Source organism: Carcharodon carcharias, chromosome 9, assembly GCF_017639515.1.
Source record: "Carcharodon carcharias isolate sCarCar2 chromosome 9, sCarCar2.pri, whole genome shotgun sequence".
In the NCBI taxonomy this organism is placed as follows: domain Eukaryota; kingdom Metazoa; phylum Chordata; class Chondrichthyes; order Lamniformes; family Lamnidae; genus Carcharodon; species Carcharodon carcharias.
This window is the reverse complement of record NC_054475.1, coordinates 77,612,305-78,189,020: the sequence shown is the minus strand read 5'-3', so window position 1 is coordinate 78,189,020 and position 576,716 is coordinate 77,612,305. Positions and strand designations below refer to the sequence as shown.

General features: G+C 47.5%; 6 protein-coding genes and 1 long non-coding RNA gene across 8 annotated transcripts; 4 read left to right on the top strand and 3 right to left on the bottom strand.

Annotated features, from left to right (window-relative positions):
* Window positions 1-71,121: 71,121 nt before the first annotated feature.
* On the top strand, window positions 71,122-87,707 carry gla (galactosidase, alpha). Its single transcript, XM_041196082.1, has 7 exons — window positions 71,122-71,379; window positions 78,860-79,034; window positions 79,188-79,365; window positions 81,259-81,350; window positions 84,237-84,398; window positions 84,732-84,929; window positions 85,953-87,707. Exons 1-7 carry the CDS (start codon window positions 71,204-71,206, stop codon window positions 86,277-86,279), a joined length of 1,308 nt encoding a protein of 435 aa, XP_041052016.1. The 5' UTR covers window positions 71,122-71,203; the 3' UTR covers window positions 86,280-87,707.
* Window positions 87,708-93,359: 5,652 nt separating this feature from the next.
* On the bottom strand, window positions 93,360-99,588 carry rpl36a (ribosomal protein L36A). Its single transcript, XM_041196311.1, has 5 exons — window positions 99,481-99,588; window positions 97,073-97,178; window positions 96,768-96,835; window positions 94,080-94,202; window positions 93,360-93,441 (listed from the first exon to the last, which is right to left on the bottom strand). Exons 1-5 carry the CDS (start codon window positions 99,481-99,483, stop codon window positions 93,421-93,423), a joined length of 321 nt encoding a protein of 106 aa, XP_041052245.1. The 5' UTR covers window positions 99,484-99,588; the 3' UTR covers window positions 93,360-93,420.
* A 4-nt stretch (window positions 99,589-99,592) lies between these two features.
* On the top strand, window positions 99,593-524,022 carry btk (Bruton agammaglobulinemia tyrosine kinase). 2 transcript variants are annotated; one of them, XM_041196306.1, is made up of 18 exons: window positions 99,593-99,680; window positions 144,100-144,263; window positions 158,131-158,235; window positions 179,917-179,998; window positions 182,515-182,643; window positions 187,296-187,369; window positions 190,669-190,838; window positions 195,356-195,418; window positions 196,951-197,005; window positions 199,090-199,169; window positions 208,935-209,062; window positions 221,649-221,723; window positions 238,886-239,057; window positions 239,581-239,797; window positions 430,087-430,151; window positions 504,298-504,416; window positions 505,909-506,066; window positions 523,676-524,022. In XM_041196306.1, exons 1-18 carry the CDS (start codon window positions 99,668-99,670, stop codon window positions 523,751-523,753), a joined length of 1,947 nt encoding a protein of 648 aa, XP_041052240.1. In that variant the 5' UTR covers window positions 99,593-99,667; the 3' UTR covers window positions 523,754-524,022. The 2 variants fall into 2 exon arrangements, with proteins under 2 accessions (XP_041052240.1, XP_041052241.1); XM_041196307.1 differs by lacking the exon at window positions 99,593-99,680 and adding an exon at window positions 112,248-112,319.
* Window positions 213,368-214,730, bottom strand: LOC121282565. Its single transcript, XR_005944077.1, has 3 exons — window positions 214,649-214,730; window positions 213,481-213,531; window positions 213,368-213,399 (listed from the first exon to the last, which is right to left on the bottom strand). It is a non-coding gene; the product is annotated as an uncharacterized LOC121282565 (long non-coding RNA).
* A 1,181-nt stretch (window positions 524,023-525,203) lies between the features above and the next one.
* On the top strand, window positions 525,204-531,654 carry timm8a (translocase of inner mitochondrial membrane 8 homolog A (yeast)). Its single transcript, XM_041196312.1, has 2 exons — window positions 525,204-525,467; window positions 531,236-531,654. Exons 1-2 carry the CDS (start codon window positions 525,357-525,359, stop codon window positions 531,392-531,394), a joined length of 270 nt encoding a protein of 89 aa, XP_041052246.1. The 5' UTR covers window positions 525,204-525,356; the 3' UTR covers window positions 531,395-531,654.
* A 1,083-nt stretch (window positions 531,655-532,737) lies between these two features.
* zgc:101583 (uncharacterized protein LOC494104 homolog) lies at window positions 532,738-545,425 on the bottom strand. The gene is made up of 6 exons (XM_041196310.1): window positions 545,174-545,425; window positions 540,944-541,091; window positions 539,171-539,227; window positions 536,876-536,966; window positions 535,174-535,334; window positions 532,738-534,627 (listed from the first exon to the last, which is right to left on the bottom strand). The coding sequence occupies exons 1-6, from the start codon at window positions 545,207-545,209 to the stop codon at window positions 534,008-534,010; spliced, it is 1,113 nt and encodes a 370-aa protein (XP_041052244.1). The 5' UTR covers window positions 545,210-545,425; the 3' UTR covers window positions 532,738-534,007.
* A 111-nt stretch (window positions 545,426-545,536) lies between these two features.
* Window positions 545,537-575,145, top strand: taf7 (TAF7 RNA polymerase II, TATA box binding protein (TBP)-associated factor). Its single transcript, XM_041196309.1, has 13 exons — window positions 545,537-545,652; window positions 545,897-545,981; window positions 548,242-548,324; window positions 550,067-550,145; window positions 551,619-551,752; window positions 553,169-553,289; window positions 554,770-554,828; window positions 556,297-556,369; window positions 564,303-564,419; window positions 564,832-565,026; window positions 565,655-565,767; window positions 567,485-567,544; window positions 574,946-575,145. Exons 2-13 carry the CDS (start codon window positions 545,942-545,944, stop codon window positions 574,988-574,990), a joined length of 1,119 nt encoding a protein of 372 aa, XP_041052243.1. The 5' UTR covers window positions 545,537-545,652; window positions 545,897-545,941; the 3' UTR covers window positions 574,991-575,145.
* Window positions 575,146-576,716: the final 1,571 nt, after the last annotated feature.

Genomic DNA, 576,716 nt, shown 5'->3' with positions numbered 1-576,716 from the left:
TGGGTACAATTTTTGGGTGGTTTATGGGACAATCACTGGGTCGGGTACGGGGACACTTATTTGGTGGGGTACAGGACAATCACTGGGTGGGGCATGGGGATGAACACTGAGTGGAGTAGGGGGACAGTCACTCGGTGGGGTAAGGGACAATTAATGGGTGGGATACGGGGACAATCATTGGGTGGGATATGGGGACAATCACTGGTTGGGATATGGGGACAATCACAGGGTGTGGAATGGCGACACTCACTGGGTGGGGCATCAGTCATTCACTGGGTGGAGAATGTAAACAATCACTTGGTGGGCTATGGGGCAATCACTGGATGGGTTATGGGGAACTCACTGAATGGGGAATGGGGAATGTCTATAGGTGGGGTATGGAACAATCACTGGGTAGGATATTGGCACAATCACTGGGTGGGGTATGGGACAATCACTGTGTGGGTTATTGGGGCAATCACTGGGTAGGTTTGGGGACACTCACTGGATGGTGATTGGGGACAATCACTGGGTGGTTTATGGGAACACTCACTGAGGGGGTTATGGGGACAATCAATGGATGGTGTATGTGGATAATCACTGGGTGGGATATGGGGACAATCACTGGGTAGGGTATGGTGACAATCACTTGGTGGTGTATGGGGACACTCACTGGGTGGGATATGGGGACAATTACTAGGTGGGGTATAGGGACAAACACTGTGTCGGGTACGGGGACACTTATTGGGTGGGGTACAGGACAATCACTGGTTGGGGCATGGGGACCACCAATGGGTGGGGTAGGGGGACAGTCACTCGGTGTGTTAGGGGACAATTATTGGGTGGGATATGGGTACACTCACTGGGTCAGGTATGGGTACACTCACTGGGTGGGTATGGGGACAATCACTGTGTGTGGTATGGCGACACTCACTGGGTGGTGTATGGGTCACTCACTTGTTGGGGCTTGGGGACCATCAATGGCTGGGGTAGGGGGACAGTCACTGGATGGGGAATGGGGACAGTCACTGGGTGGTGTAGGGTAAGTTTACTGGGTGGGGTATGCGGACAATCACTGGATGGCGAATGGGGACAGTCACGTTATGGGATAGGGGCCAATGACTGGGTGGTGTAGGAGACAATTAATGGGTGGGATATGGGTACAATCACTGGGTGGGGTATGAGGACAATCACTGGGTGGGATATGGGGACAATCACTGGGTGTGTTATGGCGACACTCACTGGGTGGGGTATGGGTCACTCACTGGGTGGGCTATGTGGACAATCACTGGGTGGGCTATGGGGTAATCATTGAATGGGTTATGGGGACACTCACTGGATGGGTAATTGGGAATGTCACTGGGTGCGGTATGGGGACAGTCACTGATTGGGGTATGGGGAAAATCACTGGGTGGAGTATGAGGACAGACATTGGGTGGGATTTGGGGACAATCACTGGGTGTGTTATTGGGGCAATGACTGGGTGGTTTTGGGGACAATCACTGGATGGTGATGGGGACAATCACTGGGTGGGGTAGGGACAATCACTGAGAGGAGCAAGGGGACAGTCACTGGGTGGGGTATGCGGGCACTCACTGGATGGGGAATTGGGACAGTCACTGGTTGGGGTAGTGGAAAATCACTGAGTGGGTTATGGGTACAATTACTGGGTGGAGTATTGGACAATCACTGGGTAGGGTATGGGGACATTCACTGGGTGGTGTATGGGAACACTCACTGAGTGGGGTATGGGGACAATCAATGGATGGACTATGGGGATAATCACTGGGTGGGGTATGGGAATAATCACTGGGTGGTGTATGGGGACAATCACTGGGTGGGATATGGGGACAATCACTGGGCATGGTATGGCGACACTCACTGGGTGGTGTATAAGTAATTCATTGGGTGTGCTATGTGGACAATCACTGGGTGAGCTATGGGGCAATCACTGGATGGGTTATGGGGACATTCACTGGATGGGGAATGGGGAATGTCACTGGGTGGGGTATGGGGACAATCACTGTGTGGGGTTTTGGCACCGTCACTGGATGGGATATGTAGGCAATCACTGGGTGGGGTTTCGGGACACTCATTGGATGTGGAATTGGAACAGTCACTGAGTGGTGTAGGGGACAATTACTGGGTGGGGTATGCGCACAATCACTAGATGGGGAATGGGGACAGTCACTCGATGGGCTAGGGGCCAATCACTGGGTGGAGTAGGGGGACAGTCATTGGGTGGTGTATGGCGACAGTCGCTGTTTGGGGAAGGGGAAAAACACTGGGTAGGGTAGAGGGACAATTACTGGATGGCGTATGTGACAATCACTGGGTGCGGTATGGGGACTTTCACTGGATGGGGAATGGGGATAGTAAATGGAGGGGTTAGGGGACAATCACTGGGTGGAGTAGAGGGACAATTACTGGGTGGGGTATGGAGACAATCACATGGGTGGGTTAGGGGAAAATCACGGATTGGGTTACGGGTACAATTACTGGGTGGAATATGGGTCAATCACTGGGTAGGGTCTGGGGACAATCACTGCGTGGTGTATTGGAACACTCACTGAGTGGGGTATGGGGACAATCAATGGATGGGGTATGGGAATAATCTGTGGGTGGGATATGGGGACAATCGCTGGGTGGGGTATGGGGACAATCACTGGGTTGGGTATGGGGTCAATCACTGGGTGTGGTATGGCAACACTCACTGGGTGGTGTATGGGTCACTCACTGGGTGGGCTATGTGGACAATCACTGGGTGGGCTATGGGGCAATCACTGGATGGGTTTTGGGGACACTCACTGGATGGGGAATGGGGAATGTCACTGGGTGGTGTATGGGGACAGTCACTGGGTGGGGTATGCGGGCACTCACTGGATGGGGAATTGGGACAGTCACTGGGTGGGGTAGTGGAAAATCACTGAGTTGGTTATGGGTACAATTACTGGGTGGAGTATGGGACAATCACTGGGTGGGCTATGGGGCAATCACTGGATGGGTTTTCGGGACACTCACTGGATGGGTAATGGGGAATGTCACTGGGTGGTGTATGGGGACAGTCACTGGGTGGGGTATGCGGGCACTCACTGGATGGGGAATTGGGACAGTCACTGGGTGGGGTAGTGGAAAATCACTGAGTTGGTTATAGGTACAATTATTGGATGGAGTATGGGACAATCACTGGGTAGGGTATGGGGACAATCACTGGGTGGTGTTTGGGAACACTCACTGAGTGGCGTATGTGGACAATCAATGGATGGGTTATAGGGATAATCACAGGGTGGGATATGGGGACAATCACTGGGTGGCGTATGGTGACAATAACTGGGTGGCGTATGGGGACACTCACTGGGTGGGATATGGGGACAATCACTGTGTGGGGTATTGGGACATTCACTGGGTGGGGTTTGGGGACAATCACTGGGTGGGATATGGGGACAATCACTGGGTGTGGTTTGGCGACAATCATTGGTTGGTGTATGGGTCACTCACTGGGTGGGCTATGTTCGCAATCACTGGGTGGGCTTTGGGGCAATCACTGGATGGGTTGTGGGGAATGTCACTGGGTGGTGTAGGGGACAATCACCGGGTGGGGTATGGGGACAATCACTGGGTGGAATATGGGAACAATCACTGGAAGGGGAATGGGGAATGTCACTGGGTGGGGTATGAAGACAATCACTGGGTGGGATATGGGGACAATCACTGGGTGTGGTTTGGCGACACTCACTGGGTGGTGTATGGGTCACTCACTGGGTGGGCTATGGGGCAATCACTGGATGGGTTATGGGGACACTCACTGGATGGGGAATGGGGAATGTCACTGGGTGGGGTAGGGGGACTGTCACTGGGTGGGGTATGGGAACAGTCACTGGGTGGGGCATGGGGACGATCACTGGGTGGGGTAAGAGGACAGTCACTCGGTGGGGTGGGGGAAAAATATTGGGTGGGATATGGGGACAATCACTGGGTGGGATATGGGTACAATCACTGGGTGTGGTATGGGGAAACTCACTGGGTGGGGAATGGGGAATGTCACTGGGTGGGGTATGGGACAATCACTGGGTGGTATGGGGAAAATTACTGGGTGGGGTATGCCGACAATCATTGGGTGAGATTTGGGAACAATCACTGGGTGGGGTATATGGACACTCACTGGATGGGGAATGGGGACAGACACTGGGTGGAGTAGGGGAACAATCACTGGGTGGTGTATGGGGACAGTTACTGAGTGGGGTAGGGGAAAATCACTGGGTAGGGAATGGGTACAATTACTGGGTGGAGTATGGAACAATCACTGGGTGGCTACGGGGACACTTATTGGGTGGGGTACAGGACAATCACTGGGTGGGGCATGTATACGATCACTGGGTGGGGTAGGGAGACAGTCACTTGGTGGGGTAAGGGACAATTATTGGATGGGAGATGGGGACAATCATTGGGTGGGGTATGGGACAATCACTGGGTAGGTTATTGGGGCAATGACTGGGTGGGTTTGGGGACACTCATTGGTTGGTGATTGGGGACAATCTCTAGGTGGGGTGGGGTCAATCACTGGGTGGAGCAGGGGGACAGTCACTGGGTGGGGTATGCGGGCACTCACTGGACAGGGAATTGGGACAGTCACTGGGTGGGGTAATGGAAAATCACTGAGTGGGTTATGGGTACAATTACTGGGTGGAGTATGGGACATTCACTGGGTAAGGTATGGGGACAATGACTGGGTGGTGTATGGAAACACTCACTGAGTGGGGTATGGGGACAATCAATGGATGGGGTATGGGGATAATCATTAGGTATGATATGGGGCAATCACTGGGTGGGGTATGGTGACAATAACTGGGTGGGGTATGGGGACACTCACTGGGTGGGATATGGGGACAATCACTGTGTGGGGTATGGATACAATCACTGGATGGGGTATGGGGACAATCACTGGGTGGGATATGGGGACAATCACTGGGTGTGGTTTGGCGAAACTCACTGGTTGGTGTATGGGTCATTCACTGGGTGGTTTTGGGGACACTAACTGGATGGGGAATGGGGACAGTCACTGGGTGGTGTAGTTGGCAATTACTGGGTGGGTTATGCGGAGAATCACCGGGTGGGGTATGGGGACAATCACTGGGTGAGATATGGGGACAATTACTGGGTGTGGTATGGCGACACTCACTTGGTGGGGTATGGGTCACTCACAGGATGGGGAATGGGGAATGTCACTGGGTGGGGTATGGGACAATCACTGGGTAGGGTATGGGGGCAATCACTGGGTGGGGTATGGGGATAGTAATTGGGTGGGTTATGGGGACAATCACTGGGTGTGGTTTGGCGAAACTCATTGGTTGGTGTATGGGTCATTCACTGGGTGGTTTTGGGGACACTAACTGGATGGGGAATGGGGACAGTCACTGGGTGGTGTAGTTGGCAATTACTGGGTGGGTTATGCGGAGAATCACCGGGTGGGGTATGGGGACAATCACTGGGTGAGATATGGGGACAATTACTGGGTGTGGTATGGCGACACTCACTTGGTGGGGTATGGGTCACTCACAGGATGGGGAATGGGGAATGTCACTGGGTGGGGTATGGGACAATCACTGGGTAGGGTATGGGGGCAATCACTGGGTGGGGTATGGGGATAGTAATTGGGTGGGTTATGGGGACAATCACTGGGTGGGTTATTGGGGCAATGACTGGGTGGGTTTGTGGACACTCACTGGATGGTGAATGGGGACAATCACTGGGTGGGGTGGGTACAAGCACTGGGTGGAGCTGGGGGACTGTCACTGGGTGAGGTATGCGGGCACTCACTGGATGGGGAATTGACACAGTCAAGGGGTGGGGTAGTTGAAAATCACTGAGTGGGTTATGGGTACAATTACTGGGTGGAGTATGGGGCAATCACAGGGTAGGGTATGGGGACAATGACTGGGTGGTGTATGGGAACACTCAATGAGTGGGGTATGGGGACAATCAATGGATGGGCTATGTGGATAATCACTGGGTGGGATATGGGGACAATCACTGGATGGGGCATGGTGACAATCACTGGGTGGGGTATGGGGACACTCACTGGGTGGGATATGGGGACAATCACTGGGTGTGGTATGGCGACACTCACTGGGTAGGGTATGGGTCACTCACTAGTTGGGGCATGGGGACCATCAATGGGTGGGGTAGGGGACAGTCACTCGGTGTGGTAGGGGACAATTATTGGGTGGGATATGGGTGCAATCACTGGGTGGGGTATGGGCAATCACTGGGTGGGTTATGTGTACACGAACTGGATGGGGAATAGGGACTGCCACTGGGTGCAGTATGGGACAATTACTGGGTAGGGTATGGGGACAATCACTGGGTGGGGTATGGGGACACTCACAGGGTGGGGTATGGGCACAATCTCTAGGTGGGGTATTGGGGCAATCACTGGGTGGGGTTTGGGGACACTCACTGGATGGGGAATGGTGACAGTCACTGGGTGGTGTAGGGGACAATTACTGGGTGGGGTATGCCAACAATCGTTGGGTGAGATTTGGGAACAATCACTGGGTGAGGTATATGGACACTCACTGGATGGGGAATGGGGACAGTCATGGGGTGGAGTAGGAGGACAATCACTGGGTGGTTTATGGGTCAGTTAATGGGTGGGATAGGGGAAAATCACTGGGTAGGGAATGGGTACAATTTTTGGGTGGTTTATGGGACAATCACTGGGTCGGGTACGGGGACACTTATTTGGTGGGGTACAGGACAATCACTGGGTGGGGCATGGGGATGAACACTGAGTGGAGTAGGGGGACAGTCACTCGGTGGGGTAAGGGACAATTAATGGGTGGGATACGGGGACAATCATTGGGTGGGATATGGGGACAATCACTGGTTGGGATATGGGGACAATCACAGGGTGTGGAATGGCGACACTCACTGGGTGGGGCATCAGTCATTCACTGGGTGGAGAATGTAAACAATCACTTGGTGGGCTATGGGGCAATCACTGGATGGGTTATGGGGAACTCACTGAATGGGGAATGGGGAATGTCTATAGGTGGGGTATGGAACAATCACTGGGTAGGATATTGGCACAATCACTGGGTGGGGTATGGGACAATCACTGTGTGGGTTATTGGGGCAATCACTGGGTAGGTTTGGGGACACTCACTGGATGGTGATTGGGGACAATCACTGGGTGGTTTATGGGAACACTCACTGAGGGGGTTATGGGGACAATCAATGGATGGTGTATGTGGATAATCACTGGGTGGGATATGGGGACAATCACTGGGTAGGGTATGGTGACAATCACTTGGTGGTGTATGGGGACACTCACTGGGTGGGATATGGGGACAATTACTAGGTGGGGTATAGGGACAAACACTGTGTCGGGTACGGGGACACTTATTGGGTGGGGTACAGGACAATCACTGGTTGGGGCATGGGGACCACCAATGGGTGGGGTAGGGGGACAGTCACTCGGTGTGTTAGGGGACAATTATTGGGTGGGATATGGGTACACTCACTGGGTCAGGTATGGGTACACTCACTGGGTGGGTATGGGGACAATCACTGTGTGTGGTATGGCGACACTCACTGGGTGGTGTATGGGTCACTCACTTGTTGGGGCTTGGGGACCATCAATGGCTGGGGTAGGGGGACAGTCACTGGATGGGGAATGGGGACAGTCACTGGGTGGTGTAGGGTAAGTTTACTGGGTGGGGTATGCGGACAATCACTGGATGGCGAATGGGGACAGTCACGTTATGGGATAGGGGCCAATGACTGGGTGGTGTAGGAGACAATTAATGGGTGGGATATGGGTACAATCACTGGGTGGGGTATGAGGACAATCACTGGGTGGGATATGGGGACAATCACTGGGTGTGTTATGGCGACACTCACTGGGTGGGGTATGGGTCACTCACTGGGTGGGCTATGTGGACAATCACTGGGTGGGCTATGGGGTAATCATTGAATGGGTTATGGGGACACTCACTGGATGGGTAATTGGGAATGTCACTGGGTGCGGTATGGGGACAGTCACTGATTGGGGTATGGGGAAAATCACTGGGTGGAGTATGAGGACAGACATTGGGTGGGATTTGGGGACAATCACTGGGTGTGTTATTGGGGCAATGACTGGGTGGTTTTGGGGACAATCACTGGATGGTGATGGGGACAATCACTGGGTGGGGTAGGGACAATCACTGAGAGGAGCAAGGGGACAGTCACTGGGTGGGGTATGCGGGCACTCACTGGATGGGGAATTGGGACAGTCACTGGTTGGGGTAGTGGAAAATCACTGAGTGGGTTATGGGTACAATTACTGGGTGGAGTATTGGACAATCACTGGGTAGGGTATGGGGACATTCACTGGGTGGTGTATGGGAACACTCACTGAGTGGGGTATGGGGACAATCAATGGATGGACTATGGGGATAATCACTGGGTGGGGTATGGGAATAATCACTGGGTGGTGTATGGGGACAATCACTGGGTGGGATATGGGGACAATCACTGGGCATGGTATGGCGACACTCACTGGGTGGTGTATAAGTAATTCATTGGGTGTGCTATGTGGACAATCACTGGGTGAGCTATGGGGCAATCACTGGATGGGTTATGGGGACATTCACTGGATGGGGAATGGGGAATGTCACTGGGTGGGGTATGGGGACAATCACTGTGTGGGGTTTTGGCACCGTCACTGGATGGGATATGTAGGCAATCACTGGGTGGGGTTTCGGGACACTCATTGGATGTGGAATTGGAACAGTCACTGAGTGGTGTAGGGGACAATTACTGGGTGGGGTATGCGCACAATCACTAGATGGGGAATGGGGACAGTCACTCGATGGGCTAGGGGCCAATCACTGGGTGGAGTAGGGGGACAGTCATTGGGTGGTGTATGGCGACAGTCGCTGTTTGGGGAAGGGGAAAAACACTGGGTAGGGTAGAGGGACAATTACTGGATGGCGTATGTGACAATCACTGGGTGCGGTATGGGGACTTTCACTGGATGGGGAATGGGGATAGTAAATGGAGGGGTTAGGGGACAATCACTGGGTGGAGTAGAGGGACAATTACTGGGTGGGGTATGGAGACAATCACATGGGTGGGTTAGGGGAAAATCACGGATTGGGTTACGGGTACAATTACTGGGTGGAATATGGGTCAATCACTGGGTAGGGTCTGGGGACAATCACTGCGTGGTGTATTGGAACACTCACTGAGTGGGGTATGGGGACAATCAATGGATGGGGTATGGGAATAATCTGTGGGTGGGATATGGGGACAATCGCTGGGTGGGGTATGGGGACAATCACTGGGTTGGGTATGGGGTCAATCACTGGGTGTGGTATGGCAACACTCACTGGGTGGTGTATGGGTCACTCACTGGGTGGGCTATGTGGACAATCACTGGGTGGGCTATGGGGCAATCACTGGATGGGTTTTGGGGACACTCACTGGATGGGGAATGGGGAATGTCACTGGGTGGTGTATGGGGACAGTCACTGGGTGGGGTTTGCGGGCACTCACTGGATGGGGAATTGGGACAGTCACTGGGTGGGGTAGTGGAAAATCACTGAGTTGGTTATGGGTACAATTACTGGGTGGAGTATGGGACAATCACTGGGTGGGCTATGGGGCAATCACTGGATGGGTTTTCGGGACACTCACTGGATGGGTAATGGGGAATGTCACTGGGTGGTGTATGGGGACAGTCACTGGGTGGGGTATGCGGGCACTCACTGGATGGGGAATTGGGACAGTCACTGGGTGGGGTAGTGGAAAATCACTGAGTTGGTTATAGGTACAATTATTGGATGGAGTATGGGACAATCACTGGGTAGGGTATGGGGACAATCACTGGGTGGTGTTTGGGAACACTCACTGAGTGGCGTATGTGGACAATCAATGGATGGGTTATAGGGATAATCACAGGGTGGGATATGGGGACAATCACTGGGTGGCGTATGGTGACAATAACTGGGTGGCGTATGGGGACACTCACTGGGTGGGATATGGGGACAATCACTGTGTGGGGTATTGGGACATTCACTGGGTGGGGTTTGGGGACAATCACTGGGTGGGATATGGGGACAATCACTGGGTGTGGTTTGGCGACAATCATTGGTTGGTGTATGGGTCACTCACTGGGTGGGCTATGTTCGCAATCACTGGGTGGGCTATGGGGCAATCACTGGATGGGTTGTGGGGAATGTCACTGGGTGGTGTAGGGGACAATCACCGGGTGGGGTATGGGGACAATCACTGGGTGGAATATGGGAACAATCACTGGAAGGGGAATGGGGAATGTCACTGGGTGGGGTATGAAGACAATCACTGGGTGGGATATGGGGACAATCACTGGGTGTGGTTTGGCGACACTCACTGGGTGGTGTATGGGTCACTCACTGGGTGGGCTATGGGGCAATCACTGGATGGGTTATGGGGACACTCACTGGATGGGGAATGGGGAATGTCACTGGGTGGGGTAGGGGGACTGTCACTGGGTGGGGTATGGGAACAGTCACTGGGTGGGGCATGGGGACGATCACTGGGTGGGGTAAGAGGACAGTCACTCGGTGGGGTGGGGGAAAAATATTGGGTGGGATATGGGGACAATCACTGGGTGGGATATGGGTACAATCACTGGGTGTGGTATGGGGAAACTCACTGGGTGGGGAATGGGGAATGTCACTGGGTGGGGTATGGGACAATCACTGGGTGGTATGGGGAAAATTACTGGGTGGGGTATGCCGACAATCATTGGGTGAGATTTGGGAACAATCACTGGGTGGGGTATATGGACACTCACTGGATGGGGAATGGGGACAGACACTGGGTGGAGTAGGGGAACAATCACTGGGTGGTGTATGGGGACAGTTACTGAGTGGGGTAGGGGAAAATCACTGGGTAGGGAATGGGTACAATTACTGGGTGGAGTATGGAACAATCACTGGGTGGCTACGGGGACACTTATTGGGTGGGGTACAGGACAATCACTGGGTGGGGCATGTATACGATCACTGGGTGGGGTAGGGAGACAGTCACTTGGTGGGGTAAGGGACAATTATTGGATGGGAGATGGGGACAATCATTGGGTGGGGTATGGGACAATCACTGGGTAGGTTATTGGGGCAATGACTGGGTGGGTTTGGGGACACTCATTGGTTGGTGATTGGGGACAATCTCTAGGTGGGGTGGGGTCAATCACTGGGTGGAGCAGGGGGACAGTCACTGGGTGGGGTATGCGGGCACTCACTGGACAGGGAATTGGGACAGTCACTGGGTGGGGTAATGGAAAATCACTGAGTGGGTTATGGGTACAATTACTGGGTGGAGTATGGGACATTCACTGGGTAAGGTATGGGGACAATGACTGGGTGGTGTATGGAAACACTCACTGAGTGGGGTATGGGGACAATCAATGGATGGGGTATGGGGATAATCATTAGGTATGATATGGGGCAATCACTGGGTGGGGTATGGTGACAATAACTGGGTGGGGTATGGGGACACTCACTGGGTGGGATATGGGGACAATCACTGTGTGGGGTATGGATACAATCACTGGATGGGGTATGGGGACAATCACTGGGTGGGATATGGGGACAATCACTGGGTGTGGTTTGGCGAAACTCACTGGTTGGTGTATGGGTCATTCACTGGGTGGTTTTGGGGACACTAACTGGATGGGGAATGGGGACAGTCACTGGGTGGTGTAGTTGGCAATTACTGGGTGGGTTATGCGGAGAATCACCGGGTGGGGTATGGGGACAATCACTGGGTGAGATATGGGGACAATTACTGGGTGTGGTATGGCGACACTCACTTGGTGGGGTATGGGTCACTCACAGGATGGGGAATGGGGAATGTCACTGGGTGGGGTATGGGACAATCACTGGGTAGGGTATGGGGGCAATCACTGGGTGGGGTATGGGGATAGTAATTGGGTGGGTTATGGGGACAATCACTGGGTGTGGTTTGGCGAAACTCATTGGTTGGTGTATGGGTCATTCACTGGGTGGTTTTGGGGACACTAACTGGATGGGGAATGGGGACAGTCACTGGGTGGTGTAGTTGGCAATTACTGGGTGGGTTATGCGGAGAATCACCGGGTGGGGTATGGGGACAATCACTGGGTGAGATATGGGGACAATTACTGGGTGTGGTATGGCGACACTCACTTGGTGGGGTATGGGTCACTCACAGGATGGGGAATGGGGAATGTCACTGGGTGGGGTATGGGACAATCACTGGGTAGGGTATGGGGGCAATCACTGGGTGGGGTATGGGGATAGTAATTGGGTGGGTTATGGGGACAATCACTGGGTGGGTTATTGGGGCAATGACTGGGTGGGTTTGTGGACACTCACTGGATGGTGAATGGGGACAATCACTGGGTGGGGTGGGTACAAGCACTGGGTGGAGCTGGGGGACTGTCACTGGGTGAGGTATGCGGGCACTCACTGGATGGGGAATTGACACAGTCAAGGGGTGGGGTAGTTGAAAATCACTGAGTGGGTTATGGGTACAATTACTGGGTGGAGTATGGGGCAATCACAGGGTAGGGTATGGGGACAATGACTGGGTGGTGTATGGGAACACTCAATGAGTGGGGTATGGGGACAATCAATGGATGGGCTATGTGGATAATCACTGGGTGGGATATGGGGACAATCACTGGATGGGGCATGGTGACAATCACTGGGTGGGGTATGGGGACACTCACTGGGTGGGATATGGGGACAATCACTGGGTGTGGTATGGCGACACTCACTGGGTAGGGTATGGGTCACTCACTAGTTGGGGCATGGGGACCATCAATGGGTGGGGTAGGGGACAGTCACTCGGTGTGGTAGGGGACAATTATTGGGTGGGATATGGGTGCAATCACTGGGTGGGGTATGGGCAATCACTGGGTGGGTTATGTGTACACGAACTGGATGGGGAATAGGGACTGCCACTGGGTGCAGTATGGGACAATTACTGGGTAGGGTATGGGGACAATCACTGGGTGGGGTATGGGGACACTCACAGGGTGGGGTATGGGCACAATCTCTAGGTGGGGTATTGGGGCAATCACTGGGTGGGGTTTGGGGACACTCACTGGATGGGGAATGGTGACAGTCACTGGGTGGTGTAGGGGACAATTACTGGGTGGGGTATGCCAACAATCGTTGGGTGAGATTTGGGAACAATCACTGGGTGAGGTATATGGACACTCACTGGATGGGGAATGGGGACAGTCATGGGGTGGAGTAGGAGGACAATCACTGGGTGGTTTATGGGTCAGTTAATGGGTGGGATAGGGGAAAATCACTGGGTAGGGAATGGGTACAATTTTTGGGTGGTTTATGGGACAATCACTGGGTCGGGTACGGGGACACTTATTTGGTGGGGTACAGGACAATCACTGGGTGGGGCATGGGGATGAACACTGAGTGGAGTAGGGGGACAGTCACTCGGTGGGGTAAGGGACAATTAATGGGTGGGATACGGGGACAATCATTGGGTGGGATATGGGGACAATCACTGGTTGGGATATGGGGACAATCACAGGGTGTGGAATGGCGACACTCACTGGGTGGGGCATCAGTCATTCACTGGGTGGAGAATGTAAACAATCACTTGGTGGGCTATGGGGCAATCACTGGATGGGTTATGGGGAACTCACTGAATGGGGAATGGGGAATGTCTATAGGTGGGGTATGGAACAATCACTGGGTAGGATATTGGCACAATCACTGGGTGGGGTATGGGACAATCACTGTGTGGGTTATTGGGGCAATCACTGGGTAGGTTTGGGGACACTCACTGGATGGTGATTGGGGACAATCACTGGGTGGTTTATGGGAACACTCACTGAGGGGGTTATGGGGACAATCAATGGATGGTGTATGTGGATAATCACTGGGTGGGATATGGGGACAATCACTGGGTAGGGTATGGTGACAATCACTTGGTGGTGTATGGGGACACTCACTGGGTGGGATATGGGGACAATTACTAGGTGGGGTATAGGGACAAACACTGTGTCGGGTACGGGGACACTTATTGGGTGGGGTACAGGACAATCACTGGTTGGGGCATGGGGACCACCAATGGGTGGGGTAGGGGGACAGTCACTCGGTGTGTTAGGGGACAATTATTGGGTGGGATATGGGTACACTCACTGGGTCAGGTATGGGTACACTCACTGGGTGGGTATGGGGACAATCACTGTGTGTGGTATGGCGACACTCACTGGGTGGTGTATGGGTCACTCACTTGTTGGGGCTTGGGGACCATCAATGGCTGGGGTAGGGGGACAGTCACTGGATGGGGAATGGGGACAGTCACTGGGTGGTGTAGGGTAAGTTTACTGGGTGGGGTATGCGGACAATCACTGGATGGCGAATGGGGACAGTCACGTTATGGGATAGGGGCCAATGACTGGGTGGTGTAGGAGACAATTAATGGGTGGGATATGGGTACAATCACTGGGTGGGGTATGAGGACAATCACTGGGTGGGATATGGGGACAATCACTGGGTGTGTTATGGCGACACTCACTGGGTGGGGTATGGGTCACTCACTGGGTGGGCTATGTGGACAATCACTGGGTGGGCTATGGGGTAATCATTGAATGGGTTATGGGGACACTCACTGGATGGGTAATTGGGAATGTCACTGGGTGCGGTATGGGGACAGTCACTGATTGGGGTATGGGGAAAATCACTGGGTGGAGTATGAGGACAGACATTGGGTGGGATTTGGGGACAATCACTGGGTGTGTTATTGGGGCAATGACTGGGTGGTTTTGGGGACAATCACTGGATGGTGATGGGGACAATCACTGGGTGGGGTAGGGACAATCACTGAGAGGAGCAAGGGGACAGTCACTGGGTGGGGTATGCGGGCACTCACTGGATGGGGAATTGGGACAGTCACTGGTTGGGGTAGTGGAAAATCACTGAGTGGGTTATGGGTACAATTACTGGGTGGAGTATTGGACAATCACTGGGTAGGGTATGGGGACATTCACTGGGTGGTGTATGGGAACACTCACTGAGTGGGGTATGGGGACAATCAATGGATGGACTATGGGGATAATCACTGGGTGGGGTATGGGAATAATCACTGGGTGGTGTATGGGGACAATCACTGGGTGGGATATGGGGACAATCACTGGGCATGGTATGGCGACACTCACTGGGTGGTGTATAAGTAATTCATTGGGTGTGCTATGTGGACAATCACTGGGTGAGCTATGGGGCAATCACTGGATGGGTTATGGGGACATTCACTGGATGGGGAATGGGGAATGTCACTGGGTGGGGTATGGGGACAATCACTGTGTGGGGTTTTGGCACCGTCACTGGATGGGATATGTAGGCAATCACTGGGTGGGGTTTCGGGACACTCATTGGATGTGGAATTGGAACAGTCACTGAGTGGTGTAGGGGACAATTACTGGGTGGGGTATGCGCACAATCACTAGATGGGGAATGGGGACAGTCACTCGATGGGCTAGGGGCCAATCACTGGGTGGAGTAGGGGGACAGTCATTGGGTGGTGTATGGCGACAGTCGCTGTTTGGGGAAGGGGAAAAACACTGGGTAGGGTAGAGGGACAATTACTGGATGGCGTATGTGACAATCACTGGGTGCGGTATGGGGACTTTCACTGGATGGGGAATGGGGATAGTAAATGGAGGGGTTAGGGGACAATCACTGGGTGGAGTAGAGGGACAATTACTGGGTGGGGTATGGAGACAATCACATGGGTGGGTTAGGGGAAAATCACGGATTGGGTTACGGGTACAATTACTGGGTGGAATATGGGTCAATCACTGGGTAGGGTCTGGGGACAATCACTGCGTGGTGTATTGGAACACTCACTGAGTGGGGTATGGGGACAATCAATGGATGGGGTATGGGAATAATCTGTGGGTGGGATATGGGGACAATCGCTGGGTGGGGTATGGGGACAATCACTGGGTTGGGTATGGGGTCAATCACTGGGTGTGGTATGGCAACACTCACTGGGTGGTGTATGGGTCACTCACTGGGTGGGCTATGTGGACAATCACTGGGTGGGCTATGGGGCAATCACTGGATGGGTTTTGGGGACACTCACTGGATGGGGAATGGGGAATGTCACTGGGTGGTGTATGGGGACAGTCACTGGGTGGGGTTTGCGGGCACTCACTGGATGGGGAATTGGGACAGTCACTGGGTGGGGTAGTGGAAAATCACTGAGTTGGTTATGGGTACAATTACTGGGTGGAGTATGGGACAATCACTGGGTGGGCTATGGGGCAATCACTGGATGGGTTTTCGGGACACTCACTGGATGGGTAATGGGGAATGTCACTGGGTGGTGTATGGGGACAGTCACTGGGTGGGGTATGCGGGCACTCACTGGATGGGGAATTGGGACAGTCACTGGGTGGGGTAGTGGAAAATCACTGAGTTGGTTATAGGTACAATTATTGGATGGAGTATGGGACAATCACTGGGTAGGGTATGGGGACAATCACTGGGTGGTGTTTGGGAACACTCACTGAGTGGCGTATGTGGACAATCAATGGATGGGTTATAGGGATAATCACAGGGTGGGATATGGGGACAATCACTGGGTGGCGTATGGTGACAATAACTGGGTGGCGTATGGGGACACTCACTGGGTGGGATATGGGGACAATCACTGTGTGGGGTATTGGGACATTCACTGGGTGGGGTTTGGGGACAATCACTGGGTGGGATATGGGGACAATCACTGGGTGTGGTTTGGCGACAATCATTGGTTGGTGTATGGGTCACTCACTGGGTGGGCTATGTTCGCAATCACTGGGTGGGCTATGGGGCAATCACTGGATGGGTTGTGGGGAATGTCACTGGGTGGTGTAGGGGACAATCACCGGGTGGGGTATGGGGACAATCACTGGGTGGAATATGGGAACAATCACTGGAAGGGGAATGGGGAATGTCACTGGGTGGGGTATGAAGACAATCACTGGGTGGGATATGGGGACAATCACTGGGTGTGGTTTGGCGACACTCACTGGGTGGTGTATGGGTCACTCACTGGGTGGGCTATGGGGCAATCACTGGATGGGTTATGGGGACACTCACTGGATGGGGAATGGGGAATGTCACTGGGTGGGGTAGGGGGACTGTCACTGGGTGGGGTATGGGAACAGTCACTGGGTGGGGCATGGGGACGATCACTGGGTGGGGTAAGAGGACAGTCACTCGGTGGGGTGGGGGAAAAATATTGGGTGGGATATGGGGACAATCACTGGGTGGGATATGGGTACAATCACTGGGTGTGGTATGGGGAAACTCACTGGGTGGGGAATGGGGAATGTCACTGGGTGGGGTATGGGACAATCACTGGGTGGTATGGGGAAAATTACTGGGTGGGGTATGCCGACAATCATTGGGTGAGATTTGGGAACAATCACTGGGTGGGGTATATGGACACTCACTGGATGGGGAATGGGGACAGACACTGGGTGGAGTAGGGGAACAATCACTGGGTGGTGTATGGGGACAGTTACTGAGTGGGGTAGGGGAAAATCACTGGGTAGGGAATGGGTACAATTACTGGGTGGAGTATGGAACAATCACTGGGTGGCTACGGGGACACTTATTGGGTGGGGTACAGGACAATCACTGGGTGGGGCATGTATACGATCACTGGGTGGGGTAGGGAGACAGTCACTTGGTGGGGTAAGGGACAATTATTGGATGGGAGATGGGGACAATCATTGGGTGGGGTATGGGACAATCACTGGGTAGGTTATTGGGGCAATGACTGGGTGGGTTTGGGGACACTCATTGGTTGGTGATTGGGGACAATCTCTAGGTGGGGTGGGGTCAATCACTGGGTGGAGCAGGGGGACAGTCACTGGGTGGGGTATGCGGGCACTCACTGGACAGGGAATTGGGACAGTCACTGGGTGGGGTAATGGAAAATCACTGAGTGGGTTATGGGTACAATTACTGGGTGGAGTATGGGACATTCACTGGGTAAGGTATGGGGACAATGACTGGGTGGTGTATGGAAACACTCACTGAGTGGGGTATGGGGACAATCAATGGATGGGGTATGGGGATAATCATTAGGTATGATATGGGGCAATCACTGGGTGGGGTATGGTGACAATAACTGGGTGGGGTATGGGGACACTCACTGGGTGGGATATGGGGACAATCACTGTGTGGGGTATGGATACAATCACTGGATGGGGTATGGGGACAATCACTGGGTGGGATATGGGGACAATCACTGGGTGTGGTTTGGCGAAACTCACTGGTTGGTGTATGGGTCATTCACTGGGTGGTTTTGGGGACACTAACTGGATGGGGAATGGGGACAGTCACTGGGTGGTGTAGTTGGCAATTACTGGGTGGGTTATGCGGAGAATCACCGGGTGGGGTATGGGGACAATCACTGGGTGAGATATGGGGACAATTACTGGGTGTGGTATGGCGACACTCACTTGGTGGGGTATGGGTCACTCACAGGATGGGGAATGGGGAATGTCACTGGGTGGGGTATGGGACAATCACTGGGTAGGGTATGGGGGCAATCACTGGGTGGGGTATGGGGATAGTAATTGGGTGGGTTATGGGGACAATCACTGGGTGTGGTTTGGCGAAACTCATTGGTTGGTGTATGGGTCATTCACTGGGTGGTTTTGGGGACACTAACTGGATGGGGAATGGGGACAGTCACTGGGTGGTGTAGTTGGCAATTACTGGGTGGGTTATGCGGAGAATCACCGGGTGGGGTATGGGGACAATCACTGGGTGAGATATGGGGACAATTACTGGGTGTGGTATGGCGACACTCACTTGGTGGGGTATGGGTCACTCACAGGATGGGGAATGGGGAATGTCACTGGGTGGGGTATGGGACAATCACTGGGTAGGGTATGGGGGCAATCACTGGGTGGGGTATGGGGATAGTAATTGGGTGGGTTATGGGGACAATCACTGGGTGGGTTATTGGGGCAATGACTGGGTGGGTTTGTGGACACTCACTGGATGGTGAATGGGGACAATCACTGGGTGGGGTGGGTACAAGCACTGGGTGGAGCTGGGGGACTGTCACTGGGTGAGGTATGCGGGCACTCACTGGATGGGGAATTGACACAGTCAAGGGGTGGGGTAGTTGAAAATCACTGAGTGGGTTATGGGTACAATTACTGGGTGGAGTATGGGGCAATCACAGGGTAGGGTATGGGGACAATGACTGGGTGGTGTATGGGAACACTCAATGAGTGGGGTATGGGGACAATCAATGGATGGGCTATGTGGATAATCACTGGGTGGGATATGGGGACAATCACTGGATGGGGCATGGTGACAATCACTGGGTGGGGTATGGGGACACTCACTGGGTGGGATATGGGGACAATCACTGGGTGTGGTATGGCGACACTCACTGGGTAGGGTATGGGTCACTCACTAGTTGGGGCATGGGGACCATCAATGGGTGGGGTAGGGGACAGTCACTCGGTGTGGTAGGGGACAATTATTGGGTGGGATATGGGTGCAATCACTGGGTGGGGTATGGGCAATCACTGGGTGGGTTATGTGTACACGAACTGGATGGGGAATAGGGACTGCCACTGGGTGCAGTATGGGACAATTACTGGGTAGGGTATGGGGACAATCACTGGGTGGGGTATGGGGACACTCACAGGGTGGGGTATGGGCACAATCTCTAGGTGGGGTATTGGGGCAATCACTGGGTGGGGTTTGGGGACACTCACTGGATGGGGAATGGTGACAGTCACTGGGTGGTGTAGGGGACAATTACTGGGTGGGGTATGCCAACAATCGTTGGGTGAGATTTGGGAACAATCACTGGGTGAGGTATATGGACACTCACTGGATGGGGAATGGGGACAGTCATGGGGTGGAGTAGGAGGACAATCACTGGGTGGTTTATGGGTCAGTTAATGGGTGGGATAGGGGAAAATCACTGGGTAGGGAATGGGTACAATTTTTGGGTGGTTTATGGGACAATCACTGGGTCGGGTACGGGGACACTTATTTGGTGGGGTACAGGACAATCACTGGGTGGGGCATGGGGATGAACACTGAGTGGAGTAGGGGGACAGTCACTCGGTGGGGTAAGGGACAATTAATGGGTGGGATACGGGGACAATCATTGGGTGGGATATGGGGACAATCACTGGTTGGGATATGGGGACAATCACAGGGTGTGGAATGGCGACACTCACTGGGTGGGGCATCAGTCATTCACTGGGTGGAGAATGTAAACAATCACTTGGTGGGCTATGGGGCAATCACTGGATGGGTTATGGGGAACTCACTGAATGGGGAATGGGGAATGTCTATAGGTGGGGTATGGAACAATCACTGGGTAGGATATTGGCACAATCACTGGGTGGGGTATGGGACAATCACTGTGTGGGTTATTGGGGCAATCACTGGGTAGGTTTGGGGACACTCACTGGATGGTGATTGGGGACAATCACTGGGTGGTTTATGGGAACACTCACTGAGGGGGTTATGGGGACAATCAATGGATGGTGTATGTGGATAATCACTGGGTGGGATATGGGGACAATCACTGGGTAGGGTATGGTGACAATCACTTGGTGGTGTATGGGGACACTCACTGGGTGGGATATGGGGACAATTACTAGGTGGGGTATAGGGACAAACACTGTGTCGGGTACGGGGACACTTATTGGGTGGGGTACAGGACAATCACTGGTTGGGGCATGGGGACCACCAATGGGTGGGGTAGGGGGACAGTCACTCGGTGTGTTAGGGGACAATTATTGGGTGGGATATGGGTACACTCACTGGGTCAGGTATGGGTACACTCACTGGGTGGGTATGGGGACAATCACTGTGTGTGGTATGGCGACACTCACTGGGTGGTGTATGGGTCACTCACTTGTTGGGGCTTGGGGACCATCAATGGCTGGGGTAGGGGGACAGTCACTGGATGGGGAATGGGGACAGTCACTGGGTGGTGTAGGGTAAGTTTACTGGGTGGGGTATGCGGACAATCACTGGATGGCGAATGGGGACAGTCACGTTATGGGATAGGGGCCAATGACTGGGTGGTGTAGGAGACAATTAATGGGTGGGATATGGGTACAATCACTGGGTGGGGTATGAGGACAATCACTGGGTGGGATATGTGGACAATCACTGGGTGTGTTATGGCGACACTCACTGGGTGGGGTATGGGTCACTCACTGGGTGGGCTATGTGGACAATCACTGGGTGGGCTATGGGGTAATCATTGAATGGGTTATGGGGACACTCACTGGATGGGTAATTGGGAATGTCACTGGGTGCGGTATGGGGACAGTCACTGATTGGGGTATGGGGAAAATCACTGGGTGGAGTATGAGGACAGACATTGGGTGGGATTTGGGGACAATCACTGGGTGTGTTATTGGGGCAATGACTGGGTGGTTTTGGGGACAATCACTGGATGGTGATGGGGACAATCACTGGGTGGGGTAGGGACAATCACTGAGAGGAGCAAGGGGACAGTCACTGGGTGGGGTATGCGGGCACTCACTGGATGGGGAATTGGGACAGTCACTGGTTGGGGTAGTGGAAAATCACTGAGTGGGTTATGGGTACAATTACTGGGTGGAGTATTGGACAATCACTGGGTAGGGTATGGGGACATTCACTGGGTGGTGTATGGGAACACTCACTGAGTGGGGTATGGGGACAATCAATGGATGGACTATGGGGATAATCACTGGGTGGGGTATGGGAATAATCACTGGGTGGTGTATGGGGACAATCACTGGGTGGGATATGGGGACAATCACTGGGCGTGGTATGGCGACACTCACTGGGTGGTGTATAAGTCACTCACTGGCTGGGCTATGTGGACAATCACTGGGTGGGCTATGGGGCAATCACTGGATGGGTTATGGGGACACTCACTGGATGGGGAATGTAGAATGTCAATGGGTGGGGTATGGGGACAATCATTGTCTGGGGTTTTGGCACAGTCACTGGATGGGATATGTAGGCAATCACTGGGTGGGGTTTGGGGACACTCATTGGATGGGGAATTGGGATAGTGACTGGGTGGGGTAGGGGACAATCACTGGGTGGAGTATGGGTACAATCACTGGGTGGATTTTGGGGACAGTCACTGTGTGGAGTACGGGGAGACTCATTGGGTGGGGTAAAGGACAATCACTGGGTGGGATACGGGGACAATCATTGGGTGGGGTATGGGGGCACTCACTGGATGGGGAATGTGGACAGTCACTGGGTGGGATAGGAGACAATTACTGGGTGAGGTATGGGGACCCTCACTGGGTGAGGAATGGGGACAATCACAGGGTAGGGTATGGGGATAATCATTGGGTGGGGTATTGGCACAGTCACTGGCTGGGGTATGGGGGCATGCACTGGATTGGGTATGTGGGCAATCACTGGGTGGGGTTTGGGGACACTCACTGGAAGAGGAATGGGGAATGTCACTGGGTGGGTTATGACACAATTACTGGGTAGGGTATGGGGACAATCACTGGATGGGGTATGGGGACACTCATAGGATGGTGTATGGGGACAATCACTAGGTGTGGTATTTGGGCAATCGCTGGATGGGAAATGTGGACACTCACTGGATGGGGAATGGGGACAGTCACTGGGTGGAGTAGGGGGACAATCATTGGTTGGATAATGCGGAGAGTCACTGGGTGGGGTAGGGGAAAATCACTACGTAGCGAATGGGTACAATTACCGGGTGGAGTATGGGACAATCACAGGGTGGGGTACGGGGACACATATTTGGTGGGGTACAGGACAATCACTGGGTGGGGCATGGGGATGATCACTGGGTGGGGTAGGGGGACAGTCAATCGGTGTGGTAGGGGACAATGATTGGGTGGGATAGGGGGACAATCATTGGGTGGGGTATGATGACACTCACTGGGTGGTATATGGGGACAATCACTGGGTGTGGTATGGCGACACTCACTGGGTGGGGTATGGGTCATTCACTGGGTGGGGTATGTGGATAATCACTTGGTGTGCTATGGGCCAATCACTGGATGGGTTATGGGGACACTCACAGGATGGGGAATGGGGAATGTCACTGGCTAGGGTATGGGACAATCACCGGGTAGGGTATGGGGAGAATCACTGAGTGGGGCATGGGGACAGTCACTGGCTGGGGTATGAGGACAATCACTGGGTGGGTTATTGGGGCAATGACTGGGTGGTTTATGTGTACACTCACAGGATGACGAATGGGGACATTCACTGGGTGGGGTGCGGACAGTCACTGGGTGGGGTATGCGGGCACTCACTGGATGGGGAATTGGGACAGTCACTGGGTGGGGTAGTGGAAAATCACTGAGTGGGTTATGTGTACAATTACTGGGTGGAGTATGGGACAATCACTGGGTAGTTTATGGGGACAATCACTTGGTGATGTATGGGAACACTCACTGGGTGGGATATGGGGACAATCACTGGGTGGGGTATGGGGACAATCAATGGATGGGGTATGGGGATAATCACTGGGTGGGATATAAGGACAATCACTGGGTGGGGTATGATGACAATCACTGTGTCGGGTATGGGGACAATCACTGGGTGGGGTATGGGGACAATCAATGGGTGGGATATGGGGCTATCACTGGATGGGTTATGGGGACACTCACTGGATGGGGAATGGGGAATGTCACTGGTGGGGTATGGGGACAATCACTGTGTGGGGTTTTGGCACCGTCACTGGATTGGATATGTAGGCAATCACTGGGTGGGGTTTGGGGACACTCATTGGATGGGGAATTGGGACAGTCACTGGGTGGGGTAGGGGACAATCACTGGATGAGGTATGGGGACACTTACTGGGTGGGGTATGGGACAATCACTGGGTGGGGTAAGGGGACAATCACTGGGTGAGGAATGGGGACAATCACTGGGTAGGGTATGGGAAAATCATTGAGTGGGGTATTGGCACAGACACTGGCTGGGGTATGGGGGCACGCACTAGATAGGGTATGTGCGCAATCACTGGGTGGGGTTTGGGGACACTCATTGGATAGGGAATGGGGACAGTCACTGGGTGGGGTAGTTGACAATCACGGGGTGGGGTACGGGGCCACTCACTGGGTGGGGTACGGGACAGTCACTGGGTGGGGTACGGGGACAATCACAGGGTGGTGTATGGCGACAGTCACTGGCTGGGGTATGGGGACACTCACTGGGTGGGCTATGTGGACAATTACTGGTGGGGATGGGGACAATCACTGGGTGGGTTATGGGGGCGCTCACTGGATGGGGAATGGGGACAGCAACTGGGTGGGATAGGAGACAATTATTAGGTGGGGTATGGGGACACACACTGTGTGAGGAATGGGGACAGTGACTGGATGGGGTATGGGGACACTCATTGTGTGGGGTATGGGAACAATCACTGGGTAGGCTATGTGGACAATCACTAGGTGGGGAATGGGGCATTCAATGGGTGGGGTATGTGGACAATCACTGGGTGGGCTATGGGGCAATCACTGGATGTGTAATGGGGATACTCACTGGATGGGGAATGGGGAATGTCACTGGGTTGGGTATGGGACAATCACTGGGTAGGTTATGGGGACAATCACTGGGTGGGGTATGGGGACAGTCACAGGGTGGGGTATGGGGACAATCACTGGTTGGGTTATTGGGGCAATGACTGGGTGGGGTTGTGGACACTCACTGGATGGTGAATGGGGACAATCACTGGGTGGAGCAGAGGACAGTCACTGGGTGGGGTATGCGGGCACTCACTGGATGGGGAATTGGGACAGTCACTGGGTGGGGTAGTGTAAAATCACTGAGTGGGTTATGGATACAATTACTGGGTGGAGTATGGGACAATCACTGGGTAGGTTATGGGGACAAAAACATGGGTAATGTATGGGAACACTCACTGGGTGGGATATGGGGACAATCACTGGGTGGGGTATGATGACAATCACTGGGTGGCGTATGGGGACAATCAATGGATGGGGTATGGGGATAATCACTGGGTGGGATATAGGAACCATCACTGGGTGGGGTATGATGACAATCACTGTGTCGGGTATGGGGTCAATTACTGGGTGGGGTATGGGGACAATCTTGGGTGGGATATGGGGACAATCACTGGGCGTGATATGGCGACACTCACTGGGTGGTGTATAAGTAATTCATTGGGTGTGCTATGTGGACAATCACTGGGTGAGCTATGGGGCAATCACTGGATGGGTTATGGGGACATTCACTGGATGGGGAATGGGGAATGTCACTGGGTGGGGTATGGGGACAATCACTGTGTGGGGTTTTGGCACCGTCACTGGATGGGATATGTAGGCAATCACTGGGTGGGGTTTCGGGACACTCATTGGATGTGGAATTGGAACAGTCACTGGGTGGGGTAGGGGACAATCACTGGGTGGGTATGGGGACACTTACTGGGTGGGGTATGGGACAATCACTTGGTAAGGTACAGGGACAATCACTGGGTGGATTTTGGGGTCAGTCACTGTTTGGGGTACGGGGACACTCACTGGGTGTGGTACAGGACAATCACTGGGTGGGGTACGGGGACAATCACTGGGTGGGGTATGGGGGCACTCACTGGATGGGGAATGTGGCGAGTCACTGGGTGGGATAGGAGACAATTACTGGGTGGGGTATGGGGACACTCACTGGGTGAGGAATGGGGACAATCACTGGGTAGGGTATGGGAAATTCACTGGGTGGGGTATTGGCACAGACTGGCTGGGGTATGGGGGCATGCACTGGATAGGGTATCTGGGCAATCACTGGGTGGGGTTTGGGGACACTCATTGGATAGGGAATGGGGACAGTCACTGGGTGGAGTAGGTGACAATCACTGGGTGGGGTACGGGGACAATCACAGGGTGGGGTATGGCGACAGTCACTGGCTGGGTACAGGGACACTCACTGGGTGGGTTATGGGGGCGCTCACTGGATGGGGAATGGGGACAGCCACTGGGTGGGGTAGGAGACAATTATTAGGTGGGGTATGGGGACACTAACTGAGGAATGAGGACAGTGACTGGATGGGGTATGGGGACATTCACTGTGTGGGGTACGGGAACAATCACTGGGTAGGCTATGTGGACAATCACTGGGTGGGGAATGGGGCATTCACTGGGCGGGGTATGTGGACAATCTGGGTGGGCTATGGGGCAATCACTGGATGGGTTATGGGGACACTCACTGGATGGGGAATGGAGAATGTCAATGGGTGGGGTATGGGACAATCACTGGGTAGTGTATGGGGACAATCACTTGGTGGGGTATGGGGACAGTCACGGGGGGGGTATGGGGACAATCACTAGTTGGGTTATTGGGTCAATGACTGGGTGGTTTTGTGGACACGCACTGGATGGTGAATGGGGACAATCACTGGGTTTGGTAGGGACAATCACTGGGTGGAGCAGAGTGACAGTCACTGGGTGGGGTATGCAGGCACTCACTGGATGGGGAATTGGGACAGTCTCTGGGTGGGGTAGTGGAAAATCACTGAGTGGGTTATGGGTACAATTACTGGGTGGAGTATGGTACATTCACTGGGTAGGGTATGGGGACAATCACTGGGTGGTGTATGGGAACATTCACTGAGTGGGGTATGGGGACAATCAATGGATGGGCTATGGGGATAATCACTGGGTGGGATACGGGGACAATTACTGGGTGGGGTATGGTGACAATCACTGGGTGGGTATGGGGACACTCACTGTGTGGGATATGGGGACAATCACTGGGTGGGGTATGCGGACAATCACTGGGTGGTGTATGGGGACAATCACTGGGTGGCATATGGGGACAATCACTGGGTGTGGTATGGCGGCACTCACTGGGTGGGTTATGTGGACAATCACTGGGTAGACTATGAGGCAATCAATGGATGGGTTATGGGGATACTTACTGGATAGGAAATCGGGAATGTCACTTGGTGGGGTATGGGGTCAGTCACTGGGTGGGGTATGGGGACAATCACTGGGTGGGTTATTGGGGCAATCACTGGGTGGGTTTTGCGACACTCACTGAATGGGGAATGGGGACAGTCACGGGGTGGTGTAGGGAACAATTACTGGGTGGGGTATGCGGACAATCACTGGATGGGGAATGGGGACAGTCACTCGATGGGCTAGGGGCCAATCGTTGGGTGGGGTATGGGGACAATCACTGGGTGGGATATGGGGACAATCACTGGGTGTGGTATGGCGACACTCACTGGATGGGGAATGGGGAATGTCACTGGGTGGGTTATGGGACAATCACTGGGTAGGGTATGGGGACAATCACTGGTTGGGACGCGGGGCAATCACAGGGTGGGCTATGGGGACAATCACTAGGTGTGGTATTGGGGCAATCACTGGGTGGGGTTTGGGGACACTCACTGGATGGGGAATGGGGACAGTCACTGGGTGGGTTATTGGGGCAATGACTGGGTGGTTTATGTGTACACTCACTGGGTGGTGAATGGGGATAATCACTGGGTGGGGTGGGTCAATCACTGGGTGGGCTATGCGGACACTCACTCGATGGGGAATTGGGACAGTCACTGGGTGGTGTAGTGGAAAATTACTGAGTGGTTTATGGGTACAATTACTGGGTGGACTATGGGACAATCACTGGGTAGGGTATGGGGACAATCATTGGGTGGTGTATGGTAACACTCACTGGGTGGGATATGGGGACAATCACTGGGTGGGGTATGATGACAATCATGGGTGCAGTATGGGGACAATCAACGGATGCGGTATGGGGACAATCACTAGGTGTGGTATGGCGACAATCACCGGGTGGGGTATGGGGACACTCACTGGGTGGGATATGGGGACAATCACTGGGTGGGGCCTGGGGCAATCACTGCGTGGTGTATGGGTCACTCACTGGGTGGGCTATGTGGACAATCACTGGGTGGGCTATGGGGCAATCACTGGATGGGTTATGGGGACACTCACTGGATGGGCTATGTGGACAATTACTGGGTGGGGTATAGAGACAATCACTGGGTGGGTTATGGGAGCACTCACTGGATGGGGAATGGGGATTGTCACTGGGTGGGATATGGGGATAATCACTGGGTGTAGTATGGGGACAATCAATGGATGGAGTATGGGGATAATCACTGGGTGTAGTATGGCGACAATCACTGGGTGGTGTATGATGACAATCACTGGGTGGGGTATGGGAAATGTCGCTGGGTGGGATATGGGGACAATCACTGGGTGGGATATGGGGACAATCAGTGGGTGGGGTTTTGGCACTGTCACTGGGTGGGGTATGGGGGCATTCACTGGATGGGATATGTGCGCAATCACTGGGTGGGGTTTGGGGACACTCATTGGATAGGGAATGGGGACAGTCACTGGGTGGGGTAGTTGACAATCACGGGGTGGGGTACGGGGCCACTCACTGGGTGGGGTACGGGACAGTCACTGGGTGGGGTACGGGGACAATCACAGGGTGGTGTATGGCGACAGTCACTGGCTGGGGTATGGGGACACTCACTGGGTGGGCTATGTGGACAATTACTGGTGGGGATGGGGACAATCACTGGGTGGGTTATGGGGGCGCTCACTGGATGGGGAATGGGGACAGCAACTGGGTGGGATAGGAGACAATTATTAGGTGGGGTATGGGGACACACACTGTGTGAGGAATGGGGACAGTGACTGGATGGGGTATGGGGACACTCATTGTGTGGGGTATGGGAACAATCACTGGGTAGGCTATGTGGACAATCACTAGGTGGGGAATGGGGCATTCAATGGGTGGGGTATGTGGACAATCACTGGGTGGGCTATGGGGCAATCACTGGATGTGTAATGGGGATACTCACTGGATGGGGAATGGGGAATGTCACTGGGTTGGGTATGGGACAATCACTGGGTAGGTTATGGGGACAATCACTGGGTGGGGTATGGGGACAGTCACAGGGTGGGGTATGGGGACAATCACTGGTTGGGTTATTGGGGCAATGACTGGGTGGGGTGGTGGACACTCACTGGATGGTGAATGGGGACAATCACTGGGTGGAGCAGAGGACAGTCACTGGGTGGGGTATGCGGGCACTCACTGGATGGGGAATTGGGACAGTCACTGGGTGGGGTAGTGTAAAATCACTGAGTGGGTTATGGATACAATTACTGGGTGGAGTATGGGACAATCACTGGGTAGGTTATGGGGACAAAAACATGGGTAATGTATGGGAACACTCACTGGGTGGGATATGGGGACAATCACTGGGTGGGGTATGATGACAATCACTGGGTGGCGTATGGGGACAATCAATGGATGGGGTATGGGGATAATCACTGGGTGGGATATAGGAACCATCACTGGGTGGGGTATGATGACAATCACTGTGTCGGGTATGGGGTCAATTACTGGGTGGGGTATGGGGACAATCTTGGGTGGGATATGGGGGCAATCACTGGGCGTGATATGGCGACACTCACTGGGTGGTGTATAAGTAATTCATTGGGTGTGCTATGTGGACAATCACTGGGTGAGCTATGGGGCAATCACTGGATGGGTTATGGGGACATTCACTGGATGGGGAATGGGGAATGTCACTGGGTGGGGTATGGGGACAATCACGGTGTGGGGTTTTGGCACCGTCACTGGATGGGATATGTAGGCAATCACTGGGTGGGGTTTCGGGACACTCATTGGATGTGGAATTGGAACAGTCACTGGGTGGGGTAGGGGACAATCACTGGGTGGGTATGGGGACACTTACTGGGTGGGGTATGGGACAATCACTTGGTAAGGTACAGGGACAATCACTGGGTGGATTTTGGGGTCAGTCACTGTTTGGGGTACGGGGACACTCACTGGGTGTGGTACAGGACAATCACTGGGTGGGGTACGGGGACAATCACTGGGTGGGGTATGGGGGCACTCACTGGATGGGGAATGTGGCGAGTCACTGGGTGGGATAGGAGACAATTACTGGGTGGGGTATGGGGACACTCACTGGGTGAGGAATGGGGACAATCACTGGGTAGGGTATGGGAAATTCACTGGGTGGGGTATTGGCACAGACTGGCTGGGGTATGGGGGCATGCACTGGATAGGGTATCTGGGCAATCACTGGGTGGGGTTTGGGGACACTCATTGGATAGGGAATGGGGACAGTCACTGGGTGGAGTAGGTGACAATCACTGGGTGGGGTACGGGGACAATCACAGGGTGGGGTATGGCGACAGTCACTGGCTGGGTACAGGGACACTCACTGGGTGGGTTATGGGGGCGCTCACTGGATGGGGAATGGGGACAGCCACTGGGTGGGGTAGGAGACAATTATTAGGTGGGGTATGGGGACACTAACTGAGGAATGAGGACAGTGACTGGATGGGGTATGGGGACATTCACTGTGTGGGGTACGGGAACAATCACTGGGTAGGCTATGTGGACAATCACTGGGTGGGGAATGGGGCATTCACTGGGTGGGGTATGTGGACAATCTGGGTGGGCTAGGGGGCAATCACTGGATGGGTTATGGGGACACTCACTGGATGGGGAATGGAGAATGTCAATGGGTGGGGTATGGGACAATCACTGGGTAGTGTATGGGGACAATCACTTGGTGGGGTATGGGGACAGTCACGGGGGGGGTATGGGGACAATCACTAGTTGGGTTATTGGGTCAATGACTGGGTGGTTTTGTGGACACGCACTGGATGGTGAATGGGGACAATCACTGGGTTTGGTAGGGACAATCACTGGGTGGAGCAGAGTGACAGTCACTGGGTGGGGTATGCAGGCACTCACTGGATGGGGAATTGGGACAGTCACTGGGTGGGGTAGTGGAAAATCACTGAGTGGGTTATGGGTACAATTACTGGGTGGAGTATGGTACATTCACTGGGTAGGGTATGGGGACAATCACTGGGTGGTGTATGGGAACATTCACTGAGTGGGGTATGGGGACAATCAATGGATGGGCTATGGGGATAATCACTGGGTGGGATACGGGGACAATTACTGGGTGGGGTATGGTGACAATCACTGGGTGGGTTTGGGGACACTCACTGTGTGGGTTATGGGGACAATCACTGGGTGGGGTATGCGGACAATCACTGGGTGGTGTATGGGGACAATCACTGGGTGGCATATGGGGACAATCACTGGGTGTGGTATGGCGGCACTCACTGGGTGGGTTATGTGGACAATCACTGGGTAGACTATGAGGCAATCAATGGATGGGTTATGGGGATACTTACTGGATAGGAAATCGGGAATGTCACTTGGTGGGGTATGGGGTCAGTCACTGGGTGGGGTATGGGGACAATCACTGGGTGGGTTATTGGGGCAATCACTGGGTGGGTTTTGCGACACTCACTGAATGGGGAATGGGGACAGTCACGGGGTGGTGTAGGGAACAATTACTGGGTGGGGTATGCGGACAATCACTGGATGGGGAATGGGGACAGTCACTCGATGGGCTAGGGGCCAATCGTTGGGTGGGGTATGGGGACAATCACTGGGTGGGATATGGGGACAATCACTGGGTGTGGTATGGCGACACTCACTGGATGGGGAATGGGGAATGTCACTGGGTGGGTTATGGGACAATCACTGGGTAGGGTATGGGGACAATCACTGGTTGGGACGCGGGGCAATCACAGGGTGGGCTATGGGGACAATCACTAGGTGTGGTATTGGGGCAATCACTGGGTGGGGTTTGGGGACACTCACTGGATGGGGAATGGGGACAGTCACTGGGTGGGTTATTGGGGCAATGACTGGGTGGTTTATGTGTACACTCACTGGGTGGTGAATGGGGATAATCACTGGGTGGGGTGGGTCAATCACTGGGTGGGCTATGCGGACACTCACTCGATGGGGAATTGGGACAGTCACTGGGTGGTGTAGTGGAAAATTACTGAGTGGTTTATGGGTACAATTACTGGGTGGACTATGGGACAATCACTGGGTAGGGTATGGGGACAATCATTGGGTGGTGTATGGTAACACTCACTGGGTGGGATATGGGGACAATCACTGGGTGGGGTATGATGACAATCATGGGTGCAGTATGGGGACAATCAACGGATGCGGTATGGGGACAATCACTAGGTGTGGTATGGCGACAATCACCGGGTGGGGTATGGGGACACTCACTGGGTGGGATATGGGGACAATCACTGGGTGGGGCCTGGGGCAATCACTGCGTGGTGTATGGGTCACTCACTGGGTGGGCTATGTGGACAATCACTGGGTGGGCTATGGGGCAATCACTGGATGGGTTATGGGGACACTCACTGGATGGGCTATGTGGACAATTACTGGGTGGGGTATAGAGACAATCACTGGGTGGGTTATGGGAGCACTCACTGGATGGGGAATGGGGATTGTCACTGGGTGGGATATGGGGATAATCACTGGGTGTAGTATGGGGACAATCAATGGATGGAGTATGGGGATAATCACTGGGTGTAGTATGGCGACAATCACTGGGTGGTGTATGATGACAATCACTGGGTGGGGTATGGGAAATGTCGCTGGGTGGGATATGGGGACAATCACTGGGTGGGATATGGGGACAATCAGTGGGTGGGGTTTTGGCACTGTCACTGGGTGGGGTATGGGGGCATTCACTGGATGGGATATGTGGGCAATCACTGGGTGGGGTTTGGGTCACTCACTGGATGGGGAATAGGGCCAGTCACTGGGTACGGTATGGGGGCACTCAATGGATGGGGAATTGGGACAGTCACTGGGTGGTGTAGTGGATAATCACTGAGTGGGGTATGGGGACGATTACTGTGTGGAGTATGGGGACAATTACTGGGTGGGATATTGGGGCAATAATTGGGTGCAGTATGGGGACACTCACTGGATGGGGAATGGGTACAGTCACTGGGTGGTGTATGGAATAATTACTGGGTGGGGTATGGGGACAACCACTGGGTGAGATATGTGAACAACCACTGGGTGGGTTATGGGTACAGTCACTGTGTGGGGTATGTGGGCACTCACAGAATGGAATATGTGGTCAATCACTGGGTGGGGTTTAGGGACACTCACTGCATGGGGAATGGGGACAGTCACTGGGTGGGGTAGGGGACAATCACTGGGAGGGGTATGGGGACACTTACTGGTTGGGGTACAGGACAATCACTGGGTGGGGTAGGGGACAATCACTGGGTGGGGTATGGGGACACTTACTGGGTGGGGTACGGGACAATCACTGGGTGGGGTATGTGAATCATCACTGGGTGGGGTATGGGGGCACTCACTGGGTGAGGAATGGGGACAATGAATGGATGTGGTATGGGGACACACTGCATGGGGTATGGTGACAATCACTGGGTGGGATATGGGGACAATCACTGGGTGGGGTATGGGGACAATCACTGGGTGGGATATGGGGACAATCAATGCGTGAGGTATGGCGACACTCACTGGGTGGTGAATGGGTCAATCACTGGGTGGGCTATGTGGACAATCACTGGGTGGGCTATGGGCAATCACTGGGTGGGTTATGGGGACACTCACTGGATGGGGATGGGGATTGTCACTGGGTGGTGTAGGGGACAATTACTGAGTGGGGTATGCGGACAATCACTGGATGGGGAATGGGAACAGTCACTGGGTGGGGTATGGGAACTATCGCTGGGTGAGTTATGGGGACAATCACTGGGTGCGGTATGGGGACACTCACTGGATGGGGAATGGGGATAGTAAATGGATGGGGTAAGGGACAATCACTGGGTGGAGTAGGGGGACAATCACTGGGTGGGGTATGGGGACAGTCACTGGGTGGGGTAGGGGAAAATCACTGGGTAGGGAATGGGTACAATTACTGGGTGGAGTATGGGACAATCATTGGGTGGGGTACGGGGTCACTTATTGGGTGGAGTACAGGACAGTCACTGGGTGGGGCATAGGGACGATCACTGGGTAGGGTAGGGAGACAGTCACTCGGTCGGGTATGGGGACAATCACTGGGTGGGATATGGTGACAATCACTGGGTGCAGTATGGCGAGACTCACTGGGTGGGTTATGTGTACACTCACTGTAGATGGGGAATGTCACTGGGTGGGGTATGGGACAATCACTGGGTAGGGTATGGGGAAAATCATTGGGTGGGGTATGGGGCAATCACTAGGTGGGTTATGTGTACACTCACTGGATGGGGAATGGGGAAAGTCACTGGTTGGGGTATGGGGCAATTACTGGGTAGGGTATGGGGACAATCACTGGGTAGGGTATGGGGACACTCACAGGGTGGGGTATGGGGCGATCACTAGATGGTGTATTGGGGCAATCACTGGGTGGGGTTTGGGGACACTCACTGGATGGGGAATGGGGACAGTCACTGGATGGTCTAGGGGACAATTACTGGGTGGAGTAAGAGGACAATCACTGCGTGGTGTATGGGGACAGTCACTGGGTGGGGTAGGGGAAAATTATTGGGTAGGGTATGGCGACAATCATTGGTTGGTTTTTGGCACAGTCACTGGATGGGATATGTAGGCAATCACTGGGTGGGGTTTGGGGACACTCATTGGATGGGGAATTGGGACAGTCACTGGGTGGGGTAGGGGACAATCACTGGGTGGGGTATGGAGACACTTACTGTGTGGGGTATGGGACAATCACTGGGTGGGGTATGGGGACAATCATTGGGTGGATTTTGGGGTCAGTCACTGTGTGGGGTACGGGGACACTCACTTGCTGGGGTACAGGACAATCCCTGGGGGGGTACGGGGACAATCACTGGGTGGGGTATGGGGGCACTCACTGGATGGGGAATGTGGACAGTCACTGGGTGGGATAGGAGACAATTACTGGGTGGGGTATGGGAACACTCACTGGGTGCGGAATGGGGACAATCTTTGGGTAGGGTATGGGGATAATCACTGGGTGGGGTATTGGCACAGTCACTGGCTGGGGTATGGGGGCACGCACTGGATGGGGTATGTCGGCAATCACTAGGTGGGGTTTGGGGACACTCACTGGATTGGGAATGGGGACACTCACTGGGTGGGGTAGGGGACAATCACTAGGTGGGTTATGGGGCCACTCACTGGGTTGGGTACGGGACAATCACTGGGTGGGGTACGGGGACAATCACTGGGTGGGGTATGGGGACTGTCACTGGCTGGGGTACGGGGACACTCACTGGATGGGCTTTGTGGACAATTACTGAGTGGGGTATGGGGACAATCACTGGATGGGGAATGGGGACATTCACTGGGTGGGGTAGGAAACAATTATTAGGTGGCGTATGGAGACACTCACTGTGTGAGGAATGGGGACAATGACTGGATGTGGTATGGGGACAATCACTGTGTGGGGTATGGGGACAATCACTGGGTAGGCTATGTGGAGAATCACTGGGTGGGGAATGGGGACAGTCACTGGGTGGGGTCGAGGACAATTCCTGGGTGGGATATGGGCACAATCACTGGGTGACTTATGGGCACAATCACTGGGTGAGGTATGTGGATAATCACTGGGTATGGTATGGGGACACTCACTGGATGGGGAATGGGGACAGTCACTGTGTGTGGTGGGGGCACTCACTGGATGGGGAATTGAGACAGTCACTGGGTGGGGTAATGAAATATCACTGAATGGGCTATGGGGACAATTACTGGGTGGAGTATGGGCCAATCACTGGGTAGGGTATGGGGACAATCACTGGATGTGGTATGGGACACTCACTGTGTGGGGTATGGGGACAACTACTGGGTGGTGTATGGATAATCATTGGGTTGGATATGGGGACAATCACTGGGTGGGCTATGCGGACAATCACTGGGTGGGGTATGGGGACACTCACTGGGTGGGATATGGGGACAATCACTGGGTGTGGTATGGGGACAATCACTGTGCGGGGTACAGGACAATCACTGGGTGGGGTATTGGGACAATCAACGGGTGGGGTATGGGCACAATCACTGGATTGGGTATGGGGACAATCACTGGGTGGGATATGGGGACAGTGACTGGGTGGGATATGGGGACACTCACTGGGTGGGATATGGGGACAATCATTGGGTGGGGTATGGGGATAATCACTGGGTGGGATATGTGGCGTTTCTTTTCTTTATTCATTCACGTGATGTGGGCTTCGCTGGCTGGACCACCATTTATTACACATCCCTAATTGCCCTTGAGAAGGTGGTGGTGAGCTGCCTTCTTGAACTGCTGCAGCCCATGTGCTGTAGGTACACCCACAGTGCTGTTAGGAAGGGAGTTCCAGGATTTTGACCCAGCAACTGTGAAGGAACGGTGATATATTTCCAAGTCAGGATGGTGAGTGACTCGGGGGGGAACTTCCAGGTTGTGGTGTTCCTATATGTCCGTTGCCCTAGTCCTTCTAGATGGTAGCGGTCCTGGGTTTGGAAGGTGCTGTCGAAGGAGCCTTGGTGAATTCCTGCAGTTTTGCTTGTAGATGGTACACGCTGCTGTTACTATACATCAGTGGTGGAGGAAGTGAATGTTTGTGTAATGGGTACCAATCAAGCGGGCTGCTTTGAACTGGATGGTGTCAAGCTTCTTGAGTGTTGTGGGAGCTGCACTCATCCAGGCAAGCAGAGAGTATTCCATCACACTCCTGTCTTGTGCCTTGTAGATGGTGGACAGGCCTTGGAGAGTCAGGAGATGAGTTACTCATCGCTCGATTCCCAGGCTCTGACCTGCTCTAGTAGCCACAGTATTTATATGGCTAGTCCAGTTCAGTTTCTGTTCAATGGTAACCCCCAGGATGTTGATAGTGGGGGATTCAGTGATGGTAATGCCATTGAACGTCAAGGGACGATGGTTGGATTCTTTCTTATTGGAGATTGTCATTGCCTGATACTTGTGTAGCGTGAATATTGCTTGCCACTTGTCAACCCAAGCCTTGATATTGTCCAGGTCTTGCTGCATTTGGACTTGGGCTGCTTCAGTATCTGAGGAGTCACGAATGGTGCTGAAAGTTGTGCAATTATCAGCAAACATCCCCACTTCTGACCTTATGATGGAAGGAAGGTCATTGATGAAGCAGCTGAAGATGGTTGGACTGAGGACACTACCCTGAGGAACTCCTGCAGTGAGGTCCTGGAGCTGAGATAACTGACATCCATCAGCCACAACAATCTTTCTTTCTCCCCAGTATGACTTCAACCAGCGAAGAGTTTTCCGTCTGATTCCCGTTGACTCCAGTTTTGCTAGGGCTCCTTGATGCCATACTCCATCAAATGCTGCCTTGATATCAAGGGAGTCACTCTCACCTCACCTTGGGAGTTCAGCTCTTCTCCCCATGTTTGAACCAAGGCTGTAATGAAGTCAGGAGCTGAGTGGCATTGGCAGAACCCAAACTGGGCATCAGTGAGCAGGTTAGCTCTGTCAATGGCCCTTTCCATCAATTTATTGATGTTGGAGAATAGACTGATGGGACAGTAATTCACCGGTTTGAGTTTGTCCCACTTTTTGCATACAGGACATACCTGGGTAATTTCCACATAGCCGGGTAGATGCCAGTGTTGTAGCTATACTGAAACAGCTTGGCTAGGGGCATGGCAAGTTCTGGAGCACAAGTCTTCAGTACTATTATCGGAATATTGTCAGGGCCTTTGCAGTATCCAGTGCCTTCAGCCCTTTCTTGATATCACATGGAGTGAATTGAATTGGCTGAAGACTGGCATCTGTGATGCTGGGGACCTCTGGAGGAGATCATCCACTCAGAACTTCTGGCTAAAGATTGCAGCAAATGCTTCAGTCTTATCTTTTGCATTGATGTGCTGGGCTCCTCCATCATTGAGGTTGGGGATATTTGTGGAGCCTCCTCCTCCAGTGAGTTGTTTAATTGTCTGCCACCATTCACGACTGGATGTGGCAGGACTACAGAGCTTAGATCTGATCAGTTGATTGTGGGATTGCTTAGCTCTGTCTATCACTTACTGCTTATGCTGTCTGACATGCAAGTAGTCTTGTTTTGTAGCTCCACCAGGTTGACAGCTCATTTTTAGGTATGCCTGGTGCTGCTCCTGGCATGCCCTCCTGCACTGTCCAGTGAACAAGGGTTGATCCCCTGGCTTGATGGTAACGGTAGAGTTGGGTATATGCCGGGCCATGAGGTTACAGATTGTGTTTGAGTGAAATTCTGCTGCTGCTGATGGCTCATAGCACCTCATGGATGCCCAGTCTTGAGCTGCTAGATCTGTTTGAAACCTATCCCATTTAGCACAGTGGTAGTGCCACACAAGACGATGGAGGGTATCCTCAATGTGAAGACGGGACTTCGTCCCACAATGACTGTGCGGTGGTGACTCCTACCGATACTGTCATGGACAGATGAATCTGCAGCAGGAAGGTTGGTGAGGATGAAGTCAAGTATGTTTTTTCCTCTTCTTGGTTCCCTCACCACCTACCGCAGACCCAGTTTAGCAGCGATATCCTTTAGGGCTCAGCCAGCTCAGTCAGTAGTGGTGCTACTGAGCCACTCTTGGCAATAGACATTGAAGTCCCCCACCCAGAGTACATTCTGGGCCCTTGACACCCTGAGTGCTTCCTCCAAGTGGCATTCAACATGGAGGAGCGCTGAGTCATCAGCTGAGGGATGGCGGTATGTGGTAATCAGCAGGAGATTTCCTTGCCCATGTTTGACCTGATGCCATGAAACTTCATGGGGTCCAGAGTCGATGTTGAGGACTCCCAAGACAACTCCCTCCCAACTGTATAGCACTGTGCCACCACCTCTGCTGGTTCAGTCCTGCTGCTAAGACAGGACATACCTAGGGGTGGTGATGGCAGGTATGGGGACAGTCGCTGCGTGAGGTAGGGGGCGGTTCACTGGGTGGGGTATGGGGACAGTTGCTGGGTGAAGTAGGGGGCAGTTCAGTGGATGAGGTATGGGGACAATCGCTGGGTGCGGTAGGGGTTGTTCAGTGGATGGGGTATGGGGACAGTCGCTGGGTGCGGTAGGGGGCGGTTCAGTGGATGGGGTATGGAGACAGCCGCTGGGTGAGGTAGGGGGCAGTTCAGTGGGTGGAGTATGGGGACAGTCGCTAGGTGAGGTAGGGGGCGGCTCACTGGGTGGGGTATGGGGACAGTTGCTGGGTGAAGTAGGGGGCAGTTCAGTGGATGAGGTATGGGGACAATCGCTGGGTGTGGTAGGGGTTGTTCAGTGGATGGGGTATGGGGACAGTCGCTGGGTGCGGTAGGGGGCGGTTCAGTGGATGGGGTATGGAGACAGCCGCTGGGTGAGGTAGGGGGCAGTTCAGTGGGTGGAGTATGGGGACAGTCGCTGGGTGAGGTAGGGGGCGGTTCAGTGGGTGGAGTATGGGGACAGTCACTGGGTGCGGTAGGGGGCGGTTCAGTGGGTGGAGTATGGGGACAGTCGCTGGGTGAGATAGGGGACGGTTCAGTGGGTGGAGTATGGGGACAGTCGCTGGGTGAGGTAGGGGGCGGTTCAGTGAGTGGAGTATGGGGACAGTCGCTGGGTGAGGTAGGGGTCGGTTCAGTGGGTGGAGTATGGGGACAGTCGCTGGGTGAGGTAGGGGGCGATTCAGTGGGTGGAGTATGGGGACAGCCGCTGGGTGAGGTAGGGGGCGGTTCAGTGGGTGGAGTATGGGGACAGTCGCTGGGTGAGGTAGGGGGCGGTTCAGTGGGTGGAGTATGGGGACAGCCGCTGGGTGAGGTAGGGGGCGGTTCAGTGGATGGGGTATGGGGACAGCCGCTGGGTGAGGTAGGGGGTGGTTCAGTGGATGGGGTATGGGGACAGTTGCTGGGTGAGGTAGGGGGCGATTCAGTGGGTGGAGTATGGGGACAGTTGCTGGGTGAGGTAGGGGGCGGTCCAGTGGGTGGAGTATGGGGACAGTCGCTGGGCGAGGTAGGGGGCGGTTCAGTGGGTGGAGTATGGGGACAGTTGCTGGGTGAGGTAGGGGGCGGTCCAGTGGGTGGAGTATGGGGACAGCCGCTGGGTGAGGTAGGGGGCGGTTCAGTGGATGGGGTATGGGGTCAGTCGCTGGGTGAGGTAGGGGGCGGTTCAGTGGGTGGGATATGGGGACACTCACTCAGTGGGATTTGGGGAGACTCACTGGGTGGGGTAGGGGCAGGCTCCTGTGGATAAACACAACCCGGGTACAGGTAAGTCCCGACTCCATTTGCTGACAAAACAATGTCTAATATCTCAGTCAATCAGTGAGAAGTCATTGAGAGGCTTCTGTCCTAGAAAACAATGTCAGTGAAATTGTCCAGCCTTTCAGAATAGATCTGCCCATGGCAGAGTGGATGGGGTACGGTTGGTCTCAGTGGGTGAGTATTGCAAGACTCAGTGGGTGGGGAATGGCTTCTAGTTATGCTCCTTACTGCAAGAGGAAACATCCTCACTTTGCAGCCTATTGGGAAAGTACTCCCCATCCCCCAACACCCCCACCCCTCCATACAGTTCGCATGTTGGGAATACAGTCCGGTCCTGATGGTGTCACTGGAGCCAGCAACACCTTCAACAGCACGACCAAACTCATGACCACCATCAGGAAAAACAAGGCCAGCAGATACATGGGAACACCATCACCTGGAAGTTCCCCTCCAAACCACTCCCCATCCTGACTTGGAAATATATCGCCATTCCTTCACTGTCACTGGGCTAAAATCCTGGAACTCCCTCCCCAACAGCACTGTGGGTGCACCTACACCACATGGACTGCAGCGGTTCAAGAAGGCAGCTCATGATCACCTTCTCGAGGGCAATTAGGGAAGGGTAATAAATGATGGCTTAACCAGCGAAGCCCACATCCCATGAATGAATAAAAAAGTGTGTGGACAGAAAATAGAGAGTAGGCATTGCTTGGGTATATCCTGTCCACATAAAGCAGGACAAATCCAACCTGGCCACCTCCTACTCTTGATCATTAGCAAAGTGATGGAAGGTGCCATTGTCAGTGCTCTCAAGCGGCATTTAGCAATAACCTGCTCACTGATGCCCAGTTTGGATTCTGCCAGGGCCATTCAGCTCCTGACCGCATTACAGCCTTGGTTCAAACATGGACAAGAGAGCTGAATTCAAGAGGTGAGGTGAGAGTGACTGCCCTTGACATCAAGGCAGTGTTTGACCGAGTGTGGCATCAAGGAGCCCTAGCAAAACTGGAGTCAATGGGAATCAGGGGCAAATCTCTCCACTGGTTGGAGTCATACCTAGCACAAAGGAACATGGTTGTGGTTGTTGGAGGTCAATCATCTCAGTTCCAGGACATCACTACAGGAGTTCCTCAGGGTAATGTCCTAGGCCCAACCACCTTCAACTGCTTCATTAATGACCTTCCCTCCATCATAAGTCAAAAGTGGGGATGTTCACTGATGATTGCACAATGTTCAGCACCAGTCACGACTCCTCAGAAGCTGAAGCAGTCTGTGTCCAAATACAGCAAGAATGGACAATATTCAGGCTTGGGCTGACAAGTGGCAAGTAACATTTGCACCACACAAGTGCCAGTCAATAATCACCTCCAACAAGAGAGAATCCAACCATCTCCAGTTGACATTCAATGGTATTACGATCACTGAATCCCCCACTATCAGCATCCTGGGGCTTACCATTGACCAGAAACTGAACTGGACTAGCCATGTAAATACTGTAACTGCAAGAGCAGGTCTGAGGCTTGGAATCGTGTGACAAGTAACTCATCTCCTGACTCCCTAAAGCCTGTCCACCATCTACATGGCACAAGTCAGGACTGTGATGGAATACTCTCCACTTGCCTAGATGAGTGCAGCTCCAACACTCAAGAAGCTCGACACCATCCAGAAGAAAGCAGCCCACTTGACTGACATCCCATCCACCAACTTTGACATCCATCCCTCCACCACCGACACACAATAGCAGCACTGTGTACCATCCACAAAATACACTGCAGAAACTCATGAAGGCTCCTTCAACAGCGCCTTCCAGCCCGTGACCACTACCATCTAGAAGGACAAGGGCAGCAGATGCTCCCCTCCAAATCACTCACCATCCTGACTTGGAAATATATCTCTGTTCGTTCACTGTCACTGGGTCAAAATCCTGGAACTCCCTCCCCAGCAGCACTGTGGGTGTACCTACACCACATGGACTGCAGCAGTTCAAGAAGGCAGCTCACTACCATCTTCTCAAGGGCAATTAGGAATGGGCAATAAATGCTGGCCTAGCCAGCGATGTTCCCCTCCCATGAATGAATTTAAAAAACTGCTGTGATTAATGGGGTACCGCTAGTATGAACGCTTGGGCCCCAGCTGTTTACAATATATATCAATGATTTGGATGTGGGGGCCACATGTAATATTATCAAGTTTGCTGATGACACAAATGAGGTGGGAATGTGAGTTGTGAGTAGGATGCAAAAGGGCTTCAAGGAGATTTAGACATGTGCAGGACCTAGAAGAGGGGCAGCGGTGTAGTGTTGCCAAAGCAGTGCTCCGGCACCTCCTCTCAGCATCCCAAGGTGGCCACAACTCCCCCTCAAAGAGCCCTGCAAATCGTGACCCCTGGCTGGAACTGAACTGTCCGCAACTGAGTTCTCTAGAAGCCCTGGCTCCTAGTCCCCACGACCATCCACCACCTCCTACACACCACCTCCCCCCCAACAACGCAGACTTCCCGACTACCCACCAACCTGCCCTGACACCATCCAAACCAGTTGAAGTTGTCACCGCTGCCGCTGCTGTGGAACTACAGCTCCAGGCAGGCTGCAGCCTTTCTGAGGTTGCTTGTGCATGTGCTGGCTGGGAACTGGGTTAGCACATGCAGATTATCCTCTAGTGTTTCTTCAGCTGGAGAACATCCCTGCACACATATGCAGAGGAAAATTGCCTTAAAAGGTACAAACCCCGGTTAAATGGTGCAAAACCATATGTCAGGTGACCTGAGCAGGAGCGCCATTACAAAGGAGGTGGCCAACACAGCAAGGGGGGGCAGGAGAAAAGGTCCTAGAACTTCAAGTAAAATTAAAGCAAGCTCAAAGTGAAGGAAAGAGCTGCAAATGGAGCAGATTTAAAGCAACATGGGCTTGAAAGAAGCCATGAAGATCTGAGGAGACAGCCGAAGGTTGGTGACTCCTTACTGCAGACCTTTGGAACAGTGGTGTTCCGCCTGATGATCGAGTGTCTGAAAGTGTACTTGGAAGATGAAGCATGAGTGGAAATATTTAAAGTATTTAAAGAGGAGTTAGATAGACTTTTGAAATATCAGGGAATTGAGGGCTATGAGGAGCTGGCATGAAAGAGGAGTTGAGGCCTAGGGCAGAGCAGCCAATGGCAGGGAAGGCTTGTGGGGCCAAATGGCCTATTTCTTATGTTCTAATGTTCCTATGAGTGTGTTGCAGAAGATGGGGCTGAACAACATGTTAAAGCTATGTAACCAGCTCTTAAGAAGCGTTATACAGGCTCAAAATGTTCTGTCGAAGGGTCATGAGGACTCGAAACGTCAACTCTTTTCTTCTCCGCCGATGCTGCCAGACCTGCTGAGTTTTTCCAGGTAATTCTGTTTTTGTTTCAAAATGTTAACTCTGTTTCTCTCTCTCCACAGATATCTGCTGAGTTTTTCCAGCATTTTCTGTTTTTATTCCAGGATCCTTGACCTTATTAATGGAGGAATAGAGAAGAACTGCAAGGAAATAACAGTAAACCTTTATAAAACACCAGATGATGATCACTCCTAGGAACTACATTTTAGGAGAGATGTGAAGATCTTACAGAGGATACAGAAGAGATTTAATAGAGTGGACAAGGAAATTATAGTGAGGTCCTGCTATTCAATTAATAAACACATGCTTACTGTCCCCAATACCAGGCTCTTTATTCTGAAATAATTGAGAATACAGTCTGGAATCCCCGAGTTTCCCAGCTACTGGGTTAGACCAGACACCTCACTCAGTCCTCAACTAGCACCTCACTGCCACCTGGTGGCAGAGCAAGGGATTTCTAATCAATGAGACGATCACAGAGTTCAGCCTTCTGTTCTCTAACGCAAGGGTTGGGGGGTGGGGTGGTGTTGTGTGGGGGCGGCAACAGCCACGTACAGGGAGGAGAAAGGGGAGGGAATCCCCAGGGGCAGGTGAGGGTATACTAAGGCAACCCCGGATGGGGAAACAGTGAGAATTATCCTGAGGCAGGGGTAAGGGTGTGAAGTTTGGGATGCAATTGCTTGTGCGGGAGGAGGTGAATTAGCTGAGGGCATGGGAATGGGGAAGGAGTTGTTGGGAGGTGATCATAGATGGGGTAAGGGGAGAAGTGCGTTAACCCTTAATTGGGGAGGGGCAGGGATGTGGTTGGTGAAGCAATAGTGGGCCAAGGAGGGGAAAAAGAGGTCCAAGACTTTCCAGAGGGGCTCAGGGACCCTTCACCCACAAGGAAACCATCTGAGGTTTACAAACTCAGACCACACAGGGTCTCTAGGCCCTGGACCTTCCTAAGGCCAGCCTTTGCCTCCAGCGCTGTAGTTCTGTACACAACCTGCCAGGTCAGCGAGTCAGACATTCTGGTAACTCCCTTCAATAGTCACAATATTCAATACTGATGCAGCCAGAACTAGAACCACAGGATGGTACAGAGAAGGAGGAGGCCATTCAGCCCATCAGGATGTGCCAGCTCTTTGATAGAGCTATGCAATTATTCCCACCCCCATAACCCTGCAAATATTTCCTTTTCCAATCTTTATCCAATTCCCTTTTTGGAAGTTATTTTTGAATCTGATTCCACCACCATGTCCCTGCTAAAATACTAAACCTGAACTAAAATATTCAGTGAAAATACTGAGGGGTAGGAAATGATCTCAGGAGCTGGTACTGAACGGGTGATATTGGAGTGACTGGCTCATTATACTCAGCATTTGGTATTCAATTCCACTGCAGTCAATTCAGTAAATATCAAACACTGAGTACAACAGCCACCAGATCCGTTATCAATTCTTTACAACACAGCCTGAAACGGCTTTCTAACCTTAATGTGTTATTAGGGATTAAAATTGGGGGGGGAAATGACCACTGGGAATGGACTGGAGAATGGGTTCACAGTTTGCTGAGGTTTTGGTAATAAGTGGTTATATTACTGGAAGTGTAATCCAGAAGCTTGCACCAATGTTTTTGAGACATGAGTTTAAACACTGCCATGGTCACTGGGGAATTTAAATTCAGTTCATTAATAAATCTAGAATTGAAAACTAGTCTCAGTAACAGTCCCCAGGAAACTACCAGGTTGCCATAAAGCCCACCTGGTTCACTAATGTCCTTTAGGGAAGGTAATCTGCCATCCTTACCTGGTCTGGCCTACTGGTGACTCTTAACTGCCCTCTGAAATGGCCAAGCAAGATTCTCAGTTGTATCAAACTGCTATGGATAGGTTGAAAAAGAATAAAACTGGACAGGCCTCCCGGCATCGCCCTAGGCACCAAGAACATCAAAGGCTCACACAGCTCAGTCAACTCTGCAATGTCCTCCTATCTCTAATATATCTCCAATAAATCTCCAATATATCTCCAATAAACCTCTGATATATCTCAAATATATTTCTAATACGAGTTGTTACGGCACAGTGGGAGGCTTTTCAGCCCACCAGATCAGGTCTCTATAGAGCAATACAGTCAGAAGGGAGTTTAACCTGGGAACATTCAACATTGACTCCGGACTGCACGACATCTTATGGCATCAGGTCAAACATGGGCAATTAAACCTCCTGTTGATTACCACCTACCACACCCCTTAGCTGATGAATCAATAATGTTCCATATTAAACACCATTTGAAAGATCACTGAGGGTGGCACAGGGACAGAATGTAATCTAGGTGGGGGACTTGAATGTCCATCGCCAAGAGTGTCTCAGTAGCAACACTACTGACTGAGCTGGCCAAGTCCAAAAGGTTGGAGCTACTAGATTAGGTCCATGGCAGGTGGTGAGGGAACCAGCAGGACCGAAAACCTACTTGACCTCATCCTCACCAATCTAACTGTCGCAGATGCATCTGTCCATGACAGTATCGGTAAGAGTGACCACCGCACAGTCATTGTGGAGACGAAGTCCCGTCTTCACATTGAGGATGCCCTCCATCGTGTTGTGTGGCACTGCCACATGGAACAGATTCAGGACAGATCTAACAACTCAAAGCTTTGCAACCAGGAGGTGCTGTGGACCATCAATAACAGCACAATTCGAATCAACCACAACCTGCAACCTCATGGCCTGGCATATTCCCCACTCTACCATTACCATCAAGTCAGAGGATCACTCTTTGTTCAATGAAGAATGCAGGAAGGCATGCCAGGAGCAGCACCAGGCATACCTAAAAATGAAGTGTCAACCTGGTGAAGCTATAAAACAGGACTACTTGTGTGCCAAACAGCATAAGCAGCAAGTGATAGACAGAGCTAAGCAATCCCACAACCAACGGATCAGATCTAAGCTCTGCAGTCCTGCCACATCCAGTCGTGAATGGTGGTGGACAATTAAACAACTCACTGGAGGAGGAGGCTCCACAAATATCCCATCCTCAATGATGGGGGAACCGAGCACAAGGCTGAAGCATTTGCAACAATCTTCAGCCAGAAGTGCCAAGTAGGTAATTCATCTCAGCCTCCTCTGGAGGTACCCAGCATCAAAGGTGCCAGTCTTCAGCTAATCCGATCCTTACAATGGTGCCATAGCCAAAGTGACTCAGGATGAATTCAATGAACTTTTTGCATTGGAAGATGATGAATTTGGTGGTTTTTAAAATGTTTTGGTCATGGTAGAACTATCTGATTAAATTAAACATGACACATTGACTTAAATTGAAATACTAGTGTTATATATTTTTTTCATTTTTCAAAACAGTGACAGCCTATACCAACACTGGCTGTTTACAATTTTAACTCAATGTATAGGTCAACTCCTGTTTTTGGAAGGATTTTTCAAAGCTTCAAGAGTTGACCTATAACCCACAATCCAAGATATATCGCCGTTCCTTCACTGTCGCTGAGTCAAAATCCTGGAACTCCCTCCTTAACAGCACTGTGGGTATACCTACAGCACATGGACTGCAGCGGTTCAAGAAGGCAGCTCACCACCACCTTCTCAAGGGTATCTAGGGTTGGGCAATAAACACTGGTCTAGCCAGTGAAGCCCACAGCCCTTGAATTGAATGCAAAAAAATTGCTTTCTTCAGTGAATTACTGAATGAAATGATTAGTGTAATATCATGAGGTGTTAAAGTGAGTTAAATGTCAGTATTGATTGACTGGTTTATACAAACAGGTTTATTTCAGTGTCACCCAGAGTTGGTGCCTTTTACTGGGTTATAAATATGTGATAAACTGAGAGGATCATGTCTCCTGCTTCAGGCCTGCTCTGCAGTGAGGACAGGCCTTTCCAGGGCAGCTACTTGATAGGGCCATGGGGCAATTCTACTGACAGGATCAGATTGGTTAACTCACACTCTGACCTCAAATCAGGAGGGTGGAGTTGGGGAAAGGGGTGCAACACAAGTCACTGATTCAGTGTGGGTAATTTTGTTATCAGCACTCACTTTCCCAACAATGAGCTGCAGTTTCAAACTCAGATGGGTGCCAGCAAGTTAATGGCCACTCTGTGAGGGACTTTACCCAACAGCACCCACTTTGAGCTGTAGGCCCAAGACCATTGCCATTGAATTTTCACCAAGGGCACTGATAGCAGGCTCAGTGTCAACTTGATTTGGAATCTATCTCATAGAGGTGAGAATATAGGAACAGGAGGAGGCATTCAGCCTCCTGAATATGTTCTATAATTCAATCACATTGTGATTAATCTACACCTTAATTTTGGTCATCCAACTTTGTGCAAAATGGCTGATGTTATCCAACAAAAATCTATCATACTCAGTCTTAAAGGGTGCAGGCAGTGAGGGGGCCTGTCATATACATTGAAATCTGGTAGCCTCGACAGAATAGAGTTCCTTATTGGCAGCAGGAACACTGCCACCAAGGCTCCCAGTTCCACTGAGGACATTTAATCGCTGCACTGCTGTGTCTGGGGCTGATATCCTGCCACTGAAAGCTGCTGGCCAATCAGAGGCCGGCTACTGTCCAGTACTGGCAGCACCACCGGGAGCAGTGGCCACTGCCGGTATTGCACAGGGGCCTATGTAGAGGATCAGCAACGGACCTCCAGGGTCATGTAAGTGGGGTGGGATTGAGGGTTCCAGGGATGGGGCAGTGTGGGCAAGTTGGGGGGGGGGGAAGCAAAGGCTTCCCTGGGTGGCTTACCTGGGACCCCCATACCCTTTCCTAATGCTGGTCCCTTGATCGGGAACAGAGTGGCTGAGAGTGAGGGATCCCTGGGCACCCTTGAAAGCCACAGGCAAACCTGGTAGGATTTGCAGGGCAGCCATCTTCAGATGCAGAGTTCCCACCCCCATTGATAGGGTTCCAGAAGCAGAGGGGTAAAGTCCTTTAGTATTCACTGAAGGGCCTGAATTGTCCTCCTGATGGAAAGGCCATGCTTGAGCCTTTCCGCCTCAGACTTAATCGGAAAGAGGCAGGAAGGTGGCAGAATATCCACACCGTGCCTCACACTCAATCATATGCCCCCACCACTCCCGCCTCTGAACCCGTCTCTGATGACTGAGGGGGCAAAGGCCCCAATTGTCCCCAGTATTGATAGTCTCTTTTGGGAAGGGAATTCCAGATTTCCACTCCTCTTTGTGTGAAGGAGTGCTTCCTGACATCACATCACTGGTTCATTTCAAATGTCTGCTCCTTGTGCTGAATTCCCCCCACCAGAGGAAATAGTTTATCTTAAATACCATATCAAATCCTTTAATCAACTTAAAAACCTCAACTGTAACACCCTTCAATTCTACAGTCAAGGCAATAAAAGCCCAGTCTATTAGACTAGGTATGGATGTAGAATGCTAACTCACCATACTAACCTTCCCTCATCTAGTTATAGAGTCACATAATCACTGCACTCTAACACAGTCTGTCAGTTCTGTTGCTTCATTTGGTAATCTTGTGGATAAGATAACATTTTATGTTAAAATAAACCTTGACGTAGGACAGAAAGAGCACTGTTCAGCCTGGAGCGACACAGCTCTGCAGAAGCACTGTGAAAAAAAGTAGGGCCTGTTTTGCAAGAGTAATTCTGAGGTGAGGGTGTTAACAGGTGTCAGTACCTGAGAGTAAATTAAACAAGAGAGATCACTGATCATTTCTATGGTTTTTCTCCAGAAATGTGTTTCTAATGTGTTTGACAAGGGCATTGTAAGTCATTCCAACTAATTTAACCTGTTGTCACAAACTACTCAAGAGACGCAGAGGGCAGATCAAAACTGAATGGGCAAATTGAGTCTGCAATCACCAAGTCCAAGGTGTACGAAAGCAAATGGCCAACTGAAGCATGACCAACCCCAGTGAGAGAATGAGAGCAAGACAGATAGCCATCAGATAATCGGAACACAGTAAACAAACACTGCCTGTAAACCTGCCTACCTTCACCCAGAGGATAGCGAGGGTGGGGCTGGGGTGGGTGGGGATCCCTACCAGAAAATTTTGACATCATTTTTGCATTCCAATGTGCTCAAAAACGATCAGCAATCATTTGATGTCAAATGTTTTAATTTGGAATTAGTTTTTCATGCAGTGAGCAGCATTTTGCCCTCTTTAACATTAAATGCAATCAGCTGCTTTGAAAAACACAAGGAAATTAATTACTTAAATAATATCTGAATTTATTAATTTTTTTCATTTAGTCCAAAAATCTTTCCACTATACATGCTTGAGGGCACCACCAGATCCACATCAGTTCTTCATTTACTCATTAACTGCTGTGAAGAGAGGGGGAAAGAGTGGGGGGAAAGAGGGGCAGATGAACTGACAGTGTAGATAGAAATAAATAATTACGATCTGATAGCCATTACTGAGACATGGCTACAGGATGACATAGATTGAGACCTGAATATTGAAGGCTACGTGACATTTAGGAAGGACAGGAAGTTAGGAAAAGGTGGAAAGGTGGGTCTGTTCATTAATGATAGTTTTAGCACATTAGAGAGGGATGGCCTAAGTTCAGGAAACCAGGATATAAAAGCAGTTTGGGTTGAGATAAAGAATGACAAAGGCAAGAAGTCACTTGTGGGAGTGGTGTACAGACCACTAACAGTACCCAGATGGTGGTAGGGCAGAGTATAAAAGAAGAAATAATGGGAGCTGGCCAGGAAGGTACAGCAATAATCATGGGGGATTTTAATCTCCATCGAGATGGAAAAATCAGATGGGCAAAGGTAACGTAGATGAGGAATTCATAGAATGTTTTTGGGATAGTTTCTTAGAACAGCACATTCTGGAGCCAACTGGAGAGCGGGCTATACTAGTCCTGGTATTGAGTAACAAGTTAGGATTAATTGATAACCTCATAGTGAAGGTACCCCTAGGTAGCAGCGATCATAATATGATTGAATTTTACATTCATTTTGAGGGGGAAACGAGTGCATCCAAAACTAGTATTTTGAATTTAAATAAGAGCAATTATGAGGGCATGAAAGCAGAGCTAACTAAAGTGAACTGGTGAATGAGGTTAAGGGATAGGTCCATAGATGTTCAGTGGCAGACATTTAAAGGAATATATACATTCCAATGAGAAAGAAAAATTCCAAGGGGAGGGCCCACCATCCGTGATTAACTAAAAAAGTTAAAGACAGTATCAAACTTAAAGAAAAAGCATATAATTAAGCAAAGACAGGTGGCAGGTCAGAGGATTGGAAAGGATATAAAAAACAGCAAAGAATGATTAAAAGATTAATAAGGAGGGAAAAATTAGAGTCTGAAAGAAAGCTAGCTAGAAATATAAAGACAGATAGTAAGAGTTTCTATAGATATTTAAATAAGGAAAGAGTTAACAAAGTGAGCATTGGTTCTATAGAGACTGCGTCTAGGAAATTGATAACGGAAAGTAGGGAGATGGCGGATGAATTAATCAGGTATTTTGCTTCGGTCTTCACTATAGAGGATACAAGTAACATCCCGGAAATCACTGTAAATCAGGAAATGGAAGGGAGGGAGGAATTCGAGAAAACTACAATCACCAGAAAAATGGTATTGAGCTAATTGTTGGGGCTGCGGGTTGACAAATCCCCAAGTCCAGATGGACTTCACCACGGTCTTGAAAGAAGTGGCTAGTGACATAGTTGATACATTGGTTTTAATCTTCCAAAATTCCCTAGATTTGGGGAAGGTTCCATTAGATTGGAAAATAGCAAATCTAACTCCTTTATTCAAAAAGGGAGGGACACAGAAAGCAGGAAACTATAGGCAAGTTAGCCCAGCATCTGTCATAGTGAAAATGTTAGAAGCTGTTATTAAAGATGTTATAGCAAGGCACTTAGAAAATTTCAAGGCAATCAGGCAGAGTCAACGTGTTTTGTAAAAGGGAAATCATACTGAACCAATTTATTGGAGTCTTTTGAAGGATGTACTGTACTTAGATTTCCAGAAGACATTTGAAAAAGTGCCACCTCAAAGGTTATTGCAGAACATAAACGCTCATGGTGTAGAGCGTAACATAATTACATGGATAAAAGATTAGCTAGTTAACAGGAAGCAGAGAGCTGGTATAAATAGGTCTTTTTCTGGTTGGCAGGATGTGATGAGCGGTGTGCCACAGGGATCGGTGCTAGGGCCTCAACCTTTTACAATTAATATAAATGACTTGGATGAAGGAACCGAAGGAATGGTTGCTAAATTTGCTGACGACACAAAGGTAGGTAGGAAAGTAAATTGTGAAGAGGACATAAGGAGGCTACATAAATAGATTAAGTGAGCAGGCAATCATCTGGCAAAAGCAATATAATGTGGGCAAATGTGAAATCATTCATTTTGGCAGGGAGAATAAAAAAGAAGCTTATTATCTCAATGGTGAGAGTTTGCAGAGCTCTGAGATTCAGAGGGATCTGGGTGTCCTCATGCATGAAGCACAAAAAGTTAGTATGTGGATACAGCAAGTAACTAGGAAAGTTAATAGAATGTTATCATTTATTGTGAGGGGAATTGAATACAAAAGTAGAGAGGTTATGCTTCAGTTATATAGGGCATTGGTGAAACCACATCTGGAATATTGTGTACAGTGCTGGTCTCCTTATTTAAAGAAAGACGTAAATGTGTTATTCCAATAAATTATAAAGATTTTCCTTTTCCCACCTATTTCCATTATATAAAAAAAACCCCACTAGAGCTATACCTTGAGTGCCCTACCATCCATTCTTAATTAGCACATTCGTTTAGATAATATCACCAACTTTAACACCTATGTGTTCTATTGTACTATTGTCGTTGACATCTTTTGATGATCTGCTTCTATCACTGCTTGTTTGTCCCTACAACCACACCCCCCCCCCACCTCTCTGTCTCTCTATCTCTCCGCCCCCCACACACACACCTTAAACCAGCTTATATTTCAGCTCTTTCTTGGACTCGAACTCAAGTTCTGTTGAAGGGTCATGAGAACTCGAAACGTCAACTCTTTTCTTCTCCGTCGATGCTGCCAGACCTGCTGAGTTTTTCCAGGTAATTCTGTTTTTGTTTTGGATTTCCAGCATCCGCAGTTTTTTTGTTTTTATCTCTGTGTTAGAAGCAGTTCAGAGAAGGTTTACGAGACTAATACCAGGAACAGGCGGGTTGTCGTATGAGGAAAGGCTGGACAGGTTAGGCTGGAATTTAGAAGTGTAAGAGGCAACTTAATTGAAAACTTTAAGATCCTGAGGGGTCTTGACAGGGTAGATGTGGAGTGGATAACTCCTCTTCTGGGAGAATCTAGAACATTTAAAAATAAGCGGTCACTCATTTAAGACAGGGATGAGGAGAATTTTTTTTTCTCAAAGGGCTGTGAGTCTTTGGAACTCTCTTCCTCAAAAGGCAGTGGAAGCAGAGTCTGAATATTTTTAAGGCACAGGTAGATAGATTCTTGATTAACAAGAGGGTGAAAGGTTATCGTGGGTAGGCAGGAATGTGGGGTTGAGGCTACATTCAGATCAGCCATAATCTTATTGAATAGCAGTGGCCTACTCCTGCTCCTAATTTGTATGTTCATATAGAGAAAAGGAAGAAGAGGTGGGGAAGAAAGAGGAGAGATGGGGAGAAAAAGTATAGAGAGGGAAAGTGGAGAGGAGGGAAGATGGATGAGAGGGGAGGGGCAGTGAGGAGTAGGGAGGAGATTAGAGAAGGGGGAAGGGGGAGATGGGGGAAGAGAACTGGTGCAATCCAGGGTGAGGGGTGCAGTGGGTTGGGGGGTGTAGTGGGGTGGGGGGGTGCAGTGGAGGATGCATTGAGGGTGGAGGTGGGGGTGCAGTGGGGGTAGGGTTGCAGTGTGGTGGGGGTTGCAGTCAGGTGGGGGGTGCACTGGGTGGGGATGCAGTCGGGTGGGGGTTGTAGTGGGAGTGGGTTGCAGTGGGGGTGGGGGGTGCAGTGGAAGTGGGGAGTTGCAGTGGGAGTGGGGGGCTACAGTGGAAGTGGGGGTGCAGTGGGAGTGGGAGGGTGCAGTGGGGGTGGGGAGGTGCAGTGGGAGTGGGAGTGGGAGCGTGCAATGGGGGTGAGGGGGTGCAGTGGGGGTGAGGGGGTGCAATGGGGGTGGGGGGTGCAGTGGGAGTGGGGGCTGCAGTAGGGGTGGGGGGTGCAGTAGGAGTGGGGGGTGCAGTGGGCGTAGGGGGGTGCAGTGGAAGTGCAGGGGTGCAATGGGAATTGGGGGTGCAGTGGGAGTGGGGGGGTGCAGTGGGAGTGGGAGTGTGCAATGTGGGTGAGGGGGTGCAGTGGGGGTGAGGGGGTGCAGTGGGAGTGGGGGGGTGCAGTGGGAGTGGGGGGGTGCAGTGGGTGTGGGGGGTGCAGTGGGGGTGGGGGGTGCAGTGGGAGTGGGGAAGCAGTAGGAGTGGGGGGGTGCAGTAGGAGTGGGGGGTGCAATGGGAGTGGGGGTTGCAGTGGGAATGAGGGGGGGAGCAGTTGGAGTGGGGGGTGCAGTGGGAGTGCGGGGTGCAGTGGGAGTCGGGGGGTGCAGTAGGAGTGGGGGGCTACAGTGGAAGTGGGGGTGCAGTGGGAGTGGGAGGGTGCGGTGGGGGTGGGGAGGTGCAGTGGGAGTGGGAGTGGGAGCGTGCAATGGGGGTGAGGGGGTGCAGTGGGGGTGGGGGGTGCAGTGGGAGTGGGGGGGTGCAGAGGGCGTGGGGGGTGCAGTGGGCGTGGGGGGTGCAGTGGAGGTGAGGGGTGCAGTAGGAGTGGGGTGTGCAGTGGGAGTGAGGGATGCAGTAGGAGTGGGGGGGTGCAGTGGGAGTGGGGGGGAGCAGTGGGAGTGGGGGGGTGCAGTGGGAGTGGGGGGGGTAATGGGAGTGGGGGGGGGTGGTGCAATGGGAGTGGGGGAGTGCAGTAGGAGTGGTGGGGTGCAGTGGGGGTGGGGGCTGCAGTGGGAGTGGGGGGTGCAGTGGGAGTGGGGGGTGCAGTGGGAGTGGGGGGGTGCAGTGGGAGTGGGGGTGGGTGCAGTGGGCGTGGGGGGTGCAGTGGGGGTGGGGGCGTGGGGGGTGCAGTAGGAGTGGGGGGGTGCAGTGGGAGTGGGGGATGCAGTAGGAGTGGGGGTTGCAGTGGGAGTGGGGGTGAGCAGTGGGAGTGGGGGGTTGCAGTGGGAGTGGGGGGATGCAGTAGGAGTGGGGGGTGCAGTAGGAGTAGGGGGGGTGCAGTGGGAGTGGGGTATGCAGTAGACGTGGGGGTTGCAGTGGGAGTGGGGGTGAGCAGTGGGAGTGGGGGGTTGCAGTGGGAGTGGGGTTGCAGTAGGAGTGGGGGGGTTGCAGTAGGAGGAGTGGGGGGGGTGCAGTGGGAGTGGGAGATGCAGTAGGAGTGGGCGATGCCATGGGAGTGGGGGGCTGCAGTGGGAGTGGGGGGGTACAGTGGGAGTGGGGGGGGAGCAGTGGGAGTGGGGGGTGCAGTGGAAGTGGGGGGGAGCAGTGGGAGTGGGGGGGTAGCAGTGGGAGTGGGGGGGTGCAGTGGGAGTGGGGGGCTACATTGGAAGTGGGGGCTGCAGTGGGAGTGGGAGGGTGCAGTGGGAGTGGGAGGGTGCAGTGGGAGTGGGGGGCGTGCAGTGGGAATGGGGGGGGTGCAGTGGGCGTGGAGGGTGCAGTGCGGGTGGGGGGGTGCAGTGGGAGTGGGGGGGTGCAGTGGGCGTGGAGGGTGCAGTGCGGGTGGGGGGGTGCAGTGGGAGTGGGGGGGTGCAGTGGGAGTGGGGGGGTGCAGTGGGAGTGGGGGGGCTGCAGTGGGCGTGCGGGGTGCAGTGGGCGTGGGGGGTGCAGTGGAGGTGGGGGGGTGCAGTGGAAGTGGGGGATGCAGTAGGAGTGGGGGGGGTGCAGTAGGAGTGGGGGTTGCAGTGGGAGTGGGGGATGCAGTAGGAGTGGGGGGGGTGCAGTGGGAGTGGGGGGGGACCACTGGGAGTGGGGGTTGCAGTGGGAGTGCGGGGGGGGGTAATGGGAGTGGGGGGGCTGCAATGGGAGTGGGGGGGTGCAGTAGGAGTGGGTTGGGTGCAGTGGGGGTGGGGGCTGCAGTGGGAGTGGGGGGTGCAGTGGAAGTTGGGGGGTGCAGTGGGAGTGGGGGGGTGCAGTGGGCGTGGGGGTTGCAGTGGGGGTGGGGGGTGCAGTGGGAGTGGGGTTGCAGTAGGAGTGGGGGGTGCCATGGGAGTGGGGGGGATGCAGTAGGAGGAGTGGGGGGTGCAGTGGGAGTGGGGGATGCAGTAGGAGTGGGGGGATGCAGTGGGAGTGGGGGGGTGCAGTGGGAGTGGGGGGGTGCAGTGGGAGTGGGGGGTGTGCAGTGGGAGTGGGGGGGATGCAGTGGGAGTGGGGGGGTGCAGTGGGGTTGTGCTGCAGTAGTTACAGGTTATGAAGAAAAACATTAAATTGGTTTAACATGTAAAAAGAGATTTAGCTCAGCCTTAGGATGTTTGAAGCTAAAGTTATTCAGAATAATGGGGCACAAGCACACCATTTTTGGTGTCAGAAAGCTGAAGGTAAGTAATATTGCTAATCACAAATGTTTAGGCGCTGCAGTTTCACGGCAATTGATAACAATTATGTCAGTTATGCAGCTTGCAATGTCAAATGAGAGCTAAGTGATTGCTTTTGAGCGCAAATGATGTCAACTGAGTGCAAATGAATGCTGCTGAATACAAATAATGTCAAAATATTCCAGTAGGGGGATTGTTTTGGGAGGACAAAGGATGCAATTAGCCCCCAAGATTGTGCGCTGGACTTAGTGATGACAACTGGTCACATTTCATTACCTTTTGTTTCTGCAAGAGGAGAACCTCAGGAGAGCTGTGGATCAACAAATCAACAGATGGGGGGTAGTGGGGGGGGCAAGAGTCAGTACCTTCGGGGGAGGGGAGAGAGAGTCAGTACCTTCAGGAGAGGGAGGAGAGAGACCCAACACCTTCAGGGGAGGGGGAGTGAGAGTCAGCACCTTCAGGGGAGGGGAGAGAGAGTCAGTACCTTCAGGGGAGGGGGAAGAGAGACTCAACACCTTCAGGGGAGAGGGAGAGAGAGTCAGCACCTTCAGGGGAGGGTGAGAGAGTCAGCACCTTCAGGGGAGAGGGAGAGAATATCAGCACTTTCAGGGGAGGGGGAGAGAGAGGCAGCACATTCAGGGGAAGGGGAGAGAGAGAGTCAGCATCTTCAGGGGAGGGGGAGAGAGAGTCAGCCCTTCAGGGGAGGGGGAGAAAGAGTCAGCACCTTCAGGGGAGGGAGGGGAAGTCAGCAGGTTCAGGGGAGGGGGAGAGAGTCAGCATTAGACCGATGGACTTTGATAGATAGCCAGGTTACTTTTTTCATTCTTTTATGGGATGTGGGCATCACTAGTTAGGCCAGCATTTATTGTCCATCCCAAATTGCCCTTGAGAAGGTGGTGCTGAGTCAATTTCTTGACCTACTGCAGTCCATGCGGTATAGGTACACGCACAGGACTGTTAGGTTGGGAGTTCAAGGATTTTGACCCAGTGACAGTGAAGAAACGGCAATATATTTCCAACTTAGGGTGATGAGCTACTTGGAGGGGAACTTCCAGGTGGTGGTGTTCCCATGTGTCTGCTGCCCTTGTCCTTCTAGATGGTAGTGGTTGTGGATTGGGAAGGTGCTGCCTAAGGAGACTTGGTTAATTCCTGCAGTGCATTTTGTAAATGGTACACACTGCTGCTACTGTGCGTCGGTGGTGGAGGGAGTAAAGGTTTGTGGATGGGGTGCCAATCAAGTGGGCTGCTTTGTCCTGGATGGTGTTGAGCTTCTTGAGTGTTGTTGGAGCTGCACTCATCCAGGCAAGTGGATAGTATTCCAACATACTCCTGACTTGTGCCTTGTAGATGGTGGACAGGCTTTGGGGAGTTAGGAGGTGAATTACTCGTCGAACAATTCCCAGCCTCTGATCTGCTCTTATAGCCACAGTACTTATATGGCTAGTAGTTCAGTTTCTGGTTAATGGTAACCCCCAGAAGTTGATTGTGGCTTATTCAGTAATGGTAATGCCATTGAATATCAAGGGGCGATGGTTAGATTCCCTTTTGTTGGAGATGGCCACTATCTGGCACTTATGTGGCACGAATGTTACTTGCCACTCGTCAGCCCAAGCCTGGATATTGTCCGGGTCTTGCTGCATTTGGACATGGACTGCTTCAGTATCTGAGGAGTCACAAATGGTGCTGAACATTGTGCAGTCATCAGCGAACATCTCCACTTTTAACCTTATGATGGAATTATGGGGTTCGACAAAGCATTGTGGTCCTGGATCGATGGGCTTTGGTGTGAAATTCAGGGTAAGAGAGTGATGGGCGTCGATGAGAATGCCGAATGACTTGCTCTCATCCTGAGCTTTTGTGTTTCAATCACTCTCTGGTATAATTTCGGATTGAGGTCCAGGATGGGCTTCTATTTATAATTGCTGTGGGTGTTCTTTGATAAATGCAAGCACTTGCATTTATGTAGTACCTTTAACACAGCAAAAAGATGTTCAGGCAGATGACAAAAGCTTGGTTAAAGTGGTAGGTTTGCAAATAAGCATTTTCAGGATGAGGGAGAGATAAAGTGGTTTAGGGATGAGTTTCAGAGCTTGGGGCCTGACCACAGTCATTGATGGTGGATTAAAGGAAGTGGATGATGTACAAGACATCAGAATTGGAGAAGCATAGAGGTCTGGTAGGTTTTTAGGAGGTAGGCTGAAGGAAGTTACAGAGATTGGAAGGTGAGGCAACCCTTTGGCAGCTAGTGCTTGGGGAACTGCACTATCCAGGTGTTTTATTCATTCCTGGAATGTGGAGAAGACTAATACTTTTTGCGCCTGCCTTAATGCTCTTTGGAAGGTGGTGATGTATCACCTTCTGGGATAATCTGTAACTCCTGACACTGAGTGAAAGTGCAAAGAAGGTGGTGACTTCATCAAAAGCAGAACCAACAAAACCAATGCCCACAAACACACTATTATATAACTATTAATGGAGGGGGGTGGGGAAGTGGCAGAGTGGTTAGTTCAGTTGGTGAGATGTCTAGCGAGTGGTTCAGAATAATACCAACACTGCTGATTCATTCTGACTGAGGTAGACTTGGGACCTGTCTCCTCCTTCTGCCTCTGAGAGTGGAAGGCAATGGCAAACAACCGCTGGAGTCTCAGCCTCACCAGTAACTTTTTACTGGCCTCCAGGTTTTCAGGATTGGGTCCTGTACACGTGCACTTTGTCCTATCAACAGTCAGGGATCTGGCATGTTTGTTGAAGTGTTGACTTCCTTCGACCTGTACATCAGTGAGTGAGTTATTGTCTCACTTCCTCCTGGTTACTTGGAGGAGATATCTTGTTTGGCAGAATTGTCTTGTACTTTCTACCATTGAGTAGCTCTGCAGTTGATTTCATGTCAGCCTAGAGAGATGTGGGTCAGAGTGACAACTAAGGCAAGATTTGGAAATTCCTTTGTCCTTTGGCATTTCTTGAGGGTTCTCTTGACTGCGTGGGTGTATTTTTCTATAAACTGTTTCCCCATGGGTAAGGTGGTGATGAGGTGATGATGTTGAACCCATTCTGTTCAGCAAATCCCTGAACACTCTAGAAGTGAATTCAGTTCCATTATCGCATATTACTCTTTCAGGAATCCCTTGTTCAGCAAACAGAACTTGTACAGCTGAGGTGATTGTTGTTGCTCTGAGTTCTTTCTGATCAAAGGAAACTTTGAGTAGTAGGCTGCTCCCATGGGATCCCATTCTTGATAGAATGAGAATAAATCGGCTCCCACAGTAGGCCATGGTGATGCTTCAATAGCTAACATCACCTCTTTCTGAGCGTCCTTCTGTACTTCAGGCATATATTGCATGTAAACACCATGGGCAGAATTTTCCCCCTGTCGCGGGGGGGGGGGGGAAAGTTCAGGAGTGGGCATGTGCAGGCGTGCCTCCGATCAGAGACGTGCTGCCATTTTACGTGGACTGGCCAATTAAGGCCCGTCCAGTGTGACGTCCGCCAGGAAGCACTATGTGCTCCCTATGCGAGTGGGGTGGAATTCCCCAAGCCGACAGCTAGCTGCTGCCTCAGAGAGATCGGTGCCAAATTCAAAAATATTAAAAATAGAAAAATAAAATTTCCCTGACATGTCCCCTCATGTGACACTGTCACATGAATTGGGACTTGTCCATAACTTTTAATTAAACTTTTATTGAATTTTTAAAAAAGCTATATGAAATCTCATCCCACCGGTGGATGAGGTCTCATGCTTTTTCTGAAGCGTGCCAGGGCTCCCAGCCTGCCCGCCAACCCTAAGGTTGGACGAGCAGGTCCTTTAACTAGTGCAATTACTTTTTAAATGGCCTCAATTGACCATTGACCGGTTGGAGGGTGCACAGCTGATTCGGCTGTGCCCCCACCGACCTGAAAATTGAAACGACATGGGGTGACATTGAGAATCATCCTGCATCATTTTACGTGTCGGCGAGCAGGTCCCGCCACCCGCTCGCCGATCGGAAAGTCCTGCCCCTTGTTTTTGTTGTCTCTGTAGATGTCTATCCAGGACACAGCTGATCTGGCTCTGAGCTCACACTTCTCCATTCTCATGTGGCCTTCATGTATCTTCTGGAGAAGTTCTTCCTGCATCATTTGGGGTACGTTAATTCTGAATCCGGCTAGCAGGACACCATCTTTCAGTGACGTGTCATCTCTGATAAGCCAGTTCTGCCGTATTGCTGGCTGTGTTTGCTGTACCTTCTCAGGCCACCCCTGGATCATTTGCTGAGAGAGCATCTGTAACTCCTCATCCTTGCTGGTCTCATCTGTAATTTGACACCGTTTTGGTGTTACATTCACTAGGTGATGAATCTTTGTACCTAGATCTTTTATTTCAGTTTCTTCTGTGGTGAAAACCGAGATAGGGTATCTGCCAGCACCACTTCTCTTCCTGGTTTATGTTTCAGAGTGAAATCATAACTCTGAAACCTCAAGCATAACCTTTGTAGTCTTGCTGGTGTTCTACACAGATTTCTTTTGTAGATCTGCTCCAATGGATGGTGATCACAGAGAGGGATGCCTGGAACTTCTCACATCCATTCACGACTGCCAACAGCTCTCTCTCCATTGGTATATCTGGTCTCAGCTGATGTTCGAGCTTTGGATGCTAATGCTAACAGTTTTCCATTTTGTACCAGGGCTGCTTCCTGTCCATCTACCTGCAGGGTGACAGCTCTCATTCTGTTGTAGTATAACAGACTTGTCTCCTTGAATACTACTTCTTTGAGTTTGTTGAAACTCCTCTCATGTGACTCTGACCACTGGTACTTCACATCTTCTCTCATGCATTCTTATTGGTTACTGTGTGTGACATGAGGTATGAAAAAACCCATGTACTGAATCAAGCCAAGGAAACTTCTCAACTTTTCTTGTCCCTTGGAACTTCCATTTCAAAGATAACTGTGAGTTTTTCAGGACTCAGCTTCTCTCCGTCAGGTGTGTACATTATTCCGAAGAACTGACATTCTGTCACTTTCACAATGCATTTGTCTGCATTCAGTTTGATCCCAGCTTTCTTGGTTCTCTCCATGGCTTCATGTAGATGGTGGTCATGACATTTTTCATCTACGCCATAGATCTGGATATTATCAGCCATGCTGACTACTTCCTTACATCCTCTGTATGCCTCACCTCCTTTCTGCTGGAGCACACTCTGGCTCACTTTAAGGCCAAGAGGTAGATGCAGGGATTTGTACTGTCCAAAGGGTGTTGAATGTTGTCAATAGCGAAGATTCTGCGTCTAGTTTCACATTCCAGTCGCCATTTCTAGTGTCAAACTTGATGAAAACCTTTTCCACTACCAGTGCTGACGTGAATTCTTCCAGTGTTAGAATGGGGTAGTGATCCCTTTGTATTTCCTGATTAAGATCTTTGGAATCCAGACAAATTCTTAGTTGTCCATTTGGCTTCTCTCTCACCATGATGGAATTTACCCAATCTGTTGAGTCTATGACTCTGGTGATCACTTTCTTTTCTTCCATCTCTTGGAGCTCTCTTTCAAGCTTCCCTTTTAGTTCTGTTGGTACTCTAGTGGGTGATGGATCACGGGTTTCATCTCTGGATCAATAGTGATGTGATACTCAATATCTTCAAAACATCAAAACCATCTCATCAAAACATTCTGGGTACATTTGTACCAGATCTTTCTTGCTTCTGATTGGAGAGTTTTTTTCAGTGGGCATATTCTCCTCAACCCTCAGTGAGACCACCTTCACCTCCTGGTTTATTGAGATCAGCTGCAGCTCTTCACAACTGCCCAACCCCAAGGTAGCAGGACCAATCTGGAATCTTTCTTCACACAAAGAGTAGTGAAAAGCTGAAATTTTTCTCCCTGAAAGGTTGTGGGTGCTGGGGGGGGGGGGGGGGGGGGGGGGGGGGGGGGCGGCAAATGAATCTTCCATCGATTATATAAAGATATGAAAGATATGTAACAAAGTGAAACAGATTAGCCAGAGTGTAACTGAAGGACAGAACAGGCCCAAGGAGTTGAATGGCCTCCTCCTGTTCCTCTGCAACAAGCTTGAGGGGTTTAATGGCCTTCTCTTGTTGCTATGTGGCAAAGCCGAAGGGGCTGATTGACCTCCTCTTGTTCCTCTCTGACAGGCTCAAAGAGACTGAATGATCTCCTACTGTTCCTGCGTAACAGGTCCTAGTGCTGAATGGCCTCCTCCTGTTCCCCTGTGACAGGCTCAATGGGTTTAATGGTCCCCTCCTGTTGCTCTGTAGTAAGCCTGAGGAGGCTGAATGAACTCATCCTGTTCCTGTGTAACAGGCTCGATGGGTTGAATGGCATCCACCAGTTTCTGTGTAACAGGCTCAAGGGGCTGAATAGCCTCCACCTATTCCTGCATAACAGGCTCAATGGGCTGAATGGCCTCTTCAGATTCACAGAATCACAGAGTGCAGAAGAGGCCCTTTGGCCCATCAAGTCTGCACCGACACGTGAGAAACACTGGGCCTACCTACCTAATCCCATGTTAGGGGGAAATAAAGGGATACAGTGATTATTAGGGGGAAAATATAGGGGTACAGTAAGAACTTATTGAAGGGAATGGATACTTAAAATATCCAAGCGTGCAAAGCCTGTAATTATGTAAACAGTTAACAGTTAAAGTCTAGGTGTGACAGTGAGGAATCTGAACCTTGCACATTCTCAGTTCTTGTGGTTATCAGCAAGGCCATACTGGACAAAGAAGAATGCAAATATGATAGATTGGCCCTCACCTTGAACTTATGTCCCCTCGTGACTGACCCTTCAGCTATTCTTTGTGAAAAACCCAAGGAGCTGAATGGCCTCAGCCTGTTCCTCTGTAACAGGCTTAATGGGCTGAATGGCCTCCTCCTGTTCTTTGTGAAAGGCCCAAGGGGCTGAATGAACTCATCCTGTTCCTGTGTAACAGGCTCAAGGGGGCTGAATGGCCTCCTCCCATGCCATTGTAACAGGCAGGAGGGGATGAATGGCTTCCTGCTATTCCTTTGAGTCAGGCCTGAAGGGTTGAATGGCTTCCTCATGTTTTGGTGCAACAAGGTTGAGGGGCTGAATGGCCTCCTCCTCTTCCTATGTGACAGTCCTGAGGGATTTAATGACCTGCTGCTGTTCCTATGTGACAGACCTGAGGGGTTGAATGGCCTCCTGCTTTTTATTTATTCATTCGTGGTAGTAGCTGCCTCCTTGAACTGCCTCAGTCCACCTGGTGCAGGTACACCCACAGTGATGTTAAGAAGGGAGTTCCAGAAATTTGACCCAGCGACAGTGAAGGAACGGCGATATATTTCCAAGTCAAGATGGCGAGTAACTTGCGGGGGGAGCTTGCAGGTGGTGGTGTTCCCATGTATCTGCTGCCCTTGTCCTTCTAGATGGTAGCAGTCGTGGGTTTTGAAGGTGCTGTCCCCTGGGTGAATTCCTGCAGTACATTGTGTAGTTGGTACACACTGCTGCTACTGTGGGTCGCTGGTCGAGGGAATGAATTTTTGTGGATGTGGTGCCAATCAAGTGGGCTGCTTTGTCCTGGATGGTATGAAGCTTCTTGAGTGTTGTTGGAGGTGCACTCATCTAGGCAAGTGGGGAGTATTCCATCACACTCCTGACTTGTGCCTTGTAGATGGTTGACAGGCTTTGGGAAGTCTGGAGGTAAGTTACTGCAGGGTTCCTGGCCTCTGATCTGCTCTTGTAGCCACAGTATTTATATGGCTAGTCCAGTTTCATTTCTGGTCAATGGTAACCCCTAGGATGTTGAGAATGAGGGATTCAGTGATGGTAATGCTATTGAATGTCAATGGGTGATGGTTAAGTTCTCTCTTGTTGGAGATGGTCATTGCCTGGCCTTTGTGTGGTGTGAATGTCACTTGTCATTTGTCAGCCCAAGTCTGGATATTGTCCAGGTCTTGCTGCATTTGGACATGGACTGTATCTTTGTGACAGGCCTGAGGGGCTGAATGGCCTCCTCCTATTCTTGTGTAACAGACTCGAGGGGCTAAATGGCCTCTTCCTGTGCATCAGGCTTGAGGGGCTGATTGGCTTTATCCTGGTTCTACCTTTCTTGGAAAGTAGTGAATTCAGTCTATGGTCATTTGAAAGTACAGAGGGGTGCGGGGCCTCGGCAGTAGCTGTTGTTCTATTCCTACGTACTCAGGTGAAGGAGTTTGCTCATTACAGTCAGCTCAATGGAGAAATGGAGAGAGAAAGAGTAGATTTGTTAGTGAGCACATGAGGAGACAGAATCTGACTGCTGACACAGACCAGGTGACCCAGGTCATGAGTATGTAATTACTCATGGTTTATAATAATAGATTAAGTGCCAATGTGTTAAGATTTATCTGAAGAACATAGTGCTTAACTAGGTTTGATGAGCTTCGGAACAATACATCAAGCTAAAATATCCTGTGAACCTCTTGAGAGATCTGAGCTGGTAACTGGTTCACAGAATGCAATCCTGGTTTCAGTGAGAGTGAATAAAAAGAAAGATTTGAATTTCAATGGCATCTTTTACATCATTCCAAGCATGTGATAGCCAATTAAATACTTCTATTACCTCCTTATGTAGGAAATGTGGTAAACTAAATTGTGCATAGCATGATCCCATAACTGGCAAGGAGCAAATGGCAACCTGTTTAAAGGTCTTAGTTGAAGGGACAACTTCCCTGCTGTCTTTTGAAATAGTGGTGTGGAATCTTTTCCAGCCATCTGCGAGGGCAGACAGGGCCTTCATTTAACATCTCATCCAAAATACAGCATGTCCGACAGTGTCGCACACCCTTGGTATTACCCTGGGTGTGCCAACCTAGATTGCATACTTATCTCTCTAGAGTGGGACCTGAATCCACAACATTTTGACTCTGAGGTAAGGATGGTGCTGACTGAGCCACAGCTGACACACACAGATAAGTCAGGAGATGCCTTACCGTATCTCAAAGTGAACAAGGAGCAGGATTTTTTGGATGGTGGGGTCTTTTTCTTTCATGACATTTGGGCATCACTGGCAAGGCCAGCATTTGATGCTCATTCCTAATTGCCCTTGAACTGAGTGGTTTGCGAAGCCATATTTCAAGGACATGCCATGGTGGAATTTGAACCCATATCGCCAGAACATTACAGCGACATTACCATTACACCACCACCGGAAGAGTCAGTGGGGAACATATTCCCACTGAAACCAGCTGTCCTGCAGCCATTTAGCGGTCGACAGGGTGTTAATTGGCTCAGGGAGTGACTCCTTCTCCCATGTGGGGAAAAAGCCCCGCCTTAGAGAGCCGTTGGCCAATCTGATTGGTTGGCAGCTTTGCAGTCCCAACAGCACCAGGTTCGAGCTGCAGCCACTGCTGGGACTACAGGCTGTCCCTGAAGAATAGGAGCTAGGAGGCCGGACTGAAGGTAAATCAGTGATGCCTGGCTGCCAGGCCACAAGGAGGGATGGTAAGGGGTTTGGGAACCGTGTTCAAGAGGCCGATGGGGAGGCTTAAAGAAGGGCGCAGTGCCTCTGATGAGCACAGGGGACTTGCAAATGAGGTACTCCCACCTTGCCCGGCAACAGTCTGCACATCTAAAGCTGCCAGGCAATCCACCTGGTGTAAGTCTGTCCCTACCACAGGTAAAATAGAGACTGAGGCAGGATGAGGCACTTATAAGTGTCCATTGATTGGTCACTTATAGGCCCAATGGTGGATGGATTGGCCAACCCATCCACCACCCCCCCATAACATGGGAGACAGGTCAAGGGCAGCGGGTAGGTCATGGGCAGGCCATGTCCTGCACCCCCAAACCCCCATGCCCTTCAAACTTGCCAGTGGGGTACTGTAAATTTCCACCTAAGATCTGTATGGGATCAGTTAGTGATAGTGAACCAAAGGGAATATTCAGTGTAACAGCCCCAAAATGTGAGTTCCCCGATCACCCAACCCTTTACTGAATTAGCCCAAGACTTCTATATCACACATTAATGAGGTGTATTGACCACGTGGGTTGAATGGCCTGTTTCTGTATCGTAGCCAACCTGCTGCATTGCTGAGATACCACATTACGTTTCATTCTGTCTCAATTTAAGAGAAGTCTTGCCCTGTCAGCCTCTGTTCACCATGAATTGAACTGAGACTTCTCCAAGATCATCTCACTTTCAGAGTGTTGGAGCCTAGTCCCGAACTGGAAAGCTCGTTGTGATGTTGTTTAACCAATGTTAGGTAAGAGCCCTTGACATTGCAGCACTTTCATCAACAACAACAACTTGTATTTATATAGCACCTCGAACATGGTAATAATGTCCCATGGCACCTAACAGGAGCAATACAAAGCAAAATCTGACACTGAGTCAGATAAGGAGGTATCATGGAAGTTGACCAAAAGCTTGATGAGGTAGGTTAAAAGCAGTGGCTCAGCGGAGGAAAACAAGGTATAGAGGCAGAGAGGCTCAAAGAATGAACTCCAAAGCTTAGTATCCAAGCAGAAAACTTGATCAGGCATTAACAGTGGACTGATTAAAATCGGGATGCTCAAGAGGCCAGAATTAGAAAGTGCAGGGTTGTGGGGCTGGAGGTGATTGCAGAGGTGGGGAGGATAAGGATGAAAATTTTAAAATTACGATGTTGTTAGATGAGCAGCCACTGAAGGTCAGCGAACACAGGGCTGGTGGGTGAATGAGATTTCTAACAATTTAACAGGATCTTTTTGAAATACTCTTACAATGTTGCTGAACACAGGAGTCTACAACCCAAATCTAATTTCAATAATTCAAATCCAACAGCATCCAAAAACCCTCATTCTTGTCTTTAAATCCTTCCCTAAGCATGCTCTGAAATTTCCGCACCTCCAGAAATCTTTGTTTGATGTCCCAGTTTGATGGTCTATCATATCAGAGTTAGATTGTCTCATGTCAAAGGCCAAAAAACCTTTGAGCTGCTTAAACTCACGATTCTCAACTTCCAGATAAAAGCCCATTATTCTAATCTGTATCCTCATTTTGTGATTTAATCCCCACGTGCAGTAAAATCCACAAATACAATGCTGCAATGCAGTGAAGATTAACAAAAGACAGTTGCGAGATAAACTGAGTATGGGCGTGTTTAATGGTGAAGCGGCCTTGCAATGGGTGTGATTCATGGCTTCTGTCATTGTAATTGCTGCTGAGTCATCCACATGTGATTTCACTCAGGCTTTTCTGTTGTATTGCACTCTCAACTAAATGAAATTTTGAAAGTATTTTAAAATTTTGGTCTATTCCCTACCTGGCTCATTGCAAGAATCTGACTTCTGCCAACACTTTGTCCATGACAGCTTAAACAGATCGACCAGGGAGAAAGCCACAGGATGTCCTGTCCTCCCCCTCCTTCATCGCAACCTCCAGATCCCAGCTGCTTTTGTACAACAACAACAAGGAACACAGCATTAAGGACGTATTAATTTGCAATTCTGGAGCACCATTCATAACCTCCCAAAGTGCATCACAGCTGATGGAGAACTTCTGAAGTGCAGTCACTGTTGTAATGTAGGAAATGCAATAGCCAAGTTGCACACAGCAAGATCCCACAAACAGCAATGATGAGACACTGGTGGAACAGTCCAGACTGACACCCCCAACACAGTACTGAGGGAGGCGGGCACTGTCAACAGAGCCATCTTTCAGACTGAGTCACCATCAGGTGGATAGAGCAGATCCCACAGCACTCTATCGGATGTACCTCACTGGGGCACAATTCCATGGGAATCAGCTAGTGTTCCTGACCTGGGCCATGAGGCCGTTTTACACATTCTTTTGGTTCTTGTCAACCTGTTTATCAGTAGCCTGTGGTGCTTCAACATTCATACCATACACATACAGTCCACAGTTTAGGATTCAAAATAATTTATGACACTAAAACATTGATGTTTTTTCACCCCCAGACCTGACTATTCCATTTCTCTCCAGTCAGCCTCTCGCCATGTATCCTCTGTAAATCTCAGCTCATCCAAAACCTAACAGGCACCAGGTCCTGATCACCGATCATGCCTGTGCTCACTGACCAACCTTGGTTCCCGGTCTACAAATGGCTCCAATTGCCATCCTTACCCAATCTGGCCTACATGTGACTCCAGACCCACACTCTTAACCGCCCTCTGAAATGTCTGAGCGAACCATTCAGTTCAATGGGACAGAGTTAATGGACTCGAAACGTTAACTCTGTTTCTGCCTCCACAGATGTTGTCAGAACTGCTGAGTTTTTCCAATATTTTTTGTTTTTATTTAAGTTCAAGGGGCGATTAAGGATGAGCAACAAACGCCCGTGAAAAAATTTAAAAACATTATTTACCAATCTATTGGTCACCCTCCTAATATCTCCGTCATTAGCTCAGCACTTGTACTTCTGTAAAATGTCTTGGGACATGTTTACTGCATTAAAGACACTAAATAAACACATAGTTGTTGTTGAATTATCTGATAAATTGAACAATAGGAATAACATAGCAAAGTGGAAGTTCAAAGCTGAAAAGAATTGGAATTTGCCGCAAATTTGAATTAAATAAAATTAAGAGTAAAGTTGCTGAGTTTTACTTCACAAGACAGGGGGAAAGAGAACAAAATTCTGGTGGGGGAGGGGTGTGGTAGGCAGCAGCTCCCTTTCGCACTTCACTGACTTCACTTAACTTCCTTACTACCCTAACTTGTCAAACCGCATCATGGCAGTGAGAAGTTCAGTTCAGTTTAAAAATTAAAGATGAGATTCCTGGGTGTTTCTTGTTCAAAACTTAAATCGTGCAGGTGAATGAGCGGCTAAGATCTTACCCACAGCCAGAATGAGTCAAGGCAAGAACCCTCGCCTTGTGAGCCAATGTGAACGATAGACTCAAATAGCATTGAAGAAAGATAAAGAGAGTCGTTATTTACATTCACTCTCAGGATTGTGATATAGTAATTCGTGGAGGCCTGCCTCCTCACCTTGCCTCAAGGTTGCGGAGTGCTGCCCCTCAAGCGATGTCTCTTTCGAATCAAGAGAGATGCCTGCGGTCCCTCGTAGACAATGGGTAAATACCTAGATGTGGGCATTACTGACAAAGCTGGCATTTATTGCCTATTGTTGTGGTCACTTTGACAAATGGACCACAGGAGTCTCAGGTACAGGTCACGATCGTTTATTCGAGCAATTGCAAGGAGAGGACCATCTCAATACAACGTGAGACAGTACTCTGGTAAACTACAAGTGTTCACCATATTTATACATTATTAATCACATACAAGAACAGTTTCCAGATTCTGATCTCGTCAACATATAGGTTTACATTAAACAGACATTTCTCTAGTAACAAAGGCACCAAGGTATAGGCATCATCTGTCCCTACTTTCACCCCAGGAGGAGGCCTTCCCTCATATCTCAACTAGGACCGTCTGTTCTTTCCCTATCTGCTATAATTAGACCCAATCTTGGTCGTTTTTCAACCTAAGGCTCCGGTCTGACTCCAAAGACACCCAATCTATCATATTTGCATTTCTCTCTGTTTGGCCTGGCCTTGCTGATAGTCACAGTCTCTGAGGGTGTGCAAGGTTCAGATTCCTCTCTGTCCAGCCTGGCCTTTAACTATACTTGCAGGCACTGGCTGCTTGGATATTTTAAGTAGTCCATTCCCTTTCAATAAGTTCTTAATGTACCCCAATATTCCCCCCTAACACCTATCACTGGTTGCCCTGAGAAGGTGGTGCTGAATGGCTTGCTAGATCATTTCAGAGGACAGGTAAGAGTCGTGTAGGGCTGGAATCGCATATAGGCTGACTCTCTGTCCCTCCCCTGAAGGTGCTGACTCTCTCTCACCCCCTCCCCTGAAGATGCTGACTCTCTCTCACACCTTCTCCTGAAGGTACTACCTCTCTCTCTCCTACTCCCCCAAAGGTGTTGAATCTCTCTCTCTCTCCCCCACCTCCCCTGAAGGTGCTGACTCTCTCTCACCCCCCTCCCCTGAAGATGCTGTCTGTCTGTCGATCTCCTTCTCTCCCTTGAAAGTGCAGATTCTACTTACACAACTTGTGCATGGCATTATCACAGGATAGGGTTATTATAGAGTAATATGGATAAGCTTAATAGGGATAGGATGATGGGTATTGGATAATGGGGATAGGATAATTATAGGATAATGGGGATAGGATAATTATAGGATAATGGGGATAGGATAATTATAGGGTAATGGGGATAGGGTAAATTATAGGATTATGGTGATAGAATTATAGGGTGATGGGTATAGCCAAATAGGGATAGAGTAAATATAGCGTAATTGGGATAGGGTAATTATGAGGTAATGGGGATAGTGTAATGGAGATGGGGTAATTACAGGATAATTATAGGATAATGGGGATAGAGTAAGGGTAGTTGGGATTGGGTAATTTTGGGTAATGGGAATAAGGTAATTATAGGCTAATGGGGATAGGGTAATTCTTATGCAGTATCACTATCAGTTTTCATGTAATGAAAAGATTTGCCAATTTTAAAGTTAGGGTGATGAGTGGTCATTGTTCTGAAATATTAACTCCTGTCCCTTTCCCTCTCTGCTGCCTGACTTGCTGTTCCAGCCTTTTCATTTCTATTTCTAAGTTTAAATATATTTGGCAATAGGAAATGCTGCTCTCTACATATTATTATGATGGTTGGGAAGGTTTGGTTGCTGCAGTGATATTGAAATAAGTGAAAACTCTGTCCAGCACCATCTATAACCCAGAGTTGCTGCATTCAACACCCCACCTCACCTCACCTCAGTTACTTACACTTCCCCTCCTGAAAGGAACAAACTTCCTCATTCCATGTCAAGAGAATCTGGGCTGCATTAAACAAGAGGTAATTTTGTATTTCTATCTCTTGTCAAAGAGGTAGTTGTGTGCTGAGGAAATGCCCCTCTCCCTCCCAGGCACTGAATTGCCCTCTCACCCGCCACTCTCTGTTAATTGCCCCTCTCTCCCGCCACTCTCTGCTAATTGCCCCTCACTACTAATTGCCCTCTCTCCCCCCCACTCTCTCCTAATAGCTCCTCTCCCCCCACTCTCTGCTAATTGCTCCTCTCTCCTCCCACTCTCTGCTAATTGCCCCTCTCTCTCCTGTCCCCAGGAAATCACGAGAATCCAGCCACAAGCCGAAACTGCTGCCAGCTCACCCCCAGCCTGTGCTGATTGGTTAAAGGGCGGGGGCGTTCGCTGGTTGGTTGCTTTACGAGTCAGTCAGCACGGCTGGTTTCAGGCTCGGATATACGCAAGTGATTTGGTAGATGGAGTCGCGGCTGAGCGGTTCCCTGGTAGCGCTGTTTATCAGCCTCCTCTGGCTGGGACAGGGAGGCTGGAGTCTGGATAATGGCCTGGCCAGGACCCCCATCATGGGCTGGCTGCACTGGGAGAGGTTCCTGTGTAATGTCAATTGCCAGGAGGATCCACACAACTGCATCAGGTGAGCTGGGGCAGAAAGGGGCGGGGAGAAGTGAGCTGGGGCGGAGGGGGACGGGGAGAGGGGAGCTGGGGCAGGCGAGGGGGCAGAGGGGGAGGGGTGAGCTGGGGAAGAAAGGGACAGGGAGAGGTGAGAAATGAGGTTATAGGGGATAAGGTTTGATGGCATCATAGAGCATATGGAGGCCATTGAGCCCCTTATGCCTGTTTTTCTTTAGTCTATCAAAAGCGTTCAGGATTCTGGACACAAGGTGGTGGCAGTAGTGGTATTGTCTCTGGACTAGAACTATAGAGACCCAGGATAATTCTCTGGGGACTTGGGTTCGAATCCCACTGTGGTAGGTGGTGGGATTTGCATTCAATCAATAAAAATCTGGAATTAAAAGTCTGATGACCATGAAAGCATTGTCGATTGTTGTAAAAACCCATCTAGTTCACTAATGTCCTTTTAGGGAAGGAAATCTGCCCTTCTTACCTGGTCTGGCCTACATATGACTCCAGGTGTGGCTGCCTCTTAACTACTCTCTGAAAGGGTCTACAAGCCACTGTTGTATCAAACCACTAGAAAGCCCATAAGGAATGAAACCAGATGGCCCTCCCAACATTGACTTAGGCACCAACCCTGCAAAGTCATCCTTATGAACATCAGGGTGCTTGTGCCAAAATTGGGAGCTCTGTCTCAGACTCGTCAAGCAACAGCCTGACATAATCATCTCCTCCAACAGCACCTTCCAAACCCACGATTGCTACAAGGACAGCAGATAACATGGGAACATGGAAGTTCCCCTCCAAGTCACTCACCATCCTGACTTGGAAATATATCACTGTTCCTCTTCACTGTTGTTGGGTCAAAATCCCAAATCCTGGAACTCCCTCCCTTGCAGCACTGAGTGTGTACCTACTACTGCAGTTGTTCAAGAAGGCAGCTTACCACCACCTTCTCAAGGGCAATTAGGAATGGGCAACATAGCCAGTGATGCCCACATCTTATGAATGCATCAAAAAAAAAATTCCTTTTAACTGACCAAACTTCTCGAGTCTCTCCATACCTGAAGCTGGACAGTTTTGAAGAAGAGTAGGATAGTTCACCTTTGTGTCCTATCCTGTGTTTATTCCTCAACCAGTGCCAGAAACCAATGATCTGATAGTTTTCTCCTTGCTGTTTGTTGGAGCTTGTTATGTGTACATTGGCTGTTGTGTTTCCTACATGCACCAGATTAAAGGTCAGATCAAGGTGAAAGTAATGTAAATGGTCAGGCAATAAATACAGTTATTGAACATAAGCATAAAATAACTTGATAATTCTTCTCACTTGATTTTTAAGAGCAAATTCAATTACCTGTACAGAAATGTGTATAGCATCTGAAACCAAATGGTGGGCTGAAGCAATATTTCACTGTGAGGGACCCGATGTATTCAACATGACTGAAAACTGGGTACAAAAAGCATTGGACAGGCAATTAAGTATTGAGGGATATAATGTATTAAGAAAGGATAGGGTAGGTAGCGGTGGTAGGGGTAGCTGTGCTAATCAGACATGTTAATCTGAAATAATATGATAATAGAAAAGGGACATAATTAACAAGATTGATAGAGAATCCATTTGATTGAGACAGGATAAGAAGGGATCAATCACATTTTAACAGGAAAATACTTAAGACCAGAAGAGGTGGAAGAAATAAGCAGCCCAATCCATTGAACGAGTGAGTAAAAATGTTCACTAATAATTAACTACCTGAAATAAACTGGGCTAGCAAGGGATCAGGAAATGTATGTTCAGTATTTCTTACCTATAAAGTAAGAAACCCAACAAGGAAGCTTAGGAGGAAGATCTAAGCACTAGTGATCATAATAAAGTTCAAAATAATGATTGAGATGCATAATAACAAAAGGCATAGTAATAAACTGGGGAAATAAACTAATTTTGCAAGGATGAGAATGGAGCCAGTGTAAATAAATGGAGAGAAATTGAGATGGATTAGTAGGGAAACGTTTAAAATGGTGATCAGTAGAGTTTGGGAGAAATATCTTTCCCCCAACAATCAAACCCATGGATGAATAAAGAGATATGAGTAAAACTGAAACTAGAGAAAAAGGCATATCTAAGTACATAAGCAATAAAAGAGAGGATGGCAAAAGGTTAGAAAAAAAGTTAAATATTAAGGATTTAAAGTGGAGTTACAAAATTAAATTTGTGTCAGAGTGGTTGTTTGGCGGTAGTAATGACTTTCCACATCATTGAAGATTCACTTACACCTGAAGGTTCCAGCCAGAGCTGTTTTGGGTGTGCTTCCTGGGTAAATACTGCAACTTTGCACTCTTACATGGATGTCAATGCCATGTCTATCTGTCAGGTAATTTAGTAGTGCAGCCTGTGGAAAGGCAGGGTAACTCGGACAGCTGTGTACCAGATTTCCATGTTCAGCTGCACATGTGCAGACTCTGGAAGTCACTATCTGATTTATTCCATGCTGGAAGTGAGTGCTGATAGCCTACCCTTTATCTTAATTCAAAATCCAGGCCACTATGTCAGGGGAACTTCTGCCCTCTCTGGTGGTGATTGGAGGTGGTCAGCATATTTAAACAGGTGAGCACACTCTCATCTTCTGATCTCCAGCCCCATTAAGTACAGTGTGGGAAGGCCCGTGGTCGGCCTTCTTGTCCGCTGCCAATTGAGGCCTTTATGTGGATGATTAATAATTAAGGGCCTCATCGCACTGCCACTAATATTAACCCAGTCGTGGGCAAGCCTATTGCTACATAGGGAGCACAACATGTAAACCAGTGAGGGCTGCTTGTCGTCTCCTGGGTGGACGGGTGTCCCCTCCTTCAAAAGCACTCAGTGCCTGAATTAGAGACCTGACATTGAGAGAAGGAGAGGCCTCTGGCCAGCGTCTCATGGTAAGTGGACCCCTCCCCCTGGGGTCCTGATCCTGGGGCAAGGTCTACACTGCTCTGTCAACTGCCAGATTGGCTTGTGGTTTAGCAGACCTTCCCCAAAGGAGATGACACAGGCATCCAGCTGGCAAGCGAGACTCCTGCTGTGTCTACAAGATTCTACCCTGCAGACTGGTTAGCTTAATGGGGATGCTAGGAAAACTAATGGAACTCAAAAAAAAATTGTAAAACATCTAGAAACTAAAAATGTAATAAAGAATAAAGAGCATGAGTTTTGAAAGAGAAGAGCCTACTGGATTAAACTTACTGGAATCTTTGAAGAAATAGCAAGAAGTAGACAAGGGTCATGTAGTAGATGTAATATGTTTGGATTTTCAAAAGGCCTTTGGTTAAGGCACAGCATAACAAACTTACAACTAAGGTCAGAACATGTCGAATCGGGTCAGGTAGAAGAATGGATAGCAAGCTGGCTACAAAAGAAAACTGAGGTTAAGGTTAATTCCTCGGATAGGCAAAAGATGGGAAGCGGTGCTCCACAGAGAAGATCACTGTTTACAATTTACGTCAGGTGGTTGGATTCTGAAATTGGAAGTGCAATATCTAAATTTGCAGATGACATCAAATTGAAGAGTGTAGCAAATACAGAGGAAGACTGTGAAAATACAAGATTATTAAACTTTGAGAATGAACAAGTGAATGGCAAATGAATTTCAATATCGATAAGTGCATGGTGGTGTTTAAGGTGGCAACATAGTGCTTGGATAATAAATGTCTAAATGGCGTAAAGGAGCAAAGGGATATAGATAGGGATATAGTACAGCTCATTGATGTGGGGCCCTGCAGTTACTAAGGCTGTTTTTTTAAAAGACAAATCAAGCATTTCTTAAGGCATAAAATTGTAAAGTAAGTCAGTCATGTTAAACTTGTATCGAACCTTAGATTATGAAAGATAGACTTGGAGAAAATGTTTCCATTGTGGGGAAATCAAAAGCAGAGGCTTTAACTATAAGATAGTCACTGGTAAGTCCAAAAGGGAATTTGGGACAAGCTTCTTCACTCAGGCGTGTTGAAAATGTGGCACTCGCTGCCATAGGGAATTATTGGGGTGAATAGGACAGATGCTGTTAAAGGGGAACTGGCAAAGTTGCACTATAGGAAATGTGGCAGTCAGTTTATATAAAGCAAGGTCCCACAAACATGTGAAGAGAAGCAGATTATCTGTTTTAGGGACATTGATTGAGGGATAACAATAATAATGGTGATAACACTCCTGTTCTTCAAAATAGTGGGATCTTCTGCATCCACCTAGTTTAATGTCAAAAGTTGGCACCTCTGACAGTGCAGTACTCCTTCAGTACACTGAATTATCTGCCTAGATGTTTGGTCCCTGGAGTGGGACTAGAATCTATAACTGAGGCAAGAGTGCCACCAACTGAGCCACGCCTGCTACCAGTCGAGACACAAGGGAACCCCTGGTGGAGGAGAGCTTTGGTAACTATTGGTCCAAAATCACTTGTTTCTCCAAAGCCACATTCACCACACATCACATTTCAAATGTACAATATCCCAGAATGTTATTTTCTGAAAGAAGTCTCAGATTTGAATTTGAGTGAATCCATACCACCTGCTTGCTCCAGATGACACAAAACCTGGATGTATTGTGAACTGTGAGGATGATTTTGATATACTTCAAGAGGACACAGACAGGCTGGTGGACAAATGGCAGATAAAATTTAATGCAGAGAAGTTGAAGTGATAGATTTTTGGAAGGAAGAATGGGGAGAAGCGATAGAAACAAAAGGATACAATTCTAAAGGGAGTGTAGGAGCTGAGAAACAAATGTTTGAAGGTGGCAGGACAGGCTCAGAAAGTGGTTAATGAGACATACTGGGTTTTATAAATAAAGGCATGAGAATACAAAAGCAAGGAAGTGATGATAAACCTTTATAAAGTGCTGGTTCAGCTTCAGCTGGTATATTGTGTCCAGGCAAGCCAAGGGCAGCAGATGGAGGGAACTTCCAGGTGCTGATGTTCCCATTTAAGTCACTCACCCTCCTGACTTAGAAATATACTGCTGTTCCTTCACTGTCATTGGGTCAAAATCCTGGAACTCCCTCCCTAACAACTGGGTGTACCTACACCACATAAACTGCAGTGGTTCAAGAAGGTGGCTCACCACTACCTTCTCTAGGGCATTATGGGATGGGCTGGCCAGGAATGCTCACATCATGTAAATGAATTTTTAAAAAAAAGTTCTGGGCACTGCACTTTGGGGAGGATGTGAAGGCATCATAGAGGGTGCAGAAAAGATTCATGAGAACGGTTCCAGGGATGAGGAACTTTGTTTATGTGGATAGATTGGAGAAGCTGGAGCTGTTCTCCTTGGAGAAAGTTGAGGAGATTTGATAGTGCTCAAAATCATGAGGGGTCAGAGCAGAGTAGATAGTGAGAAGGATTGAGAAGTAGAGGACGGATTTAAATTGTTTGAACTAAGAACCAAAGGCAACCTGAGGAAAAACCTTTTATATAGTGAGTGGTTAAGATCTAGAATGCATCCTGTGGGTGTGGTGGAGGCAGATTCAATCACTGTTTTCAAAAGGAAGTTGGATAGTTACCTGAACAGTGGGGAAAGGGTAGGGGAGTGGGACTAGCTGAATGAGGGCTAGTGTGGACAGGGTGGATCAAATGGCCTCCTTCAGTGCTGTAACCAGCTTGTGATTCTGAGGGAGAAAAGAATAGAGAGCTATGCCAATGGGGTGAGATGAAATAAGTTGAGGTGAGATGAAATAAGTTGGGGTGAGGTTCATATGAAGCAGAAAGCTGTTACGTTGAACACTTTCTGTGCTACAGACACAATTTAGTGATATAACTTGATACATTACATCAGTTGAGTGCACTTCAAAAGTACCTCATTGCCTGTAAAGTCTTGTAATGGTGAAAGGTGCTACACAAGTGCAAGGCTTTTGTTTTATTTTAATTCCCTTTGTACCCTAAATTGTGGGGTGGGGAAGGGGTAAGAAATCAAAGAAGATCTGCAACAGGGAGGGTTGAAATGAAGAACCAGCACTGTTTTATCAGTTAAAGGCAAAAGTGGCTGGTGATAGGACAAGTAAAGAAACTGAAGATGGGTCCAGCAGAGGTGTAAATGTCAACTGTGGAGGAGGAAGGAAGCATGGACATTGTGGAAAGGCCGGAGAATTCTGTGGGCCTGAGAGGTGAGACAATGATCCCGGCAGGTTTACCCTGTCATCTAATATAATAACTGAGCAGGTAACCTATGTTAGTAATGTTGTTTAAGAGAGAACTAATAAGACTATAAGATGTAGGAGCAGACGTAGGTTATTCGGCCCATCGAGCCTGCTCCACCATTCGATGAGGTCAAGGCTGATCTAATCATCCTCAACTCCAATTTCCAGCCTTTTCCTCCTAACCCTTGATTGATTAAAAATCTGTCTATCTCAGCCTTGAATATACTTAACGACTCAGCCTCTACAGCAAAGAATTCCACAGATTTACTACCCTCTGAGAGAAGAAATTCCTCCTCATCTCTGTATTAAATGGGCATTACCTTATTCTGAGATTATGCCCTGTGATCCTGGACTCTCCCACAAGGGGAAACAAACTCTCAGCATCTACCCTGTCAAGGTCCCTAACAATCTTGTATGTTTCAATAAGGTCGCCTCTCATTCTTCTAAACTCCAGTGAGTACAGGCCCAACCTACTCAACCTCTCCTCATAAGAAAATCCCTCCATACCTGGGATCAACCTAGTGAACCTTCTCTGGACTGACTCCAATGCTAGTATATCTTTCCTTTGAAAAGGGAACCAAAACTGCTCCTAGTATTCAAGGTGCGGTCTAACTAGTTCCTTGTATAGTTTTAGCAAGACTTCCCTATTTTTATACTCCATTCCCTTTGAAATAAAGGCCAACATTCCATTTGCCTTCCTTATTACTGCTGAACTTGTTAGCTTTTTGGGATTCATGCACAAGGACTCCCAAATCCCTCTGTTCTGTAACTTTCTGCTGTCTTTCTCCATGTAAATAATATTCAGCTCCTCTATTCTTCCTGCCAAAATGCATAACTTCACATTTTCCCACATTATATTCCATCTGCCGAGTTTTTGCTCACTCACTTAACCTGTCTAGATCCCTCTGTAGACTCCTTGTCATCCTCAACACTTGCCTTCCCACCTATTTTCATGTCATCTGCAAACTTGTCGATAGTGTATTCACTTCCCTCATCTAAGTAATTAATATACAAGGTAAATAATTGTGGCCCCAGCACTGATCCTTGTGGCATTCCACTAGTTACAGGTTGTGGAGTGCCACAGTAATCAGAGTTGGAGTCTCAATTATTTACAATAATGGCCCGGACAACTCCCCTTTGTTCATCAAATAGTGCCATAAAATCTCTTACATCCACCTGAGAGCATGTAACATTTAGTATTTCATTTGAGAGTGCAGCACTGAGGGATTGCTGGGCTACAGTGTCAGCCTAGATTACATGAAACATTTGAAAGGAGTCTTGGCATTTTATCTGGTGAGCCCTGTAAGGAAAACACCGTTCCCCTCTGGTTCTATGTAGTGAGCAACTCTACATGCAGATGGCCGATGTCATGGCAGCCGAGGGTTGGAAGGACGTTGGCTACAATTATGTTTGTATCGATGACTGTTGGCTCGCTCACACGCGGGATGCAGACCACCGCCTGCAGCCTGACCCCAAGCGGTTCCCTAGTGGAATAAAGTGGCTTGCGGACTATGTGAGTATAATGTGTGTGTGTGTGGTGTGTGTGTAAACCCTGGCATTGACCAGTTGGGCTGAAAGGCCTGTTTGTGCTATAAATTCTCTCTAATTCTCTATGGCTTTTACTTGATCATTATGTTGATTTTTGCCTCTTTCTACCCTGGTACAGGTCCATTCTAAAGGCCTGAAATTGGGCATCTATCAGGATGTGGGGACCCATACCTGTGCCGGATATCCGGGCAGTTATGGCTACTATGAGTTGGATGCTCAGACCTTTGCTGACTGGGGAGTGGACCTCCTGAAGTTTGATGGTTGCAATTTCATCAATTTGGACTTGCTGATTGAGGGTGAGTCAAGGTGGTGAAGAGGCCCAAATTTTCTTGGTTCCTCAATCTGCTCCTATTAACCGGTTTCACTCTGTTTCATTATCCATTACAAGAGGAACTGTAGAGTTAATATTTTTTTAAAAACTTGTGCTGATCCTGACCACATGCAAGTGCTACTGACTGCCGTAGTAAATGTAACCAGGTTTCTCACTTCTTGCATTGGGTGGGCTTTGGTTTAGTTGAGTGTCCAAGATTATAGGACCAAGTTAGCTCGGTAAACATGCAATGAGTTCACAGGTTAACCTGTGGCATTGAGGTGACGCAAAGTAAGAAGACACTGCAGTGGTAATGTCAGTGGGCTAGTAATTCTGAGACCCAGGCTAATATCCTGGGAACATGAGTTCAAGTCCTACTAGGGCAGTTGGTGGAATTTATCCACAATGGTGGTGTAGTGGTCTTGTCACTGGACTCGTAATCCAGAAACCCAGGGTGAGGCTATGGGGACCTGGGTTCAAATCCCACCATGGTAAATGAGTTTGAAATTGATCAATAAAAATATGTAAATTCAAAGACTAATGTTGACCATGAAACCATTGTTTTAAAAAAAAAAAGCCCCACCTGGTTTTGGTTTGCTCAAACCAAGGGGCAGCCCCTGTCCTTGGGTACATCCAGCCTTGGCCCTGCCTCCATGTCTGCTTCCACTAGGTATTCTGTGCCTTCTGTCTGTCTCTGGGCGCTTTGGCTTCAAATTAGAGACCAATGTACATTCTCAATCTTTTAATTGAATACATTTAAAAAAAAAACTGTGTGGGCATCACTGGCAAGGTTGGCATTTATTGTTTACCCCTAATTGCTGTTGAAAAGGTGGTGAGCTACCTTCTTGACCCCTGCAAACCTGCGTGGTAAAGATACTGGGCTGTTAGGCAGGGAGGTCCAGGATGAAGTGTTGTGACATCCTGTATGAACCTTCTAACTTCTCTTTTAAACCTGCTGAATAAATAGAAGTCTCTGGTTTTTAACGTGTCTTTCAAAAATCTCACGGATAAGCTATTTTGCCCTCCTAATTCTCCCAGGAACGGGAAGAGACCCTTTAGCTAGTTCTGCCACTCAATTAGATCAAGGCTAATCTATATTTTAACTCCATTTAACATTTGTTTATATTGCCTCTCCTCATTCTTCCTCCCAAACTGTATCACTTCATACTTCTCTGCTTGTTATTTCATCTGCCATGTGCCTGCCCATTTCATCAGCCCATCTCCAGCTGAAGTTTGCTACCATCCTCCTCATTCTTTACTACTTTTGTGCTGTTTGAAGACTTTGAAATTCTGTTGTATATACCCAAGTCCAGGTCATTAATATAGATCAAAAAAGTACAGTGGTTCCAACATTGACCCCTGCATAACCTCATTGTATAATTTCCTCCAGTATGATAAACATCACTACTTTCTGTCTCTTGGCTAATTTTGTACCCATGTTGCCACTGCCCTCTACACCCGGGTACTTTCATTTTGTTAACAAGCTTATTAAATACTTCATCAAAGTCCATACATGTATATATGATATATATGGAAACATGAACCCCCTCCATTACACCATTCAATCAATTTAATCAGATACAATTGGCCTTCCTATCCATTGATTATGCTCCAGTGGAACTGACACCATGCCAGATTGTGGGTTCACTGCATCAGGATAAGAGGTCAGTCATTTAGGACTGAAATGAGGAGAAACTTTTTCATTCAGGTTGTGAATCTTTGGAATTCATTGAATGTATCTAAGACTGTGATTGATTAAATATTTTGGACCGAGAGAGTCAATGATTTATGGATATTGGGTGGGAAAGTGGAAGATCTGGAAGATGAGCTATGTTCTAATGAAAGGTTTGACCCTATGTCTTGTCCTCTGAGTTTTCAGGTTACATGAACATGTCACTGGCCTTGAATCAGACGGGGCGAGATATTGCGTACTCCTGCGAGTGGCCTTTCTACCTGTGGCCTTTCACAAAGGTATTGCCCATCTGCCAGGCTTCGTGTACTCCTTGCTCTCTTTCACTGCACCAAGAGCAATTAATGGACAAGAGGTTCCAAATCATACTGGGCCATGGAGACACACCCAAGATGTTGAAATGCGTCCAGACATGTGGAGGAGCTCCGGCCACTCAAGACTATTACATAGTAACATTTGGCCCCTTGAGCCTGCAATTTACAATGTATCTATTCATTACTGGAATATGGGCACTGCTGGCCAGGCCAACATTTATGCGCATCCCTAATTGCCCTTGAGAAGGTGGTGGTGAGCTGCTGCCTTGAACCACTCCATGTGGTGTACCAACACCCATAGTGCTGTTAGGGAGGGAGTTCCAGGATTTTGGCCCAGCGACAGTGAAGGAATAGTGATATATTTCCAAGTCAGGATGGTGAGTGGTTTGGAGGGGAACTTCCAGGTGGTGGTGTTCCCATATATCTGCTGCTCTTGTCCTTCTAGATGATTGTGATCATGGGTTTGGAGGGTGCTGCCTAAGGAGACTTGGAATCTTGTAAACGGTACACGCTGCTGTCGCTGTGTCTCAATGGAGGATGGAGTGAATGTTTAAGCTGGTGGGGGGAGTGAATGTTAGTTTACAGCTGATCCTTACCTCCACTTGTTCATTTTTTTTTTTGTTCCATAGTCCTTGATGTCGCATTGAATAAAAATCATTCTGCCTAGGTTGTGAAAGTTCCAATTGTCTCCCAGCAGTCATAGCATACCAGGGGAGAGAGTTCCAGAATTCCACTCGCCTTTGTGTGTAAACGTGCTTTTTATTTTCTCTCCTGAATGGCCTAACTATAATTTTAAGGTTATGCCCCTTGTTCAGGTCATTCCACCAAAGTTTCTCTGTCTACTTCTTTGAATCATTTTAACATTTGAAGGGGTGATTTAATTGGAGTGTTTACAATCCTCTCTAAGGAACTTAAGCCAGGTTTATGCAACTTATAAGTTATTTGAAGGTGTTTATGGTGAGATCAATAACATTGAGTATGATGATTTTATAGTTATAGCAGGTAAAAATTGCTCTGAAAAGAGCAGTTGTTCCCTCAAGTTTCTTAGAACTGGTGGGCCTTGACGTTTTTGGTTGCATACCCTGTCCATTGTCTGGAACAGGTGAAAGAAGAAACATAGTAAGGGGTGGGAATATGGGAAGGGTCTTGCTATTGATTGGTCATGTTATTATGTTCTCAATACCATGTGATTGCAGACTCATCTACAATGAGGAAACAGACCCAGTCTACATGCTAGACTCGAGGAACATTATACTTGCTTCAAATGCAGTGAATGGGACAAGTCAGCTATTGTTAAACCATCCAGCACCTTCAACATTTACTCCCTCCACCACCAATGCGCAGCAGCAGTGTGTACTATCTACACGATGCACTACAGAAATTCACCAAGACTCCTTAGCCATACCTTAAAGACCAATTAGCTCTACCACCTAGAAGGATGAGGGCAGCAGATACATGGGAACACCACAACCTGCAAGTTCCTCTCCAAGCCACTTGCCATCCTAACTTGGAACTATATTACTGTTCCTTCACTGTCACTGGGTCAAAATTCTGGAATTCCCTCCCAAAGAGAACTGTGTGGGTGGACCTACAACACATGGACTGCAGTGGTTCATGAAGGTGGCTCATCACCACTTAAGGGTCATTGGGGAAGGGCAATAGATATTGGCCTAGCCAGCGATGCCCACATCCCATGAATGAATATTTTTTAAAAACATGTGCAACTTAACTACCTGATCCAACGGTCCAACTCTAGACTTGTCCATCACACACTGGCATACAAGATGTCAGAGGCCATGGAGAACCACTAACACCACACTGTTTCCCCCAAGATAACATCTTTCTCATCAGTGACATTTAGCTCTCCTTAGTTAAGTAACACACTAACATTCTGTACAGTTGACCAATCCACAGCAAGAATGTTAATAAGAATGTTAGTGATCCATTACAAACACAATAGCCTGACCAATCAACAGTGAGATCCTGCCCATGTTTCCATCCTCCACTATATATTGCCTTTCACCTGTTCCATTTATTCCGCTAGATGCTGGGTAGTGTTCTCTATTGCATTAAAACGAACACATGCTTAAATGCAGCCAGCCATAATTGAACAAATTTACTGACACCTCCCCAGCAGAGAGGGCAGTATAACAAAATGCTCGGCCACCACAATATGAGTGTGTTGCTGAAAATATTGAGGCCTGCCAGTTCATCTGAGGAACTCTTTCACATGGTGTAGCTGTAATAGGTTTATGCAACTTGTCCTCACAATTGAACTCTTTGAACTTTTAATTATTCTGCAAACTGCACAGAGATGAATGATTTTCAATTCAACTTCACAATGAGGGATTTGAGTACAGACTTCAAGACCGCAAGTCATTGAGCTTGGTTGTAATTTTCAGTTGAATTACAACCATTCTGCATTGTTAACATTCTCTTTTATGATAAAAACCTGGTGCCTTTTTGCTGCCAGTCTCCCAAGCAATACCTCGTATTCTTAGTGATAATCCACCTCCTTCACATTCTTGAAATGTTGAGCTCAGTATTGGCCCTTTCTCTACAATTTGGTGGGAGGTCAGGCTGGTGTTTGAGGCAGTGTAGAGGGATAATTCCTCTGTGCAGCCTCTCTTAATATGGGTGCTGATTAGTGATAAGAACTCTAACCCTGCTACCAGCCTGGATGAGTTGAGCTAACTAGGCAATGAAGGTCCTACTCTGCAAGAGTCAATAGGATATTGAATGAGGCAGTTAGGCAGAGACATTGGAAGGAATGATCAGCTTGCATTGTGAGACTTGAGTGTGACCCTGAACTCTGATTTGGGGTTTGCCAGTGATTCCCGCTTGTTTTTCCAGCCTAATTATACAGAGATCAGGAAATACTGCAACCACTGGAGAAACCATGGAGACATCGATGACTCATGGGGGTCCGTGAAAAACATCATTGACTGGACAGCCCTCCACCAGGGTCTGATCGCTCCAATAGCGGGTCCTGGAGGCTGGAATGATCCTGATATGGTAGGTGTGTGCCTCAAGTATGAAGTTACTTGTTAAAAATCTGAGACTCCAATAGACTCTGACCTCATACTCTTGTCCCTGATCGGAGTGGGAGCCAGATCCTTCTCATCAGATCAAGATGCAGTCCCCCTCACCCACCCCCAATCCTGAAACAGGGTGGGATCTGGACTCTTTTTTTCCACCGCCCCATCTACTCATCCCTGGATCAGGATAGAACCCCACCCCTCCCAGGATGGGGGTGGGACACATGACTTCTGCCCTTTGTCTGAATGGGGATGGGATGGGGGCTTTCCCTGTGTTTCGGGGTGTGATGCCCTATGTTTGTTTTTGCAGCTGGTTATCGGGAACTTTGGGCTGAGCAAGGACCAGCAGGTCACCCAGATGGCACTGTGGGCCATAATGGCGGCGCCACTCCTGATGTCGAATGACCTGCGGAACATCGACCCGGATGCCAAGGCTTTGCTGCAGAACAGATACATCATTGCCATTAATCAGGATCCTCTGGGTATTCAAGGCCGGCGAGTCAGTCAAGTGAGTAACACCCCCCTCCCACCCCCATTACTTTTAGCCTTTATTGCAAGAGGAATTCAGTACAGGTCTTGCCTCAATTGTACAGAAGCTTGGTTAGACTGCACCCTGGAGTACTGTGTGCAGTTTTGGTCCCCTTACCTCAGAAAGGATATTATTGCCATAAGAGAGAATGCAACAAAGGTTCGATAGACTTGTTCCGGGGATGGTGAGACTGTCCTATGAAGATAGATTGGGAAACTGGGCCTGTTTTCTCTGGAGTTTTGAAGAATGAGAGGTGATCTCATTGAAACCTACAAAATACAAGAATGGACAGGGTAGATGCAGGTAAGATGTTTCCCCTGGTTGGGGAGTCTAGAACCAGGGGACACAATTTCAAAATAAGGGGGAAGCCACTTAGGTCTTAAACAGGAGAAATTTCTTTACTCAGAGGGTTGTGAATCTTTGGAATTCTCTACTCCCGAGGGCTCTGGAAGCTCAGTCATTGAGTATGTTTAAGGTAGCGATTGAAAGATTTCTGATTAACAACGTAAAGGGTTCTGAAGATCGTGTAGGTAAAGGGCATTGAAGTGTTCGATCAGCCACGATTGTATTGAATGGTGGAGTGGGCTCAATGGGCTGAATGGCCTTCTGTTCCTACGTTCCCTTAGGCTGGGTCCAACGTGGGGTTTGGCAGCAGCCTCTGGCGATGAAGGATCCAAATGTGTCTCAGGTTCCATTTGGTGAGTCTGAGTGTGGCCGAATTCACCCGTCCCACATTCTGCTGAGAAGTTTGGGCATTGATTTGAGAGACAGCATCAGTTGATCAGTCACTTATTGTTCAATACCTCCCCCGCACTGTCTGGTGTCGTAATAAAACACCACTGCCCCAGATGAGGGAAGTGAGTGCTGCTTGACGTGAAAAGGAAAATATTGTGGATGCTGCAAATCTGAAATGACAAACAGAAAATGTTGGAACTCAGCAGTTCTAACGTGTGTGTGTCTGTGTGTGTGGCCTTTAGACTAATTGTCTCCTTGCCTCCTCAGCTATTCAATTTTGAACTATGGTCACGGCCCCTGACAGGTGGAGGATTCGCTTATGCTGTACTCAACCGGGCAGAGATAGGAGGCCCACAGAAGTTTTCCATCATCATTTTTGGCCTGGATGATGGCAAAGCCTGTCAGGAGGAGTGCCTCGTCACACAGATTCTTCCAGCTTTCCAATTCCGAGGAATCCATGTCCTGACCTCCCTGCTGGACTTCTGGGTGAATCCCACTGGGACTGTCCTCTTCACCGTTTTCCCTCACAGCACGGACTCCTCACTCAAGGTGGGAACACTGAAGGGGAACAAAGAGCAGAGATCCAGGCTGTGAACTTGTGACTGCTGTTTGGATCAGTCTGGTTAGTGGAGCCTAACTCATCACCTAGTGATGCTGATCTTTTGGAACAATTTCACTCTTAAGGATGTTAACATAAATTTAAATTTAATTCCACTAGTTCAGTGAGTTCTCCCTTTGCCCCCTCATGATCCTTAATTTCAAGGAGTCTTCCCTGATTCCCTTGTGATACTGAACTTCTGTCAAACAGGGCATGTACCTTCTCATCAATGCTCTTCTGCCTTACTGCATGCTAGGGTGTCTCATTGTGGTCATGTGGGACAGGGTTATCCCAGTATCTTGTATTCACCCCAGAAGAGTACTAAAACCTTTGCTATTTTCAGCTGCCCCCCTCCCCCACTCAGGGAAGGAGAAGGGTGGGGATGTTTCTGAGTTGAGGTAGCTCTGCCTGAATGTGCCTTTGATGCTATAATGATGCGCTCAGCCCACGGGTGAAACACTTAGCAGATAACCATTCAATGCTCAGGATTGGAAGCCGAACACTTGTATCCTCAGCACACATCTCATTGTGTTCACTAAGATGGAAATTGTTTTGTCTTGGATAATTGCTGCTGTCCTGGGAGTTGGTTAAACATCCAGAGGATCAGGAAACATCATCCCATTTGAAGCCAATTCCTGAGCTCTCAGCCTCCTTAGCCAGTTCCCCTCTGATCCTCCTGTTTTGGTATTTACTCCCATGTCAGTCATTCCACATTGTTCCTGTCCTGTGAAAGAGAACTTCTACCTCAGCTGAGTCCTTAGTTTGAACCTTGGGCTGGATCTTATGCTGAAACTTGACATCGTTCTGGGATCCAGTTTATTGGTTCCCACTGGGATCATGTATGCCTCATGTTGGGTCATCCTTTCCCCATCAGACACAGAGCATACCCAGTAATTTTTCATGGCCCAATCCCAACTCATTTGTTTGACTATTGAATATTTGACTTAGATCAGACAGCTCTCCCTGCAGTTAGACTTGATGCCCTCAGGCACTTGCACAAACTGATGTCTGGGTCTCGTGCCTACAATCCGCTCCTTCATATGCCATAGATAGGCAACCTATGATACTTTTTTGTTTTGCTGCTGTGCATAGGGCTCCATCCTGTGTTATCTGTACACTATTCCTATTTCATACAATCACAGCACAAAAGGAGAATGTCTGCCCCTTGGCATCTACTCTTACTGCACCCACATATATCCATTAGTGGGTCACAGCTGACTCAGAATCACCTTCAGCTACTCAGGACTGCACTGCTTCCTCACTATTTGCAGGTCGCTATTTATTGAATAGGATGATTTTAGACAATCGAATTTTACTGGAATTGATTCATTTTCTCTAAAAATTTGTCATTTGGTGATGAATTTATAAATGGCTGGTTCCTAACATAGGAATTCTTAATCTGTTTAATTAAATTGTGCAATCTCTGCTGTTGTATGAATTTATTTTCTGAATACTGTTTCACCTTTCATGGGGGTGGGTGGGGCCAGTAGTCAAACTGAAATGTCTTGTGTGACCCTGTCTCAGGACATGGGTCAAGAAAGACTACACAATATAGCTTTTATCTCTGTTACTAAAAGTCCAAGCCACAAAAATTTGTCTTTCTGTAGCTCCTTAATCATTTCCGAGTGACTCATTGGTTGTGGGTTCAAATCCCACACAAGACTGAATGCACACTCTAAACTGCTAGCCCAATACAGAACTCGGGGAGAGTGAGCTGCACAACTGGAGTCGGTGTCTTTCAGATGAGATGTTAAACTGAAGTCCTATCTACCTTCAGTTCTTATAGCATTAGCGAAAAGGAATTCAGGTGTTCTAGTTAATATTTATTTCAACCAATGTGTCATTAAAACAAATCATCTAGTCATTATCACATAGCTGGTGTGAGAGTTGTGTGAAAATTATCTGCCATGTTTCCTACAGGCTGCATTTATTTGTTCAACACTTAAGGATAAGAGCTTTCTGCGCTCATGCAGAGGCAGTGTCAGTCTCTGAGCCAGTGACTGGTTAAACTTTTTTAAAGTGCACCTCAGCTTTCTATCACTGAGTTATGCATTTTCTCTTTGCAAGCTCAGTTAATGGAAAAAAGTTGCAACTACTCAGCAGTCCGTTCAAGTAGTGAATACGAGATGTCTTGACGAGTATATATTCTTTCCTCAGCAACCAGTGTCAACTGTGGAGATTTCACCTTCGGTAAAAAAATCAATAAGTATTTAAGGAAAAAATTATTACCCATTTTGGGGCTTGAAACCATGATCCTGGAATTAAGAATTCGATTATCAACCGGACTGCGTAGTGGCTCCCTACAAAACCTTTCCAACTTTATCACCTATTCAAGACCAAGACAAGGTGAAGTTTTTTCGAAGGATCATTAAACTGTGAAACTCCTTCCCAGCGAGCAGTGGAGGCAGGGTTATTGAATATTTTTAAGGCAGAGATTCTTGACTAACGAGGGAGTGAAAGGTTTCTGGTGGGTAGGCAGGAATGTGGAGTTGAGGCCACAATCAGATCAGCTGTGATCTTATTGAATGGCAGAACAAGCCTGAGGAACCACATGGCCAACTCCTGAATTTGTTAGGAGTTAGTATTTCTTACAGCATAGCAGTGACTACATTTAAAGCAGTTGATCGGCTTTGCAACAGCAGCATTGTGAAAAGTACTATTAAAAAATGCAAGCTCTTTATTCAAAGGCAAATGAAGTAACCCAAAGAATGGGAGTAGACAGGGGTCAGGGCTTCTATGGACAAAACCCTCAAGTGCAGACTTGAATAACCTGAGTCCTGGAAACATCTAAGTCACCTGTAAGCAAAACTCTTGTTTACAGTGCATTTCTTAATAATGTGGTTGCTGCCTCCTTGTGGCCTTTCACATATTGCACCATCTCAGACATGAGTATCACGAAGACAGGTCAGTTTAGAATTGACACACAATTAATCAACTTTCCCCTGGGATGACTGTCCACCAATATCCATTACAAACCTACCCACTCCCACAGCTACTCGACTACAGCTCCTCACACCCCGCTTCCTGTAAGGACTCCATCCCATTCTCTCAGTTCCTTTGCCTCCGTCGCATCTGTTCCGATGATGCTACCTTCAAAAACAGTTCCTCTGACATGTCCTCCTTCTTCCTTAACCGAGGTTTTCCACCCACGGTCGTTGACAGGGCCCTCAACTGTGTCTGGCCCATCTCCCGTGCATCCGCCCTCACGCCTTCTCCTCCCTCCCAGAAACATGATAGGGTCCCCCTTGTCCTCACTTATCACCCCACCAGCCTCCGCATTCAAAGGATCATCCTCTGCCATTTCCACCAACTCCAGCATGATGCCACCACCAAACACATCTTCCCTTCACCCCCGTTATCGGCATTCCGTAGGGATCGTTCCCTCCGGGACACCCTGGTCCATTCCTCCATCACCCCCTACTCCTCAACCCCCTCCTATGGCACCACCCCATGCCCACGCAAAAGATGCAACACCTGCCCCTTCACTTCCTCTCTCCTCACTGTCCAAGGGCCCAAACACTCCTTTCAAGTGAAGCAGCGTTTCACTTGCATTTCCCCCAACTTAGTCTACAGCATTCGTTGTTCCCAATGTGGTCTCCTCTACATTGGAGAGACCAAATGTAAACTGGGCGACCGCTTTGCAGAACACCTGCGGTCTGTCTGCAAGAATGATCCAAACCTCCATGTCGCTTGCCATTTTAACACTCCACCCTGCTCTCTTGCCCACATGTCTGTCCTTGGCTTGCTGCATTGTTCCAGTGAAGCCCAACGCAAACTGGAGGAACGGCACCTCATCTTCCGACTAGGCACTTTACAGCCTTCCTGACTGAATATTGAATTCAACAACTTTAGGTCGTGAACTCCCTCCTCCATCCCCACCCCCTTTCTGTTTCTTCCCCCTTTTGTTTTTTCCAATAAATTATAAGATTTTTCTTTTCCCACCTATTTCCATTATTTTTAAATATTTTTAAATCTTTTATGCTCCCCCCACCCCCACTGGAGCTATACCTTGAGTGCCCTACCATCCATTCTTAATTAGCACATTCGTTTAGATAATATCACCAACTTTAACACCTATGTGTTCTTTTGTTTTGTTGTCTGTGACATCTTTTGATGATCTGCTTCTATCACTGCTTGTTTGTCCCTACAACACCCCCCCCCTCCACTTCTCTCCCCCCGCCCCCCCCCCCCCCCCCCCCCCTCCCTCTTAAACCAGCTTATATTTCACCCCTTCCTTGGATTCACTTAGTTCTGTTGAAGGGTCATGAGGACTCGAAACGTCAACTCTTCTTCTCCACCGATGCTGCCAGACCTGCTGAGTTTTTCCAGGTAATTCTGTTTTTATCCTGAATTTGCTCCATTGAGATTATCTGGTTAGTTCTGTTTTACACTGATGATCCTCTCTTCCTGGCCAGGTCAGTGTATGTCTGAAGGGCATGAATCCCACTTTGGCTGTATTTCTGCTCCAGTCTCCTACAACCAGAGATGCCCCTTGAATAAAAAATCTTGCATTAAGCAAGCGGCTGATAAATCAATGCCCTTCTCTTCAAATGAAATTGCTACATGTGGGTATGTTCATGAGCACCTGATTACCAGAGGGGCCCTACATGCCCCCTACTGTTGCCAGGGATCCTCCCCTCACTGCCAGCCATCTCAACACCATGACCCCTTCCAGGAACAGGCAAATTCCGTCCCCAGATGATGAAAAACAGGATTCACACTCCAAACAGGAGTACATCTCCAACCTGCCTCCGCCATTTCCAGTATGATGCCACCACCAAACACATCTTCCCTTCACACCCACCCCCCCCACCGGCAGCATTCCGTAGGGATCGTTCCCTCCAGGACACCCTGGTCCACTCCTCCATCACCCCCTACTCCTCAACCCCCGCCTCCGGCACCTCCCCACGCATACGCAAAAGATGCAACACCTGCCCCTTTACTTCCCCTCTCCTCACTGTCCAAGGGCCCAAACACTCCTTTCAAGTGAAGCAGCATTTCCCCCCAATTTAGTCTACTGTATTCGTTGCTCCCAATGCGGTCTCCTCTACATTGGAGACCAAACATAAACTGGGCGCCCGCTTTGCAGAACACCTGCAGTCTGTCCGCAAGAACGACCCAAACCTCCCTGTCGCTTGCCATGTTAACACTCCACCCTGCTCTCTTGCCCAATTGTCTGTCCTTGGCTTGCTGCATTGTTCCAGTGAAGCTCAACGCAAACTGGAGGAACAGCACCTCATCTTTCGACTAGGCACTTTACAGCCTTCCGGACTGAATATTGAATTCAATTTTAGATCTTGAACTCCCTCCTCCATCCCCACCCCCTTTCCGTTTCTTCCCCCTTCCTTTTGTTTTTTTTCCCATAATTTTATATATTTTTCTTTTCCCACCTATTTCCATTATTTTGAAATCTACACCTTTTATGCCATTAATTTTATTTCACCCCACCCCTACTACAGCTGTACCTTGTGTCCTGCCATCCATTCTGAATTAGCACATTCTTTTAGATATCACCTTCATTCTTTTGTCTGTGACATCTTTTGGTTATCCGCTCCTATCACTGATGCTTGTCCCTACAACCACCCCCACCACCTTATATTTCACCCCTCTCCTAATTTTACTCAGTTCTGTTGAAGGGTCATGAGGACTCAAAACGTCAACTTTGTTCTTCTCCACCGATGCTGCCAGACTGCTGAGTTCTTCCAGGTAATCCTGTTTTTGTTTTGGATTTCCAGCATCTGCAGTTTTTTTTTTATATCTGCATAACATCATGACTGATATGCAACCAAACTCCCATATGCCAGAATACCTTTAAAATTAACAACTTGCCCACCATCAATTGATGAGTTCCAAACCTCTACCACATTGTGCATTTAGTACCTCATCCCCCATGTCTGACTCCCCAACCAGCTGGCAGTTTTTATGTATCCCCTCTGATCCCTTTAATACTGTATCATGAAAACATCATTCAAATCATCACTCAGCCTTCTGAATTACAGGGAATACAACCCTACCTTGTGGAATCTTTACTTGTAATTTAACCCTTGGAATCCAGATATCATTCTACACTGTAACCCCCTCCAAGCTCAGTCTGTGTGTGTGGTGTCTAGGATTCCTTTGTGTGCCAGTTGTGGTCTGACCAGGGCTGCATGTGGCTGAAGCATGATTTCTACCCTGTTGTATTCTAGTCCTCTAGGCATAAAGACCAGAGTTCCATGAGTGTTTTGGATTATTTTCTGTACCTGTTCATAATAATGATCTGTATACCTGGACCCTTCAAGTCTCTTTGAACCTTCACTGTTCTAGCTTTTCACCATTTAGGAAGTCCCCTGATTTATCCATTTATCACAGTTTTGCCCATTCACTCAATCTGTGTCTCTGTAATTTTATACTTGCATCTACACTGATTACAGGTCCCAATACAGATCCTTGTGGGGCAGCACTAGTCACATCCTGCCAATTAAGAGTACCTGCCCTTTACCCCATACTGTGTACTGCCGCTCAGCGAATTTCCAGACATCCTGCTGTACACTGAATTTTTTGAACAGGTTAAAAGTAATCAGCTTTGTCAGACATGATCTACTTTTAGAAATCCAAGCTAACTCTCTGACCAGCTGAACATCTTTCAGGGTGCTCAGTTACTCCTTTTAGTTTCCCAACAGATGTTTGGCAAACTGGTCTGTCACGTTTTAGGATTGCAGTTAATTCAAGATAATGGAGTCCATTTCACTGCATGTTCTGCCAAAGCGATCTATAAATACTGTCACCCTCCCTGGGATCCCCTGTCGGTACTGGCACGCTCCCGGGGACCTGTGGAAAATACTAGCAAGCTCCTGACTATCCCAGCAAATACTGACTCACTTCCAAGGAGATGATTACACTCTCCAACACTCTGCACCAAGCCGTTTCTTGATGTTATGGAAGTCTCTAATTGCTGGGACTATGAGTAAATCTCTTCTATGCCCTCTCTAAGGCCTTGACATCCTTCATAAGTGTGGTACTCAGAATTGAACATAATACTCTAGCTGAGGCCTAAACTGGTAGGTTGAGTGTGGGGACGAGAAAGCAATCAACAATAACTTTAATTAATTTTATTGTGAATGTGTACTCCAAAAAAAAATCATCAAAGGATGCAGCTTAGAACTGGATGACTTGGCCCTGTAAAGCAAGCAGAGAGCAAAGGTTAGCAAGCATCTTAATCATCTAGTCACACACCAGCAATATTGACAAAGGTTACTGTCACCATTCAAACTAGTGAACATCCTCAAGGTGCCACATCTTCACCCAGGGGCATCACCCTTTTGTGACGCTGCTACAAAGCCGGAGCATCACACTTAATCTCCTACCTGTAAAGCACTTGTTCATGTGCCTGCTGCCAGCACTCCCAGGGAAGCTCCCTCTACACTGTCCCCAACAAACGCTGCCTCTGCACTACCCTATCAAAGACTCCCACAACAATCAGCGTCCTCTCACTTCACAATTACAGGACTTTCAGGATCCAGCCTGACTTGTGACTGGATTTAACCCCAGCTCTCAGCGGTGAAGTGGCAGCTTACAGTACCACACCAAGTCTCTAACCAGAATTATCATGGACAATGTTGTCATTGAGCACAGTGTCTTTGGAAATTGTAGATTATCAGGCAAAGGGTGAAAGTAGCACAGAGCCAGAATACATGTTAATATTCTCCTCCTAGTCCTGGCAGCAGGTAACAGGCCAACTGCAGCCTCAGCATGATGCTGCAAATTGTCCAATGCCCGCACCCACAGCTCCAACAGAAGGCCTCAGGCATGCTTACCTTCCTCTTCTTGTCTCCACCCAGCTCAAAGTGCTTGCACCTCTTGATGGCCAACATTCTCTTTGATCGACAGTTGGGCTCCACACACTCCAGTCTCAGCACAATCTTCTTTGTGGTCTTAGCCTAAAAAGACAAGTTCCACAAACTGCCATGAAAACCTTGGTTGCTCCCAATGCCCCCAGTTAATGAATCCACACCATCCAACTTGCCCCCATATTGTGAAACCTCAACACCATTAACCCAATCAAAACAGTGGAGAGTGAATACTCCTCTGCCAGCAAAACATCCCCAAGTCACCCATACAGAAACTCTCAGTGGGTTAATGATGCCATTTTGGACAACACCTGGTCTCTATTAACTGGGCCCAGTACAGGGTGAGAACAGGATTTGGTGAGCTGTGAGACCCTCACTGCTAAATAATCACAATGTGACAGGCAGCAAAGAAAAAAAAACATCAGGAGGCAGCAGCTTCAGCTGGGAAGAACTGAGAAAGAAACCAAGAAATAAATCTTGTATAAATGTCACATGCCCACAGCTGGGGTCTGAGGTACTTTGGGACATCCCAAATCCATGAAAGGTGGCACAGAAATGAATGACCGTCATTCTTTAATACACTCCAGGGTACCTTCTGGTATGAGTACAATGGGCCTTGAATCGGTCAAACCAAGAACCCAATCAAGCCACAGCATCTTTACTGTTAATGGAGGACTGTCTCACACTGCATCCAGCTCCCTACTGTACCCATCTTGTCAATTGCTTCGCACTGTACCTGGTCCACCCCTCTCCTCCCCACACCGTCCCTGGTCCACCCACCCTCCTCCCACACACTGTACCTGGTCCGGCCCCCCTCTCCTCCCACACACTGTCCTCTCTCATCAGTCCCCCAATATTAAAGTACCAGTCTTCCCTAGTATATTTCAACACCACCCAATACCTCCACAACTGGCCATATACATCACACATACATACAATAGCCCCCACTCCTGACCATATAAAGCATGTATACAGACACATTCCCATCAGCTCATTAAAGACATTACACTGCCTGGCACAGAATATTCAGAGATCAAACAATGGGCATGTATAAGTAGCATGAGGAAACAACTCAAGAACGCAGAGCAGAGATTGGAAAAACCAAACACTTTCACCAAGCCACTCTAAAATCAAGAGATAGTGAGAATATTTGAAATAGGAGGCCACTTCTGCTTTAGCTCTGAAGAAGCCATACAGATTCGAAACATTAACTCTCTCTACAGATGCTGCTAGACCTGAATTTTTCCAGCATTTTGTGATTCTACTTCAGATTTCTGGTATCTGCAGTATCTTGCTTTTATCTGTTTTGGTGATGTTGGTTAAAGTAATCTCTTTCACCATTGTGGGTTGAGGAATGAATATTGGCCGGGACAAAGCGAGAACTCCCTGCTCTTTGACTAGTGGCATGGGATCTTTTACATGCAGCTGAGAGGACAGACAAGGCTCCAAAGTCTCACCTGACAGTGTACCACTAAAGTGAACACCCCGAACTACTTCTTAACCAAGGTTTCCCAACCAGTGATTTGACAGGGCCGACTCATCTCCCACGCCTCTACCCTCACACTTTCCCCTCCCTCCCAGAACCATGATAGGGTCCCCCTTGTCCTCACTTTTCACCCAACCAGCCTCCACATTCAAAGGATCATCATCTGCCAACTCCAGCATGATACCACCACTAAACACATCTTCCCTTCACCACCCCCACCCCCCCCACTCCTCCAGCATTCAGTAGGGACCGTTTCCTCTGGGACACCCTGGTCCACTCCTCCATCACCCCCAATACCTCATCATCTTCCCATGCAATTGCAGGTGCAACACCTACCCCTTTACATCCTCACTGTCCAAGGGCCCAAGCACTCCTTTCTGGTGAAGCAGCACTTCACTTGCATCTCCTTCAATTTGGTCTACTGCATTTGTTGCTCCCAATGTGGTCTCCTCTACTTCGGGGAGACCAAATGTAGACTGGGTGACCACTTTCTGGAACTACTCCATCTGTCTGTAAGCATAACCCAGACCTTCCTGCTGCTTGCCAATTCAACACACCAACCTGTTCTCATGCCCTACATGTCTGCAATGTTCCAATGAAGCCCAACACAAACTGGAGGAACAGCACATCATCTTCCAATTAGGCACTTTACAGCATTCTGGACTTAACAGAGTTCAACAACTTCAGATCATGAACTCTCTCCTCCATCTTTACCCCTTTTATCAAAATTCATTTCTATTTTCTATCCACTTATTTTTATTCATTGTTTCACCCCCCCACCCCCCCTTATCCCATTTTCAATCCTTTTTCCCCCCATCACTACCACCACCCACCCCGACAAGGGCCATCTTTTACTTGTTCCATGTTGTTCTTTTCAGTGCTTACCCGTTCTATTATCACATCCTGCTTTCTTACCTTTGCCACTTTTTGCCACTCAGCACCTTTTTAAGTCCTTACCACTACCTTTTGTTCATGACATCTTTGTCAATCTCTCCTATGCCAATTACTGGCCTATCCAGATTCACCTGCTCTACCCCCCTTAAACAGTATAAATTTCATCACATTTCTACTTCTCTTTAGCTCTGAAGAAGGGCCAGACAAAAACATTTTATTTCAGATTTCCAGCATCTGCAGTATTTTGCTTTTACCCCAAAATGCCCTTCCCTTACCTTTTTCCGAAATATAGGCTTTGTCTGTCCACCATAACCACTCTGCTTTCTGTCATAACGCCTCTTACCTGTAGGAAAAGATGTAGTTAGTTATAATCTGAACACTATTCAGCAACTAACCCCGCATCCCTTAAAATAGCAGGACACTGAACCACTGTCTTGGTGTGAGGGTATTCCAACAAATCCCACCTCCATATGATGAAAAGGTCCAACACAATCAACCTCCATTCAGAGTCTTTTGATTCAGTACAGGAGTCCTGGCTTTACACCCAGCACTAATCCCCACCGTGTGATTGCTAACTTACCCTGTGCGTATAAGGAATCCTTTCCCTTCTTATATTGGGTAACCTTATGGGGCTGGTGCCTACGACATTTCTTGCAGTATGTCCTCCGGGTCTTTGGTACGTTAACCTGCACAGCAAGGAGGGAAGAAAACTACAACATGAGCTGCTGTCCAACATCCAACTAAATTGCTTTCAATTTTATGGCAATGACATCAAGCTCTGAAGCTAAGTGTCTCAAGTTGACACCACGAATTTGTGGTGCTCTTTGGCAGAATACCCAAGGCCCCACTGAAAAGGAACTTTTCATGAAAGCTTAACCCCATCTTCCTCCATGAAGGTGCTTTCCATCGCAAGCCAGGCCCAAAAGCCCTACACCCTGCAGACTATATGACCATGGGGGCATCACAATGGTGCACCCTTTTATATGTCAACAGGTATGCTAGCCCGGACATGGTCAGCTGCCACCAATTTATTGACATACAAAGCTTGCAGACTTGAATGGATATGGCACACAACTACTTTAAGCCATTGCCCTGCTCTCCTCTATCAAAGCTGCACAATCTGGAATACAAAGGTAACTGGCTTTTCTCTACCACACTGTTCCCTCCACTCTCACCTCCAGCACGCATCAAGATCTCTTGTCACCAAGAATGGGATCATCCCATCAGCTGCCTCTGCTGTTTTCCCTCTGTTCCACTAGCCCACAGGGTTAAAGTACCTCTAAGGCTCCTCTGCTCAGCCCCAACCTGAATCTTTCTGTAGTTTCTCTCCCATCTCCACTCATTCCCTCCCTGATCTCATCTTGTGCATGAAACTCACCTCCTGCTCTCTCAACCCTATTTCCGCTAAACTGCTGACCACCTAATTTCCCTCCCTGGTGCCCATAATGGTTGTATTAAGATTCTCATTCAAATCTGTCATTATCACCTTTTTTGTCAAAAAAACCTTTGGTTCTAAACTATTCCAGCCTCTCTTTCCTCTTTAAAGTTTGGGAATGCCTCCCAAAACCATGTCTGTCTTTCCTGTAATGCCATGTTTAAATCCTTCCAATCTGGTTTCTGCCCCTACGTGACAGTGACAAAGGTAAACTTTCCCTCCTTGATCTTTGAAACGGCTGACCACACCATCCTCCCCCAACACCTCTCTACTATCGTCAGGACTGCTCTCACCTGGTTTCAATATGATCAGTCCAGTCATAGGCACAGAACCACCTGCAAGAGCTTTTCTCAAACACTGGTCTGTTACCCTCCTTGGCTCCCCCTTTTTCTCATCTAACCACTGCACCTCAGCAACACCTTTGGAAAGCTGTTAGTTCCCAGGTGATGACACCCAACTCGACTGTCTCTAGATTGTCAAACTGCTTTTCCCACATCCAGTACTAAACAAACTTTCCTCCAAATATAGGGAAGACCAAAGCTACTATCTTCAAAGCCCACCACAAGCTGTTCCCTAGATACTGACTCCATCCCTTTCTGTAATAATTGTCTAAAGCTGAACCAGACCCTTTGCAATCTTGGCATATTTGATTTGGAGATGAGCTTCTGACCATATATCAGTGCCACGACAAAACCACGTAACCTCTGTGACATGACCCAACTTCGCCTCTATCTCTACTCAATCTGCTGCTTAAACTGTCATCCGTGCTTTTGTTACCTAGACTTTGACTATTCCAACGTCCTCCTGGCTGGTCTTCCACATTCTACCCTCCATCAACCTGAGGTCGTTCAAAACTGCTGCCTGTGTCTTAACTCACAGCAAGTGTAATTCCCTGTGCTTGTTCATCTACATTTGCTCCCGGTCTTGATTTTAAAATTATTCTTGTTTTCAAATGACTTCATGGGCTTGCCCCTCATTATCTCTATGATCTCTAACCTCACAACCATCCAAGATCTCTGTGCTCTTCGAATTTTTGACTCAGCATTTGCTCCAACATTAGCGGCTGTGCTTTCAACTGCCTCAGCCCCAAGCTCTTGAATACCCTCCCGACACCTCTTTTGCCTCCTTAAAACCCACCTGTTTGACCAAGCTTTTTGTTCCTCTCCCACCCCCCGCCCGCCTGCCTGCCTTCCTCTATATGGCTCAGTGTCATACAGGGTTTGACAGTCATTCCTGAAGCAGCTTGGGGAGCTTGACTATGTTAAAGGTTCTATATAAATGTAAGTTGTTGTTATAGCCTCTCCTATACCTGCCCTGCCTGCTGACTCCAGCTAGGGCCCCCTCAGCATCGGGGCGGCCTCCAGCGGCAGGCCGGGCTCTGGCACCCGAGGCCGCCGCCGACTCCATCGATCCCTCCGCCAGCCCAATTCCTCCGGTGGCCGGTCTGTCAGACACGGCAAGCGGGCTCTTGGGGTGGCCGGTGCCCAGCGCCGCTGGTGCAGGGAGCGGATGGCGGCGGATTGTCCAAGGGCCGCAGCCTCAGCCTCACTCACCATTTTCCCAACCCCGGCAATGAACTGAGAGAGAGAGAGAGAGAGAGAGCGTGCTGACGTCACTGCGCTCCCCTTATAGAGCGCCAGGGATGTTGGGATACTGGAGGAGCCGCGGCAAGAGCGGCACTGGGAGGACCAGAGTGCTGAATAGAGCCAATGGACGGAGCAGGGAGGGAGAGCGCCAAATATGTGGGAATGGGGTAAGAAAATAAAGGGATAGAGAGAAATATAGATAAAGAGTGAACAGAATAATAGATTGTAGGAGGATGATATGGGCAGAGACTGGTAACTGATAACAGACAGCAATGCAAACCCCCTCATGAATCAGGAAATAAATTCTTATAAATCAAGACATTTGCTCTTAAAGGCGAGTTGCAACTTTTCTTCCCCCTCCGAAATTAACCAGTCTGGAATGTTGCTGGAAAAGGAGACACCTCATTTACAGAAATACTCAAGTTTTATGTAACTAATCCAGAAAGATAGTTTGCAAGCCTCAGTAGCGGCTTATTTCACTCCTAAGGTCACAATCTTACCAAAAATAAAATCACTGCCCCCTTTGGGGAGGGGGGGGGTAATGAGGCCTAATTTCAGGAACAAATGACCACATCCCAAATCACACCTGAAGAATGTTCAGCCCAAGATTGAGACAGGGTGGCTGTCATGGTCCTTGTATAAACTATTGAGGGGCATAGGATGTGATTTAGGATACGAATTGGGAACAGGTTAGACCATTTGGCCCCTCGAGCCTGCTCTGGCATTCAATAAGATCATGGCTGATATGAATATAACCTCAACCCCACATTTCTGCCTAGCCCTGATTAACCTTTCATCCTCCTGTTAATCAAGAATCTGTCTAGCTCTGTCTTAAACATATTCAGACTTTGCTTCCACTGCTTTTTGAGGAACAGAGTTCCAAAGACTCACAACCCTCTGAGAAAATATTTCTACTCCTCTCTGTTTTAAATGAGTGACCCCTTATGCTCAAACAGAGACCCCTAGTTCTAGATTCTCTCACAAGAGGAAACATCCTCGTCACATCCATTCTGTCAAGACCCCTCGGGATCTTAAAGGTTTCAACTAAGTCTCTTACTCTTCTAAACTCCAGTGGATACAAGCCTAACCTGTTCAGCCTTTCCTCATAAGACAACCCGCCCATTCCTGGTATTTGTCTAGTAAACCTTCTCTGAACTGCTTCTGACACATTTACATCTTTCTTTAAATAAGGAGACCAGTACTGTACACAATATTCCAGATGTGGTTTCACCAAAGCCCTATACAGCTGAAGCATAACCTCCCTACTTTTGTATTCAATTCCCCTCACAATAAATGCTAACATTCTATTAGCTTTCCTAATTACTTGCTGTTTCTGTATACTAACCTTCTGTAATTTATGCCCAGATCCCTCTGAATCTCAGAGCTCTGCAATCTCTCACCATTGAGATAATAAGCTTCTTTTTCATTCTTCCTGCCAAAATAAACAATTTCACATTTGTCCAAATTACACTGCATTTGCCACTTTGTAGCCTCCTTATGTCCTCTTCGCAATTTACTTTCTCAGTTATTTTTGTGTCATCAGCAAAGTTAGCACCATTCCTTCATCCAAGTCATTTATATTAATTGTAAAAAGTTGAGGCCCCAGCACTGATCCCTGTGGCACACCTTTCGTCACATCCTGCCAACCAGAAAAAGACTCATTTAAGCCAACTCTATGCTTCCTGTTAGCTAGCCAATCTTCTATCCATGCCAATATGTTTCCCCTACACCATGAGCTTTTATTTTCTTCAATAACCTTTGATGTGACACTTTATCAAATGCCTTCTGGAAATCTAAGTACAATACATCAACTGATGTCCCTTTATCAACAGCACATGTGACTCCTTCGAAGAACTCCAATAAATTGTTTCAACATGATTTCCTTTTTACAAAACCATGTTGACTCTGCCTGATTGCCTTGAATTTTTCTAAGTGCCCTGCTTTACCATTTTTAATAATGATTTGCAACATTTTCCCTATGACAGATGCAAGGCTAACTGGCTTGTAGTTTCCTGCTTTCTGTCTCCCTCCCTTTTTGAAGAAAGGAGTTACATTTTCTATTTTCCAATATAATGGAACCTTCCCCGAATCAAGGAAATTTTGGAAAATTAAAACCAATGCATCAACTATGTCATTAGCCACTTCTTTCAAGACTTTAGAGTGAAGTCTATCCGGACTTGGGGATTTGTCAGCCCACAGTCCCAACAAGTTGCTTAATACCACTTCCATGGTGATAGTAATTTTCCCGAGTTCCTACGTCCCTTCCATTTCCTGAATCACAGCGATTTCTGAGATGTTGCTTGTGTCCTCTATAGTGAAGACCAAAGCAAATCCCTGTTAGTTCATCAACCATCTTCCTACTTTTCATTATCAATTCCCCAGACAGACTCTCTATTGGATCAATGCTCACTTTGTTAACTTTTCTTATTTAAATATCTAGAAATTCTTACTATCTGTCTTTGTATTGCTAGCTAGCTTTCTCTCATACTGTAATTTTTCCCACTCATAAATCTTTTTGTCATTCTTTGCTGTTCTTTACACTTTTTCCAATGTTCTGACCTGCCACCTGTCTTTGCGTAATTATACGCTTTTTCTTTATGTTTGATAATTTCTATAACTTTTTTAGTTAACCACGGATGGTGGGCCGTCTCATTGGCATTTTTCTTTCTCATTGGAATGTATATATTCTGTGTATTCTGAAATATCCCTTTAAATGTCTGTCACTGAACTTCTATTGACATATCCCTTACCTCATTTGCCAGCTCACTTTAGCTAGCTCTGCTTTCATGCTCTCAGAATTGCCCTTTTTTGCCTGTCATCTAAAAGGGGTGGATCTAAGAGTATTTCTGAAAAAAAGAGACATTTTGTTGAAGCTTTTCGTCTTGCATTGATCATGACAATTTTCAAGAATACACTTTAAGGGAAGACAGCATTTTCAGAATTTCAGGGCGTGTGTGATGCTTGGTACGTAGGCCGTAAGTCCCCAAACAGTGGCGGATCGTATCAAACAGCATGTTCCTTCCATTTTTCACAATGGTCAAGATACCCAACCAGCCCGTGCTTGCAAAACGCAGTGTCCAACGTTAGATGTGATTCTGCGATTGGACAATATTTGCTAAATAATCCTCAGTGTGAAAAGAATTATGCTGACAACAAATTTAAGATTGTCAGTCGGGTTCGCAGTGTGGAGCATTTGCGGTAATGGGAATCTACATACATTAATACACAGGGTCCTGTTCTTTGCAGACAGAAAGGACATGTGCACACATTACACCTGTTTCAGCTAAACTAAGTAAGCGACATCCATTCATTGGTTCCTTCCTCAAGGTAATGCCTTGAACAATCAGAGTCAAGGTGCCTGGTCTAAATGTCAAACGTTGCTCGGATGTCATTCACCATCTGAATACTGGTGCATTCTCCATGGCAATGCATCTACCAGAGTCCACTCAGTCAGCACTCTTTTCCCATACAGTATAAATTTGTTGTTTTCCCTTACGTTGTATTCTTGTGAATTATCCTGATGAATGCGAGACAAAAAGCTTCGACAAAATGTCTCTTTTTTTCGGCAATACTTAAGTTCTGTACTACCAAATGACCAGGTGGATCTATCTTGGGGTGCCCATGAGAGGGGGATATTTGAGCAGGGCATCTTTCTGTTTGGGGCCTGTTTGGGAGTTAATGAGTGGTGGACCTATGTGTGGGGGTCTCTGAGCCTCAGTCTCTGCTCACCCCAATCCCTGGCCTCTGGGAATGGGACCTGGCTGCTTGGCATACGGGGTTCTCCAGGCTATATGTATGAAGAACTATAGAACTCCCAGTTCCTCCTCCTCCATGGAACCTCTTAAGGTTCTCTGAAGGTACTGACTCTCCCTCCCCTGAAGGTGCCAAGAACTCCAAGAAGTATGACTAATGGGAAACAAAGCAGCAGGTTAGCGTGTGGGGGGATGGATTCAACTTCATGGAAAATTATGAAAAAACTGAAAAGAAGGGAGAGCCAAGGAGAGGCTATTAAAGTCTCCAGAACACAAAATAGGACAGAGTGTTTGGAAAGGGCTAGGAATCTAACTTCAAGCACATTTGATAAAAGGACGACAATGAGAAAGGGGACGGGAAATACAGGACTGAAGGTAAAAACAAAAAACTGCGGATGCTGGAAATCCAAAACAAAAAATAAAAAATACCTGGAAAAACTCAGCAGGTCTGGCAGCATCAGTTCTGTTGAAGGGTCATGAGGACTCGAAACGTCAACTATACTCTTCTCCGCCGATGCTGCCAGACCTGCTGAGTTTTTACAGGACTAAAGGTGTTGTATCTGAATGCACGCAGTATACAAAATAAGGTAAATGAACTTGTGGTACAGATTGAAATTGGCAGGTATGATGTGGTGGGCATCACGGAGACATGGCTGCAAGGGGATCAGGACTGAGAGCTAAATATACAAGGATATACATCCTATCGAAATGATAGGCAGGTTGACAGAGGGGGTGGGGTTGCTTTGTTAGTAAGAAATGAAATTAAATTGATAGCAAGAAATGACATAGGGTCAGATGATGTAGAATCTGTGTGGGTAGAGTTGAGGAACTGCAAAAGTAAAAAAAACCTTAATGGGAGTTATGTACACGCCACCGAACAGTAGTCAGGATGTGGGGCACAAGAGACACCAGGAGATAGAAAAGGCGTGTAAGAAAGGCAAGGTTACAGTGATCATGGGGGATTTCAATATGCAGGTAGACTGGGAAAATCAGGTTGGTAGTGGATCCCAAGAAAAGGAATTTGTGGAATGTCTACGAGATGGCTTTTTGGAGCAGCTTGTGGTGGAGCCCACTAGGGAAGAGGCAATTCTAGATTTAGAGATGAGGCAGATTTAATAAGGGAGCTTAAGCTAAAGGAACCCTTAGGAGGAAGTGACCATTATATGATAGAATTTACCTTGCAATTTGAGAGGAAAAAGCTGGAATCAGATGTAACGGTATTACAGTTGAATAAAGGCAACTACAGAGGCATGAGGGAGGAGCTGGTCAGAATTGACCGGAAGATGAGCCTAGCAGGAAAGACAGTGGAACAGCAATGGCAGGAGTTTCTGGGAGTAATTTGGGAGACACAGCAAAAATTCATCCCGAGGAAGAAGAAGCATATTAAAGGGAGGACGAGGCAACCATGGCTGACAAGGGAAGTCAGGGACAGCATAAAAGCTAAAGAGAAAGCATACAATGCGGCAAAGAGCAGTGGGAAACCAGGGGATTGGGAAGCCTACAAAGACCAACAGAGGACGACTAAAAAAGAAATAAGGAGAGAGAAGATTAAATATGAGGGTAAACTAGCTAGTAATATAAAAGAAGATTGCAAGAGTTTTTTTAGAATAATAACGGGTAAGGGAGAGGCAAAAGTGGATATTGGGCTGTTGGAAAATGACGCTGGAGAAGTAGTAGTGGGGAACAAAGAAATGGCGGAGGAACTGCATAGGTACTTAGCGTCAGTCTTCACGGTGGAAGATATGAGTAACATCCCCGAAGTTCAAGAGAGTCGGGGGGCAGAGGTGACTATGGTGGCCATTACCAAGGAGAAGGTACTAGGAAAACTGAAAGGTCCGAAGGTGCATAAATCATCTGGACCAGATGGATTACACCCCAGTGTTCTGAAGGAGCTAGCTGAAGAGATAGTGGAGGCGTTAGTGGTGATCTTTCAGGAATCACTCGAGTCAGAGAGGGTTCTAGAGGACTGGAAAATCGCTAATGTAACCCCCCCGTTTAAGAAGGGAGTAAGGCAAAAGACGGGAAATTACAGGCCGATTAGCCTGACCTCGGTCGTTGGTTAGATTTTAGAATCCATTATTAAGGATGAGATTTCCGAATACTTGGAAGTGCATGGTAAAATAAGACAAAGGCAGCATGGTTTCATCAAGGGGAGGTCATGCTTGACAAATCTGTTAGAATTCTTTGAGGAGGTAACGAGTAGGCTAGACAAAGAAGAGCCAATGGATGTTATCTACTTGGACTTCCAGAAGGCCTTTGACAAGGTGCCGCACAGGAGGCTGCTCAGTAAGATAAGAGCCCATGGTGTTAGAGGCAAGGTACTAGCACGGATAGAAGATTGGCTGTCTGGCAGGAGGCAGAGAGTGGGGATAAGGGGGTCCTTCTCAGGATGGGGGCCAGTGACTGGTGGAGTTCCGCAGGGGTCAGTGTTGGGACCACAACTTTTCACTTTATACATTAATGATCTAGATGAAGGAACTGAGGGCATCCTGGCTAAGTTTGCAGATGATACAAAGATAGGTGGAGGGACAGGTAGTATTGAGGAGGCGGAAAGGCTGCAGAAGGATTTGGACAGGTTAGGAGAATGGGCAAAGAAGTGGCAGATGGAATACAACGTGGGGAAGTGTGAGGTCATGCACTTTGGTAGGAAGAATAGAGGCATAGACTATTTTCTAAATGGGGAGAGAATTCAGAAATCTGGAGTGCAAAGGGACTTGGGAGTCCTAGTCCAGGATTCTCTTAAGGTTAACTTGCCGGTTGAGTCAGTAGTTAGGAAGGCAAATGCAATGTTGGCATTTATTTCAAGAGGCCTAGAATATAAAAGCAGGGATGTGCTGCTGAGGCTTTATAAGGCTCTGGTCAGACCACATTTAGAATATTGTGAGCAATTTTGGGCCCCGTATCTCAGGAAGGATTTTCTGGCCCTAGAAACGGTCCAGAGGAGGTTCACGAGGTGATTTATCCACCTTCAGACCCTTCAGTTTTCCTAGTACCTTCTCCTTGGTAATGGCCACCATACTCATCTCTTCCCCCCCCGTTCAGGAATGAAAGGCTTAACATATGAGGAACGTTTGAAGACTCTGCGTCTATACTCGATGGAGTTTAGAAGGATGAGGGGGGATCTGATTGAAACTTACAGAAAACTGAAAGGCCTGGATAGAGTGGACGTGGGGAAGATGTTTCCATTAGTAGGAGACACTAGGACCTGAGGGCACAGCCTCAGAGTAAAGGAAAGACCTTTTAGAACAGAGACGAGGAGAAACTTCTTTAGCCAAAGAGTGCTGAATCTATGGAATTCATTGCCACAGAAGGCTGTAGAGGCCAGGTCATTGAGTGTATTTAAGACCGAGATAGAATGGTTCTTGATTGGTTAGGGGATCAAAGGTTACGGGGAGAAGGCGGGCGAATGGGGTTGAGAAACTTATCAGCCATGATTGAATGGCAGAGCAGACCCGATGGGCCAAATGGCCTAATCTCTGCTCCTATGTCTTATGGTCTTATGATGCCGACTCTCTCCCCCTCCCCTGAAGGTGCTGCCTCACTCTCCCCCTCCCCTGAAGGTGCTGCCTCTCTCTCCCCCTCCCCTGAGGGTGCTGCCTCTCTGCCCCTCCCCTGAAGGTGCTGACTCTCTCTCTCTCACTGCCCCCTCACATGAAGGCACTGACTTTCACTGCTACAATAATATGTTGATGAGATCCTCCTGTGTCCACTGTTAAGTGTTTATTCCTGTTGTAACTCTTTTGAGTACAAACACATTTCCATCTGTTTATTCAGATGAAGTTACATTGTTTCATAATTTGCCATTGTAAGATTTGAATTTATTCCTGTTGTAGTTGGAGAGTCAGTGAACTTGTGATGAATCTTCATGGTTAATCAATTAAAGCGATGCTGAATCCTGGTTAGCGTACCAGCCCTTAGGAGAAGGAATCAATGTATTGCCATTTAACCCAGGAGGCTTTACGAGTGTTTCTCATCCTACCCTTTGGGTACTTTGCATTGTACCCATCCCCAACTAGTGCCTTCAGTGGGAACTATGAACTTTGCATTCATAGAATCATAGGATGGTTAAAGCACAGGAGGCCATTCTGCCCTTTGTGTATGTGCTGGCTCTCTGCAAGAGCTAGTCCTACTTTGCCGTCCTTTTCCCATCACCCCGAAAACCTTTTCTCTTTGGATAGTCACTCAATTCCCTCTTGAAAGTCGAATGATTTCAGATTTTCAGTATCTGCAGTAATTTGCTTTGGTATGGATTGGGGATCTACCCATGTTGATATTATATATATATATTTATACAATAGGAGCTGACTAAAAGAGGGTTGGTGTAAAATATTTATTCAGTGAATGTATTTGTAAATAAAATTGACTTGGAATGTATCTGGAAATTTGAGTAATGGACTGTATACATGCGGATAAAAGAAATAAAGAACAGCATTTACATAGCACCTTTCAGAACTGCAGGACATCCCAAAAGAATTTATAACCAATGAAGTATTTTTGACGTGTAGCCACTGTTGTGTCGAAGGAAACACAATAACGAATTTGCACAAAGCAAGATCCCACAAACAGCAATGTGATAATAAGAGATAATTTTAGCGATGTTGGTTGAGGGATAAATTTTGGCCAGAATACTGGGGAGAACTCCTCTGCTCTCTTTAAAATATGGAATCCTCCAGGGTAAGGTCAAGCAGAAGAAGAAAGCTTATGACAGTCACATAGAGCTTGATACTGTAGAAAGTCTAGAGGAGTATAGAAAGTACAGGGGTGAAGTAAAAAGGGAAATTAGCAGATCAAAGAGAGGACGCAGAAAAATATTGCCAGATAAAATCAAATAAAACCCAAAGCTGTTTTACCAGTGCTTTAAGAGCAAGAGAAAAACTAAGGCAAGGGTAGGGCTTATCAGAGATGTACATGGTGACTTGTGTGCTGATGCAGAAGATGTGGGCAGGATTCTCAATGAGTACTTTGTCTTTGCCTTCACTAAGGAGAGGGATGATGCAGATATTCTAGTTAAAGAGGAGGAGCGTGAAATATTAGATATAATAAGCATAATGAGAGAGGAACTACTGGAGTTACTGAAGGTGGATAAATCATCAGGGCCAGATGGATTGTATCCCAGGTTGTTAAAGGAAGCCAGGAAGGAAATGCTGGATCATTTTCCAATCCTCACTAGTTACAGGCGAGATCCCAGAGGAGTGGAGGTCTGCAAACATTGTACCAGTATTTAAAAAGGGTGCGAGAGATAGGCCAGAAAATTATAGACCTGTCAGACTGACTTCAGTAGTGGGCAAATTATTTGAATCAATTCTGAGAGACAGGATAAACTGTCACTTAGAAAGGCAGGGATTGATCAGGGATAGCCTGGTTTTGTTAGGGGAAGGTCATGTCTTACTAATTTAATAGAATTTTTTGAGGAAATAGCAAGGATTGATGAGAGTAATGCAGTGGATGTTGTCTACATGGATTTCAGTAAGGCATTTGACAAGGTCCCACATGGCAGACTAGTCAGGAAAGTGAGATCTCATGGGATATCAGGGAAGGTGGCAAGTTGGATCTAAAATTCCTAGTGACAGGAAACAAAGGGTAATATTTGATGGATGTTTTTCTGTACTTTTCTTTGTTCTTTGTTTTAGTTGACGGGCAATATGATCGGCGCAGGCTTGGAGGACCAAAGGGCCTGTTCCTGTGCTGTACTTTTCTTTCTTAGTTCTTTTGTGAATGGAAAGCGATTTCCAGTGGCATTTAACAGGGCTCAGCATTGGGGCCCTTGCTGCTTGTTTTATATATTAATGATTTGGACCTAAATGTGGGTGACAGAATTGGGAAATTTGTAAATCACACAAAAAGTGGCCATGTAGTTGATATGAACAGGATAGCTGTCGACTCCAGGATGATATCAATGGTTTGGTTGAGTGAGTAGAAAAGTGGCAAATGGAATTCAATCCAGAAAAGAGTGAGGTAATGCATTTGGGGAGGGCTAACAAAGCTAGGGAATACACAATAAATGGGAGGATATTAAGAGAAGTTGAGGAAGTGAGAGACCTTGGAGTGTATGTCCACAGGTTCCTGAATATGGCAGGACAGGTGGATAAGGTGGTAAAGAAAGCATATGGAATGCTTTCTTTTACTGGGTGAGGTATTGAATACAAAAGCAAGGATGTAATGATGGAACTGTATAAAATGTTGGTTAGGCCACAGATGGAAATTTGTGTACAATTCTGGTCGTCACATTATAGGAAGGACATAATTGCTCTGGGGAGAGTGCACAGGAGGTTTAGAAGAATATTGCCAGGGCTTGAAAATTGCAACTATGAGGAAAGATTGGATAGGCTGGCATTGTTTTCCTTAGAACAGAGGGATGATCTAATTGAGGTGTAAAAGATTGAGTGACCTACAGGAAAGACTGGTTTCCCCTAGCTGAGGGGTCAATTACCAGAGAGCAAAGATTTAAGGTGATTGGTAGAAGGATTAGAGGAGCATGAGGAAAAACTTTTTCATCCAGTGTGTGGTGGGTGTCAGGAATTCACTTCCCGAATTGGTGGTTGAGGCTGAAACATTCAACTCATTCAAAAGGTACCAGGATTTGCATCCGAAGTGCTGTAACCTACAAGGCTACGGACCAGGTGCTGGAAAATGGGATTAAAATTGAGCGGCTAGTTTCTTTTTTTCTCTTTTTTTGGCTGGCGCAGACATCATGGGCAGAATAGCTCCTTTCTGCACCATAACTTTTCTATGGTTCTGTGGTTCTACCTGTAGAGGGCAAGTGAGGCCTCAGTTGAACATGACATCCAAAAGCAGACAGGCACCTCTGACAGTGTTGCAACCCCTCAGTAAGAAAAACAGAATGTGAATGCAATTTGCGATGGAAAGAGGTTTCCAGTGGCGTTCCACAGGGCTCAACAATGGGGCCCTTGCTGCTTGTTGTATATATTAATGATTTGGACCTAAATATGGGTGGCAGGGTTGGGAAATTTGCAGATCACACATATCACGCATATCATCCTGGAGACGACAGCTTTCCTGTTCACTATCAACTACACAATTTCAGAATGCTGGAAATAGTCAGCAGATCAGGCAGCATTCTGTGGAGAAAGAAACAGAGTTAATGTTCCAGGTCGATGACCTTTCATCAGAACTGGGAAAGGTTAGAGATGGTTTAACCACATACAGAGACAGAGAGAGGGAGGAAAGAAAACAAGAGAAGGTTTGAGTTAGGGTCGAAGGCAGGAGTGAGTAAATTATAGTCAAAAGGGGGTGGTTGTGAGATAAGTAAAAAAAAATACAAAAGATGGATCTTGAGGGGGAGGTAAATATAACAGCAGAATTAGAACTAAGTGCTTCTGAGTGAAAAACTGTGTGTAGAATCTGAAATTGCTGAACTCAGTGTTGAACCTGTAAGGCAATAAAAGTGTTTAATTGAGAAATGAAGTGCCGTTCCTCGATCTTAAATGGAGTTTCACTGATACAATACAGGAAACTGAGGACTGAGATGTCAGAGCAGGAGGAACATTAAAACGACAAGTGGTGGGAGGATTGGTGTTTGGAGCATTAGGTTCATGCTTGAGAAATGAATGGAGGTGTTCCAATCACCCATTCTGCATTTGGCCTCCCTGCTGTTAAAGCCCTCTCTCTGGACTTCACTGCCTGTGTCAAACTGGAGCTTGTGCACACCTCCCTGGATTGGTTCTTGCCACTATGACCCTGAAGCAGTCCATGTCCAAATGCAGCAAGACCTGGACAATATTCAGGACTGGGCTGACAAGTGGCAAGTAACATTTGTGCCACACAAGTGCCAGGCAATGACCATCTCCAACAAGGGAGAATCTAACCATTCCCCTTGACATTCAATGGCATTACCATTTATGAATCCCCCTCTATCAACAACCTGGGGGGGTTACCATTGACCAGGAGCTGAACTGGACTAGCCATAAAAATACTCTGCAGTCAGAGGCTAGGAATCCTGCGGCAAGTAACTTGCCTCCTGACTCCCCAAAGCCTTTCCACCATATACAAGGCACAAGCCAGGAGTGTGGTGGAAAACTCTCCACTTGCCTGGATGAGTGCAGCTCCAACAACACTCAAGAAGCTCGACACCATTCAGGACAAAGCAGCCCCGCTTGATTGGAACTCCATCCACAAACATCCACTCCGTCCACCACTGACGCACAATCGCAGCAGTGTGTACCATATGCAAGATGCAATGCAATAACTCACCAAAGCTCCTTCGATCGCACCTTCCAACCTGCGACCTCTACCATCTAGAAGGACAAGGACAGCAGTTAGGTAGGAACACCACCACCTCGAAGTTCCCCTCCAGGTAACTCACCATCCTGACTTGGAAATATATCACCATTCCTTCACTGTGGCTGGGTCAAAACCCTGGAACTCTCTTCCTAACTGCACAGTGGGTGTACCTACACCACATGGACTGCAGCTGTTTAGGAAGCCAGCTCGCCACCACCTTCTCAAGGGCAACTAGGGATGGGCCATAAATGCTGACCCAGCCTGCGAAGCCCACATCCAATGAATGAATAAAAGAAAACTCAAAGGTAAGAGTGAGCAGTGATTGGAACAATAGCTGCTGTTGCAACTCTAGATGCTCACCAATAGCTAGTGTTACAAGAGACTCAATGAACTGAAGAGATGTCAAGTATGACCCTTCATTCTAAACCCAGACTGGATATTTCTTATTAATTTTTGTGTTGTAAAGCTGCTTCTTAGAAAAGCTTCCACCATTTTGCCTGTTGTGATAACTTTCTGACTGAAAGGCGAGAGTGCTGTCTCTGAACTACAGCTTACACCTGCACAAAGATCATCTGTAGTGAATCCAAGCAGTCAGCTTGGAGATACTAGGTACAGAGTGACTGCAAACAGAAGGGGGCAGCAAGGGGATGTGTAATTACAAATTAATTTAAATAAAAACTGCCCTCTAATGGAAATGAGGAACTTATTTGGTAGTTACTGGCACAGGGTGGAGCTAACACTGTCTCAGATAAATTAAAGTGACAGAGAGAACAGATAAACCGATCCTGGAGGCTATACATGGGCAGTTTGTAGGTAAGTAATAAGAAACAAGGATTCTTTCTGTATTTGAGTTCTGTGTAACAATCTGGGGATTGCATTTCAATCCAACTTGCATTTTCACAGTGTTGCAGGTAGGTGGTATTTTTGTGGGTTGGTTCCTTTTCCTGTTTAGCTTGGATTTGGGGAACTGCAGCATTGTAAATGTATTTGATAGGTATTTCTGCAAGCCAGATCTGCTGAGTGAATGATGGCAAGAGGAGTCTCTGTGTTTCTTCTGATCCCCTTGGTTCGCAATTTGCCCGTGTGAATATAGTGGGTCAAGTCTGCTACACTCTTCCCCCGTACTCTCCAGCCTCAACTCCCCTCACTATCTCACTATTAAGCTGCCTCTGTCTGCAATGCAACAAGGCTGTGTCTAACTTTATTGAAGGTGTGATTCTTTCAAAACCAACAGTAAATGTGCAAAAAAACCCAGAGGAGTATTTCAGCTTTTGCCACAGGCAAACACAGTTATTTACTCAGGAGAATGTGCCTTTAAAGCTGTAATTTCTCACTCATTTAAGTTACATTTCCACTGGAGTTTACCAGCATCTTTCAGATCGTAATTTAAAGCTTGTTTTAAATACTGATATAAAACTTGTTGCAGTGATCACACCAACAGTAAGAAATCTCTAAGTTCAAATACTGAGGAAACACTTCAGTGCAGAGGTGCTATCTTTCGGACCTGAGACTTTAAACTGAGGCCCTGTCTGCCCTCAGACATAAAAGATCCCAATGGTACTATTTCAGAAGAGCACTAAACAGGTTGCAGTAATAGGCCCAATAGCCTTTCAAGATTCCGCTGTTAGGCAGAAAGATGACAGTTGAATTTATCCATCAACTCCAATTTCTTGCACTATCGCCATTTCCCTTGATTCTCTTAAATTCTAAAGTCTATCGATCTCGGTCTTGAATATACTCATCGATTGAGCATTCAGGGCTCACTAGAGAATTTCAAGGATTCTGAATGAAAATATTGAATGATATTTGACCTGGCATTCTCCCAGGTCTCCTTACTGATATTTATCCTTCAATCAACATCAGTAGAAAACTGACATGGTCATTATGACATTGCTGTTTGTGAGATCTTACTGTCTGCTGTGCATTTTAAAATACTTAATTAGTTATGAAGCACTTTGGGACATCCTACGATTGTGAAAGGTCATGATTTTCTTTTTCTAAATAATAGCAAATGAAGGCAGAAAGCCAGCTTACATTCTAGGCTGTGCTGGCTGGCCTGGGTCAGCCAGGAACATGAGCTATAGAGTTACACGATGAATTATAGAGCAGAGAAATCAGACGGATTGCTGTGAAGTGACACCAGCTGGAAATTGTAATCTTGTGAACATGGTTCAAGCACAGGAGCTGTGAGGGGGCTCCATTAAAGGTCAAAGATTGTCAGGAAATTAATTGCCTGGCTCACAGGAAAAATGGCCATCTGATATTAGAGGGAACTTGACATCCCGAGAACCCACACCCCATCAATAGACAGCACACGAGAACACACACCCCATCAATAAACAACACCATGAACCCACACCCCATCAATAGACAGCACCCGAGAACCCACACCCCATCAATAGACAACACCATGAACCCACACCCCATCAACAGACAGCACCCGAGAACATACACCCCATCAATAGACAGCACCTGAGAACCCAAACCCCATTAATAGACAGCGCCCAAGAACCCACAACCCATCAATAGACAGCACCATGAACCCATATCCCATCAATAGACAGCATCCGAGAACACACACTCCATCAATAGACAGCACCCGAGAACCCACACCCCATCAATATAGAGCACCCGAGAACCCACACCCCATTAATAGACAACACCATGAACCCACACCCCATCAATAGACAGAACCCAAGGACACACACCCCATCAATGGACAGCATGCGAGAAAACACAGCCCATCAATAGACTGCACCATGAACCCACACCCCATCAATAGACAGAACCCAAGGACACACACCCCATCAATAGACAGCACGCGAGAAAACACAGCCCATCAATAGACTGCACCATGAACCCACACCCCATCAATAGACAGAAGCCAAGGACACACACCCCATCAATAGACAGCACGCGAGAAAACACAGCCCATCAATAGACAGCACCATGAACCCATGTCCCATCAATAGACAGCACCTGAGAACACACACCCCATCAATAGACAGCACCTGAGAACCCAAACCCCATCAATAGACAGCGCCCGAGAACCCACACACCATCAATAGACAGCACCATGAATGCATATCCCATCAATAGACAGCACCCGAGAACTCAGACCCCATCAATAGACAGCACCCGAGAACGCACACCCCATCAATAGACAGCACCCGAGAACCCACACCCCATTAATAGACAACACCACGAACCCACACCCCATCAATAGACAGAACCCAAGGACACACACCCCATCAATAGACAGCACGCGAGAAAACACAGCCCATCAATAGACGGCACCATGAACCCACACCCTATCAATAGACAGCACCATGAACCCCACACCCCATCAATAGAGAGCACCCGAAAACACACACCCCATCAATAGACAGCACCCGAGAACATACAGTCCATCAATAGACAGCACTATAAACCCACGCCCCATCAATAGCACCCAAGAACTCACACCCCATCAACAGACAGCACCCAAGAACACACGCTCCATCAATAGACAGCACTATGAACCCACACCGTATCAATAGACAGCACCCGAGAACACACACCCCATTAATAGACAGCACCATGAACGCACACCCCATCAACAGACAGCACACGAGAACACACACGCCATCAATAGACAACACCCGAAAACACACAGCCCATCAAAAGACAGCACCCGAGAACACACCCCCCATCAATAGACAGCACCCGAGAACACACACCACATCAATAGACAGCACCTGAGAACACATACCCCATCAGTAGACAGCAGCATGAACCCACACCCCATCAACAGACAGCACCCGAGAACATACTCCCCATCAATAGACAGCACCCGAGAACGCATCCCCCATCAATAGACAGCACCCGAGAACACACACACCCATCAATAGACAGCGCCATGAACTTACACCCTATCAATAGAGAGCACCGGAGAACACACACCCCATCAACAGACAGCACCCGAGAAATCACACCCCATCAATAGACGGCACCATGAACACACACCCCATCAACAGATAGCACCAGCACCCGAGAACCCACACCCCATCAACCGACAGCACCCGAGAACACACACCACATCAATAGACAGCACCTGAGAACACACACCCCATCAGTAGACAGCAGCATGAACCCACACCCCATCAACAGACAGCACCCGAGAACATACTCCCCATCAATAGACAGCACCCGAGAACGCATCCCCCATCAATAGACAGCACCCGAGAACACACACACCCATGAACAGACAGCGCCATGAACTTACACCCTATCAATAGAGAGCACCGGAGAACCCACACCCCATCAATAGACAGCACCATGAACCCATATCCCATCAATAGACAGCATCCGAGAACACACACCCCATCAATAGACAGCACCCGAGAACCCATACCCCATCAATGTACAGCACCCGAGAACACACACCCCATTAATAGACAACACCATGAACACACACCCCATCAATAGACAGCACGCGGGAAAACACAGCCCATCAATAGACAGCACCATGAACCCATATCCCATCAATAGACAGCACCCGAGAACACACACCCCATCACTAGACAGCACCCGAGAACCCACACCCCATTAATAAACAACACCACGAACCCACACCCCATCAATAGACAGAACCCAAGGACACACACCCCATCAATAGACAGCACGCAAGAAAACACAGCCCATCAATAGACGGCACCATGAACCCACACCCTATCAATAGACAGCACCATGAACCCCACACCCCATCAACAGACAGCACCCGAGAAATCACACCCCATCAATAGACGGCACCATGAACACACACCCCATCAACAGATAGCACCAGCACCCGAGAACCCACACCCCATCAACCGACAGCACCTGAGAACAGACTCTCCATTAATAGACAGCACCCGAGAACACACACCCCATCAATAGACAGCGCCCGAGAACCCACACCCCATCAATAGACAGCACCATGAACCCATATCCCATCAATAGACAGCATCCGAGAACACACACCCCATCAATAGACAGCACCCGAGAACCCACACCCCATCAATATACAGCACCCGAGAACACACACCCCATTAATAGACAACACCATGAACCCACACCCCATCAATAGACAGAACCCAAGGACACACACCCCACCAATAGACAGCACGCGGGAAAACACAGCCCATCAATAGACAGCACCATGAACACACACCCCATCAACCGACAGCACCCGAGAACACACACCACATCAATAGACAGCACCTGAGAACACACACCCCATCAGTAGACAGCAGCATGAACCCACACCCCATCAACAGACAGCACCCGAGAACATACTCCCCATCAATAGACAGCACCCGAGAACACATCCCCCATCAATAGACAGCATCCGAAAACACACACACCCATCAATAGACAGCGCCATGAACTTACACCCTATCAATAGAGAGCACCAGAGAACACACACCCCATCAACAGACAGCACCCGAGAAATCACACCCCATCAATAGACGGCACCATGAACACACACCCCATCAACAGATAGCACCAGCACCCGAGAACCCACACCCCATCAACCGACAGCACCTGAGAACACACTCTCCATTAATAGACAGCACCCGAGAACACACACTCCATCAATAGACAGCGCCCGAGAACCCACACCCCATCAATAGACAGCACCATGAACCCATATCCCATCAATAGACAGCATCCGAGAACACACACCCCATCAATAGACAGCACCTGAGAACCCACACCCCATCAATATACAGCACCCGAGAACACACACCCCATTAATAGACTACACCACGAACCCACACCCCATCAATAGACAGAACCCAAGGACACACACCCCATCAATAGACAGCACGCGAGAAATCACAGCCCATCAATAGACTGCACCATGAACCCACACCCTATCAATAGACAGCACCATGAACCCCACACCCCATCAATAGACAGCACCCGAGAACACACAGTCCATCAATAGACAGCACTATAAACCCACACCCCATCAATAGCACCCGAGAACTCACACCCCATCAACAGACAGCACCCAAGAACACACGCTCCATCAATAGACAGCACTATGAACCGACACCCTATCAATAGACAGCACCCGAGAACACACACCCCATTAATAGACAGCACCATGAACGCACACCCCATCAACAGACAGCACCCGAGAACACACACTCCATCAATAGACAGTACCCGAGAACACACACCCCATCAATAGACAGCACCCGAGAACACACACCCCATCAGTAGACAGCACCATGAACCCACACCCCATCAATGGACAACAGCATGAACCCACACCCCATCACAGACAGCACCAGAGAACATAGTCCCCATCAATAGACAGCACCTGAGAACGCATCCCCCATCAATAGACAGCACGCGAGAACACACACACCCATCAATAGAGAGCACCGGAGAACACACACCCCATCAACAGACAGCACCCGAGAACTCACACCCCATCAATAGACGGCACCATGAACACACAGCCTATCAACAGACAGCACCCGAGAACCCACACCCCATGAACCGACAGCACCTGAGAACACACTCCTCATTAATAGACAGCACCCGAGAACACACACCCCATCAATAGACAGCACCCGAGAACACACACCCCATCAATAGACAGCACCCGAGAACACAAACCCCATCAATAGACAGCACCATGAACGCACACCCCATCAACAGACAGCACCTGAGAACACACTCCTCATTAATAGACAGCACCCGAGAACACACCCCCCATCAATAGACAGCACCCGAGAACACACACCCCATCAACAGACAGCACCCGAGAACTCACACCCCATCAACAGACAGCACCCAAGAACACATGCTCCATCAATAGACAGCACTATGAACCCACACCCTATCAATAGACAGCACCCGAGAACACACACCCCATCAGTAGAGAGCGCCATGAACCCACACCCCATCAATGGACAGCAGCATGAACCCACACCCCATCAACAGACAGCACCCGAGAACATACTCCCCATCAATAGACAGCACCCGAGAACACACACATCCATCAATAGACAGTGCCATGAACTTACACCCCATCAATAGAGAGCACCGGAGAACGCACACCCCATCAATAGACAGCACCCGAGAACACAAACCCCATCAATAGACAGCACCATGAACGCACACCCCATCAACAGACAGCACCTGAGAACACACTCCTCATTAATAGACAGCACCCGAGAACACACCCCCCATCAATAGACAGCACCCGAGAACACACACCCCATCAACAGACAGCACCCGAGAACTCACACCCCATCAACAGACAGCACCCAAGAACACATGCTCCATCAATAGACAGCACTATGAACCCACAACCTATCAATAGACAGCACCCGAGAACACACACCCCATCAGTAGAGAGCGCCATGAACCCACACCCCATCAATGGACAGCAGCATGAACCCACACCCCATCAACAGACAGCACCCGAGAACATACTCCCCATCAATAGACAGCACCCGAGAACACACACATCCATCAATAGACAGTGCCATGAACTTACACCCCATCAATAGAGAGCACCGGAGAACGCACACCCCATCAATAGACAGCACCCGAGAACTCACACCCCATCAATAGACGGCACCATGAACACACACCCCATCAACAGATAGCACCTGAGAACACAATCCCCATTAATAGACAGCACCCGAGAACACACGCCCCATCAATAGACAGCACCCAAGAACACACACCCCATTAATAGACAGCACCATGAATGCACACCCCATCAATAGACAGCACCCGAGAACACACACCCCATCAATAGACAGCACCCGAGAACACACGGTCCATCAATAGACAGCACCCGAGAACACACCCCCAACAATAGACAGCACCCGAGAACACACCCCCCATCAATAGACAGCACCCGAGAACACACCCCATCTATAGAAAGCACCATGAACACACACCCCATCAACAGACAGCGCCATGAACTTACACCCCATCAATAGGGAGCACCGGAGAACACACACCCCATCAATAGACAGCACCCGAGAACTCACACCCATCAATAGACGGCACCATGAACACACACCCCATCAACAGACAGCACCCAAGAACACACCCCCCATTAATAGCCAGCACCTGAGAACACATACCCCATCAATAGACAGCACCATGGACCCAACGCCTCAGAACACACTCTTTCCTTCATGCCTGATCGCGAATTTAATGGATAATTTCACTATGCAAGGCACTGCAGACAAGCCTAAATGTTTGCTCATCTTGTACCCATTGTTGAGCATTTTCCACCAGGAGTCACACAATGTTCACCTTTATGGCAAAGGAGATGGAGTCAGTCGGGATGTCTTGCTACAGCTGCATTGCTGAGACCACACCTGTAAATTGGGTACAGTTTTGTCTCCTTACATAAGGAGCTGTACTTGCATTGGAAGCTGTTCAGAGAAGATTCACTCAGATGATTCCTGGGATAAAGGGGCTGTATTGTGAGGAAGGGTTGATCACGTTGGGCCTATACTCAGTTGTGTTTCGAGAAATGACAGGTAAAAAGATTCTGAGGGTGCTTGTCAGAGTAGATGCTGAAGTGATGTTTCTTCCTGTGGGAGAATCTGGAACTAGGGGGCATAGTTTAAAAATGTGGTGCCTCTCATTTAAGAAGAACGTTCGAAAAAATTTCATCTTTCAGAGGGTCGTTAATCTTTGGAACTGTCTTCCACAGAGAGCAGTGGAGGCTGGGTCATTGAATATATTCAAGGCTGAGTTAGGTTTGTGATTGGCAAGGGAGTCAAGGATTATAGGTGTTAACGTGATCCCAAGCCAGTTGGTGAAGTCTGAAACCAGACAGGAGATTTTTTTTTTGATAATAGTTTTATTCATAGACTGCAGCATTACATTTGTCTGATTCCTACCTCCTACTCCAGTGTGCCAGCAGTCTCTCTTTATAAGTATTCTAGGTACTTAGTGAAACAATGCCCTTCACTTGTGCATCTTAACAGTATAATTAACATAACATTAACAATGTGAAACAGAGTTAAGGCCACAATTAGATCAGCCATGACATTATTAAATTGTGGAATAGTATTGATGGACTGAATGGCCTCTCCCTGATCCTATTTCTTAGGTTTTTATCTACTAAGCCTGGAAAACCAGAAAGGCTGATGTTGTTTCTCAAAATCAGCTGTTATAGTTATGAGGTTTATACGATGATTATGTCTCAGGGCTGTATCTGTTATTTTATAAGATTACTATGTATGGTAGGTGAAAGTGGTAATGTGACCTGTGATGGCATCTGCCTAACAGTAAGCCTAGGTGGTTTAATTGTTAGAGATCAAAAGTTACTCAAATTGTTTTATTGAGAATGAGGTGCGAAGTATTTACACATGGGGACAATGACAGCAGTTCCCAAACCTACAATGGGTAGAGTCTGTATCTCCCAAAGTCACAGATGGGTGGTATTGATATTAAGTTATAAACAGTTTCTGGAACCTACTCCTTCACCTCTAAGATGAAAGGCAGTTGTGATCAAGGATAACGGATTAACATTCCTACTTATATATAAAGTTATCATGTTTCTCATGGAATGTTTCTCATTTCCATGGAGAAATGGATGGGGAAGCCATTTTGAGATCAGGTTACAGGCTTCCCTATAAATGCATAAATATCACAGACAAGAAGGGATTGCAACCAACTAAGAAGTAGAGAGCAAGCATAGACACAATTAACCAGGCCTGCACCTGTAAGCAGAGAAAATTAAGATTCTTATTGTTCACCACCTAGAACATGGGTGAGAGCTTGCACTCAATTTGAAGATTGATTTATCAGGAGTTAAAAGAGGCTGGAAGATTTATCTGGAGCTAGAGGATGAAACCTACAGTGTAATGATCACAATGAGAGACAGTTCTGGGATTAGAAATTACCTGGCTGGCAAAGCAAAAAGGAAGCAACCTACTGGAAGCTATGAGCAACTGTGAACTGTTTGCTATGGAGCTTGCTATTCTGGTGAGAGAGTGCTAACAAGGAACTGTTTATTTCTATAGTTTAAAGTCGCCTACTGAAGAAAACGATGTTTAGTCAATAGTGTTTTTAGTCATTTGATACAGTAAAGCTTTTAAAAACGTGAAACCCTGACATGACATAATTTCAGCGATAAACTGAAAGTTTGAACTTCTGTTTGGAAGTTATTGGTTACTATAGAGATTTTAACACAGCTCACACTTTCCAAACCTGAAAACATAAGAAAAGAAGTAAAATGATTTTTCAGGGATTTTTTTTGAGGATTTTGCTAGAAAATGAATCAGCCAATTTGGGCATACAATCACCCATAAATAGCAATGCAATTAAGACCAGATAATCTGTTTTTTGTAATGTTGATTGAGGGACAAATATTGGTCAGGACATTGGGGATTAGTCTCCTGCTGTCCTTTGAAATAGTGCCATGGAATCTTTTACATCCACTTGGGCAGGAAAATGGATCCATGATTTAACTCCGAAAGGCAACATCTTGGACAGTGTAGCACTCCCTTGGTTGTTGGACTGGAGTGTCAGCCTGGATTTGTGTACTCAAGCCTCTGGAGTCAGACTTGAACAGCAGCCTTGTGACTCGACTCTGAGATAAGAATGGTCTTCCTCCTCCCAAGCCCAGCCCACCTCCTCCCTTCATTGGCTCTGCTGATTCACAGTTGTATATGTTACTTTTCGTATGTTCATATGTTCTTATCCTGCAGCAGCAGCATCTAGCTCTGCCAGTGGGATTATTGTCCTTTCAAGGCTGCGGGCTCTCCAAATGGGCCTGCATCCTCAAGAACCCACCCGCCCTTCTTAAATGGATCATGCACCCGGAGGAGCCTGCCCAGAAAATCACACTGCCAGGCACATTGCTGTCAGATTCAGTGTAGGGATGCGAAAATGATCCTGCTCCATGAACCCTTTTTAAATGGGATAATATTCCATCCTTAGGTAATTAAGAGCAAGCACGGCTGTGGCTAAATTTCTAGGCTGAAAATTTGAAGAGAGGTAATCACACTGAAAGAGCAATTGCATATGAGCTTGTAACTTAAGCTGCACCTGGTGATTACCTCATCAGCCAGCACTGACAACCTCTCAGTTTGGTTAGCAGAAAACAGAAAAGTATTAATAATGTTTCAGGGCCTGTGAACGTTTATAGAATTCCCCACTGTGACGTTTTTGTTTTAGTTTTGTCATGACCAAAAAAAGACTTGCATATATATAGAACTTTTCAAGCCTCAATGTCCCAGCATCCTTTATAGCCAATGAAGTATTTCTGAATATATACATTCAAAATGTTGAAATGTTTTGATAGATTAAATAAGGAGAAGATGTTTCCACTGACAGCAGGATCAGTGACCAAAGGACTCAGAGAGCTGAATATTCTGGGGTGGGAGGGTACGGGCAGCTCATCTTCCCTGAAGCAAAGTAGCATGGAGCCTACCCGCTCCAACCAGCACGCCCCACAGCCACAAAGTGCTGCGGACGGACTTAACAGGGCCAGTATGGGACCTCTGCCCATCATTGGTGAGGAAGTCCAGCCCTCGAGAGCTGCCAGCCAATTGGATTGGCTAGCAGCTCCATCAGTCCTGGCAGCACCAAGAACGCATTGGTGGGCACTGCTGAAGCTGCAACGGGGAACAAGAAGAAGCAATAGATCCCGAAAACAGGTAAGTCCGGGGTCTTGGACAGGGAGGGTCTTAGGCAGGTTAAGGAGTGGTAGAGTGGTGGGTTTAAGGCAGCAGGTGGGTAGGAAGAAAGTGGAGCGGGGGGCGGTGGGGGGGGGGGGGGGGTGCTGCTGTTACCATGATCTGCAAAAGGCACCCCCTTTCCTCCTCACCCTTTGAAGAAGTTATTTTAAGAATCAGACTTCCCACTCTCACCCGACTGCCCACACCAAACATTTAATGGCATGGGCAGCGTAATATTAGGTCAATTGGCTTGATGACAAGTCTAATTGAACCTTATTATCTATTTAAATATGGCTGTTGATTTTGACACCTGCCCACAACACCCTCCCCACCATATTATGGGGGTGAGCTCAGAGATATGTAGGAAGGTGCTGGGATAGACATCTGCCCTATTTTATGTGCCCCACCTGCTGAAAACGCACCCAGCAGGGGCATGTAAAATGCAGCCAGGAGTTAAAGTCATTGACAAAAAAAACCAAAAGGGAATTAAGGAGAATTTCTTTTATAGAGCAAGTTGTTGTGATCTGGAATGAACTGCATGAAAAGATGGAAACAGACTCAATAATAACTTTCAAAAGAGAATTGGATAAATAATTGAAAGGGAAAAAGAAATTGCAGGGCTGTGGGGAAAGAGCAGAAGAGTGGGATTATTTGGCAGAATGGGCCAAATGGCCTCGTTCTATGCTGTAAGATTTTATAACGTGTAGTCTCTGTTGTAATATCGGAAATGCAGCTGACAATTTGCATACAGCACGCACCCACAAACAGCAATGTGGTAAATAACCAGATCATCTGTTTTTGGTGAAGGTGGTTGAGGAATAAGTATTGTCCAAGGATCCCAGGGATAACTCCCCTGTTCTTTGAATGCAGAAGTTTTAGACAGAGGCTTGCTTTACTGTCTCATCTGACAGACAGTACTTCTGACAGTGCAGCACTGCACTGAAGTTTTGAGTGGGTCTTGAGCCATGGCTTTTAGGGTAGAGAGATAAGAACACAACAACGGAACCATGAAATGGAGCAATTCTTCACTTTCTGCAAATGGCTGTAATCAGGGAGCAGGAGAGGCTAAGGGGGAAGTTACTCAAATCCTCTGAAGATTGCAGTCGTGCCCTGCACCAAAATAAAAGTGCAGATGTTACAATGTCCTCTAACTTTTACGGGCGGGGAGGCCTGGGAAAGCTTGCGCTGTTAATGTTGCTGCCGGAGGGAAGAGCGTGGTCAGGAACTCATACACAGTCAAGGAAATCCACACTTTCCCGACCATAACCCTGCCCCATGCGCCTAAACCCTACCCACCCAGAATAAAATACTAGAACTGTGCATGCACGACGTTGGTAACAAATGCAGCCCAATAGTTATCCCCCAGTCAACATTACAAAAACATCAGATTATGTGGTGATTATCATCTTGCTGTTTGCTGCATACAAATTACTACCGCATTTCCTACATAATAATGCTAACCCGTGCTGGAGTTAAAAAGTTTGTCCTTTATCAGCTAATCAACGAAGTCCGATGAGCCTTGAAACTTTCAGTTGAAGCTGAACTCCTAAAGGAATCGGACAGAGTTTACAAATTCACATTGGAGGATCTACCCACTCACTGCGCCCCCAACACCCCCCCCCCCTTCCATTTTATAATTCCGTACTACAAAATCAGGTGATTGTGAAAAGAAAGACTTACATTTGTATAGCACCTTTCACAACACCGGACATTTCAACGCACTTTACAGCCAATGAAGTATATAGTCACTGTTGTAATGTAAGAAGGATGTTATTGGATGGCTGCCTTGTTATATACATTGTACACAATTTAACTTTAAGTTGACTTCTTTGGAAAGGGAAATCAGTGTGGCATATAGCAGCACAGGAACAGGAGGAGGCCATTCAGCTGCAAACATGTTCCTCCATTCAGGCAGATCATAGCTGATCAGTATCTCAACCCCATTAACTCCAGTATGCTTCATATCCCTTGATACCCTAAACCCAACAAAACATCTCTCTATCTCAGTTGTGAAAGATTTGGGTGTGGGGTGGGAGATGTAGTATAAAGGGTTAATAGCTATTATGCTAATAGGTAATGTACATCATCAGTGATGTCAGATCACATGTCACTGGAGCTCAGAGAGAAATGCTTCTGGAAGGAGCATCATGCTTATCTATCACAGAGCATAGGTGTAAAGAGTTAATAAATGTTTGGAAGCTCCTGGAGGCCTTTTTCCCAGTGGTCTCTGTCAAACACACACTGAATGCATTTCTGATGTTACTTAACCAATTTTACCCCCAGCTCATAGCCTTTTGGGGGAGAGAGTTCCAGATTTCCACTCCCCCTTTGTGTGAAAGAGTGTTTCCTGGTTTCACTCCTGAATGGTCTTGCTCTAATTTTAGGATGATGCCCCCTTGTTTTGGATTCTCCCACCAGAGGAAGTAGTTTCTCTCTAACAGTCCCTGGAAGATGACAGGATAGATAAAGCTAAGAAGGCATCTGGGATATTTGGCACTACGAGTAGAAGCACTGAATACGAAAACAAGAAGGCCATGTCAAACATTGTTAAATCACTGGTTAGGCTTTAGATGGAGCACTGTGTCCAATTCTGGGCAGCAGTTTCGGAAGGTTGCCAAGTCCTTGGAGACGGTACAGATGAGGTTTACCTAGGAATAAGGAGATGAGTTATATGGGGAATTTGCATTGTTCTCCTTGAGGCAGGAAAATGGAGAAGTAACTGAGGCAATCAATCTATGCTGGGTTTCATAGAGCAGTTAGGGAGAAACTATCTCCTTTGGCCAGAATGCCGGGGTCCAGAAGCCACTGATTTAAAATAATTTGGCAAAAGAAATAGAGGGGGGATGGGGGGGAAATTCTTCACATACAGGGGTTGTTAAGATTTGGTACATGTTACTCGAAACTATGGAATTAGATTCCACAAGGGTAGTTGAAAAGACAAATAGACACATACTTGAGAAGAACTAATTTGCAGGGTTGTGGGAAAAACATTGGGGTGCTGGAGTAAATTGGATAGCTCTCTCGAAGAACTAGCAAAGGAATAATGAGGCAAATGGCATTCTTCTGTACTGTAAGATTCTGTTAGTCCACAGGATCTATTTCTTTAATCATTTTGAATATCTCCATCAGATCACCCCTTAATCTTATAAACTCAGTGGAATACAAGCCAAATTTATGCAACCTGGCCTCATAATTTAACCTTCTAAGCCCTGATATTATTCTGGTGAATCTGCATTGCACACTCTTCAAGGCCAATATATCCCTCCTGAGGTGCACAGAGCCCAAAACTAAACACGGTTACTCCAGACGGGGTCTGACTAAGGACACTGACCTATTAATGCCCACGTACATTGCCATGCCAAATTTGAAAGGCTTGCCCAATATATGTCTTGACCACTTAGCTGAGTATGAGTGAAGGGATAGGAAATGTGGCTGAATGGTATTCTTGAGCAAGAGAACTTTGCTGCTGGGTCTACCATGGGAAAAATTGCAAACAGTCTATCATCCAATCAGGAAATAAAGAGTCAATTTGCTTTCCAATTAGTTTGGAAAGGCCATGCGCCATGACGATAGTCTTGTTAGGTAACAAATGACAGGCATGCGGGGAGGGACAGATGGAGGCAGGATGTGAGGTTAGCTCAGGAAAATGTGCACTGGAGTTATAAAGCTTGCAAGTGATAAATTGGTAAAAGGTGAGGTGAGCATGTGCAGCTCCTCCTATTCTCTGTAGCCTTGGCATTGACCTGAATTATGACAGGATCATGTCTGAAAGGACAATCGCTATTGCCAACTGTTTGGCCAATCACAACAATTGCCTGAACTCTACACATGGCCTACACTCAGGGATGCCCAACCTACAGCCAGAGGGGGCTACATGTGACTGCTGGAAATTGAACTCCAGAAACTTCTGTCCTTTTTGGTGTTTGCATCTCGTATTTTTCACCAAATTGCCCTGGGACCTCTGGAAAGGCTCGTTTTCAGTCTCATTATTGAATGGATCCTCAATTAGTATCAGGAATTTCAGAATTGCCAAGGAAGCCACCATCAATATCTAATGAGGAGGCACCGAAGGAAATTGGATTGTAACGCTGAGAATTAGAAGTGACGTTTTGGTGCCACCTTGGAAATAAGCGGTCTAAGAAGGAAAAGGAAAAAGTGACTGGAAACCACCTTAAAAACCCTTCAAAAGAAGGAACTTACATTTTATAACACTGCCCACAATCTCAGAACACCCCAAAGTGCTTAGCAGGTCTGGCAGCATCTGTGGAGAGAGAAACAGAGTTAATAAAGCTCTGAAGAAGCGTTATATGGACTTGAAATCTTAACTCTGTTTCTCTCGCCGCAGAAGCCTCCAGACCTACTGAGATTTTCCAGCATTTTTTGTTTTTATTTCAGGTTTCCTGCATCCACAGTATTTTGCTTTCATCCCAAAATGCTTTACAGCCAATGAAGTCTTTTTCTGAATTTACTGTTCTAATTTAGGAAACAGCAAGATCCCACACACAGCACTGTGATAATGCCCAGGTAATCTGTTTTGAGTGATGCTGGTCGTGGGGATAAATATTGGTCAAGACACTGGGGAGAACCCCTCTGGCTTTTCTTCAGACAGTATCATGGGATCTTTATATGCACTTTACATGAAGCATCATCCGAAAGACGATACATCTGACAATGCAGCACTCCCTTGGTACTGCACTGGGAGTATCAGCCTAGACTATGTGCAAAAGTCTCTGGAGTGGGACTTGAACCCTGGACCTTCAGATTCAGACTGGGGAGTGTTAGAGCCACAATGAACAACGTTCTCAGCCTTTCTGGAATTTTTCCACACCTCGTTTCTCACTGGCGGGAGATTCATTATCACCTCTGGCCAATGTTGCTCCTTCCCCATCAAGCAGTCAGAGCAGGGAATGCTTCTCGCCCTCCACCCCTGCAGACAATGGCCTGGTGCTCTCCCTGTGGCCTTTCCCAATGGCACAGATTTCTGTTCAGCCTTTTGAAGGAGCTGGAACAGACCACTCTAGGGACCATTGTGTCCGAGAGTTCAGCCTGAAAACCAAACAGTGCCCAGGGTTTTTTTTCTAGAATGAAACCCACAGTTTATCAGAAATCCAACAGTTAATGTGTTAAACTGTGGGGAAAGGAAGCTGTGCATTTTTTGATGCAGTTATTTCCTCTTCAGCTGTTTCTGCTCTGTGCAAATTCAGCCTGGTTGCTGTTTACAATTAAAGGATCACAGACTACAAAATTTTACAGCTAATGAGTATAGGGTACAAACTATAGAAGTCTTGTGGCACAGTGGGTAGTGTCCCTACCACCACTTCAGGATTTGATGGCCATGGAAAGTGGGTTCATAACGTGGCCAAACAAGCTAGTTATCAGCCTGTAAACCCTTCCAATATGCCTGATATTGGTGGTAAGAGTGGGAGAGTTTCCTGGTCAGCCATACTGCAGAAGGCAAAGGGAAACCACTGCAGTACTTTGCCAATCATAAACATGGACCAATCCAATGGAAGTCCGTGGTCACCAATGCCCTCTTCAGGTGTGGTATCTGAAGGAGGTAGAGAGTACAAACTATGCACTAACAGGTATTGACTGTAGCCCTGTATGTTTAAGTGATCATTCACTAAAGGTGCACCTTGGGCTTTTCATAAGAGTGAAAGTTGCCGTTTGTACTGCAGCATTGTTTTGAGAGTAAAACCAGATAGAACAACATAGGAGCAGGAGTAGGCCATATGGCCCTTTGAGCCTGCTCCACCATTCAATAAGATCATGGCTGACCTGGTCGTGGTCTCAGCTCTACACTCCTGCCTGACCCCCGTAACCCTAGACTCTCTTGCCTAACAAAAATCTGTCTAATTCTGCCTTGAATCAAAGATCAAGACTCCACTACTTTCTCGGGAAGAGAATTCCACACACCAATGACCATTTGGGAGCATTAATCTTCAGAAAGATGAGGGTCAGGTGGGAATTGAGATCTACTACCTGAGGAGAGTGTAAGGACTGAGTCAACATTAATGTAGAATGGGTAGGGGAGGCAGATCTGCTGAGACGAGAAAGATTTAAGGGGATTGGGGGGTGGGTGAGGGAAGGCAATATGAAACGAGCCTCTTATTGAGCATGGCAGGCTGATTCTTCTGATCATTGACACTTTACATATTAATTGAATTAATTTGGGGCAGAAATTTGACAATGGTTACTAATCATCAATGATTCCCCAGAGACCTTTCCTTTCATTTTGCAATCACAGATTATTGTGATGGCCTCAAGAGATTCCCTCCATTGTTTAACCAGAGATAGAGTAGAGAAAGGTGGGACCAGTTGGGCTAAAGCTTCACTTCCTCTTTCTTTAAGGAGAATAAGCACTGAGAAAGATTACGTGGGACATGTGAATATAGCATTAGAGAAAATAAATAAATGATGCACTTAACATGACTTTCCTGTCCGTCACACTTCAGTTGTCATGCCTGCATCTGCAGCAAACAGATAAAGCTCCCCAGCAATCTGAAGTAACAACGGAACCAGAATGTCTAAATAGGTTGAAGCCACAGATTCTCAGGATGACTGTGAGCGATGAAATGATGGAAGACACAAAAATGGATGAGACCAAGCTGCTTCTCCGAGCTTGTGCTGTTGGTGCTGACCTTCCCCCACTGGAAATGAATACTTCTCTGACCATCATTTACAACAGGAAAGGGGCAATTATATAGACTCCGAGGGGACAGCTCTTGGTCGGTGGGTGGGGGGGGGGGGGGGGGGGGGGGGGGGGGGGGGGGGGGGGGGGGGGGGGGTGGGGTGGCGGTGGGCAGGGGTTGTATGGACCACCCACCCCTAGAGTACAGCTCTGGGAGGGGTGATTGCATAGGCCACCCTGTCCCTATGGGACAGCTCCTATAGGGGTGTTTGTATAGGTCACCCATCCATAGGGGACAGGTCCTATAGAGATGATGGTATAGACCACCCGCCCCCGGGGGATAGCTCTGGGAGGGGTGATTGTCTAGACCACACCACCCCCCACCCCCACCCCCACCCCACCCCGACAGGGGACAGTCTGGAGGGCTGGGGGGTAGAAAGTCAGCTAAAGGTTGGGCTGGTAGCCATTGGAGTTGAGAAGAATGAGAGGTAATCTTATTGAAACATATAAACATATAAGATCCTGGGAGGACTTCACCAAGTGGATGCTAAGAGGATGATTCCCCTAGTGGGAGAAACTTGAACCAGATGACACTATTTAAAAATAAGGGTTCTCCCATTTAATATGGAGATGAGATGAATTTTTTTCTCTCAAAAGGGTCATTCATCTTCCCCAGGAGGCTGGGTCATTGAATATTTTTAAGGCAGAGTTAGATAAACACTTGACTAACAAGGGAGTCAAAGGGTATAGGGCGTAGACAGGAAAGTAGAGTTGAGACCACAATCAGATCAGCCATGATCTTATCAAATAGCAGAGCAGGCTCAAGGGGCCGATTGGCCTACTCCTGTTCCTATTCGTGTGTACATACTCATATGTATGTATGCACTGTTATAGGCCCGCGAAGCCTGTCTCTATGGCAATGTTTGCAGCCTGTGGGGCCTTCTGACTACTGTCTAGAAACAGCCAGAAGAGCTTCAGCTCCACCCCCCCTTCTGCAAAAGGAAGAACTTGCCCCCTGTGTCGCACTGACAGGTGGCACCCACATGTGCAATGGACACTCGAGCAAATGGCATTGGAACACAAAGCAGAAAGATGTGTTGTGCCCCTTTCACCTGGAATGACCCTATTTGGGCCTGGCATGTGCAATGACAGCAGTGGGATCTGTCAGCAATATATCACAAACAATATACAATCAAAAAAAGTTTAAATTTAAATTTAATTAATCTCATCTGATTTGTTTCCCTTGATTGACTATTATGGTTGAGGCGTCCCAAGAAATCCCAGACAATGGGAAACAGCAGAGAGTATCTAATTTACACAGCAAGGTAGTTTGCCCTGACTGTGAAATGAAATGATGAATTATATTGAAGTTTTATAGGAAGAAGGAAAGGTTTACATTTCTATAGCACCTTTCACAACTTCAAGATGTCCCAAAATTCTTCACAGCCAAGGAAGAAGTTTTGAAGAGTAGTCACTGTTGTAATATAGGAAATGTGGCAGCCAATTTATGCACAGCAAGATCCCACACAGCAATCTGATAATGACCAGATAATACGTTTTAATGATGTTGTTCAGGGTATAAATATTGACCAGGAAACTGGGGTGAACTCCTATGTTCTACTCCAATAATGCCAAGGGATTTTTTTACATCCAGCCAAGAGGGTGGAAGTGGCCTCTGTTTAATGCCCCATCCAAATGACAACACTGCTTCAGTACTCAGATCTCAGTTTAGATTATCTACTTAAGACCAGGAGTGGAACTTGAACACATAACCTTCTGAGTGAGAAGAAGTAAATCAGTAAAGTACTAGTTACAGGAGGTTATAATAGAAGTGGCCAGCCGACTTGTTGAATCTGGTATCCACTCTATCACCCAGGTGCAAGGTCACTGAGATTCGAAGTGGAAGTGGTCCTGAGAAGAAGCACAGGTTGGTCCATCTAGTCAGGTGGATAGTACTTTCTGAGAGCAGGCAGAGGATAATGAGCCGAATGGCCTCCTCCTGTCTGTAAGATTTAATTCATTGAATTACCGGGCCACAAATTTGAATTCACTCTCTATCTGCATTGTTTATAATGTAGAGATTAGTTTTCCTCAGTGGCTGTCACTGTCACTGCTGCTTTGCTGACTGTGAATTTTTATAAATATGTTAGAAAGACTAGCAGAAAATTTAGGTGTCTCCTAAATGTCTAAACATCGCTGTCAGAAGGTCAGTACAGGCACAGTACATAGCACACTCAGAGGATCAGTACTGAGAGAGCGCTCCACACTTAAAGGGGCATAACGAGCAAGCATTGCATAGTCAGATGTGCAGCACTGAGGGAGCACTGAATAGTCAGAAGTGCAGTGCCGAAAGACTGCTGCACTGTCAGAGGTGCAGTACTTAAAGAATGCTGCACTGTCGGAGGTGCAGTTCTGAAAGAATGTGCCACTGTGTGAGGTGCAGTACTGAAAGAATGTGGCGCAGTCAGAGGTGCAGTACTGAAAGAAACCTTCACTGTCAGAGGCGCAGTACTGAAAGAATGCAGCACTGTCAGAGGTGCCGTGCTGAAAGAAACCTTCACTGTCAGAGGTGCAGTACTGAAAGATTGCGGCACTGTATGAGGCGCAACACTGAAAGAATGCGGCACTATCAGAGGTGTAGTAATGAAAAATGCAGTTCTGAAAGAATGTGGCACTGTCTGAGGTGCAGTACTGAAAGAATGTGGTACTATCAGAGTTGCAGTAATGAAAGAATGCGGCCCTGTCAGAGGTGCAACACTGAGAGAATGCTGCATTCTAAGAGATGCAGTAATGGAAGAATGCTGCACTGTCAGAGGTGCAGTACTGAAAGAATGCTGCTCTATCAGAGGTGCAGTACAGAAAGAGGGCTGCACTTTTAGAGATGCAATACTGAAAGAGTGATGCAATGTCAGAGGCAGAATACTGAAAGAGTGATGCACTGTCAGAGGCACAATACTGAAAGGGGTCTGCACTGTCAGAGATGCAGTACTGAAAGAGGGCTGCACTGTTAAAGAGATTAGAATCAACACCCAAGAAAACCACAGCAACACAGATAGCAGATAAATGGTGTGATTATTTTCACATCACAAGGAACTGAAGAGAACCCATCTTGTCAGCAATAAACATGCATGGTGATGTGCTGGAAAACAGTTTAAAGGAACCAAATCAATCTGAACTTGGATTAATTTCACATTTGGGTGACCCTTCAAACACAGCAATTGTTCATCTGTCTATCTTTCTCTCTCTCACACACATACACATGCCCTCTTTCTCTCCTTCTTTCTTACCTCCTCTCTTTCCCTATATCTCCTCGCCATGTGTTTGCCTTTTCTATCTTCCTTTTTAACTTTTCCTCTTTGTCTCATTCTTTTTTCTCTCTTTTGTTTTTCTGCTTTCTTTCCGTCTTTCTGTCTTTCTATTTTTGTTCTCTCTTCCTTTCTCCCAATTGTTTTTCAAGCTTGTTTGATTGGAATGGATCAGTTGCAGTGATCAGGGTTAAGGTGAATTTTCTGCAGCAATGTAGACTGGTAAGTGGGAAGTTTCAAGCCTGTCCCTACGCTCTGGTGAGTCAGACTGCAGGTGCACTTGTAAACAGCTGAGAGGCAGTTAGTGTCCTTTGTGAGGTCAAGAGGAAGTAAATCAGGATGGTCTGCAGCAGAACTCTAGATGATTTTACAGAGATGAATAAAAAGAGGAAGCAGCTCTTGCACATGAGAAAGGGTGGAATCACAATGTCTATGACTTTGAAAGTTCACTAGGGTATTGGAAATCGGCTCCAGTGAGATGAGCAGCATTGTAAAGCCAGCAGGATGCACTTGGGTTCTGAATGCAATTGCGACCCTATCGTATTCTGCAAAGAAAGAGACAGCCCTGCATTTTTATAGCACCCTTCATTACCTCCCAAAGCACTTTACAACCAGTCAGCACTTTTAAAGAGTTCTCACTCATGTAATGGAGGAAGTGTAGCAGCCAATTTTTGCAAAGCATGATCCTACAAATGCAATGTGATAACGACCAGATAACTGATTTAGTGATATTGGCTGAGGGATAAGTATTGGCTAGGTTGCTTCTGGCAGCCTTCTGTCTCAGATGATGATGGTTTGCGCTGTGATGGTCAACTCTGTGTTAAACATTGCCTGGAGCCCCACTCTGACATGGCAGTCTGCCACATTTGTTGCCGGGGAAGACAATGGGCTGAGAAGATGCCCACTTCTAGGCCAGCTGAGCTTTTTGTTTCTGCTCACCTCCTCCAATGCCTTTCCAAACAGTCAGCCTTCAGCTACTGCTCCCTAGTTGTCAGCGTCAATGCCCACCATCTTCATATCTCAACTACAGGCATCCTTGTACCAGAGGTATGGGCACCCAGGAGGTCATAACCCAGTGTCACTGTTTAAGAATAAGGGATTGCCCATTTAAAATGGAGATGAGGTGAAATTTTTTCACTCAGAGGGTTGTGAGTCTTTGCAACTCTCTTCCTGAAAAGGCGGTGGAAGCAGAGTCTTTGAATATTTTTAAGACTGAGGTGGATAGATTCTTGGTAAGCAAAGGAGTGATAGGTTATAGGGGGTATGTGGGATGCAGATTTGAGGTTACATCATATCAGCCATGGTCTTATTAAATGGTGGAGCAGGCTCGAGGGGCCGAATGGCCTATTCCTGCTCCTTGTTTGTATGTTCGTATGTTGTTGGGTATCTAGCCATCATCCATCTGATGAGCATGGCCAGCCAGTGCAGACATCATTGACTTAGCAATGAGTGTATGCTGATGGAATTAGCATGCTCCAGGACCTCTGTGTTGGTGACCTTGTCCTGCCAAGGGATGGCAAGGATACGTCTGAGACAGTGATGGTGGAAAGTATTCAGCCTTTCTCCTGCCTAGCAGATGTTGCCCAGGTCTCACCACTGGAGAGGAGCTCACTGAGGATGCTAACTTGGTGGACTCACAGTTTGCCCAGGATACCAGGGATAACTCCCTGCTCTTTTTAAAATCGTGCCATGGGATATTTTACATCCACCTGAAAAGGCAGAACAGGCCTTGACTTAATGTCTCATCTGAAAGGCGGCACCTATGACATTGCAGCACTCCCTTATTACTGTACTTGCATGTTAATATAGATCAGATGCTAACGTTTCTAGAGTGGGACTTGAACCCATAACACCCTGACCAGTGGGGAGACAGAGTGCCCCCACTGAGCCAGTGCTTACATCTGTTGGTATTTCATGGGACTGTTGGGTGGGTCAGACATTTAAATTCCTTTGCCGGTGGCTTTGTAGACTGGTGGCTGTCTTTGGATAGTTTTCCCACTGGGCTCTCACCTGTCCCAACCTCTCCACAATTTTACGCTGGGACTGGCGAGGTCCCCACCCTTGCCCCAATTGACGCGTTTAATTGACTAGTTCATAAGCATTTAAGGGCTGTTTCTCACCCAGCCTCAATTTTTAGACTGGTGGGAGGAATTCAGGGAAGCCCAAAAAGTGACCCTGCTCAGGCCTCTGGTTGGAAAGAGGGGAGTGCTTCCATCAACGACCTCATCCCAATATCGGGTGCCCCCCCAAAAGGTCTGGCCACCGGGGGTGCTTCCTCTCTCTCCCACCCTCTCACTGGCCCCACCACCAACACCCTACCCCACTCTGCTCAATCCCCCAGGCCTTCCCTCTCAACCCTGAGACTGCCAAAACCTAACTGGTGCTAGACTCCCTGGACTTAGGCTCCGGGGACTGCTTGCTTCTGGTGCTGCTGGGATTAAAGAGCTGCCACCAGATTGTGAAGGGTGGAAGTCTTGCCTCCAGCCAACTAACACTCATTGGAGTATGAAATGGCTGCAAGGCAGGCAGTGTTGTCGGGGATGTGTTTACTGCTGTCTCCTCGGATGGCGGGAAGGGAAGCTCCACCATTTGAAATATCGTGGCATTTGTAGTGATACAGATGATTTAAAAAGGTCTGGGTTTGAGTCAGCTCCATGCTGTTAGCTGATCTTAGCTGGGCTGAGCCATTCTGCAGCAGGAAGGAAAGGCAACATGACAACCAAGCACCAACCACTACTAGAAAGTGTACATGAGGGACAGCATTAGGCTCGATGGTGATGCCCCTCATGGTCAAGGCTGGTGGTGAGAAGGGCCCTCCCCATCAAATCCTTTCTACATGTCTGGAGTCTCACCCCCTCTGCACATGGCCCCCATGGTGGCTGTGGTGGGGAAGAGACCGTTGTTCACCTACTTCTGGAAATTGTCTTTGCAAAGAAGGCCTAGAGCAAGATGCATTGGTTTTTACCGAGGTTCATCCTGAGCAGCTCCGTGATGCAGGACACTATGTTCCATGGGCTGTTCTCAGGGACATACTCTGAAAGGAACACAGGCTGCAGCTGGAGGATCATTAACTCAGTGAAAGTCGCTCTTGTGTCTGCCAGAAACTTGCTGGTCTTCCAGTGCAAAGAGTTGTCCCCGGCTGAGTGTTGCAGACTGGCACATTCCAAGGTCCAGGATTACATGCTGAGGATTACATACTAACGCTTGGGACTGCTGCTCAGGCTCAGTGGGGAAAGGTCATTGTCTAAGGCCTTTCAGCTGTAGTGCACCGAGGGGTTGGTCATTGGGTAAAAGCCCTCAGACTGTATGCCTGGCAAGGAATGTATATTATAAATATAAAGAGTATTGCAATTTTATTGAGGCACATCAGAGTGGAATATGCTGAAAAGAGACAAGTTGTGTTTTATTGCATTTTTGTAATTTTCAAGTTGAAATGTTTTGTACGTTACCTTCAGGGAAGGGAGAGAGTCGGCACCTTCAGGGGAGGGAGAGAGAGAGTCAGCATCTTCAGGGGAGGGAGAGAGTCAGCACCTTCAGGGAATGGGGAGTGAGAGTCCGCACCTTCAGGGGAGGGGGAGAGAGAGTCAGCACCTTCAGGGAAGGGGGAGTGAGAGTCAGCACCTTCAGTGGAGGGGGGGGAGAGAGTCAGCACCTTCAGGGGAGGGGGAGAGAGAGTCAGCACCTTCAGTGAAGGGGGAGTGAGAATCAGCAGCTTCAGGGGAAGAGGAAAGAGAGTCAGCACTTTCAAGGGAGGAGGAGAGAGAGGCAGCACCTTCAGAGGTGGAGGAGAGAGAGTCAGCACCTTCAGAGGTGGAGGAGAGAGAGTCAGCACCTTCAGGGGAGGGGGAGTGAGAGTCAGAACCTTCAGGGGAGGGGTAGAGAGTGTCAGCACCTTCAGGGGAGAGGGAGAGAGTGTCAGCATCTTCAGGGGAGGGAGAAGGCGAGTCAGCACCTTCAGGGAAGGGGTAGAGAGAGACAGTACCTTCCCAGCTCATCAGTCTTGACCTAAAAAACCCATCCTTGACCCACCTGTCCATGAAAAATACTGCCTATTTCCAAACACTCATAAACAATTCTTTGAATCTGTTGTCATGCTTTAAGTCCATCCCTGTCACCCCACCTCCTTCCTCACCCCGCCCCCCCACCAACCCTAAATTCTCTTTTTGAACCTTTCTGTCCTCACCACTGTACTTCAATGGTTGTAAGTAAATCAGTCATAAATAATGTCCTCCATGACTGCCACCATGTTGCATATTCTCTTCTCATCCTTCCTGACCTCTCTGAACAACCAACCAAACCTCCTCCTACATCATTCCCCCATTGTGCGCTTAAATGGGCATTTAGAAACTGGAGGAGGCCATTCAGCCCCTTGACGTTGTTACACCAGTGAATTATGTCATGGCTATTCTGTATCTCAATGCCATTTTCTAGTCCTCCATGTCCCTTTTACCAATTACCTAACAAAACCTAGCAAACTGCAACTTTAAGATCCGGTGGAGCAGTTGCATTCCCAGCCTTTTGGGGAAGAGGGTCAAGATTTATCTTTGTGTGTAGAATTACTTCTGGATTTCACTTCTAAATATTTGGCTCTAATTTTAAGATTATGGGCTGAATCTCTAATCCCATTGGTAGTGGGCATCATGGCAGGTGTGAGTGGACAATACGGTGAGAAGGCCAAAATTGGTTTTATGGTGTTGTGAAGCCAGTTTGTGATCATCCACTCCACCCATCAGTGACGGGCCATGTTTCCTGCCACTACACGTCAAGAACCTAATTTCAATACTTAAGCATCTCATTATAAGCCCTGCTCGCGAATTATCCCCCCACGTCAAATTTACCACCCACATTAGCGTGACTTCAGAATGGCGCGATTCATGACTGCCTTCAAAAGATGTGCACCTGGAGAGCTGAACTTCGGGGGGAACTCAGACGTGCACACAACCTCGTGCAGCGCTCGCGAGCATTGCCTGCAGGACGTCAAGGATGAGGCACTGCACATTCAGTAGGGGGAACAGGCAAGTCTCTTTTTCCTGGCAGGCTTTCAGTGCGATGCTGGGGCAAAGGTTCCCGTGTGGGTGGGCCTGGGGTGGTTTGGGGGTGGGGGTGGCAAAAGGCAGCACAGACTAAAGGAAGTATGCAAGTACATGCTGGGGGTGTGGGGGAAGTTTGGGGGGGTGGGGTAGCGAGGGAAGTGGCCACGCACTTGGAAAAGCTTGTCAAAAGTGAGCATCCTTCCACAGCTGAGATGGTTCAGCAGCAGCTTTATCGACACGCTTGGAATTGGGCCTCTGAAGCTTTGCTGCCCACTCAAGCAATGCAAAAGTGTGAAAGTACCACCAAATGCTCCAGAACTTTTCACCCCCGGTGAGCAGACTGCAAATTAATGTGCATTTTAGGGGCAGCAGAACAATTAGCCGACTGGGCAAGTTGTGAAATCCCCTTATGAAAAGTGGCCAGGGTGCAGTCACTGGTGGAGATGCTCAGAGCCCCTTGCAATGTCTTTACTAAGGTTTGGACCAGTGTCCCTCATGGTTCAAGCTAACAGCTCAGCCTTGCAGTGCAGGCTAGGAGATTGCCTGAGCTGAGAGCCCAGCATGCAGTCCACTGGCTGAAGCTGCTGCCAATCGGTCAGGTGGAGTGGGGCACTACACACTGGCCATCCAAGTGGTGGCCAGCACTGTCTGGCATGGGAGCGTGGGCCCTGAGACTAAACAAAGAGAGGTTCTTAGGACACCCATGCTAACCCATGTGACTCTCTCTTCAATCCTGCAGGAGGAGAACATCAGGATCATGGAGCCTGATGATTTAGTGATATGCCTCATGGCTTATAGGGAGCAGAGAAGAAGGAGAAGAGCACAGCGGAGGTGCCTGGCTCAGCGAAAGGAGGAGCACCTCCCTCAAGATGAAGGGGCAGCAGGGCCTGCTGTGCACACAACTGAAGATCCACAGAAAGCTATCACTCCTTGATGCCTCACTAGACCCAGGGTCTATAGACGATGCTTGTCACTCCTGCAGATGACTGAGAACCAATGTTGCCAAAGACTGCACATGTCTAAGGGACTGGACGGTTACATATGCCACCTGCTGCAGGATTTGATGCCATGGAGATTTGGAGGGCACCCACTGCCAGTAGCTGTGACAGTGACTGCGGTGCTCAATTTTTATGCCAGTGGCTCCTTCCAGGTCTCCACAGGTGACCTGTTTGGGATCTCGCAAACCTCCATGCACTAGTGTATCCAGGAGGTCACAGACACCATCTTTGCGAAGGCACAGAAATTTGTGCATTTCGACCGGGATCAGGAAAGACAGGAAGCAAGACCCCTGGGATTTTCAGGATCTCAGGTTTTCCACAGGGTGCCATCGACTGTGCCCACATGGTGCTTAGATCTCCGTGGCAACAAGTGGTCAACTATGTCAACCACAAGGGCTTCCATTCACTGAATGTGCAGCTGGTGCTCGACCACTACAAAAGCACCCTGCAGGTCTGCACACGATTCCCAGGGACCGTCCATGATTCCTGCATCCTCAGCAGTTCTCAGATCCCTGATATCTTCCAGGGTCCAGAGAAGCTGCAGAGATGGCTCCTCAGGGACAAGGGCTACCTGATCAAGGTGTCCCGCCCCCATCTCACTTTGACGCTGATGGATGCCAGCACGTGCCTCAGCCATGGAGTGCAGATCCTGCAGCAGTGCAGGACCAATGCCCTGGACTAGGGTCTCCATGGTGGTTGCCATCCTACCAGTGTTGACCTCAGTGCATTGCAATGCCAGCGCAATCACCTCAGCATAAAGGCAGACAGACTCCTCCATCGTGCCTTGCAACCTGAGGATTGCAGCAGACATCCCTTCCTGATGTTCCCGAGCTTGCCTTTGCAGCTCCAGCAACTGTGCCATGATTGAGTCCAGAAGCTCATCATCTGACTTGGACTCAGCAATGTTCTGGTCTCCAGCAGTCTTTCGAGTGCCGGCGTCCTGGGAAGACCCTGCTGTGGATCAGACAGTGTGATGTGCTCACCAGATTTTGATCCCGAGGCTACTCTAACTCTAGGTCCCACAAGGTGTTTCTCTGCGCTGGTGGAGGGTGTGGGTGCGTGCTGTGACGGGACTTCAAGGAGCGTGCCTTCAGATTTTTCTTCAAAGGTTTCTTCGGAGTTTGATTGGAGGCCCTTGGTCGTGGACTCCATTGGTTGTTTCCCAGATGTGCCTGTAAAAGCAAGGAGAGATAATTAGTGCATGGCAGTAGCCTGGAAACAGGACACATCACTCACAACATAGTTGTCTGGTGGATGCAGCACTGCTGGATCCTCATTTGGATGAGCACCGCCAACCTCACCATCAGCCCAGGACTGGTCTAGATCATCGCTGGCCAGCTGGATGGTTCTATTTTCAAAGTCAGTGAGGACCTTGATGCCAGGAATTCCTCCACCGGTCCGCGACCTCTCCGTTTTGTGTGTGCCAGCTTGTCCTGCATGAATGCAGAAAAAGAGAACATGAGCAGGATGCCTACCAGGCCAGATGAGGATGCCTGGTATGTTTGGATGGTGATTGGTGCCATGGACAGGATGAGGACACGATCTGCAGGACAGATGAAGGTGTGTGTGAGACAGTGAGTGATGATGTCCCTTGAACTGGCAGTTAGTGAGATCCTTGTGGACGTGCACGGCATGTGTGAGTTGAGAGTGATGAGAAGAGTGACTTACCCTGGTGGGATGGAGAAGATCATTCATCCTCTTTCAGCACTGGATGCCTGTCCTCTTTTGCAGGGCGTTGGCCCTGACCACTGCTGCCACTGCCTCCTGTGCTGGATTTTTCACTTTGCTTTCTGGTCTTTGCCCAGAGCGGGGTTAGAGGACTTCATGGTGGGCCTCTACTCTGTCCAGTAGGCACTTGAGCGAGGTGTCACTAAATCTGGGGGCACATTGTTTCCTCCCATGGAAGCCATAACTTCCCAGCAGCTTCCGATCCCTTAGAGAGTTCTCACTCTGCGCAGGGCATCCTTTAAATATGGCACCTAGATTTCCGAAGGTGATGGCGGGGCGGGCGAATCAGAGGCCGACCCGCCAGTGATTGGGCGTGTTTCCCACGAATGCATTATTAATGAGACAGGACGAGCTGGTAGGGGAAGATGTGGCGCTAAAACCCGCCATTGCGGCCGGCAGGTAAAATAACTTTTTTCACCCCTACTATTGCACTTAGTGCAAATGTGGGCTGATTCTGCCCAATGCCTCCTTGTATTTTTCCACCATTCCTCCTACCTGACCTATGAAAGTCTTTTTTACCATGTCCCATTCCACTTTTATCTTCCAGATTGTAGTGAGACAATGGCCTCTCTTTCCATCCTCCAACATTACATCCAGACTGTCACATGGGTCTGTTTTGGTCTCCTTCTGCTGCTTATCCACAGCTGCCCTTTGGCACTAGAACCTACAGACGTGAAGTCAGCTTCCATATATATACTGTTGTTGTACAATTCTCTCTCTCTATCAATTCTCTACCCCTCTACTGGGATATTGATTCTTGGATGAGCCACATCTTGCTCAACTAAACACTGGGCCTATCAAAACCATTGACTTAAGCACTGGTTTCAAATCCGTATCCTGTCCATCCATTCCATACCTTTCCCTGACCACTGCATCAGGCAGAACTAGATAGTTTGCAATCCTGGTATCATATCTGAACCTGAGATCAGCTTCCAATCTAACATCCTCTCTATCATTGATAGACTACCCACTTCCAGATCTGTAATATCACCAGTGTCCACCACTGCCTCAGCTCATCTGCTGCTGAAACCCTCACCCACACTGCAGACTCAATTATTCCAATGCTATCTGGGATAGTCTCCCACTCTCTACCATCTGTAAGCTTTAGTACATGCAAAACCCTGCTGCTAACATCCTAACACATACCAAGTCCTGTTCATGCATGATCCCAATCCCTGCTGACTTACATTGCTTAACTTTCCTTCTTTAAGTTGCTCACTTCATGTTTAAATCCCTCCATGGTCTTGCCCCTCCCCTCTGTTGCCTCATCCATCCCTACAATACCTCACAACTCTCATGTCTCCAGATCTTCCTTGTTATGCATTCTCCCCTAGCTTCACCCCACCACTGATGGTCATGCTTTCAGCCATCTAGATATCACCTTCTGGAATTCCTTCCCTAAACCTCTTCACTTCCCCCTTCACCTTTCAGATGCTCCTTAAGGCTTAGGTTTCAGACCTAGCTTGTGGTCTCTGAATTTTTGGTCTTCTTTAACTTGGTGTCCATTTTTCTTTATAAAAGGTCCCACATAAAAAATGAGTTGTTCTTTTGCTTCATGAGGTAGGCCAGGCAAAATGTGTGGAGAGAGAAGCAGAGATAATGTTTCAAGTCAAATATGACTCTTCTTCAGGACTGTCATATTGGACTTGAAATGTTAACTCTGTTTCTCTTTCCATAGATGCTGCCAATCCTGCTGAATTTTTCTAGCACTTTCTGCTTTTATTTCAGATTTCCACATCTGCAGTATTTTTCTTCTATTGTTATTTTGGGTGTTTTTTCCCTTGGCTGCCATTCTATCTGATATCCTCAATAGTTCTTTTCCTAAGACAGTCTCTCTTACCTTCAGGGCCACCCATAACTCCCCTTCCTCAAAAAACACATCCGTGGCTTTTCCAGCCTCACTATTTACTGCCAACCTCACTTTCCTCTCCAAGTTCCTTACAATCTCAAAGTTCCATGGCATCTTTCGCAAAGTCCCTTCCTTCAATCCCTCCAGCTGAGCTCCTGTACTTCTTAAAAAAGGAAAACAATCTTCACCATGACATTCGTTGTGACTGGGACCATGATGTGTGTTCTCCTTGTCCTCTCAGCAACTGTTTACTTGGTTGCCACACCATTCTTCTCCAGCTCCTATCCTCTATTATCTAGCTCTGTTAATCACCCTCACTTGGCTCCACTCTTGCCTATTTAATCGTGGCCAGAGTATCTCCAGCAGTGGAGCTCCTGCCACCCTGACTGCATCATATAGGCAATCCCTCAAGAATCTATCCCTGGCAACTGCTGTTCTTTATCTACATGTTTCTCCTTCTTTATGATGCCACTGTCAGATGTGGGGCCAAGCTCTGAACGTGCTCCACTGACACCCAGGTCCATCTCTCCATCACCTTTCGCTAGTGCTCCACTGCCTTTGTGCTGTCAGCTTGTTTGGATGAGTGTTCACCTCCATCAACTTTGACCCATGCCACAAACTCTGCTCCATCCTCCTGCCCAGCTTCTCTCCCAAGCTGCACAATCACAGCATCCCAGTTGACCCCATGTCCCCAACTTCAGCCCCCATATCTTTATTAGCACAACAAAATCCAGGGAAAACCCATCCTTATTGGGCTGAAGATCCTGTATTTCCAATATGTGCCATGATTTCCCCAGATGCAGTAGAACTGAGGCCAATTTGAAATCCTGTCCCCATCAATTACAATGGAGCCATTCTAAGTCACAACATGACCCTACCCAGTGATTAAGCAAGGCTTTAATTGGGGAATTTTTGAGGTCAACTTGAAAAGACAGCCCTGACATCTGGAGTGGAGCCTCTTTAAGACTCTGCCCCTAATGGCTTTGCAGAACTAGCCTCAAACATGGGGACACTCTATTCAAGAGTGAGCATACTACTGGAATGTTGAGGCATTGGTAATTTATGGACTGTGGGAGGAAATTAAATGAGTGGGTAATGTTCATGACAGGGGTGACTGTAACTGGATTGTGGAAGGTGATTAAATGGGTAGGTGGAGTCTATGATAGGGCAGAGTGTACATGGACTGTTGTGGGGGGGCGGATTAAATTTGTGGGTAGGGTCTATGGTAGGGATGCGTGTACATGGGTTGAGTGATGATAGACATTGATGGACTAGTTGTCCTGTGTCTACCTGGTTGCCAGTGTCCTTTGATTGCTGAGTGAAGACATGTTGTCTGTTTCCCTCTGACAGGATTTCTCAGCGGTTATCTGCCCCCATCAGACGGACTCATGGAGGAGGTGTTCATTAAAAGATCACAGCAGAAGAAAAAGACCTCACCACTCAACTATAAGGAGAGATTATTTATCCTGACTGACTCCAAAATCTCCTACTATGAATATGACAGCGAGCGAACGGTAAGTGTGTGTTTTTAAAAGTTTCTCACCTGGCCCAACGGCAGGTATTAAACCACAACAATGCTCCTAACCAGAGGAATGTGACATTAAACAGTTGTCTTGACCCATATTTTCAGCTCAGCCTCTCTTAGAGGATAACAGCAATTAATTTCCCTTTGCTGTCTTCCCAGTTTCCTCTCCCCCTCCCCAGTAGATACTAAGGGGCCAGATTTTCACCATTGAGTCGGGTAATCTCCCAATTCAGCAGACCCGTCTCAAGGAAACAACTCCCGCACGTACGATTTTTGCTGGAGGGGTTGGGGTCGGGAAGGTGGGGAATCAAGTTGGGGCCAATGCTTCAGGAGGCAGTTCATAGGCAGCCACAGAGGTAGGCAAGTGCCGAACCGTCTGTTTAGAAAGCCAGTCTCAGTTCTCTGGGACTTATGTCCAGTTATATGAAAGGTTGTTAGGCTCTCTAGCCCTCACCCCTCACACCCTTACCCACTCTCCATGTCACCCATATCCCTCACCATGCTGCTTCACTGATGCTCCCTTAAAACCCCCATGCCAATATCCATGTCTCCTCACAAGCTCCCTCCACCACCACCAGCAGTCACACTCCCTCATCCCCATGTTGCCTCCATGCCTCCCATGCACCCCATGCCACTTCCATAGCCATACACCCAGTATCCATCACAGAAACATAGAAAATAGGAACAGGAATAGGCTATCCGGCCCTTCGAGCCTGCTCCACCATTCATTATGATCATGACTGATCAACCAACTCAATAGCCTGCTCCTGCTTTCTCCGCATATCCTTTGATCCTTTCGCCCAAGAGCTATATCTAACTCCTTCTTGAAAATATACAATGTTTTGGCCTCAACTACTTTCTGTGGTAGTGAATTCCACAGGCTCACCACTCTCTGGGTGAAGAAATTTCTCCTCATCAGGGTCCTAAATGGTCTACCCTGTATCCCCACACTGTGACCCCTGGTTCTTGACTCCCCCACCATCAGGAACATCCTCCCTGTGTCTACCCTATCTAGTCATGTTAGAATTTTATAGATTTCTATGAGATCCCCCCCCTCATTTTTCTGAACTCCAGCGAATATAATCCTAACCGACTCAATCTCTCCTCATATGTCAGTCCCGCCATCCCAGAAATCAGTCTGGTAAACCTTCGCTGCACTCCTTCTATAGCAAGAGCATCCTTCCTCAGATAAGGAGACCAAAACTGCACACAATATTCCAGGTGTGGTCTCACCAAGGACTAGATATCCCTGCTCCTGTACTTGAATCCTCTGGCTATGAAGGCTCACATACCATTTGCTTTCTTTACCGCCTGCTGCACCCACATGCTTACCTTCAGCAATGGTGTACAAGGACACCATCATGGGCTACCTCATGTAGAGATGAAAAAAATGAACTGCTAATCATCTAATCGAGCTCTCACTCATATACACTTGGTACGGAAAACAACGCTTATTCATGAACTCCAATCAAAACTTAATCCCCTTTTGGTTAATTTGTTGTAAATCAAACGATTCAGTAACCTCAACAAAGACAGCGTATCCAAAGACAGCTGCAGCCTTTTTTTTTCATCTTTAAAGGGCTGGGGATTTAAACCACTTCAGATCAGGAAACTTGAACAGATCTTATCCCCCCCAATCAAGTGCATTTATGCTTCCTCCATAAATTCGTGACTCTCACACTGTGGGTAAAAGCCCTTCGAACAGTGAAAATGGCATCTGTTTGAATGCAGCACTGAGTTCGAATGACCCTGTTGAGTATGGGTTTCCCATTTCGTGATTCTGAGGCAAGGGAAGGGTCATTGAATATTTTTAAGGCAAAGGTGGGTAGACTCTTGACTAACAAGTGATTCAAAGGTTATCGGGGGTAGGCAGAATGTGGAGTTGAAGCCACAATCAGATTAACCATGATCTTATTGAATGGCGGGGCAGGCTCGAGGGGCTGAATGGACTACTGCTCCTAATTGGTATGTTCCTGTTCACGCCTCGCCCCTTTCCCCACCAGCAAAAATGGCATCTGCCAGAAATAGCTGTGGGATTCTACATCCAGGTCCCGCCTGCCATTTTTAAAGCTTCCAAGGTTGGCCCAACTCCCACTGGGGCATCAGCTGTGTGGCTCCATCCTATGTTCTCTCCTGTACTCCCGCAGTGGACATCTTTTGTTGGGTGATTTTTGAACAATGATGGCAGGGCAGGTGATGTGTTTCAACTGTAGCATGTGGGAGCTTGTGGACATCAGTGTGATCCACGACAACCACATCTGTAGTAAGTGCCTGTGGCTTGGGGAACTTTGGCTCTGAGCTGATAAGCTGTAGTCCGAGCCACAGCATTCTGATGCATCATGGAGGGGGAAAGTTACCTGGACACTTTGTTCCAGGAGGCAGTTAGGTGATTTTGATTTAGTCTGTGGTCAGGGACACAAGGGTGTGATTGTGAGTGAGGCTGGGTAGAGGATCAAAAAGGTAGCATTGGAAGAGCATTGCAATTGTCCAAAAGGATCAAGGTCCTTGCAGCTTGTGTGGGTGCGAACAGGAACTGCAGGGAGGATGAGCAAACTGACCATAGCATCATAGTATGGGGCCATTCAAGTGGGGGAAAGTAAAAAAGTTGTAGTGGGGACAGTGTAGTTAGGGAGGTACATCCACTGATCTGCAACCAAGAGTGGGAGTCCCAAAAGCTTTGCTGTCTGCCCAGTGCCAGGATTCACCTCATCTATTCATGGCTGGAGAGAAAATTGGAGTAGGAGGAGTAGGATCCAGTTTTTGTGGCCCACTTGGGTACCAAAGTCATAAGTAGGAATAAGAAAGATGTTCTGCTAAGGAAGTATGAACAGCTAGGGCCTAAATTAAGAAGCAGAACCTCAAAGGTAATAATCTCTGGATCACTACTGGAGCCATGAGCAAATTGGCATAGGATAAATCAGATTAGAGAGTTAAATGCGTGGCTCAAAGACTGATGTAGGAAAAATCAATTTCAATTCATGGGACATTGGCACCAGTACTAGGGAAAGTTGGATGGTCTTCACCTGAACTGTGTTGGGACCAGTGTTCTGGTGAGCTGTATAACTGAGGCAGTTATTTACTTACTTAGAATTAATTCCTCCGGCCCTGTGCAGGTCAATGGGCAGCAAGACTCCATAAATGGCCCTGATCCATCACAATCTCTTTCACTGCAGCCCAGGTGATGTTCCACTCTTGAAAGTCCCCCTTTAATGTACTTTGCCAGGTCTTCTTCCTCTGTCTGGTGGTGTCCATTCTACTACCACTCTGGTGGGGCATACATCTAGGAGGTGAAACATGTATCCTGCCAGCCTCAGTCACCTCTCTGCCACAATGTCCCACAGGCACCTCTGACCAATTCTCAATAGTCCAACTTCATTAATGATGCTGTCTCTCCATATCATGCCCAGAGGGCTTTAAACTAAATAATGGAGTGGAGGGAAGCGGGGCAGGGTTGGTGGGGGATTGTGTGAGGAAGATTCACTTGAGAGAAATTTGGAAAGCTAAAGAGAAAGGGCACAGCAATAATGCAGGGTAATGATAATGTTAACCAGAGTGTGACAGGAAAAGACAGAATGTAGAAATATAAGACTGCACCAGAAAATCAGGTCAGAGCAGGGAAAAATTATAAAAAGACAGAATTAAAGGCTCTTTACCTGAATGACAGATGAATTGATGATACAAATAAAAATAAATGAGTATGATATGATAGCCATTACAGATGTATGGTTGCAAAGTGACCACAGCTGGGAATATGAATATTCAAGGGTCATTTTAGAAGGACAAGAAGAAATAAAAGGGGGTGGGGTAGCTCTGTTATTAAAGGATAAGAGCAGTACAGTAGTGAGGAATGATGTTGGTTTGGAGGATCAAAATGTAGAATAATAGTTTTTAGAGAAAGTTTGGGTGGAGATAAGAAATAGCAAAGGAAAGAAGTCACTAGTGGAGTGGTTAATAAGCCACCCTGATAATAACTACACTGTAGGACAGAATATAAATCAAAAAATAATGGGGGCCAAGGTAGAAGCGTTCATGTCGCGGCCCTGTTTCAACCAATTCTAGCACCACCACGCACAGCAAGTAGTGTATACAACATTTTCGTACTGCTGATTTGATCAAGCACCAACATCATGCCTGAATATGGAAGCCGTCGATGTCAGAAACACGGGTCTTTTTCAAGACCGACATTGACTGTTATATCTGCTAACATTAAAGTGTTCTCTGTAGCTAAACAAAACATCCTCGCTACATTATGCAATGAGTTGCAGTGTGATGTCCTCTGCCTGCAGGAGACACACAGAGGAAATGAGAACAACTGCCCAAAAATACAAGGAATGTTCCTGGTTATTGAAAGACCTCATTGACAATATGGCGGTGCTGTATTTGTTAGAGGTAGTTCAGTTGTAGAAGCCACTTCTAAAACAGAGGAGGAGAACATCGAAATTCTAACTGTAGAGCTGAGCAAAGTAGTAGTGACCTCAGTGTACAAGCCACCCCTGGCACAGATTTCAGCTTCTCTAACCCTGTACCCAACCTGCACAGTAAACCACAGATCCTCATTGGAAACTTTAATAGCCACAGTATCCAATGGGAGTACAAGGAGTCTAACAACGATGGAGAAGCAGTCAAAGAATGAATGGATGCTAACCAGCTTAGTCTCATACACGATCCTAAATTGCCAGCCTCCTTCCACAGGGCCTGCTGGAAGTGTAGTTATAACCCAGATCTTGCCATTGTCAGCAACTACATCACTGGCTTCTGCAAGAAGCTTGTCACAGACCCAACACCACAGACACAACATCATCCTATTGGTATCCAGGTAAATGCAGCAGTGTTACCAACCGTCGTACCATTCAAAAGGCGCTTCAACTTCAAGAAGGCTGATTGGAAAGGGTTCACATGAGCACTTGACCACAAGGTTAAACACATTAAACCACTACCTGAGCACTATAATCTGTTTGCAAAAGCTGTCAGAAAACAGTCAGAAGGAAGATCCCCCGAGTTTGTAGAGCACACTACATCTCTGGTCTCACCAAGGAGAATGCTGAACTCTACTGGGAGTATGTCTCAATGTTTGAATCTGACCCCTTCTCAGAGGAAACAATATCTACCGGTGAGAGGGTGATGTTAAGTATCTCTCAAGAGCGTCAAAACACCTGGGACACCTTGATAGAGACAACAGATCTTACAAAAAACCGCAAGAAGTCATCTCTCATACGCAAACTTGGAGGCGACCCCAAGAAAGCTGCTCAACATCCAAATGTGTCTAATAACCAAGTTGCACACCAGTTGCTCCTAAATGGAAAAATCAACAAGAAACAACCAAAAGCACAACTAGATAGGAAGAGGTACAGCGATGACCCTGGCTTCACTGGACCATTCACCATGGAAGAGCTGGAAACTGGTATATTTAGTCTAAAACACGGGAAAGCAATTGGTCTTGACAACATAGCAACGGAGCAGATAAAGCATTTTGGACAGCAAGCAAAGTAATGGCTCCTGCAATTGTTCAACCACTGCCTGGCAACACACAAGCAACTAATATTTGGCAGAAGGCACATGCAATAGCACTATCAAAGCCCAGAAAAGATCCCTTAGATCCTAAGAGTTTTCGGCCAACTTCACTGCTTTGACACACCAATAAGCTGTTTGAACGCCTGATACTCAACTGTAGTTGAGAAGATTATTCCAGAGCAAACAGGTTTCTGCCCCGGCAAATCAACAACAAGCCAACTGCTCAACCTCACACAACATATCGAAGATGGTTTTGAGCAAGGAATGGTAACAGGTGCTGTTTTTGTAGACCTGTCAGCAGAATACGATACAGTGAACCATAGATGTCTCCTCTGCAAGATCCTAGAGATGACAAAAGATATTCACTTAACAGAGCTGTTAGAAAGCATGCTTCAGAATCGCCGGTTCTATGTTGAACTAGGTGGGAAGCGCAGCAGGTGGCATATTCAGAAGAATGGTCTTCCTTAGGGAAGCATGCTGTACAACATCTGCACAAATGACCAACCTATAGACAGTGTCACATGCCGTTTTATATATACTGATGACTTATGTGTCACTGCCCAAAGCACTGATTTTAACACTGGGGAGAAAACGCTTTCTGAGGCCTTGGAGGGACTAACATCCTACTATTCAGAAAACCACCTTCGTGCAAACCCATCAAAGACGCAAGTTTGTGCATTCCACCTCAGAAACCGTGAAGCCAAATGCCAGCTTAATGTAACCTGTTGTGGAGCAACACTGATGCATTGCGAGCACCCTATCTACTTAGGAGTCACCCTTGACAGATGCCTCACCTTCAAGAACCACATCGAAAAGACAAAGGCAAAAGTGAGCGCACGAAATAACATCCTGAATAAGCTCACTAACACAAAATGGGGAGCAAGCTCGAAAACATTGCAAACCAGTGAACTTGCTCTTTGCTATTCCACTGCTGAATACGGCTGCCCTGCATGGAAAAGATCTACTCATGCTAAGAAGATGGATGCTGATCTGAATGCAAGCTGCCAACTTATCACAGGTTGTTTAAAACCAACAAACACCAACAGCCCATATATCCTGGCGGGTATCGCTCCCCCTGATATAAGAACGGTAGCCAGCAAGAAAGAGTGACTCTGTTAAACATCAGATGAGAGGCACCCTCTACACGGTCATACACCTACACCCAGCTGCCTAAAATCAAGGAAGAGCTTCATGAACAGTGTTGTTCCATTACAATCAACCCCATCTGAAGCCCGCATCGCCTTGTGGAAAGGCTGGCTCGCCAGTCTCAAACAACGCCCAGCGATGGAAATTCTACTGATGAAAGCCTTCCCCCAGGAGCTAATTGCAACTGGGCAACCTGGAAGTGCCTTAACAGACTTAGGACTGGTGTAAGTCGTTCAAAGGTGTCACTAAACAAATGGGGATATACAACCAGCCCGACAACTTGTGAATATGGAACTGAGCCACAGACTATGCAACATCTCTTGCAATGCCTATCACGAGAGGAACCCTGCCCGGTTGCAGATCTTGCCGAATTCAACAACAAGACACAAAAATATGTCCAGTTCTGGCTGGGCCATGTATAGATTGTCCGTGGACATGATAAAAAAAAAAATGGGGGCTTGTAAGAAAGGTACTGCAATGATTGTGGGAGAGTTTAATCTTCATATAGATTGGACAAATCAAATTGGCAAAGGTAGCCTGGAGGATGAGTTCATAGAGTGTATTTAGGATGGCTTCTTAGAACAAGATGTTATGGAACCAACCAGAGAATAGGCTATTTTAGAGCTGGTAACCTGTAATAAGACACGATTAATTAATGATCTTATAGTGAAAGATCCTCTTGGTAAGACTGATCATAGCACGATGGAATTTCACATTCAGTTTAAGGGTGAGAAATGTGGGTCTGAAACTAAGGTCTTAAACTTAAATAAAGGCAATTATAAAGGTATGAAGACAGAATTTGCTAACATAGAATGGGAAAAAAGGTTAAAAGGGAAGGCAAAAGAGAAGGAGTGACAGACATTTAAGGAGATGTCTCATAATTTTTACAGCCAGAGTGCTTGAGAAAAGCAATGGGGCCATTTACAGAGAGAGCACTTGTGAAAAGCAGTGGGGCCGTTTACAGAGAGAGCACTTGTGAAAAGCAGCGGGGCCGTTTACAGAGAGAGCACTTGTGAAAAGCAGCGGGGCCATTTACAGAGAGAGCACTTGTGAAAAGCAGCGGGACCATTTACAGAGAGAGCACTTGAGAAAAGCAATGGGGCCATTTACAGAGAGAACACTTGAGAAAAGCAGCGAGGCCATTTACAGAGAGAGCACTTGAGAAAAGCAGTGGGGCCATTTACAGAGAGAGCACTTGAGAAAAGCAGCGGGACCACTTACAGAGAGAGCACTTGAGAAAAGCAGTGGGGCCATTTACAGAGAGAGCACTTGAGAAAAGCAGCGGGGCCATTTACAGAGAGAGCACTTGAGAAAAGCAGTGGGGCCATTTACAGAGAGAGCACTTGAGAAAAGCAATGGGGCCATTTACAGAGAGAGCAATTGTGAAAAGCTGTGGGGCCATTTACAGAGAGATCACTTGAGAAAAGCAGCGGGGCCATTTACAGAGAGAGCACTTGAGAAAAGCAGTGGGGCCATTTACAGAGAGAGCACTTGTAAAAAGCAGTGGGGCCATTTACAGAGAGAGAGTATGAGAGGAGCAGCGGGACCATTAACAGTGAGAGAGTAAGAGGATTATTTCCTTTAACAATGAAAAAGTGCGAGGAGAGAGAGAGACCATTGAATACCATGAGAGGGAAAAGAGTGCAGAAAGCAGCTGATTGGTGAGTAGGATTGCTGAGTATTTCTAGTCTTCAAAGTAAAACTAAGGTCTTTAATTTGTGTTTAGGATTCTAGTCTTTTTTTCTCTTCTTATAGATAGCTTGTTAAATATATGATCGATACTGGTGTGTATAAAAAATAATTAGAATAAAGTGTAAAGAACAGGGATATTAGAGTAATTAGGTAATAATTTGAATAAATACAATAGCTATGGCAGGTAGGGTGATGTGTTGCTGCTGCAGCATGTGAAAGCTGCTGGACATCAAGGTGATCCAGAACGAACACATCTGTACCAAGTGTTTGCAGCTGAAGAACTTTGGATCCAAGTTTAGGAGCTGGAATATGAGCTGCAGACATCGCACCACATCAGGGAGGGGGAAAGTTACCTGGACAATTTGCACCAGGAGGCGGTCATACCCCCTAGATTAGGTCATTCAAATTTGGTCTGTGATCAGGGACAGGAGGGTGCATCTGCAGGCAAAGCAGGTATGGAGGGGCCCAGGGGGTAGCATTTGAGGAGCCTCAGCCCCTGCAACTGTCCAACAGTTACAAGATTCTTGCAAGCTGTGTGGGCGAGAGCGGGGACTGCAGGGAGGATGAATGAACTGACCACAGCACTGTGGTACAGGGAGCCATTCAAGTGGGGGGAGGAAACAAGAAAGTAGTAATGGTAGTGGACAGTATAATTATGGGAATAGATACTGTTCTCTGCAGCTGTGAGTGTGAGTCCCGAAGGATGTGTTGCCTGCCCAATGCCAGGCTTAAGGACATCTCTTCAGGGCTAGAGAGGAACTTGGAGTAGGAGGGAAGGGATCCAGTTGTCGGTCGTCCACATTGATACCAATGACATTGATAGGATTAGAAAAGAGGTTCTTCTGAAAGAATTTGAAGAGTTAGGAGCTAAATTAGAAAGCAGAACCTCAAAGGTAATAATCTTGGGATTACTTCCTGAGCACATGGCAAACTGGCATATGAAAGGAATGGGTTTCAGTTCATGCAACACTGGCATCAGTACTGGGGTCGAAGGGAGCTATTCCGGTGGGATGGGCTTCACTTGAACCGCGCTGGGACCAGCTTCCTGGTGAACCAAATAACTGGGGCCATAGAGAGGGGCAGAGTTCTGGAAAGGGGATATGTGGGCTTACAAAGCAAAAAGATTTGGTAGCCTTGCAGGGCAGCTATTTAGGTAATGATACCCAGAGTGTGACAGGAAGGAACAAAGTGTGCAAACATAAAGAAACAGCAGCAAATATGTCAAAGGGGGGAAAAATGGTAAAAATGCAAAATTAATGGCTCTTTAATTAAATGCACATAGTATTCGGAACAAAATAAATGAATTAAGGGCACGAACAGAGGTTGATGGGTGTGATGTTATAGCCATTATGCTGCTGTGTTTACAAGGAGATCAAAGCTGGGAACTAAATATTCGGGGTATGAGATTTGTCGAAAGGACAGGCAGGAAGGAAAGGGTGGTGGGGTAGCTTTGTTAGCACGAGATGTAATAAGTATGATAGCAAGAAAGGATCTTGGATCGGAAGATGTAGAATCCATATGGGTGGAGGTAAGAAATAACAAGGGGAATAAGACACTGGTGAGAGTAGTCTATAGGCCCCTGAACAGTAGCTGTACTATAGGACAGAGAATAAATCAGGAGATAATGAGGGCATATAAAAAAGGCAGTAGATTAATCATGGGTGACTTTAATCTTCATGTAGATAGGGAAAATCTAATTGGCAGTTGTAGCCATGAGCAAGAATTCATAGAGTGTATTTGGGACAGTTTCCTAGAACAATATGTTGTGGATCCAACCAGGGATCAGGCTATTTTGGATCTGGTAATGTGTAATGAGGCAGGTTTAATCAATGGTTTCAGAGTAAAAGAGCCCAAGGAAGCAGTCACCATAACATGGTAGAATTTAGCATTCAGTTTGAGAATGAGAAACTTGGGTCAGAGACAACTGTGCTAAACTTAAGTAAGGATAATTACAAAGGAATGAGGGCAGAGTTGGTTAGAGTGGACTGGGATAGGATCTTAGCAGGAAAAACGGTTGATGAACAATGGCAGACGTTTAAGAAAAGATTAGTGGTAAGCTAGAGAATTGGGAAAGTTTTGAAAACCAACAAAAGATGACCAAAAAAATAATGAGGGAGAAAATAAACTTTGAGGGTAAACTAGCAAGTAGTATAAAAATGGACAGTAAGAACTTCTTTAAATATATAAAAAGGAAGAGAGGGACCAAAGTGAAAATAGGCCCCTTACAGAATGAGACTGGGGAAATAATAATGGGGAACCAGGAAATGGCAGAGGAGTTGAGTAAATACTTTGCTTCAGTCTTCACTGTAGAAGACCCTAATAACATTCCAATATTAAATAATCAAGGGGCAAAAGAGGGGGAGGAAATAAATACAATAACTGTCAGTAGAGAAAAAGTACCATGGAAACTAATGGAGCTAAAGGCTGATAAGTCCCCTGGACCTGATGGGTTGCATCCTAGGATATTAAAGGAAGTAACTACAGAGATAGTAGATGCACTGGCAGTAATGTTCCAAGAATCCTTAGATTCTGGAAAAGTCCCAGAAGATTGGAAAACTGCCAATGTAACACCCTTATTCAAAAAGGGAAGGAGACATAAAACAGGTAGCTTTAGGTCAGTTAGCTTACATCTGTTATTGGGAAAATGTTAGAGACTATTATAAAGGATGTAATAGCAGAGAATATAGAATTACATAATCTAATCAAGCAGAGTCAGCATGGCTTCATTAAAAGAGAAATCATGCCTGACAAATTTATTAGAATTCTTTGAGGAGGTAACAAGCAGGATTGATAAAGGGGAACCAGTAGATGTAATATATTTAGATTTCCAAAGGGCGTTTGATTAGGTACCACATGTAAGGCTACTTAATAAGGTAAGAGCCTATGGTGTTGGGGGTAGTATATTAGCATGGATAGATGATTGGCTAACTAATAGAAGACATAAAGTTGGGATAAGGGGGGCATTTTCAGGATGGCAATCTGTAACTAGTGGAGTGCCACAGGGATCAGTGCTGGGGCCTCAATTTATTTACAACATATTAATGACTTAGATGAGGGAAATTAATGTACTGTCACCAAATTTGCGGATGATACAAAAATAGATGGGAAGGCAAGTGGTGAGGATGACACAAAGAGTCTACAGAGTGATAGACAGGTTAAGTGAGTGGGCGAAAACTTGGCAGATGGAAGATAATGTGAGAAAATGTGAGGTTATGCACTTTGGCAGGAAGATAGAGGAGTTGAATATTATTCAGATGGAGAAACACTGCAGAAGGCTGCAACACAGAGGGATTTGGGACTCCTTGTTCATGAATCCCAAAAAGCTAACATACAGGTTCAATGGATAATAGGGAAGACAAATTGAATGTTGGCCTTTATTTCAAAGGAAATAGAGTATAAAATTGGGAATTCTTGCTAAAACTATACAAGGCATTTGTTAGACCACATCTAGAATACAATGAACAGTCCTGGTTCCCTTTTCTAAAGAAAGATATACTCGCCTTGGGGGCAGTTCAGAGAAGGTTCATAAAGTTGATTCTAGGTATGGAGGGATTTTCTTATGAGGAGAGATTGAGCAGGTTGAGCCTGTACTCATTGGAGTTTAGAAGGATGAGAGGCGACCTTATTGAAATCTTAAGATTCTTAGGGGGCTTGACTGGGTAGATGCTGAGAGGTTGTTTCCCTTTGTGGGAGAGCCTAGGACCAGACGGCATAATCCCAGAGTAAGGGGTCACCCATTTAAAACAGAGATGAGAAGGAATTTCTTTTCTCAGAGTGTAGTTAATCTGTGGAATTCTTTACCACAGAGGGCTAGGTCGTTAAGTATATTCAAGGCAGAGATGGTGAGTTTTTTAATCAGTAAGGGAATCAAGGGTTATGGGGACAAGGCAGGAAAGTGGAGTTGAGGATTATCAGATCAGCCATGATCTCATTGAATGACGGAGCAGATTCAGTGGGCTGAATGGCCTACTTCTGCTCCTTCACCTTATGGTCTTATGGTCTTAAAAATATATTCCATCGAAAGGAAGACTGTAAGAGAAAGACTCAGCACCCGTGGCTAACTAAGGACATTAAAGATGGTATTAAATTGCTAAAGAAAAAATATGTACGATGGTATGCAGGTGTACTAATAGAAATATGTCAGCTTCATGCCATGGTTTTCCTTTTCTATTAATGCCTGTTACTCTCTCTCTCCCTTTCTCTCTGTCTCTCCCTCTCTCTCTCTCTCTCTCTCTCTCTCTTTCTCTCTCTTTGCTTCTGTCTCTCACTCTGTCTCTCTGTTTCTATCTCCCTCTCTGCCTCTCTCTCTGTCTGTCTTTCTCTCTCTCTGTCTCGGTCTCTCTCTCTGTCTGTCTCGGTCTGTCTGTCTCTCCCTGTCTCACTTTCTCTCTCTATGTCTTGCTCACTCTCTCTCTCTCTATCTCTCTCTCTCTCTGTCTCGCTCACTCTCTCTGTCTCACTCTGTCTCTCTCTCTCTCTCTGTCTGTTTGTCTCTTTCTCTTTCTCGCTCTTTAGCACTTTTTCTGTCTTTTTTCCCCTTATTTCTCCCATGGGAGCCATGCTTATGGAATATTTTTTCTTGATTTTCTTGGGAGTGACATTCTTTATGAATTCTGATAAGGGTAATGAGGCAGGTTGTGTCATGATTTATGGAAAGGGGGCTTCAATTCGGGGGACCTTTGGGAATTTTAAGGAACATTGGTTCAATTTATGTGACTTTTCTAGTGTTATTGTCTCATTATCTTAAATGCACTGAGATGATTTTTAGTCCAAGTCAGATTTTTGTGATGGTGTAATTTTTCATTTCATTGCTAATTATTAGCTTTAATGAATAAGTAATATACCCGCAATGAATTTCTGAAAAGACAAGAAAGTTGAACTGAATTGAAATTTAAGGAAAAGAGGTACAATGATGCAAAGATTGGTGATAGGCCACAGGACTGAGAAAGATTTAAAAACGAGCAAAGGATTACTAAAAGAATAATAAAGCTAGAGAAACTGGAGTATGAGAGAAAACTAGCAAACAATATAAAAATAGACAGTAAAACCTTCTACAAATATATCAAAAGGAAGAGAGTAGTTAAGCAAAGTGTTGGCCCCTCAGAGGGTGAGATTGGGGAATTAATAGTGGGAAACAAAGAAATGACAGAGACTTTGAACGAGTATTTTGTAAATGCCTGTCCAGAAGACACAAAGTGAATAGTAGAAAATCAAGAGACAAAAATGAGAGAGGAGCTTAAATCAATCCTAATCACTTGAGAAAGTGCACTATTCAAGAAAGGAATGATCCGTTAAAGCAGGAAACTATACTCAGCACCTTCAAGGGAAGGGGAAAGAAAGTTAGCGCCTTCAGGGAAGTGAGGGGAGAGAGAGTCAGCATCTTCAGGGGAGGGGGGAGAGAGAGTCAGCACCTTCAGGGGAGGGGGAGAGAGAGTCAGCACCTTCAGGGGATTGTGGGAAATCACTTATATATTGAAGAATTTAATGTCATTCTGTTTTCTGTCCAGAAACGAGGGGGCAAGAAAGGGTCAATCGAGATGGAAAAAATCAAGTGTGTGGAAACAGTAGTTACCGAAGATAACTGTCCTCTGGATAGGCAGTACCCATTCCAGGTTAGTGTGTGAATGTTAACACTGTGACAGGATCAGCCTGTTGGCAAATAGAGTACAGGAATCCTGGAACACAAGGAGGCCAATCCACCATCAAACCTGTAACACCATTAAATTAAATCAGTGCTCATGTGCACGTCGCTTCATTTACTCACATTTGTTCCATAGCGTTCATACCCAAACAAACATCAATCAATCTCAGTCTTTAAATCACCAATTGACCCCCAGCCTTTTCGGGAGAGGGTTTCTGATTTTCACTCCCCTTTGTCTGAAGAAGTGCTTCCTGGCATCACCCCTGAATGGAAGAGCTCTATATCTAAAACCACATCAGCTTGTCCTAGATCATCCGACCAGAGGAAATAGTTTCTATCTTTCTAACCGTCAAATACCTGTAACATTTTAAATACTACAGTCTGAACACATCACAACCTTCTGTACTCAAAGGAAATAAACCAAGGGTGAAATTTTATTGTTACCTGCAACCTCCCCCCCCCACACCCACTGGTTTGAAAGTTAGGGAGAGTTCGTAAAATGCAGCACGTGGGCTGTACACTGCATACCAGCCCTCTCTGACCTGTCTCCCATTTTATTGGGGGTGATGGAGGTGTTGGGCGGTCTGTCCTTGTGCCTACTAAGGCCCTTAAGTGGCCAATTAATGGCCACATAAGTGCCTCATCCCACCCCTGCCACTTTTTTACCTGCGGCAGGGGGAGGCCCACACTAGGAGGGTAGCCCAATAGCTTTTGCTGCGTGGACTGGCGTTGGGAAAGAAAGTATCTCCTCTGGGGGTCCCTTTTGCCCATCGGAGGCACCCCCCCAATAGATCACATCCTCGGCCTCTCACATCCAGCACCCCACTTCCCTCACCTGCCCTCTGTGCAGCCTGCAAGCCAGGGCCTGTCAATACCTGCGCTTACCCGAATTCTGGCATCCAAAGCCAACCATAATGAAGATGTTTTCCGGCGAGTGCCTGTAGGCCCAGCAGTAGCCACCGCTTGAACCTGACACTGTTGGGACTACAGAGCTGACAGGCCAATTGGACTGGCCAACAGCTGTCCAATGTGGAACTTCCTTCCCAAACGGGGGCGGATGTCTTGACCTTAGGTTATTAATGCCCCACTGAGTGTTAAATAGCTGTGGGGCAGGTCATATTGGCCAGGATGCTTGAGGTGACAGGCATAGAAACCCCACCATCCCAAAAATCCTGCCACAAGTTTACCTGACCTGTCCTCATAATTTAACCCCCTAAATCCTGATATTATTCCTTCAGCACAATCTCAAAAGTTATTTTTATCGGAATCTTCAGTCAACCAATTTTTTAAAATTTAATCACTGGGTGTGGTCTTCGCTGACTGGACCAGCATTTATTCCCCATCCCTAGTTGCCCTTGAGAAGGTGGTGGTGATCTGTCTTCTTGAACTGCTGCAGTTCATGTGGTGTAGGTACACCCACAGTGCTGTTAGGAAGGGAGTTCCAGGATTTTGACCCAGTGACAGTGAAGGAACGGCGATATTTTTCCAAGTCAGGATGGTGAATGGCTTGGAAGGGAACTTGTAAGTGGTGGTGTTCTCATCTATCTGCTGCCCTTGTCCTTCTAGACGGTAGTGGCCATGGGTTTGGAATGTGCTGTCTAAGGAGCCTTGGTGAGTTTTTGCAGTGCATCTTGTAGATGGTACACACTGCTGCTACTGTGGGTCGGTGGTGGAGGGAGTGAATGTTTGTGGATATGGTGCCAGTCAAGCGGGCTGCTTTGTCCTGAATGGTGTCAAGCTTCTTGAGTGTTGTGTGAGCTGCATTCATCCAGGCAAGTGGGGAGTATTATATCACACTCCTGACTTGAGCCTGTAGAAGGTGGACAGGCTTTGGGGAGTCAGGATGTGAGTTACTCATCGCAGGATGGGTAGTCTCTGAACTGCTCTTGTAGCCACAGTATTTATATGGCAAGTCCAGTTCAGGTTCTGATCAGTGGTAACCCCTAAAATGTTGAGAGTGAGGGATTCAGCGATGGTAATGCCATTGAATGTTAAGGGGTGATAGTTAGATTATTTCTTGTTGAGGTGGTCATTGCCTGGTACTTGTGTGGTACGAATATTACTTGCCACTTGTCAGCCCAAGCCTGGATATTGTCCAGGTCTTGCTGCTTCAGTATCCGAGGAGTCGCAATTGGTGCTGAACATTATGCAATCACTAGCGAACACCCCGACTTCTGACCTCATGATGGAAGGTCATTAAAGAAGCAGCTGAAGATGGCTGGGCCTAGGACACTATACTGAGGGACGCCTGCAGTGATGTCCTGGAGCTGAGATGATTGACCTCCAACAACCACAATCATCTTCCTTTGTGTGCTATTATGACTCTAACCAACGGAGAGTTTTACCCTCTAATTCCCATTGATTCCAGTTTTGCTTGGGCCCCTTGATGCCACATTCAGTCAAATGTTGCCTTGAAGCCAAGGGCAGTCACTCTCACCTCATCTCTGCAGTTCAGCTCTTTTGTCCATGTTTGAACCAAGGCTGTAATGAAGCCAGGAGCTGAGTGGCCCTGGCGGAACCCAAACTGGGCATCAGTGAGCAGGTTATTGCTGAGCAAGTGCTGCTTGATAGCACTGTTGATGACCCATTCCATTACCTTACTGATGATCGAGAGTAGACTGATGGGGCAGGTTGGATTTGTTCTGTTTTTTGTGTACAAGACATACCTGGGCAATTTTCTACATTGCCAGGTAGATGCCAATGTTGTAGCTGTACTGGAACAGCTTGGCTAGGGGAGCAGCAAGTTCTGGAGCACAAATCTTCAGTACTATTGTCAGAATGTTATCAGGGCCCATAGCCTTTGCACTATCCAGTACCTTCAGCTGTTTCTTGGTATCACGTGGAGTGAATAGAATTGGCTGAAGACTGGCATCTGTGATGCTGGGAACCCCTAGAGGAGGCTGAGATGGACCATCCACTCAGCTCTTCTGGTTGAAGATTGTAGCAAATGCTTCAGCCTTATCTTTTGCACTGATGTGCTGGTCTCCCCCATCATTGAGGATGAGGATATTTCTGGAGCCTCCCTTCTCCAGTGATTTGTTTAATTGTCTACCACTATTCACGACTGGATGTGGCAGGACTGCAGAACGTGAAGTAGCAATGCCAAACAGCTTTAGAGTTCTTAATTAAAATGGAAAATGCAGGAACTATCGACAGGTCATCTATGGAGAGAAACAGGTTTTCAGCACAATGGCATTTCATCTGTAACTCTCCCCACAGAACTGCTGAGTATTTTATTTAATATTTCCAGCATTTGCAGTATTCCGTTTTTGGTTTAGAGTTCTACATTGACATTTCAGATGTGGTCAAGTGGAACACCTTGAAAGGTATAAGGCTGAGCATGGAAAATGGCTTCATGCCAAAAATTATCTCGAAGCCTCACACCCCCTACCTTGTGAGTGCAGTGTCCCCTCAATACTGCACTGGAATGTCAGCCAGGATAATGGGCTCAAGCCTTTGGAGCAGGATCTGAACCCTATTTGGTGAGTCTACCTGAGGTCGTGCAGAAGAATTGAAAGGAAGGTGGCTGCTCATAGCACAAGACACCAGAAGTTCAAATATGTAGGAGAAAATGAAGTAAATCAGAAGATAGCCCCTGAGTAACGCCAAGCTTGATCTTTATACATCAGATGTGGCAAGAAAGGGAGACTCAGAGCTAATGAGTTCCTCAATAATCAGCTTCAGGAACAGAATGAATTAGGGAGTTGGAGGTGCTGTGATGAGTCGGAATTTCAACACAGTGAAGAGATAAGGAGTAGGAAGAGTGAGTAGGATGGGGGAATTGAAGCTGAGGAAGAACAAGAGAAAAAGCAATGATCACAGCAGTATCAGTATAAAGCCAGAGGCTACAGGTGAGGGAGGAATTGTCAATACTGTGAACAAAATCAGACATGTTGACCAAACATTTATAAGTTCCTTTCTGCAGCGAAGCTAGAGTCTGTTCTCTGTTTTAGTTGGGTTTTAGGTTTACAAGTCAACTGACATTCTGAACAGTAAGCGAAAGGGGAAATGAAAATCTCTGTTATTATTTTGACTGCCTCCTCTTTCAAAACAGTCACTGAACGATAGGAAGACTCATTATCACAATGAAGAAACATCTCAACCTGAGACTGTGAAATTAGTCTTCTCAATGAGAGTCTATTTAAAAGTACAATGCCTTTTTAATCTTCACCAATGTCCAACCCAGCACAAGACAGAAACCCTTCGAGCAGTGAGCCACCCATCCATCCCCACCCCACTGATTGTGCTGCAATCATTAGCCCATCTGTTACCTCCCTCCACCAGCTGCCACCTGACTGAAAGCAAGACTATCATTAGCTCATAGGAGCAAGGTAGCCTTTTTAAACATGGAACCCATGAATAAGGTGGCAGCAGCAATCTCACTTCAAAAGCTGATGTCATTCAGAATAACCCAATTTTGAGTTACTTCATTTATGCCAAATTGATAACTAAGTAATCAAGATTCTGTTGGAGGGAACAGTATCAAAGATGTGTGCCTGAGGAGATTGAATCTGTTAGTTGCTCAGACTGAAGTGGCACTCCCTGACCTTGGCTTCACTGAGGGGTCACCAGCTGTGTTTGAATCCTGAATATAAGGGCAGAGTTTTGGGAGGCAATGGCCAGAAACAGTCCCCCCGCATGGGTGGGTTAAGTTACAATTGTACAGGGCTTTGGTGAAACAATAATGTGTGCAGTTTTAGTCTCATATCTAAGGAAGTATATACTTGCATTGGGAGCAGTACAGCAAAGGTTCACTAGATTGCTCCCTGGGATGAGAGGGTTGTCCTACGATGAGATCTGAGTAAATTGGGTCTGTATTCTCTGGTGATGTTATGAAGCTTTAGCCAAAGCATTCTACAAACCCATCTTGCAGACTACCTTTGCCAATTTAATTGGTCCAGTTTATATGAAGATTAAAGTCCCTCACAATTATTATGTTGTCTTTGTTACATGCTTCAATAACTTCTTGCTTAATTTTCTGTCTAACAATGTAACTACTGTTCAAAAACAGAATTACCTGGAAAAACTCAGCAGGTCTGGCAGCATCGGCGGAGAAGAAAAGAGTTGACGTTTCGAGTCCTCATGACCCTTCGACAGAACTTGAGTAAATCCAAGAAAGGGGTGAAATATAAGCTGGTTTAAGGTGTGTGTTGGGGGGGGAGCGGTTTGGGTGGGGGGAGAGAAGTGGAGGGGGTTGGTGTGGTTGTAGGGACAAACAAGTTGTCTATGACATCTTTTGATGATCTGCTTCTATCACTGCTTGTTTGTCCCTACAACCACACCACCCCCCTCCACTTCTCTCTCTCTCTCTCTCTCTCTCCCCCCCTCCCACACACCTTAAACCAGCTTATATTTCAACTCTTTCTTGGACTCGAACTCAAGTTCTGTCGAAGGGTCATGAGGACTCGAAACGTCAACTCTTTTCTTCTCCACTGATGCTGCCAGACCTGCTGAGGTTTTCCAGGTAATTCTGTTTTTGTTTTGGATTTCCAGCATCCGCAGTTTTTTTGTTTTTATCTCTATGTAACTACTGTTAATGTGTCTATAAACTACACAGTTTCTGTCTTCTAAAATGCATGCAGTTATCTCTTGAACTTATTAATGATGTAAAATTCAACAGTCTTCCCTGCGAACTTACTGCATGAGTATTTCCCATCTCATATTCTTCCCTGATAGCTCTCTTTACTCTTAAATTCATTATTTTCAACTCAGGGATTTGAACTCTTCACCACAGGAAATAATTTGCCTCAATCTTTCGTGTAAATGGAATCATGTCATTTAGACAGATTTACACTTACATTGCAATTTTCATGACCTCAGGACATTCGTAAACACTTTGCAACCAGTTAGTATTTTTGAAGTGTGGACACTGGTGCAATGTTGAAAACACAATAGCCAAGACCTCAGTTTAACCCATCACCCAAAAGATGGCATCTCTGACAGTGCAGCATTCCCTCTGTATTGTACTGGGAGAACTAGTATGTTCAAGTGCCTGGACTGTCTTAAACCCATGACTTTCTGACTCAGAGATGAGAATGCTATTACTGAACCAAGGCAAGCATAACCCTGGGTGTCCTATTTGTAACTTTTACTAACCTAAGAAGTCCCCATTAATGGTTAACCACAGTTTTCAAATCTGTCTGTACTTCCTGCTCTATAACTGCCTTTTACAGCCATTAATCAAGGCCAGAAACGCTGGAAAAAAATATATGAAGGGTAACGTGTCCTCTACAATCTAGTGATTAAAGTAACATGGCAAGAGTGCCAGCTGTGGCTCACTGATAATACTGACACCTCTGTCACTTGGTTGTGGGTTTGCATCATACTCCAGAGACTGGAGCATATATTCTAGGCTAACATTCTAGTGCAGTTCTAAGAAACTGCAGCGCTGTCAGAGGGTCAGATTAGAACGAGTGCTGCACTGACGAGGATCAGTACTGAGGGAGTGCTCTACTGTTGGAAGGTCAGTACTGACGGAGTGCTGCATTGTCGGAGTTCAATACTGAGGGAGCGCTGCACTGTTGGAGGATCAGTACTGAGGGAGCACTGCACCGTTGGAGAGTTAGTAATGAGTGGGTGCTGCACTAACGAGGATCAGTACTGAGGGAGTGCTCTTCTGTTGGAAGGTCAGCACTAAGGGAGTGCTGCACTGTCAGAGGGTCAGTACTGAGGGAGCGCCGCACTGTCGGAGAGTCAGTACTAAGGGAGCACTGCATTGTTGGAGGGTCACTACTGAGGGACTGTCAGAGGGTCAGTATTGAGGGAGTGCTGTATTGTTGGAGAGTTAGTAATCAGTGGGTGCTGCACTGTCGGAGATTCAGTACTAAGGGAGAGCTGCGCTGTCTGAGGGTCAATACTGCCGGAGTGCCGCGCTGTCGGAGGATCAGTACTGAGGGAGCACTGCACTGTTGGAGAGTAAACACTGAGGGAGTGCTACATTGTTGGATGATCAGTACTGCGGGAGTGCTGCACTCTTGGAAAGTCAGTACTAAGGGAGTGCTGCACTGTCAGAGGGTCAGTACTGAGGGAGCGCCACACTTCGGAGAGTCAGTACTAAGGGAGTGCTGCACTGTCACAGTGTCGGTACTGATGGAGTGCTGCACTGCCAGAGGGTCAGTACTGAGGGAGTTCTGCATTGTTGGAGGGTTAATGCGGAGGGAGCACTGCACCATCAGAGGATCAGTAGTGAGAAAGTGCTGCACTGACAGAGGGTTAGTACTGAGTGAGTGCTACACTGTCGGAGATTCAGTCCTAAGGGAGTGCTGCACTGCTGGAGGGTTTGTACTGAATGAACGCTGCACTGTCAGAGGCTCAATACTTAGGGAGCACTCACTGTCAGAGGATCAGGACTGAGGGAGTGCCACACTGTTGGAGGATCAGTACTGAGGGAGTGCTGCACTGTCAAAGGGTCAATGTTGAGGGAGTGCTGCACTATCAGAGGGTCAGTACTGAGGAAGCGCCGTACAGTCAGAGAATCAGTGCTGAGGGAGTGCTGAAGTGCCGGATAGTGAGTACTGAGAGAGTGTTGCACTGTTGGAGGATCAGTGCTGAGAGAGTGCTGCGCTGTCGGAAAGTCAGTATTGAGGGAATGCTCCACTGTTGGAAGGTCAGTAATGAGGGAGTGCTGCATTGTCAGAGGATCCATACTGAAGGAGCGTTGCACTGTCGGAGGATCAGTCCTAAGGGAGTGCTGCACTGCTGGCGGGTTCGTACTGAATGAACGCTGCACTGTCAGAGGATCAATTTTGAGGGAGCGCTCACTGTTGGAGGATCAGGACTGAGGGAGCACTATACTGTCGGAGGATCAGTACTGAGGGAGTGCTGCATTGTTAGAGGGTCAGTACTGAGTGAGTGCTGCATTGTCGGAGGAACTGTACTGCAGGAGCGCTGCACTGTTGGAGGATCAGTACTGAGGGAGTGTTGCACTGCCAGAGGGTCAGTACTGAGGGAGTGCTGCATTGTCAAAGGGTCAATACTGAGGGAGCACTGCACTGTCGGAGGATCAGTAGTGAGGGAATGCCGCACTGATGGAGCGTTAGTACTGAATGTGTGCTGCACTGTCAGAGGGTCAATACTGAGGGAGCGCTGCATTGTTGGATGATCAGTACTGCGGGAGTGCTGCACTCTCGGAGAGTCTGAACTAAGGGAGCGCCGCACTGTTGGAGGATCAGTGCTGAGGTAGTGCTGAACTGCCGGAGAGTGTACTGAGAGAGTGTTGCATTGTCGGAGGATCTGTACTGCAGGAGTGCTGCACTGTTGGAGGATCAGTACTTAGGGAGTATTGCACTGCCAGAGGGTCAGTACTGAGGGAGTGTTGCATTGTTGCTGAGGGAGCACTGCACTGTCGGAGGATCAGTAGTGAGGGAGTGCCACACTGACGGAGCGTTAGTACTGAATGAGCGCTGCACTGTCAGAGGGTCAATACTGGGGGAGAGATGCATTGTTGGATGATCAGTACTGCGGGAGTGCTGCACTCTCGGAGAGTCAAAACTAAGGGAGTGCTGCATTGTTAGAGGGTCAGTACTGAGTGAGTGCTGCATTTTAGAGGATCAGTACTGCAGGAGCGCTGCACTGTCGGAGGATCAGTACTGAGGGAGTGTTGCATTGCCAGAGGGTCAGTACTGAGGGAGTGCTGCATTGTCGGAGGGTAAATATTGAGGGAGCACTGCACTGTTGAAGGATCAGTACTGAGGGAGTGCCGCACTGACGGAGTGTTAGTACTGAGTGAGTGCTACACTGTCAGAGATTCAGTTCTAATGAAGTGCTGCACTGCTGGAGGGTTAGTACTGAATGAGCGCTGCACTGTCAGAGGGTCAGTACTGAGGGAGTGCTGCATTGTCGGAGGGTCAATACTGAGGGAGCACTGCACTGTCGGAGGATCAGTAGTGAGGGAGTGCTGCATCGTTAGAGGGTCAGTACTGAGGGAGTGTCGCACTGTCAGAGAGTCAATACTGAGTGAAGGCTACATCGTTGGAGAGTCATACTGCAGGAGTGTTGCACTGTCGGAGGATCAGTACTGAGGGAGTGTCACACTGTCAGAGAGCCAATACTGAGTGAAGGCTGCATCGTTGGAGAGTCATACTGCAGGAGTGTTGCACTGTCGGAGGATCAGTACTGAGGGAGTGTCACACTGTCAGAGAGTCAATACTGAGTGAAGGCTGCATCGTTGGAGAGTCATACTGCAGGAGTGTTGCACTGTTGGAGGGTCAGTACTGAGGGAGAACTGCTCTGTTGGAGAGTCAGTACTGAGTGAGTGCTGCACTAGTGCAGCATCAGTATTGAGGGAATGCTGCACTGTCAGAGGGTCAATGCTGAAGGAATGCTGCAGGACCAGAGAGTCAATACTGAGAAAGCGCCGCACTGTCAGAGAGTCAGTACTGAGGGAGCACTGCACTGTCACAGTGTCAGTACTGAGGGAGTGCTGCACTGCCAGAGGGTCAGTACTGAGGGAGATCTGCATTGTCGGAGGGTTAATGCTGAGGGAGCATTGCACTGTTGGAGGATCAGTAGTGAGGAAGTGCCACATTGATGGAGCGTTAGTGCTGAGTGAGTGCTATACTGTCGGAGATTCAGTCCTAAGGGAGTGCTGCACTGCTGGAGGGTTAGTACTGAATGAGCGCTGCACTCTCAGAGGATCAATACTGAGGGAGCTCTCACTGTCGGATGATCAGGACTGAGGGAGTGCTGCATTGTTAGAGGGTCAGTACTGAGTGAGTGCTGCATTTTAGCCGATCAGTACTGCAGGAACGCTGCACTGTCGGAGGATCAGTACTGAGGGAGTGTTGCACTGCCAGAGGGTCAGTACTGAGGGAGTGCTGCATTGTCGGAGGGTAAATATTGAGGGAGCACTGCACTTTCGGAGGATCAGTACTGAGGGAGTGCCGCACTGACGGAGTGTTAGTACTGAGTGAGTGCTACACTGTCAGAGATTCAGTTCTAATGAAGTGCTGCACTGCTGGAGGGTTAGTACTGAATGAGCACTGCACTGTCAGAGGGTCAATACTGAGGGAGTGTTGCACTGCCAGAGGGTCAGTATTGAGGGAGTGCTGCATTGTCGGAGGGTCAATACTGAGGGAGAACTGCACTGTCGGAGGATCAGTAGTGAGGGAGTGCTGCATTGTTAGAGGGTCAGTACTGAGTGAGTGCTGCATTGTTGGAGGATAAGTACTGCAGGAGTGCTGCACTGTCGGAGGATCAGTACTGAGGGAGTGTCACACTGTCAGAGAGTCAATACTGAGTGAAGGCTGCATCGTTGGAGAGTCATACTGCAGGAGTGTTGCACTGTTGGAGGGTCAATACTGAGGGAGAACTGCTCTGTTGGAGAGTCAGTACTGAGTGAGTGCTGCACTAGTGCAGCATCAGTATTGAGGGAATGCTGCACTGTCAGAGGGTCAATGCTGAAGGAATGCTGCAGGACCAGAGAGTCAATACTGAGAAAGCGCCGCACTGTCAGAGAGTCAGTACTGAGGGAGCACTGCACTGTCACAGTGTTAGTACTGAGGGAGTGCTGCACTGCCAGAGGGTCAGTACTGAGGGAGTTCTGCATTGTCGGAGGGTTAATGCTGAGGGAGCATTGCACTGTCGGAGGATCAGGACTGAGGGAGTGCTTCATTGTTAGAGGGTCAGTACTGAGTGAGTGCTGCATTTTAGAGGATCAGTACTGCAGGAGCGCTGCACTGTCGGAGGATCAGTACTGAGGGAGTGTTGCACTGCCAGAGGGTCAGTACTGAGGGAGTGCTGCATTGTCGGAGGGTAAATATTGAGGGAGCACTGCACTGTCGGAGGATCAGTACTGAGGGAGTGCCGCACTGACGGAGTGTTAGTACTGAGTGAGTGCTACACTGTCAGAGATTCAGTTCTAATGAAGTGCTGCATTGCTGGAGGGTTAGTACTGAATGAGCGCTGCACCGTCAGAGGGTCAATACTGAGGGAGTGTTGCACTGCCAGAGGGTCAGTACTGAGGGAGTGCTGCATTGTCGGAGGCTCAGTACTGCAGGAGCGCTGCACTGTCGGAGGATCAGTATTGAGGGAGTGTTGCACTGTCAGTGAGTGAATACTGAGTGAAGGCTACATTGTTGGAGAGTCAGTACTGCAGGAGTGCTGCACTTTTGGAGGGTCAGTACTGAGGGAGTGCTGCACTGTCAGATGGTCAGTACTGAGGGAGCGCCGCACTGTCAGAGGATCAGTACTGAGGGAGAACTACTTTGTTGGATAGTCAGTACTGAGTGAGTGCTGCAGGACCAGAGAGTAAGTACTGAGGAAGTGCCGCACTGTTGGAGTATCAGTGCTGAGGGAGTGCTGCACTGTTGGAGAGTCAGTACTGAGGGAGTGCTGCACTGTCGGAGAGATGGTACTAACTGAGTGCTGCACTGTCACAGAGTCGGTACTGAGGGAGTGCTGCACTGTCAGGGCGTCAGTACTGAGACAGTGTGGCACTGTTGGAAAGTCAGTACTGAGTGGGTGCTCCACTGTTGGAACATCAGCACTGAAGGAGTGCTGAATTTCGGCGGTTCAATACTAAGGGAGCACTGCATTGTAGGAGGATCAGTACTGAGGGAATGCTGCACTGTCGGAGTGTTAGTACTGAGTGAGTGCTACATTGTTGGAGATTCAGTACTAAGGGAGTGCTGCACTGTTGGAGGTTTACTACTGAAGGAGCGCTGCACTGTCAGAGGATCAATGGTGTGGGAGTTCTGCACTGTTGGAAAGTCAGTACTGAGGGAGTGCTGCATTGTAGGGGAGTCATTACTGAGGGAGTGCTGCACTGTCGGTAAGTCAGTACTAAGGGAGTGCTGCATTGTAGGGGAGTTATTACTGAGGGAGTGCTGCATTGTCGGCGATTCAATACTAAGGGAGCACTGCACTGTAGGAGGATCAGTACTGAGGGAGTGCTACACTGTCGGAGTGTTAGTACCGAGTGAGTGCTACATTGTTGGAGATTCAGTACTAAGGGAGTGCTGCACTGTTGGAGGTTTAGTACTGAAAGAGCGCTGCACTGTCAGAGGATCAATGGTGAGGGAGTGCTGCACTGTCGGAAAGTCAGTACTGAGGGAGTGCTGCATTGTAGGGGAGTCATTACTGAGGGAGTGCTGCACTGGCGGATGGTCAGTACTGAGAGAGTGCTGCATTGTTGAAGGCACCACCTTTTGGATGATCATGAAACCAGAGTCCTGCCTGCTTTCCCAGGTTTCTGTTAAAGATCCCACAACACCATTTGAAAGAAGAGCAGGGGAGTTCTCCCCTGTTCCCTGGTGAATATATATCCCTCAATTAACATCACTGATACAGATACCAAGACCAACACCAAACTCCAGCAATGCAGCTTATTGCACTTCAACCAGGCATCACCTTATCTTTTTCTCCATTTACAATGTCCACTGTGCCAATGTCGGGAGTTGAAGGGTCAGTAGGAGGCTCCTTACTGACATGAGTAAATATCTGTAAGCACCACTTCAGAAATCTGTCTGGTACCTTCCCACCTGTTTCTTGTTGCCAGAACATCGAGCCTTGTTATGCTTTTGTTGGCATATTACTCAGGCAGTTCCCATCATCCTGGCAGCCGACTGGTTGCTAAGCAAGGATTCTGGGTGGGACTGCAGTCGCCTGGTTCCATTTGTATCTATTCAGCTGCAAACGGAGAATTGGCTGCAGTGTCTTTTCTTCCTACTTCCATATTGTTATCTTTTGTGTCTCCCAAGGACCTATCCTTTTCCCCTTCCTATTTCTCAACCACAGGGGATCATCTAAAAACTGAGTCAGGATCCATGTGCATGCTCATGACAGCCAACTCCACCTCACCACCGCCTACCTCAGCACCTACCTCATCTCACCACCACCTACCTCACCTTCACCTCATGACAGCCAGCTCCACCTCACCACCACCTCACCACCACCTACCTCACCTTCACCTTATGACTGCCAGCTCCACCTCACCACCACCTACCTCACCTTCACCTCAAGACTGCCAGCTCCACCTCACCACCACCTACCTCACCTTCACCTCATGACAGCCAGCTCCACCTCACCACCACCTACCTCAGCACCTACCTCATCTCACCACCACCTACCTCACCTCCACTCATGACAGCCAGCTCCACCTCACCACCGCCTCTCTGGACCTCTTTATTGACCCTGATTGAAGAACATAAGAAACAGGAGCAAGTGTGTCCTGCACGGCCCCTCATGCCTGCCTTGCCATTCAGTAAAATCATGGCTGATCTTCAACAGCAACTTCACTTTCCCGCCATTTTCCTGTCTCCTTTGATTCTCTTAGTTTCCAAAAATCTACCAATCTCAGTCGTGAATATTCTCAGCAACTGAGCATCCACAACCCTCTGGGATAGAGAATTCCAAAGATTCACAACCCTCTGAGTGAAGAAATTTCTCATCATCTCAATCCTAACTGATCACTTATCCAGAGGCTGTGTTCTGTGTTCTAGATTTCCCAGCCAGGGGGAAAAACCTCAGTGACGACTCTTTCAAGCCTGCAAAGATTTTTCTACATTTCAATGGGATTATCTCGCGTAGCAACCTCCTACTAAATATCTTCTCACATGACAGCTCAATCATTTCAGGAATCAAGCTGGTGAACTTTCATTGCTTCCCTTCTAAGGCAAGCATAAAGAGGCCAAAACAGCATACAGTGCTCTAGGTGTGGTCTCACCAAAGCACTATACAATTCTAGTAAGACTTCCTTCTTCTTGTACTCCAATCCCCTTGCAATAAAAGCCAACATGTCATTTTCCCTTCTAATTGCTTGCTGTATCTGCAGGTGAACTTTTTTTGATGCATAGTGTACTAAACCTAAATCCCTCTTAATACCAACAGCCTCTCATCATTTTAAACATATTCTGCTTTTTCACAATGTGGACAATTTTAGACTTTCCCGTATCATATTCTATCTTCTTGCCCATTGCTTTAACTTGTCCATATCCTTTTGCAGCCTCTTTGTGCCCTCTTCATTGCTTACTTTCCTACCTAGCTTCATATCATCAGCAAACATAGATACATTAAACTTATCTAAGTTATTGATATAGATTGGAAATAGCTGAGGCTCAGGCACTGATCATTGAAGTACCCCACCATCCCTAAAATGACCTGTTTAATCTGACTGTTTCTGTCCATTAACCAATGTTTAATCCATGTTAATATATGACCTCCAATTCCATGGGCAGTAAATATGTGTAACAATCTCTTTTGTGACACTTTACTGAATGCCCTCTGAAAATCCAAAATCCAATCACTTTATCCTCATTATCTACCCTTATGGTTACACCATCAAAAACTAACAGATTAGTCAAACACAATTGCCCTTTCAGAAAACCGTTTTGCCTCTGCCCAATCATATTGTGATTTACAAGTGCCCTTATCATTCCCTTAATAATAGATTCAAGCAATTTCCCTACTACTAGTCAGGCTAACTGATCTATAGTTCCCTGTTTTCCCTCTCCTTCCTTTCTTGAAAAAGGAAAAGTTAGGGTAAACAAATCCAGAACTCCCTGGATGAAAAAGGAGATAGAAATTAAGAAAAAGTGTGCTTATGACTGGTGTCAGGTAGAAAATACATTTGAGAACCAAGCTGAATACAGAAGGTTCAGAGGAGAGGTGAAGAAACAAATAAGAGAAGATAAGAGAAATTATGAGAAAAGACTGGCTGCCAACATCTTTACTTTGGAATCCCAAAGTAAAGGGTGGTAAAAGGAGGAGTAGGGTGATTAGGGACCAAAACGTGGATTTACACATGGAGGCAGGGGACATGGCTGAGGTGTTAAGTGAATACTTTGCATCTATCTTTATCAAGGAAGCAGATGCTACCCAGGCCATGGTGACAGAGGACGAAACTTTAGAATGGTTCAAAATTGATAAGGAGGACGTGTTGGATAAACTGTTGGTATTTAAAGTTGACAAGGCACCGGGACCAGATGAGATGCATCCAAGGATATTGAAGGAAGTGAGAGTGGAAATTGCAGGGGCACTGGCCATAACTTTTCAGTCTTCCCTAGACTCAGGGGAGGTGCCAGAGAACCGGAGAATTGCAAACATTACGCCCTTGTTCAAAAATAAGTTGTAATGATAAGCCCAGCAATTACAGACCAGTCAGTTTAACTATGATGGTGGGGAAACTTCTAGAAGCAATTATTCAGTGTAGAATTAATAATCACATGGAAAAATGTGGGTTGATTAGAAGAGCCAGCATGGATTTCTTAAGGGAAAATTGTGTTTAACTAATTTGCTCAAGTTTTTTGAAGAGGTCGATGAGGGTAATGCTGTTGATGTGGTGTACATAGACTTTCAAAAGGCATTCGATACTGTGCCACACAACAAACTTGAGAGAAAACTTATTGCTCATGGAATAAAAGGGACGTAAGGAATGTGGATACAAAATTGGCTGAAAAATAGGAAGCAGAGAGTAATGACCAATGGATATTTTTTGGGCTGGAGGTTTGTAGTGGAGTCCTCCAGGGGTTGGTATTGGGACCCTTGCTTTTCCTGATATGTATTAATGATCTAGATCTTGGTGTGCAGGGGACAATTTAAAAGTTTGCGGATGATACTTGGAAGCATTGCAAACTGTGAGAACAGTGTAGAGTTTCAAAACGACATAGACAAGTTGGAGTGGGCAGATAGGTGGCAGATGAAGTTCAGTGTGGAGAAGTGTGAGGTGATTCATTTTGGTAGGAAGAACATGGAGAGACAATATAAAACAAGGGGTACAACTCTAAAGCGTGTGCAGGAGCAGAAGAATCTGGGTGTATATGTGCATAAGTCATTAAAGGTGGCAGGACAGGTGGAGGGAGCAGTTAATAAAGCATACAGTATCCTGGGCTATATTAATAGGAGCATAGAATACAAGAGCAAGGAGGCTATGCTGAACTTGTATAGGACACTAGTTAGACTTCAGCTGGAGTGTTGTGTACAGTTCTAGGTGTACACTAAGGAAGGATGTGACTGCATTGGAGAGAGTGCAGAAGAGGTTTACAAAAATGGTTCCAGGGATGAGAAACTTCAGTTACGAAGATAGATTGGAGATGTTGGGACTGTTCTCCTTGGAGAGAAGAAGGCTGAGAGGAGGTTTGATAGGGGTGTTCAAAATCATGAGGGGACTGGACAGATTGGATGGGAGGAAACTGTTCCTGCTCGAAAAAGAATCAAAAACGAGAGAGCACATATTTAAAGTGATTTGCAAAAGAAGCAAATGTGATGTGAGAAAAAAACTTTTTCACACAACTAGTGGTTCGAGCCTGGAATGCACTACCTGGAAGTATGGTGGAGTCAGATTCAATTGAGGCATTCAAGAGGGCATTAGATGATTACTTAAATAGAAACAATGTGCAGGGGTATGGGGAAAAGGCAGGAGAATGGCACCCTAGTCATGATTTGTTGGATTTGTGAACTACGTAGCAAGTTCTTGCCCAATTTGTCATTGGAGTGTGAGCCTTTACACAAGCTCACTGCAAAGGATGTTCAGTGGTATTGGGACACAGAACAAGAAGCAGCTTCTACTCACATCAAACAACTAGTGACGACAACGCCAGTCCTGAGGTACTATGATGCCAACCAGGAAGTCACTGTGCAGTGTGCTGCCACTGAAACAGGACTTGGAACATCCCTCAGGCACCACGGACAACCAGTTGCATTTGCATCCAGAGCATTAATGCAGACTGAATGACACTATGCACAGACTGAGAAAGAGTGCCTGGCTATTGCCTGTTTGTGAGCATTTTAATCAATACCTGTTTGGGAGAGAAAAAGTGAAAATAGAATCTATACACAAGCCACTTCAAAGCATCTTTCTCAAACCATTTCTGTCTGCCCCGAAGTGTCTGCAAAGGAATTTGCTTTGTTTGCAGAGATACCATTTGGAAGTGAAGTACAAGCAAGGGAAGCAGGTGTACATTGCTGACACGCTGTTGAGAGATGCACTCCCTTTGAAGGAAGTTGCTGATGCTTGTGCAGAGTGTGAAATCTTCCAGATTCAATGAGAATGGGAGTGGAGCAAAGAGGACCCAGAGGCAGTAACCACCACCTAGAAGAGCTATCCAATCCAGTCCACAGAGAAGGGGTTGTATTCTAAGAGAAGTCAAAGTGTGACATCACAGAAAAACAGAGAAGTGATTGGTTGGTGAATATTTTGCCCGTTTATCTCAAAACGCATGTAACTTATGAGAAATTGTAAGGTTTTATTAGTTGTAGTAAGGTTTACCAGCAGTAGTAAAGGTTATTGGGTTTGGAAGGTGCAGTTGCAACACATCGCCTAACCTACTATCTTGTGTTAATTCATTTATTTTTAATTAATTTATGATTAATAAACAGTTTATTAGTTCCATGATCACTACCATCTAGAAGGACAAGGGCAGCAGACACATGGGAACACCACCATCTGGAAGTTCCCCTCCAAGTCACTCACCATCCTGGCTTGGAAATTTATCATCAGTCCTTCACTGTCACTGAGTCAAAATCCTGGAACTCCCTCCTTAATTGCACTGTAGGTGTATCTACACCACATGGAATGCAGCAGTTCAAGAAGGCAGCTCACCACCACCTTCTCGAGGGTAATTAGGCAGGGGCAATAAATGCTGGCCTAGCCCACATCTCATGAATGAAAAAAAATTAAAATTTAGAAATTCAGCATGACTCAGCTCCTCCACAGTATTCCCAGTCAAATCGAAAGACCCAGGCAGAAGAGCAAATTGCCAAAGGTATCATCAAAAATTCAACCAGGTTCTGCACAGATGTGTACAAGGCAATCTTAGAGTGGAGAAACACACCCACTGAGGCAATGGAAAGTAGTCCATCCAAGTGACTGGTGTCACACCGCACACAGACTACTTCGTCCAATAGCTAAAAAAACACTGAAGCCAAAAGTAGTAACAGGAATGAGTAACAAAATCAAAGTGAAATGACAGAAAATCACATCCCACTTTGATAAAGCTGCCAGATTACTGCCAGAGTTGAGAGTTAAAGCAATGGTCAGAGTGCAAACATTCAACTCACTCAACAAAATTCAGCCCACTTGGGAACTTGGAACCTAAGTAAAGCGGTTGTCACTTCAGTCGTACACGGTGAAAGTGAACAACCAGATATATCACCACAAACGTAGACACTACATGGAATCAGGAAGCTGTCCCTTCACAGAAATCCGCTGATGAGGAAGAATTGATTTCGCCAACTGAACAAGGAACAGAGCAACCATCAGTCCCAGAGGTCAACTGCTCCCCAACAGATGCAACAGATCAGCAGCCACACTCGTCACGGCAATAACATTCCAGAGAGGCAACCCAGGAACCAGCAGACATTAGACAAACAACCAACAAGAACCCACACATGTACCATTAAATGACCTGATTTAAAGATTCTGTGTGCAATGCGTGTGTAGAGACAGACAAAAGTGAGACAGACTGGAATGAACAGTTTCTATTCACTGTGATGACTTTCTTTATGGATTGTGTATGAGTAAATTGCAACTGCAAATGATAGTGGATGCAGTGTGTTTTTTCCTCTTTTTTTGCAAAGGGGGATGTTTGGAGAACTGCCTTTGTGAACTGCTGCCTCATGTGTACTGTGGCTTACCATAGTCATGGACTGCTGATGTCCTGTTGGGTGAAACACCACCTGAAACACCCTATACCTTTCCGTCTCTCTACCTCACTTACATCCTTTAAGATGCTCCTTGAAATCTACCCCTCTGACCAGGATTTTGGTCATTTTCCCTAATATCTCTTTAAGTGCATTTGGGGTCAAGTTTTGTTTGATAATATTTCTGTAAAACACCTTGGGACATTTTAGTATCTCGAAAGTGCTATTTAAATGCACGTTGTTTCTCCTGTTAATAATTGATTCCTAAGCAATGCAGCCGATTGGATGCATTTTGATATTAAACAGTATCTAATTAATTATTTGCCCAATCTGGACCTCTTTCTCTGGGAACATTCCCTTCATTTTGTCAGATTTTCCGTGCTTCCCTCCTCCTCTGCTGCTCTGCTGTAATCATTCATACGTCCTCCAGACACACCTTTTGATTGTTTACTTGTCCAATTACTACCCAGTTTGCCTTAATTGAACTATTATCACCAAGATTAAATCAATCCCACAGTCTTGCTTACTCCCCATTGCTCAGCATCAACCCCAAACTAATCTTAATGCCTCACTCTCTCCCCATAGCCCAGTATCAATTTTGAACAAACTCCTCTGTTCTACTCAGTCCATATCCTTGTATCAATCCCAAACTAATCTGCTTGCCCCACTCTCTTCTCTTGGTTACGATCCCCATGAGGGAGCTATAAACCAAAATAACCACATTTACTGAATGACACCCAAATGAAGAAATTACCAACAAGGTTCCACATTTTATAGCTTTTAACCCAAATCAGAATCCACGTAAATTAAACATGCATGAACAGGTAAATTATAGTCACTACCACAAATTACACATGGAATAGCAAAGACAATAAAGACAATCTCTTGAGAATACAAGTATTTGTATCAAAGCCACACAAATGTGGAACCATTTGCAATCTCACAGTATTTTCAATTCAGGCACTGGAACACAGGATCTCTTTCTTTTCTAACTCAATGGATTTGGTTCTCGGATCACCAGCAATGGTAGCTCCACTCTATCCGAGTCCCCCAGAGACAGTCGGCTCTCAAATGGCACACTCCTGTAGAACTTCCTTAGCTAGGTTCATGACAGTCTTGATGACATAGATTCCCCCGAGACTCCTTTATCTATATCCTTTCTATAAACCTTATTAAATGGTCTGGTCAGTTCTAGCAAAGTTAAGCATAGCTGTGGAATTGTCCAATTCATAGTTTCTGCTCTCAACCAATCTTCAGCTTTCTGTCCTTTTTATTTGTATTACATACACACAGATCATTGTAAATGTGCTTTCTCTGTTCTCCCCCCTGCTGCAGCTCTCCTTTTTGTCTGCCAACATAGTTTCTTAACTTAACTTTCTGTCGGCACTGTTTCCAGATCAAGGGGCACCAGGTAACTGGATCAGTGTTTCTTATCATCCAAGAAAATTATAATTGATGCAAACTCTTAACTGTCTTTTTCAGTCACTTTTCCAGAACACATCATCTAATTCAGGTTCACAGGGAGTCAGAGCCAATCCCAACAAGCAGTGGGCACTAGGTAGGGTACACCCAGAACAGGGTGACAGTCCATCATAGGGCACACACTCACACACTGGGGGATAATTTAGTCAATCGAGCACAACTTTGGTCAGTCGGAGGAAACTGGAGCACCCAGCAGAAACCCACACGACACGGGGAGAACATGCAAGCTCCATACAGACAGACACCTGAGGTCAGGATCGAAGCCAGGTCCCTGGAGCTGTGAGGCAGCAGTGCTACCTTGTCGCCATATGTCTTTTCCAAACATTCTGTAAAGCAATTGCAGATTCCACAGACATTTAAAAGAAATTACTAGCTTTCCTTATAGTACTGCTTCTGGGTCATAGGTCGATACCCCATAGACCTGTATCAACTTCAAACTTATTCTTTTGTTTCACTCACGCCCTATAGACCTGCATCAATCTCAGACAAATCCCACTGCACCTATTCTCTCCTCATAACTTTGTATCAATCTAAAGCTAATTCAAACTGTCCATCTCTCTTTCCTTAGAACCATATAATCCCAAACAAATCACATTGTTCCACTGTCTCCCTATACCTCTGTATCAACCCAAAACTAATTCCACAGCTCTGTGCTCACCCATGACGCTGTCTTAATTTAAAACTATTCCTGGATGGAAATGTTTTTTTTAGTTACTTTCATCCTTTTTTGTATACTTGTAAAAGCCCTTACAATCTGTTTAAATATTCTTGGCTCGTTAACTCTTTAAATGCATTTTTCGCAAATTTTTGGCCAGCCTTTGCTAGTTTCTGAAACACTCCCAACCCTCAGGTTTACCAATATTCTTCACAACATTATAAACCTCTTCTTTTAATCTAATACTATCTTTAACTTCCCCAATAAAGCACGAATGGATCTTCGTTGTTGAATTTTTATTTTTTAATGGAACTTATTTTCGATAAACATTTTGAAGCATTTCAAAAGGTTTCCCACTATTTATTTACTACCAGATTTTAGATTTTATAACCTATTTACTCTATCAGCCATATCTCCCCTCATACCTATGAAATTTCCTTTACTTGGGTTTAAGGTTCTTGTTTTGGATTCAAGTATGTCGCTCTCATATTATGATCTCTTTCTCACAGGGAATCTTTAATATAAGATTGCTAATTAAACCTGCCTTATTACACAATACTAAATTGAATTATTGAATACTTATTCTTAGTTGATTCCACAACATGTTGTTTCAGGAAACTGTTGCGAAAGCATTTGACAAACGTAGCCTGTTTTAAGTGGAGTTCTGAGAATGTTGTTGTTTTTGAAACCTTGTGACCTGAGATATTCTGCTCAGGCTGCAGGTCTTTCGATCCCCAGTATTGCAGTTAGTCCGGTCACAGAGAAAAATCTCAAGCCCAGGCTTGAGTCAAAGCTCCCTGTGAGAGAGAGATGTGTGGCTTGAGCTTAAACTCTTTGCAGCTCTTAGCAACTTTGAGCTGCGGAATCTTTGACTGTGCTGGTGCTTTAGATAGTTTTTGATGCCAGGTTTTAATCATGCTGTGACCTTCTCTTCCATAGATCGTGTATGATGAGGGCCCTCTGTATGTGTTTGCCAAGAATGAAGACGTGCGGAAGCAGTGGATCAAAGAGTTGAATAGCAGTTACGTGCCGCCATTTACTAAGCTGTCCTTTTTTTAGGTTGATCAACATCAGAAAGGAAGAGTTACTTGTGAGATTACAGGGCAAACCTGTCATTAACTGAGTTGGGAAAGGGTGAATTCTATTCCACCATCTCCTTGCGCTGTGGTTAAAAAACAAAACCAGACACCCATTCAAAGTGGCAGGTGCACATGAATCTTGATGACCTAGAGTTCCTGTCAGAAACAGGCAGGTCATTTAGACCCAGAAGCCACTTTTGTCTCTGGCTGCCTGGCAACAAGAATAACTTGTATTATTTTTCATGTCTTTAACTTCGTAAAACCTCCCAAAAGTACTTTACAGGAGCCTTATCACGCAAAATCTGACCCAGAGCCACTTAAGGCAATTTGAAGACAGGTGACCCAAAAACATGGGCAAAGAGTTCTAAGGAGCATCTTCAAAGAGGAAAATGAGGTAGAGAGGTTTATGGAGGGAATTCCAGAGCCTGGGGCCTAGGCAACTGAATCTACGGCTATCAATGGTGGAGTGATTAAAATTGAGGGTGCATAAGAGGACAGAATGGTAGCAGTGTAGATATCTCAGAGGGTGGTGAGTCTGAAAGGGATTACAGAGATAGGGAGGAGTGAGATCATGGAGAGATTTGAAAATATTGTTAACATTGCTTAGCTGGGAGTCACTTAGGTCAGTGAGCACAGGTTTAAATAGGGCTCCAAGATTGCAAACAATCTGACAACCCATGATTGTGGGAGCTATTTATTAGGCCATTGCACACAAATTTTAAACTGTTCTCATGTGAACCCCTCCAGGGTAGGGCTCTGGAAAAGGAAAAGGTCAGAAAACATACTTTCATAAAGCAGGCTACAGTCTGAGCAGCCTACCGCCCTGTGAACGATTGCCAGAGCTCTCTGACACTTTAAACTTTCAATCCGACTCTATGGCCAGAATTTTTCCATTGGCGAGTTGGGGGCAGGGCCCACTCGCCAACGGGGAAATGACGCGGGATGACGTCAGCAGGAACCCCCGACATCATCCCGCCCCATTTAAATATTTAGGAAGGCAGGTGGACAGCGAAATCAGCTGTCCGCCCACCGACCTGTCAATGGCCAATTGAGGCCATTGACAGGATAATTAACTCAGTTAAAGGACCTGCCCATCCAACCTTAAGGCTGGCGGGCAGGCCAGGAGCCCCAGCGGGCTTCTGAAAAAACATGGAACTTCATCCGCTGGCGGGACAAGGTTTCATGTCTGTTTTTAAAAACTTTAGTAAACTTTATGTAATATTTATTAACATGTCCCATCTCGTGTGACATTGTCACATGAGGGGGACATGTTAATAATTTTTTTTATTTTGCTATTTTTTAGGTTTATTAAACTTTCAGTGCTCTCCCTAAGATATCACTTAGTCTCAGGGAGCTGTGTGCCCTTTTGCGCACATGCGTGAAAGAGCGCACTTTGACAGTTGGGGAATCCCTCCCCCCTGTACAGGAAGCGCATAGCGCTTCCCAATGGACAGCCCGCTGGGCGGGCCTTAATTAGCCCACCCACTCAAAATGGCAGCGGGGCCCATTTCGGCGGCGGAGTTTGGCTGCCCACCCGCCGCCGAGCCGGTGGGGCCTGCTTGCTCATTGAGGGCTAAATGCTGCCCTATGTCACAGAGACACTCTGGATCAACATTTCTTGAACCCAGAATTAGCCAGGAACAAATAATAAGAAAATTTACCATATTGAAAATCAGCGTTTTAGTTTGTATGATAATTGGAGGGAAGTTGGAGGTTAATCTATGTGATAATTGAGTGGGGGTGGGGGTTAATCTGTGTGATAATTGGAGGGGGAAGGTGGAGGTTAGCCTGTGTGATAATCGGAGAGGATGGGGTTTAATCTGTGAGATAATTGGAGGGGGATTGTGGTTAATCTGTGTGATAATTGGAGGGGGGGGTGAGGATTTAATCTGTAATAATTGGAGTGGGGTGGGGGTTAATCTGTGTGATAATTGGAGGGGGAAGGTGGAGGTTAGCCTGTGTGATAATCGGAGAGGATGGGGTTTAATCTGTGAGATAATTGGAGGGGGATTGTGGTTAATCTGTGTGATAATTGGAGGGGGGGGGTGAGGATTTAATCTGTAATAATTGGAGTGGGGTGGGGGTTAATCTGTGTGATAATTGGAGGAGGGTTGGGTTTAATCTGTGTGATAATTGGGTGTGGGGTAGGGGTTAATCAGCGTGATAATTGGAGTGGGGGTAGGGGTTAATCTGTGTGATAATTGGGTGTGGGGGAGGGTTAATCTGTGTGATAGTTGGAGAGAGGCACAGTTAACAGAATCATAGAATGATTACAGCCCAGGAGGCCCTTCATGTCCCCTGCCAGCTCTCTGCAAGAAGAATCCACCTAGTGGAGTGTGGGGTGGTGGGGGGCTGGGGGACTGGGAGGCGGCATGTTAATCTCTCTGATGACCTGGCAGTAGGGATGGTCTCCTGATTTCCCAACTCTTGTACTGATTTTATTTGATCCTGTTTTCAGGAATCCGGTTCAATCAGGAGCTGATGCAGAAATACCACCCACGTTTCTGGATGGAGGGAGAATGGTCCTGCTGCCAACAGTCAGCTAAAAATGCACCAGGTTGTTCCATCATCAAGACCATGAATTCTTGTGAGTGTCTTTATCTTTTAAAAATTGTGGGAGATATTTGCCTTTTTTCTCTTTGCTGATTCTTACTAGGGTACAGTTCAATAAACCACACCAACCCATTCCAACAGAGCCCAATGCGTGCCCCTAGACAGAAGGCTAATTGAATACATGGGGCATCACAGATCGGCCTGCCCCTGTCGTCAAGAATGTTCAGGATTGGGAGCTCCTGCTAATTTTCTCCATCCCTTTGAGGTACTGAGGCCAGATGTTGTATCCTAGGTACTGCCTGACCTTCAGACAAGCTCAGGGTCATAGCCATTGGTAGAACTTGATCTGATTCACATCAGGATATTGTGAGGTGGGGTTTTTTAAAATTCATTCTAGGGATGTGGACACTGCTGGCTAAGCCAGCATTCATTGCCTACCTCAAATTGCCCTTGAAAAGATGGTGATGAGCTACCTTCTTGAACCACTGCAATCCATGTGGTGTTAGGAAGAGAGTTCCAAGATATTGACCCAGCGACAGTAAAGGAACTGGTTAGATAAGGGTCCTTGTTAGATAATTGTAGATGGCACTTGGCCCTGTAGGAACGTGAAGGGCAGTGGATTGCACCTTGGCATAGGGGTAAGGGCAGCTCACAGCATTGCACTTGTCGGCTTTAGCTCTGTTGCAGTGTTTTCACTGCTGAGTTGGAACGTGACGGGTTCAAATCCCACTCCAGAGATTTGAGCACGAGGCCTAGGCAGACTCTCCAGGGCAGTCCCAAGGGAGTGTTGCATTGTTGGAGGTGCTGTCTTTCAGATGAATTGAAGTCCTGTCTGTCCTCTCAGGTGGATGTGAAGGATCCTATGGTACTATTTGAATAAGAACAGGGAGTTCTCCACCAGCGTCCTTGACACTGGCCAAGAAAGAACTTGCTTTTTTTAAAGTGCCTTTCAAGATTTCAGCACACCTCACAGCGCTTCACAGCCAATGAAGTACTTCTGAAGTGTCATCACTGTTGTAACATAAGAAACATGGCAGTCAGTTTGCAGACAGCAAGATCCCATAAAGAGCAATGTGATAATGACCAGATAATCTGTTTTTTATGCTGATTAAGGAATAAATATTGGCCAGAACACCAGGAGAATGCCTCTTGCTCTTCTCCGAAACATTGCAGTGGGATCTTTTACATCCAACTGCTCGGGCACCTCTGATGGTGGGAACTCAATGATCATTGTACCAGGATAGTAGAATTGAATTCGATCGACCATGGACTTTTTCTGTCTATACGTTCCTGAGCAAAAGAGGGAGTTGGGTTCTTGGTTTTACTGTTTGTCTGACATGTGCAGTACACCCTCAGTAATACACAGATAGGCGGTCAGCTGTTGGAGGACAGCCTGTTCTCACAACCTTTGCATTGAAAGAGGAGAATCCTCCCATTGGAACCAATCTAACACCTATACTGTACAGGATGCAGTATACGGTATGGGATACTACTGTACAAGGTGCAGATACTGTACATGATAAACCTGTACTGGACAGGTTGCAGCAGACTGTACAGGATATATCTGTACTGTACATGATTCAGTATACTATACACAATACACCTGTACTGTACGGGATGTAGTATACTGTACAGGATACACCTATCCTGTACAGGATGCAGTATTCTGTACATGATGCACCCGTATGGTACGGGATGCAGTTTACTGTGCAGAATACATCTGTACTGTACAGGATACACCTGCACTGTACAGGATGCAGTATACTGTACAGGATAAACCTGTACTGTACATGATCCAGTATACTTTACACAATACCTGTACTGCATGGGATGCAGTATACTGTACAGGATGCACCTATACTGTACAGGATGCAGTATACTGTATACAATGCACCTGTACTGTACGGGATGCAGTGTACTGTACAGGATGCAGTATAGTATACATGATACATCTGTACTAATACAGGATGCAGTTTACTGTACAGGGTACACCTGTATGGTACAGGATGCAGTATACTGTACACGATGTACTTGTACTGTACAGGATGCAGTATACTGTACAGGATTCAGTAGACTGTACAGGATATAACTGCACTGTACACAATCCAGTATATTTTACACAATACACCTGTAACTGCATAGGATGCAGTATACTGTACAGGATACACCTGTACTGTACAGGATGCACCTATACTGTACAGGATGCAGTATACTGTATACAATGCACCTGTACTGTACAGGATGCAGTATACTATACACGTTACATCTGTACTAGTACAGGATGCAGTTTACTGTACAGGGTACACCTGTATGGGACAGGATGCAGTATACTGTACACAATGTACCTGTACTGTACAGGATGCAGTAGACTGTACAGGATATAACTGTACTGTACACAATCCAGTATATTGTAAACAATACACCTGTGACTGCTTGGGATGCAGTATACTATACAGGATACACCTGTACTGTACAAGATGTAACTATACTGTACAGGACGCAGTATAATGTGCACGATGCACCTGTACTGTATGGGATGCAGTATACTGTACAGGATGCAGTATACTGTACAGGATACACTAGTGCTGTACAGAATGCAGTACACTGTGCAAGATACACCAGTACTGTACATGATGTGCCTATACTGTACAGGATGCAGTATACTGTGCACGATGCACCTGTACTGTATGGGATGCAGTATATTGTACAGGATGCAGTATACTATACGTGATACATCTGTACTAGTACAGGATGCAGTTTACTGTACAGGATACATCTGTATTGTACAGGATGCAGTATACTGTACAGGATACACCAGAACTGTACAGGATGCAGTATACTGTAGAGGATACACCAGTACTGTACAAGATGCCGTATACTGTACAGGATGCAGTATACTGTACAGGATACAGCAGTACAGTACAGGATGCAGTATAATGTACAGGATACACCAGTACTGTACAGGATGCCGTTTAATGTACAGGATACACCAGTACTGTACAGGATGCAGTATAATGCACAGGATACACCAGTACTGTACAGGGTGCAGTATACTGTACTGGATACACCAGTACTGTACAAGATGCTGTATACTGTACAGGATACACTACTGTACAGGATGCAGTATACTGTACTGGATACACCAGTACTGTACAAGATGCCGTATGCTGTACAGGATGCAGTATACTGTATAGGATACACCAGAACTGTACAGGATGCAGTATAATGTACAGGATAGATCAGTACTGTACAGGATGCAGAATACTGTACTGGATACACCAGTACTGTACAAGATGCCGTATACTGTACAGGATACACGCATATTGTACAGGATACACGCATATTGTACAGGATGCAGTATACTGTACAGGATACACTAGTACTGTACAGGATGCAATATACTATACATGATGCAGTATACTGTACACAATACACCAGTACTGTACAAGATGCAGTATACCGTACTTGATACACCAGTACTGGACAAGATGCCGTATACTGTACAGGATGCAGTATACTATACTGGGTATACCTGTACTGTACAGGATGCATTATACTATATAGGATACACCAGTACTGTACAAGATGTAGTATAATGTACAGGATACACCAATACTGTACAGGATGCAGGATACTGTACACGATACACCAGTACTGTACAAGATGCAGTATACTGTACAGGATACACCAGTACTGTACAGGATGCAGTATAATGTACAGGATACACCAGTACTGTACAGGATGCAGTATACTGTACTTGATACACCAGCACCGAACAAGATGCTGTATACTGTACAGGATGCAGTATACTGTACAGGGTACACTAGTACTGTACAGGATGTAGTATGCTGTAGAGGATACATCAGTTTTGTACAGGATGCAGTATACTGTACTGGGTACACCTGTACTGTACAGGATGCATTATACTATATAGGATACACCAGTACTGTACAGGATGCAGTATAATGTACAGGATACACCAGTACTCTACAGGATGCAGTATAATGTACAGGATACACCGGTACTGTACAGGATGCAGGATACTGTACAGGATACACCAGTACTGTACAGGATGCATTATACTGTACATGATGCACCTATACTGTACAGGTTGTAGTATACTCTACACGATACACCAGTACTGTACAGGATGCAGTATACTGTACAGTATATACCAGTACTGTACAGGATGCAGTTTACTATACAGGATACACCGTACTGTGGAGGATGCAGTATACTGTACAGGATACATTAGTACTGTACAAGATGCCATATATTGTACAGGATGCAGTATACTGTACAGGATACACCAGTTCTGTACAGGATACAGTGTACTGTATAGGATACATCAGTACTGTACAGGATACAGGATACTTTACATGATGCACCTATACAGTACAGAATGCAGTATACTGTACACAATACACCAGTACTGTACAGGATGCAGTATACTGTACAGTATATACCAGTACTGTACAGGATGCAATTTACTGTACAGGATACACCAGTACTGTGGAGGATGCAGTATACTGTACAGGATACACTAGTACTGTACAGGAAGCAGTACACTATACAGGATACACCAGTGCTGTACAGGATGCAGTATACTGTACCCTTGTTGGAACTGAAGAAGAATTTCAGGAAAGGAAATGTGTGAAAAATAATTCTAACATATTTTGATTGCAGTTCCTTCAGCAGGGAATTCTCGGCGTAAATCCAGGAAACCCCTTCCTCCAACTCCAGTGGAAGAACAGCAACAGGCAAGTGACTGGGTTCCACCACATGGTGCAACTCCCTCATTATTATCTTTCTTGCCACTCGCTCACTCTCTCTCTCTCATTCTGTCTCTCAGAATTTCTCTCTCTCTCTCTCACACTCTGTCTCTGTCAGTCTTTCTCTGTCAGTCTCTCTCTCTCTCTCTCACTCTGTCTTTCAGTTACTCTCTCACTCATTCTTTCTCTCTTACTGACTATTTCTCTCTCTGTCTCATTCTCTCCCTGACTCTCCCACACTTTCTCTTTGCCTTCATCTTTCTCACTGGGTCTCTCTATTTCTCTTTCTCTCTGACTACCTATCTCACTCTGTGACTGTTTCTCTCTTACCGTCTATCTCTGTATCACACAGAATCATAGAACGGTTACAGTACAGAAGGAAGCCATTTGGCCCTTCATGCCTACACAAACTCTCTGCAAGAGCAACTCATCTAGTGCCACGCCCCTGCCTTCTTCCTATAGCCCTGCACATTCCTCCTTTTCAGATAATAATCCAATTCCCTCTTCAATGCCTCGATTGAAATGGCCCTCGCCACATTCTCAGGCAGCACATTCCACATCTTAACCACTCATTGCACGAAAATGTTTTTCCTCATGTCATCATTACTTCTTTTGCCAATTGCTCTAAATCTGTGTCTTCTGGTTCTCCACCTTTCCACCAATGGGGACAATTTCTCCCCATCTACTCTGTCCAGACCCGTGATGATGACTCTCTCAAATCTACTCTCAACCTTCACTTCTCCAAGGTAATCAGTTCCAACTTCCCTAATCTATCTACATAACTGAAATTCTACATCAGTGGGACCATTATTGCGAATTATTTCTGCACGCTCTATAATGCCTTCACATCTTTCCTAAAATGTGGCACCCAGAACTGGAAGCAAAGCTCTAGTTGAGGCCAAACCAGTGTTCTATACAAGTTTAACATAACTTGCTTGTTTTTATACACCATGCCCTATTAATACAGCCTAGGATGCTGTATGCTTTAATGACCGCTGTCTCAACCTGTCCTGCCGCCTTCAAAGATTTACGCACCTATACACCCAGGTCCCCCTGCTTCTGTACCCGCTTTAGAATTGTACCCTTTATTGAACATAGTCTCCCCACATTCTTCCCACCAAAATGAATCCTTGGCATTTCTCTGCATTAAATTTCATCTGCTATGTGCCCGCCCATTCCACCAACTTATGTATGTCCTTCTGAAGTTCTTCTTCTTCCTCACAGTTTACAATCCCTCTAAGTTTTGTATCATCTGCAAATTTTGAAATTGTGCCCTGTAAACCAAGGTCCAGGTTATTAATATATATCAGGAAAAGCAAGTGTCTCAACACCAGACAAGGGGGAGCTCCACTACAAACCTTCCTTCAGCCCAAAAACCATCCATTAACTACTCTCTGTTTCCTGTTTCTCAGCCAATTCCCTATCCATGTAGTTACTGTCTCTTTTGTTCCATGGGCCATAACTTAGCTCACAAGACTCTTAAGCAGAATTTTTAACCAAATGGTGTGCTCGTTCTCTCTCTCTCTCTCTCTGCCTGCCCCTTCTCCCTGACTATCATTCTTTCTGTCTACACTCACTGTCTGTCTGTCTGCCTGAGGTCTCTATCACTGTCTCTCTTTCTCATTTGCTCTCTCTGCCTCTCACTCACTCGTTCTCGCTTTCTCATTTGTGCTCTCTGACTATCACTCTCTCTACCACTCACTCTCTGTCTCTCTCTCTCTCTCACTGTCTCCCTGTCTGTCTCTCGCTCTCTGTTTCTATCTCTAGGGTGCAGGAAGTGGTGGTTGGTGGGGTAGGGTACAATCTCTGTACCTGAACCCTCATGCTTCAGGTTGGCCTGATATTGGGTCCTGGCTCGTATTTCTGCTAAGCCAGCGAGGCAGAAAGAGTGAATGAAAATCAGACTGCTGCTAGCCTTACAGATGTCCTCAGCTAAGTGAGGGCCCGAAGATGAGAATGTTTGGTTGGTGTTGGGTAGGGAGTTGGGCTGTTGGAGGGAGCCAGGCTGAAATGGTACTCTTATAAAGTGGCTGTGAAGCAACCAACTTGTTCCCTGGGGCTGGTAATGAATGACACCCCACCAGGCTTTCCATCTCCCACCACTGCTTCCAGATCTTAGGTGGGTGACACCTCCACACTGTACAAGGAACATAGAACCGTAGAAATTTCGAAAAGTTACAGCACAGAAAGAGACCATTCAAACCATCGTGCCTGTGCTAGCTGAAAAATAAAAAAATAAAAAACTAGCTGTCCATTTTAATCCCACCTTCCAGCACCTGATCTGTAGCCTTGCAGGTTACAGCACTTCAGATGCAGATCCTGGTATGTTTTCAATGAGTTGGGGGTTTCTGCTTCCACCACCAAACCAGACAGTAAATTCCAAACACCCACTGCTGTCTGTGTGAAGAGGTTTTTCCTCATGTCCCCTTTAATCCATCTATCAATCACCTTAAATCTGTGCCCCCTGGTAATTGACTCTCCACTAGGGGAAATAGGACATCCCTGTCTACTCTATCTAGGCCCCACATAATCTTGTACACTTCAATCAGGTCACCTCTCAATCTCCTCAGTTCCAAGGAAAACAACTCTAGCCTATCCAATCTTTCCTCATAGCTGCAATTTTCAAGCCCTGGCAACATTCTTGTAAATCTCCTCTGCACTCTCTCCAGAGCAATGATGTCCTTCTGGTAATGTGGCGACCGGAACTGTACACAAAATTCTAGCTGTGGCCTAACCAGCATTTTATACCATTCCATCATTCCATCTCTGTGTTTGTATTCAATACCTTGCACAATAAAGGAAAGCATTCCATATGTTTTCTTGACCACCTTGTCCACCTGTCCTTCCAACTTCAGGGACCTGTGGACATGCACTCCAAGGTCTCTCACTTCCTCAACCCCTCTTAATATTCTCCTGTTTATTGTGCTGGCATAAACCTTGCCCCTATGAACAGAGGTGTTTATTAATAACTAATATAAATGATACATTGGATTGGTTAGCGCACCTCATATCCTCATACCTTGCTCTCTCTTCCAACACTTCCAGTAATGACCTGATGTAGCCACACATTCTCTAAATATCCCACCCCTCCTCCTGGATTGGGTTGAGCTACAATCCTGTACAGCAGTGGTATCACACAAACTGCAAGCTGTACGGTAATTAGTCAATGGTTGTTAACCAACTAGTCAATGGTTCTTTACTATCTATTTAATGGTAATTAGTTAATGGTTCTTAAGTAACTAGTTAATGCTGACTTGGTAATAGTTATTCTCTTTCTCTTCAAGCAGATGAAACGGGCTCCACCTCCCCAACCTAGCTCAGTACCCATGAAAGTGGTCGTTGCTCTGTACGATTACCACAAGATAAATCCCGATGATCTGTCTCTCCGGAAAGATGAAGAATACATTGTGTTAGATGACCAAGATCAGCACTGGTGGAAGGCTAGAGACAAGCACGGGTAAATCTGGGATTCTGGGGTTAGTGTCGACAAGCACTGTGCTTGGATGGAGCCACGATTCTCAGAATGTGCAGCAAGAAACAGGCACGGGGTGACTGGAAGATCTGGCTAAGGCCCACATGGACAGGGGACACAACTTTACTGAGCACCTAAAGCAATGTGGAGCAGGGTGACTGACTATCTGTATAGGTTAGGACTGTACTGGGAGCAACATTCTCCAACCTGGACAGAGGTTAAAGATGGAGATCTGAACCAGGATCTATAGCCTTGCTCTGTTCTCCTTTTTTTTACATCTTTGGTGCTGACTTCTGGTCCATCTCAAACTCTTAGTTTTCTCTGCTTCTCTCCTGAAGCAGCACTAACAGCACTCCCCACTGGCAGTAGTTGAGAGCATGCTAGGGTTCGAATCATTTTCCCATGGGAAAGGTGGGCCAACCATGGCTGAGAAAAGAAGTTAAAGATAGTATTAGATTAAACGAAGGAGTTTAGGATATTGCCAAAATATTGCCAAAAAGGAGCAGCAAGCATGAGCATTGGAAGGAATTTAGAATTTAGCAATGGATAACCAAGAAACTGATAAAGAGAGAACATAAAAAGGAAGAAAACCAGCTAAAGTAAACATAGGCCCCTTATAGGCAGAGACAGGAGAAATTACAATGGGGAATAAAGCAATGGCAGAGACATTAAACAAATACTTGTATCTGTATTCACTGCAGAATACAGAAAGCACATTCCAGAATTGGTGGGAAATCAATTGGAAGTGAGGAACTTAGGGCTATAATCATTATAAAGAAATAATACTGGAGAAATTAATGGGACTAAATAGTGAAAAATCCCCAGGACCTGATGACCTACACCCTATACTTTTAAAAGAGATAGCTGCAGAGATAATGGATGGATTGGATTGAATTTTCCAGAATTGTCTAAACTCTCGTACAGTCTCCATTGATTGGCAGGTAACCTGACATCAGGAGAAGAATTGACATATAGGGATGTGGTAACAGGATACTTAGACAATCAAAATATGATTAAGCAGAGTCAGCATGGATTTTTGAAAGGCAAATTGTGTGTTCAAAATCTGTTAAGAGTTTTTTGAAATTGTAACTAGCAGGGTGGATGAGGGCGAAGCAATGGATGTGGTGTATTTTGATTTTCAAAAAGTATTCAATAAGAGATTATTAAACAAGATTAGGATTCATGGGTTTGGGGGTGATATATTAGCATAGATTGGGGATTAGTTAATGAGCAGAAAACTGAGAGTAGGAATAAACAAGTCATTTTCTTGTTACTGGGGTGCTGCAAAGACCTACTGAGCCTCAACTATTTACAATCCATTTGAATGACTTAGCAAAGAGACCAAGTGTAATTTATCTAAGTTTGCTGACAATACAAAACTATGTGGAAAATTGACAGTGGTAGTCGTGGCGGCGGTGGTGGTGGTGGTTTTGGGGGGGGGGTGCGGGGTGGGTGGGGGAGTTGGGGGGTGGTGGGGGGATGGTTGTAAAGAGGCTGTAGAGGGACATAAGTAGTTAAGCAAATGGGAGAGGATCTGGTAGATAATGGATGATGTGTTAAGTTATTCACTTTGGTGAAAAATATAGAAAAGCAGAATATTTTTAAATGGTGAGAGACTGGGACCTGGGTGTCATCATACATGAATGACAGAAAGTTAACTTGCTGGTTTGTTAGTCTTAATGACAAGGGGATTGGAATATAAGAGTGAAGAAGTCTCATTGCAATAATATGAGGTGAGTCTTTGGAATTTAGAAGAATGAGAGGTGACCTCATTGAAACATATCAAATTCTTAAGGGTTTGACAGGGTAAATGCTGAGAGGATGTTTCACCTGGCTGGGGCACATTGTCAGAATAAGGGATCCGTTCATTTGGACTGACGTAAGGAGAAATTTCTTTACTCAAAATGTTGTGCATCTTTTGAATTCTCTATGTAAGAAAGCTACCAATGCTCAATTGTTGGGTATATCCATTTGTGGATTATTAGGAAAATTAAGGATAGTATTAGATTAAAACAAGCTTATTCCTCTTCTTCAGATGCCATCTTTTACAATGTGCTGATCATGGCTCTCCAACTTTCACAGTCTTTGATGACAGCCAACATCTTGTGTTGTTCTCAAACCTTATACCTGTTTTGCTTCCTAAACTGTTGCTTTATTAGACATTCTAGTTTCTCTTTCCTAAGTATGTGCCCAAGGAATTGTAGTTGCCTCTTTGTGATCATTTGTAAAAGTCCTCCTTCCTCAAATCTTCCTCATTAGTTATGTGTGTTTTCCAATTAATCTTCACCATAGGTCCCAGAACCTTCATCCCTTTTGCCTTTAATTTATCTTCCGTGTCTTATGTGTATTTAAACTTTCACATCCATATAGTAATTTTGATCAGATGTAGCATTTTAGCAATTTCGTTCTCTTTCCATAGAGATGTTCTTATTTCTGATGTGCTCTGACATTTTTGTGAAGGTTTGTTTTGCAAGTGATATCTTGATCACTTTTCCCATCAGGTGTTATTAGGTTATCTAGGTAAGAAAATTATTTGATTTGTTTTATTTCTTTTGATTCTAAATTTATTTTGCATCTAGGTGTAATTCTTCCCTTTGCTAGTACCATGCGTACTGTTTTGCTGCAGTTTAATGATAATCCACATGTTATTGTTTCTTGCAGTCGTGTCTAGGATTTTTCATTGGTTTTCCTCTGTGTTTGCCGTAATTACTGAAGAGGTTTATCATGTTGAAAATATAATAGTAAGCCTGAAGATTGGGAATGTTTTAGAAACCAGCAAAGGGCCACCAAAACTCTGATAAAAGTGCAAAAAATAGAGTAGCTAACTAGCCAGGAATATTAAAAGAGTTTGCATGAGCTTTTATAAGTACATAAAAAGGAGGAGAGTAGCTAAAATAAACACTGGTCTCTTGGAGACAGAGACAAGAGAAATTATCTTGGGGAATGAGGAAATGGCAGAGGCATTGAACAAATATTTTGTGTCTGCATTCACAGTCAAATACACAGATTGCAAACCAGAACTAGGGTCTTGTTAGAGTGAAGAAATTGAGGTAATTAATATCAGAGAAAAAATATTGGAGAAAATTAAGGGGCTGAAACCTGACGAATCCCTGGGACCTGATGGCCTACTTCCTAGGATTCTAAAAGAGATAGCTGAAGAGATAATAGATGCTCTGCTTATGAATTTCCAAATTCCCTAGCTTCGAGAACAATCCCGGTGAATTGGAAGTTAGCAAATGTAACACCGCTGTTCCGGAAATGTAGGAGAAGAAAACAGGGAAGTACAGGCCAACTGGCCTGATATCAATCATCAGGAAAATGCTGGAATCTCTTAATGAGGATGTCCTAACAATGCACTTAGAAATCATGGCTTTACAAAAGAGAGTTCATGTTTGACAAAGTTATTCATTTTTTTTTGAGGATGTAACTGGTAAGGTAGGGGAACCTGGAAACCAGTAGCTGTAGTATACCTGGATTTCCAAAAGACATTTGATAAGGTGCCACAAAAAGGCTAAAGCACAGATAAGGGCTCGTGGAGTTGGGGATAATATATTAGCATTGATAGAGGATTGGGTAATGAACAGGAAGCAGAGAGTAGAGCTGTGAAACTGTGTATTTTCAAGTTGGCAGGCTGTAAGCAGTGGGGTGCCACAAGGATCAGTGCAGAGGCCTCAGCTTTTTACACTCTATATTAATGATTTAGATGGAGAGACAGAGAGTAATGTATCGAAGTTTGCTGATAGTACAACGTTAGGTTGGAATATAAGCTGTGAGGAGGACACAGGCTGCAAAGAGATATGGACAGATTTAGTAAATGGCTAATAAGGTTGTAGATGGCATATAATTTGGGGAAGTGCGAGATTATTCACTTTGGTGGTGAGAATTGAAAGAACAGAATATTTTTTAAAAGATGTGAAATATTGATGTTCAGAGGGACCTGAGTGTGCACATACAAGGAATACGGGAAGCTAGCATGTAAGTACAGCAAGCAGTCAGGAAGGCCAATGGCACATTGCCTTTTTTATAAAGGAATTGAAATACAAGAATAAAAAAGCCTTGCTACGATTGTACAGCATTTTGGAGAGACCACACCTGGAGGATAGTGTGCAGTTTTGGTCTCCATATTTAAGAGAGGATATACTTGCATTGGAGGTGGTACAACGAAGGTTCATTAGATTGATCCCTGCGATGAGAGGGTTGTTCTTTGATGAGAGGCTGACTAAAATGAGTTGTTAATCTTTGGAACTGTGTACCCCAGAGGGTCCTGAATGTTCCATTGTTGAATACATTTAAGGCTGAGATGGACAGTTTTTTGTCTTTCAGGGCATCAAGAGATATGGAGATTGGGCAGGAAAGTGGAGTTGAGGTAGAAGATCAGCCACAAATATATTGAATGGTCTGGCAGGCTTGAAGGGGCAAAAGGGCCATTCAACAAATATGTGTATGTGTGTGTATGGTGGTAAACAGTTCAACATAGCTGACTGCTCTCATTCCTTTTGCAGACAAGAAGGATTCATCCCCAGTAACTACGTGGTGGAATCCGGTAACCAGCTTGAAACATACGAGTAAGTAGCGCAGCAAAGAGAGTCACCATCCCAGCGCACAAGGGGATACTTGGGTGGGACTTGTTTTCATGGAATTAAGTGCTTCAATTTATCACCTTAAAGTACAGGACATTTTAAAAGGGAAATAAAACAATGCGAAAATGATGGAGAAATGTGTACTTAAGTTGCCGTCCTTACGCAAGGAAGCTGAATCTGTTTTTTTATAGAGATGCTTCATATGCTGAACTTCCTGATGAACATTCTAGTGCAGCTTGTTTCATAATGTTTCTCATGGATGAAAATTGGAAATGTTATCCCTTAGCTTGGGAAACTAAGAAAATAGTAAGGGTTGTTTAAAATGCTCTGGCTGCTGAAACACTGGTTTTTGTGGAAGCAGTGGATGTGAAATTCAGTTTGAAAATATATTGTGAAAATCTGTATAATGAGCACACTGAAGACAGTACACGCATTGAATATTAAATCAATAATCATTTGTTCTTGTATAATATATGAAATGGGTTGATACATAAACATTACCGAGTGATTGATTGCCAACTTGAAGCAAATGCTGGAGATAATGGACATTTCTAAAGTTAAATGAGTAGATTCAAATCATCAGCTGTCAGATTATTTTGCTAAGAGAAACAAAGCAGCACTCCCTAAGGACATACGCTCCGACAGTGCAATGCTCCCTCAGTACTGACACTCCAACAATGCAACACTCCCTCAGTACTGACACTATGAAAGTGCGGCACTTCCTCAGTACTGACACTCCGAAAGTGCAGCAGCACTCCCTCAGTACTGACACTCCGACAATGCAACACTCCCTCAGTACTGACACTCTGACAGTGCAACACTCCCTCAGTGCTGACACTCCGAAAGTGCAGCACTCCCTCAGTACTGACACTCCGAAAGTGCAGCACTCTCTCAGTATTGCCCTCCTGACAGTTCAGTGCTCTCTCAGTGCTGTCCATTTGACAGTGCAGTGCTCCTTCAGTACTGCCCCTCTGATAATGCAGCACCCCTTGGTATTGACCTATTGACAGTGCTGCCCTCCCTCAGAACTGACACTCTGACAGTGCAGCACTCCCTCAGTACTGTCCATTTGACAGTGCAGCATTCCCTCAGTACTGTCCCTCTGACAGTGTGGCATGCCCTCAGTATTGTCCCTTTGATAGTATAGCACTCCCTCAGTACTGACCCTCTGACAGTGCAATGCGTCCTCAGTACTGACCCTCCGACAGTGCAGTGCTCTCTCAGTACTGACCCTTCGAGAGTGCAGTGTTCCCTCAGTACTGGAATGGGGGTTACTTTTATTCATTTGTTTGATGTGGGCATTGCTGACAAGGCTGGTATTTATTGCCCATTCCTAATTTCCTTTTAGCAGGCTGTGGTGAGCTGCCAGCTGGTGCTGTATTCCTTTTTCAATACAATTGATACTTCTAGAGAAACGATGCATACAAATAAATAAGAAGAAATTGTAATAAGCACAAGTATAGCAAATTTCAATATAAACAGAAATATTCAGTGCCCTTTTTCTTGTCTTCACGCAGATGGTACAATAAAGAAATCACAAGAAGTAAAGCAGAGCAGCTCCTGAAACAGGAGGTAATGATTGTTATTCACTTTCCACCTTCAAATACAAAAATTCAAAATGCAGCATATTGTGCAAGAGAGAGAGAGATCTCAATAGTTCAGATATCTTCTGTGTTCCCCTAGCCTGCGAAGCAAGGCACCAACCTGAAAGCTCTTGTGCACAAGTCAGTCGATTGAAGTTACTTCATGTGCACAGCGACACAAAAAAAAAGTTAAATAAATGAGCTATGCATGACAACAACATCCACTGTCCTATCAAACACTCCCAGGACAGGTACAGCACAGGGATAGATACAGAGTAAAGCTCCATCTACACTGTCCCCATCAAACACTCCCAGGGCAGGTACAGCACGGGGTTAGATACAGGGCAAATCTCCCTCTACTCTGTCTCCATCAAACACTCCCAGGGCAGGGGCAGCACAGGTTCAGATACAGAGTAAAGCTCCCTCTACACTGTCCCCATCAAACACACCCAGGACAGGTGCATTACAGGTTAAATATAAGATGTATCTCCCTCCACATTGCTCATAAAAAGATCCCTTGATTCTAAGTGTTGCAGAGCCCTCTACTCTATGTGTGATCATGTGACCTATACATGTGATTAACAGCCAATATGCAATCCAGTCAGTTGAATTCTATCCTGGAATGTGATGTTCCTTGTTTGGAATTTGTTGCATGAGATCCCAGACTGGAAGAGTTTGGGATGGTGGGACTACTCCTCAGGTGTGGAATGGAGATGGCTGCTCTGGTTGCTCCTCTGAGCCTTAAGTCACGCTTAACGTCTGTGCCTGGGCTGCATTAGATTATCCAGCTCTTGAACGCTCTTTGAAAGTCTTACTGTGGAAGGCAGTAACTAGTGGAGTGCCGCAAGGGTCAATGCTGGGACCTCAGCTATTTATATTAATGACTTAGACAAAGAGTGCAAGAGTAATGTATCAAAGCTTGCTAATGATACAGAGCTCGATGGGAACATAAGCTGTGAAGAGGACACAGAGAAGCTGCAAATAGCTATAGCCAAGTTATGTGCATGGGCACCAAGGTAGCAGATGGAGTATAATGTGAGGAAATGTGAGTTTATTCACTTTGATAGTAAGAATAGAAAAGCAGAATATTTTTTAAAAGGTGTGAAACTTGTTGATATTGAGAGAAACTTGGGTGTACTCGTATAAGGAACACAGAAAGTTAGCATGCAGGTGCAGCAGTTAGGAAGACAATTGACATGTTGGCCTTTATTACAAGGGGATTGGAATAGAAGAATAAGAAAGTCTTGCTACCGTTGTTTCAGGTTTTGGTGAGATCATATCCGGAATACTGTGTGCAGTTTTGTTAAGGATGGATATATTTGCATTGGAGGAGGAACAACGAAGGTTACCTAGATTGGTCCCTGGGATGAGAGGGTTGTTCTATGATGAGAGGCTGAGTAAATTGGGTCATATTCTCTGGAGTTTAGAAGAATAAGAGGTGGTTTCATTGAAACCTACAAGATTCTGAAGGGATCCGACGGACAGCTTAGAAATAGGGTGCGTCGGTGCTGCTGGAGGAAGAGGTTAAGTGTGTTCATATGGCGGCACATGGCACTGAGTGTGGATCTCAGGATGCAACGAAGGGGTTTGATAGGGTGGATGCTGAGAGATTGTTACCACTGGTTGGGGAATCTAGAACTCTGTCCCATCAAACATGGGGCACAGTCTCAGGGGCTGAGCATTTAGGATTGAGATGAGGAGAAACTTCTTCACTCAAAGGGATGTGAGGCTTTGGAATTTTCTACCTCAGAGGGTTGTGTTTGCTCCATCGTTGAATACATTTAAGACTAGGATAGACAGATCTTTGGTCCCTCAGGGAATCAAGGGATATGGGGAGCAGGCAAGAAGACGGAGTTGGAAATAAAGATCAGCAATGGTGGTATTGACTAATGCAGCAAGCTTGATGGGTCAAATGGTCTACTGTTCCTGTTTCTCATATTCTTATTAAAAGTATTTTCTGCTTTTATCTCTTTTTTGTTTTTTTAAAGCTGTGAATCTCTGAGATTTGGAGATATTTGGTTTTCTCTGCGATTAGCTCACCTCTTAGTGCAGTAATCTGTGTTTCTTTTCTAGGGTAAGGAAGGTGCATTCCTGCTCAGGAATTCGAGCCAGGCTGGGAAATACACAATGTCTGTGTTCAGCAAAGCAACAGGGTAGGTCAAACTCTGCCATTCAATTGCTTAACAACATACCAAACTTCTGACAGGAGATTGGCCAACAAGCCCCACCCTCAACTAACCCATTTACAATGAGACAAAAGAATTGTTGAATGAAAATAGACCACAGTCCATCTAACTCACATTCTAGCACCTGACAGTCCCATGATCCAATGACAATGGAGGTATTGACTAATCACAGTGATCAATCTCTATCAATGAATCTACAACTGACCCAGACACGAGATGAGGAAAACCCCCAAGGTGGGGAGTGGGGAGAGCTTTAGGAACCATAGGTCCAAACTCATCTGTTCCTCCCGAGTTTGTTACAATCACCACATGTCATGTCCCAAATTACTCAAAATGTAGACCAAATGTTATTTTCTAAAAGAAATCTAATTCATATTTGAATGAATCATTTCTAGCTGCTACCATCATCTCCCTAAGGAGTCGGTTACATGGATTGACCACTCACTCAGTGAAATATCCACAGATTCATGTTGAATTTTACCCCCTTCAAGCCCCAACTGTGTCCTCTAGTTCTGCTTTGATTCTACTTAAGGCAGTGGAGGGTATGGCCGCCATCGAAGGAAATCGGGAATGCACATGCACAGAGGGGATGAATTCATTGCAGTATTTCAAAACAAGGATCAGAAGGAGCTGTTCCATTGGTATGGGCTCCGCTTAAAATGAAGAAGAGCGCTCTGAAGAAGAGTTATATGGACGTGAAGCATTAACTCTGTTTCTCTCTCCACAGATATTGCCAGACCTGTTGAGTTTTCCAGCACTTCCTGTTTTTATTCCACTTAAACTGGGCTGGGACCAGTGTCCTGGTGAATCGAATTACCAAGGCAGTAGAGCACCTTTCTGCTTGCTTATACTGTGTGCTTAGTGAGACCGCCTGTATTTACATTAGCTGAGATGAGTCAGCACTGCTGGCTAGAGAAACCAGTTCAAACTGGCTACCAAACTAACCAATTGCAGCTGCCTCATCTGTAGGGAGTTTATCCTTGACTAAGACCGAAAGAAACTTAACTTTAACAGTAAATTGCAGTTAAATGTGGAGTAGACAATTTTAGAATGAGATTAACCCTTAAAATTCCCTCAATCACCAAATTCCTAAGCTCACATTCTGGTTTGGATGGCCCCCGTCCACTGCCAAGAGATGCTGTGGGTGGGCTTAACAAGGGCAATTTGGGCATTCTGCCCCTCACTCGGGAGGAAGCCCCCGCCATCAGGAGCTGCCAGCCAATCCGATTGGCTGGTAGCTCTATCAGTCCCAGCACGCCAAGAGCACATTAGTGGCCACTGCTGGGACCACAAGAAGAAGAAGGAAGAAGGCCCAGGGCTCTCCTTACTGAAGCCTGTAAGTCTGTGGTCTTAGGAAGGGAGGGTTTTGGCTGGTCAGGGAAAAGGGTGGGGAGCTGGAATGGGTGTTTAGGAAGAAAGAGGAGGTTCAGTCTTAGGGAGCTGCCCACTGTTCTGCAAAGGGCGGCCCCCACAGACTGAACTTCCTTCCCACCCTTTGAAGGATTCACTTAAAAAAATCAGGCTGTCCACTCCCACCTGGCTGCCCGTGCCAAACAATTTGTGACATAGGTAGAGTATTATCAGAGTCAAATGGCTTGGTAACAAGCCTAATTGATCCTTGATTACCTATTTGAATATGGCAGGTGGGCTGCCGATTTTGGCACCGGCCTACCCTCCCCCCCCCCACCCTTGCCCGTACTATGGGGGTGAGTTCTGGGAATGGGTGGGAGGGTTCCCACCCTATTTTTTGTGCCATCCCACCAGAAACATGCCCAGCAGGGACATGTAAAATGCAGCCCCCTGCCTTTAGCTGCACTCAGTGACAAGCTGCAATTTTCATGCTATCTTCTCTCAGAGGCTCGTTAGCGTTTGGAATTCTCTTCCTCAGTGAGTAGTGGAGGCTGAATCATTGAATACATTGAAGGCTGATTTGGACAAATTTTTGGCTGAAGTCAAGGGATAGGCAGGAAAGTGGAGTTAAGGCCGCAATCAGATTTGCCATGATTTTATTGAATGCCAGAGCAGGCTTGATGGGCTGAATGGCCTACTCCTGCTGTTATTTCTTATGTTCTGATGTACTTGTGATCATAGGCATAGTTTGAACTAATAAAGAGGGGATCGAAAGATTCAAGAAGTATTGAATTCAGAAGCAGCAAGATAGATATCAAGGCTCTAGATTAGAGTAGTCTTTTGGGTAAAAATAAGCAGAATGGGTTAGGAAGGGACAATGAGAGTAACAAAGTTAATAGGACAGTAGTGACTAAGGTGACATCAGGGAAAATTAGAAAAAAATTGCAAAAAATAGCAAATCTAAAGGCATTATATCTGAATGTGTGAAGAATTTGTATATAGAAATTAATAGTTCTGATCTAATATATTTTATTCATTCATGGGATGCAGGCATCACTGGCAAGGCTAATATTTGTTGCCCATCCCTAATTGCCCTTGAACTGAGTGGTTTGCTCAGCCATTTCAGAGGGCAGTTAAGAGTCAACCACGTTGCTGTGGGTTTGGAGTCACAGGTCAGCAAGTTTCCTTCCTTAAGAAGCAAATGGGTTTTTACGACAATCAATGATAGTTTTATGGTCACCATCACTGGCATTAGCTTTATATTCCAGATTTTATATTTTTATTAATTGAATTTAAATTCCACCAACTGCCATGGTAAGATCTGAACCTGTGTCCCCAGAGAATGAGCCTCTAGATTACTAGTCTAATGACATTACCACCATACCACCAACTCCCCATTGTCGCTGTGGAGGCGTGGTTGAAAATTGACTAAGGTTAGAAAGTAAATATTCCAAGATATTTAACTTTTAGAAGAAATAGATACAATGGAAAAGGAGAATGGGGAGTCCTGGTAATAAAGGATGGAATGGAGCCAGAGAGGACCTTAACTCAGTATATCTAGAAACAGCAAGAGGTAGAAAACATTGATGGGAGTTGTTTATAGGCCCCCACTAACAGAGTGTAGTGTAGACTAGAGAATAAATTGTGAAATTAAAAGCAAATGTAGAAAGGGCAACACAGAAATCATGGGGGACTTTAACCTTCGTATAGACTAGGCAGTACTAGTGTGGCAGATGAGTTCATGGAATGTATTCAAGATCAGCAGGTTGAGGAACCAATGGGAAAAACAAGCTATTTTAGCTAAGATGCAACACCTTCGCCACATAGGCTGCAGCAGTTCAAGAAGGTGGCTCACTTTTCAAGGGCAATTAGGGATGGATAATAAATGCTGGCTTGGCCAGTGACACTCACATTCTAACAATGAACAAATGACAACATTTCTAAAGAACCCTTAGTTTCTACCCCTCCATCTCCAATCCTTCTGTGTCTTTTTTTCCATTTCTAATTCCACTGTGCCACACGAGTCTCTCTGTGTTTGTCCCCCACCTCTGATTCCTCTGTGTCTCTTCCCCTCCTCCTCCAATCCATCAGCATGTATTCCTCCATCTCCATCTTTGATTCCTGTGTGTTTATATATTTCTCTCTGAACTTCCTGGATATGTGGAATCGATGTGGTTGAGTTTCCAACTACGTGCAATCATGAAAGGTCAATTTGCATGGAATGAAGGAGTCACTGTCTGACATGCATCAACATTTCCCTATGGAGAGATTTCCCACAATGGAAACAATGGCCTTATGTCAGGAGGTGGCTGAGGAGTTTTAATTGTGATGAAAGGGGTCACAATTTGACCTCTTCTGCTTTGAATTTTGGAGAGCATTAAAAGAGGTTTTGACAATGGATGTGGGAGGTTCTGTTTCAACAAGGGACAGAATTCACCAACAACATAGCAAACTTTCAAATACAAGTATTGTCCTTTTAAGTTTGGACGAGGGTGCAATAAGTGTGCTGTTGAATTGTTCTTTCAATCTCCACCCTGCCTGAAATTTCCTTCCAAAAACTTCATTTTAAAGTGTGTACGACATGCGGTTAACTTGCTAGCACTTGTTTTACAGCACCACCCAGTTAAAATTACCCATAATGTGTGAGAGCTATAAACCTAATTGTAGCAAACACAAAAACTTTCACACTGATTAAAAGAAAACCTGCAAAAGATTATTGAGGCAAGGTGTGAGTACTAATCACTGCCAATTGTTTGTGGAATGTGAGAAACCTCTGGATCTTGACTCCTCAAAAAAAAAATCTTTCATTAAATGTGATATAGGGATCTGAGAGGTGGTCAAAGATTAATGGCAGAGACTGCTTCTAAATGAAAACCTGTTTGTTATAGTTTGGGCCCCTGACAGTCTGAATCAAATTCCAAGAAATTGAATTTTTCACTGTTTCAGAGTTAGCGAAGAAATGGGAAATAGGAAATGAAGTAATTAAATGGTAAACAAAAACAGAGTTACCTGGGAAAACTTCAGTTTTGTTGAAGGGTCATGAGGACTCGAAACGTCAACTCTTTTCTTCTCCGCCGATGCTGCCAGACCTGCTGAGTTTTTCCAGGTAATTCTGTTTTTGTTTTGGATTTCCAGCATCCGCAGTTTTTTTGTTTTTATAATTAAATGGTAACATATTCCCACAACACTGAAGAAGCTTGACACTGTCCAGGGCAAAGCAGTCCGCTTGATTGGCACCACATCCACAAACATTCACTCCCTCCACCACCGACACACAGTAGCAGCAGTGTGTATCATCGACAAGATGCACTGCAGGAGTTCACTAAGGCTTCTTAGACAGCACCTTCCAAACCCACTACCACCTAGAAGGACAAGGGCAGCTGATAGATAGGAGCACCACCACCTAGAAGTTCCCCTCCAAGTCATTCACCATCCTCACTTGGAAATATATCGTTCCTTTACTGTCGCTGGGTCAAAATCTTGGAACTCCCTTCCTGACAGCACTGTGGGTGTACCTATACCACATGGACTGCAGCGGTTCAAGAAGGCAACTCACCACCACCTTCTCAAGGGCAATTAGGGATGGGCAATAAATGCTGGCCCAGCCAGCGAAGCCCATATCCCAAGAATGAGTTTAAAAAAAAAGATTCCCAATAAAACAGCAAAATAGAGAAATCTAGGGACATTAACTCTTAAGCTGGAAGCATTCTCAGGTTTCTGGGTGAGAATGAAAAGTGAGATAGAGTAGGGAATGCTGTACCTGCCCTGGGAGTGTTTGATGGGGATAGCATAGAGAGAGCTTTACTCTGTATCTAACCCCATGTTGTGCCTGCCCTGGGAATGAGGGTTGGGGACAGTTTAGAGGGAGCTTTACTCTGTATCCAACCCCGAGCTGTACCTGCCCTGGGAGTGTTTGATGGGGACAGTGTAGAGGGAGCTTTACTCGCTTTCTAACTCTGTGCTGTATCTACCCTGGGAGTATTTGATGGAGATAGTAAATAGGGAGCTTTACTCTGTATCTAACCCCGTGCTGTACCTGTCCTGGGAGTGTTTGATGGGGACAGTGTAGAGGGAGCTTTACTCTGTATCTAATGCTGTGCTGTACCTGTCCTGGGAGTGTTTAATGGGGACAGTGTTCTACATCACTGACAATTCTCACCTTGATAAGCACCAAAAATAAATCTCAAATTGAAGTGGGTGTTTTGAACAGCTAATATTGGACATCCAGATGTGAGTTTGAGGTTGTGTTTATCTTCGTTAGTTGCAGCTTGCTAGTTATCTCCTGTAACTGGAAGGCATAAGCTGGTAGTGTGAAAAGAGAAGTGAAATACTCATTCTGGTGCCAAGCTTCAGCGAGAGTCAGTGCCCAGCAGCATTGCAGGATGCATTTACTGATTAAAATGACAACTCGCCTGTGACAGGATTTAAATGGGGGATATCCCTGTTGGAGCCAGCAGTGGACTTTGAGCTGGGAGGATCCTCTCTGATTTTATCATTACTGGCTAATTCTTCATGCTGTTGTTGTAATCGAGGGAACATTGCCTGTCAGCAGCACGATTTGGGCATTCTGCCACAATTCCATTATTTAATGGCAGGAGACTAGTGGGCTGTGTGCTAGTCAATCTGTTCTGAGTACCATGTATCTCCTCCCATCCATTGGTCCAACTCTTATAAATCAACAGCCTTACCAACCTTAGAATTGGCATTTCCTGATTGCCACGTCCTCACCCACCCTGCCTGCTCTCTGACTCTCATTGACATAGCTGCACTGGATGGGGCTTTAGACCATACCACCTGGATTCCCAGTAAAGGGATGATGTTCACCAGCTTGTACAAAAAGCCGCATGGCATTGGAACTGCTCTTCAACTGGTTGCAACCAGTCTGCTTTCCCCGACCATTAATAACCAGCTGCTTTGCATCAAGCAAATGTTGACTGGTTTTATATAGCCTGGAAATTCCCCCATCATTTCTAACACTGCCAAAGTTAAGGCAAAAAAAAAGATGTTTCACTTTTCAGGACCTCAGACATCCCAACTTACAGCCAGTGCAATACTTTTGAAGTGTAGTCCCTGATGTAATGTAGGAAGTGCAGCAGCCAATTTGTGCACAGCAAGATCCCACAAACAGTAAGGTGATAATGATCAGACAATCTGTTTTAGTGATGTTGGTTGATGGATGACTACCCCAGTGCATAATCCCACCCCACCCCACCCACAGCCCTCCCTCACATCAATCCTATTTTTTTTTTACCTTTGCGTTCCCATTGGTTTAACTATTTGCACCTCCACCCCCAACCCACCCATCTCACTAATTGTGCAATATTGGAGACTGGGGCCAGGAAAAGGGGGAGAACAGAAAGCTCTGACTCCCTTCGCCACTAAAATCCAGTGCCCAGCATCTCGCCGAGCCATACCAGCAGGCACCAAGGAGAGGAAAGAGATGTTCCCTTGTGAGGCACATTTTCGCTTTCTGATCTGAAGTGGCAATCCTGAGTATGGATGTTTGGGAATGATATTGATATTGATGTCTAGCATCACCTTGTGGTGGAGTTTATAATTGCTGAGGGAAGAGAGGAAACAGCCGATAAAGTGAATGGTTCCCTCAATCACATAATGGGCTGAATTACACAAGGCACTGGATTCTCCACAACACATCCCCAGCTAAAACATCAGCGGGTGTAGGGGAGCCCATTGTTGGGAACACAAACTGCTTCGCTGCCATTTAGCAGCTTCTGGATCAGCAAGTGCCCCCTCAGAGAGTTACCAGCCAATTAGAGGCCAGTAACTCTCCAGAATTTTGGGTGTGTGGCACTGGATCATTTGAGTAGGTCTCGCTGGTGCCAAGATGACTGACCCTGGCACGGTGGGTTGGGGTTGGGAGAGGCCATGGAGGGAGGGCAACTGGGGAAGGGGGATGAGCATAAAACCTGGGGTGGGGGGGGGGGGGGTGCATCTGATGAGCTCAGTGGGCTCATTAAGGAGAGTTTCCCCTGAAACCTGCCAACTGGGGGCCTCCCCCACCGCCCGTTAAAACCTGGTGGGATGAGGCCCTTAAGTGGGCATTGATTTCTTATTGAGGACCTCAGTTGGCCCACTGGTGGGTGAGCTGCCCTTGCTGCTGGTATCATTGTGTCGGGGACATGCGGAGAGTAGGGGATGGGCAGTCCACCCACTGGATTTAATGTGCCATGATAACTTTTGTCAGTTAATCTTTCCCACTCTCCACCTTATCACATACCTTGCCTTTTGCTCTTCCTCCCCCCCTCCCTCTTTCCCCCTTTTACTTGCTCAAAGCCAATTATATTTCTATCTTCCTTCGGTTCTCAAGGTCCTTTGACCTGAAACGTTGATTCTGTTTCTCTCTCCACAGATGCTGCCAGACTTGCTGAGTATTTCTAGCATTTATCTGAAGTTATGTTAAATCTTAATGAAACACTGGCTTGGCCTCAAGTGGGAGTATTGTGTCCAAATCTGATATGCTTTGGAAAGGATGCAAGGCCTTGGAGAGGATGTAGAAGTGATTTGCTAGTTTGGCACCAACGATGAAAGACTTCAGTTGTGTGGAAAGCCTGGGGTTGGACTCCTTTGAACAGAGGGAGCTGAGGAGAGATTTGTTTAAGGTGTTCACAATCTTGAAATATTTTGATAAAATAAATAAATAGAAAGTGTTTCTGGTGGAAGAAGGGCCTGTAACTAGATGACACAGACTTGAGGTAAAAGATAGGCTTGATCTGGCAAGAGCTGACATGAGGAAAGTAATTTTCACATAGCAAATTATGATCTGGAATGCATTGTCTGGAAGTGTGGTGGAAGCAGTTTAAATAATAACTTTCAAAAGGAAATTGGATAAATACTTTATAAAGAAAAGATTTGCAGGGCTGTGGGGAAACTGGGGGGATTAAGGGGGTGGATTGGAAAGCTCAGAGCTAGCACAGACATGATGGCCTGAATGGCCTTCTCCCGTGCTACAAGATTCTATGATCCTGTATCTATCAGAGTTCACATCTTATCTACTTTTCATTTTCTGCTGTTTCTCTATATTTATCTTTTTTCTTCACAATCTACCTGACTGTGGGATTTGCAAATATTTCCTCACAGCTATTGATAGCCGCCAATTCGCAAATGGCTTGAAACTCCCCCACAGCCCCCCACCCCTCCTCAGTTAAAAGCAAAGTTCCTACAGTTTTGATAGAGAGTGTTCACAGGCTCTATGAACCCTGGGAAAGCCAACCCTCCATTATACCTTTTCTACTTCACCCTTCAGGGAATGATTGGCACTGTCCTTCTGCACAGGATTCTGGAGGAACAGTCCCTTTTGTAAAGGTTTTGCCAAATGGAGGGGAGTTGGTAATCTTACTGCGAACCTGTTTGTCACCCAAAACCTATTGTTTGTTGAACAATAATTTTGTAGAGGGTCAAATGGATCCTTCGCCTCTATATGAGTGCCCTCATCCTGGAAGCTCCATTTACTTCAACACTACAGTAAGTCACAGCCTCAGAGGAGTGTTCCCATTGCAACAGCGTGACCGATCATTCTAAGTCTCCTGCATTAGGTTTCCTGTGTCCCCGGCAATGAGATTATCGGTACAGTATCCCATAGAGGGCAGTACTGAAGGCCCACAACCAATTCAAACCGCCCAAACTTCATTATACATGGGACAACCCGAAGGAAGTGGAGAATGTTTTATCACTGCAATTTAACCTCAATGCAAGTACAAGTCCACTGAAGGTCAAACCCACTACACCACACCTCACTTTCCTTTCAAGAAACATTAATTCTGGGGATTGGACACTGCCGGCTAGGCCAGCATTTATTGCCCACCCTAAATTGCCCTTGAGAAGATGGGGGTGAGCTGCCTTCTTGAACTGCTGCAGTCTGTGTGATATAGGGACACCCACAGTGTTGCTTGTGAGGGAGATCCAGGATTTTGACCCAGCGACAGTGAGGGAATGGTCAGAGTGGTGAGTGGCTTGGAGGGGAACTTGTAGGTGGTGGTGTTCCCATCTATCTGCTGCCCTTGTCCTTCTAGGTGGTAGAGGTTGTGGGTTTGGAAGGTACTGTCGAAGGAGCCTTGCTGAGTTCCTGCAGTGCATCTTTTAGATGGTGTATGCTGCTGCTACTATGCATCGGTGGTGGAGGCAGTGAATGTTTGTGAATGGGGTACCAGTGAAGTGGGCTGCTTTGTCTTGGATAGTATCGAGCTTTTTTGAGTATTGTTGGAGCTGCACTCATCCAGGCAATTGGAGAGTATTCCATCACATTCCTGACTCCTTGTTTTATGAGTGATGTACCTAGGTTAAATATTATCTGGTGTCCGAGAGACTGAACTGAAACTAAAATACTGCTTCTATATTCACTCTGTACTGTTTGCCACATTTCAGGGATCAGTGTGGAAAAGTCAAACACTACACTGTGTGTACGACGCCATCCAACCAGTACTACCTTGCAGAGAAACACACCTTCAATTCGATCCCAGAACTGATCAACTATCACCAGCACAATGCAGCAGGTATGTCCAGCCAAACCTCAGGGAGGGGGAGGAGGAGAGAAGGGCAAGTGGAGGGATCTCTCTCATATCACCGGGCCAGGGTCTGTAAGGTCAACAGATTCCAGGGATTGAGTCTGGCTCCTTGCTGCTCTGTTTGTTCAGAACTGGGCAGTGTGATTACCCAGTGAAGCACTCAGCACCATCTGGATGTTGCCTCAAATGTTAGTTACTGTGGCAGACGGGTGCTGATTCTGTGAACCTGAGCCAGTTTGCATTGTCTGGAAGATGTTGAGCAAGAAATTAGCTTCATTAGATTTTGGGCATCATGAGTGCCCACAGAGCTCCAAAATGGCATTGGTGGTATGCACACACATTATGGGGTGGGAGTGTGTGAATTGTGCTGACCTCCTGTGTGGTGTGCATGTGCATACTGAATTTCTGCTGGATGGATGCAGAGCTATTAGATCATGACCACAATGAGTGTTAATGTTGATTTGATGATAGCGGTGACACTTGGAGCTCAACGCTTCAGCCATCTTCCTCTCTTAACTTCACACAGCTCAACTTATGCTCAGCAGCAGGAAGACCCCACCCCCAGAATTCAATGGAACCATCACCTATTCACAGGCAACTCTTTGCCTCTCTCACATGGCTGCTCTGCTCCCATTGTGTCAGTCATTGATAAGATCAGCTCTGATTAGTTCCTCATGGTACTCTCCAGCCATATCCCCCTCCCGCCATCCGACCCTACTTCTTTGTGTGTCCAGATCTGGAAAAAAAACTCTCCCATTTCACTTACATCTGCACTTTCAAACACCTAACTCCTGACCTTTATCCTTCCAATTACCACAATATTTCTGCATCTGCTCAACAACACCCTCACTCTAGCTTTGAATCTTTAGTCTTGAATAAAACTCTCTCTCCCGGGTACGGCCGTCATTTCCACTCCTTTATGTACAAGGGGCACAGACTTGGAAGGACTTAGCAGATAACTGCTTTAGCCATTCAGTGCCACATCTGGTTGAACCACTTAAAGTGCTATTGGATCCTGCTCTCAGCTGTTACAGCTAGTCATTATTCCAGGATCATCCGGAATGCAAAGATAACCCCTGACTGCTTTTCTCTCCTGTAAACTGTCTTCTTAAACCCGTTTTTTTCTGTCCCCTCCACCCTCACCTCCAAGCGTGAAGAGCTCATGGAATCTTTTGTCACTAAGATTGAGACAATTCGATCAGCTGCCTCAGCCATGTTTCCCCTCTTCCACTAACCCATCGGGCCATTAAACCTTCTTTAATGTTCCCCCTTGTCCTAGCCCTGAACTCACATCTTTCTCTAGTTCCTCTCCTATCTCCCCTCATGAGCTCTCCAAGCTCATCTTGTCCATAAAATCCAACTCCTGCTCTCTCTATCCTATTCCCACTGTGCCCTTCTGGCTTCCATGTTAGGTGATGGTATTAATGGTTAACTCTTAGGTTCTGTCCACCACTCCTTCAAGTCTGCCTCTCCTCTGTTTAAAAACCTAACCTTTGAGCAACCATCCTTGCAACTACTGTCCTATCTCCAACTTCCCTTTCCTCTCCAAATTCCTTGAACGTGTTGTCATCTCCCAAATCTGTTCCCATCTTTCCTGGAACTCCATGTTATAATCCCTCCAATCAAGTTTACCTCTGTTACAGTAGCAAAACTGCTCTTATCAAAGTCACAAATGACACTGACAAAGGTAAACTTTCCCTCCATCTTCTTCTCAACCTGTCTGCAGTCTTTCACGGTCGACCACACCATCCTTCTCCACCGCCTCTCCATTGTTATCCAGCTGGGTGGGACTGCTCTCTTTGTTCCATTCTTATCTATCTAAGCATAGCCAGAGAATCACTTGCAATAGCTTCTCTTCGCTCTCCTACACGCTTCATTACCTCTGGTGTTCCCCTATGCAGACTGTAATCCACAGTCCTAATGCTTGTAGTCTGAACTTGTATAACAACAATCTGAACTTTCACTGCAGCATTGGGCAGCTACTGCCTGTGCTGCAATGGAAGCTGAGACATCAACCATCAGTTGCTGTTTTATGGTTTTGTCTGCAAGTGCTGTCATGTAGTTGGCCATCACTTCCATAGAGGAAAAGGATGGACTTCAAGCTGGGCACAAGCCCTGTGTCAAGTGATTCCTGGACTCCTTCATGTTTTTGGCATTGGCTGTAAGCTTTCTGGAAGTTTCCCAATTCACCGAGCATTGCATTGTGCATATCCCTTGGCATTCTAGGCTGCCCCATCAAAGAGCCCATCTGAGGTCTCTGCAGGAGAATCCGTGTTTGACCTCACCCTCTGCTGAGCTGGTATCTGCATTATCCTTGTGCCCTGCCCTGGAGATGAGCATTTCAATGAGTCAGGCTCCAGATGAAGGCTAAAATAAAAGCAAAATATTGCAGTTGCTGGAGATCTGAAATAAAAGCAGAAAATGCTGGGACAGCTCAGCCGGCTTGGCAGCATCTGTGGAGAGAGAAACAGAGTTAGCATTTCAAATCCAATATAACTCAAAGAAGATGCTGCCAGAACTGCTGAGTTTTTCTAGATGAAGGCTCATGGGTGGACACACCCAAATGCTTGCTGCACTGCACTATCTGTGTAAAATGGCAAGGAGCATGGAGAAGTCCAGCACCAACTTGGCCACAGGGCTTTGCACAGAGTTTGCAGCCAGTCCTTTCCAGCATGAAAGTAGTGACCAAAACTCCATCCACACAGTTGTAGACCCAACCATGATGCCATTTCTGATGACCGATATCAGAGCTTCCATTGCAACACAAGTAGAAGCCACCCAAAGTCTGAGTGCTACAGTGGATTGCTGACATGCAAGGTTGCCTTGCTGCCATGCAGACTCAGACTGCTGCCATCATGACTGTGGATTACAGTATGCAAATGATCCTGCAGCGTACAGCAGTCCAGGGATATGTCCTCCAAATTATTACTGCCCCAGAGGAGTAGCAGTGGCTCCATGCAGCACAAACCTGTTGTCCTATCTCAGGATGAGAACATTTGTTTTCCCATCACTGCCGGTGTGTCAATGCCTTTGCTGCAGCTCACTTGTACCCAGAGGCTCACCACATGTATATTCCACTCTTATTTACCCTATAAGATGCATACAGTGTTAGGGCTGGATTTTCAGCATGGAAGGGGGGAAACTGGTCTCAGCATATCTGTTTCCATGGAAATGACTGCCACACATATGATTTTTGCTCAGGGGGATGGGAAGGTGGGGGTGGAAGTAGCCGTGTGACCAAGTTGGATCTTCTGCCTTCTGGGGCAGCTGCGGATTGGGCAGTGTGACTAGAAGGTACTCCTTGGATCTATGAACCTTTGACCCAATTTTATAAAAGGCTGTTAGGCCCTCCATCCCTCACCCCACCCCACCCATCCCTTATGCCCCCTCATTTCACTTGCCCAATCCCCATGCTCTCTCATATACCCAATGCCACTTCATGGCCACTCACACCCCGATGCCACCTCGTGCCCCCCCCCGACCCCATGCACCCTCAATAGCTCTTCACACAGTATCCAATAAGGGCAGACCTCAGGAGCCATGTGGAGACAAAAATAAAACTTCTGACAATCTAAGAGAGCTCTCACACTTACACACTTGATACAGAAAAAAAGTTCTTATTCATGAATCCCAGTCAATGATTTTACATCCCCTAAAGTGGTCAATGTATTATAAAAACAATCAAACTTCTAAGCAGCAACCACATCAAAGACAGCTAATTCTTTAATAGCCTCTTAAAACTGTCAGTCAAATGTGAACTCGGCACACCCCTACCCCCAGCTGAGAATAGTGGTTTTTGAGTTTTTGAGACTCAGCCAAGCATTGGTAATGCGCTCAGCTGTACTAACGGCCGTTGGGAATTAACGACAGTGAAATCCATTGAAACTGCAGGTACAGATGATTTTTTTTCTAAACTACACCAGATGGCCTATCTATAAATGTACTCTGGCAGTGCATGTTTGTTTTTTCACTCTAACAGCTGTAGCTTGTTTTTTGTACATTTAATGGTTGGGGGATTTAAATAACTTCAGATCATGACACTTAAATAGAGTTTATCTGCCCTTAAAGAGCATTTATGCATCCTCCATCAATTCATGACTCCCACATTGCCGGCAAAGATCCTTGGAGCCGCCAAAATAGGGTCTATTTGAACTCAATATTAATTTCAAATGGCTCCGCCGAGTCCAGATTTCCTGTCTGTGTGATTCCACAGCCCACCTCTCATTTCTGCTTCGGCAAAAATGGGATCTGCTGGATATGGGGACAGGACTTCCACATTCAGGTCATGTCCATCATCTTTAAAGGCCTTCGGAGTCAGCTCGCCTCTGCAAAAATACAGCCCTTAGTGTCTAAGTTGATGACTGTGAGCATGAAATCAAATAACGGTGTTGTTTCATCATAATCACCCTCTTCTTTCTGCTCCTCCAGTTCCTGACCAGTTTAAACTTCTTGGGTATCTGTAAAAGAAAAAGGTACAAGGATAAAGTCAGGTTGTAGTGGGGGGGGAGGTGAAAGCGATGTAAGAGGCATATGCTTACACCATCTACAGCTTGAAAATCAAAAGAGAATGTGGGATGAGGGGGGAGGTGGGATATGAGGAGGAGGATTAGGTCTGAGGCTACTGTCATCTTCAATATTTTCAGTCACACCACTGACCACTGCCTCAGCAATGGGTATCCGATGGTTCTCACTATCCCTTCCATAGGTGTTAAAAGGTGTAGGTGTGTCGGTTGCCCTACCTGTAGCCTCTCCTGCCTTCGGTTGTGGGGTCACCTTATCCCGCAAGAGAGAGGGAAGTGTGTCAGTGAGTGTGGTGCATTCTGTGTGATGTGGCTATCATGGTTGAATAGCTGGCATTGTGCACAAAGTACAAGATGTGGGTGTGAGGCTTGCAGCAGTGTGAAGTGTGTGAGGGTGTTGTGGAGCACATGAGCCCTGATTGGTAGAGATTATGGGTAGGTGGGTGATGGTGTTTTGGTGAATTGAACAGTGTGTTGCTAGGAGATGGTATTTGAGGATGCATTCACTGACCTTGACCACTCATGCGAGGTTGTTGAATGTCTTGAGGCACTGTATCTAGGTCCTCAGACTTGACTCCTGGCATTGACCTCCACAGCCATCTGCTCGCACTGCCTTTTGACTGTGGGCGGAATTTTCCATTTTGGAGACTAAGCGCAGTGGCGGGCAGGATAGTAGGCATGATTCCCGTTGGGCGGTAGGGCGGGTGAACATACACAATTCTCAGCTTTTGAGCTCATTCATTATGCATCCATGAGGAACTTGGCAAATTTCATAGTGGGGCAGGCAGGAAGTTGCCCGGCCCACCATTACCTCAAGGGGTCAAAGACCCTGGTACCATATTTAAATGACATCCGGAAACACATTCACTCAGTGCAGGCCAGGAGCTCCGCATTTCTCCTCCAGAGTCCTTGGGGACACAGATCATACTGGAGAAGCACGCAGATGTGAGTAACCTCATCCAGAGACATATAAAGGCACCTCTGGCACTGCCTTTCGTTCATGTCTAGATAGGAGTACCACCTGCGATACACCCATGGTCGAGCCAATGCTTACCATTGCAGTGTTCCATGCTTGCCAGCCTCTTGATCTTCTAAAGGCCCTGCTGCCTCTTGCTGCTCAGGCCTTTGGCTCTGCCTGGCCCTGTGCCAACTGGTGATGGGCCTTCCCTCTCACCTGGATGAGAGCCATCACCCAGGTAGGGTTGCCTGCAGTCTGCATCATCATTGCCTCTGTGGATGTGTGAACAATTTGAAGTAATACATTTAGTGAGCATGTCGTTTACAGGTTTCCCACCATCTCAAAGCAAGCAGGCCAGTGCTAAGCCCTTCACCTGGCTTCCATTTAGACATGGTATCCCCACCCCATCCCTTCCAGATAAAATACATCCTGGAGGACCAGAGATGGGTGCTCCTCCCGTTCATACATGAATGTGTATGGAGACATTGCTCTTTGATCAGGATGATGAAAACCAAATGCAAGAAGCCTCACACAGATACTTTTCTACTTGTCTCCACTACCTCAAAACTCTGGATAGATCTTGGCAGCATACGAAGACTAACCACATGATCCCTTGTCAGCCTTGACCATTCACCCTGGAGGATGGAGGTTTGGAGTCGTGAGTTGTCTGCCCCCCCACCAGCATCCACCTCCCTCCCTCCCTTCATCTCTGTTTCTGACTGCAGCCAATTGCAAATAGCACAGAATGAATGGCAACTCCACGCCTTGCAGTGATCTCGATGTTATGAGACCAATGAGTCAAGAACAAACCTGCTGCAATGCGGCCTTCATCATAGACAGGAGAACACAACTGAGCATCTTTGAAATCCAGTTGCTTCATAATAATGAGGATGTCCTTGGGTCAGCCACTTGTGCTGACCTTGAACTCCAACTAGAATCTCATTGACTGACTAACTGCGTGGTCAAGATCAGTTTGGAAAAATGATGCATATCATCCTTCAAACTCACTCCACCACCTTCTATCCTCCTCCTGTCACCCATCAATTTCCACCCCCCCTCCCCCCATCACTATAGACTCACCCAATATCACCATTCCTCTCCTCTCTGTACCTTGTAACCTCCCTGTGTCACTCTGGATCCTATCACGATCCACCACATGCCTTTTCTCCCCTCAGAGCTGAGCCCCATTACTCTCCCCATACCCACCCTGACCCTGCCCTCTCCCATTATCCATTCTACCGTCTTGACCCTCTTTGCGATCCACCCGAAGAGACCTTTATCTACCAGACTCTCACCCTGGTCTTCCACCCTTCCACATCCCACTTCTCCTTTTGACTGTGACTGTTCCCTTCTATCACCAGCACCCTGAGTTCTCCCTCAAGGACCCCACTGTCAATGCCATCAACCTCTCTATGTAAGGCACCCCACCCCCCCACCCCAGCACACCTTCCATGGACACTCCACTTCCCCAGCTTCCATGGAGACCCGCACCCCCTCCCCCACTTTCCTGGACACTCTCCGCACCTTTGCTGCATCCTTACACCCACAGCACACACACACCCCCCCCCCGCCCCGGCCCCTGGTACCAGCCTTCGCCTGCCTCCCGTGTCCAGCCTTGTTCCAGTGTTTGCTAATAGCACTTGAGTGAAGTTATGCAAGGTCCCTGAGAAGGCGAAAACAAAATCTACAGGCCTCAAAGTCATGCAAGAGGTGAAGCTCGCCAGGTGCGCGCCACTTATGAACAGTCGTAAAACTGAACATTCTAAATTTTCGCTGGTGGGAAACTTAATTTGGAGGACAAACTTAATTCCAGTGAGGTGGACTGAATGAGTATGCACTAGATGCTAATAAATGCAAAAGGGATCCCAATATTGTTCGAGCCTTTAATTTGCCTTGAAAGGCGAGAGAACAGAATTCACGCAGTTTATCCCACTGTAGGGAAACAGGTTTTTTTGCCTTACACCAAATTAAGTGCACCCACCCACCACAATACCCGCCACTGGCGGGAATGGAATGTTCCACCCTATGTTACTGGAGGGCCTCCTTTCCCCTTTGGATACAGAATACCTCTCTGCACTTCTACTTTCTCCACCAGGACCTCCAGTTTCAGCGTTCAAAAACCTTGACATCTGCTCTCTCTCTTGTTGTGCTTTTCCTCACTCCTTCCCAGGTCAGATTTTCTTTGACCACGACTTCCACCAGCTGCTCCAGCCACACTGCACCTCTTGTTTAAGAGGAGCAGGCTTGCTTTAAGCAGTGTGGGCTGGCTTTAACTGGCCACTCATAACGTTGACCGCCCACTGATGTGTCTGGTCAATGAACAGTATTGTTAGCACTGGTCACACACACAGATCATCAATTTTAATCAACGGGCGAGGGTAATTGCATATCACAATCCCCGAGTCCATTTCTAATTTAGCTGCCACTGTATTGTCATGAAACGTCAATTACAGTCACAAATAACTTACAGGCATTGAACTTTTGAGGGAAGACGTGTGTTTTTTAAGAAATACAAGCAAAGACACTGATCAGAAAGTGACCACTTTCTGGAAAATTCCTATGTGGATCATACCGACAGACCTGTCCTGAGAGAACATGGAATGTCGCACCTGAAAAGGTGTCATAGCCTTCTTCAAGCAGAGGCACTTGAAAGGGAGATAGGAAAGATGCAAAAGACTGATTTTTAATCTTCTGTGGTTATGGAGACAAAAGATTGATTTGCATACCTCAGCAGTCACCCAAAAATCCATCTGCTGTTGATTTATATCTCAGAATGTGTAAATAGTTCTGAGATTGATGCAGGATGACTATTTCCCCTCATGGAATACACAAGGAAAATGGGTTAAAAAGCTAGCTGCAGAGCAATGCAGTGTGTGCTGTGAGAGTGACAGCACAAGAAGACCAACTAGTCATTCCTACAGTTGCAGGCAGAGTCTCTCTCTCTCTCTCTCTGTTGCTGGAGGCAAACCTCAGCACAAGTCACAAACAAAAAGGAGATAGGACAGCCTCTTCAGTTACCCTGGAGAACCAAGTATCTCCAAACCAACTGTGAAACCGCCAAAGTCAGCTCTGCTGGAATCATCCAATTTAACGTCTGCAATGTACTGCCATGTACACCTCACAGACAAGCCAAGGACAGATTTGTATATTTTTTAAAACTTATTTAAACTCTTCTCATTTCTGATCTGTGTGTATGTGTGTTGTGTTTTTATTATTTTTCTTGGGTTTTAGTAATTAATAAACGTACTCTTTCTTTGACTTGGGGGAGGCGGTGGCATAGTGGTATTGTCACCAGACTAGTATTCCAGAGACCCAGCATAGCGCTCTGGGGACCAGGTTTGAATGTCACCATTATAGATAAAAACAAAAAAACTGCAGATGCTGGAAATCCAAAACAAAAACAGAATTACCTGGAAAAACTCAGCAGGTCTGGCAGCATCGGCGGAGAAGAAAAGAGTTGACGTTTCGAGTCCTCATGACCCTTCGACAGGACTTGAGTTCGAGTCCAAGAAAGAGTTGAAATATAAGCTGGTTTAAGGTGTGTGGGGGTGGGGGGGGTGGGGAGAGAGAGAGAGAGAAGTGGAGGGGGGTGGTGTGGTTGTAGGGACAAACAAGCAGTGATAGAAGCAGATCATCAAAAGATGTCACCAACAATACAACAAAAGAACACATAGGTGTTAAAGTTGGTGATATTATCTAAACGAATGTGCTAATTAAGAATGGATGGTAGGGCACTCAAGGTATAGCTCTAGTGGGGGTGGGGAGAGCATAAAGTATTTTAAAATACTTAAAAATAATGGAAATAGGTGGGAAAAGAAAAATCTATATAATTTATTGGAAAAAAAACAAAAGGAAGGGGGAAACAGAAAGGGGGTGGGGATGGAGGAGGGAGCTCAAGACCTAAAGTTGCTGAATTCAATATTCAGTCCGGAAGGCTGTAAAGTGCCTAGTCGGAAGATGAGGTGTTGTTCCTCCAGTTTGCTTTGGGCTTCACTGGAACAATGCAGCAAGCCAAGGACAGACATGTGGGCAAGAGAGCAGGGTGGAGTGTTAAAATGGCAACCGACAGGGAGGTTTGGGTCATTCTTGCGGACAGACCGCAGGTGTTCTGCAAAGCGGTCACCCAGTTTACGTTTGGTCTCTCCAATGTAGAGGAGACCACATTGGGAGCAACAAATGCAGTAGACTAAGTTGGGGGAAATGCAAGTGAAATGCTGCTTCACTTGAAAGGGGTGTTTGGGCCCTTGGACGGTGAGGAGAGAGGAAGTGAAGGGGCAGGTGTTGCATCTTTTGCGTGTTTTTCAGTGGTGGGGTCATGGTCCAGGGAGAGGTAGGAGGAAGTGTCTGCGAATTGATGCTCAGCCTCCGCGAGGTAGAGGTCAGTGCGCCATTTTTCAGTGGTGGGGTCAGACCTTTCCAGGACTGTCACTGACCTCATCTCCTCTGGGGATCTTCCTCCCTCAGCTTCCAACCTGATAGTCGCTCAACCTCGGACGGCCCGCTTCTATCTCCTACCCAAAATCCACAAACAGAACTGCCCCGGTAGACCGATAGTCTCAGCTTGCTCCTGCCCCACAGAACTCATTTCTCATTATCTTGACTCCCTTCTCTCTCCACTTGTCCAGTCCCTTCCCACCTACATCCGTGATTCCTCTGACACCTTACGTCACATCAACAATTTCCAGTTCCCTGGCCCCAACCGCTTCCTCTTCACCATGGACGTCCAATCCCTCTACACCTCCATCCCCCACCAGGATGGTCTGAGGGCCCTTAGCTTCTTCCTCGAACAGAGGCCCGAACAATCCCCATCCACCACTACTTTCCTCCGTCTGGCTGAACTTGTTCTCACACTGAAGAATTTCTCCTTCAACTCCTCTCACTTCCTCCAAATAAAAGGTGTGGCTATGGGTACCCGCATGGGCCCCAGCTATGCCTGTCTCCTTATGGGGTATGTGGAAAATTCCTTGTTCCAGTCCTACTCCAGCCCCCTTCCACAACTCTTTCTCCGGTACATCAATGATTACTTCGGTGCTGCTTCATGCTCTCGTCGGGACTTGGAAAAATGTATTAATTTTGCTTCCAATCTCCACCCCTCCATCATTTTCACGTGGTCCATCTCTGACACTTCCCTTCCCTTCCTTGACCTCTCTGTCTCAATCTCTGGTGATAGACTGTCCACCAATATCCATTACAAACCCACCGACTCCCACAGCTACCTTGACTACAGCTCCTCACACCACGCTTCCTGTAAGGACTCCATCCCATTCTCTCAGTTCCTTCGCCTCCGTAGCATCTGTTCCGATGATGCTACCTTCAAAAACAGTTCCTCTGACATGTCCTCCTTCTTCTTTAACCGAGATTTTCCACCCACAGTCGTTGACAGGGCCCTCAACCGTGTCCGGCCCATCTCCCGCGCATCCGCCCTTACGCCTTCTCCTCCCTCCCAGAAACATGATAGGGTCCCCCTTGTCCTCAATTATCACCCCACCAGCCTCCGCATTCAAAGGATCATCCTCCGCCATTTCCGCCAACTCCAGCATGATGCCACCACCAAACACATCTTCCCTTCACCCCCCTTATCGGCATTCCATAGGGATCGCTCCCTCCAGGACACCCTGGTCCACTCCTCCATCACCCCCTACTCCTCAACCCCCTCCTATGGCACCACCCCATGCCCACGCAAAAGATGCAACACCTGCCCCTTCACTTCCTCTCTCCTCACTGTCCAAGGGCCCAAACACTCCTTTCAAGTGAAGCAGCATTTCACTTGCATTTCCCCCAACTTAGTCTACTGCATTCGTTGTTCCCAATGTGGTCTCCTCTACATTGGAGAGACCAAATGTAAACTGGGCGACCGCTTTGCAGAACACCTGCGGTCTGTCCGCAAGACTGACCCAAAACTCCCTGTCGCTTGCCATTTTAACACTCCACCCTGCTCTCTTGCCCACATGTCTGTCCTTGGCTTGCTGCATTGTTCCAGTGAAGCCCAAAGCAAACTGGAGGAACAACACCTCATCTTCCGACTAGGCACTTTACAGCCTTCCCGACTGAATATTAAATTCAACAACTTTAGGTCTTGAGCTCCCTCCTCCATTCCCACCCCCTTTCTGTTTCCCCCTTCCTTTTGTTTTTTTTCCAATAAATTATATAGATTTTTCTTTTCCCACCTATTTCCATTATTTTTAAGTATTTTAAAATATTTTATGCTCTCCCCACCCCCACTAGAGCTATACCTTGAGTGCCCTACCATCCATTCTTAATTAGCACATTCGTTTAGATAATATCACCAACTTTAACACCTATGTGTTCTTTTGTTGTATTGTTGGTGACATCTTTTGATGATCTGCTTCTATCACTGCTTGTTTGTCCCTACAACCACACCACCCCCCTCCATTCCTCTCTCTCTCTCTCCACCACCCCCCCCCCCACACACCTTAAACCAGCTTATATTTCAACTCTTTCTTGGACTCGAACTCAAGTTCTGTCGAAGGGTCATGATGACTCGAAACGTCAACTCTTTTTTTCTCCGCCGATGCTGCCAGACCTGCTGAGTTTTTCCAGGCAATTCTGTTTTTGTTTTGAATCCCACCATGTCAGATGGTGGAATTTGAATTCAATAAAAATCTGGAATTAAAAAGTCTGGTGATCACCATGAAACCATTGCCAATTGTCGTAAAAGCCACCTGGTTCACTAATGTCCTTTAGGGAAGGAAATCTGCTTGTCTGGACTACATGTGATCCAGACCCACAGCAATGCAGTTGACTTTTAAGTGCCCTCTGAACAAGGGCAATTTGGAATTGGCAACAAATGCTGGCCTAGCCAGTGATGCTCACATCCCTTCTAAAAAATAAACACATTTGAACTGGGATAAGGTATCCACAGGGGGAAGGGATCCCTTTTAAATTAACCTTGTTGTGACCAACCAAGGATGTTGAATATAGGAGAAGAGCCAGTTCCTTCTTCCTCAGCTGGGAGCATAACAAAATTGGGGTCTTGTTCGGAAAGTTAACAAATTAGGGGACCTCGCCTGAGAATTGGCCGTAACAGTAGCCCACAATACTTTATTAACAGATTGCCTTTATTCATCCATTGTAGGGCTTGTTACCAGGTTACGACACCCGGTGTCACAGCAGAGCAAGAAAGCCCCATTGACGGCTGGATTTGGTTACGGTAGGATTTGGTTATGGTATTATGTAAAATTGCAAAGAATATAAAGAAACAGGCCATTCACTCCAACTCATCCCTGCCTGTGTCACGCTCCACTCAAGCCTTTCCTCATCTAACTCGACCAGCATAAGCTTATAGTCACGTCTCCCTCATATGCTTTTTCTTGCTTCTCCTTAAATCCATTTACTTTATTCACTTCAACCATTCCCTGTGGCTGCAAGTTCCACATTCTCACCACTCTCTGAGTAAAGAAGTTTCCTTGCAATTCCCTATTGGATTTCTTGGTGACTCTTATATTGATAGCCTCTAGTTTTGCTCTTCTCCACAGGAGGAAACATTCTCTCTGTATCCACTCTATCGAAATCTTTCATAATTTTAAATACCCTGCACCTCTATTAGGTCACCTCTCAACCTTCTCTTTTCAAGAGAAAAGAGACTCAGCCTGTCTATCCTCTCCTGATAACCATAATCTTGCAGTTTTGGTATCATTGTTGTAAATCTTTCTTGCAACCCCTCCAGTCTCTCTGTATCCTTTCTATAATATGGCAATCAGAAGTTATGCACCACTTCAAGTGTGGTCTAAAAAGGTTCAATACAGGTTTCACATAACTTCTCTACTTTTCAAATTTAACCCTCTAGAAATAAACACTAGTGATTGTTTTTATTATAGCCTCATTAACCTACATTGCTGCTTTTGGTGATTTGTGTATTTGCATCCATAAATCCCTTTGCTCCTCTACTGCATTTAGATTCTTATTTTCCAAGCAATATGTGACCTCCTTATTCTTATCAAAATGTAATATCGCTTATCTATGTTGAAATTCATTTGTTAATTATCTGCTCATACTGCAAAAACTTATGGTGCAATTTGGCTATAGTTGGGTTTGGTGGTTGGGTTTGGCTACTGCTGTGTTTGGTTACGGTTGGGTTTGGCTATGGTAGATTTGGTTTTGGTAGGATTTTCCCTTCTCAGCTGTTGTGCCTGTACTGTGGTAAGTTGTTACGCTCCCTGTAGAGATAATTTGTAAAGAGATATTTGAATTTCCAATGACTGACTGAGAGGATCACATGATAAGATTTCAAGTTTTTAAACTTTAACTGTAGTAAACAACCAAAAGCAACCTTGTCTAAACACCAATCAGTAAGCAACTGATACTCTCTTCAGAAAAGATTCTCCATGTAACTTTTAAAATGACCAAAAGATCCCTCTCCATGGTTATATTTCACTCTGCCCCTTAAGTGGACATTTCATTCTCCAGGAACCAGTTGAAAGTTATACCCAGCGCCCAATGACTTGCTTCCTTTTCTATTTCCAGCCGGATAACTTCTATTTCCTTCGTTTTCCTTGTAAGGGTTATCCTGGATATTCCTGCCTCTAGCCAAAGCTAGGCAAATCTTCCAGCCTCATTAAAATCCTCATGGACCTGATCTCACCAATCCAGATGTGAACTCCCACTCACATCCTATGTGATGAATAACAGAAACCGCCTGCCTCTATCTCTTTACTCTCTCTCTCTCCCACAGTTTCTTGCAGAATAACCATGGGCAGAAAATTGAGCTCGGTGGGTAAAATGACATGCGATGACGTTGGGCAAGCATCCCGACATCATCGCGCAGTGCTGCACTATTTTGGTTGGTAGGCACGACCGGAGTTGGCAGCGCGCCAGCTGACAATTAAAAGGCCTATTAAGGCCATTAAAAAGATAATTAACTTCAAATTTACGGTGCATGTCCAACGCCAAGTGGCCTTTGCACTTTTTAGGAAACCTCATCCACGGGCAGGATGAGGTTTCCTAAAGCAAATAAAAATAAAATAAAAATTTTACACTTGAATTAAAAACATTTCCCTGCTCATATGAGACACTTGGAGACTAACAATCTATCCGCTATCAGCATAGCTGCTCTGGTCATTGTTCATGCGTGTGAATATCTTGCACTTTTTTCTGAGTGAATAAATCTGGGCTGCACTGTCTCCAAAGCAACTAAACCACCCAGCATTGTCATCAAGCAGGTTTCAGAGCAGGTCACATGACTCCTTTCACTCCTCCAATTTACATTAAACCCAAAACATAAACTTATAAACTTCATGTTTGAAACAAAGTACGAAGGTGGGAGAATGTTAAATAAGAGGCAGCTAGAGTCATTGTCTGGATCACTGGGTCAAGACTTTGATCTGGTTAAAATTCAAGTGGTTTTTTAGAATGTAAATAAGCTCAATCCCATTGCTGTCTCTCACACAGTAACTTTGTCCTTTTTATTTTTCACTATTTATCTTTTGGGTCCTTTCCTTATACCCTACTGTTTAACTCTGTTTGTAGGCCTCTGTCAGGTCCAGTGTAAATGGCCAAGTGACTATAATAGAAACGTTTAAAATGCTGAAAGAGTGGATGGGTTCAATAGAACCAGGCTGTTTCCAGAGTTTCAGGGATTAACAACAAGGAACCGTAGACTAAATGTGAGAGGGTAGGAGAAACATTTTCAGACACACAGTTGAGAGACTGTGGAATTCACTTCCATAGTTCACAGCTGAGAGAGAAACTGTGACACTGACATGAATGTGAGGGAGAACGGGAAAAATACCAGGGAATGGGTGGTAGTTATTTTTATTCATTCACGGGATCTGGGCTTTGCTGGCTAGCCTAGCATTTATTGCCCATCCCCAGTTGCCCTTGAGAGGGTGGTGGTGAGCTGTCTTCTTGAACCGCTGCAGTCCACATGGCCTAGATACACCCACAGTGCTGTTAGGAAGGGAGTTCCAAGATTTTGACCCAGTGACAGTGAAGGAACAGCGATATATTTCCAAGTCAGGATGGTGTGTGGCTTGGAGGGGAACTTCTAGGTGGTGGTGTTCCCATGTGTCTGCTGCCCTTGTCCTTCTAGATGGTAGTGGTCGTGGGTTTGGAAGGTGCTGCCTAAGCAGCCTTGGTGAATTTCTGCAGTGCATCTTGTAGATGATACACGCCGCTGCTACTGTGCATCGGTGGTGAAGGGAATGAATGTTTGTGGATGTGCTGCGAATCAAGCGGACTGCTTTGTCCTGGATGGTGTCAAGCTTCTTGAGTGTTGTTGGAGCTGTACTCATCCAGTCAAGTGGAGAATATTCCATCACACTCCTGACTTGTGTCTAGAAGATGGTAGAGAGGCCTTGGGGAGTCAGGAAGTGAATTACTTGCCGCAGGATTCCTAGGCTTTGACCTGCTCTTGTAGCCACCGTATTTATATGGTTAGTCCAGTTCAGTTTCTGGTCAGTGGTAACCCCTAAGATGTTGATAGTGGGGGATTCAATGATGCTAATGCAATTGAATGTCAAGAGGCAATGGTTAGATTCTCTCTTGTTGGAGATGGTCAATTCCTGGCACTTGTGTGGCACAAATGTTACTTGCCACTTGTCACAATATCCAGTCCTGGATATTGTCCAGGTCCTTCTGCATTTGGACGTGGACTGCTTCAGTATCTGAGGAGCTACAAATGGTGTTGAATATTGCACAATCATCAGCGAATACCCCCACTTCTGACCTTATGATGGAAGGAAGGTCATTGGTGAAGCAGCTGAAAATGGGAGGGCCTAGGACATTACCCTGAGGAACTCCTGCAGTGGTGTCCTGGAACTGAGATGATCGACCTCCAACAACCACAACTATCTCCCTTTGTGCTAGGTATGACTCCAACCATTAGAGAGTTTTTCCCCTGATTCACATTGACTCCAGTTTTGCTAGGCTCCTTGATGCCACACTCGGTCAAATGTGGCCTTGATGTCAAGGACAGTCACTCTCACCTCACCTCTGCAGTTCAGCTCTTTTGTCCATGTTTGAACCAAGGCTGTAATGAGATCAGGAGCTGAGTGGCTCTGGTGGAGCCCAAAATGAGCACCAGTGAGCAGGTTATTGTTTAGCAAGTACCGCTTGATAGTACTGTTGGTGACCCCTTCCATTACTTTACTGGGTAGACTGATGGGGTAATTGGCTGGGTTGGATTTGTCCTGCTTTTTGTGCAAAGGACATACCTGGGCAATTTCCCTCATTGCCAGTTAGGTGCCAGTGTTGTAGCTGTACTGGAACAGCTTGTACTGGAGCAGCAAGTTCTGGAGCACAAGTCTTCAGTACTATTGCCGGAATATTGCAGTGCCTTTAGCCACTTCTTGCTATTACGTAGAGTGAATCAAATTGGCTGAAGACTGGCATCGTGATGCTGGGGACCTCCAGAGGAGGCCAAGATGGATTATCCACTTGGCACTTCTGGCTGATGATTGTTGGAAATGCTTGAGCCTTGCCTTTTGCATTGATATGCTGGGCTTCTCCATCACTGAGGATGGGGATATTTGTGGAGCTTCCTCCTCCAGTGAGTTTAATTGTTTAACTGTCCGCCATCATTCAAGACTGGATGTGGCAGGACTACAGAGCTTAGATCTGATCCGTTGATTGTGGGATTGCTTAGCTCTGTTTATCAATTGCTCCTTATGCCGTTTGGCACACAAGTAGTCCTGTTTTATAACTTCACCAGTTTGACACCTCATTTTTAGGTATGCCTGGTGCTGCTCCTGGCATGCCTTCCTGCACTTTTCATTGAACTAGAGTTGATCTCCTGGCTTGGTGGTAATGGTAGAGTTGAGGATATGCCGGGCCATGAGGTTACTGATTGTAGTTGAGTACAATTCTGCTGCTGCTGATGGCCCATGTTCATGGTTGCCCAGTCTTAAGCTGCTAGATCTGTTCAAAATATATCCCATTTAGCACGGTGGTAGTGCCACACAAAACGATGTTGGGTATCCTCAATATGAAACGGGACTTTGTCTCCACACACAGTCACTCCTCACAATGCTGTCATAGGTGGATGCATCTGCGGCAGGCAGGTTGGTGAGCATGAGGTCAAGTACATCTTCCCCTCTTGTTGGTTCCCTCGCCAACTGCTGCAGGCCCAGTCTAGCAGAATCCTTTAGGATTCGGCCAGTTTGGTCTGTAGTGGCGCTACTGAGCCACTCTTGCTGATGGACAACAAAGTCTCCCCCTTGCTACTCTCAGTGCTTCCTCCAACTGGTGTTCAACGTGGAGGAGCATTGATTCATCAGCTGAGGGGGATGTGGTATGTGGTAATCAGCAGGACGTTTCCTTGCCCATGTTTGACCTGATGCCCTGAGACTTCATGGGATCCAGAGTTGATGTTGAAGACTCCCAGTGCAACTCCCTCCCGACTGTATACTACTGTGCTGCCACCTCTGCTGGGTCTGTCCTGCTGGTGGGAAATGACATACCCAGGGATGGTGATGGTGGTGTCTGGGACATTATTTGTAAGGTATAATTCCATGAGGATGATTATGTCAAGCTGTTGCTTGACTAATCTGTGAGATAGCTTTCCCAATTTTGGCACCAGCCCCATGTGTTAGTAAGGAGGACTTTGCAAGGTCGACAGGGCTGAGTTTTCTATTGTTGCTTCCAGTGCCTTTTAGATACAACTGAGTGGTTTGTTAGGCCATTTCAGAGGTCATTTAAGAGTCAAACACATTACTGTGTGCATGGAGTCACATGTAGACCAGACCAGGTGAGGATGGCAGATTTCCTTCACTAAAGGACGCTAGTGAACCAGATGGGTTTTTACAACAATCGTCAATGGTTTCATGGTCATGATTAGACTTTTAATTCCAGTTTTTTTATTGATTTCCTATCTGATGTGGTGGGATTCGAACCCTGGACCCCAGAGTCTCTAGATTACTAGACAATAGCGCTGCTTCACCACCTTCCCCAGTTGGGAGGGAGCAGAGGTTGAATGGGGAGAAAGCAAGAGGGAGTGGAGAGGGATCAGGGAAGATGTGTGGTGAGGGTGGGGGGGAGGAAACAGAGAGGGAGCAGGGAGGTAGCAGAGTGGGGAGAGAGCTGAGGGGAACTGGGGAGGGAGTGGGGAGAGTGGGGAGGGAACAGAGTGGGAGCAGGGAGGTAGAGTGAGAGTGGTGAGAAAGCTGGGGGGGAGTGGGAAGGAAGCAGGGAGAACGGGGAGGGAACAGAAAGGGAGCGGTGAGGTAGCAGAGGGAGAGTGGTGAGAGAGCTGATGGGGACTCGGGAGGGAGCAGGGAGAGTGGGGAGGGAGCAGGGGGAGAGACGGGACAGAAAGTGTGGAGGAAGCAGAGAGGGAGAAAGGAGAGAGCACAGGGAGAGATCTGGGGGAGATTGGGGAGGGGATGTGGAGAAGAGTAGAGAGGGGGCGAAGCCGAGGTTAGGAAATGCAGAAGAATGGCTTTCCCTCAGGTCCTGTGAAATGTAACTACTTCACCTACCTCAGAATTTGCTCATTTTCAACTCAACATCCCTGCTGTCAGCCTTCACTGCGGCTTAGGAACACCTTACGCAGCAGATGCAGCCCAGACATCTGATGAGGAACAGCAGGAGCAGTTTCACCAACAGCAACAACACTAACAGTTCTGCCTTCTCTGCAGCCACATGCTGCTCCATAGGACAAGTGGGATGGATACACAGCTCCAGTTCGAAGGAGGCACTATCCCCGGCACAACACAATCAGCTTCCTCAACATGACGGAACAACAATGCCTCAAGAGGCCCAAGCTTTCATGGTAAGTTGCTGCTGACATCTAAAGCCTCCTGGGACAAGACCGCCTTCCAATATGGTCATGTGGACACACACTGCCAGTGGCCATCAAGGTGACCACAGCCTGAATTTCTTCACCTCTGGCTCCATCAGGGATCTGCTGCTAACATCACCAGGATCTTCACAATCTGCTGCCAACAAGCATATCTCCAAGTTGACCAGCGTCTTGTTATCCAAGGCTGCTACTTGTGTCCATTTTATCACAGATGAGGTCAGTCAGAAACTGAACACCATTGGTTTTTCTGCAGCATTGGATCCCCCTGGGTACAGGGAATTCTTGATGGCGCATACGTGGCTACAGGTCCGGCCCCGGTTCTCTGCCTCTCCCTGGAGTCGTGCACTCTCTTTTCGCGCAATGAGAGAAAACGGAGAATTATTAGTGTGAGAAGTGAAATGTGTGCAGCTGACAGAATGAGAAGACTCATGAACTGTGACTGTGAGGGAATGGGTATGCAACAGGATGAGGATGAGTGTCTGTTCAGACAGAGATATGGGTGCTTAAAGAGAATGTGTGCAGTATGTAAGATGTGTCGCTTAGAGGAGCATTGTGCAGGATAGTGCTTGGGAAGTCAGCAAGTGGTAGTTGCACCTGAATATGGTATGGCACTCATCTTTCCGGACCCAGTGAGGTCATTAAATCTTTTCTGACACAGGATGCAGGTGCTTGTTCCAATTTCTGTTGCTGGTGTTGGAATTAAAGCTGGTAAATGTCTTTTGCATTCTCTTTCACTCTCCTGCCACCATTTCAAATGAGATAATCCACCACATTCCTGCTGACAGCCTCCACTACTGCCAGCCATGTGCAGGACTGACTTCCTCCTCCTCCCTTCTGACCCTCGCCACTTCCAATCTGACCTTGAGGAAAGAGTCAGGCAACAGAGGGGGAAGCCTTCCTACCTCATCTTTCCATGCTCTTGCCTCCAGTATTCTCCACAAGCAGAATTTTCTGTAGCCACTCTGACCTCTGTCAGAGCCTTCATTGACAGTGTGAGGGATATCATCACACCCACACTCTGTGATTGGTCTGGAAGTCTGGAACTGGGGATGCTAATGCCATGACTGAGTTAAAGAGTCACGGCAAATCCTGCTGACAGAAGAAATGAATCCTGACCTGCGACCGGCCTCCCTGCTGCTTTCAGTCCTGTAAGGATAACATTCTGTCAGAGAGCCACACAGCAGAAGGAGGCCATTTGGCCCATCATGCCTGTGCCAGCTCTTTGAAAGAGCTTTCCAATTAGTCCCAGTGCCCCTGCTTTTTCCGCATCTTTCTGTGAATTATTCGCTTTTCAAGTATATATATCCAATTCTTGATTGAAAACTAGGTGACAGCCATCAGCATTTGGACTTAAGTGGCTTCCCCCTTATTTTGAAATTGTGCTTCCTGGTTCTAGACTCTCCAGCCAGGGGAAACATCTTACCTGCATCCCCCGTCTATCCCTTTAATTATTTTGTAGGTTTCCATGAGATCACCTCTCATTCTTTGAAACTCTAGAGAATACAGGCCCAGTTTCCCAATCTCTCTTCATAAGACAGTCCCACCAGCCCAGGAACAAGTCTGGTGAACCTTAGTTGCACTTCCTCTATGGCAACAATATCCTTCCTAAAGTGAGGGGACCAAAACTGCACACAGTACTCCAGGTGCAGTCTAACCAAAGTTCTATTTAATTGAAGCAAGACTTTGCTACTCCTGTACTCAAATCCTCTTGCGATAAAGGCCAACATACCATTAGCCTTCCTAACTGCCTACTGCACCTGCATGTTAGCTTTCAGTGATTTATTGACCAGGAGACCCAGGTCCTTTTGTAAACTACACTTTTTAATCTCTTACCATTGAAGAAATACTTAGTGCATTTGCTCCGTGTCTAACATTCAGACTCTGAGGCTTGGATGCTCTTCCCTGAGATACAGCTGACCCTTCCAACGGCTGTAAACTCCCTGCTAGTGAGATTTAACCTCTAGTGAAAGCACTGGCACTAGCAGAATAGCGGAAAGTCTCTGTAGATGTATGGCACAGAAAGATCACAAATATAGACCACAGTGTGTGAAATAAAGCGAAGCAACTGGACTGCCATGTACACAGCAGGAAGCTGCACAGCTTTCATTCTTTTATACACTTTCACTCAGACCGTCTGTAACCCACCCTCACCCCCCACCCTCACCCCCCCTCAACCCAGTACTCACTTCCTGCATGAAGATTCTGGTTAAACTTGTTGAGGGTTTTTCTCATTGTGTTAGAACAGTTTAGTATAGTTTGCTGAGAGAGGAGGTGTGAGAACAGCTTGTGCAGTGGTCAGAGTTCTCTTAGCTTTCTGTTGCTGCAATATTGTGATGATAAACAGCTTCATGTTTAAACCAGCACCAACTTCATGAAGAAATTACAAACTTTATCTTACAAGCACAGCTACAATCTGTCCCTAGACAATGCTGAAGCGAGCCAGGAAAAAAGAAGGACTTACATTTATATAGCACCTTTCACAATCTCACCACATCCCAAAATCTTTTGCAGCTAATGAAGTACTTCTGAAGTGTAATGAATGTTGTAATGTAGGAAACATGGCAGCCAAATTGCACACAGCAAGATCCCACAAACTGCCATGTGATAATGATTAGACAATCTACTTATAGTGATGTTGATTGAAGGTTCAGACACCTGGGAGAATTCCCACTCTTCCTTCAAATTACAACCTTGGGATCCTTTACACCTGCCTGAGATGGCAGATGGGGCCTCGGTTTAACGTTTCATCCAAAAGACAGCATCTCCCACAGTACAACAACCCTCCATACAGCACAGGAGTGTCGACCTGGATTATGGGGCTCTATGACATGGACCAGTACAGGCTGAGGACTGTAAGGGCAAAGCTAGTGGAACAGCGAGATTAGCTTTGGATTGCTGCAGCAGAGACACCATGGGCAAATTGGCCTCCCCACTGTGCTGTAACCCTTGTGGTTCAGTGATGAGGTTCCCTGTGCTGTGTTGATCTGTCTTAGCCAGTGCTAGTGGTTCAAGTTCTCTAATTGGGCTCAGTGCCCTAGGGAGGAATGAAATTAACCACAGCTCTTGCTCCTGATCACTAACTGATGATCCCTGCTAGAAATTGCGTTTGTGTGGAAATTAGACTATGTGAGGAGCAGGCTTCTCATGCATGAATGACCATCCATCCAGTACTCACAGCATTTCTTCATGCCTTAGGTTCAGGTAAAATATTCCAGGGGAAGGGCTGAGGCCTCACAGTGCAGACACTAGTGGAAGGGCTGAGGCCTCACAGTGCAGTCACCGGTGGAAGGGCTGAAGCCTCACCGTGCAGACACCAGGGGAAGGGCCGAGGCCTCGAAGTGCAGACACCAGGGGAAAGACCAAGGACTCACAGTGCAGACACCAGGGGAAGGGCATAGGCCTCACAGTGCAGACACCAGGGGAAGGGCCAAGGACTCACAGTGCAGACACCAGGGGAAGGGCCGAGGCCTCACAGTGCAGACACCAGAGGAAGGGTTGAGGCCTCACAGTGCAAACACTAGTGGAAGGGCTAAGGCCTCATGGTGCAGACACCAGGGGAAGGGCCGAAGCCTCACAGTGCAGGACGCTAGGATCTGATAGTTTTTGAAGCCCAGGTCAGTTCAAAGTATCGTCCTAATTAATAGTTTGGTCACTGGTAAATGTTTTGATAGTACGTTTCATTGCGCTTGCGGTGTGCTTGACAATTACATAACATTCAACTCACTGACCTCCTTCAGTTAATTTGGAACATACGTACATACAAATTAGGAATAGGAGTAAGCAATTCATCCTCTCAACCCTGCTCTGCCAGTCAATAAGATGGTTTATCTAATTATGTTCTCAATTCCACATTCTGCTTACCACTTTGGCTTCCTTGTTAATCAAGAATCTATCTACCTTAGCATTAAAAATATTCAATGACCCTGCCTCCACCTCTCTCTGGGGAAGAAAGTTCCCAAGATTCTCAACCCTTTGAGAGAAAAAAATTCTCTTCATCTCCATCTTAAAAAGGAGATCCCTTATTGTTAAACTGTGCCCCCCCCACCCCGGTTCTAGTCTCACCCACAAGGGGAAACATCCTTTTAGCATCCACCTTATCAATTCCCCTCAGGATCTTATATGTTTCAATAAGAACTCCTCTCATTCCTTTAAACTCCAGGCCCAGCCTGTCCAACCTTTCCTCATAATATAACTCCCACTCCATTTCAGATATCAGTCCAGTGAACCTTCTCCAGGAAGAGGCATACAAATTGGCCAGAAAAAAACAACAGACCTGAGGATTGGGAGCAGTTTAGAATTCAGCAAAGGAGGGATTGATTAAGAAGGGAAAAATAGAGTACGAGAGTAAGGTTGCGGGGAAAATAAACACTGACTGTAAAAGTTTCTATAGGTATATGAAGAGAAAAAGATTGGTGAAGACAAATATAGGTCCCTTACAGTATGATACAGGGGAATATATAATGGGGAACAAAGAAACAACTGACTAACTAAATACATACTTTGGTTCTGGCTTCACAAAGGAGGCCACAAATAGCATACAGAAATGTTAGGGAACACAGGGTTTAGTGAGAGGGAGGAACTGAAAGAAATCAGTATTAGTAGGGAAATGGTGTTGGGGAAATTGATGGGATTGAAGGCCGATAAATCCCCAGGGCCTGATAATCTACTTAAGGAAGTGGCCCTAGAAATAGTGAATGCATTGGTGGTCATCTTCCAAGATTCCATAGACTCTGGAACAGTTCCTACAGATTGGAGGGTAGCTAATGTAACCCCACTATTTAAAAAGAGAGGTAGGGAGAAAACAGGGAATTATAGACCAGTCAGCCTGACGTTAGTAGTGGGGAAAATTCTAGAGTCCATTTTAAAAGATTTAATAGCTGAGCACTTGGAAAATAGTGGCAAAATTGGACAGAGTCATTACAGATTTACGAAAGGGAAATCATGCTTGACAAATCTACTGGAATTTTTTAAGGATGTAGCTAGTAGAGTTGATGAGGGGGAGCCAGTGGACATAGTTTCTTTGGACTTTCAGAAGGCTTTCGACAAAGTCCCACATAAGAGATTGGCGTGTAAAATTAAAGCACATGGGATTGGGGGTAGTGTATTGAGATGGATAGAAAACTGGTTGGCAGACAGGAAACAAAAAGTAGGAATAAACAGGTCTTTTTCCGAATGGCAGGCAGTAACTAATGGGGTACCGCAGGGATCGGTGCTGGGACCCCAGCTATTCACAATATATATTAATGACTTAGATCAGGGAACTAAATGTAATATCTCCAAATATGCAGATGGCACAAAGCTGGGTGGGAGGGTGAGCTGTGAGGAGGATGCAGAGATGCTTCAGTGTGATTTAGACAGGCTGAGTGGGCAAATGCATGGCAGATGCAGTATAATGTGGATAAATGTGTGGTTATCCACTTTGGTAGCAAAAACAGGAAGGCAGATTATTATCTGAATGGCTATAAATTGAGAGAGGGGAATGTGCAATGAGACCTGGGTGTCCTTGTACACCAGCTGCTGGTGCAGCAGGCGGTGAAGAAGGCAAATGCTAAGTTGGCCTTTATAGCCAAAGGATTCGAGTACAGGAGTAGGGATGTCCGCCATGGCGGATGCCAATCCCGCTGGAGGTTGCCGTGTACCCGTTTTGCATCCTGCTAATGGGGTGCAAAGTAAGGCCTGACTGGAATTGTCCCACCACGCCAGATTTACCGTTATACCAGCAGGAAAACACGCTGCTCCAGAATATGTCTGGACAAGTGTGACGTGCAGGATTCTGCACTTACTGTTAGGGCCTTGGTTAGGTGAGAAAGGAAGGTCACTAGGTTTGACTGGGAGAGGAAAGTATGCAGAGGTGGCGGGGTCGGGGAATGAAGGTGTCAGGAGCTGATGAAGTTTGGTGGGGGGGAGGAGGAGCGAGTATAGGGGAGGAAGGTGTAACGAGGGCAAATGTGGCAAGAGGGGAGGTAGGTGTAAGGGGAGAGGAAGATGTAAGGTAAGAGTTTGCGGCGGGCGGGGGAAGGAGTTCGGAGGGAGGAAGGAGTTTGGAGGGAGGAAGGTGTTCAGAGGGGAGACGGAGTAAGAGTAGAGGAGGGAATAAGGAGGGGGGGGAGTGCCCAAGTGAACATGCAAGGGAGGAGTCTGTGAACTCAATAATTGCCTCCTGGGGAGCAAACTGAGGGTGGGCATGGTGGGAGGTATTGGTAAGTGTGAGAGAGGGCAGAGTGAGCCAGAAGAGTGGGAGGGTGAGGGTGCATTGGCAGTGGTAGAAGTGACAGCGAGGCTGGTTGGTGGGCACTCATAGGGAGGCACAGACCCTGAGGGTGGGAAGGAGGACGTTGGGGAGGTCAATGTGGATGGGGGTGGGATTTTTAGGGAGGTAGGGAATGTGCGTATTCACCTGGATATCCTGGGAAGAAAAGGGTTCTGGCTGGTAGGTGATGGTGGGGAGGTGTAGGATGATGTCAGGGGGGTTCAACAGTGATGGGAGAAGGACATTGGTGACTCGGGGAGAGAAAAGGGTGGGGGAGCTGAGCAGAAACGTAACGGCTACCATTTTTCTCAAATCGAAAGTGAGCGGAGCCGCATGTTGGATGGGCACAAGTGCAGCATGGGAGTGTGATCAGTGGGTGGGTGGGCGGAGATGCAGGTCAGCTCAGGTGGACAACTGAAAGAGAACCCCAGCAGGCAGCATTGAAAATGCTCAGGGCAGTAGGATGTGTGTGCATGGGAGAATGGCCCTGCCACATACACATCCCCCTCCAGAATCACTCATGGTTCAGCTGCGTGCAGCTGAACTGCAGGTAGTGGGGGGGATTCACGAAGCCAGTAAATGAAACTGAAAGACACCATTACACATCATTCAGCAAAAGTGAATATATTTTCAGATTATAAAGTGACAAAATGTGTTCACTTGTGCAACCATTTGTCATCAGAAATTCTTAATTTTTCTAGGTCAGCACTTCTTCTATGTGCTGCCCTCACATCCGCAGCAGGGATAGAGACAGCCTGTGCAATGGTTGGCCCTGTTGCCTCTGATGACTTCGGCATGTGTCCTCTGGAGAGCCAAGGCCTTGGCGGTTCCGGCTTGCTTTGGCTGTTCTCCTGTGGGTCAGCTGCTCCCTCTGCGGTGATAGAGGGTGAGGTTGAGGGAGTCACGAGCAAAGGGGATTAGGAGGGAGAGGCCAGCCTCTGAGGTTCCTCAGTGGATGACCCAAGGGTGTCCAGCTGCTGCTCTTCCTCCCTTCAGGTGCTTGAGGGGCCCAGGCCTGACTCTTTGAGGGGAGGAAAAACCAGGAGGAACATCGAGGTGCCCCGTTTCCCTCTCATGTTGCCACTGCAGGAACTCACCCATGGCTACTGCGTTGGAGTACATGTCTGTGCACATCGTCGCATTCTGCTGGACCAGGGTCTTCATAACGTCTGTCATCTTTCCCATGGAGACCTCCATAAGCACACGTGTAGGCACCACTTCACCAGAGAGCTCCTCCGACTCATATGCCACCCTTTTGAGGGCTTCCAACAGCACTGCGTAATGTTCCCCCACCTTTTGCCGACTCTCCAGAATGAACTGGAAGGCCAAATCCAGAGGCTTGTCATCTGATTCGTACCTGACAGATGCATCTTCCCCAGCTGTCTTCCGAGTGCCGGAGAGCTCGGCTGAACCTGCCTCCTCCTGCTGCCGGCACATGTCCGTGCGGTGACCACCAGATTGTAAACTCAAGCCTGCTCTAGATCTAGGTCCCACTGTGTGTTTGTGTGTGTGAAGCATGTGGGTAAACGCTGTGACAGGTCTTCCAGGTCTTCAATGGAGGAGGTGTTCTCTTGGCTGGAGGTGATGACCTGGATGGAGCTGAGAGACTGGCTGGTTGAGGGTGTTGGTCACTTGACAGAGCTCCCTGTGAACCAGAGTAGAGATAATTAGTGCATAGCAGCAGATTCAAAAGCAGGAGAGTGAACACTCTCAGCTGCGTTGAGAGAGGGATGATGTGATACAGGATCCTCACATGGGTGTTCGCCAATGACCTCACCGTCACTGCAGGCATGGTCCATGCCCTTACCAGTCATTGTGTTGGCATGCTCCTCAAAGTGAGTAAAGGGCCGAATGTGGGGGTGTCCACCCCTGGCCTGGGACTTCTCCCTGCTATTGTGAGCCATCTTCTCCTGCATGAAACAGATGGAGAGAGTGTGAGCAGGACAGATAGCACTGCGTGGAATGTTTATCTGGTGAGCAGAGCCATGGACGGAAATGGGGATGCGAGCTCCAGAGGATATTAGCCTGATGGAGATGTGAGGGTTTGTGTGAGTTAGTGGTGTTGTCCCTTGAGGTGTGAGATCCCTGTGGATGTGTGATGGGATTGTGAGTGTGTGAGTTGAGAGTGATGAGGTGGTTGACTTACGCTGGCAGAACGGATGAGAGCATTCACCCTATCCTGCACTGGATGGCTGACCTCCTCTGTGCTCTGGTGGCAATAACTGCCTCGCAGGCCGGATTGGTGACTCTAGTGGACCTCCTGCAGCCAGAGTGGGGGTAGGGGACATTGTGACAGCCTTCCACTGTGTCTAGTAGGCGCCCCAGAGAGATATCACTCAATTTGGAGGCTGCTGTCTTCTTTGCTTTTGGGGCCATCTGTCACCTTTAGCAGCCCTGGTCTGTAAACATTTAGTAGGCCCCGCCCCGGTGCACTTTAAGTATGGGACCTGGAGCGAGGAAGCGCTGAGGTCAAAGTAGGGTGGGCAAATCCGAGCCTGCCCACCAGCGTTTCTCATGAATGCATTATTAATAAGGAATTATATTAACCAGGAATGAGTTGATAGGGTGTGAAAACTTGCCATTGCAACCAACGGATAAAATGTCCTTTTCCTGCCCACAACCACACTTTGTACAAATCTGGGATGATTCCGCCCATGGACTGCAGCACCTTACACAGGATAACACAAAGTTTTCAAGGGATACAGAGACTTGTGTGAACCATTGATCAGTGGGTGGCACTCTTGCCTTTGAGTCTGAAGTTTTTGTGGTCAAGCCCCAGGATTTGAACACAAAAATCCAGGTTTTTCTGTCTTTCATTGATTGTATTGGATGGTGGAGCAGACTCAAAGGTCCATTTGGCATACTCCTGTTCTATTGCCTATAAAAATAAAAGAAAGACTTACATTTATATAGCACCTTTCAAAACCATAGGACATCCCAAAGCACTTTACAGCCAATTAAGTATTTTTAAAGTGTACTCACTATTGTAATGTAAGAAATGCAGCAGCCAATTTGTGAACAGCAAGCTCCCCCACACAGCAATAAAATAACAACCAGATAATCTGTTTTTGTGATGTTAATTGAAGTTTAAATATAGTTCAGGAGACCAAGATTCTTCCCTGCTCTTCCTCAGGTTAGTCATGGAATCTTTTGTATTCACCAGTGAGACACTCACTATAATGTTTCATCCAAAACACAGCACCCCTGACAGTGCAACACTCCCTCGGTAGTGCACTGGAGTGTCAGTTTTGATATTCTTGCTCAAACCCTGGAATTGGGATTAGACCACAGCATTGTGACTCAAAGATGAGAGTGCGAGTCACTGAGCCACAGCTGACACTAGTTCTTTCATAGCATAATTACGTTCTTATGGTTAGCTCTTGTGGGAATTCCGTCCCCTCGGTCCTTGATTCTGGGGGAAGGCTTGCTACTGGTCTGTCAAGTGCCTGAGTGGAACAAGGTCTGATGGAGCCTTCCCGAAAAGAGGCTATGCAGGGCTCTTGCGGGCGCTGGCATTCTAGTCAGCCAGAGAGTGCAATGCTATAAAGTGTATCAGACCCTGCGCTTATCAGAGATATTTGCAGAACCTGTGTATCTAATAGAGAGCTGCCCATTTATATGATAGAGATTAGCTGCCCCTATTTATTTTATAGAGACTAACAGGCCCTGTTTATATTAGAGAGACTAATAAGCCCTGTGAATAACTATACAGAATAGTTGCCCCTATTTCAGTATAAAGAACAGCACTCCCCTAAGAATAGGAAGCCAGTATTAGAAATCATTTTTGTGAAATGTTTGGTGTAATGTAATCCCTCTGAAATCTGAAGTTTTTTCTTCAATTCCCTCTCCTCAATTTGGTTTTCCTCTATTCCAGGCTGAATTCCCTCTCCTCAATGTGGTTTTCCTCTATTCCAGGCTGAATTCCCTCTCAACAATGCGGTTTTCCTCTATTCCAGGCTGAATTCCCTCTCCTCCCTCTCCTCAATGTGGTTTTCCTCTATTCCAGGCTGAATTCCCTCTCCTCCCTCTCCTCAATGTGGTTTTCCTCTATTACAGGCTGAATTCCCTCTCCTCAGTGTGGTTTTCCTCCATTCCAGGCTGAATTCCCTCTCCTCAATGCGGTTTTCCTCTATTCCAGGCTGAATTCCCTCTTCACAATGTGGTTTTCCTCTATTACAGGCTGAATTCCCTCTCCTCAATGTGGTTTTCCTCTATTACAGACTGAATTCCCTCTCCTCAGTGTGGTTTTCCTCTATTCCAGGCTGAATTCCCTCTTCACAATGTGGTTTTCCTCTATTCCAGGCTGATGTTTTTCCTTTCTTGTCAGGTGCCTGGGAGATCAATCCAGTGGACCTCACTTTCCTGAGGGAGCTGGGGAATGGGCAGTTTGGTGTTGTGAAACATGGTAAATGGCGGGGACAGTACGAGGTGGCCATAAAAATGATCAAAGAGGGCTCCATGTCTGAGGATGACTTCATTGATGAGGCTGAAACAATGATGTAAGTAAAGATATCAGAAAAATAATGAAATACAAGGATGTGAGACTCTAGCTGTCAATCAGCCAGCTCAGGATATGTATTGTATATCTCTGCTTTCCTGAGGAATGTTCAATAAGACGGTATAGAGGGAGCTTTGTTTCAATCAAACACTCCCAGGATAGGTACAATGTGGTATTAGATACAAGATATTGTAGAGGGAGCTTCAATTAGTATCTAACCCCATGCTGTACCTGCCCTGGGAGCGTTTGATGGGGACAGTGTAGAGGGAGATTTACTCTGTATCTAATGCTGTGCTGTACCTGTCCTGGGATTGTTTGTTGGGGACAGTGTAGAGGGAGCTTTACTCTGTATCTAACCCCATGCTGTACCTGGCAGTTAATAAAACAATTTTAGCGTTAAAATCCCTGGGAGTATTTGATGTTGTGCTGGGTACTGTAAAGCATAAATAAGCTTGGGTTGTGATAAGAAATGTGTCACCTGACCTGGGTAAATGATCTCTTACCCTGTACCTCTGTTTTATTAGGAAGTTGAAACATGACAAGTTGGTGCAGTTATATGGTGTCTGCACAAAACAACGGCCAATCTATATCGTCACTGAGTTTATGTCAAATGGTTGCCTGTTGGATCACCTGAAGAAATATGGGAGAAAACTGAGCAGCTTACAACTGCTGGAGATGACCAAGGATGTGTGTGAAGCCATGGCATACCTAGAGTTACATAGGTTCCTGCACAGAGACCTGGTAAGGACAGAAAGATCAGCATCTTGTTACACTGCAAGCTTACTGCACTGTGGGATCATTGGTCCACAGTCCTGCCTTCACCTTTTACCTCATTGCCACTGTGGCTCTAACACTTGGTGAGACTACAAGAGGCCATGTATACATTAATACACACCCGGGAACAGGAGACTGAATCAAAAGTCACACCCGGAACTATAGACCCAATAGGGAGTCAAGTTCAGGAATAACTGACCCAATAGAGAGTCATACATAGGAACTGCAGACTTAATCGAGAGTTACACTCAGATGCTACAAACCCAATGGAGGGTGACACCTGGGAACTACATTCCCAATAGAGGGTGACACCCGGGAACTACATTCCCAATAGAGGGTGACACCTGGGAACTACAGTCCCAATAGAGAGTCACACCCAGGAACATCAGACCCAATAGAGAGTCACACTCAAAAACTCCAGACCTAATGGCGAGTCACACTTGGGAACCACAGACCCAAAGGCGAGTCACACTTGGGCACCACAGACTCAAAAGCGAGTCACACTCAGGAACCACAGACCCAATGGTGAGTCACACTCAGGAACTACAGACTCAAAGGCAAGGCACACTCTGGAACCACAGATCCAATGGCGAGTCATACTCAGGAACCACAGACACAAAGGCGAGTCACACTTGGGAACCACAGAGCCAATGGCGAGTCACACTCAGGAACCACAGACCCAATGGTGAGTTACACTCAGGAACCACAGACCCAATGGTGAGTCACACTCAGGAACCACAGACCAAATGGCGAGTCACACTCAGTTGCTACAGAGCCAATGGCGAGTCACACTCAGGAACTACAGGCCCAATAGAGAGTCACATTCATGAACCACAGACACAATGGGAGTCACACTCAGGAATCACAGACACAAATGTGAGTCACACTCAGAAACCACAGAAGCAAAGGCGAGTCACAGTCAGGAACTACAGGCCCAATAGAGAGTCACATTCATGAACAACAGACCCAATGGTGAGTCACACTCAAAAACTACAGAGCCAATGGCAAGTCACATTCAGGAACCACAGACCCAATGGCGAATCACACTCAGGAACCACAGACGCAATGGGAGTCACACTCAGGAATCATAGACACAAAGGCGAGTCACACTCAGGAACCACAGACCCAATGGTGAGTCACACTCAGGAACCATAGACCCAATTGCGAGTCACACTCAGGTGCTACAGAGCCAATGGCGAGTCACACTCAGGAAATACAGACCCAATAGAGAGTCACACTCAGGAACCACAGACCCAATGGGAGTCACACTCAGGAATCACAGACACAAAGGTGAGTCACACTCAGTTGCTACAGACCCAATGGCGAGTCACACTCAGGAACTACGGGCCCCATAGAGAGTCACATTCATGAACCACAGACCCAATGGCGAGTCGCACTCAGGAACTACAGACCCAATGGCGAGTCACACTCAGGAACCACAGACCCAATAGAGAGTCACACTCAGGAACCCCAGACCCAATGGTGAGTCACGCTCAGGAACTACAGACCTAATAGAGAGTCACATTCATGAACCACAGACCCAATGGCGAGTCGCACCCAGGAACTACAGAGCCAATGGCGAGTCACACTCAGGAACCACAGACCCAATAGAGAGTCACACTCAGGAACCACAGACACAATGGGAGTCACACTCAGGAATCACAGACACAAATGCGAGTCACGCTCAGAAACCACAGAAGCAAAGGCGAGTCAGAGTCAGGAACTACAGGCCCAATAGAGAGTCACATTCGTGAACAAAAGACCCAATGTTGAGTGACACTCAGGAACTACAGAGCCAATGGCAAGTCACACTCAGGAACTACAGAGACAATGGCGAATCACACTCAGGAACCACACACACAAAGGCGAGTCACACTCAGGAACCACAGACGCAATAGAGAGTCACGCTCAGGAACTACAGGCCCAATATGGAGTCACATTCATGAACAAAAGACCCAATGGCGAGTCACACTCAGGAATCATAGACACAAAGGTGAGTCACACTCAGGAACCACAGACCCAATGGTGAGTCACACTCAGGAACCACAGACCCAATGGTGAGTTACACTCAGGAACCACAGGCCCAATGGTGAGTCACACTCAGGAACTACAGAGCCAATGGCGAGTCACACTCAGGAAACACAGACCCATTAGAGAGTCACACTCAGGAACCACACACACAATGGCAAGTCACACTCAGGTACCACAGACCCAATGGTGAGACACACTCAGGAAACAAAGACCAAATGGTGAGTCAAACTCAGGAACCACAGACCCAATGGTGAGTTACACTCAGGAACCACAGGCCCAATGGTGAGTCACACTCAGGAACCACAGACCAAATGGTGAGTCACACTCAGGAACCACAGACAAAATGGCGAGTCACACTCAGTTGCTACAGAGCCAATGGCGAGTCACACTCAGGAACTACAGACCCAATAGAGAGTCACATTCATGAACCACAGAGCCAATGGCGAGTCGCACTCAGGAACTACAGAGCCAATGGCGGGTCACACTCAGGAACCACAGACCCAATAGAGAGTCACACTCAGGAACCCCAGACACAATGGGAGTCACACTCAGGAATCGCAGACACAAATGCGAGTCACGCTCAGAAACCACAGAAGCAAAGGCGAGTCACAGTCAGGAACTACAGACCCAATAGAGAGTCACATTCATGAACAACAGACTCAATGGTGAGTCACACTCAAAAGCTACAGAACCAATGGCAAGTCACACTCAGGAACCTCAGACCCAATGGCGAGTCACACTCAAGAACCACAGACGCAATGGGAGTCACACTCAGGAATCAAAGGCGAGTCACAGTCAGGAACCACAGACCCAATGGTGAGTCACAATCAGGAACCACAGACCAATGGTGAGTCACACTCAGGAACCACAGACCAAATGGTGAGTCACACTCAGTTGCTACAGAGCCAATGGCGAGTCACACTCAGGAAATACAGACCCAATGGCGAGTCGCACTCAGGAACTACAGAGCCAATGGCGAGTCACACTCAGGAAACACAGACCCGTTAGAGAGTCACACTCAGGAACCACACACACAATGGCAAGTCACACTCAGGTACCACAGACCCAATGGTGAGTCACACTCAGGAACCACAGACCCAATGGTGAGTTGCACTCAGGAACCACAGACCCAATGGTGAGTCACACTCAGGAACCACAGACCAAATGGAGAGTCACACTCAGTTGCTACAGAGCCAATGGCGAGTCACACTCAGGAACTACAGACCCAATAGAAAGTCACATTCATGAACCACAGACCCAATGGCGAGTCGCACCCAGGAACTACAGAGCCAATGGCGAGTCACACTCAGGAACCACAGACCCAATAGAGAGTCACACTCAGGAACCACAGACACAATGGGAGTCACACTCAGAAATCACAGATACAAATGCGAGTCACGCTCAGAAACCACAGAAGCAAAGGCGAGTCACAGTCAGGAACTACAGGCCCAATAGAGAGTCACATTCATGAACAAAAGACCCAATGTTGAGTGACACTCAGGAACTACAGAGCCAATGGCAAGTCACACTCAGGCACTACAGGGACAATGGCGAATCACACTCAGGAACCACACACACAAAGGCGAGTCACACTCAGGAACCACAGACGCAATAGAGAGTCACGCTCAGGAACTACAGGCCCAATATGGAGTCACATTCATGAACAAAAGACCCAATAGCGAGTCACACTCAGGAATCATAGACACAAACGAGTCACACTCAGGAACCACAGACCCAATGGTGAGTCACACTCAGGAACCACAGACACAATGGTGAGTTACACTCAGGAACCACAGGCCCAATGGTGAGTCACACTCAGGAACCACAGACCAAATGGTGAGTCACAATCAGTTGCTACAGACCCAATGGTGAGTCACACTCAGGAACCACAGACAAAATGGCGAGTCACACTCAGTTGCTACAGAGCCAATGGCGAGTCACACTCAGGAACTACAGACCCAATAGAGAGTCACATTCATGAACCACAGAGCCAATGGCGAGTCGCACTCAGGAACTACAGAGCCAATGGCGGGTCACACTCAGGAACCACAGACCCAATAGAGAGTCACACTTAGGAACCCCAGACACAATGGGAGTCACACTCAGGAATCGCAGACACAAATGCGAGTCACGCTCAGAAACCACAGAAGCAAAGGCGAGTCACAGTCAGGAACTACAGACCCAATAGAGAGTCACATTCATGAACAACAGACCCAATGGTGAGTCACACTCAAAAACTACAGAACCAATGGCAAGTCACACTCAGGAACCTCAGACCAAATGGCGAGTCACACTCAAGAACCACAGACGCAATGGGAGTCACACTCAGGAATCAAAGGCGAGTCACAGTCAGGAACCACAGACCCAATGGTGAGTCACAATCAGGAACCACAGACCAATGGTGAGTCACACTCAGGAACCACAGACCAAATGGTGAGTCACACTCAGTTGCTACAGAGCCAATGGCGAGTCACACTCAGGAACCACAGACCCAATGGCGAGTCGCACTCAGGAACTACAGAGCCAATGGCGAGTCACACTCAGGAAACACAGACCCGTTAGAGAGTCACACTCAGGAACCACACACACAATGGCAAGTCACACTCAGGTACCACAGGCCCAATGGTGAGTCACACTCAGTTGCTACAGAGCCAATGGCGAGTCACACTCAGGAACTACAGAGCCAATGGCGGGTCACACTCAGGAACCACAGACCCAATGGAGAGTCACACTCAGGAACCCCAGACACAATGGGAGTCACACTCAGGAATCGCAGACACAAATGCGAGTCACGCTCAGAAACCACAGAAGCAAAGGCGAGTCACAGTCAGGAACTACAGGCCCAATACAGAGTCACATTCATGAACAACGGACCCAATGGTGAGTCACACTCAAAAACTACAGAACCAATGGCAAGTCACACTCAGCAACCCCAGACCCGTTAGAGAGTCACACTCAGGAACCACACACACAATGGCAAGTCACACTCAGGTACCACAGACCCAATGGTGAGTCACACTCAGGAACCACAGACCCAATGGTGAGTTGCACTCAGGAACCACAGACCCAATGGTGAGTCACACTCAGGAACTACAGACCAAATGGAGAGTCACACTCAGTTGCTACAGAGCCAATGGCGAGTCACACTTAGGAACTACAGGCCCAATAGAGAGTAACATTCATGAACCACAGACCCAATGGCGAGTCGCACTCAGGAACTACAGAGCCAATGGCGAGTCACACTCAGGAACCACAGACCCAATAGAGAGTCACACTCAGGAACCACAGACACAATCGGAGTCACGCTCAGGAAACACAAATCCAATGGTGAGTCACGCTCAGGAACTACAGAACCAATAGGGAGTCACACTCAGGAACCACAGACCAAATGGGAGTCACACTCAGGAACGACAGGCCCATTCATGAACTACCGGCCTAATTGAGAGTCGTACTCAGGAACCACAGACCCAATGGCGAGTCCCACTCGGGAACCACAGAACCAATGGGAGTCACACTCAGAAAACACACACACAAAGGCGACTCACACTCAGGAACCACAGACGCAGTAGAGAGTCACACTCAGAAACTACAGGCCCAATAGAGAGTCACATTCATGAACAACAGACCCAATGGCGAGTCACACTCAGGAACGACACAGCCAATGGCAAGTCACACTCAGGAACCACAGACCCCAATGGTGAGTCACACTCAGGAACCACAGACCCAATGGTGAGTTACACTCAGGAACCACAGACCCAATGGTGAGTTATACTCAGGAACCAAAGACCAAATGGCGAATCACACTCAGTTGCTACAGACCCAATGGTGAGTCACATTCAGGAACCACAGACAAAATGGTGAGACACGCTCAGTTGCTACAGAGCCAATGGTGAGTCACACTCAGGAACCACAGACCCAATAGAGAGTCAAATTCATGAACCACAGACCCAATGGTGAGTCGCAATCAGGATCTACAGAGCCAATGGCGAGTCACACTCAGGGACCACAGACCCAATAGAGAGTCACAATCAGGAATCACAGACACAATGGTGAGTCACACTCAGGAATCACAGACACAAATGCGAGTCACACTCAGAAACCACAGAAGCAAAGGCGAGTCACAGTCAGGAACGACAGGCCCAAAAGAGAGTCACATTCATGAACAACAGACCCAATGGTGAGTCACACTCAGCAACCACAGACCCAATGGCGAATCACACTCAGGAACCACAGACCCAATGGTGAGTCACACTCAGGAATCATAGACCCAATGGTGAGTCACACTCAGGAACCACAGACCCAATGGTGAGTTACACTCAGGAAACACAGACCCAATGGTGAGTCACACTCAGGAACCACAGACCAAATGGCGAGTCACACTCAGATGCTACAGACCCAATGGTGAGTCACACTCAGGAACCACAGACACAATGGCGAGTCATGCTCAGGAACTACAGAGCCAATGGTGAGTCACACTCAGGAACCACACACCCAAAGGCAAGTCACACTCAGGAACCACAGACCCAATGGTGAGTCACACTCAGGAACTACAGGCCCAATAGAGAGTCACATTCATGAACTACAGGCCCAATAGAAAGTCACACTAAGGAACTACAGATCCAATGGCAAGTCACACTCAGGAACCACAGACCTAATTGGAGTCACACTCAGGAATCACAGAAACAAAGGCGAGTCACACTAAGGGACCACAGACCCAATAGAGAGTCACACTCAAGAACCACAGACCCAATTGGAGTCACACTCAGGAATCACAGACACAAAGGCGAGTCACACTGCGGAACCACAGACCCAATAGAGAGTCACACTCAGGAACCACAGACCCAATAGAGACTCACACTCAGGAAACATAGACCCAATGGTGAGTCACACTCAGGAACCATAGACCGAATGGCGAGTCACACTCAGGTGCTATAGAGCCAATGGCGAGTCACACTCAGGAGTCACAGACACAAAGGCGAGTCACACACAAGAACCACAGACCCAAAGGCGAGTCATACTCAGGAACCACAGAGCCAATGTTGAGTCACACTCAGGAACCACCGATCCAATGGTGAGTCACACTCAGGAACCACAGACCCAATGGTGAGTCACACTCAGGAACTACAGACCCAATGGTGAGACACACTCAGGAACCACAGACCAAATGGCGAGTCATACTCAGTTGCTACAGAGCCAATGGCGAGTCTCACTCAGGAAATACAGGCCCAATAGAGAGTCACATTCATGAACCACAGACCCAATGGCGAGTCACACTCAGGAACTACAGAGCCAATGGCGAGTCACACTCAGGAACCACAGACCCAATAGAGAGTCACACTCAGGAACCACAGACACAATGGGAGTCACACTCAGGAATTGCAGACACAAATGTGAGTCACACTCAGAAACCACAGACCCAATGGCGAGTCAAACTCAGGAACTACAGACCCAATGGCGAGTCACACTCAGGAACCACAAATCCAATGGCGAGTCACACTCAGGAACTACAGAACCAATAGAGAGTCACACTCAGGAACTACAGACCCAATGGCGAGTCACACTCAGGAACGACAGGCCCAATAGAGAGTCATATTCATGAACTACAGGCCTAATAGAGAGTCATACTCAGGAACCACAGACCCAATGGCGAGTCCAACTCAGGAACCACAGACAAAATGGCGAGTCACACTCAGTTGCTACAGAGCCAATGGCGAGTCACACTAAGGAACTACAGACCCAATAGAGAGACACATTCATGAACCACAGACCCAATGGTGAGTTGCACTCAGGAATCACAGACACAAATGTGAGTCACGCTCAGAAACCACAGAAGCAAAGGCGAGTCACAGTCAGGATTTACAGGCCCAATAGAGAGTCACATTCATGAACAACAGACCCAATGGTGAGTCACACTCAGGAACTACAGACCCAATGGCGAATCACACTCAGGAACCACACACACCAAGGCGAGTCACACTCAGGAACGACAGACGCAATAGAGAGTCACACTCAGGAACTACAGGTCCAAGAGCAAGTCACATTCATGAACAACAGACCCAATGGTGACTCACACTCAGGAACTACAGGGCCAATGGCAAGTCACACTCAGAAACCACAGAAGCAAAGGCACAGTCAGGAACTACAGGCCCAATAAAGAGTCACATTCATGAACAACAGACCCAAAGGTGAGTCACACTCAGGAACCACAGACCCAATGGTGAGTCACACTCAGGAACTGCAGGCCCAATAGAGAGTCACACTCAGGAATCATGGACACAAATGAGAGTCACACTCAGGAACCACAGACCCAAAGGTGAGTCACACTCAGGAACCACAGACCCAATGGTGAGTCACACTCAGGAACTACAGGCCCAATAGAGAGTCACATTCATGAACTACAGGCCCAATAGAAAGTCACACTAAGGAACTACAGACCCAATGGCAAGTCACACTCAGGAACCACAGACCTTATTGGAGTCACACTCAGGAATCACAGACACAAAGGCGAGTCACACTAAGGAAACACAGACCCAATAGAGAGTCACACTCAAGAACCACAAACCCAATTGGAGTCACACTCAGGAATCACAGACACAAAGGCAAGTCACACTGCGGAACCACAGACCCAATAGAGAGTCACACTCAGGAACCACAGACCCAATAGAGACTTACACTCAGGAACTACAGACCCAAAGGTGCGTCACACTCAGGAACCATAGACCGAATGGCGAGTCACACTCAGGAACTACAGGCCCAATAGAGAGTCACATTCATGAACTACAGGCCCAATAGAAAGTCACACTAGGGAACTACAGACCCAATGGCAAGTCACACTCAGGAACCACAGACCTAATTGGAATCACACTCAGGAATCACAGACACAAAGGCGAGTCATACTCAGGAACCACAGAGCCAATGTTGAGTCACACTCAGGAACCACCGATCCAATGGTGAGTCACACACAGGAACCACAGACCCAATGGTGAGTCACACTCAGGAACCACAGACCCAATGGTGAGTCACACTCAGGAACTATAGACCCAATGGTGAGACAAACTCAGGAACCACAGACCAAATGGCGAGTCACACTCTGTTGCTACAGACCCAATGGTGAGTCACACTCAGGAACCACAGACCAAATGGCGAGTCACACTCAGTTGCTACAGAGCCAATGGCGAGTCACACTCAGGAAATACAGGCCCAATAGAGAGTCACATTCATGGACCACAGACCCAATGGCGAGTCGCACTCAGGAACTACAGAGCCAATGGCGAGTCACACTCAGGAACCACAGACCCAATAGAGAGTCACACTCAGGAACCACAGACACAATGGGAGTCACACTCAGGAATTGCAGACACAAATGCGAGTCACACTCAGGAAACACAGACCCAATGGTGAGTTACACTCAGGAACCACAGACCCAATAGAGAGTCAAATTCATGAACCACAGACCCAATGGTGAGTCGCAATCAAGATCCACAGAGCCAATGGCAAGTCACACTCAGGAACCACAGACCCAATAGAGAGTCACACTCAGGAATCACAGACACAATGGTGAGTCACACTCAGGAGTCACAGACACAAATGCGAGTTACACTCAGAAACCACAGAACCAAAGACGAGTCACACTCAGGAACCACAGACCAAATGGCGAGTCATGCTCCAAAACTACAGACCCAATGGTGAGTCACACTCAGGAACTACAGGCCCAATAGAGAGTCACATTCATGAACTACAGGCCCAATAGAAAGTCACACTAAGGAACTACAGACCCAATGGCAAGACACTCAGGAACCACAGACCTAATTGGAGTCACACTCAGGAATCACAGACACAAAGGCGAGTCACACTAAGGAACCACAGCCCCAATAGAGAGTCACACTCAAGAACCACAAACCCAATTGGAGTCACACTCAGGAATCACAGACACAAAGGCGAGTCACACTGCGGAACCACAGACCCAATAGAGAGTCACACTCAGGAACCACAGACCCAATAGAGACTCAAACTCAGGAACCACAGACCCAATGGTGAGTCACACTCAGGAACCATAGACCGAATGGCGAGTCACACTCAGGTGCTATAGAGCCAATGGCGAGTCACACTCAGGAATCACAGACACAAAGGCGAGTCACACTCAGGAACCACAGACCCAAAGGCGAGTCACACTCAGGAAACACAGACCCAAAGGCGAGTCATACTCAGGAACCGCAGCGCCAATGTTGAGTCACACTCAGGAACCACCGATCCAATGGTGAGTCACTCACAGGAACCACAGACCCAATGGTGAGTCACACTCAGGAACCACAGACCCAATGGTGAGTCACACTCAGGAACTACAGACCCAATGGTGAGACACACTCAGGAACCACAGACCAAATGGCGAGTCACATTCAGTTGCTACAGAGCCAATGGCGAGTCACACTCAGAAAATACAGGCCCAATAGAGAGTCACATTCATGAACAACAGACCCAATGGTGAGTCGCACTCAGGAACTACAGAGCCAATGGCGAGTCACACTCAGGAACCACAGACCCAATAGAGAGTCACACTCAGGAACCACAGAAACAATGGGAGTCACACTCAGGAATTGCAGACACAAATGCGAGTCACACTCAGGAACCACAAATCCAATGGCGAGTCACACTCAGGAACTACAGACCCAATGGCGAGTCACACTCAGGAACCACAGACCCAATGGTGAGTCACACTCAGGAACTACAGACCCAATGGTGAGACACACTCAGGAACCACAGACCAAATGGCGAGTCACATTCAGTTGCTGCAGAGCCAGTGGCGAGTCACACTCAGAAAATACAGGCCCAATAGAGAATCACATTCATGAACCACAGACCCAAAGGTGAGTCGCACTCAGGAACTACAGAGCCAATGGCGAGTCACACTCAGGAACCACAGACCCAATAGAGAGTCACACTCAGGAACCACAGACACAATGGGAGTCACACTCAGGAATTGCAGACACAAATGCGAGTCACACTCAGAAACCACAGACCCAATGGCGAGTCACACTCAGGAACTACAGGCCCTATGGCGAGTCACACTCAGGAACCACAAATCCAATGGCAAGTCACACTCAGGAACTACAGAACCAATAGAGAGTCACACTCAGGAACTACAGACCCAATGGCGAGTCACACTCAGGAACGACAGGCCCAATAGAGAGTCACATTCATGAACTGCAGGCCTAATAGAGAGTCATACTCAGGAACCACAGACCCAATGGCGAGTCCCACTCAGGAACCACAGACCAAATGGCGAGTCACACTCAGTTGCTGAAGACCCAATGGTGACTCACACTCAGGAACCACAGACAAAATGGCGAGTCACACTCAGTTGCTACCGAGCCAATGGCGAGTCACACTCAGGAACTACAGACCCAATGGTGAGTTGCACTCAGGAATCACAGACACAAATGCGAGTCACGCTCAGAAACCACAGAAGCAAAGGCGAGTCACAGTCAGGAACTACAGGCCCAATAGAGAGTCACATTCATGAACAACAGACGCAATAGTGAGTCACACTCAGGAACTACAGACCCAATGGCGAATCACACTCAGGAACCACACACACAAAGGCGAGTCACACTCAGGAACGACAGACGCAATAGAGAGTCACACTCAGGAACTACAGGTCCAAGAGCGAGTCACAATCATGAACAACAGACCAATAGCGAGTCACACTCAGGAACTACAGAGCCAATGGCAAGTCACACTCAGAAACCGCAGAAGCAAAGGCGAGTCACAGTCAGGAACTACAGGCCCAATAGAGAGTCACATTCATGAACAACAGACACAATGGCGAGTCACACTCAGGAACCACAGACCCAATTGCGAATCATATTCAGGAACCGCAGACACAATGGGAGTCACACTCAGGAATCATAGACACAAATGCGAGTCACTCTCAGGAACCACAGACCCAAAGGCGAGTCAAACTCAGGAACCACAGACCCAATGGTGAGTCACACTCAGGAAACACAGACACAAAGGCGAGTCACACTGCGGAACCACAGACCCAATAGAGAGTCACACTCAGGAACCACAGACCCAATAGAGACTCAAACTCAGGAACCACAGACCCAATGGTGAGTCACACTCAGGAACCATAGACCGAATGGCGAGTCACACTCAGGTGCTATAGAGCCAATGGCGAGTCACACTCAGGAATCACAGACACAAAGGCGAGTCACACTCAGGAACCACAGACCCAAAGGCGAGTCACACTCAGGAAACACAGACCCAAAGGCGAGTCATACTCAGGAACCGCAGCGCCAATGTTGAGTCACACTCAGGAACCACCGATCCAATGGTGAGTCACTCACAGGAACCACAGACCCAATGGTGAGTCACACTCAGGAACCACAGACCCAATGGTGAGTCACACTCAGGAACTACAGACCCAATGGTGAGACACACTCAGGAACCACAGACCAAATGGCGAGTCACATTCAGTTGCTACAGAGCCAATGGCGAGTCACACTCAGAAAATACAGGCCCAATAGAGAGTCACATTCATGAACAACAGACCCAATGGTGAGTCGCACTCAGGAACTACAGAGCCAATGGCGAGTCACACTCAGGAACCACAGACCCAATAGAGAGTCACACTCAGGAACCACAGAAACAATGGGAGTCACACTCAGGAATTGCAGACACAAATGCGAGTCACACTCAGAAACCACAGACCCAATGGCGAGTCACACTCAGGAACTACAGGCCCAATGGCGAGTCACACTCAGGAACCACAAATCCAATGGCGAGTCACACTCAGGAACTACAGAACCAATAGAGAGTCACACTCAGGAACTGCAGACCCAATGGTGAGACACACTCAGGAACCACAGACCAAATGGCGAGTCACATTCAGTTGCTGCAGAGCCAGTGGCGAGTCACACTCAGAAAATACAGGCCCAATAGAGAATCACATTCATGAACCACAGACCCAAAGGTGAGTCACACTCAGGAACTACAGAGCCAATGGCGAGTCACACTCAGGAACCACAGACCCAATAGAGAGTCACACTCAGGAACCACAGACACAATGGGAGTCACACTCAGGAATTGCAGACACAAATGCGAGTCACACTCAGAAACCACAGACCCAATGGCGAGTCACACTCAGGAACTACAGGCCCTATGGCGAGTCACACTCAGGAACCACAAATCCAATGGCAAGTCACACTCAGGAACTACAGAACCAATAGAGAGTCACACTCAGGAACTACAGACCCAATGGCGAGTCACACTCAGGAACGACAGGCCCAATAGAGAGTCACATTCATGAACTGCAGGCCTAATAGAGAGTCATACTCAGGAACCACAGACCAAATGGCGAGTCACACTCAGTTGCTGCAGACCCAATGGTGACTCACACTCAGGAACCATAGACAAAATGGCGAGTCACACTCAGTTGCTACCGAGCCAATGGCGAGTCACACTCAGGAACTACAGACCCAATGGTGAGTTGCACTCAGGAATCACAGACACAAATGCGAGTCACGCTCAGGAACCACAGAAGCAAAGGCGAGTCACAGTCAGGAACTACAGGCCCAATAGAGAGTCACATTCATGAACAACAGACGCAATAGTGAGTCACACTCAGGAACTACAGACCCAATGGCGAATCACACTCAGGAACCACACACACAAAGGCGAGTCACACTCAGGAACGACAGACGCAATAGAGAGTCACACTCAGGAACTACAGGTCCAAGAGCGAGTCACAATCATGAACAACAGACCAATAGCGAGTCACACTCAGGAACTACAGAGCCAATGGCAAGTCACACTCAGAAACCGCAGAAGCAAAGGCGAGTCACAGTCAGGAACTACAGGCCCAATAGAGAGTCACATTCATGAACAACAGACACAATGGCGAGTCACACTCAGGAACCACAGACCCAATTGCGAATCATATTCAGGAACCGCAGACACAATGGGAGTCACACTCAGGAATCATAGACACAAATGCGAGTCACTCTCAGGAACCACAGACCCAAAGGCGAGTCAAACTCAGGAACCACAGACCCAATGGTGAGTCACACTCAGGAACTACAGGCCCAATAGAGAGTCACATTCATGAACTACAGACCCAATAGAAAGTCACACTAAGGAGCTACAGACCCAATGGCAAGTCACACTAAGGAAACACAGACCTAATTGGAGTCACACTCAGGAAACACAGACCTAATTGGAGTCACACTCAGGAATCACAGACACAAAGGTGAGTCACACTAAGGAACCACAGACCCAATAGAGAGTCACACTCAAGAACCACAAACCCAATTGGAGTCACACTCAGGAATCACAGACACAAAGGCAAGTCACACTGCGGTACCACAGACCCAATAGAGAGTCACACTCAGGAACCACAGACCCAATAGAGACTCACACTCAGGAACCACAGACCCAATGGTGAGTCACACTCAGGAACCATAGACCGAATGGCGAGTCACACTCAGGTGCTATAGAGCCAATGTTGAGTCACATTCAGGAACCACCGATCCAATGGTGAGTCACACACAGAACCACAGACCCAATGGTGAGTCTCACTCAGGAACCACAGACCCAATGGTGAATCACACTCAGTTGCTACAGGCCCAATGGTGAGTCACACTCAGGAACCACAGACCAAATGGCGAGTCACATTCATGAACCACAGACCCAATGGCGAGTCGGACTCAGGAACTACAGAGCCAATGGCGAGTCACACTCAGGAACCACAGACCCAATAGAGAGTCACACTCAGGATCCACAGACACAGTGGGAGTCACACTCAGGAATTGCAGACACAAATGCGAGTCACACTCAGAAACCACAGACCCAATGGCGAGTCACACTCAGGAACTACAGACCCAATGGTGAGTCACACTCAGGAACCACAAATCCAATGGCGAGTCACACTCAGGACCTACAGAACCAATAGAGAGTCACACTCAGGAACAACAGACCCAATGGCGAGTCACACTCAGGAACGACAGGCCCAATAGAGAGTCACATTCATGAACTATAGGCCTAATAGAGAGTCATACTCAGGAACCACAGACCCAATGGCGAGTCCCACTCAGGAACCACAGACCAAATGGCGAGTCACACTCAGTTGCTACAGACCAAATGGTGAGTCACACTCAGCAACCACAGACAAAATGGCCAGTCACACTCAGTTGCTACAGAGCCAATGGCGAGTCACACTCAGGAACTACAGACCCAATAGAGAGTCACATTCATGAACCACAGACCCAATGGTGATTTGCACTCAGGAATCACAGACACAAATGCGAGTCACGCTCAGAAACCACAGAAGCAAAGGCGAGTGACAGTCAGGAACTACAGGCCCAATAGAGAGTCACATTCATGAACAACAGACCCAATGGTGAGTCACACTCAGGAACCACAGACCCAATTGCGAATCACACTCAGGAACCGCAGACCCAATGGGAGTCACACTCAGGAATCATAGACACAAATGCGAGTCACACTCAGGAACCACAGACCCAAAGGCGAGTCACACTCAGGAACCACAGACCCAATGGTGAGTCACACTCAGGAACTACAGGCCCAATAGAGAGTCACATTCATGAACTACAGGCCCAATAGAAAGTCACACTAAGGAGCTACAGACACAAAGGCGAGTCACACTAAGGAACCACAGACCCAATAGAGAGTCACACTCAAGAACCACAAACCCAATTGGAGTCACACTCAGGAATCACAGACACAAAGGCAAGTCACACTGCGGAACCACAGACCCAATAGAGAGTCACACTCAGGAACCACAGACCCAATAGAGACTCACACTCAGGAACCACAGACCCAATGGTGAGTCACACTCAGGAACTACAGGCCCAATAGAGAGTCACATTCATGAACTACAGGCCCAATAGAAAGTCACACTAAGGAGCTACAGACCCAATGGCAAGTCACACTCAGGAACCACAGACCTAATTGGAGTCACACTCAGGAATCACAGACACAAAGGCGAGTCACACTAAGGAACCACACACCCAATAGAGAGTCACACTCAAGAACCACAAACCCAATTGGAGTCACACTCAGGAATCACAGACACAAAGGCAAGTCACACTGCGGTACCACAGACCCAATAGAGAGTCACACTCAGGAACCACAGACCCAATAGAGACTCACACTCAGGAACCACAGACCCAATGGTGCGTCACACTCAGGAACCATAGACCGAATGGCGAGTCACACTCAGGTGCTATAGAGCCAATGTTGAGTCACATTCAGGAACCACCGATCCAATGGTGAGTCACACACAGAACCACAGACCCAATGGTGAGTCTCACTCAGGAACCACAGACCCAATGGTGAATCACACTCAGTTGCTACAGGCCCAATGGTGAGTCACACTCAGGAACCACAGACCAAATGGCGAGTCACACTCAGTTGCTACAGAGCCAATGGCGAGTCACACTCAGGAAATACAGGCCCAATAGAGAGTCACATTCATGAACCACAGACCCAATGGCGAGTCGGACTCAGGAACTACAGAGCCAATGGCGAGTCACACTCAGGAACCACAGACCCAATAGAGAGTCACATTCAGGATCCACAGACACAATGGGAGTCACACTCAGGAATTGCAGACACAAATGCGAGTCACACTCAGAAACCACAGACCCAATGGCGAGTCACACTCAGGAACTACAGACCCAATGGCGAGTCACACTCAGGAACCACAAATCCAATGGCGAGTCACACTCAGGACCTACAGAACCAATAGAGAGTCACACTCAGGAACAACAGACCCAATGGCGAGTCACACTCAGGAACGACAGGCCCAATAGAGAGTCACATTCATGAACTATAGGCCTAATAGCGAGTCATACTCAGGAACCACAGACCCAATGGCGAGTCCCACTCAGGAACCACAGCCCAAATGGCGAGTCACACTCAGTTGCTACAGACCAAATGGTGAGTCACACTCAGCAACCACAGACAAAATGGCCAGTCACACTCAGTTGCTACAGAGCCAATGGCGAGTCACACTCAGGAACTACAGACCCAATAGAGAGTCACATTCATGAACCACAGACCCAATGGTGATTTGCACTCAGGAATCACAGACACAAATGCGAGTCACGCTCAGAAACCACAGAAGCAAAGGCGAGTGACAGTCAGGAACTACAGGCCCAAAAGAGAGTCACATTCATGAACAACAGACCCAATGATGAGTCACACTCAGCAACCACCGACCCAATGGCGAATCACACTCCGGAAACACACACAAAAAGGCGAGTCACACTCAGGAACCACAGACCCAATGGCGAATCACACTCAGGAACCACAGACCCAATGGGAGTCACACTCAGGAATCATAGACACAAAGGCAAGTCACACTCAGGAACCACAGACCCAATGGTGAGTCACACTCAGGAACCACAGACGCAATGGTGAGTTACACTCAGGAAACACAGACCCAATGGTGAGTCACACTCAGGAACCACAGACCAAATGTTGAGTCACACTCAGTTGCTACAGACCCAATGGTGAGTCACACTCAGGAATCACAGACACAAATGCGAGTCACACTCAGAAACCAAAGAAGCAAAGGCGAGTCACAGTCAGGAAACACAGACCCAATGGTGAGTCACACTCAGGAACCACAGACCAAATGTTGAGTCACACTCAGTTGCTACAGACCCAATGGTGAGTCACACTCAGGAATCACAGACACAAAAGCGAGTAATACTCAGAAACCACAGAACCAAAGACGAGTCACACTAAGGAACCACAGACCCAATGGCGAGTCATGCTCCGAAACTACAGACCCAAAGGCGAGTCACACTCAGGAACCACAGACCCAATGGTGAGTCACACTCAGGAACTACAAAGCCAATGACAAGTCACACTCAGAAACCACAGAAGCAAAGGCGAGTCACATTCATGAACTACAGGCCCAATAGAAAGTCACACTAAGGAACTACAGACCCAATGGCAAGACACACTCAGGAACCACAGACCTAATCGGAGTCACACTCAGGAATCACAGACACAAAGGCGAGTCACACTAAGGAACCACAGACCCAATAGAGAGTCACACTCAAGAACCACAAACCCAATTGGAGTCACACTCAGGAACCACAGACCCAATAGAGACTCAAACTCAGGAACCACAGACCCAATGGTGAGTCACACTCAGGAACCATAGACCGAATGGCGAGTCACACTCAGGTGCTATACAGCCAATGGCGAGTCACACTCAGGAATCACAGACACAAAGGCGAGTCACACTCAGGAACCACAGACCCAAAGGCGAGTCACACTCAGGAAACACAGACCCAAAGGCGAGTCATACTCAGGAACCACAGAGCCAATTTTGAGTCACACTCAGGAACCACCAATCCAATGGTGAGTCACACACAGGAACCACAGACCCAATGGTGAGTCACACTCAGGAACCACAGACCCAATGGTGAGTCACACTCAGGAACTACAGACCCAATGGTGAGACACACTCTGGAACCACAGACCAAATGGCGAGTCACATTCAGTTGCTGCAGAGCCAATGGCGAGTCACACTCAGAAAATACAGGCCCAATAGAGAGTCACATTCATGAAGCACAGACCCAATGGTGAGTTGCACTCAGGAACTACAGAGCCAATGGCGAGTCACACTCAGGAACCACAGACCCAATAGAGAGTCACACTCAGGAACCACAGGCACAATGGGAGTCACACTCAGGAATTGCAGACACAAATGCGAGTCACACTCAGAAACCACAGACCCAATGGCGAGTCACACTCAGGAACTACAGACCCAATGGCGAGTCACACTCAGGAACCACAAATCCAATGGCGAGTCACACTCAGGAACTACAGAACCAATAGAGAGTCACACTCAGGAACTACAGACCCAATGGCGAGTCACACTCAGGAACGACAGGCCCAATAGACAGTCACATTCATGAACTGCAGGCCTAAGAGAGAGTGAATACTCAGGAACCACAGACCCAATGGCGAGTCCCACTCAGGAACCACCGACCAAATGGCGAGTCACACTCAGTTGCTGCAGACCCATTGGTGACTCACACTCAGGAACCACAGACAAAATGGCGAGTCACACTCAGTTGCTACCGAGCCAATGGCGAGTCACACTCAGGAACTACAGACCCAATGGTGAATCACACTCAGGAACCACACACACAAAGGCGAGTCACACTCAGTAACGACAGACGCAATAGAGAGTCACACTCAGGAACTACAGGTCCAAGAGCGAGTCACATTCATGAACAACAGAGCCAATAGCGAGTCACACTCAGGAACTACAGAGCCAATGGCAAGTCACACTCAGGAACCGCAGACCCAATGGGAGTCACACTCAGGAATCATAGACACAAATGCGAGTAACACTCAGGAACCACAGAACCAAAGGCGAGTCACACTCAGGAACCACAGACCCAATGGTGAGTCACACTCAGGAACTACAGGCCCAATAGAGAGTCACATTCATGAACTACAGGTCCAATAGAAAGTCACACTAAGGAGCTACAGACCCAATGGCAAGTCACACTCAGGAACCACAGACCTAATTGGCGTCACACTCAGGAATCACAGACACAAAGGCGAGTCACACTAAGGAACCACAGACCCAATAGAGAGTCACACTCAAGAACCACAAACCTAATTGTAGTCACACTCAGGAATCACAGACACAAAGGCAAGTCACACTGCGGAACCACAGACCCAATAGAGAATCACACTCAGGAACCACAGACCCAATAGAGACTCACACTCAGGAACCACAGACCCAATGTTGCGTCACACTCAGGAACCATAGACCGCATGGCGAGTCACACTCAGGTGCTATAGAGCCAATGTTGAGTCACATTCAGGAACCACCGATCCAATGGGTAGTCATTCACAGAACAACAGACCCAATGGTGAGTCACACTCAGGAACCACAGACCCAATGGTGAGTCACACTCAGTTGCTACAGGCCCAATGGTGAGTCACACTCAGGAACCACAGACCAAATGGCGAGTCACACTCAGTTGCTACAGAGCCAATGGCGAGTCACACTCAGGAAATACAGGCCCAATAGAGAGTGACATTCATGTACCACAGACCCAATGGCGAGTCACACTCAGGAACTACAGAGCCAATGGCGAGTCACACTCAGGAACCACAGACCCAATAGAGAGTCACACTCAGGAACCACAGACACAATGGGAGTCACACTCAGGAATTGCAGACACAAATGCGAGTCACACTCAGAAACCACAGACCCAATGGCGAGTCACACTCAGGAACTACAGACCCAATGGCGAGTCACACTCAGGAACCACAAATCCAATGGCGAGTCACACTCAGGACCTACAGAACCAATAGAGAGTCACACTCAGGAACAACAGACCCAATGGCGAGTCACACTCAGGAACGACAGGCCCAATAGAGAGTCACATTCATGAACTATAGGCCTAATAGAGAGTCATACTCAGGAACCACAGACCCAATGGCGAGTCCCACTCAGGAACCACAGACCAAATGGCGAGTCACACTCAGTTGCTACAGACCAAATGGTGAGTCACACTCAGCAACCACAGACAAAATGGCCAGTCACACTCAGTTGCTACAGAGCCAATGGCGAGTCACACTCAGGAACTACAGACCCAATAGAGAGTCACATTCATGAACCACAGACCCAATGGTGATTTGCACTCAGGAATCACAGACACAAATGCGAGTCACGCTCAGAAACCACAGAAGCAAAGGCGAGTGACAGTCAGGAACTACAGGCCCAATAGAGAGTCACATTCATGAACAACAGACCCAATGGTGAGTCACACTCAGGAACCACAGACACAATTGCGAATCACACTCAGGAACCGCAGACCCAATGGGAGTCACACTCAGGAACCATAGACACAAATGCGAGTCACACTCAGGAACCACAGACCCAAAGGCGAGTCACACTCAGGAACCACAGACCCAATGGTGAGTCACACTCAGGAACTACAGGCCCAATAGAGAGTCACATTCATGAACTACAGGCCCAATAGAAAGTCACACTAAGGAGCTACAGACCCAATGGCAAGTCACACTCAGGAACCACAGACCTAATTGGAGTCACACTCCGGAATCACAGACACAAAGGCTAGTCACACTAAGGAACCACAGACCCAATAGAGAGTCACACTCAAGAACCACAAACCCAATTGGAGTCACACTCAGGAATCACAGACACAAAGGCAAGTCACACTGCGGAACCACAGACCCAATAGAGAGTCACACTCAGGAACCACAGACCCAATAGAGACTCACACTCAGGAACCACAGACCCAATGGTGCGTCACACTCAGGAACCATAGACCAAATGGCGAGTCACACTCAGGTGCTATAGAGCCAATGTTGAGTCACACTCAGGAACCAAGGATCCAATGGTGAGTCACACACAGAACCACAGACCCAATGGTGAGTCACACTCAGGAACCACAGACCCAATGGTGAGTCACACTCAGGAACCACAGACAAAATGGCCAGTCACACTCAGGAACTACAGAGCCAATGGCGAGTCACACTCAGGAACCACAGACCCAATAGAGAGTCACACTCAGGAACCACAGACACAATGGGAGTCACACTCAGGAATTGCAGACACAAATGCGAGTCACACTCAGGAAACACAGACCCAATGGTAAGTTACACTTAGGAACCACAGACCCAATGCTGAGTTATACTCCTGAACCAAAGACAAAATGGCGAGTCACACTCAGTTGCTACAGACCCAATGGTGAGTCACACTCAGGAACCACAGACAAAATGGCGAGTCACACTCAGTTGCTACAGACCCAATGGTGAGTCACACTCAGGAACCACAGACCCAATAGAGAGTCAAATTCATGAACCACAGACCCAATGGTGAGTCGCAATCAAGATCTTCAGAGCCAATGGCGAGTCACACTCAGGAACCACAAACCCAATAGAGAGTCACACTCAGGAATCACAGACACAATGGTGAGTCACACTCAGGAGTCACAGACACAAATGCGAGTTACACTCAGAAACCACAAAAGCAAAGGCGAGTCACAGTCAGGAACTACAGGCCCAAAAGAGAGTCACATTCATGAACAACAGACCCAATGATGAGTCACACTCAGCAACCACAGACCCAATGGCGAATCACACTCCGGAAACACACACAAAAAGGCGAGTCACACTCAGGAACCACAGACCCAATGGCGAATCACACTCAGGAACCACAGACCCAATGGGAGTCACACTCAGGAACCACAGACGCAATGGTGAGTTACACTCAGGAAACACAGACCCAATGGTGAGTCACACTCAGGAACCACAGACCAAATGTTGAGTCACACTCAGTTGCTACAGACCCAATGGTGAGTCACACTCAGGAATCACAGACACAAATGCGAGTCACACTCAGAAACCAAAGAAGCAAAGGCGAGTCACAGTCAGGAAACACAGACCCAATGGTGAGTCACACTCAGGAACCACAGACCAAATGTTGAGTCACACTCAGTTGCTACAGACCCAATGGTGAGTCACACTCAGGAATCACAGACACAAATGCGAGTAATACTCAGAAACCACAGAACCAAAGACGAGTCACACTAAGGAACCACAGACCCAATGGCGAGTCATGCTCCGAAACTACAGACCCAAAGGCGAGTCACACTCAGGAACCACAGACCCAATGGTGAGTCACACTCAGGAACTACAAAGCCAATGACAAGTCACACTCAGAAAACCACAGAAGCAAAGGCGAGTCACATTCATGAACTACAGGCCCAATAGAAAGTCACACTAAGGAACTACAGACCCAATGGCAAGACACACTCAGGAACCACAGACCTAATTGGAGTCACACTCAGGAATCACAGACACAAAGGCGAGTCACACTAAGGAACCACAGACCCAATAGAGAGTCACACTCAAGAACCACAAACCCAATTGGAGTCACACTCAGGAACCACAGACCCAATAGAGACTCAAACTCAGGAACCACAGACCCAATGGTGAGTCACACTCAGGAACCATAGACCGAATGGCGAGTCACACTCCGGTGCTATACAGCCAATGGCGAGTCACACTCAGGAATCACAGACACAAAGGCGAGTCACATTCAGGAACCACAGACCCAAAGGCGAGTCACACTCAGGAAACACAGACCCAAAGGCGAGTCATACTCAGGAACCACAGAGCCAATTTTGAGTCACACTCAGGAACCACCGATCCAATGGTGAGTCACACACAGGAAGCACAGACCCAATGGTGAGTCACACTCAGGAACCACAGACCCAATGGTGAGTCACACTGAGGAACTACAGACCCAATGGTGAGACACACTCTGGAACCACAGACCAAATGGCGAGTCACATTCAGTTGCTGCAGAGCCAATGGCGAGTCACACTCAGAAAATACAGGCCCAATAGAGAGTCACATTCATGAAGCACAGACCCAATGGTGAGTCGCACTCAGGAACTACAGAGCCAATGGCGAGTCACACTCAGGAACCACAGACCCAATAGAGAGTCACACTCAGGAACCACAGGCACAATGGGAGTCACACTCAGGAATTGCAGACACAAATGCGAGTCACACTCAGAAACCACAGACCCAATGGCGAGTCACACTCAGGAACTACAGACCCAATGGCGAGTCACACTCAGGAACCACAAATCCAATGGCGAGTCACACTCAGGAACTACAGAACCAATAGAGAGTCACACTCAGGAACTACAGACCCAATGGCGAGTCACACTCAGGAACGACAGGCCCAATAGAGAGTCACATTCATGAACTGCAGGCCTAAGAGAGAGTGAATACTCAGGAACCACAGACCCAATGGCGAGTCCCACTCAGGAACCACAGACCAAATGGCGAGTCACACTCAGTTGCTGCAGACCCATTGGTGACTCACACTCAGGAACCACAGACCCAATGGTGAGTTGCACTCCGGAATCACAGACACAAATGCGAGTCACGCTCAGAAACCACAGAAGCAAAGGCGAGTCACAGTCAAGAACTACAGGCCCAATAGAGAGTCACATTCATGAACAACAGACCCAATGGTGAGACACACTCAGGAACTACAGACCCAATGGCGAATCACACTCAGGAACCACACACACAAAGGCGAGTCACACTCAGTAACGACAGACGCAATAGAGAGTCACACTCAGGAACTACAGGTCCAAGAGCGAGTCACATTCATGAACAACAGAGCCAATAGCGAGTCACACTCAGGAACTACAGAGCCAATGGCAAGTCACACTCAGAAACCGCAGAAGCAAAGGCGAGTCACAGTCAGGAGCTACAGGCCCAATAGAGTCACATTCATGAACAACAGACCCAATGGCGAGTCACACTCAGGAACCACAGACCCAATTACGAATCACACTCAGGAACCGCAGACCCAATGGGAGTCACACTCAGGAATCATAGACACAAATGCGAGTAACACTCAGGAACCACAGAACCAAAGGCGAGTCACACTCAGGAACCACAGACCCAATGGTGAGTCACACTCAGGAACTACAGGCCCAATAGAGAGTCACATTCATGAACTACAGGCCCAATAGAAAGTCACACTAAGGAGCTACAGACCCAATGGCAAGTCACACTAAGGAACCACAGACCTAATTGGCGTCACACTCAGGAATCACAGACACAAAGGCGAGTCACACTAAGGAACCACAGACCCAACAGAGAGTCACACTCAAGAACCACAAACCTAATTGTAGTCACACTCAGGAATCAGAGACACAAAGGCAAGTCACACTGCGGAACCACAGACCCAATAGAGAATCACACTCAGGAACCACAGACCCAATAGAGACTCACACTCAGGAACCACAGACCCAATGTTGCGTCACACTCAGGAACCATAGACCGCATGGCGAGTCACACTCAGGTGCTATAGAGCCAATGTTGAGTCACATTCAGGAACCACCGATCCAATGGGTAGTCATTCACAGAACAACAGACCCAATGGTGAGTCACACTCAGGAACCACAGACCCAATGGTGAGTCACACTCAGTTGCTACAGGCCCAATGGTGAGTCACACTCAGGAACCACAGACCAAATGGCGAGTCACACTCAGTTGCTACAGAGCCAATGGCGAGTCACACTCAGGAAATACAGGCCCAATAGAGAGTGACATTCATGTACCACAGACCCAATGGTGAGTCGCACTCAGGAACTACAGAGCCAATGGCGAGTCACACTCAGGAACCACAGACCCAATAGAGAGTCACACTCAGGAACCACAGACACAATGGGAGTCACACTCAGGAATTGCAGACACAAATGCGAGTCACACTCAGAAACCACAGACCCAATGGCGAGTCACACTCAGGAACTACAGACCCAATGGCGAGTCACACTCAGGAACCACAAATCCAATGGCGAGTCACACTCAGGACCTACAGAACCAATAGAGAGTCACACTCAGGAACAACAGACCCAATGGCGAGTCACACTCAGGAACGACAGGCCCAATAGAGAGTCACATTCATGAACTATAGGCCTAATAGAGAGTCATACTCAGGACCACAGACCCAATGGCGAGTCCCACTCAGGAACCACAGACCAAATGGCGAGTCACACTCAGTTGCTACAGATCCAATGGTGAGACACACTCAGGAACCACAGACAAAATGGCCAGTCACACTCAGTTGCTACAGAGCCAATGGCGAGTCACACTCAGGAACTACAGACCCAATAGAGAGTCACATTCATGAACCACAGACCCAATGGTGATTTGCACTCAGGAATCACAGACACAAATGCGAGTCACGCTCAGAAAACACAGAAGCAAAGGCGAGTGACAGTCAGGAACTACAGACCCAATAGAGAGTCACATTCATGAACAACAGACCCAATGGTGAGTCACACTCAGGAACCACAGACCCAATTGCGAATCACACTCAGGAACCGCAGACCCAATGGGAGTCACACTCAGGAATCATAGACACAAATGCGAGTCACACTCAGGAACCACAGACCCAAAGGCGAGTCACACTCAGGAACCACAGACCCAATAGAGAGTCACATTCATGAACTACAGGCCCAATACAAAGTCACACTAAGGAGCTACAGACCCAATGGCAAGTCACACTCAGGAACCACAGACCTAATTGGAGTCACACTCAGGAATCACAGACACAAAGGCGAGTCACACTAAGGAACCACAGACCCAATAGAGAGTCACACTCAAGAACCACAAACCCAATTGGAGTCATACTCAGGAATCACAGACACAAAGGCAAGTCACACTGCGGAACCACAGACCCAATAGAGAGTCACACTCAGGAACCACAGACCCAATGGTGCGTCACACTCAGGAACCATAGACCGAATGGCGAGTCACACTCAGGTGCTATAGAGCCAATGCTGAGTCACACTCAGGAACCACGGATCCAATGGTGAGTCACACACAGAACCACAGACCCAATGGTGAGTCACACTCAGGAACCACAGACCCAATGGTGAGTCACACTCAGGAACCACAGACAAAATGGCCAGTCACACTCAGTTGCTACAGAGCCATTGGCGAATCACACTCAGGAACTACAGACCCAGTAGAGAGTCACATTCATGAACCACAGACCCAATGGTGAGTCGCACTCAGGAATCACAGACACAAATGCGAGTCACGCACAGAAACCACAGAAGCAAAGGCGAGTCACAGTCAGGAAATACAGGCCCAATAGAGAGTCACATTCATGAACAACAGACCCAATGGTGAGTCACACTCAGGAACCACAGACCCAACTGCGAATCACACTCAGGAACCGCAGACCCAATGGGAGTCACACTCAGGAATCATAGACACAAAGGCGAGTCACACTCAGGAACCACAGACCCAAAGGCGAGTCACAGTCAGGAACCACAGACCCAATGGTGAGTCACACTCAGGAATCACAGACACAAAGGCGAGTCACACTAAGGAACCACAGACCCAATAGAGAGTCACACTCAAGAACCACAAACCCAATTGGAGTCACACTCAGGAATCAGAGACACAAAGTCAAGTCACACTGCGGAACCACAGACCCAATAGAGAGTCACACTCAGGAACCACAGACCCAATAGCGACTCACACTCAGGAACCACAGACCCAATGGTGCGTCACACTCAGGAACCATAGACCGAATGGCGAGTCACACTCAGGTGCTATAGAGACAATGTTGAGTCACACTCAGGAACCACCGATCCAATGGTGAGTCACACACAGACCCACAGACCCAATGGTGAGTCACACTCAGGAACCACAGACCCAATGGTGAGTCACACTCAGTTGCTACAGGCCCAATGGGGAGTCACACTCAGGAACCACAGACCAAATGGCGAGTCACACTCAGTTGCTACAGAGCCAATGGCGAGTCACAATCAGGAAATACAGGCCCAATAGAGAGTCACATTCATGAACCACAGACCCAATGGCGAGTCACACTCAGAAACCACAGACCAAATGGCGAGTCACACTCAGAAAATACAGGCCCAATAGAGAGTCACATTCATGAAGCACAGACCCAATGGTGAGTCGCACTCAGGAACTACAGAGCCAATGGCGAGTCACACTCAGGAACCACAGACCCAATAGAGAGTCACACTCAGGAACCACAGGCACAATGGGAGTCACACTCAGGAATTGCAGACACAAATGCGAGTCACACTCAGAAACCACAGACCCAATGGCGAGTCACACTCAGGAACTACAGACCCAATGGCGAGTCACACTCAGGAACCACAAATCCAATGGCGAGTCACACTCAGGAACTACAGAACCAATAGAGAGTCACACTCAGGAACTACAGACCCAATGGCGAGTCACACTCAGGAACGACAGGCCCAATAGAGAGTCACATTCATGAACTGCAGGCCTAAGAGAGAGTGAATACTCAGGAACCACAGACCCAATGGCGAGTCCCACTCAGGAACCACAGACCAAATGGCGAGTCACACTCAGTTGCTGCAGACCCATTGGTGACTCACACTCAGGAACCACAGACCCAATGGTGAGTTGCACTCCGGAATCACAGACACAAATGCGAGTCACGCTCAGAAACCACAGAAGCAAAGGCGAGTCACAGTCAAGAACTACAGGCCCAATAGAGAGTCACATTCATGAACAACAGACCCAATGGTGAGACACACTCAGGAACTACAGACCCAATGGCGAATCACACTCAGGAACCACACACACAAAGGCGAGTCACACTCAGTAACGACAGACGCAATAGAGAGTCACACTCAGGAACTACAGGTCCAAGAGCGAGTCACATTCATGAACAACAGAGCCAATAGCGAGTCACACTCAGGAACTACAGAGCCAATGGCAAGTCACACTCAGAAACCGCAGAAGCAAAGGCGAGTCACAGTCAGGAGCTACAGGCCCAATAGAGTCACATTCATGAACAACAGACCCAATGGCGAGTCACACTCAGGAACCACAGACCCAATTACGAATCACACTCAGGAACCGCAGACCCAATGGGAGTCACACTCAGGAATCATAGACACAAATGCGAGTAACACTCAGGAACCACAGAACCAAAGGCGAGTCACACTCAGGAACCACAGACCCAATGGTGAGTCACACTCAGGAACTACAGGCCCAATAGAGAGTCACATTCATGAACTACAGGCCCAATAGAAAGTCACACTAAGGAGCTACAGACCCAATGGCAAGTCACACTAAGGAACCACAGACCTAATTGGCGTCACACTCAGGAATCACAGACACAAAGGCGAGTCACACTAAGGAACCACAGACCCAACAGAGAGTCACACTCAAGAACCACAAACCTAATTGTAGTCACACTCAGGAATCAGAGACACAAAGGCAAGTCACACTGCGGAACCACAGACCCAATAGAGAATCACACTCAGGAACCACAGACCCAATAGAGACTCACACTCAGGAACCACAGACCCAATGTTGCGTCACACTCAGGAACCATAGACCGCATGGCGAGTCACACTCAGGTGCTATAGAGCCAATGTTGAGTCACATTCAGGAACCACCGATCCAATGGGTAGTCATTCACAGAACAACAGACCCAATGGTGAGTCACACTCAGGAACCACAGACCCAATGGTGAGTCACACTCAGTTGCTACAGGCCCAATGGTGAGTCACACTCAGGAACCACAGACCAAATGGCGAGTCACACTCAGTTGCTACAGAGCCAATGGCGAGTCACACTCAGGAAATACAGGCCCAATAGAGAGTGACATTCATGTACCACAGACCCAATGGTGAGTCGCACTCAGGAACTACAGAGCCAATGGCGAGTCACACTCAGGAACCACAGACCCAATAGAGAGTCACACTCAGGAACCACAGACACAATGGGAGTCACACTCAGGAATTGCAGACACAAATGCGAGTCACACTCAGAAACCACAGACCCAATGGCGAGTCACACTCAGGAACTACAGACCCAATGGCGAGTCACACTCAGGAACCACAAATCCAATGGCGAGTCACACTCAGGACCTACAGAACCAATAGAGAGTCACACTCAGGAACAACAGACCCAATGGCGAGTCACACTCAGGAACGACAGGCCCAATAGAGAGTCACATTCATGAACTATAGGCCTAATAGAGAGTCATACTCAGGACCACAGACCCAATGGCGAGTCCCACTCAGGAACCACAGACCAAATGGCGAGTCACACTCAGTTGCTACAGATCCAATGGTGAGACACACTCAGGAACCACAGACAAAATGGCCAGTCACACTCAGTTGCTACAGAGCCAATGGCGAGTCACACTCAGGAACTACAGACCCAATAGAGAGTCACATTCATGAACCACAGACCCAATGGTGATTTGCACTCAGGAATCACAGACACAAATGCGAGTCACGCTCAGAAAACACAGAAGCAAAGGCGAGTGACAGTCAGGAACTACAGACCCAATAGAGAGTCACATTCATGAACAACAGACCCAATGGTGAGTCACACTCAGGAACCACAGACCCAATTGCGAATCACACTCAGGAACCGCAGACCCAATGGGAGTCACACTCAGGAATCATAGACACAAATGCGAGTCACACTCAGGAACCACAGACCCAAAGGCGAGTCACACTCAGGAACCACAGACCCAATGGTGAGTCACACTCAGGAACTACAGGCCCAATAGAGAGTCACATTCATGAACTACAGGCCCAATACAAAGTCACACTAAGGAGCTACAGACCCAATGGCAAGTCACACTCAGGAACCACAGACCTAATTGGAGTCACACTCAGGAATCACAGACACAAAGGCGAGTCACACTAAGGAACCACAGACCCAATAGAGAGTCACACTCAAGAACCACAAACCCAATTGGAGTCATACTCAGGAATCACAGACACAAAGGCAAGTCACACTGCGGAACCACAGACCCAATAGAGAGTCACACTCAGGAACCACAGACCCAATGGTGCGTCACACTCAGGAACCATAGACCGAATGGCGAGTCACACTCAGGTGCTATAGAGCCAATGCTGAGTCACACTCAGGAACCACGGATCCAATGGTGAGTCACACACAGAACCACAGACCCAATGGTGAGTCACACTCAGGAACCACAGACCCAATGGTGAGTCACACTCAGGAACCACAGACAAAATGGCCAGTCACACTCAGTTGCTACAGAGCCATTGGCGAATCACACTCAGGAACTACAGACCCAGTAGAGAGTCACATTCATGAACCACAGACCCAATGGTGAGTCGCACTCAGGAATCACAGACACAAATGCGAGTCACGCACAGAAACCACAGAAGCAAAGGTGAGTCACAGTCAGGAAATACAGGCCCAATAGAGAGTCACATTCATGAACAACAGACCCAATGGTGAGTCACACTCAGGAACCACAGACCCAACTGCGAATCACACTCAGGAACCGCAGACCCAATGGGAGTCACACTCAGGAATCATAGACACAAAGGCGAGTCACACTCAGGAACCACAGACCCAAAGGCGAGTCACAGTCAGGAACCACAGACCCAATGGTGAGTCACACTCAGGAATCACAGACACAAAGGCGAGTCACACTAAGGAACCACAGACCCAATAGAGAGTCACACTCAAGAACCACAAACCCAATTGGAGTCACACTCAGGAATCAGAGACACAAAGTCAAGTCACACTGCGGAACCACAGACCCAATAGAGAGTCACACTCAGGAACCACAGACCCAATAGCGACTCACACTCAGGAACCACAGACCCAATGGTGCGTCACACTCAGGAACCATAGACCGAATGGCGAGTCACACTCAGGTGCTATAGAGACAATGTTGAGTCACACTCAGGAACCACCGATCCAATGGTGAGTCACACACAGACCCACAGACCCAATGGTGAGTCACACTCAGGAACCACAGACCCAATGGTGAGTCACACTCAGTTGCTACAGGCCCAATGGGGAGTCACACTCAGGAACCACAGACCAAATGGCGAGTCACACTCAGTTGCTACAGAGCCAATGGCGAGTCACAATCAGGAAATACAGGCCCAATAGAGAGTCACATTCATGAACCACAGACCCAATGGCGAGTCACACTCAGAAACCACAGACCAAATGGCGAGTCACACTCAGGAACCACAAATCCAATGGCGAGTCACACTCAGGACCTACAGAACCAATAGAGAGTCACACTCAGGAACAACAGACCCAATGGCGAGTCACACTCAGGAACGACAGGCCTAATAGAGAATCACATTCATGAACTATAGGCCTAATAGAGAGTCATACTCAGGAACCACAGACCCAATGGTGAGTCCCACTCAGGAACCACAGACCAAATGGCGAGTCACACTCAGTTGCTATAGACCCAATGGTGAGTCACGCTCAGGAACTACAGACAAAATGGCCAGTCACACTCAGTTGCTACAGAGCCAATGGCGAGTCACACTCAGGAACTACAGACCCAATAGAGAGTCACATTCATGAACCACAGACCCAATGGTGATTTGCACTCAGGAATCACAGACACAAATGCGAGTCACGCTCGGAAACCACAGAAGCAAAGGCGAGTCACAGTCAGGAACTACAGGCCCAATAGAGAGTCACATTCATGAACAACAGACCCAATGGTGAGTCACACTCAGGAACTACAGACCCAATGGCGAATCACACTCAGGAACCACACTCACAAAGGCGAGTCACACTCAGGAACGACAGACGCAATAGAGTGTCACACTCAGGAACTACAGGCCCAAGAGCGAGTCACATTCATGAACAACAGACCCAATAGCGAGTCACACTCAGGAACTACAGAGCCAATGGCAAGTCACAGTCAGAAACCACAGAAGCAAAGGCGAGTCACAGTCAGGAACTACAGGCCCAATAGAGAGACAAATTCATGAACAACAGACCCAATGGTTAGTCACACTCAGGAACTACAGACCCAATGGGAGTCACACTCCGGAATCAAAGACACAAATGCGAGTCACAGTCAGGAACCACATACCCAATAGGAGTCATCCTCAGGAACCACCGAAACAAAGGCGAGTCATACTCAGAAACCACAGATCCAAAGACGAGTCACAGTCAGGAACCACAGACCCAATGGCGAGTCATGCTCAGGAACCACAGACCCAATGGTGAGTCATGCTCAGGAGCTACAGAGCCAATGTTGAGTCATACTCAGAAACCACAGATCCAAAGACGAGTCACACTCAGGAACCACAGACACAATGGCAAGTCATGCTCAGGAACTACAGAGCCAATGGTGAGTCACACTCAGGAAGCACAGACCCAAAGTCGAGTCACACTCAGGAACCACAGACCCAATGGTGAGTCACGCTCAGGAACTACAGGCCCAATAGAGAGTCACATTCATGAACTACAGGCCCAATAGAAAGTCACACTCAGGAAGTACAGACCCAATGGTGAGTCACACTCAGGAACCACAGACCAAATGGCGAGTCACACTCAGTTGCTACAGACCCAATGGTGAGTAACACTCAGCAACCACAGAGCAAATGGCGAGTCACACTCAGTTGCTACTGAGCCAATGGCGAGTCACACTCAGGAACTACAGGCCCAATAGAGAGTCACATTCATGATACACAGACCCAATGGCGAGTCGCACTCAGGAACTACAGAGCCAATGGTGAGTCACACTCAGGAACCACAGACCCATTAGAGAGTCACACTCAGGAATCACAGACACAATGCGAGTCACACTCAGAAACCACAGACCAAATGGCGAGTCACACTCAGGAACTACAGACCCAATGGCGAGTCACACTCAGGAACAACAAATCCAATGGCGAGTCACACTCAGGACCTACAGAACCAATAGAGAGTCACACTCAGGAACAACAGACCCAATGGCGAGTCACACTCAGGAACGACTGGCCTAATAGAGAGTCACATTCATGAACTATAGGCCTAATAGAGAGTCATACTCAGGAACTACAGACCCAATGGCGAGTCCCACTCAGGAACCACAGACCAAATGGCGAGTCGCACACAGTTGCTATAGACCCAATGGTGAGTCACACTCAGGAACCACAGACAAAATGGCCAGTCACACTCAGTTGCTACAGAGCCAATGGCGAGTCACACTCAGGAACTACAGACCCAATAGAGAGTCACATTCATGAACCACAGACCCAATGGTGATTTGCACTCAGGAATCACAGACACAAATGCGAGTCACGCTCAGAAACCACAGAAGCAAAGGCCAGTGACAGTCAGGAACTACAGGCCCAATAGAGAGTCACATTCATGAACAACAGACCCAATGGTGAGTCACACTCAGGAACTACAGACCCAATGGCGAATCACACTCAGGAACCACACACACAAAGGCGAGTCACACTCAGGAACGACAGACGCAATAGTGTGTCACACTCAGGAACTACAGGCCCAAGAGCGAGTCACATTCATGAACAACAGAGCCAATAGCGAGTCACACTCAGGAACTACAGAGCCAATGGCAAGTCACAGTCAGAAACCACAGAAGCAAAGGCGAGTCACAGTCAGGAACTACAGGCCCAATAGAGAGTCAAATTCATGAACAACAGACCCAATGGTTAGTCACACTCAGGAACTATAGACCCAATGGGAGTCACACTCAGGAATCAAAGACACAAATGCGAGTCACAGTCAGGAACCACATACCCAATAGGAGTCATCCGCAGGAACCACCGAAACAAAGGCGAGTCATAGTCAGAAACCACAGATCCAAAGACGAGTCACAGTCAGGAACCACAGACCCAATGGCGAGTCATGCTCAGGAACCACAGACCCAATGGTGAGTCATGCTCAGGAACTACAGAGCCAATGGTGAGTCATACTCAGAAACCACAGATCCAAAGACGAGTCACACTCAGGAACCACAGACACAATGGCGAGTCATGCTCAGGAACTACAGAGCCAATGGTGAGTCACACTCAGGAAGCACAGACCCAAAGTCGAGTCACACTCAGGAACCACAGACCCAATGGTGAGTCACGCTCAGGAACTACAGGCCCAATAGAGAGTCACATTCATGAACTACAGGCCCAATAGAAAGTCACACTCAGGAAGTACAGACCCAATGGTGAGTCACACTCAGGAACCACAGACCAAATGAAGAGTCACACTCAGTTGCTACAGACCCAATGGTGAGTCACACTCAGGAACCACAGAGCAAATGGCGAGTCACACTCAGTTGCTACTGAGCCAATGGCGAGTCACACTCAGGAACTACAGGCCCAATAGAGAGTCACATTCATGAAACACAGACCCAATGGCGAGTCGCACTCAGGAACTACAGAGCCAATGGCGAGTCACACTTAGGAACCACAGACCCAATGGTGAGTTACACTCAGGAACCACAGACCCAATGGTGAGTTATACTCAGGAGCCAAAGACCAAATGGCAAGTCACACTCAGTTGCTACAGACCCAATGGTGAGTCACACTCAGGAACCACAGACAAAATGGCGAGTCACAATGAGTTGCTACAGAGCCAATGGCGAGTCACACTCAGGAACCACAGACTCAATAGAGAGTCACACTCAGGAATCTCAGACACAATGGGAGTCACACTCAGGAATCACATACACAAATGCGAGTCACGCTCAGAAACCACAGAAGCAAAGGCGAGTCACAGTCAGGAACTACATGCCCAAAAGAGAGTCACATTCATGAACAACAGACCCAATGGTGAGTCACACTCAGCAACCACAGACCCAATGGCGAATCACACTCCGGAACCACACACACAAAGGCGAGTCACACTCAGGAACCACAGACGCAATAGAGAGTCACACTCAGGAACTACAGGCCCAATAGGGAGTCACATTCATGAACAACAGACCCAATGGCGAGTCACACTCAGGAACTACAGAACCAATGACCAGTCACACTCAGAAACCACAGAAGCAAAGAAGAGAAACAGTCAGGAACTACAGGCCCAATAGAGAGTCACATTCATGAACAACAGACCCAATGGCGAGTCACACTTAGGAACCACAGACCCAATGGCGAATCACACTCAGGAACCACAGACCCAATGGGAGTCACACTCAGGAACCACAGACCCAATGGTGAGTCACACTCAGGAACCACAGACCCAATGGTGAGTTACACTCAGGAAACACAGACCCAATGGTGAGTCACACTCAGGAACCACAGACCAAATGGCGAGTCACACTCAGTTGCTACAGACCCAATGGTGAGTCACACTCAGGAATCACAGACACAAATGCGAGTCACACTCAGAAACCACAGAAGCAAAGGCGAGTCACAGTCAGGAACCACAGACCCAATAGGAGTCATATTCAGGAACCACAGAAACAAAGGCGAGTAATACTCAGAAACCACAGAACCAAAGATGAGTCACACTCAGGAACCACAGACCCAATGGCGAGTCATGCTCAGGAACTACAGAGCCAATGGTGAGTCACACTCAGTAACCACAGACCCAAAGACGAGTCACACTCAGGAACCACAGACCCAATGGTGAGTCACACTCAGGAACTACAGGCCCAATAGAGAGTCACATTCATGAACTACAGGCCCAATAGAAAGTCACACTAAGGAACTACAGACCCAATGGCAAGTCACACTCAGGAACCACAGACCTAATTGGAGTCACACTCAGGAATCACAGACACAAAGGCGAGTCACACTAAGGAACCACAGAACCCAATAGAGAGTCACACTCAAGAACCACAAACCCAATTGGATTCACACTCAGGAATCACAGACACAAAGGCGAGTCACACTGCAGAACCACAGACCCAATAGAGAGTCACACTCAGGAACCACAGACCCAATAGAGACTCACACTAAGGAACCACAGACCCAATGGTGAATCACACTCAGGAACCATAGACCGAATGGCGAGTCACACTCAGGAATCACAGACACAAAGGCGAGTCACACTCAGGAACCACAGACCCAAAGGCGAGTCATACTCAGGAACCACAGAGCTAATGTTGAGTCACACTCAGGAACCACCGATCCAATGGTGAGTCACACTCAGGAACTACAGACCCAATGGTGAGACACACTCAGGCACCACAGACCAAATGGCGACTCACACTCAGTTGCTATAGACCCAATGGTGAGTCACACTCAGAAACCACAGACACAATGGCGAGTCACACTCAGGAACTACAGACCCAATGGTGAGTCACACTCAGGAACCACAAATCCAATGGCGAGTCACAATCAGGAACTACAGAACCAATAGAGAGTCACACTCAGGAATTACAGACACAATGGTGAGTCACACTCAGGAACAACAGGCCCAACAGAGAGTCACATTCATGAACTACAGGCCTAATAGAGAGTCATACTCAGGAACCACAGACCCAATGGCGAGTCCCACTCAGGAACCACAGACCAAATGGCGAGTCACACTCAGTTGCTACAGACCGAATGGTTAGTCACACTCAGGAACCACAAACCCAATGGGAGTCACACTCAGGAATCATAGACACAAATGCGAGTCACACTCAGGAACCACAGATCCAAAGGCGAGTCACACTCAGGAACCACAGACCCAATGGTGAGTCACACTCAGGAACTACAGGCCCAATAGAGAGTCACATTCATGAACTGCAGGCCCAATAGAAAGTCACACTAAGGAACTACAGACCCAATGGCAGGTCACTCTCAGGAACCACAGACCTAATTGGAGTCACACTCCGGAATCACAGACACAAAGGCGAGTCACACTAAGGAACTACAGACCCAACAGAGAGTCAGACTCAAGAACCACAAACCCAATTGGAGTCACACTCAGGAATCACAGACACAAAGGCAAGTTACACTGCGGAGCCACAGACCCAATAGAGAGTCACACTCAGGAACCACAGACCCAATAGAGACTCACACTCAGGAACCACAGACCCAATGGTGAGTCACACTCAGGAACCATAGACCGAATGGCGAGTCACACTCAGGTGCTATAGAGCCAATGGCGAGTCACACTCAGGAATCACAGACACAAAGGCGAGTCACACTCAGGAAACACAGACACAAAGGCGAGTCATACTCAGGAACCACAGAGCCAATGTTGAGTCACACTCAGGAACCACCGATCCAATGGTGAGTAACACACAGGAACCACAGACCCAATGGTGAGTCACACTCAGGAACCACAGACCCAATGGTGAGTCACACTCAGGAACTACAGACCCAATGGTGAGACACACTCAGGAACCACAGACCAAATGGCGAGTCACACTCAGTTGCTACAGACCCAATGGTGAGTCACACTCAGGAACCACAGAGCAAATGGCGAGTCACACTCAGTTGCTACAGAGCCAATGGCGAGTCACACTCAGGAAATACAGGCCCAATAGAGAGTCACATTCATGAACCACAGACCCAATGGCGAGTCACACTCAGCAACTACAGAGCCAATGGCGAGTTACACTCAGAAACCACAGACCCAATAGAGAGTCACACTCAGGAACCACAGACACAATGGGAGTCACACTCAGGAACCACAGACCCAATGGTGAGTCACACTCAGGAACCACAGACCCAATGGTGAGTTACACTCAGGAAACACAGACCCAATGGTGAGTCACACTCAGGAACCACAGACCAAATGGTGAGTCACACTCAGTTGCTACAGACCCAATGGTGAGTCACACTCAGGAATCACAGACACAAATGCGAGTCACACTCAGAAACCACAGAAGCAAAGGCGAGTCACAGTCAGGAACCACAGGCCCAATAGGCGTCATATTCAGAAACCACAGAAACAAAGACGAGTCACACTCAGGAACCACAGACACAATGGCGAGTCATGCTCAGGAAATACAGAGCCAATGGTGAGTCACACTCAGGAACCACAGACCCAAAGGCGAGTCACACTCAGGAACCACAGACCCAATGGTGAGTCACACTCAGGAACTACAGGCCCAATAGAGAGTCACATTCATGAACTACAGGCCCAATAGAAAGTCACACTCAGGAACTACAAACCCAATGGCAAGTCACACTCAGGAACTACAGGCCCAATAGAGAGTCACACTTAGGAACCACAGACCCGATGGTGATTTACACTCAGGAACCAAAGACCAAATGGCGAGTCACACTCAGTTGCTACAGACCCAATGGTGAGTCACACTCAGGAACCACAGACAAAATGGCGAGTCACAATGAGTTGCTACAGAGCCAATGGCGAGTCACACTCAGGAACCACAGACCCAATAGAGAGTCACACTCAGGAATCACAGACACAATGGGAGTCACACTCAGGAATCACATACACAAATGTGAGTCACGCTCAGAAACCACAGAAGCAAAGGCGAGTCACAGTCAGGAACTACAGGCCCAAAAGAGAGTCACATTCATGAACAACAGACCCAATGGTGAGTCACACTCAGCAACCACAGACCCAATGGCGAATCACACTCCGGAACCACACACACAAAGGCGAGTCACACTCAGGAACCACAGACGCAATAGAGAGTCACACTCAGGAACTACAGGCCCAATAGGGAGTCACATTCATGAACAACAGACCCAATGGCGAGTCACACTCAGGAACTACAGAACCAATGACCAGTCACACTCAGAAACCACAGAAGCAAAGGAGAGAAACAGTCAGGAACTACAGACCCAATAGAGACTCACACTCAGGAACCGCACACCCAATGGTGAATCACACTCATGAACCATAGACCGAATGGCGAGTCACACTCAGGAATCACAGGCACAAAGGCGAGTCACACTCAGGAACCATAGACACAAAGGCGAGTCACACTCAGGAACCACAGACCCAATGGCGAGTCACACTCAGGAACCACAGACCCAATGGTGAGTCACACTCAGGAACCACAGACCCAATGGTGAGTTACACTCAGGAAACACAGACCAAATGGCGAGTCACACTCAGTTGCTACAGACCCAATGGTGAGTCACACTCAGGAATCACAGACACAAATGCGAGTCACACTCAGAAACCACAGAAGCAAAGGCGAGTCACAGTCAGGAACCACAGACCCAATAGGAGTCATATTCAGGAACCACAGACACAAAGGCAAGTAATACTCAGAAACCACAGAACCAAAGACGAGTCACAATCAGGAACCACAGACACAATGGCGAGTCATGCTCAGGAACTACAGAGCCAATGGTGAGTCACACTCAGGAACCACAGACCCAAAGGTGAGCCACACTCAAGAACCACATACCCAATGGTGAGTCACACTCAGGATCTACAGGCCCAATAGAGAGTCACATTCATGAACTACAGGCCCAATAGAAAGTCACACTAAGGAACCACAGACCTAATTGGAGTCACACTCAGGAATCACAGACACAAAGGCAAGTCACACTAAGGAACCACAGACCCAATAGAGAGTCACACTCAAGAACCACAAACCCAATTGGACTCTCACTCAGGAATCACAGACACAAAGGCGAGTCACACTGCGGAACCACAGACCCAATAGAGAGTCACACTAAGGAACCACAGACCCAATAGAGACTCACACTCAGGAACCACAGACCCAATGGTGAGTCACACTCAAGAACCATAGACCGAATGGCGAGTCACACTCAGGTGCTATAGAGCCAATGGCGATTCACACTCAGGAATCACAGACACAAAGGCGAGTCACACTCAGGAACCACAGACCCAAAGGCGAGTCATACTCAGGAACCACAGAGCCAATGTTGAGTCACACTCAGGAACCACCGATCCAATGGTGAGTCACACTCAGGAACTACAGACCCAATGGTGTGACACACTCAGGAACCACAGACCAAATGGCGAGTCACACTCAGTTGCTACAGACCCAATGGTGAGTCACACTCAGGAACCACAGACCCAATAAAGAGTCACACTCAGGAACCACAGACCTAATTGGAGTCACACTCAGGAATCACAGACACAAAGACGAGTCACACTCAGGAACCACAGACCCAAAGGCAAGTCATACTCAGGAACCACAGAGCCAATGTTGAGTCACACTGAGGAACCACCGATCCAATGGTGAGTCACACACAGGAACCACAGACCCAATGGTGAGTCACACTCAGGAACCACAGACCCAATGGTGAGTCACACTCAGGAACTACAAACCCAATGGTGAGACACACTCAGGAACCACAGACCAAATGGCGAGTCACACTCAGTTGCTACAGTACAGGACCCAATGGCAAGTCACACTCAGGAACTACAGGCCCAATAGAGAGTCACATTCATGAACAACAGACCCAATGGCGAGTCTCACTCAGGTACCACAGACCCAATGGCGAGTCACACTCAGGAACCACAGACCCAATGGGAGTCACACTCAGGAATCATAGACACAAAGGCGAGTCACACTCAGGAACCACAGACCCAATGGTGAGTCACACTGAGGAACCACCGACCCAATGGCGAGTCACACTCAGTTGCTACAGACCCAATGGTGAATCACACTCAGGAATCACAGACACAAATGCAAGTCACACTCAGAAACCACAGAAGCAAAGGCGAGTCACAGTCAGGAACCACAGACCCAATAGGAGTCATATTCAGGAACCACAGACACAAAGGCGAGTCCCACTCAGGAACCACAGACCAAATGGTGAGTCACACTCAGTTGATACAGACCCAATGGTTAGTCACACTCAGGAACCACAAACCCAATGGGAGTCACACTCAGGAATCATAGACACAAATGCGAGTCACACTCAGGAACCACAGACCCAAAGGCGAGTCACACTCAGGAACCACAGACCCAATGGTGAGTCACACTCAGGAACTACAGGCCCAATAGAGAGGCACATTCATGAACTACAGGCCCAATAGAAAGTCACACTAAGGAACTACAGACCCAATGGCAAGTCACACTCAGGAACCACAGACCTAACTGGAGTCACACTCAGGAATCACAGACACAAAGGCGAGTCACACTAAGGAACCACAGACCCAATAGAGTGTCACACTCGGGAACCACAGACCCAATAGAGACTCACACTCAGGAACCACAGACTCAATGGTGAGTCACACTCAGGAACCATAGACCGAATGGCGAGTCACAATCAGGTGCTATAGAGCCAATGGCGAGTCAAACTCAGGAATCACAGACACAAAGACGAGTCACACTCAGGAACCACAGACCCAAAGGCAAGTCATACTCAGGAACCACAGAGCCAATGTTGAGTCACACTGAGGAACCACCGATCCAATGGTGAGTCACACACAGGAACCACAGACCCAATGGTGAGTCACACTCAGGAACTACAGACCCAATGCTGAGACACACTCAGGAACCACAGACCAAATGGCGAATCACACTCAGTTGCTACAGACCCAATGGTGAGTCACACTCAGGAACCACAGACCAAGTGGCGAGTCACACTCATTTGCTACAGAGCCAATGGCGAGTCACACACAGGAACCACAGACCCAATGGAGAGTCACACTCAGGAACCACAGACACAATGGGAGTCACACTCAGGAACCACAGACCCAATGGTGAGTCACACTCAGGAACCACAGACCCAATGGTGAGTCACACTCAGGAACCATATACCGAATGGCGAGTCACACTCAGGTGCTATAGAGCCAATGGTGAGTCACACTCAGGAACCACAGACCCAAAGGCGAGTCATACTCAGGAACCACAGAGCCAATGTTGAGTCACACTTAGGAACCACCGATCCAATGGTGAGACACACTCAGGTACCACAGACCAAATGGCGAGTCACACTCAGTTGCTACAGACCCAAGGGTGAGTCACACTCAGGAACCACAGACCCAATAGAGAGTCACACTCTGGCACCACAGAAACAATGGGAGATACACTCAGGAATCACAGACACAAATGCTAGTCACACTCAGAAACCACAGAAGCAAAGGCGAGTCACAGTCAGGAACTACAGGCCCAATAGATGGTCACATTCATGAACAACAGACCCAATGGTGCCTCACACTCAGGAACTACAGACCCTATGGCGAATCACACTCAGAAACCACAGAAGCAAAGGCGAGTCACAGTCAGGAACTACAGGCCCAATAGAGAGTCACATTCATGAACAACAGACCCAATGGTGACTCACACTCAGGAACTACAGACCCAATGGCGAATCACACTCAGAAACCACAGAAGCAAAGGCGAGTCACAGTCAGGAACCACAGACCCAATAGGAGTCATATTCAGGAACCACAGACACAAAGGCGAGTAATACTCAGAAACCTCAGAACCAAAGACAAGTCACACTCAGGAACCACAGACACAATGGCGAGTCATGCTCAGGAACTACAGAGCCAATGGTGAGTCACACTCAGGAACCACAGACCCAAAGGCGAGTCACACTCAGGAACTAGAGGCCCAATAGAGAGTCACATTCATGAACTACAGGCCCAATAGAAAGTCACACTCAGGAACTACAGACCCAATGGTGAGTCACACTCAGGAACCACAGACCAATTGGCAAGTCAAACTCAGTTGCTACACACCCAATGGTGAGTCACACTCAGGAACCACAGAGCAAATGGCGAGTCACACTCAGTTGCTACTGAGCCAATGGCGAGTCACACTCAGGAACTACAGGCCCAATAGAGAGTCACATTCATGAAACACAGACCCAATGGCGAGTCGCACTCAGGAACTACAGAGCCAATGGCGTGTCACACTTAGGAACCACAGACCCAATGGTGAGTTACACTCAGGAACCACAGACCCAATGGTGAGTTATACTCAGGAACCAAAGACCAAATGGCGAGTCACACTCAGTTGCTACAGACCCAATGGTGAGTCACACTCAGGAACCACAGACAAAATGGCGAGTCACAATGAGTTGCTACAGAGCCAATGGTGAATCACACTCAGGAACCACAGACCCAATAGAGTCAAATTCATGAACCACAGACCCAATGGTGAGTCGCAATCAGGATCTACAGAGCCAATGGCGAGTCACACTCAGGAACCACAGACCCAATGGTGCGTCACACTCAGGAACTACAGGCCCAATAGAGAGTCACATTCATGAACTATAGGCCCAATAGAAAGTCACACTAAGGAACTACAGACCCAATGGCGAGTCACACTCAGGAACCACAGACCCAATAGAGAGTCACACTCAAGAACCACAAACCCAATTGGAGTCACACTCAGGAATCACAGACACAAAGGCGAGTCACACTGCGGAACCACAGACCCAATAGAGAGTCACACTCGGGAACCACAGACCCAATAGAGACTCACACTCAGGAATCACAGACACAAAGGCGAGTCACACTCAGGAACCACAGACCCAAAGGCAAGTCATACTCAGGAACCACAGAGCCAATGTTGAGTCACACTCAGGAACCACCGATCCAATGGTGAGTCACACTCAGGAACTACAGACCCAATGGTGAGACACACTCAGGAACCACGGACCAAATGGCGAGTCACACTCAGTTGCTACAGACCCTATGGTGAGTCACACTCAGGAACCACAGACCCATTAGAGAGTCACACTCAGGAACCACAGACACAAATGCGAGTCACACTCAGAAAACACAGACCCAGTGGCGAGTCACACTCAGGAACTACAGACCCAATGGCGAGTCACACTCAGGAACCACAAATCCAATGTCGAATCACACTCAGGAACCACAGAACCAATAGAGAGTCACACTCAGGAACCACAGACCCAATGGCGAGTCACACTCAGGAACGACAGGCCCAATAGAGAGTCACATTCATGAACTACAGGCCTAATAGAGAGTCATACTCAGGCACCACAGACCCAATGGCGAGTCCCGTTCAGGAACCACAGACAAAATGGCGAGTCACACTCAGTTGCTACAGAGCCAATGGCGAGTCACACTCAGGAACTACAGACCCAATAGAGAGTCACATTCATGAACCACAGACCCAATGCTGAGTTGTACTCAGGAATCACAGGCACAAATGCTAGTCACACTCAGAAACCACAGAAGCAAAGGCGAGTCACAGTCAGGAACTACAGGCCCAATAGAGAGTCACATTCATGAACAACAGACCCAATGGTGAGTCACACTCAGGAACGACAGACGCAATGGCGAATCACACTCAGGAACCACACACACCAAGGCGAGTCACACTCAGGAACGACAGACACAATAGAGAGTCACACTCAGGAACTACAGGTCCAAGAGCGAGTCACATTCATGAACAACAGACCCAATGGTGACTCACACTCAGGAACTACAGAGCCAATGGCAAGTCACAGTCAGAAACCACAGAAGCAAAGGCGAGTCACAGTCAGGAACTACAGGCCCAATAGAGAGTCACATTCATGAACAACAGACCCAATGGCGAGTCACACTCAGGATCCACAGACCAAATTGCGAATCACACTCAGGAACCACAGAAGCAAAGGCGAGTCACAGTCAGGAACCACAGACCCAATAGGAGTCATATTCAGGAACTACAGACACAAAGGCGAGTAATACTCAGAAACCAAAGAACCAAAGATGAGTCACACTCAGGAACCACAGACACAATGGCGAGTCATGCTCAGGAACTACAGAGCCAATGGTGAGTCACACTCAGGAACCACAGACCCAAAGGCGAGTCACACTCAGGAACCACAGACCCAATGGTGAGTCACACTCAGGAACTACAGGCCCATTAGGGATTCACATTCATGAACTACAGGCCCAATAGAAAGTCACACTCAGGAACTACAGTCCCAATGGTGAGTCACACTCAGGAACCACAGACCAAATGGCGAGTCAAACTCAGTTGCTACACACCCAATGGTGAGTCACACTCAGGAACTGCAGAGCAAATGGCGAGTCACACTCAGTTGCTACTGAGCCAATGGTGAGTCACACTCAGGAACTACAGGCCCAATAGAGAGTCACATTCATGAAACACAGACCCAATGGCGAATCGCACTCAGGAACTACAGAGCCAATGGCGAGTCACTCTTAGGAACCACAGACCCAATGGTGAGTTACACTCAGGAACCACAGACCCAATGGTGAGTTATACTCAGGAACCAAAGACCAAATGGCGAGTCACACTCAGTTGCTACAGACCCAATGGTGAGTCACACTCAGGAACCACAGACAAAATGGCGAGTCACAATGAGTTGCTACAGAGCCAATGGTGAGTCACACTCAGGAACCACAGACCCAATAGAGAGTCAAATTCATGAACCACAGACCCAATGGTGAGTCGCAATCAGGATCTACAGAGCCAATGGCGAGTCACACTCAGGAACCACAGACCCAATAGAGAGTCACACTCAGGAATCACAGACACAATGGTGAGTCACACTCAGGAACCACAGACCCAATGGCGAGTCACACTCAGTTGCTACAGACCGAATGGTGAATCACACTCAGGAATCACAGACACAAATGCGAGTCACACTCAGAAACCACAGAAGCCAAGGCGAGTCACAGTCAGGAACCACAGACCCAATAGGAATCATATTCACGCACCACAGACACAAAGGCGAGTAATACTCAGAAACCACAGAACCAAAGACGAGTCACACTCAGGAACCACAGACCCAAAGTCGATTCACACTCAGGAACCACAGACCCAATAGAGAGTCACACTCAGGAACCACAGACCCAATAGAGAGTCACACTCAGGAATCACAGACACAATGGGAGTCACACTCAGGAATCACATACACAAATGCGAGTCACGCTCAGAAACCACAGAAGCAAAGGCGAGTCACAGTCAGGAACTACAGGCCCAAAAGAGATTCACATTCATGAACAACAGACACACTGGTGAGTCTCACTCAGGAACCACAGACCCAATGGCGAATCACACTCAGGAACTACAGGCCCAATAGGAAGTCAAATTCATGAACAACAGACCCAATGGCGAGTCAAACTCAGGAACTACAGAACCAATGACCAGTCACACTCAGAAACCACAGAAGCAAAGGGGAGAAACAGTCAGGAACTACAGGCCCAATAGAGAGTCACATTCATGAACAACAGACCCAATGGCGAGTCTCACTCAGGAACCACAGACCCAATGGCGAATCACACTCAGGAACCACAGACCCAATGGGAGTCACACTCAGGAATCATAGACACAAAGGCGAGTCACACTCAGGAACCACAGACCCAATGGCGAGTCACACTCAGGAACCACAGACCCAATGGTGAGTCACACTCAGGAACCACAGACCCAATGGTGAGTTACACTCAGGAAACACAGACCAAATGGCGAGTCACACTCAGTTGCTACAGACCCAATGGTGAGTCACACTCAGGAATCACAGACACAAATGCGAGTCACACTCAGAAACCACAGAAGCAAAGGCGAGTCACAGTCAGGAACCACAGACCCAATAGGAGTCATATTCAGGAACCACAGACACAAAGGCAAGTAATACTCAGAAACCACAGAACCAAAGACGAGTCACAATCAGGAACCACAGACACAATGGCGAGTCATGCTCAGGAACTACAGAGCCAATGGTGAGTCACACTCAGGAACCACAGACCCAAAGGTGAGCCACACTCAAGAACCACATACCCAATGGTGAGTCACACTCAGGATCTACAGGCCCAATAGAGAGTCACATTCATGAACTACAGGCCCAATAGAAAGTCACACTAAGGAACCACAGACCTAATTGGAGTCACACTCAGGAATCACAGACACAAAGGCAAGTCACACTAAGGAACCACAGACCCAATAGAGAGTCACACTCAAGAACCACAAACCCAATTGGACTCTCACTCAGGAATCACAGACACAAAGGCGAGTCACACTGCGGAACCACAGACCCAATAGAGAGTCACACTAAGGAACCACAGACCCAATAGAGACTCACACTCAGGAACCACAGACCCAATGGTGAGTCACACTCAAGAACCATAGACCGAATGGCGAGTCACACTCAGGTGCTATAGAGCCAATGGCGATTCACACTCAGGAATCACAGACACAAAGGCGAGTCACACTCAGGAACCACAGACCCAAAGGCGAGTCATACTCAGGAACCACAGAGCCAATGTTGAGTCACACTCAGGAACCACCGATCCAATGGTGAGTCACACTCAGGAACTACAGACCCAATGGTGTGACACACTCAGGAACCACAGACCAAATGGCGAGTCACACTCAGTTGCTACAGACCCAATGGTGAGTCACACTCAGGAACCACAGACCCAATAAAGAGTCACACTCAGGAACCACAGACCTAATTGGAGTCACACTCAGGAATCACAGACACAAAGACGAGTCACACTCAGGAACCACAGACCCAAAGGCAAGTCATACTCAGGAACCACAGAGCCAATGTTGAGTCACACTGAGGAACCACCGATCCAATGGTGAGTCACACACAGGAACCACAGACCCAATGGTGAGTCACACTCAGGAACCACAGACCCAATGGTGAGTCACACTCAGGAACTACAAACCCAATGGTGAGACACACTCAGGAACCACAGACCAAATGGCGAGTCACACTCAGTTGCTACAGACCCAATGGTGGGTCACACTCAGGAACCACAGACCAAGTGGCGAGTCACACTCAGTTGCTAAAGAGCCAATGGCGAGTCACACTCAGGAAATACAGGCCCAGTAGAGAGTCACATTCATGAACCACAGACCCAATGGCGAGTCGCACTCAGGAACTACAGAGCCAATGGCGAGTCACACTCAGGAGCCACAGACCCAATAGAGAGTCACACTCAGGAACCACAGACACAATGGGAGTCACACTCAGGAACCACAGACCCAATGGTGAGTCACACTCAGGAACCACAGACCCAATGGTGAGTCACACTCAGGAACCATAGACCGAATGGCGAGTCACACTCAGGTGCTATAGAGCCAATGGCGAGTCACACTCAGGAATCACAGACACAAAGGCGAGTCACACTCAGGAACCACAGACCCAATGGCGAGTCACACTCAGGAACTACAGAACCAATAGAGAGTCACACGCAGGAACTACAGACCCAATGGCTCGTCACACTCAGGAATGACAGGCCCAATAAAGAGTCACATTCATGAACTACAGGCCTAATAGAGAGTCATACTCAGGAACCACAGACCCAATGGCGAGTCCCACTCAGGAACCACAGACCAAATGGTGAGTCACACTCAGTTGATACAGACCCAATGGTTAGTCACACTCAGGAACCACAAACCCAATGGGAGTCACACTCAGGAATCATAGACACAAATGCGAGTCACACTCAGGAACCACAGACCCAAAGGCGAGTCACACTCAGGAACCACAGACCCAATGGTGAGTCACACTCAGGAACTACAGGCCCAATAGAGAGGCACATTCATGAACTACAGGCCCAATAGATAGTCACACTAAGGAACTACAGACCCAATGGCAAGTCACACTCAGGAACCACAGACCTAACTGGAGTCACACTCAGGAATCACAGACACAAAGGCGAGTCACACTAAGGAACCACAGACCCAATAGAGTGTCACACTCGGGAACCACAGACCCAATAGAGACTCACACTCAGGAACCACAGACTCAATGGTGAGTCACACTCAGGAACCATAGACCGAATGGCGAGTCACAATCAGGTGCTATAGAGCCAATGGCGAGTCAAACTCAGGAATCACAGACACAAAGACGAGTCACACTCAGGAACCACAGACCCAAAGGCAAGTCATACTCAGGAACCACAGAGCCAATGTTGAGTCACACTGAGGAACCACCGATCCAATGGTGAGTCACACACAGGAACCACAGACCCAATGGTGAGTCACACTCAGGAACTACAGACCCAATGCTGAGACACACTCAGGAACCACAGACCAAATGGCGAATCACACTCAGTTGCTACAGACCCAATGGTGAGTCACACTCAGGAACCACAGACCAAGTGGCGAGTCACACTCATTTGCTACAGAGCCAATGGCGAGTCACACACAGGAACCACAGACCCAATGGAGAGTCACACTCAGGAACCACAGACACAATGGGAGTCACACTCAGGAACCACAGACCCAATGGTGAGTCACACTCAGGAACCACAGACCCAATGGTGAGTCACACTCAGGAACCATATACCGAATGGCGAGTCACACTCAGGTGCTATAGAGCCAATGGTGAGTCACACTCAGGAACCACAGACCCAAAGGCGAGTCATACTCAGGAACCACAGAGCCAATGTTGAGTCACACTTAGGAACCACCGATCCAATGGTGAGACACACTCAGGTACCACAGACCAAATGGCGAGTCACACTCAGTTGCTACAGACCCAAGGGTGAGTCACACTCAGGAACCACAGACCCAATAGAGAGTCACACTCTGGCACCACAGAAACAATGGGAGATACACTCAGGAATCACAGACACAAATGCTAGTCACACTCAGAAACCACAGAAGCAAAGGCGAGTCACAGTCAGGAACTACAGGCCCAATAGATGGTCACATTCATGAACAACAGACCCAATGGTGCCTCACACTCAGGAACTACAGACCCTATGGCGAATCACACTCAGAAACCACAGAAGCAAAGGCGAGTCACAGTCAGGAACTACAGGCCCAATAGAGAGTCACATTCATGAACAACAGACCCAATGGTGACTCACACTCAGGAACTACAGACCCAATGGCGAATCACACTCAGAAACCACAGAAGCAAAGGCGAGTCACAGTCAGGAACCACAGACCCAATAGGAGTCATATTCAGGAACCACAGACACAAAGGCGAGTAATACTCAGAAACCTCAGAACCAAAGACAAGTCACACTCAGGAACCACAGACACAATGGCGAGTCATGCTCAGGAACTACAGAGCCAATGGTGAGTCACACTCAGGAACCACAGACCCAAAGGCGAGTCACACTCAGGAACTAGAGGCCCAATAGAGAGTCACATTCATGAACTACAGGCCCAATAGAAAGTCACACTCAGGAACTACAGACCCAATGGTGAGTCACACTCAGGAACCACAGACCAATTGGCAAGTCAAACTCAGTTGCTACACACCCAATGGTGAGTCACACTCAGGAACCACAGAGCAAATGGCGAGTCACACTCAGTTGCTACTGAGCCAATGGCGAGTCACACTCAGGAACTACAGGCCCAATAGAGAGTCACATTCATGAAACACAGACCCAATGGCGAGTCGCACTCAGGAACTACAGAGCCAATGGCGTGTCACACTTAGGAACCACAGACCCAATGGTGAGTTACACTCAGGAACCACAGACCCAATGGTGAGTTATACTCAGGAACCAAAGACCAAATGGCGAGTCACACTCAGTTGCTACAGACCCAATGGTGAGTCACACTCAGGAACCACAGACAAAATGGCGAGTCACAATGAGTTGCTACAGAGCCAATGGTGAATCACACTCAGGAACCACAGACCCAATAGAGTCAAATTCATGAACCACAGACCCAATGGTGAGTCGCAATCAGGATCTACAGAGCCAATGGCGAGTCACACTCAGGAACCACAGACCCAATAGAGAGTCACACTCAGGAATCACAGACACAATGGGAGTCACACTCAGTAATCACATACACAAATGCGAGTCACGCTCAGAAACCACAGAAGCAAAGGCAAGTCACAGTCAGAAACTACAGGCCCAAAAGAGAGTCACATTCATGAACAACAGACCCAATGGTGAGTCACACTCAGCAACCACAGACCCAATGGCGAATCACACTCCGGAACCACACACACAAAGGCGAGTCACACTCAGGAACCACAGACGCAATAGAGAGTCACACTCAGGAACTACAGGCCCAATAGGGAGTCACATTCATGAACAACAGACCCAATGGCGAGTCACACTCAGGAACTACAGAACCAATGTCCAGTCACACTCAGAAACCACAGAAGCAAAGGGGAGAAACAGTCACGAACTACAGGCCCAATAGAGAGTCACATTCATGAACAACAGACCCAATGGCGAGTCTCACTCAGGAACCACAGACCCAATGGCGAATCACACTCAGGAACCACAGACCCAATGGGAGTCACACTCAGGAATCATAGACACAAAGGCGAGTCACACTCAGGAACCACAGACCCAATGGTGAGTCACACTCAGGAACCACAGACCCAATGGTGAGTTACACTCAGGAAACACAGACCCAATGGTGAGTCACACTCAGGAACCACAGACCAAATGTTGAGTCACACTCAGTTGCTACAGACCCAATGGTGAGTCACACTCAGGAATCACAGACACAAATGCGAGTCACACTCAGAAACCACAGAAGCAAAGGCGAGTCACAGTCAGGAACCACCGACCCAATAGGAGTCATATTCAGGAACCACAGACACAAAGGCGAGTAATACTCAGAAACCACAGAACCAAAGACGAGTCACACTCAGGAACCACAGACACAATGGTGAGTCATGCTCAGGAACTACAGAGCAAATGGTGAGTCACACTCAGGAACCACAGACCCAAAGGCGAGTCACACTCAGGATTCACAGGCCCAATAGAGAGTCACATTCATGAACTACAGGCCCAATAGAAAGTCACACTAAGGAACTACAGACCCAATGGCAAGTCACACTCAGGAACCACAGACCTAATTGGACTAACACTCAGGAATCACAGACACAAAGGCGAGTCACACTAAGGAACCACAGACCCAATAGAGAGTCACACTCAGTTGCTACAGACCCAATGGTGAGTCAGTCAGGAACCACAGACCCAATAGAGAGTCACACTCAGGAACCACAGACACAATGGGAGTCACACTCAGGAATTGCAGACACAAATGAGTGTCACACTCAGAAACCACAGACACAATGGCGAGTCACACTCAGGAACTACAGACCCAATGGCGAGTCACACTCAGGAACCACAAATCCAATGGCGAGTCATACTCAGGAACTACAGAACCAATAGAGAGTCACACTCAGGAACCACAGACCCAATGGCGAGTCCCACTCAGGAACCACAGACCAAATGGCGAGTCACACTCGGTTGCTACAGACCCAATGGTTAGTCACACTCAGGAACCACAAACCCAATGGGAGTCACACTCAGGAATCATAGACACAAATGCGAGTCACACTCAGGAACCACAGACCCAAAGGCGAGTCACACTCAGGAACCACAGACCCAATGGTGAGTCCCACTCAGGAACTACAGGCCCAATAGAGAGTCACAATCATGAACTACAGGCCCAATAGAAAGTCACACTAAGGAACTACAGACCCAATGGCAAGTCACACTCAGGAACCACAGACCTAATTGGAGTCACACTCAGGAATCACAGACACAAAGGCGAGTCACACTCAGGAACCACAGACCCAATAGAGAGTCAGACTCAAGAACCACAAACCCAATTGGAGTCACACTCAGGAATCACAGACACAAAGGCAAGTTACACTGCGGAACAACAGACCCAATAGAGAGTCACACTCAGGAACCACAGACCCAATAGAGACTCACACACAGGAACCACAGACTCAATGGTGAGTCACACTCAGGAACCAAAGACCGAATGGCGAGTCACACTCAGGTGCTATAGAGCCAATGGTGAGTCACACTCAGGAATCACAGACACAAATGCGAGTCACACTCAGAAACCACAGAAGCAAAGGCGAGTCACAGTCAGGAACCACAGACCCAATAGGAGTCATATTCAGGAACCACAGACACAAAGGCGAGTAATACTCAGAAACCACAGAACCAAAGATGAGTCACACTCAGGAACCACAGACACAATAGCGTGTCATGCTCAGGAACTACAGAGCCAATGGTGAGTCACACTCAGGAACCACAGACCCAAAGGCGAGTCACACTGAGGAACCACAGACCCAATGGTGAGTCACATTCAGTAACTACAGGCCCAATAGAGAGTCACATTCATGAACTACAGGCCCAATAGAAAGTCACACTAAGGAACTACAGACCCAATGGCAAGTCACACTAAGGAACCACAGACCTAATTGGAGTCACACTCAGGAATCATAGACACAAAGGCGAGTCACACTGCGGAACCACAGACCCAATAGAGAGTCACACTCAGGGACCACAGACCAAATGGCGAGTCACACTCAGTTGCTACAGACCCAATGGTGATTCACACTCAGGAACCGCAGACCAAATGGCGAGTCACACTCAAGAAATACAGGCCCAATAGAGAGTCACATTCATGAACCACAGACTCAATGGTGAGTCGCACTCTGGAACTACAGAGCCAATGGCGAGTCACACTCAGGAACCACAGACACAATAGAGAGTCACACTCAGGAACCACAGACACAATGGGAGTCACACTCAGGAATTGCAGACACAAATGAGTCACACTCAGGAACCACAGACCCAATGGTGAGTTACACTCAGGAAACACAGACCCAATGGTGAGTCACACTCAGGAACCACAGACCAAATGGCGAGTCACACTCAGTTGCTACAGACCCAATGGTGAGTCACACTCAGGAATCACAGACACAAATGCGAGTCACACTCAGAAACCACAGAAGCAAAGGCGAGTCACAGTCAGGAACTACAGGCCCAATAGAGAGTCACATTCATGAACAACAGACCCAATGGTGACTCACACTCAGGAACTACAGACCCAATGGCGAATCACACTCAGAAACCACAGAAGCAAAGGCGAGTCACAGTCAGGAACCACAGACCCAATAGGAGTCATATTCAGGAACCACAGACACAAAGGCGAGTAATACTCAGAAACCTCAGAACCAAAGACAAGTCACACTCAGGAACCACAGACACAATGGCGAGTCATGCTCAGGAACTACAGAGCCAATGGTGAGTCACACTCAGGAACCACAGACCCAAAGGCGAGTCACACTCAGGAACTAGAGGCCCAATAGAGAGTCACATTCATGAACTACAGGCCCAATAGAAAGTCACACTCAGGAACTACAGACCCAATGGTGAGTCACACTCAGGAACCACAGACCAATTGGCAAGTCAAACTCAGTTGCTACACACCCAATGGTGAGTCACACTCAGGAACCACAGAGCAAATGGCGAGACACACTCAGTTGCTACTGAGCCAATGGCGAGTCACACTCAGGAACTACAGGCCCAATAGAGAGTCACATTCATGAAACACAGACCCAATGGCGAGTCGCACTCAGGAACTACAGAGCCAACGGCGTGTCACACTTAGGAACCACAGACCCAATGGTGAGTTACACTCAGGAACCACAGACCCAATGGTGAGTTATACTCAGGAACCAAAGACCAAATGGCGAGTCACACTCAGTTGCTACAGACCCAATGGTGAGTCACACTCAGGAACCACAGACAAAATGGCGAGTCACAATGAGTTGCTACAGAGCCAATGGTGAATCACACTCAGGAACCACAGACCCAATAGAGTCAAATTCATGAACCACAGACCCAATGGTGAGTCGCAATCAGGATCTACAGAGCCAATGGCGAGTCACACTCAGGAACCACAGACCCAATAGAGAGTCACACTCAGGAATCACAGACACAATGGGAGTCACACTCAGTAATCACATACACAAATGCGAGTCACGCTCAGAAACCACAGAAGCAAAGGCAAGTCACAGTCAGAAACTACAGGCCCAAAAGAGAGTCACATTCATGAACAACAGACCCAATGGTGAGTCACACTCAGCAACCACAGACCCAATGGCGAATCACACTCCGGAACCACACACACAAAGGCGAGTCACACTCAGGAACCACAGACGCAATAGAGAGTCACACTCAGGAACTACAGGCCCAATAGGGAGTCACATTCATGAACAACAGACCCAATGGCGAGTCACACTCAGGAACTACAGAACCAATGTCCAGTCACACTCAGAAACCACAGAAGCAAAGGGGAGAAACAGTCACGAACTACAGGCCCAATAGAGAGTCACATTCATGAACAACAGACCCAATGGCGAGTCTCACTCAGGAACCACAGACCCAATGGCGAATCACACTCAGGAACCACAGACCCAATGGGAGTCACACTCAGGAATCATAGACACAAAGGCGAGTCACACTCAGGAACCACAGACCCAATGGTGAGTCACACTCAGGAACCACAGACCCAATGGTGAGTTACACTCAGGAAACACAGACCCAATGGTGAGTCACACTCAGGAACCACAGACCAAATGTTGAGTCACACTCAGTTGCTACAGACCCAATGGTGAGTCACACTCAGGAATCACAGACACAAATGCGAGTCACACTCAGAAACCACAGAAGCAAAGGCGAGTCACAGTCAGGAACCACCGACCCAATAGGAGTCATATTCAGGAACCACAGACACAAAGGCGAGTAATACTCAGAAACCACAGAACCAAAGACGAGTCACACTCAGGAACCACAGACACAATGGTGAGTCATGCTCAGGAACTACAGAGCAAATGGTGAGTCACACTCAGGAACCATAGACCCAAAGGCGAGTCACACTCAGGATTCACAGGCCCAATAGAGAGTCACATTCATGAACTACAGGCCCAATAGAAAGTCACACTAAGGAACTACAGACCCAATGGCAAGTCACACTCAGGAACAACAGACCTAATTGGACTAACACTCAGGAATCACAGACACAAAGGCGAGTCACACTAAGGAACCACAGACCCAATAGAGAGTCACACTCAGTTGCTACAGACCCAATGGTGAGTCAGTCAGGAACCACAGACCCAATAGAGAGTCACACTCAGGAACCACAGACACAATGGGAGTCACACTCAGGAATTGCAGACACAAATGAGTGTCACACTCAGAAACCACAGACACAATGGCGAGTCACAATCAGGAACTACAGACCCAATGGCGAGTCACACTCAGGAACCACAAATCCAATGGCAAGTCATACTCAGGAACTACAGAACCAATAGAGAGTCACACTCAGGAACCACAGACCCAATGGCGAGTCCCACTCAGGAACCACAGACCAAATGGCGAGTCACACTCGGTTGCTACAGACCCAATGGTTAGTCACACTCAGGAACCACAAACCCAATGGGAGTCACACTCAGGAATCATAGACACAAATGCGAGTCACACTCAGGAACCACAGACCCAAAGGCGAGTCACACTCAGGAACCACAGACCCAATGGTGAGTCCCACTCAGGAACTACAGGCCCAATAGAGAGTCACAATCATGAACTACAGGCCCAATAGAAAGTCACACTAAGGAACTACAGACCCAATGGCAAGTCACACTCAGGAACCACAGACCTAATTGGAGTCACACTCAGGAATCACAGACACAAAGGCGAGTCACACTCAGGAACCACAGACCCAATAGAGAGTCAGACTCAAGAACCACAAACCCAATTGGAGTCACACTCAGGAATCACAGACACAAAGGCAAGTTACACTGCGGAACAACAGACCCAATAGAGAGTCACACTCAGGAACCACAGACCCAATAGAGACTCACACACAGGAACCACAGACTCAATGGTGAGTCACACTCAGGAACCAAAGACCGAATGGCGAGTCACACTCAGGTGCTATAGAGCCAATGGTGAGTCACACTCAGGAATCACAGACACAAATGCGAGTCACACTCAGAAACCACAGAAGCAAAGGCGAGTCACAGTCAGGAACCACAGACCCAATAGGAGTCATATTCAGGAACCACAGACACAAAGGCGAGTAATACTCAGAAACCACAGAACCAAAGATGAGTCACACTCAGGAACCACAGACACAATGGCGTGTCATGCTCAGGAACTACAGAGCCAATGGTGAGTCACACTCAGGAACCACAGACCCAAAGGCGAGTCACACTGAGGAACCACAGACCCAATGGTGAGTCACATTCAGTAACTACAGGCCCAATAGAGAGTCACATTCATGAACTACAGGCCCAATAGAAAGTCACACTAAGGAACTACAGACCCAATGGCAAGTCACACTAAGGAACCACAGACCTAATTGGAGTCACACTCAGGAATCATAGACACAAAGGCGAGTCACACTGCGGAACCACAGACCCAATAGAGAGTCACACTCAGGGACCACAGACCAAATGGCGAGTCACACTCAGTTGCTACAGACCCAATGGTGATTCACACTCAGGAACCGCAGACCAAATGGCGAGTCACACTCAAGAAATACAGGCCCAATAGAGAGTCACATTCATGAACCACAGACTCAATGGTGAGTCGCACTCTGGAACTACAGAGCCAATGGCGAGTCACACTCAGGAACCACAGACACAATAGAGAGTCACACTCAGGAACCACAGACACAATGGGAGTCACACTCAGGAATTGCAGACACAAATGAGTCACACTCAGGAACCACAGACCCAATGGTGAGTTACACTCAGGAAACACAGACCCAATGGTGAGTCACACTCAGGAATGACAGACCAAATGGCGAGTCACACTCAGTTGCTACAGACCCAATGGTGAGTCACACTCAGGAATCACAGACACAAATGCGAGTCACACTCAGAAACCACAGAAGCAAAGGCGAGTCACAGTCAGGAACCACAGACCCAATAGGAGTCATATTCAGGAACCACAGACACAAAGGCGAGTAATACTCAGAAACCACAGAACCAAAGACGAGTCACACTCAGGAACCACAGACACAATGGCGAGTCATGCTCAGGAACTACAGAGCCAATGGTGAGTCACACTCAGGAACCACAGACCCAAAGGCGAGTCACACTCAGGAACCACAGACCCAATGATGAGTCACACTCAGGAACTACAGGCCCAATAGAGAGTCACATTCATGAACTACAGGCCCAATAGAAAGTCACACTAAGGAACTACAAACCCAATGGCAAGTCACACTAAGGAAACACAGACCTAATTGGAGTCACACTCAGGAAACACAGACACAAAGGCGAGTCACACTAAGAAACCACAGACCCAATAGGGAGTCACACTCAAGAACCACAAACCCAATTGGAGTCACACTCAGGAATCAAAGACACAAAGGCGAGTCACACTGCGGAACCACAGACCCAATAGAGAGTCACACTCAGGAACCACAGACCAAATGGCGAGTCACACTCAGTTGCTACAGACCCAATGGTGAGTCACACTCAGGAACCACAGACCAAATGGCGAGTCACACTCAGGAAATACAGGCTCAATAGAGAGTCACATTCATGAACCACAGACCCAATGGTGAGTCGCACTCAGGAACTACAGAGCCAATGGCGAGTCACACTCAGGAACCACAGACACAATAGAGAGTCACACTCAGGAACCACAGACACAATGGGAGTCACACTCAGGAATTTCAGACACAAATGCGAGTCACACTCAGAAACCACAGACCCAATGGCGAGTCACACTCAGGAACTACAGACCCAATGGCGAGTCACACTCAGGAACCACAAATCCAATGGCGAGTCACACTCAGGAACTAAAGAACCAATAGAGAGTCACACTCAGGAACGACAGGCCCAATAGAGAGTCACATTCATGAACTACAGGCCTAATAGAGAGTCATGCTCAGGAACCACAGACCCAATGGCGAGTCCGACTCAGGAAACACAGACCAAATGGCGAGTCACACTGATTTGCTGCAGACCCAAGGGTGAGTCACACTGAGGAACCACAGACCCAATGGGAGTCACACTTAGGAATCATAGACACAAATGCGAGTCACACTCAGGAACCACAGACCCAATGGTGAGTCACACTCAGGAACTACAGACCCAATGGTGAGACACACTCAGGAACCACAGACCAAATGGCGAGTCACACTCAGTTGCTACAGACCCAATGGTGAGTCACACTCAGAAACCACAGACCCAATGGCGAGTCACACTCAGGAACTACAGACCCAATGGCGAGTCACACTCAGGAACCACAAATACAATGGCGACTCACACTCAGGAACTAAAGAACCAATAGAGAGTCACACTCAGGAACGACAGGCCCAATAGAGAGTCACATTCATGAACTACAGGCCTAATAGAGAGTCATGCTCAGGAACCACAGACCCAATGGCGAGTACGACTCAGGAAACACAGACCAAATGGCGAGTCACACTGATTTGCTGCAGACCCAAGGGTGAGTCACACTGAGGAACCACAGACCCAATGGGAGTCACACTTAGGAATCATAGACACAAATGCGAGTCACACTCAGGAACCACGGACCCAATGGTGAGTCACACTCAGGAACTACAGACCCAATGGTGAGACACACTCAGGAACCACAGACCAAATGGCGAGTCACACTCAGTTGCTACAGACCCAATGGTGAGTCACACTCAGGAACCACAGACCAAATGGCGAGTCGCACTCAGGAAATACAGGCCCAATAGAGAGTCACATTCATGAACCACAGACCCAATGGTGAGTCGCACACAGGAACTACAGAGCCAATGGCGAGTCACACTCAGGAACCACAGACCCAATAGAGAGTCACACTCAGGAACCACAGACACAATGGGAGTCACACTCAGGAATTGCAGACACAAATGCGAGTCACACTCAGAAACAACAGACCCAATGGCGAGTCACACTCAGGAATCACAGACCCAATGGTGAGTCACACTCAGGAACCACAGACCCAATGGTGAGTTACACTCAGGAAACACAGACCCAATGGTGAGTCACACTCAGGAACCACAGACCCAATGGTGAGTCACACTCAGGAATCACAGACACAAATGCGAGTCACACTCAGAAACCACAGAAGCAAAGGCGAGTCACAGTCAGGAACCACAGACCCAATAGGAGTCATATTCAGGAACCACAGACACAAAGGCGAGTAATACTCAGAAACCACAGAACCAAAGACGAGTCACACTCAGGAACCACAGACACAATGGCGAGTCATGCTCAGGAACTACAGAGCCAATGGTGAGTCACACTCAGGAACCACAGACCCAAAGGCGAGTCACACTGAGGAACCACAGACCCAATGGTGAGTCACATTCAGTAACCACAGGCCCAATAGAGAGTCACATTCATGAACTACAGGCCCAATAGAAAGTCACACTAAGGAACTACAGACCCAATGGCAAGTCACACTAAGGAACCACAGACCTAATTGGAGTCACACTCAGGAATCATAGACACAAAGGCGAGTCACACTGCGGAACCACAGACCCAATAGAGAGTCACACTCAGGAATCACAGACCCAATGGTGAGTCACACTCAGGAACCACAGACCCAATGGTGAGTTACACTCAGGAAACACAGACCCAATGGTGAGTCACACTCAGGAACCACAGACCCAATGGTGAGTCACACTCAGGAATCACAGACACAAATGCGAGTCACACTCAGAAACCACAGAAGCAAAGGCGAGCCACAGTCAGGAACCACAGACCCAATAGGAGTCATATTCAGGAACCACAGACACAAAGGCGAGTAATACTCAGAAACCACAGAACCAAAGACGAGTCACACTCAGGAACCACAGACACAATGGCGTGTCATGCTCAGGAACCACAGACCTAATTGGAGTCACACTCAGGAATCATAGACACAAAGGCGAGTCACACTGCGGAACCACAGACCCAATAGAGAGTCACACTCAGGGACCACAGACCAAATGGCGAGTCACACTCAGTTGCTACAGACCCAATGGTGATTCACACTCAGGAACCGCAGACCAAATGGCGAGTCACACTCAAGAAATACAGGCCCAATAGAGAGTCACATTCATGAACCACAGACTCAATGGTGAGTCGCACTCTGGAACTACAGAGCCAATGGCGAGTCACACTCAGGAACCACAGACACAATAGAGAGTCACACTCAGGAACCACAGACACAATGGGAGTCACACTCAGGAATTGCAGACACAAATGAGTCACACTCAGGAACCACAGACCCAATGGTGAGTTACACTCAGGAAACACAGACCCAATGGTGAGTCACACTCAGGAACCACAGACCAAATGGCGAGTCACACTCAGTTGCTACAGACCCAATGGTGAGTCACACTCAGGAATCACAGACACAAATGCGAGTCACACTCAGAAACCACAGAAGCAAAGGCGAGTCACAGTCAGGAACCACAGACCCAATAGGAGTCATATTCAGGAACCACAGACACAAAGGCGAGTAATACTCAGAAACCACAGAACCAAAGACGAGTCACACTCAGGAACCACAGACACAATGGCGAGTCATGCTCAGGAACTACAGAGCCAATGGTGAGTCACACTCAGGAACCACAGACCCAAAGGCGAGTCACACTCAGGAACCACAGACCCAATGGTGAGTCACACTCAGGAATTACAGGCCCAATAGAGAGTCACATTCATGAACTACAGGCCCAATAGAAAGTCACATTAAGGAACTACAAACCCAATGGCAAGTCACACTAAGGAAACACAGACCTAATTGGAGTCACACTCAGGAAACACAGACACAAAGGCGAGTCACACTAAGAAACCACAGACCCAATAGGGAGTCACACTCAAGAACCACAAACCCAATTGGAGTCACACTCAGGAATCAAAGACACAAAGGCGAGTCACACTGCGGAACCACAGACCCAATAGAGAGTCACACTCAGGAACCACAGACCAAATGGCGAGTCACACTCAGTTGCTACAGACCCAATGGTGAGTCACACTCAGGAACCACAGACCAAATGGCGAGTCACACTCAGGAAATACAGGCCCAATAGAGAGTCACATTCATGAACCACAGACCCAATGGTGCGTCGCACTCAGGAACTACAGAGCCAATGGCGAGTCACACTCAGGAACCACAGACACAATAGAGAGTCACACTCAGGAACCACAGACACAATGGGAGTCACACTCAGGAATTGCAGACACAAATGCGAGTCACACTCAGAAACCACAGACCCAATGGCGAGTCACACTCAGGAACTACAGACCCAATGGCGAGTCACACTCAGGAACCACAAATCCAATGGCGAGTCACACTCAGGAACTAAAGAACCAATAGAGAGTCACACTCAGGAACGACAGGCCCAATAGAGAGTCACATTCATGAACTACAGGCCTAATAGAGAGTCATGCTCAGGAACCACAGACCCAATGGCGAGTCCGACTCAGGAAACACAGACCAAATGGCGAGTCACACTGATTTGCTGCAGACCCAAGGGTGAGTCACACTGAGGAACCACAGACCCAATGGGAGTCACACTTAGGAATCATAGACACAAATGCGAGTCACACTCAGGAACCACAGACCCAATGGTGAGTCACACTCAGGAACTACAGACCCAATGGTGAGACACACTCAGGAACCACAGACCAAATGGCGAGTCACACTCAGTTGCTACAGACCCAATGGTGAGTCACACTCAGAAACCACAGACCCAATGGCGAGTCACACTCAGGAACTACAGACCCAATGGCAAGTCACACTCAGGAACCACAAATCCAATGGCGACTCACACTCAGGAACTAAAGAACCAATAGAGAGTCACACTCAGGAACGACAGGCCCAATAGAGAGTCACATTCATGAACTACAGGCCTAATAGAGAGTCATGCTCAGGAACCACAGACCCAATGGCGAGTCCGACTCAGGAAACACAGACCAAATGGCGAGTCACACTGATTTGCTGCAGACCCAAGGGTGAGTCACACTGAGGAACCACAGACCCAATGGGAGTCACACTTAGGAATCATAGACACAAATGCGAGTCACACTCAGGAACCACAGACCCAATGGTGAGTCACACTCAGGAACTACAGACCCAATGGTGAGACACACTCAGGAACCACAGACCAAATGGCGAGTCACACTCAGTTGCTACAGACCCAATGGTGAGTCACACTCAGGAACCACAGACCAAATGGCGAGTTGTACTCAGGAAATACAGGCCCAATAGAGAGTCACATTCATGAACCACAGATCCAATGGTGAGTCGCACACAGGAACTACAGAGCCAATGGCGAGTCACACTCAGGAACCACAGACCCAATAGAGAGTCACACTCAGGAACCACAGACACAATGGGAGTCACACTCAGGAATTGCAGACACAAATGCGAGTCACACTCAGAAACCACAGACCCAATGGCGAGTCACACTCAGGAATCACAGACCCAATGGTGAGTCACACTCAGGAACCACAGACCCAATGGTGAGTTACACTCAGGAAACACAGACCCAATGGTGAGTCACACTCAGGAACCACAGACCCAATGGTGAGTCACACTCAGGAATCACAGACACAAATGCGAGTCACACTCAGAAACCACAGAAGCAAAGGCGAGTCACAGTCAGGAACCACAGACCCAATAGGAGTCATATTCAGGAACCACAGACACAAAGGCGAGTAATACTCAGAAACCACAGAACCAAAGACGAGTCACACTCAGGAACCACAGACACAATGGCGAGTCATGCTCAGGAACTACAGAGCCAATGGTGAGTCACACTCAGGAACCACAGACCCAAAGGCGAGTCACACTGAGGAACCACAGACCCAATGGTGAGTCACATTCAGTAACCACAGGCCCAATAGAGAGTCACATTCATGAACTACAGGCCCAATAGAAAGTCACACTAAGGAACTACAGACCCAATGGCAAGTCACACTAAGGAACCACAGACCTAATTGGAGTCACACTCAGGAATCATAGACACAAAGGCGAGTCACACTGCGGAACCACAGACCCAATAGAGAGTCACACTCAGGAATCACAGACCCAATGGTGAGTCACACTCAGGAACCACAGACCCAATGGTGAGTTACACTCAGGAAACACAGACCCAATGGTGAGTCACACTCAGGAACCACAGACCCAATGGTGAGTCACACTCAGGAATCACAGACACAAATGCGAGTCACACTCAGAAACCACAGAAGCAAAGGCGAGCCACAGTCAGGAACCACAGACCCAATAGGAGTCATATTCAGGAACCACAGACACAAAGGCGAGTAATACTCAGAAACCACAGAACCAAAGACGAGTCACACTCAGGAACCACAGACACAATGGCGTGTCATGCTCAGGAACTACAGAGCCAATGGTGAGTCACACTCAGGAACCACAGACCCAAAGGCGAGTCACACTGAGGAACCACAGACCCAATGGTGCGTCACATTCAGTAACTACAGGCCCAATAGAGAGTCACATTCATGAACTACAGGCCCAATAGAAAGTCACACTAAGGAACTACAGACCCAATGGCAAGTCACACTAAGGAACCACAGACCTAATTGGAGTCACACTCAGGAATCATAGACACAAAGGCGAGTCACACTGCGGAACCACAGACCCAATAGAGAGTCACACTCAGGGACCACAGACCAAATGGCGATGCACACTCAGTTGCTACAGACCCAATGGTGATTCACACTCAGGAACCACAGACCAAATGGCGAGTCACACTCAAGAAATACAGGCCCAATAGAGAGTCACATTCATGAACCACAGACGCAATGGTGAGTCGCACTCTGGAACTACAGAGCCAATGGCGAGTCACACTCAGGAACCACAGACACAATAGAGAGTCACACTCAGGAACCACAGACACAATGGGAGTCACACTCAGGAATTGCAGACACAAATGAGTCACACTCAGGAACCACAGACCCAATGGTGAGTTACACTCAGGAAACACAGACCCAATGGTGAGTCACACTCAGGAACCACAGACCAAATGGCGAGTCACACTCAGTTGCTACAGACCCAATGGTGAGTCACACTCAGGAATCACAGACACAAATGCGAGTCACACTCAGAAACCACAGAAGCAAAGGCGAGTCACAGTCAGGAACCACAGACCCAATAGGAGTCATATTCAGGAACCACAGACACAAAGGCGAGTAATACTCAGAAACCACAGAACCAAAGACGAGTCACACTCAGGAACCACAGACACAATGGCGAGTCATGCTCAGGAACTACAGAGCCAATGGTGAGTCACACTCAGGAACCACAGACCCAAAGGCGAGTCACACTCAGGAACCACAGACCCAATGGTGAGTCACACTCAGGAACTACAGGCCCAATAGAGAGTCACATTCATGAACTACAGGCCCAATAGAAAGTCACACTAAGGAACTACAAACCCAATGGCAAGTCACACTAAGGAAACACAGACCTAATTGGAGTCACACTCAGGAAACACAGACACAAAGGCGAGTCACACTAAGAAACCACAGACCCAATAGGGAGTCACACTCAAGAACCACAAACCCAATTGGAGTCACACTCAGGAATCAAAGACACAAAGGCGAGTCACACTGCGGAACCACAGACCCAATAGAGAGTCACACTCAGGAACCACAGACCAAATGGCGAGTCACACTCAGTTGCTACAGACCCAATGGTGAGTCACACTCAGGAACCACAGACCAAATGGCGAGTCACACTCAGGAAATACAGGCCCAATAGAGAGTCACATTCATGAACCACAGACCCAATGGTGAGTCGCACTCAGGAACTACAGAGCCAATGGCGAGTCACACTCAGGAACCACAGACACAATAGAGAGTCACACTCAGGAACCACAGACACAATGGGAGTCACACTCAGGAATTGCAGACACAAATGCGAGTCACACTCAGAAACCACAGACCCAATGGCGAGTCACACTCAGGAACTACAGACCCAATGGTGAGTCACACTCAGGAACCACAAATCCAATGGCGAGTCACACTCAGGAACTAAAGAACCAATAGAGAGTCACACTCAGGAACGACAGGCCCAATAGAGAGTCACATTAATGAACTACAGGCCTAATAGAGAGTCATGCTCAGGAACCACAGACCCAATGGCGAGTCTGACTCAGGAAACACAGACCAAATGGCGAGTCACACTGATTTGCTGCAGACCCAAGGGTGAGTCACACTGAGGAACCACAGACCCAATGGGAGTCACACTTAGGAATCATAGACACAAATGCGAGTCACACTCAGGAACCACAGACCCAATGGTGAGTCACACTCAGGAACTACAGACCCAATGGTGAGACACACTCAGGAACCACAGACCAAATGGCGAGTCACACTCAGTTGCTACAGACCCAATGGTGAGTCACACTCAGGAACCACAGACCAAATGGCGAGTCACACTCAGGAAATACAGGCCCAATAGAGAGTCACATTCATGAACCACAGACCCAATGGTGAGTCGCACTCAGGAACTACAGAGCCAATGGCGAGTCACACTCAGGAACCACAGACACAATAGAGAGTCACACTCAGGAACCACAGACACAATGGGAGTCACACTCAGGAATTGCAGACACAAATGCGAGTCACACTCAGAAACCACAGACCCAATGGCGAGTCACACTCAGGAACTACAGACCCAATGGTGAGTCACACTCAGGAACCACAAATCCAATGGCGAGTCACACTCAGGAACTAAAGAACCAATAGAGAGTCACACTCAGGAACGACAGGCCCAATAGAGAGTCACATTCATGAACTACAGGCCTAATAGAGAGTCATGCTCAGGAACCACAGACCCAATGGCGAGTCCGACTCAGGAAACACAGACCAAATGGCGAGTCACACTGATTTGCTGCAGACCCAAGGGTGAGTCACACTGAGGAACCACAGACCCAATGGGAGTCACACTTAGGAATCATAGACACAAATGCGAGTCACACTCAGGAACCACAGACCCAATGGTGAGTCACACTCAGGAACTACAGACCCAATGGTGAGACACACTCAGGAACCACAGACCAAATGGCGAGTCACACTCAGTTGCTACAGACCCAATGGTGAGTCACACTCAGAAACCACAGACCCAATGGCGAGTCACACTCAGGAACTACAGACCCAATGGCGAGTCACACTCAGGAACCACAAATCCAATGGCGACTCACACTCAGGAACTAAAGAACCAATAGAGCGTCACACTCAGGAACGACAGGCCCAATAGAGAGTCACATTCATAAACTACAGGCCTAATAGAGAGTCATGCTCAGGAACCACAGACCCAATGGCGAGTCCGACTCAGGAAACACAGACCAAATGGCGAGTCACACTGATTTGCTGCAGACCCAAGGGTGAGTCACACTGAGGAACCACAGACCCAATGGGAGTCACACTTAGGAATCATAGACACAAATGCGAGTCACACTCAGGAACCACAGACCCAATGGTGAGTCACACTCAGGAACTACAGACCCAATGGTGAGACACACTCAGGAACCACAGACCAAATGGCGAGTCACACTCAGTTGCTACAGACCCAATGGTGAGTCACACTCAGGAACCACAGACCAAATGGCGAGTCGCACTCAGGAAATACAGGCCCAATAGAGAGTCACATTCATGAACCACAGACCCAATGGTGAGTCGCACACAGGAACTACAGAGCCAATGGCGAGTCACACTCAGGAACCACAGACCCAATAGAGAGTCACACTCAGGAACCACAGACACAATGGAGTCACACTCAGGAATTGCAGACACAAATGCGAGTCACACTCAGAAACCACAGACCCAATGGCGAGTCACACTCAGGAATCACAGACCCAATGGTGAGTCACACTCAGGAACCACAGACCCAATGGTGAGTTACACTCAGGAAACACAGACCCAATGGTGAGTCACACTCAGGAACCACAGACCCAATGGTGAGTCACACTCAGGAATCACAGACACAAATGCGAGTCACACTCAGAAACCACAGAAGCAAAGGCGAGCCACAGTCAGGAACCACAGACCCAATAGGAGTCATATTCAGGAACCACAGACACAAAGGCGAGTAATACTCAGAAACCACAGAACCAAAGACGAGTCACACTCAGGAACCACAGACACAATGGCGTGTCATGCTCAGGAACTACAGAGCCAATGGTGAGTCACACTCAGGAACCACAGACCCAAAGGCGAGTCACACTGAGGAACCACAGACCCAATGGTGAGTCACATTCAGTAACTACAGGCCCAATAGAGAGTCACATTCATGAACTACAGGCCCAATAGAAAGTCACACTAAGGAACTACAGACCCAATGGCAAGTCACACTAAGGAACCACAGACCTAATTGGAGTCACACTCAGGAATCATAGACACAAAGGCGAGTCACACTGCGGAACCACAGACCCAATAGAGAGTCACACTCAGGGACCACAGACCAAATGGCGAGTCACACTCAGTTGCTACAGACCCAATGGTGAGTCACACTCAGGAACCGCAGACCAAATGGCGAGTCACACTCAAGAAATACAGGCCCAATAGAGAGTCACATTCATGAACCACAGACTCAATGGTGAGTCGCACTCTGGAACTACAGAGCCAATGGCGAGTCACACTCAGGAACCACAGACACAATAGAGAGTCACACTCAGGAACCACAGACACAATGGGAGTCACACTCAGGAATTGCAGACACAAATGAGTCACACTCAGGAACCACAGACCCAATGGTGAGTTACACTCAGGAAACACAGACCCAATGGTGAGTCACACTCAGGAACCACAGACCAAATGGCGAGTCACACTCAGTTGCTACAGACCCAATGGTGAGTCACACTCAGGAATCACAGACACAAATGCGAGTCACACTCAGAAACCACAGAAGCAAAGGCGAGTCACAGTCAGGAACCACAGACCCAATAGGAGTCATATTCAGGAACCACAGACACAAAGGCGAGTAATACTCAGAAACCACAGAACCAAAGACGAGTCACACTCAGGAACCACAGACACAATGGCGAGTCATGCTCAGGAACTACAGAGCCAATGGTAAGTCACACTCAGGAACCACAGACCCAAAGGCGAGTCACACTCAGGAACCACAGACCCAATGGTGAGTCACACTCAGGAACTACAGGCCCAATAGAGAGTCACATTCATGAACTACAGGCCCAATAGAAAGTCACACTAAGGAACTACAAACCCAATGGCAAGTCACACTAAGGAAACACAGACCTAATTGGAGTCACACTCAGGAAACACAGACACAAAGGCGAGTCACACTAAGAAACCACAGACCCAATAGGGAGTCACACTCAAGAACCACAAACCCAATTGGAGTCACACTCAGGAATCAAAGACACAAAGGCGAGTCACACTGCGGAACCACAGACCCAATAGAGAGTCACACTCAGGAACCACAGACCAAATGGCGAGTCACACTCAGTTGCTACAGACCCAATGGTGAGTCACACTCAGGAACCACAGACCAAATGGCGAGTCACACTCAGGAAATACAGGCCCAATAGAGAGTCACATTCATGAACCACAGACCCAATGGTGAGTCGCACTCAGGAACTACAGAGCCAATGGCGAGTCACACTCAGGAACCACAGACACAATAGAGAGTCACACTCAGGAACCACAGACACAATGGGAGTCACACTCAGGAATTGCAGACACAAATGCGAGTCACACTCAGAAACCACAGACCCAATGGCGAGTCACACTCAGGAACTACAGACCCAATGGCGAGTCACACTCAGGAACCACAAATCCAATGGCGAGTCACACTCAGGAACTAAAGAACCAATAGAGAGTCACACTCAGGAACGACAGGCCCAATAGAGAGACACATTCATGAACTACAGGCCTAATAGAGAGTCATGCTCAGGAACCACAGACCCAATGGCGAGTCCGAGTCAGGAAACACAGACCAAATGGCGAGTCACACTGATTTGCTGCAGACCCAAGGGTGAGTCACACTGAGGAACCACAGACCCAATGGGAGTCACACTTAGGAATCATAGACACAAATGCGAGTCACACTCAGGAACCACAGACCCAATGGTGAGTCACACTCAGGAACTACAGACCCAATGGTGAGACACACTCAGGAACCACAGACCAAATGGCGAGTCACACTCAGTTGCTACAGACCCAATGGTGAGTCACACTCAGGAACCACAGACCAAATGGCGAGTCGCACTCAGGAAATACAGGCCCAATAGAGAGTCACATTCATGAACCACAGACCCAATGGTGAGTCGCACACAGGAACTACAGAGCCAATGGCGAGTCACACTCAGGAACCACAGACCCAATAGAGAGTCACACTCAGGAACCACAGACACAATGGGAGTCACACTCAGGAATTGCAGACACAAATGCGAGTCACACTCAGAAACCACAGACCCAATGGCGAGTCACACTCAGGAATCACAGACCCAATGGTGAGTCACACTCAGGAACCACAGACCCAATGGTGAGTTACACTCAGGAAACACAGACCCAATGGTGAGTCACACTCAGGAACCACAGACCCAATGGTGAGTCACACTCAGGAATCACAGACACAAATGCGAGTCACACTCAGAAACCACAGAAGCAAAGGCGAGTCACAGTCAGGAACCACAGACCCAATAGGAGTCATATTCAGGAACCACAGACACAAAGGCGAGTAATACTCAGAAACCACAGAACCAAAGACGAGTCACACTCAGGAACCACAGACACAATGGCGAGTCATGCTCAGGAACTACAGAGCCAATGGTGAGTCACACTCAGGAACCACAGACCAAATGGCGAGTCGCACTCAGGAAATACAGGCCCAATAGAGAGTCACATTCATGAACCACAGACCCAATGGTGAGTCGCACACAGGAACTACAGAGCCAATGGCGAGTCACACTCAGGAACCACAGACCCAATAGAGAGTCACACTCAGGAACCACAGACACAATGGAGTCACACTCAGGAATTGCAGACACAAATGCGAGTCACACTCAGAAACCACAGACCCAATGGCGAGTCACACTCAGGAATCACAGACCCAATGGTGAGTCACACTCAGGAACCACAGACCCAATGGTGAGTTACACTCAGGAAACACAGACCCAATGGTGAGTCACACTCAGGAACCACAGACCCAATGGTGAGTCACACTCAGGAATCACAGACACAAATGCGAGTCACACTCAGAAACCACAGAAGCAAAGGCGAGCCACAGTCAGGAACCACAGACCCAATAGGAGTCATATTCAGGAACCACAGACACAAAGGCGAGTAATACTCAGAAACCACAGAACCAAAGACGAGTCACACTCAGGAACCACAGACACAATGGCGTGTCATGCTCAGGAACTACAGAGCCAATGGTGAGTCACACTCAGGAACCACAGACCCAAAGGCGAGTCACACTGAGGAACCACAGACCCAATGGTGAGTCACATTCAGTAACTACAGGCCCAATAGAGAGTCACATTCATGAACTACAGGCCCAATAGAAAGTCACACTAAGGAACTACAGACCCAATGGCAAGTCACACTAAGGAACCACAGACCTAATTGGAGTCACACTCAGGAATCATAGACACAAAGGCGAGTCACACTGCGGAACCACAGACCCAATAGAGAGTCACACTCAGGGACCACAGACCAAATGGCGAGTCACACTCAGTTGCTACAGACCCAATGGTGAGTCACACTCAGGAACCGCAGACCAAATGGCGAGTCACACTCAAGAAATACAGGCCCAATAGAGAGTCACATTCATGAACCACAGACTCAATGGTGAGTCGCACTCTGGAACTACAGAGCCAATGGCGAGTCACACTCAGGAACCACAGACACAATAGAGAGTCACACTCAGGAACCACAGACACAATGGGAGTCACACTCAGGAATTGCAGACACAAATGAGTCACACTCAGGAACCACAGACCCAATGGTGAGTTACACTCAGGAAACACAGACCCAATGGTGAGTCACACTCAGGAACCACAGACCAAATGGCGAGTCACACTCAGTTGCTACAGACCCAATGGTGAGTCACACTCAGGAATCACAGACACAAATGCGAGTCACACTCAGAAACCACAGAAGCAAAGGCGAGTCACAGTCAGGAACCACAGACCCAATAGGAGTTATTCAGGAACCACAGACACAAAGGCGAGTAATACTCAGAAACCACAGAACCAAAGACGAGTCACACTCAGGAACCACAGACACAATGGCGAGTCATGCTCAGGAACTACAGAGCCAATGGTAAGTCACACTCAGGAACCACAGACCCAAAGGCGAGTCACACTCAGGAACCACAGATCCAATGGTGAGTCACACTCAGGAACTACAGGCCCAATAGAGAGTCACATTCATGAACTACAGGCCCAATAGAAAGTCACACTAAGGAACTACAAACCCAATGGCAAGTCACACTAAGGAAACACAGACCTAATTGGAGTCACACTCAGGAAACACAGACACAAAGGCGAGTCACACTAAGAAACCACAGACCCAATAGGGAGTCACACTCAAGAACCACAAACCCAATTGGAGTCACACTCAGGAATCAAAGACACAAAGGCGAGTCACACTGCGGAACCACAGACCCAATAGAGAGTCACACTCAGGAACCACAGACCAAATGGCGAGTCACACTCAGTTGCTACAGACCCAATGGTGAGTCACACTCAGGAACCACAGACCAAATGGCGAGTCACACTCAGGAAATACAGGCCCAATAGAGAGTCACATTCATGAACCACAGACCCAATGGTGAGTCGCACTCAGGAACTACAGAGCCAATGGCGAGTCACACTCAGGAACCACAGACACAATAGAGAGTCACACTCAGGAACCACAGACACAATGGGAGTCACACTCAGGAATTGCAGACACAAATGCGAGTCACACTCAGAAACCACAGACCCAATGGCGAGTCACACTCAGGAACTACAGACCCAATGGCGAGTCACACTCAGGAACCACAAATCCAATGGCGAGTCACACTCAGGAACTAAAGAACCAATAGAGAGTCACACTCAGGAACGACAGGCCCAATAGAGAGACACATTCATGAACTACAGGCCTAATAGAGAGTCATGCTCAGGAACCACAGACCCAATGGCGAGTCCGACTCAGGAAACACAGACCAAATGGCGAGTCACACTGATTTGCTGCAGACCCAAGGGTGAGTCACACTGAGGAACCACAGACCCAATGGGAGTCACACTTAGGAATCATAGACACAAATGCGAGTCACACTCAGGAACCACAGACCCAATGGTGAGTCACACTCAGGAACTACAGACCCAATGGTGAGACACACTCAGGAACCACAGACCAAATGGCGAGTCACACTCAGTTGCTACAGACCCAATGGTGAGTCACACTCAGGAACCACAGACCAAATGGCGAGTCGCACTCAGGAAATACAGGCCCAATAGAGAGTCACATTCATGAACCACAGACCCAATGGTGAGTCGCACACAGGAACTACAGAGCCAATGGCGAGTCACACTCAGGAACCACAGACCCAATAGAGAGTCACACTCAGGAACCACAGACACAATGGAGTCACACTCAGGAATTGCAGACACAAATGCGAGTCACACTCAGAAACCACAGACCCAATGGCGAGTCACACTCAGGAATCACAGACCCAATGGTGAGTCACACTCAGGAACCACAGACCCAATGGTGAGTTACACTCAGGAAACACAGACCCAATGGTGAGTCACACTCAGGAACCACAGACCCAATGGTGAGTCACACTCAGGAATCACAGACACAAATGCGAGTCACACTCAGAAACCACAGAAGCAAAGGCGAGCCACAGTCAGGAACCACAGACCCAATAGGAGTCATATTCAGGAACCACAGACACAAAGGCGAGTAATACTCAGAAACCACAGAACCAAAGACGAGTCACACTCAGGAACCACAGACACAATGGCGTGTCATGCTCAGGAACTACAGAGCCAATGGTGAGTCACACTCAGGAACCACAGACCCAAAGGCGAGTCACACTGAGGAACCACAGACCCAATGGTGAGTCACATTCAGTAACTACAGGCCCAATAGAGAGTCACATTCATGAACTACAGGCCCAATAGAAAGTCACACTAAGGAACTACAGACCCAATGGCAAGTCACACTAAGGAACCACAGACCTAATTGGAGTCACACTCAGGAATCATAGACACAAAGGCGAGTCACACTGCGGAACCACAGACCCAATAGAGAGTCACACTCAGGGACCACAGACCAAATGGCGAGTCACACTCAGTTGCTACAGACCCAATGGTGAGTCACACTCAGGAACCGCAGACCAAATGGCGAGTCACACTCAAGAAATACAGGCCCAATAGAGAGTCACATTCATGAACCACAGACTCAATGGTGAGTCGCACTCTGGAACTACAGAGCCAATGGCGAGTCACACTCAGGAACCACAGACACAATAGAGAGTCACACTCAGGAACCACAGACACAATGGGAGTCACACTCAGGAATTGCAGACACAAATGAGTCACACTCAGGAACCACAGACCCAATGGTGAGTTACACTCAGGAAACACAGACCCAATGGTGAGTCACACTCAGGAACCACAGACCAAATGGCGAGTCACACTCAGTTGCTACAGACCCAATGGTGAGTCACACTCAGGAATCACAGACACAAATGCGAGTCACACTCAGAAACCACAGAAGCAAAGGCGAGTCACAGTCAGGAACCACAGACCCAATAGGAGTCATATTCAGGAACCACAGACACAAAGGCGAGTAATACTCAGAAACCACAGAACCAAAGACGAGTCACACTCAGGAACCACAGACACAATGGCGAGTCATGCTCAGGAACTACAGAGCCAATGGTAAGTCACACTCAGGAACCACAGACCCAAAGGCGAGTCACACTCAGGAACCACAGACCCAATGGTGAGTCACACTCAGGAACTACAGGCCCAATAGAGAGTCACATTCATGAACTACAGGCCCAATAGAAAGTCACACTAAGGAACTACAAACCCAATGGCAAGTCACACTAAGGAAACACAGACCTAATTGGAGTCACACTCAGGAAACACAGACACAAAGGCGAGTCACACTAAGAAACCACAGACCCAATAGGGAGTCACACTCAAGAACCACAAACCCAATTGGAGTCACACTCAGGAATCAAAGACACAAAGGCGAGTCACACTGCGGAACCACAGACCCAATAGAGAGTCACACTCAGGAACCACAGACCAAATGGCGAGTCACACTCAGTTGCTACAGACCCAATGGTGAGTCACACTCAGGAACCACAGACCAAATGGCGAGTCACACTCAGGAAATACAGGCCCAATAGAGAGTCACATTCATGAACCACAGACCCAATGGTGAGTCGCACTCAGGAACTACAGAGCCAATGGCGAGTCACACTCAGGAACCACAGACACAATAGAGAGTCACACTCAGGAACCACAGACACAATGGGAGTCACACTCAGGAATTGCAGACACAAATGCGAGTCACACTCAGAAACCACAGACCCAATGGCGAGTCACACTCAGGAACTACAGACCCAATGGCGAGTCACACTCAGGAACCACAAATCCAATGGCGAGTCACACTCAGGAACTAAAGAACCAATAGAGAGTCACACTCAGGAACGACAGGCCCAATAGAGAGACACATTCATGAACTACAGGGCTAATAGAGAGTCATGCTCAGGAACCACAGACCCAATGGCGAGTCCGAGTCAGGAAACACAGACCAAATGGCGAGTCACACTGATTTGCTGCAGACCCAAGGGTGAGTCACACTGAGGAACCACAGACCCAATGGGAGTCACACTTAGGAATCATAGACACAAATGCGAGTCACACTCAGGAACCACAGACCCAATGGTGAGTCACACTCAGGAACTACAGACCCAATGGTGAGACACACTCAGGAACCACAGACCAAATGGCGAGTCACACTCAGTTGCTACAGACCCAATGGTGAGTCACACTCAGGAACCACAGACCAAATGGCGAGTCGCACTCAGGAAATACAGGCCCAATAGAGAGTCACATTCATGAACCACAGACCCAATGGTGAGTCGCACACAGGAACTACAGAGCCAATGGCGAGTCACACTCAGGAACCACAGACCCAATAGAGAGTCACACTCAGGAACCACAGACACAATGGGAGTCACACTCAGGAATTGCAGACACAAATGCGAGTCACACTCAGAAACCACAGACCCAATGGCGAGTCACACTCAGGAATCACAGACCCAATGGTGAGTCACACTCAGGAACCACAGACCCAATGGTGAGTTACACTCAGGAAACACAGACCCAATGGTGAGTCACACTCAGGAACCACAGACCCAATGGTGAGTCACACTCAGGAATCACAGACACAAATGCGAGTCACACTCAGAAACCACAGAAGCAAAGGCGAGTCACAGTCAGGAACCACAGACCCAATAGGAGTCATATTCAGGAACCACAGACACAAAGGCGAGTAATACTCAGAAACCACAGAACCAAAGACGAGTCACACTCAGGAACCACAGACACAATGGCGAGTCATGCTCAGGAACTACAGAGCCAATGGTGAGTCACACTCAGGAACCACAGACCAAATGGCGAGTCGCACTCAGGAAATACAGGCCCAATAGAGAGTCACATTCATGAACCACAGACCCAATGGTGAGTCGCACACAGGAACTACAGAGCCAATGGCGAGTCACACTCAGGAACCACAGACCCAATAGAGAGTCACACTCAGGAACCACAGACACAATGGAGTCACACTCAGGAATTGCAGACACAAATGCGAGTCACACTCAGAAACCACAGACCCAATGGCGAGTCACACTCAGGAATCACAGACCCAATGGTGAGTCACACTCAGGAACCACAGACCCAATGGTGAGTTACACTCAGGAAACACAGACCCAATGGTGAGTCACACTCAGGAACCACAGACCCAATGGTGAGTCACACTCAGGAATCACAGACACAAATGCGAGTCACACTCAGAAACCACAGAAGCAAAGGCGAGCCACAGTCAGGAACCACAGACCCAATAGGAGTCATATTCAGGAACCACAGACACAAAGGCGAGTAATACTCAGAAACCACAGAACCAAAGACGAGTCACACTCAGGAACCACAGACACAATGGCGTGTCATGCTCAGGAACTACAGAGCCAATGGTGAGTCACACTCAGGAACCACAGACCCAAAGGCGAGTCACACTGAGGAACCACAGACCCAATGGTGAGTCACATTCAGTAACTACAGGCCCAATAGAGAGTCACATTCATGAACTACAGGCCCAATAGAAAGTCACACTAAGGAACTACAGACCCAATGGCAAGTCACACTAAGGAACCACAGACCTAATTGGAGTCACACTCAGGAATCATAGACACAAAGGCGAGTCACACTGCGGAACCACAGACCCAATAGAGAGTCACACTCAGGGACCACAGACCAAATGGCGAGTCACACTCAGTTGCTACAGACCCAATGGTGAGTCACACTCAGGAACCGCAGACCAAATGGCGAGTCACACTCAAGAAATACAGGCCCAATAGAGAGTCACATTCATGAACCACAGACTCAATGGTGAGTCGCACTCTGGAACTACAGAGCCAATGGCGAGTCACACTCAGGAACCACAGACACAATAGAGAGTCACACTCAGGAACCACAGACACAATGGGAGTCACACTCAGGAATTGCAGACACAAATGAGTCACACTCAGGAACCACAGACCCAATGGTGAGTTACACTCAGGAAACACAGACCCAATGGTGAGTCACACTCAGGAACCACAGACCAAATGGCGAGTCACACTCAGTTGCTACAGACCCAATGGTGAGTCACACTCAGGAATCACAGACACAAATGCGAGTCACACTCAGAAACCACAGAAGCAAAGGCGAGTCACAGTCAGGAACCACAGACCCAATAGGAGTTATTCAGGAACCACAGACACAAAGGCGAGTAATACTCAGAAACCACAGAACCAAAGACGAGTCACACTCAGGAACCACAGACACAATGGCGAGTCATGCTCAGGAACTACAGAGCCAATGGTAAGTCACACTCAGGAACCACAGACCCAAAGGCGAGTCACACTCAGGAACCACAGATCCAATGGTGAGTCACACTCAGGAACTACAGGCCCAATAGAGAGTCACATTCATGAACTACAGGCCCAATAGAAAGTCACACTAAGGAACTACAAACCCAATGGCAAGTCACACTAAGGAAACACAGACCTAATTGGAGTCACACTCAGGAAACACAGACACAAAGGCGAGTCACACTAAGAAACCACAGACCCAATAGGGAGTCACACTCAAGAACCACAAACCCAATTGGAGTCACACTCAGGAATCAAAGACACAAAGGCGAGTCACACTGCGGAACCACAGACCCAATAGAGAGTCACACTCAGGAACCACAGACCAAATGGCGAGTCACACTCAGTTGCAACAGACCCAATGGTGAGTCACACTCAGGAACCACAGACCAAATGGCGAGTCACACTCAGGAAATACAGGCCCAATAGAGAGTCACATTCATGAACCACAGACCCAATGGTGAGTCGCACTCAGGAACTACAGAGCCAATGGCGAGTCACACTCAGGAACCACAGACACAATAGAGAGTCACACTCAGGAACCACAGACACAATGGGAGTCACACTCAGGAATTGCAGACACAAATGCGAGTCACACTCAGAAACCACAGACCCAATGGCGAGTCACACTCAGGAACTACAGACCCAATGGCGAGTCACACTCAGGAACCACAAATCCAATGGCGAGTCACACTCAGGAACTAAAGAACCAATAGAGAGTCACACTCAGGAACGACAGGCCCAATAGAGAGACACATTCATGAACTACAGGCCTAATAGAGAGTCATGCTCAGGAACCACAGACCCAATGGCGAGTCCGACTCAGGAAACACAGACCAAATGGCGAGTCACACTGATTTGCTGCAGACCCAAGGGTGAGTCACACTGAGGAACCACAGACCCAATGGGAGTCACACTTAGGAATCATAGACACAAATGCGAGTCACACTCAGGAACCACAGACCCAATGGTGAGTCACACTCAGGAACTACAGACCCAATGGTGAGACACACTCAGGAACCACAGACCAAATGGCGAGTCACACTCAGTTGCTACAGACCCAATGGTGAGTCACACTCAGGAACCACAGACCAAATGGCGAGTCGCACTCAGGAAATACAGGCCCAATAGAGAGTCACATTCATGAACCACAGACCCAATGGTGAGTCGCACACAGGAACTACAGAGCCAATGGCGAGTCACACTCAGGAACCACAGACCCAATAGAGAGTCACACTCAGGAACCACAGACACAATGGGAGTCACACTCAGGAATTGCAGACACAAATGCGAGTCACACTCAGAAACCACAGACCCAATGGCGAGTCACACTCAGGAATCACAGACCCAATGGTGAGTCACACTCAGGAACCACAGACCCAATGGTGAGTTACACTCAGGAAACACAGACCCAATGGTGAGTCACACTCAGGAACCACAGACCCAATGGTGAGTCACACTCAGGAATCACAGACACAAATGCGAGTCACACTCAGAAACCACAGAAGCAAAGGCGAGTCACAGTCAGGAACCACAGACCCAATAGGAGTCATATTCAGGAACCACAGACACAAAGGCGAGTAATACTCAGAAACCACAGAACCAAAGACGAGTCACACTCAGGAACCACAGACACAATGGCGAGTCATGCTCAGGAACTACAGAGCCAATGGTGAGTCACACTCAGGAACCACAGACCCAAAGGCGAGTCACACTGAGGAACCACAGACCCAATGGTGAGTCACATTCAGTAACCACAGGCCCAATAGAGAGTCACATTCATGAACTACAGGCCCAATAGAAAGTCACACTAAGGAACTACAGACCCAATGGCAAGTCACACTAAGGAACCACAGACCTAATTGGAGTCACACTCAGGAATCATAGACACAAAGGCGAGTCACACTGCGGAACCACAGACCCAATAGAGAGTCACACTCAGGGACCACAGACCAAATGGCGAGTCACACTCAGTTGCTACAGACCCAATGGTGAGTCACACTCAGGAACCGCAGACCAAATGGCGAGTCACACTCAAGAAATACAGGCCCAATAGAGAGTCACATTCATGAACCACAGACTCAATGGTGAGTCGCACTCTGGAACTACAGAGCCAATGGCGAGTCACACTCAGGAACCACAGACACAATAGAGAGTCACACTCAGGAACCACAGACACAATGGGAGTCACACTCAGGAATTGCAGACACAAATGAGTCACACTCAGGAACCACAGACCCAATGGTGAGTTACACTCAGGAAACACAGACCCAATGGTGAGTCACACTCAGGAACCACAGACCAAATGGCGAGTCAAACTCAGTTGCTACAGACCCAATGGTGAGTCACACTCAGGAATCACAGACACAAATGCGAGTCACACTCAGAAACCACAGAAGCAAAGGCGAGTCACAGTCAGGAACCACAGACCCAATAGGAGTCATATTCAGGAACCACAGACACAAAGGCGAGTAATACTCAGAAACCACAGAACCAAAGACGAGTCACACTCAGGAACCACAGACACAATGGCGAGTCATGCTCAGGAACTACAGAGCCAATGGTGAGTCACACTCAGGAACCACAGACCCAATGGTGAGTCACACTCAGGAACCACAGACCCAATGGTGAGTCACACTCAGGAACTACAGGCCCAATAGAGAGTCACATTCATGAACTACAGGCCCAATAGAAAGTCACACTAAGGAACTACAGACCCAATGGCAAGTCACACTAAGGAAACACAGACCTAATTGGAGTCACACTCAGGAAACACAGACACAAAGGCGAGTCACACTAAGAAACCACAGACCCAATAGGGAGTCACACTCAGGGACCACAGACCAAATGGCGAGTCACACTCAGTTGCTACAGACCCAATGGTGAGTCACACTCAGGAACCGCAGACCAAATGGCGAGTCACACTCAACAAATACAGGCCCATTAGAGAGTCACATTCATGAACCACAGACTCAATGGTGAGTCGCACTCTGGAACTACAGAGCCAATGGCGAGTCACACTCAGGAACCACAGACACAATAGAGAGTCACACTCAGGAACCACAGACACAATGGGAGTCACACTCAGGAATTGCAGACACAAATGAGTCACACTCAGGAACCACAGACCCAATGGTGAGTTACACTCAGGAAACACAGACCCAATGGTGAGTCACACTCAGGAACCACAGACCAAATGGCGAGTCACACTCAGTTGCTACAGACCCAATGGTGAGTCACACTCAGGAATCACAGACACAAATGCGAGTCACACTCAGAAACCACAGAAGCAAAGGCGAGTCACAGTCAGGAACCACAGACCCAATAGGAGTCATATTCAGGAACCACAGACACAAAGGCGAGTAATACTCAGAAACCACAGAACCAAAGACGAGTCACACTCAGGAACCACAGACACAATGGCGAGTCATGCTCAGGAACTACAGAGCCAATGGTGAGTCACACTGAGGAACCACAGACCCAATGGTGAGTCACACTCAGGAACCACAGACCCAATGATGAGTCACACTCAGGAACTACAGGCCCAATAGAGAGTCACATTCATGAACTACAGGCCCAATAGAAAGTCACACTAAGGAACTACAGACCCAATGGCAAGTCACACTAAGGAAACACAGACCTAATTGGAGTCACACTCAGGAAACACAGACACAAAGGCGAGTCACACTAAGAAACCACAGACCCAATAGGGAGTCACACTCAAGAACCACAAACCCAATTGGAGTCACACTCAGGAATCAAAGACACAAAGGCGAGTCACACTGCGGAACCACAGACTCAATAGAGAGTCACACTCAGGAACCACAGACCAAATGGCGAGTCACACTCAGTTGCTACAGACCCAATGGTGAGTCACACTCAGGAACCACAGACCAAATGGCGAGTCACACTCAGGAAATACAGGCCCAATAGAGAGTCACATTCATGAACCACAGACCCAATGGTGAGTCGCACTCAGGAACTACAGAGCCAATGGCGAGTCACACTCAGGAACCACAGACACAATAGAGAGTCACACTCAGGAACCACAGACACAATGGGAGTCACACTCAGGAATTGCAGACACATATGCGAGTCACACTCAGAAACCACAGACCCAATGGCGAGTCACACTCAGGAACTACAGACCCAATGGCGAGTCACACTCAGGAACCACAAATCCAATGGCGAGTCACACTCAGGAACTAAAGAACCAATAGAGAGTCACACTCAGGAACGACAGGCCCAATAGAGAGTCACATTCATGAACTACAGGCCTAATAGTCATGCTCAGGAACCACAGACCCAATGGCGAGTCCGACTCAGGAAACACAGACCAAATGGCGAGTCACACTGATTTGCTGCAGACCCAAGGGTGAGTCACACTGAGGAACCACAGACCCAATGGGAGTCACACTTAGGAATCATAGACACAAATGCGAGTCACACTCAGGAACCACAGACCCAAAGGTGAGTCACACTCAGGAACTACAGACCCAATTGTGAGACACACTCCGGAACCACAGACCAAATGGCGAGTCACACTCAGTTGCTACAGACCCAATGGTGAGTCACACTCAGAAACCACAGACCCAATGGCGAGTCACACTCAGGAACTACAGACCAAATGGCGAGTCATACTCAGGAACCACAAATCCAATGGCGACTCACACTCAGGAACTAAAGAACCAATAGAGAGTCACACTCAGGAACGACAGGCCCAATAGAGAGTCACATTCATGAACTACAGGCCTAATAGAGAGTCATGCTCAGGAACCACAGACCCAATGGCGAGTCCGACTCAGGAAACACAGACCAAATGGCGAGTCACACTGATTTGCTGCAGACCCAAGGGTGAGTCACACTGAGGAACCACAGACCCAATGGGAGTCACACTTAGGAATCATAGACACAAATGCGAGTCACACTCAGGAACCACAGACCCAATGGTGAGTCACACTCAGGAACTACAGACCCAATGGTGAGACACACTCAGGAACCACAGACCAAATGGCGAGTCACACTCAGTTGCTACAGACCCAATGGTGAGTCACACTCAGGAACCACAGACCAAATGGCGAGTCGCACTCAGGAAATACAGGCCCAATAGAGAGTCACATTCATGAACCACAGACCCAATGGTGAGTCGCACACAGGAACTACAGAGCCAATGGCGAGTCACACTCAGGAACCACAGACCCAATAGAGAGTCACACTCAGGAACCACAGACACAATGGGAGTCACACTCAGGAATTGCAGACACAAATGCGAGTCACACTCAGAAACCACAGACCCAATGGCGAGTCACACTCAGGAATCACAGACCCAATGGTGAGTCACACTCAGGAACCACAGACCCAATGGTGAGTTACACTCAGGAAACACAGACCCAATGGTGAGTCACACTCAGGAACCACAGACCCAATGGTGAGTCACACTCAGGAATCACAGACACAAATGCGAGTCACACTCAGAAACCACAGAAGCAAAGGCGAGTCACAGTCAGGAACCACAGACCCAATAGGAGTCATATTCAGGAACCACAGACACAAAGGCGAGTAATACTCAGAAACCACAGAACCAAAGACGAGTCACACTCAGGAACCACAGACACAATGGCGAGTCATGCTCAGGAACTACAGAGCCAATGGTGAGTCACACTCAGGAACCACAGACCCAAAGGCGAGTCACACTGAGGAACCACAGACCCAATGGTGAGTCACATTCAGTAACCACAGGCCCAATAGAGAGTCACATTCATGAACTACAGGCCCAATAGAAAGTCACACTAAGGAACTACAGACCCAATGGCAAGTCACACTAAGGAACCACAGACCTAATTGGAGTCACACTCAGGAATCATAGACACAAAGGCGAGTCACACTGCGGAACCACAGACCCAATAGAGAGTCACACTCAGGGACCACAGACCAAATGGCGAGTCACACTCAGTTGCTACAGACCCAATGGTGAGTCACACTCAGGAACCGCAGACCAAATGGCGAGTCACACTCAAGAAATACAGGCCCAATAGAGAGTCACATTCATGAACCACAGACTCAATGGTGAGTCGCACTCTGGAACTACAGAGCCAATGGCGAGTCACACTCAGGAACCACAGACACAATAGAGAGTCACACTCAGGAACCACAGACACAATGGGAGTCACACTCAGGAATTGCAGACACAAATGAGTCACACTCAGGAACCACAGACCCAATGGTGAGTTACACTCAGGAAACACAGACCCAATGGTGAGTCACACTCAGGAACCACAGACCAAATGGCGAGTCACACTCAGTTGCTACAGACCCAATGGTGAGTCACACTCAGGAATCACAGACACAAATGCGAGTCACACTCAGAAACCACAGAAGCAAAGGCGAGTCACAGTCAGGAACCACAGACCCAATAGGAGTCATATTCAGGAACCACAGACACAAAGGCGAGTAATACTCAGAAACCACAGAACCAAAGACGAGTCACAATCAGGAACCACAGACACAATGGCGAGTCATGCTCAGGAACTACAGAGCCAATGGTGAGTCACACTCAGGAGCCACAGACCCAATGGTGAGTCACACTCAGGAACCACAGACCCAATGGTGAGTCACACTCAGGAACTACAGGCCCAATAGAGAGTCACATTCATGAACTACAGGCCCAATAGAAAGTCACACTAAGGAACTACAGACCCAATGGCAAGTCACACTAAGGAAACACAGACCTAATTGGAGTCACACTCAGGAAACACAGACACAAAGGCGAGTCACACTAAGAAACCACAGACCCAATAGGGAGTCACACTCAAGAACCACAAACCCAATTGGAGTCACACTCAGGAATCAAAGACACAAAGGCGAGTCACACTGCGGAACCACAGACTCAATAGAGAGTCACACTCAGGAACCACAGACCAAATGGCGAGTCACACTCAGTTGCTACAGACCCAATGGTGAGTCACACTCAGGAACCACAGACCAAATGGCGAGTCACACTCAGGAAATACAGGCCCATTAGAGAGTCACATTCATGCACCACAGACCCAATGGTGAGTCGCACTCAGGAACTACAGAGCCAATGGCGAGTCACACTCAGCAACCACAGACACAATAGAGAGTCACACTCAGGAACCACAGACACAATGGGAGTCACACTCAGGAATTGCAGACACAAATGCGAGTCACACTCAGAAACCACAGACCCAATGGCGAGTCACACTCAGGAACTACAGACCCAATGGCGAGTCACACTCAGGAACCACAAATCCAATGGCGAGTCACACTCAGGAACTAAAGAACCAATAGAGAGTCACACTCAGGAACGACAGGCCCAATAGAGAGTCACATTCATGAACTACAGGCCTAATAGAGAGTCATGCTCAGGAACCACAGACCCAATGGCGAGTCCGACTCAGGAAACACAGACCAAATGGCGAGTCACACTGATTTGCTGCAGACCCAAGGGTGAGTCACACTGAGGAACCACAGACCCAATGGGAGTCACACTTAGGAATCATAGACACAAATGCGAGTCACACTCAGGAACCACAGACCCAATGGTGAGTCACACTCAGGAACTACAGACCCAATGGTGAGACACACTCAGGAACCACAGACCAAATGGCGAGTCACACTCAGTTGCTACAGACCCAATGGTGAGTCACACTCAGGAACCACAGACCAAATGGCGAGTCGCACTCAGGAAATACAGGCCCAATAGAGAGTCACATTCATGAACCACAGACCCAATGGTGAGTCGCACACAGGAACTACAGAGCCAATGGTGAGTCACACTCAGGAACCACAGACCCAATAGAGAGTCACACTCAGGAACCACAGACACAATGGGAGTCACACTCAGGAATTGCAGACACAAATGCGAGTCACACTCAGAAACCACAGACCCAATGGCGAGTCACACTCAGGAATCACAGACCCAATGGTGAGTCACACTCAGGAACCACAGACCCAATGGTGAGTTACACTCAGGAAACACAGACCCAATGGTGAGTCACACTCAGGAACCACAGACCCAATGGTGAGTCACACTCAGGAATCACAGACACAAATGCGAGTCACACTCAGAAACCACAGAAGCAAAGGCGAGTCACAGTCAGGAACCACAGACGCAATAGGAGTCATATTCAGGAACCACAGACACAAAGGCGAGTAATACTCAGAAACCACAGAACCAAAGACGAGTCACACTCAGGAACCACAGACACAATGGCGAGTCATGCTCAGGAACTACAGAGCCAATGGTGAGTCACACTCAGGAACCACAGACCCAAAGGCGAGTCACACTGAGGAACCACAGACCCAATGGTGAGTCACATTCAGTAACTACAGGCCCAATAGAGAGTCACATTCATGAACTACAGGCCCAATAGAAAGTCACACTAAGGAACTACAGACCCAATGGCGAGTCACACTAAGGAACCACAGACCTAATTGGAGTCACACTCAGGAATCATAGACACAAAGGCGAGTCACACTGCGGAACCACAGACCCAATAGAGAGTCACACTCAGGGACCACAGACCAAATGGCGAGTCACACTCAGTTGCTACAGACCCAATGGTGAGTCACACTCAGGAACCGCAGACCAAATGGCGAGTCACACTCAAGAAATACAGGCCCAATAGAGAGTCACATTCATGAACCACAGACTCAATGGTGAGTCGCACTCTGGAACTACAGAGCCAATGGTGAGTCACACTCAGGAACCACAGACACAATAGAGAGTCACACTCAGGAACCACAGACACAATGGGAGTCACACTCAGGAATTGCAGACACAAAAGAGTCACACTCAGGAACCACAGACCCAATGGTGAGTTACACTCAGGAAACACAGACCCAATGGTGAGTCACACTCAGGAACCACAGACCAAATGGCGAGTCACACTCAGTTGCTACAGACCCAATGGTGAGTCACACTCAGGAATCACAGACACAAATGCGAGTCACACTCAGAAACCACAGAAGCAAAGGCGAGTCACAGTCAGGAACCACAGACCCAATAGGAGTCATATTCAGGAACCACAGACACAAAGGCGAGTAATACTCAGAAACCACAGAACCAAAGACGAGTCACACTCAGGAACCACAGACACAATGGCGAGTCATGCTCAGGAACTACAGAGCCAATGGTGAGTCACACTGAGGAACCACAGACCCAATGGTGAGTCACACTCAGGAACCACAGACCCAATGGTGAGTCACACTCAGGAACTACAGGCCCAATAGAGAGTCACATTCATGAACTACAGGCCCAATAGAAAGTCACACTAAGGAACTACAGACCCAATGGCAAGTCACACTAAGGAAACACAGACCTAATTGGAGTCACACTCAGGAAACACAGACACAAAGGCGAGTCACACTAAGAAACCACAGACCCAATAGGGAGTCACACTCAAGAACCACAAACCCAATTGGAGTCACACTCAGGAATCAAAGACACAAAGGCGAGTCACACTGCGGAACCACAGACTCAATAGAGAGTCACACTCAGGAACCACAGACCAAATGGCGAGTCACACTCAGTTGCTACAGACCCAATGGTGAGTCACACTCAGGAACCACAGACCAAATGGCGAGTCACACTCAGGAAATACAGGCCCAATAGAGAGTCACATTCATGAACCACAGACCCAATGGTGAGTCGCACTCAGGAACTACAGAGCCAATGGCGAGTCACACTCAGGAACCACAGACACAATAGAGAGTCACACTCAGGAACCACAGACACAATGGGAGTCACACTCAGGAACCACAAATCCAATGGCGAGTCACACTCAGGAACTAAAGAACCAATAGAGAGTCACACTCAGGAACGACAGGCCCAATAGAGAGTCACATTCATGAACTACAGGCCTAATAGTCATGCTCAGGAACCACAGACCCAATGGCGAGTCCGACTCAGGAAACACAGACCAAATGGCGAGTCACACTGATTTGCTGCAGACCCAAGGGTGAGTCACACTGAGGAACCACAGACCCAATGGGAGTCACACTTAGGAATCATAGACACAAATGCGAGTCACACTCAGGAACCACAGACCCAAAGGCGAGTCAAACTCAGGAACCACAGACCCAATGGTGAGTCACACTCAGGAACTACAGACCCAATGGTGAGACACACTCCGGAACCACAGACCAAATGGCGAGTCACACTCAGTTGCTACAGACCCAATGGTGAGTCACACTGAGGAACCACAGACCAAATGGCGAGTCGCACTCAGGGAATACAGGCCCAATAGAGAGTCATATTCATGAACCACAGACCCAATGGTGAGTCGCACACAGGAACTACAGAGCCAATGGCGAGTCACACTCAGGAACCACAGACCCAATAGAGAGTCACACTCAGGAACCACAGACACAATGGGAGTCACACTCAGGAACTACAGACCCAATAGAGAGTCACATTCATGAACCACAGACCCAATGTGAGTGGCACTCAGGAATCACAGACACAAATGCGAGTCACGATCAGAAACCACAGAAGCAAAGGCGAGTCACAGTCAGGAACTACAGGCTCAATAGAGAGTTTCATTCATGAACAACAGACCCAATGGTGAGTCACACTCAGGAACTACAGACGCAATGGCGAATCACACTCAGGAACCACACACACAAAGGTGAGTCACTCTCAGGAAAAACAGGCACAATACAGAGTCACACTAAGGAACTACAGGCCCAAGAGAAAGTCACATTCATGCACAACAGACCCAATAGCGAGTCACACCCAGGTACTACAGAGCCAATGGCAAGTCACACTCAGAAACCAGAGAAGCAAAGGCGAGTCACAGTCAGGAACTACAGGCCCAATAGAGAGTCACATTCATTAACAACAGACCCAATGACGAGTAACACTCAGGAACCACAGAAGCAAAGGCGAGTCACAGTCAGGAACCACAGACCCAATAGGAGTCATATTCAGGAACCACAGACACAAAGGCGAGTAATACTCAGAAACCACAGAACCAAAGACGAGTCACACTCAGGAACTACAGAGCCAATGGCGAGTCACACTCAGGAACCACAGACACAATAGAGAGTCACACTCAGGAACCACAGACACAATGGGAGTCACACTCAGGAATTGCAGACACAAATGAGTCACACTCAGGAACCACAGACCCAATGGTGAGTTACACTCAGGAAACACAGACCCAATGGTGAGTCACACTCAGGAACCACAGACCAAATGGCGAGTCACACTCAGTTGCTACAGACCCAATGGTGAGTCACACTCAGGAATCACAGACACAAATGCGAGTCACACTCAGAAACCACAGAAGCAAATGCGAGTCACAGTCAGGAACCACAGACCCAATAGGAGTCATATTCAGGAACCACAGACACAAAGGCGAGTAATACTCAGAAACCACAGAACCAAAGACGAGTCACACTCAGGAACCACAGACACAATGGCGAGTCATGCTCAGGAACTACAGAGCCAATGGTGAGTCACACTCAGGAACCACAGACCCAATGGTGAGTCACACTCAGGAACCACAGACCCAATGGTGAGTCACACTCAGGAACTACAGGCCCAATAGAGAGTCACATTCATGAACTGCAGGCCCAATAGAAAGTCACACTAAGGAACTACAGACCCAATGGCAAGTCACACTAAGGAAACACAGACCTAATTGGAGTCACACTCAGGAAACACAGACACAAAGGCGAGTCACACTAAGAAACCACAGACCCAATAGGGAGTCACACTCAAGAACCACAAACCCAATTGGAGTCACACTCAGGAATCAAAGACACAAAGGCGAGTCACACTGCGGAACCACAGACTCAATAGAGAGTCACACTCAGGAACCACAGACCAAATGGCGAGTCACACTCAGTTGCTACAGACCCAATGGTGAGTCACACTCAGGAACCACAGACCAAATGGCGAGTCACACTCAGGAAATACAGGCCCAATAGAGAGTCACATTCATGAACCACAGACCCAATGGTGAGTCGCACTCAGGAACTACAGAGCCAATGGCGAGTCACACTCAGGAACCACAGACACAATAGAGAGTCACACTCAGGAACCACAGGCACAATGGCAGTCACACTCAGGAATTGCAGACACAAATGAGTCACACTCAGGAACCACAGACCCAATGGTGAGTTACACTCAGGAAACACAGACCCAATGGTGAGTCACACTCAGGAACCACAGACCAAATGGCGAGTCACACTCAGTTGCTACAGACCCAATGGTGAGTCACACTCAGGAATCACAGACACAAATGCGAGTCACACTCAGAAACCACAGAAGCAAATGCGAGTCACAGTCAGGAACCACAGACCCAATAGGAGTCATATTCAGGAACCACAGACACAAAGGCGAGTAATACTCAGAAACCACAGAACCAAAGACGAGTCACACTCAGGAACCACAGACACAATGGCGAGTCATGCTCAGGAACTACAGAGCCAATGGTGAGTCACACTCAGGAACCACAGACCCAATGGTGAGTCACACTCAGGAACCACAGACCCAATGGTGAGTCACACTCAGGAACTACAGGCCCAATAGAGAGTCACATTCATGAACTACAGGCCCAATAGAAAGTCACACTAAGGAACTACAGACCCAATGGCAAGTCACACTAAGGAAACACAGACCTAATTGGAGTCACACTCAGGAAACACAGACACAAAGGCGAGTCACACTAAGAAACCACAGACCCAATAGGGAGTCACACTCAAGAACCACAAACCCAATTGGAGTCACACTCAGGAATCAAAGACACAAAGGCGAGTCACACTGCGGAACCACAGACTCAATAGAGAGTCACACTCAGGAACCACAGACCAAATGGCGAGTCACACTCAGTTGCTACAGACCCAATGGTGAGTCACACTCAGGAACCACAGACCAAATGGCGAGTCACACTCAGGAAATACAGGCCCAATAGAGAGTCACATTCATGAACCACAGACCCAATGGTGAGTCGCACTCAGGAACTACAGAGCCAATGGCGAGTCACACTCAGGAATTGCAGACACAAATGCGAGTCACACTCAGAAACCACAGACCCAATGGCGAGTCACACTCAGGAAGTACAGACCCAATGGCGAGTCACACTCAGGAACCGCAAATCCAATGGCGAGTCACACTCAGGAACTAAAGAACCAATATAGAGTCACACTCAGGAACGACAGGCCCAATAGAGAGTCACATTCATGAACTACAGGCCTAATAGAGAGTCATGCTCAGGAACCACAGACCCAATGGCGAGTCCGACTCAGGAAACACAGACCAAATGGCGAGTCACACTGATTTGCTGCAGACCCAAGGGTGAGTCACACTGAGGAACCACAGACCCAATGGGAGTCACACTTAGGAATCATAGACACAAATGCGAGTCACACTCAGGAACCACAGACCCAAAGGCGAGTCAAACTCAGGAACCACAGACCCAATGGTGAGTCACACTCAGGAACTACAGACCCAATGGTGAGACACACTCAGGAACCACAGACCAAATGGCGAGTCACACTCAGTTGCTACAGACCCAATGGTGAGTCACACTGAGGAACCACAGACCAAATGGCGAGTCGCACTCAGGGAATACAGGCCCAATAGAGAGTCACATTCATGAACCACAGACCCAATGGTGAGTCGCACACAGGAACTACAGAGCCAATGGCGAGTCACACTCAGGAACCACAGACCCAATAGAGAGTCACACTCAGGAACCACAGACACAATGGGAGTCACACTCAGGAATTGCAGACACAAATGCGAGTCACACTCAGAAACCACAGACCCAATGGCGGGTCACACTCAGGAACTACAGACCCAATGGCGAGTCACACTCAGGAACCACAACTCCAATGGCGAGTCACACTCAGGAACTACAGAACCAATAGAGAGTCACACTCAGGAACTACAGACCCAATGGCGAGTCACACTCAGGAATCACAGACAAAATGGCGAGTCACACTCAGTTGCTACAGAGCCAATGGTGAGTCACACTCAGGAACTACAGACCCAATAGAGAGTCACATTCATGAACCACAGACCCAATGGTGAGTGGCACTCAGGAATCACAGACACAAATGCGAGTCACGATCAGAAACCACAGAAGCAAAGGCGAGTCACAGTCAGGAACTACAGGCTCAATAGAGAGTTTCATTCATGAACAACAGACCCAATGGTGAGTCACACTCAGGAACTACAGACCCAATGGTGAATCACACTCAGGAACCACACACACAAAGGCGAGTCACTCTCAGGAAACACAGGCACAATAGAGAGTCACACTAAGGAACTACAGGCCCAAGAGAAAGTCACATTCATGCACAACAGACCCAATAGCGAGTCACACCCAGGTACTACAGAGCCAATGGCAAGTCACACTCAGAAACCAGAGAAGCAAAGGCGAGTCACAGTCAGGAACTACAGGCCCAATAGAGAGTCACATTCATGAACAACAGACCCAATGACGAGTAACACTCAGGAACCACAGATCCAATGGCGAACACACTCAGGAACCACAGACCCAATGGGTGTCACACTCAGGAATCATTGACACAAAGGCGAGTCACACTCAGGAACCACAGACCCAATGGTGAGTCACACTCAGGAACCACAGCCCCAATGGGAGTCACACTCAGGAATTGCAGACACAAATGCCAGTCACGCTCAGAAAGCACAGAAGCAAAGGCGAGTCACAGTCAGGAACTACAGGCCCAACAGAGAGTCACATTCATTAAAAACAGACCCAATGGTGAGTCACACTCAAAAACTACAGAACCAGTGGCAAGTCACACTCAGGAAACACAGACCCAATGGCGAAGCACACTCAGGAACCACAGACGCAATGGGAGTCACACTCAGGAATCATAGACACAAAGGCGAGTCACACTCAGGAACCACAGACCCAATGGTGAGTCACAATCAGGAACCACAGACCCAATGGTGAGTCACACTCAGGAACTACAGACCCAATGGTGAGTCACACTCAGGAACCACAGACCAAATGGTGAGTCACACTCAGTTGCTACAGACCCAATGGTGAGTCACACTCAGGAACCACAGAGCAAATGGCGAGTCACACTCAGTTGCTACAGAGCCAATGGCGAGTCACACTCAGGAACTACAGACCCAATAGAGAGTCACATTCATGAACCACAGACCCAATGGCGAGTCGCACTCAGGAACTACAGAGCCAATGGCGAGTCACAATCAGGAACAACAGAACCAATAGAGGGTCACACTGAGAAACCACAGACACAATGGGAGTCACACTCAGAAACCACAGATTCAAAGGCGAGTCACAGTCAGGAACCACAGACCCAATAGGAGTCATCCTCAGGAACTACAGACACAATGGCGAGTCATACTCAGAAACCACAGATCCAAAGACGAGTCACACTCAGGAAGCACAGACCCAATTGGAGTCACACTCAGGAATCACAGACACAAAGGTGAGTCACACTCAGGAACCAAAGACCCAATAGGGAGTCACACTCAGGAACCACAGACCCAATGGTGAGTTACACTCAGGAAACACAGACCCAATGGTGAGTCACACTCAGGAACCACAGAGCAAATGGCGAGTCACACTCAGTTGCTACAGACCCAATGGTGAGTCACACTCAGAAACCACAGAAGCAAAGGCGAGTCACAGTCAGGAACCACAGACCCAATAGGAGTCATATTCAGGAACCACAGACACAAAGGCGAGTAATACTCAGAAACCACAGAACCAAAGACGAGTCACACTCAGGAACCACAGACACAATGGCGAGTCATGCTCAGGAACGACAGAGCCAATGGTGAGTCACACTCAGGAACCACAGACCCAAAGGCAAGTCACACTGACGAACCACAGACCCAATGGTGAGTCACACTCAGGAACTACAGGCCCAATAGAGAGTCACATTCATGAACTACAGGCCCAATAGAAAGTCACACTAAGGAACTACAGACCCAATGGCAAGTCACACTAAGGAAACACAGACCTAATTGGAGTCACACTCAGGAAACACAGACACAAAGGCGAGTCACACTAAGAAACCACAGACCCAATAGGGAGTCACACTCAAGAACCACAAACCCAATTGGAGTCACACTCAGGAATCAAAGACACAAAGGCGAGTCACACTGCGGAACCACAGACCCAATAGAGAGTCACACTCAGGAACCACAGACCAAATGGCGAGTCACACTCAGTTGCTACAGACCAAATGGTGAGTCACACTCAGGAACCACGGACCAAATGGCGAGTCACACTCAGGAAATACAGGCCCAATAGAGAGTCACATTCATGAACCACAGACCCAATGGTGAGTCGCACTCAGGAACTACAGAGCCAATGGCGAGTCACACTCAGGAACCACAGACACAATAGAGAGTCACACTCAGGAACCACAGACACAATGGGAGTCACACTCAGGAATTGCAGACACAAATGCGAGTCACACTCAGAAACCACAGACCCAATGGCGAGTCACACTCAGGAACTACAGACCCAATGGCGAGTCACACTCAGGAACCACAAATCCAATGGCGAGTCACACTCAGGAACTAAAGAACCAATAGAGAGTCACACTCAGGAACGACAGGCCCAATAGAGAGTCACATTCATGAACTACAGGCCTAATAGAGAGTCATGCTCAGGAACCACAGACCCAATGGCGAGTCCGACTCAGGAAACACAGACCAAATGGCGAGTCACACTGATTTGCTGCAGACCCAAGGGTGAGTCACACTGAGGAACCACAGACCCAATGGGAGTCACACTTAGGAATCATAGACACAAATGCGAGTCACACTCAGGAACCACAGACCCAAAGGCGAGTCAAACTCAGGAAACACAGACCCAATGGTGAGTCACACTCAGGAACTACAGACCCAATGGTGAGACACACTCAGGAACCACAGACCAAATGGCGAGTCACACTCAGTTGCTACAGACCCAATGGTGAGACACACTCAGGAACCACAGACCAAATGGCGAGTCGCACTCAGGAAATACAGGCCCAATAGAGAGTCACATTCATGAACCACAGACCCAATGGTGAGTCGCACACAGGAACTACAGAGCCAATGGCGAGTCACACTCAGGAACCACAGACCCAATAGAGAGTCACACTCAGGAACCACAGACACAATGGGAGTCACACTCAGGAATTGCAGACACAAATGCGAGTCACACTCAGAAACCACAGACCCAATGGCGAGTCACACTCAGGAACTACAGACCCAATGGCAAGTCACACTCAGGAACCACAAATCCAATGGCGAGTCACACTCAGGAACTACAGAACCAATAGAGAGTCACACTCAGGAACTACAGACCCAATGGCGAGTCACACTCAGGAACCACAGACAAAATGGCGAGTCACACTCAGTTGCTACAGAGCCAATGGTGAGTCACACTCAGGAACTACATACCCAATAGAGAGTCACATTCATGAACCACAGACCCAATGGTGAGTGGCACTCAGGAATCACAGACACAAATGCGAGTCACGATCAGAAACCACAGAAGCAAAGGCGAGTCACAGTCAGGAACTACAGGCTCAATAGAGAGTTTCATTCATGAACAACAGACCCAATGGTGAGTCACACTCAGGAACTACAGACCCTATGGCGAATCACACTCAGGAACCACACACACAAAGGCGAGTCACTCTCAGGAAACACAGGCACAATAGAGAGTCACACTAAGGAACTACAGGCCCAAGAGAAAGTCACATTCATGCACAACAGACCCAATAGCGAGTCACACCCAGGTACTACAGAGCCAATGGCAAGTCACACTCAGAAACCAGAGAAGCAAAGGCGAGTCACAGTCAGGAACTACAGGCCCAATAGAGAGTCACATTCATGAACAACAGACCCAATGACGAGTAACACTCAGGAACCACAGATCCAATGGCGAACACACTCAGGAACCACAGACCCAATGGGTGTCACACTCAGGAATCATTGACACAAAGTCGAGTCACACTCAGGAACCACAGACCCAATGGTGAGTCACACTCAGGAACCACAGCCCCAATGGGAGTCACACTCAGGAATTGCAGACACAAATGCCAGTCACGCTCAGAAAGCACAGAAGCAAAGGCGAGTCACAGTCAGGAACTACAGGCCCAACAGAGAGTCACATTCATGAACAACAGACCCAATGGTGAGTCACACTCAAAAACTACAGAACCAGTGGCAAGTCACACTCAAGAACCACAGACCCAATGGCGAAGCACACTCAGGAACCACAGACGCAATGGGAGTCACACTCAGGAATCATAGACACAAAGGCGAGTCACACTCAGGAACCACAGACCCAATGGTGAGTCACAATCAGGAACCACAGACCCAATGGTGAGTCACACTCAGGGACTACAGACCCAATGGTGAGTCACACTCAGGAACCACAGACCAAATGGCGAGTCACACTCAGTTGCTACAGACCCAATGGTGAGTCACACTCAGGAACCACAGAGCAAATGGCGAGTCACACTCAGTTGCTACAGAGCCAATGGCGAGTCACACTCAGGAACTACAGACCCAATAGAGAGTCACATTCATGAACCACAGACCCAATGGCGAGTCGCACTCAGGAACTACAGAGCCAATGGCGAGTCACACTCAGGAACCACAGAACCAATAGAGAGTCAAACTCAGGAACCACAGACACAATGGGAGTCACACTCAGAAACCACAGATTCAAAGGCGAGTCACAGTCAGGAACCACAGACCCAATAGGAGTCATCCTCAGGAACTACAGACACAATGGCGAGTCATACTCAGAAACCACAGATCCAAAGACGAGTCACACTCAGGAACCACAGACCCAATAGAGACTCACACTCAGGAACCACAGACCCAATAGTGAGTCACACTCAGGAACCATAGACCCAATGGTGAGTCACACTCAGGTGCTACAGAGCCAATGGCAAGTCACACTCAGGAACTACAGACCCAATAGAGAGTCACACACAGGAACCACAGAACCAATGGGAGTCACACTCAGGAACCAGAAAACCAAAGGCGAGTCATACTCAGGAACCACAGACAAAATGGCGAGTTATACTCAGTTGCTACTGAGCCAATGGCGAGTCACAATCAGGAACTACAGGCCCAATAGAGAGTCACATTCATGAACTACAGGCCCAATAGAAAGTCACACTAAGGAACTACAGACCCAATGGCAAGTCACACTAAGGAAACACAGACCTAATTGGAGTCACACTCAGGAAACACAGACACAAAGGCGAGTCACAATAAGAAACCACAGACCCAATAGGGAGTCACACTCAAGAACCACAAACCCAATTGGAGTCACACTCAGGAATCAAAGACACAAAGGCGAGTCACACTGCGGAACCACAGACCCAATAGAGAGTCACACTCAGGAACCACAGACCAAATGGCGAGTCACACTCAGTTGCTACAGACCCAATGGTGAGTCACACTCAGGAACCACAGACCAAATGGCGAGTCACACTCAGGAAATACAGGCCCAATAGAGAGTCACATTCATGAACCACAGACCCAATGGTGAGTCGCACTCAGGAACTACAGAGCCAATGGCGAGTCACACTCAGGAACCACAGACACAATAGAGAGTCACACTCAGGAACCACAGACACAATGGGAGTCACACTCAGGAATTGCAGACACAAATGCGAGTCACACTCAGAAACCACAGACCCAATGGCGAGTCACACTCAGGAAATACAGACCCAATGGCGAGTCACACTCAGGAAATACAGACCCAATGGCGAGTCACACTCAGGAACCACAAATCCAATGGCGAGTCACACTCAGGAACTAAAGAACCAATAGAGAGTCACACTCAGGAACGACAGGCCCAATAGAGAGTCACATTCATGAACTACAGGCCTAATAGAGAGTCATGCTCAGGAACCACAGACCCAATGGCGAGTCCGACTCAGGAAACACAGACCAAATGGCGAGTCACACTGATTTGCTGCAGACCCAAGGGTGAGTCACACTGAGGAACCACAGACCCAATGGGAGTCACACTTAGGAATCATAGACACAAATGCGAGTCACACTCAGGAACCACAGACCCAAAGGCGAGTCAAACTCAGGAACCACAGACCCAATGGTGAGTCACACTCAGGAACTACAGACCCAATGGTGAGACACAATCAGAAACCACAGACCAAATGGCGAGTCACACTCAGTTGCTACAGAACCAATGGTGAGTCACACTCAGGAACCACAGACCAAATGGCGAGTCGCACTCAGGAAATACAGGCCCAATAGAGAGTCACATTCATGAACCACAGACCCAATGGTGAGTCGCACACAGGAACTACAGAGCCAATGGCGAGTCACACTCAGGAACCACAAATCCAATGGCGAGTCACACTCAGGAACTACAGAACCAATAGAGAGTCACACTCAGGAACTACAGACCCAATGGCGAGTCACACTCAGGAACCACAGACAAAATGGCGAGTCACACTCAGTTGCTACAGAGCCAATGGTGAGTCACACTCAGGAACTACATACCCAATAGAGAGTCACATTCATGAACCACAGACCCAATGGTGAGTGGCACTCAGGAATCACAGACACAAATGCGAGTCACGATCAGAAACCACAGAAGCAAAGGCGAGTCACAGTCAGGAACTACAGGCTCAATAGAGAGTTTCATTCATGAACAACAGACCCAATGGTGAGTCACACTCTGGAACTACAGACCCTATGGCGAATCACACTCAGGAACCACACACACAAAGGCGAGTCTCTCTCAGGAAACACAGGCACAATAGAGAGTCACACTCAGGAACTACAGGCCCAAGAGAAAGTCACATTCATGCACAACAGACACAATAGCGAGTCACACCCAGGTACTACAGAGCCAATGGCAAGTCACACTCAGAAACCAGAGAAGCAAAGGCGAGTCACAGTCAGGAACTACAGGCCCAATAGAGAGTCACATTCATGAACAACAGACCCAATGACGAGTAACACTCAGGAACCACAGATCCAATGGCGAACACACTCAGGAACCACAGACCCAATGGGTGTCACACTCAGGAATCATTGACACAAAGGCGAGTCACACTCAGGAACCACAGACCCAATGGTGAGTCACACTCAGGAACCACAGCCCCAATGGGAGTCACACTCAGGAATTGCAGACACAAATGCCAGTCACGCTCAGAAAGCACAGAAGCAAAGGCGAGTCACAGTCAGGAACTACAGGCCCAACAGAGAGTCACATTCATGAACAACAGACCCAATGGTGAGTCACACTCAAAAACTACAGAACCAGTGGCAAGTCACACTCAGGAACCACAGACCCAATGGCGTAGCACACTCAGGAACCACAGACGCAATGGGAGTCACACTCAGGAATCATAGACACAAAGGCGAGTCACACTCAGGAACCACAGACCCAATGGTGAGTCACAATCAGGAACCACAGACCCAATGGTGAGTCACACTCAGGGACTACAGACCCAATGGTGAGTCACACTCAGGAACCACAGACCAAATGGCGAGTCACACTCAGTTGCTACAGACCCAATGGTGAGTCACACTCAGGAACCATAGAGCAAATGGCGAGTCACACTCAGTTGCTACAGAGCCAATGGCGAGTCACACTCAGGAACTACAGACCCAATAGAGAGTCACATTCATGAACCACAGACCCAATGGCGAGTCGCACTCAGGAACTACAGAGCCAATGGCGAGTCACACTCAGGAACCACTGAACCAATAGAGAGTCAAACTCAGGAACCACAGACACAATGGGAGTCACACTCAGAAACCACAGATTCAAAGGCGAGTCACAGTCAGAAACCACAGACCCAATAGGAGTCATCCTCAGGAACTACAGACACAATGGCGAGTCATACTCAGAAACCACAGATCCAAAGACGAGTCACACTCAGGAAGCACAGATCCAATTGGAGTCACACTCAGGAATCACAGACACAAAGGTGAGTCACACTCAGGAATCAAAGACCCAATAGAGAGTCACACTCAGGAACCACAGACCCAATAGAGACTCACACTCAGGAACCACAGACCCAATAGTGAGTCACACTCAGGAACCATAGACCCAATGGTGAGTCACACTCAGGTGCTACAGAGCCAATGGCGAGTCACACTCAGGAACTACAGACCCAATAGAGAGTCACACACAGGAACCACAGAACCAATGGGAGTCACACTCAGGAACCACAAACCCAAAGGCGAGTCATACTCAGGAACCACAGACAAAATGGCGAGTTATACTCAGTTGCTACTGAGCCAATGGCGAGTCACAATCAGGAACTACAGGCCCAATAGAGAGTCACATTCATGAACTACAGGCCCAATAGAAAGTCACACTAAGGAACTACAGACCCCATGGCAAGTCACACTAAGGAAACACAGACCTAATTGGAGTCACACTCAGGAAACACAGACACAAAGGCGAGTCACAATAAGAAACCACAGACCCAATAGGGAGTCACACTCAAGAACCACAAACCCAATTGGAGTCACACTCAGGAATCAAAGACACAAAGGCGAGTCACACTGCGGAACCACAGACCCAATAGAGAGTCACACTCAGGAACCACAGACCAAATGGCGAGTCACACTCAGTTGCTACAGACCCAATGGTGAGTCACACTCAGGAACCACAGACCAAATGGCGAGTCACACTCAGGAAATACAGGCCCAATAGAGAGTCACATTCATGAACCACAGACCCAATGGTGAGTCGCACTCAGGAACTACAGAGCCAATGGCGAGTCACACTCAGGAACCACAGACACAATAGAGAGTCACACTCAGGAACCACAGACACAATGGGAGTCACACTCAGGAATTGCAGACACAAATGCGAGTCACACTCAGAAACCACAGACCCAATGGCGAGTCACACTCAGGAAATACAGACCCAATGGCGAGTCACACTCAGGAACCACAAATCCAATGGCGAGTCACACTCAGGAACTAAAGAACCAATAGAGAGTCACACTCAGGAACGACAGGCCCAATAGAGAGTCACATTCATGAACTACAGGCCTAATAGAGAGTCATGCTCAGGAACCACAGACCCAATGGCGAGTCCGACTCAGGAAACACAGACCAAATGGCGAGTCACACTGATTTGCTGCAGACCCAAGGGTGAGTCACACTGAGGAACCACAGACCCAATGGGAGTCACACTTAGGAATCATAGACACAAATGCGAGTCACACTCAGGAACCACAGACCCAAAGGCGAGTCAAACTCAGGAACCACAGACCCAATGGTGAGTCACACTCAGGAACTACAGACCCAATGGTGAGACACACTCAGGAACCACAGACCAAATGGCGAGTCACACTCAGTTGCTACAGACCCAATGGTGAGTCACACTCAGGAACCACAGACCAAATGGCGAGTCGCACTCAGGAAATACAGGCCCAATAGAGAGTCACATTCATGAACCACAGACCCAATGGTGAGTCGCACACAGGAACTACAGAGCCAATGGCGAGTCACACTCAGGAACCACAAATCCAATGGCGAGTCACACTCAGGAACTACAGAACCAATAGAGAGTCACACTCAGGAACTACAGACCCAATGGCGAGTCACACTCAGGAACCACAGACAAAATGGCGAGTCACACTCAGTTGCTACAGAGCCAATGGTGAGTCACACTCAGGAACTACATACCCAATAGAGAGTCACATTCATGAACCACAGACCCAATGGTGAGTGGCACTCAGGAATCACAGACACAAATGCGAGTCACGATCAGAAACCACAGAAGCAAAGGCGAGTCACAGTCAGGAACTACAGGCTCAATAGAGAGTTTCATTCATGAACAACAGACCCAATGGTGAGTCACACTCTGGAACTACAGACCCTATGGCGAATCACACTCAGGAACCACACACACAAAGGCGAGTCTCTCTCAGGAAACACAGGCACAATAGAGAGTCACACTCAGGAACTACAGGCCCAAGAGAAAGTCACATTCATGCACAACAGACACAATAGCGAGTCACACCCAGGTACTACAGAGCCAATGGCAAGTCACACTCAGAAACCAGAGAAGCAAAGGCGAGTCACAGTCAGGAACTACAGGCCCAATAGAGAGTCACATTCATGAACAACAGACCCAATGACGAGTAACACTCAGGAACCACAGATCCAATGGCGAACACACTCAGGAACCACAGACCCAATGGGTGTCACACTCAGGAATCATTGACACAAAGGCGAGTCACACTCAGGAACCACAGACCCAATGGTGAGTCACACTCAGGAACCACAGCCCCAATGGGAGTCACACTCAGGAATTGCAGACACAAATGCCAGTCACGCTCAGAAAGCACAGAAGCAAAGGCGAGTCACAGTCAGGAACTACAGGCCCAACAGAGAGTCACATTCATGAACAACAGACCCAATGGTGAGTCACACTCAAAAACTACAGAACCAGTGGCAAGTCACACTCAGGAACCACAGACCCAATGGCGTAGCACACTCAGGAACCACAGACGCAATGGGAGTCACACTCAGGAATCATAGACACAAAGGCGAGTCACACTCAGGAACCACAGACCCAATGGTGAGTCACAATCAGGAACCACAGACCCAATGGTGAGTCACACTCAGGGACTACAGACCCAATGGTGAGTCACACTCAGGAACCACAGACCAAATGGCGAGTCACACTCAGTTGCTACAGACCCAATGGTGAGTCACACTCAGGAACCACAGAGCAAATGGCGAGTCACACTCAGTTGCTACAGAGCCAATGGCGAGTCACACTCAGGAACTACAGACCCAATAGAGAGTCACATTCATGAACCACAGACCCAATGGCGAGTCGCACTCAGGAACTACAGAGCCAATGGCGAGTCACACTCAGGAACCACAGAACCAATAGAGAGTCAAACTCAGGAACCACAGACACAATGGGAGTCACACTCAGAAACCACAGATTCAAAGGCGAGTCACAGTCAGAAACCACATACCCAATAGGAGTCATCCTCAGGAACTACAGACACAATGGCGAGTCATACTCAGAAACCACAGATCCAAAGACGAGTCACACTCAGGAAGCACAGACCCAATTGGAGTCACACTCAGGAATCACAGACACAAAGGTGAGTCACACTCAGGAATCAAAGACCCAATAGAGAGTCACACTCAGGAACCACAGACCCAATAGAGACTCACACTCAGGAACCACAGACCCAATAGTGAGTCACACTCAGGAACCATAGACCCAATGGTGAGTCACACTCAGGTGCTACAGAGCCAATGGCGAGTCACACTCAGGAACTACAGACCCAATAGAGAGTCACACACAGGAACCACAGAACCAATGGGAGTCACACTCAGGAACCACAAACCCAAAGGCGAGTCATACTCAGGAACCACAGACAAAATGGCGAGTTATACTCAGTTGCTACTGAGCCAATGGCGAGTCACAATCAGGAACTACAGGCCCAATAGAGAGTCACATTCATGAACTACAGGCCCAATAGAAAGTCACACTAAGGAACTACAGACCCAATGGCAAGTCACACTAAGGAAACACAGACCTAATTGGAGTCACACTCAGGAAACACAGACACAAAGGCGAGTCACAATAAGAAACCACAGACCCAATAGGGAGTCACACTCAAGAACCACAAACCCAATTGGAGTCACACTCAGGAATCAAAGACACAAAGGCGAGTCACACTGCGGAACCACAGACCCAATAGAGAGTCACACTCAGGAACCACAGACCAAATGGCGAGTCACACTCAGTTGCTACAGACCCAATGGTGAGTCACACTCAGGAACCACAGACCAAATGGCGAGTCACACTCAGGAAATACAGGCCCAATAGAGAGTCACATTCATGAACCACAGACCCAATGGTGAGTCGCACTCAGGAACTACAGAGCCAATGGCGAGTCACACTCAGGAACCACAGACACAATAGAGAGTCACACTCAGGAACCACAGACACAATGGGAGTCACACTCAGGAATTGCAGACACAAATGCGAGTCACACTCAGAAACCACAGACCCAATGGCGAGTCACACTCAGGAAATACAGACCCAATGGCGAGTCACACTCAGGAACCACAAATCCAATGGCGAGTCACACTCAGGAACTAAAGAACCAATAGAGAGTCACACTCAGGAACGACAGGCCCAATAGAGAGTCACATTCATGAACTATAGGCCTAATAGAGAGTCATGCTCAGGAACCACAGACCCAATGGCGAGTCCGACTCAGGAAACACAGACCAAATGGCGAGTCACACTGATTTGCTGCAGACCCAAGGGTGAGTCACACTGAGGAACCACAGACCCAATGGGAGTCACACTCAGGAACCACAGAGCAAATGGCGAGTCACACTCAGTTGCTACAAAGCCAATGGCGAGTCACACTCAGGAACTACAGACCCAATAGAGAGTCACATTCATGAACCACAGACCCAATGGCGAGTCGCACTCAGGAACTACAGAGCCAATGGCGAGTCACACTCAGGAACCACAGAACCAATAGAGAGTCAAACTCAGGAACCACAGACACAATGGGAGTCACACTCAGAAACCACAGATTCAAAGGCGAGTCACAGTCAGGAACCACAGACCCAATAGGAGTCATCCTCAGGAACTACAGACACAATGGCGAGTCATACTCAGAAACCACAGATCCAAAGACGAGTCACACTCAGGAAGCACAGACCCAATTGGAGTCACACTCAGGAATCACAGACACAAAGGTGAGTCACACTCAGGAACCAAAGACCCAATAGAGAGTCACACTCAGGAACCACAGACCCAATAGAGACTCACACTCAGGAACCACAGACCCAATAGTGAGTCACACTCAGGAACCATAGACCCAATGGTGAGTCACACTCAGGTGCTACAGAGCCAATGGCGAGTCACAGTCAGGAACTACAGACCCAATAGAGAGTCACACACAGGAACCACAGACCCAATGGGAGTCACACTCCAGAATCACAGACACAAAGGTGAGTCACACTCAGGAACCACAAACCCAAAGGCGAGTCATACTCAGGAACCACAGACAAAATGGCGCGTTCTACTCAGTTGCTACTGAGCCAATGGTGAGTCACAATCAGGAACTACAGGCCCAATAGAGAGTCACATTCATGAAACACAGACCCAATGGCGAGTCGCACTCAGGAACTACAGAGTCAATGGCGAGTCACACTCAGGAACCACAGACCCAATAGAGAGTCACACTCAGGAATCACAGACGCAATGGTGAGTCACACTCAGGAACCACAGACCCAATGGTGAGTTACACTCAGGAAACACAGACCCAATGGTGAGTCACACTCACGAACTACAGACCCAATGGTGAGTCACACTCAGGAATCACAGACACAAATGCGAGTCACACTCAGAAACCACAGAAGCAAAGGCGAGTCACAGTCAGGAACCACAGACCCAATAGGAGTCATATTCAGGAACCACAGACACAAAGGCGAGTAATACTCAGAAACCACAGAACCAAAGACGAGTCACACTCAGGAACCAGAGACACAATGGCGAGTCATGCTCAGGAACTACAGAGCCAATGGTGAGTCACACTCAGGAACCACAGACCCAAAGGCGAGTCACACTGAGGAACCACAGACCCAATGGTGAGTCACACTCAGGAACCACAGACCCAATGCTGAGTCACACTCAGGAATCACAGACACAAATGCGAGTCACACTCAGAAACCACAGAAGCAAAGGCGAGTCACAGTCAGGAACCACAGACCCAATAGGAGTCATATTCAGGAACCACAGACACAAAGGCGAGTAATACTCAGAAACCACAGAACCAAATACGAGTCACACTCAGGAACCACAGACACAATGGCGAGTCATGCTCAGGAACTACAGAGCCAATGGTGAGTCACACTCAGGAACCACAGACCCAAAGGCGAGTCACACTCAGGAACCACAGACCCAATGGTGAGTCACACTCAGGAACTACAGGCCCAATAGAGAGTCACATTCATGAACTACAGGCCCAATAGAAAGTCACACTAAGGAACTACAGACCCAATGGCAAGTCACACTAAGGAAACACAGACCTAATTGGAGTCACACTCAGGAAACACAGACACAAAGGCGAGTCACACTAAGAAACCACAGACCCAATAGGGAGTCACACTCAAGAACCACAAACCCAATTGGAGTCACACTCAGGAATCACAGACACAAAGGCGAGTCACACTGCGGAACCACAGACCCAATAGAGAGTCACACTCAGGAACCACAGACCAAATGGCGAGTCACACTCAGTTGCTACAGACCCAATGGTGAGTCACACTCAGGAACCACAGACCAAATGGCGAGTCACACTCAGGAGATACAGGCCCAATAGAGAGTCACATTCATGAACCACAGACCCAATGGTGAGTCGCACTCAGGAACTACAGAGCCAATGGCGAGTCACACTCAGGAACCACAGACACAATAGAGAGCCACACTTAGGAACCACAGACACAATGGGAGTCACACTCAGGAATTGCAGACACAAATGCGAATCACACTAAGAAACCACAGACCCAATAGGGAGTCACACTGAAGAACCACAAACCCAATTGGAGTCACACTCAAGAATCACGGACACAAAGGCGAGTCACACTGCGGAACCACAGACCCAATAGAGAGTCACACTCAGGAACCACAGACCAAATGGCGAGTCACACTCAGGAGATACAGGCCCAATAGAGAGTCACACTCATGAACCACAGACCCAATGGTGAGTCGCACTCAGGAACTACAGAGCCAATGGCGAGTCACACTCAGGAACCACAGACACAATAGAGAGTCACACTCAGGAACCACAGACACAATGGGAGTCACACTCAGGAATTGCAGACACAAATGCGAGTCACACTCAGAAACCACAGACCCAATGGCGAGTCACACTCAGGAACTACAGACCCAATGGCAAGTCACACTCAGGAACCACAAATCCAATGGCGAGTCACACTCAGGAACTAAAGAACCAATAGAGAGTCACACTCAGGAACGACAGGCCCAATAGAGAGTCACATTCATGAACTACAGGCCTAATAGTCATGCTCAGGAACCACAGACCCAATGGCGAGTCCGACTCAGGAAACACAGACCAAATGGCGAGTCACACTGATTTGCTGCAGACCCAAGGGTGAGTCACACTGAGGAACCACAGACCCAATGGGAGTCACACTCCGGAATCACAGACACAAAGGTGAGTCACACTCAGGAACCACAAACCCAAAGGCGAGTCATACTCAGGAACCACAGACAAAATGTCGAGTTATACTCAGTTGCTACTGAGCCAATGGCGAGTCACAATCAGGAACTACAGGCCCAATAGAGAGTCACATTCATGAAACACAGACCCAATGGCGAGTCGCACTCAGGAACTACAGAGCCAATGGCGAGTCACACTCAGGAACCACAGACCCAATAGAGAGTCACACTCAGGAACCACAGACACAATGGGAGTCACACTCAGGAATCACAGACCCAATGGTGAGTCACACTCAGGAACCACAGACCCAATGGTGAGTTACACTCAGGAAACACAGACCCAATGTTGAGTCACACTCAGGAACCACAGACCCAATGGTGAGTCACACTCAGGAATCACAGACACAAATGCGAGTCACACTCAGAAACCACAGAAGCAAAGGCGAGTCACAGTCAGGAACCACAGACCCAATAGGAGTCATATTCAGGAACCACAGACACAAAGGCGAGTAATACTCAGAAACCACAGAACCAAATACGAGTCACACTCAGGAACCACAGACACAATGGCGAGTCATGCTCAGGAACTACAGAGCCAATGGTGAGTCACACTCAGGAACCACAGACCCAAAGGCGAGTCACACTCAGGAACCACAGACCCAATGGTGAGTCACACTCAGGAACTACAGGCCCAATAGAGAGTCACATTCATGAACTACAGGCCCAATAGAAAGTCACACTAAGGAACTACAGACCCAATGGCAAGTCACACTAAGGAAACACAGACCTAATTGGAGTCACACTCAGGAAACACAGACACAAAGGCGAGTCACACTAAGAAACCACAGACCCAATAGGGAGTCACACTCAAGAACCACAAACCCAATTGGAGTCACACTCAGGAATCACAGACACAAAGGCGAGTCACACTGCGGAACCACAGACCCAATAGAGAGTCACACTCAGGAACCACAGACCAAATGGCGAGTCACACTCAGTTGCTACAGACCCAATGGTGAGTCACACTCAGGAACCACAGACCAAATGGCGAGTCACACTCAGGAGATACAGGCCCAATAGAGAGTCACATTCATGAACCACAGACCCAATGGTGAGTCGCACTCAGGAACTACAGAGCCAATGGCGAGTCACACTCAGGAACCACAGACACAATAGAGAGCCACACTTAGGAACCACAGACACAATGGGAGTCACACTCAGGAATTGCAGACACAAATGCGAATCACACTAAGAAACCACAGACCCAATAGGGAGTCACACTGAAGAACCACAAACCCAATTGGAGTCACACTCAGGAATCACGGACACAAAGGCGAGTCACACTGCGGAACCACAGACCCAATAGAGAGTCACACTCAGGAACCACAGACCAAATGGCGAGTCACAATCAGGAGATACAGGCCCAATAGAGAGTCACATTCATGAACCACAGACCCAATGGTGAGTCGCACTCAGGAACTACAGAGCCAATGGCGAGTCACACTCAGGAACCACAGACACAATAGAGAGTCACACTCAGGAACCACAGACACAATGGGAGTCACACTCAGGAATTGCAGACACAAATGCGAGTCACACTCAGAAACCACAGACCCAATGGCGAGTCACACTCAGGAACTACAGACCCAATGGCGAGTCACACTCAGGAACCACAAATCCAATGGCGAGTCACACTCAGGAACTAAAGAACCAATAGAGAGTCACACTCAGGAACGACAGGCCCAATAGAGAGTCACATTCATGAACTACAGGCCTAATAGAGAGTCATGCTCAGGAACCACAGACCCAATGGCGAGTCCAACTCAGGAAACACAGACCAAATGGCGAGTCACACTGATTTGCTGCAGACCCAAGGGTGAGTCACACTGAGGAACCAAAGACCCAATGGGAGTCACACTTAGGAATCATAGACACAAATGCGAGTCACACTCAGGAACCACAGACCCAAAGGCGAGTCAAACTCAGGAACCACAGACCCAATGGTGAGTCACACTCAGGAACTACAGACCCAATGGTGAGACACACTCAGGAACCACAGACCAAATGGCGAGTCACACTCAGTTGCTACAGACCCAATGGTGAGCCACACTCAGGAACCACAGACCAAATGGCGAGTCGCACTCAGGAAATACAGGCCCAATAGAGAGTCACATTCATGAACCACAGACCCAATGGTGAGTCGCACACAGGAACTACAGATCCAATGGCGAGCCACACTCAGGAACCACAGACCCAATAGAGAGTCACACTCAGGAACCACAGACACAATGGGAGTCACACTCAGGAATTGCAGACACAAATGCGAGTCACACTCAGAAACCACAGACCCAATGACGAGTCACACTCAGGAATCACAGACCCAATGGCGAGTCCGACTCAGGAAACACAGACCAAATGGCGAGTCACACTGATTTGCTGCAGACCCAAGGGTGAGTCACACTGAGGAACCACAGACCCAATGGGAGTCACACTCCGGAATCACAGACACAAAGGTGAGTCACACTCAGGAACCACAAACCCAAAGGCGAGTCATACTCAGGAACCACAGACAAAATGTCGAGTTATACTCAGTTGCTACTGAGCCAATGGCGAGTCACAATCAGGAACTACAGGCCCAATAGAGAGTCACATTCATGAAACACCGACCCCATGGCGAGTCGCACTCAGGAACTACAGAGCCAATGGCGAGTCACACTCAGGAACCACAGACCCAATAGAGAGTCACACTCAGGAACCACAGACACAATGGGAGTCACACTCAGGAATCACAGACCCAATGGTGAGTCACACTCAGGAACCACAGACCCAATGGTGAGTTACACTCAGGAAACACAGACCCAATGGTGAGTCACACTCAGGAACCACAGACCCAATGGTGAGTCACACTCAGGAATCACAGACACAAATGCGAGTCACACTCAGAAACCACAGAAGCAAAGGCGAGTCACAGTCAGGAACCACAGACCCAATAGGAGTCATATTCAGGAACCACAGACACAAAGGCGAGTAATACTCAGAAACCACAGAACCAAATACGAGTCACACTCAGGAACCACAGACACAATGGCGTGTCATGCTCAGGAACTACAGAGCCAATGGTGAGTCACACTCAGGAACCACAGACCCAAAGGCGAGTCACACTCAGGAACCACAGACCCAATGGTGAGTCACACTCAGGAACTACAGGCCCAATAGAGAGTCACATTCATGAACTACAGGCCCAATAGAAAGTCACACTAAGGAACTACAGACCCAATGGCAAGTCACACTAAGGAAACACAGACCTAATTGGAGTCACACTCAGGAAACACAGACACAAAGGCGAGTCACACTAAGAAACCACAGACCCAATAGGGAGTCACACTCAAGAACCACAAACCCAATTGGAGTCACACTCAGGAATCACAGACACAAAGGCGAGTCACACTGCGGAACCACAGACCCAATAGAGAGTCACACTCAGGAACCACAGACCAAATGGCGAGTCACACTCAGTTGCTACAGACCCAATGGTGAGTCACACTCAGGAACCACAGACCAAATGGCGAGTCACACTCAGGAGATACAGGCCCAATAGAGAGTCACATTCATGAACCACAGACCCAATGGTGAGTCGCACTCAGGAACTACAGAGCCAATGGCGAGTCACACTCAGGAACCACAGACACAATAGAGAGCCACACTTAGGAACCACAGACACAATGGGAGTCACACTCAGGAATTGCAGACACAAATGCGAATCACACTAAGAAACCACAGACCCAATAGGGAGTCACACTGAAGAACCACAAACCCAATTGGAGTCACACTCAGGAATCACGGACACAAAGGCGAGTCACACTGCGGAACCACAGACCCAATAGAGAGTCACACTCAGGAACCACAGACCAAATGGCGAGTCACACTCAGGAGATACAGGCCCAATAGAGAGTCACATTCATGAACCACAGACCCAATGGTGAGTCGCACTCAGGAACTACAGAGCCAATGGCGAGTCACACTCAGGAACCACAGACACAATAGAGAGTCACACTCAGGAACTACAGGCCCAATAGAGAGTCACATTCATGAACTACAGGCCCAATAGAAAGTCACACTAAGGAACTACAGACCCAATGGCAAGTCACACTAAGGAAACACAGACCTAATTGGAGTCACACTCAGGAAACACAGACACAAAGGCGAGTCACACTAAGAAACCACAGACCCAATAGGGAGTCACACTCAAGAACCACAAACCCAATTGGAGTCACACTCAGGAATCACAGACACAAAGGCGAGTCACACTGCGGAACCACAGACCCAATAGAGAGTCACACTCAGGAACCACAGACCAAATGGCGAGTCACACTCAGTTGCTACAGACCCAATGGTGAGTCACACTCAGGAACCACAGACCAAATGGCGAGTCACACTCAGGAGATACAGGCCCAATAGAGAGTCACATTCATGAACCACAGACCCAATGGTGAGTCGCACTCAGGAACTACAGAGCCAATGGCGAGTCACACTCAGGAACCACAGACACAATAGAGAGCCACACTTAGGAACCACAGACACAATGGGAGTCACACTCAGGAATTGCAGACACAAATGCGAATCACACTAAGAAACCACAGACCCAATAGGGAGTCACACTGAAGAACCACAAACCCAATTGGAGTCACACTCAGGAATCACGGACACAAAGGCGAGTCACACTGCGGAACCACAGACCCAATAGAGAGTCACACTCAGGAACCACAGACCAAATGGCGAGTCACAATCAGGAGATACAGGCCCAATAGAGAGTCACATTCATGAACCACAGACCCAATGGTGAGTCGCACTCAGGAACTACAGAGCCAATGGCGAGTCACACTCAGGAACCACAGACACAATAGAGAGTCACACTCAGGAACCACAGACACAATGGGAGTCACACTCAGGAATTGCAGACACAAATGCGAGTCACACTCAGAAACCACAGACCCAATGGCGAGTCACACTCAGGAACTACAGACCCAATGGCGAGTCACACTCAGGAACCACAAATCCAATGGCGAGTCACACTCAGGAACTAAAGAACCAATAGAGAGTCACACTCAGGAACGACAGGCCCAATAGAGAGTCACATTCATGAACTACAGGCCTAATAGAGAGTCATGCTCAGGAACCACAGACCCAATGGCGAGTCCAACTCAGGAAACACAGACCAAATGGCGAGTCACACTGATTTGCTGCAGACCCAAGGGTGAGTCACACTGAGGAACCAAAGACCCAATGGGAGTCACACTTAGGAATCATAGACACAAATGCGAGTCACACTCAGGAACCACAGACCCAAAGGCGAGTCAAACTCAGGAACCACAGACCCAATGGTGAGTCACACTCAGGAACTACAGACCCAATGGTGAGACACACTCAGGAACCACAGACCAAATGGCGAGTCACACTCAGTTGCTACAGACCCAATGGTGAGCCACACTCAGGAACCACAGACCAAATGGCGAGTCGCACTCAGGAAATACAGGCCCAATAGAGAGTCACATTCATGAACCACAGACCCAATGGTGAGTCGCACACAGGAACTACAGATCCAATGGCGAGCCACACTCAGGAACCACAGACCCAATAGAGAGTCACACTCAGGAACCACAGACACAATGGGAGTCACACTCAGGAATTGCAGACACAAATGCGAGTCACACTCAGAAACCACAGACCCAATGACGAGTCACACTCAGGAATCACAGACCCAATGGCGAGTCCGACTCAGGAAACACAGACCAAATGGCGAGTCACACTGATTTGCTGCAGACCCAAGGGTGAGTCACACTGAGGAACCACAGACCCAATGGGAGTCACACTCCGGAATCACAGACACAAAGGTGAGTCACACTCAGGAACCACAAACCCAAAGGCGAGTCATACTCAGGAACCACAGACAAAATGTCGAGTTATACTCAGTTGCTACTGAGCCAATGGCGAGTCACAATCAGGAACTACAGGCCCAATAGAGAGTCACATTCATGAAACACCGACCCCATGGCGAGTCGCACTCAGGAACTACAGAGCCAATGGCGAGTCACACTCAGGAACCACAGACCCAATAGAGAGTCACACTCAGGAACCACAGACACAATGGGAGTCACACTCAGGAATCACAGACCCAATGGTGAGTCACACTCAGGAACCACAGACCCAATGGTGAGTTACACTCAGGAAACACAGACCCAATGGTGAGTCACACTCAGGAACCACAGACCCAATGCTGAGTCACACTCAGGAATCACAGACACAAATGCGAGTCACACTCAGAAACCACAGAAGCAAAGGCGAGTCACAGTCAGGAACCACAGACCCAATAGGAGTCATATTCAGGAACCACAGACACAAAGGCGAGTAATACTCAGAAACCACAGAACCAAATACGAGTCACACTCAGGAACCACAGACACAATGGCGTGTCATGCTCAGGAACTACAGAGCCAATGGTGAGTCACACTCAGGAACCACAGACCCAAAGGCGAGTCACACTCAGGAACCACAGACCCAATGGTGAGTCACACTCAGGAACTACAGGCCCAATAGAGAGTCACATTCATGAACTACAGGCCCAATAGAAAGTCACACTAAGGAACTACAGACCCAATGGCAAGTCACACTAAGGAAACACAGACCTAATTGGAGTCACACTCAGGAAACACAGACACAAAGGCGAGTCACACTAAGAAACCACAGACCCAATAGGGAGTCACACTCAAGAACCACAAACCCAATTGGAGTCACACTCAGGAATCACAGACACAAAGGCGAGTCACACTGCGGAACCACAGACCCAATAGAGAGTCACACTCAGGAACCACAGACCAAATGGCGAGTCACACTCAGTTGCTACAGACCCAATGGTGAGTCACACTCAGGAACCACAGACCAAATGGCGAGTCACACTCAGGAGATACAGGCCCAATAGAGAGTCACATTCATGAACCACAGACCCAATGGTGAGTCGCACTCAGGAACTACAGAGCCAATGGCGAGTCACACTCAGGAACCACAGACACAATAGAGAGCCACACTTAGGAACCACAGACACAATGGGAGTCACACTCAGGAATTGCAGACACAAATGCGAATCACACTAAGAAACCACAGACCCAATAGCGAGTCACACTGAAGAACCACAAACCCAATTGGAGTCACACTCAGGAATCACGGACACAAAGGCGAGTCACACTGCGGAACCACAGACCCAATAGAGAGTCACACTCAGGAACCACAGACCAAATGGCGAGTCACACTCAGGAGATACAGGCCCAATAGAGAGTCACATTCATGAACCACAGACCCAATGGTGAGTCGCACTCAGGAACTACAGAGCCAATGGCGAGTCACACTCAGGAACCACAGACACAATAGAGAGTCACACTCAGGAACCACAGACACAATGGGAGTCACACTCAGGAATTGCAGACACAAATGCGAGTCACACTCATAAACCACAGACCCAATGGCGAGTCACACTCAGGAACTACAGACCCAATGGCGAGTCACACTCAGGAACCACAAATCCAATGGCGAGTCACACTCAGGAACTAAAGAACCAATAGAGAGTCACACTCAGGAACGACAGGCCCAATAGAGAGTCACATTCATGAACTACAGGCCTAATAGAGAGTCATGCTCAGGAACCACAGACCCAATGGCGAGTCCAACTCAGGAAACACAGACCAAATGGCGAGTCACACTGATTTGCTGCAGACCCAAGGGTGAGTCACACTGAGGAACCACAGACCCAATGGGAGTCACACTTAGGAATCATAGACACAAATGCGAGTCACACTCAGGAACCACAGACCCAAAGGCGAGTCAAACTCAGGAACCACAGACCCAATGGTGAGTCACACTCAGGAACTACAGACCCAATGGTGAGACACACTCAGGAACCACAGACCAAATGGCGAGTCACACTCAGTTGCTACAGACCCAATGGTGAGACACACTCAGGAACCACAGACCCAAATGGCGAGTCGCACTCAGGAAATACAGGCCCAATAGAGAGTCACATTCATGAACCACAGACCCAATGGTGAGTCGCACACAGGAACTACAGAGCCAATGGCGAGTCACACTCAGGAACCACAGACCCAATAGAGAGTCACACTCAGGAACCACAGACACAATGGGAGTCACACTCAGGAATTGCAGACACAAATGCGAGTCACACTCAGAAACCACAGACCCAATGGCGAGTCACACTCAGGAACTACAGACCCAATGGCGAGTCACATTCAGGAACCACAAATCCAATGGCGAGTCACACTCAGGAACTACAGAACCAATAGAGAGTCACACTCAGGAACTACAGACCCAATGGCGAGTCACACTCAGGAACCACCGACAAAATGGCGAGTCACACTCAGTTGCTACAGAGCCAATGGTGAGTCACACTTAGGAACTACAGACCCAATAGAGAGTCACATTCATGAACCACAGACCCAATGGTGAGTGGCACTCAGGAATCACAGACACAAATGCGAGTCACGATCAGAAACCACAGAAGCAAAGGCGAGTCACAGTCAGGAACTACAGGCTCAATAGAGAGTTTCATTCATGAACAACAGACCCAATGGTGAGTCACACTCAGGAACTACAGACCCAATGGCGAATCACACTCAGGAACCACACACACAAAGGCGAGTCACTCTCAGGAAAAACAGGCACAATACAGAGTCACACTAAGGAACTACAGGCCCAAGAGAAAGTCACATTCATGCACAACAGACCCAATAGCGAGTCACACTCAGGTACTACAGAGCCAATGGCAAGTCACACTCAGAAACCAGAGAAGCAAAGGCGAGTCACAGTCAGGAACTACAGGCCCAATAGAGAGTCACATTCATGAACAACAGACCCAATGATGAGTAACACTCAGGAACCACAGATCCAATGGCGAATCACACTCAGGAACCACAGACCCAATGGGTGTCACACTCAGGAATCATTGACACAAAGGCGAGTCACACTCAGGAACCACAGACCCAATGGTGAGTCACAGTCAGGAACCACAGCCCCAATGGGAGTCACACTCAGGAATTGCAGACACAAATGCCAGTCACGCTCAGAAAGCACAGAAGCAAAGGCGAGTCACAGTCAGGAACTACAGGCCCAACAGAGAGTCACATTCATGAACAACAGACCCAATGGTGAGTCACACTCAAAAACTACAGAACCAGTGGCAAGTCACACTCAGGAACCACAGACCCAATGGCGAAGCACACTCAGGATCCACAGACGCAATCGGCGTCACACTCAGGAATCATAGACACAAAGGCGAGTCACACTCAGGAACCACAGACCCAATGGTGAGTCACAATCAGGAACCACAGACCCAATGGTGAGTCACACTCAGGAACTACAGACCCAATGGTGAGTCACACTCAGGAACCACAGACCAAATGGCGAGTCACACTCAGTTGCTACAGACCCAATGGTGAGTCACACTCAGGAACCACAGAGCAAATGGCGAGTCACACTCAGTTGCTACAGAGCCAATGGCGAGTCACACTCAGGAACTACAGACCCAATAGAGAGTCACATTCATGAACCACAGACCCAATGGCGAGTCACACTCAGGAACCACAGAACCAATGGTGAGTCACATTCATGAACCACAGACCCAATGGCGAGTCACACTCAGGAACCACAGAACCAATGGTGAGTCACACTCAGGAACCACAGACCCAATGGCGAAGCACACTCAGGATCCACAGACGCAATCGGCGTCACACTCAGGAATCATAGACACAAAGGCGAGTCACACTCAGGAACCACAGACCCAATGGTGAGTCACAATCAGGAACCACAGACCCAATGGTGAGTCACACTCAGGAACTACAGACCCAATGGTGAGTCACACTCAGGAACCACAGACCAAATGGCGAGTCACACTCAGTTGCTACAGACCCAATGGTGAGTCACACTCAGGAACCACAGAGCAAATGGCGAGTCACACTCAGTTGCTACAGAGCCAATGGCGAGTCACACTCAGGAACTACAGACCCAATAGAGAGTCACATTCATGAACCACAGACCCAATGGCGAGTCACACTCAGGAACCACAGAACCAATAGAGAGTCAAACTCAGGAACCACAGACACAATGGGAGTCACACTGAGAAACCACAGATTCAAAGGCTAGTCACAGTCAGGAACCACAGACCCAATAGGAGTCATCCTCAGGAACCACAGACACAATGGCGAGTCATACTCAGAAACCACAGATCCAAAGACGAGTCACACTCAGGAAGCACAGACCCAATTGGAGTCCCATTCAGGAATCACAGACACAAAGGTGAGTCACACTCAGGAACCAAAGACCCAATAGAGAGTCACACTCAGGAACCACAGACCCAGTAGAGACTCACACTCAGGAACGACAGACCCAATAGTGAGTCACACTCAGGAACCATAGACCCAATGGTGAGTCACACTCAGGTGCTACAGAGCCAATGGCAAGTCACACTCAGAAACCAGAGAAGCAAAGGCGAGTCACAGTCAGGAACTACAGGCCCAATAGAGAGTCACATTCATGAACAACTGACCCAATGACGAGTAAAACTCAGGAACCACAGACCCAATGGCGAATCACACTCAGGAACCACAGACCCAATGGGTGTCACACTAAGGAATCATAGTCACAAAGGCGAGTCACACTCGGGTACCACAGACCCAATGGTGAGTCACACTCAGGAACCACAGCCCCAATGGGAGTCACACTCAGGAATTGCAGACACAAATGCCAGTAACGCTCAGAAAGCACAGAAGCAAAGGCGAGTCACAGTCAGGAACTACAGGCCCAATAGAGTCACATTCATGAACAACAGACCCAATGGTGAGTCACATGCAAAAACTGAAGAACCAGTGGCAAGTCACACTCAGGAACCACAGACCCAATGGCGAATCACACTCAGGAACCACAGACTCAATGGGAGTCACACTCAGGAATCATAGACACAAAGGCGAGTCACACTCAGAAACCACAGACCCAATGGTGAGTAACACTCAGGAACTACAGACCCAATGGTGAGTCACACTCAGGAACCACAGACCAAATGGCGAGTCACACTAAGGTGCTACAGTCCCAATGGTGAGTCACACTCAGGAACCACAGAGCAAATGGCGAGTCACACTCAGTTGCTACAGAGCCAATTGCGAGTCACATTCAGGAACTACAGACCCAATAGAGAGTCACATTCATGAACCACAGACCCAATGGCGAGTCGCACTCAGGAACTACAGAGCCAATGGCAAGTCACACTCAGGAACCACAGACCCAATGGAGAGTCAAACTCAGGAACCACAGACACAATGGGAGTCACACTCAGAAACCACAGAAGCAAAGTCGAGTCACAGTCAGGAACCACAGACCCAATAGGAGTCATCCTCAGGAACCACAGACACAAAGGCGAGTCATACTCAGAAACCACAGATCCAAAGACGATTCACACTCAGGAAGCACAGACCCAATTGGAGTCACACTCAGGAATCACAGACACAAAGGCGAGTCACACTCAGGAACCACAGACCCAATAGAGAGTCCCACTCAGGAACGACAGACCCAATAGAGACTCACACTCAGGAACCACAGACCCAATGGTGAGTCACACTCAGGAACCATAGACCCAATGGTGAGTCACACTCAGGTGCTACAGAGCCAATGGCGAGTCACACTCAGGAACTACAGACCGAACAGAGAGTCACACACAGGAACCACAGACCCAATGGGAGTCACACTCCGGAATCACAGACACAAAGGTGAGTCACACGCAGGAACCACATACCCAAAGGCGAGTCATACTCAGGAACCACAGAGCCAATGGTGAGTCACACTCAGGAACCACAGACCCAATGGTGAGTCACACTCAGGAACCACAGACCCAATCGTGAGTCACACTCAGGAACCACAGATAAAATGGCGAGTCACACTCAGTTGCTACAGAGCCAATGGCGAGACACACTCAGAAACTACAGACCCAATAGAGAGTCACATTCATGAACCACAGACCCAATGGTGAGTCGCACTCAGGAATCACAGACACAAATGCGAGTCACGATCAGAAACCACAGAATCAAAGGCGAGTCACAGTCAGGAACTACAGGCCCAATAGTGAGTCATATTCATGAACAACAGACCCAATGGTGAGTCACTCTCAGGAACTACAGACCCAATGGCGAATCACACTCAGGAACCACACACACAAAGGCGAGTCACTCTCAGGAACCACAGACACAATAGAGAGTCACACTCAGGAACTACAGGCCCAAGAGAGAGTCACATTCATGCACAACAGAACCAATAGCGAGTCACACTCAGAAACTACAGAGCCAATGGCAAGTCACACTCAGAAACCAGAGAAGCAAAGGCGAGTCACAGTCAGGAACTACAGGCCCAATAGAGAGTCAAATTCATGAACAACAGACCCAATGACGAGTAACACTCAGGAACCACAGACCCAATGGCGAATCACACTCAGGAACCACAGACCCAATGGGTGTCACACTGCGGAATAATAGACACAAAGGCGAGTCACTCTCAGGAACCACAGACACAATAGAGAGTCACACTCAGGAACTACAGGCCCAAGAGAGAGTCACATTCATGCACAACAGACCCAATAGCGAGTCACACTCAGGAACTACAGAGCCAATGGCAAGACACACTCAGAAACTAGAGAAGCAAAGGCGAGTCACAGTCAGGAACTACAGGCCCATTAGAGAGTCACATTCATGAACAACAGACCCAATGACGAGTAAAACTCAGGAACCACAGACCCAATGGTGAATCACACTCAGGAACCACAGACCCAATGGGTGTCACACTAAGGAATCATAGACACAAAGGCGAGTCACACTCAGGTACCACAGACCCAATGGTGAGTCACACTCAGGAACCACAGCCCCAATGGGAGTCACACTCAGGAATTGCAGACACAAATGCCAGTAACGCTCAGAAAGCACAGAAGCAAAGGCGAGTCACAGTCAGGAACTACAGGCCCGATAGAGTCACATTCATGAACAACAGACCCAATGGTGAGTCACACGCAAAAACTGAAGAACCAGTGGCAAGTCACACTCAGGAACCACAGACCCAATGGCGAATCACACTCAGGAACCACTGACTCAATGGGAGTCACACTCAGGAATCATAGACACAAAGGCGAGTCACACTCAGAAACCACAGACCCAATGGTGAGTAACACTCAGGAACTACAGACCCAATGGTGAGTCACACTCAGGAACCACAGACCAAATGGCGAGTCACACTCAGTTGCTACAGTCCCAATGGTGGGTCACACTCAGGAACCAAAGACACAATAGAGAGTCACACTCAGGAACCACAGACCCAATAGAGACTCACATTCAGGAACCACAGACCCAATAGTGAGTCACACTCAGGAACCATAGACCCAATGGTGAGTCACACTCAGGTGCTACAGAGCCAATGGCGAGTCACACTCAGGAACTACAGACCCAATAGAGAGTCACACATAGGAACCACAGACCCAATGGGAGTCACACTCCGGAATCACAGACACAAAGGTGAGTCACACTCAGGAACCACAAACCCAAAGGCGAGTCATACTCAGGAACCACAGACAAAATGGCGAGTTCTACTCAGTTGCTACTGAGCCAATGGCGAGTCACAATCAGGAACTACAGGCCCAATAGAGAGTCAAATTCATGAAACACAGACCCAATGGCGAGTCGCACTCAGGAACTACAGAGCCAATGGCGAGTCACACTTAGGAACCACAGACACAACAGAGAGTCAAACTCAGGATCCACAGACACAATGGGAGTCACACTCAGGAATCACAAACACAAATGCGAGTCACACTCAGAAATCACAGAAGCAACGGCGAGTCACAATAAGGAACCACAGACCGAATAGGAGTCATCCTCAGGAACCACAGACACAAAGGCGAGTCATACTCAGAAACCACAGATACAAAGACGAGTCACACTCAGGAACCACAGACCTAATGGTGAGTCACACTCAGGAACCATAGACCCAATGGTGAGTCACATTAATGAACTACAGGCCCAATAGAAAGTCACACTCAGGAACTACACACCCAATGGCAAGTCATACTCAGGAACCACAGACCCAATTGGAGTCACAATCAGGAATCACAGACACAAAGGCGAGTCACACTCAGGAACCACAGACCCAATAGAGAGTCACACTCATGAACCACAGACCCAATGGTGAGTCACACTCAGGAATCACAGACTCAATAGAGAGTCACACTCAGGAACCACAGACCCAATAGAGACTCACACTCAGGAACCAAAGACCCAATGGTGAGTTACACTCAGGAACCATAGACCCAATGGCGAGTCGCACTCAGGCGCTACAGAGTGAATGGCGAGTCACACTCAGGAACTACAGACCCAATAGAGAGTCACAATCAGGAACCACAAACCCAATGGGAGTCACAATCAGGAATCACAGACACAAAGGCGAGTCACACTCAGGAACCACAGACTCAAAGGTGAGTCATACTCAGGAACCAAAGAGCCAATGGTGAGTCACACTCAGGAACGACAGGCCCAATAGAGAGTCACATTCATGAACTACAGGCCTAATAGAGAGTCATACTCAGGAACCACAGACCCAATGGTGAGTCCCACTCAGGAACCATAGACTAAATGGCGAGTCACACTCAGTTGCAACAGACCCAATGGTGAGTCACACTCAGGAACCACAGACAAAATGGCGAGTCACACTCAGTTGCTCCAGAGCCAATGGTGAGTCACACTCAGGAACTACAGACCCAATAGAGAGTCACATTCATGAACCACAGACCCAATGGTGAGTCGCACTCAGGAATCACAGACACAAATGCGAGTCACGATCAGAAACCACAGAAGCAAAGGCGAGTCACAGTCAGGAACTACAGGCCCAATAGAGAGTCACATTCATGAACAACAGACCCAATGGTGAGTCACACTCAGGAACTACAGACCCAATGGCGAATCACACTCAGGAACCACACACACAAAGGCGAGTCACTCTCAGGAACCACAGACACAATAGAGAGTCACACTCAGGAACTACAGGCCCAAGAGAGAGTCACATTCATGCACAACAGACCCAATAGCGAGTCACACTCAGGAACTACAGAGCCAATGGCAAGTCACACTCAGAAACCAGAGAAGCAAAGGCGAGTCACAGTCAGGAACTACAGGCCCAATAGAGAGTCACATTCATGAACAACAGACCCAATGACGAGTAAAACTCAGGAACCACAGACCCAATGGTGAATCACACTCAGGAACCACAGACCCAATGGGTGTCACACTAAGGAATCATAGACACAAAGGCGAGTCACACTCAGGTACCACAGACCCAATGGTGAGTCACACTCAGGAACCACAACCCCAATGGGAGTCACACTCAGGAATTGCAGACACAAATGCCAGTAACGCTCAGAAAGCACAGAAGCAAAGGCGAGTCACAGTCAGGAACTACAGGCCCAATAGAGTCACATTCATGAACAACAGACCCAATGGTGAGTCACACGCAAAAACTGAAGAACCAGTGGCAAGTCACACTCAGGAACCACAGACCCAATGGCGAATCACACTCAGGAACCACAGAGTCAATGGGAGTCACACTCAGGAATCATAGACACAAAGGCGAGTCACACTCAGAAACCACAGACCCAATGGTGAGTAACACTCAGGAACTACAGACCCAATGGTGAGTCACACTCAGGAACCACAGACCAAAGGGCGAGTCACACTAAGTTGCTACAGTCCCAATGGTGAGTCACACTCAGGAACCACAGAGCAAATGGCGAGTCACACTCAGTTGCTACAGAGCCAATGGCGAGTCACATTCAGGAACTACAGACCCAATAGAGAGTCACTTTCATGAACCACAGACCCAATGGCGAGTCGCACTCAGGAACTACAGAGCCAATGGCAAGTCACACTCAGGAACCACAGACCCAATGGAGAGTCAAACTCAGGAACCACAGACACAATTGGAGTCACACTCAGAAACCACAGAAGCAAAGTCGAGTCACAGTCAGGAACCACAGACCCAATAGGAGTCATCCTCAGGAACCACAGACACAAAGGCGAGTCATACTAAGGAACCACAGACAAAATGGCGAGTTATACTCAGTTGCTACTGAGCCAATGGCGAGTCACAATCAGGAACCACAGGCCCAATAGAGAGTCACATTCATGAAACACAGACCCAATGGCGAGTCGCACTCAGGAACTACAGAGCCAATGGCGAGTCACACTTAGGAACCACAGACACAACAGAGAGTCAAACTCAGGAACCACAGACACAATGGGAGTCACACTCAGGAATCACAAACACAAATGCGAGTCTCACTCAGAAAACACAGAAGCAACGGCGAGTCACAATCAGGAACCACAGACCGAATAGGAGTCATCCTCAGGAACCACAGACACAAAGGCGAGTCATACTCAGAAACCACAGATACAAAGACGAGTCACACTCAGGAACCACAGACCCAATGGTGAGTCACACTCAGGAACCATAGACCCAATGGTGAGTCACATTCATGAACTACAGGCCCAATAGAAAGTCACACTCAGGAACTACACACCCAATGGCAAGTCATACTCAGGAACCACAGACCCAGTTGGAGTCACAATCAGGAATCACAGACACAAAGGCGAGTCACACTCAGGAACCACAGACCCAATAGAGAGTCACACTCATGAACCACAGACCCAATGGTGAGTCACACTCAGGAATCACAGACATAAAGGCGAGTCACACTGAGGAACCACAGACCCAATAGAGAGTCGCACTCAGGAACCACAGACCCAATAGAGACTCACACTCAGGAACCAAAGACCCAATGGTGAGTTACACTCAGGAACCATAGACCCAATGGCGAGTCGCACTCAGGCGCTACAGAGCGAATGGCGAGTCACACTCAGGAACTACAGACCCAATAGAGAGTCACACTCAGGAACCACAAACCCAATGGGAGTCACACTCAGGAATCACAGACACAAAGGCGAGTCACACTCAGGAACCACAGACTCAAAGGTGAGTCACACTCAGGAACCAAAGAGCCAATGGTGAGTCACACTCAGGAACGACAGGCCCAATAGAGAGTCACATTCATGAACTACAGGCCTAATAGAGAGTCATACTCAGGAACCACAGACCCAATGGCGAGTCCCACTCAGGAACCATAGACTAAATGGCGAGTCACACTCAGTTGCAACAGACCCAATGGTGAGTCACACTCAGGAACCACAGACAAAATGGCGAGTCACACTCAGTTGCTCCAGAGCCAATGGTGAGTCACACTCAGGAACTACAGACCCAATAGAGAGTCACATTCATGAACCACAGACCCAATGGTGAGTCGCACTCAGGAATCACAGACACAAATGCGAGTCACGATCAGAAACCACAGAAGCAAAGGCGAGTCACAGTCAGGAACTACAGGCCCAATAGAGAGTCACATTCATGAACAACAGACCCAATGGTGAGTCACACTCAGGAACTACAGACCCAATGGCGAATCACACTCAGGAACCACACACACAAAGGCGAGTCACTCTCAGGAACCACAGACACAATAGAGAGTCACACTCAGGAACTACAGGCCCAAGAGAGAGTCACATTCATGCACAACAGACCCAATAGCGAGTCACACTCAGGAACTACAGAGCCAATGGCAAGTCACACTCAGAAACCAGAGAAGCAAAGGCGAGTCACAGTCAGGAACTACAGGCCCAATAGAGAGTCACATTCATGAACTACAGACCCAATGACGAGTAAAACTCAGGAACCACAGACCCAATGGCGAATCACACTCAGGAACCACAGACCCAATGGGTGTCACACTAAGGAATCATAGACACAAAGGCGAGTCACACTCAGGTACCACAGACCCAATGGTGAGTCACACTCAGGAACCACAGCCCCAATGGGAGTCACACTCAGGAATTGCAGACACAAATGCCAGTAACGCTCAGAAAGCACAGAAGCAAAGGCGAGTCACAGTCAGGAACTACAGGCCCAATAGAGTCACATTCATGAACAACAGACCCAATGGTGAGTCACACGCAAAAACTGAAGAACCAGTGGCAAGTCACACTCAGGAACCACAGACCCAATGGCGAATCACACTCAGGAACCACAGAGTCAATGGGAGTCACACTCAGGAATCATAGACACAAAGGCGAGTCACACTCAGAAACCACAGACCCAATGGTGAGTAACACTCAGGAACTACAGACCCAATGGTGAGTCACACTCAGGAACCACAGACCAAAGGGCGAGTCACACTAAGTTGCTACAGTCCCAATGGTGAGTCACACTCAGGAACCACAGAGCAAATGGCGAGTCACACTCAGTTGCTACAGAGCCAATGGCGAGTCACATTCAGGAACTACAGACCCAATAGAGAGTCACTTTCATGAACCACAGACCCAATGGCGAGTCGCACTCAGGAACTACAGAGCCAATGGCAAGTCACACTCAGGAACCACAGACCCAATGGAGAGTCAAACTCAGGAACCACAGACACAATGGGAGTCACACTCAGAAACCACAGAAGCAAAGTCGAGTCACAGTCAGGAACCACAGACCCAATAGGAGTCATCCTCAGGAACCACAGACACAAAGGCGAGTCATACTAAGGAACCACAGACAAAATGGCGAGTTATACTCAGTTGTTACTGAGCCAATGGCGAGTCACAATCAGGAACTACAGGCCCAATAGAGAGTCACATTCATGAAACACAGACCCAATGGTGAGTCGCACTCAGGAACTACAGAGCCAATGGCGAGTCACACTTAGGAACCACAGACACAACAGAGAGTCAAACCCAGGAACCACAGACACAATGGGAGTCACACTCAGGAATCACAAACACAAATGCGAGTCTCACTCAGAAAACACAGAAGCAACGGCGAGTCACAATCAGGAACCACAGACCGAATAGGAGTCATCCTCAGGAACCACAGACACAAAGGCGAGTCATACTCAGAAACCACAGATACAAAGACGAGTCACACTCAGGAACCACAGACCCAATGGTGAGTCACACTCAGGAACCATAGACCCAATGGTGAGTCACATTCATGAACTACAGGCCCAATAGAAAGTCACACTCAGGAACTACACACCCAATGGCAAGTCATACTCAGGAACCACAGGCCCAGTTGGAGTCACAATCAGGAATCACAGACACAAAGGCGAGTCACACTCAGGAACCACAGACCCAATAGAGAGTCACACTCATGAACCACAGACCCAATGGTGAGTCACACTCAGGAATCACAGACATAAAGGCGAGTCACACTGAGGAACCACAGACCCAATAGAGAGTCACACTCAGGAACCACAGACCCAATAGAGACTCACACTCAGGAACCAAAGACCCAATGGTGAGTTACACTCAGGAACCATAGACCCAATGGCGAGTCGCACTCAGGCGCTACAGAGCGAATGGCGAGTCACACTCAGGAACTACAGACCCAATAGAGAGTCACACTCAGGAACCACAAACCCAATGGGAGTCACACTCAGGAATCACAGACACAAAGGCGAGTCACACTCAGGAACCACAGACTCAAAGGTGAGTCACACTCAGGAACCAAAGAGCCAATGGTGAGTCACACTCAGGAACGACAGGCCCAATAGAGAGTCACATTCATGAACTACAGGCCTAATAGAGAGTCATACTCAGGAACCACAGACCCAATGGCGAGTCCCACTCAGGAACCATAGACTAAATGGCGAGTCACACTCAGTTGCAACAGACCCAATGGTGAGTCACACTCAGGAACCACAGACAAAATGGCGAGTCACACTCAGTTGCTCCAGAGCCAATGGTGAGTCACACTCAGGAACTACAGACCCAATAGAGAGTCACATTCATGAACCACAGACCCAATGGTGAGTCGCACTCAGGAATCACAGACACAAATGCGAGTCACGATCAGAAACCACAGAAGCAAAGGCGAGTCACAGTCAGGAACTACAGGCCCAATAGAGAGTCACATTCATGAACAACAGACCCAATGGTGAGTCACACTCAGGAACTACAGACCCAATGGCGAATCACACTCAGGAACCACACACACAAAGGCGAGTCACTCTCAGGAACCACAGACACAATAGAGAGTCACACTCAGGAACTACAGGCCCAAGCGAGAGTCACATTCATGCACAACAGACCCAATAGCGAGTCACACTCAGGAACTACAGAGCCAATGGCAAGTCACACTCAGAAACCAGAGAAGCAAAGGCGAGTCACAGTCAGGAACTACAGGCCCAATAGAGAGTCACATTCATGAACTACAGACCCAATGACGAGTAAAACTCAGGAACCACAGACCCAATGGCGAATCGCACTCAGGAACCACAGACCCAATGGGTGTCACACTAAGGAATCATAGACACAAAGGCGAGTCACACTCAGGTACCACAGACCCAATGGTGAGTCACACTCAGGAACCACAGCCCCAATGGGAGTCACACTCAGGAATTGCAGACACAAATGCCAGTAACGCTCAGAAAGCACAGAAGCAAAGGCGAGTCACAGTCAGGAACTACAGGCCCAATAGAGTCACATTCATGAACAACAGACCCAATGGTGAGTCACACGCAAAAACTGAAGAACCAGTGGCAAGTCACACTCAGGAACCACAGACCCGATGGCGAATCACACTCAGGAACCACAGAGTCAATGGGAGTCACACTCAGGAATCATAGACACAAAGGCGAGTCACACTCAGAAACCACAGACCCAATGGTGAGTAACACTCAGGAACTACAGACCCAATGGTGAGTCACACTCAGGAACAACAGACCAAAGGGCGAGTCACACTAAGTTGCTACAGTCCCAATGGTGAGTCACACTCAGGAACCACAGAGCAAATGGCGAGTCACACTCAGTTGCTACAGAGCCAATGGCGAGTCACATTCAGGAACTACAGACCCAATAGAGAGTCACATTCATGAACCACAGACCCAATGGCGAGTCGCACTCAGGAACTACAGAGCCAATGGCAAGTCACACTCAGGAACCACAGACCCAATGGAGAGTCAAACTCAGGAACCACAGACGCAATGGGAGTCACACTCAGAAACCACAGAAGCAAAGTCGAGTCACAGTCAGGAACCACAGACCCAATAGGAGTCATCCTCAGGAACCACAGACACAAAGGCGAGTCATACTCAGAAACCACAGATCCAAAGACGATTCACACTCAGGAAGCACAGACCCAATTGGAGTCACACTCAGGAATCACAGACACAAAGGCGAGTCACACTCAGGAACCACAGACCCAATAGAGAGTCCCACTCAGGAACGACAGACCCAATAGAGACTCACACTCAGGAACCACAGACCCAATGGTGAGTCACACTCAGGAACCATAGACCCAATGGTGAGTCACACTCAGGTGCTACAGAGCCAATGGCGAGTCACAGTCAGGAACTACAGACCGAATAGAGAGTCACACACAGGAACCACAGACCCAATGGGAGTCACACTCCGGAATCACAGACACAAAGGTGAGTCACACGCAGGAACCACATACCCAAAGGCGAGTCATACTCAGGAACCACAGAGCCAATGGTGAGTCACACTCAGGAACCACAGACCCAATGGTGAGTCACACTCAGGAACCACAGACCCAATCGTGAGTCACACTCAGGAACCACAGATAAAATGGCGAGTCACACTCAGTTGCTACAGAGCCAATGGCGAGACACACTCAGAAACTACAGACCCAATAGAGAGTCACATTCATGAACCACAGACCCAATGGTGAGTCGCACTCAGGAATCAAAGACAAAAAGGCGAGTCACACTCAGGAACCACAGACCCAATGGTGAGTCACACTCAGGAACCACAGACCCAATGGTGAGTCACACTCAGGAACTACAGACCCAATGATGAGTCACACTCAGGAACCACAGAGCAAATGACGAGTCTCACTCAGTTGCTACAGAGCCAAAGGCGAGTCACAGTCAGGAACTACAGGCCCAATAGAGAGTCACATTCTTGAACAACAGAGCCAATGGCGAGTCACACTCAGGAACCACAGATCCAATGGCGAATCACACTCAGGAACCACCGACCCAATGGGAGTCACACTCAGGAATCATAGACACAAAGGCGAGTCACACTCAGGAACCACAGACCCAATGGTGAGTCACACTCAGGAACCACAGACCCAATGGTGAGTCACACTCAGCAACCACAGACCCAATGGTGAGTCACACTCAGGAACTACAGACCCAATGATGAGTCACACTCAGGAACCACAGACCAAATGGCGAGTCACACTCAGTTGCTACAGACCCAATGGTGAGTCACACTCAGGAACCACAGAGCAAATGGCGAGTCTCACTCAGTTGCTACAGAGCCAAAGGCGAGTCACAGTCAGGAACTACAGGCCCAATAGAGAGTCACATTCATGAACAACAGAGCCAATGGCGAGTCACACTCAGGAACCACAGACAAAATGGCGAATCACACTCAGGAACCACCGACCCAATGGGAGTCACACTCAGGAATCATAGACACAAAGGCGAGTCACACTCAGGAACCACAGACCCAATGGTGAGTCACACTCAGGAACCACAGACCCAATGGTGAGTTACACTCAGGAACCACAGACCCAATGGTGAGTCACACACAGCGACCACAGACCAAATGGCGAGTCACACTCAGTTGCTACAGAGCCAATGGCGAGGCACACTCTGGAACTACAGGCCCAATAGAGAGTCACATTCATGAACCACAGACCCAATGGCGAGTCGCAATCAGTAACTACAGAGCCAATGGCGAGTCACACTCAGGAACCACAGACCCAATAGCGAGTCACACTCAGGAACCATAGGCACAATGGGATTCACACTCAGGAATTGCAGACACAAATGCCAGTCACGCTCAGAAAGCACAGAAGCAACGGCGAGTCACAGTCAGGAACTACAGACCCAATAGAGAGTCACAGTCATGAACCACAGACCCAATGGCGAGTCGCACTCAGGAACTACAGAGCCAATGGCGAGTCATACTCAGGAACCACAGACCCAATAGAGAGTCACATTCATGAACAACAGACCCAATGATGAGTCACAGTCATGAACCACAGACACAATGGCGAATCACACTCAGGAACCACAGACCCAATGGGTGTCACACTCAGGAATCATAGACACGAAGGCGAGTCACACTCAGGAACGACAGACCAAATGGTGAGTCACACTCAGGAACCACAGACAAAATGGCGAGTCACACTCACTTGCTACAGAGCCAATGGCGAGTCACACTCAGGAACTACAGGCACAATAGAGAGTCACATTCATGAACCACAGACCCAATGACGAGTAACACTCAGGAACCACAGAGACAATGGTGAATCACACTCAGGAACCACAGACCCAATAGAAAGTCACACTCAGGAACCACAGACACAGTGGGAGTCACACTCAGGAATTGCAGAGACAAATGCGAGTCACACTCAGAAACTACAGAAGCAAAGGCGAGTCACGCTCAGGAACTACAGGCCCAATAGGGAGTCACATTCATGAACAACAGACCCAATGGTGAGTCACACTCAAAAACTACAGAACCAGTGGCAAGTCACCCTCAGGAACCACAGACCCAATGGCGAATCATACGCAGGAACCACAGACGCAATGGGAGTCACACTCAGGAATCAAAGACAAAAAGGCGAGTCACACTCAGGAACCACAGACCCAATGGTGAGTCACACTCAGGAACCACAGACCCAATGGTGAGTCACACTCAGGAACTACAGACCCAATGATGAGTCACACTCAGGAACCACAGACCAAATGGCGAGTCACACTCAGTTGCTACAGACCCAATGGTGAGTCACACTCAGGAACCACAGAGCAAATGGCGAGTCTCACTCAGTTGCTACAGAGCCAAAGGCGAGTCACAGTCAGGAACTACAGGCCCAATAGAGAGTCACATTCATGAACAACAGAGCCAATGGCGAGTCACACTCAGGAACCACAGACAAAATGGCGAATCACACTCAGGAACCACCGACCCAATGGGAGTCACACTCAGGAATCATAGACACAAAGGCGAGTCACACTCAGGAACCACAGACCCAATGGTGAGTCACACTCAGGAACCACAGACCCAATGGTGAGTTACACTCAGTAACCACAGACCCAATGGTGAGTCACACTCAGCGACCACAGACCAAATGGCGAGTCACACTCAGTTGCTACAGAGCCAATGGCGAGGCACACTCTGGAACTACAGGCCCAATAGAGAGTCACATTCATGAACCACAGACCCAATGGCGAGTCGCAATCAGTAACTACAGAGCCAATGGCGAGTCACACTCAGGAACCATAGACACAATGGGATTCACACTCAGGAATTGCAGACACAAATGCCAGTCACGCTCAGAAAGCACAGAAGCAACGGCGAGTCACAGGCAGGAACTACAGACCCAATAGAGAGTCACATTCAAGAACCACAGACCCAATGGCGAGTCGCACTCAGGAACTACAGAGCCAATGGCGAGTCACACTCAGGAACCACAGACCCAATAGAGAGTCACATTCATGAACAACAGACCCAATGACGAGTAACACTCAGGAACCACAGAGACAATGGTGAATCACACTCAGGAACCACAGACCCAATGGGTGTCACACTCCGGAATCATAGACACAAAGGCGAGTCACACTCAGGGTCCACAGACCAAATGGCGAGTCACACTCAGTTGCTACAGACCCAATGGTGAGTCACACTCAGGAACCACAGACCAAATGGCTCATCACACTCAGCTGCTACAGACCAAATGGCGAGTCACACTCAGTTGCTACAGAGCCAATGGCGAGGCACACTCTGGAACTACAGGCCCAATAGAGAGTCACACTCAGTTGCTACAGACCCAATGACGAGTAACACTCAGGAACCACAGAGACAATGGTGAATCACACTCAGGAACCACAGACCCAATCGAGAGTCACACTCAGGAACCACAGACACAGTGGGAGTCACACTCAGGAATTGCAGAGACAAATGCGAGTCACACTCAGAAACTACAGAAGCAAAGACGAGTCACACTCAGGAACTACAGGCCCATTAGGGAGTCACATTCATGAACAACAGACCCAATGGTGAGTCACACTCAAAAACTACAGAACCAGTGGCAAGTCACCCTCAGGAACCACAGACCCAATGGCGAATCATACGCAGGAACCACAGACGCAATGGGAGTCACACTCAGGAATCAAAGACAAAAAGGCGAGTCACACTCAGGAACCACAGACCCAATGGTGAGTCACACTCAGGAACCACAGACCCAATGGTGAGTCACACTCAGGAACTACAGACCCAATGATGAGTCACACTCAGGAACCACAGACCAAATGGCGAGTCACACTCAGTTGCTACAGACCCAATGGTGAGTCACACTCAGGAACCACAGAGCAAATGGCGAGTCACACTCAGTTGCTACAGACCCAATGGTGAGTCACACTCAGGAACCACAGAGCAAATGGCGAGTCTCACTCAGTTGCTACAGAGCCAATGGCGAGGCACACTCTGGAACTACAGGCCCAATAGAGAGTCACATTCATGAACCACAGACCCAATGGCGAGTCGCAATCAGTAACTACAGAGCCAATGGCGAGTCACACTCAGGAACCACAGACCCAATTGCAAGTCACACTCAGGAACCATAGGCACAATGGGATTCACACTCAGGAATTGCAGACACAAATGCCAGCCACGCTCAGAAAGCACAGAAGCAACGGCGAGTCACTGTCAGGAACTACAGACCCAATAGAGAGTCACATTCATGAACCACAGACCCAATGGCGAGTCGCACTCAGGAACTACAGAGCCAATGGCGAGTCACACTCAGGAACCACAGACCCAATAGAGAGTCACATTCATGAACAACAGACCCAATGACGAGTAACACTCAGGAACCACAGACACAATGGCGAATCACACTCAGGAACTACAGACCCAATGGGTGTCACACTCAGGAATCATAGACACGAAGGCGAGTCACACTCAGGAACGACAGACCAAATGGTGAGTCACACTCAGGAACCACAGACAAAATGGCGAGTCACACTCACTTGCTACAGAGCCAATGGCGAGTCACACTCAGGAACCACAGACCCAATAGCGGGTCACACTCAGGAACTACAGAGCCAATGGCAAGTCACTTTCAGAAACCAGAGAAGCAAAGGCGAGTCACAGTCAGGAAGTACAGGCCCAATAGAGAGTCACATTCATGAACAACAGACCCAATGACGAATAACACTCAGGAACCACAGAGACAATGGTGAATCACACTCAGGAACCACAGACCCAATGGGTGTCACACTCCGGAATCATAGACACAAAGGCGAGTCACACTCAGGAACCACAGACCAAATGGTGAGTCACACTCAGGAACCACAGACCGAATGGTGAGTTACACTCAGGAAACAAAGACCCAATGGTGAGTCACACTCAGGGTCCACAGACCAAATGGCGAGTCACACTCAGTTGCTACAGACCCAATGGTGAGTCACACTCAGGAACCACAGACAAAATGGCTCATCACACTCAGCTGCTACAGAGCCAATGGCGAGTCACACTCAGGAACTACAGGCCCAATAGAGAGTCACATTCATGAACCACAGAACCAATGTCGAGTCGCACTCAGGAACTACAGAGCCAATGGCGAGTCACACTCAGGAACCACCGACCCAATAGAGAGTCACACTCAGGAACCACAGACACAATGGGAGTCACACTCAGGAATTGCAGGGACAAATGCGAGTCACACTCAGAAACCACAGAAGCAAAGGCGAGTCACACTCACGAACTACAGGCCCAATAGGGAGTCACATTCATGAACAACAGACCCAATGGTGAGTAACACTCAAAAACTACACAACCAGTGGCAAGTCACCCTCAGGAACCACAGACCCAATGGCGAGTCACACTCAAGAACCACAGACCCAATAGCGAGTCACACTCAGGAACCATAGGCACAATGGGATTCACACTCAGGAATTGCAGACACAAATGCCAGTCACGCTCAGAAAGCACAGAAGCAACGGCGAGTCACAGTCAGGAACTACAGACACAATAGAGAGTCACATTCATGAACCACAGACCCAATGGCGAGTCGCACTCAGGAACTACAGAGCCAATGGCGAGTCACACTCAGGAACCACAGACCCAATAGAGAGTCACATTCATGAACAACAGACCCAATGACGAGTAACACTCAGGAACCACAGACGCAATGGCGAATCACACTCAGGAACCACAGACCCAATGGGTGTCACAGTACAGTCAGGAATCATAGACACAAAGGCGAGTCACACTCAGGAACGACAGACCAAATGGTGAGTCACACTCAGGAACCACAGACAAAATGGCGAATCACACTCACTTGCTACAGAGCCAATGGCGAGTCACACTCAGGAACTACAGGCACAATAGAGAGTCACATTCATGAACCACAGACCCAATGTCGAGTCGCACTCAGACTACAGAGCCAATGGCGAGTCACACTCAGGAACCACAGACCCAATAGAGAGTCACACTCAGGAACCACAGACACAGTGGGAGTCACACTCAGGAATTGCAGAGACAAATGCGAGTCACACTCAGAAACCACAGAAGCAAAGGCGAGTCACACTCAGGAACTACAGGCCCAATAGGGAGTCACATTCATGAACAACAGACCCAATGGTGTGTCACACTCAAAAACTACAGAACCAGTGGCAAGTCACCCTCAGGAACCACAGACCCAATGGCGAATCATACTCAGGAACCACAGACACAATGGGAGTCACATTCAGGAATCAAAGACACAATGGCGAATCACACTCAGGAACCACAGACCCAATGGGTGTCACAGTCAGGAATCATAGACACAAAGGCGAGTCACACTCAGGAACGACAGACCAAATGGTGAGTCACACTCAGGAACCACAGACAAAATGGCGAATCACACTCACTTGCTACAGAGCCAATGGCGAGTCACACTCAGGAACTACAGGCACAATAGAGAGTCACATTCATGAACCACAGACCCAATGTCGAGTCGCACTCAGGAACTACAGAGCCAATGGCGAGTCACACTCAGGAACCACAGACCCAATAGAGAGTCACACTCAGGAACCACAGACACAGTGGGAGTCACACTCAGGAATTGCAGAGACAAATGACACCCAATTGGAGTCACACTCAGGAATCACAGACACAAAGGCGAGTCACACTCAGGAACCACAGACCCAATAGAGAGTCCCACTCAGGAACGACAGACCCAATAGAGACTCACACTCAGGAACCACAGACCCAATGGTGAGTCACACTCAGGAACCATAGACCCAATGGTGAGTCACACTCAGGTGCTACAGAGCCAATGGCGAGTCACACTCAGGAACTACAGACCGAATAGAGAGTCACACACAGGAACCACAGACCCAATGGGAGTCACACTCAGGAACCACAGACCCAATGGTGAGTCACACTCAGGAACTACAGACCCAATGATGAGTCACACTCAGGAACCACAGACCAAATGGCGAGTCACACTCAGTTGCTACAGACCCAATGGTGAGTCACACTCAGGAACCACAGAGCAAATGGCGAGTCTCACTCAGTTGCTACAGAGCCAAAGGCGAGTCACAGTCAGGAACTACAGGCCCAATAGAGAGTCACATTCATGAACAACAGAGCCAATGGCGAGTCACACTCAGGAACCACAGACAAAATGGCGAATCACACTCAGGAACCACCGACCCAATGGGAGTCACACTCAGGAATCATAGACACAAAGGCGAGTCACACTCAGCAACCACAGACCCAATGGTGATTCACACTCAGGCACCACAGACCCAATGGTGAGTTACACTCAGGAACCACAGACCCAATGGTGAGTCACACTCAGCGACCACAGACCAAATGGCGAGTCACACTCAGTTGCTACAGAGCCAATGGCGAGGCACACTCTGGAACTACAGGCCCAATAGAGAGTCACATTCATGAACCACAGACCCAATGGCGAGTCGCAATCAGTAACTACAGAGCCAATGGCGAGTCACACTCAGGAACCACAGACCCAATAGCGAGTCACACTCAGGAACCATAGGCACAATGGGATTCACACTCAGGAATTGCAGACACAAATGCCAGTCACGCTCAGAAAGCACAGAAGCAACGGCGAGTCACAGTCAGGAACTACAGACCCAATAGAGAGTCACATTCATGAACCACAGACCCAATGTCGAGTCGCGCTCAGGAACCACAGACCCAATAGAGAGTCACATTCATGAACAACAGACCCAATGACGAGTAACACTCAGGAACCACAGACACAACAGAGAGTCAAACTCAGGAACCACAGACACAATGGGAGTCACACTCAGGAATCACAAACACAAATGCGAGTCACACTCAGAAATCACAGAAGCAACGGCGAGTCACAATCACACAGTGGGAGTCACACTCAGGAATTGCAGAGACAAATGCGAGTCACACTCAGAAACCACAGAAGCAAAGGCGAGTCACACTCAGGAACTACAGGCCCAATAGGGAGTCACATTCATGAACAACAGACCCAATGGTGAGTCACACTCAAAAACTACAGAACCAGTGGCAAGTCACCCTCAGGAACCACAGACCCAATGGCGAATCATACTCAGGAACCACAGATGCAATGGGAGTCACACTCAGGAATCAAAGACAAAAAGGCGAGTCACACTCAGGAAACACAGACCCAATGGTGAGTCACACTCAGGAACCACAGACCCAATGGTGAGTCACACTCAGGAACTACAGACCCAATGATGAGTCACACTCAGGAACCACAGACCAAATGGCGAGTCACACTCAGTTGCTACAGACCCAATGGTGAGTCACACTCAGGAACCACAGAGCAAATGGCGAGTCTCACTCAGTTGCTACAGAGCCAATGGCGAGGCACACTCTGGAACTACAGGCCCAATAGAGAGTCACATTCATGAACCACAGACCCAATGGTGAGTCGCAATCAGTAACTACAGAGCCAATGGCGAGTCACACTCAGGAACCACAGACCCAATTGCAAGTCACACTCAGGAACCATAGGCACAATGGGATTCACACTCAGGAATTGCAGACACAAATGCCAGTCACGCTCAGAAAGCACAGAAGCAACGGCGAGTCACAGTCAGGAACTACAGACCCAATAGAGAGTCACATTCATGAACCACAGACCCAATGTCGAGTCGCACTCAGGAACCACAGACCCAATAGAGAGTCACATTCATGAACAACAGACCCAATGACGAGTAACACTCAGGAACCACAGACACAACAGAGAGTCAAACTCAGGAACCACAGACACAATGGGAGTCACACTCAGGAACCATAGACCCAATGGTGAGTCACATTCATGAACTACAGGCCCAATAGAAAGTCACACTCAGGAACTACACACCCAATGGCAAGTCATACTCAGGAACCACAGACCCAATTGGAGTCACAATCAGGAATCACAGACACAAAGGCGAGTCACACTCAGGAACCACAGACCCAATAGAGAGTCACACTCATGAACCACAGACCCAATGGTGAGTCACACTCAGGAATCACAGACATAAAGGCGAGTCACACTCAGGAACCAAAGACCCAATGGTGAGTTACACTCAGGAACCATAGACCCAATGGCGAGTCGCACTCAGGCGCTACAGAGCGAATGGCGAGTCACACTAAGGAACTACAGACCCAATAGAGAGTCACACTCAGGAACCACAAACCCAATGGGAGTCACACTCAGGAATCACAGACACAAAGGCGAGTCACACTCAGGAACCACAGACTCAAAGGTGAGTCATACTCAGGAACCACAGACCCAATGGCGAGTCCCACTCAGGAACCATAGACTAAATGGCGAGTCACACTCAGTTGCAACAGACCCAATGGTGAGTCACACTCAGGAACCACAGACAAAATGGCGAGTCACACTCAGTTGCTCCAGACCCAATGGTGAGTCACACTCAGGAACTACAGACCCAATAGAGAGTCACATTCATGAACCACAGACCCAATGGTGAGTCGCACTCAGGAATCACAGACACAAATGCGAGTCACGATCAGAAACCACAGAAGCAAAGGCGAGTCACAGTCAGGAACTACAGGCCCAATAGAGAGTCACATTCATGAACAACAGACCCAATGGTGAGTCACACTCAGGAACTACAGACCCAATGGCGAATCACACTCAGGAACCACACACACAAAGGCGAGTCACTCTCAGGAACCACAGACACAATAGAGAGTCACACTCAGGAACTACGGGCCCAAGAGAGAGTCACATTCATGCACAACAGACCCAATAGCGAGTCACACTCAGGAACTACAGAGCCAATGGCAAGTCACACTCAGAAACCAGAGAAGCAAAGGCGAGTCACAGTCAGGAACTACAGGCCCAATAGAGAGTCACATTCATGAACAACAGACCCAATGACGAGTAAAACTCAGGAACCACAGACCCAATGGCGAATCACACTCAGGAACCACAGACCCAATGGGTGTCACACTCAGGAACCACAGCCCCAATGGGAGTCACACTCAGGAATTGCAGACACAAATGCCAGTAACGCTCAGAAAGCACAGAAGCAAAGGCGAGTCACAGTCAGGAACTACAGGCCCAATAGAGTCACATTCATGAACAACAGACCCAATGGTGAGTCACACGCAAAAACTGAAGAACCAGTGGCAAGTCACACTCAGGAACCACAGACCCAATGGCGAATCACACTCAGGAACCACAGACTCAATGGGAGTCACACTCAGGAATCATAGACACAAAGGCGAGTCACACTCAGAAACCACAGACCCAATGGTGAGTAACACTCAGGAACTACAGACCCAATGGTGAGTCACACTCAGGAACCACAGACCAAAGGGCGAGTCACACTAAGTTGCTACAGTCCCAATGGTGAGTCACACTCAGGAACCACAGAGCAAATGGCGAGTCACACTCAGTTGCTACAGAGCCAATGGCGAGTCACATTCAGGAACTACAGACCCAATAGAGAGTCACATTCATGAACCACAGACCCAATGGCGAGTCGCACTCAGGAACTACAGAGCCAATGGCAAGTCACGCTCAGGAACCACAGACCCAATGGAGAGTCAAACTCAGGAACCACAGACACAATGGGAGTCACACTCAGAAACCACAGAAGCAAAATCGAGTCACAGTCAGGAACCACAGACCCAATAGGAGTCATCCTCAGGAACCACAGACACAAAGACGAGTCATACTCAGAAACCACAGATCCAAAGACGATTCACACTCAGGAAGCACAGACCCAATTGGAGTCACACTCAGGAATCACAGACACAAAGGCGAGTCACACTCAGGAACCACAGACCCAATAGAGAGTCCCACTCAGGAACGACAGACCCAATAGAGACTCACACTCAGGAACCACAGACCCAATGGTGAGTCACACTCAGGAACCATAGACCCAATGGTGAGTCACACTCAGGTGCTACAGAGCCAATGGCGAGTCACACTCAGGAACTACAGACCGAATAGAGAGTCACACACAGGAACCACAGACCCAATGGGAGTCACACTCCGGAATCACAGACACAAAGGTGAGTCACACGCAGGAACCACATACCCAAAGGCGAGTCATACTCAGGAACTACAGAGCCAATGGTGAGTCACACTCAGGAACCACAGACCCAATGGTGAGTCACACTCAGGAACCACAGACCCAATCGTGAGTCACACTCAGGAACCACAGATAAAATGGCGAGTCACACTCAGTTGCTACAGAGCCAATGGCGAGACACACTTAGAAACTACAGACCCAATAGAGAGTCACGTTCATGAACCACAGACCCAATGGTGAGTCGCACTCAGGAATCACAGACACAAATGCGAGTCACGATCAGAAACCACAGAATCAAAGGCGAGTCACAGTCAGGAACTACAGGCCCAATAGTGAGTCATATGAACAACAGACCCAATGGTGAGTCACTCTCAGGAACTACAGACCCAATGGCGAATCACACTCAGGAACCACACACACAAAGGCGAGTCACTCTCAGGAACCACAGACACAATAGAGAGTCACATTCATGCACAACAGACCCAATAGCGAGTCACACTCAGAAACTACAGAGCCAATGGCAAGTCACACTCAGAAACCAGAGAAGCAAAGGCGAGTCACAGTCAGGAACTACAGGCCCAATAGAGAGTCAAATTCATGAACAACAGACCCAATGACGAGTAACACTTAAGAACCACAGACCCAATGGCGAATCACACTCAGGAACCACAGACCCAATGGGTGTCACACTCAGGAACCACACACACAAAGGCGAGTCACTCTCAGGAACCACAGACACAATAGAGAGTCACACTCAGGAACTACAGGCCCAAGAGAGAGTCACATTCATGCACAACAGGCCCAATAGCGAGTCACACTCAGAAACTACAGAGCCAACGGCAAGTCACACTCAGAAACCAGAGAAGCAAAGGCAAGTCACAGTCAGGAACTACAGGCCCAATAGAGAGTCAAATTCATGAACAACAGACCCAATGACGAGTAACACTCAGGAACCACAGACCCAATGGCGACTCACACTCAGGAACCACAGACCCAATGGGTGTCACACTGCGGAATCATAGACACAAAGGCGAGTCACTCTCAGGAACCACAGACACAATAGAGAGTCACACTCAGGAACTACAGGCCCAAGAGAGAGTCACATTCATGCACAACAGACCCAATAGCGAGTCACACTCAGGAACTACAGAGCCAATGGCAAGTCACACTCAGAAACTAGAGAAGCAAAGGCGAGTCACAGTCAGGAACTACAGGCCCATTAGAGAGTCACATTCATGAACAACAGACCCAATGACGAGTAAAACTCAGGAACCACAGACCCAATGGCGAATCACACTCAGAAACCACAGACCCAATGGGTGTCACACTAAGGAATCATAGACACAAAGGCGAGTCACACTCAGGTACCACAGACCCAATGGTGAGTCACAATCAGGAACCACAGACCCAATAGAGAGTCACACTCAGGAACCACAGACACAGTGGGAGTCACACTCAGGAATTGCAGAGACAAATGCGAGTCACACTCAGAAACCACAGAAGCAAAGGCGAGTCACACTCGGGAACTACAGGCCCAATAGGGAGTCACATTCATGAACAACAGACCCAATGGTGAGTCACACTCAAAAACTACAGAACCAGTGGCAAGTCACCCTCAGGAACCACAGACCCAATGGCGAATCATATTCAGGAACCACAGACGCAATGGGAGTCACACTCAGGAATCAAAGACAAAAAGGCGAGTCACACTCAGGAACCACAGACCCAATGGTGAGTCACACTCAGGAACCACAGACCCAATGGTGAGTCACACTCAGGAACTACAGACCCAATGATGAGTCACACTCAGGAACCACAGAGCAAATGGCGAGTCTCACTCAGTTGCTACAGAGCCAAAGGCGAGTCACAGTCAGGAACTACAGGCCCAATAGAGAGTCACATTCTTGAACAACAGAGCCAATGGCGAGTCACACTCAGGAACCACAGACCCAATGGCGAATCACACTCAGGAACCACCGACCCAATGGGAGTCACACTCAGGAATCATAGACACAAAGGCGAGTCACACTCAGGAACCACAGACCCAATGGTGAGTCACACTCAGGAACCACAGACCCAATGGTGAGTCACACTCATGAACCACAGACCCAATGGTGAGTCACACTCAGGAACTACAGACCCAATGATGAGTCACACTCAGGAACCACAGACCAAATGGCGAGTCACACTCAGTTGCTACAGACCCAATGGTGAGTCACACTCAGGAACCACAGAGCAAATGGCGAGTCTCACTCAGTTGCTACAGAGCCAAAGGCGAGTCACAGTCAGGAACTACAGGCCCAATAGAGAGTCACATTCATGAACAACAGAGCCAATGGCGAGTCACACTCAGGAACCACAGACAAAATGGCGAATCACACTCAGGAACCACCGACCCAATGGGAGTCACACTCAGGAATCATAGACACAAAGGCGAGTCACACTCAGGAACCACAGACCCAATGGTGAGTCACACTCAGGAACCACAGACCCAATGGTGAGTTACACTCAGGAACCACAGACCCAATGGTGAGTCACACTCAGCGACCATAGACCAAATGGCGAGTCACACTCAGTTGCTACAGAGCCAATGGCGAGGCACACTCTGGAACTACAGGCCCAATAGAGAGTCACATTCATGAACCACAGACCCAATGGCGAGTCGCAATCAGTAACTACAGAGCCAATGGCGAGTCACACTCAGGAACCACAGACCCAATAGCGAGTCACACTCAGGAACCATAGGCACAATCGGATTCACACTCAGGAATTGCAGACACAAATGCCAGTCACGCCCAGAAAGCACAGAAGCAACGGCGAGTCACAGTCAGGAACTACAGACCCAATAGAGAGTCACATTCATGAACCACAGACCCAATGGCGAGTCGCACTCAGGAACTACAGAGCCAATGGCGAGTCACACTCAGGAACCACAGACCCAATAGAGAGTCACATTCATGAACAACAGACCCAATGACGAGTAACACTCAGGAACCACAGACACAATGGCGAATCACACTCAGGAACCACAGACCCAATGGGTGTCACACTCAGGAATCATAGACACGAAGGCGAGTCACACTCAGGAACGACAGACCAAATGGTGAGTCACACTCAGGAACCACAGACAAAATGGCGAGTCACACTCACTTGCTACAGAGCCAATGGCGAGTCACACTCAGGAACTACAGGCACAATAGAGAGTCACATTCATGAACCACAGACCCAATGACGAGTAACACTCAGGAACCACAGAGACAATGGTGAATCACACTCAGGAACCACAGACCCAATAGAGAGTCACACTCAGGAACCACAGACACAGTGGGAGTCACACTCAGGAATTGCAGAGACAAATGCGAGTCACACTCAGAAACCACAGAAGCAAAGGCGAGTCACACTCAGGAACTACAGGCCCAATAGGGAGTCACATTCATGAACAACAGACCCAATGGTGAGTCACACTCAAAAACTACAGAACCAGTGGCAAGTCACCCTCAGGAACCACAGACCCAATGGCGAATCATACTCAGGAACCACAGACGCAATGGGAGTCACACTCAGGAATCAAAGACAAAAAGGCGAGTCACACTCAGGAAACACAGACCCAATGGTGAGTCACACTCAGGAACCACAGACCCAATGGTGAGTCACACTCAGGAACTACAGACCCAATGATGAGTCACACTCAGGAACCACAGACCAAATGGCGAGTCACACTCAGTTGCTACAGACCCAATGGTGAGTCACACTCAGGAACCACAGAGCAAATGGCGAGTCTCACTCAGTTGCTACAGAGCCAATGGCGAGGCACACTCTGGAACTACAGGCCCAATAGAGAGTCACATTCATGAACCACAGACCCAATGGCGAGTCGCAATCAGTAACTACAGAGCCAATGGCGAGTCACACTCAGGAACCACAGACCCAATTGCAAGTCACACTCAGGAACCATAGGCACAATGGGATTCACACTCAGGAATTGCAGACACAAATGCCAGTCACGCTCAGAAAGCACAGAAGCAACGGCGAGTCACAGTCAGGAACTACAGACCCAATAGAGAGTCACATTCATGAACCACAGACCCAATGGCGAGTCGCACTCAGGAACTACAGAGCCAATGGCGAGTCACACTCAGGAACCACAGACCCAATAGAGAGTCACATTCATGAACAACAGACCCAATGACGAGTAACACTCAGGAACCACAGACACAATGGCGAATCACACTCAGGAACCACAGACCCAAAGGGTGTCACACTCAGGAATCATAGACACGAAGGCGAGTCACACTCAGGAACGACAGACCAAATGGTGAGTCACACTCAGGAACCACAGACAAAATGGCGAGTCACACTCACTTGCTACAGAGCCAATGGCGAGTCACACTCAGGAACCACAGACCCAATAGCGAGTCACACTCAGGAACTACAGAGCCAATGGCAAGTCACTTTCAGAAACCAGAGAAGCAAAGGCGAGTCACAGTCAGGAACTACAGGCCCAATAGAGAGTCACATCCATGAACAACAGACCCAATGACGAGTAACACTCAGGAACCACAGAGACAATGGTGAATCACACTCAGGAACCACAGACCCAATGGGTGTCACCCTCCGGAATCATAGACACAAAGGCGAGTCACACTCAGGAACCACAGACCAAATGGTGAGTCACACTCAGGAACCACAGACCGAATGGTGAGTTACACTCAGTAAACACAGACCCAATGGTGAGTCACACTCAGGGTCCACAGACCAAATGGCGAGTCACACTCAGTTGCTACAGACCCAATGGTGAGTCACACTCAGGAACCACAGACAAAATGGCTCGTCACACTCAGCTGCAACAGAGCCAATGGCGAGTCACACTCAGGAACTACAGGCCCAATAGAGAGTCACATTCATGAACCACAGAACCAATGTCGAGTCGCACTCAGGAACTACAGACCCAATGGCGAGTCACACTCAGGAACCACCGACCCAATAGAGAGTCACACTCAGGAACCACAGACACAATGGGAGTCACACTCAGGAATTGCAGGGACAAATCTGAGTCACACTCAGGAACCACAGAAGCAAAGGCGAGTCACACTCACGAACTACAGGCCCAATAGGGAGTCACATTCATGAACAACTGACACAATGGTGAGTAACACTCAAAAACTACACAACCAGTGGCAAGTCACCCTCAGGAACCACAGACCCAATGGCGAGTCACACTCAAGAACCACAGACCCAATAGCGAGTCACACTCAGGAACCATAGGCACAATCGGATTCACACTCAGGAATTGCAGACACAAATGCCAGTCACGCTCAGAAAGCACAGAAGCAACGGCGAATCACAGTCAGGAACTACAGACCCAATAGAGAGTCACATTCATGAACCACAGACCCAATGGCGAGTCGCACTCAGGAACTACAGAGCCAATGGCGAGTCACACTCAGGAACCACAGACCCAATAGAGAGTCACATTCATGAACAACAGACCCAATGACGAGTAACACTCAGGAACCACAGACGCAATGGCGAATCACACTCAGGAACCACAGACCCAATGGGTGTCACAGTCAGGAATCATAGACACAAAGGCGAGTCACACTCAGGAACGACAGACCAAATGGTGAGTCACACTCAGGAACCACAGACAAAATGGCGAGTCACACTCACTTGCTACAGAGCCAATGGCGAGTCACACTCAGGAACTACAGGCACAATAGAGAGTCACATTCATGAACCACAGACCCAATGTCGAGTCGCACTCAGGAACTACAGAGCCAATGGCGAGTCACACTCAGGAACCACAGACCCAATAGAGAGTCACACTCAGGAACCACAGACACAGTGGGAGTCACACTCAGGAATTGCAGAGACAAATGCGAATCACACTCAGAAACCACAGATGCAAAGGCGAGTCACACTCAGGAACTACAGGCCCAATAGGGAGTCACATTCATGAACAACAGACCCAATGGTGAGTCACACTCAAAAACTACAGAACCAGTGGCAAGTCACCCTCAGGAACCACAGACCCAATGGCGAATCATACTCAGGAACCACAGATGCAATGGGAGTCACACTCAGGAATCAAAGACAAAAAGGCGAGTCACACTCAGGAAACACAGACCCAATGGTGAGTCACACTCAGGAACCACAGACCCAATGGTGAGTCACACTCAGGAACTACAGACCCAAATATGAGTCACACTCAGGAACCACAGACCAAATGGCGAGTCACACTCAGTTGCTGCAGACCCAATGGTGAGTCACACTCAGGAACCACAGAGCAAATGGCGAATCTCACTCAGTTGCTACAGAGCCAAAGGCGAGTCACAGTCAGGAACTACAGGCCCAATAGAGAGTCACATTCATGAACAACAGAGCCAATGGCGAGTCACACTCAGGAACCACAGACAAAATGGCGAATCACACTCAGGAACCACCGACCCAATGGGAGTCACACTCAGGAATCATAGACAGAAAGGCGAGTCACACTCAGGAACCACAGACCCAATGGTGAGTCACACTCAGGAACCACAGACCCAATGGTGAGTTACACTCAGGAACCACAGACCCAATGGTGAGTCACACTCAGCGACCACAGACCAAATGGCGAGTCACACTCAGTTGCTACAGAGCCAATGGCGAGGCACACTCTGGAACTACAGGCCCAATAGAGAGTCACATTCATGAACCACAGACCCAATGGCGAGTCGCAATCAGTAACTACAGAGCCAATGGCGAGTCACACTCAGGAACCACAGACCCAATAGCGAGTCACACTCAGGAACCACAGGCACAATGGGATTCACACTCATGAATTGCAGACACAAATGCCAGTCACGCTCAGAAAGCACAGAAGCAACGGCGAGTCACAGTCAGGAACTACAGACCCAATAGAGAGTCACATTCATGAACCACAGACCCAATGTCGAGTCGCACTCAGGAACCACAGACCCAATAGAGAGTCACATTCATGAACAACAGACCCAATGACGAGTAACACTCAGGAACCACAGACACAACAGAGAGTCAAACTCAGGAACCACAGACACAATGGGAGTCACACTCAGGAACCATAGACCCAATGGTGAGTCACATTCATGAACTACAGGCCCAATAGAAAGTCACACTCAGGAACTACACACCCAATGGCAAGTCATACTCAGGAACCACAGACCCAATTGGAGTCACAATCAGGAATCACAGACACAAAGGCGAGTCACACTCAGGAACCACAGACCCAATAGAGAGTCACACTCATGAACCACAGACCCAATGGTGAGTCACACTCAGGAATCACAGACATAAAGGCGAGTCACACTCAGGAACCACAGACCCAATAGAGAGTCACACTCAGGAACCACAGACCCAATAGAGACTCACTCTCAGGAACCAAAGACCCAATGGTGAGTTACACTCAGGAACCATAGACCCAATGGCGAGTCGCACTCAGGCGCTACAGAGCGAATGGCGAGTCACACTCAGGAACTACAGACCCAATAGAGAGTCACACTCAGGAACCACAAACCCAATGGGAGTCACACTCAGGAATCACAGACACAAAGGCGAGTCACACTCAGGAACCACAGACTCAAAGGTGAGTCATACTCAGGAACCACAGACCCAATGGCGAGTCCCACTCAGGAACCATAGACTAAATGGCGAGTCACACTCAGTTGCAACAGACCCAATGGTGAGTCACACTCAGGAACCACAGACAAAATGGCGAGTCACACTCAGTTGCTCCAGAGCCAATGGTGAGTCACACTCAGGAACTACAGACCCAATAGAGAGTCACATTCATGAACCACAGACCCAATGGTGAGTCGCACTCAGGAATCACAGACACAAATGCGAGTCACGATCAGAAACCACAGAAGCAAAGGCGAGTCACAGTCAGGAACTACAGGCCCAATAGAGAGTCACATTCATGAACAACAGACCCAATGGTGAGTCACACTCAGGAACTACAGACCCAATGGCGAATCACACTCAGGAACCACACACACAAAGGCGAGTCACTCTCAGGAACCACAGACACAATAGAGAGTCACACTCAGGAACTACGGGCCCAAGAGAGAGTCACATTCATGCACAACAGACCCAATAGCGAGTCACACTCAGGAACTACAGAGCCAATGGCAAGTCACACTCAGAAACCAGAGAAGCAAAGGCGAGTCACAGTCAGGAACTACAGGCCCAATAGAGAGTCACATTCATGAACAACAGACCCAATGACGAGTAAAACTCAGGAACCACAGACCCAATGGCGAATCACACTCAGGAACCACAGACCCAATGGGTGTCACACTCAGGAACCACAGCCCCAATGGGAGTCACACTCAGGAATTGCAGACACAAATGCCAGTAACGCTCAGAAAGCACAGAAGCAAAGGCGAGTCACAGTCAGGAACTACAGGCCCAATAGAGTCACATTCATGAACAACAGACCCAATGGTGAGTCACACGCAAAAACTGAAGAACCAGTGGCAAGTCACACTCAGGAACCACAGACCCAATGGCGAATCACACTCAGGAACCACAGACTCAATGGGAGTCACACTCAGGAATCATAGACACAAAGGCGAGTCACACTCAGAAACCACAGACCCAATGGTGAGTAACACTCAGGAACTACAGACCCAATGGTGAGTCACACTCAGGAACCACAGACCAAAGGGCGAGTCACACTAAGTTGCTACAGTCCCAATGGTGAGTCACACTCAGGAACCACAGAGCAAATGGCGAGTCACACTCAGTTGCTACAGAGCCAATGGCGAGTCACATTCAGGAACTACAGACCCAATAGAGAGTCACATTCATGAACCACAGACCCAATGGCGAGTCGCACTCAGGAACTACAGAGCCAATGGCAAGTCACGCTCAGGAACCACAGACCCAATGGAGAGTCAAACTCAGGAACCACAGACACAATGGGAGTCACACTCAGAAACCACAGAAGCAAAATCGAGTCACAGTCAGGAACCACAGACCCAATAGGAGTCATCCTCAGGAACCACAGACACAAAGGCGAGTCATACTCAGAAACCACAGATCCAAAGACGATTCACACTCAGGAAGCACAGACCCAATTGGAGTCACACTCAGGAATCACAGACACAAAGGCGAGTCACACTCAGGAACCACAGACCCAATAGAGAGTCCCACTCAGGAACGACAGACCCAATAGAGACTCACACTCAGGAACCACAGACCCAATGGTGAGTCACACTCAGGAACCATAGACCCAATGGTGAGTCACACTCAGGTGCTACAGAGCCAATGGCGAGTCACACTCAGGAACTACAGACCGAATAGAGAGTCACACACAGGAACCACAGACCCAATGGGAGTCACACTCCGGAATCACAGACACAAAGGTGAGTCACACGCAGGAACCACATACCCAAAGGCGAGTCATACTCAGGAACTACAGAGCCAATGGTGAGTCACACTCAGGAACCACAGACCCAATGGTGAGTCACACTCAGGAACCACAGACCCAATCGTGAGTCACACTCAGGAACCACAGATAAAATGGCGAGTCACACTCAGTTGCTACAGAGCCAATGGCGAGACACACTTAGAAACTACAGACCCAATAGAGAGTCACATTCATGAACCACAGACCCAATGGTGAGTCGCACTCAGGAATCACAGACACAAATGCGAGTCACGATCAGAAACCACAGAATCAAAGGCGAGTCACAGTCAGGAACTACAGGCCCAATAGTGAGTCATATTCATGAACAACAGACCCAATGGTGAGTCACACTCAGGAACTACAGACCCAATGGCGAATCACACTCAGGAACCACACACACAAAGGCGAGTCACTCTCAGGAACCACAGACACAATAGAGAGTCACACTCAGGAACTACAGGCCCAAGAGAGAGTCACATTCATGCACAACAGACCCAATAGCGAGTCACACTCAGGAACCACAGACCAAATGGTGAGTCACACTCAGGAACCACAGACCCAATGGTGAGTCACACTCAGGAATCATAGACACAAAGGCAAGTCACACTCAGGAACCACAGACCCAATGGTGAGTCACACTCAGGAACCACAGACCCAATGGTGAGTCACACTCAGGAACCACAGACCCAATGGTGAGTCACACTCAGGAACTACAGACCCAATGATGAGTCACACTCAGGAACCACAGACCAAATGGCGAGTCACACTCAGTTGCTACAGACCCAATGGTGAGTCACACTCAGGAACCACAGAGCAAATGGCGAGTCTCACTCAGTTGCTACAGAGCCAAAGGCGAGTCACAGTCAGGAACTACAGGCCCAATAGAGAGTCACATTCATGAACAACAGAGCCAATGGCGAGTCACACTCAGGAACCACAGACAAAATGGCGAATCACACTCAGGAACCACCGACCCAATGGGAGTCACACTCAGGAATCATAGACACAAAGGCGAGTCACACTCAGGAACCACAGACCCAATGGTGAGTCACACTCAGGAACCACAGACCCAATGGTGAGTTACACTCAGGAACCACAGACCCAATGGTGAGTCACACTCAGCGACCATAGACCAAATGGCGAGTCACACTCAGTTGCTACAGAGCCAATGGCGAGGCACACTCTGGAACTACAGGCCCAATAGAGAGTCACATTCATGAACCACAGACCCAATGGCGAGTCGCAATCAGTAACTACAGAGCCAATGGCGAGTCACACTCAGGAACCACAGACCCAATAGCGAGTCACACTCAGGAACCATAGGCACAATCGGATTCACACTCAGGAATTGCAGACACAAATGCCAGTCACGCCCAGAAAGCACAGAAGCAACGGCGAGTCACAGTCAGGAACTACAGACCCAATAGAGAGTCACATTCATGAACCACAGACCCAATGGCGAGTCGCACTCAGGAACTACAGAGCCAATGGCGAGTCACACTCAGGAACCACAGACCCAATAGAGAGTCACATTCATGAACAACAGACCCAATGACGAGTAACACTCAGGAACCACAGACACAATGGCGAATCACACTCAGGAACCACAGACCCAATGGGTGTCACACTCAGGAATCATAGACACGAAGGCGAGTCACACTCAGGAACGACAGACCAAATGGTGAGTCACACTCAGGAACCACAGACAAAATGGCGAGTCACACTCACTTGCTACAGAGCCAATGGCGAGTCACACTCAGGAACTACAGGCACAATAGAGAGTCACATTCATGAACCACAGACCCAATGACGAGTAACACTCAGGAACCACAGAGACAATGGTGAATCACACTCAGGAACCACAGACCCAATAGAGAGTCAGACTCAGGAACCACAGACACAGTGGGAGTCACACTCAGGAATTGCAGAGACAAATGCGAGTCACACTCAGAAACCACAGAAGCAAAGGCGAGTCACACTCAGGAACTACAGGCCCAATAGGGAGTCACATTCATGAACAACAGACCCAATGGTGAGTCACACTCAAAAACTACAGAACCAGTGGCAAGTCACCCTCAGGAACCACAGACCCAATGGCGAATCATACTCAGGAACCACAGATGCAATGGGAGTCACACTCAGGAATCAAAGACAAAAAGGCGAGTCACACTCAGGAAACACAGACCCAATGGTGAGTCACACTCAGGAACCACAGACCCAATGGTGAGTCACACTCAGGAACTACAGACCCAATGATGAGTCACACTCAGGAACCACAGACCAAATGGCGAGTCACACTCAGTTGCTACAGACCCAATGGTGAGTCACACTCAGGAACCACAGAGCAAATGGCGAGTCTCACTCAGTTGCTACAGAGCCAATGGCGAGGCACACTCTGGAACTACAGGCCCAATAGAGAGTCACATTCATGAACCACAGACCCAATGGCGAGTCGCAATCAGTAACTACAGAGCCAATGGCGAGTCACACTCAGGAACCACAGACCCAATTGCAAGTCACACTCAGGAACCATAGGCACAATGGGATTCACACTCAGGAATTGCAGACACAAATGCCAGTCACGCTCAGAAAGCACAGAAGCAACGGCGAGTCACAGTCAGGAACTACAGACCCAATAGAGAGTCACATTCATGAACCACAGACCCAATGGCGAGTCGCACTCAGGAACTACAGAGCCAATGGCGAGTCACACTCAGGAACCACAGACCCAATAGAGAGTCACATTCATGAACAACAGACCCAATGACGAGTAACACTCAGGAACCACAGACACAATGGCGAATCACACTCAGGAACCACAGACCCAAAGGGTGTCACACTCAGGAATCATAGACACGAAGGCGAGTCACACTCAGGAACGACAGACCAAATGGTGAGTCACACTCAGGAACCACAGACAAAATGGCGAGTCACACTCACTTGCTACAGAGCCAATGGCGAGTCACACTCAGGAACCACAGACCCAATAGCGAGTCACACTCAGGAACTACAGAGCCAATGGCAAGTCACTTTCAGAAACCAGAGAAGCAAAGGCGAGTCACAGTCAGGAACTACAGGCCCAATAGAGAGTCACATTCATGAACAACAGACCCAATGACGAATAACACTCAGGAACCACAGAGACAATGGTGAATCACACTCAGGAACCACAGACCCAATGGGTGTCACACTCCGGAATCATAGACACAAAGGCGAGTCACACTCAGGAACCACAGACCAAATGGTGAGTCACACTCAGGAACCACAGACCGAATGGTGAGTTACACTCAGTAAACACAGACCCAATGGTGAGTCACACTCAGGGTCCACAGACCAAATGGCGAGTCACACTCAGTTGCTACAGACCCAATGGTGAGTCACACTCAGGAACCACAGACAAAATGGCTCGTCACACCCAGCTGCTACAGAGCCAATGGCGAGTCACACTCAGGAACTACAGGCCCAATAGAGAGTCACATTCATGAACCACAGAACCAATGTCGTGTCACACTCAGGAACTACAGAGCCAATGGCGAGTCACACTCAGGAACCACCGACCCAATAGAGAGTCACACTCAGGAACCACAGACACAATGGGAGTCACACTCAGGAATTGCAGGGACAAATCTGAGTCACACTCAGGAACCACAGAAGCAAAGGCGAGTCACACTCACGAACTACAGGCCCAATAGGGAGTCACATTCATGAACAACTGAAACAATGGTGAGTAACACTCAAAAACTACACAACCAGTGGCAAGTCACCCTCAGGAACCACAGACCCAATGGCGAGTCACACTCAAGAACCACAGACCCAATAGCGAGTCACACTCAGGAACCATAGGCACAATGGGATTCACACTCAGGAATTGCAGACACAAATGCCAGTCACGCTCAGAAAGCACAGAAGCAACGGCGAATCACAGTCAGGAACTACAGACCCAATAGAGAGTCACATTCATGAACCACAGACCCAATGGCGAGTCGCACTCAGGAACTACAGAGCCAATGGCGAGTCACACTCAGGAACCACAGACCCAATAGAGAGTCACATTCATGAACAACAGACCCAATGACGAGTAACACTCAGGAACCACAGACGCAATGGCGAATCACACTCAGGAACCACAGACCCAATGGGTGTCACAGTCAGGAATCATAGACACAAAGGCGAGTCACACTCAGGAACGACAGACCAAATGGTGAGTCACACTCAGGAACCACAGACAAAATGGCGAGTCACACTCACTTGCTACAGAGCCAATGGCGAGTCACACTCAGGAACTACAGGCACAATAGAGAGTCACATTCATGAACCACAGACCCAATGTCGAGTCGCACTCAGGAACTACAGAGCCAATGGCGAGTCACACTCAGGAACCACAGACCCAATAGAGAGTCACACTCAGGAACCACAGACACAGTGGGAGTCACACTCAGGAATTGCAGAGACAAATGCGAATCACACTCAGAAACCACAGAAGCAAAGGCGAGTCACACTCAGGAACTACAGGCCCAATAGGGAGTCACATTCATGAACAACAGACCCAATGGTGAGTCACACTCAAAAACTACAGAACCAGTGGCAAGTCACCCTCAGGAACCACAGACCCAATGGCGAATCATACTCAGGAACCACAGATGCAATGGGAGTCACACTCAGGAATCAAAGACAAAAAGGCGAGTCACACTCAGGAAACACAGACCCAATGGTGAGTCACACTCAGGAACCACAGACCCAATGGTGAGTCACACTCAGGAACTACAGACCCAAATATGAGTCACACTCAGGAACCACAGACCAAATGGCGAGTCACACTCAGTTGCTACAGACCCAATGGTGAGTCACACTCAGGAACCACAGAGCAAATGGCGAATCTCACTCAGTTGCTACAGAGCCAAAGGCGAGTCACAGTCAGGAACTACAGGCCCAATAGAGAGTCACATTCATGAACAACAGAGCCAATGGCGAGTCACACTCAGGAACCACAGACAAAATGGCGAATCACACTCAGGAACCACCGACCCAATGGGAGTCACACTCAGGAATCATAGACACAAAGGCGAGTCACACTCAGGAACCACAGACCCAATGGTGAGTCACACTCAGGAACCACAGACCCAATGGTGAGTTACACTCAGGAACCACAGACCCAATGGTGAGTCACACTCAGCGACCACAGACCAAATGGCGAGTCACACTCAGTTGCTACAGAGGCAATGGCGAGGCACACTCTGGAACTACAGGCCCAATAGAGAGTCACATTCATGAACCACAGACCCAATGGCGAGTCGCAATCAGTAACTACAGAGCCAATGGCGAGTCACACTCAGGAACCACAGACCCAATAGCGAGTCACACTCAGGAACCACAGGCACAATGGGATTCACACTCAGGAATTGCAGACACAAATGCCAGTCACGCTCAGAAAGCACAGAAGCAACGGCGAGTCACAGTCAGGAACTACAGACCCAATAGAGAGTCGCATTCATGAACCACAGACCCAATGTCGAGTCGCACTCAGGAACCACAGACCCAATAGAGAGTCACATTCATGAACAACAGACCCAATGACAAGTAACACTCAGGAACCACAGACGCAATGGCGAATCACACTCAGGAACCACAGACCCAATAGAGAGTCACACTCAGGAACCAAAGACACAGTGGGAGTCACACTCAGGAATTGCAGAGACAAATGCGAGTCACACTCAGAAACCACAGAAGCAAAGGCAAGTCACACTCAGGAACTACAGGCCCAATAGGGAGTCACATTCATGAACAACAGACCCAATGGTGAGTCACACTCAAAAACTACAGAACCAGTGGCAAGTCACCCTCAGGAACCACAGTCCCAATGGCGAATCATACTCAGGAACCACAGATGCAATGGGAGTCACACTCAGTAATCAAAGACAAAAAGGCGAGTCACACTCAGGAACCACAGACCCAATGGTGAGTCACACACAGGAACCACAGACCCAATGGTGAGTCACACTCAGGAACTACAGACCCAATGAAGAGTCACACTCAGGAACCACAGAGCAAATGGCGAGTCTCACTCAGTTGCTACAGAGCCAAAGGCGAGTCACAGTCAGGAACTACAGGCCCAATAGAGAGTCACATTCTTGAACAACAGAGCCAATGGCGAGTCACACTCAGGAACCACAGACCCAATGGCGAATCACACTCAGGAACCACCGACCCAATGGGAGTCACACTCAGGAATCATAGACACAAAGGCGAGTCACACTCAGGAACCACAGACCCAATGGTGAGTCACACTCAGGAACCACAGACCCAATGGTGAGTTACACTCAGGAACCACAGATCCAATGGTGAGTCAAACTCAGGGACCACAGACCAAATGGCGAGTCACACTCAGTTGCTACAGAGCCAATGGCGAGGCACACTCTGGAACTACAGGCCCAATAGAGAGTCACATTCATGAACCACAGACCCAATGGCGTGTCGCACTCAGTAACTACAGAGCCAATGGCGAGTCACACTCAGGAACTACAGACCCAATAGAGAGTCACACTCACGAACCATAGACACAATGGGATTCACACTCAGGAATTGCAGACACAAATGCCAGTCACGCTCAGAAGGCACAGAAGCAATGGCGAGTCACAGTCAGGAACTACAGACCCAATAGAGAGTCACATTCATGAACCACAGACCCAATGGCGAGTCGCACTCAGCAACTACAGAGCCAATGGCGAGTCACACTCAGGAACCACAGAACCAATAGGGAGTCAAACTCAGGAACCACAGACACAATGGGAGTCACACTCAGAAACCACAGAAGCAAAGGCGAGTCACAGTCAGGAACCACAGACCCAATAGGAGTCATCCTCATGAACCACAGACACAAAGGCGAGTCATACTCAGAAACCACAGATCCTAAGACGAGTCACACTCAGGAAGCACAGACCCAATAGAGACTCACACTCGGGAACCACAGACCCAATGGTGAGTCACACTCAGGAACCATAGACCCAATGGAGAGTCACACTCAGGTGCTACAGAGCCAATGGCGAGTCAAACTCAGGAACTACAGACCCAATAGAGAGTCACACTCAGGAACCACAGACCCAGTGGGAGTCAAACTCCGGAATCACAGACACAAAGGTGTGTCACACTCAGGAACCACAGACCCAAAGGCGAGTCATACTCAGGAACCACAGACCCAATGGTGAGTCACACTCAGGAACTACAGACCCAATGGTGAGTCACACTCAGGAACCACAGACCAAATGGCGAGTCACACTCAGTTGCTACAGACCCAATGGTGAGTCACACTCAGGAACCATAGACGCAATGGCGAGTCACACTAAGGTGCTACAGAGCCAATGGCGAGTCACACTCAGAAACTCCAGACCCAATAGAGAGTCACACTCAGGAACCACAGGCCCAATGGATGTCAAACTCAGGAATCACAGACACAAAGGCGAGTCACACTCAGGAACCACAGACCCAAAGGCGAGTCATACTCAGGAACAACAGAGCCAATGGTGAGTCACACTCAGTTACCACAGACCCAATGGCGAGTCACACTCAGGAACCACAGACCCAATGGTGAGTCACACTCAGGACCAACAGACCCAATGGTGAGTCACACTCGGGAACCACAGACCAAATGGTGAGTCACACTCAGTTGCTACAGACCCAATGGTGAGTCACACTCAGGAACCACAGACCAAATGGCGATTCACACTCAATTGCTACAGAGCCAATGGCGAGTCACACTCAAGAACTACAGGCCCAATAGCGATTCACATTCATGAACCACAGACCCAATGGCGAGTCGCACTCAGGAACAACAGAGCCAATGGTGAGTCACACTCAAAAACTACAGAACCAGTGGCAAGTCACACTCAGGAACCACAGACCCAATGGCGAATCACACTCAGGAACCACAGACGCAATGGGAGTCACACTCAGGAATCATAGACACAAAGGCAAGTCACACTCAGGAACCACAGACCCAATGGTGAGTCACACTCAAGAACAACAGACCCAATGGTTAGTCACACTCAGGAACTACAGAACCAATGGTGAGTCACACTCAGGAACCACAGACCAAATGGCGAGTGACACTCAGTTGCTACAGACCCAATGCTAAATCACACTCAGGAACCACAGAGCAAATGGCGAGTCAAACTCAGTTGCTACAGAGCCAATACCGAGTCCCACTCAGGAACTACAGGCCCAATAGAGAGTCACATTCATGAACCACAGACCCAATGGCAGGTCGCACTCAGGAACTACGGAGCCCTTGGCGAGTCACTCTCAGGAACCACAGTCCCAATAGAGAGTCAAACGCAGGAACCACAGACATAATGGGAGTCACACTCAGGGACTACAAGCCCAATAGAGAGTCACATTCATGAACTACAGTCCCAATAGAAAGTCACACTCAGGAACTACACACCCAAAGGCAAGTCACACTCGGGAAACACAGACCCAATTGGAGTCACACTCAGGAATCACAGACACAAAGTCGAGTCACACTCAGGAACCATAGACGCAATGGGAGTCACGCTCAGGAATCATAGACACAAAGGCGAGTCACACTCAGGAACCGCAGACACAATGCTGACTCACACTCAGGAACCACAGACCCAATGGTGAGTCACACTCAGGAACTACAGACCCAATGGTGAGTCACACTCAGGAACCACAGAGCCAATGGCGAGTCACACTCAGTTGCTACAGAGCCAAAGGCGAGTCACAGTCAGGTACTACAGGCCCAATAGAGAGTCATATTCATGAACAACAGACCCAATGGCGAGTCACACTCAGGAACCACAGGCCAATGGCATATCACACTCAGGAACCACAGACCCAATGGGAGTCACACTCAGGAATCATAGACACAAAGGCGAGTCACACTCAGGAACCACAGACCCAATGGTGAGTCACACTCAGGAACCACAGATCCAATGGTGAGTTATACTCAGGAACCACAGACCAAATGGTGAGTCACACTCAGGGACCACAAACCAAATGACGAGTCACACTCAGTTGCTACAGACCCAATGGTGAGTCACACTCAGGAACCAAAGACCCAATGGCGAGTCGCAATCAGTAACTACAGAGCCAATGGTGAGTCACACTCAGGAACCACAGACCCAATAGAGAGTCATACTCAGGAACCATAGACACAATGGGAGTCACACTCAGGAATTGCAGACACAAATGCCAGTCACACTCAGAAAGCACAGAAGCTAAGGCGAGTCACAGTCAGGAACTGCAGGCCCAATACATAGTCACATTCATGAACAACAGACCCAATAGTGAGTCACACTCAAAACCTACAGAACCAGTGGCAAGTCACACTCAGGAACCACAGACCCAATTGGGAATCACACTCAGGAACCACAGACGCAATGGGAGTCACACTCAGGAATCATAGACACAAAGGCGAGTCACACTCAGGAACCACAGACCCAATGGTGAGTCACACTCAGGAACCACAGACACAATGGGAGTCACACTCAGAAACCACAGATGCAAAGGCGAGTCACAGTCAGGAACCACAGACCCAATAGGAGTCATCCTCATGAACCACAGACACAAAGGCGAGTCACACTCAGAAACCACAGATCCTAAGACGAGTCACACTCAGGAATCACAGACCCAACAGAGTCTCACACTCGGGAACCACAGACCCAATGGTGAGTCACACTCAGGAACCATAGACCCAATGGCGAGTCACACTCAGGTGCTACAGAGCCAATGGCGAGTCACACTCAGGAACTACAGACCCAATAGAGAGTCACACTCAGGAACCACAGACCCAATGGGAGTCAAACTCCGGAATCACAGACACAAAGGTGAGTCACACTCAGGAACCACAGACCCAAAGGCGAGTCATACTCAGGAACCACAGACCCAATGGTGAGTCACACTCAGGAACTACAGACCCAATGGTGAGTCACACTCAGGAACCACAGACCAAATGGCGAGTCACACTCAGTTGCTACAGACCCAATGGTGGGTCACACTCAGGAACCATAGACCAAATGGCGAGTCACACTCAGGAACTACAGGCCCAATAGAGAGTCACATTCATGAACCATAGACGCAATGGCGAGTCACACTAAGGTGCTACAGAACCAATGGCGAGTCACACTCAGAAACTCCAGACCCAATAGAGAGTCACACTCAGGAACCACAGGCCCAATGGGAGTCAAACTCAGGAATCACAGACACAAAGGCGAGTCACACTCAGGAACCACAGACCCAAAGGCGAGTCATACTCAGGATCAACAGAGCCAATGGTGAGTCATACTCAGTAACCACAGACCCAATGGCGAGTCACACTCCGGAACCACAGACCCAATGGTGAGTCACACTCAGGAACAACAGACCCAATGGTGAGTCACACTCGGGAACCACAGACCAAATGGTGAGTCACACTCAGTTGCTACAGACCCAATGGTGAGTCACACTCAGGAACCACAGACCAAATGGCGAGTCACACTCAATTGCTACAGAACCAATGGCGAGTCACACTCAGGAACTACAGGCCCAATAGCGATTCACATTCATGAACCACAGACCCAATGGCGAGTCGCACTCAGGAACAACAGAGCCAATGGTGAGTCACACTCAAAAACTACAGAACCAGTGGCAAGTCACACTCAGGAACCACAGACCCAATGGCGAATCACACTCAGGAACCACAGACGCAATGGGAGTCACACTCAGGAATCATAGACACAAAGGCAAGTCACACTCAGGAACCACAGACCCAATGGTGAGTCACACTCAATTGCTACAGAGCCAATGGCGAGTCACACTCAGGAACTACAGGCCCAATAGCGATTCACATTCATGAACCACAGACCAAATGGCGAGTCACACTCAGGAACTACAGACCCAATGGTGAGTCACACTCAGGAACCACAGACCAAATGGCGAGTCACACTCAGTTGCTACAGACACAATGGTGAGTCACACTCTGGAACCACAGACAAAATGGCGAGTCACACTCAGTTGCTACAGAGCCAATGGCGAGTCACACTCAGGAACTACAGACCCAATAGAGAGTCACATTCATGAACCACAGACCCAATGGTGAGTCACACTCAGGAATCACAGACACAAATGCGAGTCACAATCAGAAACCACAGAAGCAAAGGCGAGTCACAGTCAGGAACTACAGGCCCAATAGAGAGTCACATTCATGAACAACAGCCCCAATGGTGAGTCACACTCAGGAACCACACACACAAAGGCGAGTCACTCTCAGGAACCACAGATACAATAGAGAGTCACACTCAGGAACTACAGGCCCAAGAGAGAGTCACATTCATGCACTACAGACCCAATAGCGAGTCACACTCAGGAACTACAGAGCCAATGGCAAGTCACACTCAGATACCACAGAAGCAAAAGCGAGTCACAGTCAGGAACTACAGGCCCAATAGAGAGTAACATTCATGAACAACAGACCCAATGAAGAGTCACACTCAGGGACCACAGACCAAATGGCGAGTCACATTCAGTTGCTACAGACACAATGGTGAGTCACACTCATGAACCACAGACCCAATGTCGAGTCACACTCAGGAACTACAGAGCCAATGGCGAGTCACACTCAGGAACCACAGACACAGTAGAGAGTCACACTCAGGAACCACAGACACAATGGGAGTCACACTCAGGAATTGCAGAGACAAATGCGAGTCACACTCAGAAACCACAGAAGCAAAGGCGAGTCACACTCAGGAACTACAGGCCCAATAGAGAGTCACATTCATGAACAACAGACCCAATGGTGAGTCTCACTCAGAAACTACAGAACCAGTGGCAAGTCACACTCAGGAACCACAGACCCAATGGCGAATCACACTCAGGAACCAGAGATGCAATGGGAGTCACACTCAGGAACCATAGACACAAAGGCGAGTCACACTCAGGAACCAAAGACCCAATGGTGAGTCACACTCAGGAACCACCGACCCAATGGTGAGTCAAAGTCAGGAACTACAGACACAATGGTGAGTCACACTCAGGAACCACAGACCAAATGGCGAATCACACTCAGGAACCACCGACCCAATGGGAGTCACACTCAGGAATCATAGACACAATGGCGAGTCACACTCAGGAACCACAGACCCAATGGCGAATCACACTCAGGAACCACCGACCCAATGGGAGTCACACTCAGGAATCATAGACACAAAGGCGAGTCACACTCAGGAACCACAGACCCAATGGTGAGTTACACTCAGGAACCACAGACCCAATGGTGAGTCACACTCAGGGACCACAGACCAAATGGTGAGTCACACTCAGTTGCTACAGACCCAATGGTGAGTCACACTCAGGAACCACAGACAAAATGGCGAGTCACACTCAGTTGCTACAGATCCAATTGCGAGTCACACTCAGGAACTACAGGCCCAATAGAGAGTCACATTCATGAACCACAGACCCAATGGCGAGTCGCACTCAGTAACTACAGAGCCAATGGCGAGTCACACTCAGGAACCACAGACCCAATAGAGAGAAACACTCAGGAACCATAGACACAATGGTGAGTTACACTCAGGAACCACAGACCCAATGGCGAGTCACACTCAATTGCTACAGAACCAATGGCGAGTCACACTCAGGAACTACAGGCCCAATAGCGATTCACATTCATGAACCACAGACCCAATGGCGAGTCGCACTCAGGAACAACAGAGCCAATGGTGAGTCACACTCAAAAACTACAGAACCAGTGGCAAGTCACACTCAGGAACCACAGACCCAATGGCGAATCACACTCAGGAACCACAGACGCAATGGGAGTCACACTCAGGAATCATAGACACAAAGGCAAGTCACACTCAGGAACCACAGACCCAATGGTGAGTCACACTCAATTGCTACAGAGCCAATGGCGAGTCACACTCAGGAACTACAGGCCCAATAGCGATTCACATTCATGAACCACAGACCAAATGGCGAGTCACACTCAGGAACTACAGACCCAATGGTGAGTCACACTCAGGAACCACAGACCAAATGGCGAGTCACACTCAGTTGCTACAGACACAATGGTGAGTCACACTCTGGAACCACAGACAAAATGGCGAGTCACACTCAGTTGCTACAGAGCCAATGGCGAGTCACACTCAGGAACTACAGACCCAATAGAGAGTCACATTCATGAACCACAGACCCAATGGTGAGTCACACTCAGGAATCACAGACACAAATGCGAGTCACAATCAGAAACCACAGAAGCAAAGGCGAGTCACAGTCAGGAACTACAGGCCCAATAGAGAGTCACATTCATGAACAACAGCCCCAATGGTGAGTCACACTCAGGAACCACACACACAAAGGCGAGTCACTCTCAGGAACCACAGATACAATAGAGAGTCACACTCAGGAACTACAGGCCCAAGAGAGAGTCACATTCATGCACTACAGACCCAATAGCGAGTCACACTCAGGAACTACAGAGCCAATGGCAAGTCACACTCAGATACCACAGAAGCAAAAGCGAGTCACAGTCAGGAACTACAGGCCCAATAGAGAGTAACATTCATGAACAACAGACCCAATGAAGAGTCACACTCAGGGACCACAGACCAAATGGCGAGTCACATTCAGTTGCTACAGACACAATGGTGAGTCACACTCATGAACCACAGACCCAATGTCGAGTCGCACTCAGGAACTACAGAGCCAATGGCGAGTCACACTCAGGAACCACAGACACAGTAGAGAGTCACACTCAGGAACCACAGACACAATGGGAGTCACACTCAGGAATTGCAGAGACAAATGCGAGTCACACTCAGAAACCACAGAAGCAAAGGCGAGTCACACTCAGGAACTACAGGCCCAATAGAGAGTCACATTCATGAACAACAGACCCAATGGTGAGTCTCACTCAGAAACTACAGAACCAGTGGCAAGTCACACTCAGGAACCACAGACCCAATGGCGAATCACACTCAGGAACCAGAGATGCAATGGGAGTCACACTCAGGAACCATAGACACAAAGGCGAGTCACACTCAGGAACCAAAGACCCAATGGTGAGTCACACTCAGGAACCACCGACCCAATGGTGAGTCAAAGTCAGGAACTACAGACACAATGGTGAGTCACACTCAGGAACCACAGACCAAATGGCGAATCACACTCAGGAACCACCGACCCAATGGGAGTCACACTCAGGAATCATAGACACAATGGCGAGTCACACTCAGGAACCACAGACCCAATGGCGAATCACACTCAGGAACCACCGACCCAATGGGAGTCACACTCAGGAATCATAGACACAAAGGCGAGTCACACTCAGGAACCACAGACCCAATGGTGAGTTACACTCAGGAACCACAGACCCAATGGTGAGTCACACTCAGGGACCACAGACCAAATGGTGAGTCACACTCAGTTGCTACAGACCCAATGGTGAGTCACACTCAGGAACCACAGACAAAATGGCGAGTCACACTCAGTTGCTACAGATCCAATTGCGAGTCACACTCAGGAACTACAGGCCCAATAGAGAGTCACATTCATGAACCACAGACCCAATGGCGAGTCGCACTCAGTAACTACAGAGCCAATGGCGAGTCACACTCAGGAACCACAGACCCAATAGAGAGAAACACTCAGGAACCATAGACACAATGGTGAGTTACACTCAGGAACCACAGACCCAATGGTGAGTCACACTCAGGGACCACAGACCAAATGGCGAGTCACACGCAGTTGCTACAGACCCAATGGTGAGTCACACTCAGGAACCACAGACAAAATGGCGAGTCACACTCAGTTGCTACAGAGCCAATTGCGAGTCACACTCAGGAACTACAGGCCCAATAGAGAGTCACATTCATGAACCACAGACCCAATGGCGAGTCGCACTCAGTAACTACAGAGCCAATGGCGAGTCACAGTCAGGAACTACAGACCCAATAGAGAGTCACATTCATGAACAACAGACCCAATGGTGAGTCACACTCAAAAACTACAGAACCAGTGGCAAGTCACACTCAGGAGCCACAGACCCAATGGTGAGTCACACTCAGGAACCACAGACCCAATGGTGAGTCACACTCAGGATCTACAGACCCAATGGTGAGTCACACTCAGGAACCACGGACCAAATAGCGAGTCACACTCAGTTGCTACAGACCCAATGGTGAGTCACACTCAGGAACCACAGAGCAAATGGCGAGTCACACTCAGTTGCTACAGAACCAAACGCGAGTCACAGTCAGGTACTACAGGCCCAATAGAGAGTCACATTCATGAACAACAGACCCAATGGCGAGTCACACTCAGGAGCCACAGACCAATGGCGTATCACACTCAGGAATCACAGACCCAATGGGCGTCACACTCAGGAATCATAGACACAAAGGCGAGTCACACTCAGGAACCACAGACCCAATGGTGAGTCACACTCAGGAACCACAGACCCAATGGTGACTTATACTCAGGAACCACACACCCAATGGTGAGGTCACACTCAGGGACCACAAACCAAATGGCGAGTCACACTCAGTTGCTACAGACCCAATGGTGAGTCACGCTCAGGAACCACAGACAAAATGGCGAGTCACACTCAGTTGCTACAGAGCCAATGGCGAGTCACACTCAGGAACTACAGGCCCAATAGAGAGTCACATTCATGAACCAAAGACCCAATGGCGAGTTGCACTCAGTAACTACAGAGCCAATGGCGAGTCACATTCAGGAACCACAGACCCAATAGAGAGTCACACTCAGGAACCATAGACACAATGGGAGTCACACTCAGGAATTGCAGACACAAATGCCAGTCAAGCTCAGAAAGCACAGAAGAAAAGGCGAGTCACAGGCAGGAACGACAGGCCCAATAGATAGTCACATTCATGAACAACAGACGCAATAGTGAGTCACACTCAAAAACTACAGAACCAGTGGCAAGTCACACTCAGGAACCACAGACCCAATGGCGAATCACACTCAGGAACCACAGACGCAATGGGAGTCACACTCAGGAATCATAGACACAAAGGCGAGTCACACTCAGGAACCACAGACCCAATGGTGAGTCACACTCAGGAACCACAGACCAAATGGCGAGTCACACTCAGTTGCTACAGACACAATGGTGAGTCACACTCTGGAACCACAGAGGAAATGGCGAGTCACATTCAGTTGCTACAGAGCCAATGGCGAGTCACACTCAGGAACTACAGGCCCAATAGAGAGTCACATTCATGAACCACAGACCCAATGGCGAGTCGCACTCAGTAACTACAGAGCCAATGGCGAGTCACACTCAGGAACCACAGACCCAATAGAGAGAAACACTCAGGAACCATAGACACAATGGTGAGTTACACTCAGGAACCACAGACCCAATGGTGAGTCACACTCAGGAACCACAGACCAAATGGCGAGTCACACGCAGTTGCTACAGACCCAATGGTGAGTCAAACTCAGGAACCACAGACAAAATGGCGAGTCACACTCAGTTGCTACAGAGCCAATTGCGAGTCACACTCAGGAACTACAGGCCCAATAGAGAGTCACATTCATGAACCACAGACCCAATGGCGAGTCGCACTCAGTAACTACAGAGCCAATGGCGAGTCACAGTCAGGAACTACAGACCCAATAGAGAGTCACATTCATGAACAACAGACCCAATGGTGAGTCACACTCAAAAACTACAGAACCAGTGGCAAGTCACACTCAGGAGCCACAGACCCAATGGTGAGTCACACTCAGGAACCACAGACCCAATGGTGAGTCACACTCAGGATCTACAGACCCAATGGTGAGTCACACTCAGGAACCACGGACCAAATAGCGAGTCACACTCAGTTGCTACAGACCCAATGGTGAGTCACACTCAGGAACCACAGAGCAAATGGCGAGTCACACTCAGTTGCTACAGAACCAAAGGCGAGTCACAGTCAGGTACTACAGGCCCAATAGAGAGTCACATTCATGAACAACAGACCCAATGGCGAGTCACACTCAGGAACCACAGACAAAATGGCGTATCACACTCAGGAATCACAGACCCAATGGGCGTCACACTCAGGAATCATAGACACAAAGGCGAGTCACACTCAGGAACCACAGACCCAATGGTGAGTCACACTCAGGAACCACAGACCCAATGGTGACTTATACTCAGGAACCACACACCCAATGGTGAGGTCACACTCAGGGACCACAAACCAAATGGCGAGTCACACTCAGTTGCTACAGACCCAATGGTGAGTCACGCTCAGGAACCACAGACAAAATGGCGAGTCACACTCAGTTGCTACAGAGCCAATGGTGAGTCACACTCAGGAACTACAGGCCCAATAGAGAGTCACATTCATGAACCAAAGACCCAATGGCGAGTTGCACTCAGTAACTACAGAGCCAATGGCGAGTCACATTCAGGAACCACAGACCCAATAGAGAGTCACACTCAGGAACCATAGACACAATGGGAGTCACACTCAGGAATTGCAGACAGAAATGCCAGTCAAGCTCAGAAAGCACAGAAGAAAAGGCGAGTCACAGGCAGGAACGACAGGCCCAGTAGATAGTCACATTCATGAACAACAGACCCAATAGTGAGTCACACTCAAAAACTACAGAACCAGTGGCAAGTCACACTCAGGAACCACAGACCCAATGGCGAATCACACTCAGGAACCACAGACGCAATGGGAGTCACACTCAGGAATCATAGACACAAAGGCGAGTCACACTCAGGAACCACAGACCCAATGGTGAGTCACACTCAGGAACCACAGACCAAATGGCGAGTCACACTCAGTTGCTACAGACACAATGGTGAGTCACACTCTGGAACCACAGAGCAAATGGCGAGTCACATTCAGTTGCTACAGAGCCAATGGCGAGTCACACTCAGGAACTACAGGCCCAATAGAGAGTCACATTCATGAACCACAGACCCAATGGCAAGTCGCACTCAGGAACTACAGAGCCAATGGCGAGTCACACTCAGGAACCACAGACCAAATAGAGAGTCAAACTCAGGAACCACAGACACAATGGGAGTCACACTCAGAAATCACAGAAGCAAAGGCGAGTCACAGTCAGGAACCAGAGACCCAATAGGAGTAATCCTCAGGAACCACAGACACAAATGTGAGTCATAATCAGAAACCACAGATCCAAAGATGAGTCACACTCAGGAATCACAGACACAAAGGCGAGTCACACTCAGGAACCACAGACTCAATAGAGAGTCACACTCAGGAACCACAGACCCAATAGAGACTCACACTCAGGAACCACAGGCCCAATGGTGAGTCACACTCAGGAACCATAGACCCAATGGCAAGTCACACTCAGGTACTACAGAGCCAATGGCGAGTCACACTCAGGAACTACAGACACAATAGAGATGCACACTCAGGAACCACAGACACAAAGGTGAGTCACACTCAGGAACCACAGACACAAAGGCGAGTCATACTCAGGAACCACAGAGCCAATGTTGAGTCACACTCAGGAACCACAGACCCAATGGTGAGTCACACTCAGGAACTACAGACCCAATGGTGAGTCACACTCAGGAACCACAGACCAAATGGCGAGTCACAATCAGTTGCTACAGACCCAATGGTGAGTCACACTCAGGAACCACAGACCAAATGGCGAGTCATACTCAGGAACTACAGGCCCAATGGAGAGTCACATTCATGAACCATAGACGCAATGGCGAGTCACACTCAGGTGCTATAGAGCCAATGGCGAGTGACACTCAGGAACTCCAGACCCAATAGAGAGTCACACTCAGGAACCACAGACCCAATGGGAGTCAAACTCCGGAATCACAAACACAAAGGCGAGTCACACTCAGGAACCACAGACTCAAAGGCGAGTCATACTCAGGAATCACAGAGCCAATGGTGAGTCACACTCAGGAACCACAGACCCAATGGTGAGTCACACTCAGGAACCATAGACCAAATGGCGAGTCACACTCAGTTGCTACAGACACAATGGTGAGTCACACTCAGGAACCACAGACCAAATGGCGAGTCACACTCATTTGCTACAGAGCCAATGGCGAGTCACACTCAGGAACTACAGACCCAATAGAGAGTCACATTCATGAACCACAGACCCAATGGTGAGTCGCACTCAGGAATCACAGACACAAATGCGAGTCACGATCAGAAACCACAGAAGCAAAGGCGAGTCACAGTCAGGAACTACAGGCCCAATAGAGAGTCACATTCATGAACAACAGACCCAATGACGAGTAACACTCAGGAACCACAAACCCAATGGGTGTCACACTCAGGAATCATAGACACAAAGGTGAGTCACACTCAGGAACCACAGACCCAACGGTGAGTCACACTCAGGAACCACAGACCCAATGGTGAGTTCCACTCAGGAACAACAGACCCATTGGTGAGTCACACTCTGGGACCACAGACCAAATGGCGAGTCACACTCAGGAACTACAGACCCAATGGTGAGTTACACTCAGGAACCACAGACAAAATGGCGAGTCACACTCAGTTGCTACAGAGCCAATGGCGAGTCACACTCAGGAACTACAGGCCCAACAGAGAGTCACATTCATGAACCACAGACCCAATAGCGAGTCACACTCAGGAACTACAGAGCCAATGGCAAGTCGCACTCAGAAAACACAGATGCAAAGGTGAGTCACAGTCAGGAACCACAGACCCTATAGGAGTCATCCTCCGGAACCACAGACACAAAGGCGAGTCATACTCAGAAACCACAGATCCAAAGACGAGTCACACTCAGGAAGAACAGACCCAATTGGAGTCACACTCAGGAATCACAGACACAAAGGCGAGTCACACTCAGGAACCACAGACCCAATGGTGAGTCACACTCAGGAACCACAGACCAAATGGCGAATCACACTCAGTTGCTACAGACCCAATGGTGAGTCACACTCAGGAACCACAGACCAAATGGCGAGTCACACTCAGGAACTACAGGCCCAATAGAGAGTCACATTCATGAACCATAGAGGCAATGGCGAGTCACACTCAGTTGCTACAGAGCCAATGGCGAGTCACACTCAGGAACTACAGGCCCAACAGAGAGTCACATTCATGAACCACAGACCCAATAGCGAGTCACACTCAGGAACTACAGAGCCAGTGGCAAGTCACACTCAGAAACCACAGATGCAAAGGTGAGTCACAGTCAGGAACCACAGACCCTATAGGAGTCATCCTCAGGAACCACAGACACAAAGGCGAGTCATACTCAGAAACCACAGATCCAAAGACGAGTCACACTCAGGAAGAACAGACCCAATTGGAGTCACACTCAGGAATCACAGACACAAAGGCGAGTCACACTCAGGAACCACAGACCCAATGGTGAGTCACACTCAGGAACCTCAGACCAAATGGCGAATCACACTCAGTTGCTACAGACCCAATGGTGAGTCACACTCAGGAACCACAGACCAAATGGCGAGTCACACTCAGGAACCACAGGCCCAATATAGAGTCACATTAATGAACCATAGAGGCAATGGCGAGTCACACTCAGGTGCTACAGAACCAATTGCGAGTCACACTCAGGAACCACAAACCCAATGCCGAGTCACACTCAGGAACCATAGACCAAATGGCGAGTCACTCTCAGTTGCTACAGAGCCAATGGCGAGTCACACTCAGGAACTACAGACCCAATAGAGAGTCACATTCATGAACTACAGGCCTAATAGAGAGTCATACTCAGGAACCACAGACCCAATGGAGAGTCCCACTCAGGAACCATAGACCAAATGGCGAGTCACACTCAGTTGCTACAGACCCAATGGTGAGTCACACTCAGGAACCACAGACCCAGTAGAGAGTCACACTCAGGAACCACAGACACAATGGGAGTCACACTCAGGAATTGCAGAGACAAATGCGAGTCACACTCAGAAACCACAGAAGCAAAGGCGAGTCACACTCAGGAACTACAGGCCCAATAGAGAGTCACATTCATGAACAACAGCCCCAATGGTGAGTCACACTCAGGAACTACAGACCCAATGGCGAAACACACTCAGGAACCACACACACAAAGGCGAGTCACTCTCAGGAACCACAGATACAATAGAGAGTCACACTCAGGAACTACAGGCCCAAGAGAGAGTCACATTCATGCACTATAGACCCAAAAGCGAGTCACAAATGGGAACTACAGAGCCAATGGCAAGTCACACTCAGAAACCACAGAAGCAAAGGCGAGTCACAGTCAGGAACTACAGACCCAATAGAGAGTAACATTCATGAACAACAGACCCAATGAGGAGTAACACTCAGGGACCACAGACCAAATGGCGAGTCGCACTCAGTTGCTACAGACCCAATGGTGAGTCACACTCATGAACCACAGACAAAATGCCGAGTCACACTCAGTTGCTACAGAGCCAATGGCGAGTCACACTCAGGAGCTACAGGCCTAATAGAGTGTCACATTCATGAACCACAGACCCAATGTCGAGTCGCATTCAGGAACTACAGAGCCAATGGCGAGTCACACTCAGGAACCACAGACCCAGTAGAGAGTCACACTCAGGAACCACAGACACAATGGGAGTCCCACTCAGGAATTGCAGAGACAAATGCGAGTCACACTCAGAAACTACAGAAGCAAAGGCGAGTCACACTCAGGAACTACAGGCCCAATAGAGAGTCACATTCATGAACAACAGTCCCAATGGTGAGTCTCACTCAAAAACTACAGAACCAGTGGCAAGTCACACTCAGGAACCACAGACCCAATGGCGAATCACACTCAGGAACCACAGACGCAATGGGAGTCACACTCAGGAGCCATAGACACAAAGGTGAGTCACACTCAGGAACCAAAGACCCAATGGTGATTCACACTCAGGAACTACAGACAGAATGGTGAGTCACACTCAGGAAGCACAGACCAAATGGCAAGTCACACTTAGTTGCTACAGAGCCAATGGCGAGTCACACTCAGGAACTACAGGTCCAACAGAGAGTCACATTCATGAACAACAGTCCCAATGGCGAGTCGCACGCAGGAACTGCAGAGCCAATGGCCAGTCACACTCAGGAACCACAGACCCAATAGAGAGTCAAACTCAGGAACCACAGACACAATGGGAGTCATATTCAGAAACCACAGATCCAAAGACGAGTTACACTCAGGAAGCACAGACCCAATTGGAGTCACACTCAGGAATCACAGACACAAAGGCAAGTCACACTCAGGAACCGCAAACCCAATAGAGGCTCACACTCAGGACCCACAGACCCAATGGTGAATCACACTCAGGAACCATAGACCCAATGGCGAGTCACACTCAGGTGCTACAGAGCCAATGGCGAGTCACACTCAGGAACCACAGACCCAATAGATTCACAGTGAGGAACCACAGACCCAATGGGAGTCACACTCCGGAATCACAGACATAAAGGTGAGTCACACTCAGGAACCTCAGACCCAAAGGCGAGTCATACTCAGGAACCACAGAGCCAATGGCGAGTCACACTCATGAACCACAGACAAAATGCCGAGTCACACTCAGTTGCTACAGAGCCAATGGCGAGTCACACTCAGGAACAACAGGCCTAATAGAGAGTCACATTCATGGACCACAGACCCAATGTCGAGTCGCACTCAGGAACTACAGAGCCAATGGCGAGTCACACTCAGGAACCACAGACCCAGTAGAGAGTCACACTCAGGAACCACAGACACAATGGGAGTCACACTCAGGAATTGCAGAGACAAATGCGAGTCACACTCAGAAACCACAGAAGCAAAGGCGAGTCACACTCAGGCACTACAGGCCCAATAGAGAGTCACATTAATGAACAACAGACCCAATGGTGAGCCTCACTCAAAAACTACAGAACCAGTGGCAAGTCACACTCAGGAACCACAGACCCAATGGCGAATCATACTCAGGAACCACAGACGCAATGGGAGTCACACTCAGGAGCCATAGACACAAAGCTGAGTCACACTCAGGAACTACAGACCCAATGGTGAGTCACACTCAGGAACCACAGACCAAATGGCGAGTCACACTCAGTTGCTACAGACCCAATGGTGAGTCACACTCAGAAACCACAGTAGCAAAGGCGAGTCACAGTCAGGAATCAAAGACCCAATAGGAGTCATCCTCAGGAACCACAGACACAAAGACGAGTCATACTCAGAAACCACAGATCCAAAGACGAGTTACACTCAGGAAGCACAGACCCAATTGGAGTCACACTCAGGAATCACAGACACAAAGGCGAGTCACACTCAAGAACCACAGACCCAATAGAGGCTCACACTCAGGACCCACAGACCCAATGGTGAGTCACACTCAGGAACCATAGACCCAATTGCGAGTCACACTCAGGTGCTACAGAGCCAATGGCGAGTCACACTCAGGAACTACAGACCCAATAGATTCACAGTCAGGAACCACAGACCCAATGGGAGTCACACTCCGGAATCACAGACACAAAGGTGAGTCACACTCAGGAACCACAGACCCAAAGGCGAATGATACTCAGGAACCACAGAGCCAATGGTGAGTCACACTCAGTTGCTACAGACCCAATGGTGAGTCACACTCAGGAACCACAGACCAAATGCCGAGTCACACTCAGTTGCTACAGACCCAATGTTGAGTCACACTCAGGAACCACAGACCAAATGGCGAGTCACACTCAGGAACTACAGGCCCAATAGAGAGTCACATTCATGAACCATAGACGCAATGGCGAGTCACACTCAGGTGCTACAGAGCCAATGGCGAGTCACACTCAGGAACTACAGACCCAATAGAGAGTCACATTCAGGAACCACAGACCCAATGGGAGTCAAACTCAGGAACCACAGACCCAAAGGCGAGTCACACTCAGGAACCATAGACCCAAAGGCGAGTCATACTCAGGAACCACAGAGCCAATGGTGAGTCACACTCAGGAACCACAGACCCAATGGTGAGTCACACTCAGGAACTACAGACCCAATGGTGAGTCACACTCAGGAACCACAGACCAAATGGCGAATCACACTCAGTTGCTACAGATCCAATGGTGAGTCACACTCAGGAACCACAGACCAAATGGCGAGTCACACTCAGGAACTACAGGCCCAATAGAGAGTCACATTCATGAACCATAGAGGCAATGGCGAGTCACACTCAGGTGCTACAGAGCCAATTGCGAGTCACACTCAGGAACCACAGACCCAATGGTGAGTCACACTCAGGAACGATAGACCAAATGGTGAGTCACACTCAGTTGCTACAGACCCAAAGATAAAAACAAAAAAACTGTGGATGCTGGAAATCCAAAACAAAAACAGAATTACCTGGAAAAACTCAGCAGGTCTGGCAGCAACTTGAGTTCTGTCGAAGGGTCATGAGGACTCGAAACGTCAACTCTTTTCTTCTCCGCCGATGCTGCCAGACCTGCTGAGTTTTTCCAGGTAATTCTGTTTTTGCTACAGACCCAATGTTGAGTCACACTCAGGAACCACAGACAAAATGGCGAGTCACACTCAGTTGCTACAGAGCCAATGGCGTGTCACACTCAGTAACTACAGACCCAATAGAGAGTCACATTCATGAACTACAGGCCTAATAGAGAGTCATACTCAGGAACCACAGACCCAATGGCGAGTCCCACTCAGGAACCATAGACCAAATGGCGAGTCACACTCAGTTGCTACAGACCCAATGGTGAGTCACACTCTGGAACCACAGACAAAATGGCGAGTCACACTCAGTTTCTACAGAGCCAATTGCGAGTCACACTCAGGAACTACAGACCCAATAGAGAGTCACATTCATGAACCACAGACCCAATGGTGAGTCGCACTCAGGAATCACAGACACAAATGCGAGTCACCATCAGAAACCACAGAAGCAAAGGTGAGTCACAGTCAGGAACTACAGGCCCAATAGAGAGTCACATTCATGAACAACAGCCCCAATGGTGAGTCACACTCAGGAAATACAGACCCAATGGCGAAACACTCTCAGGAACCACACACACAAAGGCGAGTCACTCTCAGGAACCACAGATACAATAGAGAGTCACGCTCAGGAACTACAGGCCCAAGAGAGAGTCACATTCATGCACTACAGACCCAATAGCGAGTCACACTCAGGAACTACAGAGCCAATGGCAAGTCACACTCAGAAACCACAGAATCAATGGTGAGTCACAGTCAGGAACTACAGGCCCAATAGAGAGTAACATTCATGAACAACAGATCCAATGAGGAGTAACACTCAGGGACCACAGACCAAATGGCGAGTCACACTCAGTTGCTACAGACCCAATGGTGAGTCACACTCATGAACCACAGACAAAATGCCGAGTCACACTCAGTTGCTACAGAGCCAATGGCAAGTCACACTCAGGAACTACAGGCCTAATAGAGAGTCACATTCATGAACCACAGACCCAATGTCGAGTCGCACTCAGGAACTACAGAGCCAATGGCGAGTCACACTCAGGAACCACAGACCCAGTAGAGAATCACACTCAGGAACCACAGACACAATGGGAGTCACACTCAGGAATTGCAGAGACAAATGCGAGTCACAGTCAGAAACCCCAGAAGCAAAGGCGAGTCACACTCAGGATCTACAGGCCCAATAGAGAGTCACATTCATGAACAACAGACCCAATGGTGAGTCTCACTCAGAAACTACAGAACCAGTGGCAGATCACACTCAGGAACCACAGACCCAATGGCGAATCACACTCAGGAACCACAGACGCAATGGGAGTCACACTCAGGAACCATAGACACAAAGGCGAGTCACACTCAGGAACCAAAGACCAAATGGTGAGTCACACTCAGGAACCACCGACCCAATGGTGAATCAAAGTCAGGAACTACAGACCCAATGGTGAGTCACACTCAGGAACCACAGACCAAATGGTGAGTCATACTCAGTTGCTACAGACCCAATGCTGAGTCACACTCAGGAACCACAGAGCAAATGGCGAGTCACACTCAGTTGCTACAGAGCCAAAGGCGAGTCACAGTCAGGAACTACAGGCCCAATAGAGAGTCACATTCATGAACAACAGAGCCAATGGCGAGTCACACTCAGGAACCACAGACCCAATGGCGAATCACACTCAGGAACCACCGACCCAATGGGAGTCACACTCAGGAATCATAGACACAATGGCGAGTCACACTCAGGAACCACAGACCCAATGGCGAATCACACTCAGGAACCACCGGCCCAATGGTGAGTCACACTCAGGAACCACAGACCCAATGGTGAGTTACACTCAGGAAACACAGACCCAATGGTGAGTCACACTCAGGGATCACAGACCAAATGGCGAGTCACACTCAGTTGCTACAGACCCAATGGTGAGTCACACTCAGGAACTACAGGCCCAATAGAGAGTCACATTCATGAACCACAGACCCAATGGCGAGTCACACTCAGTAACTACAGAGCCAATGGCGAGTCACACTCAGGAACCACAGAACCAATAGAGAGTCACACTCAGGAACCATAGACACAATGGGAGTCACACTCAGGAATTGCAGACACAAATGCCAGTCACGCTCAGAAAGCACAGAAGCAACGGTGAGTCACAGTCAGGAACTACAGACCCAATAGAGAGTCACATTCATGAACAACAGACCCAATGGTGAGTCACACTCAAAAACTACAGAACCAGTGGCAAGTCACACTCAGGAACCACAGACCCAATGGTGAGTCACACTCAGGAACTACAGACAGAATGGTGAGTCACACTCTGGAAGCACAGACCAAATGGCGAGTCACACTTAGTTGCTACAGAGCCAATGGCGAGTCACACACAGGAACTACAGGCCCAATAGAGAGTCACATTCATGAACCACAGACCCAATGGCGAGTCGCACTCACGATCCACAGACCCAATAGAGAGTCAAACTCAGGAACCACAGACACAATGGGAATCACACTCAGAAACCACAGTAGCAAAGGCGAGTCACAGTCAGGAACCAAAGACCCAACAGGAGTCATCCGCAGGAACCACAGACACAAAGGCGAGTCATACTCAGAAACCACAGATCCAAAGACGAGTTACACTCAGGAAGCACAGACCCAATTGGAGTCACACTCAGGAATCACAGACACAAAGGCGAGTCACACTCAGGAACCACAGACCAAATAGAGGCTCACACGCAGGACCCACAGACCCAATGGTGAGTCACACTCAGGAACCATAGACCCAATGGCGAGTCACACTCAGGTGCTACAGAGCCAATGGCGAGTCACACTAAGGAACTACAGACCCAATAGATTCACAGTCAGGAACCAGAGACCCAATGGTGAGTCACACTCAGGAACCACAGACCCAATGGTGAGTCACACTCAGGAACTACAGACCCAATGGTGAGTCACACTCAGGAACCACAGACCAAATGCCGAGTCACACTCAGTTGCTACAGACCCAATGGTGAGTCACACTCAGGAACCACAGACCAAATGGCGAGTCACACTCAGGAACTACAGGCCCAATAGAGAGTCACATTCATGAACCATAGACGCAATGGCGAGTCACACTCAGGTGCTACAGAGCCAATGGCGAGTTACACTCAGGAACTACAGACCCAATAGAGTCACACTCAGGAACCACAGACCCAATGGGAGTCAAACTCAGAAATCACAGACCCAAAGGCGAGTCACACTCAGAAACCATAGACCCAAAGGCGAGTCATACTCAGGAACCACAGAGCCAATGGTGAGTTACACTAAGGAACCACAGATTCAATGGTGAGTCACACTCAGGAACCACAGACCCAATGGTGAGTCACACTCAGGATCTACAGACACAATGGTGAGTCACACTCAGGAACCACAGACCAAATGGCGAGTCATTTCAGTGGCTACAGACCCAATGGTGAGTCACACTCAGGAACCACAGACCAAATGGCGAGTCACACTCAGTTGCTGCAGAGCCAATGGCGAGTCACACTCAAGAACTACAGGCCCAATAGAAAGTCACATTCATGAACCACAGACCCAATGGCGAGTCGCACTCAGGAACTACAGAGCCAATGGCGAGTCACACTCAAAAACTACAGAACCAGTGGCAAGTCAAACTCAGGAACCACAGACCAAATAGAGGCTCATACTCAGGACCCACAGACCCAATGGTGAGTCACACTCAGGAACCATAGACCCAATGGCGAGTCACACTCAGGTGCTACAGAGCCAATGGCGAGTCACACTAAGGAACTACAGACCCAATAGATTCACAGTCAGGAACCAGAGACCCAATGGGAGTCACACTCCGGAATCACAGACACAAAGGTGAGTCACACTCAGGAACCACAGACCCAAAGGGGAGTCATACTCAGGAACCACAGAGCCAATGGTGAGTCACACTCAGGAACCACAGACCCAATGGTGAGTCACACTCAGGAACCACAGCCCCAATGGTGAGTCACACTCAGGAACCACAGACCCAATGGTGAGTCACACTCAGGAACTACAGACCCAATGGTGAGTCACACTCAGGAACCACAGACCAAATGCCGAGTCACACTCAGTTGCTACAGACCCAATGGTGAGTCACACTCAGGAACCACAGACCAAATGGCGAGTCACACTCAGGAACTACAGGCCCAATAGAGAGTCACATTCATGAACCATAGACGCAATGGCGAGTCACACTCAGGTGCTACAGAGCCAATGGCGAGTTACACTCAGGAACTACAGACCCAATAGAGTCACACTTAGGAACCACAGACCCAATGGGAGTCAAACTCAGGAATCACAGACCCAAAGGCGAGTCACACTCAGGAACCATAGACCCAAAGGCGAGTCATACTCAGGAACCACAGAGCCAATGGTGAGTTACACTAAGGAACCACAGACTCAATGGTGAGTCACACTCAGGAACCACAGACCCAATGGTGAGTCACACTCAGGATCTACAGACACAATGGTGAGTCACACTCAGGAACCACAGACCAAATGGCGAGTCATTTCAGTGGCTACAGACCCAATGGTGAGTCACACTCAGGAACCACAGACCAAATGGCGAGTCACACTCAGTTGCTACAGAGCCAATGGCGAGTCACACTCAAGAACTACAGGCCCAATAGAAAGTCACATTCATGAACCACAGACCCAATGGCGAGTCGCACTCAGGAACTACAGAGCCAATGGCGAGTCACACTCAAAAACTACAGAACCATTGGCAAGTCAAACTCAGGAACCACAGACCCAATGGCGAATCACGCTCAGGAACCACAGACGCAATGGGAGTCACACTCAGGAATCATAGACACAAAGGGGAGTCACACTCCGGAACTACAGAGCCAATGGCGAGTCAAACTCAGGAAACACAGACCCAATATAGAGTCAAACTCAGGAACCACAGACACAATGGGAGTCACACTCAGGGGCTACAGGCCCAATAGAGAGTAACATTCATGAACTACAGGCCCAATAGAAAGTCACACTCAGGAACTACACACCCAATGGCAAGTCACACTCAGGAACCACAGACCCAATTGGAGTCACACTCAAGAATCACAGACACAAAGGCGAGTCACACTCAGGAACCACAGACCCAATAGAGAGTCACACACAAGAACCACAGACCCAATTGGAGTCACACTCAGGAATCACAGACACAAAGGCGAGTCACACTCAGGAACCACAAACCCAATAGAGAGTCACACTCAGGAACCACAGACCCAATAGAGACTCACACTCAGGAACCACAGACCCAATGGTGAGTCACACTCAGAAACCATAGACCCAATGGCGAGTCACACTCAGTAACTACAGAGTCAATGGCGAGTCACACTCAGGAACCACAGAACCAATAGAGAGTCACACTCAGGAACCATAGACACAATGGGAGTCACACTCAGGAATTGCAGACACAAATGCCAGTCACGCTCAGAAAGCACAGAAGCAACGGCGAGTCACAGTCAGGAACTACAGACCCAATAGGGAGTCACATTCATGAACAACAGACCCAATGGTGAGTCACACTCAAAAACTACAGAACCAGTGGCAAGTCACACTCAGGAACCACAGACCCAATGGTGAGTCACACTCAGGAACTACAGACAGAATGGTGAGTCACACTCAGGAAGCACAGACCAAATGGCGAGTCACACTTAGTTGCTACATAGCCAATGGCGAGTCACACTCAGGAACTACAGGCCCAATAGAGAGTCACATTCATGAACAACAGACCCAATGGCGAGTCGCACTCAGGAACTACAGAGCCAATGGCGAGTCACACTCAGGAACCACAGACCCAATAGAGAGTCAAACTCAGGAACCACAGACACAATGGGAGTCACACTCAGAAACCACAGTAGAAAAGGCGAGTCACAGTCAGGAACCAAAGACCCAATAGGAGTCATCCTCAGGACCCACAGACACAAAGGCGAGTCATACTCAGAAACCACAGATCCAAAGACGAGTTACACTCAGGAAGCACAGACCCAGTTGGAGTCTCTCTCAGGAATCACAGACACAAAGGCGAGTCACACTCAGGAACCACAGACCAAATAGAGGCTCACACTCAGGACCCACAGACCCAATGGTGAGTCACACTCAGGAACCATAGACCCAATGGCGAGTCACACTCAGGTGCTACAGAGCCAATGGCGAGTCACACTAAGGAACTACAGACCCAATAGATTCACAGTCAGGAACCAGAGACCCAATGGGAGTCACACTCCGGAATCACAGACACAAAGGTGAGTCACACTCAGGAACCACAGACCCAAAGGGGAGTCATACTCAGGAACCACAGAGCCAATGGTGAGTCACAATCAGGGACCACAGACCCAATGGTGAGTCACACTCAGGAACCACAGACCCAGTGGTGAGTCACACTCAGGAACCACAGACCCAATGGTGAGTCACACTCAGGCACTACAGACCCAATGGTGAGTCACACTCAGGAACCACAGACCAAATGCCGAGTCACACTCAGTTGCTACAGACCCAATGGTGAGTCACACTCAGGAACCACAGACCAAATGGCGAGTCACACTCAGGAACTACAGGCCCAATAGAGAGTCACATTCATGAACCATAGACGCAATGGCGAGTCACACTCAGGTGCCACAGACCCAAAGGCGAGTCATACTCAGGAACCACAGACTCAATGGTGAGTCACACTCAGGAACCACAGACCCAATGGTGAGTCACACTCAGGATCTACAGACACAATGGTGAGTCACACTCAGGAACCACAGACCAAATGGCGAGTCATTTCAGTTGCTACAGACCCAATGGTGAGTCACACTCAGGAACCACAGACCAAATGGCGAGTCACACTCAGTTGCTACAGAGCCAATGGCGAGTCACACTCAAGAACTACAGGCCCAATAGAAAGTCACATTCATGAACCACAGACCCAATGGCGAGTCGCACTCAGGAACTACAGAGCCAATGGCGAGTCACACTCAAAAACTACAGAACCAGTGGCAAGTCAAACTCAGGAACCACAGACCCAATGGCGAATCACGCTCAGGAACCACAGACGCAATGGGAGTCACACTCAGGAATCATAGACACAAAGGGGAGTCACACTCAGGAACTACAGAGCCAATGGCGAGTCAAACTCAGGAACCACAGACCCAATATAGAGTCAAACTCAGGAACCACAGACACAATGGGAGTCACACTCAGGGGCTACAGGCCCAATAGAGAGTAACATTCATGAACTACAGGCCCAATAGAAAGTCACACTCAGGAACTACACACCCAATGGCAAGTCACACTCAGGAACCACAGACCCAATTGGAGTCACACTCAAGAATCACAGACACAAAGTCGAGTCACACTCAGGAACCACAGACCCAATAGAGAGTCACACACAAGAACCACAGACCCAATTGGAGTCACACTCAGGAATCACAGACACAAAGGTGAGTCACACTCAGGAACCATAGACCCAATGGCGAGTCACATTCAGGTGCTACAGAGCCAATGGCGAGTCACACTCAGGAACAACAGACCCAATAGATAGTCACACTCAGCAACCACAGACCCAATGGGAGTCACACTGAGGAATCACAGACACAAAGGTGAGTCACACTCAGGAACCACAGACCCAAAGGCGAGTCATACTCAGGAACCACAGAGCCAATGGTGAGTCACACTCAGGAACCACAAACCCAATGGTGAGTCACACTCAGGAACCACAGACCCAATGGTGAGTCACACTCAGGAAACACCGACTCAATGGTGAGTCACACTCAGGAACTACAGACCTAATGGTGAGTCACACTCAGGAACCACAGACCAAATGGAGAGTCACACTCAGTTGCCACAGACCCAATGGTGAGTCACACTCAGGAACCACAGACCAAATGGCGAGTCACACTCAGGAACAACAGACCCAATAGATAGTCAAACTCAGGAACCACAGACACAATGGGAGTCACACTCAGAAACCACAGAAGCAAAGGCGAGTCACAGTCAGGAACCACAGACCCAATAGGAGTCATCCTCAGGAACCACAGACACAAAGGCGAGTCATACTCAGAAACCACAGATCCAAAGACGAGTTACACGCAGGAAGCACAGACCCAATTGGAGTCACACTCAGGAATCACAGACACAAAGGCGAGTCACACTCAGGAACCACAGACCCAATAGAGAGTCACACTCAGGAACCACAGACCCAATAGAGACTCACACTCAGGAACCATAGACCCAATGGTGAGTCACACTCAGGTGCTACAGAGCCAATGGCGAGTCACACTCAGGAACTACAGACCCAATAGAGACTTACACTCAGGAACTACAGACCCAATAGAGAGTCACACTCAGGAACCACAGACCCAATGGGAGTCACACTCAGGAACCACAGACCCAATGGTGAGTCACACTCAGGAACCACAGACCCAATGGTGAGTCATACTCAGGAACTACAGACCCAATGGTGAGTCACACTCAGGAACCACAGACCAAATGGCGAGTCACACTCAGTTGCTACAGACCCAATGGTGAGTCACACTCAGGAACCACAGACCAAATGGTGAGTCACACTCAGTTGCTACAGAGCCAATGGCGAGTCACACTCAGGAACTACAGGCCCAATAGCGAGTCACACTCAAGAACCACAGACCCAATTGGAGTCACACTCAGGAATCACAGACACAAAGGCGAGTCACACTCAGGAACCACAGACCCAATAGAGAGTCACACTCAGGAACCACAGACCCAATAGAGACTCACACTCAGGAACCACAGACCCAATGGTGAGTCACACGCAGGAACCATAGACCCAATGGCGTGTCACATTCAGTTGCTACAGAGCCAATGGCGAGTCACACTCAGGAACTACAGACCCAATAGTGTGTCACCCTCAGGAACCACAGACCCAATGGGAGTCACACTCAGGAATCACAGACACAAAAGTGAGTCACACTCAGGAACCACAGACCCAAAGTCGAGTCATACTCAGGAACCACAGAGCCAATGGTGAGTCACACTCAGGAACCACAAACCCAATGTTGAGTCACACTCAGCAACCACAGACCCAATGGCGAGTCACACTCAGGTGCTACAGAGCCAATGGCGAGTCACACTCAGGAACTACAGACCCAATAGAGAGTCACACTCAGGAACCACAGACCCAATGGGAGTCAAACTCAGGAACCACAGACCCAAAGGCGAGTCACACTCAGGAACCAGAGACCCAAAGGCGAGTCATACTCAGGAACCACAGAGCCAATGGTGAGTCACACTCAGGAACCACAGACTCAATGGTGAGTCACACTCAGGAACCACAGCTCCAATGGTGAGTCACACTCAGGATCTACAGACACAATGGTGAGTCACACTCAGGAACCACAGACCAAATGGCGAGTCACACTCAGTTGCTACAGACCCAATGGTGAGTCACACTCAGGAACCACAGACCAAATGGCGAGTCACACTCACTTGCTACAGAGCCAATGGCGAGTCACACTCAAGAACTACAGGCCCAATAGAAAGTCACATTCATGAACCACAGACCCAATGGCGAGTCGCACTCAGGAACTACAGAGCCAATGGCGAGTCACACTCAAAAACTACAGAACCAGTGGCAAGTCAAACTCAGGAACCACAGACCCAATGGCGAATCACACTCAGGAACCACAGACGCAATGGGAGGCACACTCAGGAATCATAGACACAAAGGGGAGTCACACTCAGGAACTACAGAGAATATGGCGAGTCAAACTCAGGAACCACAGACCCAATATAGAGTCAAACTCAGGAACCACAGACACAATGGGAGTCACACTCAGGGGCTACAGGCCCAATAGAGAGTAACATTCATGAACTACAGGCCCAATAGAAAGTCACACTCAGAAACTACACACCCAATGGCAAGTCACACTCAGGAACCACAGACCCAATTGGAGTCACACTCAGGAATCACAGAAACAAAGGCGAGTCACACTCAGGAACCACAGACCCAATAGAGAGTCACACACAAGAACCACAGACCCAATTGGAGTCACACTCAGGAATCACAGGCACAAAGGCGAGTCACACTCAGGAACCACAGACCCAATAGAGACTCACACTCAGGAACCATAGACCCAATGGTGAGTCACACTCAGGTGCTACAGAGCCAATGGCGAGTCACACTCAGGAACTACAGACCCAATAGAGAGTTACACTCAGGAACTACAGACCCAATAGAGAGTCACACTCAGGAACCACAGACCCAATGGTGAGTCACACTCAGGAACCACAGACCCAATGGTGAGTCATACTCAGGAACTACAGACCCAATGGTGAGTCACACTCAGGAACCACAGACCAAATGGCGAGTCACACTCAGTTGCTACAGACCCAATGGTGAGTCACACTCAGGAACCACAGACCAAATGGTGAGTCACACTCAGTTGCTACAGAGCCAATGGCGAGTCACACTCAGGAACTACAGGCCCAATAGCGAGTCACACTCAAGAACCACAGACCCAATTGGAGTCACACTCAGGAATCACAGACACAAAGGCGAGTCACACTCAGGAACCACAGACCCAATAGAGAGTCACACTCAGGAACCACAGACCCAATAGAGACTCACACTCAGGAACCACAGACCCAATGGTGAGTCACACGCAGGAACCATAGACCCAATGGCGTGTTACATTCAGTTGCTACAGAGCCAATGGCGAGTCACACTCAGGAACTACAGACCCAATAGTGTGTCACCCTCAGGAACCACAGACCCAATGGGAGTCACACTCAGGAATCACAGACACAAAAGTGAGTCACACTCAGGAACCACAGACCCAAAGTCGAGTCATACTCAGGAACCACAGAGCCAATGGTGAGTCACACTCAGGAACCACAAACCCAATGGTGAGTCACACTCAGCAACCACAGACCCAATGGCGAGTCACACTCAGGTGCTACAGAGCCAATGGCGAGTCACACTCAGGAACTACAGACCCAATAGAGAGTCACACTCAGGAACCACAGACCCAATGGGAGTCAAACTCAGGAATCACAGACCCAAAGGCGAGTCACACTCAGGAACCAGAGACCCAAAGGCGAGTCATACTCAGGAACCACAGAGCCAATAGTGAGTCACACTCAGGAACCACAGCCCCAATGGTGAGTCACACTCAGGATCTACAGACACAATGGTGAGTCACACTCAGGAACCACAGACCAAATGGCGAGTCACACTCAGTTGCTACAGACCCAATGGTGAGTCACACTCAGGAACCACAGACCAAATGGCGAGTCACACTCACTTGCTACAGAGCCAATGGCGAGTCACACTCAAGAACTACAGGCCCAATAGAAAGTCACATTCATGAACCACAGACCCAATGGCGAGTCGCACTCAGGAACTACAGAGCCAATGGCGAGTCACACTCAAAAACTACAGAACCAGTGGCAAGTCAAACTCAGGAACCACAGACCCAATGGCAAATCACACTCAGGAACCACAGACGCAATGGGAGGCACACTCAGGAATCATAGACACAAAGGGGAGTCACACTCAGGAACTACAGAGAATATGGCGAGTCAAACTCAGGAACCACAGACCCAATATAGAGTCAAACTCAGGAACCACAGACACAATGGGAGTCACACGCAGGGGCTACAGGCCCAATAGAGAGTAACATTCATGAACTACAGGCCCAATAGAAAGTCACACTCAGGAACTACACACCCAATGGCAAGTCACACTCAGGAACCACAGACCCAATAGAGAGTCACACACAAGAACCACAGACCCAATTGGAGTCACACTCAGGAACCACAGACCCAATAGGGAGTCACACTCAGGAACCACAGACCCAATAGAGACTCACACTCAGGAACAACAGACCCAATGGTGAGTCACACTCAGGAACCATAGACCCAATGGCGAGTCACATTCAGGTGCTACAGAGCCAATGGCGAGTCACACTCAGGAACAACAGACCCAATAGAGAGTCACACTCAGGAACCACAGACCCAATGGAAGTCACACTCAGGAATCACAGACACAAAGGTGAGTCACACTCAGGAACCACAGACCCAAAGGCGAGTCATACTCAGGAACCACAAACCCAATGGTGAGTCACACTCAGGAACCACAGACCCAATGGTGAGTCACACTCAGGAACCACAGACCCAATAGTGAGTCACACTCAGGAACTACAGACCAAATGGTGAGTCACACTCAGTTGCTACAGACCCAATGGTGAGTCACACTGAGGAACCACAGACCAAATGGCGAGTCACACTCAGTTGCTACAGAGCCAATGGCGAGTCACACTCAGGAACTACAGGCCCAATAGAGAGTCACATTCATGAACCACAGACCCAATGGCGAGTCGCACTCAGTAACTACAGACGCAATGGTGAGTCACACTCAGGAACCACAGACCCAATGGTGAGTCACACTCAGGAACTACAGACCCAATGGTGAGTCACACTCAGGATCCACAGACCAAATGGAGAGTCACACTCAGTTGCTACAGACCCAATGGTGAGTCACACTCAGGAACCACAGACGAAATGGCGAGTCACACTCAGTTGCTACAGAGCCAATGGCGAGTCACACTCAGGAACTACAGGCCCAATAGAGAGTCACACTCAAGAACCACAGACTCAATTGGAGTCACACTCAGGAACCACAGACCCAATGGTGAGTCACACTCAGGAACCATAGACCCAATGGCGAGTCACATTCAGATGCCACAGAGCCAATGGCGAGTCACACTCAGGAACTACAGACTCAATAGAGAGTTACACTCTGGAACCACAGACCCAATGGGAGTCACACTCAGGAATCGCAGACACAAAGGTGAGTCACACTCAGGAACCACAGACCCAAAGGCGAGTCATACTCAGGAACCACAGACCCAATGGTGAGTCACACTCAGGAACCACAAACCCAATGGTGAGTCACACTCAGGAACTACAGACCCAATGGTGAGTCACACTCAGGAACCACAGACCCAATGGTGTGTCACACTCAGGAACTACAGACGCAATGGTGAGTCACACTCAGGAACCACAGACCAAATGGCGAGTCACACTCAGTTGCTACAGACCCAATGGTGAGTCACACTCAGGAACCACAGACCAAATGGCGAGTCACACTCAGTTGCTACAGAGCCAATGGCGAGTCACACTCAGGAACTACAGGCCCAATAGAGAGTCACATTCATGAACCATAGACCCAATGGCGAGTCACACTCAGGTGGTACAGAGCCAATGGCTAGTCACACTCAGGAACTATAGACCCAATAGAGAGTCACACTTAGGAACCACAGAGCCAATGGGAGTCACACTCAGGAATCGCAGACACAAAGGCGAGTCACACTCAGGAACCACAGACCCAAAGGCGAGTCATACTCAGGAACCACAGAGCCAATGGTGAGTCACACTCAGGAACAATAGACCCAATGGTGAGTCACAGTCAGGAACCACAGACCCAATGGTGAGTCACACTCAGGAACCACTGACCCAATGGTGAGTCACACTCAGTTACTGCAGACCCAATAGAGAGTCACAAGTATGAACTACAGACCCAGTAGAGAGTCATACCTCGGAACTGCAGACCCAAAAGTGAGTCACATTCAGGAACTGCAGACCCAGCAGAGAGTCACAAGTTGGAACTACTGACCCAATAGAGAGTCATACCGAGGAACTACAGACCCAAAAGTGAGTCACACTCAGGAACTGCCGACCCAACAGAGAGTCACACCCAGGAACTACAGAGCAAATCGAGAGTCACACTCAGGATCTACAGACCCAATAGTGTGTCACAAGTAGGAAGTATATACCCAATAGATATTCACACTCAGGAACTGCAGACCCAACAGAGAGTCATACCTAGGAACTACAGTCCCAAAAGTGAGTCACACCCAGGTACTACAAACCCAATAGAGAGTAAAAAGTAGGAACTACAGACCCAATGGAGAGTCACACTCGAGAGCAACAGGCCCAATAGAGAGTCATACCTAGGAACTACAGACCCAAAAGTGATTCACACTCAGGAACTGCAGAACCAATAGAGAGTCACACTCAGGAACTGCAGACCCAATAGAGAGTCACATTCAGGATCTACAGACCCAATAGAGTGTCACAAGTAGGAAGTATAGACCCAATAGAGAGTCACACTCAGGAATTGTAGACCCAACAGAGAGTCATACCTAGGAACTACAGACCCAAAAGTGAGTCACACTCAGGAACTGCAGAGCAAATCAAGAGTCACACTCATGAACTACAGACTCAATAGGGAGTCACAGGTAGGAACTACAGACCCAATAGAGAGTCATACCTAGGAACTACAGACCCAAATGTGAGTCACACTCAGGAACTGCAGACCCAACAGAGAGTCACACAGAGGAACTACAGAGCAAATGGAGAGTCACTCAGGATCTACAGACCCAATAGAGTGTCACAAGTAGGAAGTATAGACCCAATAGAGAGTCACAAGTAGGAACTACAGACCCAATAGAGAGTCACACGTAGGAACTACAGACCCAGTGGAGAGTCACACTTGGGAGCAACAGGCCCAATAGAGAGTCATACCTGGGAACTACAGGCCCAAAAGTGAGTCACACTCATGAACTGTAGACCCAATAGAGTGTCACACCCAGGACCTACAGACCCAATGAAGGGCCACAGCCGGTACTGCTGATTCAGGAACAGAACCATATCTAGGAAAGTTATATAATAAATACCATCCAACACTCTGTTAGAGTTGTAATTCTTGACTAACGAACCCGATTGACCTTTGTAAGTGTGAAATGTTCTAGGTTGGTGGAAGTGAATCATAAACTTCCTTAATGCCTTAGCTTATTTCTAATTAAAGATGTGGATTAATGACTACCTGAAGGGGAAGAAGTAAACTGTGATTGTGTGGACCACCAGTTCCTGATAGTGGTGGGCTGAGGTTAGGTGGATTCATTGCGGCGGAGACAAATGACCTGGAAACACAGTCATATGGGGATTCTGAATTCAGCAGAGATACTGTGAACTTTCATATGGAAGCTGGGAAGGAGCTAGATCACAACTGGTCAACGGCAAATTAATTTTAGTGTAGACAAACTGAAGATTCTCCCTATTGGAAGTAACAATAGGGTGGGTTAAAATAATTCCAATTGGAATCGGAATGGGAGCTGGGAATGGGAGCTGGGAGGTAACATTCCCATTGAGATGCCAGTGCAAAAATGTGAATTGCCTGCTGGTTATTTTGATCAAGTCCTGAACTCCTGTTGCACCTGTACAAATGTGGAGAGACTGAAGAAGCTGGGACTATTATTACGGTAGAAAAGTTTAAGGGGACATTTACCAGAGTTGTTAAGGGGCTATGCTGGAGTGAAGAAAGAGAAACATTTTCCACTGCTGAAGCGTCTGTGACCTGAGGACTCAGCTTGAAGATGGTTCACAAAAGAAGCAGAGGTTCAGCCAGATCCGGCTTTTTAAGGCTGCGCTCCCAGCCCAATTTGGCCCAATTAACACAGCCCAGCCCAGCACAACTCAGCCCAGTCTGGCTCAGCCCAGCCCAGTCCAGTCTGGCCGGTCCTTTGATACCACATTAGATTTTTACCAGACAACTGTTGGTGGATGTTGAGAAGACCCAGGAAATCGGGGAGCAGGGGGGAGCTGTCTGCGTGGGATTTTGGGGTTAAACTGCCATGCTGGTAGATAGTATGAAAGCTGAAAATGGGTATACAATTGACAGAACAGGAATGTGTTTGTACTGCCCAAAGAAAGGCAGCTCAGAGGAGACCTTGTTGAGGTTTCTAACATACTTCAAGATAATCCTACACTCTCAGTTGGCAAGCAGAACAAGAGCTCAGCAGATCAAGGCCAAACTTAGATTTTGAAAATTCATTCTCAGGTGTCATGGGCAAGACCAACATTTATTGTCAACTCCTAAAATGTTTATACATCTGAGTGCCTTGCTGAGCCCTTTCAGAGGGCAATGAAGTGTCAACCACGTTGCTCTGGGCCTGACTAGGCCTTACCATATTTCCTTCTCTAAAGGACATTAATGAACAGTTTGGCTTTTACAACAATCCAACAGCTTCAAGGTCACTTCTATTTTGCAGATTTTGAAACTGAATTCCCCTCGGTTTCAAGGCCAGGCCTCTGGATTACGAGGCTAGACCACTGGATTATTAATCAAGCCTCTGGAATAGTTACTAGCCCAGGTCTCTGGATTACTAGTGATCATCTGCAGGAACAGGTTTAATTAGCAGACACAGCTCAGATTTCTGACTCATTCTGTTCCCTGTTTTATCATCTCAGGCTGCCAGGAACTGCTTGGTCGATGAGGCAGGGACTGTGAAGGTATCGGACTTTGGTCTGAGCAGGTGAGATGTACTTGATGTTGAGACTGTTTAATTCCGTTAGGATTGGATTTGGTGTGGATGGTTTAAGTTGGTGCGTATTTCATGTTTAAAGACACCAGAGCTTCTCGGTCTTTATTTAGCTGCCTGTAAAGATGCCTGCCTCCAGAGAAACAACCTCATGGCATAGTCACATGACTACAGAAAGCCAAATGTGACATCAGACTGATTACATTTCAAAAACCAAACATCCCCCTTTTCATACTGAACAAAAGATACAAACATCCCCCTTTTCTTAATGAACAGAGACACATTTGCATGCATGATTCTGTGTAACTGCGGGTTACCCAAGTTACCCACTATGCACCCGCTGTTCTCATGAATTAACAATTGTTTGTTCTACCAGTCAGTCTCTGCACCTGATCGTAAACACATGCAGGTTTATGCATAATTATGCAAATCGCTTAATATTACACTTGCGCATTGTCATTGGCAGTTCATCTGGATAATGCTCTCTCTCCGGGAAGTGTCATTCCCATGGCACTTGTTGACTTGTAACTGTTATTGTTCCACTGTGGTTGTCGGGGACACGTGGACCTCTGGGATTGATGGTCATTCTGTACTCAGTACAGATGGTGAGATCCCTTCTTCCTGACCAGCTGATTGCAGTGAAGAAACAGCTTTGCCAGTTGTGCATAGATACCTAATGTATTTGGTTGTTCACTTCCACTGAGTATGATTGAGATGACAATTTCTCTATGTATGTACCAGATTTCCACGTAGGCTAACTCCTGTTGAGAGCATTGAAGGTTTGCACCCTGACTGCCTCTCCAGTGCTCAGCTCTGGCAATGGTTTGGCAGCCTTGTCTAACTGAAATTTGGCTTTTTGCCATTTCACTTGATATTTTCACACATGCCTGTTACTACCTCTGGTTTCAGTAGCTTTTTGCTATTGGAAGAATAGTTTATGTGCGGCGTGACATTAGTCTTTGGACAGGACTACTTTCCATGCCTTCAATAGGTGTGTTTCTCCACTCCAAGATTGCCTTTTATACATCCGTGCTAGATTTGCTCGATTTCTTGATGATTCCTTTGGCGATTTTCACTGCTGCTTCAACCTTTCCATTTGGTTGGGGATAATGCAGAGATGATGTGTAATGTTGAATTTCCCAATCCTTTGTGAATTGGCTGAATTCTTCACTTGTGAATTGAGGGCCATTGTCACTCATCACAATGTATAGAATGCAGTAATGACTGAAGTGTGCTTTCAGGCATTCCACTATTTCTGCTGTTGTTGTTGAAGTCAGCTGATCTAACTCCCAGTCAGAATAGCAGCCTACAGTGATAAAATAATCAGTTCCTGCTTTAGTGAAGAGATCTACTCCCAACTTCATCCATGGTTTGAGATGTCATGCATCATCAATGGCTCTCTAGCTTGTTTTGTTTGGTACTCGTTACACAAACCGCACTGGCCAATGTGGTCTATAATTTAATTGCTCATGTTTGGCCAGTAGAGCACTTCTCTTGCCTTTCTGAGAGTCAATTCAATTCCTTGATAGCTTGCATGGATGCGCTTCAGCATCTCTCCTCTCATCTCCCTAGGGATGATGACTCTATTTCCTTTGTACAAGATGCCACCTTGGGCTGTCACTTCATTTCAGTATGCCCAATATATGCTTGTGAGCACAGATGTGTCCCTGATGCTCTCAGACAATCCTATCCTCACTACTTCCTGTAGACTTGGAGAGTTGCATCGTGTTGGATGGTTCATTTGATGTGAGCAAGGTGCTTCTGTCAGATTCAATGTCTCTGCTGGGTTGATGACTTTCAGATCATGTCGGGCTGCTGCTTAATGTTGAACCTGGAAGATTTTGCATTCTGTTGTAGCATTTTCAACTTTTTTCAGGGGGAGCTCTGCTCTCAACAGCATGACTGAGATGTACATCTGTTTTCCTTGCTTGCATGACATGTCCAGATTATATCACTGTAAACAATGGAACATTCTTTGTAGATAGTTTGGAGCAGATAGTAGCAGTTTGAGAAAGATGCTTTGAGAAAGATGCTTTGAAATGGCTTGTGACCTAACTCCACTGTCACCTTGTCTTGCCCAGGTAGGTATAGATGAAAACACTCATAAGCAAAGACAATAGCCAGGCACTCTTTCTTGATCTGACTGTAGCGTTGTTCAGTTTGTGTTAATGCCTTGGATGCAAAAGCGACTGGTTGTCCTTGCTGCTTAGGGTTACTCCAAGACCTGTCTCGCTGGTGTCACATTGCGAGGTGACTTCATCATTGATGACATAGTACTTCAACACTGACATTGTGAACCTGAGTTGTTTGATTTTAGTGAACATTGCTTCTGGTTCTGTGTCCTATTACCACTGCACATTCTTGGCAGTGAGCTTGTGTAAAGGTTCACACTCTGATGACAAATTAAGGAAAAATTATGCTAAATAGTTCACAAATCCAACAATTGTTGCTGCTTTGACGTTTGTTGACCGCTGCAGACAGTTTGTGTTGGTGTGGACAGTTTGTGTTGGTGTGGACACTTTGTGTTGGTGTGGACAGTTTACATTGCTGTGGACAGTATTGGCTGTTGTGGACAGAGTGGTTTGGCATGGACAGTGTGTGCGAGTGTGGACAACGTGGATTGGTGTGGAGAGTTTGGGTTAATGTGGAAACGTTTTGTTGGTGCGGACAATTTGTGTTGGTGGGCCAGTTTGTATTGGTGTGGAAAGTTTGTGTGGCTGTGGACAGTTTGTGTTGGTCTGGAAACTTTGTGTTGCTTTGACAGCTTGTGTTGGTGTGGACAATTTGTGTTGGTGTAGACAATTTGTGTTGTGTGGAAAGTTTGTGTTGCTGTGGACAGTTTGTGTTGCTGTGGACAGTTTGTGTGGCTCTGGACAGTTTGTGTTGGTGTGGACAGTTTGTGTTGCTGTGTCCAGTTTGTGTTCCTGTGGACAGTTTGTGTTGTTGTGGACAGTTTGTGTTGATGTGGATAGTTTTTGTTGCTGTGGACAGTTTTTGTTGGTGTGCACAGTTTGTGTTGGTGTGGACAGTGTGTATTGGTGTGGACAGTATGTTTTAGCGTGCACAGTTTGTGTCAGTGCGGACAGCTTCTGTTGGTGCGGTCAGTTTGTGTTGGTGCGGTCAGTTTGTGTTGGTGCAGTCAGTTTGTGTTGGTGCGGACAGTTTGTGATGGTGCGGGCAGTTTGTGTTGGTGCGGTCAGTTTGTGTTGGTGCGGACAGTTTGTGATTGTGCGGGCAGTTTGGGTTGGTGTGCACAGTTTGTGTTGGTATGGAGAGTTTGTGTTGATGTGGACAGTTTGAGTTGATGTGGATAGTTTTTGTTGCTGTGGACAGTTTTTGTTGGTGTGCAAAGTTTGTGTCGGTGCAGCCAGCTTCTGTTGGTGCGGTCAGTTTGTGTTGGTGCGGTCAGTTTGTGTTGGTGCGGGCAGTTTGTGATGGTGCGGACAGTTTGGGTTGGTGTGCACAGTTTGGGTTGGTATGGAGAGTTTGTGTTGATGTGGACAGTTTGGATTGCTGTGGACAGTCGTGTTTATGCGGACAGTTTGTGTTGCTGTGGTCAGTTTGTTTTGGTGTGGACAGTTTGTGTTGGTGTGGACAGTTTGTGTTGGTGCAGTCAGTTTGTGTTGGTGTGGTCAGTTTGTGTTGGTGCGGACAGTTTGTGATGGTGTGGGCAGTTTGTGTTGCTCTGGACAGTTTGTGTTGGTGTGGACAGTTTGTGTTGCTGTGGCCGGTTTGTGTTCATGTGGACAGTTTGTGTTGGTGTGGATAGTTTTTGTTGCTGTGGACAGGTTTTGTTGGCGTGCATAGTTTGTTTTGGTGTGGACAGTGTGTTTTGGCGTAGACTGTTTTGGTGTGGACAGTGTGTTTTAGCGGGGACAGTTTGTGTCGGTGCGGACAGCTTCTGTTGGTGCGGTCAGTTTGTGTTGGTGCGGACAGTTTGTGTTGATGTGGACAATTTGTGTTGCTGTGGACAATTTGTGTTTATGTGGACAGTTCATGTTGCTGTGATCAGTTTGTTTTGGTGTGGACAGTTTGTGTTGCTCTGGACAGTTTGGGTTAATGCAGACAGTTCGTGTTGCTGTGATCAGTTTGTTTTGGTGTGGACAGTTTGTGTTGCTGTGGACAGTTTGTGTTGCTGCGGACAGTTTGTGTTGCTGTGGACAGTTTGTGTTGCTGCGGACTGTTTGTGTTGCTGCGGACAGTTTGTGTTGCTGTGGACAGTTTGTGTTGCTGTGGACAGTTTGTGTCGCTGTGGACAGTTTGTGTTTATGCAGACAGTTCGTGTTGCTGTGATCAGTTTGTGTCGGTGTGGACTGTTTGTGTTGCTGTGGACAGTTTGTGTTTATACGGACAGTTCGTGTTGCCGTGGAGAGTTTGTGTGGCTGTGGACAGTTTGTGGTGGTATGGAGAGTTTGTGTTGTTGTGGACAATTTGTTTTGGTGTGGACAGTTTGTGCTGCTGTGAACAGTTTGTGTTGGTGTGGCCCGTTTGTGGTGGTGTGGCCAGATTGTGTTCTCGTGGATAGTTTTGGTTGGTGGGACAGTGAGATTTGGCATGGACAATGTGTGCGAGTGTGGACAATGTGGATTGGTGTAGAGAGTTGCGATTATTGTGGACAGTTTGTGTTGCCGTGGACAGTATGTGTTGGTATGCACAGTACTTGCTGGTGCGGACAGTTTGTGTTGGTGTGGACAGTTTGTGTTCTCGTGGATAGTTTTGGTTGGTGGGACAGAATTGGTTCGTCTTAAGAGTTTGGGTTGGCATGGAGAGTTTGTGTCATTGTGGACAGTTTGTGTTCTCGTGGATAGTTTTGGTTGGTGGGACAGAATTTGTTCGCCGGAGAGTTTGTGTTGTAGTGGCCAGTTTGTGTTGGTGTGGACAGTTTGTGTTGGTATGGACGGTTCGACAGTTTGGGTTAGTGTGGAATGTCTGTATTGGGATGGGGTCTTTGTGCTGTTGTGGTCATTTTGTTTTGGTGCAGACAGTTTGCTTTGGTAGGGACAGTTTGGGCTGGTGTGGAAAGTTTGTATTGGTGTGGATAGTTTGTGTTGGAGCGGTCAGTTTGTGTTGGTGTGAACAGTTTGTGTTATTGTGGATAGTTTGTGTTGGTGTGGATGGTTTGTGTTGTTGTGGACAGTTTGTGGTGGTGTGTCCAGTTTGGGTTGGTGTGGACATTTTGTGTTGGTTTGAACAGTTTGTGTTGTTGTGGAAAGTTTGTGGTGGTCTGGACAGTTTGGGTTGGTGTGGATAGTTTGGATTGTTGTGGACAGTTTGTGCTGGTGTGGACAGTTTGTGTTGGTGTGGACAGTTTGTGCTGGTGTGGACAGTTTGTGCTGGTGTGGAAAATTTGTGTTGGTGTGGAGAGTTTGTGTTGGTGTGGAGAGTTTGTGTTGGTGTGGACAGTTTGGGTTGGTGTGGACAGTTTGTGTTGGTGTGGAAAGTTTTTGTGGCTGTGGACAGTTTGTGTTGGTCTGGAAGGTTTGTGTTGCTTTGACAGCTTGTGTTGGTGTGGACAATTTGTGTTGGTGTAGACAATTTGTGTTGTGTGGAAAGTTTGTGTTGCTGTGGACAGTTTGTGTTGCTGTGGACAGTTTGTGTGGCTCTGGACAGTTTGTGTTGGTGTGGACAGTTTGTGTTGCTGTGTCCAGTTTGTGTTGGTGGGGACAATTTGTGATGGTGTGGACAATTTGTGTTGGTGGGACAGTTTGTGTTGGTGGGGACAGTTTGTGTTGGTGGGACAGTTTGTGTTGGTGGGGACAGTTTGTGTTGGTGTAGACAATTTGTTTTGGTGTAGACAATTTATGTTGGTGTAGACAATTTGTGTTGGTCTGGAAAGTTTGTGTTGCTTTGACAGCTTGTGTTGGTGTGGACAATTTGTGTTTTGTGGAAAGTTTGTGTTGCTGTGGCCAGTTTGTGTTGTGGACAGTTTGTGTTGCTGTGGACAGTTTGTGTTGCTCTGTAGAGTTTGTGTTGGTTATGACAGTTTGTGTTGGTGTGGACAATTTGGGTTGCTGTGGACAAGTTGTGCTGGTGTGGATAGTCAGTGTTGCTGTGAAAAGTTTGTGTTACTGTGGACAGTTTGCGTTGGTGTGGACAGTTTGTGTTGTAGACAGTTTGTGTTGGTGTGGACAGTTTGTGCTGGTGTGGACAGTTTGTGTTGGTGTGGACAGTTTGTGTTGTAGACAGTTTGTGTTGGTGTGGACAGTTTGTGTTGGTGTGGACAGTTTGTGTTGTAGACAGTTTGTGTTGGTGTAGACAGTTTGTGCTGGTGTGGACAGTTTGTGTCAGTGTGGACAGTTTGTGTTGTAGACAGTTTGTGTTGGTGTGGACAGTTTGTGTTGTAAACAGTTTGTGTTACTGTGGACAGTTTGTGTTGGTGTGGACAGTTTGTGTTGTAGACAGTTTGTGTTGGTGTGGACAGTTTGTGCTGGTGTGGACAGTTTGTGTCAGTGTGGACAGTTTGTGTTGTAGACAGATTGTGTTGGTGTGGACAGTTTGTGTTGTAGACAGTTTGTGTTGGTGTGGACAGTTTGTGTTGCTGTGGCCAGTTTGTGTTGCTGTGGCCAGTTTGTGTTGTAGACAGTTTGTGTTGCTGTGGTGAGTTTTAGCTGGTTTTGACAGTTTCTGTTGGTGTGGATATGTTGTGTTGCTATCGCAGTTTGTGTTTATGTGGACAGTTTGTGTGGCTCTGGACAGTTTGTGTTGGTGTGGACAAAATTGTGTGTTGGTGTGGACAGTTGGTGCTGGTGTTTACAGCTTGTGGTGCTGTGGACAGTGTGGTTTGGCATAGACAATGTGTGTGAGTGTGGACGATATTGACCGGTGTGGAGATTTTGGGTTAGAGTGGAAACATTTTCTTGGTGCAGTCAGTTTGTGTTGCTGTGGACGGTTTGCACTGGTGCCAAAAGTTTGTGTCGGTGTGGACAGTTTGCGTTGCTGTGGACAGTTTGTGTTGCTCTGGACAGTTTGTGTTGGAGTGGACAGTTTGTGTTGCTGTGGCCAGCTTGTGTTAGTGTGGCCAGTTTGTGTTCGTGTGGCCAGTTTGTGTTGATGTGGATAGTTTTTGTTGGTGTGCACAGTTTGTGCCGGTGTGGACAGTGTGTATTGGTGTGGACAGTGTGTATTGGTGTGGACACTTAGTTTTAGCGTGCACAGCTTGTGTCGGTGTGGACAGCTTCTGTTGGTGCGCTCAGTTTGTGTTGGTGCGGACAGTTTGTGTTGGTGTGCACAGTTTGGGTTGGTATAGAGAGTTTGTGTTGATGTGGACAGTTTGTATTGCTGTGGACAGGTGTGTTTATGCGGACAGTTTGTGTTGCTGTGGTCAGTTTGTTTTGGTGTGGACAGTTTGTGTTGCTCTGGACAGTTTGTGTTGTTGTGGACAGTTTGTTTGGTGTGGACAGTTTGTGTTGCTCTGGACAGTTTGTGTTGCTGCGCTCAGTTTGTTTTGGTGTGGACAGTTTGTGTTGCTCTGGACAGTTTGTGTTGCTGTGGTCAGTTTGTTTGGTGTGGACAGTTTGTGTTGCTCTGGACAGTTTGTGTTGCTGCGCTCAGTTTGTTTTGGTGTGGACAGTTTGTGTTGCTCTGGACAGTTTGTGTTGTTGTGGACAGTTTGTTTGGTGTGGATAGTTTGTGTTGCTCTGGACAGTTTGTGTTGCTGCGCTCAGTTTGTTTTGGTGTGGACAGTTTGTGTTGCTCTGGACAGTTTGTGTTGCTGTGGTCAGTTTGTTTTGGTGTGGACAGTTTGTGTTGCTCTGGACAGTTTGTGTTGCTGTGGTCAGTTTGTTTTGGTGTGGACAGTTTGTTTTGGTGTGGACAGTTTGTGTCGCTCTGGACAGTTTGTGTTGCTGTGGTCAGTTTGTTTTGGTGTGGACAGTTTGTGTTGCTCTGGACAGTTTGTGTTGCTGTGGTCAGTTTGTTTTGGTGTGGACAGTTTGTGTTGCTCTGGACAGTTTGTTTTGGTGTGGACAGTTTGTGTTGCCCTGGACAGTTTGTGTTGGTGTGGACGGTTCGTGTTGCTCTGGACAGTTTGTGTTGGTGTGGACAGTTTGTGTTGCTCTGGACAGTTTGTTTTGGTGTGGACAGTTTGTGTTGCTGTGGATATTTTTATTGGTGTGGATAGTTTTTGTTGGTGTGGACAGGTTTTTTTGGCGTACACAGTTTGTGTTGGTGTGGACAGTGTGTATTGGCGTGGACAGTTTGTTTTGTCATGGACAGTTTGTATTGGCGTGGACAGTTTGTTTTGGCATGGACAGTTTGTGTCGGTGCGGACAGCTTATGTTGGTGCGGTCAGTTTGTGTTGGTGTGGACAGTTTGTGATGGTGTGGGCAGTTTGTGTTGATGTGGACAATTTGTGTTGCTGTGGACAGTTTGTGTTTATGCGGACGGTTCGTGTTGCTGTGATCAGTTTGTGCTGCTGTGGACAGTTTGTGGTGGTGTGGATAGTTTGCAGTGGTGTGGACAGTGAGCTTTGGCATGGACAATGTGTGCGACTGTGGACAATGTGGATTGGTGTAGAGAGTTGCGATTATTGTGGACAGTTTGTGTTGCCGTGGACAGTATGTGTTGGTATGGACAGTACTTGCTGGTGCGGACAGTTTGTGTTGGTGTGGACAGTTTGTGTTCTCGTGGATGGTTTTCGTTGGTGGGACAGAATTGGTTCGTCCTAAGAGTTTGGGTTGGCATGGAGAGTTTGTGTCATTGCAGACAGTTTGTGTTCTCGTGGATAGTTTTGGTTGGTGGGACAGAATTTGTTCGCCGGAGAGTTTGTGTTGTGGTGGCCAGTTTGTGTTGGTGTGGACAGTTTGTGTTGGTATGGACAGTTTGTGGTGGTGTGGACAGTTTGTGTTGGTATGGACAGTTTTTGGTGGTATGGACAGTTTGTGTTGGTGTGGACAGTTTGTGGTGGTGTGGACAGTTTTTGGTGGTGTGGACAGTTTGTGGTGGTGTGGACAGTTTTTGGTGGTGTGGACAGTTTGTGGTGGTGTGGACAGTTTGTGTTGGTATGGACAGTTTGTGGTGGTGTGGACAGTTTTTGGTGGTATGGACAGTTTGTGGTGGTGTGGACAGTTTTTGGTGGTATGGACAGTTTGTGTTGGTGTGGACAGTTTGTGTTGGTCCAGACAGTTTGTGTTGGTACGGACAGTTTGTGTTGGTGTGGACAGTTTGTGTTGATGTGGACAGATTAGTTGCTGTGGGCAGGTTGTGTTGCTCTGGACACTTTATGTTGGTGTGGACAGTTTGTGTTGCTGTGGCCGATTTGTGTTCATGAGGACAGTTTGTGTTGGTGCAGATAGTTTGGGTTGGTGCGGTTAGCTTGGTTTGTTGTGGACAGTTTGAGTTGGCATGGACAGATTGTGTTGGTGTGGACAGTTTCAGTTGGTGCGGATAGTTTCGGTTGTTGTGGACAGTTTGGGTTGGCATGGCCAGTTTGTGTCAGTGTGGACAGTTTGTGTCAGTGTGGACAGTTTGTGGTGGTGTGGACGGTTCAAGTTAGTGTGGACAATTTGGGTTGGTGTGGACAGTTTGTGTTGTTGAAGCCGATTTGTGTTCACGTGGACAATTTGTGTTGGTGTGGACAGTTTGTGTTGCTGTAGCCGATTTGTGTTTGTGTGGACAATTTGTGTTGGTGTGGACAGTTTGTGTTGGTGTGGTTAGATTGTGTTGGTGTAGACAGTTTGTGTTGGTCCGGACAGTTTGTGTTGGTACGGACAGTTTGTGTTGGTGTGGACAGTTTGTGTTGATGTGGACAGATTAGTTGCTGTGGGCAGGTTGTGTTGCTCTGGACACTTTATGTTGGTGTGGACAGTTTGTGTTGCTGTGGCCGATTTGTGTTCATGAGGACAATTTGTGTTGGTGTGGACAGTTTGTGTTGCTGTAGCCGATTTGTGTTTGTGTGGACAATTTGTGTTGGTGTGGACAGTTTGCGTTGGTGTGGAAATTTTGTGTTGGTGTGGACAGTTTATATTGGTGTGGACAGTTTGTATTGGTGTGGACAGTTTGTGTTGGTGTGGACAGTTTGTATTGGTGTGGACAGTTTGTGTTGGTGTGGACAGTTTGTATTGGTGTGGACAGTTTGTGTTGGTGTGGACAGTTTGTGTTGGTGTGGAAATTTTGTGTTGGTGTGGACAGTTTGTATTGGTGTGGACAGTTTGTATTGGTGTGGACAGTTTGTATTGGTGTGGACAGTTTGTATTGGTGTGGAAATTTTGTGTTGGTGTGGACAGTTTTTATTGGTGTGGACAGTTTGTATTGGTGTGGACAGTTTGTATTGGTGTGGAAATTTTGTATTGGTGTGGAAATTTTGTGTTGATGTGGACAGTTTGTATTGGTGTGGATAGTTTGTGTTGGTGTGGACAGTTTGTGTTGGTGTGGACAGTTTTTATTGGTGTGGAATTTTTTTGTTGGTGTGGACAGTTTGTGTTGGTGTGGACAGTTTGTATTGGTGTGGACAGTTTGTGTTGGTGTGGACAGTTTGTATTGGTGTGGACAGTTTGTGTTGGTGTGGACAGTTTGTATTCGTGTGGAAATTTTGTGTTGGTGTGGACAGTTTGTGTTGGTGTGGACAGTTTTTGTAGGTGTGGACAATTTGTGTTGGTGTGGACAGTTTGAATTGGTGTGGAAATTTTGTGTTGGTGTGGACAGTTTGTGTTGGTGTGGACAGTTTGCGTTGGTGTGGACAGTTTGTGTTGGTGTGGACAGTTTGTATTGGTGTGGACAGTTTGTGTTGGTGTGGACAGTTTGTGTTGGTGCGGACAGTTTGTGTTGATGTGGACAGTTTGTGTTGGTGTGGACAGTTTGTTTTGGGGTGGACAGTTTGTTTTGGGGTGGACCGTTTGTGTTGGCGTGGACGGTTTGTGTTGGCGTGGACGGTTTGTGTTGGTGTGGACAGTTTGTGTTGGTGTGGACAGTTTGTGTTGATGTGGACAGTTTGTGTTGGTGTGGACAGTTTGTTTTGGGGTGGACAGCTTGTTTTGGGGTGGACCGTTTGTGTTGGTGTGGACAGTTTGTGTTGGTGTGGACAGCTTGTATTGGTGTGGACAGTTTGTGTTGGTGTGGACAGTTTGCATTGGTGTGGAAATTTTGTGTTGGTGTGGACAGTTTGTGTTGGTGTGGAAAGTTTGTGTTGGTGTGGACAGTTTGTATTGGTGTGGACAGTTTGTGTTGGTGTGGACAGTTTGTGTTGGTGCGGACAGTTTGTGTTGATGTGGACAGTTTGTGTTGGTGTGGACAGTTTGTTTTGGGGTGGACAGTTTGTTTTGGGGTGGACCGTTTGTGTTGGCGTGGACAGTTTGTGTTGGCGTGGACAGTTTGTATTGGTGTGGAAATTTTGTGTTGGTGTGGAAATTTTGTGTTGATGTGGACAGTTTGCGTTGGTGTGGACAGTTTGTTTTGGGGTGGACAGTTTGTTTTGGGGTGGACCATTTGTGTTGGCGTGGACAGTTTGTGTTGGCGTGGACAGTTTGTATTGGTGTGGACAGTTTGTGTTGGTGTGGACAGTTTGTATTGGTGTGGAAATTTTGTGTTGGTGTAGACAGTTTGTGTTGGTGTGGACAGTTTGTATTGGTGTGGACAGTTTGTGTTGGTGTGGACAGTTTGTATTGGTGTGGACAGTTTGTGTTGGTGTGGACAGTTTGTGTTGGTGTGGACAGTTTGTATTGGTGTGGAAATTTTGTGTTGGTGTGGAAATTTTGTGTTGGTGTGGACAGTTTGTGTTGGTGTGGAAATTTTGTGTTGGTGTGGACAGTTTGTGTTGGTGTGGACAGTTTGTATTGGTGTGGAAGTTTTGTGTTGGTGTGGACAGTTTGTATTGGTGTGGACAGTTTGTATTGGTGTGGAAATTTTGTGTTGGTGTGGACAGTTTATATTGGTGTGGACAGTTTGTATTGGTGTGGACAGTTTGTGTTGGTGTGGACAGTTTGTATTGGTGTGGACAGTTTGTATTGGTGTGGACAGTTTGTGTTGGTGTGGACAGTTTGTATTGGTGTGGAAATTTTGTGTTGGTGTGGACAGTTTGTGTTGGTGTGGACAGTTTGTATTGGTGTGGACAGTTTGTATTGGTGTGGACAGTTTGTGTTGATGTGGACAGTTTGTGTTGGTGTGGACAGTTTGTTTTGGGGTGGACAGCTTGTTTTGGGGTGGACCGTTTGTATTGGTGTGGAAATTTTGTGTTGGTGTGGACAGTTTGTATTGGTGTGGACAGTTTGTATTGGTGTGGACAGTTTGTATTGGTGTGGAAATTTTGTATTGGTGTGGAAATTTTGTGTTGATGTGGACAGTTTGTATTGGTGTGGACAGTTTGTGTTGGTGTGGACAGTTTGTGTTGGTGTGGACAGTTTGTATTGGTGTGGAATTTTTGTGTTGGTGTGGACAGTTTGTGTTGGTGTGGACAGTTTGTACTGGTGTGGACAGTTTGTGTTGGTGTGGACAGTTTGTATTGGTTTGGACAATTTGTGTTGGTGTGGACAGTTTGTATTGGTGTGGAAATTTTGTGTTGGTGTGGACAGTTTGTGTTGGTGTGGACAGTTTGTATTGGTGTGGACAGTTTGTATTGGTGTGGAAATTTTGTGTTGGTGTGGACAGTTTGTGTTGGTGTGGAAATTTTGTGTTGGTGTGGACAGTTTGTGTTGGTGTGGACAGTTTGTATTGGTGTGGAAGTTTTGTGTTGGTGTGGATAGTTTGTATTGGCGTGGACAGTTTGTATTGGTGTGGACAGTTTGTATTGGTGTGGACAGTTTGTGTTGGTGTGGACAGTTTGTGTTGGTGCGGACAGTTTGTGTTGATGTGGACAGTTTGTGTTGGTGTGGACAGTTTGTTTTGGGGTGGACAGTTTGTTTTGGGGTGGACCGTTTGTGTTGGCGTGGACGGTTTGTGTTGGCGTGGACAGTTTGTGTTGGTGTGGACAGTTTGTGTTGGTGTGGACAGTTTGTGTTGATGTGGACAGTTTGTGTTGGTGTGGACAGTTTGTTTTGGGGTGGACAGTTTGTTTTGGGGTGGACCGTTTGTGTTGGTGTGGACAGTTTGTGTTGGTGTGGACAGTTTGTATTGGTGTGGACAGTTTGTGTTGGTGTGGACAGTTTGTATTGGTGTGGAAATTTTGTGTTGGTGTGGACAGTTTGTGTTGGTGTGGACAGTTTGTATTGGTGTGGACAGTTTGTGTTGGTGTGGACAGTTTGTGTTGGTGCGGACAGTTTGTGTTGGTGTGGACAGTTTGTGTTGGTGTGGACAGTTTGTTTTGGGGTGGACAGTTTGTTTTGGGGTGGACCGTTTGTATTGGTGTGGAAATTTTGTGTTGGTGTGGACAGTTTGTGTTGGTGTGGACAGTTTGTGTTGGTGTGGACAGTTTGTATTGGTGTGGACAGTTTGTATTGGTGTGGAAATTTTGTGTTGGTGTGGAAATTTTGTGTTGGTGTGGACAGTTTGTGTTGGTGTGGAAATTTTGTGTTGGTGTGGACAGTTTGTGTTGGTGTGGACAGTTTGTATTGGTGTGGACAGTTTGTGTTGGTGTGGACAGTTTGTGTTGGTGCGGACAGTTTGTGTTGATGTGGACAGTTTGTGTTGGTGTGGACAGTTTGTTTTGGGGTGGACAGTTTGTTTTGGGGGGGACCGTTTGTGTTGGCGTGGACGGTTTGTGTTGGCGTGGACAGTTGGTGTTGGTGTGGACAGTTTGTGTTGGTGTGGACAGATTGTGTTGATGTGGACAGTTTGTGTTGGTGTGGACAGTTTGTTTTGGGGTGGACGTTTTGTTTTGGGGTGGACCGTTTGTGTTGGTGTGGACAGTTTGTGTTGGTGTGGACAGTTTGTATTGGTGTGGACAGTTTGTGTTGGTGTGGAAATTTTGTGTAGGTGTGGACAGTTTGTGTTGGTGTGGACAGTTTGTATTGGTGTGGAAGTTTTGTGTTGGTGTGGACAGTTTGTATTGGTGTGGACAGTTTGTATTGGTGTGGACAGTTTGTATTGGTGTGGACAGTTTGTGTTGGTGTGGACAGTTTGTGTTGGTGCGGACAGTTTGTGTTGATGTGGACATTTTGTGTTGGTTTGGACAGTTTGTTTTGGGGTGGACAGTTTGTTTTGGGGTGGACCGTTTGTGTTGGCGTGGACGGTTTGTGTTGGCGTGGACAGTTTGTGTTGGTGTGGACAGTTTGTGTTGGTGTGGACAGTTTGTGTTGATGTGGACAGTTTGTGTTGGTGTGGACAGTTTGTTTTGGGGTGGACAGTTTGTTTTGGGGTGGACCGTTTGTGTTGGTGTGGACAGTTTGTGTTGGTGTGGACAGTTTGTATTGGTGTGGACAGTTTGTGTTGGTGTGGACAGTTTGTGTTGGTGTGGAAATTTTGTGTTGGTGTGGACAGTTTGTGTTGGTGTGGAAATTTTGTGTTGGTGTGGACAGTTTGTGTTGGTGTGGACAGTTTGTATTGGTGTGGACAGTTTGTGTTGGTGTGGACAGTTTGTGTTGGTGCGGACAGTTTGTGTTGATGTGGACAGTTTGTGTTGGTGTGGACAGTTTGTTTTGGGGTGGACAGTTTGTTTTGGGGGGGACCGTTTGTGTTGGCGTGGACGGTTTGTGTTGGCGTGGACAGTTGGTGTTGGTGTGGACAGTTTGTGTTGGTGTGGACAGATTGTGTTGATGTGGACAGTTTGTGTTGGTGTGGACAGTTTGTTTTGGGGTGGACGTTTTGTTTTGGGGTGGACCGTTTGTGTTGGTGTGGACAGTTTGTGTTGGTGTGGACAGTTTGTATTGGTGTGGACAGTTTGTGTTGGTGTGGAAATTTTGTGTAGGTGTGGACAGTTTGTGTTGGTGTGGACAGTTTGTATTGGTGTGGAAGTTTTGTGTTGGTGTGGACAGTTTGTATTGGTGTGGACAGTTTGTATTGGTGTGGACAGTTTGTATTGGTGTGGACAGTTTGTGTTGGTGTGGACAGTTTGTGTTGGTGTGGACAGTTTGTGTTGATGTGGACAGTTTGTGTTGGTGTGGACAGTTTGTTTTGGGGTGGACAGTTTGTTTTGGGGTGGACCGTTTGTGTTGGTGTGGACAGTTTGTGTTGGTGTGGACAGTTTGTATTGGTGTGGACAGTTTGTGTTGGTGTGGACAGTTTGTATTGGTGTGGAAATTTTGTGTTGGTGTGGACAGTTTGTGTTGGTGTGGACAGTTTGTATTGGTGTGGACAGTGTGTATTGGTGTGGACACTTAGTTTTAGCGTGCACAGCTTGTGTCGGTGTGGACAGCTTCTGTTGGTGCGCTCAGTTTGTGTTGGTGCGGACAGTTTGTGTTGGTGTGCACAGTTTGGGTTGGTATAGAGAGTTTGTGTTGATGTGGACAGTTTGTATTGCTGTGGACAGGTGTGTTTATGCGGACAGTTTGTGTTGCTGTGGTCAGTTTGTTTTGGTGTGGACAGTTTGTGTTGCTCTGGACAGTTTGTGTTGTTGTGGACAGTTTGTTTGGTGTGGACAGTTTGTGTTGCTCTGGACAGTTTGTGTTGCTGCGCTCAGTTTGTTTTGGTGTGGACAGTTTGTGTTGCTCTGGACAGTTTGTGTTGCTGTGGTCAGTTTGTTTGGTGTGGACAGTTTGTGTTGCTCTGGACAGTTTGTGTTGCTGCGCTCAGTTTGTTTTGGTGTGGACAGTTTGTGTTGCTCTGGACAGTTTGTGTTGTTGTGGACAGTTTGTTTGGTGTGGACAGTTTGTGTTGCTCTGGACAGTTTGTGTTGCTGCGCTCAGTTTGTTTTGGTGTGGACAGTTTGTGTTGCTCTGGACAGTTTGTGTTGCTGTGGTCAGTTTGTTTTGGTGTGGACAGTTTGTGTTGCTCTGGACAGTTTGTGTTGCTGTGGTCAGTTTGTTTTGGTGTGGACAGTTTGTTTTGGTGTGGACAGTTTGTGTCGCTCTGGACAGTTTGTGTTGCTGTGGTCAGTTTGTTTTGGTGTGGACAGTTTGTGTTGCTCTGGACAGTTTGTGTTGCTGTGGTCAGTTTGTTTTGGTGTGGACAGTTTGTGTTGCTCTGGACAGTTTGTTTTGGTGTGGACAGTTTGTGTTGCCCTGGACAGTTTGTGTTGGTGTGGACGGTTCGTGTTGCTCTGGACAGTTTGTGTTGGTGTGGACAGTTTGTGTTGCTCTGGACAGTTTGTTTTGGTGTGGACAGTTTGTGTTGCTGTGGATATTTTTATTGGTGTGGATAGTTTTTGTTGGTGTGGACAGGTTTTTTTGGCGTACACAGTTTGTGTTGGTGTGGACAGTGTGTATTGGCGTGGACAGTTTGTTTTGTCATGGACAGTTTGTATTGGCGTGGACAGTTTGTTTTGGCATGGACAGTTTGTGTCGGTGCGGACAGCTTATGTTGGTGCGGTCAGTTTGTGTTGGTGTGGACAGTTTGTGATGGTGTGGGCAGTTTGTGTTGATGTGGACAATTTGTGTTGCTGTGGACAGTTTGTGTTTATGCGGACGGTTCGTGTTGCTGTGATCAGTTTGTGCTGCTGTGGACAGTTTGTGGTGGTGTGGATAGTTTGCAGTGGTGTGGACAGTGAGCTTTGGCATGGACAATGTGTGCGACTGTGGACAATGTGGATTGGTGTAGAGAGTTGCGATTATTGTGGACAGTTTGTGTTGCCGTGGACAGTATGTGTTGGTATGGACAGTACTTGCTGGTGCGGACAGTTTGTGTTGGTGTGGACAGTTTGTGTTCTCGTGGATGGTTTTCGTTGGTGGGACAGAATTGGTTCGTCCTAAGAGTTTGGGTTGGCATGGAGAGTTTGTGTCATTGCAGACAGTTTGTGTTCTCGTGGATAGTTTTGGTTGGTGGGACAGAATTTGTTCGCCGGAGAGTTTGTGTTGTGGTGGCCAGTTTGTGTTGGTGTGGACAGTTTGTGTTGGTATGGACAGTTTGTGGTGGTGTGGACAGTTTGTGTTGGTATGGACAGTTTTTGGTGGTATGGACAGTTTGTGTTGGTGTGGACAGTTTGTGGTGGTGTGGACAGTTTTTGGTGGTGTGGACAGTTTGTGGTGGTGTGGACAGTTTTTGGTGGTGTGGACAGTTTGTGGTGGTGTGGACAGTTTGTGTTGGTATGGACAGTTTGTGGTGGTGTGGACAGTTTTTGGTGGTATGGACAGTTTGTGGTGGTGTGGACAGTTTTTGGTGGTATGGACAGTTTGTGTTGGTGTGGACAGTTTGTGTTGGTCCAGACAGTTTGTGTTGGTACGGACAGTTTGTGTTGGTGTGGACAGTTTGTGTTGATGTGGACAGATTAGTTGCTGTGGGCAGGTTGTGTTGCTCTGGACACTTTATGTTGGTGTGGACAGTTTGTGTTGCTGTGGCCGATTTGTGTTCATGAGGACAGTTTGTGTTGGTGCAGATAGTTTGGGTTGGTGCGGTTAGCTTGGTTTGTTGTGGACAGTTTGAGTTGGCATGGACAGATTGTGTTGGTGTGGACAGTTTCAGTTGGTGCGGATAGTTTCGGTTGTTGTGGACAGTTTGGGTTGGCATGGCCAGTTTGTGTCAGTGTGGACAGTTTGTGTCAGTGTGGACAGTTTGTGGTGGTGTGGACGGTTCAAGTTAGTGTGGACAATTTGGGTTGGTGTGGACAGTTTGTGTTGTTGAAGCCGATTTGTGTTCACGTGGACAATTTGTGTTGGTGTGGACAGTTTGTGTTGCTGTAGCCGATTTGTGTTTGTGTGGACAATTTGTGTTGGTGTGGACAGTTTGTGTTGGTGTGGTTAGATTGTGTTGGTGTAGACAGTTTGTGTTGGTCCGGACAGTTTGTGTTGGTACGGACAGTTTGTGTTGGTGTGGACAGTTTGTGTTGATGTGGACAGATTAGTTGCTGTGGGCAGGTTGTGTTGCTCTGGACACTTTATGTTGGTGTGGACAGTTTGTGTTGCTGTGGCCGATTTGTGTTCATGAGGACAATTTGTGTTGGTGTGGACAGTTTGTGTTGCTGTAGCCGATTTGTGTTTGTGTGGACAATTTGTGTTGGTGTGGACAGTTTGCGTTGGTGTGGAAATTTTGTGTTGGTGTGGACAGTTTATATTGGTGTGGACAGTTTGTATTGGTGTGGACAGTTTGTGTTGGTGTGGACAGTTTGTATTGGTGTGGACAGTTTGTGTTGGTGTGGACAGTTTGTATTGGTGTGGACAGTTTGTGTTGGTGTGGACAGTTTGTGTTGGTGTGGAAATTTTGTGTTGGTGTGGACAGTTTGTATTGGTGTGGACAGTTTGTATTGGTGTGGACAGTTTGTATTGGTGTGGACAGTTTGTATTGGTGTGGAAATTTTGTGTTGGTGTGGACAGTTTTTATTGGTGTGGACAGTTTGTATTGGTGTGGACAGTTTGTATTGGTGTGGAAATTTTGTATTGGTGTGGAAATTTTGTGTTGATGTGGACAGTTTGTATTGGTGTGGATAGTTTGTGTTGGTGTGGACAGTTTGTGTTGGTGTGGACAGTTTTTATTGGTGTGGAATTTTTTTGTTGGTGTGGACAGTTTGTGTTGGTGTGGACAGTTTGTATTGGTGTGGACAGTTTGTGTTGGTGTGGACAGTTTGTATTGGTGTGGACAGTTTGTGTTGGTGTGGACAGTTTGTATTCGTGTGGAAATTTTGTGTTGGTGTGGACAGTTTGTGTTGGTGTGGACAGTTTTTGTAGGTGTGGACAATTTGTGTTGGTGTGGACAGTTTGAATTGGTGTGGAAATTTTGTGTTGGTGTGGACAGTTTGTGTTGGTGTGGACAGTTTGCGTTGGTGTGGACAGTTTGTGTTGGTGTGGACAGTTTGTATTGGTGTGGACAGTTTGTGTTGGTGTGGACAGTTTGTGTTGGTGCGGACAGTTTGTGTTGATGTGGACAGTTTGTGTTGGTGTGGACAGTTTGTTTTGGGGTGGACAGTTTGTTTTGGGGTGGACCGTTTGTGTTGGCGTGGACGGTTTGTGTTGGCGTGGACGGTTTGTGTTGGTGTGGACAGTTTGTGTTGGTGTGGACAGTTTGTGTTGATGTGGACAGTTTGTGTTGGTGTGGACAGTTTGTTTTGGGGTGGACAGCTTGTTTTGGGGTGGACCGTTTGTGTTGGTGTGGACAGTTTGTGTTGGTGTGGACAGCTTGTATTGGTGTGGACAGTTTGTGTTGGTGTGGACAGTTTGCATTGGTGTGGAAATTTTGTGTTGGTGTGGACAGTTTGTGTTGGTGTGGAAAGTTTGTGTTGGTGTGGACAGTTTGTATTGGTGTGGACAGTTTGTGTTGGTGTGGACAGTTTGTGTTGGTGCGGACAGTTTGTGTTGATGTGGACAGTTTGTGTTGGTGTGGACAGTTTGTTTTGGGGTGGACAGTTTGTTTTGGGGTGGACCGTTTGTGTTGGCGTGGACAGTTTGTGTTGGCGTGGACAGTTTGTGTTGGTGTGGACAGTTTGTGTTGGTGTGGACAGTTTGTGTTGATGTGGACAGTTTGCGTTGGTGTGGACAGTTTGTTTTGGGGTGGACAGTTTGTTTTGGGGTGGACCATTTGTGTTGGCGTGGACAGTTTGTGTTGGCGTGGACAGTTTGTATTGGTGTGGACAGTTTGTGTTGGTGTGGACAGTTTGTATTGGTGTGGAAATTTTGTGTTGGTGTAGACAGTTTGTGTTGGTGTGGACAGTTTGTATTGGTGTGGACAGTTTGTGTTGGTGTGGACAGTTTGTATTGGTGTGGACAGTTTGTGTTGGTGTGGACAGTTTGTGTTGGTGTGGACAGTTTGTGTTGGTGTGGACAGTTTGTATTGGTGTGGACAGTTTGTATTGGTGTGGAAATTTTGTGTTGGTGTGGAAATTTTGTGTTGGTGTGGACAGTTTGTGTTGGTGTGGAAATTTTGTGTTGGTGTGGACAGTTTGTGTTGGTGTGGACAGTTTGTATTGGTGTGGAAGTTTTGTGTTGGTGTGGACAGTTTGTATTGGTGTGGACAGTTTGTATTGGTGTGGAAATTTTGTGTTGGTGTGGACAGTTTATATTGGTGTGGACAGTTTGTATTGGTGTGGACAGTTTGTGTTGGTGTGGACAGTTTGTATTGGTGTGGACAGTTTGTGTTGGTGTGGACAGTTTGTGTTGGTGTGGACAGTTTGTATTGGTGTGGAAATTTTGTGTTGGTGTGGACAGTTTGTGTTGGTGTGGACAGTTTGTATTGGTGTGGACAGTTTGTATTGGTGTGGACAGTTTGTGTTGATGTGGACAGTTTGTGTTGGTGTGGACAGTTTGTTTTGGGGTGGACAGCTTGTTTTGGGGTGGACCGTTTGTATTGGTGTGGAAATTTTGTGTTGGTGTGGACAGTTTGTATTGGTGTGGACAGTTTGTATTGGTGTGGACAGTTTGTATTGGTGTGGAAATTTTGTATTGGTGTGGAAATTTTGTGTTGATGTGGACAGTTTGTATTGGTGTGGACAGTTTGTGTTGGTGTGGACAGTTTGTGTTGGTGTGGACAGTTTGTATTGGTGTGGAATTTTTGTGTTGGTGTGGACAGTTTGTGTTGGTGTGGACAGTTTGTACTGGTGTGGACAGTTTGTGTTGGTGTGGACAGTTTGTATTGGTTTGGACAATTTGTGTTGGTGTGGACAGTTTGTATTGGTGTGGAAATTTTGTGTTGGTGTGGACAGTTTGTGTTGGTGTGGACAGTTTGTATTGGTGTGGACAGTTTGTATTGGTGTGGAAATTTTGTGTTGGTGTGGACAGTTTGTGTTGGTGTGGAAATTTTGTGTTGGTGTGGACAGTTTGTGTTGGTGTGGACAGTTTGTATTGGTGTGGAAGTTTTGTGTTGGTGTGGATAGTTTGTATTGGCGTGGACAGTTTGTATTGGTGTGGACAGTTTGTATTGGTGTGGACAGTTTGTGTTGGTGTGGACAGTTTGTGTTGGTGCGGACAGTTTGTGTTGATGTGGACAGTTTGTGTTGGTGTGGACAGTTTGTTTTGGGGTGGACAGTTTGTTTTGGGGTGGACCGTTTGTGTTGGCGTGGACGGTTTGTGTTGGCGTGGACAGTTTGTGTTGGTGTGGACAGTTTGTGTTGGTGTGGACAGTTTGTGTTGATGTGGACAGTTTGTGTTGGTGTGGACAGTTTGTTTTGGGGTGGACAGTTTGTTTTGGGGTGGACCGTTTGTGTTGGTGTGGACAGTTTGTGTTGGTGTGGACAGTTTGTATTGGTGTGGACAGTTTGTGTTGGTGTGGACAGTTTGTATTGGTGTGGAAATTTTGTGTTGGTGTGGACAGTTTGTGTTGGTGTGGACAGTTTGTATTGGTGTGGACAGTTTGTGTTGGTGTGGACAGTTTGTGTTGGTGCGGACAGTTTGTGTTGGTGTGGACAGTTTGTGTTGGTGTGGACAGTTTGTTTTGGGGTGGACAGTTTGTTTTGGGGTGGACCGTTTGTATTGGTGTGGAAATTTTGTGTTGGTGTGGACAGTTTGTGTTGGTGTGGACAGTTTGTGTTGGTGTGGACAGTTTGTATTGGTGTGGACAGTTTGTATTGGTGTGGAAATTTTGTGTTGGTGTGGAAATTTTGTGTTGGTGTGGACAGTTTGTGTTGGTGTGGAAATTTTGTGTTGGTGTGGACAGTTTGTGTTGGTGTGGACAGTTTGTATTGGTGTGGACAGTTTGTGTTGGTGTGGACAGTTTGTGTTGGTGCGGACAGTTTGTGTTGATGTGGACAGTTTGTGTTGGTGTGGACAGTTTGTTTTGGGGTGGACAGTTTGTTTTGGGGGGGACCGTTTGTGTTGGCGTGGACGGTTTGTGTTGGCGTGGACAGTTGGTGTTGGTGTGGACAGTTTGTGTTGGTGTGGACAGATTGTGTTGATGTGGACAGTTTGTGTTGGTGTGGACAGTTTGTTTTGGGGTGGACGTTTTGTTTTGGGGTGGACCGTTTGTGTTGGTGTGGACAGTTTGTGTTGGTGTGGACAGTTTGTATTGGTGTGGACAGTTTGTGTTGGTGTGGAAATTTTGTGTAGGTGTGGACAGTTTGTGTTGGTGTGGACAGTTTGTATTGGTGTGGAAGTTTTGTGTTGGTGTGGACAGTTTGTATTGGTGTGGACAGTTTGTATTGGTGTGGACAGTTTGTATTGGTGTGGACAGTTTGTGTTGGTGTGGACAGTTTGTGTTGGTGCGGACAGTTTGTGTTGATGTGGACATTTTGTGTTGGTTTGGACAGTTTGTTTTGGGGTGGACAGTTTGTTTTGGGGTGGACCGTTTGTGTTGGCGTGGACGGTTTGTGTTGGCGTGGACAGTTTGTGTTGGTGTGGACAGTTTGTGTTGGTGTGGACAGTTTGTGTTGATGTGGACAGTTTGTGTTGGTGTGGACAGTTTGTTTTGGGGTGGACAGTTTGTTTTGGGGTGGACCGTTTGTGTTGGTGTGGACAGTTTGTGTTGGTGTGGACAGTTTGTATTGGTGTGGACAGTTTGTGTTGGTGTGGACAGTTTGTGTTGGTGTGGAAATTTTGTGTTGGTGTGGACAGTTTGTGTTGGTGTGGAAATTTTGTGTTGGTGTGGACAGTTTGTGTTGGTGTGGACAGTTTGTATTGGTGTGGACAGTTTGTGTTGGTGTGGACAGTTTGTGTTGGTGCGGACAGTTTGTGTTGATGTGGACAGTTTGTGTTGGTGTGGACAGTTTGTTTTGGGGTGGACAGTTTGTTTTGGGGGGGACCGTTTGTGTTGGCGTGGACGGTTTGTGTTGGCGTGGACAGTTGGTGTTGGTGTGGACAGTTTGTGTTGGTGTGGACAGATTGTGTTGATGTGGACAGTTTGTGTTGGTGTGGACAGTTTGTTTTGGGGTGGACGTTTTGTTTTGGGGTGGACCATTTGTGTTGGTGTGGACAGTTTGTGTTGGTGTGGACAGTTTGTATTGGTGTGGACAGTTTGTGTTGGTGTGGAAATTTTGTGTAGGTGTGGACAGTTTGTGTTGGTGTGGAAGTTTTGTGTTGGTGTGGACAGTTTGTATTGGTGTGGACAGTTTGTATTGGTGTGGACAGTTTGTATTGGTGTGGACAGTTTGTGTTGGTGTGGACAGTTTGTGTTGGTGCGGACAGTTTGTGTTGATGTGGACATTTTGTGTTGGTGTGGACAGTTTGTTTTGGGGTGGACAGTTTGTTTTGGGGTGGACCGTTTGTGTTGGCGTGGACGGTTTGTGTTGGCGTGGACAGTTTGTGTTGGTGTGGACAGTTTGTGTTGGTGTGGACAGTTTGTGTTGATGTGGACAGTTTGTGTTGGTGTGGACAGTTTGTTTTGGGGTGGACAGTTTGTTTTGGGGTGGACCGTTTGTGTTGGTGTGGACAGTTTGTGTTGGTGTGGACAGTTTGTATTGGTGTGGACAGTTTGTGTTGGTGTGGACAGTTTGTATTGGTGTGGAAATTTTGTGTTGGTGTGGACAGTTTGTGTTGGTGTGGACAGTTTGTATTGGTGTGGACAGTGTGTATTGGTGTGGACACTTAGTTTTAGCGTGCACAGCTTGTGTCGGTGTGGACAGCTTCTGTTGGTGCGCTCAGTTTGTGTTGGTGCGGACAGTTTGTGTTGGTGTGCACAGTTTGGGTTGGTATAGAGAGTTTGTGTTGATGTGGACAGTTTGTATTGCTGTGGACTGGTGTGTTTATGCGGACAGTTTGTGTTGCTGTGGTCAGTTTGTTTTGGTGTGGACAGTTTGTGTTGCTCTGGACAGTTTGTGTTGTTGTGGACAGTTTGTTTGGTGTGGACAGTTTGTGTTGCTCTGGACAGTTTGTGTTGCTGCGCTCAGTTTGTTTTGGTGTGGACAGTTTGTGTTGCTCTGGACAGTTTGTGTTGCTGTGGTCAGTTTGTTTGGTGTGGACAGTTTGTGTTGCTCTGGACAGTTTGTGTTGCTGCGCTCAGTTTGTTTTGGTGTGGACAGTTTGTGTTGCTCTGGACAGTTTGTGTTGTTGTGGACAGTTTGTTTGGTGTGGACAGTTTGTGTTGCTCTGGACAGTTTGTGTTGCTGCGCTCAGTTTGTTTTGGTGTGGACAGTTTGTGTTGCTCTGGACAGTTTGTGTTGCTGTGGTCAGTTTGTTTTGGTGTGGACAGTTTGTGTTGCTCTGGACAGTTTGTGTTGCTGTGGTCAGTTTGTTTTGGTGTGGACAGTTTGTTTTGGTGTGGACAGTTTGTGTCGCTCTGGACAGTTTGTGTTGCTGTGGTCAGTTTGTTTTGGTGTGGACAGTTTGTGTTGCTCTGGACAGTTTGTGTTGCTGTGGTCAGTTTGTTTTGGTGTGGACAGTTTGTGTTGCTCTGGACAGTTTGTTTTGGTGTGGACAGTTTGTGTTGCCCTGGACAGTTTGTGTTGGTGTGGACGGTTCGTGTTGCTCTGGACAGTTTGTGTTGGTGTGGACAGTTTGTGTTGCTCTGGACAGTTTGTTTTGGTGTGGACAGTTTGTGTTGCTGTGGATATTTTTATTGGTGTGGATAGTTTTTGTTGGTGTGGACAGGTTTTTTTGGCGTACACAGTTTGTGTTGGTGTGGACAGTGTGTATTGGCGTGGACAGTTTGTTTTGTCATGGACAGTTTGTATTGGCGTGGACAGTTTGTTTTGGCATGGACAGTTTGTGTCGGTGCGGACAGCTTATGTTGGTGCGGTCAGTTTGTGTTGGTGTGGACAGTTTGTGATGGTGTGGGCAGTTTGTGTTGATGTGGACAATTTGTGTTGCTGTGGACAGTTTGTGTTTATGCGGACGGTTCGTGTTGCTGTGATCAGTTTGTGCTGCTGTGGACAGTTTGTGGTGGTGTGGATAGTTTGCAGTGGTGTGGACAGTGAGCTTTGGCATGGACAATGTGTGCGACTGTGGACAATGTGGATTGGTGTAGAGAGTTGCGATTATTGTGGACAGTTTGTGTTGCCGTGGACAGTATGTGTTGGTATGGACAGTACTTGCTGGTGCGGACAGTTTGTGTTGGTGTGGACAGTTTGTGTTCTCGTGGATGGTTTTCGTTGGTGGGACAGAATTGGTTCGTCCTAAGAGTTTGGGTTGGCATGGAGAGTTTGTGTCATTGCAGACAGTTTGTGTTCTCGTGGATAGTTTTGGTTGGTGGGACAGAATTTGTTCGCCGGAGAGTTTGTGTTGTGGTGGCCAGTTTGTGTTGGTGTGGACAGTTTGTGTTGGTATGGACAGTTTGTGGTGGTGTGGACAGTTTGTGTTGGTATGGACAGTTTTTGGTGGTATGGACAGTTTGTGTTGGTGTGGACAGTTTGTGGTGGTGTGGACAGTTTTTGGTGGTGTGGACAGTTTGTGGTGGTGTGGACAGTTTTTGGTGGTGTGGACAGTTTGTGGTGGTGTGGACAGTTTGTGTTGGTATGGACAGTTTGTGGTGGTGTGGACAGTTTTTGGTGGTATGGACAGTTTGTGGTGGTGTGGACAGTTTTTGGTGGTATGGACAGTTTGTGTTGGTGTGGACAGTTTGTGTTGGTCCAGACAGTTTGTGTTGGTACGGACAGTTTGTGTTGGTGTGGACAGTTTGTGTTGATGTGGACAGATTAGTTGCTGTGGGCAGGTTGTGTTGCTCTGGACACTTTATGTTGGTGTGGACAGTTTGTGTTGCTGTGGCCGATTTGTGTTCATGAGGACAGTTTGTGTTGGTGCAGATAGTTTGGGTTGGTGCGGTTAGCTTGGTTTGTTGTGGACAGTTTGAGTTGGCATGGACAGATTGTGTTGGTGTGGACAGTTTCAGTTGGTGCGGATAGTTTCGGTTGTTGTGGACAGTTTGGGTTGGCATGGCCAGTTTGTGTCAGTGTGGACAGTTTGTGTCAGTGTGGACAGTTTGTGGTGGTGTGGACGGTTCAAGTTAGTGTGGACAATTTGGGTTGGTGTGGACAGTTTGTGTTGTTGAAGCCGATTTGTGTTCACGTGGACAATTTGTGTTGGTGTGGACAGTTTGTGTTGCTGTAGCCGATTTGTGTTTGTGTGGACAATTTGTGTTGGTGTGGACAGTTTGTGTTGGTGTGGTTAGATTGTGTTGGTGTAGACAGTTTGTGTTGGTCCGGACAGTTTGTGTTGGTACGGACAGTTTGTGTTGGTGTGGACAGTTTGTGTTGATGTGGACAGATTAGTTGCTGTGGGCAGGTTGTGTTGCTCTGGACACTTTATGTTGGTGTGGACAGTTTGTGTTGCTGTGGCCGATTTGTGTTCATGAGGACAATTTGTGTTGGTGTGGACAGTTTGTGTTGCTGTAGCCGATTTGTGTTTGTGTGGACAATTTGTGTTGGTGTGGACAGTTTGCGTTGGTGTGGAAATTTTGTGTTGGTGTGGACAGTTTATATTGGTGTGGACAGTTTGTATTGGTGTGGACAGTTTGTGTTGGTGTGGACAGTTTGTATTGGTGTGGACAGTTTGTGTTGGTGTGGACAGTTTGTATTGGTGTGGACAGTTTGTGTTGGTGTGGACAGTTTGTGTTGGTGTGGAAATTTTGTGTTGGTGTGGACAGTTTGTATTGGTGTGGACAGTTTGTATTGGTGTGGACAGTTTGTATTGGTGTGGACAGTTTGTATTGGTGTGGAAATTTTGTGTTGGTGTGGACAGTTTTTATTGGTGTGGACAGTTTGTATTGGTGTGGACAGTTTGTATTGGTGTGGAAATTTTGTATTGGTGTGGAAATTTTGTGTTGATGTGGACAGTTTGTATTGGTGTGGATAGTTTGTGTTGGTGTGGACAGTTTGTGTTGGTGTGGACAGTTTTTATTGGTGTGGAATTTTTTTGTTGGTGTGGACAGTTTGTGTTGGTGTGGACAGTTTGTATTGGTGTGGACAGTTTGTGTTGGTGTGGACAGTTTGTATTGGTGTGGACAGTTTGTGTTGGTGTGGACAGTTTGTATTCGTGTGGAAATTTTGTGTTGGTGTGGACAGTTTGTGTTGGTGTGGACAGTTTTTGTAGGTGTGGACAATTTGTGTTGGTGTGGACAGTTTGAATTGGTGTGGAAATTTTGTGTTGGTGTGGACAGTTTGTGTTGGTGTGGACAGTTTGCGTTGGTGTGGACAGTTTGTGTTGGTGTGGACAGTTTGTATTGGTGTGGACAGTTTGTGTTGGTGTGGACAGTTTGTGTTGGTGCGGACAGTTTGTGTTGATGTGGACAGTTTGTGTTGGTGTGGACAGTTTGTTTTGGGGTGGACAGTTTGTTTTGGGGTGGACCGTTTGTGTTGGCGTGGACGGTTTGTGTTGGCGTGGACGGTTTGTGTTGGTGTGGACAGTTTGTGTTGGTGTGGACAGTTTGTGTTGATGTGGACAGTTTGTGTTGGTGTGGACAGTTTGTTTTGGGGTGGACAGCTTGTTTTGGGGTGGACCGTTTGTGTTGGTGTGGACAGTTTGTGTTGGTGTGGACAGCTTGTATTGGTGTGGACAGTTTGTGTTGGTGTGGACAGTTTGCATTGGTGTGGAAATTTTGTGTTGGTGTGGACAGTTTGTGTTGGTGTGGAAAGTTTGTGTTGGTGTGGACAGTTTGTATTGGTGTGGACAGTTTGTGTTGGTGTGGACAGTTTGTGTTGGTGCGGACAGTTTGTGTTGATGTGGACAGTTTGTGTTGGTGTGGACAGTTTGTTTTGGGGTGGACAGTTTGTTTTGGGGTGGACCGTTTGTGTTGGCGTGGACAGTTTGTGTTGGCGTGGACAGTTTGTGTTGGTGTGGACAGTTTGTGTTGGTGTGGACAGTTTGTGTTGATGTGGACAGTTTGCGTTGGTGTGGACAGTTTGTTTTGGGGTGGACAGTTTGTTTTGGGGTGGACCATTTGTGTTGGCGTGGACAGTTTGTGTTGGCGTGGACAGTTTGTATTGGTGTGGACAGTTTGTGTTGGTGTGGACAGTTTGTATTGGTGTGGAAATTTTGTGTTGGTGTAGACAGTTTGTGTTGGTGTGGACAGTTTGTATTGGTGTGGACAGTTTGTGTTGGTGTGGACAGTTTGTATTGGTGTGGACAGTTTGTGTTGGTGTGGACAGTTTGTGTTGGTGTGGACAGTTTGTGTTGGTGTGGACAGTTTGTATTGGTGTGGACAGTTTGTATTGGTGTGGAAATTTTGTGTTGGTGTGGAAATTTTGTGTTGGTGTGGACAGTTTGTGTTGGTGTGGAAATTTTGTGTTGGTGTGGACAGTTTGTGTTGGTGTGGACAGTTTGTATTGGTGTGGAAGTTTTGTGTTGGTGTGGACAGTTTGTATTGGTGTGGACAGTTTGTATTGGTGTGGAAATTTTGTGTTGGTGTGGACAGTTTATATTGGTGTGGACAGTTTGTATTGGTGTGGACAGTTTGTGTTGGTGTGGACAGTTTGTATTGGTGTGGACAGTTTGTATTGGTGTGGACAGTTTGTGTTGGTGTGGACAGTTTGTATTGGTGTGGAAATTTTGTGTTGGTGTGGACAGTTTGTGTTGGTGTGGACAGTTTGTATTGGTGTGGACAGTTTGTATTGGTGTGGACAGTTTGTGTTGATGTGGACAGTTTGTGTTGGTGTGGACAGTTTGTTTTGGGGTGGACAGCTTGTTTTGGGGTGGACCGTTTGTATTGGTGTGGAAATTTTGTGTTGGTGTGGACAGTTTGTATTGGTGTGGACAGTTTGTATTGGTGTGGACAGTTTGTATTGGTGTGGAAATTTTGTATTGGTGTGGAAATTTTGTGTTGATGTGGACAGTTTGTATTGGTGTGGACAGTTTGTGTTGGTGTGGACAGTTTGTGTTGGTGTGGACAGTTTGTATTGGTGTGGAATTTTTGTGTTGGTGTGGACAGTTTGTGTTGGTGTGGACAGTTTGTACTGGTGTGGACAGTTTGTGTTGGTGTGGACAGTTTGTATTGGTTTGGACAATTTGTGTTGGTGTGGACAGTTTGTATTGGTGTGGAAATTTTGTGTTGGTGTGGACAGTTTGTGTTGGTGTGGACAGTTTGTATTGGTGTGGACAGTTTGTATTGGTGTGGAAATTTTGTGTTGGTGTGGACAGTTTGTGTTGGTGTGGAAATTTTGTGTTGGTGTGGACAGTTTGTGTTGGTGTGGACAGTTTGTATTGGTGTGGAAGTTTTGTGTTGGTGTGGATAGTTTGTATTGGCGTGGACAGTTTGTATTGGTGTGGACAGTTTGTATTGGTGTGGACAGTTTGTGTTGGTGTGGACAGTTTGTGTTGGTGCGGACAGTTTGTGTTGATGTGGACAGTTTGTGTTGGTGTGGACAGTTTGTTTTGGGGTGGACAGTTTGTTTTGGGGTGGACCGTTTGTGTTGGCGTGGACGGTTTGTGTTGGCGTGGACAGTTTGTGTTGGTGTGGACAGTTTGTGTTGGTGTGGACAGTTTGTGTTGATGTGGACAGTTTGTGTTGGTGTGGACAGTTTGTTTTGGGGTGGACAGTTTGTTTTGGGGTGGACCGTTTGTGTTGGTGTGGACAGTTTGTGTTGGTGTGGACAGTTTGTATTGGTGTGGACAGTTTGTGTTGGTGTGGACAGTTTGTATTGGTGTGGAAATTTTGTGTTGGTGTGGACAGTTTGTGTTGGTGTGGACAGTTTGTATTGGTGTGGACAGTTTGTGTTGGTGTGGACAGTTTGTGTTGGTGCGGACAGTTTGTGTTGGTGTGGACAGTTTGTGTTGGTGTGGACAGTTTGTTTTGGGGTGGACAGTTTGTTTTGGGGTGGACCGTTTGTATTGGTGTGGAAATTTTGTGTTGGTGTGGACAGTTTGTGTTGGTGTGGACAGTTTGTGTTGGTGTGGACAGTTTGTATTGGTGTGGACAGTTTGTATTGGTGTGGAAATTTTGTGTTGGTGTGGAAATTTTGTGTTGGTGTGGACAGTTTGTGTTGGTGTGGAAATTTTGTGTTGGTGTGGACAGTTTGTGTTGGTGTGGACAGTTTGTATTGGTGTGGACAGTTTGTGTTGGTGTGGACAGTTTGTGTTGGTGCGGACAGTTTGTGTTGATGTGGACAGTTTGTGTTGGTGTGGACAGTTTGTTTTGGGGTGGACAGTTTGTTTTGGGGGGGACCGTTTGTGTTGGCGTGGACGGTTTGTGTTGGCGTGGACAGTTGGTGTTGGTGTGGACAGTTTGTGTTGGTGTGGACAGATTGTGTTGATGTGGACAGTTTGTGTTGGTGTGGACAGTTTGTTTTGGGGTGGACGTTTTGTTTTGGGGTGGACCGTTTGTGTTGGTGTGGACAGTTTGTGTTGGTGTGGACAGTTTGTATTGGTGTGGACAGTTTGTGTTGGTGTGGAAATTTTGTGTAGGTGTGGACAGTTTGTGTTGGTGTGGACAGTTTGTATTGGTGTGGAAGTTTTGTGTTGGTGTGGACAGTTTGTATTGGTGTGGACAGTTTGTATTGGTGTGGACAGTTTGTATTGGTGTGGACAGTTTGTGTTGGTGTGGACAGTTTGTGTTGGTGCGGACAGTTTGTGTTGATGTGGACATTTTGTGTTGGTGTGGACAGTTTGTTTTGGGGTGGACAGTTTGTTTTGGGGTGGACCGTTTGTGTTGGCGTGGACGGTTTGTGTTGGCGTGGACAGTTTGTGTTGGTGTGGACAGTTTGTGTTGGTGTGGACAGTTTGTGTTGATGTGGACAGTTTGTGTTGGTGTGGACAGTTTGTTTTGGGGTGGACAGTTTGTTTTGGGGTGGACCGTTTGTGTTGGTGTGGACAGTTTGTGTTGGTGTGGACAGTTTGTATTGGTGTGGACAGTTTGTGTTGGTGTGGACAGTTTGTATTGGTGTGGAAATTTTGTGTTGGTGTGGACAGTTTGTGTTGGTGTGGACAGTTTGTATTGGTGTGGACAGTTTGTGTTGGTGTGGACAGTTTGTGTTGGTGCGGACAGTTTGTGTTGGTGTGGACAGTTTGTGTTGGTGTGGACAGTTTGTTTTGGGGTGGACAGTTTGTTTTGGGGTGGACCGTTTGTATTGGTGTGGAAATTTTGTGTTGGTGTGGACAGTTTGTGTTGGTGTGGACAGTTTGTGTTGGTGTGGACAGTTTGTATTGGTGTGGACAGTTTGTATTGGTGTGGAAATTTTGTGTTGGTGTGGAAATTTTGTGTTGGTGTGGACAGTTTGTGTTGGTGTGGAAATTTTGTGTTGGTGTGGACAGTTTGTGTTGGTGTGGACAGTTTGTATTGTGTGGACAGTTTGTGTTGGTGTGGACAGTTTGTGTTGGTGCAGACAGTTTGTGTTGATGTGGACAGTTTGTGTTGGTGTGGACAGTTTGTTTTGGGGTGGACAGTTTGTTTTGGGGTGGACCGTTTGTGTTGGCGTGGACGGTTTGTGTTGGCGTGGACAGTTGGTGTTGGTGTGGACAGTTTGTGTTGGTGTGGACAGTTTGTGGTGATGTGGACAGTTTGTGTTGGTGTGGACAGTTTGTTTTGGGGTGGACAGTTTGTTTTGGGGTGGACCGTTTGTGTTGGTGTGGACAGTTTGTGTTGGTGTGGACAGTTTGTATTGGTGTGGACAGTTTGTGTTGGTGTGGACAGTTTGTATTGGTGTGGAAATTTTGTGTTGGTGTGGACAGTTTGTGTTGGTGTGGACAGTTTGTGTTGGTGTGGACAGTTTTTATTGGTGTGGAATTTTTTTGTTGGTGTGGACAGTTTGTGTTGGTGTGGACAGTTTGTATTGGTGTGGACAGTTTGTGTTGGTGTGGACAGTTTGTATTGGTGTGGACAGTTTGTGTTGGTGTGGACAGTTTGTATTCGTGTGGAAATTTTGTGTTGGTGTGGACAGTTTGTGTTGGTGTGGACAGTTTTTGTTGGTGTGGACAATTTGTGTTGGTGTGGACAGTTTGAATTGGTGTGGAAATTTTGTGTTGGTGTGGACAGTTTGTGTTGGTGTGGACAGTTTGCGTTGGTGTGGACAGTTTGTGTTGGTGTGGACAGTTTGTATTGGTGTGGACAGTTTGTGTTGGTGTGGACAGTTTGTGTTGGTGCGGACAGTTTGTGTTGATGTGGACAGTTTGTGTTGGTGTGGACAGTTTGTTTTGGGGTGGACCGTTTGTGTTGGCGTGGACGGTTTGTGTTGGCGTGGACGGTTTGTGTTGGTGTGGACAGTTTGTGTTGGTGTGGACAGTTTGTGTTGATGTGGACAGTTTGTGTTGGTGTGGACAGTTTGTTTTGGGGTGGACAGCTTGTTTTGGGGTGGACCGTTTGTGTTGGTGTGGACAGTTTGTGTTGGTGTGGACAGCTTGTATTGGTGTGGACAGTTTGTGTTGGTGTGGACAGTTTGCATTGGTGTGGAAATTTTGTGTTGGTGTGGACAGTTTGTGTTGGTGTGGAAAGTTTGTGTTGGTGTGGACAGTTTGTATTGGTGTGGACAGTTTGTGTTGGTGTGGACAGTTTGTGTTGGTGCGGACAGTTTGTGTTGATGTGGACAGTTTGTGTTGGTGTGGACAGTTTGTTTTGGGGTGGACAGTTTGTTTTGGGGTGGACCGTTTGTGTTGGCGTGGACAGTTTGTGTTGGCGTGGACAGTTTGTGTTGGTGTGGACAGTTTGTGTTGGTGTGGACAGTTTGTGTTGATGTGGACAGTTTGCGTTGGTGTGGACAGTTTGTTTTGGGGTGGACAGTTTGTTTTGGGGTGGACCGTTTGTGTTGGCGTGGACGGTCTGTGTTGGCGTGGACGGTTTGTGTTGGTGTGGACAGTTTGTGTTGGTGTGGACAGTTTGTGTTGATGTGGACAGTTTGTGTTGGTGTGGACAGTTTGTTTTGGGGTGGACAGCTTGTTTTGGGGTGGACCGTTTGTGTTGGTGTGGACAGTTTGTGTTGGTGTGGACAGCTTGTATTGGTGTGGACAGTTTGTGTTGGTGTGGACAGTTTGCATTGGTGTGGAAATTTTGTGTTGGTGTGGACAGTTTGTGTTGGTGTGGAAAGTTTGTGTTGGTGTGGACAGTTTGTATTGGTGTGGACAGTTTGTGTTGGTGTGGACAGTTTGTGTTGGTGCGGACAGTTTGTGTTGATGTGGACAGTTTGTGTTGGTGTGGACAGTTTGTTTTGGGGTGGACAGTTTGTTTTGGGGTGGACCGTTTGTGTTGGCGTGGACAGTTTGTGTTGGCGTGGACAGTTTGTGTTGGTGTGGACAGTTTGTGTTGGTGTGGACAGTTTGTGTTGATGTGGACAGTTTGCGTTGGTGTGGACAGTTTGTTTTGGGGTGGACAGTTTGTTTTGGGGTGGACCATTTGTGTTGGCGTGGACAGTTTGTGTTGGCGTGGACAGTTTGTATTGGTGTGGACAGTTTGTGTTGGTGTGGACAGTTTGTATTGGTGTGGAAATTTTGTGTTGGTGTAGACAGTTTGTGTTGGTGTGGACAGTTTGTATTGGTGTGGACAGTTTGTGTTGGTGTGGACAGTTTGTATTGGTGTGGACAGTTTGTGTTGGTGTGGACAGTTTGTGTTGGTGTGGGCAGTTTGTGTTGGTGTGGACAGTTTGTATTGGTGTGGACAGTTTGTATTGGTGTGGAAATTTTGTGTTGGTGTGGAAATTTTGTGTTGGTGTGGACAGTTTGTGTTGGTGTGGAAATTTTGTGTTGGTGTGGACAGTTTGTGTTGGTGTGGACAGTTTGTATTGGTGTGGAAGTTTTGTGTTGGTGTGGACAGTTTGTATTGGTGTGGACAGTTTGTATTGGTGTGGAAATTTTGTGTTGGTGTGGACAGTTTATATTGGTGTGGACAGTTTGTATTGGTGTGGACAGTTTGTGTTGGTGTGGACAGTTTGTATTGGTGTGGACAGTTTGTATTGGTGTGGACAGTTTGTGTTGGTGTGGACAGTTTGTATTGGTGTGGAACTTTTGTGTTGGTGTGGACAGTTTGTGTTGGTGTGGACAGTTTGTATTGGTGTGGACAGTTTGTATTGGTGTGGACAGTTTGTCTTGATGTGGACAGTTTGTGTTGGTGTGGACAGTTTGTTTTGGGGTGGACAGCTTGTTTTGGGGTGGACCGTTGGTATTGGTGTGGAAATTTTGTGTTGGTGTGGACAGTTTGTATTGGTGTGGACAGTTTGTATTGGTGTGGACAGTTTGTATTGGTGTGGAAATTTTGTATTGGTGTGGAAATTTTGTGTTGATGTGGACAGTTTGTATTGGTGTGGACAGTTTGTGTTGGTGTGGACAGTTTGTGTTGGTGTGGACAGTTTGTATTGGTGTGGAATTTTTGTGTTGGTGTGGACAGTTTGTGTTGGTGTGGACAGTTTGTACTGGTGTGGACAGTTTGTGTTGGTGTGGACAGTTTGTATTGGTTTCGACAATTTGTGTTGGTGTGGACAGTTTGTATTGGTGTGGAAATTTTGTGTTGGTGTGGACAGTTTGTGTTGGTGTGGACAGTTTGTATTGGTGTGGACAGTTTGTATTGGTGTGGAAATTTTGTGTTGGTGTGGACAGTTTGTGTTGGTGTGGAAATTTTGTGTTGGTGTGGACAGTTTGTGTTGGTGTGGACAGTTTGTATTGGTGTGGAAGTTTTGTGTTGGTGTGGATAGTTTGTATTGGCGTGGACAGTTTGTATTGGTGTGGACAGTTTGTATTGGTGTGGACAGTTTGTGTTGGTGTGGACAGTTTGTGTTGGTGCGGACAGTTTGTGTTGATGTGGACAGTTTGTGTTGGTGTGGACAGTTTGTTTTGGGGTGGACAGTTTGTTTTGGGGTGGACCGTTTGTGTTGGCGTGGACGGTTTGTGTTGGCGTGGACAGTTTGTGTTGGTGTGGACAGTTTGTGTTGGTGTGGACAGTTTGTGTTGATGTGGACAGTTTGTGTTGGTGTGGACAGTTTGTTTTGGGGTGGACAGTTTGTTTTGGGGTGGACCGTTTGTGTTGGTGTGGACAGTTTGTGTTGGTGTGGACAGTTTGTATTGGTGTGGACAGTTTGTGTTGGTGTGGACAGTTTGTATTGGTGTGGAAATTTTGTGTTGGTGTGGACAGTTTGTGTTGGTGTGGACAGTTTGTATTGGTGTGGACAGTTTGTGTTGGTGTGGACAGTTTGTGTTGGTGCGGACAGTTTGTGTTGGTGTGGACAGTTTGTGTTGGTGTGGACAGTTTGTTTTGGGGTGGACAGTTTGTTTTGGGGTGGACCGTTTGTATTGGTGTGGAAATTTTGTGTTGGTGTGGACAGTTTGTATTGGTGTGGACAGTTTGTATTGGTGTGGAAATTTTGTGTTGGTGTGGACAGTTTATATTGGTGTGGACAGTTTGTATTGGTGTGGACAGTTTGTGTTGGTGTGGACAGTTTGTATTGGTGTGGACAGTTTGTATTGGTGTGGACAGTTTGTGTTGGTGTGGACAGTTTGTATTGGTGTGGAAATTTTGTGTTGGTGTGGACAGTTTGTGTTGGTGTGGACAGTTTGTATTGGTGTGGACAGTTTGTATTGGTGTGGACAGTTTGTGTTGATGTGGACAGTTTGTGTTGGTGTGGACAGTTTGTTTTGGGGTGGACAGCTTGTTTTGGGGTGGACCGTTTGTATTGGTGTGTAAATTTTGTGTTGGTGTGGACAGTTTGTATTGCTGTGGACAGTTTGTATTGGTGTGGACAGTTTGTATTGGTGTGGAAATTTTGTATTGGTGTGGAAATTTTGTGTTGATGTGGACAGTTTGTATTGGTGTGGACAGTTTGTGTTGGTGTGGACAGTTTGTGTTGGTGTGGACAGTTTGTATTGGTGTGGAATTTTTGTGTTGGTGTGGACAGTTTGTGTTGGTGTGGACAGTTTGTACTGGTGTGGACAGTTTGTGTTGGTGTGGACAGTTTGTATTGGTTTGGACAATTTGTGTTGGTGTGGACAGTTTGTATTGGTGTGGAAATTTTGTGTTGGTGTGGACAGTTTGTGTTGGTGTGGACAGTTTGTATTGGTGTGGACAGTTTGTATTGGTGTGGAAATTTTGTGTTGGTGTGGACAGTTTGTGTTGGTGTGGAAATTTTGTGTTGGTGTGGACAGTTTGTGTTGGTGTGGACAGTTTGTATTGGTGTGGAAGTTTTGTGTTGGTGTGGATAGTTTGTATTGGCGTGGACAGTTTGTATTGGTGTGGACAGTTTGTATTGGTGTGGACAGTTTGTGTTGGTGTGGACAGTTTGTGTTGGTGCGGACAGTTTGTGTTGATGTGGACAGTTTGTGTTGGTGTGGACAGTTTGTTTTGGGGTGGACAGTTTGTTTTGGGGTGGACCGTTTGTGTTGGCGTGGACGGTTTGTGTTGGCGTGGACAGTTTGTGTTGGTGTGGACAGTTTGTGTTGGTGTGGACAGTTTGTGTTGATGTGGACAGTTTGTGTTGGTGTGGACAGTTTGTTTTGGGGTGGACAGTTTGTTTTGGGGTGGACCGTTTGTGTTGGTGTGGACAGTTTGTGTTGGTGTGGACAGTTTGTATTGGTGTGGACAGTTTGTGTTGGTGTGGACAGTTTGTATTGGTGTGGAAATTTTGTGTTGGTGTGGACAGTTTGTGTTGGTGTGGACAGTTTGTATTGGTGTGGACAGTTTGTGTTGGTGTGGACAGTTTGTGTTGGTGCGGACAGTTTGTGTTGGTGTGGACAGTTTGTGTTGGTGTGGACAGTTTGTTTTGGGGTGGACAGTTTGTTTTGGGGTGGACCGTTTGTATTGGTGTGGAAATTTTGTGTTGGTGTGGACAGTTTGTGTTGGTGTGGACAGTTTGTGTTGGTGTGGACAGTTTGTATTGGTGTGGACAGTTTGTATTGGTGTGGAAATTTTGTGTTGGTGTGGAAATTTTGTGTTGGTGTGGACAGTTTGTGTTGGTGTGGAAATTTTGTGTTGGTGTGGACAGTTTGTGTTGGTGTGGACAGTTTGTATTGGTGTGGACAGTTTGTGTTGGTGTGGACAGTTTGTGTTGGTGCGGACAGTTTGTGTTGATGTGGACAGTTTGTGTTGGTGTGGACAGTTTGTTTTGGGGTGGACAGTTTGTTTTGGGGGGGACCGTTTGTGTTGGCGTGGACGGTTTGTGTTGGCGTGGACAGTTGGTGTTGGTGTGGACAGTTTGTGTTGGTGTGGACAGATTGTGTTGATGTGGACAGTTTGTGTTGGTGTGGACAGTTTGTTTTGGGGTGGACATTTTGTTTTGGGGTGGACCGTTTGTGTTGGTGTGGACAGTTTGTGTTGGTGTGGACAGTTTGTATTGGTGTGGACAGTTTGTGTTGGTGTGGAAATTTTGTGTAGGTGTGGACAGTTTGTGTTGGTGTGGACAGTTTGTATTGGTGTGGAAGTTTTGTGTTGGTGTGGACAGTTTGTATTGGTGTGGACAGTTTGTATTGGTGTGGACAGTTTGTATTGGTGTGGACAGTTTGTGTTGGTGTGGACAGTTTGTGTTGGTGCGGACAGTTTGTGTTGATGTGGACAGTTTGTGTTGGTGTGGACAGTTTGTTTTGGGGTGGACAGTTTGTTTTGGGGTGGACCGTTTGTGTTGGCGTGGACGGTTTGTGTTGGCGTGGACAGTTTGTGTTGGTGTGGACAGTTTGTGTTGGTGTGGACAGTTTGTGTTGATGTGGACAGTTTGTGTTGGTGTGGACAGTTTGTTTTGGGGTGGACAGTTTGTTTTGGGGTGGACCGTTTGTGTTGGTGTGGACAGTTTGTGTTGGTGTGGACAGTTTGTATTGGTGTGGACAGTTTGTGTTGGTGTGGACAGTTTGTATTGGTGTGGAAATTTTGTGTTGGTGTGGACAGTTTGTGTTGGTGTGGACAGTTTGTATTGGTGTGGACAGTTTGTGTTGGTGTGGACAGTTTGTGTTGGTGCGGACAGTTTGTGTTGGTGTGGACAGTTTGTGTTGGTGTGGACAGTTTGTTTTGGGGTGGACAGTTTGTTTTGGGGTGGACCGTTTGTATTGGTGTGGAAATTTTGTGTTGGTGTGGACAGTTTGTGTTGGTGTGGACAGTTTGTGTTGGTGTGGACAGTTTGTATTGGTGTGGACAGTTTGTATTGGTGTGGAAATTTTGTGTTGGTGTGGAAATTTTGTGTTGGTGTGGACAGTTTGTGTTGGTGTGGAAATTTTGTGTTGGTGTGGACAGTTTGTGTTGGTGTGGACAGTTTGTATTGTGTGGACAGTTTGTGTTGGTGTGGACAGTTTGTGTTGGTGCAGACAGTTTGTGTTGATGTGGACAGTTTGTGTTGGTGTGGACAGTTTGTTTTGGGGTGGACAGTTTGTTTTGGGGTGGACCGTTTGTGTTGGCGTGGACGGTTTGTGTTGGCGTGGACAGTTGGTGTTGGTGTGGACAGTTTGTGTTGGTGTGGACAGTTTGTGGTGATGTGGACAGTTTGTGTTGGTGTGGACAGTTTGTTTTGGGGTGGACAGTTTGTTTTGGGGTGGACCATTTGTGTTGGTGTGGACAGTTTGTGTTGGTGTGGACAGTTTGTATTGGTGTGGACAGTTTGTGTTGGTGTGGACAGTTTGTATTGGTGTGGAAATTTTGTGTTGGTGTGGACAGTTTGTGTTGGTGTGGACAGTTTGTGTTGGTGTGGACAGTTTTTATTGGTGTGGAATTTTTTTGTTGGTGTGGACAGTTTGTGTTGGTGTGGACAGTTTGTATTGGTGTGGACAGTTTGTGTTGGTGTGGACAGTTTGTATTGGTGTGGACAGTTTGTGTTGGTGTGGACAGTTTGTATTCGTGTGGAAATTTTGTGTTGGTGTGGACAGTTTGTGTTGGTGTGGACAGTTTTTGTTGGTGTGGACATTTTGTGTTGGTGTGGACAGTTTGAATTGGTGTGGAAATTTTGTGTTGGTGTGGACAGTTTGTGTTGGTGTGGACAGTTTGCGTTGGTGTGGACAGTTTGTGTTGGTGTGGACAGTTTGTATTGGTGTGGACAGTTTGTGTTGGTGTGGACAGTTTGTGTTGGTGCGGACAGTTTGTGTTGATGTGGACAGTTTGTGTTGGTGTGGACAGTTTGTTTTGGGGTGGACCGTTTGTGTTGGCGTGGACGGTTTGTGTTGGCGTGGACGGTTTGTGTTGGTGTGGACAGTTTGTGTTGGTGTGGACAGTTTGTGTTGATGTGGACAGTTTGTGTTGGTGTGGACAGTTTGTTTTGGGGTGGACAGCTTGTTTTGGGGTGGACAGTTTGTGTTGGTGTGGACAGTTTGTGTTGGTGTGGACAGCTTGTATTGGTGTGGACAGTTTGTGTTGGTGTGGACAGTTTGCATTGGTGTGGAAATTTTGTGTTGGTGTGGACAGTTTGTGTTGGTGTGGAAAGTTTGTGTTGGTGTGGACAGTTTGTATTGGTGTGGACAGTTTGTGTTGGTGTGGACAGTTTGTGTTGGTGCGGACAGTTTGTGTTGATGTGGACAGTTTGTGTTGGTGTGGACAGTTTGTTTTGGGGTGGACAGTTTGTTTTGGGGTGGACCGTTTGTGTTGGCGTGGACAGTTTGTGTTGGCGTGGACAGTTTGTGTTGGTGTGGACAGTTTGTGTTGGTGTGGACAGTTTGTGTTGATGTGGACAGTTTGCGTTGGTGTGGACAGTTTGTTTTGGGGTGGACAGTTTGTTTTGGGGTGGACCGTTTGTGTTGGCGTGGTCAGTTTGTGTTGGCGTGGACAGTTTGTATTGGTGTGGACAGTTTGTGTTGGTGTGGACAGTTTGTATTGGTGTGGAAATTTTGTGTTGGTGTAGACAGTTTGTGTTGGTGTGGACAGTTTGTGTTGGTGTGGACAGTTTGTATTGGTGTGGACAGTTTGTGTTGGTGTGGACAGTTTGTATTGGTGTGGACAGTTTGTGTTGGTGTGGACAGTTTGTGTTGGTGTGGACAGTTTGTGTTGGTGTGGACAGTTTGTATTGGTGTGGACAGTTTGTTTTGGTGTGGAAATTTTGTGTTGGTGTGGAAATTTTGTGTTGGTGTGGACAGTTTGTGTTGGTGTGGAAATTTTGTGTTGGTGTGGACAGTTTGTGTTGGTGTGGACAGTTTGTATTGGTGTGGAAGTTTTGTTTTGGTGTGGACAGTTTGTATTGGTGTGGACAGTTTTTATTGGTGTGGAAATTTTGTGTTGGTGTGGACAGTTTATATTGGTGTGGACAGTTTGTATTGGTGTGGACAGTTTGTGTTGGTGTGGACAGTTTGTATTGGTGTGGACAGTTTGTATTGGTGTGGACAGTTTGTGTTGGTGTGGACAGTTTGTATTGCTGTGGAAATTTTGTGTTGGTGTGGACAGTTTGTGTAGGTGTGGACAGTTTGTATTGGTGTGGACAGTTTGTATTGGTGTGGACAGTTTGTATTGGTGTGGAAATTTTGTGTTGGTGTGGACAGTTTGTATTGGTGTGGACAGTTTGTGTTGGTGTGGACAGTTTGTTTTGGGGTGGACAGTTTGTTTTGGGGTGGACCGTTTGTGTTGGTGTGGACAGTTTGTGTTGGTGTGGACAGTTTGTATTGGTGTGGACAGTTTGTGTTGGTGTGGAAATTTTGTGTAGGTGTGGACAGTTTGTGTTGGTGTGGACAGTTTGTATTGGTGTGGAAGTTTTGTGTTGGTGTGGACAGTTTGTATTGGTGTGGACAGTTTGTATTGGTGTGGACAGTTTGTATTGGTGTGGACAGTTTGTGTTGGTGTGGACAGTTTGTGTTGGTGCGGACAGTTTGTGTTGATGTGGACAGTTTGTGTTGGTGTGGACAGTTTGTTTTGGGGTGGACAGTTTGTTTTGGGGTGGACCGTTTGTGTTGGCGTGGACGGTTTGTGTTGGCGTGGACAGTTTGTGTTGGTGTGGACAGTTTGTTTTGGGGTGGACAGTTTGTTTTGGGGTGGACCGTTTGTGTTGGTGTGGACAGTTTGTGTTGGTGTGGACAGTTTGTATTGGTGTGGACAGTTTGTGTTGGTGTGGACAGTTTGTATTGGTGTGGAAATTTTGTGTTGGTGTGGACAGTTTGTGTTGGTGTGGACAGTTTGTATTGGTGTGGACAGTTTGTGTTGGTGTGGACAGTTTGTGTTGGTGCGGACAGTTTGTGTTGGTGTGGACAGTTTGTGTTGGTGTGGACAGTTTGTTTTGGGGTGGACAGTTTGTTTTGGGGTGGACCGTTTGTATTGGTGTGGAAATTTTGTGTTGGTGTGGACAGTTTGTGTTGGTGTGGACAGTTTGTGTTGGTGTGGAGAGTTTGTATTGGTGTGGACAGTTTGTATTGGTGTGGAAATTTTGTGTTGGTGTGGAAATTTTGTGTTGGTGTGGACAGTTTGTGTTGGTGTGGAAATTTTGTGTTGGTGTGGACAGTTTGTGTTGGTGTGGACAGTTTGTATTGGTGTGGACAGTTTGTGTTGGTGTGGACAGTTTGTGTTGGTGCGGACAGTTTGTGTTGATGTGGACAGTTTGTGTTGGTGTGGACAGTTTGTTTTGGGGTGGACAGTTTGTTTTGGGGTGGACCGTTTGTGTTGGCGTGGACGGTTTGTGTTGGCGTGGACAGTTGGTGTTGGTGTGGACAGTTTGTGTTGGTGTGGACAGTTTGTGTTGATGTGGACAGTTTGTGTTGGTGTGGACAGTTTGTTTTGGGGTGGACAGTTTGTTTTGGGGTGGACCGTTTGTGTTGGTGTGGACATTTTGTGTTGGTGTGGACAGTTTGTATTGGTGTGGACAGTTTGTGTTGGTGTGGACAGTTTGTATTGGTGTGGAAATTTTGTGTTGGTGTGGACAGTTTGTGTTGGTGTGGACAGTTTGTGTTGGTGTGGACAGTTTTTATTGGTGTGGAATTTTTTTGTTGGTGTGGACAGTTTGTGTTGGTGTGGACAGTTTGTATTGGTGTGGACAGTTTGTGTTGGTGTGGACAGTTTGTATTGGTGTGGACAGTTTGTGTTGGTGTGGACAGTTTGTATTCGTGTGGAAATTTTGTGTTGGTGTGGACAGTTTGTGTTGGTGTGGACAGTTTTTGTTGGTGTGGACAATTTGTGTTGGTGTGGACAGTTTGAATTGGTGTGGAAATTTTGTGTTGGTGTGGACAGTTTGTGTTGGTGTGGACAGTTTGCGTTGGTGTGGACAGTTTGTGTTGGTGTGGACAGTTTGTATTGGTGTGGACAGTTTGTGTTGGTGTGTACAGTTTGTGTTGGTGCGGACAGTTTGTGTTGATGTGGACAGTTTGTGTTGGTGTGGACAGTTTGTTTTGGGGTGGACCGTTTGTGTTGGCGTGGACGGTTTGTGTTGGCTTGGACGGTTTGTGTTGGTGTGGACAGTTTGTGTTGGTGTGGACAGTTTGTGTTGATGTGGACAGTTTGTGTTGGTGTGGACAGTTTGTTTTGGGGTGGACAGCTTGTTTTGGGGTGGACCGTTTGTGTTGGTGTGGACAGTTTGTGTTGGTGTGGACAGCTTGTATTGGTGTGGACAGTTTGTGTTGGTGTGGACAGTTTGCATTGGTGTGGAAATTTTGTGTTGGTGTGGACAGTTTGTATTGGTGTGGACAGTTTGTGTTGGTGTGGACAGTTTGTGTTGGTGTGGACAGTTTGTGTTGGTGTGGACAGTTTGTATTGGTGTGGACAGTTTGTTTTGGTGTGGAAATTTTGTGTTGGTGTGGAAATTTTGTGTTGGTGTGGACAGTTTGTGTTGGTGTGGAAATTTTGTGTTGGTGTGGACAGTTTGTGTTGGTGTGGACAGTTTGTATTGGTGTGGAAGTTTTGTTTTGGTGTGGACAGTTTGTATTGGTGTGGACAGTTTTTATTGGTGTGGAAATTTTGTGTTGGTGTGGACAGTTTATATTGGTGTGGACAGTTTGTATTGGTGTGGACAGTTTGTGTTGATGTGGACAGTTTGCGTTGGTGTGGACAGTTTGTTTTGGGGTGGACAGTTTGTTTTGGGGTGGACCGTTTGTGTTGGCGTGGACAGTTTGTGTTGGCGTGGACAGTTTGTATTGGTGTGGACAGTTTGTGTTGGTGTGGACAGTTTGTATTGGTGTGGAAATTTTGTGTTGGTTTAGACAGTTTGTGTTGGTGTGGACAGTTTGTGTTGGTGTGGACAGTTTGTATTGGTGTGGACAGTTTGTGTTGGTGTGGGCAGTTTGTATTGGTGTGGACAGTTTGTGTTGGTGTGGACAGTTTGTGTTGGTGTGGACAGTTTGTGTTGGTGTGGACAGTTTGTATTGGTGTGGACAGTTTGTTTTGGTGTGGAAATTTTGTGTTGGTGTGGACAGTTTGTGTTGGTGTGGAAATTTTGTGTTGGTGTGGACAGTTTGTGTTGGTGTGGACAGTTTGTATTGGTGTGGAAGTTTTGTTTTGGTGTGGACAGTTTGTATTGGTGTGGACAGTTTGTATTGGTGTGGAAATTTTGTGTTGGTGTGGACAGTTTATATTTTTGTGGACAGTTTGTATTGGTGTGGACAGTTTGTGTTGGTGTGGACAGTTTGTATTGGTGTGGACAGTTTGTATTGGTGTGGACAGTTTGTGTTGGTGTGGACAGTTTGTATTGGTGTGGAAATTTTGTGTTGGTGTGGACAGTTTGTGTTGGTGTGGACAGTTTGTATTGGTGTGGACAGTTTGTATTGGTGTGGACAGTTTGTATTGGTGTGGAAATTTTGTGTTGGTGTGGACAGTTTGTATTGGTGTGGACAGTTTGTATTGGTGTGGACAGTTTGTATTGGTGTGGAAATTTTGTATTGGTGTGGAAATTTTGTGTTGATGTGGACAGTTTGTATTGGTGTGGACAGTTTGTGTTGGTGTGGACAGTTTGTGTTGGTGTGGACAGTTTGTATTGGTGTGGAATTTTTGTGTTGGTGTGGACAGTTTGTGTTGGTGTGGACAGTTTGTACTGGTGTGGACAGTTTGTGTTGGTGTGGACAGTTTGTATTGGTTTGGACAATTTGTGTTGGTGTGGACAGTTTGTATTGGTGTGGAAATTTTGTGTTGGTGTGGACAGTTTGTGTTGGTGTGGACAGTTTGTGTTGGTGTGGACAGTTTGTATTGGTGTGGACAGTTTGTATTGGTGTGGAAATTTTGTGTTGGTGTGGACAGTTTGTGTTGGTGTGGTAATTTTGTGTTGGTGTGGACAGTTTGTGTTGGTGTGGACAGTTTGTATTGGTGTGGAGGTTTTGTGTTGGTGTGGACAGTTTGTATTGGTGTGGACAGTTTGTATTGGTGTGGACAGTTTGTATTGGTGTGGACAGTTTGTGTTGGTGTGGACAGTTTGTGTTGGTGCGGACAGTTTGTGTTGATGTGGACAGTTTGTGTTGGTGTGGACAGTTTGTTTTGGGGTGGACAGTTTGTTTTGGGGTGGACCGTTTGTGTTGGCGTGGACGGTTTGTGTTGGCGTGGACAGTTTGTGTTGGTGTGGACAGTTTGTGTTGGTGTGGACAGTTTGTGTTGATGTGGACAGTTTGTGTTGGTGTGGACAGTTTGTTTTGGGGTGGACAGTTTGTTTTGGGGTGGACCGTTTGTGTTGGTGTGGACAGTTTGTGTTGGTGTGGACAGTTTGTATTGGTGTGGACAGTTTGTGTTGGTGTGGACAGTTTGTATTGGTGTGGAAATTTTGTGTTGGTGTGGACAGTTTGTGTTGGTGTGGACAGTTTGTATTGGTGTGGACAGTTTGTGTTGGTGTGGACAGTTTGTGTTGGTGCGGACAGTTTGTGTTGGTGTGGACAGTTTGTGTTGGTGTGGACAGTTTGTATTGGTGTGGACAGTTTGTGTTGGTGTGGACAGTTTGTGTTGGTGCGGACAGTTTGTGTTGATGTGGACAGTTTGTGTTGGTGTGGACAGTTTGTTTTGGGGTGGACAGTTTGTTTTGGGGTGGACCGTTTGTGTTGGCGTGGACGGTTTGTGTTGGCGTGGACAGTTTGTGTTGGTGTGGACAGTTTGTTTTGGGGTGGACAGTTTGTTTTGGGGTGGACCGTTTGTGTTGGTGTGGACAGTTTGTGTTGGTGTGGACAGTTTGTATTGGTGTGGACAGTTTGTGTTGGTGTGGACAGTTTGTATTGGTGTGGAAATTTTGTGTTGGTGTGGACAGTTTGTGTTGGTGTGGACAGTTTGTATTGGTGTGGACAGTTTGTGTTGGTGTGGACAGTTTGTGTTGGTGCGGACAGTTTGTGTTGGTGTGGACAGTTTGTGTTGGTGTGGACAGTTTGTTTTGGGGTGGACAGTTTGTTTTGGGAAGGACCGTTTGTATTGGTGTGGAAATTTTGTGTTGGTGTGGACAGTTTGTGTTGGTGTGGACAGTTTGTGTTGGTGTGGACAGTTTGTATTGGTGTGGACAGTTTGTATTGGTGTGGAAATTTTGTGTTGGTGTGGAAATTTTGTGTTGGTGTGGACAGTTTGTGTTGGTGTGGAAATTTTGTGTTGGTGTGGACAGTTTGTGTTGGTGTGGACAGTTTGTATTGGTGTGGACAGTTTGTGTTGGTGTGGACAGTTTGTGTTGGTGCGGACAGTTTGTGTTGATGTGGACAGTTTGTGTTGGTGTGGACAGTTTGTTTTGGGGTGGACAGTTTGTTTTGGGGTGGACCGTTTGTGTTGGTGTGGACAGTTTGTGTTGGTGTGGACAGTTTGTATTGGTGTGGACAGTTTGTGTTGGTGTGGACAGTTTGTATTGGTGTGGAAATTTTGTGTTGGTGTGGACAGTTTGTGTTGGTGTGGACAGTTTGTGTTGGTGTGGACAGTTTTTATTGGTGTGGAATTTTTTTGTTGGTGTGGACAGTTTGTGTTGGTGTGGACAGTTTGTATTGGTGTGGACAGTTTGTGTTGGTGTGGACAGTTTGTATTGGTGTGGACAGTTTGTGTTGGTGTGGACAGTTTGTATTCGTGTGGAAATTTTGTGTTGGTGTGGACAGTTTGTGTTGGTGTGGACAGTTTTTGTTGGTGTGGACAATTTGTGTTGGTGTGGACAGTTTGAATTGGTGTGGAAATTTTGTGTTGGTGTGGACAGTTTGTGTTGGTGTGGACAGTTTGCGTTGGTGTGGACAGTTTGTGTTGGTGTGGACAGTTTGTGTTGGTGTGGACAGTTTGTGTTGGTGTGGACAGTTTGTTTTGGGGTGGACAGCTTGTTTTGGGGTGGACCGTTTGTGTTGGTGTGGACAGTTTGTGTTGGTGTGGACAGCTTGTATTGGTGTGGACAGTTTGTGTTGGTGTGGACAGTTTGCATTGGTGTGGAAATTTTGTGTTGGTGTGGACAGTTTGTGTTGGTGTGGAAAGTTTGTGTTGGTGTGGACAGTTTGTATTGGTGTGGACAGTTTGTGTTGGTGTGGACAGTTTGTGTTGGTGCGGACAGTTTGTGTTGATGTGGACAGTTTGTGTTGGTGTGGACAGTTTGTTTTGGGGTGGACAGTTTGTTTTGGGGTGGACCGTTTGTGTTGGCGTGGACAGTTTGTGTTGGCGTGGACAGTTTGTGTTGGTGTGGACAGTTTGTGTTGGTGTGGACAGTTTGTGTTGATGTGGACAGTTTGCGTTGGTGTGGACAGTTTGTTTTGGGGTGGACAGTTTGTTTTGGGGTGGACCGTTTGTGTTGGCGTGGACAGTTTGTGTTGGCGTGGACAGTTTGTATTGGTGTGGACAGTTTGTGTTGGTGTGGACAGTTTGTATTGGTGTGGAAATTTTGTGTTGGTGTAGACAGTTTGTGTTGGTGTGGACAGTTTGTGTTGGTGTGGACAGTTTGTATTGGTGTGGACAGTTTGTGTTGGTGTGGACAGTTTGTATTGGTGTGGACAGTTTGTGTTGGTGTGGACAGTTTGTGTTGGTGTGGACAGTTTGTGTTGGTGTGGACAGTTTGTATTGGTGTGGACAGTTTGTTTTGGTGTGGAAATTTTGTGTTGGTGTGGAAATTTTGTGTTGGTGTGGACAGTTTGTGTTGGTGTGGAAATTTTGTGTTGGTGTGGACAGTTTGTGTTGGTGTGGACAGTTTGTATTGGTGTGGAAGTTTTGTTTTGGTGTGGACAGTTTGTATTGGTTTGGACAGTTTGTATTGGTGTGGAAATTTTGTGTTGGTGTGGACAGTTTATATTGGTGTGGACAGTTTGTATTGGTGTGGACAGTTTGTGTTGGTGTGGACAGTTTGTATTGGTGTGGACAGTTTGTATTGGTGTGGACAGTTTGTGTTGGTGTGGACAGTTTGTATTGGTGTGGAAATTTTGTGTTGGTGTGGACAGTTTGTGTTGGTGTGGACAGTTTGTATTGGTGTGGACAGTTTGTATTGGTGTGGACAGTTTGTATTGGTGTGGAAATTTTGTGTTGGTGTGGACAGTTTGTATTGGTGTGGACAGTTTGTATTGGTGTGGAAATTTTGTATTGGTGTGGAAATTTTGTGTTGTTGTGGACAGTTTGTATTGGTGTGGACAGTTTGTGTTGGTGTGGACAGTTTGTGTTGGTGTGGACAGTTTGTATTGGTGTGGAATTTTTGTGTTGGTGTGGACAGTTTGTGTTGGTGTGGACAGTTTGTACTGGTGTGGACAGTTTGTGTTGGTGTGGACAGTTTGTATTGGTTTGGACAATTTGTGTTGGTGTGGACAGTTTGTATTGGTGTGGAAATTTTGTGTTGGTGTGGACAGTTTGTGTTGGTGTGGACAGTTTGTGTTGGTGTGGACAGTTTGTATTGGTGTGGACAGTTTGTATTGGTGTGGAAATTTTGTGTTGGTGTGGACAGTTTGTGTTGGTGTGGTAATTTTGTGTTGGTGTGGACAGTTTGTGTTGGTGTGGACAGTTTGTATTGGTGTGGAGGTTTTGTGTTGGTGTGGACAGTTTGTATTGGTGTGGACAGTTTGTATTGGTGTGGACAGTTTGTATTGGTGTGGACAGTTTGTGTTGGTGTGGACAGTTTGTGTTGGTGAGGACAGTTTGTGTTGATGTGGACAGTTTGTGTTGGTGTGGACAGTTTGTTTTGGGGTGGACAGTTTGTTTTGGGGTGGACCGTTTGTGTTGGCGTGGACGGTTTGTGTTGGCGTGGACAGTTTGTGTTGGTGTGGACAGTTTGTGTTGGTGTGGACAGTTTGTGTTGATGTGGACAGTTTGTGTTGGTGTGGACAGTTTGTTTTGGGGTGGACAGTTTGTTTTGGGGTGGACCGTTTGTGTTGGTGTGGACAGTTTGTGTTGGTGTGGACAGTTTGTATTGGTGTGGACAGTTTGTGTTGGTGTGGACAGTTTGTATTGGTGTGGAAATTTTGTGTTGGTGTGGACAGTTTGTGTTGGTGTGGACAGTTTGTATTGGTGTGGACAGTTTGTGTTGGTGTGGACAGTTTGTGTTGGTGCGGACAGTTTGTGTTGGTGTGGACAGTTTGTGTTGGTGTGGACAGTTTGTTTTGGGGTGGACAGTTTGTTTTGGGGTGGACCGTTTGTATTGGTGTGGAAATTTTGTGTTGGTGTGGACAGTTTGTGTTGGTGTGGACAGTTTGTGTTGGTGTGGACAGTTTGTATTGGTGTGGACAGTTTGTATTGGTGTGGAAATTTTGTGTTGGTGTGGAAATTTTGTGTTGGTGTGGACAGTTTGTGTTGGTGTGGAAATTTTGTGTTGGTGTGGACAGTTTGTGTTGGTGTGGACAGTTTGTATTGGTGTGGACAGTTTGTGTTGGTGTGGACAGTTTGTGTTGGTGCGGACAGTTTGTGTTGATGTGGACAGTTTGTGTTGGTGTGGACAGTTTGTTTTGGGGTGGACAGTTTGTTTTGGGGTGGACCGTTTGTGTTGGCGTGGACGGTTTGTGTTGGCGTGGACAGTTGGTGTTGGTGTGGACAGTTTGTGTTGGTGTGGACAGTTTGTGTTGATGTGGACAGTTTGTGTTGGTGTGGACAGTTTGTTTTGGGGTGGACAGTTTGTTTTGGGGTGGACCGTTTGTGTTGGTGTGGACAGTTTGTGTTGGTGTGGACAGTTTGTATTGGTGTGGACAGTTTGTGTTGGTGTGGACAGTTTGTATTGGTGTGGAAATTTTGTGTTGGTGTGGACAGTTTGTGTTGGTGTGGACAGTTTGTGTTGGTGTGGACAGTTTGTATTGGTGTGGACAGTTTGTGTTGGTGTGGAGAGTTTGTGTTGGTGCGGACAGTTTGTGTTGGTGTGGACAGTTTGTGTTGGTGTGGACAGTTTGTTTTGGGGTGGACAGTTTGTTTTGGGGTGGACCGTTTGTGTTGGCGTGGACAGTTTGTGTTGGCGTGGACAGTTTGTGTTGGTGTGGACAGTTTGTGTTGGTGTGGACAGTTTGTGTTGATGTGGACAGTTTGCGTTGGTGTGGACAGTTTGTTTTGGGGTGGACAGTTTGTTTTGGGGTGGACCGTTTGTGTTGGCATGGACAGTTTGTGTTGGCGTGGACAGTTTGTGTTGGTGTGGACAGTTTGTATTGGTGTGGACAGTTTGTGTTGGTGTGGACAGTTTGTATTGGTGTGGAAATTTTGTGTTGGTGTGGACAGTTTGTGTTGGTGTGGACAGTTTGTGTTGGTGTGGACAGTTTGTATTGGTGTGGACAGTTTGTGTTGGTGTGGACAGTTTGTATTGGTGTGGACAGTTTGTGTTGGTGTGGACAGTTTGTGTTGGTGTGGACAGTTTGTATTGGTGTGGACAGTTTGTATTGGTGTGGAAATTTTGTGTTGGTGTGGAAATTTTGTGTTGGTGTGGACAGTTTGTGTTGGTGTGGAAATTTTGTGTTGGTGTGGACAGTTTGTGTTGGTGTGGACAGTTTGTATTGGTGTGGAAGCTTTGTGTTGGTGTGGACAGTTTGTATTGGTGTGGACAGTTTGTATTGGTGTGGAAATTTTGTGTTGGTGTGGACAGTTTATATTGGTGTGGACAGTTTGTATTGGTGTGGACAGTTTGTGTTGGTGTGGACAGTTTGTATTGGTGTGGACAGTTTGTGTTGGTGTGGACAGTTTGTATTGGTGTGGAATGTTTGTGTTGGTGTGGACAGTTTGTGTTGGTGTGGAAATTTTGTGTTGGTGTGGACAGTTTGTATTGGTGTGGACAGTTTGTATTGGTGTGGACAGTTTGTATTGGTGTGGAAATTTTGTGTTGGTGTGGACAGTTTTTATTGGTGTGGACAGTTTGTATTGGTGTGGACAGTTTGTATTGGTGTGGAAATTTTGTATTGGTGTGGAAATTTTGTGTTGATGTGGACAGTTTGTATTGGTGTGGATAGTTTGTGTTGGTGTGGACAGTTTGTGTTGGTGTGGACAGTTTTTATTGGTGTGGAATTTTTTTGTTGGTGTGGACAGTTTGTGTTGGTGTGGACAGTTTGTATTGGTGTGGACAGTTTGTGTTGGTGTGGACAGTTTGTATTGGTGTGGACAGTTTGTGTTGGTGTGGACAGTTTGTATTCGTGTGGAAATTTTGTGTTGGTGTGGACAGTTTGTGTTGGTGTGGACAGTTTTTGTTGGTGTGGACAATTTGTGTTGGTGTGGACAGTTTGTATTGGTGTGGACAGTTTGTGTTGGTGTGGACAGTTTGTGTTGGTGCGGACAGTTTGTGTTGATGTGGACAGTTTGTGTTGGTGTGGACAGTTTGTTTTGGGGTGGACAGTTTGTTTTGGGGAGGACCGTTTGTGTTGGCGTGGACAGTTTGTGTTGGCGTGGACAGTTTGTGTTGGTGTGGACAGTTTGTGTTGGTGTGGACAGTTTGTGTTGATGTGGACAGTTTGCGTTGGTGTGGACAGTTTGTTTTGGGGTGGACAGTTTGTTTTGGGGTGGACCGTTTGTGTTGGCGTGGACAGTTTGTGTTGGCGTGGACAGTTTGTATTGGTGTGGACAGTTTGTGTTGGTGTGGACAGTTTGTATTGGTGTGGAAATTTTGTGTTGGTGTAGACAGTTTGTGTTGGTGTGGACAGTTTGTGTTGGTGTGGACAGTTTGTATTGGTGTGGACAGTTTGTGTTGGTGTGGACAGTTTGTATTGGTGTGGACAGTTTGTGTTGGTGTGGACAGTTTGTGTTGGTGTGGACAGTTTGTGTTGGGGTGGACAGTTTGTATTGGTGTGGACAGTTTGTTTTGGTGTGGAAATTTTGTGTTGGTGTGGAAATTTTGTGTTGGTGTGGACAGTTTGTGTTGGTGTGGAAATTTTGTGTTGGTGTGGACAGTTTGTGTTGGTGTGGACAGTTTGTATTGGTGTGGAAGTTTTGTGTTGGTGTGGACAGTTTGTATTGGTGTGGACAGTTTGTATTGGTGTGGAAATTTTGTGTTGGTGTGGACAGTTTATATTGGTGCGGACAGTTTGTATTGGTGTGGACAGTTTGTGTTGGTGTGGACAGTTTGTATTGGTGTGGACAGTTTGTATTGGTGTGGACAGTTTGTGTTGGTGTGGACAGTTTGTATTGGTGTGGAAATTTTGTGTTGGTGTGGACAGTTTGTGTTGGTGTGGACAGTTTGTATTGGTGTGGACAGTTTGTATTGGTGTGGACAGTTTGTATTGGTGTGGAAATTTTGTGTTGGTGTGGACAGTTTGTATTGGTGTGGACAGTTTGTATTGGTGTGGACAGTTTGTATTGGTGTGGACAGTTTGTATTGGTGTGGAAATTTTGTATTGGTGTGGAAATTTTGTGTTGATGTGGACAGTTTGTATTGGTGTGGACAGTTTGTGTTGGTGTGGACAGTTTGTGTTGGTGTGGACAGTTTGTATTGGTGTGGAATTTTTGTGTTGGTGTGGACAGTTTGTGTTGGTGTGGACAGTTTGTACTGGTGTGGACAGTTTGTGTTGGTGTGGACAGTTTGTATTGGTTTGGACAATTTGTGTTGGTGTGGACAGTTTGTATTGGTGTGGAAATTTTGTGTTGGTGTGGACAGTTTGTGTTGGTGTGGACAGTTTGTGTTGGTGTGGACAGTTTGTATTGGTGTGGACAGTTTGTATTGGTGTGGAAATTTTGTGTTGGTGTGGACAGTTTGTGTTGGTGTGGAAATTCTGTGTTGGTGTGGACAGTTTGTGTTGGTGTGGACAGTTTGTATTGGTGTGGAAGTTTTGTGTTGGTGTGGACAGTTTGTATTGGTGTGGACAGTTTGTATTGGTGTGGACAGTTTGTATTGGTGTGGACAGTTTGTGTTGGTGTGGACAGTTTGTGTTGGTGCGGACAGTTTGTGTTGATGTGGACAGTTTGTGTTGGTGTGTACAGTTTGTTTTGGGGTACAGTTTGTTTTGGGGTGGACCGTTTGTGTTGGCGTGGACGGTTTGTGTTGGCATGGACAGTTTGTGTTGGTGTGGACAGTTTGTGTTGGTGTGGAAATTTTGTGTTGGTGTGGACAGTTTGTATTGGTGTGGACAGTTTGTATTGGTGTGGACAGTTTGTATTGGTGTGGAAATTTTGTGTTGGTGTGGACAGTTTTTATTGGTGTGGACAGTTTGTATTGGTGTGGACAGTTTGTATTGGTGTGGAAATTTTGTATTGGTGTGGAAATTTTGTGTTGATGTGGACAGTTTGTATTGGTGTGGATAGTTTGTGTTGGTGTGGACAGTTTGTGTTGGTGTGGACAGTTTTTATTGGTGTGGAATTTTTTTGTTGGTGTGGACAGTTTGTGTTGGTGTGGACAGTTTGTATTGGTGTGGACAGTTTGTGTTGGTGTGGACAGTTTGTATTGGTGTGGACAGTTTGTGTTGGTGTGGACAGTTTGTATTCGTGTGGAAATTTTGTGTTGGTGTGGACAGTTTGTGTTGGTGTGGACAGTTTTTGTTGGTGTGGACAATTTGTGTTGGTGTGGACAGTTTGTATTGGTGTGGACAGTTTGTGTTGGTGTGGACAGTTTGTGTTGGTGCGGACAGTTTGTGTTGATGTGGACAGTTTGTGTTGGTGTGGACAGTTTGTTTTGGGGTGGACAGTTTGTTTTGGGGAGGACCGTTTGTGTTGGCGTGGACAGTTTGTGTTGGCGTGGACAGTTTGTGTTGGTGTGGACAGTTTGTGTTGGTGTGGACAGTTTGTGTTGATGTGGACAGTTTGCGTTGGTGTGGACAGTTTGTTTTGGGGTGGACAGTTTGTTTTGGGGTGGACCGTTTGTGTTGGCGTGGACAGTTTGTGTTGGCGTGGACAGTTTGTATTGGTGTGGACAGTTTGTGTTGGTGTGGACAGTTTGTATTGGTGTGGAAATTTTGTGTTGGTGTAGACAGTTTGTGTTGGTGTGGACAGTTTGTGTTGGTGTGGACAGTTTGTATTGGTGTGGACAGTTTGTGTTGGTGTGGACAGTTTGTATTGGTGTGGACAGTTTGTGTTGGTGTGGACAGTTTGTGTTGGTGTGGACAGTTTGTGTTGGGGTGGACAGTTTGTATTGGTGTGGACAGTTTGTTTTGGTGTGGAAATTTTGTGTTGGTGTGGAAATTTTGTGTTGGTGTGGACAGTTTGTGTTGGTGTGGAAATTTTGTGTTGGTGTGGACAGTTTGTGTTGGTGTGGACAGTTTGTATTGGTGTGGAAGTTTTGTGTTGGTGTGGACAGTTTGTATTGGTGTGGACAGTTTGTATTGGTGTGGAAATTTTGTGTTGGTGTGGACAGTTTATATTGGTGCGGACAGTTTGTATTGGTGTGGACAGTTTGTGTTGGTGTGGACAGTTTGTATTGGTGTGGACAGTTTGTATTGGTGTGGACAGTTTGTGTTGGTGTGGACAGTTTGTATTGGTGTGGAAATTTTGTGTTGGTGTGGACAGTTTGTGTTGGTGTGGACAGTTTGTATTGGTGTGGACAGTTTGTATTGGTGTGGACAGTTTGTATTGGTGTGGAAATTTTGTGTTGGTGTGGACAGTTTGTATTGGTGTGGACAGTTTGTATTGGTGTGGACAGTTTGTATTGGTGTGGAAATTTTGTATTGGTGTGGAAATTTTGTGTTGATGTGGACAGTTTGTATTGGTGTGGACAGTTTGTGTTGGTGTGGACAGTTTGTGTTGGTGTGGACAGTTTGTATTGGTGTGGAATTTTTGTGTTGGTGTGGACAGTTTGTGTTGGTGTGGACAGTTTGTACTGGTGTGGACAGTTTGTGTTGGTGTGGACAGTTTGTATTGGTTTGGACAATTTGTGTTGGTGTGGACAGTTTGTATTGGTGTGGAAATTTTGTGTTGGTGTGGACAGTTTGTGTTGGTGTGGACAGTTTGTGTTGGTGTGGACAGTTTGTATTGGTGTGGACAGTTTGTATTGGTGTGGAAATTTTGTGTTTGTGTGGACAGTTTGTGTTGGTGTGGAAATTCTGTGTTGGTGTGGACAGTTTGTGTTGGTGTGGACAGTTTGTATTGGTGTGGAAGTTTTGTGTTGGTGTGGACAGTTTGTATTGGTGTGGACAGTTTGTATTGGTGTGGACAGTTTGTGTTGGTGTGGACAGTTTGTGTTGGTGCGGACAGTTTGTGTTGATGTGGACAGTTTGTGTTGGTGTGTACAGTTTGTTTTGGGGTACAGTTTGTTTTGGGGTGGACCGTTTGTGTTGGCGTGGACGGTTTGTGTTGGCATGGACAGTTTGTGTTGGTGTGGACAGTTTGTGTTGGTGTGGACAGTTTGTGTTGATGTGGACAGTTTGTGTTGGTGTGGACAGTTTGTTTTGGGGTGGACAGTTTGTTTTGGGGTGGACCGTTTGTGTTGGTGTGGACAGTTTGTGTTGGTGTGGACAGTTTGTATTGGTGTGGACAGTTTGTGTTGGTGTGGACAGTTTGTATTGGTGTGGAAATTTTGTGTTGGTGTGGACAGTTTGTGTTGGTGTGGACAGTTTGTATTGGTGTGGACAGTTTGTGTTGGTGTGGACAGTTTGTGTTGGTGCGGACAGTTTGTGTTGGTGTGGACAGTTTGTGTTGGTGTGGACAGTTTGTTTTGGGGTGGACAGTTTGTTTTGGGGTGGACCGTTTGTGTTGGTGTGGAAATTTTGTGTTGGTGTGGACAGTTTGTGTTGGTGTGGACAGTTTGTGTTGGTGTGGACAGTTTGTATTGGTGTGGACAGTTTGTATTGGTGTGGAAATTTTGTGTTGGTGTGGAAATTTTGTGTTGGTGTGGACAGTTTGTGTTGGTGTGGAAATTTTGTGTTGGTGTGGACAGTTTGTGTTGGTGTGGACAGTTTGTATTGGTGTGGACAGTTTGTGTTGGTGTGGACAGTTTGTGTTGGTGCGGACAGTTTGTGTTGATGTGGACAGTTTGTGTTGGTGTGGACAGTTTGTTTTGGGGTGGACAGTTTGTTTTGGGGTGGACCGTTTGTGTTGGCGTGGACGGTTTGTGTTGGCGTGGACAGTTGGTGTTGGTGTGGACAGTTTGTGTTGGTGTGGACAGTTTGTGTTGATGTGGACAGTTTGTGTTGGTGTGGACAGTTTGTTTTGGGGTGGACAGTTTGTTTTGGGGTGGACCGTTTGTGTTGGTGTGGACAGTTTGTGTTGGTGTGGACGGTTTGTATTGGTGTGGACAGTTTGTGTTGGTGTGGACAGTTTGTATTGGTGTGGAAATTTTGTGTTGGTGTGGACAGTTTGTGTTGGTGTGGACAGTTTGTGTTGGTGTGGACAGTTTGTATAGGTGTGGACAGTTTGTGTTGGTGTGGAGAGTTTGTGTTGGTGCGGACAGTTTGTGTTGGTGTGGACAGTTTGTGTTGGTGTGGACAGTTTGTTTTGGGGTGGACAGTTTGTTTTGGGGTGGACCGTTTGTGTTGGCGTGGACAGTTTGTGTTGGCGTGGACAGTTTGTGTTGGTGTGGACAGTTTGTGTTGGTGTGGACAGTTTGTGTTGATGTGGACAGTTTGCGTGGGTGTGGACAGTTTGTTTTGGGGTGGACAGTTTGTTTTGGGGTGGACCGTTTGTGTTGGCGTGGACAGTTTGTATTGGTGTGGAAGTTTTGTTTTGGTGTGGACAGTTTGTATTGGTGTGGACAGTTTGTATTGGTGTGGAAATTTTGTGTTGGTGTGGACAGTTTATATTGGTGTGGACAGTTTGTATTGGTGTGGACAGTTTGTGTTGGTGTGGACAGTTTGTATTGGTGTGGACAGTTTGTATTGGTGTGGACAGTTTGTGTTGGTGTGGACAGTTTGTATTGGTGTGGAAATTTTGTGTTGGTGTGGACAGTTTGTGTTGGTGTGGACAGTTTGTATTGGTGTGGACAGTTTGTATTGGTGTGGAAATTTTGTGTTGGTGTGGACAGTTTGTATTGGTGTGGACAGTTTGTATTGGTGTGGACAGTTTGTATTGGTGTGGAAATTTTGTATTGGTGTGGAAATTTTGTGTTGATGTGGACAGTTTGTATTGGTGTGGACAGTTTGTGTTGGTGTGGACAGTTTGTGTTGGTGTGGACAGTTTGTATTGGTGTGGAATTTTTGTGTTGGTGTGGACAGTTTGTGTTGGTGTGGACAGTTTGTACTGGTGTGGACAGTTTGTGTTGGTGTGGACAGTTTGTATTGGTTTGGACAATTTGTGTTGGTGTGGACAGTTTGTATTGGTGTGGAAATTTTGTGTTGGTGTGGACAGTTTGTGTTGGTGTGGACAGTTTGTGTTGGTGTGGACAGTTTGTATTGGTGTGGACAGTTTGTATTGGTGTGGAAATTTTGTGTTGGTGTGGACAGTTTGTGTTGGTGTGGTAATTTTGTGTTGGTGTGGACAGTTTGTGTTGGTGTGGACAGTTTGTATTGGTGTGGAGGTTTTGTGTTGGTGTGGACAGTTTGTATTGGTGTGGACAGTTTGTATTGGTGTGGACAGTTTGTATTGGTGTGGACAGTTTGTGTTGGTGTGGACAGTTTGTGTTGGTGCGGACAGTTTGTGTTGATGTGGACAGTTTGTGTTGGTGTGGACAGTTTGTTTTGGGGTGGACAGTTTGTTTTGGGGTGGACCGTTTGTGTTGGCGTGGACGGTTTGTGTTGGCGTGGACAGTTTGTGTTGGTGTGGACAGTTTGTGTTGGTGTGGACAGTTTGTGTTGATGTGGACAGTTTGTGTTGGTGTGGACAGTTTGTTTTGGGGTGGACAGTTTGTTTTGGGGTGGACCGTTTGTGTTGGTGTGGGCAGTTTGTGTTGGTATGGACAGTTTGTATTGGTGTGGACAGTTTGTGTTGGTGTGGACAGTTTGTATTGGTGTGGAAATTTTGTGTTGGTGTGGACAGTTTGTGTTGATGTGGACAGTTTGTATTGGTGTGGACAGTTTGTGTTGGTGTGGACAGTTTGTGTTGGTGCGGACAGTTTGTGTTGGTGTGGACAGTTTGTGTTGGTGTGGACAGTTTGTTTTGGGGTGGACAGTTTGTTTTGGGGTGGACCGTTTGTATTGGTGTGGAAATTTTGTGTTGGTGTGGACAGTTTGTGTTGGTGTGGACAGTTTGTGCTGGTGTGGACAGTTTGTATTGGTGTGGACAGTTTGTATTGGTGTGGAAATTTTGTGTTGGTGTGGACAGTTTGTGTTGGTGTGGAAATTTTGTGTTGGTGTGGACAGTTTGTGTTGGTGTGGACAGTTTGTATTGGTGTGGACAGTTTGTGTTGGTGTGGACAGTTTGTGTTGGTGCGGACAGTTTGTGTTGATGTGGACAGTTTGTGTTGGTGTGGACAGTTTGTTTTGGGGTGGACAGTTTGTTTTGGGGTGGACCGTTTGTGTTGGCGTGGACGGTTTGTGTTGGCGTGGACAGTTGGTGTTGGTGTGGACAGTTTGTGTTGGTGTGGACAGTTTGTGTTGATGTGGACAGTTTGTGTTGGTGTGGACAGTTTGTTTTGGGGTGGACAGTTTGTTTTGGGGTGGACCGTTTGTGTTGGTGTGGACAGTTTGTGTTGGTGTGGACAGTTTGTATTGGTGTGGACAGTTTGTGTTGGTGTGGACAGTTTGTATTGGTGTGGAAATTTTGTGTTGGTGTGGACAGTTTGTGTTGGTGTGGACAGTTTGTGTTGGTGTGGACAGTTTGTATTGGTGTGGACAGTTTGTGTTGGTGTGGAGAGTTTGTGTTGGTGCGGACAGTTTGTGTTGGTGTGGACAGTTTGTGTTGGTGTGGACAGTTTGTTTTGGGGTGGACAGTTTGTTTTGGGGTGGACCGTTTGTGTTGGCGTGGACAGTTTGTGTTGGCGTGGACAGTTTGTGTTGGTGTGGACAGTTTGTGTTGGTGTGGACAGTTTGTGTTGATGTGGACAGTTTGCGTTGGTGTGGACAGTTTGTTTTGGGGTGGACAGTTTGTGTTGATGTGGACAGTTTGCGTTGGTGTGGACAGTTTGTTTTGGGGTGGACCGTTTGTGTTGGCGTGGACAGTTTGTGTTGGCGTGGACAGTTTGTGTTGGTGTGGACAGTTTGTATTGGTGTGGACAGTTTGTGTTGGTGTGGACAGTTTGTATTGGTGTGGAAATTTTGTGTTGGTGTGGACAGTTTGTGTTGGTGTGGACAGTTTGTGTTGGTGTGGACAGTTTGTATTGGTGTGGACAGTTTGTGTTTGTGTGGACGGTTTGTATTGGTGTGGACAGTTTGTATTGGTGTGGACAGTTTGTGTTGGTGTGGACAGTTTGTATTGGTGTGGACAGTTTGTATTGGTGTGGAAATTTTGTGTTGGTGTGGAAATTTTGTGTTGGTGTGGACAGTTTGTGTTGGTGTGGAAATTTTGTGTTGGTGTGGACAGTTTGTGTTGGTGTGGACAGTTTGTATTGGTGTGGAAGCTTTGTGTTGGTGTGGACAGTTTGTATTGGTGTGGACAGTTTGTATTGGTGTGGAAATTTTGTGTTGGTGTGGACAGTTTATATTGGTGTGGACAGTTTGTATTGGTGTGGACAGTTTGTGTTGGTGTGGACAGTTTGTATTGGTGTGGACAGTTTGTGTTGGTGTGGACAGTTTGTATTGGTGTGGACAGTTTGTGTTGGTGTGGACAGTTTGTGTTGGTGTGGAAATTTTGTGTTGGTGTGGACAGTTTGTATTGGTGTGGACAGTTTGCATTGGTGTGGACAGTTTGTATTGGTGTGGACAGTATGTGTTGGTGTGGACAGTTTGTATTGGTGTGGACAGTTTGTGTTGGTGTGGACAGTTTGTATTGGTGTGGACAGTTTTGTATTGGTGTGGACAGTTTGTGTTGGTGTGGACAGTTTGTATTGGTGTGGACAGTTTGTGTTGGTGTGGACAGTTTGTGTTGGTGTGGACAGTTTGTGTTGGTGTGGACAGTTTGTGTTGGTTGTGGACAGTTTGTGTTGGTGTGGACAGTTTGTATTGGTGTGGACAGTTTGTGTTGGTGTGGACAGTTTGTATTGGTGTGGACAGTTTGTGTTGGTGTGGACAGTTTGTATTGGTGTGGACAGTTTTTGTTGGTGTGGACAGTTTGTGTTGGTGTGGACAGTTTGTGTTGGTGTGGACAGTTTGTGTTGGTGTGGACAGTTTGTGTTGGTGTGGACAGTTTGTGTTGGTGTGGACAGTTTGTGTGGTGTGGACAGTTTGTGTTGGTGCTGGACAGTTTGTGTTGGTGTGGACAGTTTGTGTTGGTGTGGACAGTTTGTTTTGGGGTGGACAGTTTGTTTTGGGGTGGACGTTTGTGTTGGCGTGGACAGTTTGTGTTGGCTGTGGACAGTTTGTGTTGGTGTGGACAGTTTGTGTTGGTGTGGACAGTTTGTGTTGATGTGGACAGTTTGTGTTGGTGTGGACAGTTTGTTTTGGGGTGGACAGTTTGTTTTGGGGTGGACCGTTTGTGTTGGTGTGGACAGTTTGTGTTGGTGTGGACAGTTTGTGTTGGTGTGGACAGTTTGTATTGGTGTGGACAGTTTGTGTTGGTGTGGACAGTTTGTGTTGGTGTGGACAGTTTGTGTTGGTGTGGACAGTTTGTGTTGGTGTGGACAGTTTGTGTTGGTGTGGACAGTTTGTGTTGGTGTGGACAGTTTGTGTTGGTGTGGACAGTTTGTATTGGTGTGGACAGTTTGTTTTGGTGTGGACAGTTTGTGTTGGTGTGGACAGTTTGTGTTGGTGTGGACAGTTTGTGTTGGTGTGGACAGTTTGTGTTGGTGTGGACAGTTTGTATTGGTGTGGACAGTTTGTGTTGGTGTGGACATTTTGTGTTGGTGTGGAAATTTTGTGTTGGTGTGGACAGTTTGTGTTGGTGTGGACAGTTTGTGTTGGTGTGGACAGTTTGTGTTGGTGTGGACAGTTTGTATTGGTGTGGACAGTTTGTGTTGGTGTGGACAGTTTGTGTTGGTGGGACAGTTTGTGTTGATGTGGACAGTTTGTGTTGGTGTGGACAGTTTGTTTTGGGGTGGACAGTTTGTTTTGGTGTGGACCGTTTGTGTTGGTGTGGACAGTTTGTGTTGGTGTGGACAGTTTGTGTTGGTGTGGACAGTTTGTGTTGGTGTGGACAGTTTGTATTGATGTGGACAGTTTGTGTTGGTGTGGACAGTTTGTATTGGTGTGGACAGTTTGTTTTGGTGTGGACGTTTGTGTTGGTGTGGACAGTTTGTGTTGGTGTGGACAGTTTGTATTGGTGTGGACAGTTTGTATTGGTGTGGAAATTTTGTATTGGTGTGGAAATTTTGTGTTGATGTGGACAGTTTGTATTGGTGTGGACAGTTTGTGTTGGTGTGGACAGTTTGTGTTGGTGTGGATAGTTTTTATTGGTGTGGAGAGTTTTTTGTTGGTGTGGACAGTTTGTGTTGGTGTGGACAGTTTGTATTGGTGTGGACAGTTTGTGTTGGTGTGGACAGTTTGTATTGGTGTGGACAGTTTGTGTTGGTGTGGACAGTTTGTATTCGTGTGGAAATTTTGTGTTGGTGTGGACAGTTTGTTTTGGGTGTGGACAGTTTGTTTTGGGTGGACCGTTTGTGTTGGTGTGGACAGTTTGTGTTGGTGTGGACAGTTTGTATTGGTGTGGAAAGTTTGTGTTGGTGTGGACAGTTTGTATTGGTGTGGAAGTTTTGTTTTGGTGTGGACAGTTTGTATTGGTGTGGACAGTTTGTATTGGTGTGGAAATTTTGTGTTGGTGTGGACAGTTTATATTGGTGTGGACAGTTTGTATTGGTGTGGACAGTTTGTGTTGGTGTGGACAGTTTGTATTGGTGTGGACAGTTTGTATTGGTGTGGACAGTTTGTGTTGGTGTGGACAGTTTGTATTGGTGTGGAAATTTTGTGTTGGTGTGGACAGTTTGTGTTGGTGTGGACAGTTTGTATTGGTGTGGACAGTTTGTATTGGTGTGGAAATTTTGTGTTGGTGTGGACAGTTTGTATTGGTGTGGACAGTTTGTATTGGTGTGGACAGTTTGTATTGGTGTGGAAATTTTGTATTGGTGTGGAAATTTTGTGTTGATGTGGACAGTTTGTATTGGTGTGGACAGTTTGTGTTGGTGTGGACAGTTTGTGTTGGTGTGGACAGTTTGTATTGGTGTGGAATTTTTGTGTTGGTGTGGACAGTTTGTGTTGGTGTGGACAGTTTGTACTGGTGTGGACAGTTTGTGTTGGTGTGGACAGTTTGTATTGGTTTGGACAATTTGTGTTGGTGTGGACAGTTTGTATTGGTGTGGAAATTTTGTGTTGGTGTGGACAGTTTGTGTTGGTGTGGACAGTTTGTGTTGGTGTGGACAGTTTGTATTGGTGTGGACAGTTTGTATTGGTGTGGAAATTTTGTGTTGGTGTGGACAGTTTGTGTTGGTGTGGTAATTTTGTGTTGGTGTGGACAGTTTGTGTTGGTGTGGACAGTTTGTATTGGTGTGGAGGTTTTGTGTTGGTGTGGACAGTTTGTATTGGTGTGGACAGTTTGTATTGGTGTGGACAGTTTGTATTGGTGTGGACAGTTTGTGTTGGTGTGGACAGTTTGTGTTGGTGCGGACAGTTTGTGTTGATGTGGACAGTTTGTGTTGGTGTGGACAGTTTGTTTTGGGGTGGACAGTTTGTTTTGGGGTGGACCGTTTGTGTTGGCGTGGACGGTTTGTGTTGGCGTGGACAGTTTGTGTTGGTGTGGACAGTTTGTGTTGGTGTGGACAGTTTGTGTTGATGTGGACAGTTTGTGTTGGTGTGGACAGTTTGTTTTGGGGTGGACAGTTTGTTTTGGGGTGGACCGTTTGTGTTGGTGTGGGCAGTTTGTGTTGGTATGGACAGTTTGTATTGGTGTGGACAGTTTGTGTTGGTGTGGACAGTTTGTATTGGTGTGGAAATTTTGTGTTGGTGTGGACAGTTTGTGTTGATGTGGACAGTTTGTATTGGTGTGGACAGTTTGTGTTGGTGTGGACAGTTTGTGTTGGTGCGGACAGTTTGTGTTGGTGTGGACAGTTTGTGTTGGTGTGGACAGTTTGTTTTGGGGTGGACAGTTTGTTTTGGGGTGGACCGTTTGTATTGGTGTGGAAATTTTGTGTTGGTGTGGACAGTTTGTGTTGGTGTGGACAGTTTGTGCTGGTGTGGACAGTTTGTATTGGTGTGGACAGTTTGTATTGGTGTGGAAATTTTGTGTTGGTGTGGACAGTTTGTGTTGGTGTGGAAATTTTGTGTTGGTGTGGACAGTTTGTGTTGGTGTGGACAGTTTGTATTGGTGTGGACAGTTTGTGTTGGTGTGGACAGTTTGTGTTGGTGCGGACAGTTTGTGTTGATGTGGACAGTTTGTGTTGGTGTGGACAGTTTGTTTTGGGGTGGACAGTTTGTTTTGGGGTGGACCGTTTGTGTTGGCGTGGACGGTTTGTGTTGGCGTGGACAGTTGGTGTTGGTGTGGACAGTTTGTGTTGGTGTGGACAGTTTGTGTTGATGTGGACAGTTTGTGTTGGTGTGGACAGTTTGTTTTGGGGTGGACAGTTTGTTTTGGGGTGGACCGTTTGTGTTGGTGTGGACAGTTTGTGTTGGTGTGGACAGTTTGTATTGGTGTGGACAGTTTGTGTTGGTGTGGACAGTTTGTATTGGTGTGGAAATTTTGTGTTGGTGTGGACAGTTTGTGTTGGTGTGGACAGTTTGTGTTGGTGTGGACAGTTTGTATTGGTGTGGACAGTTTGTGTTGGTGTGGAGAGTTTGTGTTGGTGCGGACAGTTTGTGTTGGTGTGGACAGTTTGTGTTGGTGTGGACAGTTTGTTTTGGGGTGGACAGTTTGTTTTGGGGTGGACCGTTTGTGTTGGCGTGGACAGTTTGTGTTGGCGTGGACAGTTTGTGTTGGTGTGGACAGTTTGTGTTGGTGTGGACAGTTTGTGTTGATGTGGACAGTTTGCGTTGGTGTGGACAGTTTGTTTTGGGGTGGACAGTTTGTGTTGATGTGGACAGTTTGCGTTGGTGTGGACAGTTTGTTTTGGGGTGGACCGTTTGTGTTGGCGTGGACAGTTTGTGTTGGCGTGGACAGTTTGTGTTGGTGTGGACAGTTTGTATTGGTGTGGACAGTTTGTGTTGGTGTGGACAGTTTGTATTGGTGTGGAAATTTTGTGTTGGTGTGGACAGTTTGTGTTGGTGTGGACAGTTTGTGTTGGTGTGGACAGTTTGTATTGGTGTGGACAGTTTGTGTTGGTGTGGACAGTTTGTATTGGTGTGGACAGTTTGTGTTGGTGTGGACAGTTTGTGTTGGTGTGGACAGTTTGTATTGGTGTGGACAGTTTGTATTGGTGTGGAAATTTTGTGTTGGTGTGGAAATTTTGTGTTGGTGTGGACAGTTTGTGTTGGTGTGGAAATTTTGTGTTGGTGTGGACAGTTTGTGTTGGTGTGGACAGTTTGTATTGGTGTGGAAGCTTTGTGTTGGTGTGGACAGTTTGTATTGGTGTGGACAGTTTGTATTGGTGTGGAAATTTTGTGTTGGTGTGGACAGTTTATATTGGTGTGGACAGTTTGTATTGGTGTGGACAGTTTGTGTTGGTGTGGACAGTTTGTATTGGTGTGGACAGTTTGTGTTGGTGTGGACAGTTTGTATTGGTGTGGACAGTTTGTGTTGGTGTGGACAGTTTGTGTTGGTGTGGAAATTTTGTGTTGGTGTGGACAGTTTGTATTGGTGTGGACAGTTTGCATTGGTGTGGACAGTTTGTATTGGTGTGGAAATTTTGTGTTGGTGTGGACAGTTTTTATTGGTGTGGACAGTTTGTATTGGTGTGGACAGTTTGTATTGGTGTGGAAATTTTGTATTGGTGTGGAAATTTTGTGTTGATGTGGACAGTTTGTATTGGTGTGGATAGTTTGTGTTGGTGTGGACAGTTTGTGTTGGTGTGGACAGTTTTTATTGGTGTGGAATTTTTTTGTTGGTGTGGACAGTTTGTGTTGGTGTGGACAGTTTGTATTGGTGTGGACAGTTTGTGTTGGTGTGGACAGTTTGTATTGGTGTGGACAGTATGTGTTGGTGTGAACAGTTTGTATTCGTGTGGAAATTTTGTGTTGGTGTGGACAGTTTGTGTTGGTGTGGACAGTTTTTGTTGGTGTGGACAATTTGTGTTGGTGTGGACAGTTTGTATTGGTGTGGACAGTTTGTGTTGGTGTGGACAGTTTGTGTTGGTGCGGACAGTTTGTGTTGATGTGGACAGTTTGTGTTGGTGTGGACAGTTTGTTTTGGGGTGGACAGTTTGTTTTGGGGTGGACCGTTTGTGTTGGCGTGGACAGTTTGTGTTGGCGTGGACAGTTTGTGTTGGTGTGGACAGTTTGTGTTGGTGTGGACAGTTTGTGTTGATGTGGACAGTTTGCGTTGGTGTGGACAGTTTGTTTTGGGGTGGACAGTTTGTTTTGGGGTGGACCGTTTGTGTTGGCGTGGACAGTTTGTGTTGGCGTGGACAGTTTGTATTGGTGTGGACAGTTTGTGTTGGTGTGGACAGTTTGTATTGGTGTGGAAATTTTGTGTTGGTGTAGACAGTTTGTGTTGGTGTGGACAGTTTGTGTTGGTGTGGACAGTTTGTATTGGTGTGGACAGTTTGTGTTGGTGTGGACAGTTTGTATTGGTGTGGACAGTTTGTGTTGGTGTGGACAGTTTGTGTTGGTGTGGACAGTTTGTGTTGGTGTGGACAGTTTGTATTGGTGTGGACAGTTTGTTTTGGTGTGGAAATTTTGTGTTGGTGTGGAAATTTTGTGTTGGTGTGGACAGTTTGTGTTGGTGTGGAAATTTTGTGTTGGTGTGGACAGTTTGTGTTGGTGTGGACAGTTTGTATTGGTGTGGAAGTTTTGTGTTGGTGTGGACAGTTTGTATTGGTGTGGACAGTTTGTATTGGTGTGGAGATTTTGTGTTGGTGTGGACAGTTTATATTGGTGTGGACAGTTTGTATTGGTGTGGACAGTTTGTGTTGGTGTGGACAGTTTGTATTGGTGTGGACAGTTTGTATTGGTGTGGACAGTTTGTGTTGGTGTGGACAGTTTGTATTGGTGTGGAAATTTTGTGTTGGTGTGGACAGTTTGTGTTGGTGTGGACAGTTTGTATTGGTGTGGACAGTTTGTATTGGTGTGGACAGTTTGTATTGGTGTGGAAATTTTGTGTTGGTGTGGACAGTTTGTATTGGTGTGGACAGTTTGTATTGGTGTGGACAGTTTGTATTGGTGTGGAAATTTTGTATTGGTGTGGAAATTTTGTGTTGATGTGGACAGTTTGTATTGGTGTGGACAGTTTGTGTTGGTGTGGACAGTTTGTGTTGGTGTGGACAGTTTGTATTGGTGTGGAATTTTTGTGTTGGTGTGGACAGTTTGTGTTGGTGTGGACAGTTTGTACTGGTGTGGACAGTTTGTGTTGGTGTGGACAGTTTGTATTGGTTTGGACAATTTGTGTTGGTGTGGACAGTTTGTATTGGTGTGGAAATTTTGTGTTGGTGTGGACAGTTTGTGTTGGTGTGGACAGTTTGTGTTGGTGTGGACAGTTTGTATTGGTGTGGACAGTTTGTATTGGTGTGGAAATTTTGTGTTGGTGTGGACAGTTTGTGTTGGTGTGGAAATTTTGTGTTGGTGTGGACAGTTTGTGTTGGTGTGGACAGTTTGTATTGGTGTGGAAGTTTTGTGTTGGTGTGGACAGTTTGTATTGGTGTGGACAGTTTGTATTGGTGTGGACAGTTTGTATTGGTGTGGACAGTTTGTGTTGGTGTGGACAGTTTGTGTTGGTGCGGACAGTTTGTGTTGATGTGGACAGTTTGTGTTGGTGTGGACAGTTTGTTTTGGGGTACAGTTTGTTTTGGGGTGGACCGTTTGTGTTGGCGTGGACGGTTTGTGTTGGCATGGACAGTTTGTGTTGGTGTGGACAGTTTGTGTTGGTGTGGACAGTTTGTGTTGATGTGGACAGTTTGTGTTGGTGTGGACAGTTTGTTTTGGGGTGGACAGTTTGTTTTGGGGTGGACCGTTTGTGTTGGTGTGGACAGTTTGTGTTGGTGTGGACAGTTTGTATTGGTGTGGAAAGTTTGTGTTGGTGTGGACAGTTTGTATTGGTGTGGAAATTTTGTGTTGGTGTGGACAGTTTGTGTTGGTGTGGACAGTTTGTATTGGTGTGGACAGTTTGTGTTGGTGTGGACAGTTTGTGTTGGTGCGGACAGTTTGTGTTGGTGTGGACAGTTTGTGTTGGTGTGGACAGTTTGTTTTGGGGTGGACAGTTTGTTTTGGGGTGGACAGTTTGTTTTGGGGTGGACCGTTTGTGTTGGTGTGGACAGTTTGTGTTGGTGTGGACAGTTTGTGTTGGTGTGGACAGTTTGTATTGGTGTGGACAGTTTGTATTGGTGTGGAAATTTTGTGTTGGTGTGGAAATTTTGTGTTGGTGTGGACAGTTTGTGTTGGTGTGGAAATTTTGTGTTGGTGTGGACAGTTTGTGTTGGTGTGGACAGTTTGTATTGGTGTGGACAGTTTGTGTTGGTGTGGACAGTTTGTGTTGGTGCGGACAGTTTGTGTTGATGTGGACAGTTTGTGTTGGTGTGGACAGTTTGTTTTGGGGTGGACAGTTTGTTTTGGGGTGGACCGTTTGTGTTGGCGTGGACGGTTTGTGTTGGCGTGGACAGTTGGTGTTGGTGTGGACAGTTTGTGTTGGTGTGGACAGTTTGTGTTGATGTGGACAGTTTGTGTTGGTGTGGACAGTTTGTTTTGGGGTGGACAGTTTGTTTTGGGGTGGACCGTTTGTGTTGGTGTGGACAGTTTGTGTTGGTGTGGACAGTTTGTATTGGTGTGGACAGTTTGTGTTGGTGTGGACAGTTTGTATTGGTGTGGAAATTTTGTGTTGGTGTGGACAGTTTGTGTTGGTGTGGACAGTTTGTGTTGGTGTGGACAGTTTGTATTGGTGTGGACAGTTTGTGTTGGTGTGGAGAGTTTGTGTTGGTGCGGACAGTTTGTGTTGGTGCGGACAGTTTGTGTTGGTGTGGACAGTTTGTTTTGGGGTGGACAGTTTGTTTTGGGGTGGACCGTTTGTGTTGGCGTGGACAGTTTGTGTTGGCGTGGACAGTTTGTGTTGTTGTGGACAGTTTGTGTTGGTGTGGACAGTTTGTGTTGATGTGGACAGTTTGCGTTGGTGTGGACAGTTTGTTTTGGGGTGGACAGTTTGTTTTGGGGTGGACCGTTTGTGTTGGCGTGGACAGTTTGTGTTGGCGTGGACAGTTTGTGTTGGTGTGGACAGTTTGTATTGGTGTGGACAGTTTGTGTTGGTGTGGACAGTTTGTATTGGTGTGGAAATTTTGTGTTGGTGTGGACAGTTTGTGTTGGTGTGGACAGTTTGTGTTGGTGTGGACAGTTTGTATTGGTGTGGACAGTTTGAGTTGGTGTGGACAGTTTGTATTGGTGTGGACAGTTTGTGTTGGTGTGGTCAGTTTGTGTTGGTGTGGACAGTTTGTATTGGTGTGGACAGTTTGTATTGGTGTGGAAATTTTGTGTTGGTGTGGAAATTTTGTGTTGGTGTGGACAGTTTGTGTTGGTGTGGAAATTTTGTGTTGGTGTGGACAGTTTGTGTTGGTGTGGACAGTTTGTATTGGTGTGGAAGCTTTGTGTTGGTGTGGACAGTTTGTATTGGTGTGGACAGTTTGTATTGGTGTGGAAATTTTGTGTTGGTGTGGACAGTTTATATTGGTGTGGGCAGTTTGTATTGGTGTGGACAGTTTGTGTTGGTGTGGACAGTTTGTGTTGGTGTGGACAGTTTGTATTGGTGTGGACAGTTTGTGTTGGTGTGGACAGTTTGTGTTGGTGTGGAAATTTTGTGTTGGTGTGGACAGTTTGTATTGGTGTGGACAGTTTGTATTGGTGTGGACAGTTTGTATTGGTGTGGACAGTTTGTATTGGTGTGGAAATTTTGTGTTGGTGTGGACAGTTTTTATTGGTGTGGACAGTTTGTATTGGTGTGGACAGTTTGTATTGGTGTGGAAATTTTGTATTGGTGTGGAAATTTTGTGTTGATGTGGACAGTTTGTATTGGTGTGGATAGTTTGTGTTGGTGTGGACAGTTTGTGTTGGTGTGGATAGTTTTTATTGGTGTGGAATTTTTTTGTTGGTGTGGACAGTTTGTGTTGGTGTGGACAGTTTGTATTGGTGTGGACAGTTTGTGTTGGTGTGGACAGTTTGTATTGGTGTGGACAGTTTGTGTTGGTGTGGACAGTTTGTATTCGTGTGGAAATTTTGTGTTGGTGTGGACAGTTTGTTTTGGGGTGGACAGTTTGTTTTGGGGTGGACCGTTTGTGTTGGTGTGGACAGTTTGTGTTGGTGTGGACAGTTTGTATTGGTGTGGAAAGTTTGTGTTGGTGTGGACAGTTTGTATTGGTGTGGAAATTTTGTGTTGGTGTGGACAGTTTGTGTTGGTGTGGACAGTTTGTATTGGTGTGGACAGTTTGTGTTGGTGTGGACAGTTTGTGTTGGTGCGGACAGTTTGTGTTGGTGTGGACAGTTTGTGTTGGTGTGGACAGTTTGTTTTGGGGTGGACAGTTTGTTTTGGGGTGGACAGTTTGTTTTGGGGTGGACCGTTTGTGTTGGTGTGGACAGTTTGTGTTGGTGTGGACAGTTTGTGTTGGTGTGGACAGTTTGTATTGGTGTGGACAGTTTGTATTGGTGTGGAAATTTTGTGTTGGTGTGGAAATTTTGTGTTGGTGTGGACAGTTTGTGTTGGTGTGGAAATTTTGTGTTGGTGTGGACAGTTTGTGTTGGTGTGGACAGTTTGTATTGGTGTGGACAGTTTGTGTTGGTGTGGACAGTTTGTGTTGGTGCGGACAGTTTGTGTTGATGTGGACAGTTTGTGTTGGTGTGGACAGTTTGTTTTGGGGTGGACAGTTTGTTTTGGGGTGGACCGTTTGTGTTGGCGTGGACGGTTTGTGTTGGCGTGGACAGTTGGTGTTGGTGTGGACAGTTTGTGTTGGTGTGGACAGTTTGTGTTGATGTGGACAGTTTGTGTTGGTGTGGACAGTTTGTTTTGGGGTGGACAGTTTGTTTTGGGGTGGACCGTTTGTGTTGGTGTGGACAGTTTGTGTTGGTGTGGACAGTTTGTATTGGTGTGGACAGTTTGTGTTGGTGTGGACAGTTTGTATTGGTGTGGAAATTTTGTGTTGGTGTGGACAGTTTGTGTTGGTGTGGACAGTTTGTGTTGGTGTGGACAGTTTGTATTGGTGTGGACAGTTTGTGTTGGTGTGGAGAGTTTGTGTTGGTGCGGACAGTTTGTGTTGGTGCGGACAGTTTGTGTTGGTGTGGACAGTTTGTTTTGGGGTGGACAGTTTGTTTTGGGGTGGACCGTTTGTGTTGGCGTGGACAGTTTGTGTTGGCGTGGACAGTTTGTGTTGTTGTGGACAGTTTGTGTTGGTGTGGACAGTTTGTGTTGATGTGGACAGTTTGCGTTGGTGTGGACAGTTTGTTTTGGGGTGGACAGTTTGTTTTGGGGTGGACCGTTTGTGTTGGCGTGGACAGTTTGTGTTGGCGTGGACAGTTTGTGTTGGTGTGGACAGTTTGTATTGGTGTGGACAGTTTGTGTTGGTGTGGACAGTTTGTATTGGTGTGGAAATTTTGTGTTGGTGTGGACAGTTTGTGTTGGTGTGGACAGTTTGTGTTGGTGTGGACAGTTTGTATTGGTGTGGACAGTTTGAGTTGGTGTGGACAGTTTGTATTGGTGTGGACAGTTTGTGTTGGTGTGGTCAGTTTGTGTTGGTGTGGACAGTTTGTATTGGTGTGGACAGTTTGTATTGGTGTGGAAATTTTGTGTTGGTGTGGAAATTTTGTGTTGGTGTGGACAGTTTGTGTTGGTGTGGAAATTTTGTGTTGGTGTGGACAGTTTGTGTTGGTGTGGACAGTTTGTATTGGTGTGGAAGCTTTGTGTTGGTGTGGACAGTTTGTATTGGTGTGGACAGTTTGTATTGGTGTGGAAATTTTGTGTTGGTGTGGACAGTTTATATTGGTGTGGGCAGTTTGTATTGGTGTGGACAGTTTGTGTTGGTGTGGACAGTTTGTGTTGGTGTGGACAGTTTGTATTGGTGTGGACAGTTTGTGTTGGTGTGGACAGTTTGTGTTGGTGTGGAAATTTTGTGTTGGTGTGGACAGTTTGTATTGGTGTGGACAGTTTGTATTGGTGTGGACAGTTTGTATTGGTGTGGACAGTTTGTATTGGTGTGGAAATTTTGTGTTGGTGTGGACAGTTTTTATTGGTGTGGACAGTTTGTATTGGTGTGGACAGTTTGTATTGGTGTGGAAATTTTGTATTGGTGTGGAAATTTTGTGTTGATGTGGACAGTTTGTATTGGTGTGGATAGTTTGTGTTGGTGTGGACAGTTTGTGTTGGTGTGGATAGTTTTTATTGGTGTGGAATTTTTTTGTTGGTGTGGACAGTTTGTGTTGGTGTGGACAGTTTGTATTGGTGTGGACAGTTTGTGTTGGTGTGGACAGTTTGTATTGGTGTGGACAGTTTGTGTTGGTGTGGACAGTTTGTATTCGTGTGGAAATTTTGTGTTGGTGTGGACAGTTTGTGTTGGTGTGGACAGTTTTTGTTGGTGTAGACAATTTGTGTTGGTGTGGACAGTTTGAATTGGTGTGGAAATTTTGTGTTGGTGTGGACAGTTTGTGTTGGTGTGGACAGTTTGCGTTGGTGTGGACAGTTTGTGTTGGTGTGGACAGTTTGTATTGGTGTGGACAATTTGTGTTGGTGTGGACAGTTTGTGTTGGTGCGGACAGTTTGTGTTTTTGTGGACAGTTTGTGTTGGTGTGGACAGTTTGTTTTGGGGTGGACAGTTTGTTTTGGGGTGGACCGTTTGTGTTGGCGTGAACGGTTTGTGTTGGCGTGGACGGTTTGTGTTGGTGTGGACAGTTTGTGTTGGTGTGGACAGTTTGTGTTGATGTGGACAGTTTGTGTTGGTGTAGACAGTTTGTTTTGGGGTGGACAGCTTGTTTTGGGGTGGACCGTTTGTGTTGGTGTGGACAGTTTGTGTTGGTGTGGACAGCTTGTATTGGTGTGGACAGTTTGTGTTGGTGTGGACAGTTTGCATTGGTGTGGAAATTTTGTGTTGGTGTGGACAGTTTGTGTTGGTGTGGAAAGTTTGTGTTGGTGTGGACAGTTTGTATTGGTGTGGACAGTTTGTGTTGGTGTGGACAGTTTGTGTTGGTGCGGACAGTTTGTGTTGATGTGGACAGTTTGTGTTGGTGTGGACAATTTGTTTTGGGGTGGACAGTTTGTTTTGGGGTGGACCGTTTGTGTTGGCGTGGACAGTTTGTGTTGGCGTGGACAGTTTGTGTTGGTGTGGACAGTTTGTGTTGGTGTGGACAGTTTGTGTTGATGTGGACAGTTTGCGTTGGTGTGGACAGTTTGTTTTGGGGTGGACAGTTTGTTTTGGGGTGGACCGTTTGTGTTGGCGTGGACAGTTTGTGTTGGCGTGGACAGTTTGTATTGGTGTGGACAGTTTGTGTTGGTGTGGACAGTTTGTATTGGTGTAGAAATTTTGTGTTGGTGTAGACAGTTTGTGTTGGTGTGGACAGTTTGTGTTGGTGTGGACAGTTTGTATTGGTGTGGACAGTTTGTGTTGGTGTGGACAGTTTGTATTGGTGTGGACAGTTTGTGTTGGTGTGGACAGTTTGTGTTGGTGTGGACAGTTTGTGTTGGTGTGGACAGTTTGTATTGGTGTGGACAGTTTGTATTGGTGTGGAAATTTTGTGTTGGTGTGGAAATTTTGTGTTGGTGTGGACAGTTTGTGTTGGTGTGGAAATTTTGTGTTGGTGTGGACAGTTTGTGTTGGTGTGGACAGTTTGTATTGGTGTGGAAGTTTTGTGTTGGTGTGGACAGTTTGTATTGGTGTGGACAGTTTGTATTGGTGTGGAAATTTTGTGTTGGTGTGGACAGTTTATATTGGTGTGGACAGTTTGTATTGGTGTGGACAGTTTGTGTTGGTGTGGACAGTTTGTGTTGGTGTGGACAGTTTGTATTGGTGTGGACAGTTTGTGTTGGTGTGGACAGTTTGTGTTGGTGCGGACAGTTTGTGTTGGTGTGGACAGTTTGTGTTGGTGTGGACAGTTTGTTTTGGGGTGGACAGTTTGTTTTGGGGTGGACCGTTTGTGTTGGCGTGGACAGTTTGTGTTGGCGTGGACAGTTTGTGTTGGTGTGGACAGTTTGTGTTGGTGTGGACAGTTTGTGTTGATGTGGACAGTTTGCGTTGGTGTGGACAGTTTGTTTTGGGGTGGACAGTTTGTTTTGGGGTGGACCGTTTGTGTTGGCGTGGACAGTTTGTGTTGGCGTGGACAGTTTGTGTTGGTGTGGACAGTTTGTATTGGTGTGGACAGTTTGTGTTGGTGTGGACAGTTTGTATTGGTGTGGATATTTTGTGTTGGTGTGGACAGTTTGTGTTGGTGTGGACAGTTTGTGTTGGTGTGGACAGTTTGTATTGGTGTGGACAGTTTGTGTTGGTGTGGACAGTTTGTATTGGTGTGGACAGTTTGTGTTGGTGTGGACAGTTTGTGTTGGTGTGGACAGTTTGTGTTGGTGTGGACAGTTTGTATTGGTGTGGACAGTTTGTATTGGTGTGGAAATTTTGTGTTGGTGTGGAAATTTTGTGTTGGTGTGGACAGTTTGTGTTGGTGTGGAAATTTTGTGTTGGTGTGGACAGTTTGTATTGGTGTGGAAGTTTTGTGTTGGTGTGGACAGTTTGTATTGGTGTGGACAGTTTGTATTGGTGTGGAAATTTTGTGTTGGTGTGGACAGTTTATATTGGTGTGGACAGTTTGTATTGGTGTGGACAGTTTGTGTTGGTGTGGACAGTTTGTATTGCTGTGGACAGTTTGTGTTGGTGTGGACAGTTTGTATTGGTGTGGACAGTTTGTGTTGGTGTGGACAGTTTGTATTGGTGTGGAAATTTTGTGTTGGTGTGGACAGTTTGTATTGGTGTGGACAGTTTGTATTGGTGTGGACAGTTTGTATTGGTGTGGAAATTTTGTGTTGGTGTGGACAGTTTGTATTGGTGTGGACAGTTTGTATTGGTGTGGAAATTTTGTATTGGTGTGGAAATTTTGTGTTGATGTGGACAGTTTGTATTGGTGTGGACAGTTTGTGTTGGTGTGGACAGTTTGTATTGGTGTGGAATTTTTGTGTTGGTGTGGACAGTTTGTGTTGGTGTGGACAGTTTGTATTGGTGTGGACAGTTTGTGTTGGTGTGGACAGTTTGTATTGGTGTGGACAGTTTGTGTTGGTGTGGACAGTTTGTATTCGTGTGGAAATTTTGTGTTGGTGTGGACAGTTTGTGTTGGTGTGGACAGTTTTTGTTGGTGTGGACAATTTGTGTTGGTGTGGACAGTTTGAATTGGTGTGGAAATTTTTTTGTTGGTGTGGACAGTTTGTGTTGGTGTGGACAGTTTGCATTGGTGTGGACAGTTTGTGTTGGTGTGGACAGTTTGTGTTGGTGTGGACAGTTTGTATTGGTGTGGACAGTTTGTATTGGTGTGGACAGCTTGTGTTGGTGTGGACAGTTTGTGTTGGTGTGGACAGTTTGTGTTGATGTGGACAGTTTGTGTTGGTGTGGACAGTTCGTTTTGGGGTGGACCGTTTGTGTTGGCGTGGACAGTTTGTGTTGGCGTGGACAGTTTGTGTTGGTGTGGACAGTTTGTGTTGGTGTGGACAGTTTGTGTTGATGTGGACAGTTTGTGTTGGTGTGGACAGTTTGTTTTGGGGTGGACAGTTTGTTTTGGGGTGGACCGTTTGTGTTGGTGTGGACAGTTTGTGTTGGCGTGGACAGTTTGTGTTGGTGTATTGTGCACTAACACAAAGGTGGGAGAGATATTTGACGGATTCCAGCCTACAGAAAAACTTCTGTCTGCAGGGATTCTAGGTTGACATTCTAGTGCAGTGCTGAGGGATTGCTGCATAGTTGGAGATATCATATTTTATGAGATGTCTATCTAAGGCCCCCTAAGTTTTCTTGGTTGATTCAAGAGACCCCACGATACTATTTTAGGTAAAGCAAGGGCATTCTCCTCAGTGCTGTGGCCAATATTTACCCTCCATCAGCAGCAGTTTAACAGATTATCTAGCCATTAGCAGATCGGTGTTTGTTGGAGTTTGCTCTCATCAAATTTGCTGCTGTGTTTCCTACATTTTAACAATGAATACTTTTCAAAAATATTTAATTTGCTTTAAAGCATTTGTCGAGATTGTGATGCTGTGAAAGATGTTTTAAGAATGCTCACTTTCTTTATTTTGGAGTCTATTTATAATGTTGCTAAGTGCAGTCAAGTCTGCACTCTTAATCCCAGACTGATGGTATGTTTTCTGTTAGGTATGTCCTCGATGATGAATACACAAGTTCACAAGGTTCAAAGTTCCCTGTGCGCTGGTCTCCTCCTGAAGTTCTCAACTTTGCCCGATTCAGCAGCAAATCTGACGTATGGGCCTTTGGTGAGTACACAATCACTTTGCTTTAGACTCGGTTAATATTGACACTTACAACTATGTTTGGGATGGTGCTGGGCATTCATGTTTTGTGTTGTGGGTTCAGCAAAACGGCTTCAGTTTACATTAAACATTCGATTGGTGAGAAACTGGGCTCAGTACCACCTGTTCTTTGGTAGCTGCCTATGAGTGACATTAGAGATCTAAAATTGAATTCATGGTGTGGCACACACTTCTGATACAAAGCACTTTGGACACCTTTGATCAAGGCATTACTCTTGCAGTTAATGTCTGCCAGAAATATGCAGAGCTGCCAGTTTTTCTTAAACTCATACAACTAAACATGGGGTAATCAGCATGAAGACTCCCTTCTCTATCCCGCCAGCACTATATAAAAGGATCATCAATGACTTACAGGTTAGTTGCCAGCTGATTTGTTCTGGCTGGAGCGACAATTTGATCTGTTTTTGATGCTTTCCATAGTTACTTGATGTTGCAGAAGTCTGCAGGGAGTGGCGTGGCAGATGCTGAAATGCTCTCAGATTTGGCTGCATGCTGAGAGTTGAGCATGCCTGGAAGAATGAGGAGAACAGGGCAAACTGATGGAAGAGGGAGATGGAGGGGGAGAAAGGCTCTTAGCAGACCATATCACACAGGATGTTTAGGAGCAATTTTCCTACCTGAACCTCATCAAGGACCCATTTTTGAGATGTTTGCGATTCACTAAGGAGGACGTCACTGAAATCTGAACTGTTCTTTTTGTTAGTTGATGGGATATGGGTGTTGCTGGCTAGGCCAGCATTCATTGTCTATCCATTATTGCCCTTGAGAAGGTGGTGGTGAGCTGCCTTCTTGAACCGCTGCAGTCCATGTGATGTAGGTACACACACAGTGCTGTTAGGGAGAGTTCCAGGATTTTGGCCCAATGACCGTGAAGGAACGGCGATATATTTCCAAGTCAGGATGGTGAGTGACTTGGAGGGGACCTTCCAGGTGGTGCTGTTTCCATGTATCTGCTGCCCTTGTCCTACTAATTGTGGAAGTTGTGGGTTTGGAAGGTGCTGTTGAAGGACTGATGACCCACAAGGATCTGTGTTGCGGCCTTGGAAGAAAGGCACACAATGGCACTGTAAGCAATATAGATGGAAGCATAAAATTACACACAGCTAGTGATAGATTAAGTGAATGGACAAAATTGTGACAAATGGATTTCAATGTAAACAAATGTGAGATTATCCACTTTAGATCTGAAAAGAATCAAACAGGGGACTTTCTAAATGGTGACAAATTAGAATCAGTGGAGGTCCAAAGAGACTGATATTTTGCAATATCAGTTCAAAGAGAAGAAGCTACCAAGGAGGCAAAGGGAGAAAGTGAATGGGGCATTGGACCAGCGACTGAGTGATCGGAGAGGGAGGTGATTATTTGAGCTATCACTAGTTTTGCTGGCGGCCATTCTTGCTCTCTGTGTATTTATTGACTTTACTCCTTGCCACAGGGGTCCTGATGTGGGAGACCTTTTCTTTGGGGAAAACGCCCTATGAAAGATTCAACAATGCAGATGTAGTGGATCATATACTGCAAGGACGTCGCTTGTATAGACCCCAGCAGGCCTCCGAGAATGTCTACAACATCATGTATAGCTGCTGGGAGGATGTAAGTCTCTCATATTTTTATCATTCAACTGCTCTGAAAGGAAATTTGATGACTTTCAGTCTATACCAAAACCATCCTTCAGTCTGCTGTAGCTCAGTGAGGTAGAGGCTGTGACTTCAAGTCACATTTCGAAGACTTGACCACAAAATCCAGGCTGGCACTCTGAATGCAGTGCTGAGGGAACGCTGCACAGTTGGAGGTACTGTCTATTGGATAGGGCGTTAACCCTAGGTCCCATCTGCACTTTCAAGTGGATGTATAAAGCCCCTAACACTGTTTGGAAGAAGAGCAGGGGAGATTTCCCCCAATATCCTGGCCAATATTTATCACACAACCAATGGGACTATCTGCTCATTGTCATATTGCTGTTTGTGGGATCTTGCTGTGCACAAATTGGCTGCTGCTTTTCCTACATTACAACAATCACTGTACTTCAAAAGTATTTCATTGGCTGTAACACTCTTACTGATGTCCTGAGGTAGTGAAAGGTGTTACAGAAATGCAAGCTTTCTTTTTTCTGGTCACTCATGCTGCCAGCAGAGATTAATGTAGAATGCACCCAGTTTCAACGCTTTCATGGGACTTGGAGGGGCTGTCTGATTCTAGGGGCAGTCTTCCAATGCTATTGGAAGGGGCAGAGGAAGAAAATTATCTTGGGTTCCTGCTCCTGGTCACTATGTTTCCCACACCCCTTGGTCGAATGACCAAGCCAATTTCATCTCCACTGGTGAAGATATTTTTTTGGAATAGGAGCAATGGATGGACCTGTGCTCCCCAGGCAGAGTCTTAGAGAGAAAGGGTTGAAGGGAAGGGATCATGTTTCATGCTGCTGGGTGGGTTGGGTGGCAAGGAGGGATCAGGTCAAGAGGACATAGGGTGAGCTGCCGCTCAGTGCTGCAATGTGCCCTGGTGAGGAAACAGAGAGTGCCTTCTTGTTGCCTCCCCATTCCCACTGCCCCTTTATCTCCCACTTTATAGTCCTCTACCCTTCCCCTGTCTCCACTTTCCTCTTCTCCTCTCTCCCTCTTCCATTCTCTCCCCATCACCCTTTCCCTCTCCTATATATGTCTTCCTGTTCCGCTTACCCTGCTCTTTCCTCTAACACTCACTCTCTCTCCCCCTTTCCTTCTCCCAGTCACCCCGATACTGCCATGTATTCCATGAAGCAAACAAAACAATTAAAGAGATTATAAGATACATGCTGTATTTTTCTAATTGATATTTGAGGTCTCAGGTATATTTAGTCAAGTCTATAAGTAAAAATAGAGTGACTGAACACCTTGAAAATGTTCAACTGATCAGAGGGAACCAGCATGGATTTGTAAAGGGTAGGTCATAGCAGACGAAGATGATTGAATTTTTTGATGAGGTGACTAAAATGTTGGACAGGCTATATCTATATGGACTTCCTGAAGCTATTTGATAAAGTCCCTCGGAAGAGACTGTTAATTGAAATTGAAGCTCATGGAATTGAAGGCTAATTATTTACCTGGTGAATAAATTAGCTGAGTGGAAGGAGACAAGAGAGTCAGCATGATGGGCTGGAATTTTTTAATTCTTTTACTGGAATGTGTGCGTCACTGGCTGGGCCAGCATTTATTGCCCATCAATAATTGCCCTTAGGAAGGTGGTGGTAAGCTGCCTTCTTGAGCCGCTGCAGTCCATATGGTGTAGGTACACCCACAGTGCTGTTAGGAAGGGAGTTCCAGAATTTTGACCCAGTGACAGTGAAGGAACAACGATATATTTCCAAGTCAGGATGGTGTGACTTGGAGGGGAACTTGCAGTTGGTGGTGTTCCCATGTGTCTGCTGTCCTTGTCCTTCTAATAGTGGAGGTTGTGGGTTTGGAAGATGCTGTTGAAGGAGTCTTGTTGAGTAATGATCCACAAAGATCAGTGTTGGGGCCTCAAAAGAAAGCCACACAATAGCACTGTAGATGGAAGCGTAAAATTACATAGAGCTAGTGATAGATTAAGTGAATGGACAAAACTATGATAAATGGATTTCAATGTAAACAGATGTGAGATTATCCACTTAGATCTGAAAAGAATCAAACAGGGGACTTGCTAAATGGTGAGGAATTAGAATCAGTGGAGGTACAAAGAGACTTGGGGGTCCAGGTACAGAGATCATTATAATGTCATGAACAGAAAATAATGAAAAAAGCTAAGAAAATGGCATCTTTTAATAGTAGAGGATGAGAATACAAGGGGTAGAAATCATGTTTCAGTTATACAAAGCCCTGATTAGACCGCCCCTGAGTACTTGTGAGCAGCTCTGGGCACCATGCTTTAGGAAGGATATGGTTATTCAGGATATCAAGGAGAGCAGCTCAGATAAATAGAGAGAAACTATTTCTGCTGGTTGGGGAGTCTAGGAACATAGTCTAAAAATTCGAGCCAGTCTCTTCAGGAGTGAAATTAGGAAACATTTTTTCATTAATCAAAAATATTAAGGGATATGGGCCAAAGGCAGATACATGGAGCCATGATCTCACTGAATGGCAGAACAGGGTAAGGGATTAAATAGCCTTCCAGTGCCCCCAGCAGCGGGATTCATGGCAGGCAGCGAACTTAATCCAACATGAGGCCAAAAATCTGTTTCTTGGATAAACTGTCGGAATTCTGTTCTCGGGACTTTCAAGCCGGGTCGAGCTTCCTGCCAAACATACAGTAGCATCTCATACAGACGCATTAAAAGGCCACCTTACTGGAATTAAGCTACCCCCACAAATTAAATTCTCCGCAGTGAGAATTTAGAACATTCAGCTTTCTAACTATATATAAATGTCGTGCACCTGGCAAGCTTCACTTCTGACACAACTTTGAGGTCAGTAGACACCGCTTTCACCTTCCTGGGGACCTTGCATAACTTCACTCACATAGGTGCCGGTAGCAAAAGCTGTCCCAAGGCTGGAACGGGAGGCAGGTCTAACAGGGGAAGGACAGAAGGGTGGACAGGGGAGGAAGGGACCAGCAGGGAAATGGGGAGCAAAAGTTGGATGGGAGTGGTGTGAGGGGTGGGGGGGGGTGCGCGCAGGAACCAACGGGGAAGGGGGAAGGGAAAAGTGGAGGCAGGACAGGGGAGAGAGGATCAGCAGGTAAGTGGGGAGCAATGGTGGGGACAGTGGGGAAGGGTGGGAGGCTGTCCTGGGAAGGAAGACAGACTGCCCTGGGCATGTTTGAAGGATAAGCATATTGTCCATGTCTTGGTCCTGTAGTAGGGGAGTGAAGGCCTCTCTGGGCAGTGAATGTTGTAGACATATGGCATGGTTTGTGAGTTCCTGAATTTGGTCCTAGGGGTTTGAAGGAGCATACTGGGACTCAGAGGATACAGTCACAGTAAGAGGCGAGAGTTGGATTTGGTAGGGTGGAAGTGCTGGGCTCAGGCGTGGGTAGTGGGTGATTACATAGGAAAGTCAGGGTACAGCTGGCTGCGAGAATGGAAGGGGTCAGGGGCATCATGGGCAAGTTGACAGTGAAGTGAACAACAGGGAGAGCAGGCATCTCAACACAAATGATAATTGGGTCCAGGGTAACCAGAGAGGCTGAATGATTACAGGAGGGAATGAGAAGATGGTGATTGTGTAGAAGGATGAGGGAGCTTGGTGGGTAACAGGTAGAATATGCTTGATGCACAGACAAACCTCACACACTGAAGCTGGCAAAGTTGTAAAACCTCTCAAATTCGATATGGGACAGTCTCAGAATGGGCGGGAGTAGTTACTGACTCGTTTTTTTGGACGGAGCAAAGGGCCACCCTACTAATTATTCGCCCGCTCCATGGATAGCCAGGCTCAGCTGAGTTCTACTTTCGAGTTCCAGCACCCAATGAAGCAGCATTACTCTAAGATTAATGGGTCACATTCAGCGAGAAGGTCTGGAGCGGACATTCATTCTGTACAATTTGTCATCTGATGCTGTCAGAAGCAGGGTCAACCCCAAATTTCCATCCTCCTGGGTAAATGGTCATGGCTGACAAGGGCTCATGTACTAATTCTATGATGCCAAGGCAATGATCTCTCTGTAGAATCTTGAGAGTAATGGAGACAAGCTGAATAATGCCAGAGGGAGGTTCTTGCACATGGCTGTTATCACCATGGTCAAAGAGCAATGTCAGTATGCATTGTCATGTATGAACAGGGGGAATACCCATCACTGGGCCTTCAAGATGTCCTTTACCTGGAAGGGCTAGATTGGAGATGCCATGTATTGACAGAGGCCAAGCCAAGGGTTTAGCACTTGCCTGCTGGCTTTGAGATGGATGGAAACCTGTAAAGGACATGCTCATTAAATTTATTAATTCAATTCATCCATAGATCCACTGAGGCCTAGATGATGCAGGTGGTAGGCAACTCTGCCTTGGGAATGGCTCTCATCCAGATGAGGAGAAGGAGGGCCCATCGCAGGTTGGCACAGGGCCAGGAGGAGCAAGGGCCTGGGCAGCAAGAGGCAGCGGGGCCACTAGAAGGTCAAGTTGTTAGTGAACAGAGTGCACTGCAATGGCGAGCACTGGCCCAATCATGGGTGTATTGCCTGCAGTGCTCTTATCTAGAGATGAGTGAAAGGCAATGCCAGAGGTGTCCTCCTATGTCCCGGGATGTAGTTGTTCACATCTGTCAGCTTCTCCAGGAGTAGCTGCAGCCACAATGACACTGGACGGAATCCCATGCCGGTGGCATTGAAGGTCACCGCCACTTCTTTGCCAGTGGATCCTTCCGTGTGGCATCTCCCAGTCATAGATGCACAATGCATACGGGAGATGACAGATGCCCTGTTCAGGAGAGTGCACCAATTTGTACAATTCTGCCTGGATCCCAAAGGCCAGGCTGGAAGAGCCTTTGGGTTTTGAAGCAATCACAGGTTTCCCACAAGTGCAGGATTTATTGACCGCGCACATGTGGCCTTGAGAGCTTCCTGGCAGCAGCCAATCACCTTCATTAATGGAAGAGGATTCCACTCTTTGAACGTGCAGCTCAAATGTTTTCACTGAAGGCAAATCCTGCTTGTTTGTGCTCTGTTCCCATTGCCACATGCCACAGGTTTTTGAAAGAACTCGGCGGTTGTAGGGCTGGCTCTTTGAGCACAAGGGATACCCCCAAAAGACTCCAGCTCGTTATCTGCAGAGTGCTGTTGAGGAGAGCTACATTGTCATACATGCCTCCACCAGGTCCCTGATTCATCAGATGATATGCCTCTCAAAGATGAGGTTCAAATGTTTGGACTGCTCAGACAGGGCACTTCAATACTCACTACAGAGAGTGTCGCCGATCATCATTGTAAGCTGCTCCCTGCACAGCCTACCACTACAAAGGGGGAATGTCTTGCCTGAGGGAGACGTGGAGGAACGAGATGTCTCCTCCGACGAGGAGGATGCTAAAGGCGGTGGAGCTCAAGAGCCACATGCTGAGGCCGTATCAGGGCAACGATGCAGCAGGCAGGCCTGTGCCAATCTGATAGTTACCAGATTTCAGACAGAGTAAGCTGCTGACATGTGTGTTGAACTTTTTGGTTTCCTATCCTGCGCTGGTTGGAAGGCCCCAGCAGCTTTGTGTTTACAGACATAATTTTTCTCCAAGGTACCTTGATTTATGAGAGCTGAATTAAATTGCACTAGTTACCGTTTTACCTGTTGGTTTGATCCTTTGCATGCGCTAAATTATGTTAATATGCAGAGCCCTGGTGTTAAATGCATGCATTAAAACCTACACAGCACTCCCTTCTCCCACAACCTCAGGCACCTGTAGGTAGAGTTGTGATTTCAGCCATGCCCTCACAAAGTCCGTCTGCCTGGTAGCTTGCAAGCAAATTCAAATTCAACCTCAGCAGGAATGCACTCATGTCACCCTGACACCTGCTGTCAAAGGGAGGCCAACCTGACAGAGAGCTCTTTCAGGCAGAACCAGATAGACGGGTTCACAGGGAGGAGTACCATTTAGCTCTTCGAAATCACTCCATGCAGATTGATGAGGGATGATCGTGTTCCTGCCCTCCAATCACCACTCACACTTCATAAACTCATATCCTTTGACATCTTCATCATGCTGATAAATTTTGAAGGAACTTTGTAATCGACTCACTGAGTGTGCCTCACTTGCACTATGGCTTGCTGATGTGCAACCGCTCTGGACCCTCCAATCACAGAGAGTCCTACAAGTCTCAGTCCTAGAAGTCCTTAGTGTTAGTGCGAGACTGTAATCCGTGATTGTGGACACAAGGCAGACTACTTTCCTGCATGGACCCTGCAGAGACCTGTTAGAACTGTTGATGCTTCACATGGATAGCCTCACAGTCCTCGGCACACAAGTCCATTCTACTGTCTCACCTCATGCTCTAATGCCCAGTCCTTCAATGATGTCCAGTGCACTTTGGTTGCTAACCCTTTATACGAGGTCTGCTGTCACCCTTGATAAGGAGACGAGCAGGCCACACAAATCTCTATGTGAGGTCTGACAAAGGCCTCAGGCAATTGCACACAAGCCTCTTAAATCCTGTACTCAAATCCCTCTTGCAGTAAAGGCTAATGAGCTCATTGCCCCCTTGCTACCATCACCTGCATGTTAGCTCAAAATGACAAATCATCAAGGAAGGCCATTCACAATTGGCTGTGCCCATCACAGCTTCCTCCAGACATGTAGGGCAGCCTCTGGTTTTCTACTGTTAAGAAGACAGTGTAAAGCTTCACTCTCTCAGCCCTGAAACTGCATTTATAGTTTTATTTGCTACTCATATAGCAGATTTAACTCCCCTTGAGAACTCGTGACATCGACCCACATTTCACATCAGGGAAACAGCAGCAGGAGCTGCAGTGACCTCAGTGAACACATTTTCACAGGTCAGAACATGGTGAGCTACAAGTAATGGCTTGCATGCCGAGTAGCCAGGCAGCACACTCACAACTGTTGGCCAGTGCTGAATGTGGGACTATGGCGATAATATGGGAGAACTGAATCTACAGGAATTCCTGATCGGACTCTGATGGGGGCTCACATTCCAGAATGTTAAATGTCTGTGACCATTGAAGCAACTGAGAGCAAAATAAAATCCATGAGACTTCAAAACAATGAAAGTGAACATATATTTACCAGTGTCCAAACTATATACAATGGATGTATACCCCTGTCACCTTGTGTGCCTTCAATACTTCTTAATTTTTCTTATCCTACTGCTTCGTTAAGGCCCGACATCCATAACTGAAGCGGAGGCAACCTGCTGACTGTGAGGATTTTGGCAGACATCCTCTGGTGGTCTGAGGCTTATTGGGCCCCAGCCTGCTAAGGCTCTCCTGCTCAGGTGCAGGTGCATCCTCGTTGGCCTGGCCTGCTGGATACGATGGGGTCACTGGCAGAGGTGAGGTGGACCAGCAGGGCACCCTTGGAGTGTCCTGGGAAAAGTCCCTGGGATGCCTGGCTGGTGCTCCTCCTCCCTGTGGATGCCTGATGGAGAAGGGGCATCTGGAGGGAAGTTGTGGTGCCCCATCTCCCTTTCGGCTAGCCACCGCACCCATGGCTAGAGCAATAAAGTGCAGGTTCGAACGCACATCCGGCAGACACTGTGGGTTCTGCTGGACCTGGGTCTCCATAGCGGCCACCACCTTTTCCATGGAGGCAGCCAAGCACTCGCATAACAGAGCCATAACATCAGACAGAACGTAGACGGACTCCTCCAGCCTTCGGTCCAATCTGCACGTGGCCTCTGACATCTCTGCCTGATGCTCCCCTGCCTGTCTCTGCATCTCCAACATGTCTCTTAGAGCCGAGTCCACAGGCTCATCATCTGTATGGGGCTGAACAGGGCCCTGGTCTCCAGCAGTCCCCTGAGTGTCAGAGACCTCAGCTGTCACTTCCTCCGCTAGCTGTGCACCCGTGTCAGTGATGCGCCCACCAGATTGTGACCCCGAGCCTACTCTAGAACTTGGACCCACCGAGGTGACTGTATCTGTGCTGGTGGAGGGTGCAGGTGAATGCTATCATGGTGCATCCTCTGAGGATTCTGAGGCATCCTCTTCAGAAGTGGGTTTGGGGCTGTGGCTGAGACTGTTGCACTCCTCCCCAGTTTCTTGCTGGTACCTGGAATAGAGAAAAGAAAGATTCGAAGCAGGCTCATGAATTAAAGACCCCTGACAGTCAGTGAACACAGCTGACAACTGCAGACTGGAAGCATTCTCACTGGTTTCCTGGGGGAGCCCTACCTCGCCCTCAGCAAAGAAACGGTTCTACTCCCCCCCACCCCGCCAAGCTAGCTCAGCTGCCATCTCCTCAGACTGGGTCTTCGGTCTTGGCCCGCTCACATTTGTGCTTTTTGTGGATGTTCTTCTTCTGCAGAAGGACAGAGGATTGGTAGTGATCCCATTAGGTACAGGAGCAAGCATGCCTATAGCAGCTGCTGAGACCTCCCCAGTCAGTGATTAAGAAGCTGTTGTCCTGCAACTGATATGAGATTGAGAACAGAAAGTGGCTGGCATACATTCAGTGCTGATGTCCCATCTGCTGGTAGTATGTGACATCTCTGGGACTCTAACTCTTAGACTACCCAATGCCCTCATAAGAGTGTCAAACTGCAGTGAGTAGACGGTGCACCTACCCTGTTGGAGCGCAGTAGATCAGTCATCCTCTTCCTACACTACTGAGCTGTACTGCTGTGGGTCCCATGGCCTCTAACCACCCTGTGACTTCCTCCCAAGCTGCGGTGGTCAGATGGGAGGGCATCCCCCGGCCATCCGTGGGAAACAGCACCTCCAGCCTTTCCTGGAATGCTTGGAGGAGATACTCCAGGGAGGCATTGCTGAACAGTGGGGCCACAGGTTGCTGTGTTCTGTTGGATATTTTTGTGGATGCAGAATCCGGAGTTCCTGGCTTGCAGTGAGTGAATGGTTGTCTGGGTATCTTTAAATATGATGACTGGACCTTCGATCCCATGAGGTAATGGTGGGGTGGTGACTTCCTGCACACCCCCACCATAAGATTGGCAATGCCATGCACAGATGAATAAGTAATGAGCTGAACAGCACATGATTGCACGTGTTCAGCAATCCCGCCTTCCCTATGGAATCTCCTCCACTTCAGTGCCCACCACTGAACTTAGGATTCAGAGCAGAAGATTCCGCCCATGAAAAGTGGCTCATGTTTGGTGGATCATAGAATTATTTATGGCGCAGAAGGAAGCCATTCGGCTCCCCACTGAGCAAACAAGTTAGTCCCAGCACCCTACTATATCTCCGTAGCCCTGCAGGTGCCCATCCAATTTCCTTTCAAAATCATTGATTGTTTTCACTTCCATCATCCTCATGGACAGCAAATTCCAGGTCATTACCACTCTCTGCGTAAAATAAAAGTTCCTCCTCACATTCCCCTGTATATCTCACCTAAAACCGTAAATCTGTGTCCCCTGCTCCTTGTATCATCAGCCAATGAGAAGAGCTTTTCTTTGTTTATCTTCTCTAAACCTGTCATCATCTTGTACACCTTTATTGAATCTCCTCTCAATCTCCTTTGCTCCAAGGAGAACAACCCCAGATTCTCCAACCTAACCTCTCCCTTTTACTCTCCCTTTCGCTTCCTCTCACTCTAATCTCTCCCCATGTCTTGGTATCTTTCTGTCATTCACTGTCCCTATTTCCAGACCTGCCTCATTTATTTTCTCTCTTTCTCTGCACTCAATCTTTCTTGTTCTCTTTCTCTCTGTCGCTATCTCCCCCTCTGTCTTTCTTTCTCTCTCACTCACATTCACTATTTCTCTGCCTCACTCTGTCTCTCTTTGACTTTGTTTATCCCTGTTTCTCTCTCTTTCCATTCCACATTCTCTCACCCGCTTTCTTCTATCTCTTTGTGTCTCACTCTTTCTTGGTCTTTCTCTCCACCTCTTTGTCTCTCACTCTATCTGCCTCATTCTCTCTAACTTTTTCTCTGTCTGTCTCTCTCCATATCTCTGCCCTTAGAATACTAAGTGGAGTATTCAAAGCCTTCCAGGGAGAGAGTTTCAAATTTCCACTGTTCACGGTATGAAAAAAACTATCTTATTTCACTCCTAAGGACCAAGCTCTAATTTTAAGATTATGCCCCCTTGGTCTTGGTTCCTGTTGAAATAGTTGCTTTCAATCAAATTCTTTTAACAGTTTTTCAATAAAACCACCCTTAAATCGTAGATACTCAAGGGAGTACAAGCCAAGTTCATGGAACCTACCATCATAACTTAACCCTGTCGGCCTTGTTACCATTTTAGTGAATGTGCACTGTATACCTTTCAAGGTCAATATATCCTTCCTGAGGTGCTGTGCCCAGAACTGAACACAGGATTAGAGATCAGAGCTCTGTACAAGTGAAATCTAGAGCAAAGAAATTGCAAAACTGTTGAAGTAATCTCATGTGTGTATGTGTGTGTTTGTGAGATAGAGTAAAGATCAAGGGAGGGAGATCAAAATCATGTTAAAGAGGTTCTCATCCATCTTATACCAGGGATGTTACAGGGATCTTTTATCAAAAGTGGCAGGAATGTGAACAGATTCTGGAAGATTTTAAATAGACTGCACCAGCTTTTCACTGCCTTCACAAGTAAAGTCTGCCCTTTGTCTGTTGGTGGGCTATTTGACTTTATTTGGCATCACAGACAGTCCAGCAGATTGGAAGTTAGCAACTGTAACACCGCTATTCAAAAGCGGAGGCAGATAGAAAACAGGGAACCACAGATCAGTTAGCCTGGAGTCAGACATTGGGAAAATGCTGGAAAATATTGCTAAAGAAATCTTAACAATGCACTCAGAAAATCCTAAGACAGAATTTTCCTGGCATTCAGGTGGGCTGGGAGGCCTGAGGGGGAATGGTAAAAAGCGGAGAGTTCAGGTCCCCAGTTCAAGGAAGAGGGGCAGACAATTTGCAGAATTAAAAGTCCTGTTATGGGCCATTTTATTGAGCCACCAACATTTTGCCGATGACTACGCAGATTCCAACTTGCGTGGGGATACTGCCAGCTTCATGGCAATGGCCTCCCTTTGGCTGCCTGGGGAACTATCGGAAACTGAGGCTTAATAGGCCAAAGAAGTGGTCAGGGCAGAGATGGTAACCCCCATAGCCCCAGTTATCTCCCCTCGGGGTTTCCCTTCTGAGCCCTGAATTTTTATTTATTCTTTTGAACTTATCTGGCAAGGCTCGAGATCTCTGACCTGCCTCAGCATTGCCCACTTCCTGGTATCACTACTAATGCTTCAGAGTTTCTGAAGCTCTGATTGGGCTGGCAGCATTAGAAGTCTGTTCTTAATTGGACGGTGGGCCCACAGATGGCCAAATAGGAGGCTGCCTGCAGTAAAATAACTGAACTGGTTCCTCTGCCAGAAAGTGTGGGCTCAGGACCTCATGTTTACTCAGACTGCAGCACCCCGAAGCCCACTGTAAAATTCAGGGAATAGCATGGTCAGACAGAGTCAGTGTGGTTTAAAAAAAAGGAAATCACGTTTGATAAATTAATTAGAGTTTTTGAGGATGTAAATAGTGGAGTAAATAAAGGGAAATCAGTAGGTAGCATACATCTGAAATCCCAAAAGGCATTTGATAAAGCGACACACCAAAGGTGTCAATAGGGTCACATACAAGATAAGGGCTCATGGAGTTGGATATAATATATATTAACATGGTAGAGATTGGTTAATGGATAGGAAACATAGAATAGGGATTAATGGTGCATTTTCAACTTGGCAGTCTGTAACTTGTGAAGAGCCACGAGGATCAGTGCTGTGATCTCAGCTATTTACAATCTATATTAATGACTTGTGCAGTTTTGGCCTCCAGAACTGAGGAAAAAATATATTTGCATTGGAGGCGGTACAGCAAAGGTTCACTAGATTGGTCCTGTGATGAGAGGCCTAGTAAATCGGGTCCATATTCTCTGGAATTTAGAAGAATGAGAGGCGATCTCATTGAAACCTATGAGATTGTGAAGGGGCTTGATAGGGTAGAGGCTGAGAGATTGTTTCCACTGTCTGGGAAACACGGAGGCACTGTCTCAGGATAAATGGCTGATCGTTTTGGATGCTCTATCATATTCAAGGGTGAGATGGGCAGATTTTAGGTCTCTTAGGGAATCGAGGGATATGGGCGGGAAAGTAAATTACATAGAAAATAGGAGCAGGAGTAGGCCAATCGGCCCCTCAAGCCTCCTCTGCCATTCATTATGACCATGGCTGATTATCCAACTCAATAATGAAATCCACAGGCTCACCAATCTCTCGGTGAAGAAATTTCTCCTCATCTCAGTCCTAAATGGTCTACCCTGTATCCTCAGACTGGACTCCCCCACCATCGGGAACATCCTTTCTGCATCTAGACCTGTTAGAATTTTACAGGTTTCTATGAGATCCCCCCTCATTCTTCTGAACTCCAGCGAATATAATCCTAACTGACTCAATCTCTCTTCATATGTCAGTCCCGCCATCCCAGGAATCAGTCTGGTAAACCTTCGCTGCACTCCCTCTATAGCAAAAACATCCTCAGATAAGGAGACCAAAATTGCACACAGTATTCCAAGTGTGGTCTCACCAAGGCCCTGTACAATTGCAGCAAGACACTCTGCTCATGTACTCGAATCCTCTGGCTATAAAGGCCAACATACCATTTGCCTTCTTCACCGCCTGCTGTACCTTCACGCTTACCTTCAGCAGCTGGTGTACGAGGGCACCCAGGTCTCATTGCACATTCCCGTCTCTCAATTTATAGCCATTCAGGTAATAATCTGCCTTCCTGTTTTTGCTACCAATGTGGATAACCTCACATTTATCCACATTACACTGCATCTGCCATGCATTTGCCCACTCACTCAGCTTGTCCAAATCATACTGAAGCATTTCTGCATCCTCCTCACAGCTCACCCTCCCACCCAGCTTTGTGTCATCTGCAAATCTGGAGATATTACATTTAATTCCCTCATCTAAATCATTAATATATATTGTGAATAGCTGGGGTCCCAGCACCGATCCCTGCGGTACCCCACTAGTCACTGCCTGCCATTTGGAAAAAGACCCATTTATTCCTACTCTTTGTTTCCTGTCTACCAACCAGTTTTCTATCCATCTCAATACACTACCCCCAATCCCATGTGCTTTAATTTTACATGCCAATCTCTTATGTGGGATTTAATCGAAAGTCTTCTGAAAGTCCAAATAAACCTCATCCACTGGCTCCTCCTCATCAACTCTACTAGTTACATCCTCGAAAAATTCCAGTAGATTTGTAAAGCATGATTTCCCTGTTGTAAATCCATGCTGACTCTGTCTGATTCTGCCACTGTTTTCCAAGTGCTCAGCTATTAAATCTTTTATAATGGACTCTAGAATTTTCCCCACTACCGATGTCAGGCTGACTGGTCTATAATTCCATTTTCTCTCTACCTCCCTTTTTAAATAGTGGGGTTACATTAGCTATGCTCCAATCTGTAGGAACTGTTCCAGAGTCCATAAGATCTCGGAAGATGACCACCAATGCATCCACTATTTCTAGGGCCACTTTCTTAAGCACTCTGGGATGTAGATTATCAGGCCCTGGGGATTTATCAGCCTCAATCCCATCAATTTCCAGCATGTGTGCGGGAAGAGTCTCTTGCGGCAGCTCTTGGAAGCCTGGGTTTCAGAGCTGAAGCGGCGGCTGGGAACACTGTGCAACATCCACGAGGCGGAGAGTATTGTGGATAGCATGTATAGAGAGGTGGTCATACCGCAGGCTAAGAGTTCACAGGCAGGAAGGGAATGGGTGACCACCAGGCAGAGCAAGAGGACTAGGCAGGCAATGCAGGTATCTCCTGTGGCTATTCTCCTGCAAAACAGATATACCACTTTGGATACTGTTGAGGGTAATGGCCTATCAGGGGAAATCAGCAAAAGCCAAATATGTTGCACCACGGTTGCCTCTGTTGCATAGGGGAGGAGTAAAAAGTGTGGGAATGCAATAGTTATAGGGGATTCAATTGTAAGGGGAATAGATAGGCATTTCTGTGGCCGCAAATGAGACTCCAGGATGGTATGTTGCCTCCCTGGTGCTAGGGTCAAGGATGTCTCAGAGCAGCTAGAGGACATTCTGAAGGGGAAGGGTGAACAGCCAGTGGCCATGGTACACATTTGTACAAACAACATAGGTAAAAAAAGGGATGAGGTCCTAAAAGCAGAATATAGGGAGTTAGGAAGTAAGTTGAAAAGTAGGACCTCAAAAGTAGAGATCTCAGGATTACTACCAGTGCCACATACTAATCAGAGTAGAAATAGCAGGATATATCGGATGAATACGTGGCTGAAGAGATGGTGTGAGGGGGAGGGTTTCAGATTCCTGGGACATTGGGACTGGTTCTGGAGGAGGCGGGACCAGTATAAACTGGACAGGTTACACCTGGGCAGGACCGGGACTGATGTCCTAGAGGGAATATTTGCTAGAGTGGTTGGGGAGGGTTTAAACTAAAATGGCAGAGGGATGGGAACCTATGCAAGGAGGCAGAGGAGGGGGAATTGAGGACAAGAACAAAAGACAAAAAGGGGAATAAGAAAAGTGATAGGCAGAGAAATCAAGGGCCTCTGTGAAAAATACTGGGAATGGGACAAGTAATGTTAAAAAGTCAAGCCTTAAGGCTTTGTGCCTTAACGCAAGGAGCGTTTGCAATAAAGTGGATGAATTAACTGCACAAATAGATGTAAACAGGTATGATATAGTCGGGATCACGGAGACATGGCTGCAGGGTGACCAGGGATGGGAACTGAACATCCAGGGGTATTCAGTACTTAGGAAGGACAGACAAAAAGGAAAAGGCGGTGGAGTTGCATTGCTGGTGTAAGAGGAAATTAATGCAATAGTGAGGAAAGATATTAGCTCCGACGATATGTACTCTGTATGGGTAGAGCTGAGAAACAATAAGGGGCAAAAAACGTTAGTGGGGGTTATACATAGACCCCAAAACTGTAATGGTGATGTTGGGAATGGCATTAAACAGGAAATTAGAGACACATGCAATAAAGAAGCATCTGTAATTATGGGTAACTTTAATCTGCATATAGATTGGGCAAATCAAATTAGTAACAATACCATAGAGGAGGAATTCCTGGAGTGTATACGGGGTGGTTTTCTGGACCAATACATTGTGGAACCAACTAGAGAACAGGCTATCCTAAACTGGGTATAGTGTAATGAGAAAGGAATAATTGGCAATCTAGTTGTACGAGGCCCCTTAGGAATGAAAGACTATTATATGATAGAGTTCTTCATCAAGATGGAGAGTGATGTAGTTGATCCTGAGACTAGGGTCCTGAATCTTAATTAAGGAAACTACGATGGTATGAGGCACGAGTTGGCTATGATGGATTGGGAAACATTACTTAAAGGGATGATGGTGGATAGGCAATAGCAAACATTCATTCCCCTTTCTGTCTTTTGTTCTTGTCCTCAATTCCCCCTCCTCTGAATCCTTGCCTAGGTTCCCATCCCCCTGCCATTTTAGTTTAAACCCTCCCCAACCACTCTAGCAAATATTCCCTCTAGGACATCAGTCCCGGTCCTGCCCAGGTGTAAGCTGTCCAGCCTGTACTGGTCCCACCTCCACCAGAACTGGTCCCAATGTCCCAGGAATCTGAAACCCTCCCCCTCACACCATCTCTTCAGCCAAGTATTCATCCGATATATCCTGCTATTTCTACTCTGACTAGCATGTGGCACTGGTAGTAATCCTGAGATCTCTATTTTTGAGGTCCGACTTTTCAACTTACCTCCTAACTCCCTATATTCTGCTTTTAGGACCTCATCCCTTTTTTTTAACCTATGTTGTTTGTACCAATGTGTACCATGGCCACTGGCTGTTCACTCTCCCCATTCAGAATGTCCTCTAGCCGCTCTGAGATGTCCTTGACCCTAGCACCAGGGACCCTACCATCCTGGAGTCTCATTTGCGGCCACAGAAACGCCTATCTATTCCCCTTACAATTGAATTCCCTATAACTATTGCATTCCCACACTTTTTACTCCTCCCCTGTGCAACAGAGGCAACCGTGGTGCAACAAATTTGGCTTTTGCTGCTTTCCCCTGATAGGCCATTACCCTCAACAGTATCCAAAGTGGTATATCTGTTTTGCAGCGGAATAGCCACAGGAGATTCTTGCATTGCCTGCCTAGTCCTCTTGCTCTGCCTGGTGGTCACCCATTCCCCTCCTGCCTGTGAACTCTTAGCCTGCGGTATGACCACCTCTCTATAAATGCTATCCACAATACTCTCCGCCTTGCGAATGCTGCACAGTGTCCCCAGCCGCCGCTTCAGCTCTGAAACCCAGGCTTCCAAGAGCTGCCGGTAGAGACACTTCCCACACACATGCTAACCCCAGGCACTAGAAATATTCCTGGCCTCCCACATAGAGCAGGAGGAGCACATCATGGCTTTGAGCTCTCCTGCCATGACTTACCCCTTTAAATTAAATTAAACCTTTTGGAAGATAATTAATATCAAATAATATCAATGACTCTAAGGCCCTTGTTCCCTGCTCCTCGTTGTTACGGAATATAGCCCTTACAAAATAAGACCTTAAAAACTACAAGCGATAAAAGTAGTAAATACTTATCTGACTGTACTCACAGTACTCAAAGGATCACTTTATTCCCTCCTCACCGAATTCCCTCAGTCAACTCTGCTCTCCCAGCTCCTTTTCAGCTCCCGGCTCCTCTCGCGTTCTTCTTCAACTCCCGGCTCCTCTCGCACTCCTTTTCAACACCCAGATCCTCTTGTGCTTCTTTTTCTTTTGTGGTAAATATCAGCCATGCTCATATTGAAGGGTGGACCATGTTCGAGGGACCATATGGGCTATTCCTGCTCCTGTTTCTTATGTGAAAACTAACGTTGTGCTTTCAGATGATGTTGTCAAAGGGCAACATGTAGCTGAGAAGTAGGAGGGGACCAAGGACTGATTCATGTGGGAATGGGACAAACAACCATTATTGAAGATGGTCTGTCTATAACTGGAAAGATAAGAGTAGGACCAGGTGCTTGCAGTCCCACCTGGATGGGCAATGGAGGTGTTGGAAGAGGATGGTATATTTAGTAAGGGTTATTTCAGTACTGGGGCAGAAGCAGAAAGCTGTTTGGAAAGGTTGAAGCATGGAGTTGTGTGAAAATGGGACATGGATTTAAGACGTGGCAATGTGTTCAAGGACTTTTATGTGGTCCAGCCTGCTCTTGTGTTGAATGGTTAAACTAGCTGTCCACCGTCAATGTTCATTGGACTTAGGGAAGCGAAGATGAGAGCTGTACCTGTGGGGTTGATCATTGTGAAGTTAAATAATGGCTTTAATGGGGGCAAGGATGGAGGTGAAGATGTGAAATAACCTGGGATCAGAGAGCTCAGCAGAGGTTGGGCATACAGCCAGCGGCCTTTGCTGACCCAGAAGGCCCAGTTTAAAAAGGAGTTATTCCTGGGATGTGGGCACCAATGGCAAAGTGCCAGCTATTCCCCATCCTTTGTTACTGGGCCTTGGTTGATTGCGGTCTGGTTAGCATGAATCCAACTGTGTTCCAAGAGATTTGTCTGAAGTCATGCTGGATTCTTTCTTGAGGTGATTTTGTGCCATTTCTGACAAAACCTTTCACTTTGTTGTCTTTTGCAGAAAGCAGATAATCGTCCATCTTTCAGCTTGCTGCTGAGCAGTATCCAGGAGCTGGTGGAAGATGACAGCCAGGTGTGAGGGGATTCTCCGCAGTCTCAGCCAGAGCTCCTACTGCATATTCCTTCTTTGCCAATGCAACGTGTTTACCCCTTTGCAACCTTCATGCACCGTGATAAAACAGAAATGTGTAAAACTCTTTAAACTGGACCCTATCCACACATACACTTACACAATACAACCACACATACATAGACAAGCCCACATATATAGACACACATATATAGACACGCACCAACATAGACACACAGGCAGGACAAAATAAATCTTTGATTCTATATTATTTAAAACAGTGAGCAGTGTGTTCTTTGTGTGTGAGCAACCAGTAAGGCTGGATCAAGGAAAGCAATAAGGGAAAGACAGAAACCAGATATTTCCAATGCTTTGATCCAGGATTCTGGCGGGAGTCAGGGTGATCAGGAATTCCAGGCAGAGGGAATCAGCACTCTCTAACTGGAGAGATAGGGAGGGAGGTTGTGGGGGAGGGAGGGAGGTTGAGGGGGAGTTGTGGGGGCTTGTGTGAGTGGAGGGGGATAGGGGGTTGTGCAGATAGAGGCGGGGTTGTGTGGGTGGAGGGGGAAGGAGGGAGGGAGGGGGGTTGTGTGGGCAGAGGGGGAGGGAGGGGGGGGTGTAGGCAAAGGGAGGGGGATGTGGGCGAAGGGGGAGGAAGGTGTGGCCAGAGGGGGAGGGAGGGGGTGATGGGGAGGGAGAGAGGGGTGGTAAGGGGGAGGGAGGGGTTGTGGCAGAGGGGGTAGGGGTTGTGGGCAGGGGGGGAAGGGAGGAATCTGGAAATATATCAGATGGAACTCTGGAACACCAGGACGACTGGATGAGTTGGGAAATCAAGGAGATCTGGAATTCCATAAAAAAACAGGAATATCCTGGTTGTAAACACTACTCAGAGTGTGGAAAGGAGCCTGGAACTGATAGCACATTGTGGGATGTTCTGGGTAGATCGTAAAGTCCTGAAACAAACCGTACATCATTTGGGGTTCTGGATCATTCTGCGTATCGTTGTGTGTGTATATCTGTATAGAGTGTGTTTTTTGTTTGGGGGGGGGGGGGGTACCACTCTGGTCTTAACCAGCAAGTCTGTACACCTACCCCGCTCCCAACCCTTGGAGTCGGAGTTGGTGTGGAAACATGTACTTCCATATGTAATGTTGGAGCTATGGAGCTCCTGACCTGGAATCTCTCCCATTTTTACTTCCTTAAAAGATTTACAAGTTGTTGCTCAAGCCCATTATAAAAGCTCCTTCCATGACCATCAGGTCCCAGAGTAGGACTCGAACCCGCAGCTTCTGGCTCAGAGGCGGGGACACAACCACAAGACCTCCTGGATACACACTAAGCTGGGGGATCTCAGCTCATTGGAGACGGTAACGAGCTCCCGGGCACCGGTAGTTCCGGGTCCATCACGTGCTTACTGGCGGCTGCCATGTTGCGATGAGTGAGTGTTTCCGGTTCCGGGTTGAGCACCGGACGTGTGAAGGTCACAGAGCGCGGGCCCGGGGACAGAGCGAACGAGCGAGCGGGAGCGCGGGCCCGGGGACAGAGAGAGAGAGAGCGAGCGAGCGAGCGAGAGGGAAGGAGTGCGGAGAGCGGAGCCCCCCATCCCCGGGATATGGAGTCCCAGGCCATGGCCGCGGATCCTCATCTACAACAATTCATCGAGGTGGAGAGTCAGAAACAGAAATTCCAACAGCTGGTTCATGGCCTCACAGAGCTCTGCTGGGTAAGTGATAGTTAATATAACCAGTAAATAGGTAGTGATAACAAGAGCATAGCCTCATTGAACTCTGCTGGTTAACCGGTGATAGTTAATATAACCAGTAATCAACTAGTGATCCTGACCAAGGGTATGGCCTCACTGAGCACTGCTGGTTAACCAGTGATAGTTAATATAATTAGTAACCAACTAGTGATGCCTGAACAAGAGTATGGCCTCGCTGAGCTCTGTTGGTTAACCAGTCATAGTTAATATAACCAATAAATAACTAGTGATGTCTCATGGGCTCACAGCTCTGCTGGTTAATCGGTGATGGTTAATATAACCAGTAACCAACTAGTGATGTCTAGCGAGGGTATGGGCGCACTGAGCTCTGCTGAGTAAATATGTTGTGTATGATGTTTTGCTGCTCCTGACCCGGATCCATTCCTTTCTTCTCCCATCTTATCTTTCCGTCCCCTCTCTGTTCTATAGCCATTTCTCTCATTTTTGGCTGTTGCTCACACACACAACCCATCATTCACTCTCCCTCTTCATGTTTCCCCGCATTTGACATTGTGGCCTTGACAGAGTCTTGCAGATTGTGGAGTAGCTCCTATCTCCTGATTCCTCCCTACCTGGCTATACTTAACACCCCTTGCCCCACATGCTGAGGCTGTTATCATCATATCTTGGTCTCTGCTCTTCTCCATCATCCTTTTTGCCTCTCTCTAGTTCTCCTTGTATCTTATTCAAGTTTCTCCATGAGATTTTCTTTCTCAGCCTTTGCGCCAAGGGACTCCTTATCCTTGAAGATTTCAACCTCCATCTCTACTTACATTGCCTTCTCTCCTGAGTTCACTGACTTCCTTTCCACTCCTAATTGCTCCCTCTGTAAAAACTTCCCAATCCCTTGACCTTGCTGTCTTCCTTGGCCTTTTCTCCTACCGTCTGCAAACCAACAAGTCCATTCTTGGCCACTGATATCTCTCTCTACCCAACCCCTTTGACCACTGTGAGTGGAACCCTGGACCTGGCTGACCACAGTGCAGCTCTAACAAACCAGGTTCACTTTTCCAAAACTGCTCACTCTCTCTACTCCTGGATCATCTGCACCTTTGTTACCTCCAGATTCAATGATTCCAATGCTGTCCTGACCAACCTCCCCAACTTGTCACCTTCATAAACTTCAGCTCATCCGAAACCCGACTGCTGGCATTCTTTCTGACCAAGCCTTTGCTCACCTGTCCTAATATCTCCTCTGTGGACCGGTGATGATTACTTCCTCTGATAACGCTCCAATGAAGCACCTTGGGATGTTGCTCTATGTTAAAGATGCTATGCTGTTTGTCGGAGAGCAAAAATGAGCCCAGGCAGTTTCAAACATTGGGAAGATTGAAGCCACTGCCTTTGGCCTCCACCACACTCTGTTCCCTCGCCATCCTCCAACGTCCTTCCTGGCCACTATCTCAGGCGGTGACAGATTGTTCACCTCAGCGTCCAACTTGAGCCCGAGATCAGCTTCCCTCATCACAGAGACATCCTCTGCTCACCTCTTCCCCACCTGCTGTGTTAACTCTGAAATATTGATTTAACTTTCAGAATTTCACTGAATAAGTGACCTTGTTACTCTCTCTCAGTGAAGACCTGTAACCCTGTGTTCAGTTCATTTCCATCCATCTTGCTGCAGCTGTACGACACACTGTGTTCAATGCTGCTTTCTGAGAAACCTGCAGGTTTAGAAACCTTACAAAGAAACCTGAGAGGCTGCTCCCAGGTTTCTGAGCACCTATTACTGAATAGCCAGTAGAAAAAGGTGGTGGAGGTGGGGTCATTGAATATTTTTAAGGCAGAGGTAGATAGATTCATAAAAACAAAAAAATTGCAGATGCTGGAAATCCAAAACAAAACAGAATTACCTGGAAAAACTCAACAGGTCTGGCAGCATCGGTGGAGAAGAAGAGTTGACGTTTCGAGTCCTCATGACCCTTCAACAGAACTGTAGGTAGATTCATGTTAGACAAAGGAATCAAAGGTTATCAGTGTTAGATGGGAATGTGGAAATTGAAACACAAGAAGATCAGCCATGAACTTATTGAATGGCGGAGCAGGCTCAAGGGGCCAAATGGTCTACTCCTGTTCCTATTTCTTATATTCTTGAAACTGTTGACCTCACTTTGGAGAGAGTTGAATGAGTGGAGGTGATAGAAAACCTTTGAACTAGTTCAATTTAAACCAGGACAAAGGGTCATAGGAGCAAACTGGGACAAGGCCGATGACAGAAAATGAGTTTTCACGGGGATTAGTATCTGGAATGAGCTAGGGGAGGGGACTGGAGACAGCAATGAGTCAATTAACAAACAAACACTGATAGGGAGTCAGTCACAGTCTGAGAGGTGAACTGGATGGAGTCTCCTCACCTGCACAGAGTCTGAGAGATTCCATAGTTTCACCTTCGTATGTATTTTAATTGGAATGCTTCTTCTATTTGGGGGAAAGATATTTCATTGTGTACCTTACTTTCATTTTAGTTTCTTACGTTTCTTTACCCTTTTTGCTTTTAAAAAAATCTTTCTTTCTCCTTACCCACGGACCACTTTACAGAATGTACAAGGGCACTCTAGTCCCAACCACAAACCTCAATCACCAACCCCAGTCATATGAAATAGAGCCTGCTCCACCATTCAATAAGATCATGGCTGATCATCTTGTGTTTCGAATTCCATATACCCATCCACCCCAATAACCGTTGATTCCCTTGCCTGACAAGAATCTATCTACCTCTGCCTTAAAAATATTCAATGACCCTGCCTCCACCACCTTCTGAGGCAGAGAGTTCCAAAGTTGCTCAACTCTCAGAGAAAAACATTTTTCCTAATCTCTGTTTTAAAAGGGTGATCCCTAATTTTAAAACAGTGTCCCCTAATTCTGGACTCACCCACAAGAGGAAACATCCTTTCCACATCCAACTTGTCAATACCATTCAGGATCTTACATACTTCAAATCACCCCTCACTTTTCTAAACTCCAGTGGAAACAAGCCCAGACTGACCAACCTTTCTTCATAAAACAACTCACTCATTCCAGGTATCAATCTAGCAAACCTCCTCTGAACTGTCTCCAACACATTTACACCCTTCCTGAAATAAGGAGACCAAAACTGCACATACAATTGGACGTGTGGTCTCACCAATGCCCTGCATAACTGCAGCATAATATCCTCACTTTTATGTTCAATCCTTCTCGTAATAAAGGATAGCACCCATTAGCTTTCTTAATTACTTTCTGTACCTGGATACTAACTTTTTGTGACTCATGCACTAGAACACCTCAACCTCTCTGTTTCTTGCCACTAAGTTGTCTGGGCTTTGAAATTGGGGCTTGGATTTCCATTGTGTGGGTGGGTGGGTGGGGGGGGGGGGGGGGGGGGGGGGGTAGCAATTGATGACTATCTAAACCTAAAAGCGAACCTGGGCATATGAATGATTGAAGCCCGCTTGCCGTAAATGTTCCCACTGTGCTGCCTGAACCCAGCATAATGACCCCCACCTAATATTCTAATAGGCCTGGGTGTGGTGGTGGGGGGGGGGTGTGTGTGTGTGTGTGTGTGTGTTGGCGGGGGGGGGGGAGGTGGTGTGGTGGTGGAGCAGTGTTCACAGCATTCAGCATTGGGGCTGCAACCAGGGAACCGGGTAAGAGTTTTAGCCCAAGGTTTCCTCAGAGGCCCAATCCACATGTTTAATGGACGAACTCATAAGGAAACCTTAGATCTTCCTTGCCCTCCAACCTCTCCCTTAAATGACAGGGCACATTGCAACAGCATCAGAAAGTGTAGGTGACTGCCCTTACTTAAATTGCCAGCTACCAGGTCTACAACAGGCAAAAGAGGTTTATCTCTTAACATGATCCATGGGGGTCAAAGCACAATATGAGTTTGTTTAATGCACAGTCTGCCCTAAAGATTAATTTTTAACAGCAGATTACGTTCCAGAAATTATGAAATAATTTTCGGTCGGCAGGAGAACTGCAGGGACATATTGGGGAGTAGACCCGGTGTGGGTCTGCAGGGACATGTTGGAGAGTGGGCCCGGTGTGGGTCTGCAGGGACATTTTGGGGAGTGGGCCCGGTGTGGGTCTGCAGGGACATGTTGGGAATTGGGCCCGGTGTGGGTCTGCAGGGACATTTTGGGGAGTAGGCCCGGTGTGGGTCTGCAGGGACATGTTGGGGAGTGGGCCCGGTGTGGGTCTGCAGGGACATGTTGGGGAGTGGGCCCGGTGTGGGTCTGCAGGGACATGTTGGGGAGTGGGCCCGGTGTGGGTCTGTAACCGGGCAGCGGGTCCAGTGTGCGACTGTAACTGGGGAGCAGGTCCGGTGTGTGAGGCTAGAATACACAGTCACAATCTCAGGTGTTAGCCAATCAGGACTGAGATGAGAAATTTCTTCACTTAAAAAGAGTTGTTAAACTTGAGGGGGTGGGTGCTTAACTGATGAGCTTATTAAGGTAAAATCATAGAATCAGTCATTACATCACTTCACAGGAGGCCATTTGCCAGTTGAGCCCATACTGGCTCTCTGTAGAGCAATCCAATCAGTCCCTTTCCCCCAATCTATCTTGTAGCCCTGCAAGTTTATTTTCCTCAAATCCCCATCCAATTTCCTTTTAAAGTCATTGATAGTCATTCTCCCTGTGTCCCCTAGTCCTTGTATCATCTGATCATTGATGAGCTTTTCTTTGTTTACCTTGTCTAAACCTGTCATAATCTTGTATACCTCATAAATTCTCCCCTCAATCTACTTTGCTCCAAGGTTTCTCTAGCCTAACCCTGAAACTAAAATCTCTCATCTCTGGAACCATCCAAGGACCCTCACATCCTTCCTAAGGTGTGGTGCTCAGAATTAGATGGTGTATTAAAGTTGAGCGTAACCAGAGCTTTGAAAATATTCAGCATACCCTCCCTGATTTTGTACTTAATGCCTCTATTTGTGAAGCCCAAGATCCCATATGCTTTCCTAACCATACTTTCAATATGTCCTGCCACCTTCAAAGATCTACACATACAGACCTGCAGATCCCTCTGTCCCTGCACACTCTTTAGAACTGTTCCTTTAAGTCTCTCCCTTTCCCTTCTACCAAAATACATCAACTTGCACTTCTTATTATTAAATTCCATTTGGCACTTGTCTGCCTGTTCTTATATCTATGTCCTGTTGCAGCCAATTGATATCATCCTATATGTTACAGTTCTATTTGGTATCATTGGCAAATCTTTAAATTTTACTGTGTATTCCAATATATTATCCAAATATAATTTTGTTATAGATGAAAATGTTAGATTTTGTTTGTACTATGGGATTGGAAGATATGGAGATAGTGCAGGAAGGCAGAGTTGAGGTAGAACATAAGCCATGATCTTACTGAATGGCAGAGCAGGCTCCTGTTTCTTACATTCTTGTGCTGACTGCCTCAAATCACTTTCTCATGTAGACATTTAATAATTTCACTTTCAAACTGCTCCTTCTTGCAGATATTGCACAAAGTGACCTGTATTAACCAAGATTGTTCTGTCTTCTATTTTGAAAATCACATACACAGACCCTCGTCCTGTCACTGTGTGAAAACAGTCACTATCCCTGTTATCTAGAAATATATCTGGTATCTCTGTTACTATGGTCCCCATTTCCCTTAGAATTCTTGGATGAGTTGCAACAGATCCCAATAAATAATGGCCCTCCTAAAACTTGGCCATGATCTGTAATGCTTTACAGCTGATGGTGTTTGTCCTCTCCCATGCAGGATAAGTGTATGGATAAACCAGGTCCCCGGCTTGACAGCAGAACAGAAACCTGCTTTGTGAACTGTGTGGAACGTTTCATCGACACCAGCCAGTTCATCCTCAATCGACTGGAACAGACGCAGAAAAGTAAGATGTCACCAGAGAGCCTAATCGATTGAGCGGACAGGAGAGAACTGTGGATCGGCAACCCAAAGGATTTGCCTCAACATATGGCACAGTGCAGGGCGGGCACAGTGCAGGATGGGCACAGTGTGGGATGCACAGCATTGCCTACAGTTGGGGCACAGCGCCACAGGATCTGCTATCCTGGGGCTGCTTTTAAAAGAACCTTAACTCAGGCTAACATGTCTTTGATACTGAGTTTTCTGTATGATTGTCATACCATCCAGAAATAAAGCACGGTGGCATTTTTAACATACAATCCTGTATTCCATACGGACACACACCGCGGGAATGTTCTTTCTACTGTCTTCAGGATGATTACTTAAGTCTAGTGTTAGAGAGACACTGTCCATTTAGACTGGTGTTAATTAGTGACTTTCCACACAGTGACTGGATGGGGGTCCATGTCTGAGAGATTTTCAAAGTGACAGGACGGACGGACGTTGGTGGGGGGGGGGGTTCTGTGTCTGTCATTTTTCATACACTGACTGGACGCGGGTTCCGTGTCTGTGATCATACACATGGCGACTGGACGCGGGGTCCGTGTCTGTGATTATATACACGGCGACCGGACACGGGGTCAGTGTCTGTGATTATACACATGGCGACCAGACGCGGGGTCCGTGTCTGTGATTATACACACGGCGACCGGACGCGGGGTCCGTGTCTGTGATTTTTCATACAGTGACTGGACGCGGGGTCCGTGTCTGTGATTATACACACGGCGACCAGATGTGGGGTCCGTGTCTGTGATTATACACACGGCGACCGGACGCGGGGTCCGTGTCTGTGATTATACACACGGCGACCGGACGCGGGGTCCGTGTCTGTGATTATACACATGTCGACCGGACAGCGGGGTCCGTGTCTATGATTATACACACGGCGACCGGACAGCGGGGTTCTGAAAGATTTTCCACATGGTGACCGGATAGCGGGGTTCTAAGAGATTTTCACACAGTTATGGGACCGGGGTTGTGAGAGATTTTCACACAGTGACGGGATGGGGGCCCGTGTCTGAGTTTGTACCTTGTTCATTTCGCATTCCACAAGCAAGTATCCTGTATAGAGATAAAACTAGTGCTGGCAAACTGCACGTCTAGCAACATCTTTGGAGAGAGAAACAGGGTTAGCATTTTGAGTCCAATATGACTCTTCAAAACTGACTCTCTTCAGATCTCGCATCTGCAGTATTTTGCCTTTAATTTAGTCTGAGTAGAGAGATTGAGCTGCTGGTATCAGCTGTACAGGTGAAGTGAAGGTTGGTGACACAAGCCCTCAGGTGGTGTTCTAATGGATTAACAGCAGAGTCCCATTAAATCACACAAACTGCTGCCACAACAGTTATCATAAAAATATATTTTAGTATTAGACATTATTTCAACAGTTTGAAGTTAAAACAGGGAAGTACAGAAGAGTGACAACCAGAACAAGTTAAATATGAGTGCCTGGAATCTGAAGATTGTGAGCATCCCAGGAAATTCTTAACCACAGGTGAGTGGCTTTTTTGATCCCTCTAAATCTCCCTCTACACTGCTCCCTTCAAACACTCCCAGGACAGGTACAGCACGGGGTTAGATAGAGTAAAGCTCCCTCCACGTTTCTCCATCAAACACTCCCAAGGCAGGTACAGCAAGGGATTAGATAGAGAGAAAAGCTCCCTCTACACTGACCTCATCAAACACTCCCAGAACAGGTATAGCATGGGATTAGACACAAAGTAAACCTCCCTATACACTATGCAGTGATAGCCTGTCTGAAACGGTTGTACTGAGTTTCCTCAGTGTCATGTCAGATGATACCGAATGTAGGTTGTGTTGAGCTGGAGGATTTGTTGGGGTGAGTACTGACAGCTGGTGTCTGTGACAGGAACAATTGAAACTGTAAATGTATTGGCATCAAAACCTTACAGTAACAGCAGTGTCATTTCTCAGTGCTCATTATCCCTCTTAGTATTGGCACATATTTTCCAAGACTTTAATATATGCACTAAATTGACTAAAATTATACAAAGTAGAGTCCTCAGTCGGGGAAAGCTGGATAGATTGTTATGTTGGTGCTTTGCTGACTGACTTAATAAATTCTTTTTGTACAATACAGAATCACAGGGTCTCACAGTGCAGAAGAGGCCCCTCGGCCCATCGAGTCTGCACCGAAAGTAATAAAACTGGCTTCCTGCCCCATTAAATTTGTATCTGCAATACAGTGTTTCAGAGGTTAGGCGGGTGAGTATCCCAGCTGTCTGCACCCATCCTCTCCCTTTCAAATATTTTGAGAGAAGGGCCACATTTTCTTCTCAATCAGTACTGGGGAACAGGACACTCCTCTGAGTTCTGTAACTTCTAAATAGAATGATATACTTGCATGCTGAAGTTAAGTGGGCAAGTATCCATTCAGTTTACGCAGCATTGACTCAGGTTGTAAAGGGATTACACTCCAAGACAAAAGGAAGAGGAGAATCTCCTAAAGTGGACAGGCTTCAACTGGAAGCAGTGAGCTCTGGATCAGTGCTGAACCGTATTTGTGAGGAGCAATGTGAAGTGTTCTGAACTCATTGCACAGCTCAGCATCTCCACCGTGACAGCCCCCATTTCCTTTGAGCAAAGGTCTCAGGTGAAACAATGCACAGTCCCATCTGCACTTGGGCAGATGAGGGTTTCGGTCCTCTGGTCTGGCAGAGCTTGGTACTGCTGGCTCGTCACTGCCCCGCCCCACACTATGCCAGGCTCACCCTTCCTGAAAAATGGGGGCAGGGTACCTGGGGTGAAGCTGATGTTCTTGAAGGCGTGCAGCAAGAAGATCCCGAGGACGATGATGACAAACCCGCTTATGGTGCCCAAGATGTTGTCGAAGGCCATGTCATACCACTCCTTGAACAGGATGGCTGAACAGGTCATGACAGCAGTGGTGAAGAAGACATAGTAGATGGGTGTTATGATGGAAGTGTTGAAGATATCCAGGGCTTTGTTCAGATAATTGATCTGTATGCTCACACAAAATATCAGACACGCCAACAGGATCCAGGTCACTGGCTGTGCCAGCACACGGTGACCCACAAACAGCTCCTTGATGGCAATCCCCAGGCCCTTGACACACGAGACAGAGAGGGAGCCGATGACGGAGCAGATAAGGATGTAGACCAGAACGTTCTTCTGCCCATAACGTGGGGCCACAAGCACGATCAGGATCAGGCAGCTGCTTACAACACACACTGCAAACACAATAAAACCTGCAATCCAGATACAAGGCTGGGTTTAGATAGCATTGGATATTTAACTGATGGCTCTCATGCTACTAAGCACAATGTACTAGACAAAGGAATACAACAAACTGGCAGATAGTGAACCCCCAGACATACAAACAAATCCAGCTTGGAATGTCGCAAACTGTTAGATAGGAGGAGACAGGCAGAACTGGGGAAACAAATTTAAGATGATTAGCAGAAGAACATGAAGGAAATGAGAAATGTATTTACTCAGTGAATTAAGACTATCAAAAATACACTGCCTGAAAGCAGATTCAATAGTTGTTATTAACAGGGATAATTGGATAAAAACTTGCAGGGATATCAGGAAGAGGAGAGTGGGAATAATTTGTTCGCTCTATTAAAGAGGCACAGACTCAAAGGGTGCTTCTGCTGTACTGGATAAATCTACAGTTTTGTATAATCATGTTTCTACAGTGAGGAAGTGTACTGTGCAGTAGTTGCAGACTAACAGCTGTTAAAAGAAAGTATTAACCCTCATCAGTTTATACTCTGCCATATTTGCCATACCTGGATCTTTGAGCTTTTCCACCATTTCAGTCAAGGTGCCAACCTCTTCCTCTTGTGGAGCATGGATTACCATCACTGTCGAACCCAAAATACTCAGGATGCAGCCCATCTTTCCATGAAGGTTCAGGCGCTCGTTTAAAAAATAGGAGGATAAAATCGCACTGGAGGGGGAAGCAGGGACATCTGATTAACAAATGCAAGGACCCAGCAGGACACAGGCAACACTGGAATTTACAAACACTTCTTATCACTGCCAAACTTCAAAAAAACCCCACTGTACACAACTCGCAAGGAGGGGCGAACATTTAGAAATCCCCAAGACACATTTTTCCTGAAGTTTTACAGCGCCTGCAGTCTTAACATCCTCTTACAAACAACAAGGTTTTAAAGTTACCTAACATTCATGGGTTCAGCAGCTTTTGCCACGTTCTGTGCCAGGGGCTCATTCTTTCACTCAGGTACCACTAATCTTTTACAATGTGAAGTGAAAAAAAAAAACAAGCATTTCCAAGATGCTAATGTTATCAATTTCCTGAAGGGTCTGGAATCAATTCACAAAATGAAACAAAAAAATCTAAAAGATATGGTGATGCACAATATTGAGAAACTGATGCAATCACTATGCTGCTTGAGATCTGGAGGAGTTAAGCTGCAGTTCTCACATTTGTAGATTGTTGGCTTGTATGCGGGGAACAGATCGTATTTGCTCTTTCAGATACGGCTCCAATCATTTGAGGGATGGGACAAGTCTCCAGAATTCAAATGCCCTGGGAGGGTTTGATGGAGACAGTGCAGAGTTTTACTTTGTATCTAACCCCATGCTGTACCTGCCCTGGGAATGCTCGATGGAGACAGTGTAGAGGGAGCTTTACTCTCTATCTATCCCCATGCTGTACCTGCTTTGGGAGTGTTTGATGAGGACAGCGTAGGGGGAACTTTACCCTGTATCTAAACCCATGCTGTACCTGTCCTAGGAATGTTCGATGGAGACAGTGTAGAGGGAGTTTTACCCTATCTAACCCCGTGCTGTACCTGTCCTGGGAATGCTCGATGAACACAGTGTAGAGGGAGCTTTATTCTGTATCTAACCCCGTGCTGTACCTGCTCTGGGAGTGTTTGATAGGGACAGTGTGGATGGAGATTTACTCTGTATCTAACCCCGTGCTGTACCTGTCCTGGGAGTGTTTGATGGGGGCTGTGTAGAGGGAGCTTTATTCTGTATCTAACCCTGTGCTGTACCTGCTCTGGGAGTGTTTGATAGGGACAGTATAGAGGGAGATTCACTCTGTATCTAACCCCGTGCTGTACCTGCCCTGGGAGTGTTCAAAACCAACTCGAGTATAAGATTCCAGCTCCCATCCTGAATGGGTCTGATGTTACTTGGTCCTCTGGTGTGGAGATGTGAGGAATGGCCTCAATGTCACTGTGCTTGGGGGAGTGGGGTGCCATTGGGGATGATGAGGAGTCTTCCAGTGCTGATTGTCCAGCACCTACTTCTGAAAACTGCACTGTCTCCAGGACAGAACACAACAGTCCTGCAACATTTGTCTGAGCATACACAAAATGACTATGTGTTTGAGGGATTGTCATGTTGCCTGGATATCTGGGACTGGGAGGCAATACCTTCAGGAGGGGTAGAGAGAGAGACGTACTACCTCTTATTCTCTAAGGGGCTGTAACAGAGATGTCGGGGCTTGCTCACCTCACGAGGACACTGAGGGCTCCCAACGGAGTGACCAGAGTTGCTGGAGCAAAGGCATAGGCAGCAAAATTAGCAGCTTCTCCCAAACCCACTGCAAAACAGGACAGACAGAGTTAGAGCTTAAACCAGGTACCCGGTGTTCCAGCTACAGTCACCTACAACCAGGCAAGGCATAACCATTTCATGAGGTGTGACATAGCCTGGAGCATCACTGACTACTGCATGCCGCACTAAACCCCACTGAATTATAAGGGGGGGAAGCAGGGAGACACTGAGGTAGATATGGGGGGGGGGGGGTTGCAAGTAGGGGAAATAAGCAGGAATGGCTGGGATGGGGGGTAAAGGAGAGAAGTGGAGCGGTCTTACAATTCCTGAAGAGGGAAATTTGAACTTCCAGTTGATACTGAAAAGATGACACAAGAAGATTCCATGTTTTAAGACTTTTGCTTTGATTAAAAAAAGACTAAAAGCGCTATTGATCAAACAATATTTTTGTAAGCAACTTATCCTACAGAACAGAACTATTCTCTTATACTTTTGACACAATCGAAAATTCACCTCACAGGTATACTTTACACTGTCTCTTAATTAGGCAGTCAACTTTCCTGAATCCAGTTCAGTGATTTTTAGCTCCTGAGGGTTTACTTCCGTTCCTCTCCTTTCTCAGCCTGGTAACTTTTAACCCCACAACTGTCTTTCACAGTGGAGGTTTTTCCTGAAGATTCTCCCTCTATCGCATGCTAAGCAAATTTTCCAGCCTCATTTCAAATCCTCAGGAATTTGGTCTTTTTAATCCAAGCGCGAACTCCCGCCTGTATTCCTGCATGGGGGAGTCATAGAGACTTTAGGCCTCTAGCTGCTCCCTCTATCCCAGATCCTGGCAATCAGCCTGTCTGAGAGTTTCAGGGATATCTCAGAAACCCCTCCTTTCTCAAAGCCCATTTCCTTGGCAACAAGAATCAAATGGGCTTCGTAGCTATCCTTCAGACCCCCAATTTTTTTTAATCTTGGAAGTAAATGGACAGTTTACAACCGTGTTACTGTTTACAACTGACATTCTCGACACCTTCCTGGAACTTTAGAGACTAACAGTCTAATCATTGTCTAAACACAGATGCCATAGCCTCCACCTTGAATCTTCTTTCCAGCAAAACGACCAGGGCCTCCCTTTAATCTTTAATAACCATGTCACCCAGAACTGTTGTTAGCCAGACTTCAGAACAGATGAGCCCCTTAATTTTATCCTATATTAAAGATGCAGTTCAAAACATACAAATATGAGGTTCATATGATTGTCAACAATGGAGAACAGAATCAGGGTGACATGGAAGAGAAATGGGTAGACACTGAGATGGGGTGAGAGAAGCAGGAGATACGGAGGGGAGGTGGGGAGAAGCAGGGAGACATGGAGGGGATAAAAGCAAAGAACTGCGGATGCTGGGAATCCAAAACAAAAACAAAAATACCTGGAAAAACTCAGCAGGTCTGGCAGCATCGGCGGAGAAGAGCACAGTTAACGTTTCGAGTCCTCATGATCCTTCAACAGAACAGTTCTGTTGAAGGGTCATGAGGACTCGAAACGTCAACTGTGAACTTCTCCACCGATGCTGCCAGACCTGCTGAGTTTTTCCAGGTGTTTTTGCTTTTGCTTTTGTTTTAGACATGGAGGGGTGGTGGGGAGAAGCAGGGAGACATGGAGGGGAGGTGGGGAGAAAAGCAGGGAGACATGGAATGGAGAGAAGCAGAGAGAGATGGGGAGAAGCAGGGGTCACTGGGTTGGAGGGAGAAACAAATAGAGACTGACATGGAGGAGGGGAGAAGCAGGGGACACAGGTGAGGGAGGGGAGAAGCAGGGGACTTGGTGGGGGGGGCGAAGGGGAGAAGCAGGAGACGGGGAGAGAGAAGCAGGGGACACGGGAGGAGGGAGGGGAGAAGCAGGGGACATGGGGGGAGGGAGGGGACACAGGGGGAGGGAGGGGAGAAGCAGGGGACTCTGGGGGAGAGGGGAGAAGCAGGAGACTCGGGGGCGGGGGGGGGGGCGGGGAACAGGGTGTTGCAGACAGGAGGTGGAATAAGGGAGACAGAATAAATTCTTGCTCATTGCTCTGTCTCCTGCACATGGTTTCCTCATTCAGATGAAGCAGGGAAGGGCTATGAACTGAGAAACTATCTGGGCACCATTCAGTGCAGGGACAGCAAGCTGTACCTCATGCCCTTACTGCCTCAGCCGATAAAATAATTTAACAGTAAATATGTCTTGAAGATAATTTGCCTGTCACCATGAGCAACACTCACTTGTGAGGAGTCCAGCCCACCACAGCCATTCCTTCAGGTATGCATGGCCACCCTGACCTGTGGGGAGAGCACATAATCATTAAACAGAGCACATTGCGCTGCAGAGCCTGATAGCTTCCATTACTATTTCCCCCTCCCTGTCACTACCTAACCTCACTACACATTCCGCATTTGCGCATATACACCTATCTCTTGCCAAGCTGGCGCATAAGGGATCTGGTGCTGGCGTTTGGTTTGCCATTTTCCGGTGTAGAACAACTGCTAGGCTTTCAGTTTCCGCTGATTTTCCAAACTTGTTGACAATGAATTAGCAGTGATTTACTTCATATTATCAACAACTCTATAAAGTCTGGCTGGTGTCCACCACCCTAGGCACAGCTGCTGAGGTGAACCAGGGCTGAGGTGGGGTTACCGAGCACTCAGGGATGCGTGGAGACGGGGGAGATTATTCTCGCACTCTGGGCTACCTGGGTACGGAGGTGGGGCTGTGGGAGGATTGGTACTCTGGGCCCTGACATCTATAGTTTTTCAATTTTAAAAAGGACAAGAGTGAGTAAGCCAGTAAAAACCGACTGTCTTTATTCTTCTGACAACTTCTTGTCTAAGTGACCAAACAGGGTAGGGAGCTACAGTGCTGGACCATATTCTTTCATGGACCCACCTATAACTCCACCATGCTCAGAATATATGTTTCAGAGAGAGCATGAAGTGATAAGGACATATTTAAAAGCAGCAATCTAAAACTAACTTTCTCAGTTTTAATGAAGATTGTTCCCCCAATGGCTCAGTGGAGACTAGCGGTAAAGGAAAGGTTCAGATTTAATCAGTGTGTTGTGCTGAGTCGCATCAATTCAGCCAGGACTGCAATTGGAAGCATTATAATGTTATCAGTGTAGCACTGAGGATTAATGAATCTGATGAAACTCCTGTTCCTCATCAGAATTCATTGCTGAGGACTGGACGCCGTGGTAATGCTCTTCGAGTTAAACAGTTTGTCAGATTTAAACACGAAGTGAGGCCACTTGGGTGTGGTAACAGAAGGTCCTATCTCTGTCAGGGGAGGTGGAGAGAGGGTCAACACCTTCTGGGAAGGGAGGGAGAGAGAGAGTCAGCGCCTTCAGGGGAGGGGGAGAGAGAGAGAGTCAGCCTCTTCAAGGTGGGGAGGGGAAGAGAGAGTCAGCACCTTCAGGGGAGGAGGAGGGAGAGAGTCAGTGTCTTCAGGGGCGGGGGGAGGGGAGGGGGAGAGAGAGTCAGCAGCTTCGGGGGAGGGGAAAAGAGAGTCAGCGCCTTCAAGGGTGGAGGAGGGGGAGAGAGACTCAGCATCTTCAGGGGAGGGGGAGAGTCAGCACCTTCAGGGGATGGGGGGAGAGAGTCAGCACCTTCAGGGGAGGGAGGGGGAGAGAGTCAGCACCTTCAGGGGTGGGGGAGAGAGAGTCAGCAGCTCTGAATGAGGGAATGAAGCACTGTTACATCAGTGGATATGCAGTTTATAACCTCATTCTGTATGAGGGTCCAGTGGTGGAATGTCCCTGGAGCACTGAGTACCTGTGTTCACACAATAAGCAATGGCCTTCTGGGCAGAGAAACAAGGAACTAAGGTCCAAACTGCGGATGGGTCAGTGCCAGGGCATGATAGTGGAGGGGAGTACTACTAAAGGTGATGATGAAAGCAGGCCCTTATTCTTTCAAAGCTGAGACTGAGAGCCTGCTCCAGCAGAGTTTTGCCAGTGACTCACAGTCAGCATCCGGTATGCTCCCGCAGTTGTCGCTTACCTGCTCTGATCACCCCCTTGCTGGCCAGGCATAGCAGTCCCTTCTTTTTCAGGATAAAACTGCTTCCGATGAAAATGCTGGAGCTGATGGCAAGAGCAAGCCCGATGTAGAAATTATAGCCCTCAGCGGCTCTGTCCACGGTGGAGAGCTGCAGGGCATAAGGGCACGGGGGTCACTGCATTCAGCACACACTGGGGGAACCAGCCACTACTGCCAGCCAGCATCCTGGTTCATCTGACACACCTTATGGCAAGCTTGACAGTTAAATTTATTGAAGTACATTCACTGTTGTCTAAAGCTTACACATCTGCAGCAAAGATTGTGGGTGAATGTATGTGTGTAAGGGAGTGAATTAGTGTGGAGAAGGGGGCTTCAGATTGGGAGTTCAGATTCACAAGGGACCTTTTTAATACAGGTGAGTTGCATCCCCAACAACCTCACTGAGAGGTTAAATGGCGCTGTGGGGAGAGTTTAAATTAATTTGGCAGGGAGAATCGCACTAGGATGAAACATTAAAGCGAAGAAACAAAAGTGCACCAAGGATTCGGGGAGAAAGACAGCATATAGTTCAGAAACAGGATTGGATGGGGAAAATGCAAGGCAGAGTAAAATGGGTTTATACGTGTGTGTTTGTGTGTGTAATTTCTCAGAGTGTGGTAAATGAGGTTGGTGAGCTGCAGGCATAAGGGACTATGATATGGTGGCAATAACAGAGATCTGGCCAAAGAAGGGGAGGATTTGGGACTTAAAAATCTGTCCACAACGTATTCAGAAACTTGGGGAAGGAAAAAAGAGTGGATGGGAGTATTAATCAAATAAATTATGTTAGCACTGGAGAGGGAAAATGTAGTTGATGGTCCAAATATAAACTCTTATTTGATTAGAAAGAAGGAACAATAGGGGAGCTGTTATACACAATTGAGTGTATACTATAGATCACCAAATAGTGGGAAGGAAAGAGAGAACAAATCTGCAGGATGAATTATACAGTGCCATTAACAACCTCAGGATGTCTTTACAACCAATGAAGTATTTTTGAAATAAAAGCAAAATACTGTGGTTGCTGGAAATCTGAAATAAAAACAGAAAATGCTTGTCTGGCAGCATGGGGAGAGAAAAGAGCCATATTCTTCCAAAGAAGAGACAAATTCGACTCTTAACGTTAACTCTGTTTTTCTCTCTCCAGAATTGCTGATAGGCCTACCGAGTATTTCCAGCATTTCCTGTTTTTATTTAAGTATTTTGGAAATGTTGTTGTTGTGGTAATGTAGGATACATGGCAGCCCCATTGCACTGAGAAAGTTCCAATAAACAATAGTATGACAGTGTGCTGGTTGAGGGCTAAATATTGGCCAGAAAACCAGGGAGAACTACCCTGCTCTTCTTCAAAATAGTGTTATAAGGACTTTAACATTCATCTAAGAGAGCAGAGGGAGCCTTGGTTGAACATCTCATCTGAAAGACAGCATTCTGATAGTGCAGCACTCCCTCAGTATCGCACTAGAGTGTCGACTTAAATTATATGCTCAAGTGTCTGGACTAGGATTTGAACACACAACCAGTTTAGAGTTGAGTGTTCTTCACTGAGCCACGGTGGACAGCTTTTTCACACTGGATTTGCATAGTAGGTAATTCTGAGCAAATGTAACTACGGTCTGATACCATTTGCATGAATTGTATTTAACCTTTTTAAAAAATTCTTTTCACAGGATCTGGACATCACTGGCTAGGCCAAATATATTGTCCATCCCTAATTGCCCTCGAGAAGGTAGCAGTGAGCCGCCATAGTCCATGTGGTGTAGGTACACCCATAGTGCTGTTAGGGAGGGAATTCCAGGGTTTTGACCCAGCGACAGTGAGGGAACGGCGATATATTTCCAAGTCAGGATGGTGAGTGGCTAGGAGGGGAACTTGCTGGTGGTGGTGTTCCCATCTATCTGCTGCCCTTGTCCTTCCTAGTGGTAGAGGTTGCGGGTTTGGAAGGTGCTGTCGAAGGAGCCTTGGTGAATTGCTGCAGTGCATCTTGTAGATGGTACATACTGCTGCTTCTGTGGGTCAAGTGTGTGCCAATCAAGCTGGCTGCTTTGTCCTGGATGGTGTCGAGCTTCTTGGGTGTTGTGAGAGTTGCACTCATCCAGGCAAATGGGGAGTATTCCATCACACTCCTGACTTGTGCCTTGTAGATGGTGGACAGGCTTTGGGAAGTCAGGAGGTGAGTTACTGCAGAATCCCCAGCCTCTGACCTGCTCTTGTAGCCAAAGTATTTATATGGCTAGTCCAGGTCAGCTTCTGGTCAATGTAACCCCCAGGATGTTGATAGTGGGGGATTCAGCAATGGTAATGCTATTGAATGTCAAGGGAAGATGATTGGATTCTCTTTTGTTGGAGATGGTCATTGCCTGTCATTTGTGCAGCGCGAATGTTCATTTATCAGCCCAAGTCTGAATGTTGTCCAGGTCTTGATGCATTTGGACACGGACTGCTTTCTTATCTGAGGAGTCGCAAATGGTGCTGACCATTGTGCAATCATCAGTGATCATCCCCACTTCTGACCTTATTATGGAAGGAAGGTCATTGATGAAGCAGATGTTTGAGTTGAGGACACTACCCTGAGGAACTCCTGCAGCGATGTCCCAGGACAGAGATGATTGACCTCCAACAGCCATAACCATCTTTCTTTGTGCCGGGTATGACTCCGGCCAGCAAAGTTTTCCCTGATTTGTTTTCTTTATTCTTTAATGGACTGTGAGCGTCATTGGCAAGGCCAGCATTTGTTGCCCATCCCTAATTGTCCTTGAGCTGAGTGGCTTGCTAGGACAAGTCAGAGGGCAGTTAAGAGGGAAGCACAATATAGTGGATCTGGAGTCACCTGTCGTGCAGACTAGGTAAGGATAGCAGATTTTCTTCCCGAAAGGACATAAATGAACCAGATGGATTTTTACAACAATCACAGATAGTTTCATGGTCACCATTTATATTCCAAATCTATTTAATGAATTTAAATTCCACCAGCTGCCATGGTGGGATTTGAACCCTGTCCCCAGAGCATTAGCCTAGGCTTCTGGATTATTGGCCTAGTGACATTGGCCTGATTCCCATTGACTCCAGTTTTGCAAGGGCTCCTTAATGCCATACTCTATCAAATGCTGCCTTGATGCCAAGGGCAGTCACTCTCACCTCACCTCAGGAGTTCAGCTCTTTTGTCCATGTTTGGTCCAAGGCTGTAATGAGGTCAGGAGCTGAGTGGCTCTGGCAGACCCCAGTGAGCAGGTTATTGCTAAGCAAGTGCCGCTTGATAGCACTGTCAATGACACCTTCTGTTACTTTACTGATGGAGTACACTGATGGAGCAATAATTGGCCAGTTTGGATTTGTCCTGCTTTTTGTGTACAGGACACACCTGGGCAATTTTCCACTTAGCCGGGTAGATGTCAGTGTGGTAGTTGTACTGGCACAGCTTGGCTAGCGGCACAGCAAGTTCTGAAGCACAAGTCTTCAGCACTATTGCCGGAATAGCCTTTGCAGTATCCAGTGCCTTCAGCCGTTTCTTGATATCACGAGGAGTGAATCGAATTGGCTCAAGGCTGGCATTTGTGATGCTGGGAACCTCAGGAAGAGACAGAGATGGATCATCCACTTGGCACTTCTGGCTGAAGATTGCAGCGAATGCTTCAGCCTTGCCTTTGCACTGATGTGCTGGGCTCCTCCATCATAGGAATGGGGATATTTGTGGAACTTCCTCCTCCTGTGAGTTGTTTAATTGTCCACCACCATTCATGACTGGATGTAGCATGATTGCAGAGCTTAGATCTGTTGGTTGTGGGGTTGCTTAGGTCTGTCTATTACTTGCTGCTTATGCTGTTTGGCACACAAGTAGTCCTGTGTTGTGGCTTCACCAGGTTGACACCTCATTTTTTGGTATGCCTGGTGTCCCCAGAGCTTTAGTCTGGGCCTCTGGATTAGCTGGGTGATATTACCACTACGACACCACCTCCAACAGGAATTTCGAGTTCACAAGCTATCCTCTGGAGATTCTTTGGATAAAAGTGGAAAAAAATACATTTTAAACATGTAGAAACAAACCAGTCAGAAACCGCATGGGAGGAATTGCAGAGTAGCAGCATACCTCACCATGATTAGTGCCTTAAAGGGTACAATTTGACAAGCTCTGCTCAATATCCAGGTATGCAGAAGCTTAGGTATTAAGTAAAGTTATCTCACATCACCTACCACGGGTGAAGAGGAAGGCATTGGTCCAGGCAGCATGTCACCAGCAGTACCTCAGGATTTCTGTCTCACTATCAGGGATCAGCTACCCCTACAGGGATAGCTGCAAAGCGATGTTACTGGGAGCACCTGTATATCCTCCCTCACTCACTGCTAAGCCCTCCCCAACTGGTAAACTGCTAACCCCTCCTCCACTGGCACACTGCAAACCCCTCCCCCAATGGTACACTGCTAACCCCTCCTCCACTGGCACACTGCTAACCCCTCCTCCACTGGCACACTGCTAAGCCCTCCCCCACTGGCTCTCTCTCGAACCGCCACTCTCTCCGATTCCTTGTTCATTTCCGTTCCCTCTTCCGTTTCCGGTCTGGCCTTCTAACCATCACCCCGCCTCCCAATCCGGAACCATTCTCTCTCCGCTGTGCAATGGGAACAGACTTCCCCCGAAATACTTCCGGTACTCAGCTGGGCTGGAGGAACAGGTACCGGATCCTGGGTTTGCCCCCTGCCCAATCTTTCCCCCCCCCCCCCCCCGGGTTCGCTCCCTGCCCAATCTCCCCCCCCCCCCGCCCCGGGTTCGCCCCCTATCCAGTCTTCCCCCTCCCCCCCACCCTGTTTCGCCCCATGCCCAATACCCCTCCCCCCGACTCTGGGTGCCGGAGCACAGCTTCTTCCTTTCTGTAGATTTTGTCCTTACCTTGAGATGACTCTCTCTCTCTTTTATAGTTATAAACTCTGATCCTGATGGATTAGCAGCCAGGCCTGTGGAATATGGATAAGAAAGGTTCAATTTCCTGGAAAAAAATGACAGGTGAGAATGCTCAGGATCCCCCACTTGACTCAATCTGTCTCTTCCCGAAATCCCAGAGAAACCCAACAGTTAATACAACCACAGTCAGTTTAAACTCAGCAATGGGACAGCTTTTAGAAAAGATAATCAGGGATAAAATTAACTGTCACTTGGGCAAGTGTGGGTTAATTAGGGAAAGTGAACAGAGGCAAACCGTGTTTAAATAACTCGATAAAGTACAATATAATGAGCTTGTCAGCAAAGCTGAAGACTGGAATAAAAGGGACATGGATATGAAGCTGGCTGAGTGACAGAAAACAGAGTTGTGGTGAACAGTTATTTTTCAGACTGGAGGAAGGTATATTGTGAGGTTTGCCTCGGGGTCAGTATTAGGATCACTGATTTTCTTGATCTATATTAATAATATCCACAGTTATATTATTACCTTAACCTTGGTGTACAGGGCAGAATGTCAAACTTTGCAGACGACACAAATCGTGGATGTGTTGTGAGCCATGAGGAGGATAACGATAGTCTTCAAGAGGACACAAGCAGCCTGGTGGAATGGGCAGACATGTGCCAGACAAAATCTATAGCTGAGAGGCATGAGGTGAGGCATTTTGGCAGGAAGAGTGAGGAGAGGCAACATGAAGGGTAAAATTCTAAAGGAGGTGCTGTAGCAAAGAAATTGGAAGGTATAGTCTCTTTTGAATAGAACAAATGATCAACAAATCAAACTAACAAGGGGAGGATTGTTGGGGGAAGATTGCCTCTAATGGGACACTGTAACAAAAATCAAAACGTCAAAGGAAACTTACAAAATCAAATCAAAATATCACTCTTGGGGATAACTGGAAGGTATATGTACACATAAATCATTGAAGGTGAGAAGGCGGTTAAAGTGTTTTTTTTAGAAGGTATACAGGATCCTGGTCTTTGTAAATAGAGGCACAGAAAACCAAAGCAAGGATGTTGTGATGACCCTTTATAAAACTCTGGCTTGTCCTCAATTGGAGTATTGTGCCCAGCACTTCAGAAAAGATGTGAAGGCTTTAAAGAGGGTGCAGAAAAGATATAGAATGGTTACAGCACAGAAGGAGGCCATTCATCCCAGCATGTCCATGATTGCTCTCTGTAAGAGCTACTCAGTTAGTCCCACTCCTGCCTTTTTACCTGCAGCCATGTTAATTTTTTTAATTCTCAGATAATTATCCAGTTCCCTTTTGAAAGCCAAATTTGAATCAGCCTCTACTATACTCAGACAGTGCATTCTAGATCCTAACTACTAACTGTAAAACATTACTTCCTCAAATCACCACTGTTTTTTTTCCCAGTCATCCTAAATTGGTGTCCTCTTTTGCTTGAACCTTTCGCCAGTGGGAACAGTTTCTCTCTAACTACTCTGTCCAAACCCCTTCAGATTTTGCACACTTCTAGCAAATTTTCTCTTAACCTTCTCTGAGGAGAACAGCCCCAGCATCATCAATCTATCCTCATAATTGAAGTCCATTATCTCCAGAACCATTCTCATAAACTTTTCTGTACCATCGCCAATTCCTTCACACCTTTCCTGAAGTGTGGTACGCAGAACACGAGAATCGTCCCAGGCCCTGGGATGCACTGCCTGAGAATAAGGTGGAGGCTGATTCACATGGAAATGGGGGGGGGGGGGGTTAAAATTCCCCCTAGGGTGGGTCCTGCTGTCCAGACATGTGGATCCTACTGGCTGGTCCTTCTCCAGAGCTTCAGTTTAGTTATACGTCTGCTCAATTTAATTTTTGTTGGAGCAGTGAATTCATTAGGAGAAGAGAGGGTCTGCTGAAATGGCATTAGCTAAAGACTGGGTGTTAATTCCTGATTTTGAATCTCCATCTCAGAATAGTGTGTGAATTTCAGAAGCTGTATTGCTGGCCCTCACTCCCAGTGAATTCCTTCAAAAATTTCTCCAGTTGGAGAAATGCAGGGGAGTTCTCCCCAGTGCTCCGGCCAACATTTATTCCTCAACTGTCATTGCTAAAACTGGTTGTTATCTCCGGAGCTTGCTGTGCGCAAATTGGCGCACATTCCTACAATTCAGATATGACAACAATTCTAATATACCTGTGGTGGTGAAGCATCTTGGAATGCCCCGAGGATACAAAAGGAAAATAAATGCAGAGTTGTCTGTTCACATGCTTCTTCATGGTACAGTACATGCATACACTCCAGGAAGGTTTGGTGCTTATTGTAGACCAGAATGAGCTTTAAGTTAATCTAGCTCCATCGCTATTTCATGTTGCAGCAAAAGGACAGAAGCAGGGTTCGAAGAGCAAAGAGGATGCACCTCATGAGTTAGAGAGTCAGTACATTCTGAGGCTGCCATCGGTAAGAATTTAACATTCTCTTCAGTAAACGAGATTCGGGTTCACTTGTCGAGACTTGGAGTGAAAATTCAGATTACAAATAATCCTTTATTGGTTTGAGCGAAAAGTAAAAATCAATACTGCAGGTATTGGAGATCTGAAACAGAAAATGCTGCAATGGCAACAGTTTCCCACACAGGCCCATTGTATCTGTGCTGTTTCTTTGAAAGAGCTATCCAATTAAATCCTACTGTCCTCCTCTTTCCCCAGAGTCCTGCTAATATTTTCTATTTGCACTATTTATCTAATTCTCTGCTGAACATTACTAATGAATCTGCTTCCACTGTCCTTTCAAGCAGCACTTTCCAGATCACATTGCACAGCGTATAAAAAAAATTCTCCTTTTCAACAGCCTTTGATAGGGCAACATAAGGTAGGCTCCTTACAAAGGTTAAGGTGTAGGGATAGATAGTAAATTGGCTAAAAATTAGAAAGCTAATTCAAGAGTAGTTATTCAGATTGGAGGAAGCAGTGTTGCACAACGATCAGTGCTGGGACCAAAGCTATTCACAATTTATATTATTGACTTGAACTTAGGAACAAATAATTCAGTGTGAATTTTTTTTTAGGTGATACTAAACTAATATTCAAAGAATATAACATAATACAAGAAGGTACTAGAAACCTTTCAGACTGGGCAGTTAAATGGCAAATTAACATAGATAAATGGGAGAGGTTGCTCTTTGCTAGGAAAATAGAAACATCACCTACACCTGAGAAAATAAGAAAACTGGTTGACAGTTACAAAAAATAATAATTTCCATGACGCAGTGTGTGAAGAAGTGATTCTTGACATTACCCCTAAACAACCTAACCCTTACTTTAATAAGTCTCTCGTTCTCCCACAAGAGAAAATAGATGATCTCTACGTATCCTATCAACTCTTTTAATAATCTTAATTAGACCATCTCTTAATTTTTTATATTCAAGAAGATAAAAGTCTAGTGTATGCAACCCGCCCTCATAATTTAGTCTTTTCTGCCCTGATATCATCCTAGTGAATCTGCTGCAAGGTTATCTGAACTGAACTGAATGCAGTACTCTAAATGGAACCTAATCAGAGCTCTCTAAAACTGAAACATCACTTCTCTCCCTTTGTATTCCAGCCTCCTTGAAGACTGACATCCCATTAGCTTTTTCAATCACTTTTGTATCTGTCCTTTAGCTTTTAATGATTTCTGTATTTGAGCCCCTAAATCTTTCTCTTCCTCCACAGTTCCTGGAATCTCGCCATATAGAAAATACTCTGATCTATTTTTCTGAGTCAAAGTGGATGACCTCAAACATCCCCTCAATAAACTCCATCTGCCAGAGTTTTGCCTATTCTTTAATCCATCAATATCTCTTTGCAACTTGCTGCTTTCACCTTCATTACCTGTTATTCCTTCCAATTTAATGTCACCAGTCGATATGTGACTCTATTTTTTTCATTCAAGTCATTTATAAACAGAGTGAAAAGCTGAGGCCGCTGGGAACACCACTAGTCATGTCTTTCCAATTTGAATCTATGGCCATTACCCCTTCTCGCTATTTCCTATCTCTAATCAATTCCCTACCTGAGCCAGTAGGTTATCTCCAGATCCAATCACACTCATGTTTGTTGGTTGAATAATGTGAAAGATGTGTGGAAGTGTCATATGGCTGGCTGGATAAGGGTGTGCTTAATGACCGGTAGATTTTCCAGTCAGTGTTTTTTCGCTTCAGGAACATGCAGCCACCGTGCGGAGAGCTGTGCAGTCTGGAAATGTCAACCTCCGGGACCGATTGACCATCGAGTTGCATCGTAAGTGCTTTAGCCAAATACATTCTTAATCGCTCACCATAATTTCCCTTCGCTGAGGCTGTGCTGTTTCTGGCCGGTTCTGTCAACCTCTCAAAGGAGTTTTCTTCCAGCTCCTCTTTTCCAGCATTGGCTGTGTACTGGTACTTCCTTTACCCAGTATGTGAGCCTGAGACTGTTATTGTTCAGTGAACCATTTAACCGCAAAGGGTTTCACAGCCAAGTATGACCTGATGTTCATGCAGTTCCAGTAGGGCTGCAGTTTTGGATGGAAACTCTGACTGAGGCTGCATTGTCCCGTTAACTCCCCTGGTGCAGATGGCTATCTCGATGCAATGTACAAATCAGGACCTTCCTGATTTGCTGTGCCACAGCAGATTAAAGACCCCAGTTAACAGCTGAGACTGTTCAATAACTACCTGTCAAAAATATTTTCATCGCCCTCTTAAAATCTCTGACCTTTGGTTTCATTCCCTTCCCTATTTTAGCACCTGGAATTTCTCTGCCAGTTTCCTGATTTCCAGAAACCTGGCGTAAGTGCATAACCGAAGATTCTGCTGAGCTTGGATCAGAGTTAGGGTATCTGATCAGGAGACCCCCCCCCCCCCCCCCCCCCCCCCCCCCCCACCCCCAACCACACTTCCTAATGAAATTCTCAGCATGTATCTTAGTCATACATTCACTGTTTCATCCAAGTTGAATCTCTACCCTAGTGGCCTAGAGATTCATAGGATCGTAGAATCGAGCACAGGTGGAGGTGGCTCAGTCCTTTGTGCCTGTGCTAGCTCTTCAGCTGGGCTGGGAAGTCTAAATCCTATACCCTCACGTACAAAATGCCAGCTGCTGCATCAAGCTTGCCCCAAACCATGGTGATGCCTGAAGCATTGTAATTTGACATCCCATTACCAGCAGCCATGAGAGTCTCTGGGAGAAAAGAAAAAGCAGATAAAAACCTAATTAGGGACATAAAACTCTTAAATTCCTCCCCGAGCCCCTTAGGCAATTGAAAACTAATCCAGACGACTCCATCCACCATGTTTATATTACCAGGTATCCCACCTATCTTTTATAAGGCATGAACTTCACCCCAGCCAAGAACTGGCACCTCTTCTGCAAGTTTTACAATAAATTAGCACTTACCACATGAACCAGCAGCTTGTTCCAGGCCTCAACTGTCCTCTGGGAAAAGAATATCCCAACATCCTTTCATATCCCTTCCCAAATCCTTATCTAGTTCCCTTTTATGTGATAATCTAGTCTTTGCCTCAACACCTGCTTGTAGCAAACAAATCCCTTTCTAATATCCCTCTCTATTAACAGCAGATGTCACTTTAGGATCCATTTGTGTACCTTGACTCACACTTCAGATCCAGTGGAACTTCAGGAGGAGTTGATACATAGAGGAGTGGAAAATGTAAATGCAATAATAGAGTGGCATGCAATCAGCTGACTGGGTTTCTGTTTCCATTTTCACAGCGGATGGTCGGCATGGCATTGTGCGAGTGGACAAGCAACCTTTGGCTGCGAAGTTGGTTGATCTGCCGTGTATCATCGAATCCCTCAAGACCATTGATAAAAAGACATTCTATAAAACCGCTGATCTGTGTCAGGTATGGTCTTCCCACTATTTGTAACGATAAAAAGGAAAGTTACAGATGTTGCATTCCAATCCGAAGTGGCAGCAACGAATAATGGGGCCCCAGTACCTGAAGGACAAGAGATGGTTTCTTTCTGCTGTTGATGAGATTATGTATTATTTGCTCATATTATATGGAGAGATATGATGAGAAGAAATCATGGAAGGTGGTAGGAAGGATGAGTGTGCAGTTAATAAAGCATACAGCATCCTCGGCTTTTGTATTGCTGAAAAAAGAGACGTCAAAGCTTTTCATCTTGCGCTCATCGCAAGAATACCTTGCTGAAAAAAGAGACGTCAAAGCTTTTCATCTTGCGCTCATCGCAAGAATACCAATATAAGGGGAAAATCACAATATATACTGTATGAGAAGGCAACACATCTATCAGCACTCATGCAGTATGAATTATTGTTTTCCCCTTATTGGTATTCTTGTGAAGAGTCCTGATAAGTGCAAGACAAGAAGTTTCGACATGTCTCTTTTTTCAGCAATACTCAAGTTCTGTTTTACCAAATGACTATCTTAGGCTTTATTAATAGGGGTATAGAGTACAAAAGCAAGGAAGTTTGTTAAATTTATATAGAACACTGGTTCAGCCTCAGCTGGAGTATTGCATCCAGTTCTAGGCGCCGTACTTTTGGAAAGATGTGAAGGCATTGGAGAGAGTACAGAAAAAGTTCACAGGAATGGTTTTAAGGATGAGAAACTTCAGTTGCATGGACAGGTTGGAGATGTTGGGATTGTTTTCCTTGAAGAAGAGAAGGTTGAGAGGAGTTTTGTTAGAGGTTCAAAATCATGAGGGGCCTGGACAAAGTCGATAGGGAATAACTGAACCTTTGGCGGAAGGTTCAAGATCAAGAGGGCACAGATTAAAGGTAATTGACAAAAGAAGTACTGGCAACATGAGGAAAAGCTCTTTCATGTAGTGAGTGGTTAGGATCTGGAATGTGCTGGCTGTGTTGTGGAGGCAGGTTCACATGAAACATTCAAGTGAGAACTGGATTATTATCTAAAAAGAAAGAATGTGCAGGGTTACGGGGAGACAGCTGGGGATTGGAATGAAGTGAATTGACCCTTCAGAGAGCTCGCGCAGACATGATGCACTGAATGACCATCTCCTGCGCTGTAAACATACTGTGATTCTGAGTGAGAATGAGAGCTGTGTGAGGAAGTGAGGCTATTATGTGAAGAGGTGGATTTTATGGAAATGAGGCAAGGCAGAGGACAGTGCGAGGAGATGGGGCCAAGGGTGCACGGGAGTAATGGGACAGCACAGGGGGGACGGTTCGGGATGGCGCGAGGGGGCAATTTCGAGGGTAATGCGAAGGCAGTCTGTATGTTAGAACAGGTACTTCAACTGCATTATCTGTTGTTCCTCTGTTGTTCTAGATGCTGGTGTGCACCACTGATGGGGAGCTGTACCCCCCACAGGAGGAGCCTGTGCCAGTTGATCCCAAAAACAAAAAGAAGGACAAGGACAAGGAGAAGAAATTCCTATGGAATCACAGCAGTGAGTCTCATAATTAATACAAACTGTATAGCCTGAGAAACATTCCTATGGCCCCCAGTACCCTCTTTAAACAGAGCTCCAGGTGAAGTCTGTTAACTGAGCTATCCGTTGCAACTGTCTACACTGGAGCAGGAAGATTTAGCCCAGGATTACCATTTCTGACCATTATCCAGTGACTCCATACAGAGGGCACTTGCCAGGATGGAAGGGAAAGGGCAGGGTTGGGCTTGACTGTGATGCCTCAGTCAGTCTAAGTGCCTACCAACTTGAGTAAAGTATAGTAGAGTTGAGCCATGACCTGCTGTGAGTTAGGGGCCTTCAGGGAAGAAATAGGAGTGGTGGTAAAGGAATGAGGAGCTGTCCCAGTTAGCATCCCACATGAATTATATGAAAGGAAATTGCCTGCTTGATTCCTCTGGGATTGGGCATTGGAGTGTTAGTGCATTGGAGGGAGGAATTCGGACACTGGGATTTATAAGTATAATGGCAAGTTTGGGGAAGTGTGCTCTCCAGATTTGCCTATGATAGGCTGAAGAATTGGTTTAACAGTCCTCTAAACAGAGCTGCTGGTGAAGTCTGCTAACTGCGCTACCATTGCAACTTTACAATGGAGCTGTGGAAAAGCCCCAGCAGTACGATTCTAGATTCTGTCCTTCTAAACTTGTGCTGTATATGGAGAATATTTTACATTGTGTAATGCTAGGAATGAACTGCAGGATTGGGGAATTAATGAGAGAACTGAACCAGCAAGGTTCACAGCACAGAATGAAGCTGTTTGGCTTGTCATGCCTGTGCTAGCTCCTTATTGCAAAAATACAAACTAATTCCACTGCTCTGCTCTCTTCCCATAACACTTTATCAATCCCAAACTAATTCCACTGCTGTGCTGTCTCCCTTAACACTGTATCAATCCCAAATTAATGCCACTGCTTCATTTGCTTCCCATAGTGCCATATCAAATCTAAACTAATTCAACTGTCCCTGCTCCCCCCATAGTTTTATATCTCAAACTAATCCTACCGCCCTACATTTGCCCCATAACCCAGTCTGAATCTCGAACTAGTCTAAATGCCCTGCTAGCTCCCCATTGATCTCTACCAACCCTGAACTAATTCCATGGACCCATTCTCTCCTCAGTCCTCTACCAATCCAAAACTAATTTTAGTGCCCCGTTGTCTACCCCGTTGTCTTGAACCAATTCTTGTGTTGATGTTTTGTGTAAGCAACATAATAAATAACACCATACAGGCCATTGAGCCTGTCTCTGCATAGTGCACAGTGGCTGCAGCAAAATGGAGACCAGGGCAGCATTTAGTAATTATTTTAGTAGCTTTCAAACTTGAATAACTTGGACAGGTGTATCAAATTCACCACCATTCTCAAGTCTCAAAATTGAGTCTAGAACATTGTGCTGTTAATCAAATATCCAGACTGTATTTCACACTTATTGATGTTTGCTGCTTCTTTCCTTGAATTTCAGTCACTTGCCCCTTGAAAAATGTCCGTAAGAGGCGATTTAGGAAAACTGCAAAGAAGAAGGTGAGGGTTTCTAGAGCGACCTGTCTCACCGTGTATATTTAACCTCTGCTGTACCAGTCCTGGGAACGTTTGATGTGGCAGTGTACACAAGGGAAAAGGAGATGGAGTAAGCTATACAGACCCTCGATCCTGCTCTGCCATTTAAGAAGGCCATGGCTGATCTTCAACATTAACTGCAGATGATTTATTACCTATCTAACCCCATCCTGTACCTGCCCTGGGAGTGTTTGATGGGGAAAGTGTAGAGGGAGCTTTACTCTGTATCTAACCCCATCCTGTACCTGCCCTGGGTGCGTTTGATGGGGACAGTGTAGAGGGAGCTTTACTCTGTATCTAACCTCATGCTGTACCTGCCCTGGGAATGTTTGATGGGGACAGTGTAGAGGGAGCTTTACTCTGTATCTAACCCCATGCTGTATCTGCCCTGGGAATGCTTAATGGGGACAGTGTAGAGGGAGCTTTACTCTGTATCTAACCCCATGCCGTACATGTCCTGGGAGTGTTTGATGGGGACAGTGTAGAGAGAGACTTACTCTGTATCTAACCCTGTGCTGTACCTGTCCTGGGAGTGTTCGATGGGGACAGTGTAGAGGGCGCTTTACTCTGTATCTAACCCCATGCTGTACCTGCCCTGGGAATATTTGATGGGGACAGTGTAGAGGGAGCTTTACTCTGTATCTAACCCCATGCTGTATCTGCCCTGGGAATGCTTAATGGGGACAGTGTAGAGGGAGCTTTATTCTGTATCTAACCCCATGCCGTACATGTCCTGGGAGTGTTTGATGGGGACAGTGTAGAGGGAGACTTACTCTGTATCTAACCCTGTGCTGTACCTGTCCTGGGAGTGTTCGATGGGGACAGTGTAGAGGGCGCTTTACTCTGTATCTATCCCCGTGCTGTACCTGCCCTGGGAATATTTGATGGGGACAGTGTAGAGGGAGCTTTACTCTGTATCTAACCCCATGCTGTATCTGCCCTGGGAATGCTTAATGGGGACAGTGTAGAGGGAGCTTTACTCTGTATCTAACCCTGTGCTGTACCTGTCCTGGGAGTGTTCGATGGGGACAGTGTAGAGGGTGCTTTACTCTGTATCTAACCCCGTGCTGTACCTGCCCTGGGAATATTTGATGGGGACAGTGTAGAGGGAGCTTTACTCTGTATCTAACCCCATGCTTTACCAGCCCTGGGAATGTTTGATGGGGACAGTGTAGAGGGAGCTTTACTCTGTATCTAACCCCATGCTGTACATGTCCTGGGAGTGTTTGATGGGGACAGTGTAGAGGGAGCTTTACTCTGTATCTAACCCAACAAGTTGGAGGGAGCTTAACAATGACCCCAGTGTTTGGTGCAAGGTCAGGCATAGCGCAAGTTTCATTTTGGATGTTTGGCTAGAATGAAATCAAAACTTTTATATTCCCAACAGCTACAATACAAAAGTGAAACCTCATTATCCTTTTCTTGTTCCTAGTACATTGAGTCTCCAGATGTGGAAAAGGAAGTAAAGAGGTTGTTGAGCACAGATGCTGAGGCCGTCAGTGTCCGTATCCTTCCTGTTTGAAAAGGGAGTGGGGTTCAGGTAATGGGGTGTTGCAACTCAGAGCAGAAGTCAGTGGGTACCAATAAAGACAAACTTGTGTTTTACTTTCCATGACCTCAGGGCTTACCAAAGCACTTCAAAGCCAACAGAATACTTTAGAAGTATAGTTGTTGTAATTTGGGAGACATGGCAACCAGTTTAGACACCGCAGCATCATGCAAAGAGCATTGTGTTAAATGGTCTGACCATCTGTTTTATGTGTTGACATGCTTGCCTGACGTGTATTGAGGTCCAGGACATCAGTGAGAACTTCCCTGATCTTCATCAAAATGTGACATAGGAACTTGTGTCAGAAATGACAGATGGGCCCTTGGTTCAATACATCATGCAAAAGTCAGTACCTCTGACAGTGTAGCACTTCTTCAGTAGACTCCTCTTCGGTATAAACATTCCGCCTCAGTCAGAGCGCTCCTCTATGGGGAGGGAGCCTTCCTCTCGGCAGGGGCAGGGCAGCCTTCCTCTCAGCAAGCGAAGAATTCTCTTCAGTACCACTGGCCTTCTTCAGTGGGAATAGCGCTCTGCAGTTGAAACATTACTCTTTAACTACCAGCATTCCTTTTGGAATAAGGAGGGAGCTGGAATAGGCAAGACCTGAGTGCTGAAGCCCAGAGGCCTTAATTAAGTGCACAGGTAGGTTATTAGTTCGTGAATTTTAAGGTTTTTATTCTCTTTAAGCTGGTGCAGTAGTTTAAACTGGTACTGGGAGAAGTAAGTATTTTATTAAATTAATAGCTTAACTGGTTAACTGGTATTCATTGAGTTTTGTTCCAAACTTGAAACCTAATTAGTCGAATAAAGCACAATAAAGATGGCAGAGCAGATGATGTGCTGCAGCTGTAGCATGTGGGGCTGGTGGACACCAGTGTGATCCACAGCAACCACAACCACAGTATGTATCTGCAGTTTGAGGAATTTTGGCTCAGATCTGATGAGCTGAATTCTGGGCTTCAGGCACTTCGATGCATCAAGAAGAGGGATTGTTACCTGGAAACTTTGATCCAGGGGGCAGTCACACACCTTTGTTTAGACGCTTTTGATTTGGTCCACGGTCAGGGACACTAGGGTTGATTGTGAGTGAGGCTGGGTATGGGGATCAGAGATAGCAATGGAGTAGCCTCGATCCTTTGAATTCTCCAACAGCAGCTTGTGTGGACAAGTGCCAGGATTGCAGGGAGGATGAGCAAACTGACCACTGCACCGTGATGCAGGAAGCCATTAAACTGGGGGAAGTAAAAAGGAACGTGGTTATAGTAAGGGACAGTATTGTTAGGGGATAGATGCTGCTGTCCATAGCCTGAGCCCTGAAGGCCTTGCTACCTGTCCACTGTCAGTGTCAAGGACATCTCCTTGGAGTTGGAAAGGAACTTGGTGTGGGAGATCAAGGATCCAGTTCTTATAGTCCACATGGGTAACAACAGAGACTAAGAAAGAGGTTCTCCTGAAGGGATATGAGCAGCTAGGGACTAAATTCAAAAGCTGAACCTCAAAGGTGGTAATTTCTGGATTATTACCTGAGACCCAAGCAAATTGGCAAACAGTAAATCAGATCAGAGAGATTGGTTGGAGAAATGGGTTTTGATTCATGGGTTGGAGAAATGACATCAATACTGGGGAAAGAGGGGTATGTACCTTTGGGACAGTCTTCACTTATACCACACCTTGACAAGTGTTCTAAGAATCACATAACTAGAGCTGTAGAGAGCGCTTTAAACTAAATAGTGGGGCGGTGGGGGAGAGGGGGAAGGGTTCACGTGAAGGGAGATTTGAAAGTTAAAGAGAAAGGACAAGGCAATAATGGAGGGTAGTAATATGGGTAATGATAACCAGAATGCAGCAAAGCATACAAACATAAGAGTACACCAGCAAATAAAGTTTGAGTAGAGAAAAATGTTAAAAATACAGAATTAAAGGCTCTTCGTCTGAATGCACACAGCACTCGTAACAAGATTGCGTGATTCTGTGAATTGATAGCACATATAGAAATACATGTGTATATGATAGATATTATGGAGACATGGCTGCAAGGTGACTAAGGAACCTGAATGTTCAAGGGTATTGACATTTTGGAAGGACAATAAGAAAGGGAAAGGGGGTGAGGCAGCCCTGTTAATAAATGAGGGGAACAGTACAGTAGTGAGAAATGATCTTGGCTTGGAAGATAAAGATATAGAATCTGTTTGGATGGAGTAAAGGAGCAGCAAAAGAAATAAATTACTGCTGTGAATAGTTTATGTTTATAAACTCCCTAAAAGTAACGATATTGTAAGACAGAGTATAAATTACGAAATAATGTGGGCTTGTAAGACATATACTGTAATAATTGTGGATGATTTTAATCCTCATTTAGATCTAATAAATCAAATTAGCAAAGATAGCCTAGCCTGGGGGATGAGTTCATAGACTATATTTGGGATCATTTCTTAAAATACTACATTCTGGAATCAACCAGGAAACAGGCTATTTTAGGCCTGGTAAATGTAATGAGACAGGATTAATTAATGACTTTGTGGAAAAGGATCTTGTAGGTAAGAGTGGTCGTAACATGGTCAAATTTTATGTTCAGTTTGAGGGCAAGAAAAGTGGATCTGAAAGAAGCAATTACAAGGGTATGAATATCGAATTGGCTGAAGTAGACCGGGAAGATAGTGACTGAGAAAGTAGGTCAAAAGGTAAGGCGGTGGAGTATCTGTGGTAGATATTTAGAGATATTTCATAATTTTCAACTAAGGTATATTTCATTGAGAAGGAAAGTATCTATGAGAAGGATGCACTATCTGTAGCTGACTATGGGAGTTAAGGACAGTATCAAATTGAAAGAAAAAATGTACAATGCTGCGAAGATTAGTGGTAGGCTAGAAGATTGGGAAAAGTTTGGAAACCAGCAAAGGATGACTAGGAAAAGTAATGGGACTAAATCACAGAATCACAGTGCAGAAGAGGCCCATCGAGTCTCCACTGACACGTGAGAAACACCTGACCTACCTACCTAATCCCATTTACCAGCACTTGGCCCATAGCCTTGAATGTTATGACATGCCAAATGCTCATCCAGGTACTTTTTAAAGGATGTGAGGCAACCCGCCTCCACCACCCTCCCAAGCAGTGCATTCCGGACCGTCACCACTCTCTGGGTAAAAAAGCTTTTCCTCACATCCTAAACCTCCTGCCCCTCACCTTGAACTTATTCCCCCTTGTGACAGACTCTTCAACTAAGGGGAACAGCTGCTCCCTATCCTCCCTGTCCATACCCCTCATAATCTTGTACACCTCAATCAGGTCGCCCCTCAGTCTTCTCTGCTCCAACAAAAACAACCCAAGTCTATCCAACCTTTCCTCATAACTTAAATTTTCATTCCTGGCAACATCCTGGTGAATCTCCTCTGCACCCCCTCTAGTGCAATCACATCCTTCCAATAATGTGGCGACCAGAACTGCACACAGTACTCCAGCTGTGGCCTCACCAAGGTTCTATGCAACTCCAATGTGACCTCCCTACTTTTGTATTCTATGCCTTGATTGATAGAGGCTAATGTCCCATATGCCTTTTTCACCACCCCACTAACATGCCCCTCCGCCTTCAGAAATCTATGGACACACACGCCAAGGTTCCATTGTTCCTCAGAACTTCCTAGTGCCATGCCGTTCATTGAATACTTCCTTGTCAAATTACTCCTTCCAAAGTGTACCACCTCAAACTTTTCAGGATTAAATTCCATCTGCCATTTATCTGCCCATTTGACCATCCTGTCTATATCTTCCTGTAGCCCAAGACACTCAACCTCACTGTTAACCGCAAACTTACTAATCCTACCCCCCACATAGTCATCTATGTCATTTATATAAATGACAAATAATAATGGAACAAGCACAGATACCTGTGGTACGCCACTGGACACTGGCTTCCAGTCACTAAATCAGTATTTCCCAGTCTACCTTGGCCAGATTCTGTCTTATTTTACTAAAATCCACTCTCCCCCAATCCAAAACATTTGTTTGCAACTTGTCGATTTCTTTGCCCTTAAAACTTAAAAAACTGTACCATGTTGTGGTCACTATCGCTAAAATGCTCGCCCACCACCACCTCAGCCACCTGTCTGGCTTCATTCCCCAGAATTAGGTCCAGCAATGCACCTAAGGACTGACAAGCCCCCTGGTCCTGATGGCCTGTATCCCAGGGTCTTAAAAGAAATGGCTGCAGAGATAGTGGATGCATTGGTTGTAATCTTCCAAAATTCTGTAATATCTGGGAAGGTTCCAGCGGATTGGATAATCAGAAATGTAGCATCTCTATTCAGGAAAGCAGGGAGTCAGAAATCAGGAAACTATAGGTCATTTAACCTAACACCTGTCATTGGGAAAATGCTAGAATCAATTATTAATGAAGTAGTAGCAAAATATTAGAAAATTATAATACCATCAGGCAAAGTCAGCATGGTTTTGTGAAAGGGAAATAGAGTTTGACTAATTTATTAGTGTTATTTGAAGATGTAGCCAGCAGGTTGGATAAAGGAGAACCAGTAGATGTAATGTATTTGGAGTTCCAAAAGGCATTTGATGAGGTGTCATATAGAAGGAAACTACACAAGATAAGAATTTGTGATATAGATATTATGTTAGCACTGATAGAGAATTGGCTAACTAGAACAGGAAACAGATTTTGAGAGAAATGGGTCATTTTCAGGATTGCAAACTGTAGTTAGTGGAGTGTGACAGGAATCAGTGCTGGGCCTCAACTATTTATAATCCATATTAATCATTTGGATGAAGGGACTGAGTGTATTATTATCAAGTTTGCTGCTGATACAGAGATAGATTGGCAAGCAAGTTGTGAGGAGGATACAAAGAGTCTACAAAGGGATATAAAACTAAAACAGAATTACCTGGAAAAACTCAGCAGGTCTGGCAGCGTCAGCGGAGAAGAAAAGAGTTGACGTTTCGAGTCCTCATGACCCTTCAATAGAACTGAGTGAATATTAGGAGAGGGGTGAAATATAAACTGGTTTAAGGTGGGGGGTGGGGTGGGGGGAGAGAAGTTGGGGGGTGGGGTGGTGTGGTTGTAGGGACAAGCAAGTAGTGATAGGAGCAGATAATCAAAAGATGTCACAGACAATGGAACAAAGAGGTGTTGAAGGTGGTGATATTATCTAAACAAATGTGCTAATTAAGCATGGATGGCAGGGCACTCAAGGTACAGCTCCAGTGGGTGGAAAGACTAGCAGGGCATACAAGATTTAAAAATAATGGAAATAGGTGGGATAAGAAAAATCTATATAAATTATTGGAAAAAACAAAAGGAAGGGGGAAGAAATGGAAAGGGGGTGGGGATGGAGGAGGGAGTTCAAGATCTAAAGTTATTGAATTCAATATTCAGTCCAGAAGGCTGTAAAGTGCCTAGATAGATAGGTTAAGTGAGTGGGAAAAAATTGGTAGATGGAGTGTAACATGGGAAAACGTGAGATTGTCCACTTTGGTGGGAAAGAATAGAAAAGCAGAATATTATTTAAATGGAGACAGACTTCAGAATGCTGCAGTACAGAGGAATTCTGGATGCCCTTGTACATGAATCACAAAGTTAGCATGCAGGTACTGCAAGCTATTAGGAAGGCAAATTGAATGTTGGCTTTTATTGCACATGAGATGGAGTATAAAAGTAGGGAAGACTTGCTACAACTGTACAGGGCATTGGTGAAACTGCATCTGAAATGATGTATGCAGTGTTTGTCTCCTTACTTAAGAAAAGATATGCTTGTGTTGGAAGCAGTTCAGAGAAGGTTCATTCAGCTGATTCCTTTTTGAAAGTGTTTGTCTTATGAGGAGAGGTTGAACATTTTGGACCTTGGCTGATTGGAGTTTAGAAAAATGATAGTTGATCTTATTGAAACATACAAGATCTTGCGGGGGCTTGATAGGGTAGGTGCTGAGGGGATTTTTCACCTTGTAGGGAAATCTAATCAGGGGGTTTCAAAATGAGGAGTCTCCCATTTAAGATGGAGATGAGGAGGAATTTCTTTTCTGAGGTCATGAATGTTTGGAATTCTCTTCCCCAGTGAGCAATGGAGGCCGGGTTATTGCATATATATTCAGAACTGAGTTAGAGAGATTCTTGATCTACAAGGGAGTCGAGGGTTATGGAGGGCAGGCAGGAAAGTGGAGTTAAGGCCACAATCAGATCAGTCATAATCTTAGTGCAGGGGGGAGCAGGTTCGAGGGGCTGAATACCTCCTCCTGTACCTATTTCTTATGAGGAGGAATAAAAAACTTTGGTGCGCTGTCCTTCTGGCAGACCACTCCTCTTTATAAACATTGCTCTTCCTTTGTACGGTGTTAATGTAATTCTTTCTTCTTTCTCCACTCATGATTTGGTTAAGGCAACTTGGATTAAATCAGTGATTTTGTACCTCACTAAGAATGCTATTGGATTCTTTGCTGAATGGCCTTGTAATTGTAAATAGTTTGATCAATATTCATCATGGAGGAGATATTGCACTGGAGTTAACAGTCAGGAGTCAGTCTTTACCAACTCTCTTCTTATCTCTTTGTGTTATTGCTTTGTGCTAAATCAAGGCACGAGGGCCCATTGTGCAAGCATCAGCAGCTTGCGAAGAGGAAGGGAGGATCCGATAAATCAGATCCAATAAATTAAATTGTTAAGTAAAGGGTTAAAAAGCCAGTGATTTAGGGAGAGGAAAGAGAGGTTGAGGGATGTTTCCAGGCTGGAACTCTTTTCATCAATGAGTAATGTGGGTCAGCACACAGAATCTTGATTTCAGCACATTGATGGTGAAAGGTACAAAGCTCACTCAGGAAGGACGAGAGAGAAATGTTGAGATGGGCACTGACTAAAGTATTTTCAAAATGGAGACAAGGTTTGTGAGGGAGAGGCAGGACACTAGATGTAAAGAAGTGAAAAACTGGAGTTTTTTGCTCACACCTTGTGTCATGGGCTCTGGGTATTTTAAAATGAAATTTGCTTTCCTTTCATACATAATGAGGTGAATATTGGGCTCACATAGAGTTATACAGCACAGAAACAGGCCCTTCGGCCCATCGTGTCCGTGCCGGCCATCAAACACATATATTCTAATCCCATTTTGCAGCACTTGGCCCGTAGCCCTGTAAGCTATGGTGTTTCAAGTGCTCACCTAAATATTTCTAAAATGTTGTGAGCGTTCCTGCCTCTACCGCCCCCTCAGGCAGTGTGTTCCAGATTCCAACCACCCTCTGGGTGAAAAAAGTTTTCCTCAATTCCCCTCTAAACCTCCTGACCCTTACCTTAAAGCTATGCCCCCTGGTTATTGACACCTTTGCTAAGGGGAAAAGTTTCTTCCTATCTACCCTATCTGTGCCCCTCATAATTTTGTATACCTCTATTAGGTCCCCCCTCAGCTTTCTCTGCTCCAAGTAAAACAACCCTGGCCTATCCAGTCTCTCTTTATAGCTGAAACGCTCCAGCCCAGGCAACACCCTGGTAAATCTTCTCTGTACCCTTTCCAGTGCAATCACATCCTTGCTGTAGTGTGGTGACCAGAACTGAACACAGTACTCCAGCTGTGGCCTAACTAGTGTTTATACAGCTCCAACATAACCTCCCTGCTCTTATGTTCTATGCCTCGCCTAATAAAGGCAAGTATCCCATATGCCTTCTTAAACCCTAGAGGAGGTGAAATAATGGATGTTTCAAACCTCCTCAAGCAGTAACATGCTGTGTCCATGTTGACAGACCCTTTCAAAGTGAGTCTCTCTGTTTCACTGACCTGTGCTGTTGTAATGTGTTTCTAGAAGAACTTTAATTTTCTCCATTGTTTGGTGAGGAGAGTTGCTGAGGTCCGATTGATGTTGGTTGCTGTGTTCCGTTCCTTAACTCTGCCCGTTTGTAGGGTGGGAGGTTATAGCGGAGGATGAAACAAAGGAAGTAGAAAACCAGGGCTCCCTGCCAAACCTTGACAGCTCATCTCCCGGATCATCTGGACACAAGCAAGGCCACACTTCAGCAGGTACATTACTGAATGGAGAACTTGGTGAATGAGTGGGGAAGGGGCGAATGAATTTTTGGCGGGGAGCAAAAAGGGTGGCTGGGCGAATAGGAGTGCAGGGCTGGGCGAATAGGAGTGCAGGGCTGGGCGAATAGGAGTGCAGGGCTGGGCGAATAGGAGTGCAGGGCTGGGCGAAGTGGGGGGTGCAGGGCTGGGCGAAGTGGGGGGTGCAGGGCTGGGCGAAGTGGGGGGTGCAGGGCTGGGCGAAGTGGGGGGTGCAGGGCTGGGCGTAGAGGGCAGGGAGGAGGGACAGCAGCAGTGTGATGGGTCAGAGCAGCAGAGTAGGTTTGATTTGTGACAGGCCAGTAGGTGACTGAGACAGTGGCCTGACCTCTGGTGAATCTGCTCTAGCTCTGCTTGATGTGTTTTACAGTGGAGAGAGATGAGCTACGGGAGATCTTCAATGACATCAGCAGTAGCAGCGAGGAGGATGAGGATGAAGGCGATCGCCACGACGATGAGAATCTGAACATCATGGACTCGGAAGATGACCTGGCCAGGCGATTGCAGCAGAAGCTCGATGAGTCTGATGGACAGATGCAACCAAAGCAGGAATCAAACCAAATGGGTATAGTGCTCTGTACAATGCCACAGAATGGGGCACATTGCCGGGCCAGTATCTCACACACACACCTTTTCTTCCTTCCTGTGGACAGTGGCTTTTCTCTGGTGGTTTTGTACCTGCAGTGTATGATCTCAGACTGTGCATGTTTGCAGGGTATTCAACCCTGGACAGCATCACAATCATTTGTAGCAGTCACTGAGTCGCCATCTGCAGCAAGTAACAATCCAAGGAGAATAACACCCCTTCCCTCCTGCTCCAACGGCCCCCTCGCCAACCCCCACTCCCAGAACCTGCTAGTCTGTGGAGCTCAGTGCTGCACAGAGCAGGGTCTGGATAAGGTTAAGCCTCAGGTCAGCTCCAGCTGAGAGTGAAATGTCAGTGGTGTTGTACAGCATGCCACAGGGTTGCTGTGCTCCAGATTAATCTAGCCTATTAGTTGTGTTTGTTGTGTGTTTATTGTGCCTTGGTGTCTGCCACCATGTTACACCCGCTGTTTTTTACCAGATGTGAGCCAATGGAGATTTGTTTTGTGGGAATGATTGTATGGGGTAATAAAGTGGTGGGGGCAGTTGGAATTCAGAGTTGAGGAACTTGGATTTGGGTTAGTGTGAATACTCTTATTTTCTGGTAGTGGTGGAGTTCCAATACGAGATTGAGAAACTGAGAGAGACCTTGCGGCTGACCCAGGAGAAGAGGAAACGACAGGAGGACCTGATTATGAAGGTGGAAAACTTGGCATTGAAGGTGAGCATGGGATACAGGGCACACCCACCCCGCCAATCGAAAAAAATCCCCTCCCCTTCACACCCCGCCCCGCTTGTTCAATCTTGCCCCCACCACCCTCGCCTGCTGTCTCCCCCCCAGCACCTCCTCGCCCACTCGCCCTCCACTCCGCCCGCACCCCCGCCCTCCCCTCCTGCCCACACCCCCGCCCTCCCCTCCGCTCCCGCCCGCCCCTCGCCCGCCCCTCGCCCGCTCGCTCTCCCCTCCCCCGCTCGTCCTCCCCTCCCGCCCACCCGCTCCTCGCCCGCTCGCCCTCCCCTCGCCCGCTCGCCCTCCCCTCCCGCCCGCCCCTCGCCCGCTCGCCCTCCCCTTCCGCCCGCCCGCCCACCCCTCGCCTGCTCGCCCTCCCCTTCCGCCCACCCGCCCACCCCTCGTCTGCTCGCCCTCCCCTCCCGCCCGCCCCTCGCCCGCTCGCCCTCCCCTTCCGCCCGCCCCTCGCCCGCTCACCCTCCCCTCCCGCCCGCCCCTCGCCCTCCCCTCCCGCCCGACACTCACCCGCTCGCACTCCCCTCCCGCCCGCCCCTCGCCCGCTCGCCCTCCACTCCCACCCGCCCCTCGCCCGCTCGCCCTCCACTCCCACCCACCCCTCGCCCGCTCGCCCTCCACTCCCACTCGCCCGCTCGCCCTCCCCTCGCCCGATCGCCCTCCCCTCCCGCCCGCCCCTCGCCCGCTCGCCCTCCCCTCCCGCCCGCCTCTCGCCCGCTCGCCCTCCCCTCCCGCCCACCCCTCGCCCGCTCGCCCTCCCCTCCCGCCCGCCTCTCGCCCGCTCGCCCTCCCCTCCCGCCCTCCCCTCGCCCGCTCGCCCTCCACTCCCACTCACCCACTCGCCCTCCCCTCCCGCTTGCCCTCGCCCGCTCGCCCTCACCTCCCGCCCGCTCACCCTCGCCTCCCGCCCTCTCGCCCTCGCCCGCCCACCCCTCGCCCTCCCGCCCCTTGCCCTCCCCTCCCACCCGCCCCTTGCCCTCCCCTCCCGCCCGCCCCTCGCCCTCCCCTCCTGCCCGCCCCTCGCCCGCTCGCCCTCCTCTCCTGCCCGCCCCTTGCCCGCTCGCCCCTCGCCCTCCCCTCCCGCCCGCTCACCCTCCCCTCTCGCCTGCCCATCGCCCGCTCGCCCTCCCCTCCCGCCCACCCCTCGCCTGCGCTCTCTCCCCCCATTTCCCTTGCCTCCTCTCTCCTCCCCCATCTACCTCTCCTCCTCTCTCTCCCCCCACCACCCCTCACCTGCTCTTTCTCCACCTCATTCCCTCTCGCCTGCTGTCTCCCCCACACTCCCCCTCGCCTGCTCTCTCCCCCCATCTCCCTCTCTTCCCCCCCAACTCCCTCTCCTCGTCTCTCTCCCCCATCTCCCTCCTCTCTTCCCTCCCCACCCGCCTATTGACGACACCCGCCCCATTGTTCCCTGCACACAGCCTTTCTTCCTGCTCCACTCCCCTTCTGTCCCCAGGACCCCAGCACCCCTCTCTGGGCCCCCAACCCCATCTGGGCTCTAACCCCCTCCACCTCTTTCTCTCTATCCCCCCTGCACTCTGTGTTTCTTCATACCTTTTCCTCACCCTGTCACTCACTCTTTGCCCACCCAAGTTGAATCACCACAAGTGCCCAAAATCCTTTACATCATATGATGTGTATCTGCGAGTTCAGTGCATCGCTTGAATGTTTAGTCCATTTGTTTCTCTTCTAGAATCGCCTGCAGGCTGTGGTTGATGAGATCAAGCAACAGGAGGAGAAGGAGAAACTGCAGGTGAGATTTCATCTCTTTCTCTCACTCTTTCTCTCAGTCAATCTCATACTCTCGCTTGACATGCTCACGTATACCGCGATGCGTGCACACACACACAGCTGCTCGCACTCATCCTGTCACTTCTGGGGCTTGCTCACAGAGATCAGAGTCAGGGTCAGCGTTTACATAAATCAGCTGTTGAATTTGGCCACAGACCTCTTGCCCCACCCCATCCTCCAGCTCTGGGCCACCTCTGCTGTCACGCTCTCAGGTGGAAGAAGGGATGCAGAGAAATTCACTCACATCACTAATACAGATTACTTAGTCGTTATCACATTGCTGTTTGTGTGATCTTGCTGTGCACTAACTGGCTGCCACATTCACTACATTACAAAAGGGACAGTTCTTCAGAAAGTGTTTCATTGACTGCAAAGTGCTTTGGGATGCCCGGAACTGATGAAAGACATTTTTTAAAGTCTGTCTGTGTTTAGGGCGATTATGTGACACATCTGTCAGGAAGATCCCAGTTTGGATCAGCTGACCAGTGCAGTGAGAGGAATATCCAACTGGTCCGAGTGCCCCCCACCCCCCTGTCCGACTAGAAACAGTGAAATGCTGTTCATTTTTTTTATTTGTTTGTGGGATGTGGGTGTCACTGGCTAGGCCAGCATTTATTGCCCATCCCTAATTGCCCTTGTTCAGAGGGCATTTTTAAGAGTCACCACATTCCTGTGGGTCTGGAGTCACATGTAGGCCAGAGCAGGCGAGGACAGTAGATTTCCTTCCCTAAAGGACATTAGTGAACTAGATGGGTCTGGTTCACTGATGTCCTTCAGGACAATTGATAAAGATTTCATGGTCATCATTAGACTTTTAATTCCAGATATTTATTGTAGTTGGATTCAAACTCAGAGGGGACCCTGGGTCTCTGAATTGCTAGTTACTAGTCCAGCGACTCTCTGCACTGTGGGTGGCATAGGAATGCGTGCGGCCCCTGTTCTGTGTCCCAGCTCACGTGCCCAACCCCACCGATGTACACACCCCCTCCCCTTCCCTGCTTGTCTCAATGCACCCTCCTCACAAGCGCACACTCCCCCCTCCCCTTGCCTCCCCACTCTCAATCGACCCTCCCCACTGGTGCACACTCCCCCCCCCTTTCCCACCCTGCACAATTGCACAATTTGTGCAAAGGTTGAGGAAGGTGTTTAATTCTTTTTCCTTTGTCCACACATTCTCCACACTTGTGACCATTCCCTGAGTATTAAGTATACCCATTCCCAAAGGAATAACGTCGCAAGTTTCATACAAACAAGGAGCAGAAGTAGGCTATTCAGCCCTCAAGCCTGCTCCACCATTTAATAAGATTTTGGCTGATCTGATAGTAATTTCAAATCTGCATCTCACCTACCCCCAATAATCTAATCTATCACCCCTTTGCTTACCCAGAATCTATCCATCTCTGCCTCAAAAATATTCAAAGACTCTCCTTCCACCACCTTTTCAGGAAGAGAGTTCCAAACACTCACGACCCTGAGTGAGAAAATTTCACTTCATCTCTGTTTTGAATGGGTGGCTCCTTATTTTTAAACAGTGATCCCTAGTTCTAGATTCTCCCACAAGAGGAAACATACTCACCACATCCATCCTGTCAAGATCCCTCAGGATTTTATATGTTTCAATCAAGTTACCTCTTATTCTTCTAAACTTACTTACCTATCTTTAGTATTAGGTGCTTGTGATAAAGGGACGGCAATAATCAGGGATAACTTTAACCTACATATAAACTGGAAAAATCAGATTGGCGATAGTAGCCTGGGTGAAAAGTCGATAGAATGCTTTCGAGATAGTTTCAGCACGTTCTGGAACCAACCAGAGAGCAGGTTATATTAGACTTGTTATTGTGTAATGCGACAGGATTAATTAATAACCTCACGGTAAAGACACCCCTAGGTAGCAATGACCACAATGATTGAAATTTACATCAAGTCTGAAAGGGAAAGTGGGTCTAAGGGCAACTATGTTTGCATGAAAGCTGAGCTAGCTAAAGTTAACTGGGATATTAGGCTAGGGGATAGATCAATAGAGAAGCAGTGACAGACATTTAAGGGATAGATCAATTGAGAAGCAGTGGCAGACATTTAAGGGGATTTTTCAGCATACTCAGAATAAGTATATTCCTGCTATAAAGGAAAATTCTAAAGGGAGGACCCACCATCCGTAGTGAACTAAGGAAAGCGTCAGAATTGAGAAAAATGCACATATCTGCGCAAGGATGAGTGGCAGGTCAGATGACTAGTCAGAATATAAAGAACGGTAGATAATGACTAAAAGGTTAAGCAGGAGAGAGAAATTAGAGGAAGCTGGCTAGAAATCTAAAAATAGATAACAAGAGTTTCTACAAATATTTAATAAAGGAAAAGAGTAAGTTAAGTGAGTGTTGGCCCTCTAGTGAATGAGAATGGGGAGATAATAGATACTAAGGAAATGGCAGATGAAATGAAAATATCTTACTTCTGTCTTCACTATAGAAGATACAAAAAACATTCCAGTAATAGCTGTAAATCAGGAGCTGGAAGGGAGAGGGGAACTTGGTGAAATTACAATCACTAGGGAAACAATATTGAGCAATCTGATGGAGCTGCCGGCTGACAAGTCTCCGGGTCCAGATGGACTTCATCCTAGGGTCTTAAAAGAGGTGGCTAATGAGGTAGTAGATGCATTGGTGTTAATTTTCCAAAATTCTGTAGTTTCTGGAAAGGTTCTCCAGACTGTAAAGTAGCAAACATAATCCCTCTATTCAAAAAAGGAGGGGGGCAGAAAACAGGAAGCTATAGGCCAGTTAGCTTGCCATCTCTCATGGGGAAGATGTTGACCATTAAAGAGGTTATAGATGGGCACTTAGAAAAACACAAGGTAATCGGGAAGAGTCGGCATGGTTTTGTGAAAGGAGAAATCATATTTAACCAACTTATTGGAGCCCTTTGAAGGAGTGACATGCGCTGTGGATAAAGGGGAGCCTGTAGACGTGCTGTACTTGGATTTCCAGAAGGTATTTGATAAGACGGTACATCAAAGGTTATTGCGGAAAATAAAAGCTCATGGTGTAGCGGGTAACATATTAGCATGGATAGAGAATTGGCTGGCTGGCAGAAACCAGACAGTATGCATAAATGTAAAAACAAAAAAACTGCGGATGCTGGAAATCCAAAACAAAAACAGAATTACCTGGAAAAACTCAGCAGGTCTGGCAGCATCGGCGGAGAAGAAAAGAGTTGACGTTTCGAGTCCTCATGACCTTTCGACAGAACTGACAGTTCTGTCGAAGGGTCATGAGGACTCGAAACGTCAACTCTTTTCTTCTCCGCCGATGCTGCCAGACCTGCTGAGTATGCATAAATGGGTCTTTGTCTGTTTGGCAGGATGTGACGAGTGGAGTCCAGCAGGAATCTGTGCTGGGGCCTCAAATTTTTACATCAATGACTTGGATGAGGGAAGTGAAGGCATGGTAGCTAAATTTGCAGATGACACATAGATAGCCAGGAAAGTATGTTATGAAGAGGCCATAAAGAGTTTGCAGACGGATATAGATAAGTTGAGTCAGTGGGCAAAACCCTGGCAGATGGAGTAGAATGTGGGGAAATGTGAAGCTGTTCACTTTGGTAGGAAGAATGGACCTAGGTGTTCTAGTGCAAGAGTCAAAAAAAATGAGTATGCAGGTCCAGCAAGTAAATAAGAAGGTTAATGGGATACCTTACAGATAATGTCCCAGATCACCATCCCTGGGTATGTCCTGTCCCGCTGGCAGGACAGGCCCAATAGAGTGGTATACAGTTGGGAGGGAGTTGCCTGAGAGTCCTCAACATCGACTCCACACCCCAGGAAGTCTCATGGCATCAGGTCAAACACGGGCAAGGAAACTTCCTGTTGATTACCACGTACCGCCCTCCCTCAGCTGATGAATCAGTGGCTCCTCCATGTTGAATGCCACTTGAAGGAAGCACTGAGGGTGGCAAGGCTGCAGAATGTACCATCACCAAGAGTGGCTCAGTAGCAGCACTATTGACTGAGCTGGCCAAGTCCTAAATGACATAGCTGCTAGACTGGGTCTGTGGCAGGTGGTGAGGGAACCAACAAGAGGGAAAATAATACTTGACCTCATCCTCACCAGCCAGCCTGCCACAGGTGCATCTGTCCATGACAGTCATTGTGGAGACAAAGTCCCACCTTCACATTGAGGATACCCTCCATCGTGTTGTGTGGCACTACCACTGTGGTAAATGGGTTAGATTTCAAACAAATCAGGCAACTCAAGACTGGGCATTCATGAGGCATTGTGGGCCATCAGCAGCAGCAGAATTGTATTCAAACACAATCTGTAGCCTCATGGCCTGGCATATCCCCCACTCTACCATTACCATCAAGCCAGGGGATCAACCCTGGTTCAATGAAGAGTGCAGGAGGGCATGCCAGGAGCAGCACCAGACATCGCTAAAAATGAGGTGTCAACTTGGTGAAGCTATAACACAGGGCTCTTTGCATGTCAAACAGCATAAGCAGCAAGTGATAGTCAGGGCTAAGCGATCCCACAACCAACTGATCAGATCTAAACTCTGCACTCCTGCCACATCCAGTCGTGAATGGTAGTGGGCAATTAAACAAATCACTGGAGGAGGAGGCTCCACAAATATCCCCATCCTCAATGATGGAAGAGCCCAGCACATCAGTGCAAAAGATAAGGCTGAAGCATTTGCTACAATCTTCAGCCAAAACTGCTGAGTGGATGATCCATCTCGGCCTCCTCCAGAGGTCCCCAGCATCACAGATGCCAGTCTTTAGCTAATTCAGTTCGCTCCATGTGATATCAAGAAATGGCTGAAGGCACTGTATCCACAAAGGCTATGGGCCCTGACAATATTCCGGCAATAGTACTGAAGACTCGTGTTCCAGAACTTGCCATACCCTTAGCCAAGCTGTTCCAGTACAGCTACTAAACTGGCATCTACCCGGCTGTGTGGAAAATTAACCAGGTATGTCCTGTTAACAAAAAGGACAAATCCAACCCCGTCAATTACCGTCCCATCAGTCTACTCTCGATCATCAGCAAAGTAATGGAAGGGGTCATCAACAGTGATATCAAGCGGCACTAGCTTAGCAATAACCTGCTCACTGACACCCAGTTTGGGTTCCGCCAGGGCCACTCAGCTCCTGACCTCATTACAGCCTTGGCTCAAACATGGACAAAAGAGCGAACTCCCGAGGTGAGGTGTGAGAGTGACTGCCCTTGACATCAAGACAGCATTTAACAGAGTGTGGCATTAAGGAGCCTTAGCAAAACTGAAACCAATGGGAATCGGGGCAAACTCACCACTAGTTGGAGTCATATCTAGCACAAAGGAAGATGGTTGTGGTTGTTGAAGGCCAGCCATCTCAACTCCAGGACACCACCGCAGGAGTTCCTCAGGGTAGTATCCTCGGCCCAGTCATTTTCAGCTGTTTCATCAATGACTTTCCTTCCATCATACGGTTGGAAGTGGGGATGTTTGCTGATGATTGCACAATGTTCAGCACCATTCACAACTCCCCAAATACTGAAGCAGTCCATGTCCAAATGCATCAAGACCTGGACAATATCCAGGCTTGAACTGACAAGTGGCAAGTAACATTCACGCCACACAAGTGTCAGGCAATGACCATCTCCAGCAAGAGAGAATCCAACCATCACTCCTTGATGTTCAATGGCATTACCATCACTGAATCCCCCACTATCAATCTCCTTGGGGGTTACCATTGACCAGGAACTGAACTGGACCAGCCATATAAATACTGTGGCTACAAGAGCAGGTCAAGAAGCTGGGAATTGTGCGACGAGTAACTCACCTCCTGACTCCCCAAAGCCTTTCCACCATCTACAAGGCACAAGTCAAGAGTGTGATAGAATACTCCCCACTTGCCTGGATGAGTGCAGCTCCCACAACACTCAAAAAGTTTGACACCATCCAGGACGAAGCAGTCCTCTTGGTTGGCACCACATCCACAAACCTTCACTCCCTCCACCACTATCGTACAGTAGCAGCAGTGTATACTATCTACAAGATGCACTGCAGGAATTCACCAAGGCTCATTCGACAGCACCTTCCAAACCCACGACAACTACCATCTAGAAGAACAAGGGCAGCAGACACATGGGAACACCACCACCTGGAAGTTCCCATTTAGGTCACTCACCATCCTGACTCTGAAATACATCGCCGTTGCTTCACTGTTACTGGGTCAATATCCTGGAACTCCCTAACAGCACTGTGGGTGTACCTACACCACATGGACTGCAGCAGTTCAAGAAGGCAGCTCACCACCACTTTCTCAAGGGCAATTAGGGATGGGCAATAAATGCTGGCCCAGCCAGTGAAGCCCACATCCCATGAATAATTTTTTTAAAAATTGAGAGGAATTGAACATAAAAGTAAGGATGTTATACTACAGTGGGGATTGATGAGACTGCCGAATACTGTGCAGTTTTGGCCTCCTTATTTAAGGACGGATGTAAATGTGTTGGAGGTGGTTCAGAATAGGTTTACTAGATTGATACCTGGAATGAGCTGTTTCGACTGGAGTTTAGAAGAGTGAGGTGTGACTTGATTGAAGTATATAAGGTCCTGAACAAGGTGGATGTGGAAAGGATATTTCCTCTCGTGGGTGAGTCCAGAATTAGGAGCCACTGTTTTAAAATTAGGGCTTGCCCTTATAGGACAGACATGAAGAGAATTATTTTCTCTGAAGGTTATGAGACTTTGGAACTCTGCCTCAGAAGGTAGTGGAGGCGGGGTCATTGAATAATTTTAAGGCAATGATAGATTCTTGTTAGGCAAGGGAATCAAAGGTTATTAGGGGTAGATGGGAATATAGAACTTGATACGCAAGCAGATCAGCCATGATCTTATTGAATGGTGGAACAGCCTCAATTTGGCAACCATTCCATCCATCCCTTCACACAAGTCACTTATATAAATTGTAAACAGTTGAAGTCCTGGCACTGATCCCTGTGGTACACCACTCGTTACACCTTGCCAACCTGAAAAAGACCCATCTACGCCCACTCTCTGCCTCCTCTTAGCCAGCTAATCTTCTACCCATGCCAATATGTTACCCCCTATACCATGAGCTTTTATTTTCTGCAATACCCTTTGATGTGGCACCTTATCAAATGCCTTCTGGAGGGTAACAATAGGCTTGTTTTGGCTGTCACAGTCGCTGCATTGCAACAGGGGACCCACTGGAGTGAGGTCACATGTTGGCTGTCATCATTGTTAAGACAGCTCCTGTCAGTTTTATTTTGTTTAACTCGCTTGTCTCACTTACAACGAAGCATACTTGATATCCATCAAAACGAGGAACGTAATAACACACTGTCCCTTCTTTTTCCAGTTGGCTTCTTTACAGGCAAAGCTCGACAACATGCTGAATAAATGAACGACTGTTGACAGAATCTTTTAACAGGGACAGACCCACAGTGCGTGGCGTGCTAACAACCTGTTTAACCTGACACCATCAGCAACCAGCATCAACATTGCAATATGTATGTGATTTGTACATAAACTCAATAAACCTCAATAAATGTGTTCTTAGAGAATATTACCAGTAATATTTGCACATTATTCTTGGGAGGTGTGGCAAGGTTGGCATTGCCCTTTCTGAATTTTCCTTGAGAAAATGGTGAACCTCCTGAAACCACTGCGATCCATGCGGGAATGTGGTCATGAATTCCCGGTTTTTGACGCAGTGATGATGAAAGAACGGCAACGTATGACCAAGTTGGGCTGACAGGTGAATCTCAACACAGTTACCCCTCTCGACCTCTCCATTGTCTGAAATTATCTGACTGCTTATACAATAGCCAGCACAGGATGAGCAGAAATTTCTTCCAATTAAATATTGGGAAGACAGAAGCCATTGCCTTTGTCTTTGGTGCCCGCTCCAAACTTCACTTCTGAGGAGCCAACTTGGTCGCTGAGGCTGAACCAGACTGTTTGCAACTTTGGTGTCATACTTGACCCCAAGGTGAGCTTCCAACCACATTTCCACATCATCACTAAAATGGCTGTGACATCATCCGACTCTCAATCACAGAATCTAACAGTGCAGAAGAGGCCCTTCAACCCATCGAGTCTGCACTGACACGTGAGAAACACCTGACCTACCTACCTAACTCCATTTACCAGCACTTGGCTCATAGCCTTGAATGTTATGACGTGCCAAGTGCTCATCCAGGTACTTTTTAAAGGATGTGAGGCAACCCGCCTCCACCACCTTCCCAGGCAGTGCATTCCAGACCGTCACCACCCTCTAGGTAAAAAAGTTTTTCCACACATCCCCCCTAAACCTCCTGCCCCTCACCTTGAACTTGTGCCCCCTTATGACAGACCTTTCAACTAAGGGGAACAGCTGCTTCCTGTCCATGCCCCTCATAATCTTGTACACCTCCATCAGGTCGCCCCTCAGACTTCTTTGCTCCATTGAAAACAACCCAAGTCTATCCAACCTCTCTTCATAACTTAAATGTTTCAACCCAGGCAACATCCTAGTGAATCTCCTCTACACCCTCTACAGTGCAATCACATCCTTCCTATAATGTGGCAACCAGAACTGCACACAGTACTCCAGCTGTGGCCTCACCAATGTTCTATACAACCACAACATAACCTCCCTACTTTTGTAATCTATGCCTTGATTGATAAAGGCAAGTGTCCCATATGCCTTTTTCACCACCCCACTAACCTGCCCCTCTGCCTTCAGAGATCTATGGACACACATGCCAAAGTCCCTTTGTTCCTCAGAATTTCCTAATGTTAAGCCATTCATTGAATACTTCCTTGTCAAATTACTCCTTCCAAAGTGTATCACCTTTCACTTTTCAGGGTTAAATTCCATCTGCCACTTATCTGCCCATTTGACCATCTTGTCTATATCTTCCTGTAGCCCAAGACACTCAGCCTCACTGTTAACCGCTCGGCCAATCTTTGTGTCATCCGCAAACTTACTGAGCCTACCCCCCACATAGTCATCTATGTCGTTTATATGAATGACAAATAATAGGGGACAGAGCACAGATCCCTGTGGCACTGGACAATGGCTTCCAGTCACTAAAGCATCCTTCTGTCATTCCCCTCTGTCTCCTACAACTAAGCCAATTTTGAAT

Coding starts and splice junctions, on each gene's coding strand:
- zgc:101583 (XM_041196310.1), bottom strand. CDS start 545,209: ATGCTGCCTGGACCAATGCCTTCCTCTTCACCCGTG. Junction 541,092..545,173: donor TGCCTTCCTCTTCACCCGTG/GTAGGTGATGTG, acceptor TATGCCCTGCAG/CTCTCCACCGTGGACAGAGC. Junction 535,335..536,875: donor GCCCTCAGTGTCCTCGTGAG/GTGAGCAAGCCC, acceptor TTCCCCCTCCAG/TGCGATTTTATCCTCCTATT.
- timm8a (XM_041196312.1), top strand. CDS start 525,357: ATGGAGTCCCAGGCCATGGCCGCGGATCCTCATCTACAACAATTCATC. Junction 525,468..531,235: donor GCCTCACAGAGCTCTGCTGG/GTAAGTGATAGT, acceptor TCTCCCATGCAG/GATAAGTGTATGGATAAACC.
- btk (XM_041196306.1), top strand. Junction 195,419..196,950: donor AACCAGCTTGAAACATACGA/GTAAGTAGCGCA, acceptor GTCTTCACGCAG/ATGGTACAATAAAGAAATCA. Junction 209,063..221,648: donor TCACCAGCACAATGCAGCAG/GTATGTCCAGCC, acceptor CATCCATTGTAG/GGCTTGTTACCAGGTTACGA.
- rpl36a (XM_041196311.1), bottom strand. Junction 96,836..97,072: donor GGATTCCTTATACGCACAGG/GTAAGTTAGCAA, acceptor CTTTTCCTACAG/GTAAGAGGCGTTATGACAGA. Junction 94,203..96,767: donor AGCCTATATTTCGGAAAAAG/GTAAGGGAAGGG, acceptor TTGTCTTTTTAG/GCTAAGACCACAAAGAAGAT.
- gla (XM_041196082.1), top strand. CDS start 71,204: ATGGAGTCGCGGCTGAGCGGTTCCCTGGTAGCGCTGTTTATCAGCCTC. Junction 84,399..84,731: donor GCTGGAATGATCCTGATATG/GTAGGTGTGTGC, acceptor TTGTTTTTGCAG/CTGGTTATCGGGAACTTTGG. Junction 84,930..85,952: donor AAGGCCGGCGAGTCAGTCAA/GTGAGTAACACC, acceptor TTGCCTCCTCAG/CTATTCAATTTTGAACTATG.
- taf7 (XM_041196309.1), top strand. CDS start 545,942: ATGGATAAGAAAGGTTCAATTTCCTGGAAAAAAATGACAG. Junction 550,146..551,618: donor ATTGACCATCGAGTTGCATC/GTAAGTGCTTTA, acceptor CCATTTTCACAG/CGGATGGTCGGCATGGCATT. Junction 565,768..567,484: donor TGGAAAACTTGGCATTGAAG/GTGAGCATGGGA, acceptor TTTCTCTTCTAG/AATCGCCTGCAGGCTGTGGT.